Raw genomic sequence first — 576,716 nt, 5'->3', positions numbered from 1 at the left:
GTTGCTCAGTCATGTCCGACTCTTTGGGGCCCCTTGGACTATTGGTCCTGCTAGGCTTCTCTGTCCATGGGAGTCTCCAGGCAAGAATACTGGAGTGCGTTGCATTTCCCCTCCAGGGGATCGATCATCCTGACCCAGAGATCGAACCCGGGTCTCCTGCGTCTCTTGCATTGGTAGGCGGGTACTGTATCACTGCGCCACCTGGGTCTGACCATCCGTCTCTCCCCAGTCCTACCGGCATGGTGCAAGCCGCTCTCATCTCTCGCCTCAATGACCGCAGTAGCTCCTTCAGTGTCCTCTGCTCCCGTCTTTGCCTCCTCTCCTGCCTTTGTTCATTCTGAAAGCAGAAGCCAGTGATTCTTCTGAAAAGTGGCTCCGATCACGTAACACCTCAAACCCTAATTCCCCAGAGGCCCCAGTCCACTGGGAGCCTTGGCCTGCAGTGGCTGGCCCTCTCTGCAATGTTTCTGACCTCATTTTCCACCTCTCTCCCTCCCTCACTCCTTGCCAGCCACACTGGCTTCTTGGATGTTCCTCAAACAGGACAGAATTACACCTCAGGGTGTCTGTGCTAGCTGCTCCCTCTGCCCCGAAGTCTCTTCCCCCAAATACTCACATGGCTACAACCTTCACCTCCTGCACGCCTCCTCTCCATTCCCATCTTGTCGATGAGACCACTCCTGACCTGCTTAAAAACCGCATCTCTTACTCCCAGGGCCCCCAGTTCCCCTTTACTCTACGTCAGTTTTTCTTCCCACAGCATTTCCCACCACCTAGTATACCATATAATGTATGAAATGACTATGCTTGCTGTTTATTGTCACCTCAGGAATACATCAGACCCAAGGAAAAAAAGGTATTTTTCTCTGCTTTATTCAATGAGGTAGCCAACATTTGCTACCCATACTTACTAAGTACCAGACCTTGTGCAAGGATTTGAGGACATAAAGAAAAACAGGTCTCAGCTCCTGCCTCAAAATGAACTGAGAATATATCAAGACAAAAATCAGATCTCTATAGTGTTTTATAAAATTATGAAGCCATCACACGCAGGTATCACATTTAAATCTGAAAAAAAGAAGCACGTTCAAGGTGAACAAGTGAGGTGGTATTATTCTCAGTTTAAAGGTGCTGCTGCGTCACTTCAGTCGTGTCTGACTCTGCGCGACCCCATAGATGGCAGCCCACCAGGCTCTCCCGTCGCTGGGATTCTCCAGGCAAGAACACTGGAGTGGGTTGCTGTTTCCTTCTCCAATGCATGAAAGTGAAAAGTGAGCATGAAGTTGCTCAGTCGTGTCTGACTCAACGACCCAATGGACTGCAGCCCACCAGGCTCCTCCGTCCATGGGATTTTTCAGGCAAGAGTACTGGAGTGGGGTGCCATTGCCTTCTCCAAGTTTAAAGGTGAGGAAATTGCAGTTCCTAAAAAGTGAATGGCATTAGGACTCCCTGGGGAAGACTTGAGCCAGCAGAGTCATGCCTATCTCTGTATCTGTCCCCACAGCACTTGAAGGTCATTAAATGTGTCCTGAATAGATCCATACCTTTAAGCTGTAGCATAAAAGATTTAGATGTAAAAAAGAATGCCTTACAACTAAGAGCCAAAGGGAAGAACAAACTCCATCTACCAAAGTATTTTAAACTACTTAATATTTTGTATATTTTATATAATATTACATTGTAATAATTGAATATACTATTTTCTATATTTTATATTATATTTACATGTGTATTAATTTGCAACCGTTTTCTCTGCAGAGAGCATGATGGAATCGGTTCTCTGTCCAGCAGACCTTCAGCTTGACGGTAATATTCTCTGCAGTGTTTCTCCCACTATATTGTATTTGTGGCTAACAATTCTCTGACTTTTCATCTCTGAAGATAGACTGTTAGATGTTATCTTTGACTGTTATATTTGCATGTCACCACACTTGACTTCCTTGGTGGCTCAGAGGTTAAAGCGTCTGCCTACAATGCGGGAGACCTGGGTTCAATCCCTGGGTCGGGAAGATCCTCTGGAGAAGGAAATGGCAACCCACTCCAGTACCCTTGCCTGGAAAATCCCATGGATGGAGGAGTGTGGTAGACTACAGTCCATGGGGTCACAAAGAGTCAGACATGACTGAGTGACTTCACTTTCACACTTCACTGGTGCTTCCCTAGTAGCTCAGCTGTTGAAGAACCTGCCTGCAATGCTGGAGACCCCAGTTCGATTCCTGGGTCAGGAGGATCCTCTGGAAAAGGGATAGGCTACCCACTCCAGTATTCTTGCCTGGAGAATTCCATGGACAGAGGAGCCTGGAAGGCTACAGTCCATGGGGTCACAAAGAGTCGGACACAGCTGAGCGACTAACAGTTTCTCACTTCACTGCATTCTGTTTCCAAATTTCCTGCCACCGATACTTCTGCTTAAATCTTCCATCTTCCTCTCCAGGTTGATAGAGTATAATTTCTCTTGTCTTCACTGCTTTCAAACCATGTTCAATCTTACAATTTTCTCCCAAAATTCTTTTCAAAAACCTTCTTATCTGCTTGAAAAACAAAAATTCCTCTCCATCTCTGACCTCTTATCTTCTAAAAATCCTTCCCTTTTGGTCTCACTTTTCTTTGCTCATTATAAAATTCATCTAACTTGGCTCCAGCACTTTGGAAGACATCTGTGAGATGTTAAGGATGAGGGTAATGCTGATTTCCAACGTAACTGGCTTTAATGGATATTTCCAATGATCTCTTCCTTGCCCATTTTGTGTGTGTTCAATGGTGTCCAACTCTTTGGGACCCCGTAAACTATAGCCTGCCAGGCTCATTTCACCATGGAATTATCCAGGCAAGAATACTAGAGTGTGTTGTCATTTCCTACTCCAGGGGATCTCTGCAACCTAGAGATCTAACCCACAACTCTTGTGTATCCTGCACTGGGAGGCGGATTCTTTACCACTGTGCCACGTCGGAAGACTGAACTCTTCCTTATAACCTCTTATACCAGGGTAGACTTGCAAAGGTATGACAGAAATTAAAGCAGTTGGGCAGAAGCATCATTATTAATCACCAATGTCATATCATTTCCTCCAGGATAGAGTAATGGCACATTGAGAATGCCCAGGTCTCATTGCCTCGTGGAATTCTGTGCCCTGTGAGGATTATGGTAACAGTTGGGTAGACAGGAAGGGGTATGGGGTGCCAAGGCTGGAGAGTGAATGAATAAGCCCCAGGTAGGGTCACTATGCTTTGGGTCATTAATGTTGACTCTTAAGTTTATTCTAAAACTGCACATTTTCAAAAAATTATACTTTACTTCATAACAGATTAAATATTTGCTCATATCATACTATATGATAAAAATATCTACGGATAACATAACAAAGAAGAACAATAACGTTATGTTTCTATTTGATGTTAGTTCTCAGATACTCACAGCACTATTTCCTAGCCCTAAAATTGTGGCATCTTCAGTCACGTTAGAGAGTGTTGTGAGATGTTCAGAAATCTACCGAAGCAAAATAATTTGGGTTTGCAATCATCTGTGCAATATTTTTGGAACTCTATTAATATTAGGCAGAATCTATAACTCTCTTTATCTCACTCTTTGCTACTCTTTTAAAACTTTTAATTTTGAGATGCTTATAGATTCACGTATGGTTGTAAGACAAATACAGAGAACTCGCTGTATACTTTTCTTAGCTTTCCCAATGGTGATATGTTTTCTTTATGTATCTAAATTGATAAGGGATATTGGTCTGTTGAGTGATATTCCATTGAAACCTGGACATCTGAGGTATTCTGTTGTGAGATTCCAGTTCTTACTGAAACCTTTTGTTCTCCTTGATTTGAGGACAGTGCCCCACCAGGGAGAGGGTGTCATTCTTCACTTGGTTTCCACTGACACTAAGGTGGGAGGGGCTCCTTGTTGCTGCAGAGCAGAGGCAGCGGGGCTGACCCCCCCACTAGGCCTGCACTGATACCCTCCTGGCTTGGCAGAGAGGGAGCGCATTGTTACAGCTCTCCACGTGGTCTCTACTGACACCGCCATGGGGAGGCAGCCTTGTTACTGTCAACATGAAAGCCCTGAGCCTCCACTAGGCCACCTCTTCTCAAATCCTCATCACTGCTAGGTAGGGATGAAAAGTCGGCTCCCTGCTGGCAGGCAGTGAAGCTGGGGTGCACTTGTTACAGCCTCGTGAGGGTGGAAGTCAAGGCTTGCCACTCAGTCTTTCCGGGCATGGGTCTGGAGAATACCATAGTTTTTCCTATGACGTCTGGCTAGAGTAGAGGCTGCCATCTACACACTTTCTATTTTGCTGGGCTGCCCCTTTCCTGGTCCTTTGGCTAGAGAGAGCTGGCTTTTGTTGGGGCTTTTGGTCTGTACACACTGGCATTTCTGGGTTTTCATCTTCTTCAGCTCCAAGCTGACATATATAAGGCAAGAAAAAGCAAAACAAGACAGAAACATCAGACAAAAAACTAAATAAAAGATATCAAAATTGGAAAGAAGAGGTAAAATTATAGCATACAGATGATATGATGCTCTATATAGAAAACTCTAAAGACTCTACATGAAAACTATTAGAACTGATAAATGAATTCAGCAAGATAGCAGGATTCAAGATTAATATGCAGAAATTAGTTGTATTTCTTTACAGTGATATGAACTACCAGAGAGAGAGGAAAAAAAAAAAAAACCACTCCCATTAAAATCCCATTAAAAAAAACTCTAGGAACAAATCTAACCAAGGATGTAAAAGACTCATACACTGAGAACTGTAAAACATTGATAAAGGAAATCGAATATGAATCAAGAAAATGGAAAAATAATCATGCCCTTGGACTGGAAGAATTAATATATGTAGTTAAAATGGCCATACTATCCAAAGAACTCTACAGATTTAATGTGATCCCTATCAAATTACCCATGACATTTTTTTCATAGAACTGAAACAAATAATTTTAAAATTTATTTGGAACCATTTAAAAGGCCCAGAATTGCCAAAGCAATCCTGAGGAAAAAGAACAAAGCAAATCTATGGAACAGAGTAGACAGTCCAGAAATAAACCCACACACCTAAGTTCAATTAATCTTCAACAAAAGAAGCAAGAATATAAAGTGTGAAAAAGATAGTCCCTTAGTAAGTGGTATTACAAAAGCTAAGAGCTGCAATTAATGAAGTTAGAATACACCCTCACACCATACACAAAAATAAACTCAAAATGGCTTAAAGACTTAAATATAAGACATTACATCATAAAACTTCTGGAAGAGAACATAGGCAAAACATTTTCAGACATAAATTATAGCAGTGTTTTTTTATTTCAGTCTCCCAAGGCAGTAGAAATAAAAGCAAAACTAAACAAATGGAACCTAATCAAACTTACAAGCCTTTGCTCAACAAAGAAAATCATAAACAAAATGAAAAGATAACTTATGGAGTGGGATAAAATATTTGCAACCATGCAATATGGTTGCAAACTTTATTATTGGTTGGTTAAACCATGCAACCACCAAGAGCTTAATTTCCAAAACATATAAACAGCTAATAAAACCAACAATATTACTGGTTGATTAAACCATGCAACCAACAAGAGCTTAATTAATTTCTGAAACATACAAACAGTGAATAAAACTCCATAACAAAAAAACAACCCAATCAAAAAATGGGCAAAAGACCTAAAGAGACATTTCTCCTAAGAAGACAAACAGATGGTCAAGGAGCACATGAAAAGATGCTCAACATCATTAGTTATTAAAGAAATACATACCAAAACTATAATGAGTTATTACCTCACACCAGAATGGCCATCATCAAAAAGTCCACTAGTAATAAATGCTGGAGAGGGTGTGGAGAAAAGGGAATCCTCTTGCACTATTGGTGGGAATGTAAATTGCTGCAGTCACTATGAAAAACAGTATGGAGGTTCCTTAATAAAATTAAAATATAGTTACCATATGATCCAGCAGTCCCATGCTATCCTGTGCTTAGTCGCTCAGTCATGTCCAACTCTTTGCAACCCATGGACTATACAGCGCACCAGGCTCCTCTGTCCATGGGGATTCTCCAGGCAAGAATACTGGAGTGGGTTCCTCCTCCAGGGGATCTTCCTGACTCAGGAATTGAACCAGAGTCTTCTGCATTGCAGGCGGATTCTTTACCAGCTGAGCTACCAGGGAACCCCCCCAGCAATCCTACTCCTGGTCATACATCCAGGAAAGACAAAAGCTCTAAATCAAAAGATGCATGCACCCCGATGTTCACAGCGATTTTTAGCCGAGACATGGAAGCAAAACAAATGTTCACTGAGCGCTGAATGGATAAAGAATATGTGCTAAATCTATATACAGAGGAATATTACTCAGCCAGAAACAGTGAGAGTGCCATCTGCAGCAACACAGATGGATCTAGAAACCATACTAACTGAAGTAAGTCAGACGGAGAAAGACAAACATTATATCACTTATAGGTGAAATCGTAAAAACGGTACAAATGAACTTATTTACAAAACAGCAACAGACTCAGACATAGAACACAAACTTATGGTTACCAAAGGGGAAAGAGGGGAAGGATAGATTCGGAATATGAGATGAACAGATGCACATTACTATATACAGAATAAACAACAAGGATCTGCCGTTAGCACAGGGACCTATATTAAATATACTGTAATAAACTGTAATGGAAAAAGAATATATATATATATACACATATATATGCATGACCAAATCACTTTGCTGTACATCTGATATGCAACATTATGAACTATACTTCAATTACAGAAAAACAAAAATCCCCACAAGCCAAAACAGAAATGAGGAACTCACCACCAGGTCTTTCTTTGGATTCCAAGTTCCTTGACATGGTTGTCTTCTCTTCACTTCTCCAAGTATTCTTATGGTTGTTTTATAATAATGTTCTGTGTTTCTAGTTGTACTTAGCAGGAGGAATAGGGAAAAATATGTCTCCTCCATCTTCTTGGAAGTTGCTGCTGGATTTTTATTTATTTTTATTTTTTCCCAGTTCTTTTACCATCCATCATTTTTATTATTGGTCCTTTTAGTGGATTTAGACAAAGCAGACAATTGCAAATCAACTCTTCCATCAGCAAATTTAGTACTTATCTAGATTACCTTAATTACTATAGTTTGTATTGAATATTTAAAAACAAGATATTTATTATTAGTTTTTGAAGCCTCAATATAGATATGACTTCTGACAGGACAGGCTTTCACAAGTATTGAAAATAGTTTCCAGATCTTCTGTCTTCTTTTGAAGATCTTAGGAGATTCATAAGGACAACAGATTTGATGGCTGGAGTTACCATCCAAGAGGAAAATTAACGTGAAATTACAAATCTTTTTTTTTTGTTTGTTTGTTTTTGCTTGGTAGTGTTCTGTTCATGAGATCTGAGTTTCCTGACCAGGGATTGAGCCTGGGCCGTGGCAGTGAAAGTGCTGAGTCCTAAACACTGGACTGCCAGGGAACTCTCTAAATTGCAAGTCTTGATTGTTCTTACTTTTTAACAAAATGCTCAACAGAATTTTAAAAAGACAAAAAAATGTTGCATTTACATAAAAGTGAAAGTTGCTCAAAAGTGTTTGACTCTTTGTGACCCCATGGACTACACAGTCCATGGAATTCTCTAGACCGGAATATTGGAGTGGGTTGCTGCTGCTGCTACTACTGCTAAGTCGCTTCAGTTGTGTCCGACTCTGTGCGACCCCAGAGACAGCAGCCAACCAGGCTCCCCCATCCCTGGGATTCTTCAGGCAAGAACACTGGAGTGGGTTGCCATTTCCTTCTCCTGGATTTTTGAAATCCATTTTCTCTAATTGGATGCCAAGGCAAAGGAAGATTGTGAAACCAAATGAGCCAGTCTTTCTATTTGTTCATCAGTAGAAAAAGGGATATGAAGTATTAGATTAAAAGATTTCTCTAACTTATCTGCTCACTCTCTTCCTCCACACTCTTTCACCTTCTTAGTAACACCTAGTAGATGATGGCCACTTACAAAAATCTGTGTTTTTATATGTAAAATATGCAGGTAGGTGGATATTTCCTGGCCTTAAACTTACTCTATAGTAAAATATGAAGTCAAATGCTGACAATTATAGGGCTTATCAAAGTAGAACAATGAGGTGCCACTAAAAAAGCCAGGGTAGGGACTTTGCTGGTGTTCCAGTGGCTAAAACTCCACGCTCCCAACACGGGGGGCTCAGGTTCGATCCCTGGTCAGGGAACTAGATCCCTCACACCAGAACTAAGTCTGCATGGCACAACTAAATATACTGTATACTGCAACTAAGACCCAGCACAGCCAAATAAATAAGTATACATATTTTTAGAGAAACCAGGGTACAAGATCTTCATAGTTTTATGTTATGCTCTATTATACTGCCTTAATTATTCTAACATCTTTTTCTTCCCACTAGACTGTGATCTCCTTAAAGAAAGCGGATGAACTAAATTTACCCAGCACATTGCAAGCACCTGGTAATCACTCTTCTCTACCTTCTCTCCCACTTCTCTTCCACCCCCAGCTGGTTCAGGAAACACAGAAAGCCCAGAGGGGAAACTACATCCACAAATCATCTGGGCTTAAGGGCTGGGGGAAGACCTCTGATTTGAAATCCAAGCACCATCAATCAGTCCCTCAAACTAAATCTCGCAGGAAGTGTGGGTCACCTCCCACCCACCACACACATCCTGCAAGATTCTGACACAACAAGCGCTGATGGATGAAAAGCGAAGGCTGACGGATCCTGTCTTCCATGTCCCTTCTCTGAGAGTTCTGACCAGTTTTGTCAATATTTGTTCAATAAATATTTATGGAGGTGGAAAAGGATGGATTAAAGAGCAACGTTTTCCAAACTGTGACCTGAGGAGCCCACCATGTGCTTAGATGACAAGGGTTCCCTGGCCACATAAGTTTAAGAAGTGCTGGCTACCAGGCTGCTGTCTCGGAGGTCAGGAGGATACCAACGTTTTGAGAGTTCTATAGTAACAGGTCATTTAACTTTTTTAAGATACATTTCTTTCCTCCACTCCAAGACCAAAATATCCATTGAAAATACAAAATTCATATTCTCTAAACTCACGCATGAAGCTCTATCTAAAAGAAATAATTCTAGAAGTCCCGAAGCAGGGAATAATACAGAAACAGATACAAGTGAAGAGTGGAGCCTGGGAAGGAAGAAGCTATGATCCGACTGAGGCAACAGGCAGATAAGGATGCACCGGGATATGTGCTGGAACAGATTAGGTAGGATTCTAGACTCACAACCATTATGGAGAAGGTTTTCAGAAAGCAATCATTACCTTGTCACAAACGGTGGCTTCTTTTTGAATAGCTGTAACTGTCTTTTATCAGTTGAAGTCCCATGGAGTGGAATGGCACACTCTAATTAGGATATTCAAGGAGGATTTAACACAGTGACTATTTACAAAGGTATGAGCAGAACATAGGGTATCATGGAGACACCGGAACGGATAGGACGTATGTTGGGGCCATGCAAATGGGTGGGGGGCTGTTGCCCAGGCCAGCATGGGTGAGGGGAGGGAGGAGGTACCAGGTCACTTATGAATGTCACGTAGAGAAAACTGCTTGGAGAAGGGCAGTGATCCCCTCCAACCGTACCCCAGGTTTTCCTTTAGCTGAACCCACAGAAGGCAATCTCCCAGGGCGGAAAGCCATGTGGAGAGACGGGAGGACAGCAAACACACAAGGGTGAAGGGAAGATATCTGGGGCTTGTCTCAAGGGGAAGAACCTGGAGACTGGCGACTCTGCCATCTCCTGCCCAGCTGTGCCTACTCGCGGTGCACACAGTGCTCTGCAGAAGGATGCACTAGGCCAAGACCCTGACTGAGCACAGACAAGATGTGCAGACGGCAAGATCAAGCGCTCGCTGTCAGGCATGTTAAAACCTGATAACCAGAGAAGGAAAGAACCAACTAAAATATATTGTGAAACATAGAAAGGTGTAGAAAGCATATGCTAGGTTGATGCTGAGAATTTGCAAAGCTAACCTGTGACCTTGCCCTTGATATGCAATGCTAGTATGTAAAACCATCAGCCAAAGTGGACTTTCTGGCATAAATGCAAATTTTGAGAATCTAAAAGGTACTTGAAATTTAATTCCATCCATTAATAGGCAATAAAAAATTTAGCTTCTCCAAAAAATTGCCTTCAGAATTGAAGTACATGCAAAAGATTTATTCATGAATTTGAACTTTCATGAAACGTCCAGTATTTTGTATTGAGCCTCTGACACTCAAGTATTTGTTCTCACAGAGGAAATCCATAAAATTGTTTTTTTTCACTTTAACCCAACCATTTCCCTTTAGCATATCACTCTCCAGGTTCTATTTATATGTACAAATTCCAGATCTGGGCTCCCTGATTCCAAACAATTTCACACCATTTTAAAAAAATAATTAATTTTTTATTGAAGGATAATTGCTTTACAGAATTTTGCTGTTTTTTGTCAAACCTCAACATGAATCAGCCATAGGTATACATATATCCCCTCCCTTTTGAAGCTCCCTCCCATTTCCCTGTCCATCCCATTCCTCTAGGTTGATACAGAGCCCCTGTTTCAGTTTCCTGAGCCATACAGCAAATTCCCATTGGCTATCTATCTTACATATGGTAATATAAGTTTAAATGTTATAGTCTAAGGAAGCAGACTATTGTGGCCTTATAGTGAATAGTGAAGTCACTTAGTCGTGTCCGAGTCTTTGAGACCCCATGGACTGTAGACTACCAGGCTTCTCTGTCCATGGGATTTTCCAGGCAATAGCCCTGGAGTGGATTGCCATTTCCTCCCAACCCAGGGATCGAACCCGGGTCTCCCACATTGTAGACAGACACTTTACCATCTGAGCCACCAGGAAGTGTTTCCCAAATAATACAGGTAGGTTCAGCTGTAGCCTGGCAAGAACTACCAGTCTTCCAGGCAACACAGACCATCCATGGGAAAATGACTTACTGCCCGAGTCATTTATGTAAAGTCTAAAAAGAGTGGGAGCAACGGGGTCATTGCCCACACTGACAGACATGTTTTGCATAAGCGGGGATTAGATAGGGACAATGGACTCTTTGAAGTGTTAGTCACTCAGTCATGTCCGATAATTTGCGACCCCATGGACTGTAGCCAGCCAGGCTCCTCTGTCCACGGAATTCTCTAGGCAAGAATACTGGAGTGGGTTGCCATTTCCCTCTCCAGGGGATCTTCCCAACCCAGGGAGTGAACACAGATCTCCTGCATTTCGGGCAGATTCTTTACCATCTGCACCACCGGGGAAGCCCAATGCACTCTTTGGGAAATGCAAAAACTGTCATACTCATATTCCAATAGAACAGAAAAGCTTCAAATGCCGTTGTTTAATGATAAAAATATAGATTAGAAGGGTGATCTTGATAACATTGTTTAGTTTTCTCTATCTTTTCACTAAAATTAGAAAAAAAAAAAAAAGCCCACTTCCCCTCACCTTGCCTTTCCTCCCTTTCCCAAAAAAGAACAGTGTGATTTCTGGCCGAGATGCTAGGATAATGGCACCCCACTCCAGTACTCTTGCCTGGAAAATCTCATGGATGGAGGAGCCTGGTAGGCTGCCGTCCATGGGGTTGCCAAGAGTCGGACACGACTGAGCGACTTCACTTTCACTTTTCACTTTCATGCATTGGAGAAGGAAATGGCAACCCACTCCAGTGTTCTTGCCTGGAGAATCCCAGGGACAGGGGAGCCTGGTGGGCTGCTGTCTATGGGGTCGCACAGAGTCGGACATGACTGAAGTGACTTAGTAGCAGTAGCAGATGCTAGGATGCTGTGGCCCCTGATGCTTGTGGTTGAAATATTCTGTTAGCAGCAGTCTTACAGGTTACCCACACGTGCAAGGGTAGCAAGCTAGCTCTCTAGTGTGTTCGTGTTCTTTTCTTTCTTTAGGTAAGGAGTTTGTAAAAGGGTGATATGTCCATCTGCATAACAGAAATATCAAAGAAGTTAAAGCCGTTTTTTTTTTTCATAAAATCTCACTGCACAGGTACCCTTGTAGGAATGTGGACACCTGAAAGTAAGGTATATCTCAACACTCTCACTATTTTAAATAAATATTTTATTTTTGTTTTTAAATATTTAAATATTTAAAATATTTAAATATTTTAAACAACTATTTTATTCTTACAGCAAGAATAAAAATATATCTATTCTGGGACTTCCCTGGTGGAGCAGTGGGTGGGAATCTACCTGTCAATGCAGGGGACATGGGTTCAATCCCTGGTCCGGGAAGATCCCACATGCTGTGCAGCAATTAAGCCCCTGACCACAAGTACTGAAGTCTGTGTGCCTAGAGCCTGCAAACCACAACAAGAGGAGGCCCTGCAGTTATAAGTCTACACACCACAAATAGAGAGTAGCCCCTGCGAGCCACAACTAGAGAAAGCCTGTACACGGCAACAAAAACATAAAAAAACCTCACCAAACACACAAATACATAATAGCAATTGTGCCATTAAAAAAATAAAGCATTAAAAAGAATTACACCTATGCTGGCACACCTGGCCCTTCAGGCTCAGTTCCTGGCTTCCTAGCCTCATCCCTGTGGTGGCCACCACCCACTCCTCCCAAGCCAGCACCTGAAACTGCCTGTGAGTCACTTCCGATGCAGCCTTCGGGGATGTGCACACCGCTCTCTCTCTGCACAGATTTCCTCTAGCGTCCATCTGACAAGCCGATACTCAGTTCTCCAAGAAACTTCTTTAACCCTCAGAGCACTCCCAAGAGAAGTGCTGGCGTTCTGTTTAACTTCCCCAAAAGTCTTGTGTAACGGCACCTACACATTACTAACCTTGTTTCCTGCCTCCTTAAACTGTGAGCTCCTTATCACTGTGCTCCTAATATCTAGCCCATAGGCACTTAAGTAATTGTTAGGTGAAGAAACACAAAACAGAACTTTCTTTTCATGCAAGAGAACAGCTGGCCTTGAAGAGCATGACCTGAAGGCAACCAACATTATTATTATTGTTGTTTTTGCAATATTCTGTCTGATAAGCACTGTCCTAAATATTATAATATCCAGTGTTCAAGTAATCCAGCGAGGTAGCTATTGAAATTCCATGAGGCCCAGTGAGGAAATAAAGACTTAGAGACAATCAGTAACTTGCCCAAAGAATGACATGTGTAACAAACAGCCAGCCAGGAGAGAAACCCAGGTTTTCTGGCTGGAGAACCTTGATGCTTCTCCACAGAACAACCGACAATCAATAAGAGGGAAAACATTTAAATTGAGCTGCCTAGCACAGAAAGCAAAAATGTTCCATTTCCAATTCAACAGTCACTTTTCCTTATGACCAAAACTGGCTCTTTTGAAAGAGTCCTGGTGAAAACATTTCATCATGTATCTTTGCCTCTCACACACATCAGTGAGCATTCCCGCTTTTCTCTGCTCTCCTGAATCCTCCCGACGCCAAGAGCAGAGGTCTTTCACCTTGGTGTTAAAAGTTCCAAGTGGGACAAAGGACTACAGTTACAGATGGCACTCCTGAAAATCCCTTGTCTGATCTCTCTTCTAAGATCAACAGATCTTTCGTTGTTTTCACTTAACAGACATTCTTAGTGAGGACTTCTAATGTGCAAGATGCTGATTGGGCTGTTGTTACAGCCTACAGGATACTTTTGAAGTTTTCAAGAGTTTAGGTAAGTGAAAGTCATTTATAGGCTTTCCAACTCAGAGGGCTATTACTCGCTCTAGTTATCAATTGGTTTAAAATACTGGGTTTTTATGACTCATGGTTCTGTGGATTGACTGGGCATAGCGGGTGGGTCTCGTCTCATGAGGATGCAGTTAGGTGCTAGCTGGAGCTGGTCATCTAAAGGCTTGAATGGGTTGCAGTCTGTGGTACCCCCGCACGTGGCTGCCACTTGATAATGGCTGTGGGCTCTGCTGAGTCAAGTCATGTGGCCTGCCCACGTATCGCGGGCTGCTTCCTATGGCACGCTGGCTAGGTTCTGACAGGGAAAGGCAATCATAGTTCAAGACCTGATCCTCAGCTTACAACACTCCCGAACTGCATTTTGTCAGTAGGGCTCCCAGAGGAAGGCGGCCAGTGCTTCCTGCCACTCTGCCTGGCTCAGCCAGCTCCAACCGCAACATCCTTCTATGTGTACTTCAAATGCTTTTAAGTAGCGGCTGAAAGCCTCTACTGAAATCAGAGTAGAGGCTGAAATTCCTCCACCTGAAATGCTGTCCCTTCATCCCCAGGGCCTGTCTTCTCCACTCATACCACTTCTTGGGTAACTCATTTTTCATTTTAGCCCACAGAATCAGCACTTGAAGAGCAGCAGATCTTTAAGTTTCACCATATGATTCTACCTTTAACGTTTTGTTGTTAAATAATCATAGACCCACAGCAAGTTGCAAAAATCGTAGAGTCCTGTGTACCCCTCATCCAGCCTCCCTAAATGACAGCAGGTAACAACTATAACAGGGCTTCCCTGGTGGCTCAGACAATAAAGAATCTGCTCGAAATGCAGAAGACCCAGGTTCAATCCCTGGGTCAGGAAGATCCCCTGGAGAATACAAAATCAAACCCAGGACGTTGATATTGGTGTCATACTGTTATCGGACTACTCTCACTTCATATTTTTTCTTTTACAAAATTATGGACACAACTCCTAAAAGGCTCCCCCTTTATTTGGTGGAGTAGATAGAGCTGGGTCACAGGTCTTATGGTAATCATGGGCTTCCCTCATTTTTTTTATGTGAAACTATATGGCCTTACTTACATAAGACTACTCTTAATGTATCTTACATTAACCAATCACTTTTAGATCTTAATTTTTGATTAAACAAAAGTAACAGAGAGGAAGGTACATACTAGATTTTTAAAAAACTTAGCAGAAGAGCAGGCACTTACTGAGCCTGACTGAGTATATCCTAAGGACGCCGCCAGACAAAAGAACAAAGTGATGCAAAGACACAATCCTTTCCTCAAAAGGTTCATAAGCTAGAAGCAGGCATCTGAAAGGAAGATGTGAGTAAGAAAAAGGACTCAAAAACACTTCTCACTGAGACCTGGGAACAAACGGCTGCTGTGTGCATCAGGAAACAGAAACACATTTTGGCCTAAATTCAGAAGTTCATTCTGGTGAACAAAAAAATCATCGTCATTGTTTAAAGTTGGATAGAGATGGGTAATCCTAGGATGGAACGAAGAAAATAAAACAGCTGATTTCAAGCAAACAGCACATAGTGGGACCCGTCTGGGTTTAGTTGGTAACCAGGGGCCACACTCTAAAAAACCTTCTACTACAATGTCACCTTCAAGCCACACGGACAATCTTCCTCCTAAAAGAGCTGTTCACCTCCATCCATGTCACAGCATTCTCCTAGCCAGTTTCTTCCCCTCCCTCCACCGTTCATATCTAGACTCTGGATATTTCTCATAGCCACCTGTGCTTCCCTCCTCTCACTAGCCCAACTCAGAGCCTCATCCCCTTCTTTTTAAAAAGTAAAATAAAATAAACGCATCATGTTTAGCTTCCCTGATCTGAGGTTTCTGTTAGTTTCCCAAGGCTACTGTAACCAGTTATCACAACTTTGGTGGCTTCAAATTAGGAAAACGGTGTGAAGGTTTCTCAGAGATAAACACCAGGGCCTTCCCTGGTGGCCCAGTGGCTGAGAAGCCACTTCCAATGCAAGCGATGTGCTCTCGATCCTGGTCGGGAACAAGGATCCCACAGGCTTCGGGGCCACTAAGCCCGTGCACCACCACAGAGAGCCTGAGCGCCACAGTGAAGACCCAGTGCAGCCAGAAAACGCTTTTTTAAAAAATTAAAACTAGAACTACCACATGATACAGCAGTTCCGCTCCTGGGTGTGTACCTGAAAGACACAAAGTCAGCACTGTATATTCACTGTCACATTACTCACAATAGCCAAAATACAGAAACGCAAGTATCCATCAAGGGACGACCGGATAAAGAAAACAGTAAATACTTACAATGGGATATTGTTCAGCCATAAGAAGGAAACCCTGCCATCTGTGGCAACACAGATGAATCTGGAGGGCATTGTGCGGCGTGAAAGCAGCCATGGGGAGAAAGACATTTTTTGGTAGAATCCTTAGGGTTTTCTGTATACGTATACAATCCTATCATCTGCAAAGACAATCTAACTTCTTCCTTTCTGATGTGGATGCCTTTTATTTATTTTCTTGCCAGATTACTCTGGTTAGAATGCCCAGTACTATGTTGACTAGGAGTCAAGAGTGGGGACTCTTATCTCATTCCTGATTTAGAGAAAAAGCTTTCAGTCTTTCACCAATGAGTGTGATGTTAAGCTGTAGGCTTACGACATATGGCCTTTATTCTGTTAAGGTATATTCCCTCTACGGCTTCCCTGGTGGCGCAGAGGTAAAGAATCTGCCTGGAATGCAGGAGACATGGGAGATGCAGGTTCAATCCATGGCTCAGGAAGACGCCCTGGAGGAGGCAATGGCAACCCACTCCAGTATTCTTGCCTGGAAAATCCCACGGACAGAGGAGCCTGGCAGGCTACAGTCCATGGGGTCGCAGACTCAGACACAACTTAGTGACTGAACAACATATTCCCTCGATATACAATTTGTTGAAAATTTTTTATTATGAAAGGATGTTGTATTTCCTCAAATTCTTTTCTACATCTCTTAAGATTATCTGATTTTTATTTTCCATTTTATTAATCTAATAGAATTAACTTAGTAATAAACTACTGATTTGCCTGTGTTGAACTGTCCCTTGTATTCTAGGCATAAACCCCCTTGATCATGCTGTATGATCCCAATAATGTGCTGTTAAATTCAGTTTGCAAGTACTTTGTCAAGAATTTTCGCACCTATATTGATCACCCATATTCATCTGTAGTTTTCTTGTAATGTTTTTATTTGACGTTTTAATCAGGACAATGCAGGCCTTGTAAAATGACTTTGGAAGTGTTCCCTCCTCCTCCATTTGTTGAAAGAGTTTGAGAAAGATTGGTGTTATTCTTTAAATGTTTGGTAGAACTCACTAATGAAGCCACCTGGTTCTGGGCCCTTCTTTGTTGGAAGGTTCTGGTTTACTGACTTAATCTCCTCACTCATTATTGGTCTATTCAGATTTGTGATTTCTGATTCGGTCTTGATATGGTGTATGTTTTAAGAATTTATCAGTTTATCCTAACGTTATTCAACTTGTTGGCGTATAGCTGTTGACAGTAATCTCTTAAGAACCTATTTCTGTGGTATCAGCTGTCATTTCTCTTTCACTTCCAATTTACTTGATTCCTCTGCTTTTATTTCTAGCTAAAGTTCTGTCAACATTGTCACCCTTTGGTGGTACCATGTTTCCTTGATTTTTCATGTCCCTTGAAGTCTGCATTGCAGTCCTCCCATCTGAAGTAATATTTACCTTCTCCTGTCTGTATTAACTGGGTCAGGAGAGAAGTATCTTCCATCAGCCCTGCCAGGGATTCTGAGGCTTTCTGACTTCCTCTGACTGCGCCTCACCCACACTTCTTGCTCCCTCTTGTGGCAGAACCCTTAGGCTTGTGTGTCTTCTCTTGATCAGCAGTGCATCTGGCCATGTACTGGCTGTCTTCCTCCTGTTTTGCCAAAGGTGGCACTGAAGCTCAAGTTTGGGGTTTCTCCCTAGCCGGCAGATTTGGCTCGGCCGTCTGTGTGTGCTCACCGGTCATCAGCCAGGTCCTGCTCTTGCCACTGCTGTCGGGAGCACACAGGGAGCTGGCCACAGGGTCAGGGGCTATTCGTGGGGGAGGTATCCTGAGCGCTATGGCTCAGATGGTAAAGAATCTGCCTGCAATGCAGGAGACCTGGGTTTGAGCCCTGGGTCAGGAAGATCCCCTGGAGGAGGAAATGGCAACCCACTCCAATATTCTTCCCAGGAGAATCCCATGAACTTAAGAGCCAGGCAGTCTACAGTCCATGGGGTTGCAAAGAGTCGGACATGACTGACTGACTAAGCACAGCACAGCATATGCTGAGCACTGCAGGTGAGGCATCCCCTGCAGCTTCAGGACAAGCTTCTTGAGTGAGGTCAGCTGGATCCGTGTGCCTTCAATGCCCTGAGGGGGCTACCTGCCATCTCCATCTCTTCCTGCCTCCCAGTCATGCAGTCCATGTTTCAGGACTCCGGATGTGGGGAAAGAGAAACGAGCTTCTTTGGCAGCCTCCCGCGTGGACTGGGAAGCCACGTGTCACCCACAAGCTCTCACTTTCCCTGAGAGAAATTGCAGGATGAGATCTCTCCTGGCCCTGAGCTGGGTCCCCTTGGGAGTGGGGTGGTGCATGTCAAGTGAAGCTGCACCTCTTGCTCTCTCAGTGCATCCAAACTCAGTTTTGGGCTCCAGAGGTGGGCTGAAACTTCTCTTCTGGAAGCCTGGACTTCTCAAAGGCTCTCTGGTCTGTGGGTGACTGCTTTAGACAGTGTTTTCCAGGGGCTACTGGACCAAGGCTGGTGGGGGGCGGGATGGGCTCCTCCAGCCAGTTCACAGGCTATTTCAGGGTCCAGTCAGGGCCCAAGTCTGTATCCCTATTAGTCGACTTGTGGGGAAGCAAGACTCCTCTCAGGTCCCCCTGGCACAGGGTGTTGGATGCCGCAGCTCCCAGACGGTACTTCTGTTCATGGTTCAATGCCAAATTACTGTCGCTAAGGGCAAAACAAAGAGGGCAGATGCCTTATTCTGCCACAAGGCTGATGTCACTACTCAAGGGTTTGTCATTTTAATCTGCATTTCTTTGGGACCGTGCACTTTGGGAGTTTCTGGACCATGTTCTCTTCCCATTTTTCCTTGGAGGTGATGGCATTTTTGTTCCTTTTAAAATTCTTTGTATTTTCAGGATACCAATTGTTCATAATAAATATGGCAAATATCGCTCCCAGCTTGTGCCTTTCAGTCATGTTTATAGTGCTTTTTGGCTTGTCTTTTTGTAGTCAGAGCACCATTTTCTGATTGCATTTAAACTTAGGGCACATTTTAATCATCTGCCACCAGAAGGATCAATTTGGAAGAGTCCAGTTTACTGGGAAAAGTGATTCAATATCAAAACAGAGGAAGAATTTTATTGTTAAAAGTGCAAAAAGGAACTTCTTGGTAGTCCAGTGGTTAAGACTCTGTGCTCCCAAGACAAAGGGGCCTGGGTTTGATCCCTGGTCTGGGAACTGGATCCCACACGCTGCAACTAAGAGTGTGCATGCCGCAAACAGAGATCCCACATGCCGCAATGAAGATCGAAGGTCCCACATGCTGCAATGAAGATCGAAGGTCCCACATGCTGCAACTAAGACTGGCGCAGCCAAATAAATACATGCAAATATTTTTCAAAAGTACAAAAAGACGAAAATTCTGTAAAAGCCCTTTATAAGACCAATGCAACATAGTCAACATACATGACAGTACATGCTTCACAGCTGTCCATCCTCTGCCCATTTCAGCCCCTAAAATCCTGTACTGATCTATGTGACTGGTCTGAGAGTCAGCATAATGTGGAAATACAAGAATCAGCAGGATCAAGTTCAAGAAGAAGAAAGCCATATGGCTTTGTAGAACACAATGTGAAAAGACATGTACAACAGGAATTAATATATAGTTTAACCATTCTTACAAAATTAATGGAGGTTTTTAAAGAATTCCTTTTTTTTAAGTGCAGAAATGATCTTCAATAGTCCAAGTGAGAGATGACAGATTTACAGGCACTTCAGACAAGATGACTCCAGTCATATAAAAGTTTAGTTTTATTATAGGCACTATGTGCAAACATTCAGTACTTTTTGCTACTTCTATAATCTTTTAGCAGGGTCGTCAGTTACAGTTCGAATAAGAAAATATAAACAAAAATTATACACTTTATGAACAAAATCTACTTTGAATGACTCTATAACTTGTCTAATGCAAACCCACTGATTTACTCCCGTCGATGATGCTTCTTTCTGTTCTTTCAATTATAAAGTCTCTGAAGACCCAGAACAGAGTGGGATGGATCTTCCATTGCGGCAGGAAATGTTAAATAAGTAACTCTACATATTTTCTCTGGTAAGTGTTCGCTTTTTAATTTTGATTAACTGCCATATTTTAACACAAGTACTATAAGACAATATTTGACAGCTTATATGGTCACCGTTCACTAGTGCTTTGCTCTAGCCTGGACACTGACCATGGTGAAATAGACGCCTTTCTGTGCCAGCAGCTGCTGGTGTGTGCCGTGCTCCTTGACTCTGCCATTCTGAAACACCACTATCAAGTCTGCGTTCTGGATGGTGGACAGCCGGTGAGCGATCACGATGCAGGTGCGGCCCTCTCGGGCTTTGTCCAGGGCTTCTTGGACCACCTGTTCAATAATCACACAAATTACCTCTGGTCAGAACAATCCTTCCCCTTGAATTCCTCCTTCACAACAAGCCTCACCGTTAATGTATCCAATGATAAGTGCTTCTTTAACAGTGTCAGTGGAATATAATACATATTTTACAAAGCAAGGGATCTGTTATACTGGAAGATACCGAATCCTAGTTTGGGTTAGTTCTTGGGTAGGGGCTATCTCCAAGTTGTAACTATAAATACAGCCCCTGTGATCATTTAAAAGCATTCAGTAGTGGGCTTAGCCATGCAGCATCCTTCTGGTCTAGCACTACAGTTAAGTCAGGAAGCCTAGGCACGGGCCAAACACAGCTTCTTTGAATTTTGGTATTTTTAAGATTAAAAAATAATTCTCAGTACAACATTATAAAACAACTGTATTCCAATAAAAGATTTAAAAAAAAAACTCAGAATGAGATTATCATTCAGATACCCGAATACTCAACTTTTTCTCAAACTAAAAACAATAGCTAGTATTTACCTTAAGGAACAGCCAGGTTTAAACATTTTTCTGCGCTTCCACTTTTTTATACAGTTGTTGAGGAGATGCTGTCAGTAGAGATGGGACCATGCCTCCTGAATGCAGCTTCTTGGATCAATACACAGTGATCCAGGGCTATCTTTTGGAGCACACGTGCTCTAAGACTAACTGCCTCATTTCATCTTAGTTCTCTTGAATGACAGCTACAGAAAGTGTTTAAATTCCACTGAAAGTAACAAAATTCGTTATCAGCCTGAATTTTGTTCTCTACTGTGGAGGAGGGTAGCGCAAATTTAAACCATCTAAAGACAGCTGCTTCAAGGGTGAATGAGACCAATTGAAATTCTCACCTTTTCACTTTCCGTGTCCAGAGCCGAGGTAGCTTCATCCAGAAGCAAGATGTGAGGCTGTCTAACAAGGGCGCGCGCTATGGCAATGCGCTGTTTCTGGCCACCAGAGAGCTGAGTTCCTTTGTCCCCTACTCTGGTGTTGTATTTCTGTAAACAGGGTTTTGTTATTATGAAAAGCAGAACTGATCAAGCTGTGAGAAAGAGTCTGCTTGCAGAAAATAGGATAACCACGTCCATATACACAAAAACGTTGAGGTTCAGAAGCTAAGAATGGGTTGATGAGTTTAACAGTAAAAACATAGCTCTAAATGGCAGGATTAATTTCTCTTCTTGAAAACAGACATTTGTGTCTTAAAAATTATGTTTTAGTGTGGACAGATTAACATGAGGAAGACTACTGCTGCAATGTTAGTCTCTTCAAGCCTTCTGGTTTCACTATATTTGGGACAAAGACTGGTCAGAGGAAGGAAATTTGATTTTAACAGGCTATGCGTAATAATACAATTGAAGCTCATTTTATTTATGACCAGTAGGTGATGCTCTCTGCATTATTTCTAAAAGTGAGGAAGGGAAGATTTTTAGAATGCTAACCTTTTGCTGTCTGTTTTTATAAGACTATTTCCAAAGTGTCAACAATTTTAACAGATGCCAAGAAATTCTATTTTGGTATCTAACTTGAAAAGCTAAAATCTCCTGATTTACTTCTGTTTTTAGAATTCTCCTGAAATTTTTCACATATTGTTTCCCACAGTAGATAATTAAGTATTAAATATGATGATAAGGACTAGAATTAATAGGGTAAATAAGTGAGAGGGGAAATGCAATGTATAACCTAGAAAACCACATTATCTTTTTTTATTCTCAGATCCTTGCCAGGCTGAAATCCTGTAAACTGTGGGCTCTGATTCTGACATCCAGAGTTCGATTTTAAATCATGTCCTACCTCCTACTCTGTTGGTGAGAATGTAAGCTGGTGTGGCCAGTATGGAAAACAGTATGGAAATTCCTCAGAAAACTAAAAATAGACTTAGCATATGATCTAGCAATCCCACTCCAGGGCACACATCCAGACAAAACTCTAACTCAAAAAGATACGTGCACCCCTATGTTCACAGCAGCACTATTCACAGTAGCAAGACGTGGACGCAATCTAAATATTCACCGGCAGATGAACAGTTAACAAAGGTGTGGTACAATGGACTATCACTCAGCCATAAAGAAGAATGAAATAATACCATCTGCAGCCACGTGGATACAGCTAGAGATTATCACACTAAGTGAAGTAAGTCAGAAAGAGAAGGACAAATATCACATGGTATCACTTACACGTGCCACCTAAACTATGACACAGATGAACTTAGCTGCGGAACAGAAGCAGGCTCGCGGACACAGAGAACAGCCTTGCGTTGCCAGGGGAGCGAGGAGGGGGAGGGATGGAGAGGGAGGCTGGCGTAAAGCAGAAGTAATTATTATATACAGGAGGGATACACAGCAAAGTCTTACTGTTTGGCATACAGAACTATAATTAGTATCCTATAAAAACCATAATGAAATAGAATATTAAAGAAGGTGTACATATATAGGTAGCTGAACAATTCTGCTATATGGCAGAACTTAACACAACATTGTAAATCAACTGTACTTCAATTATAAACAACTCATGTGCTATGTAGAGTTGCCTGTTTTTCCTTGCTATTTCTAGCAACCCTAATTCTGTGGCACTCAACATAGATCTCTCCACCTGTACCTGGTTGTGACCAAGCTTGGGGGAGGTTTGGTCAGCTGGTTGCAACAGGCCCACCCCAGAGCTGCAGCCACCGGAGAGGCCGATGCACTGAAGTGAGTCCCACGCAGGTGGAGCGGTTTCCAGGCTGTATGGCCACAATATAGATCCCACTGAGGCAGGTAAAGGCAGGACTGTAAACCCCGAGAGGAGGAAACTAGACCAGCCCCGCTGCAGGATGAGGTAAATCCTAGTGTGAACCACAAAGGTGAAGAAGTAGGTCCTTGGACAGAAAGTAGGACTTAAGGGGTCCACTGAGGAAAAGAATTCTGATGTGTACAGGCGTGTTCTGTGGACAGAGCCCAGAGCCCAGGAAGATGGGTCCCTGTGGCAGACAAAGTGAGAAGAGGAAAGATACATTGCATAAGCTGGATGATAATCACTCTCAGTATTTGTCTTTGTTAACCTCTAGCCCAATAGTTGTCTAACTGTACCTGCATCAGTTATCACCTGGGGTATTAGAATACAATTTCCTATACCCCAGTTCCAAGTTTCTGGTACAGCAGGTCTGGGGTAGGGCCTGAAAACCTGCATTTCTCACAGGATCCCAGGTGACACTGAGGTACTGGCCCATGCCCAGACTAACTGACCTCATCATTAGTGAAGGGGACTAAAGTTATGCACTGAATGTTCCAGCCTTGGGAAGGGCCCATTATCCACAGACAGGCTAGAAGGTTAAAGCAGGGGAGAGAGGGGACACTGCTTCTTCCTGGGGGACTGTGATGTGTGGTGACGGCAGTGATCCAGAGAAGAGCCTCAAGAAAAGGCAGTCTCGGGAGCAGCCTAGGGCCATAAGGCATTGTCATCTTTCCCCACGAGGAGAGGACCTTCTCTGCCTGTTTGAAGTTGAGCTTGGTTTTCAGGGGGCAATTCCTTATGATAAAGAACGTAACTTGTGACAATGGGGGGGCATGAGACAAGACAGGTCTAGTGTATATGTGTTGTCGTGTCTGAGTCTTGCAACCCTGTAGACTGTAGCCCGCCAGGCTCCTTTATCCATGGGATTTTCCCGGGCAAGAATACTGGAGTGGGTTGCCATTTCCTACTCCAGACAGTCTAGATGCACTTAAAATATAGGACCTAAGTGGCTTAAGAGAGGGTAAGAGGCTCCATTTATCAAACTTCGTAGGAGGAATTCAGAGGGCACCCATGGGACAACAGCCTAGGGTGGGCTTCAATATCAGTCCTGCAAGTGGGGCATGGGGCCCATGGAACGTGCAATGGCGAGAGATGCCACCATACCACGGACACTCCAGTAACTCACCCTTGCTCAGAGCCTTTTTTCTGAATGGGTCCAGTCCCCTGGCCTGGCCTGACTCTACAGAGAGAGGCTTGAGGCTTGGGGGAGAGCTGCAAGGAGGCGGAGGGAAGGTTGGGAGAGAAATGATGGGGAGGGTCACACCTGCTTCTGTGGGCCCCATGCCCTGATGTGGAGGGAAAGGCCTCCCAGACGTGTACTTTTTAGTCAGACTGCTCACAGGGAGTCAGGCAGGTGGTTGGATAGACATGACATAGGATGGGGACGGGAAGTGTCATAGAAACATGACATAGACGGGGATGGGAAGTGTCCTGTAAACATGACATAGACGGGGACGGGAAGTGTCCTGTAAACATGACATAGACGGGGACGGGAAGTGTCCTGTAAACATGACATAGATGGGGACGGGAAGTGTCCTGTAAACATGACATAGACGGGGACGGGAAGTGTCCTGTAAACATGACACAGACGGGGACGGGAAGTGTCCTATAAACATGACACAGATGGGGACGGGAAGTGTCCTGTAATCATGACATAGACGGGGATGGGAAGCATCCTGCAAACATGACATAGACAGAGACGGGAAGTGTCATATAAATATGACATAGACGGAGATGGGAAGTGTCCTGTAAACATGACATAGACGGGGATGGGAAGTGTCCTGTAAACATGACATAGACGGGGATGGGAAGTGTCCTGTAAACATGACATAGATGGGGACGGGAAGTGTCATATAAACCTGACATAGACGGGGACGGGAAGTGTCCTGTAAACATGACATAGACGGGGATGTGAAGTGTCATATAAACATGACACAGACGGGGATGGGAAGTGTCCTGTAATCATGACATAGACAGAGATGGGAAGTGTCCTGTAAACACGACATAGACGGGGATGGGAAGTGTCCTGTAAACATGACATAGATGGGGACGGGAAGTGTCATATAAACATGACATAGACGGGGACGGGAACTGTCCTGTAAACATGACATAGACGGGGATGGGAAGTGTCATATAAACATGACACAGACGGGGATGGGAAGTGTCCTGTAATCATGACATAGACAGGGATGGGAGGTGTCCTGTAATCATGACATAGGATGGGAAGATGCTTGTCCACATTGGGGGTGTGTTTTGGTTGCTCATTTCTCTTCACCTTTGGGATTCAGCCCTTTATGAATCACAACCACAGGCTCCCAGGCACCGCATCTGGTGAGAGACTTACGTCCGGCAGCATCTCGATGAAGGAGTGGATGTTGGCCTCCTTGGCCACGTGCTCAATCTCCTCCTGGGACACGACCCGGCTGTTGTCTCCGTAGGTGATGTTCTCGCCGATGCTGCAGTCAAACAGAATGGGCTCCTGGGACACGATGCCCATGTGTGCACGCAGCCACTGGACATTCAGCTGCTTTACTTCCTTGCCATCGATAAACTGAAAACAAGAGATCATGGATCGGCCTCAGAACCAGAACATTTTTGAATTTAGCAAAGTGAATGTTGTCATTTCCTACGTTAAGACTGCCAAGTTGTTATGAGACTGCCGTTGTGGCTTTTAGTTTGGCCTGTCAAGGTTAACTGAGTCAGGTCATAACTGCATGCTGTAGGGAACTGTCATGTTTCTTCCATTTTAACTCTGGCTCCTGATATATGCATCTGGAAGGCAGAATAATTGCTGTCCCTTGGACTGCAAGATCAAATTAGTCAATCTTAAGGGAAATCAACCCTGAATCAACCCCCCACCGCCACTGGCAGGACAGATGCTGAAGATGAAGCTCCGGTACTTTGGTCATCTGATGTGAAGAACTGACTCACTGGAAAAATCCCTGATGCTGGGAAAGATTGAGGGCAAGAGGAGAAGGGGTGACAGAGGATAAGATGTTGGATGACATCACCGATGCAATGGACATGAACTTGGGCAAACTTCTGGAGTTGGTGAGGGACAGGGAGGCCTGGCGTGCTGCAGTCCATGGGGTCGCAAAGTTGGACACAACTTGGTGATTGAACAACAGCAACAAGGCATAATCAGGCCCATCTCCTCTATCCAAGATATCCACGGTCTAATTCACGAAACCGGCTCATGTTATTCACACGCAGAGAGAATTACGATGGAAGGTTGCTCATCACCTGACCTCAAGATGAGGAGCTTATCTTGGATTATCCAGGTGGACCCAACATAATCATAAGGGTCCTGAACTGTGCGGGGGTGGAGGGCAGGAGACTGGGGATCATAGTGAAGCAACATGGGGAGGACTTGATCAGTCGTTGCTGGCTTTGAAGACGGAGGAAGGGCCATGAGCCAGAAAAGATAAGCAAGCAGATTCTCCCTAAGGGCCTCCAGAAGGCACACAGCCCTGCTGACACCGTGAGGTCTACTTTGGACATCTGACTTCCAGAATCTATAAGATAGACCTGTGGGGTTTTACTCCCCTAATTGGCTGTAATTTGTTGTAGCCATCACCAGAAACTAATAAAACATATTCTATTTCTGGAATATATTCTGGCATTTAAAAAAAATAAGATTACTTTTTAATTTTAGTTTTCTGGCCGTACCATGTGGCACAGAGAATCCCAGTTCCCCAACCACAAGCTGAACCCTAGTTCAACTGGAGTCTTAACCACTGGACCAGCCAGGGAAGTCCCCCATCCTTACTGGTATGTACTGATTTTTCACAGGAAAAGCATCCACGATTCAATTGGAAATAACTAACTGCTATCACCACATAACAGGCCTGGAGGTCACATTTCTGACCTGACCTGTTAGTTAGGATCAGGTTTCTGAGGACTCAAATGAAACAGAAGTGAGCGTGGGAGGATGCCGCTATCTCTCTAAATAGTTGTTGATCTTAGGAAAGTGAGTTAGTATCTCAGTTTCTCTGCATGTAAAATGGGGATGATTATAATCCCTAAACTCCGGAATTGAGGATTAAGGGATGTCAGCAGGGACCCCACTGGGCACAGGGCGAGGCACAGAGTGTGTGAAGGACTGTCTGTGGTTTGGCACGGCGCCTGTGTGATGCACTTGGAACCTCAGCAGAGGGACAGATGTCTGAGGGGATAAAAGGATGGACAGACATGTACAGCTTACCCAGAGCAGCAGGAGGGAGAGCCTGGCCTTTCCCTAGGGACCTGGCTCCCCTTGGATCACCCTGCAGAAGCCTGGGGCGTGCCCATTACAGCCTCGCAGATAAAAATCCTTCCTCTCTCATGGAGACGTATCTGCCCCAAAGATCTACTTTGCAAGAGAACGCTGGCATTCAAGTGAGAGCTGCCATAACTGTGGAAGAAGACATCAGTGACTCAGCTTTGAGCTTTTCTAATACTGATGAGTATATCCTGAGCTATAAATGTACTCTGAATCCCAAGTGCCTGGCTGCACGCCTCTGGGAGACAGCTGGCCAAGGACAGGGTACATACGGGCTTTGCTGTAGGAAGGTAGCGTCTATTTGTGAAACTAGCAGGCGCAAAGATGGATGGAAAACACAGCCATGACCTCATTAGTACCCAGCCCAGTTGCCATGGAGACTATTCCAAGCATCTACGCTCCAGGTTTCCTCATGGTGTTAAGTGAAAGTGGAAAGTAGAGGCTGAAGAGAGGAAGGACAAACCACACAAGGATGGTCACAAACCATATAGCAGGTCAGGCTAGATGGAACACGGCGTACGTGAGGAATGGAGAACTGAGGAAAGAAAAAGAATTTTTTTTTCCAGACTTATACCCCCAGGGGGCTCCCCTGGTGGCTCAGATACTAAAGGATCTGCCTGCAATGCAAGAGACCCAGGTTCAACCTCTGGGCTGGGAAGATCCCCTGGAGAAGAGAATGGCAACCCACTCCAGTATTCTTGCCTGGAGAATTCTATGGACAGAGAAGCCTTGGGGCTACAGTCCACATTGCAAACACACACACACACACACACACACACACACACACACACACACACACACACACACACACACACACACACACACTGTGCTAGGAGGAAAAAAAGACACTGTTTAACTAATATAACCAGATGAATATGACTGATCCCTGCAAGCTTCAATGTGTTTTTCCACCAGACATATAATAAGATGCTTAGAGCTCCTCATCCCCACACTATACACAGCTACTGCTAACTATTTAAAACTTGCGTTTCCTAAAGGATCCTTTCCTGAGGGAAAATATGTTTAAAAGTCCAAATGTGAAAAGATCAATGCACGTCTTCTTTGGCTGAGGCACGGGTGGTGGTCTGAGGAAGACCAAGGAAATCCAGTGAGTCTGTGAACACTGCTCAAAAGATCCTGGCCTAAATGAGAATCTCAGGTAACACGCTGACAGTAACAATGAAAGGCTACATTAAAATGATGAGCTATCCCTCTTCTAGACTTAAATCTACTGCCTGATTTCAGTAGCACAACCAAATGTTAAATATGTATCATTTTCCTGTTTGTATTTACTCTGAAATAATCATTTTAGATAAGTTATTGAGCACTGATTATATTATAGGTCCCGTGATTAAGTATGTGTCATGCACTCTCTCATTTAATCTTGACATAACTTGCAAGATAGGTGTGATTTTGCAGAGTCAGACACGACTGAGCGACTTCACTTTCACTTTTCCCTTTCATTCACTGGAGAAGGAAATAGCAACCCACTTCAGTGTTCTTGCCTGGAGAATCCCAGGGACGGGGGAGCCTGGTGGGCTGCCATCTATGGGGTCGCACGGAGTTGGACACGACTGAAGTGACTTAGCAATCCCCATTTTACTGATAAGGACACGAGCAGAGTTCAGTCACTTGTGCAGGGTCACGTTCTTAGTGACTGAGGAAACTCAGGTCTGCACACTACAGGTTAGATTTTGGGTACACAGTGGTTGAGAATTGAAAAATACTTCCCCTCTTCTTTCAAAGGAACAATGTGTCCACCTAAGCCCAGGTACCCACTGGGTAACAGCCAGATGACAGGCTTCTAGCTGTGTCCTAAGAGGGAGAGAGAACTCTGATGGTGGTGTGTAGGAGGGGCAAGGGGAGAAAGGAAAGGTGAGGGGAAGACCCAAGACTCGAGTGAGTCTCAGTGAAGCTAATGAATGTAAGATTCAAGGACCCTTATGGGCAGGCAAATGCTGGGAGTTAAAGAATGTCCTGGGTGAGTGGAGGTCAGCCTGTAATCAGGGGGCTTTTCTGGCTAAGCCTTTAGGATAACTTGCCTAAAAAGGAGAGGGACCAGAATCCTTATGGCTTTAATATTTTGTTGTGAATTTTTTTCATTAGAAGTAAATATTTACGCTTGTGACTAATTCTGTGTTCCTAACTCTTTCAAGTATAGTCCCTGAAACTGTACAACTTTCAGGCCCCACAAAACTCAGAACCTCTACTCTCTGAACAATCCCATAGCTTCCTTTTGTAAGACTCGCCACAGTGTGATCTGAAACTTGCAAAGTTACCAGTTTAGCGGTTCTCAAAGTCTGGTTGGCATCAGAATCATCTGGGAAAGTTTAAAAAATGAAAAGGCCAGGTCCTAATCTATGTGAATGAGCCAGGGTGGCTGCATTCTTTGTGAGCTCTCCAGGCCATTCGGACCCACACTAGTCTGAGAACCACTGCTCAGGTCAATGTTGCTAAGTGTGACTTGAGGCTTGCTGATGGTCACGAGGATTTCCTGACCTCAGGTCAAGTCCTCGCTTCAGTTCTTAAAATCAAATGACGCTCCAGTCCCCAGACTCATTTTTTTTTTCATGGCAGTAAGAACTAATCACTAATAACCTATTGACTTAGTCTTTCAAGATCACTAATTGCTTGTTCATAAACAGAACTTGGCACATTTACTAGCCTTTATTGTTGGCACTTGACTAAGAAGGCTGGCTGCTGTGTAGCACTTGGTGGCATTTCAAAGCTCTAGTGCAAGCACATGGGAGCAGATCATCGTGTTCCTCCAACTGATGAGGGCACTTTGCAGGGCATCATCACTGTAGTCCTGGGAGGGTTATTCTCCTGTGCACTCAGCACTCATGTCCATATTCTCCTGTGTCTGTCCTTTCCCCTGTCAAGGGACTGCAGGACTAAAATCTATTTCCTAGGCTCCCTTCTGGCGCCAGAAGTAACTGAGGGTCTACCAGTGAGATGCCCTGTGCAAAACCTGGAACCAGAAGCTGTGGTGAGCTGTCAGCTGCGTTCCGGCAGAGCAGCTCTTGCAGCAGCGAGACTCTGTCCTTGTGCCTTCAGGCTCGGAGCAGCTGAGACACGGGCACAAGCCCGGCAGCTCCCTGGCCGCAGGATCACAGCTGCGGCACTGATCTGCATGCTGGGAGTGCTAACTCTGACTCTCCTCTGCCAGTCATGATGTGAGCACTGAACCCCTTATTAAACATGCAGCTGCTTGGACACCCACAGTGCTTTGTTTCCTATGCCGAACCATGACTGACAAGGTTCACGTCTTTAATTTTGCTCCCCTGCCTTAATGTATGTGGAGAATACTCATTTATTTCTTCACTTTCTTGTAGTCTGATTATTTTACTGTTTACCATTATTGCTGTTTTCAACTCCAACACTCTGTTATTACTAAGAGTTTTCCCACTACAGTGACTATGAGTGCAGCTGGGGGGGCTGGGTGGGGAATGAAATTTTTTGCCTTTCCTAACTGGGCTATAATCAACAAGTTTGAGTCATTATTCTACTTAAATCTGCTGTTTCAGCCAACTTATGCTGCATGCGGACATGATTAGTTGCTTTTGTTGTGTCTGACTTTGTGACCCCGTGGGCAGTAGCCTGCCAGGCTGCTCTGTCCATGGGGATTCTCCAGGCAAGAATACTGGAGCGGGTTTCCATGCCCTCCGCCAGGGGATCCCCTGATCCATGGACTGAACTCATATCTCCTGAGCTTCCTACATTGGCAGGCGGGTTCTTTACCCACCTGGGAAGCCCAACTTATGCTACATTAGGAACAAATCACTCATCAGCCACAGCTCACATTATCTCTTTCATCAAACAACATCTTGATTGCACACCCGTATAGCCTTATGCCTCTAGTTCTAGTTTTCCCTTAAGAATCAACTCTAGATCTATCATCTGTTTTAAAAAAAATTTTGGCCACGCCAGGTGGCATGTGGGATCTTAGTTCCCCCATTAGGGATCAAACCCATGTCCCCTACATTCGAAGTATGGAGTCTTAACCAATGGACCCTACAGACGTCTCAAAGGCTATCTTCTTTAACTCATGGAAGGATATGCCCTATCTCTTCAGTTAAAATCTTTAAGCATCCCCTATAATTCATTCAGTTCAGTTCAGTTCAGTCGCTCAGTCGTGTTCGACTCTTTGCAACCCCATGAATCGCAGAATGCCAGGCCTCCCTGTCCATCACCAACTCCCGGAGTTCACTCAGACTCACGTCCATCAAGTCAGTGATGCCATCCAGCCATCTCATCCTCTGTTGTCCGCTTCTCCTCCTGCCCCCAATTCCTCCCAGCATCAGAGACTTTTCCAATGAGTCAGCTCTTCGCATGAGGTGGCCAAAGTACTGGAGTTTCAGCTTTAGCATCATTCCTTCCAAAGAAATCCCAGGGCTGATCTCCTTTAGAATGGACTGGTTGAATCTCCTACAGATTAGCATATAACATGCTGGTTACTAAATGTCTCTTAAGGACCATGATCACTGTCTGAGAGACAACATTTCCTCCTCGGATGGCTTCATTTCTCAGGAAGGTCTTCACTGAGAGTTCTCTGTCCAAACTTTAATCATAAAACTGAAGCATAAAGTCAGAATTCACAGAAAATATGTAATAAGTAGTAAAAATAAGGAACCAAGCTTAAAGAAGAACAAAGCATACATAAGTGTCACAGAATAGACTCACTAAAGGCACAACTGTCCTTGGATACAGTAAGAAATATTTATGATCACTGTGATTACTGTGAGGAAGTGAAAAGAGCCCTCGCCTACAGCTAGAAAATTCTATTTCCATGTCTATCATTAATGCAAGTAAGACCCATAAGGAGCTGGCAGGCATCAGCCTCACTGTACAAAGCAGGTGTCCATCCTGGTTGGGCAGTGCCCAGGCCATTCCAGTTGTTGAATATTTTGAATGTCACCCCTGAGTATAACCAATAACTCAAGGCCTACATAATGGAAATGTTTTGCTATAAATTTCACTCCTTCCTGATTTGATTTTTTTCTAGTCCCCATTACAGTCATTTAAAAATTCACTATTTGGGGGAGTTCCCTGGTGGTCCAGTAGTTACAACTTCGTAATTTCACTGCAATGGCCCAGGTTCCATCCCTGGTCAGGGAACTAAGATCCCACAAGCTGCACAGTGCGACCAAAAAATAACAATAAAAAATGTCCCTACTCCCTTCACAACACCTTCCCTGTGCCTAGGATAGTCCCTGACAAGCACTCATTGACAGTTTACTGAATGTCCCATGAATAAATTTGACCCTTCACGTACCCTATTAGTTTAGAAAGAAAAGAGAATCCCTCTATGTTCTTTATCTGTTTCCCAAATTTGTTGATATCGCTTTTTTTTCCCTTAGAACGTGTGTGAATTTCCTTTCTCCATCAATGGTTTTATCCCATCTTCAGCCATAACAATGTTCACGATTCCCCATGGTAACCATCTCCCCTGGGTTCTGCCCAGGCATGTTTTCCTTCCCTCTCCTTTGGTCTGCCACTGGCCTACACACACTTCGTGTCCGCTCCCTCCTAACCACTCCTCAGCCATGCCACCTGTTTTCCCCCAGCACCACTTCACTGAGCAGCCTGTGAAATGCCAGAAGCAGCCCATCAGCGGCCAGACCCTCCCACGTCTCTGCAGTCTTCATCGTGCCCGTCTCTCCACGGCATCTGCCACTGGGGCTGCCTTCTCCTTGCCATCCTTGGCTTCCACCTGGTTTCTCTCAGCACCCCTCCTCTGCCTTTCCGGATTTCCACCCCCCAGACCCTCTCAAGTAACTGAGACCAAGGGGAGGGGGATGGCAGGCAAAAAGGCTGCCTGTAGAGGAGGGGAGGGTGGTAGAGTTGAGGGAAAGGACCAATTGGCTGGAACAGTGGACACAGCTTTGAGACTGTATCAAGCAGGTCAGGCTTTAAGTGGACTCATTGTTTAAAGGTTTGTAAAGCCATGGCTTATTGTTGAGAATTAAATACATCTAGGCATTAAGAAGATGAAAAATTTGGAATGAGCTGAACAAGAAAGGATGCTCAGAAGGACCTACAGATCATTATACTAAATGAAGTAATTCAGATAAAGAAAGGCAAATATATGCTATCACTCATGCGGAATCAAATTTTTTAAAATTATACAAATGAACCTTACAAAAGAGAAAGAAGACTCTCAGATTTCGAAAACACACTTATGGTTACCAAAGGGGAAACATGTTGGAGAAGGATAAATTAGGAGTCTGGGATTAGCACACACAATCCTCTATATATAAAACAGGTAACTGACAAGGACCTACTGTTGAGGGAACTCTACTCAATGTTCTGTAACAACCTATATGCGTAGGAATCTGAAAAAAGAGTGGATATATGTATAACTGAATAGCTTTGTCATATACCTGAAAGTAACACAACATTGTAAATCAACCACACTCCACAAAAAAATAAAGAAAATAGTGTGCTCACCACTGTGCCAGCCAAGGGGTCATAGAACCGCTCCAGGAGCTGGACCACCGTGCTCTTCCCGCAGCCGCTGCTGCCCACCAGGGCCAGCGTCTGGCCCTTCTTCACCTCCAGGCTCAGCCCCCGAAGCACCGGGACGTCTGGTCGAGTCGGGTAGTTGAACACGACGTCATTAAATGCCACATTTCCTTCCACTGTACTCTAAAATCAGGACAGTGGAAGTAAATTTCATTGCTGCAATCCTGAAAACTGACTTTAGAGCCAGTCCTCTGTACTGCCAGGTATCAGAAGGCAGCAATCTTGGATTCCAATCAAGCTTCAGTTGTAACTGCTAGAAAGTAATACAGATCTAAAAGGGTCCGTGTTCCCACCGCATGTCTCATTAACACAATACAAATGTGATAACCCAAAGCTATAACAGAATTACCTACACATAAGAAAACCTGATTCGCAGGATTTGTGTATAAAATGGGCAGTATTCCTATATCCCTGTGGCTTTGTTATATAAAAGTACTAGATGTTAACATGTATCAATATTATCAGCATTTATTAAAATGAACCCATGATCAAGAAAGTTTCATTTTACTACCAGCAAGTAAAAGCACAGATTTTATTAAACTTCCACTGAGATTCCATTCATTCATCAGTTAGGAGCAGGTCACATACTCAAAACATGAAACTGACCGGCTTTAGGCCTTCCGTGCTGTAGCTGTCGATCAGAGGAGTATTTTCAATGATATTGATGACGTGGGCTGCTGACACTTTGGCCTTGGCATAGTCAGGAGAAAACGAACTGACCTGTCCCACAGCCATGGCACCAAAGACAACAGCTGAGAACACTCTGCCAACAACAAAGACAAAACGTGCCCACAGTTACCGACTGCGATGCCAGAGTGACACTTCTACAACCTGAGAGCGCTACCTCAAAGAATCCCAACACATTAGCCAAAAAATAAGACAACCGTTTCCTATAAGTTCATATCAGTGTGGTTAACTGACTGTAAAATGACCCCATGTTTCATCTCTCTCTGGGCTTTCGCCTTCTTATAATGTGACCTGGCAGCCTCTCCATGGAAGAAGTGGAATTTGTCTTCCTACCCTTGGAATCTGGGTTGGCCTTGGGACTTGCTCTGGCCAACAGGATGTGGTGGAAGCGACGGTTTCCAGCTCCAAGCCTATGATTCAGGGGGCCTTGCATGCTCCTGTCACAACCACAAGCCCGGCTGGCTTGCTGGAGGACAAGGCACAGACAGAAGAGTGTTGTGTGGGCCCCAGCCAACCAGCCCATTGCTCACTGCACCCACGCGTGAGCCCAGCTGAGATCTCCTCTGCCTAGCCCAGACAGCAGAACTGCCTGGCTGACCCACTTAAGACTTCAGAGCCAAGAACAAATGTTCACTATTGTGCATTCCCAGGGGCTAGTGGGTGGCTGTCTTGCAGCAGTATCTGTGGCCATCAATAATGGATATAAGTAGTTTTGCTGGAACTGGATCAGAGCCTTAGAAAAGCTGTGAGCCATGCAGCAAGGAAGAGAGCTCCTTACACAGCCAGATAGTGTGCTGCTCTCAAGATGCACTGAGTTATTCTTGGTTTTTTTTTTTTTGGCCATGCTGCAGCTTCTGAGATCTTAGATCACCCTAGGGATCGAACTCAGGCCACAGTACTGAAAGCAACTGAGTCCTAACCACTGGACCACCAACGAAGTCCCTGCATCGCCATTCTTAATCTACATCATGAGAATCATAGCAGCTTCAAGTCGGGAAGGACTTCACAGGATGTCAAGTCCAGCTCTCCAAGTTTGTGCCAGGGCACACACCCCAGGCCAGCTCCCATGCTTTGTTTCAGGAAGGAGGAAGTTTGCTGGAGGAAGTCTTTTGTTAAAAAGTTCTTTTTCAAATCAAAGAGAAATGTACGTCCTTTTGCCTAATACTGCCCTTCAAAGAACTGGAATATAAGTTAAAAAGCCCTGTGCATCTGTGGTAACTCCTTTCACTCCCAACATTCCAGCTGCCCTTCTCTGGACACACTGATCAAAATGTCTTTTTAAACAGTGGACCTAGAACCGATACAACATGGGGATCTTCCCAGGATCATACCGTGAGTCCATGAACAAATCACTTAGATGGTTCATTTGGTCTTCTTATCTAGACCTGTGGGATCTTTTTCAAACAGATAGCTCTTCAGTCAGGTCTCCCCTATCTCTTACTCAGAAGACTTATTTTCTGAATTTAACAATCCGAGAGTCAGCAACTTCCATCAGCTGAATACCTTAACCTCAGAGTAAAGCACTAATTCGGATTCTCTGGTGACTCAGACGGTAAAGAGTCTGCCTGCAATTTGGGAGACCTGAGTTCAATCCCTGGGTCCAGAAGATCTCCTGGAGAAGGAAATGGCAACCCACTCCAGTATTCTTGCCTGGAAAATCCCATGGATAGAGAAGCCTGGTGGGCTACAGTCCATAGGATCGCAGAGAGTCGGACACAACTGAGTGACTATACTTTCACTTTCAAAGCAATAATTATCAAATAATTATCTAATCAAGCACCAATACCAGTGATGCCTGATTACAATCTTTTGGTCATAGTTATAAAGAGCACCTGCATATCATCTGTCAGACAGGCTGGGTGGAAATTTTACAATCTTCTGTTGGGGTCATCCTGAGAAACCTGGAATGCATGCACAGATCGACGTCTAAATAGGATGGGAATGTTATACTGACACATACTTCCAAGTTTCCATGATGCTGGTTTAAATATAAAACTGTCACCACTGATTATGGTATGCTATCAAAGGGCAGCTCACACATCACCAAATCAAGACACTCAGAAAAATTACACTCACTTTTCACTACCAAACCACATATTCTAGTTTAACTGTATATTCAGTATTTTAGAAGGAAGTCCAGGCCTGTCTTCTGACCCAGGTACAATCTTCTGCATTTCACAGTGATGAGCCAGATATTCCCATACTGCTTTCCTTTTTCATTCCTCAATTTCTCCAGCTCTTACCTTCTAATTCCCTTTATTAAGCAAAGCAAATGTATCCTAGAACATTCCAGGGCTCTCAGAACTCAGTGCTCCACATCTATTCTTTAGCTGCCCTGTTCAGAATCTTCTCAAAGGAACTAGGTACTTGACTCTGGGTGAGGCTCCTTCCCAAACACCCAGGCCTGCTGGAAACCCCTCGATGAATCACAACCCCACCTAGACATGGATTTGAGAAGGTCAAATGTGTGAGTCAGTACTGGGGAGAAGGGCAGATACCAATTCTCCAAATGAAATGGGATGCTTTCAGAGTAACACAAGGAGACTCGGTGGCAAAACGCTAACTTCTAAATCACCAAAACCTCTTCATGAAGCTTCACAGTAAGGCTTCCTATCCAGGCATGAAGCACATGCTCCTCGGTTTCATTTCTAGAGCCCGACTGTCAATAGGAGCCCCATACTTACAAGAGAACATCCTGAAACTCCATGATGCCTTGGGCCACCAAGTAGGCACCAAACCGGAAACAGCCAGCATAGGAGAAATACATCATTGCCTGGGTGATGGAAAATGCAATTCCAAAGACATGTGCTTTCCTCAAAGAGTTTCTGAAAAGAAGACATTCTCACATTTACTTGACTTTTGTTTCTCAGTCCTTAAAACATAATCTTTGATGTGTTAGCAGTAGGGGATGGTGGCATAGCAGACAAAATGGGTTTCATTTCCAAAACACTAAATTTGGTCCTCACATCTCCACTTCAGCAGAGAACTAACCACACCTCGAAGTGTTGAGGTCAAGGTAAAATAAGCCAAGGACAAGAAGAGTTTGTTAGGGGTTAATGCACTCCTTCCCTACCCCCCACCCATGGACATGTTACATATACGTACTCTACACTGAACAATCGCTCAACACGTGTTGACCCAACACCCGTGAGCTGCAGGGACGTGAAGGGCCACGCAGAGGTACCAGCTATGTTCTTGTCCTTGGGGACCCAGGAGCTGAGCTGGATGACTCATGCAGTGGACGTTTACCTTATAACATGTTACAGCAAGAAACGAGGAGGAACTAACCCTCTGGGGGTTTAGGGAAGGCGCCCCCAGGGAGTTAACATGTGTGGTTTTGAGCCACATGGAGCTGGGTGGTGTGGGCACAGACTGGTGAGTGGGCCTGTTTCAAGCAGAGCAGCTCTGCTTCTGTTTCGAGGACTGGGATTTAAAAAATTTTTTTCCTATAAAAAGGTTCTACTGTAAAACCCAAGTCTGCTCCTTTCATCGTATAAGAAACAAGAGAGTCAAATAGGTCGGGCCTGCTCGTATCCACGTCACTTTTTAGAGCACTCACTGTGAGTTCCTTAAAGGACAAAGGGTCTGCACTGGAGACAGGTACAGAGAACAAGGAAGGGAGGGTGTCCTCAGGAAGCACCACCCCTCAAGCCTCACAGACACACCGAATTTCATGTTCCACAAAGAACTCATTCCCAGCAGGATCTTGTAGTAGGGTCATGACGCAAACACAGGGTCAGAGGCATTCTCAGTATCCTCGCTCCCTCCCCTGCCCTCGGTTACTTGTTCTTACTGGATCTACCTCAGAGACATCCTTGCCTTAGGTCAGGTCCTGTGATTCCTCTCTTGGAGAATTACAGTTCAGTTTAGTCGCTCAGTCGTGTCCGACTCTTTGTGACCCCATGAAGCACAGCACGCCAGGCCTCCCTGTCCACACTAACTCCTGGAGTTCACCCAAACCCATGTCCATTGTGTCGGTGATGCCATCCAACCATCTCATCCTCTGTTGTCCCCTTCTCCTCCTGCCCTCAATCTTTCCCAGCATCAGGGTCTTTTCAAATGAGTCAGCTCTCCGCATCAGGTGGCCAAAGTGTGTGAGTTTCGGCTTCAACATCAGGCCCTCCAATGAACACCCAGGACTGATCTCCTTTAGGATGGACTGGCTGGATCTCCTTGCAGTCCAAGGGACTCTCAAGAGTCTTCTCCAACACCACAGTTCAAAAGCATCAATTCTTCTGCACTCAGCCTTTTTTATAGTCCAACTCTCACATCCATACATGATTACTGGAAAAACCATAGCCTTGACTAGACAGACCTTTGTTGGCAAAGTTATGTCTCTGCTTTTGAATATGCTATCAAGGTTGGTCATAACTTTCCTTCCAACGAGCAAGCGTCTTCTAATTTCATGGCTGCAATCACAATCCGCAGTGATTTTGGAGCCCAGAAAAATAAAGTCAGTCACTGTTTCCCCATCTATTTGCCATGAAGGGATGGGACCGGAAGCTAAAGTTGAACGGTTCTATGAAGACCTACAAGTCCTTCTAGAACTAACACCCAAAAAATATTTCCTTTTCATTATGGGGGACTGGAATGCAAAAGTAGGAGAACCACAGCTGCTCCCCAGTTGGTTCCCTTCTAGAAGTCTCTCCACTTACTCCCTACCTTCTGGTCAAAGTAATTTTCCTGAAAACAAACCTGATGATTGAAAAACTCCCCATACTCCCCTCCTACTCGTCAGTGGCTATTACCTGTATGGTACCTGCAAACTCTGGGCGTACATATATTCAAACCTCTCCTCCCGAGTCAAAGAAACAACAGTCCGGAAGTTTTCTATCGCTTCAGTGGCAATCTGTAATAGAGAACACTCCGTCACTAAAGGTACAAAAGCCAACAGTGGCAATGAGTTGGAATTCCACTAGAGAGATTAATATCATATATTAAATAATATTTATTATGACCTCTGAGTTTCTTTGCTATTGAAAGAGATACTAAATACATTATCAAATTGAGTTTTAGATCTGGAAAGAACATGAGCTAATTTAAACTCCTCTCTGCAGAAAGAGATTCTCAAGTGTCAACAGATGAAGGCCCCTACCTAAAGCCACATAGCTTTACAGGAGGGAAAGTAACCTGAGAATTCAGTATTTTACCTCTATTGAAGTACTCTCTCTTCTATGATTGTCACATTTCAAGTTCATTATTATTATACGTAAATTATTATAATATCATTATAATTGCTATTATTAAAAATATATAACGTAATGTTTATATTTTTCTCTGCATAATTGTCATTTGAGACAACTAAAGAATATTTGGAAAGTACTGAAAAGATGATGAATATAATGAAAATTACATATTGGTGTACTTTACATAATAGCTTACGTGCTGTTATTTTCTAAAAATATACCTGTTTAACAAAATTGGGCTGCAGCTCTATGTTTGACTTTAAGGTCTTATTTTTGCTTTAACAAATATCAAGAGCTTTTTCCAAGGTTATTAAATATATATATTAACAACGGGTTGTTTAAAGGGCCACTGAACAAAGCTTTTACTGAACAAAGTTTTCCATTCTTAATAAAAAGAATGTTGTGAAAACATCCTTGCACATTTACGTCCCTATTAAATTATTTTCTTAGACATTCTTAAAAGTGAATTAACAAAGTCAAGGAAAATAAACTAATTTTTAAGTAGTATAGCACATATTAACAATTTGTTGTCCAGAAAGTTACTATCATTTGATTATGTTTTAGTTAAAAGTTAACTTCCAACAAGGCTATCTCATTTGGACAAATACATCATTTACCACTTTTTAGAGTCGGGGTAAAAAGGCTATAGAAAATACAGAAAACACCAGTGTACAATACAAAATGATATTTCAGCCTGCTTCAGCATTGGACCTTAAAACATCTCTCTGTCTTGTTCTCCTCATCTATAAAATGAGGGTAGACAAGAGGGTCTCTGGAGTCCCTTTTAGCTCTAATTTTAAGACAAATAATTTTTAGATTGTAAGTCTAAATTATAAATCACTAAGAGAAATTACCCATATTAAGATGTTCTTACTTTCTCTGGCCTCTTCCCTGGTCAGAACTGACTCTAATACGGACAAATTCAATTATATGAGAGTGATTTATGGCACAAAAATCACAAATCCAAAATCTCACTGATTCTTTACTGAATCCTACACCAATACCTAACTTCAAAGATAATAGTGAATATTTGATAGGACATTGTTGGTTTTAAAGACTAATGCAAAAGGCTACTAGAAGAAAGAAATTAATACCATATTCTTAAAAACAAAAAAGGTAATTTAAAAATAAAGTTAAAAATATTATATTCTGACCCAGCAGGCCAACAAGACTGAACTAAGTTTATCATAGTTCATTTTAGCCGCTCAGTCGTGTCCGACTCTTTGCGACCCCATGAATCACAGCATGCCAGGCCTCCCTGTCCATCACCAACTCCTGGAGTTCACTCAAACTCACGTCCATCGAGTCCGTGATGCCATCTAGCCATCTCATCCTCTGTCGTCCCCTTCTCCTCCTGCCCCCAATTCCTCCCAGCATCAGAGACTTTTCCAATGAGTCAACTCTTCGCATGAGGTGGCCAAAGTACTGGAGTTTCAGCTTTAGCATCATTCCTTCCAAAGAAATCCCAGGGCTGATCTCCTTCAGAATGGACTGGTTGGATCTCCTTGCAGTCCAAGGGTCTCTCAGGAGTCTTCTCCAACACCACAGTTTAAAAGCATTAATTCTTCGGTGCTCAGCTTTCTTCACAGTCCAACTCTCACATCCACACATGACCACAGGAAAAACCATAGCCTTGACTAGACGGACCTTTGTTGGCAAAGTAATGTCTCTGCTGTTCAATATGCTATCTAGGTTGCTCATAACTTTTCTTCCAAGGAGTAAGCATTTCCACTGTTTCCCCATCTATTTCCCATGAAGTGATGGGACCATATGCCATGATCTTCGTTTTCTGAATGTTGAGCTTTAGCCAACTTTTTCACTCTCTTCTTTCACTTTCATCAAGAGGCTTTTGAGTTCCTCTTCACTTTCTGCCATAAGGGTGGTGTCATCTGCATATCAAGTTTACCATAAGCTACTAACAAATACAGGGAAATGTCCAGATTCAATTTATGTTAAAATATTTTATGCAATTCTTTACATATTATAAAAATTATACTTATTTTAGAAAATACTAACAGTGCAGAAAGCAAAAAGTTAGAGGAAAAAATCCACCTCGAGTCAGACCCTCAGAGATAATCGTTGGTAGAAATATTTTCATTTATGAGGCTTCAAACAAAAAGCTTTTTTTTTTCACTAGTTAAGAAAATTCAGCAATCTTTAAAACTGTCTGCTGAAAAAAAACCAGACTTTACTGTGAATTTCCATGTAATGATTTTAAGAAATACTTATTTTCTGGGCACATTTTTTCTAACGCCAGTGCGTATTGTTTGGTTTGTAACGTCATCACTTTATAGAGTGTGTGGACAGCCCAATAAAAGTGAGTTCATGAGTTGCACACCTTGAATAGTGAGTAAAATAATATAATCACTGCACAATCATCTTCATCTTGTCACACAAGAAGAAATTAGGAAAAGGCTTAATTAGTATTCTGCATCCTCACAGCTTCATTTGCTCCAGATTTTACATAGAGACTCAGTAACCACTGTGAGGAGAGAGAAGTTGTAATTCAAGAGGAGGAAATATCAATAGCACTGGGTTTCCCTCAGAAACCATCATGTACTAAATAATTTTTAGGAATGCAAAAAATATGCATACATTTCCTGAAAAACCTCACACTTCTCTTTCTACCCTTGTAGCAACTCAAGTGTGATTACGGCTTTTATTTCTAAAGAAGAAAAAGCATCTATTCTATAAAAATGTTCATTTGTGAGTAATGTGACAGACATCAATGGGGCAGAGATCACGAGCAGTGTAGAGGTTTTAAGAGCCGGCTCTGAGATCACACAGTCCTGCTCTGCAATCCTGGACCTGATCCGTCCTTCTAAGGGAAACAACAGATATGCTACTGGTCCCCACCTAGGTAGGGAAGACAGTCATTAATCAATAAACAAGTGGGAAAGAAACAGCAAGTGCAGAAAAGTGTCAGGAATGAACTTGAACATCAGGAGAGACCTCTCAGAAGAGCTATGAAGATCAGAGGGAACCAGCTTGGAGTTTTGTAGGAAATGAAAGGAGGCCCATGAGGCCAGGGCAGGGTGGATGAGGGAGACAGCAGCGCAAGACAGGGTCAGAGCAGTCATCATGGGCTGGCTCACGCAGAGTTTCATAATCCAGGGTTGATTTTATTGCCAGTGTGATCAGAAGTCACTAGACAGGTGGAGGTTAGCAAGATCTTATTTGTGTTATAAGAGTTGACTGAGGCCTCTGTGAGACAAATATAAAAAGTGGACAGACAGACCAATTAGGCTGCTGCTATGTGACTTTGGGCAAGTTACCTGACTCCTCTGAACCCTGAGTTTTATAATCTAACAGGGTAATTCAAAAGGGTTATTGAGAGTATCAAGTGAGAACATGTAACATTCTTAGCATGATGCCTGGTATATAATAAACAATCAATAACTGGTAGCCTGAGAATGACGATCAGATGGGAGCTGACTTTTACTATTTCATAGACTGGTTGGTTGTAGAAGGCAATGACACTCCACTCCAGTACTCTTGCCTGGAAAATCCCATGGACGGAGGAGCCTGGTAGGCTGCAGTCCATGGGGTTGCTAGGAGTCAGAAACAACTGACCGACTTTACTTTCACTTTTCACTTTCATGCATTGGAGAAGGAAATGGCAACCTGCTCCAGTGTTCTTGCCTGGAGAATCCCAGGGATCGGGGAGCCTGGTGGGCTGCCATCTATGGGGTCGCACAGAGTTGGACATGACTGAAGCGACTTAGCAGCAGCAGTAGCAGACTGGTTGCTGCAGCAATCACTTCCCCTACCTGCTTTTATGTCTCTCATGAACCACCACTGATTTACAGCATTTACCTCACTCCCAACCTTTATCCAGAAAACCTGCTAAACTCAAACATATCCGTTTCCATCTGCACCCCTTTACCTGCCCCACTTCCAACAAATTACCACAGTCTTAAAGCTAACGCAATACTTCTAAGGTGAAAACCTGTGGCTTGCAATGAATCAGCTTCCGACTGGTCTTCCTCCTACAAACAACCTGAACCTCCTCTCTGGGGCACTTTGAACACCTCCGTAAACGACACTAGAAACAGTAATGCACTTTTTTCGTGTGCACGCTTTTCCATCTTCTCATTAGACGAATCAACACCACAGGGGAAAATCCCACAAAGGACAGGATTAAATGGAGTGACTGGTCACAGGACGGACTCCCTGCCAGGGGCCAACGTCACCTGGGCCTGACCACAGCCAATGTCCGAGGGCCAGCACCATGCTGCTGGACTTCAGGACCAAAGGGAAACCTCACATGAGGACCTTCTCCCCCAGACAATCACCGAGAAGCACTAAAGCTGATCCAAAGAAGTTTCCTGAAGGAATCCCAAGGACACAGGGTACAGAAAGTCAGAGGAGATAGCAGGGAGGCAACGGAAAAAGCGTGAGTGCTGATAACCAACCAAAGGACCCGTTTCATCACCCTTATTGGTGAGCTGCCTGGTCCAGAGACAAAGGACCCAAGGCCACTGGATCTGCCCGGGTTGCTGCCTTGACTCTTAGGGACCTTGGAGGGTCCACAGGTAGATGTCACCCTATCCTGGACGGTAGGCCTAGTTCTGAGGGAGCTCGGCTCTGACTGCTCATTTCTGCAGTGACACAGATCATGTGATATCAGACTATGCTCCACCATCAGCAGACTCTGTTTTATTTTCTTTAATGGAGGATAACTGCTTTACAATGTTGTGTTGGTTTCCTCTGTACAACAATGTGAATCAGCTCTAAGTGTACGTATACCACCTTCCTTCTGAGCCTCCCGCTTCCCCTCCATCCTACTCCCCTAGGTCAGCACAGGGCACTGAGCTGAGTTACCTGTGTTAAACAGCAGCTTCCCACCAGCTATGTATTTTACACATGGTAGTCTGTATATGTCAAAGACCTCTTTGTTTCTTAACTGAGGTACAACTTGGGAGCATGACTGTCTGCGTTTGAATCGTGGCTCTGAAACGTATGAGCTCTAAGGCACTGTGGCATTGCCTGCCTGTGCCTCAGCCTCCCCTGCGAAAGGAGCCAATAGAAGAACCTGTCTCACAGGCCACCCTGAGGAGCAGAGCAACTGCCGTACACGCCTCTGTTCAAAACAACAGCTCCACTCAAAACTCGGTAACGACCTAAGTGAAGAAAGAAGCTGACAAAGAACAGAGACATGTGCAACTGAACCACTTTGCTGCACACCTCAAACTAACACAACCGTGTTAATCAACTATGCTCCAATATAAAGTAAAACTTTTTGGGAAAAAAGGGAGATTCAAAATGCAAATGAAGCAACAATGACAAAGAGGCAGGCGTGCAGCATGCCCCATCCCCAGCAAAGAGTGGTAGGGCGGAGGGTGGACGGGGCTTCCCAGGTGGTTCAGGCAGTGGTGAAGAATCCGCTTGCCAGTACAGGAAACAGGAGGCGCAGGTTTGATCCCTGGGTTGGGAAGACCTCCTGGGGAAGGAAGTGACAACCCACTCCAGTTATTCTTGCCTGGGAAATCCCATGGACAGAGGAGCTTCGCAGGCTATAGTCCATGGGGTTGCAAACAGTCGGACATGACTGAGCGACTAACAACAACAGACGGCAAACACAGGTAGCATGAAGGGAGGAGGTGTAATGATGGGGAAAGAGTGATAGTGTTTTAGCCAGTTAGAGTGAATACCTTTAAGACTTTTCAAGTTTTTTAAAATCTCCCCTCCCCACATCTAATTAAATAGGCCTCCTTTCCTCAATAAAGCAACTCTGGAGAAAGGGGAAGGAAGGAGAAAAAGTGATATGAAGTGTTCTAGTTTCATTCTTTTACAAGTGGTTGACCAGTTTTCCCAGCACCACTTGTTAACGAGATTGCCTTTATCCACTGTATATTCTTGCCTCTTTTGTCAAAGATAAGGTGTCCATAGGTGTGTGGATTTATCTCTGGGCTTTCTATTTTGTTCCATTGATCTGTATTTCTGTCTTTGTGCCAGTACCATACTGTCTTGATGACTGTGGCTTTGTAGTAGAGCCTGAAGTCAGACAGGTTGATTCCTCCAGTTCCATTTTTCTTTCTCAAGATTGCTTTGGCTATTCGAGGTTTTTTGTATTTCCATACAAATTGTGAAATTAAACTCAAAATGGATTGAAGATCTAAACATAAGACCAGAAACTATAAAACTCCTAGAGGAGAACATAGGCAAAACACTCTCTGACATAAATCATAGCAGGATCCTCTATGACCCACCTCCCAGAATATAGGAAATAAAAGCAAAAATAAACAAATGGGACCTAAGTAAAATTAAAAGCTTCTGCACAACAAAGGAAACTATAAGCAAAGTGAAAAGACAGCCTTCAGAATGGGAGAAAATAATAGCAAACGAAGCAGTGGACAAAGAACTAATCTCAAAAATATACAAGCAACTCCTGCAGCTCAATTCCAGAAAAATAAATGACCCAATCAAATAATGGGCCAAAGAACTAAACAGACATTTCTCCAAAGAAGACATACACATGGCTAACAAACACATGAAAAGATGCTCAACATCACTCATTATCAGAGAAATGCAAATTAAAACCACAATGAGGTACCATTTCACACCAGTCAGAATGGCTGTGATCCAAAAGTCTACAAGCAATAAATGCTGGAGAGGGTGTGGAGAAAAGGGAACCCTCTTACACTGTTGGGGAGAATGCGAACTAGTATAGCCACGATGGAGGACAGTGTGGAGATTCCTTAAAAACTGGAAATAGAACTGCCTTATGACCCAGCAATCCCACTGCTGGGCATACACACCAAGGAAACCAGAACTGAAAGAGACACATGTACCCCAATGTTCATCGCAGCACTGTTTATAATAGCCAGGACATGGAAGCAACCTAGCTGTCCATCAGCAGATGAATGGACAAGAAAGCTGTGGTACATATATACAATGGAGTATTACTCAGCCATTAAAAAGAACATATTTGAATCAGTTCTAATGAGGTAGATGAAACTGGAGCCTATTATACAGAGTGAAGTAAGCCAGAAAGAAAAACACCAATACTGTATACTAATGCATATATATGGAATTTAGAAAGATGGTAATGATAACCCTGTATGCGAGACAGCAAAAGAGACACAGATGTATAGAACAGTCTTTTGGACTCAGTGGGAGAGGGAGAGGGTGGGATGATTTGGGGGAATGTCATGGAAACATGTATAATATCATATAAGAAATGAATCGCCAGTCCAGGTTCAATGCATGATACAGGATGCTTGGGGCTGGTGCACTGAGATGACCCGGAGGGATGGTACGGGGAGGGATGTGGGAGGGGGGGTTCAGGATGGGGAACACGTGTATGCCGATGGTGGATTCATGTTGATGTGTGGCAGAACCAATACAATAGTGTAAAGTAATTAGCCTCCAATTAAAATAAATAAATTTAAATTTTAAAAAAAGTGATATGAAAACAATTGTCTGTACCTAGAAAAGTCCACGGAGAAGGCAATGGCAACCCACTCCACTACTCTTGCCTGGAAAATCCCATGGACGGAGCCTGGTAGGCTGCAGTCCATGGGGTTGCTAGGAGTCAGACATGACTGAGCGACTTCATTTTCACTTTTATGCATTGGAGAAGGAAGCAGCAACCCACTCCAGTGTTCTTGCCTGGAGAATCTCAGGGACAGAGGAGCCTAGTGGGCTGCCGTCTATGGGGTCGCACAGAGTAGGACACGACTGAAGCGACTTAGTAGCAGCAGCAGAAAAGTCCAACAAAATGATTCTTCAGTCTGTGAGTCTAAGAATTGGTTTTGCTACTTTTCTTCAGTTTGCAATCTGCTGAGTAAGTGTCAAATAAGACTGCTTTGAGGAATGGTTATAAAAACATTCTCAGGGACTTCCCTGGTGGCCCAGTGGTTAAGACCCCTGTGCTCCTAATGCTGGGGGCCAAGGTTCAATCCCTGGTCCAGGGACTAAGATCCCACATGCTGCAACTAAGTTCACAGGCCACAACGAAGACTCAGCACAGCCAAAGAAACAAAAACCAAAGCCATCCTCAGAGCATAGAAAGTAGCCATGACTAACAGAACAACACTGCTTAGAATATTTTACTCTACCCAGGTCAGAAATTTTATCTCATTTGACTCACCTTCCCAGCACCTTCTAGTTCTTTCTTATCTTTCAGGGCTTGTCCAGACAGCATTTTCATTTCAATAACTCCTGCTATTGCAAGGATGGGTACAATTGCTAACAGGAGAAGTGTTAACTGCCAGCCATAGATGAGGGATATGATAATGCCTGTGCCAAGATTTGTAATATTCTGGGTAATTACAGCAAGCCTGGAACCTACAGCCTGCAAAACGAACGAAAACACTGTTAGAGAGACACCTTCCGATCATCTCTAAAGTCCATGCTTATGTATTTTCTTAGGGATTGTGAAAATTCAGCTTTGTGAAAATCTCACCTCCTCAGTCATGAGCTAATAAGTTAGTAGTAAAAGTTTACATGTAAATTTATTTGGTTTCCCAGATGAGGATTTCCATGACCTCAGAATAAATACTGAAAGTAGGTCAATAATTCAGAGTTCAATTACATATTTCTATCTCATTTGATATTTTAATACCACGAAACGTTCCATTAAACAATGACACCATGATCTCTAACACAAGCTCTGCAAATTAGCAAGATAAAATAGTCTGACAATTACGTTCAACTGCGACTTTTGGAAGCTTCCAATATTAGATGCATAACTACCCATAATTTAAGCCTAATATTGAACATTGAGGGTATCCAAATATTTTGTGGCTTATTTGAGATGCTTATTGTGTTTAGAGGGCTTCCCAGGTGGTACAGTGGTCAAGAATCCACCTGCCAATGCAGGAGACGCAGGTTTCACCCCTGGGTCAGGAAGATACCCTGGAGTAGGCAATGGCAACCGGCTCCAATATCCTTGCCTGGAGAATCCCATCTCCCCACCCCGCTATGCTAGCACAGAGGAGCCTGGTGAGCTGCAGTCCATGGGGTCTCAAAAGAGTTGGACATGACTGAGCTAGAGCTAGAGAGACTGTGTTCAAAAAAATTACCCAGAGCTGAATGTTATGGAATTTAAATTTATGATACTAAGCAGGCATCAGAACCTTCAGTTTACATGCCAGAAGGAGCCTGAAGCATAACTGTCAGAAGCTTTCAGTTATTTCCAACTGAAAAGTCAGAAGTCAAAATACAAAGTCAATTTGCTTCACTACTCTACACTTCTCTCCCTTACCCTGGAAACGCCCCACAACCTCAAGCCTTTCCAAATTCCTGCTCTGGCCCATGTCTTTATCAACTCTCCAAATTTCCTCTGCCTGAGTGGGGCCATTCTCAGGGAAAGATTAATGATGGAGAACAGTCTAGAATTGTCATTTCCTCCTCTGGGGCCTTGGTCAAATTTTTCCCAACCCCAAAATGACTAGGTACACTGGTTAATAACCAAAGCTTCTGGCGGCTCTGAGTTTTAAGACAAATTCTTTCCAAGCCCCCTGCCTCAATGTCAACCTTCTGACATCATTTGACACTTATGTTGGTATAAACACCAAACCAGTAACTAGGGGGAAACAGTATTAAAAAACTACCAATAGCTCTATAATTAAATTCCATACCAAGGAATTGCACCAGGGCTGCAAGAAACGGCATTTATTTTTATCTGATGCCATCACTGAGCTTATATAAATGGAGGGTTAGCCGTATCTGGCATAAGTCAGAGCGGAGTGGGCTTTCAAATCAGCTCTGTATTTGCACATTTTCAATTTCAAAGTCAAGAGTTATAATCTGACAAGAGTCTGTGGCACAGGCAAGATGGAGACTGTTCCTTTTTCAGTATCCACAAGCCCTACTCAGAACTCATTTCCCACAGCACCCGACTGCAGAAGCACTCAGAACATCCTCCAAGTTCACAGCAGACAAATTACTCCAGTACCTAAGCTTCCATACACATAAATGTTTCACTGAGGATGGCAGCCAAGGCCACAGAAATTAGTAAAATGGATCAAATTGCTTCATGAAAGATGATCCAAAAAGCCTAGAACCTTAAGCTGGTGGGGAAGTAAGCCTCTTGGCATAGTATGATTAAATGCTTTTGGTGACATTGCACTGGTTACTGTTCTTTATTCTAATGACACATTCACCATCCCAATATCTATTCTTCATGCAGAAAAAGAGTCTCTAGAACACTCCAAGGGAGAGCATAGATTACTAGAAGCCAGAAACTTTTCATTTCAGCAGTGAGGAGGAGGGCAGGTAACATTCTAAGGCCAGAGCCCAAGAGTGAAACAAGTTTAGGGCAAAAATGCTCTAATATCTGAAACTCACGAAGTCTCTCATTGAAATCTCCCCACCTCCCTATGCTAGCACAGTTTTCTAACCACTTTTTCCTGTCTCTCCCTTCCCTGTTGTTTATTTCCTCCTCAGAGCACCATCATATTGCTTGAAACCCAATTTTAAAATATGTGTGTTTACTAGGAAAAAAATAGGCTATTTCCCAAACCTCCTTTTGAAATTAAGAATATTTCATCTTTCTCTCATCCCCATTCTCCAGAAATTTTCTTTCTAAAATAGTTTCTTTTGACTTCTATGTGGTTCTTATTTGCTTTTTTCCTCAAAATTCTAACCCTTCTATGAAAATTAAACAGCCCATCATTTTATAGGCAAAATATTGAGACTTTTGAAAGAAAATAAAAGTTTTCTTCTGATTTATGATTAGCAGGATTAAGCAAGCTACTTACTCAAAAATATCAATACCTCGGAGAAAATCATTGATGTTGAAGTAAAATATGAAAAAATTAGATGAACATCATTACTAACTATATACACACAGACTTGAGTTTGCCCTGTTTTATGTGGCAATGATTTTTGACAGCACTGCTTGCATAACATATGTATATATGTATATAAATTATACTACTTCCTACTGGAAAATAGATACACACACGTATATGTATATATATGTGTATGTATTCTCTATTCGAGCATGCTCAGTTGTGTCCAACTCTCTGCAACCCCATGGACTGTAGCCCAATAGGCTCCTCTGTCCATGGACTTTTCCAGGCAAGAAAATTGGAGTGGGCTGCCATTTCCTCCTCCAGTGGATCTTCCCGATCCAGGGATCGAACCCGTATCTCTTGCATCTCCTCCACAGAAGGCAGATTCTTTGCCACTCGGGCCACCTGGGGAGCCCCGTGTGTGTATGTATGTGTATACATTTATACAAATACAGCACACATATCCACCATCATAGGCAGGTCAGTTGGTGGCATGGAGGGGATTCAACTGTCCTCTCTCAGCCAATTTGTGACAACAGCTATTCTGAGCTTTCCTGGTTCTGGTGAAGCTCCCCTATCTTCTTGCCTCCTCTTCCCTGGTCTCTTTCAGCCACTGCTTTATACTCTGGAGAACAGTTCTGACTCAGAGTGGCTCCTGCTACTGGGGGCGTGACAGTGGGAGTTTGGGACGCCTTTGAGGAAACAAGTGAGAAGCTCTAGACGGCTGACCCCAACAGGCAATTAGACAGAATGGAGTTCCTGGACGTGGCCAAGGGCCCCACCAACAACACTGCAGAGGAGAAGGACTGAGCACAGTTCTACAAAGACAGGAAAGGCCTGACTCCAGAGGAATTTATGAAGGCCTGACCACCAGCACAGCATCCAGGCAGCATCTGCTCAATGTTAGGCTGCAAGGGACAGAATTAGTGGGTTTCCTCCAGGTTGAGTCCTCCACACCAGACGGGATGTGGGGCATGTGTGTCGGTGGGAAGCACATGAACACACATGGCAACGTCTCTGTGAAAGAGACACTGAAATTATGGAAGCAAAGTTTAGCTAGGGAATACTGGCTTTAGGAAACTTCAGGACACAATTTGTCCCCAGAGATCATTATCCCCAGGAATTGCCCTTCCAAGGAGCCAGCATAATAGATTAACCCCAAGCTTGTGGACAGATCCTCATGCTAATTTATTTATTGTCATTTTATATTTTATTTTGAAAGTTATGAGTATTTGCACTTAAGAAATTTTAGTCTGTTTTTTTCTACTGGAGGATAACTGCTTTACAATGTTGTGTTCATTTCTACTGTACAATGTGAATCAGCTATCATCTTATGCTAGCTTAAATTAAAAATAGAGTAATACATTACATCTTCTTCCACCTACCACCCCATTTCCCTGCCCCACTTACCAGAAAGTCTTAAAACACTGTACAATGTATGCTTGTCTTGCATGCTTATCAGCAGGATTTGAGACCCTAAACTGCTCTCTCCTTAAAATGCTTTCTCATGTTGTTCTAGGATACTGCCCATCTCCCTCAACAGCCAAGAATTCTTGCTCTTCTTTGCTGGGTCATCCTCGTAGCTGAGCTCAGACTATGCTGTTTTCTCTATCACCCATGCTCCCTTGGCTATCTCCTCCTGACTTGTGGCTTTAAAAGCCACCCACGGGATGAAAAATCTCCTAATGTTTATTTCCAGACGTTTCTGTTAACCTCCAGACTTGCAAACCTATTTGCCATCAGGACATCTCCCATCTACTGTGGGCATCTCACATGCACCACGTCCCAAACACAACCCTTTTCACAGGTTTCTGGTTTCATTAAAAAGTAATTCCATTTCTTCAGTTGCACAGATCCAAAATTTTGGAGTCATCCTTAAATCTCCTTTCTTTTATATCTCATAACCACATTCAGCCACTCAACAAATTCTGTTGGCTATTTCTTCAAACTATACCCAATTTGATTTTGTCATCACTTTCACTATGACTATCCTAGTCTAAAACACTATCTTCCCTCCCCCTGGATTACTGCAATAATCCCTCTGCCTCTCCCTGGCCCGTTTAGCCTATTCACACAGCAGTCTTCAGAATTTTCAGATCATGTACCTACTATGTTCAAAACTCGACAATGGTTTCTCATATAATTTCCGATATGCTGTTGATCTCAACTTACGACATTTCCTTTCACTCTTTTTATTCCCAGCTATACTATCTTCCTTGCTGTTTTAGGACCAGTTGTGGAAATACAGGCTCCAGGAGCCTCAGGGGCTTTGCACTTGCTGATTTCTGTTAGAGAACATGCCAGTCTAGACATCTACAGGGCTGGCAACTTTCCTTCCTTCATGCCTCTTGAGAACGTCACCATACCACTGAGACTGAGGCCCTCCTTCCCCACCATGCCCTAACAGCGTATCCTGCAGCCATTTTTCCCATAGCATTTACGACAATCTGATATCCTGTGAGGACTTCATAAGGGCAACATTATTGTCTGTTGAGGAAGTTCAAAGTTATTTCAAGTGATGTTTACATTCTGTTCTATTAGATTCTGTACAGTTTGACCTAAACCTCAATCTCTCTTGATGTGTTTGCTTTAAGCAAAAAGATCTGTATTAAAATAACAATGCCTAAGATTTTATTGTGATTTTATAACTCTGTATGCGCTTTCACATTCATAACTGAATTTATCCTTACAGAATCCCCATGTATTAGTTAAAAGAAATGTAATCATAGTACTCTTACAGAAAGATTAAAAGCTAAAGATTGATATAGTTCAAGGGAGGTAAAGACGTGGCAGAGATCACATGTTCCCCCCGCCCAAGTTCCATATCATCCTGTGGATTTTTGTCATAAACAGACGAGGTGGCACTAGTAGTGCAGAATCTGCCTGCCAATGCAGGAGACATAACAGATGTGGGTTCAGTCCCTGGGTCAGGAAGATCCCCTGGAGGAGGGCACAGGAAAGCCACTCCAGTGTTCTTGCCTGGAGAATCCTCACGGACAGAGGAGCCTGGCAGGCCACAGTCCATAGGGTCGCAAAGACTCAGACACGACTGAAGCAACTCAGCTTGCACACATAGTGCAGTTAAAGAAGAGACTGTCACTTTACCCACCAATCAAAACCTGCTGGTTTAACAGTTTCCAGTTATATTAATTAAAGAGATTCATGCAGCAGCAGAATTTAAGTTTTATAGTCTGACAGAATTGTTCCTTTTACCCTTATTTTAATTTTTTCATACTCTTCATTTCTTTCAACCTTTGTCTAGATTTTCTTTCCTCCGTTCTGAATTCAGTGCCCCTAAACTTTCTTACAGCAACTACACACAGTTTTTTTCAGTAGCAATTACAATTTTTTGGGGATTAGCAAAGCATTAAAACAGACTGAAAAGATAAAATAAAAAAAGACTGGGCTTGCATGATACACTGATAAATACTTCCTTTTTAAATAATTATCCTTCTACATGTATTTAGATAATAGCATGAATAAGATGGAAAATAACAAAACAAAGCTCAAAAGTTATCACTATTATAGTGATACAACATATAATATTTAAATAGATAATATTATTTTCTGTAAGGCACATGATATATTGCATAGGTTAAAGGTTTGACATTTTCTAAATGATGATGAGAATTAACTGTAGGGAGAGAATTAGTTTCATGCTCAAATTCTAAATGGTCCATTAGGACAATCACAGCAGAAAGGAGGCTGTCATACCCCTTTAACTTGAGTGGCGTCATTGGCAAGCCTGGTCGTCAGTGCTCCCGTGGTGTTTTTAGGGTCATCGAACCAGCTCACATCCTGTGGCAAAGAAACTCATTTCATTATCTTAAAGCCTGACGCATAAGACCTTCAGCTCAAGAGCACTGACAGGGTGCCCTTATCTCCTACATTAAGCACTTAGGATTTGACACTGAGTAGATAAGAAAGGGACTTAATAAAGTCATAAAGAGATCATCTCTCAAAAAATTTCTGAGTGCCTATTCTGTTCCAAACATACTTGCTAAATGTTGGACCTATTCAACACTGAACAAAAATGACAGAGTTGCTGCTTTCATGAAGCCCAGATTCCAGGGACAAAAGCCACAAATTAATATATACCATGCCAAGGGGTAATAAATGTCAGGAAGAAAAACAGAATGGGGTAAGAAGGGAAAAAAAGTTGGTGGAGGCACCATTTTATAGATTGGGGAGGTGAGAGAGAAGGCCTTGCTCAGGTGACCTTTGAGCAGAGACCTGAGTACAGAGAGATGAGAGTATCTGGACAAGGAAGGAACAGCACGTGCAAAAGCCCCGAGGCAGAGGCATTTCTGATCCGCTCACATACAAGCAAGAAAGCGTAAAGGTGGTCACCAGCCTTAAAAGCACCTCTATGTAAATGTACAGAAGCTGCCTCTTCCTTGGGACAGACATCCATTCTCACTGGGCTCTCCCTCTTCCCTACCCCCATATCCACTTACGTCAGCCAATGTGTAGAGAGTAGACTGTGTATGGGGAATGAGGTGAAGCTCTTGGAGATGAGGTCTGGGGAGGTAGGGGGGACACAGAGTTTGTGACTTTACTGGCAAATGCAAAGATTCCAGATTTGGGGAATTCCCTGGTGGTCCAGTGGCTAGGACTCCATGCTTTCACTGCTGAGGACCCAGGTTCAATCCCTGGTCAGGGAACTAAGATCCCACAAGCTGCATCACATGGACAAAAAAAAAAACAAACAAGATTCCAGATTTTACCCTGAGAGATATGGGCAGCTTTCAGCAGCTTTTAAGCAGAGGGATGTGATTTAACTTTTATCTTGGAAGAATGATTCTGGTTCTTGGGCAACGAACCTAGTGGACTAGGATAAGGATTGAGGCAGTGAGACGGGTTAGGAGGCTGTTGTAATATCGGACAGAGAAGAGGAGACAAGGACAACTCCTAGGACTTTAACCTGAGCAACTGGCAGAATGGAGGGGCCATTTACTGATATCGGGGAGGTCTAGGGGTCGCTAAGAGTCAGACATGACTGAGTGACTTTACTTTCACTTTTTACTTTCACGCATTGGAAAAGGAAATGGCAACCCACTCCAGTGTTCTTGCCTGGAGAATCCCAGGGATGGGGGAGCCTGGTGGGCTGCCGTCTATGGTTCGCACAGAGTCGGACATGATTAAAGCAACTTAGCAGCAGCAGCAGCAGGTAAGGAGTGGGAGAAGGCAATGGCAACCCACTCCAGTTCTCTTGCCTGGCAAATCCCATGGACGGAGAAGCATGGTAGGCTGCAGTCCATGCGGTCACTAGGAGTCAGACATGACTGAGCGACTTCACTTTCACTTTTCACTTTCATGCACTGGAGAAGGAAATGGCAACCCACTCCAGTGTTCTTGCCTGGAGAATCCCAGGGACGGGGGAGCCTGGTGGGCTGCCGTCTGTGGGGTCGCACAGAGTCGGACACGACTGAAGCAACTTAGCAGCAGCAGCAGGTAAGGAGTAAGCCCTTTGGCAAAGGGTGGGAGGGGTGTCCAAAGCTCAGTTGGTATGAAATTCTTAATAGACATTCAAATAGAGAAGTCAAATAAACAGCTGACTATGGTTTATGGCTGAATAAATGAACTGGGTTAAAAAAAAATCAACCAAAGAAATCTAGATTAAATTTTAACATTCAACATAAAACAGGATTTTCTTTATAAAACCACTTACACTTTTAAATACAAAAATACTAAAAATATCGTGAGTTTTGTATCTCAGTTTGTATCTGTTACAAAAATAACTAAGGTTATAAGAAGTTATCTCAACTGTGATTTGCAGTTAAAGCAGTGTTTATCAAATATTCAAGAAAAAACTAATTATAATGCATTATAATTTATTACAGTACATATCCATTTGCTTTTAAAAAATTGTTAAGTGCTTAAGTGTCTCCCCTATTGGAACATAACTGCCATATATACAGGCACCACTCTGACTTGAAGACCTTACAATACCTAGTATATTATGCCTTATAAGCAGAAGGCACTTAATACATGATGGCCAGACTGAATAATTGGTGGAGAGGGTATGACACAAATCCTCAGCTCAAATCCAAAGTATAAGGCGCCTAGGAGTTGGCCTATGGCCTGGCCGGGGAATGGGGCATTTAGCCCTGGGCCCAGGCCCTGAGTCTAATTCGGATCTTTATAAATACTGTCTGACTGAAAATCCTGACAAGAGGCCCTACATCAAACAGTGCTCTCTCACTCACTGAACTTGGTCCTGGCTCTGTCAGTCCTGAGCCAGCAATCCCCATAAACAGGTCTTGTTTTTAAGCGGCAGGGGGGTCACCATGCTTTGAGCCAGGGTTCAAATCCCGCCCCATCCCCCCAGGTATATCTGAGGCATTCTGGTGAAGTATCACTGTATTAGTGATTTTTGAATGGAAAGTTACAAAGTCACAGGCAAAATGTGCGTCTTGTTAAAGACACCTTCCCCTTTGCACTGATCTGCTTTGAGTGACATGTCTAGGACCTCCCTCCCCCTTCCCCTAAGCAAATATTCACATCCATGTGCTGTCAGGGCCTGGAGGGTGCCCAGTGGGGGGGACCTAAGTCCTATCGGCTAGGAACAGTGCAGCTTGAACGAGCCTATCAGTCAAGCCCCAGCACGGAAACCAAGCAGCACCAAGTGGGCCACGGGCTGACTTTTGACCTGTGGAAAGAAAGGGCTCAGAGGGCACTTCTTGGCAGGAATAAACATGAGCATCACGGGTCTCCCGCAGAGAGAAGGAAAGAAAGAGAGGAGAGGGATGTGGGGGCACGGAAGATCGCTTCCATCTCCTCTGACTATAGCTGCTGAGGCGGAGGGCGGAGGGGAGCCTGCCCGGGAGAAGCCCTGGTCCGAGCCCATCCCCGGCGGAGCACCCCAAGCTCACTCTGCGGCACCGACAGCAATCCCGCCGCCTCCCCACAGGGCACAGTGCACACCCCCGGGCGCCATCCCCGGCAGGCCTACCTGTCTCAGCATCGACCTGAAAACCAGGTACCGCAGCCGCCTGGTGAGGATCTCGCCCGCTTTGCCGAACGTGAAGCCCTGTGGAGAGGGACACGCCACAGGGAGAAGGCTGGTCAGAGGCCCGGCCGCCGCCGACACCAGGGAAAGCGACGTGGGGTCAGCGCCGGGGCAGGACACAAAGTCGGAAAGCCCCGTTTCAAGGCTTGGCGGCTCTGCTTCTCAAACAGCGACCACGATCGTGGCGCGCCACCGACAGAAGTGGGAGGATCTGGTTTTGAAATTGACACTGCCGCTCCCCAACCAGCCGGCGGGCCCATCGCGGATCTACAAGGAAGTGGTTCCTCTGTCTCCCTTCCCACTCCCGCTTCTCTCTCTCAGCAACCAGGGCCTGCCACTGAGGAAGCTGGGAACGAGTTGTTCCCAAGGCAAGGGAATTCGACTCTAACCCAGGGGTTTATATTATGAATCATCCCAAGCAGGAAATTTCTGAGAGTGAATTGGTGGGGGGGTGGAGGGCTGGTGGGGGGCAGGCACTGGTCACAACTACACCAGACCTGAGGTGCAACCTGGAAAAACAGGAATCTGCAGCCCCTCCAGCCATAAAAGATGCAGAGAACAAAGATGTCAAATGCTTTGTTTCCAAGTTAAAAGAAAAACCAAAGTCTAGGAGAGAAATAGGCTGGAAAGGAAGGCTTACTGGACAGAGAGTTTTCTGCACTGATCTCCCCCTTCCCCAAGGATATGACCTATGCCTGGGAGGAGAGAAGAGCGTAAGATGTGATTGTGTGGCCATGCTGGGCCACATCTGGGGAGGAAGGAGGAAAGACCCTCGTCCCGGAGCTTGGGGATATATAGGGCCAGACTGAGGCACTGTGCCACTTTCTCTCTGGAGCTCCGGGAAGGGGAGGTTCACAGATGGAGGCTGCCACACAGTGGCCCAGGGAGAGCAGAGTGGAACTGGCTGGATGGTGCATTGGAGGAAGGGAAGCCCTAGTAAGAGCCCAGAGTCTCCTGCAGCATCTGAGACATGACGGAAGGCAACCGTAGCTCCTCCACACTCCCGGGGGCAGGCTGGACATCATCAAGAGAGAGAAAGAGAAGAAACACGGGCAAAGAGCCAAGTGGAGAGAAAGTGAACTCTTCCTCATGGTCCTGATCAAGGGGAACAGCCAGGCTGGACTGTGTAACTGCAGGCCACCAGCCCCTCCGGTCACCAGTGTGAAGCAGGGGGCAGGGGAGGTGCACAGACCAGAGGCCCCCACCCAGTGCTGCAATGCTGCGTACCCTCTGCTAAGACTCACCAAGCCAGGGACAAGGGGGAGAGAAAGAGACCCTGGATTAACTGAGCTGAAGCCCTCCATTAGCAAAATGATTAACCTTACTAGGAAATGACCAGATGAAGGTTTCTGCTTTAAACTGAATGAAACCTGAACTATCCTGCCCACTATGAGAATACTACTCCTGTCATGTGGTTGAGAACTAGCCAGTGATAAGTATGTCAGGAACATTCTCTCTACAAGTCCTGAGGACAAACCTATAATTACCACTTTACAGAAGAAATGGAGGTCGAGGGAGGCTGGAAAGTGGCCAGAGGCTACAGTTCTAAGGTGGCAGAGCTGGAATCTGATGTGCATCTAAGAGAATCTTAACCAGAATGAGCACCCAGAGCCTGGGCTGTAATCCCCCAGGGAGCTCCTTCCTTGCTTTTCTAAATGAGGGGCTAACACCATCTAACACCATGTTCTAATCCCATTGTTGGCACAGTGCCACCTCTGCACTTCTGAGGTCCTGGGATTCACAGCCTTAGTTCTCACCTCGGTTTGCCAGGCAAGCCAGGCTCCACTCTCCCTGGGTATCACTGTGTGACAAAGGTACCACTTTAACTACCTTTGCATCACCAGTTCAGATTTCCAGCTCAAAGCCTATGACTCTCCAAACTCCTTAACCAACTGCACCCTCAGCAACCTCTACATTCTCCCAACTTCTCTGGCATTAATACTTGGTATGACAATCTTGTATACAAGTTAAGATGTCACATTTATTCTAGTATGATCAGAATCCCCAAAGAGACTTGAAGGACTCAGTAACAAAAGATTCTGGGGTTTGCGATCTCCTATCATGTCCAGAAAAGTGTCCTGTCTATTGAAAATATATTAACATGCTCACATCATGCAAAATAAAGAGATCTATTGAGAGTTCTATCTTAAAAAATTACATGTGACAAACCACTCATTCTAGAGAAGGAAATGGCAACCCACTCCAGTATTCTTGCCTAGAGAATCCCACGGACAGAGGAGCCTGGAGGGCTGCTGTCCATAGGGTCGCAGAGAGTTAGACACGACTGAAGTGACTTAGCATGCATGCATGCATTGGAGAAGGAAATGGCAACCCACTCCATTATTCTTACCTGGAGAATCCCAGAGACAGAGGAGCCTGGTGAGCTGTCATCTACGAGGTCACACAGAGTCAGACACGACTGAAGCAACTTAGCAGCAGCAGCAGCAGGAACCACTCATTCATTTAATAAGTGATTATGTTTATAATCATCTCACACACAACTAGGAATTTACCTCTTTTCATCATCAAGAGTCAGCTACCATTATCCCCATTTTAACACATGAGGGAACTGAGGCTTACACAGTTTCAGTTAATTTACTTGCCCAAGGACACAAAATTAGGAACTGGTGCAACTCATACTTGACCCTACACCTAACACCAAAGCCCATACTGCCTTACCATGCGGAGATTCTAGAGTGCTTGAACTCCTGGCAATTTCATTTCAGCCAAATGATCTGCAATCTGTGAAATCTGATACTTTACATATGCTTACTACACTTTTTGTTTGAAGACTGACATTCTTCTATCATTAGAAAAATTTCTTCTTCTTCAGGAAAAGGATGACAAACTCTTCAAATATTTTTAAAATCAGCATGACTAGCTTGTGGGGCTCTAAGGTTTGTTCTTGCTTTTACAACACTGGAAGATACTTGAGTATCAGAACTGGATGGTAGTACTTATATACGCAAACATGTGTCCACAGCTCCCCTAGATTCCATTTGTAAGACCCTTGCTTTTACTTCCAATCATTGTATTAGATCAAACACTCTCCATTCCCTCTGACTTCATGAACATTTCAAGTCAGGGGAGAAGGTGGGGAGAAGGAAGGAAGCAAGGGTTCCTTCCCTTGGGGTGTAAGAGGAAGCCAGAGGAAAAAAACGTCTTTGGTTTAAGTCAAGGAAACTGACTGCTAAGAGCCCAGTGACTAGAAGAGCGACTCTGCTAAACAGCAAATCACACAGATGTTTGATAAATTCCCCCAGTTGGGTAATGATACATTTCTCCAAATGGAAAAAAAAAGGTGAAAATGTAGACACTTACCTGAAGGAAAAATGTAATAAAAGAAATAATTCTAAGGATTAGAAACAACAGTGAAAACAAGTTACTGTTCTGTCGTTTGGTTTCGTCATCGTCATCTCTGGTGAAGATCTGGCAAAAGAAAATATTTAAGGGTTTCAGTACCACTGAAGAAATCATTCAAAGTCTGACCCATGTTACATCGAGTTATAGTATTTGGGGTCAAGAGGGCCTTAGCATGTGGAGCTCAGGCAGGCTTCCCTAAGGCCAGACTTAAATGGTGCAGTATCGTGCCTTCCCCGGGGGCCAGGGCCTGTCATTCATTCACTAATCTATCCAACTCTTTCTCCGCTCATACTCCTTCTTGAAGTAATGGGTGCTTCAAGTCAGCACCAAACCCACTACTGCAGAATTGGGGACAGATACTCTCTTATTCCTGTGATGGAAACTACACTGTATGGCAGTCTGTTGTTTCACACGGGGACATTTCCAACTGTCCGAAGGTGTCTGGAGACACATCTGCTGATGTGGTTTTGGTGAGCCCAGGAGGTGAGCTCATATATTCAGCCCAGGTCTCTCTGAAGAAAGGATGCTTCTTTAGCCAGTCTTCTTTGTAGGGTGGCCTGTTAGACAGTGGGCAACTAGAGCCAGCTCACCCGGAACCACACTCAGAGACCTTGGTTAAAAGAGCTAAACAGGATGCCTTGGGCTCAAACAGCAGGCAGAGAACAACCACTTCACAGGGAAAGAAAACCATCTTCCTTCACACTGGGCCAAAATCTGACTTTAAGATTGTAACTTTATGGTTGAAAATGACATCATGAAAAGCAGGTGCGACCAGTATCTGTCAACCTGAATCTTTTCAAGCCGTCCCATTTGTTTTCCTCTTAATACACAGGACGGACATCCCACAGAGGCCAAGTGCTCAGCCTCATCACGTCCTGACAAGCACATGAATCAGAGAGTGGCTCTCCCTTGAGCTGGTGTGATGAACACATGAGGAAGCCTCTCTGTACACCAGTCACAGAACTATTGCTCAGGTTGACTCAGAGTCCAGCGATGGCAGGTAGGGGACAGTCGCCTAGTCAGTTTCATGGACTGTTTTCCAGGATCTCATTCCCAGCACCCTAGGGTAGAAACCAAGTGCCACGACAAAGGAAGTTTTGAAAAATCAGTTTTCCTATCACAAATAAAACTTCTACATGTTCAAGCTGTTTCATGAAGGTGCAATGTATGTTTTTGCGGCTTTTATATAAATTTTCAAATACAAACAGTTCATTCTTTAGTCAGGACTCACAGGTAAGTCCCCAAAATGAACAAAAACACTTACTCCTATCATCCTTGAAAGTGTGACTGACAATGCTGGTTCCAGACCTCCATTTACAATGGCGCAAAACACACCAACCACAAAATAAGGCCATTCAGTTATATTCAGCTTCAGAATCCTCCAAAAGGAAACGGGAGGTACACTTTCATTCTGGAGAACACAAAATATTACAACAAACTCGTTAGGAAAATAACTGATCTTAATGGACTGAACTGACGTACAGTTCTTCTGTATGCACAAGTTTTTAAGCAAATATATCTTATTCCTACTTCCTTATCAATTGATGGCTATGGAACTTTTCTTAAAGAGTGCTGACAGATTCTGTTACATTATCGCCAGTCTATGTCTGATGCAGGATACAGCATGCTTGGGGCTGGTGCATGGGGATGACCCACAGAGATGTTATGGGGAGGGAGGTGGGAGGGGGGTTCATGTTTGGGAACGCATGTAAGAATTAAAGATTTTAAAATTAAAAAAATAAAAAACTAAAAAAATAAAAATAAAATTAAAAAAATGAAATGAATTTTAAAGAAATACATGATGATTCCATAAATATTTAAGTCTGACCAGACATCTGGAATGTGACAAGCATATTTGTAAGGATGAAAGGACAAAAATGTTTGTATTTGAAGACCCACTATTATCTCTTTACATTATAAACTCTAATTCTAAAGTTCTTATCCTATAAATTATCATTCATAAATTCCACCTTAGAGTTAACATGCTGAGATTTGGGTCTGTGGACCAAGCGAAGGGACAGGACAGGGAACTCTGGATAACCCTTTCTTGCTCCCACTCCTATCCCAGCCTTAGCCCTCTGCTAAAGACATCAGTCTGCAGCCTCTTTTGTACCAAAGTTTCTTCTGTACTGAGCTTTCTGTCCTGGCTTTGGGATCCACGGATACTCCTGCGAGTTGATTTTCTTCTGATTAGACTGGATCTTGAATCTTCAGAGGACGTGTACAAGTCATCAATTTTACTTAGGGATTCACCAGGGGTATTCTCTAATTCAAGTTCATTTCCTTTTGTCTAAAATAAACAAGAAAAATGCATAAGTTGGTTAGGCGGAGTTAACTATTGAAATCTAATCGCTCAACAGCAGATATCAAGGAATATGGTCATTTTAATTTAAGTCATGGGAAAGGATGAAGTAGAACTGCCATTATTTTGGTGTGATTATATCTGAAAATTAAAACCATTAGATAAGGATCCCCATAAACTATGCTGAAACAATATGGCATCCATTCCAAGTATCTTATCTAGTCACCTCCTCTGTGTGAGTGATTTTGGCTCAATCAGATTTGCTTTGGACCAGTGACATCACACAAATAACGGTGCAAGTCATACTGTGAGACACAATGTTTTCAGTAGACATGTCAAAAAATGTGATAGGCAAAGTTAACTTTAATTACATGTTTTATCTAACCTTTTATGTATCTAAGATATTAGATTAACATGTAATTACTGTAAAAACTTTTTGAGATAGCTTGCATTTTTCTTTGGACTAAGTCTTTGTATCTGGTAGGCATTTTCAACTTACAACCACTTCAGTTCAGATTAACCACCACTAACGTGCTCAACAGCCATGTGTGGCTAGCAGCTGCTAGAGTGGATACTGCTGTGGCTGCTGGTTAGCCACTCAGTCGGGTTCTATGCTATTTGCAACTCCATGAACTGTAACCTGCCAGGCTCCTCTGGCTATGGCATTTGCCCAGCAAGAATACTGGAGTGGGTTGCCATTTCCCTCTCCGGGGGATCTTCCTGACCTAGGGATTGAACCCACATCTCTTGCTTGGCAGGCAGATTCTTTACCACTGAGCCACCTGCGAAGCCCCTACTAGAGTGGATAGCTCACTTTTAAGCCTTTTTAACTTTATCTTTCTCTATCCTTCTTCATTTTTCTCCTTTCGAGAAGGAAAAAAAAAAAACTAAAACCTGGAGTGATCCTCAGTCCCCCTGCTTCCCACCCAGGAATTTTTTCCCTCTTCTCAAAATAATCAATAGTAACATTTATTTATAGCACCAGATACAGCAAAATCAGCTCATGCCTGGAATACTTGAGGAAACTGCTAGAGTCAGACTGCACCTGCATTGTGACAAGTTTGAAGTAAATGCCCCTCTTCCCCATTAGCTCATCATGACTGCCTTCCTCCACGATGACTCCATCATCAAGACCAGCGATGACGTCAGCATTGCGAACCGTGGACAGACGATGCGCTGTCACAATGGTGGTCTGGCCTTCTCTGGCCTAAAGGGAGAAAATCTCATTTTTTAATACATGAACAATTATATGAAAAACATTCAGTAATTCAATGTGTATTTCCTGACCACCAATGCCCTGGACGTTGCAAAGCTGTGTAAGCCATATAAGGCAGTCTCTGGCTTCAGTAAATGTATTGTTAATGGTTTAAATGATGCTTTAATAAGTATAAACACAAATATGATAGTCTCATATTAACACTATGTAAGCCTCTAAGATTTTACTCAATCTCTACTAGCCTAAGTTTACGTAATAATCCAGGGCTTATACAGAGGTAAAACACTCGACTGCCCAGGAATCAGTCAATCGGAGCAGACACAGGCCCCCTGCTATCCTGTGAAGCCAGCCAGCAGCAAGGCCCCCTGGAAGTCCCCCTGTGCTCTCTCACAGACATCTGGATGACCAAGACCGACACTAAATGTGAGGCAACACAGGCCAGACTTCAGTGTTGCACTGATCTGAACTCAAACCTTAGTTCTGCTCTGTATGAGTTCCAGGATCTTATACAAGCCTTTAAACCTGTGCGAGGTTCAACTTATTCACATATCAAATGGGGATAACAGTGCAAGGCCACTTTCTGGAGTGGTTGTGATATACAATAATGCACAGGTAGCACTGTGATGTACACAGTAAGTGCTTAATAAATGATGCCTATTTCTAGGGAGAAGCATTATGGAAAAACTAAGGAGCTAAGTAAACGTCTTAAACACCCAATCTCATTTTTATTTTCATATGGAACAAAGCCAGATAACCAGCACTTGTCTGAGATTTCTTTAACCTTTGTAACTTCCCCAGTGCTTATAATTTTTCTTATTCATATTTCTCCCTGGAAACTAGCAATAAAATTCTCAGAATAAGCTAGCAAAAAGAGGTATAAGGATCAGTATGAAAAAGAGAAGTGAGAAAAAGTCTAGGAAGAAAAAAAATGCACATCAGAAAAATTAGGCAGAAACAACTAGAAAGCAGAGAAGACAATGCATCGATTCTTCGGATGTTTTCAAAGGATGAGATGTGGAATGCCCCCTTCAAAATGCGCATTAAAAGGAAATGGTATTTTTTAATGCAATCTTTCTAAATTCATTTTATTAATAATTTAATACATAGAAACATGGTAGAATAGAAAGAAAACACAGATAAGCAAAGTGAAGAGGGAAAAGCAGACTCAATTGCATCTCCATCTATTTTGGTCCACAAAATCGTTAGGGACCTTTTTTCTTTTTCCTTTCTCAACAATCTGTTACGCACTCTGACAGGATGTTTAGCGAAACAGAGTTGTTTTGTTATTAGAAGAGGGGGATAGTTGGAGCAGAAAGGAGTTCATCTTTCAGTTCTACTGGGAGCACTTCAACTCACAGAACTTATGGGTGAAAAGGTTTCCACGTTCCGTGTCCTCACAGAGTGAGCCTACTTGTCATCAGACACCGGTGACCAACCACACGGTGACTGGCGTGGCACACACTCAGTCTAGCCGGTGAGTGAGTCACGTGAACTCAGGTACTGCAGGAAGGTCAAACTCTCTCGATGGTCAAGGACATTTCATTTCATTCCCAGCGTCATCAACTCTCTGGCACTCTCCTCAAGATAAGAGGTCTCTCATTTCCCATTGTCTTTGATAGGCATCTGATCTCCTGAGAACTAGATGTAAACCTTCCTTGTGTTGACAACAGTAAAAACTCATAAAACCTAAGTATCAGGGTGATCTCTAACGCCAAGTTTTTAAGAGCACAATGAAGACCAACTTTCATCTGAGTCTATATTTCTCATTGTTTAACTTAAAAAAATGTGCAATTATCTTTCAATGAAAGTTTATTCATCTCTACCTGAAAATATACCAGAGAAATAGAAGTTATATAGATCCAGAGAGGCCTGATGGTTTTAATAGCTTAAAGAATTACTTTAGGAGAGATTTCTTTAAAAATAATATTAAGAATTAACAATGGAATGCTCTTATGGTTATAAACCAGCTAGGATTGAACTGAGGTTCACCCACCTTATACAGGGCCACCTGAACCACCGCTTCACTCTCCGTGTCCAGCGCTGAGGTGGCCTCATCCAGCAGGAGGATCTTGGGGTTGCAAACCAGGGCCCGGGCGATGGCGATTCTCTGCTTCTGTCCACTGCTTAGCTGGGTTCCTCTCTCTCCAACCAGGGTGTCAAATTTCTACAACATCGAAAACACAGGAGGATTAAACAACAGAATAAGCAATTTCAGCTTAGATTTTTAAGATGGGAAGTAATCCTATAAACAACCCAAATCTAACAGGCAATATGCTCTAGTTTTGTGTGTGTGTAGTCACTTTGGTCGTGTTGACCTCTGCGACTCTACAGACTGAAGCCCACCAGGCTCCTCTGTCCATGGAACTCACCAGGCAAGAATATTGGAGTGGGCTGCCATGCCCTCCTCCAGGGATCTCCCCAACCCAGGGATTGTCTCTTATGTCTCCTGCATTAGCAGGTGAGTTCTTTACCACTGGCACCACCTGGGAGGCCTCAAACTTAGCAATAACCAACCCTAATTAAAAAAAAAAGATGTCAGGTCTTCCCTCATGGTGCAGTGATTAAGAATCTCCCTTGCAATGCAGGGCACACCTGTTTGAACCCTGGTCCGGAAAGATCCCACACGCCACAGAACAACTAATACCATGTGCCACAGCTACCGAGCCTGTGGTCCAGAGCCCCGGAGCCACAACTACTGGCACCTGGGTGCCTAGAGCCCATGTTCTGCAACAAGAGAAGCCACCACAATGAGAAGCCCTCGCCTGCAACTGGAGAGTAGCCCCTGCTGCCTGCAACTGGAGAAACCCGGCTGGCAGTAATGAAGACCCAGAGTGGTCAAAAAATAAGTCCATATTTTAAAAAAGCATGTCTGCTACTAGTTGATGCTAGTAGAGCTTTACAATCTGGAGTCATCTTGATCTGCCACCCTGGGAAGTTCCTCCAGTTTATATTCCTGCCCTGACTTCTTATGCGTCAGGCCGGCATGCCATGACCCTCCAGCGCAACAAAGATGGAGAAGGACTTACATTAGGCAGTTTCATGATAAAGTCATAGGCGTTGGCTTCCTTCACAGCTTTCTGAATCTCATCCATGGTGACATCTTCACGGCCGTAGCGAATGTTCTCAGCTATCGTGGTGGCAAACAGCACAGGCTCCTGACTCACCACCCCGATAATCTCCCGCAGATACCTTACGTTGATGGTCCTGATATCCTGTCCGTCGATACTGACCTAAAATAAAAAGGAGCTGTGATATGCACATAGCGCAGATTTGTGATGTGCGACCTGCTGAGGTAAGTCAGAGCTGCAGCATCTGGCTGAACAAGAGTCACCTCACCATGCCCTCCGTGGGGTCATACAGCCTCTGCATCAGCTGGACGGTGGTGCTCTTCCCACAGCCGCTGTTCCCAACCAGGGCCACCGTCTGCCCACTCCCTACCTTCAAGTTGAGGCCCTTCAAGATCTATGAGAATGAACGAGAGATAAACTTAAACCACAGATTTCAGGACTACGTACATTGTTGAACTGTTGAGTCATCATTTCATTGTACCTTAACTTCGTTTCGAGATGGGGAATGGAAGTGAACATTTCTGAATTCCAGATTTCCTTTAATATTGTCGGGTTTGTGCCCAGTGTTTGAAGAGCTGTTGATGCTTGGTTTCTAAACAGAATAAAATTTCAGAAGGTTACAGCAACTACTAGGTTACAATAAATACTTTCAATTACATTTGTGGAGAGCTGAATAAAAGTGATAAATAAATACACTGTTTTAGACAGATAAATGGCCAGCCCAGACTTACGTTATCAATGATCTTGAAGACTTCATAAGCTGCTCCTCTTGCGTTTGCAAATGCCTCAATGTTTGGAGATGCCTGTCCAATACTAAAAGTTCCAAGTAATACAGAAAAGAAGACCTGAGGAATGTGAAGTAAAAGCATCGAGTTACTTCGTATTTAGTACGCTTGCTTTTCTCATATTTTTAACACTGTTAGTTAAATTTTTACATGGCAAGATAACATATGAATACTGACTATTAAAACTATTTTTAAAATTGAAGTACTCTTCAGTTGAGAATGCTGAATTAGTCTTACTGGATCTGTGAAATAATAAATTCTATATGACTGGAATATTTTCATATGTCTTCAAAGGCCAAGAATTTTGGTTTAGAGTATCAGCCGGGTACAGTGGAGATAAACCCTACTATGAGAGTCAGAAACCTGAGGTCTGAACCCTGGATTAAGCTTTAAATGGCTATATGTCTTCAGGTGATTCTCTGACAGTCTGGACTTCAATTTCTTTATTTGCAAAAAGAGACAAGAGATAGTCAAATAGAGGAGATTACACAAAAGAGGGCAAAACCAAGGAAGCAAACAAAAACCAAAGCAATGTTGGAGACCACGGATAGACATTTCCCTCTCATTCTAATCACTTAACATAATTTGAGCACTTTTTAAACCCTGGGCAAGTGGCTAATTTCTGACATTCAAATTAAAGGAGACAGGTACATAGCAGACTGTTCTGCTTAAGAAGGGAGATATGGAGATAAGCGAATGGGGATCAGATTTAAAAAAAAAAAAAAGAAGGATCTTTGCAGATACAGAACCATGGTAAAACTATCAGAGAGAACAGACTGTAATTGAGCCTTAAATTTGTTCTTATTCAATTAATACAATTCCCTATAGGCCGTCAGAACACTGCCTTGCAAAAAGAGGAGCTCATAATTGCAGAAATGAAAGAGTTTATCTCTAACAGGAGGTATAGTTTGAGTTCTTTGATCCATAAACACATGATGGTATAAACATTATACAGTATTATATTAATTTTTTTGGAGGATTTGTTCCATTTGAGAATGTATAAGCAGAGGTCAAGCCCTGCTCAGATATGAGCATGATTCTTTCATGCCCTAGTGACATTTAAAAACTACCTCACCGAAACCAGTTACCAAAGCATGGCATGGCCCAATGAAATTTACATGATTACTTCCTAAAGAGTAAATTTAAACAGAACTTTATAGTGATAAAATGGTAATACATTATTAAAGTTTCTCCCTCCAAAAAATGTAAATCTCCAACTAGCCAGTTATAACCCTTGACCAGAAAATTATTTTTGAGAAATGTGCTTCAGTGGTTGAATATACAGTCTCCCACTTTATGAGCTGATGTGACATGAAAGTACCACAGGGCATAACTTATACATGATTACATTTAAGGAACTTTAACGCTCATGACTCACACTTTGTTATTGCTTTTATTTCAGTTCTTGCTTACCGAGACTAACGTAGAAATCACTGTGATACGCTGTGTCCCAAGCAGCCCGAGGAAACTTTTGCACAGGAAGAAGCAACAAGGAAGAAAATCACTTAGATGCCAGAAGAGATAAATGAAAAAAAGAAGGGGGTAAGGAAGGAGGAGAAGCAAGCACTACTCCTTTTGCATAGGCTTTTTGATTAGCTTGTCAACAAAAATGTCACATGTACAAAATCAGATATTAAAATCATCAACTCATTAAAAACTCTAGTATCAAAATGGTAAAGTAGAATTTCCTAAAAGGGGTCAAAGTTACACAACAAAACACTGACAATTAGAAAAACTATTTTTCTTAAGTAACATGAACACATTTATCAATGATGCAAATAGCCACCTATGGGAGCAAGGAAAAATTTCTGCTGTGTGTGCGTGTGTGTTAGTCACTCACTGGTGTCCGACTCCACAGTTTATTTACATGTAAATAAACTGCGTCCTGTGCTAAGTCCTGCCTGACTCCTTGCAACCCCATGGACTGGAGCCCGCCAGGCTCCTCGCCACGGGATTCTCCAGGAAAGAATACTGGTGTGGATAGCTACAGGATCTTCCCGACCCAGGGATCAAACCCAGGTCTCCTGCATTCCAAGAAAATTCTTTACTATCTGAGCCACCAGGGAAGCCCCACTGTGTACTACTGAATTAAATTCACTTTAAATTATAAGAGAATTTGAGACATCTTACTATACCTGCTAATTTGAAGAGAAAATCAGAGTAAAGACCTTAATTCCTGTCTATGTGGAAGCAGCAAACGGAAGGGTAAGAACTAGATGGAAAACTGAAGAATTATATTTGGTCTAAGAATAGCTTTAATAATTCTATTATTGCTGTTGTTTAGTCACTCAGTCGTGTCTGACTCTTCTGCCATCCCATGGACTGTAGCCCACCAGGCTCCTCTGTCCATAGGATTCTCCAGGCAAGAATATTGGAATGGGCTGCCATTTCCTTCTCCAGGGGATCTTCCTGACCCATGGATCGAATCTGTGTCTCTCACATTTCCTGAATTGGCAGGCGGATTCTTTACCACTAAGTCACCTGGGAAGCCCCTTAATAATTCTACTTCCAACTTAAATCCCAAATCCAGGGACTTATCCTCCTTCTCCTGGACCACATCAACAGTCTTCTGAGCAGTTCAAATTTTTAATGGCTTTCATCCATTCACTGGACCAATTACAGACAGAGAAACGATTTTAAAATATAAAGTAGACAGTCATTCCCTTGTTTAAATCCCTCAACTGCTTCCCTGTGCCCTTGGAGTTAAATCCTGACTCCTTACCAGGACATGCAAAGTAAATTAAAGTAAAATTAAAATTGAATAAAATTCAGAAAAGTATTTCTGTCATATTCTGGAGAGTTTAACATAATTATATCCATATTTTGAGAAAATATTTCTAAATTTTCATTTTTTAACAGATAATTGATTTTTAAGTTTTTTAATGTTAAAAAAAAAATCCAGTGAGGGCTACTTTGGTTTTTCAAAGTTTATTATAATTTTTGAAGACCTGGTTACTTATTAGTATCTACTTACAAAAAAAAAAAAAACACTGCTTAATTGAATTAGCTTAATACCAGAATTCAAACTCTATAAGAATGCCAGAATTTAATATATGAATAATGCTAGAATGTATAAAGAAATCAGCCTGAGCACTGATTAACAAAGATATTTTTCTATTTTTTATTCAAAGATTAGAGAAGGAAATAGCAACCCACTCCTTAGAACCTTAGGGCATCAGGTTGTAGTCTTCAGTCTACTCCTGTTATTCAAGAAAAGGTAATTTCAAATTTTCTAGGGGACCTTTCAAAGACAGAGTCCAGTAAATAACATCTTCTGAAGAAATAATTCTACACAGAATATGAATCTTTGAATATAACTGTGTAAGCCCATTTGCTTGTTAAAAAGTTGATCACTATCTTCTCTAAAAAACAAAACAATCTGTATCTAATTACTTCAGTTCAGTTCACTTGCTCAGTCATGTCCGACTTTTTGCAACCCCATGGACTGCAGCACATCAGGCCTTCCTGTCCATCACCAACACCTGGAGTCCACCCAAACCCATGTCCATTGAGTTGGTGATGCCATCCAACCATCTCATCCTCTGTCGTCCCCTTCTCCTCCGGCCCTCAATCTTTCCCAGCATCAGGGTCTTTTCAAATGAGTCAGCTCTTTGCATCAGGTGGCCAAAGGATTGGAGTTTCAGCTTCAACATCAGTCCTTCCAATGAACACCCAGGCCTGATCTCCTTTAGGATGGACTGGTTGGATCTCCTAGCAGTCCAAGGGACTCCCAAGAGCCTTCTCCAACACCACAGTTCAAAAGCATCAATTCTTCGGCACTCAGCTTTCTTTATAGTCCAACTCTCACATCCACACATGACTACTGGAAAAACCACAGTCTTGACTAGATGGACCTTTGTTGACAAAGTAATGTCTCTGCTTTTTAATATGCTCTCTAGGTTGTTCACTCCTTCCAAGGAGTAAGTGTCTTTTAATTTCATGGCTGCAATCACCATCTAATTACTTAGATCTAATTACCTAGATCTCTCCATTAAAAAATACTTTCAATTCCTTTAAACTTTCAGTGAACTAAAATAAGATTTATCCAAGTTTTGAAGATTGGACTTGACACCTTTCCCTCCTTACACTCAGGTTATACATCATTATAGTTTTTCATTGCTAATAATATCTTCTAAAATTATCATGTTCTTCAATTTTGGATGCCATTAACCAAGAAGTATTATAATCGTGTTATTTTATGCAACAGTAATAAAGGAGTTTAATAGAACACTCCATATACAGCAGGGACCCAAAAGGCTACAGCCTCAATATAAGAAGCATGTGCACCATGGAAAGTGGCAGCAGGAGAACCTGCTTGTCTCAGCCTTGACAAGAGATGAAGGGTGGGGGGGAAACATGTCCCCTGGGAACTGGAACCATAAAAGGCAATGCTTATACAGGTCTGAAAAATATGAATTCACCAGTGTGGTCAAAAACTCCTAGACAAAGAATATAATGTACACGGGCTCAGGTTAATAGTGCCCCCAGTGAGTGGCAGAAGCAAACACAAATCCTTCCTGCAAGAACTCAGCTTCTCTGTCCAGACCCACAGCAATTGTAAGATGGCTCTGACTGTAGGATTTGTCTCAATTTCAGAGACGATGAAATGCAAGAGAAAAATGTGCATCCTAGAACTGACGGAATACTACATGTTCTCTAACTGCTCCCTGCTCTTCACAGGAAGGCCATGTTTACCCCTGAACTGCCATCAGGTACCCAGGGGCCTTCCCGTACACTGCTGGTCTGCAGAGCTTATTACACTGTTACTGGACTTGCTGTGTAGACAACCACACACTCTATACAGAATGACAGTTTTGCTTTTTGTCTAGCAACCTAATAACTTTTCTTCTTTATTGTTATTATTCTTACTGTTATTTTTTCTTTAATTTTATTATCTTGTACCAGTACAACCCTAAATAGAAATAATGCTAGCAGACATATTGTTTCATTATTTTAAAGTAATACTATTAACATTTTACCCTTTAATAAAATTTCCTGTAGGTATCTGGTACATATTCTTTATTAAATTAAGAAAGTTTCTGTCATGAATCATCTGTAATTAATACTTTACCTCATCCATCAAAACAAAATGTCTTTCTTCCAATCTACTAATGTGGTTAATGATATTCATGGATTTCTTAAGTTAAATCATCTTTGCACTTATGGGATCAAGCCATCAGGTTCAGAAATTTTTTTTAAATCTGATGACAGTTTTCACATTGATTCATTTAGCAAGTAATTTATCTAGACTTTCTGCATCTATGCATTAGATGAAATTGTCTTATAATTTTCCTTTCTCATATACCTGCTATCTTGTTCTGATATCAAGGTTATACTGGCCTCATAAAATGAACTCACAACTTTATAATATATGTTTTTTTCATTCAAACAATCTCTGTAAGATGGGGTTATCTCTTTCTTGAAGTTTTGGTAAAATATGTCTGGAAAATTATCTGGACCTGGTGGTTTTTGCGTGTTTATGTGTGTATGTAGATGGAGGGCAAAAGACGGAGAATTTAAACTGGATTCAATACCTTTAATGATTATGGTTCTACTCAAGTTTTCATCTTAAGTGAGAATTTTAACATATATTTTTCTGAGAGATCATCTATCTCATCAGGGATTTTTAATTACTGGTATAAAACTGTAATTCTTAACAATCTGTAGCAGCGTTTTTCCTTTTCTCTTTCATTTTGTTCCTGATTAAACCTGCAAAATACTACTTCATTATTTATCCATATTTTCATAAAAATTAGTTTATGATTTTTTGTCAACCCTTTGCTTCTTTCGATAAAGGACAGAAATGGTATGGACCTAACAGAAGCAGAAGATATTAAGAAGAGGTGGCAAGAATACACAGAAGAACTGTGCAAAACAGATCTTCATGACCAAGATAATCATGATGGTGTGATCACTGACCTAGAGCCAGACATCCTGCAATGTGAAGTCAAGTGGGCCTTAGAAAGCATCACTATAAACAAAGCTAGTGGAGGTGATGGAATTCCAGTTGAGCTATTTCAAATCCTGAAAGATGATGCTGTGAAAGTGCTGCACTCAATATGTCAGCAAATTTGGAAAACTCAGCAGTGGCCACAGGACTGAAAAAGGTCAGTTATCATTCCAATCCCAAAGAAAGGCAATGCCAAAGAATGCTCAAACTACTGCACAATTGCACTCATCTCACACGCTAATAAAGTAATGCTCAAAATTCTCCAAGCCAGGCTTCAGCAGTACGTGAACTGTGAACTTCCAGATGTTCAAGCTGGATTTAGAAAAGGCAGAGGAAGCAGAGATCAAATTGCCAACATCCACTGGATCATGGAAAAAGCAAGAGATTTCCACAAAAACATCTATTTCTGCTCTATTGATTGTGCCAAAGCCTTTGACTGTGTGGATCACAATAAACTGTGGAAAATTCTGAAAGAGATGGGAATACCAGACCACCTCATCTGCCTCTTGAGAAACCTATATGCAGGTCAGGAAGCAACAGTTAGAACTGGACATGGAACAACAGACTGGTTCCAGATAGGAAAAGGAGTATGTCAAGGCTGTATATTGTCACCCTGCTTATTTAACTTCTATGCAGAGTACATCATTAGAAACACTGGGCTGGAAGAAGCAGAAGCTGGAATCAAGATTGCCGGGAGAAAGATCAATAACCTCAGATATGCAGATGACACCAGCCTTATGGCAGAAAGTGAAGAGGAACTCAAAAGCCTCTTGATGAAAGTGAAACAGGTGAGTGAAAAAGTTGGCTTAAAGGTCAACATTCAGAAGACAAAGATCATGGCATCCGGTCCCATCACTTTATGGGAAATAGACCGGGAAACAGTGGAAACAGTGTCAGACTTTATTTTTCTGGGCTCCAAAATCATTGCAGATGGTGACTGCAGCCATGAAATTAAAAGATGCTTACTCCTTGGAAGGAAAGTTATGACCAACTTAGATAGCATATTCAAAAGCAGAGACATTACTTTGAAAACAAAGGTCCGTCTAGTCAAGGCTATGGTTTTTCCAGTGGTCATGTATGGTTGTGAACATTGGACTGTGAAGAAAGCTGAGCGCCGAAGAATTGATGCTTTTGAACTGTGGTGTTGGAGAAGACTCTTGAGAGTCCCTTGGACTGCAAGGAGATCCAAGCAGTCCATCCTAAAGGAGATCAGGCCTGGGTGTTCTTTGGAAGGACTGATGCTACAGCTGAAACTCCAATACTTTGGCGACCTCATGAGAAAAGCTGACTCATTGGAAAAGACTCTGATGCTGGGAGGGATTGGGGGCAGGAGGAGAAGGGGACGACAGAGGATGAGATGGCTGGATGGCATCACTGACTCGATGGACATGAGTCTGAGTGAACTCCGGGAGTTGGTGTTGGACAGGGAGGTCTGGCGTGCTGCGATTCATGGGGCCGCAAAGAGTCGGACACGACTGAGCGACTGAACTGAACTGAACTGAACTTTGCTTCTTTTATCTTTATTTTCTATTAAAATGTTTTTCCTCTTAATCCTTTATCCTTCTTATACTTACTTTTCTCTGTTATTCTTTTTGTAACTTCTTAATTTAGCTGCTTAGTTCATGATTTTTCAGCAGTTTTTAAATGTCTTCTACCAAACACCTTAGTGCTACCACTGGATACGGATTCATTTTTAATTTAAACCCTCAGCTTTAGGAAGAGAGAGCTCCCTGGTGCTCAGAGTATTATAAATTCAGACTCTAGCAGCAGATGAAGGTGAGGCTTGCACTTTTGATTTCTACAGAGAGATGCTTTCCCTTGGCGTAATAACTAGGCAGAATCAGATAAGATTTGTTGCCCCACGTTGGTAAACAGATTCTTTTTCTGATATACTTCTCCATTGAGAAAAACTGGAAATGAACGCCAAGTTCAAAATTTCATTCTGTCTCTACTCAGACATTTATTCAGAAAGTACTTTGCTGAATACACTCTTGAAACTGTACCCTCATTACTCTAATGGAGTATTTAACTTCCCCAAACAATATTTACCCCAACTGGTACATTAGATATGTTGTTGACCTGTGGTTGTTTATATCCGTCCCCTCCCCCTGCCAGAATTTAAGCTCCAAGAAAAGAGGGGCTTCATTTGAGTGGTTATTTGCAAGGCAATGAAGCAAGACTTCCCATTTTCTAGTCAGACTCATGTTAAGGCAAAAGCAAAAACCTTTGCAAGAAATGAGATAGAGTACAGATATTGCTTTCCTCTGAACTATGATAGGTACATAGCCATCACAAATTCTCTCAGAGGATATCTTTATGGGTATGAAATATATCATATGAGAAAAGTACACTCCAAACATAGTGTGTACATTTTAAAGAGTATACAGTGAGCACTCATGTAAGCACAGCTGAGGTCATGAAATACAACAATGTCAGAATCAAGATGCCCCTGCCACGTGCCCCACTTTTACCACCAACCCCTCACCTCCCCCAGAAGTAACCATTATTTTGACTTAATGACCCCATCCATCTACCACAAAATACTCATTTTTAGAGAATTAAGAATTAACTTGATGGAGAAAAATTATCATCAGAGATATTAATTATGTTTCAGCCTTAAGAAACTATTTTTTCTCACTACCCACCTAGGAGACTCTAGAAAACACTTTGAATTAGCAGATATAAGAAGAATTACAACTGGAATCACAACTTTTCTAGAATATTAATTATGCTGCAATATATTCAAGAAGCTGTTTAAGGAAATATATACATCAGTCATCACCATCAACCTGAAGGGCATTTGAGATGACAGAATTTAACATCTCTGCCAACTTAAAAAAGGAGACTCAAACCTTTCAAGTTCTTTCTTTTGTCCTCCAAATGAAATCACAGTTCTAATAGCCGCTAAGACCTCTTCAGCTACTGCTCCAGCTTTTGCATAAGCCAAAAGTTCTTTATCAGTATATGAAGACAGTATCTGTTTAAAAATGCAATTGCAGATAATTTAAATTTTTTAACAAGTTAATTTTACCTTTTGTACACAAATGCCACTGGTACATAGTATACTGTAATGTATATTAATCTTTTACTTGTCTTTGGTTATGAAGTCCTATTTTTTAGTATATATATTGTAGCCATTTCTTTTTGGACTGAGATGGTATATAATAAAGTAAAATTTCAACTTTCTCACTGTACCCCATGGATTCTCATACAAATAAATAAATCTGGGACTTTGGGGGAGATTTTACATCTTAAAAAAAGTGTATACTCTAAACGTCAATAAATACAGAAAATGGGGCAGTATATCAAAAACATAGGTATACTCAACATAGCAATTGCTAATTATACTCTGGTTCAGAAACACCAAGGTAGGAGGCCAGGAGAACACGGGGACCAAGCACTGTGCAGTGACAGGACCTCAGGGAGGTTTCAAATGGCAGGGAAGCAGAGCTCCTTCCAGCAGGGTTTCTTAGCACCACATTAGGCCACCATGGAGGCCTCTTTTATGGACGCTCTTTGGTTTTTCTGTTTGGTCCCTGAGCATCTGTTCTCTGGAAGGAACAGTACCAGGTCCTTTATATACACAGGATCTCCTTCACCGATTCTTCTCAATTATACCAAGAAGTAGGCATTATTTTCCCCCCTCAATACATGAGGAAATGGAACGAGAAAGAGGTCAAGTCGTTTGCTAGTAAGTGCAATATCTAGGATTTAAGGCTTCACAGTATGAATCAATGGCCACTGGAGTGAATTTCTCTCTAAAACCAGCCACCGACATGTGTGGAATCCCAGAGGGCTCTGTGAGTAAAACTGTGAACCGATGAGGGCAAAGGACCACTATTTTTACCTGAAATGCTTGACTAGTCAACCGTCTAAATATTGCACACAAGAATTCAAATCAAATTCTGAGTAAATATATTATACTCTTTCAATAAATAATTTATAGTATCTGTGGACTCATTTGTATAAGCAATAACAGCCTATTCCTTCTTGTCAGAAAAAGTTCTATGCCTTCTTATTATAAAAACAGTCCATGCCTTCTTCTTATAAAAAGTTCAAAGCTGTTTTGACTTTAAGAGTGCATTTCTTCCTCTGCTGCGTGCGAATGTAAAGGAGCTACGGCAGATGCAGGAATGGGTGGCTGAGGGCAAACGAACCTTTACCAACCAGGCTCCACGGCAGATGTTGCACGGTGGGCACCTTCCTCTTTGGTTCCCCAAACAACAACCCACCGATGCTCTAGACCTTCCTGACCTCTCAGAATGACCCGCCTAGGGCTGCCCTATCACATCTGCCAGAATTGCTCCCAGCGCTGGGCCTGACCCAGGGAGATCCCTGTCATCCCTGAACAAGCAGGTCTCAATAAGGCAAGAGGTGCCTACAATACAGTTTAGCTCTGCTTCTCTGCTCTTCTTGAAAACCTCAGCCATCAACCACACCAGCAGCAGCTGACAACAGAAGATTAGCAGAACCATTTTTGAATGAGGAGTTTCAAAATGTGCTATTCTAATTTATTGTTGAAATATCAAGTACCATTCCAACTGATTCAATAAACCTGGCTTCTCTATGACCTTCCATAATGAAAAGCATATCCTTAGGCAAGACTACGGTAGAATGTTCATGAAGTGTTTTGTTTTTAACAGATCATGTCTATTGAAAGAAAAAAAACACTTTTAAATACTCTCAGGGATGTGAAAAGTCAACTTTACTGTTCCTCTAATATAAAATAACAGAATGGTGATAGTTCCATTATTACAATCAACCACCTAAACGATATCAAATTTTACTAACTCATCCCTTCTGCCAAAGGCTGCTGATTTTTTTTTTAACAAAGCCTAATTGTACTAGTGCCAGACACATGAAATTGTTATTGCTCTTAAGTTAAAAGCTAACACAGGCCACTATATATTGTTGAAACTAATACATTCAGAAGCAATAGTTTTGTCCATGACAGATGTTTTGGCCTTCATCTTTGTCCCTTTTTTCCAGTTCTCAGTGTAGGTCTTTATTTCATTTTGTTTGGGATAATTTATACATGCTTTATTTTTTTAAACTTGTTATTCTGAGATAATTGCAGACACAAAGGCAGTTCTAAGGAAGACAGTCAGATCCCATAAACCCTTTACCTGGTGTTCCCCAAATAACAACATCTCTAACATCTCTTCAGAACAAGATCCCAGCCAAAAATTTAACACAACATTAATTCAATGTTATTCAGATTTACCAGTTTTACATGCACTCATGTGTGTGTGTGTGTGTGCGTGTGTGTGTTAGTTCCAAGCAATGTTATCATCTGCTAGATTCATGTGACGACAGTCACAATACAGAACAACTCCATCACAAGGATCCCTCAGTCCTGCTTTTTGTAGCCACAGCCACCTCCTTTCCTGCTCCTCGTTTCTCCTCCCCTCCACACCATCCCTAACACCTGAAAACCACTAAGCTGTTCTGCCTGTTATTTTGTCATTTCAAAAATATTATATAAATAGAGCATAATGTATGTGACCTTTCGGGACCGGCCTTTTTCACCAAGGACAAATCTCTAGAGGCTCATCCAGGTTGTGTGTGTATCAGTACTACTTTCCTTTTTATCATTGGATGTACCACAGTTGCTCAATCAGTAACCTGTTCAAGAGTGTCTGGGGTTGTTTCAGTTTGGGGCTATTACCGATACAGCTGTTATGAACACCTGAATACAGATTGAGTGAATCAGTTCAGTTCAGTTCAGTTGCTCAGTTGTGTCCGACTCTTGGCAACGCAATGAATCGCAGCACGCCAGGCCTCCCTGTCCATCACCAACTCCCGGAGTTCACTCAGACTCATGTCCATTGAGTCAGTGATGCCATCCAGCCATTTCATCCTCTGTCGTCCCCTTCTCCTCCTGCCCCCAATCCCTCCCAGCATCAGAGCCTTTTCCAATGAGTCAACTCTTCTCATGAGGTGGCCAAAGTACTGGAGCTTCAGCTTTAGCATCATTATTTCCAAAGAAATCCCAGGGCTGATCTCCTTCAGGATGGACTGGCTGGATCTCCTTGCAGTCCAAGGGACTCTCAAGAGTCTTCTCCAACACCACAGTTCAAAAGCATCAATTCTTCGGTGCTCAGCCTTCTTCACAGTCCAACTCAATACATGAACATAATTTTTCTTAGATAAATGTCCAATACAACTGCTGGATTGTATGGTAATTGCATGTTTAGTTTTATAAGAAATCGCAAACTATTTTTTCAGGTTGAATACCATTTTACACTCCTACCAATAATACACGAGTGACCCTGTTTCTCTGCGTCTCAGCAGCATTTGGGGTTTCACTTTTATTTTAGCCATTTTGGTAGATGCATAATGCTATCTCGTTGCAGTTTAATTTGCTTTTCACTGATGACTAATGTTGTTAAACAACCTTTCATGTGCTGACCTCCCACCTGTATAACCTCTCTGATGACGTTTGTTTATCTCTTCTGCTCATTCTCTAACTGGTTCATTCGGGGTTGCTTTTTTCCCTTAATATATATTTTTTTTATTGAAGTATGGCTGACTTACAGTGTCTCAGGTGCACAGCAAGGTGATCCAGTTATACATAAACACACATTATTTTCAGATTATTTTCCATTACAGGTTATTACAAGGTATTGACTATAGTTCCCTGTGCTATACAGTAAACCTTTGTTGCTTGTGGCATATTTATTTTTTCATTAGAAATCTAGCATTCTATTTATACTAAGTCAAACAACTGGAATCAAAATGTCATCAATTTTTTTCAGTTAGGCAAAAGTTTGTAAGTTTTCTAAAAAATATATATTTATATATTGATTTATATATCTTATATATATATTTATATATATATGTATATATACAAAAGCTTTTCTACTATGCTCGATAAAGGCTTGAGAAAGAACATCCAAAAAAAAAAGAGATGGAGAAATTGGAAAACACAAACTAAATGAAATGCCAGCACTGAATAAGAAATAGAAAGTGAAACAAACTGAATAAAATTAAAGATTGAAGGGTTAATGCAGCCACAGTAGGGTAGTGGAGATGTGCCTGCAAACGGGTCTCTCTGCTCGGGCTGAACATGCTTGCAAACAAGGCGTTCTGCCAAGGAGTCTGGACACAGCCTTGAGTTTAATGGTCCCTTGCAAACGAGGGAACATTCCCTTCTTGTCATAAGAAGAAAGAAAGGGCTCTGGACAGACTCTGCAGTAGGCAGAGATTTCACTCCCCTTGCTGTACGATAACATGTATGCACCTGTGCTGTACTGAAAAGGCTTATTCATGCAGTCTGGAATTCTGCCTAGGGGGCTTTATAAAAATAAACCGCAATTAGTTTTGCGCAGTTTTTTTCCTCCGGCCGGAGCGGTGTATTGTCTGTCTCTTGTGTGTCTCGTGTGTTTTGTCTTTGTGTCATTTCGCTTGCAACACCTGGCGCCCAAGGTGGGGCTCGAGTGAAACCGAAAGGGTGAGTAACCCCGGGGGGATTTTAAATCCATAGCAGGGGAACTTTTGGGAAAATCATGGGGAATTCCTCACCCTAGCACGGGAACTTTCGGAAAATCATGGGGAATTCCTCATCATCATTATCGACACAATACATGGAGTTAGTCAAAGGACTTCTCCACTCCATAGGCATTAAGGTCTCGACTCGTCGATTGAGTGAGCTCTTTCACTTGGTGGAGCAATATTGTCATTGGTTTCAATATCAAACTAAGTTACAGTTAAACTTGAAGGAGTGGAAAATAATTCAAAAAGAATTGAGAAAGCAATATCAGAAGGGTAATGTGATCCCTTTGAAGTTATGGACATTGTGTAGTGCTACAACACAGGCTTTGACCTTGCTCTCTACTGATAATGAAATTAAATCTAATGCTTCAAGGAGGGGAGAAATAATTTATGAGGATGTGTCAGACATTGGTGGGGCTTCTGCATCGCCTGAAGGCAAGGATACAAATGAGCCTCCTCCTGTAAATGGTGAAACATCTGATAGTTCAGAATCAGATTCGGAGGCTTCTTTGCTTTTGTCAGAGGAGGGCAAAGAGATTAAAGAAATGACCCATCTATTCTGGGAATGGTGGAAATCCCATAGGGAGGAGAAAAAATCTACACCTTCTGCTCCTGCTTGTGCTTCTCTTTCCCCACTGCGGTTAATCGGCCCGATGTGGGTAGGGAACATTGTCGGTTCGCTTTTCCTTTGTCTATGCTTCATGATGATGACTTGCCTGCTCTCCCTGGGGGGTTTATCGATCCTCCACAATTGTTTCCCATCTAGAGACAGCAAAATGACAATGTGATAAATGTTCAATACACTCCTTTGGAATATAAATTTTTTAAAGATCTTAAAGCTGCAGTAGCGCAGTACGGTCCTCAATCTCCCTTTGTTTTGGCTATGCTGGAATCACTGGGAAAAGGCAAATTGTTCATTCCGTTAGATTGGGAATCTATTGCCCAAGCTGTCTTGGAGGGTTCTCAATGGTTGCAATTTCGTAGCTGGTGGGAAGAAGAAGCTAGAAAGCAGGCTCAGATTAATGAGGGACAGAATCCCCCTGGTCCTCTCGAGGACAAGCTAATGGGAGAGGGCCATTATTGGGCTTTAAGAGAACAGGCTCAGTACTCTGATCAGGACTTACAACAAGTCCACCAGGTCTTTTTACGAGCATGGCGCCATGTGGTGCCTACTGGCCACACCCAGCCCTCCTTTGTTAAAACAATGCAAGGCCCCAATGAGCCATATACTGATTTTCTAGCAAGGTTAAGGGTAGGTGTGGAACGGGCTGTAGGGAGGGATGAGATTTGAGAGATATTATTACAAACTTTAGCATTTGAAAATGCAAATCCTGAATGCAAGCATATACTGGCACCATTAAAGGGACAGGGTGCATCTATAGCTGAATATATCAGAGCCTGCTTGGGAGTAGGAGGAACTGAGCATCAGGCTAATGTCTTTGCTACAGCCTTGGCCAAAGCTATGAGACCACAAAAGGGAGGTAACTGCTTCCATTGTGGAAAACCTGGTCATATGAAAAGAGAGTGTCGGAAATTAAAAGCTGATCAAAGTGCAATTCCTAAAGACAGATCTCTTGCTGGGAAGAATAAGACTCCTCCTGGACCTTGCCGTCGGTGTGGGAAGGGGCTTCATTGGACTAATGAATGCAGATCTAAAACAGACAAAATGGCAACCCGATACCGGGAAACCATCCTGCGGGCCTGAGTCCTTGGGGCCCAGGAACAATACCGGGGACTTCGCCTCCTTGCCCTCCTCTCATCCCATCTGCCCCAACCCTATTCCCTCCCAACAACCGTTACGAGTTGATGCCCCGTTAAAAGGACCTCAGATGATGATTTCGGACTTACGGTCTGCTACTTCAGGGAGTGCTGCTGCTGATTTGCCACTAGCTGATAATGTTCTTTTGTCACCAGGGGGAGGCATTTACAAATTAAAGACAAATGTATTTGGACCACTGCCTAAAGGCACTTTTGGCTTGATATTAGGAGGCCGTAGCAGCACAGCTTTGAGAGGTCTAACCATAATTCCTGGGGTAATAGACTCTGACTATGTTGGGGAAATTTTAATTATGGTCTCTACTTCTACCACGCTTTCATTGTTAGCTGGGGAGCGTATTGCTCAAATACTTCTCCTACCTTATCACCCCTTTTTGGCTCTTCCTAATGAACGAAGAGGAGGATTTGGAAGTACTGGGCGACATATATTTTGGGAAATGCTTATCAAAGATTCTTGCCCTGTTCTCTCCTTGATTATACAAGGAAACAACTTTGAGGGACTAGTAGACACAGGGGCAGATGTTTCAGTCATTTCTTCTCAACAATGGCCCCAAGATTGGGAAAAAGAAAAAAGCCCTCTAATGCTGACGGGACTGGGCTCCATTGCAGATGTCTGGAAGAGTACCCATCCCTTGCAATGCCAATTCCATAATGGAAGATCAGTGTTTGTTACCTTTTATATTGTACACATACCTATCAATATACGCGGAAGAGATCTTCTCTCTCCTTTGGGGGCTTCTGTAACCATTCCGTTGGAAAACTAGTAGCCACTGCTCAAATTCCTCGAGCACTCCCATTAAAATGGTTAACTAATACTCCAAAATGGGTTGAGCAGTGGCCATTACCACAAATGAAGCTCGAGGCATTAAAACAATTAATACAAGAACAACTTCAACTTGGTCATATAGAGCCCTCTACCTCCCCCTGGAATTCTCCTGTTTTTGTTATAAAAAAGAAATCTGGAAAATGGAGAATGTTAACTGATCTACAAGAAGTTAATAAATGTATTGAACCTATGGGAGCATTACAATTGGGACTCCCCTCTCCAGCTCTTATTCCTCAGAATTGGTCCTTAATGGTGCTAGATCTTAAAGACTGTTTTTTTACTATTCCCCTACAATTGCAAGATAGAGATAAATTTGCTTTTACAGTTCCTGTTCTTAATCATGCTCAGCCTGTTAAGCGTTATCAGTGGACAGTCTTACCACAAGGAATGATAAATAGTCCTACCTTATGCCAAGAATTCGTAGCTCGCTCTTTACAATCCCTCCGTTGAGAATACCCCAATTATATTCTATATCATTATATGGATGATCTCCTATTAGCAGCTCCTAATATTGCTGAACGTGATGAATTCTTTTTAAAAGTACAGGAGGCTTTAAGACTATACAATTTGCAAGTAGCCCCAGAAAAAATTCAAAAGGACTTTCCTATTTCGTATTTAGGGACAATATTGGAACAACATAGAAGAAGGCCTCAAAAGTTGCAAATTAGAAGAGACCATCTCAAAACCTTAAATGATTTTCAAAAGTTATTGGGAGATATTAATTGGCTACACCCAGTACTTGGGATTCTTACTTATCAATTACGACATTTGTTTTCTGCTTTAGAAGGAGATACAGCTCTGGATAGCCCCCGGACCTTAACCCCATTGGCTTTACAGGAACTTCAATTTGTTGAGCAACGACTAAATGACAGCTTTTTGACTTACTTACATGCATCTCAATCTATTTCATTTATAATATTTCATACCCCTTATTCCCCATCTGGTGTAATTGCTCAAGAAAAAGGATTAATAGAATGGGTTTTCTTACCTAACAGTTTTTCCAAAAAACTGACTACATATACGGATAAATTAGCCTTCCTTATACAGAAAGGTCGCCATCGTATTTTACAATTATCAGGATGTGAACCACACCAGACTGTTACTCAGTTAACAACTGCTCAAATATCTCGATGTTTACAATTTAATGAAAACTGGCAAATTTCTCTTACCTCATATCCTGGTTCATTTTCTAATCATTATCCGTCATCTAAATTGATTGATTTTCTCCAGACTAACGCTATAATATCTCATTTCCCAATTTCAGATGTTCCAGTTAAGGGGCCCACTATTTTTACAGATGCAAATAAAAATACTGCTGGATATTGGACCCCGGAAAGTTCCAGGGTTCTCCCCCACTCATTTCCTTCTGTACAGCTCGCTGAATTGTGGGCTATCTATTTAGTTTTGCAAGATTTTCCCCAACTTCCTAGTAACACTGTTTCAGATTCTCATATGCTGTTCTCTCTTGCCTACAGCTTCCCCATGTCTCCCTTCCACTGACCCTTAAAACAGCTATAGATAAATTGTTTTACCAAGTACAACAATTGCTCTTGCAGCATTCAGAGTTAATTTTCTTTACTCACATCCCTGCACATTCTGTCCTTCCTGGACCCTTATCATTCGGAAATGCTACAATTGATGCCTTACTTTATCCTATAGAAGCAGCAAAACAAGAACATCTCTTACAGCATACCAACTCCAGAAGGTTACAAAAATCTCATGCTGTTACTCGAAAACAAGCTCAAAATATTGTTGGTTCTTGTTCCATATGTGCACGCTTTGCTTTGCCGTTGACCTCACCAGGTGTCAACATGAGATGACAACAAGCAAATCAGATATGGCAAATGGATGTAATTTACACTTCTTCTTTTGGACAACAAAAATGTGTGCATCATATTATAGATACTTGCACACATTTTCAATGGGCCACTGCATTACATTCTGAAAAGGCTGACGCTGTAATTACTCATTTGTTATCTTGTTTTGCAGTTATGGGATTACCAACTGAACTGAAAACTGATAATGCACCTGCCTACAAATCCGCAAAATTAGCTCACTTTTTATCTCAATACCATATAACTCATACTTTTGGTATTCCTTATAATAGTCAAGGGCAAGCTATCACTGAAAGAGCTAATCGTACCTTGCGTGAATATCTTGAAAAAATAAAAAAGGGGGAACAAGAGAGATTTATGAAACCTAAAGACATTCTGAATAAAACCTTACTTACCCTAAATTTTTTGAATGTTTGGAGTAAGGGAAATCTATCAGCAGCAGAGTTGAATTTTCACGGGAAAGAAGAGGATAAGCAGATCTTGAATACGCCTATTTGGTATAAAGATAAAGAGAAAGGTTGGATCCCAGCATCATTAATATATTTGGGACGAGGGTATGCTTTCATTTCTGTTGATAATTACAGGTTTTGGACCCCAGCAAGATTGATCAAAATCAACAATGGCTGATCCCTTTGTTCAAAAATTCGAAGAGCTTACTATGCAGAGAAGCTTTACTTTCCATACAAGGGAAGCAACACCTCCTGCGTGGGGTCAAATGAAGAGGTTGACCCAGGAAGCAGAGAAGACGTGAATGAAGGTGGGGCAACCTCTGAATCCTACCAACCTTTTGCTTGCCATGATGGTGGTGGTGACATGTCAGGTAATCTGTGTATCGGCAAGTAATCATACATACTGGGCATATATACCTAATCCCCCATTAGTAAGAGCAGTTTCCTGGGGGGAACCAGAAGTGCAGGTATGTACTGATGAGACTGCCTTCTTTCCCCCGCCAGCCTGCGGGGGAATAGAACAACTATCTCATCATAAACAACAATATAATATTAGTAATTTGACCATTGCAGTGGAAGGTATTCCTTTGTGTATAGGGGGACACCCCTTTTGTCTGTCCACCAAGGAACATTCTCATCATTCCTATAATACACGGGGGGTAAAGTATAATAATTACCATTCTGCTACTTTTACTGTGCTTGTTTCCACCAGGGGCTTTAACACCTTGACAGAACTGATAGACTTTCATAATGAAATACATATGTCACTATGTCCTGTTAACTTTTTTGCTCCATCTCTAGAATATTTGGAATGGGAACATTGCCGAGGTCATCGATCCTTTAAAGTCATGAATTATTCTGGGTCTATCATTGTAGATTGGAGTCTAGATCATGGGCAATTCTTAGAAAAATGGTCAAATAAATCTCTTAGGTGGCATCGTGCAAATAGCACTTTGATGGGCAATGGTAATGAAACAGTTAAATGGCAGAAATTTTCACTTGTTCCTCCTCAATTACAATTGCAAGGATATCCGCACATTCAAGGAGATATTTGGAAACTATGGGCAGTTTCTGGTAATCTCACTATCTGGTCAGCAAACTATACTTTGGATAGTGGTGACTCTTCGCGTCCATTCCATGTTAATTTACATGCTAATAAATCTTATTCCACAATGGCATGTGTAAAATATCCTTTTGCATTGTTATATGGGAATTGGACCTGGAATGATACTGTGGGGTCTGTGTTATGTGATTATTGTAATCTAACTCAATGTGTAAATCAGTCTTGGAGGGGAGAATTTGAAAGACGAGCCTATAACTCCAATTTCTCGTAATTGTTAAGGCTCGGACAGAAGTATGGTTACCTAGAAATCTGACTCGGCCGTGGTCACATTCTTTTGCTGTTTCTCATCTAGTAACCGCTGTACAGACTTTGCTACACCGATCTCGACGTATGCTTAGTGTGGTCATTGCTTCGATTCTAGCAGTCGCGTCAGTAACTGCAACAGCAGCAGCGGCAGGTCTTGCATTACACCAAGGAATTCAAACAGCTGATTTTATTCGGGACTGGCATAAAGGCTCTCATTTGTTACGGCAACAACAGCGAGATTTGGACGCATAACTTGCTACCGACGTGCTCAATCTTCAACACACCGTTTCCTGGCTTGGAGATCAATTAGCTGTTTTATCTACACGAAGTGTGTTGAAATGTGATTGGAATTCTTCTCAGTTTTGTATAACACCTGTACCATTTAACATGAGTGAAGGATGGGATGAAGTAAAACGATCCTTGACTGGGCATCCAAATCTCACTATGGAGATTATGGACCTGGAACGACAAATTTTGTCTACTTTTAGCAGGACTTTACCTGACATTACGGGGTCTGATTTGCTGAAAAGTCTTCAAGAGGGAATGAATAATTTAAATCCATTAGGACGTGTATCCTCACTAATTGGGACTACCTTTGGGAACACTGTGTTTATATTACTTTTATGTTGTGTTGCTTTTCTAGTTTTCCGGCGATGGCAGAAAGGGAAACAACTAAAGCGCGAAGCAGAGAAGATCCAGACCATGCTACAATTTATAAAAGCAAAAAAAAAAGGGGGAGATGAAGGGTTAATGCAGCCACAATAGGGTAGAGGAGATGTGCCTGCAAACGGGTCTCTCTGCTCGGGCTGAACGTGCCTGCAAACGAGGCGTTCTGCCAAGGAGTCTGCACACAGCCTTGAGTTTAATGGTCCCTTGCAAACGAGGGAACATTCCCTTCTTGTCATAAGAAGAAAGAAAGGGCTCTGGACAGACTCTGCAGTAGACAGATATTTCACTCCCCTTGCTGTACGATAACATGTATGCACCTGCACTGCACTGAAAAGGCTTATTCATGCAGTCTGGAATTCTGCCTGGGGGCTTTATAAAAATAAACCACAATTAGTTTTGCACAGTTTTTTTCCTCCGGCCGGAGCGGTGTATTGTCTGTCTCTTGTGTGTCTCGTGTGTTTTGTCTTTGTGTCATTTCGCTCGCAACAAAGATCATTATACAGTCCAGTGGTTTTGAAACATGGTGGCTTATTAGAAACATATCTGGAACTCTGGAGGAAAAAGGCAATACCTGGGCACTGGTAGTTTTCAAAAAATTCCAAGATAATTCCAATATGTATCTGGATTTTAAAAAGTGATTACAGGTTTTTCTATTAAATAGTAGTTTGGGTGATTTTTTTTTTAACTATCAAATTTTGAGAGTTCCTTATATATTAGATAAAGACTAATCCTTTGTCAGATATGTGATGTGCATGTTACTTTTTTCCCAGCTTATAGCTTGTTTTTTCATCTCCTTTACATGGTTTTCACAGAGCAAGAGTTCCTGCTTTGGGGGGAAAGCAGATAAAGTCTTCCTTCTTCTAGGGGAGACTGTATAAAATTGGTGTCAATGCCTCTTTAAATGTCCAGTAAATTTTTCCAGTAAAAGTGGCCTGTGCCTGGAGAATTCTTTTTCAGGAGCTCAGAACTTACTGAATAGATTTCTTTAATCACTATTTCATCTTAGTTGTTCTGGATATCACAATATGCATAGGTGACATAAAAATCTACTGGTATCAACATTTTACCACTTATAATTTTGGGTTCAATCACCAAATATGATTTAGAAATCTCTTGGGAAAAGAAAGGCCCAAATTCCTGCTCTTTCTGTTGTTCCTTTTCCCTTCCTGATGCTCCAATATGCCTTGTATCACTTTCCTTCTGTTTGAAGAACTTCATTTAGCCAGTCTTTAATAGGAGGGATGCTAGTGGAAAGTTCCTCTATAGTCTTCCATGGTCTGGGAATGTTTTTATCTCCCCCATCATCCCTAAAAAATACTTTAACCAAGTATCCACAGTTGACAGGTCTTTTAAGCACTTGAAAAATAATTTGCCATTTCCTTCTGGTCTTTATGGTTTCAGGTAAGAAATATATTGTCATTCAAATTGATGTTCCCTGTAGGTAATATGCTGTTCATCTTTAGTCAATTTCAACTTTTTCTGTCTTTAGTTTTCAATGATTTAACTATGATGTGCTTTAGCATGGATTTCTTTGGGTTTATCCTGTTTGAGGTTAGCTTAGCTTCTCGGAGCTGAAGGTTTGCCTTTCACAAACCTTGGACATTCTCAGCAATTATTTCTTCCAGTGTTCCTTCAGCCTTACTTTTCTCCTTTCTTTTGGGACTCTGATGGTCACAAATGTTCCATATGGTACTACTGTCCCACAGGTCCCTGAGGCGCTTTCATTTTCTGTTTCATGCTGGGCGACTTCTGTTGTTCTGTTTCCAGTCCACTGACTCTATCCCGTCCTCTCCACTCAACAAGAGTAACCCCTCCATCGTGACTTTTGTTCTACAGCTGTACCTTTCAGTTATCTAATTCCATTCTGTCCTTTTTTCTTAATTTCTTTTTCACTGCTGATATTGTCTATTTCTTTTTGTTTTAGGATAATTTATAATTGATTAGTGAAGCATTTTTCTGATGACTATTCCAAAATCCATGCCAAACAATACTGACATATGAATTGTATCAGCACTTGTCAGTTAAGCGTTTTTTTCTCATTCAAGTTGTGATTTTCGTTAATTCTTGGTATGACAAGTGGTCTTCTTTTAACTATATTTTGGGTGTGGTGTCTATTATGTCAGGAGACTCTGGGTCCTATTTAAAGTCTTTTACTTTAGCAAGCACTTACCCTTTGAGGATTTAGCATATAATTTTTAACCTACTTCTCTGAGTTGTGGGTCAAGCAGCAGTTTTACATTCAGAGTGTTTGTGGTATTAGTTTCCTCAGCATGGTTTGTCTCCAGTTGCTGGGGCCCTTGCTTCTGCTACCTCAAGGTGTCAAAGTGTTCTTAAGGTTGGACCCCCTCATGTAGCAGTAGGATATGGTAGTTTCTCCTCCCTTTGCCCCCTAGCTGACCCAGTGTCTCTGGGCGGGGTTAGACAATTGCATGCCAAGATCAAAAGAGGCTTTCTGGAGTAGGAAGCTTGCTGGGGCCAAGCCTCTTTCTGTTCTGCCTTCTTGCCCCTTTGCCTCTGAGTTACAGAAGAGAGCCTCAGAATCACAGGGACAAAGCAGCTTCCTCCACTGGGCCTCATTTCTTTTTTAATAAAACTGACAACCAGACAATTAACCTAGATGTCCATCAGCAGACGAATGGATAAGAAAGCTGTGGTACATATACACAATGGAGTATTACTCAGCTATTAAAAAGAATACATTTGAATCAGTTCTAATGAGGTGGATGAAACTGGAACCTATTATACAGAGTGAAGTAAGCCAGAAAGAAAAACACTAATACAGTATACTAATGCATATATATGGAATTTAGAAAGATGGTAATGATAACCCTGTATGCAAGACAGCAAAAGAGACACAGATGTATACAACAGTCTTTTGGACTCTGTGGGAGAGGGCGAGGGTGGGATGACTTGGAAGAATGCCATTGAAACATGTATATTATCATATGTGAAATGAATCGCCAATCCAGGTTCGATGTATAATACAGGGAGCTCGGGGCTGGTGCACTGGGGTTGACCCAGAGGGATGGTATGGGGAGGGAGGTGGGAGGGGGGTTCAGGATAGGGAACACATGTACACCTGTGGCAGATCCATGTCAATGTATGACAAAAACCAATACAATAGTGTAAAGTAATTAGCCTCCAATTAAAATAAATTAATTTATATTAAAAAATTTTTAAAGAAAATATTAAATAGTATCTGAAGTAATGCATAATTAATTATTAAAAGATTAACTTACTGCTTTTCCCCCTAACTTCACTAGAACAAACATCAATATATTTTAGAACAGTTTTTCAGCAAATACTGATATGAATAATCTGCCACCTGCCTTGCCTAACATGCTAGTAAACAGAAAAATCAATTAACACAAAGGCTTTTGCCAAATATTTCAACAGAGATGCAGTTTAGCCACCAACAATACCATTCAAACATTGTGTTAGTCTGAACAATACATTAATAAGAATTCTCAGAACTTCAATTTCTTCCTCTGTTAAATGAGATGATGTCTAAACTTTACAAGAACATGTATTTCATGCCTTTGAAGAAGAAGATAATATGATGGAATGAGGGGGAAAATATTCTGTAATATTCCACAAACGTCTACTTCACATGTAGAAAATATAATAGCTAAATATTGCAAAAAGTGTAACTAACATTTACTAATTTGGGGGGAGATTAAGATATGTTGTTTTATACTCTGAAATTCCCTGGGATTTTTTAACCTAAAAACAGTGGAATCTGGGTAACAAGGTCCTATTGTATAGCACAGGAAATGGTATTCAATAACCTGTGATAAACCATAATGGAAAAGAATATGAAAAATAATGTATATATATATGTATATCTGCATTACTTTGCTGAGCAGCAGAAATTAACACAACATTGTAAACTAACTGCATTTCAACAAATTTTTTAAAAAAGAGAAAAAAATATGTATTTGCCTGACACAGTAGATACTTTAAAAAATGGCAGTTACCGTTTATAACAGCAAAACAATACCCATCCCACAGGGTTAAATTTTTAAACTTCTTAATACAGCCTGATTTGTTTTGTGTTAGGCTTGGGTTTGCTTGGCCTTCCGTTATTCTACATCCTTTTGCCATGTGAATGTGTAGCGCTCTCTCTCATTTCTCTTTTTCTCTAAGAAACTACATACCAGGCCAATCTCTCCACAGCCACCTACACTTACAGGAAATCAATTTAGAATGAACACCACACCCAGTCTCAAGAGGAAGGCCTCCCTGCGGACGTGGGGAGGGCCATTTGCATTGCTTTGCTTTCGTGACAGAGAGGGAACCACAGACCTCAGATGTACATGCATAAGGGGCTAGAAAAAACCTCTTTTTAGAAAACTGTCTTCACACCAATGGGCTTAAGTATGTATAAACACAGAGCCATTTATAATACTGACAATACTGTTCTGCCAACAAAATAAATAAAATCTACAAAACACGGACATCAATAATAGTGACTGAATGGGACTTACGTGTTAGTCACTGAACTTGAAGCTCTACTTGTGAACGTGGAACTGTCTACCGGGGACACAGCTCTCCGAGAGCCGAGCATGCCTTCTGCATGAAGGCAGAGAAGGAGACGGGAAGCTCCATCTTTCCCCTCCCCCAATAACAGCACAGAGTCTGGGTGGGGACAGCTCAGTGAGCTCACATCTGCCTATTCCCACTGATTGTGAACAGAAGATTTAACACCAAGATTGAACAGAAGATTTAACGTCATCGTCAGTGTCGGGGTCATCATGTGACAAAAACAGCCTCTACTGGAGGAGCTGTGGGGTGTTTTTTGAGGGTGGAGAAGTTTAATAGCCTGGATTCACAGGCTTCACACCTACCTTTGCCCAGATAGCAGCTGACAGGCCAAGAACAGGACTGATGGCCAGAATCACAAGGGTGAACTTCCAACCTTTTGTAAATCCTATTATAAAACCGGTGAAGAATGTCGCCATTGCCTGAAAGAACATTCCGATTTTGTCACCAATTCCTTCATTAATTTTGGAGATGTCACTGAAAGAACAGTGTTAGAAATAAACATCAGGATTATGAACACCAGAACTTTTCTCCTGAATCTAGTTGAGTGTTTGTTGGTCTCAGTGGGGGGTAAATCAGTTTACATCTAGGATTTTGCTCAGGAACGTCCCCAGCAAGTATCATGGCGCCGCCCTAATGCTCACTCCCACAGGATGTCTTGGGTCTGGCAAGTCCAACCCCTCATTCACTACCAGTCATGCAGGACCTCTTCATGCCCTGCCAGGGTTCTGGGAACAAAAAGACGCACGAGGCACGATCAAGACTCAGAAGGAAATTAGTTTCAGAATTACTTCTGAGGGATGGGCATTATCTCCAGGGATCACCTCCTGACACATTTTATGACCTTGCTTCCATTTTAAAAGAATAAGAAGCACACATCAGAGTTCAACACACACCCAGGTACTTACTCTGTGAGGCGGGTGTTAAGTTCTCCAACGTCATGCACATCAAACCAGCCTATCTCCTGTTGCATGATGGCATGAAAAAACTGTTTTCTGATTCTGTGTACTTGTCTTCCAGCAGCCAGACACCAGAACGAGACCTGGATGTAAGCGGCAATAAGCACGCCAGCACCAATTCCAGAGTAATAATAGTAGGCGTACCTGGAAAACAGCAAGAAAGCTGCACACACGCCACTTTCTCATCAATGCACTGTCCCCAGCAGACCACCCGCCCTGCCCTTTTCAGTCATCTGGCAACCTTGCCCTCCTTCAAAGCAGTGCTGATGGTCAGCATCCAACCCCGGCCACCCTGGTAGAATGTCATGGTGAAGAGCGTGCTTTCTGTTTTGGCTCAAATCCCAGCTCTTAACTGCTATACAGGCTGACTTCACCTTTTGAAGTCCCAGTTTTCTAACTGGCAAAATGAACATAAGAACTGTAACACAGTGGGACTTCCCTGGCGGTCCAGCAGTTAAGATTCTGGGCTTTCATTGCCAAGGGCATGGGTTTAATCCCTGACTGGGGAACTAAGATCTCGTATGCCTCATAACATGGCCAAGAAAAAGAACAGTAACACAGTAATATATAAAAACACTTGCGTCTGTGCCTGGCACCCAATTAGCATGTAGAGAATGCCAGTTATTGTGAAAGACGTGAGTGGTGCCTAAAAGCATCACAGCATTAGGTGAGGTCAAACAGTGTCATCCTGCACACCTGGATTATCCCTATATCAGCTGATGAACACTTGAGATGGTTTCTGCACTGAAATGGGCAATGGAAAGAAGGGACAGAACTTGCCAGAAAGTGAAACCAAGAGATGGAGATGGTCACCTGACCTTTTGGGTTATTAATCTGCCAGACAACTGAGAATAAAAAATGTTTTTATACCATTTGCCCAACTGGCCATCATGAGGTACCCTGAAATGCTTAATGAATCAAGTAGCAGGGCCCCCCAGTTTAAATTCTAACAATAAAAAGAATGAGCATCTTCTAAAACCAGATCCTTGATCAACTAGAAATGCCAAATTTGTATTTCCTTATCTGAGTCTTCATACAGAAAAAAGCAAACAACTCATGTGCCTCACTAAGCAATTACTTTTTAGGTAGAAACAAACATTCAAAAATGAAATACAGGATTCCAATATTTCCACTTTTAAAAGTTCACAACTTGCCACCCTCAAACAAACAACTTGTATGAATCATGCAAAAATTATAAAAATGGTGATGTAACAATCAGAGAGCTGCGGATGTCGATGCTCACAGCCTAATGTAAACGTATCTTCCCCAAGTTAATACCTGGTCATGTACAATGTATTTATCAGGGAAGCTAGAATTAGAATACTACATTTTAGTTAATAGATAACTCAATATTTATTATCCAAGTGTTAATGATACAGCAAGAGATAGCTAAAAAGAAGCCTCATTTAACAAGTGGAACGTGTGCTTTGAAAATGAGCTAATGTATTGTAAGCCACCAGTCTACGTTTACTCAGAAAAAAATACCTGTATTTAAGCATTTCTAAGATGATTATGGGCTCCCCGGGTGGTTCAAATGATAAAGAATCCACGGGCTATGCGGGAGATCTGGGTTCGATCCCTGGGTTGGGAAGATTTCCTGGAGAAGCTAACAGCTACCCACTCCAGTGTTCTGGCCTGGAGAATTCAATGGACAGAGGAGCCTGGCAGGTTACAGTCCATGGGGTCACAAAGAGTTGGACATGACTGAGAAACTTTCACTTTGAAGATGATTATAAGACACTGTTTTTCATCAATATTAAAAAAGTGCCTCTCCATAAGAGTATCTGGAAGTGTTTGCTTCTCAACTTTCAAAATATGGTCAAATATGCCCATTTTCTTCAAACCTACTAGAGTACTTACAGGGTAATGTGCAATCATTTTCTTCTGAATCACTAACTCATGCCTTTGGACATGTTTTATAAGCTGTTCTGAGAGCAAACTTCAAGGTAAGTAAATCATTAATGAAAGCTTCCAAAGTGAGTTAAGGTTAAAAGGACTATATTTATTCTGGAATGCACTGTTTATTGTTCAGAATAAGATGCTATATTAAAAAAAATCCTCTTTAACTGATCTCATTATATCATGACTAAAGCCAACCAAGAAGCAAACTAATAATACAAAGCCATTGCAAATAATGTGATTCTTAACTGCATTTTAAATAAGCTCACTGTGAACCCCTCTAATTTCCCTGCAGATGATATTCTATATTTACCAATGCATACATCAGTCTGATCCAGGTTTAACCTTCACTTTAGAGTGTCTTATGCAGCAAATTCTTCTCTTTAAGAAAAAAACGTACATTGTATCCTCCTAAAAAACTAACAATGATGTTGCTCCCCTCAAAAGTTTGAATCTTTCTTATAATAGTGCAAAATTTTTAACCATATTACAATTGGATTAAGACAGAAAGGCTTAGCAGTAGCAGAAAGATGTCTACTTACGTGGTCATTTCCTTCTCCAGCTTCTTGCCATACTCTGTTCTGTCTATAGTACCTAGTTGACTGTAAAACAAACATACACTGTTATGTTTCTTTATTTTCCATTAAAAATATGCATATAAATAGAACTTCCTCCACAGTCCAGTATTAATAATCTGCCTTCTAATGCAGGGAACGTTGGTTCAATCCCTGTTCAAGGAAATAAGATCCCATATGCTATGCATGACAACTAAGCCCTCACGCCCTGGAGCAGGCACGCCCCAACCAGAGAGGCCCACGCGCCCCGACAGGAGAAGCGCACGCGGCCCGACAGGAGAAGCCCACGCGCCCCGACAGTAGAAGCACACGAGGCCCGACCGGAGAAGTGCACGCACCCCGACAGGAGAAGCCCACGCGCCCGGACAGGAGAAGCCCACGTGGCCCGACAGGAGAAGCCCAGGCGCCCCAACAGGAGAAGCCCACGCGCCCCGAGAGGAGAAGCCCAAGTGGCCTGATCGGAGAAGCTCACGCGCCCGGACAGGAGAAGCCCACGTGCCCGGACAGGAGAAGCCCAGGACGCCCCGACTGGAGAAGCCCACGCGCCCCGACGGGAGAAGCACACGTGCCCCCAAAAGTCCCACATGCCGCAACTAAGACCCAACACAGACTAATGAGGGAATTTCAAAAAGATAAGCATATCAAAATGAATCAAACTCGTGTCACTTAACAACTTACACAAAAATAGGTCGAACTAATTTAATTGCAATTATCTATAAGCATCTGTGCAAATCCTTTAGTACTGGCTGTGTGCAACCACACACACAGTAAATTCAGTGAAGCTTATTTGCTAGAAGAAAGCTGCATTGATTAAGAAGGAGTCTGTCAGCCGAGATACTAGTGTCCCTGGATTAAAATGTTTTATGAAATTCCACTCCAAGATGACATGGAGAAAAATCTTTTCTGTGGGCTTTGTTCTGATAAATATCAGTGCAGACTTGACCCTAAACCATTTAGTATTTCAAACTGAACACCACATTTCTTCAGTTTTTATTTTTAAAATGTAAGATACAAAGAAGAAAGTAATAAACACCAGTGAGCTCATTATGCAGTATTAGCAGATGTTAACATTTTAGGACAAGGTACATTTAAACAACACCTCCCTCCACACACACACACACACACACACACGTGCGTGCATGCACTAGCCACTGTTCATATTCTGGTGTAAATTTTTTTTCAGATTTTATTTTCTATATGCAAGTATACACGTACATGCTTATTTTAAAAGACAGAATCACAGTTCACATTCAGTGGCCAATTTTCCATGTCAATACATGTGTATATGGGGCCTCCCCAGTGGCTCAGTTAGTGAAGAATATGTCTGCAATATGGGAGACCTGTGTTTGATCCCTGGGTTGGGAAGATCCCCTGGAGAAGGGAATGGCTACCCACTCCAGTATTCTGGTCTGGAGAATTCCATGGAAAGAGGAGACTGGCAGTCTATAGACCATGGGGTCACAAAGAGTCAGACATGACTGTGTGACTGAACTGAACTGAATAAACAAGTAAATCAATAAATCAACAAGATAAGTGTAATAACTCATAAAAGGGAAATAAAGCAGTGATGCTACAGTAACTTTGGAGTGGACTGGGGACAAAGGTCTTTCCGAGAGGGAAATGAATGATGAGAAGCTGGGGCAGGTTCTACATGGCCTCTAGCCAGGGAGGAAATGAGAGTATTCATGGAACAGTGGGTGGGTTGTACTCAGAAAGCAATGAGCAATGGGACTGACGAGGCAGGAGGGGGCCAGATCAGGTGGGCCAGGTAGGCCAATGGAAGACGTATTTATTCCAGGCTATGGAAAACCATCGAGCATAGACGTGACCGTCATATGTTTGTAAAAGCTCATTCTTAGGGATTTCCCTGGTGGTGCAGTGGCTAGGACTCAGCAATCCCAATGCAGGAAGCCTGGGTTCAATCCCTGGTCAAGGAACTACTTCTCACATGCAGCAACTAAGAGTCAGCATGTTGCAACTAAAATCCAGAACGGCCAAACACATTTTTTCAAAAAATTTTTAAAAGCTCCTCCTGAGAGTGTGTGGAGAACTGGATACTAGTGGGCAGGGGTGAGTGGAAGCACAGAGAGGAATTGGGAAGAAAATGGATGACTCGGTACAGGCTGAGCAAAGACAGATGTGGCGGCAACATATGCAGCGACTTCAGCCCTGCTGCCAGGTGGTCAAGAGCCAATTAGCAGAGGTCCCCCCTCCACCACTCTCAACCAAGGAGGCCTCTCTGTGAGCTGCTTTCCCCAGGCAGCCTCTATGACAGACATCATCACACAGGAGGATTCTCTGATCACAGACATGAGGAAATCACTGCCTTCAATGGCCTGTCAGGGCCATTCTGGCTCAAGAATGCTGTGACTCAATTTTTCCCGTTATCTTGTGCAGGAAGCTCCATCAGACACAAGCAAGAGCAACTTGGACCTTCTGCTTAGATGATCACTCCCCTCTGGCACTTGCCTGCCACTCAGGGTGGCGGGGATCATCGCAGGTGACCAAGGTGACTCTGGGAGCCACAGTCACTCCTGGCCTGGAGAGCGGTACCTCGGGGCTGCCCTGCCTGATACACTAATATGTAAGTCCACAGGGTGGCATCATAGGGAGAGAAAAGACCAAATGAAAAGTTGGGTTTGAAGCCTTTGCTTCAATTTTAGGCACAATTTGAAACCACCAATAGAGTGGGGGAAATACCAGAATAAAAGGCAGGATTCCTGGCCCATGAATTCAGCAATGCCCACTAGCAAGCAATTCCATTCTGGGCATGTGGGCTCAGCTTCCTGAGCACTGGTTTCTACATCCATAAAATTATGGGTTTGGGCCAGATGATTCTCTGGGCTCTTTTTTACCTATAAAATTCTGTAATTTGGTCTCTCATTTATTCATCTCACTTCTTAAGCACCTAGAGTGGGTCAGGTATTAACTATTTTCATTTTTTGCTGCTTTTTATAATATTATAGAGTTTACATTGTAACTAACCTACTTTTTAAAAAAGCATCTCCCCCATAGTAACAACAACAAAAAAACTGACTATTCTATACTACTACTACTATTCTAGAAAAATTAGACATATTTTAAGTTTTTAAAAAATGCACGAGAGAGTTGTGAGCTAAGTTTTATTTTAGGCAAAATGAGGGCTATAGTCTGGGAGACAGCACCTCAGATAGCTCTGAGAAATAGCTCCAAAGAAGTGGCGAGGGAAGGACAGTATATACTTAATTTTGGTAAAGGGGGAGTTCACACAATCAAGCACTTATCTTTGCAAAGGTTTTCTGCCAGTCAAGAGAAACTAATGTCACCATGAAGGAAATAAGTGCTTCTCTAGATCTGAGGAGGTGCAAGAACTGGGCTCCTAGGATCAAATCCTGGAAACATCTATCTGAAGACCTGTTCTGGCAGTTCTCCAGAGCACAGAGTGCCTCATTTCTGATCTCCATCCTAAACTCCCCTAAAGGGAGTAGCCATAAATAGCATAGTAATGTCTGTGGCTTCCATGAAAGTAGCCATAGATACTATGCTAACAAGCGGGCATGTCTGTGTTCCACTAGAACTTTATGTATAGATACTGAAATTTCAATTTCAAATTATTTTATAATGTGTCACAAAATATTTTTCTTTCATTTTTTCCCAGTGATTTACAAATGCAAAAATCATTCTAAGCTCACAGATGGCGTAAAAAGAGGCAATAGGCCAGATATGGCCCACGGGCCATAGTTTGAGGCCCTTGCCTTCCCTGAAAGGCATGGCGAGCAGTCCATAGTTACTAAGGAAATGCATCTGAAAAGGACGGCTTCACATTTATAACAGGTACTGAGTGACTTGCAGTATGCCTTTCAACAACTCTAAAAACTGAGTTAGTATCACAGAGTTCTGAAAAGATGAAATGAGATAAGGAACTGTATCATTCCAAGTTATGAAGGTTCATTTGTGAGGAACATGGAAACATGAGCTTCTTGTTGATAATTATTACAAATATTAACAATTATTGAGCACTTTTTCATGACTAAACCCTCCTCTGTGAACCTTAAATGAGGAATCCATTTAATTCTCACAATCATTCTATGAAGTAGGTTCTACTGCTATCTAACTGTTTCAAAGATTAGGAAATTAAAGTATGAAAATAATCCCCCAATCGTCTTAACCAAAAAGTGGCAAAGGTGGAGTTTCAGAGCCAGGCAGTCCTATGCTCCAGAGCCAGCCCTTTAACTACTGGATATAGTATCTCTTAAGAAGGTAGCAGAGACAGAGACAAAACGTCCAAATATTCCTCTAAATTTCCCCAAGATTGGAAGAGGGAGCTGAATGGGAAGGGCTGGATAGGAATGCAACATGAACTACATCCCCAGGTGGAAACTCTGTGATCCAAACATCTATGAAGATGCGTACCGAGGAGGAGCAAGTCTCCACAGCTGGACCATTTTGAGAACTTATATATGCTACTAGGGAACAAGTCAGGTTACTGTCCATCTCACATGTAAATATGGACCAGGCAAAGCCAAGACACAGTAATGTTAGTACTCCTACTTAAAGAGATCGATTATTTTCTTATGAAAGTAAGGGCCAAGTAATTTTTCAGTGATCAAGATAAAATGTATGCAAATGTTAATGCAGTTTTTAAAAAAAGACCAGTTGAACACACATCCCAATGCTCACAGCAGCATTATTTGCAGTTGCCCAAGATATGGAAGCAACCTATGTGTCCACTGACAGAAAAATGGATAAAGTAGACGTGGTGTATATATACATACACAATAGATTACTACTGAGCCACAAAAAAGAACAAAATTTTGTCACTGGCAACAACAGGTGTGAACTTCTATGGCATTATGCTAAGTGAAATAAGTCAAAAACAAAGACAAATTCTGTATAATATTATCAATTATATGTGGAATCTAAAAAAAAAAAAAAAGCCCAACAAACTAGTGAACATAATGAAAGAGATGCAGACTCACAGACACAAAGAACAAACTAGTGGTCAGCAGTGGAGAGGGGGAGAGCAGGGGAGGGGCAGCACAGGGCTTGGAGGGGAGGGTACAAAACTGCTGGGTGTAAGACGGGCTACAAGGGATGCACTGCACAGCACCAGGACTACAGTCAGTATTTTATAATAACTGGAAATGGAAAATAACCTTTAAATATTATATAAAATAGACTTACACAAAAACATTTTAAAAAATAAAATTTGCAAAAGACCAATCCACACAGCTCCAGGTGCGTTTACCGTGGCCCATGTGAGCTCAGCTCTGCTAGCTGCAGGGAGCCATGTGATAGTCCACTCTTCCCAGACTGGGCCAACCTTCAACAGGTGCGTTAGCAGCCCAGTATTTCCTGACTAGCACAGCTGGGTTCAGCACCGGCCCTCCACGGAGTGCATGCAGGTGCACAGCGTGGCTCGTGGAACACCTCCCACAGTTAGATCAGTGTGTGTCTGGACTGAATTTAAAAATGAGTAAGATCAATAGGGGTCCCAGATGTACATATAAAGTCGGCTGAGCTACCACAGAGCACTGAAGGATTCTTGCATTGTAAGGTGGTAACAACTCCAAAGAATATTGCTAAATTACAGCATGCACGGGAACCAGTGAACACAGAGAACCCTAAGCATTTCCTTTTGGGGACTGCTGTGAAGAAAGGTGCCAGTCCAAAGGTGGTGCAGCATCTTCTGGCCGCTCCCTCTGAAGGGGCTTAACGAACACATGAGAATTTTACAGAGCTCAGACACACAGTAAGATTCTCTAGCCCAATTCATTACCAGCATTCACATAATTTGCAGCAGTCCTGCCACAAGGTAAAGAATGTGCTCTTCAGGATCACACACACACAAAGTTCCTAGGATCCACAGACAGGTATCAGAAGATCCATAAAGACCCCCAAATCGCATGCATATCTACGTGCTTATTTCTGGGGGAAGGGATTCATAGCAATCATCAGAGACTTAAAGGTCCTGCAAAATCTATGTCACTAAATCCTGGAGTGCACAAACAGGCCTCTTCAAGGTTTCCATGACTTGAGTGCACATCAGGCTGTAAGTCTTTGTACAGTTTAGTCGAAATCAATGTACACTTGACCAGAGGTGACTTGGGAGCTCACAGTTATGAGCCAGTTTCTCCTCAATCAAGTTCAAGGATGTGAAAGTGTGTGACACCCTAGTCAGTCCACTCACTTTCTCACTCTGCTAAGAAATTTGTTTTAGTTTTTATTTGGCGATGCCATGCAATTTAGGAGATTTTTTTAGTTCCCTGACCAAGGATTAAATCTGGGCCCTCAGCAGAGAGAGTGTGGAGTCCTAACCACTAGATGGCCAGGGAATTCCTAGAACTTAATTTAGGTTTCCTTTCTTGATCAGCCAAATGTCTTGCTTCCTATTTGACTGAGAAGACAAGTTCTACAAATCCTCATGTCCAAGTATTCCAACCTTTGGGCACTGACACTCAAATACTCTGTCTTCTCACCCGTTATTGTTGGTGAACTGTTCATGCCTGTACTTCAAGCAAGTATTTCCTCTTAAGCATAACTTTCCTTCCTTTCTCAAGGACAGCACTCAAACGAATCTCTCCGTCTCTCCCAAAGCATCATTTTCTCTTCTATCTTGGATAATTTCTATCAGCATACAAACAATCTGTCATCCTCCCATCCTAAACACACACACAGCTTCTCTTGTCCCCATTTCTCCATTTCCATGTTTTCAAAAAGCCCAACCTGTGACGATGCCCAAAATTAAATTTCTGGTATCTACTGCCAAAACTGATCTCCCTCTATCTTCCTCATCTCAGTTGATAGTAACTGCATCCAGCTTATGCTGTTTCTCAGACTAAAAACTTTAGAATCATCTTGGATTCCTGTCTCTTGTACCGATAATAAATATGTCAGGAACTGTGTAACTGATTCCTGCTTAATATTCAAATACCAGATTAGGTTCCAATACCTTTTCCTGAAACTGCCTGGGATATTTCTGCCTTCATAGAGTGCTCTCTTTTCCTATCTATCTCTACCAGCACTTTCACTGTATGTTCTAATGATTGTGAATATCATCTTCTCAAATTCATTACAGATATGAGCTATAGCCAGACCCCTCCATCTCCCACAGCACTAAACACACTCATGCATACTTGGTGAGGACTCCACAAACTTCGCTGTGAGTCAATGAATGATTTTTCATCAAGCTTTCAAAACAATCAGTACCACAAACAACACTTACTTTCATTAGTCATGTTTGAAAAAGTTATGTTTCCGAAATTTCCAAAACCTGCAAAGCTATCCGTCATGTCTCCAAACACAAGCATTATGAGGGGGAGTCCAGCTCCGTGGATGATGGCAGCCAAAGTCCCCAGCACCATACACAACCTATCGAGCCAATCTGAATAGCGGAACTGAAAAAGGAGAAAATACAGACAATAGGAACAGTTAGCACGATGTCATGGAAGGTTAACTCTACTTTCTGAATGCATCCAAAATCTAAATAGTTAGCTGTAGACTACTATCGCAGCCACCTTGGCCTAATAACCTAAGAGAAGCAGGCATTTGCTGCATCTTCTTTTTTTTTTTTTTTTTGAGTTTTGACCTTCCTCTTTATATTGGACTCAATCTATTCACTTTATAAAAAATTAAACTATAGTTGACTTACAATATATTAGCTTCAGGTGTACAACAGTTACTCAATAATTTAATGGATTATACTCTAAACTTATTATAAAATAATGGCTATATTCCTTATGCTGTACAATACATCCTGTAGCTTATTTATTTTATACAGTTGGTTTATACCTCTTAATCCCTACCCCTATCTTGCCCCTCCTATCTTCCCTTTCCCCACAGATAATACTCTTGATCTCTGTATCTGTGAGTCTGTTTCTGTTTTGTTATATTCATTTATTTTATTTTTTAGATTACACATATGATAACATACAGTGTTGGTCTTTCTCTGGTTTATTTCACTAAGCATAATACACTCTGGGTCCACTCATGTTGTTGCAAAAGGCATAACTTCATTCTTTCTATGGCTGAATAGTATTCCATTGTACGTATGTGTGTGTGTATACCACATCGTTTTCACCCATCTGTCGATGGACAATTAAGTTGCTTCCACATCTTGGCAATTGTAAATAATGTTATTAAGAACTTGGGTGCAGAGAGCTTTTTAAATTAATGTTTTCATTTTCTTTGTATCTATACCCAAGAGTAGAAGTGTGGTTGTGCTTTTACATTTTTGAGGAACCTCTATACTGTTTTCCACGGCTGTACCAATTTACAGCCATACCACCCTGAACGCACCTGATTTCATCTTCCTTCTTCTCTTACATATGAGGGCTTCATGAGATGCACAGGACATTCTGGAACATTAAAGAGATCTATAATGGCTCAATGTAAGAAATATAGTATTTGTGACTCTGATTCCCAAGAGTGGAAGCCACTTTTCAGATCAAGATTTTTCTTGGTTAAAACACCATGATTCCCAAAGGTCCCTCTGAGGACACCATTGAGGAAACATGTTCTGCAGCTTTCAGAAAGTGGCTTGGGTCAAATATCTGCTGCCTAACAGCACTAGCATAAATGTTAACTGGTATTAATGTAATTAGGCCTCCATGCCTGTGTGCATTCTCAGTCATGTTTGACTCTTTGCAACCCCAGCCCACCAGGCTCCTCTGTCCATGGGATTCTTTAAGCAAGAATACTGAAGTGGGTCGCCATTTCTTTCTACAGGGGATCTTCCCAACAGAGGAATCGAACCTACATCTCCTGCAGCAGCAGGCGGATCCTTTACCACTGAACCACCTGGGAAACCAATTAGGCCTCCACAGTGAGAAGGAAAGGGAAAGCAATGAGTTAGATACACGCTTCCCAAAGACCAGAGCAGATCTACATAAACTCTTTAATTGTAGGCAAATCACAAGAAAAAAAAGAGCGAGCTTCTGAGATGCAAACCTGATGAGAAGAGGACACAGTAAGGGGAGTGGGCTTGGGGCTGTGACAGGCCCACTTGGGAAGCGATGAATACTTCTCCCATTCGGGAGGATCTTCCTGACCCAGGGGTCGAACTCGCATCTCCTGCACTGGCAGGCGGATTTACCTTCTATTAAAAGCTATAAAGTGGAAAAGTGTCGAATTCCTCAATAGAGGAAGAAAAGATAATTGATATAGAAGATTTCCCTCATCACCACTCCCAAAGTACTAACTCAAAAACTAATCACTGGCTGGAATAAAAGTAAGTGGGCCATGAATATAAATATTTACTAAATGGTATCTCTAATTTTTGAGAGCTCTAGTCTTTCCCAGTCTATTGTTTCCCTCTATTTCTTTGCACTAATCACTGAGGAAGGCTTTCTTATCTCTCCTTGCTATTCTTTGGAACTCTGCGTTCAAATGGGTATATCTTTGCTTTTATCCTTTGCTTTTCGCTTCTCTTCTTTTCACAGCTATTTGTAAGGCCTCCTCAGACAGCCATTTTGCTCTTTTGCATTTATTTTTCTTGTGGATGGTCTTGATTCCTGTCTCCTGTACAGTGTCACAAACCTCCGTTCATAGCTTATCAGGAACTCTATGCCAAAGAATGCTCAAACTACCACACAATTGCACTCATCTCACACGCTAGTAAAGTAATGCTCAAAATTCTCCAAGTCAGGCTTCAGCAGTATGTGAAATGTGAACTTCCAGATGTTCAAGCTAGATTTAGAAAAGGCAGAGGAACCAGGGATCAAATTGCCAACATCTGCTGGATCATCGAAAAAGCAAGAGAGTTCCAGAAAAACATCTATTTCTGCTTTATTGACTATGCCAAAGCCTTTGATTGTGTGGATCACAATAAACTGTGGAAAATTCTGAAAAGACAAGAATACCACACGATCTGACCTGTCTCTTGGGAAATCTGTAAGCAGGTCAGGAAGCAACAGTTGGAACTGGACATGGAACAGACTGGTTCCAAATAGAAAAAGGAGTACGTCAAGGCTGTATATTGTCACCCTGCTTATTTAACTTCTATGCAGAGTACATCATGAGAAACACTGGGCTGGAAAGCTGGAATCAAGGTTGCTGGGAGAATTATCAATGACCTCAGATAGGCAGATGACACCACCCTTATGGCAGAAAGTGAAGAAGAACTAAAGAGCCTCTTGATGAAGGTGAAAGAGCAGAGTGAAAAAATTGACTTAAAGCTCAACATTCAGAAAATTAAGATCATGGCATCCAGTCCCATCACTTCATGGCAAATAGATGTGGAAACAGTGGCTGACTTTATTTTTCTGGGCTCCAAAATCACTGCAGATGGAGATTGCAGCATGAAGTTAAAAGATGTTTACGCCTTTGAAGGAAAGTTATGACTAGCCTAGACAGCATATTAAAAAGCAGAGACATTACTTTTCCAACAAAGGTCCATCTAGTCAAGGCTATGGTTTTTCCAGTGGTCATGTATGGATGTGAGAGTTGGACTATAAAGAAAGCTGAGCGCCGAAGAGTTGATGTTTTTGAACTGTGGTGTTGGAGAAGACTCTTGAGAGTCCCTTGGACTGCAAGGGGATCCAACCAGTCCATCCAAAAGGAGATCAGTCCCAGGTGTTCATTGGAAGGACTGAGGCTGAGGCTGAAACTCCAATACTTTGGCCACCTGATGTGAAGAGCTGACTCATTTGAAAAGACCCTGATGCTGGGGAAGATTGAAGGCAGGAGAAAGGGACAACAGAGGACGAGATGGTTGGATGGCATCATCGACTCAATGGACATGGGTTTGGGTAGACTCCAGCAGTTGGTGATGGACAGGGAGGCCTGGTGTGCTGCGGTTCATGGGGTCGCAAGAAGTCGGACACGACTGAGTGACTGAACTGAACTGAACTGATTCAATGACTGAAGAAATCCAGTAATAAATACCGAAATACAATTCAAATTTAAAAAAAAGGATATTCAATATACATTCTGCATGCTTTGACAGCACAGTATACAGAGTAGAGAAGACACAAACTTGAGTGAATGGGTCATTCTGTCCTTTGCAGAAAAGCTTCATAAAGAAGGTGATGCTTCCTCCCAGATTCAAAAGCTTACCACGGGTTGAAAAGCAAGGAGGAGGACTTCCCTGGTGGTCCCGTAGTCTAGCAAGAAATAATGAGTGTGATTAAGAATAATTTGGAGACCAAGTAATGTAGATAGCACGTGGACCATTCTTTTATGACCTTAGGACAAAAGCAAGAGAGATGATGGTTACTAGAGATGGTTGTAATGCCAAGGGATAACTTCTTAAAGAAATTTTCTACATGTTTGTAGGTAAATGAGTCAAAGAGAGCATTGGTGAAAATACAGGAGGGAAACTGAGATGCAACAGTGTCCGAGAAAGTAAGAGAAATAGCTATTTTGAGAACCTGGAGTGAGGGATCATCAGCAGGTATGATAACTATTAGGAGAGACAAGATATTTCCTGATGCCCCAAGACTCCTCATATCTTCAAGGGGGTAGAGCTCCTTCCACAATGGAGGAATCCAATCTGTCATCACCTTTACCAAGCAATCAAACTCAGCATCATAAAAAAGTATAATATATTGACATTTGATATTTCCAGGTGTGATGAGACATGAAGTACATAGCATTCCCTATGCAATTTTCTTACCATAAATATTTAACAGCCATGTATTAAAATCTTTAGACTTAACTCTCAGTACATAGGGCTTCTCTGGTGGCTTAGATGGTAAAGAATCTGGTTACGCTTCAGGAGACCTGGGTTTGATCCCTGGGTCAGGAAGATCCTTTGGAGAAGGAAATGGCAACCTACTCCAGTATTCTTGCCTGAGAAATCCCATGGATAGAAGAGCCTGGTGGGCTACAGTCTATGAGCTTACAACAGAGTCGGAGATAACTGAAAGACTTTTACTTTTTTTAGCATATAAGAAAAGCAAGATGTGGAATAATAAGTTATATGACACCAGAACAAAGTAATAAAAATTGTCCAGAGGGTGAAGCTTTCATTCTATAGGAAAATTGGTATCATATTTTCAACATGTCAATGTTATTTTGAAAAAGAAGAAAACAGAACAAATCAACTGTAAGAGACACTTAGGGGAGCTAATTGTGAAAGTTCAAATATTAACTATTAGATGATACTGAGAAGTTAACATTCACTTTGTTAAAGATAATCACTGTATTATGTTTTAGAGGAAAATCTTTGATAGGAAAGTTTTTAAGAGACAGAAACGGAGGTACTAGAAAATATCATGAATCTCTAATTCCAGGTGAAATGTATGTAAAAAATGTTAACAACTACTAGTTATAGACAATGGTTATATGAGTAAGCGCTTTCTATTCCACCTTTCTACGTGGATGAAAAATCAAAATAAAACTTTTTAAAAGGAGAAAAGGTTCTCCCATAGGGAAAGGCATGTCTCTTCATCTCAGGTTAGAAGGAATGAGCTAAAAGTGAGCACTGATACAAACAAGTATCTGAGAATGAGGACAAATTTGAAAAAGTACAAAACTTCATATTTATTTGTGATGTGAGGCAAGACTGACTTCTGGAGGGCACATGGTAAGATTTTGAGAGGGTAACAGGCAGGAAGGCCAGGGGTCTCCAAATGGAGGAATCAGGCTGCAAGTGTCAGACATTTTTCCTCTCTCTTAAGCAGCAGGAGGAAACAAACAAGTTTTAGATTTTTTTCCCCCTTCTTTATACAAATTTGGCACCCCAGTAGTCTTGCCTGGAAAATCGCATGGATGGAGGAGCCTGGTAGGCTGCCGTCCATGGGGTCGCCAAGAGTCGGACACGACTGAGTGACTTCCCTTTCACTTTTCACTTTCATGCATTGGAGAAGGAAATGGCAACCCACTCCAGTGTTCTTGCCTGGAGAATCCCAGGGATAGGGGAGCCTGGTGGGCTGCCGTCTATGGGGTCACACAGAGTCGGACACGACTGAAGCGACTTAGCAACATACAAATTTAAAAAGAGGCTTCTCTTAAAATTCTGTGTTGCCATGACGACACCTGGCTCCACCTGAACCTAACTTTTCTCAAACCTTGAGCTAACCAATGGGTTTTTCTCATGGAAATGTTTGTCTTAAGCTATGTTAATGGACTATGCATTTACCCTAGACTCTGTCTTCAAGTTGGTTCTGCCTAAGACTCAGAAGGACTTGACAAACTCATGCAAATGTTCTCTTAAGCTGTGTTAATGAGACTATATTTGCTTGGAAACCTGCCTTTCTTCAAGATTCATATCAATCATTTTATGGCCTGGGACAACTCACCTTGTGCCAGTATTATCTCAAAATGCATGTTGTAGGTGAAGGGCCTGGTGCCAGTCTCTGAGTTTTGAGACATTTCCTTTCTCTAATTAGCAGACTGCTAGTAGCAATATAACATCTGGCTAAAGACTAGCAGGGGGGCACTCTTTCTGCCCTCTTCTGATGTCTATGTCAGAAGGTTTCTATCTCATTTATTCTTTAATAAAACTTTATTACACAGAAGCTCTGAGTGATTAAGCCTTGTCATTGGCCCCAGATTGAATTCCTCTCCTCTGGAGGCCAAGAATTCCGGCATCTTTCACGGCTTAGCAACAACTTTTCAATTTGAGGGCAGTAGTAACACTGCTGAATAGGACAAAAGCTTCAGGGCAACGTCCCATCTCTGTCATTTACTCAAAAGGAAACTTTGGGGGAAAAAAATCTCTTAATAATCTTGACCTTCAGTTTCTACATTTATAAAATGAGGAAAATACTCATATACAGTAAGTTTCATATAGCTGTTATGAGGCTAAAAATTGTACTTCATAATAGAAATATTTATTAGGCGTATCATATAATACTAATATACAATATAAGCAGGGACTGTTGTTAGGTAGGTAGAATAGAGAAAAGGAGTCCAAAATGGGGTGGCTAAAGACAAGGAAGGGAAAAGCCCGCCAAAACAGAGCAAACGAAGGTCCCAGGACTGGAGTGAGGACCTCAGGTAAAACAAACAACACTCCTGGCTGGTCCAATTTACATAGGACAGGCCCGGGGAGAGAAAAACATACAAAAAGAGGAGCCAAAGCTAGCTCTCTCTCTCTCTCCCACACGCCGGGGCACTCTTCACTTCGCGTCTTTGGATCGATGTGCCCTCACGCCTCGAAGATGGATTTTTCCTGCTATCTTCTAAATAAAATATAGCTGTAACACTGAGCTGTAACACTGATTTGTCTAAGAGCTATAACATGGTCCATTTGAGACCTGAGAGCTGTAACACGGTCTGTCCAAGACCCAAGAGCTGTAACACACCGAAGGGCTTTAATGTCCGTCACACCAAATCTTTGTTGTGACAAGACAAAGAACCGAGGAACATACACTCGCGTGACATCTATGGTGCTGTGACTTGGGTTTAACCTGGCTGAAACAACCTCCGCGCGGAAAAGGCCAAGCACAGCAGAAGCCCAGCTCAGCGAAGCTCCCGTGGTAGAAGTGGAATGTGAAGAAAATCCAGCACAGGGGAAGGCCCATCGTGTTGGAAACCGGGACAGTGACAAACGAACTCAGCAGAAAGCTCACACGGCTCAGTCTCAGATTCCAGAAGACTTCCAGTTAAGGTAGGAGGTCCTCGCTCCTACGGCTTGAGGGACATGCCTAACGAAACCTTAATTCCTTTACAATCTCTCGTTTCTTGTTTCCTCGAACCTCCCGTGAACAGGCGGGCGACAGGGGGCACAACTGAGGGACTCTGGAGAGGCTACTCCTCAGCACGTTCCAAAGGCGCTATCTGCTGAGCCCCAGTAGCTGTTACACAAGCCAATGGGGGTTCTTCTGTCCTTTCTCTTCTCTGTGCCAAGGATCAGACCAATGAAACTATAAGCACTGGTCAGATATTTAGCAAATTTTCCAGCAGGCTATGAAGGGGATTCCTTGGCACGTTTTTCCCACTGCTTTTTCCTCCTATCCTTCAGCCCTCTCCTGGGACTTGAGCCCAACCAAAACCCAGAATGGCTTTGGGTACCCAATAAAGCTCAGGCTCTGAGGTCTGATTGCAAAAATTCATTGAGAGTCAAAGCGATAAGTAAGAGGTAGACTTGTTAAGATTCAGAGAGAAGTGCCCACTCTACAGGGTACTGGCCATGGAATGCGGCCTGGCTAGGTTTTGGGAGGGGGGTGAATTCATAAGCTAATGAGTGAGAGGATCATCCCAGCCACTGGGGAACCACCCACTCCTCCATCTTTTGACAGTCCCTTGAAACTGTCCTGCCACCTCTGGGTGTGTCTGTTGGCTTATAGAGTGGGGATTAAGGTTTACTTGAATTTGACTTGTCATCTTGGACCCAGTTGGTTTTAATTGGTTTACCTTATACCGTTGTGCTATGTCATTCTTTCAAAGGTTGTGCTCTGCCCCTTTTCCTCCTGTTTCATGCTCTTTTCCTAAGCCCCATCCAGACCCACGAAGTTGCCTCTACAATCTTCTGGAGAGACAACCAGAAAATAGCTGGCCTTGGGAGGGAAATACTGTATAATATCCAACCCCCTAATCCTACCCAGTACTGGTCACACTGGAGATCTTGGGGATGCCCAAATCCAGGGGTCCCAGGAGGTCATCACGCATTGACCTGCCTAGGGACCTGGTCCTCAAAAGGTTGTCATGCCTCAACCTGCTTGGGGATCCGCTAGTCCCAAGGGTCCTAGGAAGTCATCACGCCTCGACCTGCCCCAGGCCCCAATTCTTAGGAGGCTGTCATGGCTCTACCTGCCTGGGGATTTGATCTCTAGGAGGCTGTCATGCCTCAGCCTGCCTGGGGATCTGCACACTGACTCTGGGACGCCTGGCTCTCAGGCTGCAACAGTACTAGGTAAGATGAGCTTACATCATATCTATTCCTGTCCATGGTGGGCAAACTATCAATGAGTTACAAACCCCTTAATTCTACCCAGCACTGGTCATGCTGGAGACCTTGGGGATGCCCAAACTCCAGTCCAGGTGTCCCAGGAGGTCATCACACCTTGACCTGCTTAGGGATCTGGTCCTTGAAAGGTTGTCACGCCTCAACCTGCTCGGGGATCCGCTAGTCCCAGGGGTACCAGGAGGTCATCACGCCTCGACCTACCCAGGGACCCAATTCTCAGGAGGCTGTCACACCTTGACCTGCCCAGGGATTCGATCTCTAGGAGGCTGTCATGCCTCAGCCTGCCTGGGGATCTGCACCCTGACCCGGGGATGCCTGGCTCTCAGGTTGCAACAGTTCTGGGTAGGATAAGCTTCAGAAAGACTCACTCCTAAGGTAGTCCACCCACAGAAACAGAAGGAAGCCTATTACTTGTGGGACTGTGCCCAGTCTCAACAATAACTCAGGAGCCCAGTGAGAACCCCATTGCCTTTCTGGAAAGGCTAAAAGAGGCCCCCCAAAAGTTCACCAACCTGGACTTAGACTCTTACGAGGGACAGGTGATTTTAAAGGACAAATTCCTGTCCCAATGTGCATCAGATATCAGAATTAAGTTACAACAGCTACAATAGCAGGACCCTGCTGCTTCTTTAGATGAGATGGTCCAGACAGCCACCAATACCTTTTATAACAGAGAACAGGAGAAGGAGGCCAAGGCCCAGGAGAGGGGGAGAAAGAAAGAGACAAGGCATGCCCAGATGCTGGCCGCCCTCCAGAGAAGCCCTATGGCAAACCCCAAGTCCTTGAAGGACAAGGCACGAGACAAATGCCTGATCTGTAGACAGGCGGGGCATTGGGCCAAAGAGTGTCCAAACCGTGACAAGTCTCCTAGAATGGCTTGCCACAAATGCCATCAACTGGGACATTGGGCGGCACTCTGCCCTGGGGACACAAGAGCCTCAAGGTCAAGCACCAAGCCTACCCTCACAATGGTTCAAGAGGACTGAAGTGGCCCACTCCAGCCAGCCCGCCTGTCACAGATAACCATCATGGGGCTGGAGCCAAGGGTGCAACTGGATGTGGCAGGCAGGTCTGAGAATTTCTTGGTTGACACAGGGGCCACCTACTCTGTCTTGATCTCCTACTCTGGAGCCTTCTCCTGCCAAACCTGTACCATTTGAGGTGCTACAGGAAAAGCAACTACTAAAAGATTCACCCAAGCACTTCTTTGTTGCTTGGATGGACAAATATTTTCCCACCAGTTTCTGGTGGTCCCCGAGTGTCCTACTCCCTTATTGGGAAGAGATATACTCACTACACTGGGGACCACCCTTGTGATGGGAAGTTTTTCAGCCCCTAGAGCTCTACAGCTCCTGGTTACTACTGAGGAACCCATTACACCTTCAATAGACAGGGACCAAAAACTATGGGAAGACAAAATTAACCCCCAGGTGTGGGACCAGGGGATTCCTGGACAAGCCCACCAAGCTGAACTGGTCATCATTGTCCTCTGAGATTCCACTCAGTTTCCTAACCGGAAACAATACCCTCTCAAAAGAGAGACTCGGGAGGGACTACAGCCTTTAATAAATAGATTCCTTGCTTGTGGGCTATTGGTCCCCACCAGTTCGCCATGTAACACCCCAATCCTCTCAGTAAAGAAAAAAGACAGAACCTGGCGAATGGTTCAAGATCTCCGGATCATAAATGAAGCTGTAGTCCCCCTCCATCCCACAGTACCCAATCGCTATGTAATCTTGGGAGAAATCCCACCCAGTGCCAAGTGGTTTATAGTCTTGTATCTCAAAGATGCATTTTTTTGCATACCACTGGCTAAAGAATCCCAGTATCTTTTTGCCTTTGAGTGGGAGGCCCCAGGAGAAAAACACCGACAGATGACTTGGACAGTATTACCTCAGGGGTTCAGAGATAGCCCCCACCGTTTGGACAGGTCCTTAGCCGGGATCTCCTAGATCTGGACCTGGGACCTAATGGGAAAATATTACAATATATAGATGACCTACTAATCTGCTATCCAGATGAGAAAAGTGCCCAACAACATGCAATTCAGGTTCTAAACTTCTTGGCAGAAAGGGGATATAAAGTCTCCCGTGCTAAGGTACAGATGGTTGAGACAAAGGTCACTTACCGGGAGTTAAGATTACCCACGGGTCCAGGAGGCTGTCCTCTGATAGGGTACAAGGAATCCTCCAGTTGCCCTCCCCTACGACTCGAAAACAATTGCGAGCTTTCCTGGGGCTAACTGGGTATTGTAGAATCTGGATACCCAACTATGGTCTAATTGCCCAGCCCTTATATGAAAGCTTAAAGGGACAAGATGATTCAATCCCACTGATATGGGGAACTCCTCAAAAGAAGGCAAAGGCTTAAACAGTTAAAACAGGCCTTAACTCAGGCACCTGCCTTGAGGTTGCCAGACCCAGAAAAAGCATTCCAACTTTATGTCCATGAAAGAGAGGGAATAGCCTTGGGAGTATTAACTCAGAGGTTGGGATCTGAGCCCCAGCCTGTAGCTTACTTACCCAAGAGGCTCGATCCAACCACCTGAGGCTGGCCCCCTGCCTTCGAAATCTTGCAGCTATTGCAATCATGATAGAAGATGTTTTAAAACTCTCCTTTGGGGGCAAACTAACTATTTTTATCAGCCACCAAGTAAAACAACTCCTAAATGGGAGAGGCCATTTATGGATGTCTGATCAAAGAATCCTCAGATATCAAGTAATGCTGATGGAAAATCCAGGCCTTGCTATACCCCCTTGCAAGGTTCTTAACCCTGCCACCCTCCTGCCTACCCCCGAGGGCTCTCTCCCCTTTCACTCTTGTCTAGAAACCTTGGACTACTGGACAAAACCCCGAGAGGGATTGTCAGAATATCCTTTGACCAATCCTGAGGAAATCTGGTACACTGATGGAAGCAGCTTTGTCTCGGATGGAGAAAGAAGAGCCGGGTATGCAGTAGTCTCCAATTTTGAGACCATAGAGGCCAAGCCTCTGCCACCAGGTACTTCAGCCCAATTAACGGAGCTCATAGCCCTGACTCGAGCTTTAGAGCTGGGAAAAGGAAAAAGAATAGCCATTTACACTGATTCCAAGTATGCCTTTCTGGTGCTACACGCACATGCGGCTATTTGGAAAGAAAGGGGCCACTTGACCACCCGAGGGTCCCCAATCAAATATGGTGATCAGATTCTTAAGACTCTTGGAGGCAGTCCATCTGCCCACCGAGGTTTCAGTCTCCCACTGTAAAGGACACCAAAAAGGGGACACAGAAGTGGCACGAGAGAACCAAGCAGCTGATCAGGCAGCTAGGAGAGCAGCATTACAGAACAATGACCTAATAGGGATTGCCACCTTAGTTCCACAGACTAATTTGCCAGAAACTCCTTCATATACTGAAGGTGAGACTCTTAAAGCTAAGAGTGAGGGCTTTCAAGAAGATCATATGGGGTGGTTCCAAAAGGAGGGACTCCTTTTTCTGCCTGGGAACCTCCAATGGAAGCTGGTTAACTCCTTACAAGCCACCACTCATTTAGGAGAAAAGGCCCTCCAAAGATTACTAGAAAGTTCCTTCGGAGGAACAGGCTTCCAAACAACTATAAGACAGGTGGTCTCCTCTTGTCCCACTTGCCAATTAAACAACCCCCAAGGAGCTTGAAGACCCCAGCTGGTCCAGCCCGTCCAATGATGTGAGACCTACCCAGGAGAGGATGGGCAGATGGACTTCACCCAGATGCCAGTTTCTCAAGGGTATAAATACCTATTAGTCATGATAGATACATTCACAGGATGGATTGAAGGTTTTCCCACCAGGACTGAGAAGGCTGAGGAGGTGGTAAAAAAAACTGCTCCATAAAATCATTCTAAGATTTGGTCTGCCCAGGTCATTACAAAGTGACAATGGGACATCATTTACTTCTAAGGTCACCCAAGGGATCTCAAAAGCACTGGGCATTACTTACTATCTCCATTGTGCCTGGAGGCCTAAATCCTCAGGAAAAGTAGAAAGAGCCAATCAATTCTTTAAATCAGTGATAAAAAAGATAACCCAGGAGACCTCCCTGGGATGGAAGGAGGCTTTACCAATAGCTCTCCTCTACACCCACATTGCCCCTAAGGAACAGGTTGGTCTTAGTCCTTATGAGATGCTATATGGGAGACCTTTTGCTTATGTCAATGACCTCTTCCTAGATCCAGAGGTTCAGACCCTCCAGTCTTATACCATGGCGATTGGGCAAGTCCAACAGGATATACGCTTGTGGGGTATGAACCAGGACCCAAAAGATTCTAAGGAGTCACCACTATATGCTCCAGGGACTCAAGTCCTAATTAAAGCATGGAAATATGGGTCCCCAAAGGCTCAACTCCAGCCCACATGGAAGGACCCCTACCCTGTAATACTTTCTACCACCACAGCAGTCAAGGTACCAGGACATACTCCTGGATTCACTACTCACGAGTCAAGCTTTGGAAGAAAACAGAGGAGGACACTCAATACACCTGTGAGCCTCTGGGAGATCTCAGATACCTGTTCAGGACTACCAATGAGTGTCATTCTAATGAACACCCCCAAAATTAAGTTTCTGGGGATAAGATGTCTCAGGATAGCTCTAAAGAGTCAACACAGCTTGACAGAGATTGCACTCCAAAACAGACAGGAGATAGATCTTCTGATCCCTGAGCAAGGAGGGACTTGAGGCATCCTGGTGATGCAAATTTAAAATTGGCTAATGCCCCTACTAGTCCTTATTATGCTATATTGATGATGCTTATGATTATTCCATGTACTGCCAATTGTCTAACCTGTTTTGTCTCTGCCCAGGTCAACCAGCTACAACATGCAGTGCCAGTTCAACAAAGATATAAAACTACAGCCGACCACAGAAAATATCACACATCCTTAGATGGAAACTGCTATAAGGACTCTGAGGCTTGAGACTAGCAAGAGGGGGAGGCCCAATACCCCTTGCCGTCCCAGTTCAGCAGGAAGTAGCCAGAAAGACCTCGATGACCCTATTCCCAAAGAACTGGGCCTCTCATCTCTTGAGGGGGTAATGTTAGGTAGGTAGAACAGGGAAAAGGAGTCCAAAATGGCGGTGGCTAAAAGACAAGGAAGGGAAAAGCCTGCAAAAATAGAACAAAGGAAGGTTCGAGGACCGGAGTGAGGACCTCAGGTAAAACAAACAACCCTCCTGGATGGTCCAATTTACATAGGACAGGCCCAGGGAGAGAAAAACATATAAAAAGAGGAGCCAAAGCTAGCTCGCTCTCTCTCTCCCGCGCGCTGGGGCACTCTTCTTTTTGCGTCTTTGGATCGAAGTGCGCTCACGCCTCAAAGATGGATTTTCCTGCTATCTTCTAAATAAAATAGAGCTGTAACACTGATTTGTCTAAGAGCTATAACATGGTCCGTTCAAGACCTGAGAGCTATAACACGGTCTATCCAAGACCTGAGAGCTGTGACACGCCAAGGGGGCTTTAATGTCCATCACTCCAAATCTTTGTTTTGACAAGACAAAGAACCGAGGAACATACACTCGCGTGACACTGTCATCAGTTTTAGAAATATAAAATAAGATTCTTCAGGAGGTTACAGTGAGGAATCAAGTAGACCCCCCAAAAAAAGTAACACATAGGGTGAAATGTAAGAAAGTGAAAGTGAAGTCACTCAGTCATGTCCGACTCTTTGCAACCCCGTGGACTGTCACCTACCAGGCTCCTCCAGCCATGGGATTCTCCAGGCAAGAACACTAGAGTAGGTTGCCATTTCCTTCTTCGGGGAAATGTAAGACAGAAGTTTATTTACAATTAGAGCCCTTTAAATACAAGGAAATGAAAACTGTTTGGTCAGATACCTACAGGGAAGAGAGAGCGGATGAGTCAGAACCACACAGGAGACAGGGTGATCAGCACTGAAAGTCAAGGGGTGGACTTCCCAGGGCAAAGAAGTAGAAGGTGCTGGCAGGGGAGAGGCTTAGGTAATATCCACCAGGCAAGATGGCGAACATGATCTTACCATGGTACCTGGCTAGAGGCCAGCGTCAATGAATTCATTCATGCATGCATGCATGCATTCAACATTCGAAAAATGTTTATTAAGCACCTAGTAAGAATCAAGCGTGGTTCTAGGTACTAGCAACAACAGTGGCTAAGACAAGCTATCTCTCCTCATAAAGCTTATATTTTACTAATATGCAAATAGTTAAAGAGAAAATAGACATATTCAATATCCATTCACAATATTCAACATTCATTCAGTAAATCAGTCCCTATTAAAGTTCCAGGCACTGTTCTAGGCACCTGGAGCACAGCAATGAAGAAAGCACACCAAACCCCTCTGCCCTCATGGAGCTTAGATTCAAGGAGAAGATGAAACATAAACAAGGAACCAGACAGTGGTTAATTATTCAGGAGAAATATCACACGGAGTGAGGTGTCACAGTGACAAGTAGCTGGCTCAGATTGGCAGGGCTGGGAAAGTCACTATGAAAAGGCAACATCCGAGCTGAGTCATCAGTCATAGGAAGGAAAAAGTCATGTGACAATCTGGGAACAGAGGATCCCAGGCAGAAAGAACAAACACAAAGATCCTGGGGTGCCCTGACCTTTTCTCATGACTTCAGACCATTGTCTAAGGAGCAGAGCATGTTCTAAAGTTAATGGACCACCTGGTGTTTTTCACCTTGATCAGTTTCTGATTGTCCTGTCATGGGTTTGGGTGTTTCACGGCCTTCAGGTTAATGGGACATGGAGGCATTCTCTTTGAATGTTAAGAAACTGGAACAGCCAGTATGGTTATAGATTACTGGAATGAAATGCTTATGTGAAAAATAAGTGGAGATTGGAATTAGATTTTTAGAAGAAGAAACTGAGGCTTTTTTTTTCTTTTGACCCTACACTGACTAGGTAATATTTTTCTACCTCATTAGGACCAAAATGGCCATGAATCTCACCTCCATCAGACCCGAGTCTCATCGTGTGTTGATTTTAGTGTATTATTGATGTAGGGGATAGATGGGCTCCAGATTAGACATTTCTGGCCTTCTGTTTGCATTTCATGGGGCATGAAGAAGTGGGCTTCAGCCTGGATGCTTACAATTGTTAGCATTTCTGAGAAGAGACAGGTGGCTTCAGTCTAGGTATTTACAGTCAGCCTCCTATTTGCCCTTTGAAATGAAAGTAACAACAGAGAGTAAATAGCCAGTGTTTGTCTCTTGCAAACACTTTAAGGTAATAGTCATGGCGAAGATGAAGAGGGGGCAAAAGCCTGTGTGAGTAAAGGATTAAGGTATCTCTGCCCCCCAGACTTTTGGGACAAGGGAGACACTGCACATGCACAGAAAGGCTTCTTATGGGTAGAGCTCAAGACATAATGCCAGGCCATAATGAGTCTTGCTTCTCTCAGAAGGCTTCACTTCGAGATCCATCTTGGCTGAGGGGTGAGTGTGTACCCAGGGGAAGGTCCCAGTGTAGGTCAGGTGTGGGAAAAGAAACCAGATAATTGGGCTGAAGGAAGACAAAGACTCAGGAGAACTGCCCTAAATGACTGCTATAAACGACTTGACCGCCTCTTTACTGCACTCCCCCTCACTGTGGGGGAATGCCCACACCCTTTCTCTGCCTTGCTTCTATCTTAACAAACCATTTCTCTGTGTGCTCTCCCACCTGTTGTTATGCTATGTCTCTAATAGTAAATTTTATATTGGCATTTACAAAAAAAAAAAAAAAATCCCAGGGTGAATACAAGCCCTGTGTGTTTCAAAGACCAGACATGATGATTACTGTGGCCAGAAGAAGGTGGAGGAGACCTGTCTGGCGTGAAATTAGAGATGAAATGGAGGTCAGGCTATAGATGGCCTTTGATGGCCAGAGGAAGGAGTTTGTTTTTATGCTAAACCTCCCATCTGAGGGTAAAATAAAGGGGTTTCAGGTAAGAACTGAGGTGACTTGATGTGACTACCATGGGTAGGGCAATTTGTAGAGGAGCTAACGTGGAGCAGGGGGACTAGGAGGTAGAGAGTGGTTGACAGAACCAAGTCCAGAGTAGGAGTGGGAGGCAGAACAATGCCCCACCTCCCGAGCTTGACCACATCCTAATCACAGGAACCTGTGAATATGCTTCCTTACATGATAAAAAGGACTTTGCAGACATTAAGGATACTGAGATGGGGAAATTATCCTGGATTATCCAAGTGGGCTCAATGTCATCATAAGGATCCTTATAAGAGGGAGCCACGGGGATCAGAGTCAGTAGTAGGAGAAATGATGAGTGAAGTAAGGAAGGGGCCAGGAGTCCAAGAAGGCAGGAAGCCTGTAGAAGCTGAAAAGAGGGAAACATTCCCTCTTGGAGCCACGAGGAGAATCCAGCCCTGACGGCACCTTGAGTTTAGCCCAGTGAGACTTTGAGCCCCAGAACTATACGATAATACATTTGTGTTGTTTTAAGCCACTAAGCTAGCAGTACTTTGTTCCAGCAGCAATAGAAAATAAATACTCAAAATAAAATAAAAAGGATGATAAGGAAGAATGGCCAACCAAGAAGGATCAGAAGTAGTTGGGTGGAGCAGAGGGAAGAGGTTCATCTGAGTTTACAGCAGCAGAGATGGGCGTCCACCCAGATGATAAACCAAAAATCTCTGTTCATAAAGTAATTTACTAAAGGAAGGTAGGGATGAATTGGAACTGAAGAGGTCAAAGAATGTGGTACCTAGGAGACTTTAATAAGGTGACCAAAATAAAAGAATGTGGAGAGCATAGGTGAATGAAGGAGAAGCAATCAAATGCCAAGGTTCCCAATGTAGAAGCAGAAGTGACTAGAAATCAGTAGAAGGTACATCGCTGCCAATGGATAGAAGGTATGATAACTGCAGAATGAAACAAATATGGAAGGAGTTCTGCCTGAAAATGATTCAGAAATGGCCACGTGAAACTAGAGAAAGGCCAACAATACCACTGACTCCAAGGATTGGGGGTGGAGGCGCTCTAAGTTCACAGGCAAAGGTGACACAAGAACAGAACCAAAGAACTGGGAGGAAAATGAGCAGACTCTGGCATCGCAGACGCAAACAGGAGGAATGAACATGGTGAACAGCGTCAAGTGCTACTTAAAAGTCAGCAGAGACTGTCCACTGAATTCGCTGAGTGGTGGGGACAGAGCCAAATTAGAATGTAAGAAGTGATCTGGAGGTGAAACAGACAGAGAGCAAAGTCACCTCCTATTTGTGAAGCAAGCTAGAGGAGGCTTAGTGAAACAGAGGGCATTAGTGAAATTAAAGATAGGTGACATGTAAATACCAATCAGAAAGACCCAGTTGAGAGGGAGAGAGGGAGGATACAGAAGAGAAAGGATAATCACAATAATGTGAGGTCCTTGAGAAAGCAGAGGACACAGGAGCCAAAGCACAGTGCACAAGAGGGCAATTAAAGAACCAGATGCTTCCTCTGCTAGAACAGGAGGGAGGAGGAAGCGACTGACCTGGGTACCGCGGTGTTTGTAGACTGAGAGAAGAGCTGAGGAACTTCTGTCATCAGGGGGCTTCCATTTGGTTTGTGAAATTAAAAAAAAAAAAGGGGAGGGGTCATCCATGAAGAGCTGGGGCTTGTGGGGAGACATGGGTAATTCATAAAGGGCTTAACATACTCAGTGAGAAGAGGAAGAGAAATTTTCTGTGTGGGATACATGCTTCCATGAGGTTTTTCTCCAGCATCCATCAGACGTAGGGGTTCAGGCACCAAGAAAGCAGATGGTCGATCTGCCTGGGCTGAGCTTGACAAGTGACAGGTAAAAGGAAGTCTGCAGCTCAGGCAGGAGCATAACCAAAGTGATGATCATTGCTCTAAGGTGATAACAGAAGGGAAACAAGAAGGGGCTGCTGGAAAATTGACAGGTCAGGGGACTCAGGATCCAACAGTGAGCACTGAGCTCACTGAAGAAACAGTGAGCAGATTGAAGACAGAGGAGTAGCTGGCTAGTTCTATCTAACTGCTTCATATTGGCACTTTAGATGTAGAACAGTTTCAAATAACAAACCTAGGATCTAAGTGTGTGCATGGGTGGCTGGAATAAAGGGGAGGGAAAGAGCGGTTATCTTTATAACACCATAAAAGTCACCCAAGATAGTAGGAGCACCAGGGGTGGAGAGGGAGACACTGAGCCAGATGGTAAAGTCTCCAGTGAGGAAGGACCAGCTGGCCACAAGGTAACTGCACCAAAGAACCTGTCAATTCCAAGCAAACAAAAATTTAACCAATCACATACTATCATAAATGATTAAAGCTGTTACAGGCTCTGGCTCTAGTGTAAGCAAGGCAACCCACTCCACTATTCTTGCCTGGAGAATCCCATGGACGGAGGAACCTGGTGGGCTATAGTCCATGGGGCTGCAAAAGAGTCGGGCATGGCTGAGTGACTAAACAGCAACAAAATGTTGCAACAAAGCCTGAGAGAAAATAAAGGCCAGTAGAAAAATCTGAATCTATTCCTTACCTCTTTGTCATCATTTTCTCAAGACTGCTAAAAAAAGTCTTCTACTAGAAAAAAGTGAACAGGCCTGGTGTACAGAAAACAGTTAACACTGCAAGCCTGAGCCTGCATTCAAGGCTAGCCCTTGGCTGGCATCTAGAATTTGGATTTTGGGAAGAATAACCATCACCCTAACTGACAGAAGTGGCCGAATGATTTGTACAAACAATGTGTTTATGCTGAGGGTCTGCCTTCCTTCTGTGAGTCTGGAATTTTGGTACACGCTGTGCCTACATCATCAGCTCCCAGTCAGAAACCCTTGGGCACTGAGTCTCTATGGAGCTTCCCTGAAAGCATTTCACACACTGAGTCGGCACAACTCATTGCTGGAGGAATCAAGTCGACTCCACTAGACAGGACGCTTGGTGCTTCTCTTGGACCTTTCCCTTCCTTTGCCCACTGCTGATTTTGCTTTCTGTCCTCTTGCTGTAATAAATCTTAGCCATGAGTATGGCAATAAGCTGAGTCCTATGGGTATCCCAAGTAAATCATCCAACCTGGGGTTCTTGGAAACTCCCAACACACATGAGTTTTTACCTTAGCTGGAAATTTTTATTAATCAGCAATGCTAATAGCATCAGCATTTTACTGTCAAACATTCTTAATATGTCCCTGTCTATATGGGTTTTATACACAAGTTCAGTTTTCTGTGTCATTGAGAGGGTAACAGGCAGGAAGGCCAGGGGTCTCCAAATGGAGGAAATAGCCTGCAAATGTCAGACATTTTTATCTCTCTTAAGTGGCAGGAGGAAACAAACTAGCGATATTTTTTCCTTTTCTGTGCAAATCTAAAAGGAGGTTTCTCTTAAAATTCTGTGTTGCCATAATGACACCTGGTTTCACTTGAAGTTAACCATTGCCTTTTTCTTATGGAAATGTTTATCTTAAGCTATGCTAATATACTATGCATTTACCCCAAACTCTGTCTTTAAGTTGGTTCCGCCTTTTGGCTCAGAACCTACTTGATAAACCAGTATGTTATATTCCGATATTGTTCCTCTAATCTATGTAAATGACACTATTTGTATGGTGCTCTGCCCTTCTTCAGACTTCCCCGGTGGCTCAGATGGTAAAGCGTCTGCCTACAATGCGGGAGACCTGGGTTCGATCCCTGGATTGGGAAGATCTCCTGGAGAAGGCAATGGCACCCCACTCCAGTATTCTTGCCTGGAGAATCCCATGGACGGAGGAGCCTGGTAGGCTGCAGTCCATGGGGTCGCAAAGAGTCGGACACGACTGAGCGACATTTACTATTTTACTGCCCTTCTTCAAGATTCAAGTTAATCCTTTTATGGCCCAAGATGAACCATTTGGAGGCAAGATTATCCCAAAATACATCTTATGGGTGAGGAGCCTGGTGCCATTCTAAGTTTTGAGACATTCCTTTCTTTCATTAACAGACTGCTGGTGACTATATAACATCCAGCTAAAGACTAACAGGAGGGTACTCTTTCTGCCCCCTTCTGATGCCTATGTCAGAAGCTTTCTCTATCTCCTTTATACTTTAATAAAACTTTGTTACACAAAAGCTCTGAGCAATCAAGCCTCGTCTCTGGCCCCGGATTGAATTCTTCTCCTCCGGGGGCCAAAAATCCCAGGGTCGTAATTCAACAACAAACTTTCATCATCTCCTTTAAGAGAAAGGCATGGGGAAAAGCCACATAAATATTTAGTATAGCTTTCCATCAAAAAGCTAAGAATATATTCCTTCCTTCCTATGCCAACCTGAGCATTATGATTTACAGTGTGAATTTCTCAGGTCTAAACCTTGGCCCTGACGAGTATTCCTGGTCAAGTTAGTAAGTCTCACCTCCCTTTCATCTACAAAATTAGAACAATACTAGTATCTATCTCCAAGGGAGTTGCAAAGATTAAATGCATTCACACAGAAAATATTTATTGCAACCCATGGCATAAAAAGCTATATTTGTGTTGTAATTATTACCTGGCCTTCAAACTCCAGATCTTTATTCTTTGGTGGCCCATATTGGTTTAATAGTCTTACCTCTATGTATTAGGTCTGTTAAATTTTCTAAAACATAACAGTAATTTTTTAAACTTAACTTACTTATAAAAAACGAAATTACAGAGGGGCAGTCCTAAGATAGCAGAGGAATAGGATGGGGAGACCACTTTCTCCCCCACAAATTCATCAAAAGAACATTTGAACGCTGAGCAAATTCCACAAAATAACTTCTGAATGCTGGCAGAGGACATCAGGCACCCAGAAAGGCAGCCCATTGTCTTCAAAAGGAGGTAGGAAAAAATATAAGAGATAAAAAGAGAGACAAAAGAGGTAGGGACGGAGATCTGTCCTGGGAAGGGAGTCTTAGGATAGAAGTTTCCAAACACCAGGAAACACTCTCACTGGCGAGTCTGTGGCGAGCCTTGGAACCTCAGAGGGCAACATAACTGGGAGGAAAAATGAATAAATAATTAAAACTCATAGATTATGTGCCCAACAGCAACTCCCAGCAGAGAAGCAGCTCAGACGCTCGCATCCGCCACTAGCAAGCAGGGACTGAACAGGGAGGCACGGGCTGCACTGCTTAGGGTAAGGACCAGGCCTAAATGCCCCGAGGGCAATCTGAGAGAACTGACTTGAGATAGCAACACAGACTGTGGGATAGCTATCCCACGAAAAGCCCTAACCTAAGACACCGCCAGGCCTGCTCACAGAACAAAGGACTGGGCAGAGCTAGCGGGCTGTGGACTGGCCCACCCCCCGCAGGAGACAGGCAGGCGAGGGCTGCCAGAGCCTGAAGGGGGCAATCGTGGCCCCACAGAGGCATCCTCTACCAAACCGCAAGCAGGCTTCCTTGCTAACCAAGACTTCTTGGGATTCTGGACGGTCGACATCCACCAGGAGGGTCACCGCCAGAGATCAGCTCCCCAGAAGAGACACACGGCACACCTGAGAAGGCGTGCCCATGGTACACCCAGAAAACTGAGCGGCTGGGCTGGGGGAGGCGATGAGACTCAGCCCCCAACTGGGGGCGACTGCGCTGGCAAAGCACCTGGTCACCTGAGCTGCTCAGACTGGAGAAGGGCAAAAACGCAGGGCCAACCGAGTCTGCGCCTTCGTGGAGTACCCAAGAACCTGAACCTGAGTGGCTTAGACCTGGGAAGTGCATGCAACCCAGGGCCTGCCTCAGACAGCTTCCAGCAGAACAAACTACAGCCTGAGCAGTGTGGGATGGGAAAGCACACATGCCGTGAGCGGGGGCAAACCCAGTGTGGCCCAGACACTGTGAGCACTCCCCCCACACACCAGTGACATTTGTTTGCAGTGTTCCTCCGTCCCCACAGCAGGACTGAACAAGTGAGCCTAAAAAAGTGACCACCACTGCCCCCTTGTGTCAGGGCGAAATTAGACAATGAAGAGACCAGCAAACAGAAGAAGCTAAAATAAACAGAGGGAACCACTATGGAAGTGACAAGTACAATGGATTAAAAGCCTGCAGTTAGCACTGACTACACAGGAAGGGGCCTAGAGATCCTGAGAAGTATAAGCCGGATCAAGGAATTATCTGAAAATGAACTGGCCCCACACTGTCCGCAACAACTCCAGAGATAGTCCTAGATAAATTTTTACTATTATCATTTTTTAAATTAAAATTTAAAAAAATTTTTTAAGTGCTCTATTACTCCTTTAAGTTTCATTTTTATAACCTACAATTACTTTGCAAAAACAAAAAAGACCCTATTTTTAAAGCAAACTCCATATGTATATATATTTTATAATTTTTGTGACTTAGCTTTTTTCTTTAATATTGTACTTTTGAGAATCTAACCTCTACTCTAGATTTTTAATCTTTGCTTTTTGGTATTTGTTATCAATTTTGTATCTTTAAGAACCCAATCTTCAGTACCCATTTTCACTTGGGAGCGAGACTACTGGCTTGATTGCTCTCTCACTCTTTAGACTCCTTTTTCTCCACCAGGTCGCCTCTATCTCCCCTCTCCCTGTTCTCTTCTGTACCCAACTCTGTGAATCTCTTTGTGTGTTCCGGGCTATGGAGAACACTTAGGGAACTGATTACTGGCTGGATCTGTTTCTCTCGTGATTCCCCCCTTTATCCCCCTGGCCACCTCTGTTTCCTTCTTCCGTCTTCTCTTCTCTATGTAACTTCCATGAAAATCTCTGAGGGATCCAGACTGTGGAGAGCACATAGGGAAGTTTTTACTGGCTAGCTTGCTCTCTCCTCTTTTGATTCCACCTCATCTCATTCGGGTCACCTCTATCTCCCTCCCCCCTCTTCTCTTCTCCATGTAACTCTGTGTACCTCTCTGGGTGTCCCTCACTGTGGAGAAACTTTTCATCATTAACCTAGATGTTTTATCATCAGTGCTGTATAGATGGAGACGTCTTGAGGCTACTGTAAGAATAAGACTGAACACCAGAGGCAGGAGGCTTAAGTCCAAATCCTGATAACACCAGAGAACTCCTGAATCCAGGGAACATTAATCAATAGGAGCTCATCAAACGCCTCCATACCTACATTGAAACCAAGCACCACCCAAGTGCCAACAAGTTCCAGAGCAAGACATACCACGCAAATTCTCCAGCAACACAGGAACATAGCCCTGAGCTTCAATATACAGGCTGCACAAAGTCACTCCAAACCCACTGACATCTCACAACTCATTACTGGACACTTCACTGCACTCCAGAGAGAAGAAATCCAGCTCCACCCACCAGAACACTGACACAAGCTTCCCTAACCAGGAAACCTTGACAAGCCACCCATACAACCCCACCCACAGGGAGGACTCTCCACAATAAAGAGGAGCCACAAACTGCCAGAGTACAGAAAGGCCACCCCAAACACAGCAACCTAAACAAGATGAAAAGGCAAAGAAATACTCAGCAGGTAAAGGAACAAGATAAATGCCCACCAAACCAAACAAAAGAGGAAGAGATAGGGAATCTACCTGATAAAGAATTCAGAATGATAGTGAAAATGATCCAAAATCTTGAAAACAAAGTGGAGTTACAGATAAACAGCCTGGAGACAAGGATCCAGAAGATGCAAGAAAGGTTTAACAAGGACCTAGAAGAAATGAGAGTCAATATTCAATAAATAATTCAATAAATGAGATAAAAAACACTCTGCAGGGAACCAACAATAGAATAACGAAGGCAGAAGATAGGATAAGTGAGGCAGAAGATAGGATGGTAGAAATAAATGAAACAGAAAGGAAAAAAGAAAAAAAGAATTAAACGAGGACAACCTCAGAGACCTCTGGGACAATTTTAAATGCCCCAACTTTTGAATCATAGGAGTCCCAGAAGAAGAAGACAAAAACAAAGACCATAAGAAAATACTTGAGGAGATAACAGTTGAAAACTTCCTAAAATGGGGAAGGAAATAATCACCCAAGTCCAAGAAACCCAGAGAGTCCCAAATAGGGTAAACCCAAGGTGAAACACCCAAGACACATATTAATCAAATTAACAAAGATCAAACACAAAGAACAAATATTAAAAGCAGTAAGGGAAAAACAACAAATAACACACAAGGGGATCCCCATAAGGATAACAGATGATCTTTCAATAGAAACTCTTGGCAGGACATAAAGTGATGAAAGAAAAAAACCTACAGCCTAGATTACTGTACCCAGCAAGGATCTCATTCAAATATGAAGGAGAAATCAAAAGCTTTACAGGGAAGCAAAAGCTGAGAGAATTCAGCACCACCAAACCAGCTCTCCAACAAATTCTAAAGGATCTTCTCTAGACAGGAAACACAAAAAGGGTGTATAAACTCGAACCCCAAACAACAAAGTAAATGGCAACAGGATCATACTTATCAATAACTAACTTACATGGAAATGAGTTCAATGCCCCAACCAAAAAACAAAGACTGGCTGAATGGATATAAAAACAAGACCCCTATACATGTTGTCTACAAGAGACCCACCTTGAAACAAGGGACACATACAGACTGAAAGTGAAGAGCTGGAAAAAGATATTCCATGCAAATAGAGAACAAAAGAAAGCAGGAGAAGCAATACTCATATCAGATAAAATAGACTTTAAAACAAAGGCTGTGAAAAGAGACAAAGAAGGACACTACATAATGATCAAAGGATCAATCCAAGAAGAAGATATAACAATTATAAATATATATGCACCCAACATAGGAGCACCACAATATGTAAGACAAATGCTAACAAGTATGAAAGGAAAAATTAACAATAACACAATAATAGTGGGAGATTTTAATACCCCACTCATACCTACAGATAGATCAACTAAACAGGAAATTAACAGAGAAACACAAACTTTAAATGATATAATAGACCAGTTAGACCTAGTTGATATCTATAGGACATTTCACCCAAAACAATGAATTTCACCTTTTTCTCAACTGCACATGGAACCTTCTCCGGGATAGATCACATCCTGGGCCATAAATTTAGCCTTGGTAAATTCAAAAAAACTGAAATCATTCCAAGCATCTTTTTGGACCACAATGAGTAAGATGAGAAAAACTATTACAAATTCCAACATATGGAGGCTGAACAACACACTGCTGAATAACCAACAAATCACAGAAGAAATCAAAATATGCATAGAAGCAAATTGAAATGAAAACACAAACAAACCAAAACCTATGGGACACTGTAAAAGCAGTGCTAAGGGGAAGGTTCATAGCAATACAGGCTTACCTCAAGAAACAAGAAAAAAGTCAAATAAATAATCTAACTCTGCACTTAAAGCTACTAGAAAAGGAAGAAATGGAGAACCCCAGGGTTAGTAGAAGGAAAGAAATCTTAACAATTAGGGCAGAAATAAATGGAAAAGAAAGAAAAGAGACCATAGCAAAAATCAACAAAGCCAAAAGCTGGTTCTTTGAGAAGATAAATCAAATTGACAAACCATTAGCCGGACTCATCAAGAAACAAGGGGAGAAAAATCAAATCAACAAAATTAGAAATGAGAAATACAAAGGATCATAAGAGACAACTATAACCAACTATTGTTGTTGTTTAGTCGCTTCAGTCGTGTCTGACTCTTTGCAAGCCCATGAACAGTAGCCCATCAGGCTTCTCTGTCCATTGGATTTTCGGGCAAGAATGCTGGAGTGGGTTGCCATTTCTTTCTCCAGGGGATCTTCCTGTCCCAGGGATCAAACCCGTGTCTCCTGCATTAGCAGGCAGATTCTTCACCACTGAGCCACCTGGGAAGCCCTCAGCAACTATATGCAAATAAAATGGACAACTTGGAAGAAATAGACAAATTCTTAGAAAAGTACAACTTTCCAAAACTGAAACAGGAAGAAATAGAAAATCTTAACAGACCCATCACAAGCACGGAAATTGAAACTGTAATCAGAAATCTTCCAGCAAACAAAAGCCCAGGTCCAGACGCCTTCACAGCTGAATTCTACCAAAAATTTCGAGAAGAGCTAACACCTATCCTACTCAAACTCTTCCAGAAAATTACAGAGGAAGGGAAACTTCTACTATTCAACATAGTTCTGGAAGTTTTGGCCACAGCAATCAGAGCAGAAAAAGAAATAAAAGGAATCCAGACTGGAAAACAAGAAGTAAAACTTTCAATGTTTGCAGATGACATGATCCTCTACATACAAAACCCTAAAGACGCCACCAGAAAATTACTAGAGCTAATCAATGAATATAGTAAAGTTGCAGGATTTAAAATCAACATACAGAAATCCCTTGCATTCCTGTACACTAACAATGAGAAAACAGAGAAATTAAGGAAACATTTTCATTCACCATTGCAACAAAAAGAATAAAATACTTAGGAATATATCTACCTAAAGAAACAAAAGACCTATATATAGAAAACTATAAGACACTGGTGAAAGAAATCAGTTCAGTTCAGTCGCTCATTCGTGTCCGACTCTTTGAGACTCCATGAATCGCAGCACGTCAGGCCTCCCTGTCCATCACCAACTCCCAGAGTTCACTCAGACTCATGTCCATTGAGTCGGTGATGCCATCCAGCTATCTCATCCTCTGTCGTCCCCTTCTTCTTCTGCCCCCAATCCCTCCCAGCATCAGAGTCTTTTCCAATGAGTCAACTCTTCGCATGAGGTGGCCAAAGTACTGGAGTTTCAGCTTCAGCATCATTCCTTCCAATAAACACCCAGGACTGATCTCCTTTAGGATGGAATGGTTGGATCTCCTTGCAGTCCTAGGGACTCTCAAGAGTCTTCTCCAACACCACAGTTCAAAAGCATCAATTCTTCGGTGCTCAGCTTTCTTCACAGTCCAACTCTCACACCCATACATGACCACTGGAAAAACCATAGCCTTGACTAGGTGGACTTTTGTTGGCAAAGCAATGTCTCTGCTTTTTAATTTGCTATCTAGGTTGGTCATAACTTTCCTTCCAAGGAGTAAGCATCTTTTAATTTCAAGGCTGCAATCACCATCTGCAGTGATTTTGGAGTCTGACACTGTTTCCACTGTTTTCCCATCTATTTCCCATGAAGTGATGGGACCAGATGCCATGATCTTAGTTTTCTGAATGTTGAACTTTAAGCCAACTTTTTCACTCTCCTCTTTCACTTTCATCAAGAGGCTTTTTAGTTCTTCTTCACTTTCTGCCATAAATCAAAGAGGACACAAATAGATGGAGAAACATACAATGTTCATGGATCAGAAGAATCAATGTAGTGAAAATAAGTACACTAGCCAAAGCAATCTATAGATTCAATGCAATCCCTATCAAGCTACCAACGGTATTTTTCACAGAGCTAGAACAAATAATTTCACAATTTGTATGGAAATACAAAAAACCTCGGATAGCCAAAGCAATCTTGAGAAAGACGAATGGAACTGGAGGAATCAACCTGCCTGACTTCAGGCTCTACTACAAAGCCACAGTCATCAAGACAGTATGGTACTGGCACAAAGACAGAAATATAGATCAATGGAACAAAATAGAAAGCCCAGAGATAAATCCATGCACCTATGGACACCTTATCTTCAACAAAGGAGGCAAGAATATACAATGGAGAAAAGACAATCTCTTTAACAAGTGGTGCTGGGAAAACTGGTCAACTACTTGTAAAAGAATGAAACTAGAACACTTTCTAACACCATACAAAAAAATAAACTCAAAATGGATTAAAGAGCTAAATGTAAGACCAGAAACTACAAAATTCCTAGAGGAAAACATAGGAAAAACACTCTCTGACATAAATCACAGCAGGATCCTCTGCGACCCACCTTCCAGAATATTGGAAATAAAAGCAAAAATAAACAAATGGAACCTAATTAAAATTACAAGCTTCTGCACAACAAAGGAAACTATAAGCAAAGTGAAAAGACAGCCTTCAGAATGGGAGTAAATAATGAAGCAACAGACAAAGAACTAATCTCAAAAATATACAAGCAACTAATGCAGCTCAATTCCAGAAAAATGAATGACCCAATCAAAAAATGGGCCAAAGAACTAAACAGACATTTCTCCAAAGAAGACATACAGATGGCTAATAAACACACGAAAAGATGCTCAACATCACTCATTATCAGAGAAATGGCAATCAAAACCATGATGAGGTATCATTTCCCGCCAGTCAGAATGGCTGTGATCCCAAAGTCTACAAGCAATAAATGCTGGAGAGGGTATGGAGAAAAGGGAACCCTCTTACACTGTTGGTGGGAATGCAAACTAGTACAGCCACTATGGAGAACAGTGTGGAGATTCCTTAAAAAACTGGAAAGAGAACTGCCTTATGACCCAGCAATCCCATTGCTGGGCATACACACCAAGGAAACCAGAATTGAAAGAGACACATGTACCCCAATGTTCATTGCAGCAGTGTTTACAATAGCCAGGACATGGAAGCAACCTAGATGTCCATCAGCAGATGAATGGATAAGAAAGCTGTGGTACATATACACAATGGAGTATTACTCAGACATTAAAAAGAATACATTTGAATCAGTTCTAATGAGGTGGATGAAACTGGAGCCTATTATACAGAGTGAAGTAAGCCAGAAAGAAAAACACCAATATAGTATATTAATGCATATATATGGAATTTAGAAAGATGGTAACAATAACCCTGTATGCAAGACAGCAAAAGAGACATAGATGTACAGAACAGTCTTTTGGACTCTGGGAAAGGGCGAGGGTGGGAATCTTTGGAAGAATGGCACTGAAACATGCATATTATCATATGTGAAATGAATCGCCAGTCCAGGTTTGATGCATGAGACAGTGTACTCGGGGCTGGTGCACTGGGATGACCCAGAGGGATGGGATGGGGAGGGTAGTGGAAGGGGGGTTCAGAATGGGGAACACCTGTACACCCATGGTAGATTCATGTCAATATATGGCAAAACCACTACAATATTGTAACTAGCCTCCAATTAAAATAAATAAATTTATATATAAATATATATACGAAATTACAAAAGACAGAAATATTCTGGTCTCTAAATGACAGAATTGGAAATTAAATCTGGGGAATAAACCCTATTTTAACAGCAAAGCTTCTTTTAATATGAGAATATAAAATGAAATATAAAACAAAAACTGTCACTTGTTTATTTCTGAGAATAACCTGAGTACACAGTCTCATTTCCCCAAAATTCCAAAGAGAGTAAAGACAGACTCAAAGGTGGAATTTTATCAAGAGCAACTGGAGTGCAAGAAGATGAAGTTCACATAAGATCACTGGAATGTAAAAGGCAGCTCTTTTTTATGCCTGTAACCATACTTAATATTCACTTTTACTAATATTCATTTTATAAGACAGCCTACCCCTCCCACACACACACTAATTTTACAAGCGTCTGGTGTGTTATGTCTGAATTACAAAGTGTGTACTATAAGACTTAATTGGTTTAGTAAGCCTTCCATGTTCTGATTGCACAGTTCCCTAAATCTGCATTCTCAGGAGGAAAAACAAAAATGGATACAGGAAGAGAGGGCTCATCAACCAGCCTGTCTTATTCCAAATCTGATTAAAGAAAAGCTTCTAAGTGGCCACCAAGAAACCAGAAAATAAGACAAAGAAGTATATTAAGGTTTTCAAATTCCAGATTTTCAGTTATTCAGCACAGAAGCACAGTGACAGGTACTAAGCCATAGTAATTAATAACCCATTGCTAACTTCTATCATGAGTGCCTGGGACTTTGACCTCAAACCTGCCAGGATTAGAGCCCTTGGCAACAGGGTACCCCAGGTTTTGTTTGAACCACACTCCATGTGGCTGGTTTCCTCTGGTGGACTGAGGCCACCAATGGGAACAGGCTAGGACAGGGGACTCTGGAGGCTCTTTGCACACAACAAGTTTGTGTACAATGCTCATCATTCCCTGAAAACAAGCTAAATTAAATGAGTTCATTTTACCTCTTCATTAACATACTCCCCAAGAAAATATTATACCAGATGAAACCTCTTTTTTAGATCATGAGAAGGCACAGCACTTTTTCTTTTGTTTCACTTTGTTTTCATTGGAGTGAGATTGGTTTACAACCTTGTGTTGGTTTCTGCTGTGCAAAGTGAATCAGCTGTGTGTGTGTATATATATAGAATAGCGAACACATTCAAATTCACCATTGCAAAAGTACTGACAGTTGGTCTCTTTTCCTTCTTCTCATCTTTTTTACTGAAGAATCTAGCAACAGAATTACATAAAACTTTAAAAACTATGTAAATCTATATGCAATCAACATAGAGCTTATATTTAGAAACGACCAGGACAAAGAAACATGTCTACAGTGTCATTAAAAAAACAGGTTATAATATGATCCCATTTATAAAGTTTAAGTATGTTTACATATACCTAGAAATCTATACACGGGGTTATCACTGGGTGTTGAGATTTCTGTGGAGATTTCAAATTATTTTCTTCCTTGTGCCTTTGATATTTCTTAATTTTCTATGATGAATATACAGAGACACACAAATTTGGAATTATAAAACTAACACTAAAAAAAGAGAGCTTCCTGTCTTTCTTCTACTTAGAACTCACTCATGCTCCCCAGAGTTAATCCCTTTAATTATCATCTCAGTGATTTTAGCAACAGATAGTCTATCCTTCTACCTAGATATTATTCCTTTACCTCAGGGAGAATAGTGGCAAACATGCATGGCAGAAATTATCCTAAAAAAGAAACATAATTCAATCACTCTCCATGAACAAATCTAATTCTGAAAAGATGTCTGGAGCCCTAAATGGGCCATGGTGGCAATACACACAACCTAGAAAAAGCACCATCAAAAAGGATGGTTTGTAAACTGAAAAAAGAGCTGTCCTCAGGCAGAGAAAGGTCAATTATTTCGAGCACAGATTCAAAACTCTCTAACTAATGTTCTACTCTAACTGCCATCCAGCATATGAGAGCAACCTCCGCATCTGTATTTTCCTATTTCTAAAAAGAAAGACTATCTCAGGGAAGAAGTACATTCTTTTTACACAGCTTTTCAAGTTCAAAAAGTAAATTCATCTGTGTCTTTGTTCTTTAAGCTAAGCAAGGTCAAAGAGTCAAAGAAACTTCTAAAGAAAATAATCCAGAGTCTACTCCATATTTGGCTTTGGAGAGACGTTCCACTACTGAGAAACACACAAAATATACAAACACAGCTCTTCAGATTCGGTTCCACCCTATTCTCAGTAAAGGCACGGTTTCAGTACCCCTGGAATCAGGATGAGAGGAGAAAAATAGCCATACAGAATTGAGTTTTAGCTCTAAGCTTTTTATTTATTTTTTCATTCTCCAAAACTGTGGCTACTCTGAAGAATTTATAATGTTTCAGACACTGGCTAAGTAAAGACGTCCCATACAAGACCTCATTTCATCTTAATCTCTGTGAGGCAGGCACATTTTTATCCTTCCTTTACAGACGAGAAAAGTTAACTCACTTGTCCAAGGTCACACAGAATGAAGCCAAGCTTTCAATGGAGAAGTCTAACTCCCAGACACCAGGCTATCTGGTGCAGTGTCAGACTTCTGAGACACTGCCCTGCCAGGAACACTGACTGTCACCCCTCTTAGAAGATTTATTTATCCCCATTTGCTCCAACACAGTGCTGACAAATACGAAGTTGCTTATCAAATTGCATCTTAATAAAGAATCTTTACAAATACAAATATACCAAAGGGTACTATTACCCAAACATTAAACCTATTCACATTATCAGCAAGTCACATGCTTCTTTATGATTCTGATTTAGAATATACAGTTTAAAAAACAAACTCATAGAAAAAGAAAAAAAGATTTGTGGTTTCTAGAGGGGGGAGACAGGATGAGAGAAAGCTGCTCCAAAGACCAACTTTCAGTTATAAAAGAGTGCTAGAGACGCAATGTGCCACAAGATGCCTACAGTTAACACTACTATATGATACAGATGAATCAGCTAAGAGGCTGGATCCTAAAAGTTCTCATCACAATAAGAAATCTTTTTTCTTTTTATCTGTATAAGATGAAGGATATTAGTTAAACTTGTTGTGGTAGTGTATCACAATATTTGTAATTCAAACCATTATGCTATACACTTTAAACTTACAAGGTATTGAGAGAGTCAATTCCTAGGCAGATTGATAAGAAGTTCAGGGTCCCCAAGGAGGAGAAAGGGATGTAGGGCTCTCGAAGGAAAGATAGGGGTCTGTAATTCTCAAGGAGGAGAAAATGACAAACTTTTTTTTCCCCTCTACATTCTTTAGTTTAGTCGATTACACAACTCAGTTTAAACTTGAAATGGCAACCCACTCCAGTGTTCTTGCCTGGAGAATCCCAGGGACAGAGGAGCCTGGTGGGCTTCTGTCTATGGGGTCGCACAGAGTCGGACACGCCTGACGCGATTTAGCAGCAGCAGGGATTATACCGGAGAAGGCAATGGCACCCCACTCCAGTACTCTTGCCTGGAAACTCCCATGGACGGAGGACCCTGGTAGGCTGCAGTCCATGGGGTCGCTAAGAGTCGGACTCGACTGAGCGACTTCACTTTCACTTTTCACTTTCATGCATTGGAGAAGGAAATGGCAACCCACTCCAGTGTTCTTGCCTGGAGAATCCCAGGGACGGCGGAGCCCAGTGGGCTGCTGTCTATGGGGTCGCACAGAGTCGGACACGACTGAAGCGACTTAGCAGCAGCAGCAGGGATTATACAACAACAATGTATCTGGCTGGAGGACTGTTTCTCCTTCCCGGAAAACCTGACTAATCCTGATATCTTAGAATGTATTATGGGAGTGGGTCTGGTAGGATCTACTGTGAAATTCTAATCTTGTTATCCTAAAATGTAAATTGTGGGAGTGGGTCTGGTAAAATTTGCACAAACTTGAGACATTCTTTTGATTCATTGGGATAACTAATTAAAAGGTATATAACTCCATTGCTAACACTAGCAAGGGGGTGCTCTTTCTGCCGTCTTCTGATGTCTATGTCAGAAGCTTTCTCTGTCTCTTTCATATTTTAATACAACTTTATTACACAAAAGCTCTGAGCGTCTGGCCCTGGATTGAATTCTCCTCCAGAGGCCAAGAATCCCAGCATCTTTTCGTGGTTCAGCAACAACCTTTCAGTATCATAGGTCAATTACAACTGAATAAAACTGGAAAAATACATAGCTTTATAAAAAACAGATTCACATCAATAATGGTGAGCACAGTTTAATAAGAGTTTCTTAACTGAAAAAAAAATTTCTAGTTTGAAAAAACAGTTTGTAGACCAATCAACAATAAAATGAAGGTATGTGCAAGTTCAAAAGAAATACTGTTTTCAAAATATGGGCTCTTAAAGAAGAATAAATAAGTAAATATCCCACAAATATTTACTGAACACCTTCTTCAAAAAGGTTCAAGAGGGAGGGAACATATGTATACCTATGGGTGAATCATGCTGATGTTTGGCAGAAACCAACACAATACTGTAAAGCAATTATCCTTCAATTAAATTTTAAAAACTGAGGTATAACTGATAAACACTGTATTACTTTCAGGTGTACAAGAGAATGATTTGATATTTGTATATATTGGGAAATCATCATGAGTCTAGTTAACATTTGTCATCGTACACAGTCACAGAATTTTCTTCCTTTTGATGAGAACTTTCACGCTTTACTCTTAGCAACTTTCAAATATGCAATACAGTGTTAACTGGAGTCACACTGCTGTACATTACACCTCCATGACTTATTCTATAACTGGCACTTTGGACCTTTTGACTCTCTTCATTCGTTTTGTCCCCCTTTCCTCCACCTCTGGAAACCACCAATCTGTCAAACAAATTTCTTTCCTTCCACAAAGCCTTATTTCAATGTCCCTAAGTGTTTGCGTCAAATAATACATATTTAAGGTACCAAGTTTAAAAACTTAAAAACAAAAAGGGATGTATCTACCTTCCACTCTATATAACGTATTTTACGAGAATTTATTATGAAAACCTTCAAACAAACAAAAAGAATACTAATAATGACTACCCATTAAAAATTCACCTAGATTCAACAGCTGTGAACATTTTGACCATATTTTCTTTAATGCATAAGGAAGTTTATAACTGTTAATCATCAAACTATTTGAAAATAAGCTGCAAAGATCATGGCACTTCACATGTTTTCCTACCATTCAAATACAATAAAATTAACAGCAATTTTGATATCAATCCACATTCAAAATTTTCAAGAATGGTTTCTATAGGTTTTCCCTTTTTAGAACTCTGATGTAATTAAGGCTCATGTATTATATGTGGTGGTTTTGTTTCTTTGTTGTTGTTTAGTCACTAAGCCGTGTCTGACTCTTTTGCCACCCCATGGACCGTAGCCTGCCAGGCTCCTCTGTCCAAGGGATTTCCTAGGCAAGAATACCGGAGTGGGCAGGCTACCACTTCCTTCTCCACTTGTCTCTTTACTCTCTTTCAAATCTAGAAATTCTTCTTCCCACCTACCTCTCATCAAACATTGACTTTTTACAGGAACAAAAACGGGTGTCTTATAGAATGTCCCACATCTTGGATATGTCTGTTTCAAACTCTGTCCAAATTGTGCAGGAAGTATGAAATACAGATTTGAGGATGCACTGTAAAAAAAGAATGCAAACTATCTCATTAATAATCCTCATTACATGTAGAAATGATAATAGGTTGAATATACTTGGATCCTTAAAATGTATTTCCAACATTAATTTCACCTGTTTCTTTTTACTTTTTAAAAGTTGCTATTAGAAAATTAATAATTACAAATGTGGTTCACATTATATTTCTATTGGACAGCATTAGTCTGAAAGCTTGATAAGTTAGATTCACTAAATGATTTTGCAAACATACTTCCTAGGTGGTGTCATGTCACTAATGCAGTCTATTCCACCAGGAGCCAGGCCAGGTATGACCACTTGGATAAGGTGGAGAACTGTGGTATCTTTCCACTGGAAAAATCACATTTTCCTTTTTCCAATTAAGAATTGTGGCTAATTCATAGATTCAAACTTTCTCTGAATGGTTTAGAATCCATTAACAACCCTTGCCTGAACCAATTACAACAATGCAGGTTTCAACATTTTTCTGTGAAGAAGGTTCTCCCTCTCTCCCCCTTAGTTTTCCTCCTCCTCTCAGAATTTTATTAAAAATTAATTTATTCAGTATTTCACAATCAAGTACAGTCATTATTCTTGTTGATGCTCAAACTGTCCCAGATTTGGGCCAGTGAAAGCCCCTTCAAGCCAGCTCCTGTGTCCTTTTTGATAATCGCCCTCCACCTCTTGTTTTCAGGTACCACAAGATACTTCAAGCTCAGGCTCATCTGGCATTAACCCTTTCTCTATGGGGTGCAGATTCCTTTTTTGTGAGGAAGGATACTGAGAAACCAAGATTGACATTGAGTGTGCTCTTTGCCACTCACTATCCATTTCAATGGACAGAAACTAACCTATTAAAAAAAATCATGAAATCACATTCAAATTCAACATTGTTTTTAAAAAGTCTGCTTAATGTCCACACTTGTATTTCTTTTCTCTTCCACTGAAAAGCTTGGTTTCTAATAATATTAATATTTTTACTAATTTTTACCATTTATTACTAACAAAGAGCTTACTGAATGAAATTTAAAATTTCCTGTACAGATACTGCACTCTGATCCAAGTTTACCAAAGATAATTATTTTTCCTATGTGATTACAGAACCAATTCTATATACAGTCAGGATAATTTTACACCATTCTAATAATTCTTTGGTAGTACATTCGTCTCACAATTACTTCTACCAGAGTCAGATACTCATTGCCTTAAAAAGAAAAAAAGAATACTTAAAAGTAGTCGTGGCCTTGTGCCTCAACTGCTGCGTGCCACAAACATGCAATGTTTATGTGACTGTTTTACCAGAAGGAACAGACTGGACCACAAAGCAGAGGACAAGCAGCGCACGGTTCAGGCTCATGCACGATCAACATCACACGTATAGCAGAAGGTTATAAAACACCGGAAAGGAAATGAGCCTTGGTCTGTGTGGGACCAGAAAGCTGAGGAAGAAGCTCACTGTGCAAATGTTGGGCTCAACTCAAGCGAGCGAACCTTCGCAATTGCCTGCATTTATAAGACAAAAACAAAACAAAACAAAACCCATCACCACCACCATCATCAGCTCATTTATTTAAGAGTTGGAGGCCAGAAACAAATCTCCCAAGTTTCTCAAGCCATGTAAAGTATGAAAGTGAAACAAACTACCTTTTTTTGTCCCTTTTCAAGAAGTTCTTCCCCTCTGCTCTTTTCATTGCGGCCGTCAAGATCCATCGCGACCTGAGGAGCAACCCCAGCCAATCAGTCAAACGTAAGATCCTCAGAAGGCTAAGGTGAAACTGAACTTTACTACAGCGCGCCGGGCAGAGGGGCGGAGCGCTCGCCCTGATGCTCCAGCGGCTCGTGGCCGCGAGGGTCGCCGCAGGGACATGCCTCAGCGCCAGGCATCCACGCGAGTACAGGGGCAGGGCGCTGGCCCGGCCCAAACTCTGCCCGCCTCCACGGCGGCTTCTGCCTCCCGGTTTCCCACGCTATCCATCTGCCCGCGGGCTCAGAGCCCGGCTGCCCGCACAGCGCTGGCTCTGCAGGCTCGCGGCAGCAGACTCCAAGGACGCATAACAAGCGCAAACAAAACAAAACAAAACAAAACACTGGAGACTGGGGTGCCTCAAGAGCTCCCCGACTGAGAATAAGTCTCACCCTTTTTGGTCTCCTTGGACTTGCCAATTGGAATCTCCCCTGCCCTCTCCTCCGAAACCCAACTCAGGAAATTAGAGAGCCCACCCATCCTCCCCCCAACCTTCTCCGTCTAGTCCCCAGCTTCTCGCGCCCTACCTCGGGCTTTCCCTCGGAATGTTCACTAAGGCGCGAATCTTGGAAGTAGATTTCATACTCCAGCGGAAAGGCGCAGCGGATGCGAACAGCGGTCTCGCCTCCTCTGAGCCTTGAAGAGCCGCTGGTCCAACACGCCCCGGCTTCCCCTGGGAGCTGGGGGTACGAGCGGAGAACTTGCGCAAAGCCCACGCCCAGTGCTCTGCGCTCGGCCAATCAGCCGCAGGCTCGGGACAGCTCCCTGCCGGTTCTATTGAATCCGGATTGCGCCAAGTTACGAAACAGGTTGGAATTAAGGGAGGAATGTCCACGCTTCTGTTGCTACTCAGCAAAAGGGCGAGCAGGGGAACGCTTATCAGCTGAATCACCGAGAACTTTTATGTTTATAGAGCCCTTGTCTGTACAAGTCCATGAAATTATGAGTATATAGATACTCCAATACTTTGGCCGCTTGATGCGAAGAGTTGACTCATTGGAAAAGACTCTGAACCTGGGAGGGATTGGGGGCAGGAGGAGAAGTGGACGACAGAGGATGAGATGGCTGGATGGCATCACCAACTCGATGGACATGAGTTTGAGTAAACTCCAGGAGTTGGTGATGGACAGGGAGGCCTGGCGTGCTGCGGTTCATGGGGTCGCAAAGAGTCGGACACGACTGAGTGACTGAACTGAACTGAGATATAAATGTCACTATACAATTCGCTTCTTTTGACTCGAGTAGATAAGGGAAATTTTCTTTGATATCGCATCCAATATATTCTAATAAAACAATCTCCAGCCTTGCCCGTTCTGTAGTTAAAATTCCCTTCCGCTCTCCTATATTTTTTCATTAGAGTATCCACCGTTTGGTACTTGTTTTTTTTTAAGTCATGTATTTTTTTCTTTATAACAACAAAGTAAAGATATGGTGAAAAGATAAAATTCCCTTCCAAGCAGCATTATTTAAAAGGCCAGGTGAAATTTTTCTGCAATTTTTTTTTTCAGTATGTTAGACAGTTTCTAAGGTGTATATGTTTATCCTTTATTTGAAGGGACATACAAATAAATGGTCTTCCCTGGTGGCTCAGATGGGAAAGAACCTACCTGCAATGCGGGAGATGGGGTTCGAACCCTGGATGGGGAAGATCCCCTGGAGAAGAGAATGGCAACCCACTCCAGTATTCTTGCCTAGAGAATTCCATGGACAGAGGAGCCTGGTTGACTGCACCCCGTGGGTTGCAGAGTCGGACACGACTGAGTGACTAACACTTTCTGCTTCAAGACATATATGGGAAGATTTTTTCTTAAACATATAAATCGAAATGGACATTTCAAGGTAGAAATGTATGTAAAAGAGTGTAATATTCTTGGGTTTTAGCCATCAGATGAATGCCCTGTTTTTCTCGAGGCATTTTAAAACATATTTTTATTTGGCTTCTAAAAGTATCGTGCATTTAAACATGTTGCTTTAGTTGTAATTTAGTGCCGTGTCTACTGTTACCATTTGCAGGTTTTTCTGGTCCTCTCTTTTCCTCAAATTGATGAAAAGTAAGTGCAATTGTGAAGACAATTCAAATTCATAAAGCAGTGTTAACTCACATCAGAGCTTTTCATACTTGTCAACCCAGGGGAAATGGATGTTTTTGTAACCTTTTGTCTGCTTTCTCTGACTTAGAGGAGTTACCTCTCAGCTCACTGCAAAAGTTTAAAAGAAGAAAATCTTTTTAGTTTTTACAGCATAGTGTATTTTCTGTACTTTAAGTAACATATTTCAAAGCCATAATTTTCTATCTTTTATTCCAGATTTTCTTTGCCTTGATTTTTTTTTTCACTTAGCTATACAATCAGGTTTCTTTCCTTACAAACTGTTAATTAGCCTCTCTAACAGACCACTCATATTCTCTGTGTTCTAATTGGAAATGTGTGGGTACAGCATCAGCCCAACCATTTAAAGGCTTAACACCAACCCTTTGTTCCACCTGGGGCAAATGTATAAGGCTTTCCCCTTTCTCCCATGTGTTTTTCATTTGATTCATGCTTCTGCTCTTTTTTTCCACTTTTGTTTTACCCTGTCCCTCATTTAGTTAAGAGGAGAGCGAAAAAGTTGGCTTAAAGCTCAACATTCAGAAAACAAAGATCATGGCATCTGGTCCCATCACTTCATGGGAAATAGATGGGGGAACAGTAGAAACAGTGTCAGACTTTAGTTTTTTGGGCTCCAAAATCACTGCAGATGGTGACTGCAGCCATGAAATTAAAAGACGCTTACTCCTTGGAAGAAAAGTTATGACCAACCTAGATAGTATATTCAAAAGCAGAGACATTACTTTGCCGACTAAGGTCCGTCTAGTCAAGGCTATGGTTTTTCCTGTGGTCATGTATGGATGTGAGAGTTGGACTGTGAAGAAGGCTGAGTGCCGAAGAATTGATGCTTTTGAACTGTGGTGTTGGAGAAGACTCTTGAGAGTCCCTTAGACTGCTAGGAGATCCAGCCAATCCATTCTTAAGATCAGCCCTGGGATTTCTTTGGAAGGAATGATGCTAAAGCTGAAGCTCCAGTACTTTGGCCACCTCTTGCGAAGAGTTGACTCATTGGAAAAGACTCTGATGCTGGGAGGGATTGGGGGCAGGAGGAGAAGGGGACGACAGAGGATGAGATGGCTGGATGGCATCACGGACTCGATGGACGTTGAGTCTGGGTGAACTCCGGGAGATGGTGATGGACAGGGAGGCCTGGCGTGCTGCGATTCATGGGGTGGCAAAGAGTCGGACACGACTGAGTGACTGCACTGAACTGATCTTGTCATATATTCAATATTTTACGTATCCTTGAAAAATACCCTATATCCTCCCTAAAACAATGCAGGATTTTTTTTTAATTCAAGTATAGTTGATGGTCAATGTTGTGTTAGTTTCAGGTAGCAGCAAAGTAATTCAGTTATATATATATATTTTTTTCTTTTTTATATATATATATTTTTCTTTTTTAGATTCTTTTTCATTATGGATTATTACAAGATAAAGAACATAGTTTCCTGTGCGATACAGTAATTCCTCATTATTTATTTTATATATAGTACTGTGTATATGTGATTCCCAAACTCCTAATTATCTCCCGCTCCTTTTCCTCTTTGGAACTAAAAGTTTGTTTTCTATGTCTACAACTCTATTTCTGTTTTGTAAATAAGTTCCCTTTTATCAGTTTTTTAGATTCCACATAATATTGATGTCATATGATATTTGTCTTTCTCCCTCTGACTTGCTTAGTAGATCATCTCTAGGTCCATCCATGTTGCTGCAAATGGCATTATTTCATTCTTTTTTATGGCTGAGTAATGGGATTTTTTAAAAGTAGGACATATATTATGTTGACTGCACTATTTCTACAGGCTTGAGCTTCAAGTGATAATCTCTATCAAGGAGTACATGGTTCAAGGATCAGAATAGCCCACAGAATTTTCAATAAAGTTCATATATATATATATGTTAGTTGTTTTGTTCCACTGGCATGAAGATATGGATATAAAATACAATGGACCTAAAACAATGGATGATTCTAGCTGTTGGTTTTAAAGACTCTGACTCCTGTCTCACATTACTGCCAGCCACTCCTAGTAATATTGAACAGCTGGACTAGGCACTTCCACTATGAACCTCATAAACTTCCGGTGAAACCCTTTGGAAAGCAACCCCTTTGCAGGTCTTGACTCATACACCTTCATTCAAGCGACATTTTTCCTTCTTGAAGTGTGCTTCCCCATAATCTGTACCTTCCTGTCTTCCACTGGCATGCAGTCCTTTCACAGGCTTTAATGGACTTTCCCAACATGCAAGATTAGAGTCCCTGCCACAGTTTATTACATACCTGAGGGAATAATAATACATGCTGCTGCTGCTGCTAAGTCACTTCAGTCATGTCCGACTCTGTGCGACCCCAGAGACGGCAGCCCGCCAGGCTCCCCCATCACTGGGATTCTCCAGGCAAGAACACTGGAGTGGGTTGCCATTTCCTTCTCCAATGCATGAAAGTGAAAAGTGAAAGTGAAGTCACTCAGTCGTGTCCGACTCTTAGCGACCCCATGGACTGCAGCCTACCAGGCACCTCCGTCCATGAGATTTTCCAGGCAAGAGTACTGGAGTGGGGTGCCATTAATAATACATACCTACGGGAATAATAATAACTAGCATTGACTAAGCACTGGCTGTGTGCCAGGAATTATCCCGAGTATTTGAAAGAGATTAAATCATTTAATCCTCACAGTTATCCTCTGACATGTGTAATTTTATTGTTACTCCCATTTTACAGTCACAGAAACTGAGGTTTGACATCACGTGCCCAAAGTCACACAACTGGTACGCAGCTGACCCAGGACTTGAAAGCAATCCAGCTCCCAGCCCTGATAACTACACTCTTAACCACTTGCCTACAAGGGTACGCTATTATAGTACATTGTCCTACACTGCCTTTTCAGGCCCCATGAAACATTTTCATCTTATGACTCTATCTTAGAAATCAAGCAGTGGCTCCTTACCACCAGCTGTATCGTATCTGAGAGTTTCCACTTGACTTTTAAGGGCTGTAACACATAATGTCTCTCTGACTGTCTTCATCCACCTCACTTCCTTACACTCTCTCCCTCAACCCCAACACATACATGAGTGTTCACTCCATTTTGGCCCAACTCACCTCTCAGATGATTTGCTTTTTTTTCCCTCTGTGCCTTTCTACATGTAAATCTTTAATTTAGCCAGCAATTTTCTTCTATGGTACCAAATTCCACAAACAACTTGAACTTAGATTCAACTATTGCATGCATGCTAAGTCGCTTCAGTCTCGCGTTACTCTTAAGCGACCAAATGGACTGTTGCCTGCCAGACTCCTCAGTCCCTGGGATTTCTCAGGCAAGAATACTGGAGTGGGTTGCCATGCAACCACAGGGGATCTTCACAACCCGACGGAAACTACATCTTGAGTTTCCTGCATTGGCAGGTGGGTTCTTTACCACTAGCACCAGCTGGGAAGCCCTTTCGCTGTGTAAGTTTGAACAATTCGTAATTTACTTAACTTTTCAGTCCTTGAGTTGTCCCTTTGGTAAAAGGAGATAATAATGGTACCTTATAAAGTTATTGCAAGATTAAGTGATTTGTGTATTGAAAAGGCTTGTACAGTGCCTGAAACATATTAAGCACTCAGTAGTTGTTATATATTAGTAATAAAACCCCCTTCTCAGTCTATTTTTGCCCTTCCTTGCTATTCTTCACCACTCATGTATGTAGCTACACGTATGTATTCTCTGTTACTTTCAACAAGCTTTCCAGGTGACTCAGTGGTAAAAACCTGCCTGCCAATGCAGGAGACACGGGTTTGATCCCTGGGTTGGGAAGATCCCCTGGGGAAGGAAATGGTAACCCACTCCAGTACTGTTGCCTGGGAAATCCCATGGACAGAGGAGCCTAGTGGGCTACATTCCCCAGGGTCACAAAAGAGTAGGACATGACCGAGCCACTAAATAACAACAAGACTTTCAAGTCATAAAGGAGCTAAATGATAGTGATAGACGGTATAAACATTAAAGTCTGCCTTCAGGGAGATTGCAGATTGCTTTATTCATAGAATTTCTTCTGGCCCAAATAGACTGGGATTATGTGTTTTATTATTTGGTTGTGTTGCAGTTCATAGAGTGCTGAAAAGTACAGTTCATGTAGTACTGTACTGTCTGTGGTAGAGATACCATAAATGCCATTGTCGGGATAGTTTCTCTGTTTTCTTTGAAACTGTTTGCCATTCAGAATAACATTAACCTCTTCGGAAACACACCTTTCTACCCAATGTCAAGCAAAATTAGTGTGTGAAGCTCTACCAAAAACTCTTTTTATTGAGATATACTTAATATACATTATCGTATTAGTTTTGGGCTCCCCTGGTGACTCAAACGATAAAGAATCTGCTGGCAATGTGGTAGACCTAGGTTCGATCCCTGGGTTGGGAAGATCCCCTGGAGGAAGAAATGGCAACCACTCCAATATTCTTGCTTGAGAAATCCCATGGACAGAGGAATCTGATGGGCTACAGTCCATGGGGTCACAAAGAGTCAGACACGACTGAGCAACTAAGCAGCAATGTTCATTCTAGGTGTACAACATAATGCTTCAATATTTGTGTATACTGTGAAATAATCACCACAATAAGTCTAGTTAACATCCGTCACTATGTCTAGTTATGTAGTTTATTTTCCTTGTAATAAGCACCTTTAGATTTCACTCTCTTAGCAACTTTCAAATATGTTATTCGGTATTGTTAACTTCATGCTGTCTGTACATTACATCTTCATGACATTTATTTTATAACTGAAAAGTTGCACCTTTGACTCTCTTCAGCCATTTGTCCCACTCCCACTTCCCACCTCTGGCTACCACCAGTCTATTCTCTGGATCTATGAGCTTGTTTTGTTTTTAAGATTCCACATATAAGTGAGATCAGATTGTATCTATCTTTCTCTGTCTGACTCAGTTCACTTAACATAACACCCTCAATAACGCCCTTAGCATAACATCCATCTATGTTGTTGAAAATAGTAAGAGACATTCTTTTTATGGCTAAACAATATTCATTTTATGTATACATGCCACATTTTCTTTATTCATCTGTCAGTGGACACTTCTGTTGTTTCCATGTCTTTGCTATTTTAAATAATGTTTCAATGAACATGAGCAAGCGTATGTCTTTTGGTATTTTTGTTTTCTTCAGGTGAATACCCAGAAATGGAATTGCTGAACCACATAGTGGTTCTGTTTTTGATTTTTTGAGGAAGCCTCCATACTATTTTCCATAATGATAATACCAATTTACATTCCAGCAAGTGGTGCACAATAGTTCCCTTTTCTCCATATCCTCACCAATACGTTCAGATGACTCAATCTTAAATGCAAAGAGTATTTGCCATGTAAGTCCCATAAGTGATGAGTTTCACTCAGTGCATTGAAAAATTAGATATTAGATGTGGAACTACCAGCATTTTAGCTACTTTGATTTAGTGGGCTTTATCTTACAGCCTATTAAACTATTCACAAATGAATCTTAATTCCAATTCCTTGCATTTTAATTTCTGTAAATGTGTTGTTAATAAATGTTTTTATTTCTTTAATGTGGAATTTTCAGAAGTTTTAAAATTCTGCCATTAATAGAAAATCCATTACATGTGTTTTTATCAACCAACAAGCACTGACTAAAAATGAATTCTGAGGAATGTCCAGGCTCTCTGGCTGTATATTTAGATGACTATTTATATCCTAGTTCCCTCAACCCTTCATTACCTTTTCAAGCCACTATTATAATTTATTTTTTATGCTCTCACCTACTTTCCTTCTTCTCCTAAGAAGAGAAATTTTTATTCTTCAGGAGGTTCTTCTTCCTATGACTCTTTTGTGGTAAATCCTGGAAGGAGACTGTGCCAGTCAGGAAAAGATTGTAATTTTAAGTAGGATGACCCCATGTGACTGAGACAGGATGGAGGAAGGTTATCATGATGCAGTTAAGATCTTGGGAATCCTAGATTCTGTTGCGGTCACATGAGTTCTGAGATAGGATGGAGGTGAGGAAGGTTATCAGTGATGGAGTTAAGATCTTGGGAATCTGAGATCCTGTCTGGGTCACATGAGGTCATCCTACTCAAAACTGAATAATGATGCTTTTAAAATTATTTCTGTAAAATGCTTTCTGCTTTAGGGTAATTCTCACGCTCCAGTGTTTCCTTCTAGATTCATGGATGTTTACGCTTGTGTGAGAATTTAGAGGTCAATGTATGCAGGTCATTTATTACACCAAGTCTCTGAAATGCTAAGTCACTTGACTGAAGGCCATATAATCAGCAAGGGTCGAGTTAACAATATAGATTTTCTGACACTGAGTTTGCTGTTCTTTCTATCATGTTGAGAGGGATCCTAATGGTGAAGATTTCAGATTGGCTGCTATAGGGTGCGTGTTAGGGGCACAGGTGCAATCAGACTCTCTAGCTGTTTTACTTCACCTTTGTGGCAAGTTTCTCTCACTTGATTTTGTTTTTGCCCTTGATCAGTTACATTACTGACTAGGGTTCTCGGCCTCCTTAATCAATCAAAACTGATGAGAGGCCAGTCAAGAAATTTAGACAAGGCATTATTACTGGGGCTCATGCTGCAGCAAAGAGGAGGGAAAACAAATAACAGGTTCCCTTGCTTGCTCGATTGCTCCCCGAGGTGGGGCAAGTTGGTTCCTTATATGGGGTGACAGTAGAGGTGTCAGGAAGGTCTTCTGGAGAAGGAAATGTCAATCCACTCCAGTATTTGTTGCCTGGGAAATTCCATGGACAGAGGAGCCTGGTGGGCTGAGCTATTGTCTATTGGGTCGCAGAGAGTCAGACAGGACTTAAAGGACTTGTTGTGACTAAACAACAACAAGGGGTGGGTCCAGGGATCAGGCTGGAGGGGTGGCTTAGGTAGTTTGCCCACTTCTTTGGTGATATTGTGTGCAGAGGGCTTGCACAGTACCTTGCTTTTGCCTCCCACTCTTCAAAAGTGGCAGTTAGGTTTTGGTCTCTTCATATCATGTTGTCCATAATTTGCCCCAGTCGCACATGCACATGATTATTTTTAGTTTCTTGTACTTTGTTTTCATTTTGTTACTCGAGGGGATATTTGTCCAGATGCAAGCACTGCAGCAAATGGTCCCGGTTGTAGGTCTTAGCCTGCCTCATTGAGACTTGCCTGTTTTAATCACCATTTTTCAGGACCCAGGAGAAGGGCTATAGTTCGAGGGTATACTCTGCCTTAGTAGTGTCTGAAGTCCAATTATCTGGGATTCTAAAGCTGGCCAGCTGAGACCTGGGGTTTATTTTGTTGCACATACTTGAAAATGCATGAAAGAAATATATTGCTCATTAAAAGTTGCATTTTTGTTGTAGCTCAAAATTAAATTATGTATTAAAATACCTTTAATGATATTAACATTTCTCATATTATTAGAAAAATGAGGACATACTGCTAACCCCAGTAGTGTAAAAGAAATTGCGAAATTTGTCATTTATCGCATGACCTTTTCTTGAGACACTGATGAATTCTGATTCTTATCTTTTAGTTGGTTTCCCTTGTGTTAGTCCTTCCCAGTGAGGAATTGTGTAGTTCAACTGAATTTTTGACTGCATTGTCTCTGTTACTTGACATAACCTGCCATGACCTTGTAGCTATTGTGTTGCTTCTAATCACTGTTGTATTGCATGTTCTTTTCCAGGAACTGGAAATTTAGTTTGCAATTAACAATCTGCTCTCACTTCTACTTTTATTCCTTTTATTTTGCTGATTATTATGCATTACAGTCAAATAGTGCTCCCTCAAGCCAAGTATATTGGGGCTTCCTAGGTGCTAGTGGTAAAGAACCTGCCTATCAGTTCAGGAGATGCTAAGGGATGTGGATTTGATCCCTAGGTCAGGAAGATCCCCTGGAGGAGGGCATGGCAACCCACTCCAGTATTTTTGCCTGGAGAATGCCATGGACAGAGGATTCTGGAGGGCTACAGTCCATGGGGTCACAAAGAGTCAGACACAACTAAAGCGACTACAAGCCAATTATATTATCTTATTACCGTTTTATCACATGACAAAGATGAACCTTCTTGCTATTCTACAGTCTAGTTTTTCTCACTCTGTTATCTTTGTTACTCTAAATACAGTAAATTCCAAAGATCATGCTTTAAAATTGCCATCTGGGTGGCTCAAAACATCTCACATTGAGTATTGGACTTGTTTTTGCTTTCTTTCTTTTTATTACTTATTTATTTATTAATCTGACTGTGCTGGCTCTTAGTTATGGCATGTGGGATCTCTAGCTGGGCGTGTGAACTCTTAGTTGCCACATGTGGGATCTAGTACCCTGACCAGGGTTCGAACCTGGGCCCTCTGCATTGGGAGTGTGGAGTCTTAGCCACTGGACCACCAGGGAAGTCCCCAACCTCTGAACTTCTGATCCTGTCGCTAGATTGGCTTCTCGTTCACTTGCATATCTGAGTCAGCAGCATCATTTACTTCATATCAGAAACCTGGGGAAAGGGGCAGTCAACCTCGGCACCTGCTTCTCCCCTACTTTCTGTGTCAGACTTGAATCCATTTTCTCCTCAACAGTGATAATAGCCTTGTAATCCCTGGAGAAGGGAAGGTCAACCCGCTCCAGCATCCTTGCCTGGAGGATCTCATGGACAGAGGGTCGGACATGACTGAAGCGACTTGGCACACAAGCAGGCATGCAATTTTGTCAAGCCATGATAACTACTGTCCTCCCTTACCTGGGTTACTGTCAGAGCTTCCCACCTGGCTTCTCCATATCCATTCTAGAACGCTTATAATGCACTCTCCACAGCAGGGAAAGCAACCTGTAAAAATGCACATATGGCCATGTCACACACCCATGTAGAGACTTGCAATGCCTTTCCGTTGCTCTCAGGTTCAATTCCCAATTCATCTCTGTCGCTACAGGCTGCTTCTCTCTTTGCTCCTTCATAATCCAGGTGCGCTGGCCTCTGTCAGCTCCTTGGAGCTTTACTGGGCATGGTGTTCCTCTTGCCCACCCTCCTGGAGTGGTCTTTCTCTACCCCTCTACCCTCTCCTACCCCTTACAACTGGCCAACATGCATTTACATGGAAACACACACACACACACACACCAGCAGGTGGCTAATTGATTCATTCTTCCGCTTCAAACATCAGTTCCTCAGAGAAATATTCCCTATTCTTCTGGGTTAGATTTTGTCATCTTGATAGTAGTTCGCAGAGTATATTGCACTTCTCCATCCTATTAAACATCACAATTGCAATTTTTGCTCATTACAAAATGTGTCTTTCCCATTGAGATATAAACTCTGGAAGGACAGCCTGTTTCTGCTTTGTTCTTCTGTTTCCCAACAAAGGAAGGATAGTGAACACGGTAAATATTTACTGAATGAAGGAATGGCTAAATTAATACTGTTGTTCATCCCCTGGCTTTTCCTCTTTTTATACTGGGCCTTCCTTGTTTTGAATCATCATTCCACATTTGTAGAACAAGTTTGAAAGATCTTAGCTGATTAACATCTCTACTTTCATTTAACATTCTTAGAAAGATTCCTTTAAAGATGAAGAAACTAAGACTCAGTGAAGCTGAAAGATTCCCATCTTTCTGAGACCATGAAGAAAAAGACATGTGTGCTAGTGTGCTCAGTCGTGTCTGACTCTTTGCGACCCCATGAAATGTAATCCACCAAGCTTCTCTGTCCATGGGATTTCCCAGGCAAGAGTACTGGAGTGGGCTGCCATTTCCTCCTCCAAGGGATCTTCCCAACCCAGGGATCAAACTCGAGTCTCCTGTGTTGCCTACATTGCACACAGATTTTTCCCAACCAAGTCATCAGAGAAGCCTTTATGAAGAAAATAGGGCATTAATATATTTTTTAAACTGCTTAGGGCATGTCTGAAATTCTTTAAACTATGTATCAAAATCAATAGATTTGATTTTCAGTTTTGTGTACATATTGCAAATAAAAATCAGGACATGTTATATTCATTTACTTATAAATAAATAAAATAATTATTCACAAAAGAATAATTTTTTATTTATGGCTTTTTGTATATAAAAAATGTTATAAAATGGGGATTCCCTGATGGTCCAATGCTTATGACTCAGCACTTTCACTGCTGTGGCCTGAGTTCATTCCCTGGTTGGGGAATTAAGATCCCACGAGCCATGTGGTGTGGCAAAAAAAAAAAAAAAAAAAAAAAGTTTAGTTACGGATAGAGCAAATCACCTTTACTGAAGAGAAAGACGGAAATTTCTGGAGACTGTTAAATGTTCGAGATTTGTGGCTAGCATCGGAAAGAATTTTCTGCTCTTTGTCACTACATGCTTTACCCTGTAATCTGGTGCCACAAGAAATACATTATTTACAAAATTTTTTATAACAGTGCTCCAGATGGTTCTATCAGACCTAAGAATCCAATAACAACAAAACTTAACAAATATTTATTGAGTGATTGTACTGAACACTGTAGGTGTAAAGAGAAATGAGTTAACCCTTGCCCTCAATAGAGCTCCTAATGTATCAGAGGAAAGAAGGTAAAAATAATGACTAATATTTATTAAGCTGTAAATCAGATGTTTTAACCGGAGAAGGTGATGGCAACCCACTCCAGTTCTCTTGCCTGGCAAATCCCATGGACGGAGGAGCCTGGTAGGCTGCAGTCCATGGGGTCGCCAAGAATCGGACACGACTGAGCGACTGCACTTTCACTTTTCACTTTCATGCATTGGGGAAGGAAATGGCAACCTACTTCAGTGTTCTTGCCTGGAGAATCCCAGGGACGGGGGAGCCTGGTGGGCTGCCGTCTCTGGGGTCGCACAGAGTCAGACATGACTGAAGTGACTTAGCAGTAGCAGCAGATGTTTTTACACAAAGCTGACACAATTAGGGCTATCATTATATTTATTTTAAAGAAAACTAAAACTCAGTGATGTTTAAAAAAGCTGTAAAATAACACCCAGTCAGTGACCAATAAATCTGCATTCAAGATCCCATACAGCAATTTGAACTTTGAAACCCACATCTTTAACCACTTCTCTGTGTTTCCTCAGGTTCAAAATGTTAGAGTGTTTAAAAAGCAGAACTGAGATCTTTTCTCAGGCATCTATTGTGCTACTTAAAGACATCCTTTTTTTTTTAAGAGCCTATATATCCACATTTGACATTCCCCACCCCCCAAAAAAAAATCACATAGATGAATGCTAAATGCAGCTCTATTAGAGAGGATGGATATTTGAGGTGCATGTTTTATTGTTGAAATACTTAAAATAGTCTCCATCCATGTGCCAAGGAAAGCAATTCAAACTTATGAAAATGTAAAACCAACCTGCATCAACAATTGTTATATATTTTCAACTGTTTCTTAGAAGTAAATTCAGGCCTGTTAAAACTACTGAGCTGGAGTATGTTTGAACGATTTAATAGGCAGTTTTCAGAGCTAGTTTCTGAATGAGATAGCTCTCAGCGTAGCCTTGAGACATGGGGAGATTGGTAATTAAATCCAGAAAGGTGTTGTCATGGGCTCTATGGGTGGAATGTGTGAGAAGAGTTTTTTAGTATTCATAACTGCTATTTGCTTGGGCGTGATAGCAGGAAGCCTAGTTTACGTGTCTGGATGGTATAACTCCATGTGTACCTGGATTTTTCCTCTTCCATTATGGGTTAAAGGATATTGAATACAGTTCCCTATGCTAGACAGTAGAACCTTGTTGTTTACCTGTTTTTTTTTTTCCATTGGAGGATAATTGCTTTATAATGTTGTATTGGTTTCTGCCAAAAATAACGTGAATCAGCCAGAAGTATACATCTGTCCCCTCCCTCCTAAGCCTCCCTTCAATGACCCCCTCTCCTATCCCACCCTTCTATGTTGTCAGAGCACCAGGTCTGAGCTCCATGCGTCATACAGTAACTTCCCACTAGCTATCTGTTTTAATATGGTAATGTATATGTTCCAAAGCTACTCTCTGTTCATCCCACCCTCTCCTTCCCTTGCTGTGCCCACAAGTCTGTTCTCTGTCTGCGTCTCTATTCCTGCCCTGCAAATGGGTTCATCAGTACCATTTCCCTTGCTGTTGTCATTTAGTTGCTAAGTCATGCCCGACTTTTTGTGACTCCATGGACTATAGCCTGCCAGGTTCATCTGTCCGTGGAGTTTCACAGGCAAGAAGACTGGAATGGGGTGGTATTTCCATCTCCAGGGGATCCTCCTAACCCAGGGATTGAACTCACATCTCCTGCATTGGGAGATGGATTCTTTATCACTGAGCCACCTGGGAAGCCCACCATTTTTCTAGATTCCATATGTGCATGTTAATGTATGATATTTGTTTTTCTCTTTCTGATTCACTCTGTGTGACAGGTTTTAGGTTCATCTACCTCGCTAGAACTGACTCAAATGCTCCTTTTTATGGCTGAGTAATATTCCATTGTGTGTATGTACCATGACTTCCTTGTCTATTCATCTGTTGATGGACATCTAGGTTGATCTCATGTCCTAGCTATTGTAAATAGTTCTGCAAAGAACACTGGGGTCTTTTTCAATGATTGTTTTCTCAGGGCATATGCCCAGTAGTGGGACTGCTGGGGCATGTGGTAGTTTTAATCCTAGTTTTTTAAGGAATCTCCATACCACTCTCCATAATGGCTGTATGAATTTACATTCCCACCAACAGTGCAAGAGGGTTCCCTTTTCTTCACCCCTCTCCAGCATTTATTATTTATAATTTTTTTGATGATGGCCATTCTGACTGGTATGAGTATAGTAGTTTGTATCTGTTAATCCCATTTCAGAATTTCAGGATTTCAGAATTTATGTAGTTATTTCCTTTAAAGAAAGCAAAGGAAGTATCCGAGGAAATGGGGATAATTGGAAGAATGAATAAAATTATGGAATGGGAAAGCATGGCTGCATAATATTAAGATCTTTTCTTTTTTTTTCCCCCTCAACATTCAGACATTCCTTAAGCCCACAATTTTCACTTATAAATTGGTGGAAGACAATGTTTTTACATAACACAGTGAAGATTATTACTGTCCTAAGCACATTGTATAGTAAGAAGGAAAATTCCAGCCAAAAGTATAGATCTTTTCTCAAGATATGTGTACACACACACACACTCACACACATACACACACACTAATGTATGTGGGCTTCCCAGGTGGCACTAGTGGTACAGAACCCTCCTGCCAATGTGGGAGATGTAAAAGATGTGGGTTTGATCCCTTGGTCAGGAAGATCACCTGAAGGAGGGCATAGCAATCCATTCCAGTATTCTTGCCTGAAGAATCCCATTGACAGAGGACCCTGGTGGGCTACAGTCCATATGGTCACAAAGAGTCAGACACAACTGAAGGAACTTAACACATGCACACACACACACACATATATGACTTCTCTGAGAGCTCGGTGATAAAGAATCTGCCTGCCAATGCAGGAGATGTGGGTTAAATCTCTGGTCTGGGAAGATCCCCTGGACAAGGAAATGGCAATCCATTCCAGTATTCTCCAGAATCCCACGGACAGAGGAGCCTGGCGTGCTACAGTTCATGGGGTTGCAAAGAGTCAGGCACCACTCAGCAACTGAACAATAACAACGTATACTCCTGAAAACTAGTCTTAGAAAAATAATTCTAAATACTAAAAGCTTTATGACAGATTGATTATTACAATGTTGTTTGAAATACAAATGATACGCTGGAAAATAATTTTCCAACAGTATAGGAACAAAAGTAAATTTGATTTGTGACTACTTTCATATGTAAGAGGACAGTGGAGTAACATAGCAAGAGTTTATCATGTAAATAAGTAAAAACACAGGATACAAGATTGTTTTTACCATACAATTACAATTGTATAATACTGCTTGCACATAATGAAAAGCCCTGAATATTTGGGTGACGAAAATGTGAATTATTATTTCCAAAATTTACAAATATATATGTTCTTTTATTCTAAAGTAGCATGATGTATTTCTGGGTGACACTTTTTTGTCTTACAAACTTTATTGATGACAAAACTTATGCTTTTAGTTTTTGACTTCTATAGAGTTTTATCAGATTACAAGGAATTGTCATTTAGAATGAAGAATTTATATGATAATGTCATTTTCTGTTTAAATATTTGATTGTATGCTATGTGCAAGGCATTGTGCTATGTGGCACAGCTTCTGTGGCAGATAACAAGGAGCAAAAATTTGTCCTTGGTGTGAAGAAATTCACGATAAGTGAAGAAATTCACGATAATTTAATAAATATAGTCTTGCCATACAATAACATTTTAATAGTTAAATTTAGCACAGATTCTTATATTATGGACACTGCAGATAATGAATTTGACTGATAAAGAAAGATAGATGTTCTGTTCAATATGGAACTGGTACAATTCTGTGTTGAAATAAAAATCAATGTGGAAGTCAAATTTATAAAACTCTTGCCAAACCATGTAATAGAATTTTGGAGAAACTGGCTGAATCCAGATTTGACGTTCTGGTACCTACTCTAGGAAGAACCATTAAAAATAATAGCTTACACTTGTTGAACAATTGCTATACACCACACCCTGTTTTAAGAGCTTCTCTTGTTTTCCATTTAATCTTCTCCCAAACCCTATGAAAAAAGTGCTGTCATCATCATCCCATGTTTAGAAATCAGAGAATAGAAGTATTTAGAAATTACATAATTTTCACAAGCACATAGTATTAATACATTAAGGACCATGCCAAGAGCTATCATAACTTGATGGTAAAGTCAAATTGTCTGAGAAAGTTTCAGTGGGCCATATTCACTGCATCCTTCAATCAAAAGGTAACAAAAAGTGTGGCATAGATGAGATTGAGCACTTTCAGGGTGGTATAGTCAAAGACTACAGGTGGACAATAAGCACATGAAATGATGCTCATCATTGCCATTATTAGAGAAATGTGAATCAAAACTATAATAAAGTAGCATTGATCAGTATGACCATCATCAAAAAGTCTACAAATAGTAAATGCTGGAGATGGCATGGAGAAAAGGGAACCCTGCTACCTACATAGTTTGATGTGAACATAAATTGGTGCAGCCATTATGGAAAATAGTATGGAGGTTCCTTCAAAAACTGTAAATAGAGCTACCTTATGATCCAGCAATCCCATTTCTGGGCATATACCTGGAAAAGATGAAAGCTCTGATTCAAAAAAATTTGTGCACTCTAATGTTCATAACAGGACTGTTTACAATAGTCACATGTAGGCAACCTAAATATCCATCAGCAGGTGAATTGATGAAGAATATGTGGTGTGCTTGTGTGTATATATATATATATATATAATATATGGCATATTAGTCATAAGAAAGAATGAAATGATGCCATTTGCAGCAACATGGATGGACCTAGAAATTATTGCACTAAGTAAATGTCACAGACAAATATGATATTGCTTATATATGAAATCTAAAAAATAGTACAAATGACCTAGTTTATAAAGCAGAAACAGACTCAGATACGGAAAAAAAAAAACTTGCAATTACCAAATGGGAAGGCAGGGTAGAGGATAAATTGGGAGTATGGGATTGACAGATACACACTAACAGATATACACTATGTATAACATAGATAAACAACAAGGATTTACTGTATAGCACAGGGAACTATATTCAGTATCTTGTAAGAAGCTATAATGAGAAAGAATATAAAAACAAAATCACTTTGCTCTACACCTGAAACTAACATAATGTTGTAAATCAACTATACTTCAATTAAAAAGAAAGAAAACCAAAACATATTGTGAGAGGAATGAGTGATGTAATGGTTAATCTTGTATGTCCACTTGACTGACTGTAGGGTTCCCAGATTAAACATTATTTCTGGGTCTGCCTGTGCAGTCTTTTGAATGGGATTAGCATTTGAATTGGTAGAGTCAGTCAAGTAGATTGCCATCCCCAATGTGGGTGGACACCATCCAATCCATTGAGGGCTTGAACAAAACAAAAGATGGACAAAGGAGGAAGTCACTTCTTGTTTTTCCTGCCTCAGAGATGAGCCGGGACTTCTCATCTCACCTTCTCCTGTTCTCGGACTGAGATTTACACTATTGTCTCCCCTGGTTCTCAGGCCTTTGGATGCGGAATGAATCATGTCACTTGCTTTCCTGGGTCTCCAGCTTTCATAGATTGTGAGACTTCTCAACCTTCGTGTTTATGTGAGTCAGTTCCTCATAATTAATTTCTACACACACACACACACACACACACACACACACACACACACTATCATTTCTGATTCTCCCAAGAGTCCTTCCTAATACAGGAAGGAGGTATGTGGATGGCAAAGCAGAGCAGAGGAGAAGCCCATGGGAACAGGATATGGGCTGATTTGGGTTATATGTTCTATTCAATCCATTCCATCAGTCACAATTCTGCTTGACGGTGCAAACAGGGAATCAGAAAATTAGATCATCTAGCTCTTCTGGCCTGGGGTTCTGTTAAATGGATTTAGACACTGGTCTGATGGCTAAATTTCACTTAAGTGGGGAGGGAGCTTGGCCATAACCAGGGCAATCCTGCATTCAGGCATTTGCCTTGAAAATTATTTATCCATTCCCAAGAGTGTGGGAAATTCCCACACTCTTGTCTATTCTCTATTTTTCCTTTTAGATAGAAAATTATAACAACACAATCAACCAAAATTAAATGAGGACTGTATGTCAAGTAGGGATGCCTATATATCATAAAGGAGAGTGTTTGTAACAACAATGTCATTTACTGTGTTGATGGTTAGAAAACACTGAAGATAGACAAGGTGTAGTTTTCTCATATGAAGCGAAGCCACAGCAACATAATCCACCCCCCGCAAATGAAATGTTTTTGTTTTTCTTCGACAAAGTACAAGTTGTTTCAGGACATGAAAGTACACAGTACTGGCACCTATTATCAGGAACCTACTAAGGCATGAAAGAAAGAACTAGAGTTTTCAATCAGAAAGTGTATGAAACCCTAAGTCTTTAGGGAAACTAATGAAACATTGCTGCTACTGCTAAGTCGCTTCAGTCGTGTCCGACTCTGTGCGACCCCAAAGACCTCATCCCACCAGGCTCCCCCGTCCCTGGGATTTTCCAGGCAAGAACACTGGAGTGGGTTGCCATTTCCTTCTCCAGTGCATGAAAGTGAAAAGTGAAAGTCAAGTCACTCAGTCATATCTGACTCTTAGCAACCCCATGGACTGCAGCCTACCAGGCTCCTCTGCCCATGGGATTTTCCAGGCAAGAGTACTGGAGTGGGGTTAAGTGCTACCAAATCATAATGTGGCAGCACTTCTTACTTGCTGTTTCAGCCGTTCTCCACAAGGCAGCCAGGGTGTCTTTTCGAAATACAAATCTGCTCTGGTCAGCCTTTTGCTACATACAGTTTCAAGGGCTTCTCAGGATTCTTAAGATAAAGATCAAAATGCTTCCTGAGGTCAAGGAGTTTGTGTAAAGCAAATGCTGTCTTCCTTTCTGGTCTTCTGTCCAAAAATACCCTCTACTTCCCTTTATTCTAAGAGCTCCAGCCACACTGACCTCAGGCAGAATGCATTTCCTCCAGCCCTGGGACATTTGTATATGCTCTTCCTTCAGCCTACGTTTCTTCTCTCATCTTAAGCTCCTTTAACTAGTTAATTCCTAATTCTTCCTTTATGTGTGTTCATGCTAAGTGGCTTCAGTTGTGTCCAAACTCTTTGCAACCCCATGGACTGCAACCTGCCAGGCTTCTCTGTCCATGGGATTCTCCAGGCAAGAATACTGGAGTGGGTTGCCATGCCATCCTACAGGGGATCTTCCTGACCCAGGGATCAAGACTGTGTCTCCCACAGCTCCTGCACTGCAGGCAGATTCTTTATCACTGAGTCACTGGGGAAGCCCAATTCTTCCTTCACACCTCAGCTCAATTATTACTTTCTTCCCTGACATCCCTATAGGGACACAGTGTTGTTCAACTACAGAGGCGCTGCTCACATTATATTCTATGGTAACAGTACTTTCTGGAGTCCTGTTCCTGCAACCAAATACAGTTGAGCATCCCTGGAGAAAGAGGATCAGACATGGCTTTCTTGACTTACGAGAAGCCATTTGGGGCCTAAATTATTTTGTGATCTAAGCCTGGTCACAATGCTTGGCCTTGAACTGTTCTCAGTAATTAATGATCTTAAGAAAAAAAAGAATATAGAAACAGGGCTTCCCTGATGGCTCAGTGGTAAAGAATCTGCCTGCCAATGCAAGAGGCACAGGTTTGATCCCTGATCCGGGAAGATCCCACATGCCATGGACCAACTAAGCCCGTGTGCCACAACTGTCTAGCGTGTGCTCTAGTGCCCGTGAGCTGCAACCACTGAGCCCGTGTGCTGCAACTACTGAAGCCTGTGAGCCTAGCGCCCGTGCTCAGCAGCAAGAAAAGCCACCACAATGAGAAGCCCATGCACTGCAGTTAGAGAGTAGCCCCCTCTTGCTGCAACTGTTAGGAGAAGCATACTGACTGAAACCGCCCACCCTGGACAGGCACCATAGTAACTATTTGCATGAGTTGTTTCATGACAGGAAGTCCTAGTAAGAAACACGGGACTAATAAGCCACCATCAATCAGAAGAGTTCGGGAAAGATCAAAAGGAGACACCACGTTTCTGACCACCTCCTGGAATCCTCTCTGGCATCCATTTTGGCTGAGCCAATGCGTGTGCCACCAGGAAGGACTGAGTCAGAATGATTGGCCAAAGACAACCCAGAAACTAATCCCATTACCATAAAACCCAAGACTGTGAGCATGTGGCAGAGCAGTTCTCCTGGGTTCCCTACCATACTGTTCTCCACCAAGGTGCTTCTTCCCAATAAAGTCTCTTGCTTTGTCTTCATTTCCAAGTGTTAGATAAGAGCCCACTCTTGGGCTCTGGAAGGGGTCGCTCTTCCTGCAACAAATGGCGACTCTGGTGGGATTCTTCACTGTGACTGACATCCTGATCGCTTGGGGTACTGAGGGACCAGTTTGCCTGCCGATGGAATAGACCCAGCGGACACAATCAGGACCCTTTAGTCCCTGGTCTCCTCCAAACACAGACAACTGGCCAGAGTGCCCTGACTGGGTAAGGAACCAGAGACTTTATGGACCTCTCTTCCCTTCCCTCTCTCTTTTCCCTCTTTAACCCTTCTTATCTTACCCTTTTTGTCTAGTCCCCCAGTCCTGGGCACAAGAGTCTAGTCAAAGGGCTTCAGCCTGAGCTGAGAGTTGGAGGAATATCACCTCAGCTTGGCCAAGAATTTGAATTCTGGTTCTGTTTTTGTCTGGTGTCTGATTTGGACTCAGTTAGGTTCTGGTCTGGTCTGTTTCTGGTAGGGCCAAGTTCCAGTCCTCCCTTCCTTGGAGGCTCAGGGTAAAGTCCCATAATGCCTGGATATCTGCAGATGGCAAGAGAAGTCTGTAAGGCCACCTTTTTTCCCCCCTCTCTCCCGCCTCCTTACCCCTCTTCTTTCAACCTGGTCTCTTTTCTCCCCTTTGAAATCTTTGAAGACCTGAGATATTTTCATTTATTCTGTTAGTACTTGGATCTGAACTTCTGTGTCTTGGTAGGTGGCTTTGTGAAAGACTGTAATCTTTTATTTAAGGGAGTGTCTGATTAGGACGTCTGGGTCTATGTATGTGTTTTATACTCTGTGATTTGTGTTGTGATTTGTGATGGCCATTTTGCTTTGTGTGGTCACCATTTTGTTTAGTCCTCAGAGAAAGTTGGTTTAGGTAAAAGTCTTAAAATTCAGTTTCAAAACTGGTTCTTTTTGCATATACAGTTAGTAAAAGCAAACTTGATCAAATGACTTTTTAGAATTCTGATGCTGTGTCTTGAAACCACGGCTCTCAGGAACACTTATCTAGACCATCTCTAACTCCTGAGATGGAGGGAAAAACAGGAAGATGCCTTAAAAGTTTTTATTTATTCCAACTTTTCTTTATAAACTAGTGAGTTTTATATTATAATATCTGATTAATGACTAAATTTAGGAAATGAAGCTAGATCTCATGTTGTATCTGTCTGTATATGTTTATGTCTCAGTATGTGTCTTTGTCTCTGGATAATACTGTTGAAATTAATTTGTAAATGAGCTCTATTTAACTGGCTTAAGAAAAAGTAAGTGCTTACAAAGGAAACAATTCCAGATTAAGCTAAATAAATTTCAGGTTAACGTGAACTGGGAAATATTCAGTATTAAATTAATATCTGGTAATATAGACATATCTTTAGAACCATCAATAAGTATAATACTTCTGTTGTACCTAGGATTACTAGAGGTCAAATGAGACTGTATTCTATCTGTTACAAATTTGTCAACAAGAAAAGGAATTCAATGGGAAAGAAGTTTTAAGAGAAGTGTTTTCAGTAAAAGAAGGTGTAAGAAATGAAAAAGTACTGAAATGAGTGAGTTATGCATGATCAGGATTTTCTAAAATTAGATTATAATTAATTGGGTAAATAGACTTTGTTAGAAATGACCCAGCCATAGGAAAACTGGTTAGAACCAACTAGGTCCAAGATGGTAGAATCAACTTTCATTAGATTTTGAGCTTTGGTATGTACACCCATTATAAAATATCAACAAGTTAAGTGATACGCCCACTAGTATTGGCTAAATCTAACTAAGTGTTCTTGACCCTTTTGATTTTTTGGACAAAATTTCCTAAATCAAATTCTATTAAAGTTCTTTTGACTTCAGCTAACTTTGGGATGTTACAAAGGGCCCCTGAAACATCTGAAAGAAAGATACTAAGCTAAGTAGGTTCATTTGGTATATAAAATTACCTGGGAAATATTATATTATCAATGAGTAATACATCATTTTAGGTTATATTTTATGGTAAATGTTACTAATATAGATATCCTAGAAATTACATGGAGTTCCTGAAATTCTGATATGTCCTGGTATTCTAATGGGAAAACTGATGACTTCACAAAGGTTAACAAAAGGGCTGAATTAACTAGTGAATATGCTTATAACTTCTATGGTTTCTATCTGAAAAAATTACTAGTTTGAATGTGTTTTCCAGAAGTATGGAAAACCTTCCCCTCAAACTAATTATGACAGTAGTATGGTAAAATTATACTGTATAGACAAATTGAAATAATTATCTTTTCTCTCTATCTGACCTCTCCCAAAATTGGAAACTCTTAGGTTTCCAATAACTTCGTCAGATAATTTAGGAAGATTCTCTCATTAACAGGTACAGAAATCTCAAGGAATTTTTGAGACCTTGAAAAGGGAGGAAATTCACCTAGATTTATTAGGCAAAATCTATGATAAGCCTTTTGCATGATTTTCTTAGCTGTGAAATGTTTTATTTTAAAAGTTCAGTCTGGAGAATGGATAAGGAAGTTGTGGTACATATACATAATGGAACATTACTAAGACATAAAAAAGAATGCATTTGAGTCAGTTCTAATGAGGTGGATGAAACCAGAGCCTATTACACAGAGTGAAGTAAATCAGAAAGAGAAACACCAACACAGTATATTAATGCATACATATGGAGTTTATAAAGACGGTAATGATGACCCTATATGCAAGACAGCAAAAACATAGATGTAAAGAACAGACTTTTGGACTATGGGAGAAGGCGAGGGTGGGATGATTTGACACAATAGCTTTGAAACATGTATATTACCATATGTAAAATTGATGTCCAGTGTAAGTTCAATGCGTGAAGTAAAGCACTCAAAGCTGATGCTCTGGGACAACCAAGAGGGATGGGATGGGGAAGGAGGTAGGAGGAGGATTCAGGATGGGGGGATAAATGTGCACCTATGGCTAATTTATGTTGAATAAACTGGAAAATTCTGAAAGACGGGAATACCAGACCTCTTGAGAAACCTATATGCAGGTCAGGAAGCAACAGTTAGAACTGGACATGGAACAACAGACTGGTTTCAAATAGGAAAAGGAGTACATCAAGGCTGTATATTGTCACTCTCCTATTTAACTTATATGCAGAGTACATCATGAGAAACGCTGGGCTGGAAGAAACACAAGCTGGAATCAAGATTGCCGGGAGAAATATCAATAACCTCAGATATGCAGATGACACCACTCTTATGGCAGAAAGTGAAGAGGAACTAAAGAGCCTCCTGATGAAAGTGAAAGAGGAGAGTGAAAAAGTTGGCTTAAAGCTCAACATTCAGAAAACGAAGATCATGGCATCTGGTCCCATCGCTTCATGGGAAATAGATGGGGAAACAGTGGAAATAGTGTCAGACTTTATTTTTTCAGGCTCCAAAATCACTGCAGATGGTGATTGTAGCCATGAAATTAAAAGATGCTTACTCCTTGGAAGGAAAGTTATGACCACTCTAGATAGCATATTCTAGAGCAGAGACATTACTTTTCCATCAAAGGCCCATCTAGTCAAGGCTATGGTTTTTCCAGTGGTCATGTATGGATGTGAGAGTTGGACTGTGAAGAAAGCTGAGCGCCAAAGAATGGATGCTTTGAACTGTGGTGTTGGAGAAGACTCTTGAGAGTCCCTTGGACTGCAGGGAGGTCCAATCAGTCCATCCTAAAGGAGATCAGTCCTGGGTGTTCATTGGAAGAACTGATGTTAAAGCTGAAACTCCAATACTTTGGCTACCTCATGCGAAGAGTTGACTCATTGGAAAAGACCCTGATGCTGGGAGGTATTGAGGGCAGGAGGAGAAGGGGACGACAGAGGATGAAATGGCTGGATGGCATCACCAATTCGATAGACATGAGTTTAAGTAAACTCCGGGAGTTGGTGATGGACAGGGAGGCCTGGTGTGCTGTGATTCATGGGGTCGCAAAAAGTCGGACACGACTGAGTGACTGAACTGAACTGAACTGATGTCAAAAACCACCACAAGATTGTAAAGTAATTAGCCTCCAAGTAAAATAAATGAATTTTTAAAAAAATTCTGTTTGAGACTCTATAAAAGTTTCAGCAAAGGAAAAAGTCTGTGATCAATTATGGTTATGTAAATCATCAGGCCAAGTTTATTGAGACCAGACCTATTTCATAAACAAAGTAGTCTTAATTTGGTTATATTTGGTAAAAATGAGGGTGATTTTAGGGAGAAAATGATGTTTCAATGAACACTAAATCCCAGTTTGTTAATGAAGGTCTGTATTTACTAAGACTCATTTCCTGGATAGTTCTTTGCTGTTAGGGTGTAGTAATGTAGAATTTAATTAGATTATTAGAAGACACCCTAAGATTGTTTCTGAAGCTTATTTCAGTAATCTATCTTTGAACGAAGATCAGGTGCCTCACGATCTGCAACCAGAACTGCAAAAAGACATAAGGGACTGTCTCCAACATGGATGGAAGAATCTTTTTATCAGGTACTCTTAGCTAGCTTATGCACAGTGAAATTAAAGGGGAAATTGCTCTTAGATTAATTCCCACTTCCAAAGGCCCCTTCACTGGACTAGTTTATAGAGAGGACTGCTGACCTGAATTTACCTTAAAACAGCACTCAGAGGAAACTTCACTATACTAGGACAAGAGGCAATGGCACCCCACTCCAGTACTCATGCCTGGAAAATCCCAGGGATGGAGGAGCCTGGAAGGCTGCAGTCCATGCGGTCGCTGAGGGTTGGACATGACTTAGCTACTTCACTTTCACTTTTCACTTTCATGCATTGGAGAAGGAAATGGCAACCCACTCCAGTGTTCTTGCCTGGAGAATCCCAGGGATGGTGGAGCCTGGTCGGCTGCCATCCATGGGGTTGCACAGAGTCGGACACGACTGAAGCGACTTAGCAGGACAAGAGGAAGATGACATCAGAAATACACAACTTGCCCAAGATGCTGGACCTGATTCATATGATCATTTATAATGCTTTCTTAACTTCTTGGACCTATTATAGACATGATCCTATGCTAGTTTTAGAAATCAATCCAATTGTTGGGTTTGTGGCCAATTACCTGTGTCAAGCTCTGGGTTACCTTGGTGAATTTCTCTACTCCAAGGCTCTAACCTGTTGGATGTGAACAAATTTACTTTAAAAGGAAAATTATAGTCATGTTCAGGTCACTGTTGATATTACTAGATGGAATCACCTCACCTGGCCAGTTAATAATGCCTGCTCTGACTCTGGTCATAGATTTAAATTTTTTTCAGGGTCCCTCAAATTCAATCAGAATGATGAGCTAAGTCTCAACCAAATCCTCTAGTCTATTAAAAGGAAATCTCCCACAAGTATGGGATGGATTTATATAGATAACACCAGGCTATGATAATTTATGGAGAAGGCAATGGCAACCCACTCCAGTACTCTTGCCTGGAAAATTCCATGGACGGAGGAGCCTGGTAGGCTGCAGTCCATGGGGTCGCTAAGAGTTGGGCACAACTGAGTGACTTCACTTTCACTTTTCACTTTCATGCATTGGAGAAGGAAATGGCAACCCACTCCATTATTCTTGCCTGGAGGAGCCTAGTGGCCTGCCGTCTACGGGGTCGCATAGAGTCGGACACAACTGAAGTGACTTAGCAGCAGCAGCAGCATGATAATTTAAGTTTAAAATATCTTCTACATGGTCATGAAATGCCCCCCGTAACAGTCAAGTTTATCTCAAGCTTACTGAGATAAGCTTCAGAAACAAACTTAGGGTATCTTCTAATAATCTAATTAAATTCTACATTACTATACCCTAACAGCAAAGAACTATCCAGGAAATGAGTCTTAGTAAATACAGACCTTCGTTAACAAACTGGGTTTAGTGTTCATTGAAACATCATTTTCTCCTCATGAGGGGACTCTGCCAACTAGAAACTGGCACTTGCCACCTACCTCTACAAAGATTAAATCATGGCCACTGCAGCTGTTGACCTTCAACACCCCTAGAAGGAGTACAGGGCGGAGATCAGGAGCGAGGTACTCTGTGCTTTGGGGAAAACTGGCAGAACAGGCCTTCAGAGAGTTAGATATTTTCAGGAGGAGATTTTATGAGTCCCAACTCTTGCATCTTCTCATACGTAGAGAAAAACTAACATCGTTATTAACAGTGACATCTACTTTGGCTATTAAGAAGATTATTACAATTAAAAGTAAAAAAAAAGATTGAATAGCTATGGTTCAGACATCCAAGGAAATCACTAGGCGACACTATGGGTATAATTTCAGACTAGTCCTTGAGCTTTCTGAGTTGGGTCAGACTTGGATACCACTGAGGTGAGGTGAGGTGAAGTCACTCAGTCATGTCTGACTCTTTGTGACCCCATAGGTTGTAGCCTACCAGGCTCCTCCATCCATGGGATTTTCCAGGCAAGAGTACTGGAGTGGGTTGCCATTTCCTTCTCCAGAGGATCTTCCCAACCCAGGGGTCAAACCCAGGTCTCCCACATTGTAGGCAGACGCTTTACCATCTCAGCCACCAGGGAAGCCTAGACATTGTCAAAAAACAATGTCTGCAGGCAGCTAGTAACTGCAAACTTTTGATAAAACTAAACAACTGGCTACCAGGCTACAAGTCTCCTCAAAGTGCCAGGTCCAGATTGGGTTTCAGGCCTATTCTTCTGAAAAGAAATGAGATTTATTTTGTCTGTTAAAATTCCAGTTGTCACTCCTCCAACTACTTCTAACTGGGTCTGTTACATCAAAATGACAGACCAAGGGATTTAGATTTTAATCATACAAGACTCAGATCTAGGACTTGGAACTCAGAAATGCTTCCAGTTCAGTGTCTATTCTCCAAACTGAGGTGGCCCTGTGCCCTATTTTGACAGGCATCAACTATCAGAGCCATAGTTGTCCAGTTCCCTGAATTAAAATTGAGTGGGAGTCTGGGGTCTTGGGGTCTTTCTGTGCCTCCTGCTTCCTGTTTGTAGGATATAGGCTTTATTCAGCCTCCTTGAACTTCCCTGAGTTTCAAAGGGCAGAGTCAAATAGTTGATAATGGGGGAAGGGAGGGAATGGTGGTTTGGTGAGTGGTAAAGAATCTGCCCAAGTAAGCAGAAGACTCAGGTTCATTACTGGGTCAGGAAGATCCCTGGAGAAGGAGATGGCGACCCGCTTCAATATTCTTGCCTGAAGAATCCCATGGACAGAGCAGTCTGGCAGGCTACAGTTTATGGGGTCGCATGGAGTTGGACATGACTTGGTGACTACATAGCAGCAGCAGGGAAGGCAGAAACAAAGGCGGAACACTCCAGAACAATAGTACAGCAACAAAGCAGGGTCCTGGTTCCTCCTCAAAGGACATTAACAATACCTTTGAGTTTTTCTGCAGGAACGAAGGCCTCCACTCAAGTGGAGGATGATGACTTCATGCTAAGCGCAAGATTCTTAGAACTTCACCCTGTTACTTTACCACCAACCAATCAGAAGAAAGTCTGCATAGAGTGGAGAATAATGAAGACCCCCTCCCCAAATGATTCTCTTTTAAAAAACTTTTATTGTTGAGCTGGATCTTCAGTGTTGGTTTTTGGACACAAGTCTACCTTCTCTCCAGGTTGCCAGGGTATAGAGCAAATTTCTTTTCTAATCAACATTTGTCTCCTCAGTATTGGCTTTTGAGTGGTAAGCAGCCAAACCTGAGTTCCTTAACAGTATGATTAATTTGACCCTGATAATTCAAGGAGGCAATCATTATTATCATGGTCTTTTTGATATATTTTAAACATGTATATGCAAAATTCAACTATGGGCATAGTCAAGTGATACTAAATGTATTTTAATTCTCTTGACTTAAAGAACCTCTCTAGGAGAATTCTCTTGAAAATTGTTTTAAGCTTAAGAAGTCTCATTTAGTCTATTTGCAGAAAGAATTAAAGCAATATATATATATCTTTGACATCATGGCTTAAAATCCTTTTTGGAAGTTTGTGAGTAACCCATTTCTCACTGATATTTAACTTTTGCCAAATATCCCCAAGATGATTATTTTGAAAAGCTTTACATTTGTATAAGTTGACTAAGATAACTTACAGAAAATCACTTTGGCAGTCACCCAGTTATAGCTATAATGTCGTAGCCACGTGTTCTGGGAAATAAACTCACTCAGAAGGATAATGTAGATAGTGGAGTGCAGTTTATTACACTGGTGGGCCCAAGGAAGAATCTCCTCTTAGCCAAGGACCCTGACCAGTTTTAGTGGAAATTTTATACCCCCTGAGTGTACATCCTCAAACCCACCTCCCCAGATTCCTTGAAACTAGTCTGGACAAGGTAAAAGAGAGATACGATCAAAGTCTACCGATGACTCATGTGTCATAAGCCTAGATGGTTAAATAGTGGACATTTATCAATAGGCCTATGGTCATACCCCAATAAGCACAATGGGATTTAGAACTTTGCTCTGTTACAGAGATAATTAGCATATTCTTTTAGGCAATGGAAAGTCTAGTACAAGTTCTGAGGCCCTTTTATCCGGGGGGTCTGGTTTTCCATTGGTATGCCGTCTCTATAGACACCGGGCGCAGTGTTGAGAGTCTACTGGGAGGGTGACCATGCGTATAGCCTAATGTTCACAGCTGGCCTAAGATGGGGTCCAGCTCTGTCTGTTTCCTCCTTCATTCCCCCCTCTTGATGCTCTTGTCAGGCGAGTGTATTCTTGGTTCTGTCTCATCTCAACAAAAATTTGAAGCAATGGTTAGAGCCCTCGGAGTATCATAGCTCTCAGACAGACTGTGTTATAGCTCTTGGGTCTCAAACAGACCATGTTATAGCTCTTAGACAGATCAATGTTACAGCTCAATTTTATTTAGAAAATAGCAGGAAAATACATCCTCGAGGCGTGAGGACATGCCAACCCAAAGACACGAAGGCAAGAGAGGGGAGCCCTTTCCCTTTGGCTCCTCTTTTTATGTGTTTTTTTCCTTGCCCCCCTGGGCCTGCCCTGTATAAACTGGGCCAGCCAGGAGTGCTGTTTGTTCTACCAGAGGTCCTCACTTCAGTCCTCTGACCTTCCTTTGTTCTATTTTCATGGGCTTTTCCCTTCCTTGTCTTTTAGCCACCGCCATTCTGGACTCCTGTTTCCTGTTCTAACTACCTAACACTTTTAACTCATATTATGAGCATCATTCATAGGGATATATTGCACCCTGGCTCTCTGACTGCCAATTTGGGAGAATGACATCAACCTTCGGGTTACAAAGTTCATAATACATTGTAAAATGCAGGGTCCACAAAGCAGAACTATTAAGGCAACTGTACCAATGGTAAATACAGTTTTCCACCAATAGCCCTTCACCCAAGATAAGACTCCTTCTGAGTAAGTTTGTTTCCCCGAATGTGCAGCTACCATGAAAATGAATTCTTGATGTTAGAGAGATTTGTGTGTTACTTTACTAACTTCATTATTAATCTTCATGCTTCTGAGCTAGTATCTTACTTACTATAGTATGTTTTTGTATACTTTACAATAGATTTTATTATCTGATAAAGCAAGTCTTCCCTTGTTACTCTTGCTTTGCCTGGTGATCTAGGCTATATTTGCATGTTTATGTGACTTACAGATGAAATTTAGAATAATTTTGCCAAGACCCCCAAATGTAAACCTACTTACTTCATCATGGACAATTTAATCATTCTAATAACCAATGTAAATAATAATAATCATAATAATTATATCTAATGCTCGTTGCATACTTACCAAGTGTCTGTCAATATTATAAGTGCTATAGCAGTAAACTCAAGTGACATAATTGTTTACTTGAAATCTAAGAAAATTGACTGAAAATACATTAATAACAATGTGCTAAGTCACTTCAGTCGTGTCCGATTCTTTGTGACTGCATGTACTGTAGCCCTCTAGGCTCCTCTGTCCATGGGATTCTCTGGACAAGAATACTGGAGTAGGTTGCCATGCCCTCCTTCAGGAGATCTTCCTGACCCAGGGATCAGACCCACATCTCTGATGTCTCCTGCTTTGGCAAGCGGCTTCTTTACCACTACCACCACCTGGGAAGTGCATTAATAACAATAAGCACACTCAAAAAGATAACTATGCAAAAGGAAGTATATTTCCTATGAAAAATTATAACCATTAATAGTTAGACATGTAATGAAAGTAAAAAGCCTAGTCATACTATCACTGGAACTTTATAACAAAAACTCCACTGAGTGAAATAAAAGAATATTCAAGGAATTGAAGACACATACCTTGGTCTTAGAACATTGCAAATATTGCAGAGATGTTTATATTTTTAACCTAATCTATTAATGCAGTGCATTTTCAGCAGAATCCCCATAGTTTCTTTGGGGGAAGAATGTGTCAAAATTATTCTAATATGAAGAATAGACACTCTAAAGTTACTTAAGAACTTTCTGAAAGAGTTTAATTAGGAAATAAGCCCTACTTCCCTGGTGGCTCAGAAGGTAAAGAACCCACCTGCAATGTGGGAGACCTGGGTTTGATCCCTGGGTCAGGAAGATGCCCTGGAGAAGGAAATGGCAACCCACACCAGTATTCTTGCCTAGAGAATTCCATGGACAGAGGAGCCTGGCGGGCTATAGTTCATGGGGTTGCAAAGGGAGACACAACTGAGTGACTAACACACAAGCCCTACTAGATAGTTAAAAAAAAAATTAGAATGCTTCATTCAATGGTTATCATACTTTGGTACCAGTAGCTTACAAATGATAAATCACTGGATCAGAATAGAAAATCCAGCAATAGACTCAAATATATGTAAATATTTAGAGCCTAATAAAGGTAGCATTTCATGTCCATGGGAAGGAATGCATTATTTAATACCAATGTTAAAGCATCAGTCACTTGGAAAAGTTAGGCTTTTTCATCAATTGTTTCTTACAGCAAGACTTATAAGTATCAAATATACATATGCAAAAAACAAAAAGGAAAAACATATTACAAAATGTTAATCATTTTTATAATCTAAGCATAAATAAGTTTTTCTAAGCATAAAAACAGAAAAAACATAAAAATAAAAACATAAATTTGACTGCATAAAAATACAAAACTTTTTGGAAGGCAGAAAATGTTATAAACAAACACAAATAGTGACAGGTAGTGAAAATACATATTGACTGTGTATAGCATGAGACCATCTGGATAAAATTAAGTACATATATCTTTATTTTGTGTCTGGAGAGATACCTTGAAAAAAGTTGCTGTGAAACATTTATGTGCATTGTCTCTGTGGATTTATTATCATGAGCACATATATTCATTGCAAATGTAAAATTACTATTAAAATTATTCAGCTCAGTTCAATGGCTAAGTCATGTTCAACTCTTTGTGCCCCTATGGATTGAAGCATGCCAGGCTTCCCTGTCTATCACCAACTCCTGGAGTTTACTCAAACTCATGTCCATTGAGTCGGTGATGCCATACAACCGTCTCATCCTGTCGTCCCCTTCTCCTCCCTCCTTCAGTCCTAGCATCAGGGTCTTTTCAAATGAATCAGTTCTCCATATCAGGTGGCCACAGTATTGGAGTTTCAGCTTCAACATCAGTCCTTCCAATAAATATTCAGGACTGATTTCCTTTAGGATGGACTGGTTGGATCTTCTTGGTGTCCAAGGGACTCTCAAGAGACTTCTGCAACACTACAGTTCAAAAGCATCAATTCTTCGGTGCTCAGCTTTCTTTATAGTCCAACTCTCACATACATACATGATCCCTGGAAAAACCATAGCTTTGACTAGACATAACTTTATTGGCAAAATAATGTCTCTGCTTTTTAATATGCCGTCTAGGTTGGTCATACGGAGAAGGCAATGGCACCCCACTCTAGTACTCTTGCCTGCAAAATCCCATGGACGGAGGAGCCTGGTAGGCTGCAGTCCATGGGGTCGCTGAGGGTTGGATATGACTGAGTGACTTCACTTTCACTTTTCATTTTCATGCATTGGAGAAGGAAATGGCGACCCACTCCAGTACTCTTGCCTGGAGAATCCCAGTGATGGGGGAGCCTGGTGGGCTGCTGTCTATGGGGTCGCACAGAGTTGGACACGACTGAAGTGACTTAGCAGCTTAGCAGCAGGTTGGTCATAGCTCTTCTTCCAAGGAGTAAATGTCTTTTAATTTCATGGCTGCAGTCACCATCTGCAGTGATTTTGGAGCTCCCCAAAATAAAGTCTCTCACTGTTTCCAGTGTTTCTCCATCTACTTGCCATGAAGTGATAGGACCAGATGCCATGATCTTAGTTTTCTGAATGTTGAGTTTTAAGCCAACTTTTTCACTTTCCTCTTTTACTTTCATCAAGAGGCTCTTTAGCTCCTCTTCAATATCTGCCACAAGGATGGTATCATCTGAGTATCTGAGGTTACTGATACTTCTCCCAGCAATCTTGATTTCAGCTTGTGCTTCATCCAGCCCAGCATTTCTCATGATGGGGAACAACAGGCTGGTTCCAAATAGGAAAAGGAGTACTATAAATACCCTGCTTATTTAACTTATATGCAGAGTACGTCATGAGAAACGCTGGGCTGGAAGAAGCACAAGCTGGAATCAAGATTGCCAGGAGAAATATCGATAACCTCAGATATGCAGATGACACCACCCTTACGGCAGAAAGTGAAGAGGAACTAAAAAGCCTCTTGATGAAAGTGAAAGAGGAGAGAGAAAAGTTGGCTTAAAGCTCAACATTCAGAAAACGAAGATCATGGCATCCGGTCCCATCACTTCATGGGAAATAGATGGGGAAACAGTGGAAACAGTGTCAGACTTTATTTTTTGGGGCTCCAAAATCACTGCAGATGGTGATTGCAGCCATGAAATTAAAAGGCACTTACTCCTTGGAAGGAAATTCATGCCCAACCTAGACAGCATATTAAAAAGCAGAGACATTACTTTGCCAACAAAGGTCCATCTAGTCAAGGCTATGGTTTTTCCAGTGGTCATGTATGGATGTGAGAGCTGGACTGTGAAGAAAGCTGAGCGCTGAAGAATTGATGCTTTTGAACTGTGGTGTTGGAGAAGACTCTTGAGAGTCCCTTGGACTGCAAGGAGGTCCAACCAGTCCATCCTAAAGGAGATCAGTCCTGGGTGTTCATTGGAAGGACTGATGCTAAAGCTGAAACTCCAATACTTTGGCCACCTCATTCGACGAGTTGACTCATTGGAAAAGACCCTGATGCTGGGAGGGATTGGGGGCAGGAGGAGAAGGGGACGACAGAGGATGAGATGGCTGGATGGCATCACCGACTCGATGGACATGAGTTTGAATAAACTCCGGGAGTTGGTGATGGACAGGGAGGCCTGGCGTGCTGCGATTCATGGGGTCGCAAAGAGTAGGACACGACTGAGTGACTGAACTGAACTGAACTCTGCATAGAAGTTAAATAAACAGGGTGACAATATACAGCCTTTACATATTCCATTCCCTATTTGGAACCAGTCTTTTGTTCCATGTCCAGTTCTAACTGTTGCTTCTTGACCTGCATACAGATTTCTCAGGAGGCAGGTCAGGTTGTCTGGTATTCCCATCTCTTGAAGAATTTTCCACAGTTTGTTGTGATCCACACAGTCAAAGCTTTGGTATAGTCAATAAAGCAGAAGTAGATGTTGCAAATTTAACATTTCAAATTGGTAGGGAAAAGATTAATCATTTAATAAGTAAACTTAGACAAATGGCTAACCATTTGGAAAAATAAACATATATCCTAATTTCACACATTCATATACTCCACATAGATGAACTTTTTATTAAAAAATGTTTTATGATATTAAAAACAATGTGCTAGATGTTAAATGTAATGAAAGTGATATCTGTCTTCCTGGAGCCACAGCACCTATAAATTTTTACAGAAATAAGTTTTTAAATAAAAAAAATAGATGGACTATTTTTTATATAAAAGAGAAACCACAACATTTCTGGATATTCTTGGGAGTGGCAAAGGCCTTTCTAAAACGACCCAGGGAAAGACCAATAAGGGAAAATAATGATGAATATAATTTGAATAAAACATACTCAACATCTCTCTATACCATAACTCTATAGGCACTATAAACAGGGCAAGAACAAGTGAAAAAAGATCATCCAGTCCTTTGATCTTTCTTTTCTACCCCAGCCCATCATTTCTCTCTTTTCATCTTTCCCTCTGTGTCCAGTGTAAAATGCGTTAAGAATCTCTTTAGAATCATACTCTTAATATCCCAAATTTCCTTGTATTTCTGTCTTTCCTCCTACGCTCTCATAAAAATCTCATTCCTGAATAAAATCAACGTTTCCCTTATTACTTAATGCCAGCTGCCTAATCATCTGGGCTGAATGTTGTGTTCCTCAAGACTCATACATTGAGGCCCTACCCTCCCAGTGTGACAGTATTTGGAGACAGAGCCTCTAGGAAGTTATTAGGGTTGGATGAGGTCATGAGGATGGGCCCTAATGATGGATTAGTGCCCTTCTCTGGAGAAGGAAATGGCAACCCACTCCAGTATTCTTGCCTGGAGAATCCCATGGATGGAAGAGACTGATAGGCCACAGTCCACGGGGTCGCAATGGACACGATTGAGGGACTTCACTTTCACTTTAGAGAAATGAAGTGGAGTGAAGAGAAGTTGCTCAGTTGTGTCCGACTCTTTGCGATCCCATGGACTGTAGCCCACCAGGCTCCTCGGTCCATGGGATTTTCCAGGTATGAATACTGGAGTGGGTTGCCATTTCCTTCTCCAGGGGACCTTCCCGACACAGAGATCGAACCCGGGTCTCCCACATTGTAGGCAGATGCTTTATGGTCCAAGCTACCAGGGAAGCCAGAAGACACCAGCAAAGAATTTGCTCTCCTTCTCATTCGCTACCCCGCCTTCAGGACACAATGAGGTCTTGTGAGCACACAGGGAGATGGCGCCATCTACAGCCAAAAAGAATTTTCACCAGGCACCAAACTGACTGGTACTTTGATCTTGGACTTCTCAGCCTCTGTAACTTTGAGAAAATAGATCTGCATCATTTAAGCCTTCCAGACTATGGTGTTTGTTATGGCAGCCTCAGATGATTACGACACTAACAATATCAAGGAAAATCACGCAATAGGATAGATAGGGCTCACTATAAATTCATCATCATGAACCTTAAAAGAAAATATATTAGTCATTCAGTTGTGCCCGGTTTTGCGTCCCCATGGACTGTGTAGCCCGCCAGGCTCCTCTATCCATGGAATTCTCCAGGCAAGAATAGTGGAGTGGGTTGCCATTCCCTTCTCCAGGGGATTTTCCCAACCCAGGAATCCAACTGGGTCTCCTGCACTGCTGGAGATTCATTACCATCTGAGGCACCAGGGAAGCCCTCATCAATCTTAAATTGGTCCCCAGACCCTGACGAGGAGTCCTAAATTTCATTAGTCAACTTATTTCACCATTCGGTGTAAGACGGACTGTTTGAATTTTTCAACAAGTGGCTTTGTCTTCTATTTTGAAGTTAAAACAGAAGTTACCAGATAGGGACTTCCTCAACTTTCTAATTATAAAAGCTTGAAATGACTTATGTTCGCACCTGGGCTCCCACATTTCTCTATGGTTACAACTGAGAATTAGTATCTTTAGCCAAAGCTCAATCCATCTACCTATGCGTTGGATCCCATTGCTTTTCCATATTCTCACTTCTCATCATTTTTTTTCTCTTGCATTACTAACATTTCCTTACCAGTGGATTCATTCCATCAGCTTTAAAATGTGATCATGTCATTTCCATGAAAACAAACAACACAACAGTAGGGATAGAATACCAACATCCCTTTACTCAACATTTCCATAGGTCACTCCCCTCTTTTCTCCCCCTTTATAATAACCTTTAAAAAGAGTTGTGTGATTCTCAGTTCCCACTCTTTTAGTCTCCTACTTGGCTTCCACCTTCGTTATTCTACTGAAACAGTGCTTATGGATCTACAGAAAAATTGTGTATAAAAGGAAATTGCCTGGAAAATCCCATGGACGGAGGAGCCTGGTAGGCTGCAGTCCATGGGGTCGCTAAGAGTAGGACACGACTGAGCGAGTTCCCTTTCACTTTTCACTTTCATGCATTGGAGAGGGAAATGGCAACCCACTCCAGTGTTCTTGCCTGGAGGATCCCAGGGATGGGGGAGCCTGGTGGGCTGCTGTCTATGAGGTCACACGGAGTCGGACAAGACTGAAGTGACTTAGCAGCAGCAGCAGCAGCAGCAGCAGCAGCAGCAGCAGCAGCAGCAGCAGCAGCAGCTGCTTTTTGTCCATGATGTGAATTTCAAAAATGTTTTCTCACTCTGTTACTTTTCCTTTGTGTTTATGATGAAACTTGCTTCATAGATTAAAAAATGTTGTCTTCGGTTTTATCAATCTTTTCTGTATGTGCTGGGCTTGGGTATACATAGAAAGTCCACTTCTTTGAGATTATAAATGATTTGGTAATCTCTCTGGCTTATATTTTAGATTTGAGGACATTTTATGTCTTACAATTGGAATTTTGTCTTTCTAAATTTTTTTTGTCTTTTTTTGATGGGGAAAACAAGGAGATTGGGGAAACGATGAGTGAGTATAATCTACCCACTGAATTCTATGAAGTCCTTGTAGGTTAAATTCGGCATTTACTGTTCTCATTATTTTTACTGTGTCTTTTTACATCTCTGAATAACCTTTGTGCCAATTCTTGGATCAATAAAGAATTGCAGTAGGTGCCAAAATAGTTCAAAACATAATGTGAAAACTCATGTGCTTCTATAGTAGTATTGTACTTTGCACTGGAATATAATTGATTCATTATTTCCCAGGTTAGTGATCTGAAGAAAGAATGAGACCCACAACATATAGTTCAAGGTAATTAAGAAAAAAGCTTTATCAAATAAGGCCCCCATGTGGCAGTTTAATGACACGCTGTGCATAGGAAAGAAGGTTTAAGTGAAATCTTGTGCAGCAAGTGCCGTCAACTGAATCCCAGTAAAGGTAGCTTTTGGAAAATAACATTATTACCTAATCATGTAAGATGGAGTTTTACTAAGTCTTCAGTCATAATTGTAAATTCGTAGTACAAGTAACATGAAAATGTACTCGAAAGGCTAGGAAGCCAGTTTTAAGAATAACGACATCTCACTTTTCTCTATTTGATGTGACCACTCAGTTTTGTCTTCCTGAGAAGGGTTTCAGACATGTGTGTTCTCTCCCTCCCGCAGGACAAATCAGCATGGAATTTTCTTGATAACTGATAACTTCCCATTCTTTTCTCTATGAAGTTTTCATCTGTATTTAAATAACAATTTTGATTTGAGTAGGATAAACTTCCTTACAAGCCTCTATGTCATTCATCACAGAGCAGAAAAGAAATGTTTGGCAACCAGTGCACTGCCCTGGAAAAACCTCCTACTTTTATGTGAAAGATCATGTTTAAAGTCTACATTGTTTATTATAATTTTAATGTCTGAATATTTATTGTAATAAATTAGTTGTGACAGTTTTTTTCTACAGGGTATTTTCATTCTATTAATACTGTGATTAGGCTGAGTGGATGAAAGGGCTCAGTCTTTGCCCTGATGATCTCAAATAGAGATTTCAAATTTTTTACAATCTTGGAAATTAGTAATTGACAGCTTTAATATACAAAGCTCTGTTTTAAAAGCATTCAACATACAGTAACAGAACCTCCTGTAGTATTTTGTATAATATACAAGAAGTACAGAGATACCTACACTATATCTATGTATCTATTCTATAATATTCTTTGCCAGAAATGTCAACACCAGAGCTGAAAGTTTAATGGATTTTGGAGCCACCAAAACTGCAAAATTAGAGTAAAATAATGTCAAATGCGACCTCAAGTTACATTTAACGAACATTTATTGAAAATCAGTTTTCTGCACAGCACTGAGCTAGGTTTCACAGGGACACTGTGAGTAGGGACTTCACTCTAAAATCTGGGCATACTGATGCAAAGAGAGATGAATGGCCAACCTAGATGAGCGCCCGAGAACTCAGGGTCAAAGCCAGGACCTCCCTGTTGGTAAGGTCAGGGGTGGAGAATCTCTGGAAAGTGGGCGCTATGTTCCCAACGGTCGCTCTGTGGATAGCACTCCTTGCCTCATCTCAGGGAGCAGCCCAGCCGAGCCGAGGCCGATCTGCCCGGAGGCTCGCCGCCCCCACGCTCCTAATTCCGGGGTCACTGCCCAGGACTGGAGAAGGGCGAAACGTGCAGTGTCCACTTGCGGGGCACTTCTTCTGTGGGCGGTCACTCCGGGCTGCAGGCCATGCTGAGGGCTAGGACAGGGGCGAAGTGGCGACAAAATCTCAAGAGCAGACGCCCCAGGAGGGATGTTCTGCGGGCAATTTCCCTCCTTGGGCTATTTGTAGTTGTCTATCAGGCCAGGGGAGGGCGTTAGCGCGCGCGCACGCACACACGCACACAGACACACAGACACACAGACACACACACACCACCGCGCACACATACACCCCCCCCCCCAAAACCCCCGCGCGCACACGTGCACACCACCACCAACAAAATCCGCTCCCTTCCTGGAAGTCAGGCCCTGGGTCAGGTGCGGGAGCGGGAGCTAGTGCAGGCTCGGCGTTGTAGCTACGGATGCCACTAGGCTGGGGAGTCGGATTCCGGCAATAGGGTCAGCCGTTAGAGCTAGCGATCCCAGCCATTAGCTGGGCTCCGGTGTTCCCCGGGCACTCATGAGCACCGCATCCCACAGACCCCAGGCCAGCTGCGGCGCTGCTCCCGTGTGCAGACTGACTGCAGCACCAGGGTGGCGAGCGCGAGCCCGGCCTCTTGACAGCTGCCCACGCGCCGGGGCGGGCTCTAGCAGGTAGCTTTAAAGATCCGCGGGGCAGCCCCGCCCCTCGCGCGCGGTGATTGGCTCCAGCTGGGGCGGCACTGGCTTGATAGGTGCAGAGAGGGCGGGGCTGCGCGCGCGAGGCCCGTGGCTCCCGGTGGCTCCGCTGCTGGGGCGCGAGTGGCGCCTGAGTGCGGGTGGTTGGGCGTGCGGGGCCAGCGGGCACGCGCGTGCGCGGCGCCGAGATCCCTGGGGAAGTAGGGGAGCGGCCGACGCCGAACCGCACGCACAGATCCGCGGCTGGCGGCGCGCGCGAGAGCGGGGGTGGTGCGTTCGTGTGTGCGCGTGAGTGTGTGTATGTGTGTAGAGCTCTGGTGCGGTGCGCCAGCCGCCAGTGCCCGGGTGCGAGTCCCCCATCGTTTTCCACACCCTCCCTCCGTCCCTGTTCCTTCCCTGCCACCCTCCCCGCGTCCCCACGGCCGCAAGCCGAGCAAAAGCCCAGGGAAGCAGGTGGGGGGGGGGGGGTTGCGGGGCGGGCGGTGTCGCGCGAGACAAAGGGGCCCGGGGGTCAGCCCGCCATGGCCTCCCGGAGCCTGGGGGGCCTAGGAGGGGGCCGCGGCGGGGGCGGCGGCGTCAAGAAGAGCCTGAGCGCCCGCAACGCCGCCGTGGAGAGGAGGAACCTGATCACGGTGTGCAGGTACGGCGCGGCCCGCCGCTCGGGGACAGAGGAGGGGGCCGCCGGCGCCGCGGGCTGGGGAGAGCGCTAGCCGCTGGGGGTCCCGGAGACAGCCGGCTGGAGCCCGGGCCGCCGCCGCCGCGCCGGGCGTGTCCGCGGCCAGAGCGTCCTGAGTGTGGCGGGTCTGGGCGCCGCCAAGGCCCCGGACTTTCAGTCAGTTTCAGTGCTGGGAGCCGCTGAGGGTAGGGCTTGGGGCGGGGCTGGGGGAGGATTTGTTTTCAATGTACAATCTAGCGTCTGAGTGAAAGAGGAGGGCAGGGAGGAAGAGCTCCTTCCTTTTAGTGCGCGTTAAGCCCTCCGGCAGCTTTTCGTCAAGTAATTGTTGCTGTAATTGTTGACTGTGTTGCCTCAAAATCGGAGTGCGTTTTGTTTTCTGTTTTTGATTGTTTGCACGTATATCGTCGTTTCGTGCCACAGATGGCGAGTGCCTGCTACATGCTGGCCGCGTGTGTGTGTTTCCTTGTCCTCTGCACTCGAAATTGCAGTGTTACTGGTATTTCTGCAGTTGATACCAAGAGTGGGACTGTGGAGGATACCTAGTCGGTGATTTATTTCAAGTTTTGTCTTTCTTTGTTTTGTAACTATAATCGTAGTATTCCCTTACTTTAAAAAATGTATTTAGAAATTACTTTCAACCTGCCCTGTATTCAGAAATGACTGACTTTTAGCATGCTGACATTTTGTTTAAGTCTTGTTTCTGGGTATTAAATCCATGGTAGTCCTAACCATTCATTTCTTAGGAACGTCATTGAGCCATCAAGTTGTTGTAAAAGTACTTTGTTGCATGAAACGCTTCCTCAGAAATCAAAAATCCTGTAAGAATAAGAGAATGAGGAGATCTTTCCCTCCTTTACAATTTACATTTTTTTTCCTTTTCCTTATGTAAAGATATGTCTAGCATCTTAAGCAGAATATAGATATTTATGCTTGGACTTATATTCAGTAACTTTGGGCAGTTTTTTTTTTTTTAATTGCTTTTGATTTAAGAGCTGTTCACCCCTCTGGTAGGAAGACTTGCCTCACTGACTTCTATGGCACTCGGAGTTATAACAATACAATATTAATACGGAATCTTTTGAATTGACATTTGTGCTGTTTAGGATGCAACCTTTTGAGGAAGATAGGTTGTATGAAATTTTTTTTACATCTAGGCAGTGTTTTTAAGTTAGGTAAATAGAACAGTAAGCAAGGCTAACTTTCTTACAAACAGTTTTTGTTTGGGAGAGTTTTGTTACCTACTCGTGGCAGCTGAAGTGATTTTGAGTGTTTGTAGGATGATGTTAATTACCCATATATTTCAACCTGGAACATCAAACACCTGGGCTGACATAAATTGCTCTCAATCATTGCGGTAGTCTTCAGAACGGTGGGTGTTGAAGATTTGGGGTAAAACACTGCAAGAGGTTTTATTCTCAACCAATTTTTAAAGACAGTAAAAACCGATGAATAAAAAATCAGTGGAGGATACTGTTTTGTGTTTCCATTTTTGTCATGGTAGCAGAGGCAGTTCAGGAAAAGAAAGGGACATATCTAATCCTTGTTTAAGTTACATGTTTAAGACATTTCAGTCACTGATTTGTGTGGACAGTTGTCTAGGTTAGCAGAATTTTTGTTGTGTTTGTCTAATTATTCTTTTCTACTCTGGAATGTGCACACATGCTGACTTTAGTTACAGTTTATGATAAATTTAGTATTGTAGCTAAAATAAATTTCATTATTGTAGCTATAATAAATTTCAGTTTCTGGCTTAGATTTCAACTTGTGTATTTATTTATGTGGATAATGTTACTAATACTATTCTTCATGTTCAAATAGTTGGTGCATATCAATTATCCTTTTCTAGTAATGAAACCTATTTGATAGATTTTGTCTAAAGGCTTTTAGTTTTTGGGGAAAAGTCATTGTAGGCCATTTGGGTGTTTTAAGTATCCCCACCTCGAATTCTGCAAAAGAAACAAGTCAGTATTTGTGAATTTCTGTTGCTCTTCTCTCTTTCAGAATTACAGGAACCGGGGTATCTCACCCACATCTATTAATTTATTTTAAAATTTTTATGTAGCAGATCAGACATGATTTCGTATTTAAGTTGGGGAGAAGCTGGTTTAGTGAAAATATAATTGAGTTCTAAGTTTACTTTGTCATTAATTAATTGTGTCCTTTAACAAGTCTGTTTTTCAATTTTCTCATTTGTAAAATAATTTTGGACAGAATCATTGGTAATTTTCTCTGAGAGCCCTAAAACTAGTAAAAAAAAAAAAAAAAGCTAGAACTCTTTCAGGCAGAATGGGTTGGTTCATACTTAGTTATGAATTTCTCCAAATATGAGCAGGGTAATAGTAGATATATGCTGAATGGTAGCTAGATGAGGGGAGAAGGCAATGGCACCCGACTCCAGTACTCTTGCCTGAAAAATCCATGGACGGAGGAGCCTGGTAGGCTGCAGTCCATGGGGTTGCTAAGAGTCCGGCACGACTGAGCGACTTCACTTTCACTTTTCACTTTCATGGATTGGAAAAGGAAATGGCAACCCACTCCAGTGTTCTTGCCTGGAGAATCCCAGGGACTGGGGAGCCCTGTGGGCTGCCATCTATGGGGTTGCACAGAATCGGACACGACTGAAGTGACTTAGTAGCAGCAGCAGCAGCTAGATGAGGTATGTGCTTTTTTCTCTGTAAACAAGAACATTTTGATTTGTGCCATCTATATTGTGATACCTTGATTTTGTACTGGTATTCTGGAAAAATGGAACAGTATAGAAAGCCAAACCAAAGCAAGACAAACTTCCCCCCCACCCCTGACTAGCATTCTGGTATATGTGTTAGTTGAGAGTGGGAAGATATTTTAACCTGTCTAAGTTCTTTGCAGGTTAATCAGTATAGGTGATATGCATCAATACTTATACAGTAATGCTTTTCATTACCCCTTAAACAGTTTAGGCATACTCTCAGTTTAGGTTAACAGCCTTATTACATAACTACACAATTCTTTTGGTTTAAAAACACCTCATATTAAGAACAATGTTACAGTTTGAACTTTGGAAATGAGTTATTTGGTTAGGTAGGATAGTCAGGAATTGAGTTTTGGTTCATTGTGATTGTGTGTGTAATTATTTCATCAGTTTTTTCATGAACACATATATTGTACACTGAAAACAGTACTTATCTCAGCAAATAAGTAGTCTTTAATCCTTTGTTTTTACAGATTGTGATAGAAAATAGATCATTCAGAGTCTCTAAATGTTTCACATTCAACTCTAAAATATTCATAAACTGACTTATTTCTGTACAAACTAGTATTTTCTCTGCATATTCTCTACCATTTATAAAAATTGTTAAAATCCTTGAGGATTTTTTAACCTGCATTTTTCATCCCAGAAAATCAGGTACTAGTTACTTTTTTAAGCTTCATAAGTTATAGAAAAACTTGCATATTCTTTTGATTTTAGTTCTGGCGAGAAGGAGAATTAAAATATAAGTTCTCTTTCCATGGGTCAATAATAGTTTATGAAAAATTATTAAGATATACATTTAAATATAGGTGCATAAATATTTTAAAATAACATTTGGCAAACTTCTAAACCTATACATTAAGAGAAACTCCCACATAAAGCCGTAACTTCCCTGTCTTGTGTATGGAAAAGCCTAATGAAAGATTGAAGGAGATAGTGTGATGAAGTAAGCATAGTAGAGGCAAATGATGATTTTCAAAATTAAAGTACTTTCAATAACGTGTACATAGTTCTTAGTTTTCTATAGGTCAAGATACTATTTCATAACTTGAATGTTAATTCAGATAACATCATTTGAATAGCACCTCATTTTCTTAATGTATTTGGGAAATGAGATGTTCCTATTTTTCTTGTAACTAGTGTTTGAGTTAAAATTCTTCAGTCAGCTGCAGCAATTTTTGTGGAGTGCAGTCTTCTGTTTAACTGAAGCTTACAATCTTAAGTGTTCAGATTTATATGACAATAAAGAATACTATTTTAAGCATTGTGGATAAACTGCTTTTTAAAAAGCATTATACATTTGCCTACCTTATTTAAAAAGACTCTGCATAGAATCCTTAAAAGTGACTTTACTCTGGATCTGTTTCTGTGAATATACCCTGTGCAGTGGTTGCCCTTGGAGACTCCTGAGGTACACAGAGCTGTTTGCTACATGGCCCCATGGTGTGTTTGGTGTTCTTGGTCTGCTTTTGCATTTGCTGGCCCTTCCTGCCAAGTTAGCAGTTATTTCCTGCAGCTCTGCCTGTTTCTACCAGCTCTTTCCTCTGTGCCTCCCATCCTGACATGCTCGTTATAGTTAGTTTTGAACTAGGAAAGCAGATAAGTAAATTTATCCAGTGTGTTTTTTTTAAAAAAAGCACTGAGACACCTAAGTTCAGTGAGTGAGCTTTAGCATTCTGAACCTCTTAATGTCTGGTGCTGAATAATCAGGGGAAAGAAAGATATATTCCTGTACTTGAACAAGGTAGTTAAAATGCAGATATGTGAAATGTTAACCGATTATCATTGTTGATATAATCGTCTAAATAAGTGCAGTGACTTACTTTCCTTGTTACTATTTGCTTGAGAATGCTTTAGCAAACTGTTCATACCTTGCCTATCGTGATTATATTTTTGGCTGAAGCTGTTTTAATCAATGCTATACATAGTAGACTGTGTGGATCACAATAAACTGTGGAAAATTCTGAAAGAGATGGGAATACCAGACACCTGACCTGCCTCTTGAGAAACCTGTATGCAGATCAGGAAGCAACAGTTAGAACTGGACATGGAACAACAGACTGGTTCCAAATAGGAAAAGGCTGTATATTGTCACCCTGCTTATTTAACTTATATGCAGAGCACATCATGAGAAATGCTGGACTGGAGGAAGCACAAGCTGGAATCAAGATTGCCAGGAGAAATATCAATAAGCTCAGATATGCAGATGACACCACCCTTATGGCAGAAAGTGAAGAGGAACTAAAAAACCTCTTGATGAAAGTGCAAGTGGAGAGTGAAAAAATTGGCTTAAAGCTCAACATTCAGAAAACGAAGATCATGGCATCTGGTCCCATCGCTTCATGGCAAATAGATGGGAAAACAGTGGAAACAGTGTCAGACTTTACTTTTTAGGCTCCAAAATCACTGCAGATGGTGACTGCAGCCATGAAATTAAAAGATGCTTATTCCTTGGAAGGAAAGTTATGACCACCCTAGTTAGCATATTCAAAAGCAGAGACATTACTTTTCCATCAAAGGTCCATCTAGTCAAGGCTATGGTTTTTCCAGTGGTTGTGTATGGATGTGAGAGTTGGACTGTGAGGAAAGCTGAGCACTGAAGAATTGATGCTTTTGAACTGTGGTGTTGGAGAAGACTCTTGAGAGTCCCTTGGACTGCAGGGAGGTCCAATCAGTCCATCCTAAAGGAGATCCGTCCTGGGTGTTCATTGGAAGGACTGATGCTAAAGCTGAAACTCCAATACTTTGGCCACTTCATGCGAAGAGTTGACTCACTGGAAAAGACCCTGATGCTGGGAGGGATTGGGGGCAGGAGGAGAAGGGGATGACAGAGGATGAAATGGCTGGATGGCATCACTGACTTGATGGACGAGTTTGGGTAAACTCTGGGAGTTTGTGATGGACAGGGATGCCTGGCGTGCTGCGATTCACGGGGTCGCAAATAGTTGGACATGACTGAGCGACTGAACTGAGCTGATACATAGTAGAACTTTGGGTTGGGACTTTGATCAACGTTACTTGTTACTGTATGGCTTTGGAGAAGATTCACTTTCATTTCTAAAGAGTCTTAGAGCCCTAATCATAGGTGATCCCAGTGGAGGTAGGATGATCATCTTACTAGTCAGAGGTCGGCTTCTCAGCATTCACAGAAGATCCTTATCCCTTCCCCTAGCTTAACTGGCTTCATATTCAACTGGAAACGGAGAATTGCTGTCCGCTACACATTTATTAGAGGGTATTGTGTTAACCTCTCTGCTGATTGATAAATGTCAGAACTTGGTTGAGAGATGCGATATTTAGGGGGAAACATGTGAAGCTTATTCACTATTGTATTAGTCTTAGAGGTTTATAAACTATATCCCTGGGTCTGTCCAGGGAGCAGCTGAGTATGTAAGTTGCATCGCTTTGCCCTGTCCCGTCTCCAGTTGCTTTTGCCCCTGTCTTGCTTTGGTAAGATTCCAGCAGCCTACATTGAGTGTCAGCAGAGGAAGCCTTCACAGAGGATCTTCTTGAAATTGTTGTCAAGAACATTGTTTATTATGTCAAAAAATGTCTTCTTTTTGTGAAGATTTCTATGAGAAATATCTTTTTTATTTTTTTAGTACCAAGAGTTGTATCTTTAGGCAGTTGATTTACTTATATCTACTGGGCATAAATGTGTAGGTGGCAACTTCTCTTTTTCTCATACAGCTATTAGAAATCTTAGTGTTAAGTCGGGAGAAGGAAATGGCCACCCACTCCAGCATTCTTACCTGGAGAATCCTGTGGACAGAGGAGCCTCGAGTGCTGCTGCCCATATGGTCGCACAGAGTCGGATACGACTGAAGCGACTTAGCAGCAGCAGCAGCATGCATTGGAGAAGGAAATGGCAGCCCACTCCAGTATTCTTGCCTGGAGAATCCCAGGGACAGAGGAGCCTGGTGGGCTGCTGTCTATGTGTTCACACAGAGTTGGACACGACTGAAGCATCTTAGCAGCAGCAACATCAGTGTTAAATCTGTGGCCAATCTCTAAAACATATGTAGAATACCATAGTGATGTATTTAGCCTTGTTTCTAGCTACACTTTGCTTCCATGTTTTAAATATAGATTTTTATTGATTTATCATATGCATATAGAAAAGTGCACACAGCATAGGTGTACAGTGATTTTTTTGCAAAGAGAACAGAGCTTTATATCCAGCACCCAGTTCAAGAAAAAAGCACATTACCCAAAGGAGACAAGATCATTGTTTCAGAAAGGTACCTGCACTTGCATGATGATCGCAGCATTGCTTGGAATAGGCAAGACATGGAAAGAACCTAAGTGCCCATCAGATGCTGAATGCATAAAGAAAATGTGATGTGCCTGCACAATTGAAAATTATCCAGCCATAAAAAAGGGGGAATCCTGCCATTTGCCACAACATGGATAGACCTTGGGGGCATTATGCTAAGTGAAGTAAGTCAGGGAAAGACAAGTACTATGTGATCCCACTTATATGTGGAATCCTAAAGAAACCATACCCAGGAATACAGAGAACAGGCTGGAGGGAGGTTAGCAAAAAGGTGAAGGTGACAAAAGGTGCAAACTTCCAGTCTGAAGACAATTGAGTCCTGGGAATCCAATATTGCTAGCAAAAGAGAACACTACCCACAGCCCCAGAAATCTCTTCCTTCCCCTCTTTCTGTTACCACATACTCCTAGCTTTCAGCACCATTAGTTTTGCCCCCTTTGAATTTGATACAGCATTGAACATTAAATTACAGCTATGTGCAACAAAAAGGATGAACCTCACAAACATAACATTGAGCAAAATAAACTGAATAGGAAAAGGTACATATTATTCCATTCATTTCAAATTCACAATGAGGCAACACTCAACAAATCCAGTCTGTGAGGTGAATATACCACAGTGTATCTATTCTGCCTAAATAGGACACTTGCCTTGTTTTCACTCTTTGACCATTACTAATTGAATATTCATGAATATGTATTTTGGTGAATATATGTACCTACTTCTGTCAGATATATACCTAGGAGTGGAGTTCCTGGGTGATATGGTGTGTAGATGTTTGGCTTCAGTGGATACAAGTTTTCCAAAGGCATTTTACCAGGCTGCATAGTAGTGAGCAGTGCACAGTTGACTCTTGAACATTGGAGTAGGGTTAGGGGTGCTGACTCTGAACATGGCCTAAAATCTGTATTTGACTTCACAGTGGGCTGTATCAGCAGTTCTACATTCGCAGATTCTACCAACCGCTGACTGTGTAGTACTGTATTCAGTGAAAAAAGCCTACATTAAGTGGACCCATGCAGTTCAAACTCATGTTGCTCAAGAGTCTACTGTATGAGAATTCCAGTGTCTCTATTCCTCACTAACCCTTGAAATTTTTCTGTCTTCACTAGCGATTCTGGTGTGTTTGATGGGGTGTCCCATGGGGATTTATGTAATTTGTATTTCCCTGATCTGTTGAAGTTAAGCACCTTCCATCAGTCTGCTGGCCATCTGGAGTCTCTTTTGTGACATGCCAGTTCAAGTGGTTTATCATTTGCAGTGTCTGATGTTTTGTTTGTGTAATTCTTTGTACATTCTGTGTGGATCTTTGCTGGGTCTATGTGATGTAAGTATCTTTCCCCATGTGGTGGCTTGATTTTTCATTCTCTTCATGTTGTGATAAATAGAAACTCATAATTGTGAAGTAGTCCATCATAAATTTCCTTCTTGGTTCGTGCTTATTGTGGCCTGCTTAAGAAATTGGTCTAGTACTCCAAGGTAATGAAAATATTCTTCTGTTTTCTTCTAAAAGATTTAGTTTTGTCTTTTACATTTATATCAACAGTCCGCTTGTACTTTATTTTTTGCTTATGCTGTGAAGTATAGGAGTCAAGATTAAATATTTTCCTTAGGAAACTCAGTTTGACGTGTGCTAAATAGCTTCAGTCCTGTCCGACTCTTTGCTACCCTGTGGACAGAAGCGCTTCAGGCCCCTCTGTCCATGGGGTTCTCCAGGCAAGAATACTGGAGTGGGTTGCCGTGGCCTCCTCCAGGGGATCTTCCCTAGAACCGTTTATTTAAAGAGACCATGCTTTCCTCACTACACTCAAGTGTCACATTTATCATAAGTCAAGTGACTGAGCAACTGGACAACAGCAAGGTGATGGCATCATTAGTGTGTGTGCTTCCGGACTCCCTCTTCTGTTCCATTAGTCTCTTTGTCCTTGAGCTAATACCATATTGGTTTAATAACTATTTCTTGGTGTTTGGAAATAAAAGTTCTCCAGCTTTGTGTTCAAGACTGTCTTGGCTATTCTTGGGCTTTGCAAACTAGATATTAGGATCAACTTGTCAATTTCCATTTAAAAAATCTGCTGGAATTTTTTTTAAGATTGCATTTAATCTATACATCATGTGGCATCTTGACAAGACTTAAATGCAATCCGTGAGTAAAAAATCTCCATCCTTTCATGTATTTGTAATTATTCTGAAATTTTTCTCAAAAATGTTTCATAGCTTTGAATATATAGATTTTATCTTTTTAGGTTTGTTCGTCCATATTTAATATCTATTATGATAATTTTAAAACTTTTTTCTTTTTTGTTGAAATATAGACATTAAATTGACTTTTAAAAATATTGTTCTTGTAATTAGCAATTTTACCAGCTGTGCTTATTAATTCTAATAGGTTTTCTGCAGTTTTGTGTGTGTGTGTTTAGCATTCTGAAAACATTGTCATGTTTTCTACCTATTTTACTTCTTCCTTTTTTAAACTTTATGGCCTTTCTTTTTTGTCTTAAACTGCACTGCATAGGACCACAGTGTTATAGAAAGCATTAACAGTTTTACCACTAAGTATGATGTTTGCAGTAGGTTTTTCTTAGTTCTTTTTTACTAAAAGATTGCTGAGAGTTTTTATTGTAAGTGGATGCTGAATGAGTTTGAGCAAACTCTGGGAGATAGTGAAGGATAGGGAAGCTGGTGAGCTACAATTCATGGGGTCGCAGAGTCAGACACGACTTAGCAACTGAACAACAACAAATGTTATCAAATACGTTTTCTTTCAAGAACAACATATGATTTCTCTCCTTTTTTCTCTTTATGTAGTTAATCACATTGATTGACTTTTTGATGCTAACCCTGGAATAAATAAACTGGGTTGTGCTGTATTATCTTTTTTATGTATCTTTACATTAAGTGATGGAGAAGGCAATGGCTCCCCACTCCAGTACTCTTGCCTGGAAAATCCTATGGATGGAGGAGCCTGGTGGGCTGCAGTCCATGGGGTTGCTAAGAGTCGGACTCGACTGAGCGACTTCACTTTCACTTTTCACTTTCATGCATTGGAGAAGGAAAGGGCAACCCACTCCAGGGTTCTTGCCTGGAGAACCCCAGGGATGGGGGAGCCTGGTAGGCTGCTGTCTGTGGGGTCGCACAGAGTCAGACATGACTGAAGTGACTTAGTAGTAGTAGTACATTAAGTGAGGTGATATTTTATTTGGGATTTTTGCGCATTCATGAAAGTGGTCTGTGATTGTTCTTTCTTATAGTGTCCTTGTCTAGATTTGTCATTAAGATTATCTGACTTTACAAGTTGGGAAATGTTCTTTTATTCTGTTTTATAGAAGAATTTGTGTACAGTTAATATTATTTCTTTCTTAAACTTTTGGAAGAATTCACCAGGGAAGAAATCTGAACCACAAATTGTCTTTGTGGGAAGTCTTTTAGTAATAGACTCAATTTATTTAATAGATACTGAACAATTCAGATTTCCTGTTTATTCTTTTATCAGTTTCAGCGAGTTTTTCAAGGAATATACCCATTCATGTATGTTACCAAATTTAAAGCTTCTCGCAATATCCTCTGAATATCTTTTTATCATTTAAAAGTCTGGTCATTTCCCATTTTTCTCTCCTGATTTTGGTAATTTCTGTTTTTCCCATTTTTTTCTTGCTGGGAGTATATAAAGTTTATTAATACCTTCAGAGAACCAGCCTTTAGCTTTGTTAATTTCCTCTCTGTATATTTCTTAATTTGTTGCTTTCTTTTTATCATATTTAGTATTTCCTTCCTTCCGTTTTCTTTTTAAGTTCCTGTTCTTTTTCTAATTCTTGAGATGGAAGTTTAGATCATTGTTTTTCAGCCTTTCTTCTTTCCAGTCTTTGCATTTTCAGACCACAGATTACCTTGTTTGACATTGCTTTGGGATAGCAAACAAGGGGCTTCCCTGGTGGCTCAGACAGTAAAGAATCTGCCTGCAATGCAGGAGGCCCCGGGTTTGATCTCTGGGTTGAGAAGATCCCCTGGAGAAGGGAATGGCAATCCACTCCAGTAATCTTGCCTGGAGAATTCCATGAACAGAGGACCCAGGTGGGCTACAGTCCATGGGGTCGCAGAGTCAGACACAGATTTAAAATTTGTATCTTCATTGTTAATTAGTTTAAAATGTTTTCTACTTTCTGTTGGGATTTCTTCTTTGACTCATTGTTTATTTTAAAAGGTACTGTTTAGCTTTCAGACAGTTGAAGATTTTCTATGTTTAGTTATTGATTTCTAACAATTTCACTGTGCAGAGAGTGTTCGAAAAGATTTTAAAGTTTTAAATTTTTATCTATGTTCGCTTTACAATGCAACATTTGGTCAATTTTAGTAACTCTTTCATATGCATTTGAAAAGAAGATAAATAGTCCTCTGTATTCACCAGTTCCACATCCAGCAGTGTGGAGGGCCAGCTCTAAGGAACTTGAGCATCTGTGGATTTTGGTTTCTTCAGGGTTCCTGGAAGCAATTCCCTGCAGATATCAAGGGAGGACTGTATTCTGTCATTGTTGACTACATGTTTTATAGATGCCATTGTGTTCCTAATTTCACTGTCCTCCTAGTTTTCTGTGTGCTCAGCCTGATGCTGAGAGAGGTGTGTTAGATCTGTCAGATCTGAGTGTAGATTTGTCTATTCCTCTGTTTAGCTCTCTCATTGATTTGCTAAAATGTTTTGTTGTTTGATTACCAGATGGGTACGGATTGAGAATTGTGATCTCTTCCTAGTGATTTCATTCCTTTGTTATCATGAAACGTCCTTCTTTATCTCTAATAGTGTTCCTACCTTAAAGTCTAGTTTTTCTGCTATTAGCATAGTTAAAATAGCTTTCTTTTAGTTAGTGTTTATATGATATACTTTTTATTCTTAACTTTCAGTATTTCTGGGTCCTTAAAAGTGTCTCTTTGTAGGCAGGATAGAATTTAATTTTACATTTTATCTAGTTTTTTAGTTAGAGAATTTAGCGCATTTATATTTAATGTTATTACCTTTGGGTTTATGACTCCCATTTTGCTATTTATGTTCACTTTTTCTCTTTTCTTGTCTTATGTATCATTATTTTTTGTTATGTCATTTATTCCTTATAGTTTTATCCGTATGAACTTGTTGGTTGTATATTCTTTTTCATTTTCTATATAGTTTACCCTTGAATAGTATGAGGCTTAGGGGTGCTTATCTTCCCCAAGTCAGAAATCCACGTTTAACAGTCATGTGTATGCAGTCAGCCCTCCAAACTGTGACTACATTTACAGATTCAACCAACCGTAATAATATACCACTGTAGTATAAATGGGAAATAAATGGTCCATGTATAAGTGGACTTAATGCACTTCAAACTTGTGTTGTTCAAGGGTCAACTCTTTATATTTTGATTTCTATCCTTTTGACCCTCGATTTATTACAGTAAATCCAAATTTAAGTTTTACTGCTTCTCTAGTAATGTTAGAACCATTTATTCCCCCCTCACCCCAAAATACTTTTTAATAAATATGGTGCTCATTATGCTGTAATCTGATTATCTTTTTGTCTTCTATTGGAATGTGCATTTCTCAAGTCCAAGTCATAATTTATTGAGCATCTATTTTATTCCCAGCATCTAGTACATAGTAGGGATGTTTGTCAAATGAGGTTATTATGTCCAACTAGTGAAGAATAGTAGCAGTGGATAGTTCTAAAACAAGATTGAAGGTAAACTAAAGAACCATTCTTACTCACTTCTTAAAAAAAAAGTCACCCTTATGAATAATCTCTAATGAGGGGGTTTTAAACATCGAATAGCTTTAGATTCACAGATACAGAAAGCAAACCAGTGGTTACCAGTGGGGGGATGACTGGGGGAAGGGTAGTGTAAGGGAAGGAGATTAGGAGGCACATGCTTTAAAAAATTTTTTAAATACATTTTATACTAGGTATAAAGTAAGCTACAGGGATATATTATACAGCATGAGGAATATAGCAAGTATTTTCTGGTAATTATCAGTGGATATAACCTTTAAAAACTGCGAAAAAAATAAGCATTGAAATTAAAACATCTAATAGCTTCAGTAGTAGAACTGTCTATCTAGATTACTAGATAGCTTGTCTTTGTTATTGTTTAGTTGCAAAATAGTGTCCCAATCTTTTTGTGACCCTGTGGGCTGTAGCCTTCCAGGCACCTCTCTCCACAGAATTTCCCAGGCAAGGATACTGGAGTGAGTTGCCATTGCCTTCTCCAGGGGATCTTCCCAATCCAGGGATCGAACCCTGTCTCCTGTGTTGGCAGGCAGATTCTTTACCACTGAGCCACCTGGGAAGCCTCGATAGCTTACTTATGTTAAAATACATTACTTGAGTATTTTCATTTGTCTTTGGACAAAGAAGAATTGAATTCCAAAGTGATATGTGATACAGGTGTCCAGTGAAAGTATTCTTTATTAAGCTGACTTTAATAGGAAATTATTTCATATAAGAAATCTAATGAATTAATTTAAGATGGGAAATTTTTTTTTGTTTGAATACTTTCTAATTTTAAGCAAGTTGTAAAAAAATTGTTTGTCCTACACATACTAATGACTATAAAGACTAAACACAAAGAATATTAAAAGCAGCAAGGGAGAAGCAACAAGTAACATACAAAGGAAACTCCATATGCTTAACAGCTGATCTTTCAGCAGAAACTGCAGGTCAGAAGGGAATGGCAGAATATATTTAAAGTACTGGAAGGGAAAACCTGACAACCAAGATTACTGTACCTGGCAAGGATCTCATTCAAAACTGATGGAGAAATAAAAAGCTTTTCAGACAAGCAAAAGTTAAGAGAATCCAAACCAGCTTTACAACAAATGTTAAAGGGACTTATATAGTCAAGAAATACAACAGAAGAAAAAAGATCTATAAAATCAACCCCAAACAATGAAGAAAATTGCAATAGGAACATATATATCAATAATTACTTTAAATGTAAATAGATTAAATGCTCCAACCAAAAGAAACAGATTAGCTGAATGGATAGAAAAGCAAGACCCCGTATATATGCTGTCCACAAGAAACCCACTTCAGACCTAAAGACACATATAGACTGAAAGTGAGAGGATGGAAAAATATATTCCATGCAAATGGGAAGCAAAGTATTTTTTACTTTCAAAAGAAAGTTTTTTTTTTTTTTTTTACTGGAGTATCAATCCTCGTATCAGACAAAGTGGACCTTAAACTAAAGAAGTTTACAAGAGATAAGGAAGGACACTACATATTGGCCAAGGGATCAATCCAAGAGGAAGACATAACAGTTGTAAATATCTATGCATCCAACATAGGAGCACCTCAATACATAAGACAAACACTAACAGACATAAAAGGAGAAATTGACAATAACATAATAATAGTAGACTTTGACACCCTACTCACACCAATGGACAGATCATCAAAACAGAAAATTAATAAGGAAACACAAGTCTTAAATGATATATTAGATGAAATGGATTTCATTGATATGTTCAGGACATTCCATCCAAATGCAGAAAAATACCCCTTCTTCTCATATGCACATGGAACATTCTCCAGGATCGACCACATCTTGGGTCACAAATCAAACCTCAGTAAATTTAAGAAAATTAAAATCATATCAAGCATATTCTCCAACCACAGTGCTATGTGACTGGATATCAATTACAAGAAAAAATCTAAAAAATACAAACACATGGAGATTGAACAACATGTTTCTAAATAACCAACAGGTTTCTAGAGAAATCAAAAGGGAAGTCAGAAAATTTCTGGAAACAAATGACAATGAAAACATGACAACTCAAAACCTATGGAATGCAGCAAAAGCAGTCCTAAGAGGGAAATTTATAGCAATGCAATCCTACCTCAAGAAACAAGGAAAACGTCAAATAGACAACCTAACTTTACACCTAAAGCAACCAGAAAAAGAAGAACAAAAACCCCTCAAAATTAGTAGAAGGAAACATCAAGATCTGAGCAGAAATAAATGAAAGATGAAAGAAACAATAGTAAAGATTAATAAAACTAAAAGCTGGTTCTTTCAGAAGATAAACAAAATTGGCAAACCTTTAGCCAGACTCATCAAGAAAAAGAGAAGAATCAAATCAACAAAATTAGAAATGAAAAAGGAGAGGTTACAACAGACAGTGCAGAAGTACAGAGGATTATAAGAGACTATGATGAACAACCATATGGCAATAAAATGGATAACCTGGAAGAAATGGGCAGATCTTAGAAAAGTTCAGTCTTCTACGACTGAACCAGGAAGAAATAGAAATTATGAACAACCCAGTTACAAGTACTGAAATTGAAACTGTGATCAAAAATCTCCCCCAAAACAAAAGCCTAGAATATAAAAGCAGCTCATGCAACTCAATACCAGAAAAGCAAACAACCCAATCAAAAAGTGGGAAAAAAGCCTAAGCAGACATTTCTCCGAAGAAGACATACAGATGGCTAACAAGCACATGAAAAGATGCTCAACATGGCTCATTATTAGAGAAATGCAAATCAAAACCACAATGAGATATCACCTCATGCTGCTCAGAATGGCCATCGTCAAAAAGTCTACAAACAGTAAATAGTGGAGAGAGTGTGGAGAAAAGGGAATACTGTTGCACTGTTGGTGGGAATGTAAATTGATACAGCCACTCTGAAAGATGCTATGGAGATTCCTTAAAAAAACTAGGATTAAAACCACCATATGACCCAGCAATCCCACTCCTAGGCATATACTCTGAGGAAACCAAAATTGAAAAAGACACATGTATCCCATTCACTGCAGCACTGTTTACAATGGCTAGAACATGGAAGCCACCTAGATGTTCATCGACAGATGAAGGATACAGAAGTTGTGGTACATATACACAATGGAATGTTACTCAGCCATAAAAAAGAATGCATTTGAGTCAGTTCTGATGAGGTGGATGAACCTAGAACCTATTATAGAGAGTGAAGTGAGTCAAAAAGAGATAAATATTGTATTTTAATGCATATACACGGAATCTAGAAAAATGGTACTGAGGAATCAATTTACAGGGCTGCAATGGAGAAACAGACATAGAGAATAGACTTATGGACATGGGGAGAGGGGAAGAGGGGGTGAGAGGTATGGAAAGAGTAACATGGAAACTCACATTACCAAATGTAAAATAGATAGCCAACAGGAATTTGCTGTATGGCTCAGGAAGCTCAAAAAGGGGCTCTTTATCAACCTAGAGGAGTGGGAGGGAGCTTCTACAGGGAGGGGATATATGTATACCTGTGGCTGATTCATGTTGAGGTTTGACAGAAAACAACAAAATTCTATAAAGCAGTTATCCTTCAATAACAATAAAATTTAAAAATGTTAAAAAAATTGTCTTGTCCTTTTGTTGAAATATAGTGCTTCAGGTTATTTTTCATGTGGTGCAGTCTGCTGTTGTCAGTCTGCTTATGCAGCAATACAAGATATTAATATGCTATCTCAGTTTTAGGTGTTTAGATTAACAATTCTGTTTTATAAGCAATTTTGATAGTACACATGGGGAAAATATTTTAAAATATACCTCTCTCTCTCTGTCTCTCATTTTTTTTACACTAAGCAAAATTTGTAAAGAAAAAAAAGGTAAACTCTGTCAAAAGAGACTTTTGAGTTAGAGGGTGTATATTCCAGAGAAGAGGGTGGAATTTTTTTCTTCTGTGTTTCAGTAAAACTTTATAGAAACAGACAACTGGTTGGTTTTTGCCTGTGGATGATAGTCTGAGACTCCTGCTAAATGGGTATGTGAAAACTTATCTTCTACTTATAAAGGAGATTTAAATTTTAGGAAAGATAAAGGGGGAAAACACATGATTGTTAGAAATTCCTAACTCTCATAAGACTTTAAAAGAAAATAAGGCAAATTGCTGATTCAGAAAGATTTGGGAAGGGTTTCTGGTATAAAATAAAAGAAATAGGCTTTCCCATGAACAGATACCTGGATACGGTGCCCATTATCATCCACAGTCACTGTTTTACATTTGGGGTGGAGTGTATCATATCTCTTGGCAGCCATCTCCTTGCAGATTATAGGTGATAGATACAGCAATGGCAGAGGATAGTTACCCCACCCTTTGGTAAAGACTACTTGCAATAATAATATATTATAAGGAATCCTGTAAATTTGGTGTGGTAGTAGTGGAAAAAATTCTCTTACAATTCGGATACTTCTGTGACTTTTTAAAATATCACTCATAAATGATTATAGCTATTCTGCACCCCTTTTGGTTTTGAAATGTAATGATTCTGTATGCTTTTATATACTTTATTTATTTCAGGTATAATTCCATATAAAGGAATATAAAAATACAGATAGGAAAATCTGATTTTGTGAAATTAATATTTTTCTGATACATGTTTGACAAATAGTTAAGATTATATAAGCTTGTTTTAAAGAGATGGAAATATATTTCTTTCCTACTTGATTCTTCTCTGTGTATGTGAATACATCTTTGTATCTTACTAATACAGGGCCTTTAAATATTAAAGATGAATTTCTACTTTTAAATAGTTTCTTTTCTAATAAAGAGTGAGATGTTTCATGAAGTCATTTTGGGGGGACCTGCAATGAGATTCTTTTTTTTTTATTGAATATAGTTGATTTATAATATCCTGTTAGTTTCAGATATATGGATGTAGATATTCCTTTTCAGATTCTTTTCCCTTATAGATTATTATAAAATATTGAGTATTGTTCCCTGTGCTGTACAGTAGGTCCTGTTGGTAATCTGTTTTATATACAGTAGTATGTATCTATTAATCCCGAACTCTTAATTTATCACTTCCCCATCTTTCCCCTTTAGTAACTTGTTTGTTTTCTATGTCTGTGAGTCTCTTTCTGTTTTGCAAATAAGTTCATTTGTATCATTCTTATAAAAATTTCACATATGAATGGTATCATGTGATACTTGTCTTTCTGTCTGGCTTACTTCACTGAGTATGATAATCTCTAGATCCATCCATATTACTGCGGATAGCATTATTTCATTCTTTTCTATGGCTGAGTAATATTCCATTGTATATATGTACCACATTTTCTTTATCCATTCATTTGTTGATGGACATTTACTTGCTTCCACATCTTGGCTATTGTAAATAGTGCTGCTGTGAACATTAGGATGCATGTATCTTTTCAAATTATGTTTTCTGAGGGTATATGCTCAGGAATGGGATTGCTGGATCATATAGTAACTCTGTTTTTAGTGTTTTCAGGAAAAGCTATTTTATTTTTGACTTTGTTGTCACATTTTTTGCCTTTAATTATTTGTTGTTACTGTTACTTTAGAACCTTGTTTACTGTGGAAGGAATTAATTTAAATGGGTGTAGTGAAGATTGTTTTTAAAATGTAGTTTTGGTAAACATCTTTCTTGATATGTTTCCAGAGGGAAAAAGGTAGTTCCTGCTTTCTTAAATTTGATGGTTTTAGTCACAATCATTTTTTAAATTTCTGAACTAACAAAATTTTCTTTGAACATTGGAGGTAGGAAAGAGAATCTTTTAAGACAGAGACATTTCAAAAAACAGCATTTAATTAAAAGACCCTTTTATGTAAATTTTTTTACCTTTTAGTTCTTATGTGAAAGCTGTTACTTAGACTTGATTTGGTATTTTTAGGCATTCATCAAATTGTCATTTCATTATTTTAAAATCAGTACTCTTTGGGAAATAGATGACTAATATTAGTGTCATCATTATCAGGAAATAGCTCAGCATCTGTGTGATATTTTTTAGATGTACTGAAATTCTTTTTACAGGTTTGGTTTTTTATAACATGTCTTAGTTACTGGATTATGGAGGAAAAGATTCTCGCTATTCTGGCATAATGGAGCTAGCCACATAATTCTACAGAAGTAAATGCTGAATGGGAAGACTTGGCTAGCTAGAAGTAAAAGCATGGACTCTAAAGAACTAATTTGCCTTCTGAAGTTTTGATTTGAGTTGACAGGAGAAGAGCAGGCTATAAATGACGAAGCAATGCTGGGAAACAGTAATTTCTTCATTATTAACCTTATTATAATAGAAATTATTTGAAATGCATTCTCAGCCTTAAAATATCTTCGTGCTTGAAAATAACAGAAAATGTGTCTAATGATATGCTTTAGGGTGTTTACACTTTGCTTTGGTTTTAGTTTTTAGTCACATATTGACTTACAGGTAATCTGATGCTCCGAGATTCACCATTTTAGATTTTTGCCATGCGTATAAATGTCTTCTATAGGCGATAATCTACTACAACAACATGATAGATTCATATTTTATTGACTATTGATTGATCTGTACAGGGCTCTTGATGCTATAAAAATATATATGTTACTCTCCATGACTTCTCCTTCCTACCACTTTTACAAAGAACATTTGTTACGTAATTTTATGTTATTCCTGGAGGACAGTAGTGGCTGAAATCTTACAAGGCTGTTACAGGTGGAAATTGAGTTGTAGCTCTTTTTGGTGAAATAAGCACTCTGTTATCTTTAAATATCATTTTCAGTTCATTTCACCTGTGTGCTTACTATCTTAAATGCTATATATTTTTTAAATTGAGGTAGATTACTGCTGCCTTGAATGTGATTACAGAGTTAGATAATCCATTCTGTTCTATTAAAGATTAGAGAGAAACATTCAGAAATTTCCTTCTTTTTAGGTCAAAGATGGAGGTAGAGACTATATGGCTTTTGTTTATTCAATTTAGGGACACTTAGCATTTCTTTCTCTTATGAAATAAGAACATTAAACTTTTTTGTTACTGTTAAAACTTTGGTGAAGATTGACAGCACTTTTCTAGTGTATTGTCAGTGAAAAGGGCAGAGTAAACAAAAGTGGATTTCAAGTCCCTGCTATAATTTGATTTTGGTTTACTTTGTTTTTATTTCTATTGATACTCATGCATTACACATAGTGTCCATCTAACTTGTCTATTAGATACAAGAGACAAACTTCCATCAATTACTTCACAGTTACTTGTTTTTTGTCTGTGTCTTTTACATAGTGGCTCCTCCATGGAGCTCCAGTTGCTGTAAATAGTACTGTGCTGCTGCTGCTGCTAAGTAGTTTTAGTCATGTCCGACTCTGTGCAACCCCATAGACAGCAGCCCACCAGGCTCCGCCATCCCAGGGATTCTCCAGGCAAGAACACTGGAGTGGGTTGCCATTTCCTTCTCCAGTGCAGGAAAGTGAAAAGTGAAAGTGAGTTGCTTAGCCATGTCCAACTCTTGGAGACCCCATGGGCTGCAGCCTACCAGGCTCCTCCGTTCATGGGATTCTCCAGGCAAGAGTACTGGAGTGGGTTGCCATTGCCTTCTCCACTGAACATTAATCTGTCTCAGCCTTTTTTGGTTAGAGTTATTTGTCTGAACCAAAGAAGACTGAAAATTGAGTGACTAGTTTCTCAAGGATGTGTAATTACTACCATTCTAGTTGCGTTGTTATTTCATTCCATGCAAAGAATACTGTGGGCTAGTGGTTCTCCAAGTGTGCTCCTGAACTCATACCCTTTCAGAGGTCTGAAACATCAGTAACATTTTCTTAACATGTCTGGGATATTATATGCTTTTTAGTTCCTGTTTTTAAACAAGTGTAAGTGGAGTTTTCCAGAAACTACATGGTGTATGATATTAGAATAGCATGAATGCAGAAACAGATGTGAGATGTCTAGTTATTAAGTACAACACTAAAGATATTTGCAAAGATTTAAATAATACTATTACCACTTTTAGTTTTGAAAAATATAGTTAATAAAAATATTTATGCTAACATGTAATGGATTTATTTGGTTTGAAGACTGTAAGGCAGTCTTCACTTTGCATAGTTCCTGTTTGCACTGATTTTGGTTACTAGAATTTAATTTAATAATACCAATCCCTATAACAGCAACTCCCTGATGGCTCAGGCAGTAAAGAAAGAAAGTGAAAGTGAAAGTCACTCAGTTGTGTCCAACTCTTTGCGACTCCATGGACTATGCAGTCCGTGGAATTCTCCAGGCCAGGATACTGGAGTGGGTATCTGTTCCCTTCTCCAGGGGATCTTCCCAATGGAGGGATCAAATCCAGGTCTCCCTGGATTCCATTGCAGATGGATTCTTTACCAGCTGAGCACAAGAGAAGCCCACCTGCAATGCAGGAGACCTGGATTCAATCCATGGGTTGGGAAGATCCCCTGCAGAAGGGAATGGATACCCACTCCAGTGTTCTTGCTTGGGAAATCCCATGGAAAAGGAGCCCGGCGGGTTACAGTCCATGGGGTCATAAAGAGTCAGACATGACTAAGTGGCTAACACTTTGACTTCTATATTAATTGTGAGTAGTTGCATAAAATAAAATTTTGCTGGTAGCTCTTTAGTTCACAGATCATTGTGTGAATAACAAATGCACATCATGGTTAGTGACCAGTCACATCATTGCTTCAGAGTCTGTCTAGAATTGGTCACTATGCATCTGTTACTGGTTCATACACAAAAATCAACACCTGCAGGTATGTTGTTTTTTTGTCTCATTTTTGTAAACCCACATGCCATTGTGTGGAAATGTACAATTAAGAGTAAATTGGCCAACAATGATGACACTGGGGCAAAGAAACAAAGTGATAATGCTGGAAGTAAAACTTGAATGGAAATTAAATGGAACCATAGAAGAAACAGTTGATCATTGGACTGTTGATTGAAAGTGATAGTGTTAGTAGCTCAGTTGTGTCCAACTCTTGGCGATCCCATGGACTATAGCCCATCAGGTTCCTCTGTCCATGGGATTCTCCAGGCAAGAGTACTGGAGTGGGTTGCCAATCCGTTCTCTAGGGGATCTTCCTGACCCAGGTATTGAACCTGGGTCTTCTGCATTGCAGGCAGATTCTTTACCATCTGAGCCACCGGGGAAGCCCAAACTGTTGCCATTCAAGGGAATTTAGGTAATCAGCCAGAGGAAATTATTGAAGGAAACATTGATATAAATGAACAACGTGGTTATGACAAAAAGATGTAATAATACTAGTATAGGGCCTCTCAGAGATTCTCACCGCTTTGAAAATTCACAGGGTAAAATGTTGGAACTGATTCAAACTTAGAAAAGCATAAGACAGTTTTCCCAGGCTTAGACAACATCAGTTCAGTTCAGTTCAGTCACTCAGTCGTGTTCGACTGCGACCCTATGAATTGCAGCACGCCAGGCCTCCCTGTCCACCACCAATTCCCAGAGTTTACCCAAACTCATGTCCATCGAATCGGTGATGCCATCCAGCCATCTCATCCTCTGTCATCTCCTTCCCCTCCTGCCCCTAATCCCTCCCAGCATCAAGGTCTTTTCCAATGAGTCAGCTCTTCGCATCAGGTGGCCAAAGTATTGGAGTTTCAGCTTCAGCATCAGTCCTTCCAATGAACACCCAGGACTGATCTCCTTTAGGATAGACTGGTTGGATCTCCTTGTATTCCAAGGGACTCTCAAGAGTCTTCTCCCACACCACAGTTCAAAAGCATCAGTTCTTCGGTGCTCAGCTTTCTTCACACTCACTAATATTTTAAGTTATACAGTGAGAAGAAAGTAAACACTTTTCAAACTATTCTAGAGAAGTTTTTTTTTTTTAACAAAGAAGACACTTTAATTCTCAATATTGCTCATGTTTTAAATTACAGTGTACTAAATAATGTTTGACTATTTCTTCCATTTCCCTGTGCATTATAGCTAGCAGAGAGTTTTTAATGTTTTGACAAAAATTTGTGAAGGGCAGAGAATAATTGTAATTCTTTCTATTAATTATTGTGATCACTGCATGATTTCAGTTTGTGCAGTCATTTTCATGTGCAAAGGGAGGACTGCCTGTATTTAACTCATATAAACAGATATCTTTATATTTTCCTTTATACTTACGTGTTGTATTTTTTGTCCTGGTTGAATGAGCATTGCCAGTAAGCCTAAAAGCTAAGGAACAATTTGTACTCCTTTATCTCCCGTGTGTGTGTGTGCTCAGTTGCTTCAGTTGTGTCTGACTTTGCAAGCCTATGGACTGTAGCCTGCCAGGCTCCTCTGTCCATGGTATTCTGCAGGCAAGAATACTGGTGTGGGTTGCCTTGCCCTCGTCCAGGGGATCTTTGGGACCCAGGGATCAAACCTGCCCCTCTTATGTCTCCTGCATTGGCAGGCAGGTTCTTTACCACTTGTGCCACCTGGGATGTCCATAGTTCACCTTTCTAATTATTTAACAGTTCTCATCATTACTCCTTTTCCTACACTACTGCTTGTCTTTACTTAGACATTCATCCTTCATAGGGTGTGACTGTAAAGGGATAGTATGCTTATCAAGGGATCAGTTCAGTTCAGTTGCTTATTAGTATCCTACTCTTTGCGACCCCATGGACTGCAGGATGCCAGCTTCCCTGTTCTTTGCCATCTCCCAGAGCTTGCTCAAACTCATGTCCTTCGAGTTGGTGTTGCCATCCAACCATCTCGTTCCCTGTCGTCCCCTTCTCCTCCTGCCTTTAGCCTTTCCCAGCATCGGGGTCTTTCCCAATGATACAGGGATAGCGTGAGGGAAGTGCTAGGGACAACAGAACTGCTCCAGATCCTGATTTTGATTTTGGTTCCAGGAAGGTATACATGTTAGAAATCAAGAACTTTCTTTTTTGTCTTACTGTGACACTGGCCTTTTTTGCCATTCCCTCAAAATAGGTCTTACAAATATAACAACAGGTACTTATAGAGTATATCTTTCAAGTCATTGTCCTATGTGCTAAGGAAGATATAAACACACAAAAGATATGCTTCTGCCCTGAAGGAATTTGTATTTTAATAAGATAGAAATAGACAACACAAGTAATAGCAGTAAGATAAGTTGTAAACATCTCTTAAAGGAGATATAAGCAAGATGCTACTTTGAGCTAGGAATATGTACAGGATAATTCTTCATTGAGAACTTGGCATTTAAGCTGAGTCTTGGAAATGCATTGGTATTTGGCAGTCAGAGACAAAGGACATTCTGAAGAGAAGGAAAAATATAGTGTACTTTAGAGAGTTATAAGTTTTCCTGTTGTAGTTCATAAAAACTTGGGATCTATACTTCATGAAGGGCTTCCCTGGTGGCTCAGAGGTTAAAGCGTCTGCCTGGAATGCAGGAGACCTGGGTTTGATCCCTGGGTTGGGAAGATCCCCTGGAGAAGGAAATGGCAACCCAATCCAGTACTCTTGCCTGGAGAATCCCATGGAGGGAGGAGCCTGGTGGGCTACAGTCCATGGGGTCGCGGAGTCGGACACGACTGAGCAAATTCACTTCATACTTCATGAATACTCAAATCCTATCTTAATCAATTTTGTTCTCCAAAACTCTTAAGAGCATTTTGATTTGATGCTTAAACTTATAAGTTGTATTATGGCTCTGAACTTAATAATTTAGGTCATTTTGTTTATTCTGATTTTAATGGCTCTGAGGACAGTGGACTAAGTTTCTAAGTCTTAATGCAGTCAACAGATAGTAAATATATAAGTCAAAAAGGCTGATATTTCTGTAAATTTTCTGTGTTCAGAGTGAATTTGAGTAAATGGAGTTTTCAGAGCATATAATCTTTTAAAACATTTCTGTAATATTTCTCTAGATTGCTTTCCTCCCATTTTTCCTACTTGGTGAATGAATAACGTTTACTTAAAAGCAATAATAATTTTTTTTTCCATAGGTTTTCTGTGAAGACCCTTATTGATCGGTCCTGCTTTGAGACAATTGATGATTCTTCTCCTGAATTTAACAACTTTGCAGCCATTTTGGAACAGATTCTAAGTCACCGACTGAAAGGTAATCATGCTAATGTATCATTTACTCTTCCAACAGTTCTGTTGTTAACAAGCTTGAGATTTTAGAAATTATACTATTTAGTGTGATTTAGACTGCAGCATCTTGAGAAACAAAAAACTGATTTTAGAACACCTAATCTTTTGGCTATGTCCCTGGTAAAGCATCTGTTCTTGAATTTATACCCATTTCCAGGATGCATTAAAAATGTTGAATATTAATTGCCACATACAAGAAGCAGATTCACTTTCTATATATAATTAAAATAAAAGCTTAAGTTAAAAGGTAACTCATCCTCGAAGATTACTAGTTGGTATTTTAATCAGTTTACAGAGGAGCACCAGGCATTGTTTGCTTAATCTTTTCTGCATTAAATTCAGAATCTTTGGAAATTTTTTAGCAGTAAATAGATTAAAAAAGAGCTATATAAAAGACATGCTGGACTTAAAAAATCAGTAAATGTATTTATGTCAGAAACATATATATAAATCTCTTAAATTTTTTAAAAAAATTTTATTTTACTTTACAATACTGTATTGGTTTTGCCATACATTGATATGAATCTACCACAGGTGTACATGAGTTCCCAATCCTGAACCCCCCTCCCACCTCTCTCCCCATATCATCTCTCTGGGTCATCCCAGTGCACCAGCCCCAAGCATCCTGTATCCTGTATTGAACATAGACTGGCGATTTGTTTCTTACATGATAGTATACATGTTTCAATGCCGTTCTCCCAAATCATCCCACGCTCTCCCTCTCCCACAGAGTCCAAAAGTCTGTTCTATACATCTGAGTCTCTTTTGCTGTCTCGCATACAGGGTTATCATTACCATCTTTCTAAATTCCATATATATGTGTTAGTATACTGTATTGGTGTTTTTCCTGCTGGCTTACTTCACTCTGTATAATCGGCTTCAGTTTCATCCACCTCACTAGAACTGATTCAAATGTATTCTTTTTAATAGCTGAGTAATACTCCATTGTGTGTATGTACCACAGCTTTCTTATCCATTCGTCGGCTGATGGACATCTAGGTTGTTTCCATGTCCTGGCTATTATAAACAGTGCTGCAATGAACATTGGGGTACATGTGTCTCTTTCAATTTTGGTTTCCTCAGTGTGTATGCCCAGCAGTGGGATTGCTGGGTCATAAGGCAGTTCTATTTCCAGTTTTTTAAGGAATCGCCACACTGTTCTCCATAGTGACTGTACTAGTTTGCATTCCCACAAACAGTGTAAGAGGGTTCCCTTTTCTCCAGCATATATTGCTTGTAGACTTTTGGATCGCAGCCATTCTGACTGGTGTGAAATGGTATCTCATTGTGGTCTTGATTTGCATTTCTCTGATAATGAGTGATGTTGAGCATCTTTTCATGTGTTTGTTAGCCATCTGTATGTCTTCTTTGGAGAAATGTCTATTTGGTTCTTTGGCCCATATTTTTGATTGGGTCATTTATTTTTCTGGAATTGAGCTGCATAAGTTGGTTGTATATTTTTGAGATTAGTTGTTTGTCAGTTGTTTCATTTGCTACTATTTTCTCCCATTCCGAAGGCTGTCTTTTCACCTTGCTTATAGTTTCCTTTGTTGTGCAGAAGCTTTTAATTTTAATTAGGTCCCATTTGTATATTTTTGCTTTTATTTCCAGTATTCTGGGAGTTGGGACATAGAGGATCCTGCAGTGATTTATGGCAGAGAGTGTGTTGCCTGTGTTCTCCTCTAGGAATTTTATAGTTTCTGGTCTTATGTTTAGATCTTTAATCCATTTTGAGTTTATTTTTGTGAATGGTGTTAGAAAGTGTTCTAGTTTCATTCTTTTACAAGTGGTTGACCAGTTTTCCCAGCACCATTTGTTAAAGAAATTGTCTTTTCTCCATTGTATATTCTTGCCTCCTTTGTCAAAGATAAGGTGTCCATAGGTACATGGATTTATCTCTGGGCTTTCTATTTTGTTCGACTGATCTATATTTCTGTCGTTGTGCCAGTACCATACTGTCTTGATGACTGTGGCTTTGTAGTAGAGCCTGAAGTCAGACAGGTTGATTCCTCCAGCTCCATTCTTCTTTCTCAAGATTGCTTTGGCTATTCGAGGTTTTTTGTATTTCCATACAAATTGTGAAATTATTTGTTCTAGCTCTGTGAAAAGTACTGCTGGTAGCTTGATAGGGATTGCAATGAATCTGTAGATTGCTTTGGGTAGTATACTCATTTTCACTATATTGATTCTTCTGATCTATGAACATGGTATATTTCTCCATCTATTAGTGTCCTCTTTGATTTCTTTCACCAGTGTTTATAGTTTTCTATATATAGGTCTTTAGTTTCTTTAGGTAGATATATTCCTAAGTATTTTATTCTTTTCATTGCAATGGTGAATGGAATTGTTTCCTTAATTTCACTTTCTGTTTTCTCACTGTTAGTGTATAGGAATGCAAGGGATTTCTGTGTGTTGATTTTATATCCTGCAACTTTACTATATTCATTGATTAGCTCTAGTAATTTTCTAGAGGAGTCTTTAGGGTTTTCTATGTAGAAGATCATGTCATCTGCAAACAGTGAGAGTTTTACTTCTTCTTTTCCAATTTGGATTCCTTTTATTTCTTTTTCTGCTCTGATTGCTGTGGCCAAAACTTCCAGAACTATGTTGAACAGTAGCGGTGAAAGTGGGCACCCTTGTCTTGTTCCTGACTTTAGGGGAAATGCTTTCAATTTTTCACCATTGAGGATAATGTTTTCTGTGGGTTTGTCATATATGGCTTTTATTATGTTGAGGTGGGTTCCTTCTATTCCTGCTTTCTGGAGAGTTTTTATCATAAATGGATGTTGAATTTTGTCAAAGGCCTTCTCTGCATCTATTGAGATAATCATATGGCTTTTATTTTTCAATTTGTTAATGTGGTGAATTACATTGATTGATTTGCGAATGTTGAAGAATCCTTGCATCCCTGGGATAAAGCCCACTTGGTCATGGTGTATGATCTTTTTAAAGTGTTGTTGGATTCTGATTGCTAGAATTTTGTTAAGGATTTTTGCATCTATGTTCATCAGTGATATTGGCCTGTAATTTTCTTTTTTTGTAGCATCTTTGTCAGGTTTTGGTATTAGGGTGATGGTGGCCTCATAGAATGAGTTTGGAAGTTTCCCTTCCTCTGCAATTTTCTGGAAGAATTTGAGTAGGATAGGTGTTAGCTCTTCTCTAAATTTTTGGTAGAATTCAGCTGTGAAGCTGTCTGGTCCTGGGCTTTTGTTTGCTTGAAGATTTCTGATTACAGTTTCAATTTCTGTGCTTGTGATGGGTCTGTTAAGATTTTCTATTTCTTCCTGGTTCAGTTTTGGAAAGTTGTACTTTTCTAAGAATTTGTCCATTTCTTCCAAGATGTCCATTTTATTGGCATGTATTTGCTGATAGTAGTCTCTTATGATCCTTTGTATTTCTGTGTTGTCTGTTGTGATCTCTCCATTTTCATTTCTAATTTTATTGATTTGATATTTCTCCCTTTGTTTCTTGATGTGTCTGGCTAATGGTTTGTCAAATCTCTTAAAGTTTAAGAGAAAAAAAGAAAACTGTGTTCCTTCAGACATATGATACTTTTAAATTAAAAATATACGTCTGTAAAATATAGCTGATAACATCAAGAAATAGTATGTAGTATATAAATTTTAGTAGTAATAAATGATAACTTTATCACATTAATTCAGTTGACAAGTTTCACTAAAGGAAATTTGATCATTAGATGTTTTCATTTAAGTGTTTATTATCTTTATTATCTTAATGGTATAATAATTTCAAATAAGTAATGTTTTGGTGATATAATTTATGAGCATCTCAAATTTAATCTGAAAGTTAATTCTGTTTTTTGCTTTTTATTGCTGAAAGCATCAAGTTTTACTATAATTGTTTAAATCAGTTGAGCAGTCCTGTAGGCTTATAATAAACAGTTGAATTTAATTAAATTTTAAATGGGTAACAAAATCTGAATTCATTCAGCCTTTTGCATCTTAAAATGGGATCTGTAAAAATCACTGGTGCTTTTCTGTTAAAGTTCATTGTTCTGTATATTTAAAGGGTATTTATTTTTCTTAGTTTTGATATTCAATATTTTCTAAATTTTCCATGTTACCCTTTATGAGAAAGTAAGTTTTTATGAAAGTAAAGTGTCTGAAAACATTTTGAAATATTTTCATAGTTACTATATTGTGTTGTTATCATTTTTTAAATTTTATGTCAATTTACAAATAATATTTTAAAACATATGAAATACAGTGGTGTTTGAAGTATCTTAATGTTCCACAAAGGTTTTATCATAAGACTTCAATTCCCTTGATTTGGTATACCATTTAGCATGTAATTTGTTCACAAAATACATAAACTACAAAGAAAACAAACCACGGTGATCTCGCCATGCTGAGTGATGGGGTAGACTCACTACCATATAAGTGGCTCATCTCCCTGCCATCTTCTGAATCATGCCTCAGCAAAATATACATTGTAGACCTTAGACTGACTTCTTCACCATAAATGTTATTTCTATAGAAGCCAGTGGACTGCTGTGTTGAGAATACAATCTCTAGTTATTTTATGGATAAGACTTCCACTAGAATGACAGTAAGAAAGATGATTCTGAAATCTGTGAATGTTTTAAGCTTGGTAAGATTAATAATTCAAAACATGCTTTTAAAAATGTTCCTGTGGATCAAGTATGGTGGTCACTGTTGTTAGTATGGTTATGAATCATGAAATGATCTGTAACTTTCATGATGAGGTAGTTTATTAAAGATTCAGGTGTCAAGAAAGATTCATATAGTATTGCCCATTTTTTGCTATTCTGATATGTAACAAATTGCCTTTAATTTTTGCAAAAGTTATATAATTATTTTGATAATATAGTGTGTTCACTTAGAATTTAGTTAATGTAACAACTAATTTTTTCTATTCTTTCCTTGATAGAAGTACAAGTTTAAAATGTATAATTTCCTGGGTTTACAAGGCTTACTTGTCTATAGCTACTTTTTATTATTTTAATAAAAAGGCATTTAATTTATCAGTCTTTTTCAGAGGAAAAACAAAAACTCACTCCAGGCCCACTATAGGCTGTACTAACACAGGTAGAAAAGAGAGCTTCACTCATTCTGACAGCCCCATTATTAAAAAAACAAGACTTTAAAAATCACTATATTAATGTTGTCTGCAGTAATGCTGTAATAAGGTGATGATCTTACTTTTCTGGAATATAGCTGAGAACTAAGAATTGATCACAGAATGGAAAGTTCAAAGAGGCCTTAGTTCATGTCTTCACTTCAGTCGTTTTTTAACTTTTGCTCTGAAGCATAATCCTTTTCTCCAATTAACTTCCACCTCCCCCAATAAAAGCCACTGCAGATGCTGGATATGTAAGTGGAAGGTCTTGTTGAAGCTGGGTGGGAATATCAGGCAGTTTTCCAGCTCAGCAGCAATCACACCCCGCCTCCACAGTACCACTTCAGGCAGCACCATTAATCATAGCTTTAAAATCACTAGTGTGTCTCCTACTGAAGCAATCCACCAAGCAATATTTCCAGCTGGTGGACGTACGGTCTTCATTTGAATACTGCTGATATCGAGGAACAAAGGATGGTACAGCAGGCCATTATTTTTTAAGCAGTTCAGATTGTTAGAAATTTCTGATATATAATATAAGAAGTCAACTTAGGTGACCGTGCTTTTCTGCCTCTTTTTAAATTGTGAGCCTAATACATATTAAAAGTGACTATTACATAATCCTTTTTCCTTAGTTCCCCTTTTCTTTCTTCAGGTGAAGTATCTCTAGTTCTTTCAGTCTTCCGGAACCACTGTAGTCTCATTCTTCGGGTTTATCAGTGGTTTACTGGATCTTAAAATCTGGTACTCAGAGCTGACTAAAGTGCTTCAGATAGGCTAACTTCTGTGTTGGTTGGAGTTTGAGATTACAGTGACTTTCTGATTCCCACATCACACTTTTGTTTATGTTTAAGTAAAGGCCAAGCAAAATCCCAAAGCTTCTAACAGCTTAACTGTTGCTGTCTTATGTTTTAGATTCTCTAAATCAGTTGCCTAACTCTAGGTCAAGAAGGTATTATTTTCCTAATCATCCTCTTCATTTATTAAAAAAAAAATTATTTATTTGACTGTACCAGGTCTTAGCTGCCATATGAAAGTGTGAAAGTGTTAGTTGCTTAGTCATGCCTGACTCTTTGTGACCCGCCAGGGTCCTCTGTCCGTGGGATTCTCCAGGCAAGAATATTGGAGTGGGTTGCCATGCCGTCCTCTAGGGGATCTTCCCTACCCAGGGACTGAACCGAGGTCTCTGGCATTGCAGGCAGATTCTTTACCGTCTGAGTCACCAGGGAAGCCATTTGCCTTTTGCAAGATCTTTCAGCTGTGGCATGTGGGATTTTAGTTGTGGCATGGAAACTCTGAGTTGCAGCATGTGATATCTAGTTCCTTGACCAGGGGTGGACCCTGACTTCCCTGCATTGGGAGTCTTAGCCCATGGACCACCAGGAAAGTCCCCCTTATCATTAGTTCTAGAGATAGATGAAGTCTACTCCATTTTAGCCAAATACTACAGAAAAACTGGCATTACCCCAACCCAGACCTGAAGAGGCTGAATGGAGAACTTAGAATTCCATCCTCATGAGAACAGAGTATCTCAGCAGCACCACAGTGTGGTATCAGAGAAAACCAAGCAGAGAGCTGGCAGTTCTTCCCTCTTTGCTGGTTGTGAGCCTTGTCTTCTCACCTGTTCCCATACTATGTTTATAGAGAGCCTGGATTTTGGTCCCCACCCAGCAGCGATGAGGTGTATTAGAGAGTTATGTCTTTGACCATCACTCAGCAGTGATGAGGCTGCTCCCAGTGCGTTGTCAGCCAGCCTGTACTCCCACCTCCACCCAAGGGTAATGAGGACTCCTCCCTGAAATGTCAGTGAAGGCCCCCAGGAAGCTTGGACCTCTTCCTCTACGTGTCAGTAATGAAGTGCGGTGCCTTCCACCCTGTGACCTTCCCCTGCTGGAGCAGTGTCACAGAAAGCCGGTTAAAACAGAAGTTTAAATAAGATCCATAGTCTCATAACGCAGTCTGAACATATCCAGGTTTCATTTGAAGATGGCTTTTCGTACCAAGAACCAGGAAGATGTGTAACAAAAGCCAATAGATGTCAACACTGAGATGGTAAAAGGTGTTAGAATTACTGATACAGATCACAAATCAGTTATGATAAAAATGCTTCACTGAGCAATTACAAACATTCTTGAAACAAGTGAAAAAATAGAAAAACACTGCAAAGAAACAGAAGATAAAAAGAAGAAACAAGTGGAAATTTTGATACAGAAAAGTACAAAACCAAAATGAAAAGTTCTAAGGTTAGGCTCAGTAGGAAAGTGGATGGGGAAGAGGAAAGAATCAGTGAACTGGAAGACAAAGCAATCAAAGCTTCCTAATTGAATAAAAGAGACTCAAAATAATCTAAAATTAGAAGAGACTTAAACAGAAAGCCTCAGGGACCTGTGGGATCATAACAAAAGGTCTAAAATTCTTGCCATCAGAGTCCTTGAAGGAGGGAAAGAGGACCAAACTGAAAATGTACTCAAAGAAATAATGACTGAAATTTTCTGAAATTTGGCAAAAGATGTAAACATAGACTCAAAGTTTCCTTTTGTTTTTTAGTTTTCTGTTTGTTTCGTCTGCTTTTGGTTTCTCTGTCTTTTTCCTATTTCCTGTGAATTGTTTCAAAACTTTTTAGAATTCCATCTTTACTTATCGATAGTGTTTTTGAGTGTATCTCTGTGTGTGTGTGTGTCTGTGTATATATATATGTATATATAGTAGTGGTTGCTCTAGGTATTATATATACATAACTTGTCACAGTCTGTTGGTATCATCATTTTCCAATCTGAAGCTTAAAAACTTTACCTTTCTTCATGAACATTACTTTCCCCTATTTATAAATTATTTTTAGCTATTTCCTGTACATACATTTAGAACCACATTAGACAGCGTTACAGTTTTTCTTTCCACCATCAAATGTAATTGAGAAAATTTAAGAGGAGAAAGCAAGTGTGTTTTTCAGGTTACAAAGGGACTTAATTGCTGTGTCATTTCTCGAGTTCCAAGGTCCCTAGTCAGTCCTTTTTTAAAAAAAATCTCCACCTTCAGAATCTCTTAGCTTTGTTTTATATATAATGTCAGGGTTTAGGGTTGTATTTAGCAGAAAGAGAGAGCATCTACTTTATCTTTCTGGAACCAGTAGTCTTTAATTTTTTTAATGTGAATAATTGCATCAGTAGTTTTTCTAATGGTTATTCATCCATATATCCTTGGGAACAATCTAATTTGGACCTCTTGTATTATTTTAATATGCTTCATAAGATTTAGGGTTTTTTTTTTTCTTTTTGGCTCTGCTGATTCTCGGTTGCTGTGCAGGCTTTTTTCCAGGTGTGGCAAGCAGGAGCTATTATTTAGTTGTGGTGCGTGGGCTTTTCGTTGCAGTGGCTTCTTGTGTTGGGCTCCAGGATGCAGGCTTCAGTAGTTGTGGCACGTGGGCTCAGTAGCTGTGGCTCCTGGCCTCTGGAGCATAAGCTCAGTAGTTGTGGCACACAGGCTTAGTTGCTCTGCGGCATGGGGAATCTTTGCAGACCAGGGATTGAACCTGTGTCTCCTGCATTTTACCACTGAGTCACCAGGGAAGCCCGAATGGTAAGTTTTGATTCTGAGTTTATGAGCAAAATGTATCATTTTTCTGTTTGGTACTTGGTACTTTTTTTTGTTGTTATCAAGATTATATACACCTCGTTAAATAAATAAAGGTGTTTTATCTTTTATTGTTCTTTGTAAGAATTTCCCATAATCTTGAAAAAATCTGTTAGGGAGAATTTGCCAGTAAAAACTCTAAGTCGAGTGGGGCAGGGATAAGACAGTGTGCATATGCAAATGCAGTTTAATGGCTAATTTACTTGCTTAATGCTTATCAGTCTATCTAGGTTGTTGATTTATATATTCTTTTCTACAGTTGTCAGTTTCCTCTATATCCTCTTAATTATTTAACCTCTAACTAGTTGCCATGTTTCCTTTCATTGTGACATACTTAAAATAGATGAATTCAACTGAATGGTTTAAAAAAAGTCAAAGCTCACAGAAGAGATCTAAAGATAAGTCACATGTTCATTCTTACGGCATTGTTAAAAGCTAAGATTCTGCTTTTCAAAAAAACCTACTCCCTGTCTTCTTTGTTAACTAGCCGTCCGCCTTGTCTGAAGGATATGGTATACAGTTGTTCCTAGATATCCTTGGAGGATTGGTTCTGAGGACCTCCTGGATACCAAAATCTGCAGATGACCAAGTCCCTTGTATAAAATGGCATAGTATTTACGTATAACCTACATACACCCTCCTGTGTAGTTTGAATTGTCTGTAGATTACTTAAAATGCCTAATACAGTGTAAATGCTATATAGGTAGTTGTCAGCACCTGGTAAATTCAAGTTTTGCTTTTTGGAAGTTTCTGGAATTAAATTTTTTTTTCCTCGTCCATGGTTGGTTGAATCCGTGGACACAGAGGGCTGCCTGCATCTAATTCAGATTGCTGTTAAAGAATAAGCAAAAGCTCTGTTAGTGACTACCTGGTATTATTTTCTACACAGATGTCCCCTTTTATACCACCGATATTGATCATTAGTTTTTTTCTCTTGTTTTCATGAGCACTATTGCCAGAAGTTTGTTAATTTTATTAGTCTTTAAAATAGACTAATAAATAACTTTGTTTTTGGCTTAGTTGATTTTTAACCTTCTCTCCATGTAGCTTCTTTGGCTACATTTAGAAGTTTGGATATGTTTTCTTTTCACTAATATTCATTTTCAAGTAATTTTTACTTTTTATTATTTCTTCTTTAGCATCTGTGTTATTTGGAAGTTTATTTTTAATGTTTCTGAAAATAGCTTTTACATGTCACTTTTATTTTTGAAATTTATAAGATTTGCTTAATGGCTCAGTGTATGATTAGTTTCAATAAATGTTCTATTATTAGTTTCAATAAATGTTCTATATTGAGAAGAATTTGTATTCTCCAGTTCTTGATTATGTTTTTCAAATACTTGAGTCACATTTTTGTCAGTTTGATCTATTAATAATAGAAGTTTTAAAGTATTATTCTGATGAATTTCTTAAGTTATTCTTATAGATATGTCTATTTTTGCTTTCTGTATTTTGAGTCTATTTTGATGCATTCAGTTTTAAGGTTTTTATAGAGTCTCTTATTCTCTGTTTATTTTTCATTTTTGGCCCCTTAAGGGTTTCTGTGAGTTTTTTTTCCCATGTGTTTGCCATTTGAAAGTGTATTTATTATATTTTATCTAGTATTTCTACTTTTGTGTTGGGAGGAGAGAAGATTTTCCTTAATTCCTGCTTTCCATTCCAAGGATAAATTTTTGCTGTCTCTAGAGTTCCAAACTTTTGTCTTCTTTTCTTCTTTGAAAGTTATCGTCATCCTTTGTTGTTGATTTGAGTGAGCAGTTAAACTTAATGGTCAAAGTGTGTGATGTTGTGATGTAAACAAGTCTGGCACCAATAGTAGGTAGTCACTAGTTCCTTTTAGATAGTTTCTATTGTCATGTAATTAAAAAATACCCAGATCTCTAGGAGAGTCAAAAATGGCAAGACTTCCTCTGTTGGCAGGGATCAAGAAAAAACTTCTGAAAGAGATTTCATTTGAGACGTCTAGGTCAAGATGCAGGCATTTGAATATCAGGAATAAATCATAGGTAGCTTGGAGAGAGGAAATGAGTTATGTCCAGGAAATACTGAGGAGTTCCTTTTGCTTTGCCCAGATAAATTCTGTATGTAGAAGGGCAAAATAAGGGTAGAAACGTAAGTTGGGATTACTTTTTGAACCACTTTGAATTACGTGAAGATTAAAGTTGGACAAGATAGTGTAAGAAGTTATTCAAAGTGTTTCAGAAGAATATATCAGAATCAAAACATGAATCTGGAAACAATATCTAGACACTTTGGGAGTTAGGAGAGCTTAGCGGTAGGGAGTCAGAAATGTTTGTTAAGATAAGTCTGATTGAAGGTAATGAGAGTCTGAACTGGATGGCAGAGGGAACTGAAATGAAAACACAGAGGTATTGTGCAAGCAGAATCTATGGGACTGGAGAATTCACTGGTGGTCCAGTGATTAGGACATCGTGCTTTAACTGCCACCATCCTGGGTTTAATCCTTGGTTGGGGAACTAAGATCCCACAAGCCATGTGTCATGGTAGGAAAAAAAAGGTATACATACCTATAGAACTGGAGCGTTACTTATGTGTAGTAAAGAGATTGGAGAATTGGAAAGATGGTTTTGAATAAAAGATGAATAAGAATCAGTGGTGCCAGAGAACTCAGCTCAGTACTCTGTAATGACCATAACGGGAAAAGAATCTAAAAGAGTGTGGCTATGTGTATAACTGATTAACTTTGCTGTACAAACAGAAACTAACACAACATTGTAAATCAACTATATGCCAATAAAACTTCTTAAAAATGAAAAATACTCAGATGTGTGTGTATACATATATATGGATATTATATCACATATAATAATATATAATCACTGTTATTTAATAAATTCATATTTAGGTAATACAGTATATCATATATTATGTATATATTTTTAAGTTTAGATCCCCCCTTTTCCGAGTTTCCCCGTTTTTTACACATAAATTCATCCATTTGTATCCTGTAGCCCTGGCTTTTAAATACTTTTTTGTTCCTGTAGTTACAAAGTTTATTTTCTATTTGACAGTGAAGTCTGTTCCTGGGTATTACTCATTGAAACGATTAAGGGCATTATTTCATTCTTTTTTATGACTGAGCAATATTTCATTGTATATGTACCATGTCGTCTTTATCCATTCCTCTGTCAGTGGATATTAGGCTGCTTCCATGTCTTGGCCATTGTAAACAGTGCTGCAGTGAACACTGGGGTGCATATATCTTCTGGAAGTATGGTTTTCTCCAGATTTGTGGGAAAAAGTGGAATTGCTGGATCATATGGTAGTTCTATATTTAATTCTTTTAAGGAACCTCCATAGTGTTCTTCATAATAGTTGTACCAGTTTATGTTCCTGCCAACAGCGTAGGAGGGTTCCTTTTTCTCCACACCCTCTCCAGCATTATTATTTGTATACTTTTTGTTGTTGGCCATTCTGACTGGTATGAGGTTATCATTGTAGTTTTGATTTGAATTTCTCTAATAATTAGTGATATTGAGGATCTTTTCCTGTGCTTTTGGCCATCTGTATGTCCTCTTTGGAGAAATGTCTCTAGATCTTCCTCCTATTTTTCGGTTGAGTTGTTTATTTTTTTATATTGAGTTGCATGAGCTGTTTGTGTATTTTGGAGATTAATCCCTTGTTGGTCTCTTTGTTTGCAAATATTTTCTCCCATTTTGTGAAAATGGTTTTCATTTTGTTTATGCTTTCTTCTGTTGTGCAAAAACTTTCAAGTTTAAATGGGTCCCATTTGTTAATTTTTGTTTTTATTGCTTTAGGAGGTGGATCCAAAAAAGATATTGTTGCAGTTTATGTTATAGTGTTCTGCCTGTTTTCCTCTAAGAGTTTTATAGTGTCTGGATCTTATATTTAGGTATTTGACCCATTTTGAGTTTATTTTTATGTATGATGTTAAAGAATGTTTTAGTTTTATTCTTTTACATGCTGCCTAGTTTACCCAGTACCAGTTATTAGAGATTGTCTTTTCTCCATGATTTTATTCTTGACTCTCTTGTCTTATTAGTTGACCATGGTGCATAGGTTTATCTCTGCACTTTCTGTTGGGTTCCATTAATCTATCTATCTGTTTCTGTGCCAGTCCCATACTGTTTTGATGACCAAATACTTTGTAGTATAGTCTGAAGTCAGGGAGCTTGATTCCTCCAGCTCTAATTTTCTTTCTCAAGATTGTTTTGGCTATTGAGGGTCTTTTGTATTTCCATACAAATTGAAAACTTTTTTTGTTCTAGTTCTGTGAAAAAATACAACTGGTAATTTGATATGAATTACATTGAATGTCTAGATTGCTTTGGGTAGTATAATTATTTTGACAGTATTTTCATTCTTCCAATCCAAGGACATGGTGTATCTTCTGTCTGCTTGTCACCTTTGATTTCTCTCATTAGTGTTTCATAGTTTTATGACTACAGGTCTTTTGCCTCCTTACGTAGATTTATTCCTAGGTATTTTATTCTTTCAGATGTGACAGTAAATGGGATTGTTTTTCTTTCTGCCTTTTCATTGTTAGTATATAGGAATGTAAGAGATTTTGCTTACTAATTTTGTGCCCTGCAACTTTACCAAATTCACTGATGAGCTCTAGTAGTTTGGTGGTGTCTTTAGGGTTTTCTGTGTGTACTATCACATCATCTATAGACAGTGACAGTTTTACTTCTTCTTTCCCAATTTGGATTCCTTTTATTTCATTTTCTTCCTTGATTGCCATGGCTAGGATATCCAAAATTATGTTGAATAAAAGTGGTGAGAGTAAACATCCCTCGTCTTGTTTCTGATCTTTGAGGAAATGCTTTTATTTTTTCACCATTGAGAATGATGTTACCTGTGTGTTTGTTATATATGACCTTTGTTGAGGTAGATTCCCTCTGTACTCACTCTAGAGAGGTTTTTTTTTTTTTTAACATAAATGGGTGTTGAGTTCTGCTAAAAGTTTTTTTCTGCATCTATTGAGATGATCATATGGTTTTTATTTTTCAGTTTGCTAATGGGGTGTATCACATTGATTGATTTGCATATACTGAAGAATCCTTATTTCCCTAGGGTAAATCCCACTTGATCACGGTATATGATCCTTTTAATGTATTGTTGGATTTGGTTTGCTAGTACTTTGTTGAGGAGTTTTGCATCTATGGTCATTAGTGATAATTGGCCTGTAATTTTCTTTTTTGTGGTATCTTTGTTGGGGTTTTGGTATCAGGGTGATGATGACCTCTTACAATGAGCTTAGGAGTGTTCTTTTCTCAGCAGTTTTTGGGAGGAGTTTCAGAAGGATATTGCTATTGTTGCTTTATTTAATTTCCATTTGTATGGAATACCTTTTTCTGTCCCCTCACTTTCAGTGTGGATGTGTTCTAGATCTGAAGTGGGTCTCTTGTAGATAGCATATATATGGGTCTGTTTTTGTATCCATTCAGTCAGTCTGTCTTTTGGTTGGAGCATTTAATCCATTTACATTTAAAGTAATGTTCCTATTGCCATTTTCTTAATTTTGCATTTGTTTTTTGAGATCTTTTTTCTCTTCCTCTTTTTCTTGTTTTCTCTTTTGATTAAATCCCATGGACAGAGGCTCCTGGTGGGCTACAGTCCACAGGGTCACAAGAATTGAACATGACTTAGCAACTAAACCACCACCACTTGTAAATTATGTATTGCTTCTCCCTTGTTACCTTTAGTTTTTTTCTCTGTGTCTAATTTTTTCAGTTTGATTAATATGTCTTGGCATGTTCCTCCTTGCCTTTATACTATATGGGACTCTCTGTACTTTCCCGGACTTGAGTCAGTGTTTCCTTTCTTATATTAGGGAATTTTTCAGCTATAATCCCGAAAAATATTTTTCTCAGGTCCTTTCTGTCTTCTCTTTCAGGGACCCCTATAATGTAAATGTTGGTGTGTTTAATGTCCCAGATATCTCAAAGGTTAAGTTTTACATTGTAATCCTTAATCAGTGACTATAAAAATAATAAGAGATCTAGAAAAAAATCTAACAGCTAAATAAAAATGGAATGCTGAAAATATTCAAATTACCCAAAAGAAGGCAGGGGGAAAAAAAAGGCCAAGAGAAAGCAGTCAACTGGTAGAACTAACTCCAATTGCATTATTAATTGCATTAAATATAAATGACCTAGACACACCAATTAAAAGAGATCATTTGGGGGAAAAAACTCAACATATAAAATTAAAAAAACTTTGCTATAATAATACAGATAGTTTAAAAGTAAAAGATATTCCATGCAGAAACTAATTGAAGGAAAGTTGGAGTGACTGTATTAATATCAGATAATGTGAATTCCAGACAATGAAAATTGATGTGATTGAATGTGGATATTTACATAATAAAAAGAGAGTCTGTTTGTCCAGAAGACATAAAAAATCCTAAGATACATACATTTAACATAGCTTCAAAAAGCAAAAGCTGATGGACCTGACCAGAGAATTAAAGATAGAAAAATCTACAGGTAGGGACTTCCCTGCTGGTGCGGTGGTTAAGACTCCGTACTCCCATTGCAGGGCATGGGTTTGATCCCTGGTCAGGAAAGTAAGGTCTCACATGCCTCACAATGTGGCCAAAAAAGAGAGAGAGAGAGAGAAATCTGCAGTTGTACTTATCAACTACAGTGTCCCTGTGTGGATGCTCAATTGTTCATTTGTGTTTGACTCTATATGACCCCATGGACTGTAGCCCACCAGGCTCCTCTGTCTGTGGAATTCTACAGGCAAGAATACTGGGTTGGGTTGCATTTCCTACTCCAGGGGATCTTCCCGACCCAGGGGCTGAAACTTCATCTCTTGAGTCTCCTGCTTTGGCAGGTGGATTCTTTACCAACTGTACCATCTGGGAAGCCCCATCAACTACAGCACTCTGTAATAACCAGTAGGTCAGATAGACAGAATATCAATAATATAGAAGATCTGAACAGCATAACATAACAGCAATAATGTAAAACAGCATAAAAATATTACAGCACATAAAGAATAAAAAATAAAACAGCATGTAGAAATATTATAACAGCAATAATATAGAAGATCTGAACCAACTGACTTAATTGACATTTATTAAACACTCCACCCAACAGCAGTAGGTTGTATGTTCTTTTCAAGGGCAAATGGAACATTCAAAAAGATCTTATTCTGAGCCATAACACAAACCTTAACAAATTTAAAAGAATTAAAATCATACAAAGTATGTTCTCTGACTCTAACAAAGTTAAACTAGAAATTAAGAACAGAAGCATCTGAAAAATCATCAACTATTTTTGAATTTTAAAAAAATCATAAGTAATTCATATTTCAAAGAGGAAGTCTCAGGGAAAATTAGAAAGTATTTTGAACTGAATGAAAAATTAAATGCATCATACCATTTATGGAATGAAGTTAAAGCAATGTTAGGCATTAAATAAGGAAGCTTGTATTAGAAAAGAAGAAAGGTTTAAAGCCAGTAATTCAAGTTTCCACCTGAAGGAACTAAAAAAACAAGAGAAAATTAAACCTAAAGCAAATGGAAAGATCAAAACAATAAAGATAAAGGCAGAAATTAATGAAATTAAAAACCTAAAAACAATAAATAAAACCAATCACATGAAAGGCTAGTTGTTTTAAAACATTAATACATTTTAATTTTATTAACTCTTGGTCCAGAGTGAGCAAGAAAAAGAGAAGATGTAAATTACCAATATCAGGAGTGAAAGTGGGCATATCATTATAGATCCTACATTCAAAGGATAAGTAAATACTATGAACCACTCTTAAAATAAATTTGACAGCATGGATGAAATGGATCAATTTCTTCAAAGTCTTGTTAAATCCTAACAAGACTTAATAGAGAAATGGATAACTTGCCTAGTCCTGCATCTATTAAAGACATTGAATAAGTAGTTGAAAACCTTCCAACAAATGAAACAAATGGTCTCTTTTATAAGGGCCCTAACCCCATTCATGAGGGCTTATGATATGATAACCTCCCCAAAGCCCCACTTTCAAACACCATCACACTGGGGATTAGGTTTCATTGTTGGAGAGACAGAAACATTCAGTGTGTAGCCAGGATCTACAGAAGTCTACAGCAGGGTAGTGCTGCTTAGCCTTAGGATTAGTGACATTTTGGACCTAATACTTCCTCTAAAACTCAACATTGTTAAGATGTCAGTTCTCTCTACATTGACAGTAGATCCAGTGTCCTCTCAAAATGTTAGCAGGCTTTTTTGGTAGATAATTAAACTGACTCTGTAAATGACTAGACTAGGTAACTAGAATAGGCAAAACAGTTTCACAAGGGAAGAACAAAGTTGGACGCTCAGTCTCTGATTTTGAAAACTTTCAGGAAATAGTGATAAAGGGTGTGTTATTGGTAATTACAATTTCAATTAAATATTAAAGTAAAATAAATATTAGGACTTCCCTGTAGCTCAAACGGTAAAGAAACTGCCTGCCATTCAGGAGACCTGGATTCAATCCCTGGATCAGGAAGATCCTCTGGAGAACGGAATGGCAGTCCACTCCAGTATTCTTGCTTGGAGAATCCCATAGACAGAGAAGCCTGGAGGGCTACAGTTCATGGGGTGGCAAAGAGTTGGACAGGACTGAGCGACTAACACTTACTTATACTTACTGGTAAAAGCTTTTATATATACATAAATACATAAGTTGCTATGTCGTGTCCGACTCTGCGATTCCATGAACTGGCTCCTCTGTGCATCGGATTTCCCAAGGCAAGAATTCTGGAGTGGGTTGCTATTCCCTTCTCAGGGGATTGTCACAACCTAGCGATTGAACCTGGGTCCCTGGCTTGGCAGACAGATTGTTGCCACTGAGCCACCTGGGAAGTAGAATGGAGTAGAATCCAGAAATAGAGGCACAAAGATATGGTTGATTGGTTTTTTACTAAGATGAAAAGGCATTCACTGGTGAATTGATCATCTTTTTGAACAAATGGTGCTAGAACAACGGGATTCAGCTCAGTTCAGTCACTCAGTTGGGTCTGACTCTTTGCCACCCTATGGACTGCAGCACACCAGGCTTCCCTGTCCATCACTAACTCCAGGGTTTCGGGCTCTAGGTGAGTGATCACACCATCGTGGTTATCTGGGTTATGAAGACCTTTTTTGTATAGCTGTTTTGTGTATTCTTGACACCTCTTCTTAATATCTTCTGCTTCTGTTAGGTCCATATCATTTCTGTCCTTTATTGTTCCCATGTTTACATGAAATTTTGCCTTGGTATCTCTGATTTTCTTGAGATCTCTAGTCTTTCCCATTCTGTTGTTTTCCTGTTTCTTTGCATTGATCACTGAGGAAGGCTTTCTTATCTTTCCTTGCCATTCTTCGGAACTCTGCATTCAAATGAGTATATCTTTCCTTTTCTCCTTTGCCTTTCACTTCTCTTCTTTTCTCAGCTATTTGTAAGGCCTCCTCAGACCACCATTTTGCTTTTTTGCATTTCTTTTTCTTGGAGGTGGTCTTGATCACTGCCTCCTGTACAGTGTCACAAATCTCCATCCATAGTTCTATGTACAAAAAATGAACTTTGAGTTCTGCCTCACACCACATACAAGAATTAATTCAAAATGGATCATAGACTAAATGTAAAAACATAAAAACCATTAAAAACATAAAATATCTTGTTTAATTAGGCAAACAGATTTTAGGTAAAACAACCGAAGTGTAATCTGTGAAGCAAAAATAATGACGTGTAGACCTCAGCAAAATGACCAACTTTTGTCCTCCAAAAGATTTTTAAGAGAATAACACAAACCATAGGCTGGGAGAAAATAGTTGCTAATCACATATTTGAGAAAGGGCTTATATCCAAAATATGCTAAGAATTATGAAAATTAATAATATTAAAACATCTAACCCAATTTAATAATGGGCAAAAGATTTGAACAGACCCTTCACCAATGAAAATATGCAAAAGGCATGTAACACACATGAAAACATGTTCAGTATCGTTAGTTACTTGGGAAGTACAATTAAAACCACAGGCACTGCTGAACTCTATACCCATTTCTAGTAGGGATGTGGGGAAGTTGAAATATTGATGTGTTACTGGTGGGAATGCAGAATGGTTTCCCAAAAGCTAATTCTTTACTCAAGAGAAATGAAAACTTATCTTTACACAAAGATCTGTTTATAACAGCCGTATTCATAATTACTAAAAACTAGAAACAGCTCAAATCTCCTTCATGTGATGACTAGATAAACCAACACAATCCATACAAACTGAGAAAAAAAGGGAAAAAACATCTTCTCTGTACACAACAACCTTTATGAATGTCAGATGTATTATGCTAAGTGAGAGAAGTGAGACTCTGAAGGTCAGATACTGGATGCTTCCATTTGTATGACATTCTAGAAAAGACCAGACTGTCATGTCAGAGAAGAGTTTCAGTGGTTATCAGGGATTAGCTATTAGAGATGTTGATGTTCATACTGTCAGCATGAAGGAGTTTTTTTTGGGTCATAGAACTGTTATGTATCTTGTGATCATGGTTACATGATTGCTTGCATTTAAAAAATGCGCAGAACTCGGCTTGCCAGGTGGTGCTGGTGGTAAAGAATGCACCTGCCAGTGCAGGAGGCGCCAGAGATGCAGGTTCGATCCTGGAGTAGGAATTGGCACCCCACCCAGTATTCTTGCCTGGAAAATTCCATGGGCATAGGAGCCTGGCAGGCTACAGTCCATGAGGTCACAAGCAGTCAGACACAACTGAGAGACTGAGCACTCTGAATACCAACAGCAAACTTATTGTACATCAAAATATATATTTATAACTTCCTCTAATTCTGTCAGTTCCCATTAAAACATTTTAAAATGGCAAAGATCCCACTCTTTCATTGTAATACTTAAAATTACCATTCCTTGATTCTTGGTTACCTTAGGAAATTGAGTAAGTTTCCTAACATAGTAGAAAGAAACCCCAAGGAAGATAGCCATCACCCCTTCACATTTTTTGTGGCTAAATATAACTCTTTATTGTTCCTCTGCTTTGGCAACAAGTCATAGTGTGAGTTCCCTGTACTTTTCCTGGAGCACATGCTTTAAACTTGACATTGCACATATGCCTTCCTCTTTTTTCTTTTTTCCCCTAATCTTCACACACACACACACACACACACACGCACACCCTATTTATACCATTCATTCTTTTATTTAACAATCCATCTAGATCCTCTGCTACCTTATGGGATACAAGGATTAATAAGACATGCTTTCACATGAAGTCAGTTCTGGAGGGCAAAGGGAAGGTACATTAACAAACAGTGATGTAGATTAGTATGGTTGAATCATAGTAGAAGTATTAACGAGCGTGATGTAGCACAAAAGAGTGAATAATCCTTTCTGCCTTCTTGGATCAGAGAGGGATCCATACAAGAAAAACATAAAACTGCCTCAAATAAAAATTTAAATTCATTTAAAAAATGTCATCTGTGACTTTGAGTGTAGTAGTGTATTGTAGACCGGACAGTTTAAGAAAAATATGAAATTTAGCAGTAAAGTGGTCAGAAACAATATTGAAAAAACATCTTGCAAACTTCAACTAGGTGATATGGAGGTGGGATATAGTGGTGAATTTTGTAAAGTTTATATGAAAAATACCTGATTAAAATGAAAAAGCTGTGAGTATCATAGAGGACTAAACCCTATCAATTAGTAATATACTACTAATTAAAGAAAACAGGAACAAATATAATGAGATACTATTGATATATCAAATGGCCAAATATAATGATACTATTGATGTATCAAATTTCCTATGAATTAATCTGCTAATTAAACTTCCTAACTTTGGGCTTGGTGACTCAGATTTTGCCTCAGTTCTCAACATTGTTCTCTAGTTACACTATGCGCAGAGAATCCTCTTTCTGCTTTTAAATTGCTGTGCTCTAGCCTTATTGTTCTTCTCCTTTTTCTTGCGTAACCAGACACTGCTGTCATAGAACACCATTGCACATCTCCATCTGAATGGTTAATTCCCCATCTGTTTCAAAACTGTTCATTGAAGTGTAAACCCTTCCAACATATTTTAAATTAGAACTCACCTCATCTCCTTTCACCTGAAGCATTCCTGACCTCTTTGCCCTGTCCTGCCTATTTTCTGAAGTCTTAACTTCTGACATCTGTGATTTACTCATTATGATATGATTATATATTTTTTTTGCTTAAAATTTTTTTAAGACATTTATTTTAATTGGAGACTAATTACTTTACAATATTGTAGTGATTTTGCCATACATTGACATGAATCTGCCACGGGTGTACATGTGTTCCCCATACTGAACCCCCCTCCTGAGAAAGTATGTTATACAAAACTGTATTTCAGGTTATTAGGTGTTTTATAATTAAAGGGATTATGAAAGAGAAAGCAAAGCTATGATAAAAGTATTAGAATAGAGTCAAACAAAATTGGCTGTTAGCTTTGACTCCACCCATTATAAATTCTGTGACCTTGGGCAAATTACTAAACACCTCTGATTAACTAAAAGTAAGGGATTTTTTTGGTAACCTTTTTGTTCCTGTTGTTTTTTTAAAATATAAATTTATTTATTTTAATTGGAGGCTAATTACAACATTGTATTGGTTTTGCCATACATCAACATGAATCTGCCATGAGTGTACATGTGTTCCCCATCCTGAACACCCCCCCCACCTCCCTCCCCTTACCATCCCTCTGGGTCATCCCAGTGCATCAGCCCCAAGCATCCTGTATCATGCATCGAACCTGGACTGGCGATTTGTTTCACATATGATATTATACCTGTTTCAATGCCATTTTCCCAATCATCTCACCCTCGCCCTCTCCCACAGAGCCCAAAAGACTGTTCTATGCATCTGTGTCTCTTTTGCTGTCTCCCATACAGGGTTCTGGTTACCATCTTTCTAAATTCCATAGATATGCGTTAATATACTGTATTCGTGTTTTTCCTGCTTGCTTACTTCACTCTGTATAATCAGCTTCAGTTTCATCCACCTCATTAGAACTGATTCAAATGTATTCTTTTTAATGGCTGAGTAATACTCCATAGTGTATATGTACCACAGCTTTCTTATCCATTCATCTGCTGATGGACATCTAGGTTGCTTCCATGTCCTGGCTGTTATAAACAGTGCTGTGGTGAACATTGGGGTACACGTGTCTCTTTCCATTCTGGTTTCCTTGGTGTGTATGCACAGCAGTGGGATTGTTGGGTCGTATGGCAGTTCTATTTCCAGTTTTTTAAGGAATCTCCACACTGTTCTCCATAGTGGCTGTACTAGTTTGCATTCCCCCCAACAATGTAAGAGGGTTCCCTTTTTTCCACACCCTCTCTAGCATTTATTGCTTGTAGACTTTTGGATTGCAGTCATTCTGACTGGTGTGAAATGGTACCTCATTGTGGTTTTGATTTGCATTTCTCTGATAATGAGTGATGTTGAGAATCTTTTCATGTGTTTGTTAGCCATGTGTATGTCTTCTTTGGAGAAATGTCTATTTAGTTCTTTGGCCCATTTTTTGAATGGGTCATTTATTTTTCTGGAATTGAGCTGCATAAGTTGCTTGTATATTTTTGAGATTAATTCTTTGTCCATTGCTTCGTTTGCTGTTATTTACTCCCATTCTGAAGGACTGTCTTTTCACCTTGCTTATAGTTTCCTTTGTTGTGCAGAAGCTTTTAAGTTTAATTAGGTCCCATTTGTTTATTTTTGCTTTTATTTCCAGTATTCTGGGAGGTGGATCATAGAGGATCCTGCTGTGATTTATGTCGGAGAGTGTGTTGCCTATGTTCTCCTCTAGGAATTTTATAGTTTCTGGTCTTATGTTTAGATCTTTAATCCATTTTGAGTTTATTTTTGTGTATGGTGTTAGAAAGTGTTCTAGTTTCATTCTTTTACAAGTGGTTGACCAGTTTTCCCAGCACCACTTGTTAAAGAAATTGTCTTTTCTCCATTGTCTATTCTTGCTTCCTTTGTGGAAGATAAAGTGTCCATAGGTGTGTGGATTTATCTCTGGGCTATTTTTGTTCCATTGATCTATATTTCTGTCTTTGTGCCAGTACCATACTGTCTTGATGACTGTGGCTTTGTAGTAGAGCCTGAAGTCAGACAGGTTGATTCCTCCAGTTCCATTCGTCTTTCTCAAGATTGCTTTGGCTATTCGAAGTTTTTTGTATTTCCATACAAATTGCGAAATTATTTGTTCTAGCTCTGTGAAAAATACCACTGGTAGCTTGATAGGGATTGCAATGAATCTGTAGGTTGCTTTGGGTAGCATACTCATTTTCACTATATTGATTCTTCCGATCTATGAACATGGTATATTTCTCCATCTATTAGTGTCCTCTTTGATTTGTTTCACCAGTGTTTTCTATATATAGGTCTTTAGTTTCTTTAGGCAGATATATTCCTGAGTATTTTATTCTTTTCATTGCAATGGTGAATGGAATTGTTTCCTTAATTTCACTTTCTGTTTTCTCATTGTTAGTGTATAGGAATGCAAGGGATTTCTGTGTGTTGATTTTATATCCTGCAACTTTACTATATTCATTGATTAGCTCTAGTAATTTTCTGGTGGAGTCTTTAGGGTTTTCTATGTAGAGGATCATGTCATCTGCAAACAGTGAGAGTTTTACTTCTTCTTTTCCAATCTGGATTCATTTTTTTTTTCTGCTCTGAATGCTGTGGCCAAAACTTCCAAAACTATGTTGAATAGTAGTGGTGAGAGTGGGCACCCTTGTCTTGTTCCTGACTTTAGGGGAAATGCTTTCAATTTTTCACCATTGAGGATAATGTTTTCTGTGGGTTTGTCATATATGGCTTTTATTATGTTGAGGTATGTTCCTTCTATTCCTGCTTTCTGGAGAGTTTTTATCATAAATGGATGTTGAATTTTGTCAAAGGCTTTCTCTGCATCTATTGAGATAATCATATGGCTTTTATTTTTCAATTTGTTAATGTGTTGTATTACAGTGGTTGATTTGTAGATATTGAAGAATCCTTGCATCCCTGGGATAAAGCCCACTTGGTCATGGTGTATGATCTTTTTAATGTGTTGTTGGATTCTGATTGCTAGAATTTTGTTAAAGGTTTTTACATTTATGGTCATCTGTGATATTGGCCTGTAGTTTTCTTTTTTTGTAGCATCTTTGTCAGGTTTTGGTATTAGGGTGATGGTGGCCTCATAGAATGAGTTTGGAAGTTTCCCTTCCTCTGCAATTTTCTGGAAGAGTTTGAGTAGGATAGGTGTTAGCTCTTCTCTAACTTTTTGGTAGAATTCATCTGTGAAGGCGTCTGGACCTGGGCTTTTGTTTGCTGAAAGATTTCTGATTACAGTTTCAATTTCCATGCTTGTGATTGTCTGTTGTGATTTTTTATTTCTTCCTGGTTCAGTTTTGGAAAGTTGTACTTTTCTAAGAATTTGTCCTTTTCTTCCATGCTGTCCATTTTATTGGCATATATTTGCTGATAGTAGTCTCTTATGATCCTTTGTATTTCTGTGTTGTCTGTTGTGATCTCTCCATTTTCATTTCTAATTTTATTGATTTGATATTTCTCCCTTTGTTTCTTGATGAGTCTGGCTAATGGTTTGTCAATTTTATTTATCATCTCAAAGAACCAGCTTTTGGCTTTGTTGATTTTTGCTATTGTCTCTTTTGTGTCTTTTGCGTTTATTTCTGCCCTTTTAAGATTTCTTTCCTTCTACTAACCTTGGAGTTCTTCATTTCTTCCTTTTCTAGTTGCTTTAGTTGTAGAGTTAGGTTATTTATTTGAATTTTTTCTTGTTTCTTGAGGTATGCCTGTATTGCTATGAACCTTCCCCTTAGCACTCCTTTTACAGTGTCCCACAGGTTTTGGGTTGTTGTGTTTTCATTTTCATTGTTTCTATGCATATTTTGATTTCTTTTTTGATTTCTTCTGTGATTTGTTGGTTATTCAGCAGCGTATTTTTCAGCCTCCATACATTCAAATTTTTAACAGTTTTTCTCCTGTAATTGAGATCTAATCTTACTGCATTGTGGTCAGAAAAGATGCTTGGCATGATTTCAGTTTTTTTGAATTTACTAAGGCTAGATTTACAGCCCAGAATGTGATCTATCCTGGAGAAGATTCCGTGTGTCCTTGAGAAAAAGGTGAAATTCATTGTTTTGGGCTGAAATGTCCTATAGATATCAATTAGGTCTAACTGGTCTATTGTATCATTTAAAGTTTGTGTTTCCTTGTTAATTTTCTGTTTAGTTGATCTATCCATAGGTGTGGGTGGGGTATTTAAGTCTCCCACTGTTATTGTGTTACTGTTAATTTCCCCTTTCATACTTGTTAGCGTTTATCTTACATATTGCCGTGCTCCTATGTTGGGTGCATATATATTTATAATTGTTATATCTTCTTGGATTGATCCTTTGATCATTATGTAGTGTCCTTCTTTGCCTCTTTTCACAGCCTTTGTTTTAAAGTCTTATTTTATCTGATATGAGTATAGCTACTCCTGCTTTCTTTTGGTCTCTATTTGTGTGGAATATCTTTTTCCAGCCCTTCACTTTCAGTCTGTATGTGTCTCTTGTTTTGAGATGGGTCTCTTGTAGACAACATATATAGGGGTCTTGTTTTTGTATTCATTCAGGCAGTCTTTGTCTTTTAGTTGGGGCATTCAACCCATTTATGTTTAAGGTAATTATTGATAAGTATGATCCTGTTGCCATTTACTATGTTGTTTGGGGTTCGAATTTATACTCCCTTTCTGTGTTTCCTGTCTAGAGAAGATCTTTTAGCATCTGTTGGAGAGCTGGTTTGGTGGTTTTGAATTCTCTCAGCTTTTGCTTGTCTGTAAAGCTTTTGATTTCTCCTTCATATTTGAATGAGATCCTTGCTGGGTACAGTAATCTGGGCTGTAGGTTATTTTCTTTCATCACTTTAAGTATGTTTTGACATTTCTTCCTGGCCTGAAGAGTTTCTATTGAAAAATCATCTGTTATCCTTATGGGAATCCCTTTGTGTGTTATTTGTTGTTGTTCCCTTGCTGCTTTTAATATTTGTTCTTTATGTTTGATCTTTGTTAATTTGATTAATTTGTGTCTTGGGGTATTTCACCTTGGGTTTATCCTGTTTGGGACTTTCTGGGTTTCTTGGACTTGGCCGATTATTTCCTTCCCCATTTAGGGAAGTTTTCAACTGTTATCTCCTCAAGTATTTTGTCATTGTCTTTCTTTTTGTCTGCTTCTTCTGGGACTCCTATGATTCGAATGTTGGGGCCTTTCATATTGTCCTCAAGGTCTCTTGAGATTGTCCTCATTTCTTTTAATTTGTTTTTCTTTTTTCCTCTCTGATTCATTTATTTCTACCATTCTATTTTCTACTTCACTAATCCTATCTTCTGCCTCCATTATTCTACTATTTGTTCCCTCCAGAGTGTTTTTGATATCATTTATTGCATTATTTATTATATATTGACTCTCTTTTATTTCTTCTAGGTCCTTGTTAAACCGTTGCATCTTCTCAGTCCTTGTCTCCAGGCTATTTATCTGTAATTCCATTTTGTTTTCCAGATTTTGGATCATTTTCACTATCATTATTTGGAATTCTTTATCAGGTAGATTCCCTATCACTTCCTCGTTTGTTTGGTTTGTTGGGCATTTTTCCTGTTCCTTTACCTTCTGGGTATTCGTCTGTCTCTTCATCTTGTTTATATTGCTGTGTTTGGGGTGGCCTTTCTGTATTCTGGCAGTTTGTGGAGTTCTCTTTATTGTGGAGTTCCCTCACTGTGGGTGGGGTTGTATCAGTGGCTTGTCAAGGTTTCTTGGTTAGGGAAGCTTGTGTCAGTGTTCTGGTGGGTGCAGCTGGATTTCTTCTCTCTGGAGTGCAATGAGGTGTCCAGTAATGAGTTATGAGATGTCAGTGGGTTTGGAGTGACTTTGGGCAGCCTGTATATTGGAGCTCAGGGCTGTGTTCCTGTGTTGCTGGAGAATTTTCATGGTATGTCTTGCTCTGGAACTTGTTGGCCCTTGGATGTTGCTTGGTTCATTGTAGGTATGGAGGCGTTTGATAAGCTCCTATTGATTAATGTTCCCTGGATTCAGGAGTTCTCTGGTGTTCTCAGGGTTTGGACTTAAGCCTCCTGCTTCTGGTTTTCTGTCTTATTTTTACAGTAGCATCAAGATTTCTCCATCTATACAGCATTGTTCATAAAACATCTAGATTAAAGATGAAACGTTTCTCCACGGTGAGGGATACCCACAGAAGTTCACAGAGTTACATGGAGAAGAGAAGAGGGAGGAGGAAGATAGAGGTGACCAGGATGAGATGAAGTGGAATCAAAAGAAGAGAGAGCAAGCTAGCCAGTGATCACTTCCTTATGTATGCTTCACAGCCTGGACTGCTCAGAGATGCTGATGGAGTTATACAGAGAAGAGAAGAGGGAGAGAGGAGACAGAGGTGGCCAGGAGGATAAGGGGGGGAATCAAAAGGAGCGAGACAGATCCAGCCAGTAATCAGTTCCTTAAGTGTTCTTTACCATCTGGAACACACAAAGAGATTCACAGAGTTGGGTAGAGAAGAGAAGGGGGAGGGAGGAGATAGAGGTGACCTGGTGGAGAACAAGGAGAGTCCAAAGGGGGAGAGAACAGTCAAGCTAGTAATCTTGCTCCCAAATAAAAATGGGTACTGAAGATTGGGTTCTTAAAGGTACAAAGTTGATAAGAAATACCAAAATGCAAAGATTAAACATCTAGAATAGAGGTTGGATTTTCAAAAATACAATATTAAAGAAAAAGGAAAAAAAATCACAAAAGTTATAAAAAATATATATATGAAGTTTGCTTTAAAAAATAGGGTCCCTCTTTTTTTTTTTTTTGCAAAGTAATAGTAGGTTATAATGGAGAAGGCAATGGCACCTCATTCCAGTACTCTTGCCTGGAAAATCCCATGGACAGAGGAGCCTGGTAGGCTGCAGTCTGTGGGGTTGCTAAGAGTCGGACACGACTGAGCGACTTCACTTTCACCTTTCACTTTCATGCTTTGGAGAAGGAAATGGCAACCCACTCCAGTGTTCTTGCCTGGAGAATCCCAGTGATGGTGGAGCCTGATGGGCTGCTGTCTGTGGGGTTACATAGAGTCTGACACAACTGAAGCGACTTAGCAGCAGCAGCAATGGCAGCAGAGGACTTAAAAATAAAAAAAAAAATTAAAGAATGATAGTAAAAATAATAAAAATATATCTAGGACTTTCTCTGGTGGTGTTGTGGGTAGTGTAGGGTCAGTTCATTTTTGGATAGTTCCTTGGTCTGGCTTATATTTCTCAGGATCTATAGGCCCCTTCCTATGTAGTCAGTACTAACTACAGGGTTTTAATCTATTGCACTGTCACTTCCAAGGCGGTTCCCTCTGTTTTAGCTTCTTCTGTTTGCTGGTATCTTCAGTGTCTAATTTCTGCCGTGGCCCAAGGGGGCGGTGGTGGACACATTTTTAGGGCTACTTGTTCAGTTGCGCTGTGGGGAGGGAGGGACGCTGCAAACAAATAACACTGGTGTGCTCGCAGTATCTCGGCCACACTGGGTTTGCCCCCGCTCACGGCGTGTGTGCTTTTTCTGTCTACACTGCTTAGGCTCCAGGTTGCTCTGCTGGGAACTGTCTGAGGCCGGCCCTGGGTTGTATGGACTTCCCAGGTCTAAGCTGCTCAGATTCAGGTACTCGGGTAGTCTTCAGAGGTGCAGACTTGGTTGGGCCTGCGTTTTGTGCCCTTCCCAGGTCTGAGCAGCTCAGGTGACCAGGTGTTTGGCAAGCACGGTCGCTGCGACTTACCACCTAGCCCGTCTCTGCCGCTCGGTTTTCTGGGTGTACAACTGGCGTACCTTCTCAAGTGGATGTTGACCGTCCAGAATCCCAAGAAGTCTTGGTTAGCAACGAAGCCTTCTTGCAGTTTGGTAGATAATGCCTCTCTGGGGCTGTGATTGCCCCCTATCGGCCCTGGCTGCCCTCATCTGCCTGTCACCGGAAGGTGATGGGCCCGTCTGCAGCTGGCTAGCTCTGCTCGGTCGTTTGTTCTGTAAGCGGGCCTGGCGGTGTCTTAGGTTAAGGCTTTTCACACTGTAGTTATCCCACAGTAGTTATCCCACAGTAGTTAACCCTTGGGTTTGCTATCCCAAGTTAGTTCCCTCAGATTGCCTTCGGGGCATTCAGGCCCAGTCCTTACCCTAAGCAATGCAGCCCGCGCCTCCCTGCCCAGCCCCCGCTTGCTAGTGGCGGATACAGGCATCTGCACTGCTTCTCTGCTGGGGGAGTTACCGTTGGGCACGTAATCTGTGGGGTTTAATTAATTATTTATTTTTCTTCCTGGTTATGTTGCCCTCTGTGGTTCCAAGGCTCGCCACATACTCGGCAGTGAGAGTGTTTCCTGGTGTTCGGAAACTTCTCTAAGACTGCCTTCCCAGGGTGGAGCTCCATCCCTACCTCTTTGTCTGTCTTTTTATCTTTTTTATTTTTTCCTACCTCCTCTCGAAGACAATGGGCTGCTTTTCTGGGTGCCTGATGTCCTCTGCTGGCATTCAGAAGTTGTTTTGTGGAATTTTCTCAGCGTTCAAATGTTCTTTTGATGAATTTGTGGGGGAGAAAGTCGTCTCCCCGTCCTGTTCATCCGCCATCTTCATGATTATTGTTTATTGTATTCCTTTACCTCTGCTAAAGTGTAAGCTTCGTTAGGCTACAGGTCTTTGTTTCATTCATTGACGTCACCTATATTTCTGAAACAGTGCTTGGGATATGGTAGGCACATAGTGAATATTTGTTGAAAAACAAAACTCTTGAGAAATTTCCACTTGATCCCCTGAGTACTAATTTCTGGGCTGTTTTTTGGTTTTGTTTTTTTCTGTGATAGCACCTGGATTCAGACTCTTAAAATAAGGTAGAATGTCTGTGACTTGACATTTTAGAATTTGTGCTATCCAGTTGAACTGTTATGATACCTAAGCATTGTTCAGGAACACTGGCTTAAACCTCAAAGCTCTTCCTGACTTAAATAATAAATAGTTACCTCCCCATGAGGCCACCTTTTGAAGTGTGGTGTAAGCACTATTAGAAACAGTGGTAAAGATAAACCTCTCCATTTGGCTCTTGAATTTTCTTTGTTCATTTTTGATAGTTTTCCAACTTTTGAGTCTTTGTACATAAAATGAGACTTGAATTGTTTCTGCAGTAACATTTGAACACAACTCACCCAAATAAAACTCACCTACTCAGGCCAGAAAAACATGATGTAAGAAAAGAAAGTGGCTCTGAAGGTTGCCAAAGTTTGGCTTTTAGACAATGAACAAGGCCACTCTGTTCTTGGAATGTACTTCCATGACATACTTGGAAATGCAGGAAACCTTCAGCAGATTTTGTATCTCAGAAAATCATAACAAACATTCTTGAAACATCCAGGGTTATATGTAGATGGTTATTTTCGTTCAGTGCCTTGAGTTGTATATTTTAGTTGCTAAGTTGTATCCTGCTCTTGCAACTCCATGCACTGTAACCCGCCAGGCTCCTCTGTCCATGGGATTTCCCGGGCAAGACTACTGGAGTGGGTTGCCATTTCCTTCTCCAGGGGATCCTCCTGACCCGGGGTTTGAACCTGCATTGACAGGCAGATTCTTTACCATTGAGCCATGGGGGGAGCCGCTTAAATTGTATAGGAAATAAAATTAACCCCTATGTAGGATAGTAAATTTAAAGTTCAAGTAGTAAATAAGCACCTATGTAGAGTCTAAAAACAGAGGACTTCAGTCTGTAAGTATGGTTTAAAAAATGTGACTGGAAACATTGAAGTGTCACTCGTTTCCTTTTCTTCATATATCTTTTTTGATTAAAAACATATTCCTATACTTTTATGTATTCCTAAGCTTATAGCCCTTATCATTTCTTGTTTTTCTGATGCCTTTTGAAAAACCTCTTTCTTCATTTTAAGATTTTATCCCATAAAGGCCATGTGGACTATTTGACTTTGTTTATATTCTTGTTAATGTTCTACTGTGTTTTTAAAAAAAGGAAAGAAAGGAAGAAAATGGTAAAGCTCTAGCACGATTCCTTAATTTAACCCCTTTCTGTGTATGCATACTTCCATCTTCTTGGACTGTCAGTTGTTCTCTGTCTTCCCTTTTACTCCTACTTCATGTAAAAATGACGAGAGGTCCACATATAAAACCTTAGAGTATTAATAAAACCTTCCAGAAATCCCAGATATAAATGCAGCTAGCAACTTGCTGTATATCTATCACATCTGAATATGTATACATAGACAATATTTGTATTTTCCTTGTTATGACCTGTGTTTTGCCATTAGTCATACTGTATTTTTCCACGTCATTTGGTTTTATGAGCATTTAAAGACTTGAGATTAAATTCCTATAACATAAAGTTCACTATTTTAACCAACGTAAAGTGGGCAATATACTGGATTTTAGTATATGCACAGTGTTGTGCTACTATCACTGCTGTCAGTTCCAGGACATTTTCATTATATTATAGAAGAACCTCTGTATCCACTGAGCAGTCACTTCCTTTACTCTCCCCAAACCCCCACCCCATTTCCTAGAAACCACTAATATACTTTTGGTCCTTATGGATTTACTTCTGCACATTTCATGTAAATGAAGTCATAAAATGTGTGGCTTTTATGTTTGGCTTCTTTAATTTAGCATGTTTTCAAGGCTAATCCTTCTTGTACAGCTACCAGAACTTCATTCCTTTTAATGGCTGAATAATGTTCCATTCTATAAATACACCACATTTTGTGTATTTATTATTCATTTAATGGACATTTAGATTGTTTCCATTTTTTTCCTACAGCAACAGTCCTATTAAAATAGTACTGTTATGAAAAGTCATGTACAGGTTTTTGAGCATCTATCTTCTCTTGTTTATATTGCCATTTCATTTTAAATATGTATATATATAATATTCAGTTGTATAAATGAACAATAATTAATGTCATATTTACTTATCAAAATTTTTTACCAAGTTTCTCTTTCATAAACATGCTGTCATATATCACTGAAAAAAATGTTCAGTTTTCTAATTCTTGAAAATTGTTCTCTGTTAATGATAGTAGCTAATGCATTCTTAGAGTTGTAATTACTGAAATTAAAGGGTATGCACATTATGATATATATGTATTATGTTTAATGTATGTTGCTATATTATCTATCATCTCTCAGGTTGTACCAACAATAGTATATATGGTTATTTTCTCATATGCTCATTATACTATTATATTACTATTTTTAATTTGGTAAGGGGAAAATGTTTTTGGTCTTCTATTAATATGAAATATATACAACATTTTATTATTTTAATTTGTTTTTATTTACAAATGAGATTGAATGTATGTGAGATTGAATGTATGTTCATGTTTATTCATCTCTTTTCCTAACTCCCAGATTATGACTTTATTTGTTTTGTGGAATAAATTTTTTAAATTAGTCTAGAATAAAAAAATTAATTATGTACATTCTGTGGAACTCATTATTTTATAGCCCATTTTGATCAATGACTTTTTTCTCCCTTGATATTAGTCTTCTTACATAATTATTATTGGTAGTTTATTATTTTATTCTTATGTTTCACTTGAAAGTTTATTTCTGTTTTGAAACATCTGAAATATTTTTCTTGTCTTAGTTTCATATTGTATATGGTTTTGAATGTTTAAAATTCTGAAACACACAATGGCCACATAGTTGGTGATTTGCTCCTGTTTGAAGCTATGTGATTGTCATACTACTCTTAATTAGTGTTACTTGTTTTCAGTGCTTTTAGGTGAAGAGCAAGAAAGATATCTCAAGTTTTTATATTTATTTGGAGATAGGACCAAAACAGTTTTTATATTTTAGAACCAAACCATAATTTTCAAGGAATTTTTAACTTTCACATTTAAGCATTTTCTTATTTACAGAAGGAGAGGTTTATTAATGGTTTTAAACCTGGTTACCCCTGGAGAGTTTTTCAAGCTCATTTTTTGTGAACTTCTCTTCAAAAGTCCTTCAAATGAAAGAATTGCAATTTAGGGTCGGGTTCTCCGAAGGGAGTACAACATAGGAGAAAGCATTATGGAAAGACTTATTAAATAATAGCTACTATCGATAGAATTGCCTAGGATATTGTGTGTGTGTGTGTTTTTAATATAGGATAGAGTTTAAAAAATTTGTGATTCTATTAGGTAGTCCAGTTCTTGGAGTTAGCAGGAAATGATGGTTTCTGATGGTAATTCATGTTTGTGTTTGTTTACCTGTGTCTGTAGTCCTTTGAGTCTCTGCCAGAAAAATAATAGGACATTCCCAGTTGGATCTTATGATTTTTGCAAGTTAGCATAGAGCTACTTACAGTACTTGTAATTATCAAATCGTATTTGGTTTATTTTCAGTAATGGAAAGTTTTTTCTTGGTAAAATTTTTGTTACATAACTTCAACAGTCTAGATCATTTAATGCTCAAATATTGCTCATTTAAAGGAAGTAAATATTTCTCATATTGTAGAAAAGGGAAAATATTGCACAATGGACTTTCATTCATTTTTGGAGAGCATCATAATTTCAGTTCCTACATTTTTCTGATTTTCTAATTTCCATGAGTTGTTCTTGCATATGATCTGATATTTTTATTTGGTTAAAATTCTTCCTATATTTTTTTTCTTTAAAGTCACTATGAGTTATCAAATGTAAAGTATTTGCATAATTTTGGTGCTCAGTTTTTAAAAATTGTTGAATCAAATAACCAAATACTATTTCAGTGTACCTACATTTACCTGTAAATGGCATTTTAAAGCAAATTTTTAAGAACCAAAAGTTTTTATCTTGAACAAAAGTTTTAAGATAAGTTATATATAATATTTAAATTTTAGAAGCTATTAAAAAGTGGAAAATGGCTACCTAGAAAAGATGCTGTTTCACTGTTAGCTGAATTACAGTGCGTATTGCAGTTGTAAATATTGCGTCACTGAGTGATTTTCTCTTACATCCAGATACATGGTTAATGATTCAAAATTTCAGGCAATACAAACTTGAACATTATTAGTATTAATGACAGAATAGAGTATGTTCTATCTGGTATTCCCAGTTTAAAAAGAAAACTTGTGAAAATTCTGACTTACTGTCTGATCATGGATTATCAGTCTTGTTATTTGCCTTATAAATGACAATCAATTTATAAATCTATCTAGGGATCTTTTCAGGAATCCATCTTTAATTACATAAAAGTAAAATCTTCTACTTGTAGCCTTATTAGAAAAGTATACACGCACAAAGAGAAAATAAGACTAAATACAGCACAGGCAAAAGGGTCACGTTTTACATAGTTGTTAGCATTTGTCAGACTTTATCAATCATGATAATGTAGCTCAGTCTTCAAAGGAATCAATAAATAGAAAGCTAAAGTTGTAACAAGGGCTAACATGAAAAAAGGGAAGAATAAATGTATTTATGGATTAGTATTACATTCAGTCTTATCACCAAGGCTGATTGATTTGTTTAAAGCAGTAGTCTTTTCTGTATGGTGGCCATTTTCCACATTAATATAAAGACTATAAAGTTGATTTACTTACAGTTATTTGTATTTGAAAAGTATCTACTTTCCAAGTCAGAAAATACTATATCTTCAGTATAATTAAGCATTCTGTTATTGTGTATCCATTTCTGAGTAGATTCTTCTTTTGGATAAAATTTTAGAAACTAGTACCTAGTATCACCATATATTATATAATTATGATGGTCCATTTGAATGACTTTTGTTCTTGAACAAAACATTTTCAGTTTGTTTGGTTTAAATATTTGGTCTTGTCTCATCTGTCCTAACATTATATTTAATGTTAAATATATAACATTATATATATGTAATAAATTTGAATATATACTATTACATATTAGTTACATATGAAATGTGTAACATAAATTACATGTGAAATATGTAAATAAATTTTATGTATGTGCATATTAATATACCTATATTCTTGTTCAGGTATATCATGTATGATATCTTTTATATATTATAAGTAATTTAAATAAAAAATATAAATAAATATTATCGTATACTTTAAAACAAAAAGTTTTAATTTCAATTGAAAATGAGAATGTTTTCTACTAACAAGCCACTCCTTGAGCCACTTAGAAATAATGTAAGCTTTGCCATTCATATATACATATATATATATTTTGGCACCATCTAAGCTAAGGATTTATATTTTATATGAAAAAATTTACCCCATTCACACTCTGTGTTTACTGCGCCATTATTTTTCTCATTTATGAGACTGTAGTAAGAACTCACGTTCAACCAGGAAAGCCATTCTCTCCTCTGTCAGATCTTGTCTACAGTCAAAGGAGTAGATGAGCATGAGGATGCAGGGAACAGATGTGCAGGGTCTAGGTGGGCGCTCTCTGGGCCTCACCTTTCCATCTACAGAACGAAATGGGTGCTGAACTGTGACTACAGATAATTGGAATCTGGTGGATTGTCTTTTGGTCTGGATACTTCTGGTTGCTTATAAGTGACCTTATGTGAGATATTAAATTATGATCAAAGCAATTAATGCCTGCAAATAAGTGGAAATGTTTTAGTTGTTAAAATTGTCAGATGGTGTTACACAGCCAGAATCAAAGTATTACGCATAACCAGGTCATAAAGGCTAACATGTTAATAGCTGGAAAAAACCCTAAAGTATAAATTGAGCTTCATAATAGATTCAGTAGTTGTTTCCTATTTTGTACTGGGGATTGATTAAACCGTGACATAAATCCGAAGATGATAAATCTTACTTGAGACTTTTTTTTTTAAAATAAAATTATTTTAAGCACAGTTTCCCTGAAAATTGTTTTTACTTTGATAACTTTTTGATTATGTAAATGACTACAGATAAGATACACTACTTTCAAGGCAGAGCTAGTAAACGTGGTTTAAACATTAAAAATTGGTGTTCTTAATATTTTCAACAAAAAGCATTCTGTTCTGATTTACATTTAATGCAGAGAGATTTTGATTTTGTTTGTTGTAGAAAGAGCATTCAATTTTAATATAGACTTCAAGTAGGGTACCTTTGGTTATAGATCCTTCTGGATATGTTTCCAATTTAATATTTGTTTCCAGTGATGCAAATGGATGTAGGAGGATAGAGCTGAATAGTAGAGACATAGACGTAGCCAATAGCACAACTATATATATCTCCTTCCTTTTACTTTTTTATGCATTACTGACCGTGTTTGGTTGCTTGCTTCTGTTTAGTTTCATGAAAGGTCTAAGTATTTGGAAAGGTGTGGGACCATGTCCTGTTGGAATTTCAGTGTTTGCTTATGAAAGAAGATACCATCTGTGGGGAGTATGACTTCAGAAATTTGACTTTGGAGTATTCCTGTATAATTCTACTGGGAATTGCCAAAAAACATAGGCAAGAATTTATAGTACTTTTCCAGATGGTGATTGTTAAACAATAATTGGAAGCTGTAGGAAAAACAGTGTTTTTGCATAAAGTAGGCATTTAGTCAACATTGGTTAAACTAAGGATTATTTTACAAAATAATTAAGTGCTGTTCTCATGATTCAGAAAAAATTATGCAAACTTTATCTCTTCTTAAACCAATAAAAGAGAGAACTTCTCCTTAAAATGAATTTTATAACTTTTTGAAAAGTTTAACAGTAAAAAGAACATTTATTTTTAAAGTTAACTTTCTGAGTCATATAGTTCAATAAGTGAACAACTTTTCTAGCCATTTGTATACATTCTGAGGTGCAAGGCTAGCAAATTCAGCAGCCTTCTTGTTCATTTTGCATTCTTTCATTATCAGCTTGTTATGTTTGGGGAGTAGTAATGGAGATGAAAATAAACAGGGAACAGTAGCTTCTCTCTTTTGTAACTTACACACCGCAGCCTCTCCAACAGAATAGGCTACAAGAGACCAGTTTGATTTCCATGCTGAGTAGAGCCCCTGTTCATCTTAATTGAGTTCATCTTATATAATAAATGTGAGTGGTGTTTACTGCATCAAGATTATTTGTAGCTATCTTATTGGAGCTGTTCAGTTTGCTTTTGTAAACTTCATGTCAGGTTTCTCAAATATCTCTGTGTTGTTGTTTATTTTTTTTAAAGAGAGTTCCCAAAGTTGCCGGTGGCTGTCTCATCTGCAAATACCTCTCCAAGGTACTCTATGCTGGTGATGTCTCCCGCCACTGAGCTGCGCGGGAGCATGGAATTGACTTACTGGGGAGGGCTGTATCAGTTAAGTGATCTTTCTTAGTACATTGCATGGGTTTTGCAAAGCTTTCTACTTTTGTTAATCTAGAGGGCAGAACTATGCTTACACTGACTTTTAAATTAAAAGCTTTTTGTTAACCCACACAACTCCATTTACTCTCCTACATGACCCCCTCTGTATTTCTGTCAAGTTTCCTGGTTTTAAGCACAATTTTATTAATCATGTGTATCTGTGTTATTTATATTTTACTATAACTCACTAATAGAAGACTTACTGGTTATTTTCTCAGTTTGTAAGTGCTGTGTAGTAATATTTGAATTACATGCAAACTGGGGCTCAGGGAAGCTATGAATTTTCCAAAGTTACTCAGTAAAACATACATGGGTGCTATCAACAGTCATTACTGATCTTAAACCACTAGTGGGATTATATTCCTTAGTTTCCTTTCTTCAAGGTAAAATATATGCCTTAACTCACTTATTTGAAACTTTTTTTATTGTGTTCCTGCTGTATACAAAGCAGTGCTAGGCCTCGTGCTAATGACCGGGACTTTTATTATATTTTTCATTTAGAAAGAAGTACATAGTTGTTATTTTTAAAGATCACTTATAGTAAGACAGGTAGAAATAGAAAAACAGTATTTTCTTGTTTCCTCAATCCTGATCCCCACAATCACTTTAAACAATTAAGTCCCTTATGCATAACCTTAGTCACTGCTGAACCATTACACTCGATTTCTTCAGGCCTGTGCTTTGATATGTGACTCTGTGTGGATGTCAGCCTTCATGCTCTTAATTCAGTCTACCAGTGTTCTAAGCCTTATATCAAAAATGCTAGCAGAAGAAGAAAGCAAAACCTTTGTACTCTGCTTTGAAAGATGGTAAAATTACTAGGATAAAAAAGCCTATAAGTCAAATTCAGTTTTCAGATTTCTGGTGAACCAGATTATCTTCATTTTCTTTGTTGTTTTGGAGATTAAGAATTGGCTAATTTTTATGGTATAAACTGTGGTATAGTTTAGAAGTTTGTGATAAATTCCTTACCAGTGAACAAGACATTGTCAATACCAAAGGATAATGCTTACATTTTATAGATTGGTAACTGTGACTCATCAGAGAAGGCAATGGCACCTCACTCCAGTACTCTTGCCTGGAAAATCCCATGGACGGAGGAGCCTGGTAGGCTGCAGTCCATGGGGTCGCTAGGAGTCGGACGCGACTGAGCGACTTCACTTTCACTTTTTGCTTTCAATACTCCCTGGAGAAGGAAATGGGAACCCACTGTATTCTTGCCTGGAAAATCCCAGGAACGGGGGAGCCTGGTTGGCTGCCGTCTCTGGGGTCGCACAGTCGGACACGACTGAAGTGACTTAGCAGCAGCAGCAGCAACTGTGACTCAGTTGCTGAATGATTTATTTGAGGCATCTTACAAGTAACATAGAGCTAGCAGTATAAGGACAGTTGAGTATCTCATCTAGACTCAGACTTATTCACATCAGCTGAAAGTGTAATTAAAGTTAGTTTAAGTGTTTATATTTGTTCTTTTTTTTTAATAGAACATTAACATGAGACTTTATCTGGAAAATTAATCAAGGTCACGATTGTACTCTCAGCACTGGATGGTCTAGTAAATGTGAACTTCAGCTAATAGTAGTGCCTTCTTTTTAAAGGACAAGAACCTGATCTTTTGCATAAATGGGAATTTTCTCTGTTTAGAAAATGTTAAACTAATTTTCATAAATTAGCAGGAAGAAATGTAAGATTCCTGCTTCCCTGGCAACTCAGTGGTAAAGAATCTGCCTGCAGTGCAAGAGACAGAGGAGACATGGGTTCAGTTGCTGAGTTCGGAAGATCCCCCAGTAGGAGGAAATGGCAACTCACTCCAGTGTTCTTGCCAGGAAAATCCCATGGACAAAGGAAGTCTGTGGTGGGCGACAGTCCATAGGGTCGCAAAGAGTCGGACACGACTGAAGCAACTGAACACGCACACACACACTGTAAAATCTACAGTGCAAAGTTAAAAAATCTAAATATATTGGCAACAATATAAATCCACAAGTAATTCGTTTCCTTTAAGTATCTGAAACTTTTGCAGTGATATTTTTGTTGTTCAGTTGCTCAGTCATGTCCGACTCTTTGCGACCCCATGGACTCTAGCACGCCAGGCTTCACCATCCTTCACTGTCTCCCAAAGGTTGCTCAAACTCATGTCCATTGAGTTGGGGATGCCATCCAACCATCTCATCTTCTGTTGTCCCCTTCTCCTCCTGCCTTCAGTCTTTCCAGCATCAGGGTCTTTTCTGATTAGTCAGCTCTTCACATCAGGTGGCCAGTGAATATCCGGGTTGGCCAATGAATTGGCTCTTCGCATCAGGTAGCCAATGAATATCAGCTTCAGCGTCAGTTCTTCCAATGAATATTCAGGCTTGATTTCCTTTAGGATTGAGTGGTTTGATGTCCTGCTGTCCAAGGGACTCTCAAGAGTCTTTTCCAGCACCACAGTTTGAAAGCATCAGTTCTTTAGCATGCAGCCTTCTTTATGGTCCAGCTCTCACATCCATACATGACTACTGGAAAACTATACCTTTGACTATGTGGACCTTTGTTGGCAAAGTGATGTCTCTGCTTTTTAAACACTGTTTAGTTTTGTCATAGCTTTTCTTCCAAGCAGCAGTGATATTAGAGTGGCTTTTTAAAATTTGATGGCTCTGTCTTTTATCGCTTGTCTAGATAAATGGCCGGTCCCAGGTAATAGTCTTGGATGTTGTCATCCAGGTGATGTATTGTGGCACTAACAAAACTTCAGCTTGTGAGACCAGCTCTTTACATAACTAAGCACAATACAAAGAGTGGAGAAAGAAAGTCATCTAACAGATTCATTATATATTACCAAAAGATGACGTGTCGTCATCCACTACTAAATAGAGATCCACTTTGGAAATTTCAGTTTTTAGAGGGTCTCATCTGGCCATAAAATAACATAAGAGCAAAACACAAATATTCTGCATGATGTGAATATCTACATTATTCAAGTTAGGTAATGTAAAAGAGCAATTTAAAATAATGTTGGACCTTAGAGATCGCAGGCCATTTTAAGGTGCTTGAAAATAGGCAGTTTAGTGGGAAAGACATCAAGTAGCTGGTTAGTAGCAGATCACCTTTTAGTCTAGCAAACTGTCACCTCTTATTTCTGTGCCTGAAATGAATTAGAGTCAGATCAGTGGGTTGGAAATAAGTATTGAAAAGTTTGTTTAACTTTGGAAAAAGTCAACTTCTAAAAATACATATAAAATTGAAATCACTTTATACATCTATACTTGTTGGCAACATTAAAAAGAGAATTCAATTAGTGATAGCATGTTTCTTCTGTATAAAATGTCTTCAAAATATAGGCTAGTTGGTTCCTTGCTATGTGATTTGCTTTTGTAGTTATTTTTAAAGGAAATGAGACTATCTTTGGAGTGATTGTTTATTACATCAGCAATTATTTTTAAAGGCATGGTCAGCTTGTAAGTTTGTTTTTGAATTTTCCTGTTGAATATAGGTTTTACAGACTAATGACCCCAAGTACATCTTTTGCTAACAGTTAATCTGTATTTAAGTAGAAGTGATGCTCAAGTACTAATAAATCATATAACCAATTGAACACTTCTGTTATTCTTTTTAACCTCAAGCATTTAAATAGATGCAGAATTACTTTCTTAAAATCCTAGGATATATGGACAATTTACATGAGAGTTCATTTGGAGTTTCTAACAAACAACCCTACCTTCTCTTAATCAATGCATATCCTTCTGAATGTGAAAAATTCAGGGTCTTGATTTAACAAATTCATTTTGAAACAATGCACATGAAAGAGTAAGGCAGGCAGAATCAAGCCAGTCATGCTCTCATCTAATTTCTTGAGTAGGTGGAAGTGTTGTGAAGATACTATTGCTGGTATACTTTATTGTTGTTCAGTCACTCAGTTGTGTCCAACTCTTCACAACCCCATGGACTGCAGCACGCCAGGCTTCCCTGTCCTTCACCATCTCCTGGAGCTTTGCTCAAACTCATGTCCATTGAGTTGGGGATGCCATCCAGCTGTCTCATCTTCTGTCGTCCCCTTCTCCTCCTGCCTTCAGTCTTTCCCAGCATCAGGGTCTTTTCTAAAGAGTCAGCTCTTTACATCAGGTGGCCAGAGTATTGGAGCTTCAGCCTCGGCGTAAGGCCCTGCGACATGGTGACGTGTCAGGCTGTTAGTTGTTTAGCTTCTCAGTTTCTTTAGTTTCTTATCTAGGAAATCTCGTCATTGTCTCTTGGGTGAAAGTCCTGTAGACAGCATATCATACAGATAATAGGAGTCTAAAGGATTTAGCCTCCATTCCGTCTCCGTATAACCTAAGCCTAGATATTTAGTTTTTCTGTATCTTTGTTTCCTCTCCCCCAAAAGGGGACCGTGTTTTTTAAAATTAATTTTTACTGGAGTGTATTTGCTTCACAATGTTGTGTTTCTACTGTGCAACAAAGAGAATCAGCTGTACATATACATATATCCCCTCATTTGGGGATTTCCTTCCCATTTAGGTGACCCCAGAGCACTGAGTAGAGTTCCCTGAACTATATAGTAAGTTTTCATCACTTATCTATTTCATACATGTTACCAGTAGTGTATAGATGTCAATCCCAATCTCCCAGTTCATCCCACCCCACTTCTTACCCCCTTGGTGTCCATATGTTTGTTCTGTGTGTCTCTGTTTCTGTTTTGCAAATAAGATCATCTATAACATTTTTCTAGATTCCATATATATGCATTCAGTCAGTTCAGTCACTCAGTCATGTCCGACTCTTTGCGACCCCATGAATCGCAGCACGCCAGGCCTCCCTGTCCATCACCAACTCCCGGAGTTCACTCAGGTTCATGTCCATTGAGTCAGTGGTGCCATCCAGCCATCTCATCCTCTGTCGTCCCCTTCTCCTCCTGCCCCCAACCCCTCCCAACATCAGAGTCTTTTCCAATGAGTCAACTCTTCACATGAGGTGGCCAAAGTACTGGAGTTTCAGCTTTAGCATCATTCCTTCCAAAGAAATCCCAGGGCTGATCTCCTTCAGAATGGACTGGTTGGATCTCCTTGTAGTCCAAGAGACTCTCAAGAGTCTTCTCCAACACCACAGTTCAAAAGCATCAATTCTTTGGTGTTCAGCCTTCTTGACAGTCCAGCTCTCACATCCATACATGACCACAGGAAAAACCATAGCCTTGACTAGATGGACCTTAGTCGGCAAAGTAATGTCTCTGCTTTTGAATATGCTATTTAGGTTGGTCATAACTTTTCTTCTAAGGAGTAAGCGTCTTTTAATTTCATTAATATATGATATTTTTCTCTTTGTAACTTACCTTACTCAGTATGATAGCCTCTAGGTCCATACATGTCTCTACAAATGATCCAGTTTCATTTCTTTTTATGGTTGAGTAATATTCCATTCTATATATGTACCATGGCTTCTTTATCCATTCCCCTATTGCTGAACATTTAGGTTGCTCCCGTGTCCTGCCTATTGTAAGTAGTGCTACAGGGAACATTGGGGTGCATGTGTTATTTTGAATTATGGTTCTCTCTGGAAATATGCCCAGTAGTGGGATTACTGAGTCACCCTACCCATCAGTAGGGGACTTTGTTACATTTTTAAAATTTTCAACAGCTCTACTTTGAAATTTCTCATAAATTTTCCTCAGCCACATCAAACTTACGAGAAGGTTTAAAATAAAGTTACCAGAGAAACCTTGTGATTCTCCCTTCAAGACTGCTTCCTGTGTATGGTACTCCATTTATTGAGAGAAGTGTGGTTGCTAGTGCTCATTTTTAAATTGTGGGATGATCTCAATTAATAGAGGCTAAAGAAATTAACCAAGACTAGATTTTAGGGAGGTTAATTTAGCATGGTTGAAATGGGAAAAGGTTGGATTAGGGAGTAAATTTTAAAGATTTTTCTAGATTCTAAACAAATAATGGGAAAAACTTCACTGTGCATTTCATTGCTATTTTGTAATGCAAGGGGAGCTTGGATCTCTTAACTCATTCTATGATAATAATTATAAAAGTAATAATGATTATTAACATCTGTATTAGGCTATGTAGTAATTGATGCACATACATTATCTCTTCACAACAGTGTTACCATGTAGATAACTACCATTATTATCAGTTTATAGAAGAAACTCAGGTTGGTAAAGTGAAAAGTCATTTAAGATTGCATGTCTAGAAAGTGATCTGTTCTGATCCTCTTGACTCAAAAGCCCATATTCTTAGCATTAGACATCCTCTCTTCTCCAAATGGCTAACAAATTGATAACATGAAAATTGCCCTAAAAACAAGACTATACTGACATCATGTTCTGGGAACTATTTTTAACTAAGGAGGAGAAGGAGCAAAGAAAAGTGATGGGGAGAGACTGAAGGAAAGAAGGAAGATTATAAATACTCCTATAGATTTCTGTCTTTTGGCAGTAAGATTTCATTACTGAAGAGATGTTTGAGTTAAATAATGATGTTTGAGTAGGGATGTGTCAATGCTTTTGTATTTTTATAAAAGTAAATATTTTTGTCCAGAATATTTGATGTTTGTAATATAGCATGCAGACATCTTGATACCAGATTGTCACTGAGCTGTTACTGTAAAAAGATCCTAATTAGATTTTTAAGATTCAAATTTTTATATGAGTTACAGTTAAGGTCTGGTTAGTGTGGATTAACCAGTCAATTTGTTTTAATATTTATTAGATGCCTGCTGTGAGACAAGCATTGTGTCAAGTGCTGGAGATAGAATTAAAGACAAATAAGATATAGTCTCTGCCTTAGTGACCTTACCATCTAATGTGTGAGACAATCAAGTAAGCAGGTAACTATACGTGTAAGCTCAGGGTATTAGGCCAGCTCGTAGGGAGGAGTGACTTGCTGTAGAGATCACATACAGCTTACAAAAAGAGGAGGCCTTTGAAATGTCCTGCATGATAAATAGGGATTACCTGTCGTGACATGTGAGCTTCCCCTTGATTGATTAACTATATAATTAGAAATACCAGAAGGATCTTTTTAACAATACCAATGCCTAGGCCCACCCCCAAAGACTCTGATGATTTAGTTTGGGTGGAGCCCAGACATAAGTACCTTTTAAAAGAAGCTTAGTTATTCTTAGGTGTTTCTGTGGTTGGACACCACTCAAGATATTTCAGACATTGTTCCTAAAATGCTGCTTGTGGACAAGAACACTTTTATACTTCTTGATGATGTTTAAAGAGAACATGTTCCCGGGGAAAAGAAAATTGAGATAAATAAATGTTACTTCAAAATAAAGAAGCAGAGGTTTTAAAAAGCTACTCTTTCTTACGATTGAACAGCTTCCCTAGGTAAGAATAATTATTTCAGAAAACTGAAGATATACTAATATGTCTCTCATATCCTATTTAAAAATATTAAGAGTAAAAAATTGTTCCCATGGACTTATTACCCAAAGTCCTGCATTGAAATATTAATACACACAAAAGAACATTTGTTCTTGAACACAGACGAAGTTATCCAGATCTGGAAGATTAGAATGGTAAGTGCCCAAGGACTTGTCATGGGTTGTTGACTAGGAGTGAGCAGGTGAATGACAGATGAAGGTTTGGGTAGAATGATAGTGAATGGGTGGTAATGATTAGTCAGTGTACCTTCCCGAAGTTGTTAGGTACTTATGGGCTACACATTGTTTCATTTCTTCAAAGTGTTCCTCTGAAGAGGAGAAAAAGTGTTGCCTTTTAAATTTTTTTCTGTTTTTCCAAGAAGAGAAAGGTTTAGGAGGTAACATTTTGTTTTTCTTTTTTATTATCGTTCTTATTTTATAGTACTTTAATGTGCCAGGTCCTGTGCTCAGGACTGCTCAGGCATTACTCGGGCATTGTTGTATTTGATTCAGAGAATACTCATACTCTGAATACTCAGGCATTACTCAATACTCATTATTCATATACTCAATACTCATTACTCAGGCATTACTCAGGACTAGTCAGGCATTACTCGGGTATTGTTGTATTTGATTCAGAGAATACTCATTAAGTGGTTACTCCAATTAGTCCCCTTTTAGTGTCAGGAAAAGTGGTGTTCAGAAAGGTTAATTAACTTGGCTGGGGTCACACAGCCAGGAAACAGCAAAGGTGCGATTTAAATGAATGCTTACCTGGAAGCACAAGGAAGGATAACTGTGTGCTCTCTGAAAGACTGTGTTAGAATAATAGGATATTAACATGCAGACAATTGTGTTTAGTGTCTAGGCCCTTTTTGCTTCATTTACTCTGATTGTATTGTTGAGAAAACTACGATCCAGATCCATTAAATAGATGGTCCAAAATCACACAAGTAGGTAAAGTTAGAAAGGGACCAGACTTAAGGCTTTTTGACCCCAAGATCAGTGTCCTTTCCACAATCTCACACTCTACTGCCCTTTATTTTGTTGTTCTTGCATTTTGAGTTACTAGTCTGGTTTTCTTTTTATTTTGTGTTACAATTTGTCTCCTGAAGGTCAAGTAACCTGGTTTGGTTATGGAAGTCCTCGTAGCTTCTGGGACTATATCAGAGTGGCTTGCCGGAAGGTTTCACAGAACTGTATCTGCAGCATTGAAAATATGGAACATGTCAGTTCCTCCAGAGCTAAGGTAAGACGTCAGTAGTAATGTGCAGGGTGTGTGTGTGTGCTCTCAGCCGAAGCATTTTAACCCAAATAGAGAATTCAAGCTCTTTGCTATATGCAATATTTCTTTTCTTTGTTGAAATTAAGCACTTAACCAAATTTAACATCTTTCAGAGGCTTAATTTTTTCTACTAGTTATTTTAGAGTGCTCTTAAATCTTACTGTTGCCTTATAAGTAGCAAGAAGGCATGAAGCTAGTCACTGAGTTTCTTTTTTGAGAAGCACGGTGAAATCTTTCCCAGTCTGTGAAGTTTCAGCAGCTCGTTGTGTCCCGCACTGGCAGTCTACATGTCAGACTGTGTTCACATAATTCCAGACTGTGATTTGCCTGTTGAACCGGGTTGATATTCACATTACTGATGCAGAAGCAGTGGTAGGTAAAATTGCTGATGCCTTGGCGTAAATTAAAACAGTGACATCAAACTATTCTAGTGGTCATTGAGTTCTTCCTTGTCATGCACTCAGTCTTAAAAAAAAGGCAGTTTCACTTAATGTCTATAATGGTAAACATTATTAATTTAATTAAATCTCAACCTTTGGAAGCCTTTCTTTTTAGCATTTTGAGTGACACAATGGGAAGCATGCATAAAGCGTTTCTGCAGCATACTGAAATATGGTGGTCGTCTCAAGGAAAAGTACTCACGCAGTCATTTGAATTGTTAGCTGAACTAGATGCTTTTGTTGTGTAATAGTATTTTTACTTGAAAGAAAAACATTCAAACTATAGCTTTTTTGACTTAGGCATTTGTAGACAGTCCTTAAATAAAGATGAATGAAGTAAGTCTGTTCCGACAAGAAAAAGAGCTTGACAATATTTGTTGCCAACATTAAAATGAAAGCTTTCAGGTATAAATTAGAATTTGGGAAAACTAGTTAAAGTGTATTCACAAGCTTTATAGCTTCCTAGGACTTGAAACACTTAATTCTGATAATGTTAATATTAACAAAAATGTATTTATCTTGTTTAATGGAATGTGTAATATTTTTAGGTTAGTGTGTTAGTCATGTCTGACTCTTTGCAACGCCATGGGTTGGGGCCCACCAAGCTCCTTTGTCCATGGGATTTTCCAGGCAGGAATACTGGAGTGGGTTGCCATTCCCTTCTCTAAGGATCTTCCTGACCCAGGGATCAAACCCGGGTCTCCTGTATTGCAGGCAAACTCTTTACTGTCTGAGCCAATAGGGAATACATTTAAGTCAATAAATGTCTTCATTTCTAAGTCAGCTACGACTAGTTTTTTTTGTAAAAAAGTTTTTCTCATAGATGTTTAAATCTTTTTTGTTTCTTTTTAACTTTAGCAGATTTCATTTTTGTCACAATTGTTATCTTAGTGGTCCTTTGGCCTCCATTTTCTTTCTTTTTTTTAAATTTTATTTATTTTATTTTATTATTTTATTTATTTATTTATTTTTTTTAATTTTAAAATCTTTAATTCTTACATGCGTTCCCAAACATGAACCCCCCTCCCACCTCCCTCCCCATATCTCTCTGGGTCATCCCCATGCACCAGCCCCAAGCATCCTGTATCCTGCGTCAGACATAGACTGGCGATTCGATTCTTACATGATAGTATACATGTTAGAATGCCATTCTCCCAAATCATCCCACCCTCTCCCTCTCCTTCTGAGTCCAAAAGTCCGTTATACACATCTGTGTCTTTTTTCCTGTCTTGCATACAGGGTCGTCATTGCCATCTTTCTAAATTCCATATATATGTGTTAGTATACTGTATTGGTGTTTTTCTTTCTGGCTTACTTCACTCTGTATGATCGGCTCCAGTTTCATCCATCTCATCAGAACTGATTCAAATGAATTCTTTTTGAACTATTAAATTTATTCATTTATTTACTTTCTAATTGTCTGATTGAATACAGGTTTTAAAAATGTGCAATTTGAATTCTCTTTTGCATCTTAACTGAGTTTGTATCTTGGCTTCTGTAGGTTAAGATGAAAAGACTTGTTCAGTCGCTCAGTCATGTCCGGCTGTTTGTGACCCCATGGACTGTAGCACGCCAGGCTTCCCTGACCTTCACTGTCTCCCAGAGTTTGCTCAGACACATATCCATTGAAGCAATGATGCCATCCACCGATTTCATTCTTTGTCACCCCCTTCTCCTCCTGCCCTCAGTTTTTCCCAGCATCAGGGTCTTTTCCAGTGAGCTGGCTCTTCACATCATATGGCCAAAATATTGGAGCTTCAGCTTCAGCATCAGTTCTTCCAGTGAATATTTGGGCTTGATTTCTTTTTGGAGTGACTGGTTTGATCTCCTTGCTGTCCAAGGGACTCTCAAGAGCCTTCTCTAGCATCAGGGTTCAAAAGCATCAATTCTTAAGCGCTCATCCTTCTTTATGGTTGAACTCTCACATCTATACATGACTATTGGAAAAACCATAGCTTTGATTATATAGACCTTTGTCAACAAAGTGATGTGTCTGCTTTTTAAAACACTGCCTAGGTTTGTCATAGCTTTTCTTTCAAGGAGCAAGTGTCTTTAATTTCATGGGGGCAGTCACTGTCCACAGTAATTCAGGAGCCCAAGAAAATAAAGTCTGTCACTGTTTCCATTTTTTCCCCATCTATTTGCCATGAAGTGATAGGACCAGATGCCATGAGATTAGTTTTTTGAAAATGTTACATTTTAAGCCAGCTTTTTTGCTCTCCTCTTTCACCTTCATTAAGAGACTCTTTAGTTCCTCTTTGCTTTCTGCCATTAGGGTGGTGTCATCTACATATCTGAAGTTATGGATATTTCCCCTGGCAGTCTTGATTCCCACCTGTGATTCATCTAGCCTGGTATTTCACATAATGTACTCTGCATATAATTTAAACACCTAGGGTACAATATACAGCCTGCAAGTACTCCTTTCCCAATTTGGAACCAGCCTGTTGTTCCATGTCTGTTTCTAACTGTTGCTTTTTCCTGCCTACAGGTTTCTTAGGAGGCAGGTCAGGTGGTCTGGTATTCCCATCTCTTTCAGAATTTTCCACAGTTGTTATGATCCACACAGTCAAAGGCTTTAGCATAGTCAATGAAGCAGATGTTTTTCTGGAATTCTCTTGTTTTTCCTATGATTCAGTGGATGTTGGCAATTTGATCTCTGGTTCCTCTGCCTTTTCTAAGTCCAGTGTATATATCTGAAAGTTCTCGGTTTATGTAATGTTGTAGCCTAACTTGAAGGATTTGAGCATTACCTTGCTAACATGTGAAATGAGCACAACTGTATGGTAGTTTGAACATTCTTTGGCATTGCCCTTCTTAGGGATTGGAATGAAAATTGACCTTTTCCAGTCCGGTAGTCAGTGCTGAGTTTTCCAAATTTTCTTCTGTATTGAGTACAGCACATTCACAGCATTATCTTTTAGGATTTGAAATATCTCAGCTGGAATTCCATCACCTCCTCTAGCTTTGTTTGTAGTAATACTTCCTAAGGCCCACCTGACTTCACATTCCAAGATGTCTGGCTCTAGCTGAGTGATCACACCATCGTGGTTATCTGGGTCATGAAGATCTTTTTTGTATAGTTCTTCTGTGTATTCTTGCCACCTCTTAATATCTTCTGCTAGGTCCATCCTATTTCTGTCCTTTATCGAGGCCATCTTTGCATGAAATGTTCCCTTGGTATCTCTGATTTTCCTAAAGAGATCTCTAATTTTCCCCATTCTGTTGTTTTCCTCTGTTTCTTCGCAGTGTTCACTTAGGAAGGCTTTCTTATCTCTTCTTGCTATTGTTTAGAGATGGGTGTATCTTTCCCTTTCTCCTTTGCCTTTAGCTTCTCTTCATTTCTCAGCTATTTATAAGCCCTCTCAGATGACCATTTTACCTTGTTGCATTTGTTTTTCTTGGGGATAGTTTTTGTCACCACCTCCTGTACAATGCTAGGAACCTCCATCCATAGTTGTTCAGGCACTGTTTATTAGATCTAACCCCTTGAATCTGTGTGTCACTTCCACTGTATAATCATAAGGGGTTATATTCATAGAAGGTACCCCAGTGATACAGAAACTTTATTTTCTTATTTTCAAATTAAAAGCAGGAGAGATTAACATGACAAGTGTATTCTAAACCCCTTCAATATAGGGGAGAATATATTTCTATAACTAGCATATACCAAAGTATAAAAGGTAATCGAGAAGGTAAGAAACACTAGAAATGTAGCACTCTTGACCTGGGCGGACCAAAGAATCCCAAACTCCAGCTGACCAGCTCTCTTAATAAGCCTTGGGAGTAGGCCCTACACAGCAAGATGCTGCCCGGCAGAGACAGATTAATATTTATTCTGTAAAAAACTGGTATTGCGTATCAAAACACCATAGAATAATTATGTTCTAAATCCTGTTTTTATATCTTTGTTTTGCTCAGGCCTCAAACAGAGTCCATCCCCAGGCAAGGATACTGGAGTGTGTTGGCATTTCCTTCTCCAGGGGATTTTCCCAACCCTGGGATCGAACTCAGGTCTCCCTCATTGCAGGCAGACTCTACCGTCTTAGCCACCAGAGAAGCCTCCATTTTTTAATACTTGTGGGGGAAAAAAGATCTACTACTTGTCTAGAGAAGTCTGCAGGCAAAGATTACACCTGTCTTTATTCATTGTAGTGCAAAGAGCAAAGTAGTTAATCTACTCAGTGAATCACATCTGCCAAGTGTCAGGATTGAAGGATTAAACAAATATCTCAGGTGGCAGGTTTACTGAGCCTCTGAACTGCAGTTCGGAGTGACTGCTAGTATGTATAGCACTCTTTTCCAGCCTTGATACTTGGGAAAACGTATCAGAACCTGAGCACCAATCTTGCGTTTTAAACAGTGTGTAACTCAGTAGGCTTGGGACCAAAACTACAATCTTCATTTTTGACTCCTATTTAAGAAACCAGATCATTCTGATTATACTTTTAGGGCTATGTGAACATTTTAAATAGTGGAAGGCAGGATGCCCTGTGGCGCAATGATTGATTCAGTCCAGAGACATTCTCTAAATTGATTGATTGAATCAGGATTGCCTGTGTCTTCGTATCGCTGTGCAGCTGAGATTCACATTGTAGAAACTTGCTGCCACAAGAGATGTGAACTTAGTCACCGTAATCTGAGACCTGTAAAATGTAGACATTCCCTTTCTTTGCTTAGTCTGTGACTAGTTGAGCTCGTTTTTCAGGGCCTATTCATAGCCTGTCAGTGAAATAGAATATTTGAATTGAAGACTGTGACTCTAATCTTTACATCTCAGCCATATTTGCAGCTCTTCTTTCTGCAGTACACAAGGGATCTTCCCTGGCAGTCCAGTGGTTACCACTCTGTTTCCACTGCAGAGGGCATGGGTTTGATCCCTGGTCAGGGAATGAAGATCCCACAGGCCCACCAGTGCAGCCAAAAATAAAAAGTATGCAGGAATAAAAATATGCAGGAATTAGGGACATAGGATTTCTGTACATCAGCTTATTTCATATCAGGCTAGAATTAGCTTTCTGAGAAAAATAACTTCATATCAACAGGTACCTATTTTGCTTGCTTCTGAACTTATCCATCTTCCCTATTTGCTAATGTGGGCCAGTTACTTGTAAGCATGATATTAATACATGATTTAACAGAAGGTCCATTGTATTGGATCCTTAGTTACTATTGTTGTTCGTGTTGCAGATATTTCCATTGGATTTTCTTAGAATCCCAGCTGATTTCAAGTTCAAGATTGCCTTCTTCCCCTTTAGTCATTCTCTGGCCTGAAAGTATGAACTCTCTACTGTCATTGAGTTCTTCCTTCTTCCTGGATGTCTTGTGTGAATTTTCTTTTTCTTTGGTTTTAAGAGCGTTCTTATTAAAATTCTTATTTAAGGATGTGTTAGGCTTTCCTAATTTATGGTTGCTTACCCTATGTATTCCTTCTATTCAGTATAAATGTAACATATTATAACTTCTGAATATACTAATCACATCAATGCATCTCTCCAGCTGATAAATTTTTATTGAGCACCTATTCTGTGACAGAACTGTGAGTGTAGCCCTTAATACATTCTGATGATTTATGTCCCTAATTCTGCCTACTTTTTCCTGGTCTCTTCTTCTTCTTACTTTTTCCTTGTTCAGAAGCTTACCTTGTTGTGCTTTGTCCTAGATGGTGGTTAGCCAGATTTTCTACTGAAAGAGGCAGAGGCAGAGAGAGAGGGTGTTAATCACAGATACACCAGAGTTACCAAATACTGGAACTTTACAGTAAGATACAGTATTGCAAAGAGGCCACTTTTATGTTCATTTTCTCTTATTGATTCATAATTTCCCTCCTCTTTTAACTACCACTCCCCTTTTCCTATCGCTAGTTCTTTACTGTGATGGCCCCAAACCTGGAAGTGAAACAAATTGAAGGGGCCCTGTAAACACTCCAGGCTTTCGAGACCCCAGAAAGGCTGTTCCTTGGGAGTTAGGGAAATTCAGATGAAAACCAGCATCCCAAAAACCTAAAAGTGGTGCTCTTAAGTGGTACAAAGTGGTTTTCAAATACACTTGTCTACCATAAGAAAAGTAAATCTACTCTAGAGAAAAGTAGCATTAGAGTTGCTGCAAATTTTCTTCCACAATGTCTAATATTTAATAAAAAATCACCAAGCATATCAGGAAACAAGGTTAAATGAACAAAACTAAGAAATGTAAAAAATTGAAACAGACCTATGGGAGATGCAGATAATGGACTATTAAGTAATTATAATATGAAGAAGATATAAATAAAGATTAATACTAGAGAACTGGAGTTTATAAGAAAATCAAAATAGGAAACTACAAAATATTCAGTCTTAATGAGCTTTACAATAATCGATCATTTGCTAAGTTGTATTGCACATCAATGAATTTCAGAGGATTGAAATATAAACAAATATAATGTTTTCTAACCACAGTAGAATCCATAACAAAGAGTTAACTAGGCTTATATAAGTTGAAGTTGAGAAGAATTTCTAAATAACTCGCGAATGAAAGAAGAAATTGCACATGAAATGAAAACATACTTAGTAATGATGAAAATATATAAAAATTGTACTTAAAGGAGAATAGATAAGTTTAAGTAGGCTTTTATGTATTTTAAGAAAAAGGCAGAAAATCGGTTATCAAAGCTTTCATCTCAAGAAACTTTTTAAAAAAGTAATAAACCCAAAGTAGGAGGAAAGAAGTAATGAAGAATAAAAGTTCAAATAAACAATTGTACACTATAAGAAAATCAACAAAACCAGACGTTGGTGTTTTAAAAAAGATTAATATAATTGATAAGTTTCTAGCAAGGCTACTAGAAGGAAAAAAAGAGAGGTTATAAATTACCCATATCTGTAATGAAGAAGTGTGAACCCCACAGACTGTACAAACATTAAAAATCCCTAGAAGGTACGAATAACTTCACACCTGTAAATTAAAAAATTTAAATGAAATGGGCAAATTCTTTGAAAAACACCACTTATAAAAACTAACACAGAAAGGAAGAAAACTAAGTATTCTGATGTCTGCTAAAGAAATTGACTCTCTGGTTTAAACTCGTCCCCTTACCAGCCCATTTTTAAATGGACTTATTTTTCTTAGAGATTTGTAAGAATTCTTTGCATTTTACAGACGAGAGTCTTTTGTCAGTTACATATAATGCAGATACTTTTGTCCACTCCGTGATTCGTCTTTTTATTCTCTTACATAGTTGTAGTCCACCCCCTGAAACAGGGAAGGTAGGGGGTATGGATCGTAATTCTATTAGGTCGGTCAGTTTGGTGGTGAGATGAGTCCCCTGCCTTCTCGTTGTGTCTGTTTTGTTTCCTCATATAGTAAGGTAGGGACAGTATTGTAACTGACACAGTTCTCAGGAGGGTTAAATATCTTAATGTGTCTAATACAGAGGCAAGCTTTTATTAATTACATTCTTCAGGAGTGTTGACTACTTTTATTAATTTTTTTCCCAAAAACCTTTAGTGGCAAACAGGCTAATATTTGTGTCTCCCAAACAATAACAACAACCTACAGTGGTTCACCATTACCTAACTGATGTAGTCTAAAATCTTATACCTGCTTTTCAGCTTTTCCCTGTTAATGATTCCAACAAGCTTTAAATATTCTGTTGCTTTTGTTGAAAGAAAAGAAACCGTTAAAATTCAGCACCATTTATTACGACAGTGTAACAGAATTGCACAACGTCCAAAGACAGGAAACTAGGTGTAGCCCAGCTTTGTATGGCTTGAAATGGATAAATCAGGAAGCAAGGCTTTCCCCCTCGTTTCTTATCTAACAATAGCACACTTTCTCTCCAGGGCAACTTTCCCTGCTTCTGTGTGAGGATGTAGCTTTTTGATTCAAGCCACTACTGCTAGTCTGTCTTTTCGATGAAATTTTAAGAAACTTGAGACTGAGGGCTGTTGTGTGCCTCTTCCCTTCCTCTGTTCCAATCAGCTACAGCTAACTGTAGGTTCCCCTAGGCTTACTCAGCAGAAGCAGGTGACTGAGCACAAGGGCAAGCTAAGGGGTTTTGAGGTTGGTGGGCAGATTGACTGGCGTGCTAAGCCACGCCCATGTCATTCCTTTATTTCCAAACAGTACAGCAGTTTCTAGCCTGCCAGGTTTTGCCACTGTCTGGATTAACTTGTTTTCAATCCTTCCTGTCCAACAGTTTGAGGAAATCACTAGAACTGTAGATATTTCTGTAAGTGTAGGCATTTCAGTGCTTTTTTTCTATACTGGTAGTTGGTAGTTGGTAGTTGACCATCATATTGGTTAGTTTCACTTTATTCTTAGCTACTGTTACAGTGGTTTGATTTTTTATATAGTCAATCTTAATAGATTTTTCTGGAGAGGTGTGAAAGGGTTGAGTGAAATGAACATAATAGGATTATAAAATTCTCACTAATGAGTATTCTTTCATTCTAAACAAAAAGTTCAGAATAAATGCTTTGGCTTATGAAGAAAACTTTACTGACTCGTCCCAACTACTGAATGCTGTTACCCCTTTTCAAAAGTAAGATTATTCATATTTTGTTAGAATTGTGTATTTCTGTCATTTTATTCTAGTATATGCTTCTGGGATATTTTTTATTGTGTTTTTGCTTTTTCTGGTTTAAATTTCTGGTAATATCTTTTAGAATGCTCTGGAGGCACCAAATTCAGTGACTCATGATTTGGATAAATGATAAATAATGAAATTTGGTTCATTATTTGTTGTGTAAACTTCCCTCTGGAAAGACTAAACAAGTGGTGTGAGGATTATTTTTATTAATGAGAATGGACTCTTTCCTCTTGTTTTATAAGGGGACTCATTTCAATTAGTGTGTTGATTTGGACACTGAAGTAAAGAGATGAGTCTTGTGATTTCCTTATATAATTCACAAGAAGTCTCTAACCCAAGTAACTCAATTTTGATGGTTCTGTCCCTTCAGAAGCTAGAAAATTAATCGGACATGCTCTACCCTACACCTTTAGAGAAACAAAGTATATACTATATATAATTAAAATTTATCTCATCTTATCAAATACACATTTTGAGTGAGTTATTCTTTGCATGTTAAAATGCTTATATTTTTGATGACATAGTGAACACAAAATTTTTTAATTTCTAATTTTTTCTTTATGTTTGATTCTTTCTTCTTCCTTTTAGGGTAGAGCCTGGATCAGAGTAGCACTCATGGAAAAACATTTGTCTGAATACATCTCTACAGCTCTGAGAGACTTCAAAACAACCAGGTTTAAAAGTCCTTTTAATTTTCAAATATATATTAAGAGAGTCACCTGAAGACTTAGAAGTAAAAATAGAATAAAGACTTATTTGTTTTTCAAGTCCTCACCTATTTTATTTCCCCTTTTTATATGTCTCAGATAAGTCTACTGTCTTCTCAGGGAAATACAGTTTTTCAACTAAACATACTTCCACGTTGGTTTACCTTTTCAGGCCTCATTATGCCTGGAATATCTTTTTTCTGAAAAGTTTTGATTCTTGCTTTTTCAGCACTTGAAGTTTCATTCTCACCACAGACTTTTCCTATTGCTTTCTTCCTCTTTCCACACCACCACCACAACATTTATTTTATTCACTTCTTTAATTCTTATATAATTAATGATTGCTCAGTTGTGTTTTTGGGGCAGTCTATACCAATGTTCTCCTTAGGCTGTATAGATTTATGAGATGGTACATTGTGCAAAACAGGATTTTTATTAACTTTTTATGACGATTCTTCCTGGAAAAGGGAAGGGCTACTCATTCCAGTATTCTGGCCTGGAGAATTTCAGGGACTGTAAAGTCCATGGGGTTGCAATGAGTCAGACACGACTGATTGACTTTCACTTTATGATGATAGAGAAAAGGTTCATATAAGGACAACAGTCATGCCCACTCAGCTCTGCCCTGCTAATCTATATTTAAGGCTTTTGTTAAAGCAATCACTTTTTTCCATTTCAAAAGTATTTGTAAATGAAAATATTAAATAATTTCAGTATCCTGCATATGTATTGTTCAGTATAGTAGCCACTAACCACATGCCACCGAGTAAATTAAAATAGAAATTAAATTACTGCATCAGTTCTTTAGTTGCTTTATCACACTTTAGGTGTTCACTGGCCCTTTGTGGTTCATGGCTACCAAATTGGACAGCACGGATGCAAAACAGTGCTTCATGGCAGAAGGTTCTATCAGGCAGCACTGACTTCGACACTTAAATTACCATACATATTTCTACCTTGTTAATCATGTTTCTGAAGGAAGAGAGTGACTGTAGGCCAGTTTTGACAGAAAATTAGGCGTGTATACACAGAAATCATATATCTAAAATCTTAATTTGCATGTCCTGATGGCATGTTTGACATTTTGGATTTTGAGAAAATCCGGGTCTTTAATGTGACACATTGTTTTAGCTGACTAGCTGGTACAGATGACAGTATCTTTGCTTAGGTGTTGCCTACATCCGTTGGGTCATCAAAAAAGCAAGAGAATTCCAGAAAAACATCTATTTCTGCTTTATTGACTGTGCCAAAGCCTTTGACTGTGAGGATCACAATAAACTGTGGAAAATTCTGAAAGAGATGGGAATACCAGACCACCTTACCTGCCTCTTGAGAAATCTGTATGCAGGTCAAGAGGCAACAGTTAAAACTGGACATGGAACAACAGACTAATTGGGAAAGGAGTACGTCAAGACTGTATATTGTCACCCTGCTTATTTAACTTATATGTATAGAGTACTTCATGAAAAATGCTGGGCTGGAGGAAGCACAAGCTGGAATCAAGGTTGCTGGGAGAAATATCAATAACCTCAGATACGCAGATGACACCACAATTAAGAAAGAAAGTGGAGAAGCTTCTTGATGAAAGTGAAAGAGGAGAGTGAAAAAGTTGGCTTAAAGCTCAACATTCAGAAAACTAAGATCATGGCATCTGGTCCCATCACTTCATGGCAAATAGATGAGAAAACAGTGGAAATACACATTCTTGTCATCTCCTTTCCTCAGAGTCACTCTTCATCCTTGTCTGGCCTCTGCCTCTACCACTCCACCAAAGATGATTTTTAAAAGAAAACCAATAATGCACAAGCTACCCAAATGTAATGAACATCTCTCTGTCCCCATTGTACTCCGCAGTCCAGCTGAAAGAGTTGAAACCTTCTTCTTTCTTGAAAAACCTCTTTTTTTTTTACCTACATAACACTCCTGGCTTTTCTGTCTCCCTCTATACTCGCTCCTTCTCAGGCTTCTTTTGCTGTTCACAGCTTCTTTGTGCTCAGTCTTCTGTTGTCTGCTGTTCTTTCTCTCCTCACAACTGCACTTGTCTCTGGAGATTTTAAAAAAAAATTATTTTTAATTGAAGGCTAATTGCTTCACAATATTGTGTGGGTTTATGCAATACACAGTACAAATCAGCCATAGGTATACATAATGTCCCCTCTCTCCTGAACCTCCCTTCCACCTCCCATCCCATCCCACCTTCTAGGTTGTCACAGACCCCACTTTAAGTTCCCTGAGTCATTCAGCAAATTCCCACTATCTATTTTACATAAAGTGTTTATGTTTCCGTAGTACTCTGTCCATTCATCCCATCCCCTCTTTCCCCTGACCCCACGTCCATAAGTCTGTTTTCTGCATCTGCATTTCCATTCAGTTCAGTTCAGTTGCTCAGTCATGTCCAACTCTTTGCGACCCCATGAATTGCAGCACACCAGGCCTCCCTGTCCATTACCAACTCCTGGAGTTTACCCAGACCCATGTCCATCAAGTTGGTGATGCCATCCAGCCATCTCATCCTCTTTAGTTCCCTTCTCCTCCTGCCCCCAATCCCTCCCAGCATCAGGGTCTTTTCCAATGAGTCAACTCTTCGCATGAGGTGGGCAAAGTATTGGAGTTTCAGCTTCAGCATCAGTCCTTCCAATGAACACCCAGGACTGATCTCCTTTAGGATGGACTGGTTGGATCTCCTTGCAGTCCAAGGGACTCTCAAGAGTCTTCTCCAACACCACAGTTCAAAAGCATCGATTATTCGGCGCTTAGTTTTCTTCACAGTCCAACTCTGACATCCATATGTGACCACTGGAAAAACCATAGCCTTGACTAGATGGACCTTTGTTGGCAAAGTAATGTCTTCTGCTGTGAAGACCTACAAGACCTTTTAGAACTAACGCCCAAAAAAGATGTCCTTTTCATTATAGGGAGCTGGAATGCAAAAGTAGGAAGTCAAGAAACATCTGGAGTAACAGGCAAATTTGGCCTTGGAGTATGGAATGAAGCAGGGCAAAGACTAATAGAGTTTGCCAAGAGAATGCGCTGGTCATAGCAAACACCCTCTTCCAACAACACAAGAGAAGACTATACATGGACATCACCAGATGGTCAACCCCAAAATCGGAGTGATTATATTCTTTGCAGACAAAGATAGAGAAGCTCTATGCAGTCAGCAAAAATAAGACCAGGAGCTGACTGTGGCTCAGATCATGAAGTGCTTATTGCCAAATTCAGACTTAAATTGAAGAAAGTAGTGAAAACCACTAGACCATTCAGGTATGACCTCAATCAAATCCCTTATGATTATACAGTGCAAGTGAGAAATGGATTTAAGGGACTAGATCTGATAGAGTGCCTGATGAACTATGGATGGAGGTTCGTGACATTGTACAGGAGACAGGAATCAAAACCATCCCCATGGAAAAGAAATGCAAAAAGCAAAATGGCTGTCTGAGGAGGCCTTACAAATAGCTGTGAAAAGAAGAGAAAAGGAAAGATACAAGCATCTGAATGCAGAGGTCCAAAGAATAGCAAGGAGAGATAAGAAAGCCTTCCTCAGTGATCAATGCAAAGAAATAGAGGAAGACAACAAAATGAGAAAGACTAGAGATCTCTTCAAGAAAATTAGAGATACCAAGGGAACACTTCATGCATCTCCATTGCTGCTACTGCTACTGCTGCTGCTAAGTTGCTTCAGTCGTGTCTGACTCCGTGTGACCCCATAGATGGCAGCCCACCAGGCTCCCCTGTCCCTGAGATTCTCCAGGCAAGAACACTGGAGTGGGTTGCCATTTCCTTCTCCAATGCATGCAAGTGAAAAGTGAAAGTGAAGTCGCTCAGTCGTGTCTGACTCTTAGCGACCCCATGGACTACAGCCTACCAGGCTCCTCCGTCCATGGGATTTTCCAGGCAAGAGTACTGGAGTGGGGTGCCACTGCCTTCTCCATTTTTGCTGCCCTGCAAATAGGTTCATCAGTACCATCCTTCTAGATTCCATATATATGTGGTAATATATGGTATTTGTTTTCTCTTTCTGACTTACTTGACTCTGTTTCATAGGCTCTAGGTTCATCCACCTTATTAGAACTGACTCAAAAGCATTCCTTTTTATGACTGAGTAATATTCCATTGTATATGTGTACCACAGGTTCTTTATCTGTTCATCTGTTGATGGAAATCTAGGTTGCTTGCATGTACCAACTTTTATAAATAGTGCTGCAGTGAACATTGGGATACGTGTGTCTTTTCTAGTTATGGTTTCTTCAGAGTATATGCCCAATAGTAGAATTGTTGGGTCATATGGTAGTTTTATTCCTAGTTTTTTTAAGGTATCTCCATACTTCTTCCATAGTGGTTGTATCAATTTACATTCCCACCGACAATGCAAGAGGGTTTTTCCCTTTTCTCCACTTCCTCTCCAGCATTTATTGTTTGTAGACTTTTTTTTTTTTTTTTTAAATGATGGCCATTCTGACCAGTGTGATGTGATATCTCATTGTATCTCTGGAGTTTTAAGTACCACCTGGGTGGTCATGACACCACATTTAAATCTCTAGTTCAGATTTTTTGATTCTTCTCCTGTCTAACCCTGTGCACCCCATTCTTGAAAGTCGTTTCATTGCCTTACCTAAATGGCCGTTGAAGTCAAAATCTAAATTCATATTTGATTCCTTTTTCTCCTTCATTCATTACAGCCATTCCATTAACAAGTATTTTTCCTATTTCCAGAATCTATTTCGAATCTACCCGTTTACTTTTATCATTATGGCTGCAGTAGTAATGTGTACCTCTCTCATCTCTTGCCTATATCCTCCCTTGTTAGCCTCCCGACTGAGATTCCAGTTTCCCCTCTGCCAGTGACCACCCAGCATCCAGCCAGTCTTCTTAAAAAGTATTGTAAAAGGGATCCTGTCAATTCCTCCATTAAACATTGAAATGCTTTCTCATTACTTTAGCCAGCTGGCTCTGCAAACACATTTCCTGGAGTCAGATCCTGGTTTCACCACTTTCTAGCTGTGGAATCATGGGTAAATTTCTTACTCCCTCTGTGGCATAAAAATTGTTGAAGTTAAGCAAGATAATTCATGTAAAGCACTTATAACTATGCCTGGTGCTCAGTACATGTTCACAATTATTAATGTTATATGGCCTCCAAAGCCCTGTTTTCAGACTTCTTTGGCCCAAGGTCCCAGAATAAACACTTACTCGAGGATATCTTTCCTAATGCCCTTCTTCAAAGTTGGATTCATCTTTACTTTTTCTCCACCTCAACAACCTAGTTCCTCATTTTATACTGCTTGCCATCTCTGATTGTCTCTTTCTTCTGTTTATTGCCTGTCCTCTCCCCTAGACTGTAAGTTTCATAAAGAGGGGTCATGTTTACCTTCTTTATCATTTTATCTCTCATACGTAACACAGTTCTTGCTACATGATGTATTTGTTGATAAAATAGAGAATCCTACATTCTTAGCAAGACTGTTTGGAGATTGACTTTTTAGGCTATCTTTTCTTTCTGATTCAGCTTGTCGTTGAATAGAATAGGTCTAAAACACATTTCTTTGTAATGCTATAATTTGTTTTGTATGTCATGAGGGAGAATCTTATCTACCCCCACTTCAAGCTTCTTAAATAAAGACTAAACTGAGGAAGAGAACAAGATATTGATAATGGAATTTCTTTGGCTTATAAAATAAGCTTTCTCATATTTGAGTATTGCACTTTTAGTGTATAGAATAACTTATGACTCTCAAAATAAATTTTGAAGCATGATATTGTTCAGTATCAACATCATCTATTCTGGTGGTTCACTTCCCATCCAAAGGATATTTGTTACTGAAATACCTGAAAGGTTTTAAAATAGTCCTTCAGAATAAGCACTAAAGATGGCATTGTAGACGTATTTCAGTTGGAATTAAATTATATGTGTTGAGAAAAAGATTATTATTCTTATTTGAGTGTTATTTTAAGTACCTTTCTAGTGTCTAGTATTTTTCTAGTCAACATACAAATAATTGGAAAGAGTACACCTGATAGAAAGTGGGGACTTTTCTTACAGATCACAGTAATATCAAATAGTTGCTGACAATTTTCCTTTGTTTCTAAAACACAAAACTTGAAAGATACAGTCGAACATATAACTCTTTAAATAGAAGTTTTAAGCTTATTTTTCATGTTGCTACTTTTAATATTTATAATCCATTTTTGCAAGCCAATATGCTATTTTGGTTTAGATCCTCCTCATAAAATATTTTCCTTAGAACAAAAAATATTTTCAACAAAAGGGACGTTTTTTTTAGTGTATACCTTACTATTATTAGTCATCTTAGCCTTTACTCTTGGCTCATTGGTTACATAACCTTGGTTATATAAGCAAGCTTTATTAATGTTCCAATTTTTCTGTGAGATAAAATGAAGAGATTGAAAGTTTACAGTCTTTAGAAGTCTTTGAAAATATTGATAACAAAAATAAAAATTTCAGTCAGAATTATTGATATATTGGCTTGATTAAGGGAATAAAACAATTTTTTGTAATAGCTTCTGCCTCTTTAATACACATGGATGACTTGTATCTTTGATTAGATGATAGTATATCAAATGTCAAGTGACATAAAATAGCAATAGCATATTATAAATGAAACCTAAATGTTGATAGATTTCTTTAAGTGCATTTATTTATTTTCTTAATCAGATCTAATAGTGAAAAGTTCAACATACAATGGGCAGTTCTCTTAACTAGCCTTTCCTCTTCTGTTTGTCCTCCCCTCCCGTCTGCTACAGTAAAGGCATATTAAATCAGGTCTATGTAATATTATATTTCAGATATGGTTTTAAGTGGAATTAATTGATTTCACATTTAGTGTATTATATGACAGTGACAGTGAAAGTCACTCAGTCGTGTCCGACTCTTTGCAACCCCGTGGACTGTAGTCCATGGAATTCTCCAGGTCAGAATACTGGAGTGGGTAGCCTTTCCCTTCTCCAGTAGATGGTCCTGCCCCGGGAATCAAGTCGGGGTCTCCTGCCTTGCAGGTTGATTCTTTACCAACTGAGCTATCAGGGAAGCCCCTAGGTTAGCTTAAAAAATCAATAGTAAAACAAAGGCCAGAAAAACTCAGTAAAACAAAATGATATATAAAACATAGGGTATATAAATTACCTTTAAGCTTGCTTAAAAATGGCTCTAAAACCATTTATCTTTGTTTTAGGTATTTTTCATTCGTTCCTAGTATAATATTAACGTTGGAAAGCAAGCAAAAATAGTTTTGATGTGACTCTTGGAATGTACTTTTAAACATGATGAGCTCAAGGTGGCAAATAAAAATAGACCTATTCTCATATAGGGAAGTACTGGGAATTATGGGTGATCGCTGATGTCAAATGCCAGAATAAATGCATGTGTCCCGTAGGAAGTGGTGGTCTAGAACCATTGGAATCATAGTTCTTCAAGGAGTTGATCAAATAGTCTGTCAACAGCCAATTTAGCCATTGAGGCAGTGACAAAATCTCAGATGGTTCAGTTCAGTTCAGTCGCTCAGTCGTGTCTGACTCTTTGCGACCCCATGAATTGCAGCACGCCAGACCTCCCTGTCCATCACCAACTCCCGGAGTTCATTCAGACTCACGTCCATCGAGTCCGTGATGCCATCCAGCCATCTCATCCTCTGTCGTCCCCTTCTCCTCCTGCCCCCAATCCCTCCCAGCATCAGAGTCTTTTCCAATGAGTCAACTCTTCACATGAGGTGGCCAAAGTACTGGAGTTTCAGCTTTAGCATCATTCCTTCCAAAGAAATCCCAGGGCTGATCTCCTTCAGAATGGACTGGTTGGATCTCCTTATAGTCCAAGGGACTCTCAAGAGTCTTCTCCAACGCCACAGTTCAAAAGCATCAATTCTTCAGTGCTCAGCCTTCTTCACAGTCCAACTCTCACATCCACACATGACCACAGGAAAAACCATAGCCTTGACTAGCCGGACCTTAGTCGGCAAAGTAATGTCTCTGCTTTTGAATATGCTGTCTAGGTTGGTCATAACTTTTCTTCCAAGGAGTAAGCATCTTTTAATTTCATGGCTGCAATCACCATCTGCAGTGATTTTGGAGCCCCCCAAAATAAAGTCTGACACTGTTTCCACTGTTTCCCCATCTATTTCCCATGAAGTGATGGGACCAGATGTCATGATCTTCGTTTTCTGAATGTTGAGCTTTAAGCCAACTTTTTCGCTCTCCTCTTTCACTTTCATCAAGAGGCTTTTTAGCTCCTCTTCACTCTCTGCCACAAGGGTGGTGTCATCTCCATATGTGAGGTTATTGATATTTCTCCCAGCAATCTTGATTCCAGCTTGTGCTTCTTCCAGTCCAGCGTTTCTCATGATGTACTCTGCATAGAAGTTAAATAAGCAGGATGACAATATACAGCCTTGACGTACTCCTTTTCCTATTTGGAACCAGTCTGTTGTTCCATGTCCAGTTCTAACTGTTGCTTCCTGACCTGCATACAGATTTCTCAAGAGGCAGGTCAGGTGGTCTGGTATTCCCATCTCTTTCAGAATTTTCCACAGTTTATTGTGATCCACACAGTCAACGGCTTTGGCATAGTCAATAAAGCAGAAATAGATGTTTTTCTGGAACTCTCTTGCTTTTTCCATGATCCAGCGGATGTTGGCAATTTGATCTCTAGTTCCTCTGCCTTTTCTAAAACCAGCTTGAACATCAGGAAGTTCATGGTTCACGTATTGTTGAAGCCTGGCTTGGAGAATTTTGAGCATTACTTTACTAGTATGTGAGATGAGTGCAGTTGTGTGGTAGTTTGAGCATTCTTTGGCATTGCCTTTCTTTGGGATTAGTTTTGTCTAAATATCTTTACCATTTTGTGGAACACCTCAGTTGAATATGTAGGAATTTCTTCCAGTTATTTTACTGATCTTTGTTAGGCTGAAACTTTAAGTTTTTCTCTTTATGTAAATGGTAACTATTCATTTGCATTTTCAAGAAATGTAAATTTACATAGTTCGAAGAAAGAGCATCTAATCCAAGCTAGTCTTCCCATCACGTTTGTTTGTATCCTTACATCTGTCAGAGGGTAAATAGTTATATTTTCCTTTGTACTTTTTATTCATGTAAAATTTCTTACAGACCATAACAGGGGTTAAATTCTCTTTAAACATTTTTATTTTACAGGAAGTATCATGGTTCAGTAGAAAAGATGTAGAACTTAAGTAAAAATTGGTTTTCTTCCTTGATAAGTTTATCAACATCATCTTGGGCAAACTGTTTAAACCTGTCTCTCTTCTTGATAATGAAATTGAAATGAATGACAATTGCTTCTGTATTTATTTGATCAGCTTTGCAAGTATCAAACAATATGATTATAAAAGTGTTTGGTAAACTGTGGACTGTTCAGAATTGATGATAGTAATATAAGAATATAGGCTTTATACGCAGTCTTTATAAGCTCTGCTGCTCCTGCTAAGTCGCTTCAGTTGTGTCCGACTCTGTGCCACCCCAAAGACAGCAACCCCAGGCCCCTCCATCCATGGGATTTTCCAGGCAAGAGTACTGGAGTGGGTTGCCATTGCCTTCTCCGCTTTATAAGCTCAAGAATATAGAAAAGAGCAAGACAAATTTCATTTACTAAGATGCTTTCCTTTTAGTTAGTGGGATTATAGAGTAGTGTTCCTTGCCATTGTGTAACATAAAGGCTTATAACAATTTTATTATCCTTGTTACTGAACATAAGCAAGTTTTTGATACTATTTGAAAATGAATTCAATAATCTTTAGATTCTTTTGTGGAAAAATACCTTAAGCCCATATTAAATGATATTTTTCCAAAATATTTACTTTAAATATTTAAAAATAAACTTTAATATTATAAAAATTAACATTAACCAAAACAGAAGGCTTTACAAGAATTAACAAAGATAGATTCATATTTACATTTTGTCAGAGTTACAGTGAGCACTTTCTTTTTTGTATGCAGCCACCTAGGTAGCCCATCTGCCCTATTAGTATTGTAATGTTAAAGGTTAGCATCAGTTCAGTTCAGTTCGGTCGCTCAGTAGTGTCCGACTCTTTGCGACCCCATGAATCGCAGCACACCAGGCCTCCCTGTTCATCACCATCTCCTGGAGTTCACTCAGACTCACGTCCATTGAGTCAGTGATGCCATCCAGCCATCTCATCCTTGGTCGTCCCCTTCTCCTCCTGCCCCCAATCCCTCCCAGCATCAGAGTCTTTTCCAATGAGTCAACTCTTCACATGAGGTGGCCAAAGTACTGGAGCTTCAGGTTTATTTTATTTTCTTTTAGTTTTTGATATTTACAATCTATTATATGTATTCATAGGGGTGAATTCTTAATCTCAGTCTATTTTTTTTTTAGTTTTTTATTTTTTTAATTTTAAAATCTTTAATTCTTACATGTGTTCCCAAACATGAACCCCCTCCCACCTCCCTCCCCATAACATCTCTGTGGGTCATCTCCATTCAGGTTTAGAATCATTCCTTCCAAAGAAATCCCAGGGCTGATCTCCTTCAGAATGGGCTGGTTGGATCTCCTTGCAGTCCAAGGGACTCTCAAGAGTCTTCTGCAACACCACAGTTCAAAAGCATCAATTCTTCAGCGCTCAGCCTTCTTCACAGTCCGACTCTCACATCCATACATGACCACAGGAAAAACCATAGCCTTGACTAGCCGGACCTTAGTCGGCAAAGTAATGTCTCTGCTTTTGAATATGCTGTCTAGGTTGATCATAACTTTTCTTCCAAGGAGTAAGCATCTTTTAATTTCATGGCTGCAGTCACCATCTGCAGTGATTTTGGGGCCCCCCAAATATAAAGTCTGACACTGTTTCCACTGTTTCCCCATCTGTTTCCCATGAAGTGATGGGACTGGATGCCATGATCTTCGTTTTCTGAATGTTGAGCTTTAAGCCAACTTTTTCGCTCTCCTCTTTCACTTTCATCAAGAGGCTTTTTAGCTCCTCTTCACTTTCTGCCATAAGGGTGGTGTCATCTGCATATGTGAGGTTATTGATATTTCTCCCTGCAATCTTGATTCCAGCTTGTGTTTCTTCCAGTCCAGTGTTTCTCATGATGTACTCTGCATAGAAGTTAAATAAGCAGGGTGACAAGGTTAGCATAAATTACTATTAATCACATCTTCCTAGTTCTTAGTTTGGTTAATAACCTTTGGAATTACAGAAAAAAAATGTATGTTTGTGTTTGTTCTGTGTATAGTAATAGAAAATAATCTGCATAGTTTTGAAAGGAGACCAGTTTAAATGACTGTTTACCACCTTTCAGTTTACATATATATTGCTTCAGTCTTGGAAAAATGCTAGATACTGTAGGCCTGCTAAAGGAGTCACTTTGAAGATTCTTTTTAAGAGAGATATAAACACTTATAATGACTTTTTCCCTTGTTACAATTTCAGCTTTTTTTTTATTCTGCTAAGTATGTGCACGATTTAAGTGATCTAGGTATGTTCTTGTTTTGACAAATTAAATAAATTTTAGTTCTTTCTACTCTAGCTTGGACTTTAACTGATTCCTGTAGCTGAAGCTTCAGTCTGTTTTTAATACATATTCACCCATTTCATTTTTTAGGAGATTTTATGAAGATGGAGCAATTGTCTTGGGTGAGGAAGCAAATATGCTTGCTGGCATGCTCCTTGGACTCAATGCTATTGATTTCAGGTACTTCATCTAACTGTATGTATTCTGATTTAAAATTATTCTACCTCATAATAGATTCTGCTTATCATTCTTTTCTTTCAGTTTTCTAAGTAAAGCATGCAGTTGGATATTGATTTGATTTGTGTTTTTCCCTTTATAATGAGATCAGTTTTATAAATAGGTTTGCTCTAAAAAAAGAGGCTGTCTTAAACTTAAGGAATTAACTGACGAAACTTATTTGCTTTCTGGCTTGGGAAAAAGAAAGCTTGGACCACATCCCCGCCGACCAGAAAAATCATATATTCTGGTAGCACTGAAGGAAGGTTTTAGATCGTATCTCTTAGTATTTTTCCACTACTGTTTTAAAATGAAAAATGTACTAATATTGATTCATAGCCAGAAAGATTTTCATTTTCTCATGTGGTGAGATAAAGAGGATCTTGACATTCTGTCTTAGATGCCTTATGTTTCTTATTTTGTTTCTGGAGTATTAAAAACTTTGTTAATATTTGCTTTTATTATCAACAAGGTGAGTTGATTCCAAACTAAGATTGTAAGCACTGAAAATGGACATTCTAAGTTCTCCGTAGGTTGTTGGGAGCATCCTTCTGCATTTCATTTATTGATCTAAGATTTTACATTGTACTAAAAGTGAAAGGTTTGTCTATAATAAGAATTCAAACCTGAGAATTAAGGATTATATTTTCATTGAAATATATCACTTAAAAATTCACTGTTAACAAATAAGCATAAAACTTAAAAATCTGCTTTTAGGTCTTGAACTAAAAAATAATGCTCTCGAAAAAGAGACTGTCTTAAACTTAAGAAATTAACTGAGGAAGGGTTAATTCAGTCAATTCCTTAAGTTCCTCAGTTTCACTCATGTTACTTTTTTCTAGTAAGTCACTTCTTTTTCAAAATACTTTTCTCTTTATAACTTTCCTCAATTTGAAATTTGATAAAGTGGGATTAGGTTAACTAACTTAATTGTTTAGGATGAACGTGGTGAATACAGCATGAAGGCTGTCTTCATGATTTCTCTAAGGGTGTTAACTTTTTACCGTATGCTGCTGGCTCTGTCTAAATCCGTTACAATTATTTTTTGGTTGAAAACAAAACTGGGATAATAATATAAACTCTTGGTTTGTTGTAGCCCATTGATATTGTGGAGAAAGCAAATATCTTACTGACACATTAGTAATGTTTTGAAAATGAAGGAAATCCCATATGTGGCCACTTTGATTTTCTCCTTATTCAAGTCTGGAAAAATACATCCTGTACCCTTGATATTAATATATTAGAGTATGTTAGCAGGAAAACTTCCCAGAGGAACCAGAAGGTAGTAGTTCATATATGAAGATTTTTCTAATCAGTCAGACTTTCTTAGGAAATATTCAGTGTTACCTGAGAATTTCTATGTAAATGAGAACAACTCTTCATATGAAAATACTCCAGTGACGTCTTTGAAGTCAAATAAAGACCAAGATAAAATGAACTATATAAATAGTATTTGTACAGACTTCTCAGTAAACTTTACTTTTGCATGATGTGTGTATGTAATAGTGTTATTTATTTTTGTAAGCCCTTAATATTGAAGGTAGAATTGTCTTTATTGAGGTGATTATAACAAGCCACATTTAAATTACAAATAAAAAATTCATCTTTTTATCATTGATGAAACAAATGTTTCTATCAAGAGATTGTTTATAATACTGCGATTTAAATTTTTATGTATTAATATATTTATTGTCTGTTGTCTTAGCTTCTGCCTAAAGGGAGAAAGATTGGATGGCAACCTTCCTGCTGTAATAGACTATATACCATATTTGAGGTTTACCCAAAGGTATTTGATATTTTGTAATCTTAATTTATAGTTGAATGTCTTCTATATTCATCTGATTAAAATGACCTTTTATAGAACATTTATTTTCGTACCAGAAATCATTCAAAAATATAAATTCCAGTTGTATTTTTAGTACATATATATATAGTTTTTATATAATTATAATCATGGCATAAATATAGTTTTTAAAAACAGCATCTATTTTTACTTCTGTAGTTAATATAATAACCTTAATAGCTCTATACTAGTCCATTGAGATTTCAAAACTATAATTCATTACTTAGATTGGTTTTCATGTTATCTCCATTAAAATTAAAATAATAATGAACATTTTTGTGCAAATAATTTTATTTTGTTTCTTTTGTGAATTTATAGAATTATTTAGGTAAGTGCAATGAAAAATTTTGTGACTCTTAAAGTCTGTTCTTAGAGTTGTATCAATTTATCCTACTACCAACATTGTGTGAGAGTTAAAGGTTTCCTACAATCTCATCGGTATTAAAAATTAATCAGATGAAATCTAAAAGTTTTCTTAAGATCTGCTTTCATAATTTATTTCCTGAGTAATTATATACTTCTGAAATATTATGATCAGGCAAAAACTGTAAGGGAGAGAGAGAGAGTAATATATGTCTGTAAGTAATAGATGTATGTGTGTACATACACGGAAGATGCATTTATTGAGTGCTAAGGCAGGAAAGGCAGAGGAACCAGAGATCAAATTGCCAGCATCTGCTGGATATTTGGAAAAACAAGAGAGTTCCAGAAAAACATTTATTTCTGCTTTATTGACTATCACAATAAACTGTGGAAAATTCTTCAAGAGATGGGAATACCAGACCACCTGACCTGCCTCTTGAGAAATCTGTATGCAGGTCAGGAAGCAACAGTTAGAACTGCTCGTGGAACAACAGACTGGTTCCAAATAGGAATAGGAGTACGTCAAGGCTGTATATTGTCACCCTGCTTATTTAACTTCTATGCAGAGTACATCATGAGAAATGCTGGGCTGGATGAAGCATTAAGCTGGAATCAAGATTGTTTGGAGAAATATAATAAGCTTAGATATGCAGAAGATACCACCCTTATGGCAGAAAATGAAGAAGAACTAAGGAGCCTCTTATTGAAAGTGAAAGAGGAGAATGAAAAAGTTGGATTAAAGCTCAGCATTCAGAAGACAAAGATCATGGCATCTGGTCTCATCACTTCATGGCAAATAGATGAAGAAACAGTGGAAACAGTGTCAGACTTTGTTTTTTGGGGCTCCAAAATCACTGCAGATGGTGATTGCAGCCATGAAATTAAAAGACCTCTTACTCCTTGGAAGAAAAGTTATCACCAACCTAGACAGCATATTAAAAAGCAGAGTCGTTACTTTGCCAACAAAGGTCCATCTAGTCAAGGCAATGTTTTTCCAGTAGTCATGTATGGATGTAAGAGTTGGACTATAAAGAAAGCTGCTGCTGCTGCTGCTGCTGCTGCTGCTGCTGCTGCTGCTGCTGCTGCTGCTAAGTCGCTTAAGTCGTGTCTGACTCTGTGCAACCCCATAGACAGCAGCCCACTAGGCTCCCCCATCCCTGGGGTTCTCCAGGCAAGAATACTGGAGTGGGTTGCCATTTCCTTCTCCAATAAAGAAAGCTGAGTGCCAAAGAATTAATGCTTTTGAACTGTGCCGTTGGATAAGATTCTTGAGAGTCCCTCAGACTGCAAGGAGATCCAACCAGTCCATCCTAAAGGAGACCAGTCCTGAATATTCATTGGAAGGACTGATGTTGAAGCTGAAACTCCAATACTTTGGCCACCTGATGCGAAGAGCTGACTCATTGGAAAAGACCCTGATGCTGGGAAAGATTGAAGGCAAGAGGAGAAGGGGATGACAGAGGATGAGATGGGTGGATGGCATCACTGACTCAATGGACACGAGTTTGAGTAATCGCCGGGAGTTGGTGATGGACAGGGAGGCCTGGCATGCTGCAGTCATGGGGTCGCAAAGAGTCAGACACGACTGAGCAATTGAACTGAACTGAAGGCAGGAAAAAATCTTTCCTAGGTTTCTTCCTAGATGTCAAGAGTATAGGAACTCTGTAAACTTCCATAAAGGTATACAATCCTTGTACCCAAAATAATCACTGTCTAGTAAGAGAAGTCACTATGATTTCAGAGCTAGGAGTGTGAAGATTTTTTAGATGAAGGAGAAGGAGGAATAGAGTATTGTGGTACAAAGATTTCTAACTTAAGTAAGGATCCCTTGGGAAACGGATAATTCTGTTACATTAGATCTAGAAAAGAAACACCAAGATGCAGGCATGAAATTATCACCTTTTGGGGATTTATTGGATTATAGGACACTTTGTGGAGATAACTAACAGTTCAAAATAATACTAGTAAATATGAGTAATACTATTTATTAGATGTTTATCAGTGCTTAAGTGCTTTATTTAAGCACTTAAGTAAAGTGCTTTACTTTATGTGTTAAGTGCTTTACTTCTGTTAACTCATTAATCTCCTCAAAAATCAGTGAGGTCGGCACCACTGTCCTTATTTTTAAGTGAAGAACTGAAACACAGAGAGGTTAAGTAGCTTGTCCACAGACACAGCAGATTTGTGCAGAGTGGGCCACAGATCTGAAATTAGAGAGCAAAATGACTGTTTGGAGACAAGAGTTTGGTCATCAGTGTGCAGATAGAAAGGCAGTTTTTAGTGATCTAGGAAATTTAAATTAAAATATGAAGATAACCATAAATGCAAATGTTCCTTTCTTCTTAAATAAGAGAAGGTAGTGATTATTACAGTGCTTTTAAAAAGATGAAGTCATGGAACCTTCTCACCTGGTACCCTCAGAATGAATTTAATGATGTGTATTCTGTGTCTCCAGCTGCTTAGTCACCATTTGTCCAGTTTTTTTTTTTTTTGCAATTTCCTCTTTCTATGCAGTAATCCAAATACATATTTATTCCTTTGTAGTCATTATATAACAGAGGACTCCTGCCATCTTGTTATATAAAGGATACAAGAACAAGAAGAGAAATAATCAATTCAACCTAGTCATAACCCAGCTAGCATTACTGACCATGAAGGTTTTCTTTTTAGAAAGATTTAAACTATCCTAATAGTCATAAAGAACCAATATTTTAAAAATTGAATGACTTCCACCCAAATGTACCTGTATTAGACACAGTTTAAAAAATTCTATTTGATGTCTAATTATAAGAGTCTCAGTTCAGTTTAGTTGCTCAGTCATGTTCGATTCTTTCTGACCCCATGGACTGCAGCAACCCAGGCTTCCTTGTCCATCACCAACTCCCAGTGTTTACTCAAACTCATGTCCATTGAGTTGGTGATGCCATCCAAGCATCTCACCCTCTGTTGTCCCCTTCTCCTCCTGCCTTCAATCTTTCCTAGCATCAAGGTCTTTTCAAATGAGTCAGTACTTCACATCAGTGGCCAAAGGATTGGAGTTTCAGCTTCAACATCAGTCCTTCCATTGAATATTCAGGACTGATTTCCTTTAGGATGGACTGGTTGGATCTCCTTGCAGTCTAAGGGACTCTCAAGAGTCTTCTCCAACACCACAGTTGAAAAGCATTAATTCTTCGGCACTCAGCTTTCTTTATAGTCCAACTCTCATATCCATACATGACTACTGGAAAAACCATAGCCTTGACTAGATGGACCTTTGTTGGCAAAATATCTCTGCTTTTTAATATGCTGTCTAAGTTGGTGATAACTTTTCTTCCTAGGAGTAAGTGTCTTTTTATTTCATGGCTGCAGTCACCATCAGCTGTGATTTTGGAGCCCCCAAACATACAGTCTGCCACTGTTTCCACTGTTTATTCATCTATTTGCCATGAAGTGATGGGACTGGAGGCCATGATCTGTTCTCTGAATGTTGAGCTTTAAGCCAACTTTTTCACTCTCCTCTTTCACTTTCAACAAGAGGCTCTTTAGTTTTTCTTTGCTTTCTGCCATAAGGGTGGTGTCATCTGCATATCTGAGCTTATTGATATTTCTCCCGATAATCTTGATTCCAGCCTAATGGTTCATCCAGCCCAGCATTTCTCATGATGTACTCTGCATAGAAGTTAAATACGCATGATGACAATATACAGCCTTGACGTACTCCTTTTCCTGTTTGGAAGCAGTCTGTTGTTCCGTGTCCAGTTCTAACTGTTGCTTCTTGACATGCATGCAGATTTCTCAAGAGGCAAGTCTGGTGGTCTGGTATTCCCATCCCTTTAAGAACTTCCCACAGTTTGTTGTGATCCACACAGTCAAAGTTTTTGGCATAGTCAGTAAAGCAGAAGTAGATATTTTCTGGAACCCTCCTGCTTTTTTGATGATCCAATGGATTGGCAATTTGGTCTCTGGTTCCTCTGCCTTTTCTAAATTCAGCTTGAACATCTGGAAGTTCACAGTTCACGTATTGCTGAAGCCTGGCTTGGAGAATTTTGAGCATTAATTACTTTCCTAGCCTGTGAGATGAGTGCAGTTGTGTAGTAGTTTGAGCATTCTTTGGCATTGCCTTTCTTTGGGTTGGAATGAAAACTGACCTTTTCCAGCCTCAGCCACTGCTGAGTTTTCCAAATTTGCTGGCATATTGAGTGCAGCACTTTCACAGCATCATCTTTTAGGATTAGCTCAACTGGAATTCCATCACCTCCACTAGCTTTGTTTGTAGTGATGCTTCCTACGGCCCACTTGACTTCACATTCCAGGATGACTGGCTCTAGGTGAGTGATTACACCATTGTGATTATCTGGGTCATGAAGATCTTTTTTGTACAGTTCTTCTGAGTATTCTTGCCACCTCTTCTTAATGTCTTCTGCTTCTATTAGATCCATACCATTTCTGTCCTTTATTATACCTATCTTTGCATGAAATGTTTCCTTGATATCTCTAATTTTCTTGAAGAGATCTCTAGTCTTTCCCATTCTATTGTTTTCCTTTGTTTCTTTGCATTGTTTACTTAGGAAGGCTTTCTTATCTCTGCTTGCTATTCTTTGGAACTCTGCCTTAAAATGGGTATATCTTTCCTTTTCTCCTTTGCCTTTCACTTCTCTTCTTTTCTCAGCTATTTGTAAGGCCTCCTCAGACAACCATTTTGCCTTTTTGCTTTTCTTTTTCTTGAGGATGGTCTTGATCACTGCCTCCTGTGCATGTCACAAACCTCTGTCCATAGTTCCTCAGGCACTCTGTCTATCAAATCTAATCTCCTGAATCTATTTCTCACTTCTACTGTATAGTCGTAAGGCATTTGATTTAGGTCATACCTGAGTGATCTAGTGGTTTGCCCTACTTTCTTCAATTTAAGTCTGAATTTGGCAATAAGGAGTTCATGATCTGAGCCACAGTTAGCTCCTGGTCTTGTTTTTGCTGACTGTATAGAGCTTCTCCATCTTTGGCTGCAAAGAAGATAATCAGTCTGATTTCAGCAAAGAATATAATCAGTCTGATTTCAGTATTGACCATTTGGTGATGTCCATGTGTAGAGTCTTCTCTTGAACTGTTGGAAGAGGGTGTTTGCTATGATCAGTGTGTTCTCTTGGCAAAACTCTATTAGCTTTTTCCCTGCTTCATTCTGTACTCCAAGGCCAAATTTGCCTGTTACCCCAGGGATCTTTGGCTTCCTACTTTTGCATTCCAGTCCCCTGTAATGAAAAGAACATCTTTTTTGGGTGTTAGTTCTGAAAGGTCTTGTAGGTCTTCATAGAACCATTCAATTTCAGCTTCTTCAGCTTTTCTGGTTGGGGCATAGACTTGGATTATTGTGATATTGAATGGTTTGCCTTGGAAACGAACAGAAATCATTCTGTTTTTGAGATTGCATTTCGGACTCTTTTGTTGTCTGTGATAGCTACTCCATTTCTTCTAAGGAATTCTTGCCACAATAGTAGAATTAATGGTCATCTGAGTTAAATACAGCCATTTCAGTCCATTTTAGTTCTCTGATTCCTAAAATGTTGATGTTCATTCTTACTGTCTCCTGTTTGACCACTTCCAATTTCCCTTGATTCATGGACCTAACATTCCAGGTTCTGGTATAAAGAGTCTGTTCCTCCCCATATTACTGTTTTTAACTTATTTGTAAAGTAGGTGTTTATTACAGAATAATTAGAAAATACAGAAAGGTAGAAAGTAGAAGAAAGCTTAAGTCACTCACAATCTTATGTTTACAGCGCAGCCACTAGCATTGTTAACATTTTGACAGATCACTTTCAGCCTTTTCTGTGCATAGAAATATTTTTTTCTTTGATTAAAATGGAATCATGATATACATGTATCTGTTTCCCTTAATACTATATAATGAACACTTTTTCATGTTCTTAGCCATCATTCTATAGCATCGTTTCCTAACAGGAATAGAATTTCATTCTTTATATAGTGTGGTAACTCAGTTATTGTTCGACTTTTGAAGTGTGTTCAGTTCCCTGTCTTGTACAGTATTGCAGTTAATGGCCTTGCACTACATCTTTTTATGCAGAACCATTATTATTTCTTTAGGTTAAAACCTTGAAGTAGAATTTCTTGGATAAATAGTATATATGTTATTAAAACTTTTGAAGCTTGCTGTCAAACCGCCCACCAGAGAGGCCGTACCAGTTTAGATCCTATCAGCAATATGTGACAGAGCCTACCTCTGTCATTTACAATTAAGTCTTAAAGGTGTGGCTAATGCTCTAAATAAAAAATATCCTGTTGTTGTTTTTGGTTTGCATTTATTTGATTGCTGGTGAAGTTGAACTTTAAAAATATTAGTTATTCTTTTAAAATAAGAGTTTTATGCTTCTGAAGCTAAATATGTGAAATATGTTAATAGAAAACATCCTAAAATATATTTCATATTTAAAATTGGTTTAATTAAGTTTTAAATTGTGTATAAGTGATAAGATATAAATTTTTCTGAGTTACTGCTTGATACAACTTTAAAGATCTTTTCTGAAATGGATTTTAAGCCAAAAAAGTGTAGCAGTAGCTGATGATTGTTGGTCTTTTATAATGCCTTCAGTTTTTCACCTTTAAATATAGCATGTTTATAGTTAAGTATTTATATTTAGAATGATAATTTCCTAAAGAGGCAAATTTCTACAGACAGAATTGCTGAGTTTAAAAGATTGTAAATGATCAAGTATGCTGTTAAATTGCTTTTCTTATATAGTTTAGCTGTGGCTTTTCATATATAGTTGGCTGTCCATATCTGCAGGGTCCACATCTGTGAATTAACCAACTGTGGATCAAATGTATACAGGATTTGGCCATGTAAGAGACTTGCACTTCCATGGACTCTGCTCTCTTGGGGGCTCCTGGAAACAGTCCTTCCTGGATACTGAGGGACCTCTTGACCCTGTCTTTTCCCCTCTTAGAAGGGATAAGCTAAGCATTTTTCTACCAAAGGCCAGTCTTTTGGCCTGTGTACTGCACCCCATCATCTCTCTTCTGTTTGGTCTTAGCTCTGGTAGTTGTCCTTTTCCATTAACTTTCCTTTTTCTAGATCTTCCTGCACGTCATAATGTATAAGCATGTGGTTATTTTCCCCTTCTTAAAAAAGGGAACCAAGAAATTTTCCCACCCCTCATGTAACACTTCTAAGCTATTCTTTAGTACCCTTTCTTTTATGACAGAACTGTGCCTCCTTTTTTTTTTTTTTTGCCTCCTTTCTCTCTTGATGGCTCAGATGGTAAAGAATCTGCCTGCAATGCAGGAGACCCAGGTTCGATCCCTGGGTTGGAAGGATCCCGTGGAAAAGGGAATGGCAACCTACTCCAGTATTCTTGGCTGCAGAGTCCCACAGACAGAGAAGCCTGGAGGGCCGTAGTCCATGGGGTGCAAAGAGTCAGACATGACTGAGCGACTAATACTTTGACTTCTCTTGAACTAGTCAAATGAGCTTTTAATACCTCCCACTGAAACTACTCTTTTCATAGTCAGCAGGAATATCTCCTTGCCAAAGCCAGAGGTCAGTTTGCTCACCTTACTTGACCTTTGAGCAGTGTTGGCTACACACAACTCTTCCTCTTAGCACTTCGCTACTTTTCCTCCTGTTTGCTCCTTCTTACTCTCTCTCACTGCTTTCTTCACTTCCCCAGCCTCTAAATGTTGGACTGTTTCCGAGCTCAGTTCTGAATTGTCTTCTCTGTCTACACTAAGTGATTGCATCCAGTTTCACGGCTTTAAACACTATGCTGCTCTTTCCCATATGTATGCTTCTACCTAGAACACTACTCTGAGCTCTGGACTCATACACACAGCTGCCAACTTGACATCTCCACCTGGATGTGTACTAAGCACCTCAGAGGAAGCATGTCCAATAAAGAACTCCTAATCCCACCACCGCCACCTCTGGAAAAAAACTCACTTCTTCCTTTAGTCTTTGCCATTCCTAGGATGGTAGTTCTAGCATGCCAGTTGCTTATGCTCAAAAACTTTGGGGTCGGTGTTGAATTCTCTCTCCCATAATCCATCAGTAAATTTTGCACCACCACTGTCACCTCCTAAACTTAAATATGGAGATTTGCAAGAGTCTTCAAACTCCACCTCTGACTCCTGTCATTTTCTTCTCCATAGAACAGCCAGAGTGATCCTTTAGGAATATGTCAAATAATTTCATTCCTCTGTTCAAAACTTTCCAGTAGTTGCTTTCCTTCTGACTCAAAGTGAAAGACAAAATCCCCAAGTTTACCCGGCCTCCGGTTCCTCTGTGACCTCATGTCCTGTTCCCTGCCTTCTTACTCACTGTGCTTCAGTGACACTGGCCACCTTGTTACTCCTTCAGCACACCCAGCCCGCATATGCATCTTTCTGTTTTCTCTACTAGGAACACAATCACTCTCAAGGTATTTGCATGGCTACTTCCCTCATCTTCTCTAAGACTCTGCTTAGTACCATCATAGTCAGGAAGCCTGCACGGAACATTCTCCCTAAAAGAGTGATACCAGTTCCCCTGACTGAGGTGACCTCAAGCAACTATTCTTCATCTCTTATTCTCATTTTCTTCCTTTGTTGAATGAACTTATTAGATAGTGCAGCAATACTTCATGGGGTTATCATGAGAACTAATGAGGTACATGAAGTGTTCATACAGTTCCTTGGATCCCTGTCAGTCAGTCAGTTCAGTTCAGTCCCTCAGTCATGTCTGACTCTTTGCGACCCCATGAATCACAGCACACCAGGCCTCCATGTCCACCACCAACTCCCAGAGTTTACCCAAACTCATGTCCATTGAGTCAGTGGAGCCATCCAGCCATCTCATCCTCTGTCATCCCTTTCTCCTCCTGCCCCCAATCCCTCCCAGCATTAGTGTCTTTTCCAGTGAGCCAACTCTTCACATCAGGTGGCCAAAGTATTGGAGTTTCAGCTTCAACATCAGTCTTTCCAGTGAACACCCAGGACTGATCTCCTTTAGGATGGACTGGTTGGATCTCCTTGCAGTCCAAGGGGCTCTCAAGAGTCTTCTGCAACACCACAGTTCAAAAGCATCAATTCTTTGGCCCTCAGCTTTCTTCACAGTCCAACTCTCACATCCATACATGACCACAGGAAAAACCATAGCCTTGACTAGATGGACCTTAGTCGGCAAAGTAATGTCTCTGCTTTTTAATATGCTATCTAGGGTGGTTATAACTTTCCTTCCAAGGAGTAAGCATCTTTTAATTTCATGGCTGCTGTCACCATCTGCAGTGATTTTGGAGCCCCCCAAAAATAAAGTCTGACACTGTTTCCACTGTTTCCCCATCTATTTCCCATGAAGTGATGGGACCAGGTGCCATGATCTTCATTTTCTGAATGTTGAGCTTTTAGCCAGCTTTTTCACTCTCCTCTTTCACTTTCATCAAGAGGCTTTTTAGCTCCTCTTCACTCTCTGCCATAAGTGTGGTGTCATCTGCATATCTGAGGTTATTGATATTTCTCCTGGCAATCTTGATTCCAGCCTGTGCTTCATCCAACCCAGCATTTCTCATGATGTACTCTGCATGGAAGTTAAATAAGCAGGGTGACAATATACAGCCTTGATGTACTCCTTTTCCTATTTGGAACCAGTGTGTTGTTCCATGTCCAGTTCCAACTGTTGCTTTCTGACCTGCATACAGATTTCTCAGGAGGCAGGTCAGGTGGTCTGGTATTCCCATCTCTTTCAGAATTTTCCACAGTGGATCCGTATAGTTAGTATTTATTTTCCTGCTTGTCCTCACAAGGAACTTCCTTATTATCAGTTCTTCCTTTCTACTCTTGGGTGGTTTTAGATATATATTATTTATGTTGTTATTATATAGTATTTTGTTTTACCTTCTTTGGGTTTGTGATGGTCTTTTCTTACCTTTTTATAAAATAAGGTCTATTGAGATATCATTGACAGGTAATTTTAAGTTATTTAAAGTGTACATCATGATGATTTGATGCCATATTCTGATAATATATGGCTTCCCAGATAGCTCAGTGGTAAAGAATCCACCTGCCATCCCTGGGATTGGGAAGAGCCCCTGGAGAAGGAAATGGCAACCCAGTCCAATATTCTTGCCTGGAAGCCCCATGGAAGAGGAGCCTGGCAGGCTATAGTCCATGGGATCACAAAAAGTTGGACACAACTGAATACATTCTTCCTACCTCTGATAATGTACACCTTGTGGAAGGATTTTCCCCATCTCATTAACTAACATATCTGTCATCTCACATATTTAACCTTTTATGTGTGTGGGAGAGCATTTAAGTTCTACTTTTGTAACCAATTTCAGTTATTCAGTAGTGTTATCAACTATTATCACTGTGTTTAACATTATATCCTCAGACTTTATTAATCTTACAGCTGAAAGTTTGTACCCTTTTGCCAACCTCTCCCTAGTCTTCACTACCCTCTGGGAACCACTTTTCTACTCACTATTTTTATAAGTTTTACTTTTAAGATTTCACATGTAAGTGATAACCTTCAATATTTGTCTTTGACTTATCTCGCTTAGTATAACGCCCTCAAGATTCTTCATGTTGTTGCCAGTGGCAGGATTTCCTAACCTCTTGTGGCTGAACAGGATTCCATTGTATGTATGTACACACCACATCTTCTCTATCCATTCATCTGTTGATGGACACTTAGGTCCCATCCATATATTGATTACTTATGCTTCAGTAAAGAAGAGTACGGATATCTCTTCAAGATTCTGTTTTTATTTCCTTTCGATACATACCTAGAGGTGGGATTGCTGGACCATACAGTAGTTCTATTTTCAATTTTTTGGGGGGGAACCTTCCTACTGTTTTCCAAAAAAACCCAATTGAAAAGGTTCCCTTTTCTCCACATCCACATCCTTGTCCTCACTTATCTTTTTGATTATAGCCATTCTCTTTTTTTAAGATGGCCATTCTTGACAGATAGCACTAGTGGTAAAGAACCTGCCTGCCAATTTAGGAGACTTAAGAGGTGCAGGTTTGATCCCTAGATGGGGAAGATCCTCTGGAGGAGGAAATGGCAACCCACTCCAGTATTCTTGCCTGGAGAATCCCATGGACAGAGGAACCTGGCAGGCTACAGTCCATGGGGTCCCAAAGAGCTGGACATGAATGAAGTGACTTAGCATGCATGCATGCGTTCTGATAGATGTTAAGTGATATCTTGTGATTTTGATTTTGATTTTCCTGATGATAAGTGATGTTGAGTACCTTTTCATGTACCTGTTGACTGTATGTTTTTCTATGTCTTTTTGGAAAAATATTCACTCCATTCCTTTCCTATTTTTCAGTCACATTGTTTTTTTTTTTTTATTACAGTTGAGTTCTCTTGGATGTTAACTCCTTATCAGATATATAATTTGCAAATATTTCCTCCCTTTCAGGAGGTTGCCTTTTCATTCTGTCACTGGCTGCAGGAGACTTTTAGTCTGATGTAGGCCCACTTCTTAGTTTTTGCTTTTGCTGTTTTTTTTTGACTGTGAGTGTGTCTGTCAAATCCAAAAACATTGTCAATATTGATGTAAAAAAACCCACTGTGACACAAAACCCACTCTGTTTTCTTCTAGAGTTTTTACAGTTTTGGGTCTTGTATTCAAATCTTTAATCAATTCAGAATTGATTTTTGCATATGGTATAAGATACACATATGGTATACAATACAAGATATACGATATGCATATGGTAGAAGATATAAGGTCTCGTTTCATTCTTTGTGTGTGGCTGCCTAGTTTTCTCAGCACCATTTGTTGGAAAAACTGTCTTTCCTCATTGTATGTTCTTAACTCCTTTGTCATAAATATATACATGGGTTTATTTCTGGGCTGTCTGTTCTATTAATCTATGTATCTGTATTTATGCCAGTATTGTACTGTTTTGATTACTGTAGATTTGTAATATATTTTGAAAGCAGGAAGTGTGATGCCTCCAGTTTTGTTCTTCTTCCTAAACTACTTCAGCTATTGGGTTTATGTTATGGTTCCATACAAATTTTAAAATTGTTCATTTTATTTCTGTGATAAATGCATTGAAATTTTTGTAGGCATCACATTAAATATGTAGATTGATTTAGGTAGTATGGACATTTTAACAATATTAAGTCTTTCAATTTGTGAACACAAAATTATCTTTCCATTTAAGTGTCATCTGCAGTTTTTCATCAACATCTTATAGTGTTTAGTGTACAGGTCGTCCACCTTCATAGTTAAATTTTTTGTAGATATTTTATTCTTTTTTGATGCAACTGACAATGACATTGTTCTCTTAATTTCTCTTTCTGATAGTTGATCAGTATTATATGGAAATGCAACTGATTTTTGTATACTGGTATTTATCCTTCAACTTTACTGAATTTGTTTATTAGTTCTAACAGTTTTTTGGGTAGTCTTTAGGATTTTGATATATAATATCATGTGATATGTGAATAGTGACAGTTGTATTTCTTCTTTTTTTACTTGGATGCCTTTTATTTCCTTTTCTTGCGTTATTGCTCTCTTATTAGGAATTCCAATGTTGAATATAAGTGATGAGAGTGGGCAGTCTTGTTTTATTCCTAATCTTAGAAGAAAAGCTTTCAGCTTTTTAGCATTGAATATGGTGTTAGCTGTGGGCTCAATGTAAATAACCAGTATTATGTTGAAGTATATTTCCTATGCCTAGTTTGTTGAGAGCTTTTATGATTTTTTCTTTCTCAAAACTTAAATTTACTTCTTTTCTTATGAGTAAATAAGGCTTATAAACATCCCTTGAAGTACTATTTCAGCTGCATCCTTAAAGTTTGAAGTTATTTTTTATTTTTGTTGTTTAAAGTACAGTTTCCATTATAATTATTTGACCAAAGGTTATTTGGCATATAATTTTTAATTTTCAGATATTTTCAGTGCCTTTGTTTGGGTTATGATTAGTGAATGAGGTCTACATAATATTATAGTTATTATAATAGTTCCTTGAAATTTATTAAGAAATAATCTAGAATCAGTGGTATTCCAGTGAGTGGGTCCAATATTCATTAGATTATGCTTGTTAATGGTATTTTATGTCCTTTCTCACTTATCCTTGTTTCATCTTTTTAATTATTTAAATTATTAAGTTCTTCACTATGATATTTGATTTGTCGGTTTTTCCTTGAGGTCCTTTGATTTTTACTGCATATTTTAAAAACTAACTTGTCAGATGCATACAGGTTTAGAATTCTTCATTCATCCTGATGTAATATGTAGTAATTAAAAAAAATTCCTTGAAGTTTACTTAGTCGTTATTAATGGTGTCTAACCAGTTTTGTTTAGATTAATATTTTTCTAGTGTCTTTTTAAAAAAACTATATTTAGTCTGACATACCTTCCATTTAGTATGTGAGAAATTGGTTTGACAGCTGTAGTTATATGTCATTAGTTGTAAGTTGTACCCTGATTTCATGTGTGTTAATATGTGAAAAAGTGTACAGTAAGAACTGATAAAATAGAGTTCATTTAATGTTTCATGCCTTTATGTTCTTAAAGTATACACACACACACACATTTTAAAAATAGTTCTTGAGTTTAAAAACTTGAGTCTAATGGGCTTTATGTTTTAACTGAGGTGCTTAGGGTATTTACTGATATTTTTGGGTTGATATCCACTCTATTGCTTTCTTAGGGCTTCCCAGGTGGCTCTAGTGGTAAAGAACCCACCTGCCAATGCAAGAGATATAAGAGATGCAGGTTGGATCCCTGGGTCAGGAAGATCTCCTGCAAGAGGGCACAGCAACCCACCAGTATTCATGCCTAGAGAATCCCATGGACAGAGGAGCCTGGCAGGCTACAGTCCATGGTGTTGAGGTCCTTTAATGGACCGGAACCTGGTTGTCTGGAGTCAACGATAAGAAAGTAAAGGAGAGAGAAAGAGGCTAATATTCCTTGGTTTATGCAGAAAACCAATAAAGCCCCTGGTATGGGGCTTGCACTGCTCACGAAGGCACCAGGTGCCCTGTCGAGGGAGTGAAGGCATAGAGCGCCTTCTTGAGAGGGTCTTAGAAGCCCGGGCAGGAGAGTGAGCCCAGTGGGCCTCTGCACTCCAGAGAATTAGCCTGAGAGAGAGAGAGACATGGTGACCCAAGCTCTGATGGAGCAAAGGTGTTTTATTCAACATCGTGTGAGTATATATACTGTCTTACAAGGTAGCTATTTTCAGCAAAGATAAAAATCAAAAGTCCAGACTTACAAATTATCAAGGAAAACATAAGGCGCTCCATATCAAAGAGAGGGTTGTAAATAATCACTTTTACCATATGGTTCATAAAAAGGAAGATGGTTGTAAATAGTTACTTGTCACCATATGGAAAAACTAAGGAAGGGAATGCATGCATTCCTAAACCCCTGGGAGTAGTTTGCTACTCCACTTAATTCCTGAATATTCAGGAATTAATAAGGGACAGAGGATTCATGACAGATCCAAAACAGCACACAGAAAGCCTCCTGTTAAATGCTTCCTGACACCATGGGCTTGCAGAGTTGGACATGACTGAAGTGACTTAGCACAGCACACAACACATTCTTACTTTCTGTTTGTCCTACATTCTTTTCTACCTTTTCTGTCTTCTTATTATGATTCTTTTTTTTTGTGGGGGGGGGGCGGGGGTGGGGCACGGGGGGCGTTTTTTCCGCCATTTTATTCCTTACTCACTTTTAATTTGTAGACTCTTCTTTTACTAGGCTTCTTTTATAGGCTTTTTTTTTTTTTTTAACTGGTGGTACTTTTACTAGTTTTACTATGCATATCTAAACCTTAACAAAGGCTAAATTTAATATCTTTACCACTTATCCAGATAAATGAGGACCTTGTACTGTTTTAACTCTGTAATCATCTCATTCTTGACATAGGCTGTTCTGTCCAGAATTGTAAGTTTGTTGTTGGTTTATTTAAAACTCCATAAAACTAGGCATTGTTAGTGTTCTATATTCAATGTTTAGGTTTACCCACAAGTTCACTATTTTCTTTGCTTAGTGCTTCTTAACTCAGTTTCCCTTTTCCTAAATTACAATCATTAGGAAGTTTCTTTAAGTGAGAATTTGTTGGTAAATCCCTTAAATTTTAGTTTTCTCGAAATATGCTTATATTGCCCTCCTTCTGGAAGGATAATTATGCTGTACTTGCTAGCCTGTTTCAGCAGTTTTTTTCCTTACCATTTTGACAATCTTTAATACTGTAATTTCTTTGTATCTACCTTAAATGTTACTAATTCTCTAAAGTTTATCTGCTTTTTAGCTAATTCATTTAATTTTTAATGTCAAATACCATCGTTTAAGAGCTCTGCTTGTCTTTTTTTCAAAACTGAAACTTTATTATCAGCTTCCCAGAGCCACAGATGTGACAGGCAGACTTCATTTGGCATGTTTGGTCATTGGTTTGTTTCTGCGATCATTAGCTAAGAATGTCACCTGGGTTGAACTTTTATGTAGCAGTCTCTAATTCAAGTCTGCAGTGTGCTTTGACCTGACTCAGGAACCCAACAGATGCAAATGCTGATTGTGGAGGATAAAGAAATAGAATATCTTTCTTTGATCCTTGTATTTTCTACTATTATATCTATATTAACTTACAAAATTATAATTTCTGAGTTCCTTTGGTTCATATTTTCTAGGTGTGTTTTCATCTTTTTAATTTTAATTTTTCTGTTCAGTTCAGTCACTCAGTCATCTCCCAACTCTTTGCAACCCCATGAATTGCAGCACGCCAGGCCTCCCTGTCCATCACCAACTCTCAGAGTTCACTCAAAACTCATGTCCATCGAGTCGATGATGCCATCCAGCCATCTCATCCTCTGTCGTCCCCTTTTCCTCCTGCCCCCAATCTCTCCCACATCAGGGTCTTTTCCAGTGAGTCAACTCTTCACATGAGGTGGCCAAAATATTGGAGTTTCAGCTTCAACATCAGTCCTTCCAAAGAACACCCAGGACTGATCTCCTTTAGGATGAACTGGTTGGATCTCCTTGTAGTCCAAGGGACTCTCAAGAGTCTTCTCCAACACCAAAGTTCAAGAGCATCAATTCTTCGGTGCTCAGCCTTCTTCACAGTCCAACTCTCACAACCATATATGACTACTGGGAAAACCATTGCCTTGACTAGACAAACCTTTGTTGGCAAAGTATTATCTCTGCTTTTGAATATGCTGTCTAGGTTGGTCATAACTTTCCTTCCAAGGAGTAAGTGTTTTTTAATTTCATGGCTGGCTGGCTCAGAGGTTAAAGCATCTGCCCACAATGTGGGAGACCTGGGTTCTATCCCTGGGTAGGGAAGATCCCTGGAGAAGGAAATGGCAACCCACTCCAGTATTCTTGCCTAGAAAATCTTATGGACAGAGGAGCCTAGTGGGCTACAGTCCATGGGGTTGCAAAGAGTCGGACATGACTGAGTGAATAGTCTTGTCTAATCTCCACCTGCAGTGATTTTGGAGCCCCCCAAAGTAAAGTCTGACACTGTTTCCACTGTTTCCCCATCTATTTCCCATGAAGTGATGGGACCGGATGCCATGATCGTTTTCTGAATGTTGAGCTTTAAGCCAACTTTTTCACTCTCCTCTTTTACTTTCATCAAGAGGCTTTTTAGTTCCTCTTCACTTTCTGCCATAAGGGTGGTGTCATCTGCATATCTGAGGTTATTGATATTTCTCCCAGCAATCTTGATTCCAGCTTGTGCTTCTTCCACCCCAGCGTTTCTCATTTTTCTGTATTCATGTGTATTTTATAGATAGCTTACTCTTGGCACTTACTTGCCTTAATCAAACCAGAACATCTGAATTGGCTGTTGAGTTTAACCTATTTAAGATTTTTATAATTTCTTTTGTATTAGTGCTTATTCTGCCATCTTATTTTTTGTTTTCAACTTACTGTATTTTCTTATTTTGTTCCTCTGTTTGATAGATTAGAGTTTTTTTTGTATACCTTGAGGGTTATAGAGACTTTTTTTTGCTGTTTCTTAAATGTTATTATCATTGCTGGTGTTTTAAAATTTATTTTCCCTGTTCCTTTTAAAGTGTATTTTTCTTTGAAACTAGACAATCCTCTTAGCACACCTTTCTCTCATTATTTAGGTTCTGTCCTACTTTTTCCCCACCTTGTTCTGTGTTTTCTACCATACTGATATCATAAGGAATTTTACATATGGATTGTAATGGATTTTTTCTCTGCTTCACCCGTGTCTCTCCTTCTTCCCCCCAGTAGAAAGTGTTTAGGTATAACTGGTTTTCTGAACCTCTTGTTTTTAGTCAAAGCTGAGCTGATCATGAGCACTGCGCTGATATTATACCCCCACTGGCAGCACACTGGTGATGTGCTGTCTGCCTTACAATGGAGATTGAACAGTCAGTGAAAACAACCAGTGAGAAAACTCTTCTCAGCACATGTGGAGTTTCTGGCTCTCTTCTTTAGAAGTTTTTTTCCCCTCTCTTTGGGACATTCTCATAGTTTTCCTGTTTTAATGCCTTAGATCTGTAAACCTCACTTGAACTTCTGTAGCATCTGTGGGCCTGGTGATAATATCATTATTATTGTATAGTTAGTGCTGAACATTTTGGAGCTTACTTACCAGCAACTTGCAAATGCTGAAGTATTTCTATAAAACCAACGTGGAACATACTGTGAACTTTATTTCTTTAAAAAATGTTGATCTTCTCAGTTCTGATAGTATCAGCAGTGACGAGGAAGAACTGAGGACTCTGGGAAGCAGTGACAGCGAGAGCAGCACTCCAGAGAAGGCCGGGCCTCCAGTCATCATGGATGAGAACAGTTGGTTCAACAAGTGTAAGAGAGTCAAACAGAAGTATCAGCTCACCCTGGAACAGAAGGTGTGTCTCAGTCATCAGAAGTCATTTCATTTCGGCTCGAGTTACTGCCTTTAGACTGTCACTACCAAAAGATCTTTTAGCTAAACAGAAGTATTTACTTAATGCTACTTCCTTTCTGTTCTTGGATTGTCCTCCTCTTAATTAAAAATCAGGCCCAATTTTAGGAGAGGCTTTTGTTTGCTAAACTTCTTCTAATTTTACATTTTAATATAACACTGACCCATTTACCCTCCTGTATGCCGTTTCATTTATATGTTTGAAGTATTAATTTCTAGGATTAATTTTATAAAAGATTATTTGGTTTATGAAAATGTAGTAATAGTGATTGCTTAAGAAATTCCATATATGTGTCTGTCTCTCCTTTTTTTAAGATCAGGTATTTTAACAGCTTTTGTGTGTTAAGCACTATAGTAGGCAAAGGGGAGTACATAGCAGACTGGGATACAAACTAGTATCTTGAGTTATAACATACTCTTAATTTTCATGTATTGTTTATTTTCCTTTCTTACCTTCCTTTCAAATTACTGTTATTCATAGATGAGCTACTTAGGAAAAGCCTAGTGGAATTATATCAATAGAAATATTAGAACAATAAAAAATACACTAAGGAAAATGGTTACAAAGGAAATTTACAAATATGAAGAGATTTCCTGTAGACAAACAACTACTAGTTAAGATATACAAAGAAAGCTTTAATAACTTGTGAAAGAATAATTCTGGTACCAGATACCAGCAAGAAGTCAGACTAAGATAACTAAAAGCCTTTACACTGTAAAAATCTGAAAATGCCAAGTAGAATAAAATTTTGAAAAAGTTTCATCAGAACTTCTCTCTCAAAGAATAAGAGCTCACTAAGGACATTGTACAGAAGGCAGTGATCAAGACCACCCGCCCCCCCAGAAAGAAATGCAAAACAGCAAAATGGTCGTCCAAGGAGGCCTTACAAATAGCTGAGAAAAGAAAAGACGTAAAAGGCAAAGGAGAAAAGGAAAGATATACCCATTTGAATGCAGAGTTCCAAAGAATAGCAAGGAGAGATAAGAAAGCCTTCCTCAGTGATCAGTGCAAAGAAATAGAGGAAAACAATAGACTGGGAAAGACTAGAGATCTCTTCAAGAAAATTAGAGATACCAAGGGAACATTTCATGCAAAGATGGGCTCAATAAAGGACAGAAATGGTAGGGACCTAACAGAAGCAGAAGATATTCAGAAGACGTGGCAAGAATACACAGAAGAACTATACAAAAAAGGTCTTCATGACCCAGATAACTGCAATGGTGTGATCACTCACCTAGAGCCAAACATCCTGGAATGTGAAGTCAAGTGGGTCTTAGGAAGCATCGCTACGAACAAAACTCATGGAGGTGATGGAATTCCAGTTGAGCTGTTTCAAATCCTAAAAGATGATGCTGTGGAAGTGCTGCACTCAGTATGCCAGCAAATGTGGAAAACTCAGCAGTGGCCACAGGACTGGAAAAGGTCAGTTTTCATTTCAGTCCTGAAGAAAGGCAATGCCAAAGAATGCTCAAACTACAGCACAATTGTACTCATTTCATACACTAGCAAAGTAATGCTCAAAATTCTCCAAGCCAGGCTTCAACAGTATGTGAACTTTGAACTTGCAGATGTTCAAGCTGGTTTCAGAAAAGGCAGAGGAACCAGAGATCCAATTGACAAAATCGGTTGGACCATCAAAAAAGCAAGAGAGTTCCAGAAAAGCATCTACTTCTGCTTTATTGACTATGCCAAAGCCTTAGACTGTGTGGATCACAACCAACTTTGGAAAATTCTGAAAAGGATGGGAATACCAGACCACCTGACCTGCCTCTTGAGAAATCTTTATGCAGGTCAAGAAGCAACAGTTAGAACTGGACATGGAACAACAGAATGGTTCCACACTGAGAAAGGAGTACATCAAGGCTGTATATTGTCACCCTGCTTATTTAACTTATATGCACAGTACATCATGAGAAACACTGGGCTGGAAGAAGCACAAGCTGGAATCAAGATTGCCAGGAGAAGTATCAGTAACTTCAGATATGCATATGACACCACCCTTATGGCAGAAAGTGAAGAAGAACTAAAGAGCCTCTTAATGAAAGTGAAAGAGGAGAGTGAAAAAGTTGACTTAAAGCTCAACATTCAGGAAACTAAGATCATGGCATCCAGTTCCATGACTTCATGGGAAATAGATGGGGAAACAATGCAGACAGTGGGGCATTATTTTTGGGGGGCTCCAGAATCACTGCAGATGGTGACTGCAGCCATGAAGTTAAAAGACGCTTACTCCTTGAAAGGAAAGTTATGACCAACCTAGATAGCATATTAAAAAGCAGAGACGTTACTTTGCCAACAAAGATCTGTCTAGTCAAAGCTATGGTTTTTCCAGTAGTCACGTATGGATGCGAGAGTTGGACTATAAAGAAAGCTTTATGCCAAAGAATCGATGCTTTTGAACTGTGGCATTGGAGAAGACTCTTGAGAGTGTCCCTTGGACTGCAAGGAGATCCAACCAGTCCCTCCTAAAGGAAATCAGTCCTGAATATTCACTGGAAGGACTGATGCTGAAGGTGAAGCTCCAATACTTTGGGCACCTGATGGAAAGAATTGACTTATTTGTAAAGACCCTGATACTGGGAAAGATTGAAGGCAGGAGGAGAAGGGGACGTCAGAGGACAGGATGGTTGCATGGCATCACAGGCTCAATGGACATGAGTTTGAATAAGCTCCAGGAGTTGGTTCTGGACAGGGAAGCCTGGTGTGCTGCAGCCCATGGGGTCACAAAGACTCGGACACAACTGAGCGACTGAATTGAACTGAAGGACTGTATAAAGAAGGAAGGGCCTAAAAACAAGTGGGGGTGAATTGAGTTAAAGCCATTGCAAACTCTTGTGGTGGTGGTGAGGGGCCATTCCCTTAACCTAGGTACCTGTGTTTTAATACCAACAGGGCACAGCAAATCTAGGCCCACTCTCACTCAAGTTGGAAACTGAACCTCGAAGACAGGAATGAGATGCACAGTGGCAGAGTAAGCACAGAGATTGGTAAACCTTGACTACATGAGGTAGCAGCAGCAGTGTTAATGCCAGTATGGGGTGGCAGTGGTGTTCTGGAATATGCTTAAGAACTGGTTTTGCAGGGAAAAGTTGAGGAGCTCTGATTTGCTTTCATTTGCTGATTTCTCTGGGATAAATACTCCTATCATGGCCAGCTTAAAACTACCTGTTTGATGTTACTGAATGCAAGATAAGGGAAAGATGCACAGTAGCACACAATTATATAGTTTTTCTCCCAGAGAAATACAGTGACTGTGACTTGAAGAGCACAAATAGCGATAGTATACTATTGTAAAATACTTGGGAAGTGATGGATTTTGAGTAGTTAATTTCTACTCAACTACTACTGTTTGAGTAGTAGTTATTTTAAGTAGTACTTATTTTGAGTCATTGTTTTTTAATACAGTTTACTTGATCCTTGTTTTTAAATACAATTTACTTAACTAAGTTTATATAACTTAATTGTTCCTAATAGCAGTGTTTTAACGACTGAATTATGAAATATTGGCAGCTTAACATTTAGGTCTGGCTTCAGTCCTCCCTGGAAAGTAAAATGGAACTAAACGCTATTTAATAGTATCAGAAAGGGGGAGAAAGAGTGAATGAAGTTAAAGCCTCTTAGGATTTGTGTATTATAAGTGGTGTAGTGTAAAAGGAGTGTACACACCCTTTTTAAGGTATATGCCTGTTTCCAAAATTGCAGTTATAGAAATAGAATATTTAGCTTTTAAACTGATAATAAGGAAGAGAAGAAATAAAGAAAATGTGATTATTACAATAGAAAAGAGCAAATGAAAAAAAATGAAGATAGTATTTAAAAAAAAACACACAAAATAACAGAAATCTCAATACAACCAAGAGTCAGCATTGCCATAAAAGGGAAAGGTATAAGCTTGACAATTAAGACAAACTCTTGAGAATGCCTGGTGGTTAAGCCTCTGTGCTCTCACTGCCCAAGGCCCTGGTTCAACCACTGGTCAGGCAACTAAGATCCCACAAGCTAAAATGGAGAAGCCAAAAAAATAATAGTTTAAAAAAATAATTAAAAAAAGGACAAACTCTTATATTTATTTTTTGTTTTTAGTTTTTTAATTGAATTTATTTATTTTAATTGGAGGCTAATTACTTTACAGTATTGTAGTGGTTTTTGCCTTAAATTTATTTTTTAAGTCATAAGTTTTAGTGACATGCTGTCTGTCTGTAATAGGCATGGATAATAGTGACTCAAAAAACATTGAAACTAGGAGGATAAAATAGAGTAGGCAAATATTAACCAAAATAATTCTATATCGGTATAATTCACACTAGACATTAAGGCAAAAAGTATTATTAAGACTAAAGAAAGATATTGCCTTTTTAAAAGAGAAGAATTCACCAGCAATCTATAACAGTACTAAACTTACATGCATTTAAAAATTCAGCCATGAAAAATATGAAATAGAAATTAATAGAATATCTAGGAGAAATGAATAAATCAATAATAATAGTAGAAAATTTTAACATCCCAATAATTACAGATAAAACAGACAAAAAATTGGTAAGGATGTAATGAACTTGAGCAATGCAACTAGTAAGCTAGAAGCAAATTATGGTAGGGACTTCTCTGCTGGCTCAGTGGTAAAGAATCCACCTGCCGGTCAATGATGCATTGCTTTCAATTTTTATTAGTGGACTGCCAGTGCAGAAGATCTGAATTCGATCCCTGATCCAGGAATATCGTGCATACCTCAGAGCAATTGAGTCCATGTACCTCAGCTATTAAGTCTGTGCTCTGAAGCCTGGGGGGTATCAATTGAATCCCGTGCACCCTAAAGCCCGTGCTCCACCACAAGAGAAGCCATTACACCTTCTGGTGAGAAGCCGTGCACCACAGCTGGAGAGTACCGCCCACATTCTGCCCCTAGAGGAGAGCCCACGCAGCAGTGAAGACTCAGCCCAGCCCAAAATAAAATTATTTTTTAAAAATACAGTAAATGCTAACAATTAGAATACACATTCTTTTAAAGCATACATGGGACAACTATTCCATTTTTTATGGGCTATACTAGGTCACAAAGCAAATACAAAAAATGATACAATAGTGACCACAATACAATAACATTAGATTCAATAGAAAAAGGTTACCACCACCTAAAGTACACCAATGGAGATTTTAAAAAAAATAAAGTCTTCTAAATTATGGATCAAAAAGAAATGAGAAAATACTTAGAAATGAACAGGAATGAAAATAATGGACACTGATAGCACTAAGTTGCAACTTGCACAGTACTTGGAGAATTACTTATCCTAGAAAAGAATGAAAATTAAAGAGCTAAGCATCCAAGAAGTAAACAAAAACAACAAACCAGTTCAAAATAATAAAAATAAGAGCAGGTATTAATGAAATAAACAGAGGTACCTAATCAGTTAAACCAAAAGCTGATTATCTGTACAAACCAATTAAATAGAATCAACCATAATTAAATTTAAGAGTTGCTGCACAGATAGACGATTTTAAGAAATAAAAGAGAATAGATAGTAAAACTGTAAATGCCAGGGAGACTCTCCCATAATTATTAATAAGTTTATTAATACTTCTCAAAACTTGCAGACCTATAATCATTGAAGAAATTAAACAAGTAGTTTAAAATCTGTTCCCTCCTTCCCCTCAAATCACCAGACCTGTTTGGTTTCTGAGGTAGATGCTACCAAACATTCAGGAGGCAGTAATTCCCATTTTCTACTGGCTGCTCTTGAGAAGAGGAAAAGAAGGAATAGTTTCTAGCTGATTTTATGAATTCAGTATAACTTTGATACTAATATAAAGTCACATGAAGTCAAATGGGATATGATTAGTGTTAAAACCTGTGGTATGAACAGTTCAGCATTATCTAGTAAGTGCGCAGATATCTAAGGCCTATGACCCAGCAACTCTACTCCTAGTCGTGTCTCCGAGAAACTCTCAGATGTCTGTACCAGGTATCATGTAACTGACTGTTCACAATAATGTTTATATTAAGAGATATGGAAAATAATCTAAATGGCCATTGATAGGAGAGTGAGTAAACAAGCTGCAGTATTCATACAACAGAATACTGTGCACTGTTGAGAGTAAAGGCAGCAACTGTAGTGAGACTCATCACTAGGTGAAAAAGCAGGTTGCAAAAGAATATGGATAAAACTCAGCCAAACTAAACAGTATATTGTTTAAGAAGACACACATTTGTGGTGATGCTGGAGGAAAAGCAAGGGGGTGATAAACACAAATCTCAGGATTGTCTCTGCAGAGAACAGGGGGTGGGATCAGAAAGACATCATGTGACTCTGAAAGTACTGGCAGTGAATCCAGGTGCTGGGAATTTGTGTTGTTTAATTACTGATGTTTACAAGTAATCATGCATAGCTTAAAGTAAGCTGTATACACATATAACAGTTTTATCTGTAAAAATTAAATGTATCTTTAATTTTTGAGATTTTATTATGGAGAAAACCAATATTTGAGAATTGACAGGAAAAAAATCTGAAAAAGAAAGTGACAGGAACAGTACTAGTTGCTATTAATATGTATTATGAAGCCAGAATAGCTAAAGTAGTTTTCTGATGTTAAGCACGTGAAAAGGATAAGAAATGGAATAGAAGAATACTTTAAGAAAAAAAAAAAGAGTCTAATGAATATCCTAAGAAGAAAGCACATTGTGTCTAAAAATTATAGAATGCCATGAGAAGGGAACAGCAGAAAACATGAAAAAAAATTTTGGAAATTAAAAATAAGATTTCCTAAGTTCAGGAATTTAGTATAAGGATTTGGAGAATAAATTAAATGAACACTCCTAGAAAGTAGGGCAAAAGGACAAAGAACCAATAAATGAGTTAAAAGATAAGAGAGAATCTGTCTTTAGGTGTCTGCTAATAATTATACATTGCATACAGGGTACCAGGTATTAATAGTATTCTAAACACTTTACCTTTCATTTAATCTTCCCAGCTAGATACCCTTTTTGTTCCCACATTTTTAGATGATGAAACAAAGACCCAGAGAGATTAAATAATTTACCCAAGGACACTTAGTTTAAAAGTAGTAGAACTGGAGTATGACATGAGACAGTCCCTTACACTGTAGGCCTAACCTAGACATTATACTGCTTTCCTGTAATATGCTAATGCTAAAATGTTAATAACTGTTTTTGAAAAAGAATCACTGAGAGGCAGATTTTTAATTAATCATTCTATAATTAAGTCTGTTTTGAAGCCTGAAGGCATTTAGAGTGTTTATCACTGTTGCAGAGCTTAGAAATTATAATATTTTAACTCAGGTATATGTTAAATTATAAACATACTTGATTGAACTTTCAGTTCAGTTCAGTTGCTTAGTCATGTCCGACTCTTTGCGACCCCATGAATTGCAGCACGCCAGGCCTCCCTGTCCATCACCAACTCCCAGAGTTCACCCAAACTCATGTCCATCGAGTCAGTGATGCCATCCAGCCATCTCATCTCATCCAGCCATCTCACTGAACATTAGAGAACTTTAAATAATGGAGAACATATGTTAAATTTTTAATTCAGTTAAAATAGTTTTACTTACCATTTCTTCAGTGATACTTTGAAATAATTTCATTACAACATAGCTAAGAATAACATTTAATCTACTCAGCATTTATCTTCAAGATACATATTAGAATTTTGCACTTGTTATTTCCAGGGTTATCTTGAAGAACTCTTACAACTTCGAGAGAACCAGCTGTCTGAATCTGTTGCTCAGAATAAAATACTACTACAGAGGATTGAAGATTCTGACCTGGCTCATAAATTGGAGAAGGAACAATTAGAATATATAATTGTGGAGCTTCAAGATCAGCTGTAAGTGAGTCCTTTTGGAAAAATTTTGGCAGTATGTAAAGTTAAGAAATATGTCATGTTTGGTGTAGGATTCAAGTTCCAAGAAATCTGATTGCCTGCTATTTAGTTCTTTTTCACTTAGTCTTTTTAAAAAGTTTCCTTTTTTCTTGTAAAACTAATCCATGTTCACTGTAGAAACATTCCAAAATATGGGAAGAAGATAAAAGCACCTTCGGTTGTGTTACCCAGAGTTAACTGTGATAATGTGGTGTGTGTTATTCCAAATGTGTATGCATAATTTTGAGGTTTTAGTGATTGCAGAAAGATGGCATATAAGATCATCCATTCAAAGTACACTGTGCTATTGAATGTACAGTGCCACTAGATGAACTTTTTGTTACCAGGTTGTGCCAGAATGTCACTGAGTACAGTTTAGTAGAGCTGACATTTTTTTCATGGCAAGAGCTTTTTGTTGTTGAACACTGTGTATTGATCTACAATCTGGCACAGCTCCTTATAGTAGTGTTTAAAGGACTAGTTTAAAGCACTTTCACCAGCCATACCATTTTGTCAAACAATTTTATCAATTAGTTGTTAATAGTGAAAACCTCCTCATGTTAATATTTACTTAATGTTAAGGATGGTTTTAAATTTTTTTCTTTTTTAAAATTAAGTAACTAATTTTGATTGGAGGCTAATTACAATACTGTGGTGGTTTTTGCCATACGTTGACATGAATCAGCCACGGGTGTACCTGTGTTCCCCTGTCCCAAACCCCCCTCCCACCTCCCTCCCCATCCCATCCTCTGGGTGGTCCCAGTGCACCAGCTTTGAGGGCCCTGTTTCATGCATCGAACTTGGACTGGTCATCTAGTTCACATGGTAATATACTTGTTTCAATTCTGTTCTCTTAAATCACCCCACCCTCGCCCTCTCCCACAGAGTCCAAAAGTCTATTCTTTATATCCGTGTCTCTTTTGCTGTCTCATATATAGGGTCATTGTTACCATCTTTCTAAATTCCATATATATGTGTTAGTATACTGTATTGATGTTTTCTTTCTGACTTACTTCACTCTGTATAATCGGCTCCAGTTTCATCCATCTCATTAGAACTGATTCAAATGTATTCTTTTTAATGGCTGAGTAATACTCCGTTGTGTATATGTACCACAGCTTTCTTATCCATTCATCTGCTGATGGACATCTAGGTTGCTTCCATGTCCTGGCTATTGTAAACAGTGCTGTGATGAACATTGGGGTACACGTGTCTCTTTCAGTTCTGGTTTCCTCAGTGTGTATGCATAGCAGTGGAAATAATTTCAAACTTTCAGAAAGGTTGCAGAGATAGTAAAAAATAATTTCTATATGCTCTTTCCTAGATTCATCAATTTTCAGCATTTTCCACATGTCATAATTCTTTCCTCCTTGTATATATGGATATGTTATTTTTTGAACTACCTGAAAGGTTGCATACCACATAGTACTTCAGTGTGTTTTTCCTAAGAACAATAGCATTATCCTAAACACTCATAGTTCAGCTCTCATTTTAAGAAATTTAAATTAATATAATACTTCCATTGTACATATATCTCATATTTCACTTTCATCAGTTGTCCAAGTAATGTTTCATATTGCTTTCGTTTTTTTTGGTACAGAATCTAATCCAGGATCACATTCTGCACTGACTCTCAGTATCTTCAGTTACTTTTGATGTTAGCGTTTCAGTGGTTATCTCAGTTGAGATTGGTATTTCTGAAAACATAAGCTAGAAATTTTATAGACTGTCCCTCAGTTTGAGTTTGTTTACTTTTTCTTGTAATTAGAATGAGCTTATCCATTTGGGGCTGGAATAGTAAGCAAGCAGTATGTTCTTGGGGTGTCGCATCCAGAGGTCCATGAAGTCTGTTGGCCTTTTATTAGTGATGTTACTTTTAATCATTTGGTTAAGATGTTTTTCTCTTCTGTATAGTTACTGCTGTTCCTTCTGTAACTAACACATAATTTGCATGGAGATACTTTGCGACTAAGAAAATTAAATGATTTAAGTAAAAAAGTTGTATGAAGAAACATAAAAATTTAGTGTTTCTAGGAATTTGTGTCTTCATAAGAATTACATTCACTTATTTCTTAAGATTTTTAAAAAATATTTTAAAGAGAATGTGTCCTATGGTGTCTCTCTCACTGAGGAGCACATTAATACTACTAATCCTGTAGTGTCCCTCACTACTATAAGCAGAGAGAAAAATATTATGAAGCAAACAATAGAGATTTCTGGTTATTTCTTTACAATTAAAAGATTAAGAAAGTAATTTTTCTTTTGCAAATAATACTAGTAGTTTGTCTAAATGCTTTTAACCTAAAAATAATTATGTAGTCGGTTTTTATTTATATTTCCATTTGAAGAATTAAATTTGAATGCATCACATTTATTTTACTTCTGATAATTTAAAGGAAAGTCTCAAACTTTTTAGTTTAAAAAAGAATTTGTGAGTTAGGTTTTATCTTATTGCTATGATAGAAGTGTCCTTGATCTTTCTGGTTTTGCAAAGAAACCTTACAATTGTTTTTAATCTCTTTAAGTTACTAATCTCAATACTAATAAATTACTAATTGATTAGTTACTAATAAAGTTTTATCTCTTTAAGTTACTAGATTAATCTAGTTAATCTCTTTAAATTACTAGAGCAAAAAATAAAAAGTTAAAGTCACTGATGAGAATTAGGTTATTGAATTTAGAGATTGGAGATTTATTTTCACATAACATGGTTGCAGTCTCTGGATTGTTGTAAATTGGTGCCTTACAAGATCCCTTTATACAGAAAGCATTACAGAACATTTAGTAGAAGAGTAAGGTGTCTTCTAGAATGTTTACGATTTGCTATGTTATCAGAGTCACATTTAAGGTACAGATAATCTCTGGCATTTTTGAAACTGTAGGGAGAGAGTGGACATTTTTTCCTCCCTATGTCACTGAGATTTTTTTCCAACAGGAAGGTTTGCAGTCAAAGATATAACATATAAAGACAAAGGTTAGAAGAGGAGCATTAAATGGAATGTGAAGTATGACATATTTGCTTCTACGTTATGTTGATTATCTTTTCCTGGGTGATTAAGATAATTTGCCACTTAACTTTTTATATATTTCTCAAAGGTTAGATGTATTTTTAAATTACTGTTAAAATATACTTTAATAATGTCTTTAAATACTTGTGAAATCTGAACATTGTGTAGTTTGGGCAGTAGATGATCTCATAGAGGAGCGTTCCACAGCTTCATCACAGATCGGGACTGTGCTCAGATACTGGCTCTGTCCTTGCCTATTATGAGCTCAATTTCAGCTGAGTTATTTTCTTGGAGCCTCTGTTGCCTTATTTGTAACATGGAGATAATATTTGTGTTGTGGGTTATTATAAGTATTAAGTCATATCATGTTTAATGCTGTTAGGACAAAGAAGGTAATCAAGATTATTAGTCTGTTTTGGCTTGTAGAAACCTTAAGATCTCCTTAATATATTCACTCAGATGAATATTGAGTTTAAAATGTTTTACCTTAACATGCCTAAATGGTACAGGTCAGACAGTGAGTCTGGACTTGATTGTATTATCCCTGAGTATCAAGGAATTCACTTTTGAGATCTAGTTTCTAAATGGTGTGCTCTGCTATACTAAGTCACTTCAGTCTTGTCCGACGCTTTGCGACCCTGTGGGCTGTAGCCTATTCAGCTCCTCTGTTCAAGGGGATTCTGTAGACAGAAATACTGGAGCGGGTTGCTGTGCCCTTCTCCAGGGGATCTTCTCTACCCAGGGATTGAACCTGCGTCCCTAAAGTCTCCTGCACTGGCAGGCAGGCTCAATGCAGTTGGATGAATATTTATGATAATATTATAGATCTGTGGTAGGCATTCAGAGAGGTGTTCTGTCTGCTGTACGAGTGATTCTTTGTGAAACACTCATTGCAGCCCTTGAGAACAGTCTCAGAACAGGATACAAGAGCTAAACACCTTGTCATGATTATTATCGATAAAATGTATAATGATTTTTTTCTAGTTGATGAAATTTTTCTATTCGTGATTTGAAAAATAGGAATAGTAAAATGTTTTAGAGGACTCCCTAGTGAAGGGTGTGAAGAGCCTAGACTAGCAGAGTGAAGAATCATGCATTGCTAAAACTAGGCCACTGTTCCGGTTCAACAGCCAGTTAGGTGTAGTTCATGGTGAGTAGTAATCCTGTGATCTGTTGGCCTGAAAACCAGAAGTCACTGATGCCGTGGCACCCTGGCTCACAGCTTTTAGGATGACTGGTGTGGATTCTAACAGAGTGCAATGATGTCATCATAGCCCAGTTAAAAATGGGAAAATCATGGCAGTTCCTGGTCATATATAATTTTGGCAGGTAACAGCTATTAAAATATCAAATTACAATTAGGCTGACATATATTACACACAGAAGAACTGTACAAAAAAGATCTTCACGACCCAGATAATATGATGGTGTGATCACTCACCTAGAACCAGACATCCTGGAATGTGAAGTCAAATGGGCCTTAGGAAACATCACTATGAACAAAACTAGTGGGGGTGATGGAATTCCAGTTGAGCTATTTCAAACCCTGAAAGATGATGCTGTGAAAGTGCCACACTCAATATGCCAGCAAATTTGGAAAACTCAGCAGTGGCCACAGGACTGGAAAACGTCGGTTTTCATTCCAGTCCCGAAGCAAGGCAATGACAAAGAATGCTCAAACTACCTCACGGTTGCACTCATCTCACACACTAGTAAGGTAACGCTCAAAATTCTCCAAGCCAGGCTTCGGCAATACATGAACCTTGAACTTCCAGATGTTCAAGCTGGTTTTAGAAAAGGCAGAGGAACCAAAGATCAAATTGCCAACATCCGATGGATCATCGAAAAAGCCAAAGAGTTCCAGAAAAACATCTATTTCTGCTTTATTGACTATGCCAAAGCCTTTGACTGTGTGGATCACAACAAACTGTGAAAAATTCTTCAAGAGATGGGAATACCAAACCACCTGACCCACCTCTTGAGAAACCTGTATGCAGGTCAGGAAGCAACAGACTGGTTCCAACTAGGAAAAGGAGTACGTCAAGCCTGTATATTGTCCCCCTGCTTATTTAACTTACATGGAGAGTACATCATGAGAAACGCTGGGCTGGAGGAAGCACAAGCTGGAATCAAAATTGCTGGGAGAAATATCAATAACCTCAGATATGCAGATGACACCAACCTTATGGCAGAAAGTGAAGAAGAACTAAATAAAGTCTTGATGAAAGTCAAAGAAGAGAGTGAAAAAGTTGGCTTAAAGGTCAACATTCAGAAAACTAAGATCATGGCATCCGGTCCCATCACTTCATGGCAAATAGATGGGGAAACAGTGGCTGACTTTATTTCTTGGGCTCCAAGATCACTGTAGATGGTGATTGCAGCCATGAAATTAAAAGACGCTTACTCCTTGGAAGGAACGTTATGACCAACCTAGAGAGCATATTGAAAAGCAGAGACATTACTTTGCCAACAAAGGTCCATCTAGTCAAGGCTATGGTTTTTCCAGTGGTCATGTGTGGATGTGAGAGTTGGAATATAAAGAAAGCTGAACACCAAAGAATTGATGCTTTTGAACTGTGATGTTGGAAAAGACTTTTGAGAGTCCCTTGGACTGCAAGGAGATCCATCCAGTCTATCCTAAAGGAAATCAGTCCTGGGTATTCATTGGAAGGACTGATGCTGAACCTGAAATGCCAATACTTTGGCCACCTGATATAAAGAACTAACTCATTGGAAAAGACCCTGATGCTGGGAAAGACTGAGGGCAGAAGGAAAAGGGGACGACAGAGGGAGATGGTTGGATGGCATCACCGGCTCAATGGACATAGGTTTGGGTGGACTCCAGGAGTTGGTGATGGACAGGAAGGCCTGGCGTGCTGTGGTTCTTGAGGTCACAAAGAGTCGGACATGACTGAGCAACTGAACTGAACTGATATTACATACTCTGTTACCCATATAAGAATAGGAAAGTCAGGAAAATGCATACAGAGGAGAAAAAGGCCAGGTACCAGATTGTTAGATAAAACCATTTCTACAGGAATTTCTTCATAGAACCATTCAAATTCAGCTTCTTCAGCATTACTGGTTGGGGCATTTAGGACTCTCTTGTTGACTGTGATGGCTACTCTTATTTCTTCTAAGGGATTCTTGCCCATGGTAGTAGATATAATGGTCATCTGAGTTAAATTCACCCATTCCAGTCCATTTTAGTTCACTGATTCCTAACATGTCTATGTTCACTCTTGCCATCTCCTGTTTGACTACTTCCAATTTGCCTTGATTCATGGACCTAACATTCCAGGTTCCTATGCAGTATTTCTCTTTATAACACTGGACTTTGCTTCCATCACCAGTCACATCCACAACTGGGTGTTGTTTTTGCTTTGGCTCTGTCTCTTCATTTTTTCCTGGAGTTATTTCTCCACTGATCTTCCAGTAGCATATTGGGCACCTACCAACCTGGGGAGTTCATCTTTCAGTATCCTATCATTTTGCCTTTTCATACTGTTCATGGAGTTCTCAAGGCAAGAATACTGAAGTGATTTGCCATTCCCTTCTCCAGTGGACCACGTTTTGTCAGAACTCTGCAACGTGTCCCGTCCATCTTGGGTGGCCCCACATGGCATGGCTCATAGTTTCATTGACTTACACAAGGCTCTGGTCCATGTGATCAAATTGGTTAGTTTTCTGTGATTGTGGTTTTCAGTCTGTCTGTCCTCTGATGGAGATGGGTAAGAGGCTTATGGAAGCTTCCTGATGGGATAGACTGACTGAGGGGGAAACTGGGTCTTGTTCTGATTTACTGGCCATGCTCAGTAAATCTTTAATCCAATTTTCTGTTGATGGATTGGAGCTGTGTTCCCTCCCTGCTATTTACCTTTGGGCTTCCCTGGTGGCTCAGAGGGTAAAGCGTCTGCCTGCAATGCGGGAGACCTGGGTTCGATCCCTGGGTTGGGAACCTGGGGAAGGAAAAGGCAACCCACTTCAGTACGCTTGCCTGGAAAATCCCATGGACAGAGAAGCCTGGTAGGCTACAAGAGTTGGACACAACTGAGCGACTTCACTTTCAAACTATGGTGGAGGTAATGAAAATAATGGCGACCTACTTCAAGACATCCCATGCATGTACTGCTACACTCACGGCCTCCAACCCTGCAGCAGGCCACCACCAACCCATGCCTCTGCTGGAGACCCCTGGACACTCCCAGCAAGTCTGGGTCAGTCTCTTGTGGGGTCACTGCTCCTTTCTCCTGGGTCCTGGTGCACACAGGTTTCTGTTGTGCCCTCCAAGATTCTATTTCCCAGTCCTGTGTAAGTTCTGGCAGCTCTATCGTGGGGTTGATGTCAACCTCCTCCAAGAGGGTTTATGCCATACCCAAGTCTGCTGCACCCAGAGCCCCTGTCCCTGCGGCAGTCCACTGCTGACCCATACCTCCACAGGAGATGCTCAGACACAGTTCTGTCTCAGTCTCTGTGGGGTCCATGGGTCCTGGTGTGCACAAGGTTTGTTTGAGCCCTCTGAGTGTCTCTGGTGGAAATGGGGTTTGATTCTAAATGCAAATTTGCCCCTCCTACCATCTTGCTGGGGCTTCTCCTTTGCCCTTGGACATGGGGTCTCTCCTCACAGCAGCTCCAGCGCCTACCATCTTGCTGGGGTTTCTCTGACCTTGGACATAGGGTATCTACTCATGGATGCTCCAGAAAAGTGCAGCCACTGCTCCTGACCTAACACCCAAAAAAGATGTCCTTTTCGTTATAGGGGACTGGAATGCAAAAGTAGGAAGTCAGGAAACACCTGGAGTAACAGGCAGATTTGGCCTCGGAGAACAGAATGAAGCAGGGCAAAGAGTTTTGCCAAGATAATGCACTGGTCATAGCAAATACCCTCTTCCAACAACAGAAGAGAAGACTCTACACATGGACATCACCAGATGGTCAACACCGAAATCAGATTGATTATATTCTTTGCAGCCAAAGATGGAGAAGCTCTATACAGTCAAGAAAAAGAAGACTGGGAGCTGACTGTGGCTCAGATCATGAACTCCTTATTGCCAAATTCAGACTGAAATTGAAGAAAGTAGGGAAAACCACTAGACCATTCAGGTACAACCTAATCAAATCCTTTAAGAATGCTCAGTGAAAGTGAGAAATAGATTCAAGGGATTAGATATGATAGAGTGCCTGATGAACTATGGATGGAGGTTTGTGACATTGTACAGGAGACAGGGACCAAGACCATCCCTAAGAAAAAGAAACACAAAAAAAGCGAAATGGCTGTCTGAGGAGGCCTTGCAAATAGCTGTGAATAGAAGACAAGTGAAAAGGATAGGAGAAAAGGAAAAATAAATCTATCTGAATGCAGAGTTCCAAAGAATAGCAAGGAGAGATAAGAAAGCCTTCCTCAGCGATCAGTGCAAAGAAATAGAGGAAAACAACAGAATGGGAAAGACTAGAGATCTCTTCAAGAAAATTAAAAGATACCAAGGGAACATTTCATGCAAAGATAGGCTCGATAGAGGACAGAAATGGGAGCAACCTAACAGAAGCAGAAGATATTCAGAAGAGGTGGCAAGAATACACAGAAGAACTGTACAAAAAATATCTTCATGACCGAGATAATCACGATGGTGTGATCACTCACCTAGAGCCAGATATCCTGGAATGTGAAGTGAGGTGGGCCTTAGAAAGCATCACTACGAACAAAGCTATTGGAGGTGATGGAATGCCAGTTGAGCTATTTCAAATCCTGAAAGATGATGCTGTGAAAGTGCCGCACTCAATATGCCAGCAAATGTGGAAAACTAAGCAGTGGCCACAGGACTGGAAAACGTCAGTTTTCATTCCAATCCCAAAGAAAGGCAATGCCAAAGAATGCTCAAACTACTGCACAATTGCACTCACCTCACACGCTAGTGAATTAATGCTCAAAAGTCTTCAAGCTAGGCTTCAGCAGTACATGAACTGTGAACTTCCAGATGTTCAAGCTGGTTTTAGAAAAGGCAGAGGAACCAGAGATCAAACTGCCAACATCTGCTGGATCATCAAAAAAGCAGAAGAGTTCCAGAAAAAGCATTTATTTCTGCTTTATTGACTATGCCAAAGCCTTTGACTGTGTGGATCACCACAAACTGTGGAAAATTATGAAAGAGATGGGAATACCAGACCAGCTGACTTGCCTCTTGAGAAATCTGTATGCAGGTCAGGAAGCAACAGTTAGAACTGCACATGGAACAACAGACTGGTTCCAAATAGGAAAAGGAGTATGTAAAGGCTGAGTATTGTTACCGTGCTTATTTAACGTATATGCAGAGTACATCATGAGAAATGCTAGGCTGGAGGAAGCACAAGCTGGCATCAAGATTGCTGGGAGAAATATCAATAACCTCAGACATGCAGATGTCACCACCTTTATGGCAGAAAGTGAAGAACTAAAGATCCTCTTGATGAAAGTGAAAGAGGAGAGTGAAAAAGTTGGCTTAAAGCTCAACATTCAGAAAACGAAGATCATGGCATCTGGTCCCATCATTTCATGACAAATAGATGGGGAAACAATGGAAAAAGTGTCAGACTTTATTTTGGGGGGCTCCAAAATCACTGCAGATGGTGATTGCAGCCATGAAATTAAAAGATGCTTTCTCCTTGGAGGAAAATTATGACCAACCTAGACAGCATATTCAAAAGCAGAGACATTACTTTGCCAACAAATGTCCGTCTAGTCAAAGCTATGGTTTTTCCAGTGGTCATTTATGGATGTGAGAGTTGGACTGTAAAGAAAGCTGAGTGCCATAGAATTGATGGTTTTGAACTATGCTGTTGGAGAAGACTCTTGAGAGTCCCTTGGACTGCAAGGAGATCCAACTAGTCCATCCTAAAGGAGATCAGTCCTGAATATTCATTGAAAGGACTGATTCTGAAGCTGAAATTCCAATACTTTGGCCGCCTGATGGAAAGAACTGACTCATTGGAAAAGACCCTGTTGCTGGAAAAGACGGAAGGCGGGAGGAGAAGGGGATGACAGAGGGCGAGATGGATGGATGGCATCACCGACTCAATGGACATGAGTTTAAGGAAACTCCGGGAGTTGATGATGGACAGGGAAGCCTGTTGTGCTGCAGTCCATGGGGTCCCAAAGAGTCAGGCATGACTGAGTGACTGAACTGAACTGAATACAGGTAAATACTTCAGGCCACCAATAGAGGGCGCCATCTAACTGTACATAATACTTTCTCACTCTGCTCTCCTCTAGCTCAGTTGAGCTAGGACTTGGAGATGATTGACCTGTAGTAAGGCAGCTTTCAGTCCATTCTGAAGGAGATCAGCTCTGGGATTTCTTTGGAAGGAATGATGCTAAAGCTGAAACTCCAGTACTTTGGCCACCTCATGTGAAGAGTTGCCTCATTGGAAAAGACTCTGATGCTGGGAGGGATTGGGGGCAGGAGGAGAAGGGGATGACAGAGGATGAGATGGCTGGATGGCATCACTGACTCGATGGACGTGAGTCTGAGTGAACTCTGGGAGTTGGTGATGGACAGGGAGGCCTGGCGTGCTGCAATTCATGGGGTCGCAAAGAGTTGGACACGACTGAGCAACTGAACTGAACTGAACTGAAGGCAGCTTTGTGTGGTTTTTTCCTTGCCTTCATGGCAAACCTCAACCTCGGGAGCCTTGACCATCTTCCATCAAGTAGCTCTTACTTGTTTGTCGTTGTTAAAGCTGTTGTCATTGTAAAGTTATTGTAACATTTCTTTAATTAATAGGAATTTAACAAATGTTTTACACTAGGTTTGAAGTTTAGTTAGGATTGTCACAGTCTTTCTAGTGGTCTAGTTAGCAGGGTGAATAGGCTTTGAGTTGTCACCCATAGCCCTGTTCTCCCCATAAGTGAGTGAAAGTTGCTCAGTCATACCTGACTCTTTGTGACCCCATGGACTGTAGACTGTCCATGGGGATTCTCCAGGCAAGAATACTGGAGTGGGTAGCCACTCCCTTCTCCAGGGGATCTTCCTGACCCAGAGACTGAACACAAGTCCCCTGCATTGCATGCAGATTCTTTACCATTTGAGCCACCAGTGAAGCCCTTTCCCCATCAGGCTAGTTATTTTCGTCGTGTGGTTGAAGAACACTGTTTTGTTTTGTTTCTGGATTACAGCAGAAATGCATATATCCAATGTCCTTCTATCAGTTAAATTTATTTTTCTTTTTGATGCTCAGATTGTCCAATCTTTACTAATGGAAATGCCTTTATGTTAATTCCTGTGTACTTCTGACAAGATACATTTGTCATTGCTAACTTTCTCGCTTCTGGTACAAGATACCACAGGCTGATCTTGGATAGTTCTGGTGCTGAAATCAGTCATTCCTCTAAGGATCCAGAGTTTATCTTATATTTTACAATGAAAGGGAAAAGGAGGCATTTGAGGGAATTCCCTGGCGGTTCCAGTAGTTAAGACGGCAAAGACCAACAAGGAAATAATTACTATAAAAAAAGGGGTTAGGGACTTTGCTGGTGGTCCACTGGTTAAGATGCCATGTTTCCATTGCAGGGGGCCTGGTTTTGAACCTAACACAGCCAGAAAAATAAGTAAGGGGGCATTTGAGGGTTTTTTGAGGTTCTAAATTACTCATTAATATTTCTTTTCAAAGGATACTCTTAAGTAAAGGTCAAAAATTCAACTAGGATAAATAAGATACAAGGATGTAATGTACAGCACAGGGAATATAGGCAATACTTTAAAAGAATTATAGATGGAGTATAATTCAAACAGTAGTGAATAGTTATTCACTATGCTGTATACCTGAAACTAATAGAGTATTGGAAATCAATTGTATTTCAATTTCTTTAAAACGTGTAAACATTGAAAAGTATTTAAGAGACCTTTTTAGATTTGGGATTAACTTTTTGGGCAAGAATACTTCATATGTAGATAATAATTTTTGAATACCTGGCTCCTTACTAGGCTTTTTCTTTGAGTGTTTTATTCGAGGGGAAATAACTGTAAAGTGATGCAAAGAATCACTACAAAAATTTACAAAAATAGGTAGATAATTTATAATTTTTGAATAACTGAAAAGTGATCTTTATCCCATGTCTGTGTCTAAATTTAACAAAAAGCAAAACACAGGACTAAAGAAAATTTTGTATTGAAATTATGAAGAAGTTAGGATTTTCAAAATGCTATGTAAATTTTCCAATTCGGGTAAACTTTAATGAATAAAGAGTAAATTCTTATTACTTCTTTTGGTACAAAATTGCTTTTGTAACTTCTCTGGCATTTATATCCATTCATTTGACCAATGCTGAGAATGCCATGAAGATCCAGGCTCTGTTCTAGTAGCTAGTGATTCTGGAGTGAATAAAACAGGGTTCCTGCCCTCATAGAGTTTACCTTAGGCAGTCGGCAGTCACCGACACCAACAGTAACAAACAGTGCCTGAGTGACCGTCCTGTTCCTCTTCCCAAGTAGCTACGAGAGGCTGTGAAACTGTTCAGTTTGGTACTCTAACCCACATGGCCAGGACGGAAACCTGGCCAAAACCCACTCTTCCAGCTGAGATCAGACACCTGGTTTCAGGACCTAATGAAGCTCTGGTTCTTGATGTTTTGTTGCAGAAGGAATTCAGTGAAAGACAGAGGGATAGGTAAAAAGTGGATTTATTTAGAGACAAACACACTCCACAGAGTGCGGGCCATCTCAGAAGGTAAGAGCAGCCTCGTAATACTGCTGTGGTTAGATTTTATGGGCTGGGTAATTTCATAGGCTAAGTGGGAGGATTATTGCAACTATTAGGGGGAAGGGCAGAGATTTCCAGGAACTGGGCCACCACTCACTTTTTGGTCTTTGATGATCGGCCTTGAAACTGTCATGGTGCCTGAAGGAGAATCATTTAGCTTGATGATGCGTTACAATGAATGTATATTGAGGCTTAAGGTCTAGTGGAAGTTGACCCATCTGCCATCTTGGACCTGTTTGGTTCTGATCAGTTTATGTCATGTCCTCAGGCTGTGTCATTATTTTAAAGGTTATGTGCTACCTATTTCCTTCCTGTTTTAGCTGTAAGGAGGTAGCTCTTATCCTGTGTTCATAGGAGAGGAAAATAGGAGAAGTGTATCCACACCTCATGTTTGGTGGCTTTCCCTGTCTGGAACTTCAGTCTCTCGACCCTAGTCATCCTGCTCATTTGAGTAAAATTCTGAATTACTATACTTGTGCTGCACATGTGTGTGCTCAGTTGCTTCCTTCGGTCCAATACTGGAGTGGGTTGCCATGTCCCCCTCCAGGGGATCTTCCTGACCCAGGGGTCGAACCTGCGTCTCTTGCATTGCAGGTGGGTTCTTTACCACTGAGCCACCAGGGAAGCCCCTTACTCATGCTAGGTTAGATCCTTTATCTTCATGAAGATTATAGCCTAAGATTTTCTCAGTGTGCCCTGTCACAAATAGCGCTGGACTATATCCTGAGAATTATAGTACATCAGGAAATAAATAATACATAGAAGATAGCTAAGGTGTGCAGCAGGGGTTTTGGGCATTTGCTGGACTTGCCATCAGAACTTGCCTTGTAAACATCGGCTTCAAATGTGTTAGCTTATCAACATTAAAAATTGCCTCATATCATGGACCTCTGGGGTTACTTAGGAATACTTGGAGCCACAGATATTAAATGGTAAGTTCCAAGTGTTATATGCCTTATGTATAACTAGAGGCTGAAAGTAAAATTTCATCATGAACATCAGCACAGCATCTGAGGTGAGTGGGGAAAGGAGAAAAATGAGGGAGAAAGGATAACCCTGAAGTATGGCGACACAGAACAAGGAATCAAATAAATGAACAGAATAATAGCTTTGAATTGACTGAGCACTACTATCAAAATATAGAGTATTGGATTCTACATCTTTTAAAAGAGCTTGTAAGTAACAGTAGACTTGAGCCTAATCTCTGAAAGGAAGGAAAGAGACCAAACTGGAAATTTTCTTTTCGTCTTTCAATTAGAATAATGAGTGTAATATTGAGGGTACCAAAAAAAATGTGTGATTTCATTTTTGACACCAGGGTACTCTGGCTGAAACCCTTGCTTTAAATGCCATTTGCAGCTAAAGACAAAAGAAGGTGATTTGTTGGGAGCAGTAGTTTAGAACTGCTAAGAGGAGGGATGAAATTTACATTCCAATAAGAAGGAAAACATTTGGTAAACATTTGCTTGACCATGCAGAAATAGTGGGACACGGTCAACCCTAATCTCCCCCTCACATTCCTGGCCCATGTTTTTTTTAGGTATCTTCAATGATAGCTCTATTCCTGGTTGTTGTTGTTCAGTCGCTAAGTTGTGTCTGACTCTTTGCAGACCCTTGAAGTATATATAGCACAACAGTCTCCATTGTCCTCGAATATCTCCCAGAGTTTCCTCAAACTCATGTCCATTGAGTCACTGACGACATCCAACCATCTCATCCTCTGTTGCCCCCTTCTCCTCCTGTCCTCAATTTTTCCCAGCATCAAGGTCTTTTCCAATGAGTTGTCTCTTTGCATCAGGTGGTCAAAGTATTGGAGCTTCAGCTTCAGCATTAGTCCTTCCATTGAATAGTCAGGGTTGATCTCCTTTAGGATTGACTGATCTTCTTATTGTCCAAGGGACTCTTGAAGAGTCTTCTCCAACACCACAATTCATGAGCATCAGTGCTTTGGCTCTCAGTCTTCTTTATGGTCCAAATCTCACATGACTACTGGAAAAACCATACCTTTGACTCTACAGATTTTGTCAGCAAAGTGGTGTCTGCCTAACTTTCCTTCCAGGGAGCAAGTGTCTTTTAATTTCATGGCTGCAGTCACCATCTGCAGTGATTTTGAAGTCCAAGAAAATAAAACCTGCCACTGTTTCCATTTTTTGCCCTCCTATTTGCCATGAAGTGTTGGGACTGGATGCCATGATCTTAGTTTTTTTAATGTTGAGTTTCAAGCCAGTTTTTTCCTTCTTCTCTTTCACCCTCATAAGGAGGCTCTTTAGTTTCTCTTCTCTTCTTGCCATTAGAGTGGTGTTATCTGCATATCTGAGGTTGTGAAAAATTTCTTCTGGCAATTGTTTTTATGTTGAGATATATTTAAAAATCTTTTTATTTATAATTGAAGGATAATTGCTTTACAATATTGTGTTGGCTTCTGCCATATATCAACATGAATCAACCATAGGTATACATATGTCCCCTCTGTCTTGAACCTCCCTCCCACTTCCAGTCCCATCCTGCTGCCAGCAATCTTGATTCCAGTGTGTGATTCATTCAGCCCAACATTTTGCATGATATACTCTGCATAGAAGTTAAATAAACAGGGTGACAATATACAGACTTATCTTAGTGCCTTCCCAATTTTGAGCCAGTCCATTGTTTCATGTCTGTTTCTAACTGTTGCTTCTTGACCCGCATACAGGTTTCTTGAGAGACAGGTAAGGTGGTCTGGTATTCCCATCTCTTTCAGAATTTTCCACAGTTTGTTGTGATCCACACAGTCAAAGGCTTTTGTGTAGTCAATGAAGCAGAAGTAGATATTTTTCTGGAATTCCCTTGATTTCTCTATGATCCAGTGAATGCTGGCAATTTGATCTCTGGTTCCTCTACCTTTTCTAAACCCAGCTTTTACATCTGGAAGTTCTTGGTTCATGTGCTGGTAAAGCCTAGCTTGAAGGATTTTGAGTATAACCTGAATATCACGTGAAATGAGTGTAGTTATATGGTAGTTTGAACAGTCTTTGGCATTGCCTTTCTTTGGGATTGAAATGACAAATGAAATTTTCAAGTCCTGTGACTACTCAGTTTTCCAAATCTGATGCCATACTGCGTGCAGCACTTTAACACTTAATCTCTTCTGCTTCTATTAGGTCCTTACGATTTCTGTCATTTAACAAGCCCATCCGTGCATGAACTGTTCCCTTGGTATCTCTGATTTCCTTGAAGAGATCTGTAGTCTTTCCCATTCTATTGTTTTCCTCTATTTCTTTGCATTGTTCTTTTAAGAAGCCCTTCTTATCTCTCCTTGCTATTCTCTGGAACTCTGCATCTTTCCCTTTCTCCTTTGCCGTTTGCTTCTCTTCTTTCCTCAGCTATATGTAAAGCCTCCTCAGAGAACCACTTTTCCTTCTAGCATTTCTTTCTCTTTGGGATGGTTTTAGTCACTGCCTCCTGTACAGTGTTATTAACCTCTGTCCATAATTCGTCCGGCACTCTACGAGGTCTAATCCCTTGAATCTATTAATTACCTCTACTGTATAATCATAAAGGATTTGATTTAGGTCATACCTGAGTGGCCAAGTGGTTTTTCCCTATTTTCGTCAATTTAAGCCTGAATTTTGCTATAAGGAGCTGATGATCTGAGCCACAGTCAGCACCAGGTCTTGTTTTTTTGCTGACTGTATAGAGCTTCTCCATCTTTGGCTGCAAAGAACATAATTAATCTGATTTCTGTATTAACCACCTGGTGATGTCCATGTGATGGTAATGGTCATAGTGGAGAGTTCTGACAAAACATGGTCCACCAGAGGAGGGAATGGCAAACCACTCCAGTATTCTTGCCAATAGAACCCCATGAACTATATAAATAGGCAAAAAAATATGACACAGAAAGAAGAGACTGGCTCAAGTTGAAAGGTGTCCAGTATGCTACTGAGGAAGGAAGGAGAAATAGCTCCAAAAAGAATGAAGAGGCTGAGCCAAAGCAGAAACAATGCCCAGTTCTAGATGTGTCTGGTGGTGAGAGTAAAATCCAGTGCTGTAAAGAACAATATGGCATAGGAACCTGGAATGTTAGGTCCATGAATCAAAGTAAATTGGATGTGGTCAAGCAGGAGATGGCAAGATTGAACGTCAACTTCTTAGGAATCAGTGAACCAAAATGGATAGGAAAGGGAAAATTTAATTCAGATGACCATTATATCTACTATAACTTTCAGTGGTAAAGAATCTGCCTGCAATGCACGAGGTGCAGGAGACACAGGTTTGACCCCTGGGTCAGGGAGATCCCCTGGAGAAGAAAATGGCAACCCACTCCAGTATTCTTGCCTGAAAAATCCCATAGACAGAGGAACCTGTTGGGCTATAGTCCATGGGGTCACAAAGAGTCAGACACAATTGAAGCAATTAAGCATTCATGCATTATATCTACTACTGTGGGAAAGAGTCCCTTAGAAGAAATGGAGTAGCCCTCATAGTCAACAAAAGAGTCTGAAATGCAGTACTTGGGTGCAATCTCAAAAATGACAGGCTGATCTTGGTTGGTTTCCAAGGCAAACCATTCAACATCACAGTAATCCAAGTCTGTGCCCTAACCACTAATGCCAAGGAACCTGAAGTTGACCAGTTTTATGAAGACCTACAATACCTTCTAGAACTAACACTAAAAAAAAAACAAAACCAGATATGCTTTTCATCATAGGAATTGGAACGTAAAAGTAGGAAGTCAAAAGATACATGGAGTAACAAGCAAGTTTGGCTTTGGAGTACAAAACGAAGCAGGGCAAAGGCTAACAAAGTTTTGCCAAGAGAACGCACTGGTCATAGCAAACACCCTTTTCCAGTAACACTAGGGATGACTTTACAAATTGACATCACCAGATGGTCAATACCGAAATCAGAGTGATGATTACATTCTTTGCAGCCGAAGATGGAGAAGCTCTATACAGTCAGCAAAAACAAGGCCTGGAGCTGACTGTGGCTCAGATCATCAGCTCCTTACAGCAAAATTCAGGCTTAAAATAAAAAAGGTCGGGAAAACCACTAGTCCATTCAGATATAACCTAAATCAAATGCCTTATGATTATACAGTAGAGGTGATGAATAGGTTCAAGAGATTAGATCTGGTAGATAGTACCTGAATAACTATGGACAGAGGGTCATGACATGGTACAGTAGGCAGTGACTAAAACCATCCCAAAGAAAAAGAAATACAAAAAGGAAAAGTGGTTGTCTGAGGAGGGTTTACAAATAGTTGAGGAAAGAAGAGAAACAAAAAGCAAGGGAGAAAGGGAAAAATAGACCCAACTGAATGCAGAGTTCCAGAGAATAGCAAGGAGAGATAAGAAGGACTTCTTTAATGAACAATGCAAAGAAATAGAGGAAAACAATAGAATGGGAAAGACTAGAGATCTCTTCAAGAAAATTGGAGATACCAAAGAAACATTTCATGCAAGGATGGGCATGATAAAGGACAAAAACAGTAAAGACTCAACAGAAGCAGAAGAGATTAAGAAGAGGTGGCAGGAATACACAGAAGAACTATACAGAAAAGGTCTTGAGGACCCGGATAACCATGATGGTGTGATGACTCACCTAAAACCACACATCCTGGAATGTGAAGTCAAGTGGAACTTAGGCTCTGCAAAAGCCTCGGACTGTGTGGATTGCAACAAACTGTGGAAAATTTTTAAAGAAACGGGAACACCAGACTGCCTAACCTGCATCCTGAGAAACCTGTATGCAGGTCAAGAAGTAAGCATTAGAACCTTATATGGAACAACTGACTGGTTCAAAATTGGGAAAGGAATACAGCAAGGCTGTGTATTGTCACTCTGTTTATTTAACTTCTATGCAGAGTACATCATGTGAAATGCTGGGCTGGATGAGGTATAAGCTGGAATCAAGATTGCTGGGAGAAATATTAACAACTTCAGATATGCAGATGATGCCACTCTAATGGCCAAACGCAAAGAGGAACTAAAGAGCCTCTTGATGAAGGTAAAGGAGAGTGGAAAAGCTGGCTTAAAACTCAGCACTAAAAAGCCAAGATCATGGCACCTGGTTCCATCACTTCATGGCAAATAGGAGTCAAAAACATGGAAGCAGTGGCAAGCTTTCTCTTTGGCTCCCAAATCACTTGGGATGGTGACTGCAGTCATGAAATAGAAGACACTTGCTTCTTGGAAAGAAGGCTTTGACAAACCTAAACAGCTTATTAAAAAACAAAGTCAGCACTTTGCTGACATAGGTCTGTATAGTCAAAGTTCTGGTTTTTCTAGTAGTCATTTGCAGATGTTCAAGTGGACCATAAAGAAGGCTGAGTGCTGAAGAATTGATGCTTTCAAACTGTGGTGTTGGAGAAGACTCTTAGCCCTTTTGCACAGCAAGAAGATGAAACTGGTCAATCCTAAGGGAAATCAACCCTGAATATTCATTGAAAGGACTGATGCTGAAGCTCCAATACTTTGGCCATGTAATGGGAAGAGCTGACTTATTGGAAAAGACCCTGATGCTGGGAAAGATTGAAGGCAAAGGAGAAGAGACAGAAGAGGATGAGATCTTTGGATAACATCACTGATTCAATGGACATGAACTTGGGTGAGCTTCGGGAGATGGTGAGGGACAGGGAAGCCTTGGCAGTGCTGTAGTCCACGGGGTCACAAAGAGTCGGGCATGAATTAGTGACTGAACAACAGCAGTGTCCATGTGTAGTGTTGTCTCTTGTATTGTTGGAAGAGGATGTTTGCTATGACCAGTGTGTTCGCTTGGAAAAACTCCCTTAGCCTTTGCCTTACTTCATTTTGTACTCTGACAGCAAGCTTACCTGTTATTCCAGCTATCTCTTGACTTCCTACTTTTGCATTCCAATCCCTGTGATGAAAAGGATGTATTTTTTTTGGTGTTAGTTCTAGAAGGTATTGTAGGTCTTCATGCATTCCAATCCCTGTGATGAAAAGGATTTTTTTTTTTTTTTTTTTGGTGTTCTAGAAGGTATTGTAGGTCTTCATAGAACTGGTCAGTTTCAGATTCTTTGGCATCGGTGGTTGGGACATAGACTTGGATTACATATTCTTTGTATGTATTTTCAGTAATAGCTCTATTCCTGGAACAGAATCTAAATTCTTTAGGTAGCTAATAGGAATGTAAAAAGACAGACTTTTGAGCTGTTTTTTCCTCCCTGATAACAATCAGCCTAAATTAATTCTCATGCCAAAGAGGCACATTTTTAGGGTGGCAGGTATTGCTGCCTTACAGAATTAATATCCAGAATATTTAAGGAACTTATACAACTCAGTAGCAAAAATAACTTTTTTTTAAATAGGTGAAGGACTTGAATAGACATTTCTCCAAAGAAGGCATAGAAATTACCTAGCAGGTATGTGTGGAAAGGTGTTCAACTTCACTAATCATCCGGGAAAAAATTAAAAGTAGTACTACTGTATGGTCCCTGAGTCCCACTTCTGAGTATTTACCCAAAGGGAGGGAAATTAGTATTGTTATCAAACCCAAGTTCATGTGCCCCATGCACAGTGAGACCAAACAAACTGAACAGTCAGACTTGGGAGCAAGGAAAGGTTTGTTGATCAAAAGGGTGCTGACCAAGAAGATGGAAGACAAAGGTTTGTCTCAGATGCATCTTACTGGCTGGCCAGGGCATAGTGGTCTTAAAAGCAACAGTTGGGATGAGGGTTGCAGGGGCCATGACCTTCTTCTCATTGGTTAGTGGTAATGTAACAGGATGGTATTTCAGGAATCTTAATCATCGACTTTTCAGCCAGTCTGAGGTCCAGTGCTTGTACCTAGTATGTCATCCCCATCCCCCACTTGGGTGGGGGTCTTAGTTCCTACAGAACAACTCAAAAATATGTGTCAGGTTGTTAGGTATATCCCTTGAGGAGGAATTAAGACTCTGTTATCACTGAGCTATATTTTTTGTGTTTTATCTTTAATTGGAAGATAATTACTTTACAATATTGTGTTGGTTTCTGCCATACAGCAACATTCTTGAACCTCCCTCCCACCTCCCACCTCATCTCATCCCTGTAGGTTGTCAAGGAGCACCAGATTTGGCCCTGCATCATACAGCATATTCCCACTGGCTATCTATTTTACATGTGGTAACATACATGTTTCCATGTTACTCTCAATCAGTCCACCGTCTCCTTCCCCCACTGTGTCCATAAGTCTTTTCTCTGTGGCTGTGTCTCCACTTGCACCCTGAAAGTAGGCTTATCAGTACCACCTTTCTAGATTCCCTATATATATGTGAATATAAGAAGTTTGTTTTTTTCTTTCTGACTTATCTGTTTGATAGGCTCTTGGTTCATCCACCTCACTAGAACTGACTCAAATGCATTTCTTTTTATGGCTTAGTATTCCGTTGTATATATGTACCACAGCTTCTTTACCTATTCATCTGTTGGTGGGTATCTAGGTTTCTTCCATGTCCTAGCTATTATAAATAGTGCTGCAGTGAACACTGGGGTATATGTTTTTTTTTTCAATTACTGTTTTCTCGAAGTATATGCCCAATAGTAGGATTGTTGGGTCATATGGTAGTTTTATTCCTAGTTTTTTAAGGAATATCCATACTGTTATACTGGAGAAGGAAATGGCAACCCACTCCAGTATTCTTGCCTGGAGAATCCCATGGACAGAGGAACCCAGCAGGCTACAGTCCAGAGGGGTTACAAAGAGTCGGACACAACTGAGTGAGTGAACAACAACAACAATATTCTGTTATATATAGTGGCTGTATGAATTTACATTCCCACCAACAGTGCAAGGGGGTTTCCTTTTCTCCACACCCTCTCCAGCATTTATTATTTGTAGATTTTTTGATGATGGCCATTCTGACTGGTATGATGTAATACCTCATTGTAGTTTTGATTTTCATTTCTCTAATAATGAGCAATGTTGAGCATTTTTCTATGTGACTGTTGGCCATCTGTATGTCTTCTTTGGAGAAATGTCTGTTTAGGTCTTCTGTCCACTTTTTGATTGGGTTGTTTGTTTTTCTGGTATTGAGCTGCATGAGCTACTTGTATATTTTGGAGATTAATCGTTTGTCAATTGTTTTATTTGATGTTATTTTCTCCCATTCTGAGGGTAGTCTTCACCTTTTTTATAGTTTCCTTTGCTGTGCAAAAACTTTTATTAGTTAGGTCCCACTTGTTTATTTTTATTTCCATTACTCTAGAAAGTGGCTCATAGAGGATCTTGATGTAATTTTTGTCAAAAAGCATTCTGCCTGTGTTTTCCTCTAAGAATTTTATAGTTTCTGGTCTTAGCATTTGGTCTTCAATCCATTTTGAGTGTATATTTGTGTGTGGTATTAGGAAGTGTTCTAATTTCATTCTTTTCCATGTAGCTGTCAGTTTTCGCAGCGCCGCTTATGGAAGAGACTGTCTTTTCTCCATTGTATGTTCTTGCCCCCCTTTGTCAAGGACAAGGTGCCCATGGGTGTGTAATTTTATCTCTGGGCGTTCCATCTTGTTCCATTGGTCTATATTTCTGCTTTTGTGCCAGTACTATATTATCTTGGTGATTGTAGCTTTGTAGTATAGTCTGAAGTCAGGAGGTTGATTCCTCCAGCTCCATTCTTTTCCTTCAAAATTGCTTTGCCTTTTTGGGGTCTTTTGTGTTTACATACAAGTTGTGAAATTTTTTTGTTTTAGTTTTGTGAAAAATGCCATTGGTAATTTGATAGAGATTGCATTGAATCTGTGGATTGCTTCTGGTAGGATTGTCATTTTCACAGTGTCCATTTCTCCCAATCCAGGAACATGATATATCTCCCCAGTTGTTTGTATCATCTTTGATTTCTGTTGTCAGTCTGCTATAATTTTCTGTTTATGTGAGCTGTTGTTTCTTGACTGCTTTCCCTTTGTGTCTGCATTCCCTCATTTCCCTAAATTCAAAACTGCTTGAATCTCTTCTTTGGAACTCAGGGAAGGCCTAGGAAATTAAAGCCTTTCTCTTGAAGCGATAGCACACTGTCATGTTAATTTCAGCATTAGTGATAGTAACCAAGAGATAGAGGTAATTTCAGTGTCCATGTGTCCATGGATGAATGGATAAAGAATATGTGATATATAAAGACACTGTGTCTATATACAAACATATACAATGGATGATAATGGAGCCTTAAAAATGAAGGAAATCCTACCATTCATGACAACATGGATGACATTATGCTAAGTGAAATGAACTAGATGCAGAAAGACAAAAACTGTATGATCCCACTTATATGTGAACTCCAAAGAAGTCAAATTCATAGAAATGGAATGAAATGGTTGTTATCAGAGCCTGGAGAGGCAGGGATTTAGGGAGATAAAATTCAGAAGTACAGAGTTTCTATTACGTAAGATGAACAAATTCTGGAGATCTAATTTATGACAAAGTGACTGTAGTTAACATTATTGTATACTTGAAATTTTCTAACAGGGTAGATCTTAAGTGTTCTCATCACAAAAAAAAGAAGTTAACTATGTTAGGTGTTGAATGTGTTAATTAGTTTGAGTGTGATTATTATTTCACACTGTATATCAAATCATCAAGTTGTTTACTTTAAATATACAATTTTAAATTATCAATTATGCTTCAGTAAAGCTGAGGAGGATAAGACTGAATTGTGTGGGTGTGGCCAAATTCCTAAATAATTCCTACTGAGAATCTAAAGAGAAATTAGTTATCCACCAATTCAGAGGTAAATACTACAGGAAAGCTGTTAAAAATTAGCTGGAATACATATATTATTTCTACTTTCTTAGTAAATTAAACAATTTTCTCTTAGTGCATCTTTCTGTAGAATTATTAACCTTAAATGTTAGCAGCAGGCCAAGCTCCTTCAGACGGTTGGGAAATAGGAATGTCTCTTTACTGGTACATTTTGATCAGGACCTCACTGCTAGAACAAATGAACTGCTTGTCTGTTTATCACCGGAAGAGAACTCTGGTCAAGATTTGGAATTCAGGGGTGGTGTTCTCAACCTAACCAGTTCACTTGCCTGCCCCCTAGTGTACTGGGGTGGTAAGAGCAAGGGTCCCCATACCAGGATCCTCCAGGAAGCTTTCCTTTCCACAGCCGCAGGGCAAGCGCTAGGATTTCCTCTGTCCACATTCCTCACATATGGTGGGAACCAGGTGTGGCATGGATGAAAAACTAGGCCTGTTCAATACACTGAAATCTCTTATATCCTGTTCCAGAGGACAGGCAGGTTCCCACAGAAAAAGACAATATTTAATTCATCAATGGGCAAAAATTATCCACGGGCAAATAGTGTGTAAAAAGTTCTGTGAAGATTCAGTCCCTTTTTCCATTCTACGTGGTGTAAAAGCTTTCACTTTCCACAACATATTCTGAAGTGGAGGTGGTGCACTTACTTTTCATTAACTGAGTTTTGCCAGTGTCCTTTCCTCAGATGCCTATATGCCTTCCTTGTATTCTGCTGTGAATATTTCCTGTGGGCCAGTTATGACTTCGAGATTCTGTTCTCCAGTGAAAACCACTGGAAACCCTAAAGAGTATGTGAAAGAGAAAAATGTAGTAATAGAGCCCAAAATAAAGGTAGTTTATTTTAATAGATTCTCTGGGCAGTAACCACCATTTCTGCTTTACACAATTTTTCTGTCAGTCTTAGAAGTTTTCTAATCCCTCTTTACTGTTTTTGTAAAAACTAATGTTAAAGTACCCTAGAACCTTTTTAAAATGTACCTTTAAAGTACTTTTAAAAATGTACCTTTTAAAGTGTTTCATTCCTTCTCTAGTGAAATGAAATAGTTGAACCTTGCCTAAGGTAGTATCTTAATGGGAGACATTCTCACTGAACTCTGCCTATTTCATTTCTAGCATTCCAATTTTAGGAGAAAGTCTGTTGTTTACATCAGATAATGTTTCATTATGGACATAGTGGAACAAATGTTTTAAATGCACACAGATAAAATCAGATCTCTGTAAAATGAGAATATTTGTTTGTAGCTTGTAGAGACATTTAAAAGTGGGATCACTCCATTAGAATCATGGTTAATAGCCAGTGGTGGTGTGCAGGTTGGCCTTCTCAGTGCAGGATTGTCATGCTAGCTAGTACACTGACGACTGTCTGCCACCCACAGCAGGACTGTGGTCTACGAAAGTTAGTGGAAAGCACATTTTACTTCCTGCCTCTGAGCTGATTGTTCAGAACCTTGGGACACTAAAGTCCTGGACTCCTGCTTGAGAATGCAGGTTGCCTAGGTGATATTTTAAGGTATTTTAGAGGTAGAATTAGAGCTTTGCAAAAAGAATTATGCTTTTAATTGAACTAACAGTTCAAATGTTGAATTAGTTTTGTGAAATTGAAATATTGGCAGAAAGCTAGTTCTTTTCTAAGTTGTATTAATGAGTAATAGCTTTACAAAAGATGAAAATAAAACCATGAGTTGTTACAGTGGCTTCATTCTGTAGAAAATTTCCTGTAGAGTATATGGTTCAATGCAGTTGTCATTGAGGAAATTATTTTCATGAAGATTTACTGGTAGTCATTTCTATCAAGAACAGTTACAGGAACCTCATAGTTTTTATTTTATATTTTTCTATATTTTATTTTTATTTAATTCTTTTGTTTACTATTACTTCAACATTGTGAATTTTGAAGCTAGATAATCATACAGATGGAATCTCCACTTTCTTTTATGTTTTTATTGGCATCTGATCACCTGTAACTTTTAAGATATCACCATTATTTTTAGTTAAGATGTCAAGTGCAGCTTGGGTCCCTTAGTCCGTTATAATATCGCTGGGGAAAAGATAGGAAGCCTGAATTTCACAGGTAGCGATTTGTTACAGCAGGTAGAGAAAGAATGAGAAACACATACTGCAGGAGACAGAGCAGTCTTAGCCCAACCAGCCTTCCTGTAGTTCTGTCCCCAGTCTGTTAACATTCCATTTTTAAAAGGTGCATTTGGGGGCCTAAATTGATGCCGTTAGGTTCCTCTGCCATTGCAGAACAGTGAAGACAAAAGCACTCACCATCTTAATATTCACAGGACTGTGCTAAAGAATAATGATTTAAGATCGAGACAAGAGTTAACTGCCCACCTCACCAACCAGTGGCCTTCCCCAGGAGCTCTGGATGTCAATGCTGTTGCCTTGGATACGTTGCTTTACCGAAAACACAATAAACAGTGGTATGAGTAAGTGTAACACTTTTTTTTTTTTTCCCCCCAACTAATTACAAACTTAGTTGTACTGAAACATATGACTGTCCACTTTGGTTTCTAATACTTTTCTGAATTCATTATTAGCTTAGAGCAAAAGTATGATTTAAGACTATTTTGGCTTGGTAAGGTTATATTAAGGCAGTGAATGTGGTAATGTTACAAAGCCAAGGCACCCTGGAGAAGTAAAGACATTGAGAAACGCTTATGTAGTATTATATTAGCTACCTACTTCTCCTCTACTGAATCTTCAGCCAGTCCTTCAGTTATGTCAGTGAGCTTGTATTTAATGAGCCATCTATATTTGAATTCTAGCTGTGGTGTTTGTTTTTACGTTAGAACTAATTTTCATGCTTGAACACAAAATTCCATGTCATAAAAGGATAGAAAGAAATTTACTTGTTCTTGGTGGGTCTGAAAGAGTTCTGTTCATTTTTCAATAAATCTAATTTTGGGGGGATATTGAAGATAATCACTCCACCCATGGCCACAAGATCCTTTTCCTTTTTCTTTGTCCCAGGATTCAGGACCGTTTCACTTAGAAACTGTCTCCCCCGTTGAGAGCCGCACAATCTTAGGCTCTCTTTCTTTAGGTAGTCTTCATTTCAGAACTTGGAAATCGTGTTACCTTCTTTTGGCTTTTAGTCACTTTCCCATCATGGTAATTGTTTTCAGTGTCTTTATTGTCATATCTTCAGCTGACTTTTCTGATAGTTTTCTCTGCTCCCCCTCCATCTCCTTCGGTTCTCTCTCCCCTTACCTTTGTCCCTCCTTCATCTGTTTCCCTGTCTCCTCCCTCTCTTCTCTCTCCTTTTTTTTCCATCCCCCTCTCTCTCTTTTTTTTTCTGTTTTTTTTTTTTTTTTTTTTGTAAAAGCCTTTTTAAAAATTTCACTGGTAGTGCATGCATACTCTGTCGTGCCCAACTCTTTGCAATCCCATGGACTGTAGCCTTCCAAGCTCCTCTGTCCATGGGATTTAACCAGGCAAGACTACTGAAGTGGGTTGTCATTTCCTCTTCCAGGGGATCTTCCCAACCCAGGGATTGAACCCACGTATCCTGCGTCTCCTGCATTGGCAGGCAGGTTCTTTACCACTGCGCCTCTTGGGAAGCCCTTCACTGGTAGAGCAATATACTTCTTTTTGTGCTTCGTAGGCCACCTTTCACTAGGTAATTAGTGGCCTGGCATTTCTACAAGGAATGTCTTAGCACAGACCTAATTTCTGCCTGCTTTCCTCTGTGATTTTTCTCATTTCAGAGATAGAACTCAAAATAAATTTTTACCTTTTGTTGTTTAAAAAAGATTGCTGGAGGCTTTTATGTTTACTTGCCTGTTAGTTTCATTGATTGTTAGAGATAAATAGGGAGCCAGTTATTTACAAAATGAATCAGTAGAACTCTCTTCATCATCTCCTGCACCACACTGAGTATGAGTCAAGGTGTTGACTGGGTCTTTCATGAATTGGAACCTAGTTCCCCTTATATCCTATGAAAGGTATAAATAACTACAATATATCTTATTATGCTAGGATATAATTTTATCTTTCTTTGACACATTTAATGTATGCAAAAATATTTATTTGTATTTCTGATTTATAATTGAAGACTTTTTTTCTTTTTTAAATATAAATTTATTTATTTTAATTGGAGGTTAATTACTTTTACAATATTGTATTGGTTTTGCCATACATCAACATGAATCCGCCACGGGTATACACGTGTTCCCCATCCTGAACCCCCTTCCCACCTCCCTCCCCATACCATCCCTCTGGGTCATCCCAGTGCACCAGCCCCAAGCATCCTGTATCATGCATCAAACCTGGACTGGCTATAGCAATACTTAGTATACTTATCTATAACATAAGATGCTCCTGCTTTTATAACTGCAAAAATATTACTACATCTTGACAAAAGACTAGTAACTGTGCTTTTTATTACAATATCTATGTTGTCACTTTACATAGTGGGTGGTAAAATATTTTAGCAGAAAGACATGTACATACCACTGCCGGCCCATAGAGCTGCCCACTGGGGAACCAGTAAGGACATCCAAGTGGAAGATTTATTTCTGGGTTACCTCCGCATGTAGTAATAGTGGCTGTCTTCTACAAAATATTGTAGTAGCAACAGGAGTAACTGCAGTCTCAGAAAAGAATGCAGCGAAACTGCCTGTTTAGAATGGATCCAGATTTTGTCCCTCTTGACTTGACTCCATTAGGTTAAGAAAGGATACCCTTTCCTTCCTGGCATCATCAGTCTTTAATCTCGCCAGACCTCTGATGTTGGCACTGCTTTTCTGTGACCCTATTGCCAAACTGATATCCCTGAGCAAAAGTACGCCCTTAGGGCAGTGCTGAGATCCCCATACCTAGAGTTTAAAGTCAGGATTTGAACGTATTTCTGTTGCTTCCTTGCTGTTTAACACTAAGCATGACTCCTTGCTTTTTGTTTCTGCACATGTAATACTGGGGTGGGGGTAATGCTTATTTAAACGGAATTGTAAGAGTCATTTGAGGTAGTAAATTGCCTGGCACCTAATCCCTTTCTGATAAGTCTGTATTTATTTATAGTCTATATAATCTTTTCTGTTTGGACTCTTATATAGCCTTATATCTTTCATGTTTAGACAGTACCATTCACCTGATATCCTGCTATTTCGTAGAGAGCTCTTAAAGCCCTATCTAAATTTAAAATGACCAACAAATTCCCAGTTGTTTGAAATTAATCATACCAACTTTTTCATGTAGACATGGGTTTTCAGAACAGAGTAGTACTATATATAAGTCATGTTTGAGACACATCATAGCTTTTCATCAAGATACAGTTTGGGCTCTCCTCAAATTTATAATACAGGCCAAAGCTATAGAACTGAGCCAATCACCAATTTCCTCTTCATTTTATCAGTGTCTTAAATAAGTCTAACAAACATTTGTGAGAAACTGCAAATTGCGAAGGAGGTAGCCAGAGCCTCCTTAACAAGGAATATTAGCTCTCTTAATAATTTGGAGAAAGAAACTGACCCTGTAATGAGTCATTGAAATTTCATGCTAAGGATATGGAAGGTCTGTAGTTAATTTCTCCAGAGGCTCTGTAAATGTATTTGCCCACTTGGGTTTTAGAAGAAAGAGAGTGTGCTGTTTGATGTAATGAATTTTGTGGTAAAATGACCCGTTGGGTAACTTGGCTGTGATCACCTTGTCATGGAAGGACCCCTTTCACAAGAGATCTTAAATTTATTTCCATTTACTACACTGTTTATAAAGCTTTAAACATATCATTTCAAATTTATTTCTAGATTATTTAGACTGACAAGGTTAGTTATGTGGGATTTTATTATATCTCTTCTTTTATTTCAAACATAGGCGTATCATTTAAAAAAATTTTTAAGGCATTACTGTAAAAGCTCAACAGTAAATAAATATATAAGGCACACTCCCTAACACGCACACCGAGCAACTGATTCTTGTTTCTTTCCCCTAAGTTCTGTTTTAATATATATCTTTATATGCAAAGTCTAGGTCACTTGAGCTTGTTAAATATCTGGTATACCATCTTGTTAGATTACCTGTTACGTAACTTTGTTAGATTATTCCCATCCCAGATCAGATCCATCGTCACCATATATATATTTTCTACTTACACTTTTTTTTAGTTTTCTAAATTTATCATCGTCTTCCAATTTAGCTGCCATTCACAAAATCATGAAGAATGATGAGGTTTTTATGTCCTTTATGATCTACTACTTAGGCCTGTTTTTCTTAATGATTTCCGGTGCATTAGATAGAATCACTTCCTGTGTATTCCAGGTTCTCCTTCTCATGTGTGTCTAAAGCACTGAGGTTGTAGAAATCTTTTATAAATTACATTTTGTATTGACCTGACTCACATTTTGTCCTCTTTTAAGCTCCCTTGAATCCTTCCATTTTTAGTAAATTAAAAGTTTATAGATGTTCTGCTGTAACAAATGCTTACTTTGTTCCTTAAACATACTTCTGTGGAAATCAAACCAAGAATAAAAAGAATGGATTCCATGCACAGTGATGTGCCTCTGTGTATAGATTGTGTGCATGTATTTGTTTCTATTTTCTACATGTGGATAGTTTATTCTTCTGTTTATCACACTCTCTGTTGTCCAGTGACTACCAGATAATGTAACTTATTATTGACCTCAAGATGTCTAATGGGCAAATAGGTAATGTAGATAAGCCACAACATTGTGTCTGCATTGATATGAAGTATAAGATTGTAGAAAAATTTACTTATAATTGAACTGACTTATCACTCAGTTTCCTTTGATTTGCCTTTATTTTGGTACCCAGTTCTATATACAGGAGTTTGAATTTGAGTGGTTTTTAAATGTTGCTATAGTAAGAAATTGAATGCTATGAATTTTGTTATGTCTCAAGTGCTCGCAACAGTTCCTACAATTTTAAATTATATTTAACAATGTAATGGCATAGAGTAAACTGTGAACTTTTATATAGTCAACACATGACTCTTACTATCTGGGTTCCTATTTTGATTAAGCTCTTGCCGTTCAAAAAATTCAACTCTGAGAAATAGGAACAGACTGTTACCTGGTTTGGTGTATCTGGTGATGGTGGTGATTTAGTCGCTAAGTCATGTCTGACTCTTGCGACCCCATGGACTGTACCCTGCCAGGGTACCTCTGTCCATAGGATTCTCCAGGCAAGAATACTGGATAGGGTTACTATTTCCATCTCCAGAGGATCTTCCCAACCCAGCGACTGAACCTGGGTCTTCTGCATTGCAGGCAGATTCTTTACCAACCTAGCTACAAAAGAAAGAAAGAAAGTGAAGTCTCTCAGTTGTGTCCGACTCCTTGTGATCCCATGGATTGTAGCCTACCAGGGTCCTCTGTCCATGGAATTTTCCAGGCAAGAATACTGGAATGGGTTGCCGTTTCCTTCTTTAGGGATCTTCCCAACCCAGGGATCGAACCTGGGTTGCTAGCAGACAGTTTACCATCTGAGGCCACTAGGGAAGCCTGACTTAGCCATGGGATACCCTTAAATCTTACAGTGGTTTTAGTGAGTATAGGATTCCAAGATAAGACTTTTAAAGACACAACTCCAATAGATAGTTTACTCCATGACAACAAAATGTTTGTCAGATGGAGTTGCCAGTTACATTGCAAATATGATAAAAAAAAAAAAAAGTGGTAACCAAAGCCATTCTTTGTCATTACTGAAAGCAGCCGAACTAGATTCCTGTCAGATGCTGGGAAATAGGTTCATGCAAGGAAGATATTGTATAGTACTAATAAGATATTCATAATGTCTTATTCATATTCATAGCTTATTCATAATATCTTATGAATAAGGTGCTTAGTTTTGGCTTGGAATTTTTATTTTTGCTTCAAAATATCATTGTCTACCAAATTCTATTTTTATTTCCATTGGCATTTGGTGAAGTACATAAAGCCTGTAAGCTCAAGGATTATCCTCTAAAGGGTAGAGAGGTCCTGAAGTCACTTTGGACGTAGAAGTGCGATTCTCTGAAAGGTACTTCAGCAGGTCACACAGGAAGCACACCCCTCATAGGATGTCTTCCTGCACTTTCCTCCCTCAGTGGGTGACCCAGTCTTGGAGAGCCTGTAAATGTGTGCCACCAAGTTCTCAGTCCTTAGTCACAGAGACTTTTTAGTTCTGGGTATTTTGTTGTTTGTAAATATTTCCATTCATACATTTTTAGTTGAATAATATCAATATGAACAAGTTTTCTATAGTGAAATAGCAGCATCAGAAACATCCTAAGCCCTTCATTTTATTATTTATTTATTTATTTTATTTATTTATTTTTTAGTCCTTCATTTTAAAAGGCAAGTCTTCTACCAGTTAGACACAGAAAAATAACTTGGAAAAGAAACTTATTTATACCTTCCTTTATTAAATTCTTCCATTCCTGCTTCCTGCTATAGCTAAAGAAATAAAATTTTACTGGAAATCAAGGGAAATTGTCAGTGCTTTGATTAAATACAGTATAGTTTCCATGATCTGTCTTAGCAAACTGAGCTGCTGTTTAAGAAGGGCTTCTAATAGGAAGCCGAGTCTTTTCTCTTTACACTAGAGAGGAGATAGTGTAGTAATTATTGGGAGAGAGTTAGAGCCAGGCTACCAAGTGCAACGGAGAAGGCAATGGCACCCCACTCCAGTACTCTTGCCTGGAAAATCCCATGGACAGAGGAACCTGGTAGGCTGCAGTCCATGGGGTCGCTAAGAGTCGGACACGACTGAACGACTTCACTTTCACCTTTCACTTTCATGCATTGGAGAAGGAAATGGCAACCCAGTCCAGTGTTCTTGCCTGGAGAATCCCAGGGACGGGGGAGCCTGGTGGGCCACCATCTATGGGGTCGCACAGAGTCGGACACGACTGAAGTGACTTAGCAACCAGGTGCAAATCTCATCTCCTGTGTCCCAGTCCTCTTCTGTAAAGTGGGGATGATAATAATTCCAACCTCTTCTGGTAGCCATGAGCATTAAGGAACTTAATATATATGTACATGTAGAACACTGCCTAGCATTTGATAAGTACTATATAAATATATATACATATAAATATTGGGTATCATTTTTTAATCATTTATTTTACTTTACAATATCGTATTGGTTTTGCCATACATTGACTTGAATCCGCCATGAGTGTACATGTGTTCCCCATCCTGAACCCCACTCCCATGTCCCTCCCCATCCCATCCCTCTGGGTCATCCCAGTGCACCAGCCCCAAGCACCCTGTCTCATGCATCAAACCTGGACTGGCGATTAGTTTCACATATGATATTTTACATGTTTCAGTTCTATTTTCCCATATCATCCCGCCCTCGCCCTCTCCCACAGAGTCCAAAAGGCTGTTCAATACATCTGCGTCTCTTTTGTTGTCTTGCATACAGATTTATTGTTACCTTCTTTCTAAATTCCATATATATGTGTTAGTATACTATATTGGTGTTTTTCTTTCTGGGTATTATTTTTTGTTACATGTTATGTATGTGTGTTATCTGTTATAATTATCTCTGAAGTTTCCTACAGAGACTATCTTGCTATTTAAAATTATGAGTAAGAACTTTTATACTCTCAACATTTGAAGTCATCACTGTTGTAAAGTGAGAAAGTGCTCACATTGTAAGCTAGGAAGCTATTCTGTCACCTCACCTTCACCTCATTTCTTAAAGGAAAAAACAAATAGGTGCCAGTTATATCCCCTGTATACTTAATACACACACACCGGCTAAATCTGTGAGCCTCCTCTTGTGTGTATGAATAGAGAAGTGAAGTCGCTCAGTCGTGTCCGACTCTTTGCGACCCCGTGGACTGTAGCCCACCAGGCTCCTCTGTCCATGGGATTCTCCAGGCAAGAATACTGGAGTGGGTTGCCATTTCAAGAGCTATGTAATAGGTCACTTAGATTATATATATTTTCTACAATATTATTATAACACTTCTAGGAAATTAGATAGGGTTTGACTACCTTTGGAAATAAGTGTTGAACCTGAAAAATGTGCTCCTCTTCCTGGATCATTTATATTTAGAAATAATACTGAGCTTTGTCACATACCTGAAATGTCAGTAATACCATAGCTGCATATATCTCTTTGAGTTGGTTTTATGTTGACAAAACAAATATGAGGAAGATTTGAACATTTACATTCATTAACTTTTCAGTCATAACTGAATTTTCATTTGTTATAATTTATTTGTAGTGAATTTGTTTAATAGAAAATGGGCTCATTCCTACTGATGTTTGGCAGAAACCAACACAATACTGTAAAGCAATTATCCTTCAATTAAAAATAAATAAATTAAAAAAAAAAGGAAATGGGCTCACAGTTGTCAATAGATGATGGAAGGAGGTTAATCATCTTGAAGGTGTATTAACACAAACAGGTATTTTACAACCCAACATTTTTAAAATTTCTCAGTGACAGGAATTGATAACAATAATTTGTTATTTTTATGTAAAAATCATCTGTAATAGTCCCAAGGTATTGTGCTTAGGAGACACAATCCTCGTAACAAAAGTTATGTCAGTTTTAGTTTCATTTGTGTATTGAGAGACTTGAGATTTTCTGCACAATTGATAATGACCAGTCAATATCAATGCACAATTGATAATGACAATTGATAATGACCAGAAGTGCCTATTTCTTTACTAACTTGATCATCAAAAGGAACTGAATTTGTTTGACAGGTTGTTTCTCTTTTCCTGTTTTAGTGGATTTAACAACCTCCAAAGAGGGCGGAGGGAAAGATACAACTGTTTCTATTGCCACCATGATACAGATGAAGTTTAGGGGGCAGATGGGGAGAAATGAGCCTGAGAGCCAGTAAATTGGAGAAAACCATTAAAGAATATCTCTAGAAGTTTTTTTTTTTTTTATTGTGGGAATAAGTTAAAGTAGTCTTTCACCTTTGTCTTACAGAAAAAGTTATCAGAGCCTTGACCAGTTATCAGCTGAGGTTAGCCTTTCTCAGACTTCACTGGATCCAGGTCAGTCACAAGAAGGAGATGGAAAACAAGACACATTAAATTTAATCAGTGAAGGTAAGAAAAAAAATCTATTCAAAAATTATGTTTTCATGCACTGTACGTATTTTAATTGCTAAAGAATAATAGTGACATTTCTGTGAAGCATGCTAGGAATTAAGCTGCCATTATGATTAAAAAGGGTCAACTTTTGTTTTTATCTCATGTGTTTGTAGCTAAATTTCTCAAAAGATATTCTGTAGCTGTTAACCTTTATTTCTTCACTTCCTGTATTCTTTTTTACCCATTCCAATTTGGCTTTTCCCCCCAGTTTGGCTTTCCTTTTTTTTTTTTTTTTCCAAATTGGCTTTTGAGTCTCTGCTACTTACAAAATGCATTTTATGCAGGTAATCAACTGCTGCCATATTGTTGACATCAGTCCTCTGTCTTTACCCTGTTAAACTTCTCAGCAGTTTTTGATCCAGCTGATGATTACTCATTCTTGAGGTCCTTTTGGTACTTCATTTTCTGAATATGCTGAAACACGTGGGGAGTAAACATAGAAGAGTCTTCTTTCCTGTTGGTGCTTTCATCTGTGTTCTAACCACCCCCTCTTTCCATTGAGTTGCATCTTCCTGAACAACATGTTGATCCAGTTTCATAACTTTTGAGGCCACTTTCAATCGTATGATCACATTTCAGTTTCTGAGACACAGTCTGCTTGCTTTTAAACTTCAGTAGAATAGCTGTTTAGAAATTCTTACCTTTCCCACACCCACCTCCCAGGTATAGGCTAGGTGTGTGACTCTAACACTTTGGATTGGATAGCTGGTGCTGGAATAATCTGACGCTCACATATTTTTCCTCTGCTCTTCTCAGTTCCATGCTTGGTGATGGGTGAGGTCTAGGGAAAGACAGACCTTGCCTTACTTCAAAGGAACTGTTTTCTTCTGTGCCTCCTCTCTTCTCTCATCTTTGTTGCAGTAAATGACACCCCACAGGCGTTACCCTAGACGCTGCTCTTTGCCCTCTAACTGCAAGTCAGCTTGTCAGCAAGTTCTGTCTGCTTCCCGTGCAGGGCATGCCACAGGTATTGATTCATCCTTTCCATCGCTACTGCTGTGATCTAGGCCACCTGAACCAAGCCTCTTGGGTGGACTGCTTTCCTCTCTCATTCCTGCCTCCTCTCAATCCATTCTCCATTTAGTGACCAGTAATCATTAAAAAACATAAATCAGAATCTATTTGCCACCCACCTTGAAATTCTATAACTGCTCTCAGTACCAATCAGAGTCAAAGCCAAACTGCTTTTCATGGCTTCCTTGTGATCTGGTCCTTACCAGCTTCTGCTTCATATCGGTCCATTCTTTGGTTTGTTCTCCACACCATAGCAAACTGACCTCCAGACTGTCCCTCCAGGCTGGTTTCTGCCTCAGCTATCTTTACACTTCCTTTGCCCACTGCCCTGAAGCTCGTTTCTTAAAATCTTTCCATGGCAACTTCTTCATCAGGTCTCTGGACAAATATCAGCTCTTTAAAGTAGTTTTCATTGGCTGCTGTACCTTAATTCACCACCTGTCTCCAGGTCCACCCCATCCCGGTCAGTTTACAATACATATTGCTATACATTATGATTCTTATCTGTAACTCCCCACTAAGATGTAAGCTTAGAAGGGTAGCTTCCTGGTGGCTCAGACAGTAAAGAATCCGCCTGCAATGTGGGAGCCCTGGGTTCGATCCCTGGGTTGGGAAGATCCCTTGGAGAAGGGTATGGTAACCCACTCCAGTATTCTTGCCTGAAGAATTCCATGGACAGAGGAGCTTGGTGGGCTACAGTCCATGGGGTCAAAAAAGTCGGACATGACTGGGTGACAAATGCATTCACCATCCATGAGGGTGGGGTATCTTATCCATATTTTCACCAGGATATTGTTAGAGTCTGATGAATTATAGACAGTCATTAAATATTAATTGATAGAATAAGTATATATAATAAATAAGTGTCATAGACTGTGAAGAACAAATTATTGGTAGTATAAAGTAAAAATTCAGTTAACCAGAAGTCTCAGGCAATGGGAAAATTATGATAAAATGAATTTCCTGCTTCTTTTAAGATAGTTGTTGACATGTTCTTGAAGGGCCTTAGTCTGTTTTACTAGTTTAATAAACAATGTATATTAAATACAAACGGATCTTTCTTTGATGATATTGACAATAAAGGTAGCATATTAGAGTGTCTTAGTGGCACTAATGTCGATGGAAAAGAGTAAACTGTCATTTTTTAGAGTATGTATATGTTTAAAAAACCTAGTGAATACTATGGATTTCTTTATGATGATTTTTCATATAAAAATACATTTGTTCAAACTTTTAATCTAGTTTCTAATTTTAGGCATTTTAATATCAATAAGATATTAATAATGAATATTTTTATACTGTTAAAACAAATGTGAGACTTCCCTAGTGGTCCAGTGATTAAGACTCTGCTCCTCCACTGCTGGGAGTGTGGAGCTCGATCCCTGGTCAGGGAACTAAGATCCTGCATGCTGTGTGGTGTGGCCAAAAATAATAATAAAGTAAAATTTGTTAAGAAAAAAAAAGAAAATGAATGGAGTAGGAGGGAGTGGGTAGCACATACAGGATTTTTAGAGCCATCAAATGGCTCCAGTGATACTAAAATGGTAGAAACATGTCATTATACATTGTGCAGCCCGTAGGATGGTCAGTGTTAGGAGTGAACCCTAATATAAACTGTGGCCTCTGGGTGGTGATTGTGTGTTCGTGTAGGTTCCTCCGTTGTAATAAGTGTGCACTCTAGTGGGGGAGGCTAATAGTGGGAGCCTGTGCATGTGTAGGGGTAGGAGGTATATGAACAATTCCCGTACCTTCACGCTCAGTTTCTTTATGAACCTAATTACCCTAAAGAATACTGTATTGGTTTTAAGAATTCAGGTACTGCTTTGAAAAGATAAACAAAACTGATAAACCTTCAGCTAGACCCATCAAGGAAAAAAAGATGAGACCCAAATCCATAAAATCAGAAATGGAAAAGGAGAAGTTACAGCTGACACCACAGAAATGCAAAGGATCATAATAGATTACAAAAGCTAGTGAAATGGATGAGCAAGAAAAAAAATGGACCGATTCCTCAATGTACAATCTCCCAAGGCAGAACCAGGAAGAAATAGAAAATACGAACTGATGCATTACCAGTAATAAAATTGAATCAATAATTTAAAAACTTCCAGCAAACCAAAGTCCAGGGCCAGATGGCTTCACAGGTGAATTCTACCCACATTTAGAAAAGAGTCACCACCTCTCCTTCTGAAACTATTCCAAAAAACTGCAGAGGAAGGGACACTTCTGAACTTATTCTATGAGATCAGCATCACCCAGATACCACAACCAGACAAGGGTATCACACAGAAAAGAAAATGACAGGCCAGTATCCGTGATGGACATACATACATTACAGGTAGTACTCTGATTAAAATGCAAAAGAATCATAGAATTTAATAATTTTTTTCTTTAAAGGGGCCTTTCACCTGGGGGTAAATAAACCATCTATTGAACAACTCTTGGGTGAAAGAGAAATATAAGTTGAAATTACGAATTTCTAAAAAATGCCAATGAAGACTCAGCATAGCAGACTTTGTGAGATTTACTTGTCTATGACCAACCTAGACAACATATTAAAAAGCAGAGACATTACTTTTCCAACAAGGTCTGTCTAGTCAGGCTATGGTTTTTCCAGTGGTCATGTATGGATGTGAAAGTTGGACTATAAAGAAAGCTGAGCACCGAAGAATTGATGCTTTTGAACTGTGGTGTTGGAGAAGACTCTTGAGAGTCCCTTGGACTACAAGGAGATCTAACCAGTCCATCGTAAAGGAGATCAGTCCTGGGTGTTCATTGGAAGGACTGATGTTGAAGCTGAAACTCCAATACTTTGGCCACCTGATGCAAAGAGTTGACTCATTTGAAAAGACCCTGATGCTGGGAAAGATTGAGGGCAGAAGGAGAAGGGGACGACAGAGGATGAGATGGTTGGATGGCATCACTGACTCAATGGACACGAGTTTGAGTAATCGCTGGGAGCTGGTGATGGACAGGGTGGCCTGGCATACTGCGGTTCATGGGGTTGCAAAGAGTCGAACATGACTGAGCAACTGAACTGAAAAAGGAAAGAAAATAAATGAGTTTTCCCAGCCCCTAAAACTAGAAAAAGAAGCAAAAAGTAAATTAAAAAGCACAAAGGATAAAATAATAAAGATAAAATCACAAGTTAATGAGACAGAATAGAAAAGATATTTACTTAATAAATCAAGAAACCTTATTTTTTAATTAAACGAGACCCAGATAATTCAAGCATAAAGGGAAGAAAGCAAATAAAAAGGGAATAAGTACAACCTGATAAATACAGTATGAAAAATTAAAAAATGATAGGTCAGTTCCACTTACAGATATTGATATAAAAGTTTTAGATAATGTGCTAGTGAACAGAATTTAGCACCACGTAAAGGAACGATGCACCATGAACAGGAGCAAAAGGTTGACTCAGTATTAGGAAATCTATTAATATGATGCACTATATTAACAGATTTGAGGAAAGACTTATCATCCAGATGCCAGAAAACCCTGGGCAGAATTCAACACTTGTGTGATAAACATTCAAGACAGAAGACTTAAGTAATACTCACGTTACATGAATATGTATATATGTATATCTGTCCTAAAACCAGCATCTTAATGGGGAAATGCTGAGATACCCATTGTTTCTACCACTATTTAACATTATACTGGAGGTTTAGCTAGTGCATTTAAAGAAGAAACTTCTAGGGACATGAGAATTGGATTTTATAGTTTATAGCGTGAACCTGGGAAGCACAGATAAATAACACTAATTTAGACCAAAAAAAAAAAAAAAAAGTCTTGGAGCTTCTCTGTGGTTAAGAATCTACCTTCAGGGGACACGGGTTCGATCCCTAGTCTGGGAAGATCCCAGACACCACAGAGTAACTAAGCCCGTGTGCCACAACTACTGAGCCCACATGCTGCAGGCTCCTGAAGCCTGCATTCCTCGAGCCTGGGCTCTGTAACAAAGAGTAGCCCCCTGCTCGCTGGACTAGAGAAAACCTGTGTGCAGCAACAAAAGCCCAGCACAGCCAGAAACAAACAAAATTCAAAAATGAAATAAACTGCAGCGACTGCGAGCCGAGGGGCTGGTGGAGCGCCTTGGGGCGCAGTGAGGGCACCCGCGAGCCCAGGGCGAAGAGTCCAACAGACTGCGCTCTGGGAGCCTTACAGATGGGCAGCAGGACTACAGAATAGTACCCCTAAATGGAGAGAGATTACAGGGCTGATCAGAAAGGATGAGAAACAAGAAAGATACTCTTTATTTCTGAAAGAGGACGTCCTCCAATTCTTCCCTCACCTTCCCTGTTGCTATGGAGACCACCAATGGGGCTGAGACCTGGCATGAGAGCCTGCACGCTGTGCTGAAGGCTTTAAATGCCACTCTTCACAGCAACTTGCTCTGCCGGCGGGGGCCAGACAACCTGACTGAGGAGAAGCGGGCCAGCCTGCCTGGCCGCAATGATAACTCCTACATGTACATCCTCTTCGTCATGTTCCTCTTTGCTGCCACTGTGGGCAGTCTCATCCTCGGATACACCCGCTCTCGCAAAGTGGACAAGCGCAGCGACCCCTATCACGTGTACATCAAGAACCGTGTGTCTATGCTCTGATGCTAAGAGGCCGGGAATAGCAGAAGATCAAGACACCTGACGATTATCTTCTGGGGCCTCCAGGACTCAGCTAGGGGCCATATCCAGCCTCTGTGTCCTTATCTGTAAGACTAACAAGAAACAGTGCTAAGGGAGGTCATTGTCAGGGTGGGAAGAGAAGATCTGATGGACCTGGGCCTTGTGGATAAGGATTTTTTCCAGCAAAGATAGACTTTCTAGCCTGTGGGAGCCCTCTGAACAAATACATAGACACAGCAACATATAATAAAAAGTGAGTGGCCTAGTTGCCAGAGTGTTGGGGGCTAGGAGTTCAAGGAAGGAGAAGAGGAAGTCATAGCAAAGGGAAATGAGATAGGAAAATACCCTGAGGACACAGTTTTTTGATGTGTTATGGTGATGATTATCCCATATCACAGATAGGAAATCTAAATTATAAGCTTTATCACAGTTGTTCACATTTTATGTTTTTCAGCCCATTCAACATGTGTGATGTTACCACCCCATGAGGGAAGCAGAGCAAATGCTCTTCTGCCCATTTGGGCCAGAGTGGTGCCATGACTGGAACCCAAGATCTCTGGTCTCTTTGCCTAGTGCTTTGCAAAACTCTGTGCTACCTAAGAGTGGATCTAGGCCTAAAATTTACATAATTCTAGGGAGTCCTCCTTAAGAAGAGTAATTTTCAAATATCTTATTTTTGCAAATATTCCGAAAACATATCAGCATATTAATACATTGTTAGGTCCCCTCCTAAGACCTTAAGAAGGAGCCATGTGAGTACAGAACCCTAAATGTCAAGCCTCATTAGGTCCATGGTTCCTGTGCCCTTCCAGCCATGTCCCCCTGCCCTTCCCAGTCCCATCGCCAGTCCTGGGAACTTCACTACCTCTAAGGCAGCTTCTAACATTCTGATTGAATTCTGTGAGAAATCTTCTGACACCAAGTTGAAATCTTGCTTCTAGAAAGTTATTATTACACCTAGAAGATATCATATTAAAAGGAGCAGGTACCTGATTCAGTGGAAAGAGAACCAGCTCTGATTCTACTACCAGTGTGGTGTATGATCTGGCTAGACACTTTTCTGACTCTTGTTCTTCAGAACCTTGAAATAGAAGGAAAATTGAAATAGTTGAAAGTCTCTAAGTGCTCGATCAGATCTGACATTCTAGGTTTCATGTACATTGATTTGAACCATATAAAACTGCTGTGCTTGTAGATTAAAAAAACAGCTGAATATCAGTAGTCTCCCATGGTTCAGCTGAATTCCTCAAATGTGGCAAGCTACAAATCCCAGACTAGAACCTTCCACTCTTCTGTTTCATTTCTGTTTTTAAGGGATCTCCATGGGGTCTCCAGAAAGCCCTGTCAAAACATACATATTTGTGTACAGCAAACACTTTGAAAGAATATTTTGATAGCACTTACCACTGAAGAGGAGGATTATGGGTGATTTTCCCTTTCTACTTTAAAATTTTATGTAATATTTGATTTATTTGACCATAAGTATGTTTCTTATATGATACGGTCAGGGGTGGGGGAGGGAGCTACTTCTGCTTCGAAAAATAAATGCCTGTGTGTTCCTTGAATGGAGGATCACAGAACAAAAAAAAAAAAAAGAAATAAACTGCAAAGTTTAAAAAATAAAAGTCTTCTAAAGTAACAGGATATAAAATTATACAGAAATCAGTAGCCTTCGCATGTGGTACAAATAACCAGTGACTCTGTTAGTATGGAAAAAGAAAAACTATTTAAACAGCAGAGAAGATAAAATATTTAGGCATTGTACATTTCTTGTTAAAGTTTTTCCTATCTCAGGAGAGCTATAACCATTTTTAAGAAATACAAAAGCAGACTCAGTAAATGGAAAGAAATACTTTCGAGTTTTCTCCAAGTTAGTGTAAAGTTGACACAATCCTGCATATGCTTTTATTTTCTAATCCAGTAAATTTACCCTGGAGATACACTTAAGTAGCACAAAACTATGTATGCCCAAGGCTATTCTGTCCACTTAATATTTGTTTACATTCTGTACTTTTCCCTGAATGCTTATCACTTTGAAGAATTTCTGTAGCTACCCCCTTTTTAAAATTTAACTTTTTATTTTGAAGTAATTATAGATTCACATGCAGCTTAATAAATAATACAGAGATCTCCATATACCCTTCACTGAGTTTGCCTCCTGGGCAACATCTTACAAAACTGTACAATATCACATCTATGAAATTGACAGCATAATCCACTGATTTCACTCAGACTTACAGGTACTCAGTCGTGTGTGTTTTTAGTTTATGCCATTTTACATGTGTCGGTCCCTGTACACACACCACCATTCAGACATGGACAGTTCCTTCACCACAGGGATCCCTTATGCTGCCCTTTATAACCATACCCACCTCCCTTCCAGCCATGCCTTACCTCTGCCCCTTCCCTAACCCACAGCAAGCACTAATCTGTTCTATGTTACTGTAATATGTCATGAAATTATGAAGAATGTTGTATAATAACATCATGAAGAGTATTAAGATAGTACATGGACTCTTTGGATTGGATTTTTTCACTCAGCATAATTCCCCTGAGATCTGTCCCAGTTGTTACGTGTCTATTTTTTTATTGCTTTCTTTATTTTTATTTTTGCTTTTTTTATTGCTAAGAATATTCCATGGTATGGGTGTGCTGTATCATTTTTGTTTTGTTTTTAAACCAGTCATTGAGGGATGTTTAGGTTGGTTTACACTTGAGGACTGTAAAGCTGCTACCATTGACTGAATGTTTGTGTTCCCCTAGATTGATCTGTCGAAACCAAATGTCTGGTATGAGAATATTAGAACATGGGTGTTGGGAGATGATTAGGTATGAGGATGGAGGCTTCATGAATGGGATTAGTGCCCTTAAAGAGAGACCCCAGAGAGCTCCTTTCCCCCTTTAGTCTTGTTAGGACAGAGTGAGAAGACTACTGTATAGAAACCAGGAGACGGACCATAACCAGACACCGAATTTGCAGTGACCTTGAGCTTGGATTTCCCAGTTTCCAGAACTGTGAAAAACAAATTTCTGTTGTTTATAAGCCACCCAGTTTATGATATTTCTGGTATAGCAGCTGAAATGGAGTAAGCTGCTGTGAACCTTTATTTATAGGTGTTTGTGTGAACCTAAGTCTTACTTTCTCTGGGATGAATACCTAGGAGTACAGCTGCTAGGTTGTATGGTAGTTGCATGTTTAGGTTTTTAAGAATCTGCCCAACTATTTTTCAGAGTGACTGTTCTGTTTTGTATTCCCACCAGCAATGTATGAGCAATCCAATTTGTCCACATCCTTACCATCTTTCAGTGTTGTCACAGTTTTTTATTTTAGCCATTGTTATAGGTATGCAGCTTCCCTGGTGGCTCAGAGGTTAAAGCGTCTGCCTGGAATGCAGGAGACCAAGGTTCGATCCCTGGGTCGGGAAGATGCCCTGGAGAAGGAAATGGCAACCCACTCCAGTACTCTTGCCTGGAGAATCCCATGGAGGGAGGAGCCTGGTAGGCTACAGTCCATGGGGTCACAAGGAGTCGGACACGACTGAGTGACTTCACTTTTCACTATCTCACCATGGGTTTAATCTGCATTTCCCTGATGGGCTTCCCAGGTGGCTCAGTGGTAAAAAATCTGCCTCCCATTGAAGGAAGACTCAGGAGATATGGGTTCGATTCCTGGGTCAAGAAGATCCCCTAGAGGAGGAAATGGCAACCCACTACAGTGTTCTTGCCTGGGAAATTACGTGGACAGAGGAGCCTCTTGGGCTAAAGTCCATGGGGTCACAAAGAGTCGGATACAACTGAGTCACTGAGCATGCATGATGGCAAGTGACGTTCATTTTTGTGAACTTATTTGCCATCAGTATCCTCCAGTGAAATATCTCTTCCTGTCTTAGTCCGTTCTCGATTTGAATTCCTTTTGTTTTTTAACTGTTGAATTTTAAGAGTTCAATAGATAATTCTAAAATTGATACATGTTAGAAAGCACTCAAACTTGATGGGTAGCTATACATTTTTCATGCTCTCTCAACATAGATTACTCTTTCGAAAAATACTGACTCTTCAGGAAAAAAAATGTATTAGAAGTTCACCGTTTCTTTTCCTGGCTGTTTCTTACATTGCATCACAGTAAAAATGAAAAAAATGTAATTTAAAGACTTTCATGACATCATCTCAATTTTATAATGTTCTTTATACTTACTTTTCTTGTTGAATGTAGGCTGGATGGCAAGTTCATTAAAATTTCTTTTTGTGCTTTGCTGCATTGATTAAATTTTTATAATGAATATGTCATTTTTTCAAACATAATAGATGTTTTTCCCTTCTAAAAACAAATACTGGAAATTAAATACATCAAATGTATTGTTTGAAGTGGCTAATTTAGTGATAGAACTGTAAATGACCATTACTTTTACATATTTTTCACATTTTTAGTTAAAAGTATTAACATCTCTATGTGACAAGTCTTAAGAAATAGAGATTTGTTACTTGGAGAAAAGAAATATGTGCTTGTATTCTAAAATTTTATTCAAACACAAGAACCTTTTATGCCTTTGTATAGGTCCCTACATTCCTCAAGGATTTATTTTAATGAATGAGATAGTAAAGAGGTATAAAACAAAAGGAAATTCTACATTCCTACTGATTATTTAAATTTTAAAAACATTTTATAAGTTAAAATGCACCATAGTAGTTGATAGGAAGATTGAAAAGTTGTCTTTTTTTTAGGAGGCATGTATTAAGCCTTTCATATGTGACTGCTATTATGCTAACAGCTACATATTTCATCAAGTCTAACCAAAAAAAAAAAAAACCCCCCAAAAAAGAGAATGCCAACAATTAAACTAGAACACATTTGTCCATCTCTCAGCACTTCTATTTTAGAAGTTCTTTTAGACTTAAAAAAAAAAACCTGTTTCATTATAATTCTTATAACATAAAATCTATCATTTTATAAAACAAAATTTTTAAACTCACCATATTAAAGCGTACAATTCAGTGGTGTTTAGCATATTCAGCATTGTGTAACCATCACCACTGTCTAATTTCAGAACATGGCCATCACCTAGTAAAGAAGCCCTGTTGTACCTACTAGGGTTCAGTCCCAATTCCTCCTTCCCCCTCCTCCTGGTGACTACTAATCTATCTTCTCTTTGAATTTTTCTGTTCTGAACATTTCATAAAATGAAATCATACAAAGTGTAGCTTCTTTTGGGCCTGTTTTTTTTTTTGACTTAGCATGTTGTCACAGTTCTTCCACACCACAGCATCCATCAGTTACTTCATTTCCTTTTATGCTCAAATAACCTTCCGTTGTGCGGCTGCACCGCAGTGTGGGCATTCGCCATTGGAACATTTGGGTTGTTTCCACTTTGGGGCTTTGATGAATGCTGCTGCCATGAACATTCATGTACAAGTTTTTGAGTGAACTTATATTTTTCTCTTGGGTATATATCCAAGAACAGAATTGGCTGGATCATATGTTTAATCATTTGAGGAACTGCCAAACTTGTGGGTTTTTTTTTTCTTTTTTTGAACCGACAGTTGCATTTTGCAGTCCCACCAGCAGGGAGGATTTCATTTTCTCCTCACCCACACCAACACTATTTATTGTCTAGCTTCCCTGGTGGCTCAGAGGTTAAAGCGTCTGCCTCCAATGCGGGAGACCCGGGTTTGATCCCTGGGTTGGGAAGATCCCCTGGAGAAGGAAATGGTAACCCACTCCAGTATTCTTGCCTGGAGAGTGCCATGGACGGAGAAGGCTGGTAGGCTACAGTCCATGGGGTCGCAAAGAGTCAGACACGACTGAGCGACTTCACCTTTTAAAATAGCCATCCAGTAGGTATGAAGTGGAATTTCATGGTTTTGACATGGACTGTGCTGATGCATAATAATGTTGAACATCTTTTCATGTGCTTATTGGCCATTTGTATATCACCTTCAGAGAAATGTCTACTCAGATCCTTTGACCATTTGAAAATTGCGTTGTCTTTTTATTGTTGAGTTGTGATAGTTCTTTATATTTATTTTGGATTGTAGACCTGTAGCAGATAATACAAATTGCAGGTATTTTCTCCCTTTCTGAGTTGTGTGTTTTCACTTTCTTGCTAATAGTCTTTAACTTACAAAGTTGTCAATTTTGACAAAATCCAGTTTATCTGGGTTTTTTTTTGGGTTGCTTGTGTTTTTGTTGGTGTCACATCTAAGAAAATGCTGCCTAATCCAAGGTATATGTATTAAGTATAGCTATATGTATTAAGTATAGGTATACTGGAGTAATAGGCAAATTTGGCCTTGGAATACGGAATGAAGCAGGGCAAAGGCTAATAGAGTTTTCCCAAGAAAACGCTCTGGTCATAGCAAACACCCTCTTCCAACAGCACAAGAGAAGACTCTACACATGGACATCACCAGATGGTCAATACCAAAATCAGATTGATTATATTCTTTGCAGCCAAAGATGGAGAAGCTCTATACAGTCAGCAAAAACAAGACCGGGAGCTGACTGTGGCTCAGATCATGAACTCCTTATTGCCAAATTCAGACTGAAATTGAAGAAAGTAGGGAAAACCACTAGACCATTCAGGTATGACCTAAATCAAATCCCTTATGATTATATGGTGGAAGTGAGAAATAGATTTAAGGAACTAGATCTGATAGATAGAGTGCCTGATGAACTATGGACCGAGGTTCGTGACATTGTTCTGGAGACAGGGATCAAGACCATCCCCATGGAAAAGAAATGCAAAAAAGCAAAATGGCTCTCTGGGGAGGACTTACAAATAGCTGTGAAAAGAAGAGAAGTGAAAAGCAAAGGAGAAAAAGAAAGATATAAGCATCTGAATGCAGAGTTCCAAAGAATAGCAAGGAGAGATAAGAAAGCCTTCTTCAGCGATCAGTGCAAAGGAAGAGAGGAAAACAACAGAATGGGAAAGACTAGAGATCTCTTCAAGAAAATTAGAGACACCAAGGGAACACTTCATGCAAAGATGGGCTCAATAAAGGACAGAAATGGTATGGACCTAAGAGAAGCAGAAGATATTAAGAAGAGGTGGCAAGAATACATAGAAATGAACAAAAAAGATCTTCATGACCAAGATAATCATAATGGTGTGATCACTCACCTAGAGCCAGATATCCTGGAATGTGAAGTGAAGTGGGCCTTAGAAAGCATCACTATGAACAAAGCTAGTGGAGGTGATGGAATTCCAGTTGAGCTATTTCAAATGCTGAAAGATGATGCTGTGAAAGTGCCGCACTCAATATGCCAGCAAATGTGGAAAACTCAGCAGTGGCCACAGGACTGGAAAAGGTCAGTTTTCATTCCAATCCCAAAGAAAGGCAATGCCAAAGAATGCTCAAACTACCGCACAATTGCACTCATCTCACACGCTAGTAAAGTAATGCTCAAAATTCTCCAAGCCAGGCTTCAGCTATACGTGAACCGTAAACTTCCAGATGTTCAAGCTGGTTTCAGAAAAGGCAGAGGAACCAGAGATCAAATTGCCAACATCCACTGGATCATGGAAAAAGCACGAGAGTTCCAGAAAAACATCTATTTCTGGTTTATTGACTATGCCAAAGCCTTTGACTGTGTGGATCATGATAAACTGTGGAATATTCTTCAAGAGGTAGGAATACCGGACCACCTGACCTGCCTCTTGAGAAACCTATACGCAGATCAGGAAGCAACAGTTAGAACTGGAACAACAGACTGTTTCCAAATAGGAAAAGGAGTATGTCAAGGCTGTGTATTGTCACCCTGCTTATTTAACTTCTATGCAGAGTACATCATGAGAAATGCTGGGCTGGAAGAAGCACAAGGTGGAATCAAGATTGCCGGGAGAAATATCAATAACCTCAGATATGCAGATGATATCACCCTTATGGCAGAAAGTGAAGAGGAACTCAAAAGCCTCTTGATGAAAGTGAAAGAGGAGAGTGAAAAAGTTGGCTTAAAGCTCAACATTCAGAAAATGAAGATCATGGCATCTGATCCCATCACTTCAGGGGAAATAGATGGGGAAACAGTGGAAACAGTGTCAGACTTTATTTTTGGGGGCTCCAAAATTGCTGCAGATGGTGATTGCAGCCATGAAGTTAAAAGATGCTTACTCCTTGGAAGGAAAGTTATGACCAACCTAAATAGCTTATTCAAAAGCAGAGACATTACTTTTCCAACAAATGTCCATCTCATCAAGGCTATGGTTTTTCCAGTAGTCATGTATGGATGTGAGAGTTGGACTGTGAAGAAAGCTGAGTGCCAAAGAATTGATGCTTTTGAAGTGTGGTGTTGGAGAAGACTCTTGAGAGTCCCTTGGACTGCAAGGAGATCCAACCAGTCCATTCTAAAGGAGATCAATCCTGGGTGTTCCTTGGAAGGACTGGTGCCAAAGCTGAAACTCCAGTACTTTGGCCACATCATGCGAAGAGTTGACTTATTGGTAAAGACCCTGATGCTGGAAGGGATTTGGGGCAGGAGGAGAAGGGGACGACAGAGGATGAGATGGCTGGATGGCATCATCAACTCGATGAACATGAGTTTGCGTGAACTCCGGGAGTTGGTGATGGACAGGGAGGCCTGGCGTGCTGCAATTCATGGGGTTGCAGAGTTGGACACGACTGAGCGACTGAACTGAACTGAACTATGTATCCAAGGTATATGTATTTTTGTATACGTGTGAACTAAGGTTCTAGTTTTATTCTTTTTGTATGTAGTCAGTTGTTCCTGGACCATTTTTTGAAAAGACTCTTCTTTCCCTCATTGAATGGTCCTAGAACTCTTGTTGAAATCCATTACCCATACGTGTGTGTGTTCATTTCTGGAGTCTCAGTTCTGTTCTGATGGTCTGTGTGTCTGTTATGGCACCACATCATCCTTAGTCCATATCACACTGCCTTAAATTACTGTAGCTTTGCAGTAAGCTTGAAATCAGGACATGTGAGTCATACAACTTTGTTCTTTTTCAAGACTGTTAAGTTTGGGATCCTCTGCATTTCCTATTACTTTATTTCAAATATAGTTTGTACTCATTTATTGTTGGCCCCACGGCGTCTTGATTGCTGCGTGCAGGCTTCGTCTAGTTTGGGTGAGTGGGGGTACTGCCAAGTTGCAGTGCTCGGGCTTCTCGTTGCAGTGGCTTCTCTTGTTGTGGACCACGGTCTCTAGGGCACTCAGGCTGCAGTAGTTGTGTTTCCCAAGCTCTAGAGCTCAGGCTCAGTAGTTGTGGTGCATATGCTCGGTCGTTTCGTGGGATCTTCCTGGAGCAGGGGTCTAACCCATGTCTCCAGAGTTGGCAGGCAGATTCTTTACCACTGGATCACCAGGGAAGCCCCCATATGAATTTTAGAATCAACTTGTCATTTCTAAAAAAAGGCAGTTAGAATTTTGATGGGGATTACATTGAGTTTTTAGATTTGGGGAACATTGCCATCTTAACAATATTATCTTCCAGTCCATCAAAATAAGGGATGTTTTTCCATTTATTTTAACCTCAACTTTCTTACAGCACTATTTTGTAGTTGTCAGTGTACACACCTTCATACTTTTGCTTTATTCCTAAGTATTTTACTCTTTTAGATGCTACTGTAACTGGAAATGTTTCTTAATTTTCTGATTGTTTATTGCTTTTTTTTTTCTTTTTTTTGATCCAGTCAAGGATCACACAGAGCATTTAGTTTTCAATCTCTTTGGTTGTCCTTTCATCTAGCAGAGTACCGTGCCCCTCCCCCCAACTTTTTCTCTCATTTGAAATTTATGTATTTTATGCACCCAGCCAACTGTTTTGTTAAATCCCTGACAATTTAGATTTCTCTAGTCGTTCATTCTTAGTATATTCTGGTTACATATATTTGGGAAGAATCAGTCAGTTCAGTTCAGTCGCTCAGTCGTCTCCGACTCTTTGCAACCCAATGGACTGCAGCATGCCAGGCCTCCCCGTCCATCACCAACTCCGAGTTTACTCATGTCCTTTGAGTCAGTGATGCCATCCAACTATCTCATCCTCTGTTGTCTCCTCCTCCTTCTGCCCTCAATCTTTCCCAGCATCAGGGTCTTTTCAAATGAGTCAGCTCTTTGCATCAGGTGGCCAAAGTATTAGAGTTTCAGCTTCAACATCAGTCCTTCCAATGAACACCCAGGATTGATTTCCTTTAGGATGGACTGGTTGGATCTCCTTGCAGTCCAAGGGACTCTCAAGAGTCTTCTCCAACACCACAGTTCAAAAGCATCAATTCTTCGGTGCTCAGCTTTCTTTATAGTCCAACTCTCACATCTATACATGACCACTGGAAAAACCATAGCTTTGACTACAGACGTTTGTTTGCAAAGTGATGTCTCTGCTTTTTAATATGCTGTCTAAGTTGGTCGTAACTTTTCTTCCAAGGAGTAAGCGTCTTTTAATTTCATTGGGAAGAATACAGTATAAATAATGCATCTTTTTTAGTACATTCATTAGGAGGTCGGAGAAGGCAATGGCACCCCACTCCAGTACTCTTGCCTGGAAAATCCCATGGGCAGAGGAGCCTGGTAGGCTGCAGTCCACGGGGTCGCTAGAAGTCGGACACGACTGAGCGACTTCACTTTCACTTTTCACTTTCACGCACTGGAGAAGGAAATGGCAGCCCACTCCAGTGTTCTTGCCTGGAGAATCCCAGGGGGAGCCTGGTGGGCTGCCGTCTCTGGGATCGCACAGAGTCAGACACGACTGAAGCAACTTAGCAGCAGCAGCAGCAGCATTAGGAGGTCACTGACCTTTTTGCACACTGAGAGACCCTTTAAAAGACGGTTCCTTTTGACATCCTGGTAGTCTGTCACAGCTTCCTTGCTTTGTGGAAACAAGATGTTCTGAGTTTCTTTGGTACATTTCATGCCCATACTCAGGATTAGCTGTTTCTCCAAGAAGTCCTGTTTCCTTACACTAGAAAATGATACTGGAGAACATAATCTGGGCCACAGAGGTCCCTGTTACGATTGGACTGGTCACTGTTTCTAGCCTCTTCACTAGTGAGTTAAGACGTTTTTAAAAGAAAAATATACCTTAAATTTATTTTACTTTGTAATTCATACATAAAAGGTTTCCATTACTTGATTTTGTATTTTTATATCTTTATGTTAGACTTTTAGTCTTTGCAATTACTGTGTTATAATCTGTATGTTTTAAAAATATGTGTAATCTAAGTATATACTCTCAAAGAATTGAAAATAGGATTCAGATACTTGGATGCCAGTGTTCACAGCAGAATTATTTTAAGTAGTCAATAGGTGGAAACAACTCAGATGTCCATACAGATGAGTGGAGTAACAAAATGTCATATATATACACACCATGGAATGTTATTGAGCCGTGGAAAAGGAATACATACCACATGCATGGGCCTTGAAAAAAATATTACATTAAGTGAAATAAGCCAGACACAAAAGGGCAAATGCTGTATGATTCCACTTTTAAGAATGAATCTAGGACAGGCAAATTCACAGAAAGTAGATTAGAGGTTTCCAGAGACTGAGGGGAAGGGGAGAAAGGAAAGTTTACTGTTTAAAGAAGTAGGGAGTTTTTGTTTGGCATGATGAAAATTTTTTGAAATAGTGGTTGGTGATGGTTGCACATAGTGTGAATGTAATTAATACCACTGAATTGCACCTTTATGTGTGTGTAATTAGCAGTAAATACCTTTGCAATATTATAGGTCAATGATGAATTAGGAATTTGGGAGAAACCATTCAAGCATTTGAGTTCTTGGAGCATTTAGCAAGAACTCTAAATGGCCTGAAATAGGTCTCTAAGCTTAGACCTTAAAAGGAACATCTGTATCTTTTGATGATAACAAATGTTATCATCAAAATAAAGTGAAGTCGCTCAGTCGTGTCCGACTCTTTGTGACCCCATGGAGTGTAGCCTACCACGCTCCTCCGTCCATGGGTTTCCAGGCAAGAGTACTGGAGTGGGGTGCCATTTCCTTCTCCAGAGGATATTCCCAACTCAGGGATTGAACCTAGGTCTCCTGCATTGTAGGCAGATGCTTTACCATCTGAGCCACCAGGGAATTCCTTCATCAAAATATGATAACATTTAAAACCCGAATGTAACAATTATTCTTGCATATGTTTTCCTAACAGTGTTGTACCTTCCTATATTTTATTAGCGAAACCATGTAGTGAACATAGTCATCTTTTGGTGTCTGTTCTCATTTTACAAAGGAAGGAGCAGGCTCAGAGAAGATGCCTTTCCCCGGGTCACACGGCTGTAAAGAACACAGGCATTCTTTCATGTCCCAGCACGGTTCTTACTGAATCATTCATTATATAATTATGTAATGTTGGTCTCCTGTGTGCTAGCACTGGGAATATGACGACGACTACAACAAAGTCCATGTCCTTTCTCAGGCTGTGATTTTTTAATAAAGGAGAGTGCCCCACAATGATCATATAGCATGACAGTAAAGGCACTGCAGAGGGGCTGTTTGAAACAGTGTATGATATTCAGAAACCTCTGACATCTGGGTCAGTTTACATTTCTGTAACCACGTGAGTAAAGCCTAAGCTTTCCATCTTCTCTGGAAAACTGATTTTCACCTTACTAGCCTTTCACAGCCTTAGGGCGGCCTCTTAGAGCAAGCATGTGCACAGTGGGGGTTGAAACTTGTTCTGCTTGGGAAAGAACGTGTTTTCCCCAGGCATGGACACAGACCTCTGCCACTCCTCCTTCAGGGACCGACTGACTTGTAGCAGGTAACCGTATTCCTGGTGCAGAGTAGATGCTGAATGTTCATTCAGTCAGTGGACAGAGGTTCCCTAGGTCAAGCCTCCAGCTGAACTGCAGCAGTTGGGCTGCTTCTGCATCGCTTCACCTTTACCCACATGCGGATTTCCTGGTGTTTCTGTCGCCTGGGCACTTGTGTTGTTGCTGTAGTTTCCTGTTATTCTTTACTAATTGGATATGACCATATTCTCCCCCAAAAAGGTAAATTCCATATTTGTTCCAGAATATCTCAAGCTTCCATATCTAGAACCTTAAAAGAAGCACAAATAATCCCACTGTCATGTTTCTATAAGGGGTAGCATTGAAACGACTGGAAGATCAAAAGTCAATATACAGATGTTTGATTTTACAGTATGTTTGCACTGTTTTATACAGTATGTAAAGTTTAATGGTTTTAGGATCTTACTAGTATCAAGCTGCAAGAGCAATTAAATATTTGTTATCTTATCCTAATTTTCAGGTAAAGAAGATACTCCCTCGTTACTTGGCCTCTGTGGGTCTCTAACATCAGTGGCAAGTTACAAATCTCTAACAAGCCTAAAATCGAATGACTACCTTGCAAGTCCTACAACAGAGATGACAAGTCCAGGTCTGACTCCATCCTGAAAAATTGTATGTAAAAGCCAGAAGTTTTTATGTTGCAAATATTCCACATACGTAAGTTTGACTGCTGGGAAAATCTTTGGAATTTTATATTGTTCTGGGACATGTCTGGAATTCTGTTGCTTATATTAGAGAATTCAGTCCACTCCATGTAAACTTCTGGGTGAAAAAAAAATGCTGCCATTTTTCATTTAAAAATGATTATATTTGTCACTGAAGTTTAAAAATAGGCTTAAAAAACTTTCAGATATCCTCTGATAATCCATTGCAAATTGTACATATTTATTATTCAGCTGATTTTCATATATTTAAATGTATCATAGTTGCCAGAGACTGAGTTCAAGGTTTTATTCTAGATATTTAAGTATTTTCTTTTGCTCTCTTATTCAATGATTACATTTTCTAAAAATGACTTATTTCATACTTCATGAACTCCTTCCCAGGTTCTGATGTTTAAATGCCTTGTCTTTGAAGTGAGGAGAAAGGTTCTCAGCTGCAGTTTCATAGCAATTTATTTAGTTTGTCTGTAACAGTTACCATTTAGCATCAACCTAACATTCCATTCAGCATTTTATAAATTTTGTAGGATGTGCATTTAGGCAGTTACTAAATTTGTTGGGGCACAAGGAAAGTATTTTACAGTATTTTAGGCCATTTAGGTAAAATGAATAACACTTTGTTTTCCAAAATTTCCTTTAAAGTTTACCAATTTTAAAATTGATCACATTTATGTCCCATAAATTGGAAAAACTGAAAAATGTAGAACAGATGTTGAAAACAGTTTTATCAGGAAAGATATCAAGTTCATTTAAGGATTTGAGAAGCTTTAAGATAAAGATCAGCAGGCTAATCACCACTCTTAACAGCATGCCTGACATCCAGTGCTATTTTCTCTCGTGTGCAAGAATGAATTGTGTCTCACGTGCTTTAACAGCTTCTGTCATTAATCATGCCATAATCTCATTTAAAAACTGACCTTAAAAATTACTAGTTAAAAATTTGTTTTCTTAAAAAGCTCTGAGATGTCTTTTAAATTTTTTCAAATTTTGAAGCAATTGTACATTTGGTCCCCCCAAATTCCACCATATTGAAAGAGGAAATGCATGAAGTATATTTTCTAGAGTAATATGAGGAAAACATGGTCAATTGTGCCAAAGATCTTTTATACATTGTTTACATGAAGAGGCTACTACAGTACTTATCTGGGGCTTTGTATGCTATTTTTTATTTGTTAATAAAACATTACATTCAAACTTAGCAACTTTGACTATTGAAAGAACATTCCTCCTAAAATATGGAGAGAAAAGCAGCACTTAGCACAGTCATTCTTTGTATTCGAAATGTGGGAGTGTGGTGGTTCTCTGCAATACTTGACTCTCATTATTCGGAATTTAAGATAATAAACAGTAACAAGGCTAGTGATATGTTAAGACAGTTCAAACAATGTCATTTCAGGGATAAAGAAGACCTGGAAGCCCTTAAATTATTTAGATGTATCAGAACATACTCAGAGCTTTCTTCCTTTAGCTTAAGTCTTTGGTACTTGTAGTAATGCAAATATTCTTGAGAAATGGTACCATCAATCTAGTCTTAATTCTGTATACCTTATTGTGAATGATGCATCTACAGCAATTTGTAACTCAGCATGGGGAATGGAAGGAAGGTTAAAACAAGGTTACTGGAAACCTTGGGAGGAGCGAATGAGACACAATTAAGGGCAGGAGGAACTTCGAAAATTTTAGGCTAGCCTTAAGCAGTGTTGCTGCTGCTTTCCTAACAGTCAGACTCTAAATGCTTTCATTCATGGTCCACTCTCAAATGGCATTATCCTTCAATAATTAAAGAAAATCATTGTTACATTTTCCATACATTTTTATAATATAGAAAGGAAATACAGGATTCCATAATTGATCAAAATTTTCAGATTTGTTCTAACGTGTACCGAATCTTGTGCATCTTCACACGCTGCTGAACGCATACTGAAACACGGCATCTGAGGACAGCGCCTCTTCCTCCTTTCTTGGAGCTCTTGGTGTAAAACTGAGCTGCTAATGTGACTTCAGGTTTCTACAGTTCTTCCACGCTAGTTATAGAGGTAGTCTGTTAATGTTTGCATGAGGTATGTCTCTATCTTCAGTAGTGTTCATTGTTCACACACTCTGCCCTAAATAGAATGCTGAACTATATGCTACTATTTCCATGCGTATTTTGTTGCCTTGATGTACGATACTTGTTGCATGTATATTAAACATTTTGTACCATGCAGTAGTAGTCTTATTTTTTCTTTGACAAAATGTTATTGATTCAAGGTATACACTGAATTTTTGTTTCAACAAATGTGGTAAGTGTATATTAACACCTCAAATACTAATATGAAACTGATTTTGGAGAAATCTTCATTTTGTTTCAAATTACTTTTTATTTTCTAAAAAATTACATAATATGCTTTAAAATTGACAACATTCACTCAAGTGGTACAGGACAGTAGTGGTTTTGGCTGAGTTGTGATTTATGTAACAACCCTGTTTGTTTTCTGACGTGTAAAATGGACCCACCACCATCCTCTCAGCACCTATGTGATGGCATCAGGATAAAGTCAACATTAAATAAAATTATAAGTTCTGAAACGGTAAGTACCAAATGCAAACTACCATTAACTGTGACTGACAGGAACCTTAAACATCCAAGTAGACTAAGTTGGTTTCAAGTCCTCTTTATTAGATGTACATACAAGTTTTAAGTGGTTAAAAATGTTTCTCAAATTTACAACTTATGTAAATTGTTTGTTAAATTTCCCATTGTTGGTTAGTTTCTGGTTTTGATAAACTCATCCACTGGATTACTCTGGAAATGTCACATGACTGCTTTGAACATCAGGGCTCTTAATCTATTTTACCTAGTCCACTTTGCTCTTTAGTAAGCAAAGCAACTTCTATTTTGCTTTAGCTTTTTTCCCCACAGATAGGAGGGGGAAGATAAAATTATACCAATGCCATGGTGGTACCTTTTAAAAACATACTTTAGTATAAACCAAAACTTGTTTTTAAATAGGTCACCTGCTCATAAGTCCCATTTTTCATCCTGAGTCATTTTTCTAAAACCAGCTTCACTTTACAACACTTGGTCTTAATATGTGACACATTCTGGTGTTTTCTGTTTTATTCTAGGCTAACCTATGCTATCCTATTTTCTTTCAGTTAAAAAAAAATAGTTCTTGAGAGAAAAACAAAACACAACTCTGTAACTTTTCAGAGCTGGGCTCAAAATACTTCCTTGGTTTTCTCTTGCCTTCTTGTTCCTTCTTGGCAGACCAGGCCCCCTGGACTCCTTTTCCCATCTGATCTACCACGGGGCATGTACACTCTGCTCAAGCCACTGGTGCTAAGTACCACTGCCTGATTGAAGACTGCCAGCCTCCAGGTATGTTGCCTTGGACTGCCTGTCCTAAGAACCATTTTCTGACCAGCCTCTGCATCCCAGGCCAGGGGAGAAATCTTCAGCTTTTCCATTACTTTTGTTTATTCCTAACAATCACAGCTGAAACCTTAAGACCAATGAGAGTAGCTGCAGTATCTTACCTCCAGTGCTTTTTATACTGCCTACCACGTAAAAGAGCTCATCTCAGTAAGTATGGAGTGATGGATTAAAACATAACAGCAGTCATTTACTTTTTTTTTTTTTTACTTTATTTTACTTTACAATACTGTATTGGTTTTGCCATACATTGACATGAATCCACCATGGGTGTACATGCGTTCCCAAACATGAACCCCCCACCCACCTCCCTCCCCATAACATCTCTCTGGGTCATCACCGTGCACCAGCCCCAAGCATGCTGTATCCTGCGTCGGGCATAGACTGGCGATTCGATTCTTACATGATAGTATACATGTTAAAAAGTAATACACCAAACTTTCCCGTATCCCTGGAATTTGTGCCCCAGGGGAAAAAAAGAGGCTAGAATTAAAAGAGTCAAATGTGGCTAAATAAACATACTGAATAGTTTTCCTAGAAATAACTTTATTTTTAAAAAGTAATATGGAATTATATGAAAGGCAGCAAACATGTAATACTTGAATAAGACATTTTTCTTAAAAACTTACACACATAAGAAATTAAATGTGTGTGTTAGAAATTTTAACATTAACATATGCATTTAGAAACATTACCAAGAATACAATTTTTAGCTAAACCTTTTTTGGTTCCTACTAGTAATGCTTTTTACCACTTAAGTATAGACAAAGCCTAAATTCAGACTTCTTTTCTTTCAGATACCTTGCATGTAATGTATGTTACAAAAACTACAGGGAGTTAGGTTTATTTAAGTTCTTTTAGTTATAAAATAATAATTTTCCACAATGCAGTCAGTAGTGGGGAAGGAGAGGATGAAAGTTTCCCTTCTGTTTGTTTATAAGTGACATTAACTTGAAATACATAACTGTTTTTTGAGACTATTGTTCAAAACCTAAATTTTTCTGCCCTTTTCTACTAGTTACCCAAAAGAAGCACAGCAGAGCAAAGGTAAATTTAAATTTAATACTGTTAAATTCAGTGTTCAAGATAAACTTCCATTGTGTTTTATATATATGTTGATAGTATAGCATTAACATAATTTTATATGAAAGTATTTAGCTAGAAGCACAGTGGTAGCTTTAAGAAAGCATAAAATATTTCAATGAAAATATAAATATTTATATTTTTATAGATATATATGTTGCAAACTTAAGGTAAATCAACACAGGATAAAATAAACACAAAAAACTTAAATACAAACCCTATATAGTTTATTTCTGGTGAAACATATAGTTTTCTACTATATTGGAAAATACATTAATTCATACCAACACTAGAGATATGTCACTTAAATATATATTACTCTATTTTAGGGAAAAAGTTTCACATTTTCATAAAATACAGATAGACTGCAATAAAGTGCTTTTTCTTAGAGTATACAGATACTGAGGAAAACAAAAATATCTAAAAATATTGTCTTGAAATCATATTCTTTTTCATTCTTACATTCATAAACTAAACTTCTTAGGCATTAGCCTCCAGTGACCAAAAGCTAGTTCTTGGTCTAGCACACTCGTGTGAGATGTGTAAAGTCAAGGGACATCTTGAACATACTCTGTCTCAGTGGTGTTAGAACAAGTGAAGAGACGTGACCTAGAGATCTTCACAGATGGTAATGCCTGATGACAAGACAGCTGAAACCAGAGGCCTTTCTTGTGCTGAAACGGCTTTCTCGCTGGCCTGAATACAACGTGCTTTTCCACTGCACACCCAAGTTTGACTGAAGTGAACATTTAAGAGGGTCAGTGAATGCTCTCTGTCACAGAAATAGTAGATAATATGGGGGTCTTTAGACATCAAAAATAGCATCAATATCACACAAGTTATATTTTTGGTTCATGAACGTAAGATAGCCATACCTCGGATCAGAGAAATCTTAACATACGTGAGGCCTTAAAACAGTAACAGGGTGGGAAAGAAAAAAAAAAAAAACCACCAAATATATGTGAATTAAAGAAAATAACTGATAGGCAATATTTGGTAAATGATGTGAATAATAATATTTAAAGATTGCTTTCCATTATGTACTTTGTTGAAACACTTAAGTATCTACGTCCATGATTTAAATGTGTATAAAAAGACTTGGGAATTCTTTTAGACTCTGTACATCATTCAGCACACAATTGCAAAAATGTTCGACATCTCTGACACTCCCAACAGGATGAAGTTACACAGAAATCTGTACCAAACTCTGAGATTATTGCTTTCAGTGTAGAATAATTTCTCTGTTCTTTACAAGAATGCTCAATGGTTATGATTTCTGAATACCTTTTTCGAATTCTCAAAAAGTAGGATAAAAATTTGAAGTTAGAATGATAGAAAACCACTGTAAGATAATAGCAAAAATGGTGAAAAAAGCTCTTGCCTAACAGTCTCCTCTTATTATTTGGTATGGTGGTTATTTCAGGTTGAAATAGCATCTCTAGTATTGCTGTCTTTGAGCATTTTGTTTCTGGAAGAAAGACTTCCCAAATTCATATGTACTGATCATAACAGCACAAGCAGGAGCAATTTTAATTAAATGAGGAAAACAGTCCTAAAAAAGGAAACAGAAAAATTTTACCTTACATATTAAAATGTTAATTTATTTGATTTCATTCTGACAGTTATCAAATTAAGTGAGGTGAGGTGAGGTGAAGTCGCTCAGTCGTATCCGACTCTTTGCGACCCCGTGGCCTGTAACCTACTAGGCTTCTCTGTCCATGGAATTCTCCAGGCAAGAATACTGGAGTGGATAAAACACTGTCCCATAACTGGTGTCAAAGAACAAGCCGAACTGTTCACTCCTCGCTTTAATTCCAAATTACTTCAAAAGCAACTGGTATTTAAAAATTTTAAACTTACAGCAAAGATATTTAGGAGGAAATAGTAAATGAGGAATATTTTCAAAAATTTTCTGCTGAAAGGCAATTAATTTAAAAGGAAAAGTAAACATTTTAGTCAACAGTTTGGTAAAGGAAATATTTTTACCTGTAAATAATCCAGAAAATCCGTTCTGAGCAACAATGTTCTTCATTATAGTCCAGGTTGACATTTGCAAAGGCATAGAAACTAAATGTTAAAGAAACAATGCTATTATAAATTACCACTTAATTTCTAATATAGATAAATACACATCAAAGAGTGTTTATGGGCTTTGGGATATATCATTTCATTATAATAAGAACAGATCTGTTTACATAAAGAACTATTTTAAATCTTATTTTTAATAGTTGGATTCATTAAAAAGAAATTTTAAAGGCACTTTTTTTTTTTTTTTAAGGATTCAGTATTTCATTATTTTCACATTATTTTTCCAAATCTATACACGTAATAATCATTAGAAGAAAATAACTGTCTATCATGCTTGGTAGTTGTGTGTTATTCCTAGAAAAGCCTGTCCAGAATATATCATCTGAATTTCTTGATGGTGTTGAGTAGAAACTATTTTTCTTTTTTAATTTTAAAATCTTTAATTCTTACATGCGTTCCCAAACATGAACCCCCCTCCCACCTCCCTCCCCACAACATCTCTCTGGGTCATCCCCATGCACCTGCCCCAAGCAAGCTGCACCCTACGTCAGACATGGACTGGCGATTCAATTCTTACATGACAGTATACAAGTTAGAATTCCCATTCTCCCAAATCATGCCACCCTCTCCCTCTCCCTCTGAGTCCAAAAGTCCGTTATACACATCTGTGTCTTTTTTCCTGTCTTGCATACAGGGTCGTCATTGCCATCTTCCTAAATTCCATATATATGTGTTAGTATACTGTATTGGTGTTTTTCTTTCTGGCTTACTTCACTCTGTATAATTGGCTCCAGTTTCATCCATCTCATCAGAACTGATTCAAATGAATTCTTTTTAACGGCTGAGTAATACTCCATTGTGTATATGTACCACAGCTTTCTTATCCATTCATCTGCTGATGGACATCTAGGTTGTTTCCATGTCCTGGCTATTATAAACAGTGCTGCAGTGAACATTGGGGTACATGTGTCTCTTTCAATTCTGGTTTCCTCCGTGTGTATGCCCAGAAGTGGGATTGCTGGGTCATAAGGTAGTTTTATTTGCAATTTTTTAAGGAATCTCCACACTGTTCTCCATAGTGGCTGTACTAGTTTGCATTCCCACCAACAGTGTAGGAGGGTTCCCTTTTCTCCACACCCTCTCCAGCATTTATTGCTTGCAGATTTTTGGATCGCAGCCATTCTGACTGGTGTGAAGTGGTACCTCATTGTGGTTTTGATTTGCATTTCTCTAATAATGAGTGATGTTGAGCATCTTTTCATGTGTTTGTTAGCCATCCGTATGTCTTCTTTGGAGAAATGTCTATTTAGTTCTTTGGCCCATTTTTTGATTGGGTCGTTTATTTTTCTGGAATTGAGCTGCAGAAGTTGCTTGTATATTTTTGAGATTAGTTGTTTGTCAGTTGTTTCATTTGCTATTATTTTCTCCCATTCAGAAGGCTGTCTTTTCACCTTGCTTATATTTTCCTTTGTTGTACAGAAGCTTTTAATTTTAATTAGATCCCATTTGTTTATTTTTGCTTTTATTTCCAGAATTCTGGGAGGTGGATCATAGAGGATCCTGCTGTGATTTATGTCTGAGAGTGTTTTGCCTATGTTCTCCTCTAGGAGTTTTATAGTTTCTGATCTTACATTTAGATCTTTAATCCATTTTGAGTTTATTTTTGTGTGCGGTGTTAGAAAGTGATCTAGTTTCATTCTTTTACAAGTGGTTGACCAGTTTTCCCAGCACCACTTGTTAAAGAGATTGTCTTTACTCCATTGTATATTCTTGCCTCCTTTGTCAAAGATAAGGTGTCCATATGTGTGTGGATTTATCTCTGGGCTTTCTATTTTGTTCCATTGATCTATATGTCTGTCTTTGTGTTAAAGGCACTTTTAAGGTACGTAGAACCAGATGTAATCAAGGAGGAATATACAGAAAGCCTCTCCTGAGCTGATGTTTAAGCTTGGTGGTGTGTATCCTTTATACTTTTTTCCATATCTTAAAAATCTTTCATAATGAAAAATTTTAAAGATATACAGGAATTTTCATGGGGTTCTCCAAGTGAAGCCATGATAACCATTTTTCATTGTACTTTTAGTGCATACATTAAAAAAACTTTTTTCCCCAAAGAGAAGCTTTAAGGAAAATAGCTCATTCTCCCTAGGGAGGTTCTACCTTAAAAGAATCTTTCTGAATAGATGTGCTAGTCTTGAAATAAATCAGTCCTGTCTCCTCTGAAGGGAAGAGTTTTCCTGTAGCTAACAGTAACATCTCGCTTATTTGCAACTGCTCAAGTGTCTGGAACACAGTAAAGAAACAGATTTATACATCTTTTGAAAACAGCAAAAATAGATGTTACTCAGATTCAAACATAAACTTCATGAATGTGCTGTACATACACAAAGTTCGCTCACCTTCGTTGTACACAATGGTTCTAAGCAGCTGGCTTAGCCCCCAGACTATAGACACTAAAGGTGAAAAAAAATCTGCTAAAAGGTGGGCATCCTACCACTACCATCCTACCACGTGAGCACTGTGACAGCTGAAGATTTCAGTCTTGCCCAGCCCAGTGCATGATAGGCCAACACTCCTAAGTGTCTCACTAGCTTCTGAGAGCTGCGTTATGAAACTACAGTAATCAGTGTGTACAGTGATGATAACTCTTGAGTCATTAGGATTAAAGTAGATTTTAGTACGTACGCCTAGGGAAAAAGGGAAAATTAGGGAAAGGGGTCATTCAGTAACAGCTCTGTAGAACCTGCAACTTAATGAAGAGGGGCTCATTATCTCAAAATTTCTTCCATATAATATCAGATTCTCTATGAAGATAAATGAGGCCTTGTTATTTAAGAAGCTAAACTATCTATATAAATAGCGTAAGTAAAACTACAGTGATTAGAGCAACCAAACGGAAAGGATACATTTTAAAACCAAGAACAGTATTTATGACTGAAACTTAACCCTCTAAAAACATTCAGTGACAAAATATTTACACTGCAGGTTGACAACTTATACTCCTTGCTTAAATGTTTTCAATTTTGGAAACAACTAGTAAAGAAAGGAGGTGAACCCTAAAACCTGTGGGACACTATAAAAGCAGTGCTTAGAGGAAAGTTCATACCAATATAGGCATACCTCAAGAAACAAGAAAAAACTCAAATAAATAACCTAACTCTACACCTAAAGCAACTAGAAAAGGAAGAAATGGAGAACCCCAGAGTTAGTAGAAGGAAAGAAATCTTAACAATTAGGGCAGAAATACATGCAAAAGAAACAAAAGAGACCATAGCAAAAATCAACAAAGCCAAAAGCTGGTTCTTTGAAAGGATAAATAAAATTGACAAACCATTAGCCAGACTCATCAGGAAACAAAGGGGGAAAAATCAATAAAATTAGAAATGAAAATAGATCACAATAGACAACACAGAAATACAAAGGATCATAAGAGACTATTATCAGCAATTATGTGCCAATAAAATGGACAACATAGAAGAAATGGACAAATTCTTAGAAAAGTACAACTTTCCAAAACTGAACCAGGAAGAAATAGAACATCTTAACAGACCCATCACAAGCATGGAAATTGAAACTGTAATCAGAAATCTTCCAGCAAACAAAAGCCCGGGTCCAGATGGCTTCACAGCTGAATTCTACCAAAAATTTAGAGAAGAGCTAACACCTATCCTACTCAAACTCTTCCAGAAAATTGCAGAGGAAGGGAAACTTCCAAACTCATTCTGTGAGGCCACCATCACCCTAATACCAAACCCTGAAAAAGATGCCACAAAAAAAAGAAAACTACAGGCCGATATCACTGATGAACATAGATGCAAAAATCCTTAACAAAATTCTAGCAATTAGAATCCAACAACACATTAAAAAGATCATACACCATGACCAAGCGGGCTTTATCCCAGGGATGCAAGGATTCTTCAATATCCACAAATCAATGTAATTCACCACATTAACAAATTGAAAAATAAAAGCCATATGATTATCTCAATAGATGCAGAGAAGGCCTTTGACTAAATTCAACATCCATTTGATAAAAACTCTCCAGAAAGCAGGAATAGAAGGAACCCACCTCAACATAATAAAAGCTATATATGACAAACCCACAGCAAACATTATCCTCAATGGTGAAAAATTGAAGGCATTTCCCCTAAAGTCAGGAACAAGACAAGGGTGCCCACTTTCATCACTACTATTCAACATAGTTCTGGAAGTTTTGGCCACAGCAATCAGAGCAGAAAAAGAAATAAAAGGAATCCAAATTGGAAAAGAAGAAGTAAAACTCACTGTTTGCAGATGACATGATCCTCTACATAGAAAACCCTAAAGACTCCACCAGAAAAGTACTAGAGCTAATCAATGAATATATTAAAGTTGCAGGATATAAAATAAACACACAGAAATCCCTTGCATTCCTATACACTAATAATGAGAAAGTAGAAAAAGAAATTAAGGAAACAATTCCATTCACCATTGCAACGAAGAGAAGAAGATACTTAGGAATATACCTATGCCTGGAGAATCCCATGGAGGGAGGAGCCTGGTAGGCTATAGTCCATGGGGTTGGAAAGAGTTGGACATGACTGAGCGACTTCACTTTCACACCTACCTAAACAAACTAAAGACCTATATATAGAAAATTATAAAATACTGATGAAAGAAATTAAAGAGGACACTAACAGATGGAGAAATATACCATGTTCATAGATCGGAAGAATCAATATAGTGAAAATGAGTATGCTACCCAAAGCAATCTACAGATTCAATGCCATCCCTATCAAGCTACCAGCGGTATTTTTCACAGAGCTAGGAACAAATAATTTCACAATTTGTATGGAAATAGAAAAAGCCTCAAATAGCCAAAGCACTCTTGAGAAGGAAGAATGGAACTGAAAGAATCAACCTGCCTGACGTCAGGCTCTACTACAAAGCCACATTCATCAAGACAGTATGGTACTGGCTCAAAGAGAGAAATATAGATCAATGGAACAAAATAGAAGGCCCAGAGATAAATCCACACTATGGACACCTTATCTTCGACAGAGGAGGCAAGAATATACAATGGATTAAAGACAATCTCTTTAACAAGTGATGCTAGGAAAACTGGTCAACCACTTGTAAAAGAATGAAACTAGAACACTTTCTAACACCATTCACAAAAATAAACTCAAAATGGATTAACGATCTAAACGTAAGACCAGAAACTATAAAACTCCTAGAGGAGAACATAGGCAAAACACTCTCTGACATACATCACAGCAGGATCCTCTATGACCCACCTCCCAAAATACTGGAAATAAAAGCAAAAATAAACAAATGGGATCTAATTAAAATTAAAAGCTTCTGCACAACAAAGGAACCTATAAGCAAGGTGAAAAGACAGCTTTCGGAATGGGAGAAAATAATAGCAAATGAAGCAACTGACAACTAATCTCAAAAATATACAAGCAACTTATGCAGCTGAATGCCAGAAAAATAAATGGCCCAATCAAAAAATGGGCCAAAGAACTAAATAGACATTGCTCCAAAGAAGACATATGGATGGCTAACAAACACATGAAAAGATGCTCAACATCACTCATTATCAGAGAAATGCAAATCAAGACCACAATTAGGTACCGTCTCATGCCAGTCAGAATGGCTGCTATCAAAAAGTCTACAAGCAATAAGTGTTGGAGAGGGTGTGGAGAAAAGGGAACCCTCTTACACTGTTGGTGGGAATGCAAACTAGTACAGCCACTATGGAGAACAGTGTGGAGATTCCTTAAAAATTGCAAATAGAACTGCCTATGACCCAGCAATCCCACTCCTGGGCATACACAGTGAGGAAACCAGAATTGAAAGAGAGACGTGTACCCCAATGTTCATCGCAGCACTGTTTATAATAGTCAGGACATGGAAGTAACCTAGATGTCCATCAGCAGAGGAATGGATAAGAAAGCTGTGGTACATATACACAATGGAGTATTACTCAGCCATTAAAAAATACATTTGAATCAGTTCTAATGAGGTGGATGAAACTGAAGCCTATTATACAGAGTGAAGTAAGCCAGAAAGAAAAACACCAATACAGTATACTAACACATATATATGAAATTTAGAAAGATGGTAACAATAACCCTGTATGCAAGACAGCAAAAGAGACACAGATGTATAGAACGGACTTTTAGACTCTGTCGGAGAGGGCGAGGGTGGGATGATTTGGGAGAATGGCATTGAAACATGTATACTGTCAGGTAAGAAACGACTCGCCAGTCTATGTTTGATACAGGATACAGGATGCTTGGGGCTGGTGCACGGGGATGATTCAGAGAGATGATATGGGGTGGGAGGTGGAAGGGGGGTTCAGCATTGGCAACTCATGTACACCCGTGGCTGATTCATGTCAATGTATGGCAAAACCAATACAGTATTGTAAAGTAAAAGTAAATTAAAAAAAAGATTAAAAAAAAAGGAATTTAATAGTCAGTAGAAAAATAATCTCTGCTGGTAATTTAAATTTTACTAATTATATATGGTTTTGAATTTCTTAAAGTCTCAAATATTAAAAAGAAAAAAAGGTGGCTAAGTAGCTGGGTATTTCTAATCTTATGGAGCTCAAGTTCCAACTGCTAAGTTGCTTCAGTCGTGTCCGACTCTGTGCGACCCCATAGAGGGCAGCCCACCAGGCTCCGCCGTCCCTGGGATTCTCCAGGCAAGAACACTGGAGCGGGTTGCTATTTCCTTCTCCAATGGATAAAAGTGAAAAGTGAAAGTGAAGTCACTCCGTGGACTGCATGGACTTCATGGACTGCGACCCCATGGACTGCAGCCTACCAGGCTCCTCCATCCATGGGATTTTCCAGGCAAGAGTACTGGAGTAGGGTGCCATTGCCTTCTCAAGTTCCAAACTAGTCTCTATTTTAATAGTAGGGTGAGATGAATGTAAAAGAAGACGAACAAGAAGACTTCTCAACTGGAGGGAAGCCATGGCAGAGCCCTGCCTAAAGATCCAACGTCCAAGAGCTCTTTCTACAGGGGAAAAGCAACTTCATACACTGTAAGGAAACACTGTGTGATTATTAATATTTCAAGCACAGACAACAATAAACACTCCTCTACTGATCATCCAATTGATCAAATCCTAACAATTTTATGTTTCAGAAAGAAAGCCCTATTTCCAGTGGGCTTGCTGCACTTTCTATAATAAAAACAGAATGAATCTAGTAGAAGCAACTAATAGTACTTAAAAAAAAAATATGGACCATTGTTAAATTCTTTAGTGATGTTGTTCAGCATTGCTTCTGTTTTACATTTTGTTTTTTTTTGGCCAGGAGGCATGTGGGATCTTAGCTCCCCAACCAGGGATCGAACCTGCACCTTCTGCATTAAAGGGGAAGTCCCTAGGACAATTTTGTTCTAGAAGAGATTACAGGTTATAAAGAAGTAGATGGGATAATAGGCAAGGGGGAAAAACACATCAAAAGGGAAGCTAAAAAATAGAAAAGAAAAAGAATATGTATATGCATACTAATATAGTCTTTAAATTTTCTTAAACTTTTTGCTTAGGTTTAGAGGTTTTTCTGGGTACTCCATTCTAGCAGTACATTAGTTTGAGTTAAATAGAGAGGAAGGCAACCAAGGGGCAGGGAGAATCTTGTCTTCCCTATCTTAGCTATTCCTAACTATCTAGAAAGAAAATATTTTTCATGGCATCTTAGACACATTTTAAATTAATTAAACTTACTTTTCGGGCTTTCATATATCCAAAGTTGTATCTGCTCTTATGTTTTTACCACATCAAATGGCAAAGTTACAACAGCTGCAAACTAACAAAAAATAAAATTGATTAAATTTTTCCCAAAGTATTTTATACTCTAATTAGTGAATACTTAATAAAGATAGTAATAAAATCAGAACTAAACTGAAAAAGTGAAACCAGAGATATTTAAGGAGAAGCTCCTATTGAAGAGAACAGATAAAGTCTTATGCATTTCTCCTAAAGTTCAGGAGTAAGAGAACAGTCCTCCTATATTCTTGAGGTCACACCACAATAGTTGGCAGTCAGAATTCCAACCAGACCTCTGACTGCAAAACCAGTATTCACAATTTCTGATGCTCCTGTGTGTTCCATTATTCCTTTACTACAGATGAAGGTATAGTATTATATTTTAAAGCAGAAATCAAAATACCTAGTAATTAGCATTTAAAATTTTCCAAATGTTTTTAAAATTGTTAAAAAATTAAAGAAAATGGACTTTTGAACTTTTAGTGCCATATACATTTTCTTTATGGGTTTCAACATATTTATCAAATGTAGTTCACAAATAATTTTTAAAAACATTTCATGCAAATCAAAACCACAATGAGGTGCCATCTCACGCTGGTCAGACTGGCTGCTATCAAAAAGTCTACAAACAATAAATGCTGGAGAGGGTGCAGAGAAAAGGGAACCCTCTTACACTGTTGGTGGGAATGCAAACTAGTACAGCCACTATGGAGAACAGTGTGGAGATTCCTTAAGAAACTGGAAATAGAACTGCCTTATCACCCAGCAATCCCACTTCTGGGCATACACACCGGGGAAACCAGAATTGAAAGAGACACGTGTACCCCAATGTTCATTGCAGTGCTGTTTACAATAGCCAGGACATGGAAGCAACCTAGATGTCCATCGGCAGAGGAATGGATAAGAAAGTTGTGGTACATATACACAATGGTATATGACTCAGCTATTGAAAAGAATGCATTTGAATCAGTTCTCATGAGGTGGATGAAACTGGAGCCTATTATACAGAGCAAAGTAAGTCAGAAAAACACCAATACAGTATATTAATGCATATATATGGAATTTAGAAAGATGGTAGTGATAACCCTATATGTGAGACAGCAAAAGAGACACAGATGTAAAGAACAGACTTTTGGACTCTGTGGGAGAAGGCGAGAGTGGGATGATCTGAAAGAATAGCATTGAAACATGTATATTACCATATGTGAAATAGATCACCAGTCCAGGTTTGATGCATGAGACAGGGTTCTCAGGGCCAGTGCACTGGGATGACCCTGAGGGATGGTATTGGGAGGGGGGTTCAGGATGGGGAACACATATACACCTGTGGCTGATTCATGTCAATGTATGGCAAAACCCACTACAATAAAGTAATTAGCCTCCAATTAAAATAACTAAAAATGTCAGATTAATCAGTTTAACAGTTATTTCCATAATGCCTTAATTAAGCAAGAAAGGTTTTCTGAAAGAACAAATTCCCCTAAGAATGTCTTATATTTGATATAACAGTCATGCAAAGTAAAACCTAGTCTCTATTTTCTGTTTCCCAACTTACATTTGGCCAATATGCTCATAAAATGACCTTTAAAGTCATTTATTTTTATTTCACCCATCAATGTAAGGAGATTTAAGTTCTTGAAACCAGTTTCAAAGATCTCAGGTAAGATAAAATCAATGATCGTTTCTCCACAATCTAATACATATAGTTGTTCTTTAGTATCTGAGGTGCACTGGCTGCAGATACTGAAACCTGCCGAGTATCTGTCCCTTATATAAAATGTCATAGCACAGCTGGTCCTCTGTGTCTGTGGTTCCACATCTGTGGATTCAACAGCCAAGAATCGAATTGGTTCCATCTGCAGGTGCAGAACCCCTGGATAGGGGGTGCTGATGGGAGTATCAAAGGCAGCAACAATGCGGGATGAGCCTGACACTCTGCAGAATAACAGGTTTAGGCTGTTAAGTTTTGTAACAGAAAGCCTGGACATTATCCCACTGATGTGCTTTTCCTGTTGCAGACACATTTTTATTTGTTTAACAGTTAAAAGGCAGTAATATTTTTTAAATTATTAAAGATTTTAAAAATATTTTTTCTGTGTTAGGTAAGAAATAGTAAAACAACATTCTTTCATTACTGGAAAGCTGGGACAACACCCTACAGCCATCCAACTTTTTTTTTTTTTTTTTTTTACATAAAGCACTAAGTACAGAATTGGTTCTACAATTGTTATGGATAAACATAAGTGGTACTTGTTTTTCATCATTCATGGTGGATTAAGATATAAATAAAATTTGTAAGTTACTTTTAATCACCTCACAAATAGAAATAATGAATCATAAAAGATTTTGCTCATATTCTAACTTCTTAAATTGCTACAAAGAATTGCTCTTTTGCCTCAATATATTTATACCCCCCTAGGGTTAATTTGACATATACCGGACCTGAGAATCTTCATGTCTCAATTTTGAAGACAATCTCTGAGATTGTGCCTAGGTTTTCTGACAGTGACTCCAGTATTTTTCTGCCAGTCTCCATGACTGCACTGTGCTCCTTCACTGTCTCTTACCTGGTTCCAGTATGTCAGCACATCACTGTCATCACAAATTCATTCTCTAAGTATGTGGAGATGAGAAAGCTCTCTGTGTCCAAGATCATGGTGATAAGAATCTGCATAAAGGCCCACTACATGAGTTTTCATTATGTGGAGGAGTGGCCAAAGGTGAACTCCCTACTACCCAAAAATGGTCACTGGGTACTTCAGTTCAGTCGCTCAGTCGTGTCCGACTCTTTCAACCCCACGAATCACAGCACGCCAGGCCTCCCTGTCCATCACCAACTCCCAGAGTTCACTCAAACTCATGTCCATGGAGTTTGAGTTGATGGAGTCGGCAATGCCATCCAGCCATCTCATCCTCTGTCGTCCCCTTCTCCTACCCCCAATCCCTCCCAGCATCAGGGATATCAACTAACAAGATCTACTGGTATTTAATGACCAAATCGCCAAATACTTTGTGTAATAAAGTACATCTAAACTCATTATCATAACTAATGATCTAACAAGTTCAAAAGTTTCAGAAAGATATATGTGTAATATAATAAAGAGATATAAAATGTATTTTAAAATATTTAATGGCTAGTACTGATAATGTATCTTCAAAATCAGTAGTAAATACTTAGCACTTTGAGGATGCACTACCCTAAAGCTGTTCTATCTCAATAGACATGAAATGCTACATAATATTTTGTTCTGTTTTAGTAAGACAATTATCACTGTTTTGGAGTATAACAACAATAGCATAAACTTACAGAACCAGACAACGCCCCTGAGGTAAAGTTGATCATAAATGTTGGTTCATATAAGCCAGATTTTGCACACAACCACTTCTTTAAGACTTCATAGTTATACTAGTACATTGCTACAAAAACAGAATAGAATGAACACATTTAGAAATGAAATGTGGACTTTATGGAAAATATTTGAAGAATATTATATATTAAAGGAGAAGAGAATTCTAGTATTGACACACCTTGCTTTCTGCTTAGACAAATACTAGGTGAAATTTGTAAAAATAGTAACCAAATTCTCAGTAATATTCTAGGGGTCTTATAAACAAAACTATGCATCAGTAAAAAGTAGGAATTTGATCTCAAAACCCAATAAGAACACGAGAGGAGAGAGTCACATCTCATGAACACTGACGTAAAACTCCAAAAGAAGAAAAACAAGTATTTCATGAACTGTCACACACTATGCCTAAATTCAGTTCAGTTCAGTTGCTCAGTCGTGTCCGACTCTTTTCGACCCCATGAATCGCAGCACGCCAGGCCTCCCTGTCCATCACCAACTCCGGAGTTCACTCAGACTCACATCGATCGAGTTGGTGATGCCGTCCAGCCATCTCATCCTTTGTCGTCCCCTTTTCCTCCTGCCCCCAATCCCTCCCAGCATCAGAGTCTTTTCCAATGAGTCAACTCTTCGCATGAGGTGGCCAAAGTACTGGAGTCTCAGCTTTAGCGTCATTCCTTCCAAAGAACACCCAGGACTGATCTTCAGAATGGACTGGTTGGATCTCCTTGCAGTCCAAGGGACTCTCAAGAGTCTTCTCCAACACCACAGTTCAAAAGCATCAATTCTTTGGCACTCAGCTTTCTTCACAGTCCAACTCTCACATCCATACATGACTATTGGAAAAACCATAGCCTTGACTAGCTGGACCTTTGTTGGCAAAGTAATGTCTCTGCTTTTGAATATGCTGTTTAGGTTGGTCATAACTTTTCTCCCAAGGAGTAAGCCTCTTTTAATTTCATGGCTGCAATCACCATCTGCAGTGATTTTGGAGCCCCTAAAATAAAGTCTGACACTGTCCACTGTTTCCCCATCTGTTTCCCCTGAAGTGATGGGACCAGAGGCCATGATCTTCGTTTTCTGAATGTTGAGCTTTAAGCCAACTTTTTCACTCTCCTCTTTCACTTTCATCAAGAAGCTTTTGAGTTCCTCTTCACTTTCTGCCATAAGGGTGGTGTCATATGCATATCTGAGGTTATTGATATTTCTCCCGGCAATCTTGGTTCCAGCTTATGCTTCTTCCAGCCCAGCGTTTCTCATGATGTACTCTGCGTAGAAGTTAAATAACCAGGGTGACAATACACAGCCTTGACGTACTCCTTTTCCCATTTGGAACCAGTCTGTTGTTCCATATCCAGTTCTAACTGTTGCTTCCTGACCTGCATATAGGTTTCTCAAGAGGCAGGTCAGGTGGTCTGGTATTCCCATGTCTGTCAGAATTTTCCACAGTTTATTGTGATCCACACAGTCAAAGGCTTTGGCATAGTCAATAAAATAGAAACAGATGTTTTTCTGGTACTCTCTTGCATTTTCCATGATCCAGCGGATGTTGGCAATTTGATCTCTGGTTCCTCTGCCTTTTCTAAAACCAGCTTGAACATCTGGAAGTTCATGGTTCATGTATTGCTGAAGCGTGGCTTGGAGAATTTTGAGCATTAATTTACTAGCATGTGAGATGAGTGCAATTGTGCAGTAGTTTGAGCATTCTTTGGCATTTCCTTTCTTTGGGATTGGAATGAAAACTGACCTTTTCCAGTCCTGTGGCCACTGCTGAGTTTTCCACATTTGCTGGCATATTGAGTGCAGCACTTTCACAGCATCATCTTTCAGAATTTGAAATAGCTCAACTGGAATTCCATCACCTCCACTTATTCGTAGTGATGCTTTCTAAAGCCCACTTGACTTCACATTCCAGGATGTTTGGCTCTAGGTGAGTGATCACACCATCGTGATTATCTTGGTCATGAAGATATCTTTTGTACAGTTCTTCTGTGTATTCTTGCCACCTCTTCTTAATATCTTCTGCTTCTGTTAGGTCCATACCATTTCTGTCCTTTATTGAGCCCATCTTTGCATGAAATGTTCCCTTAGTATCTCTAATTTTCTTGAAGAGATATCTAGTCTTTCCCATTCTGTTGTTTTCCTCTATTTCTTTGCCTTGATTGCTGAGGAAGGCTTTCTTACCTCTCCTTGCTATTCTTTGGAACTCTGCATTCAGATGCTTATATCTTTCCTTTTCTCCTTTGCATTTCACTTCTCTTCTAGTCACAGCTATTTTTAAGGCCTCCCCAGACAGCCATTTTGCTTTTTTGCATTTCTTTTCCATGGGGATGGTCTTGATCCCTGTCTCCTGTACAATCTCACAAACCTCCATCCGTAGTTCATCAGGCACTCTATCAGATCTAGTCCCTTAAATCTATTTCTAACTTCCACTATATAATCATAAGGGATTTGATCTAGGTCATACCTGAATGGCCTAGTGGTTCTCCCTACTTTACTTGTTTATTCATGTATAAACAAGACTGAAAACAAAACAGTTGCACATATAAAACAAAAGGAGTATTTCCAAGTAAAATAAATTTTATATCTCAAAAATAGGCAAAACTGTATACCATTGTTAAGCAATAATACATATGTATGTAGTAAAACTACCTTTTAAAATCAAATAAATGATAAAAATTCAGGTAAGAGGTTACCACTAAGGATGTGACAGTGGAGGTGGACATATGTGGTTTCATGATTTTAAAAACAGCAGTGTCCTAATTCATACACAGAGGTGGTGATGTCACGGGTGTTTATTAGTGCACTTGGTAATTTATATCCTTACTCCTTTTTATGTATAAAACATCAAAACTAAAATGAAAAAGTATTAGTCTAGGAATCCATGGTGTTTCTAAAAAGCATAGATGAACACAAAAGTTGAAGAAAAATACTAATGGAAAGGGAATGATACAGGACTGTGAACAGGAGTCCAAGCAAAGGATTAAATCAAAGGGAGAAAGAATGTGGAATGAGAGGCGGTCCTAAGATGGTGGAGAAATAGGATGGGGAGACCACTTTTTGCCCCACAAATTCATCAAAGGAACATTTAAAAGCTGAGTAAATTCCACAAAACAACTTCTCAATGCCAGCAGAGGACATCAGGCACCCAGAAAAGCAGCCCATTGCCTTCAAAAGGAGGTAGGAAAAAATATAAAAGACAAAAAAAGAGAGAAAAGAGGTAGGGATGGAGCTCCGTCCTGGGAAGGGAGTCTTAAAAAGAGAGAAGTTTCCAAACACCAGGAAACACTCTCACTGCCGAGTCTGTGGTGAACCTTGGAAGCACAGAGGGCAACATAACAGGAAGGAAAAATAAATAATTAAAACCCACAGATTACGAGCCCAACGGTAACTCCTCCAGCAGAGAAGCAGCGCAGACGCCTGCACCCGCCACTAGCAAGCAGGGGCTGGGCAGGGAGGCACAGGCTGCATTGCTTAGAGTAAGGATTTGTTCTGAGTGCCCCAAGTGCAATCTGAGTGAACTAACTTGGGCTAGCAAACCAGACTGTGGGATAACTGCCACGCGAAAAGCCAGCCCTAACCTGACACCAGCAGGCCAGCGCACAGAACAAAGGACTGAACAGAGATAGCTGGCTGCAGACCATCTCCTGCCGGTTGACAGGCAGCCAGAGCTGGAAGGGGGCAATCACAGCCCCAGAGAGACATTATCTACAAAACTGTTAGCAGGCTTCTTTCCTAACTAAGCCTTCTTGGGGTTCTGGACAGTTGACATCCGCCTGAGAAGGGGCGCCGGTTGTACACCCAGAAAACCGAGCAGCAGGGTGGGGGAAGGCGATAAGTCGCAGTGACCGCGCTCGCCAAACACCATCACCTGAGCTGTTCGGACTTGGGAAGGGCACAAAATGCAGGCCCAACCGAGTCTGCACCTCTGAGGACTACCAGAATGCCTGAACCTGAGCTGCTTAGACCTGGGAGGTGGATGCAACGCAGGGCCGGCCTCGGTCGGTTCCTGGAGGAGCAACCTAGAGCCTGAGCAGTGTGGGCAGGGAGGGTACACGTGCTGTGAGCAGGGTTAGGCCCAGTGTGGGGGAGGGACTGTGAGCACACGCCAGTGTTATTTGTTTGCAGCGTCCCTCCCTCCCCCCAGCGTGACTGAACAAGTGAGCCTAAAAAAAGTGTGCACCACTGCCCCATTTGTGTCAAGGCGGAAATCAGACACTGAAGAGACCAGCAACCAGAAGAAGCTAAAACAGAGGGAACCGCCTTGGAAGTGACAGGTGCAATAGATTAAAACCCTGTCATTAGTACTGACTACATAGGAAGGGGCCTATAGATCTTGAGAAATATAAGCCAGACCAAGGAACTATCAAAAAATGAACTGACCCCATAATACCCACAACACCAGAGAAAGTCCTAGATATATTTTTACTATTTTTACGATCATTCTTTTTTAAAATTTTTAAAAATTTTAAGTCCTCTATTACTCCTTTAATTTACACTTTTATAACCTACTATTACTTTGCAAAAAAGACCCTATTTTTTAAAAGCAAATTTCAAATATATATATTTTAAAATAATTTTTGTGACTTTGTTTTTTTTTTCTTTCTTTTTCTCTTCTTTAATATTGTATTTTTGAAATTCCAAACTCTACTCTAGATTTTTAATCTTTGCTTTTTGGTATTATCAATTTTGTACCTTTAAGAACCCAATCTTCAGTACCCGTTATTACTTGGGAGTGAGATTATTGGCTTGACTGCTCTCTCCCCCTTTGGAGTCTCCTTTTTCTCCACCAGGTCGCCTGTGTCTCCTCCATACCCCCTCTCTTCTCTACCCAACTCTGTGAATTTCTGTGTGTTCCAGATGGTGGAGAACACTTAGGGAACTGATTACTGGCTGGATCTGTCTCTCTCCTTTTCATTTCCCTCTTCTATCCTCCTGGCCACCTTGTCTCCTTCCTTCCTCTTCTCTTCACTGTAAAACTCCATGAACATCTCTGAGAAGTCCAGTTGTGGAGTGCACATAAAGAAGTGATTACTGGCTAGCTTGCTCTCTCCTCTATTGATTCCACCTCATCTCATTCGAGTCACCTCTAACTCCCTCCTCCCTCTTCTCTTCTCCATGTAACTCTGCGAACTTCTCTGGGTGTCTCTCATTGGGGAGAAACTTTTCATCTTTAAACTAGATGTTTTATCAATGGTGCTGTATAGGAGAAGTCTTGACACTACTGTAAAAATAAGACAGAAAACCAGAAGCAGGAGGCTTAAGTCCAAACCCTGAGAACACCAGAGAACTCCTGATTCCAGGGAACATTAATTGACAGGAGCTCATCAAACGCCTCCATACCTACACTGAAACCAAGCACTACCCAAGACCAACAAGTTCCAGAGCAAGACATACCATGAAAATTCTCCAGCAACACAGGATTACAGCCCTGAGCTCCAATATACAGGCTGCCCAAAGTTACTCCAAACCCACTGACACCTCATAATTCATTACTGGACACTTCATTGCACTCCAGAGAGAAGAAATCCAGCTGCACCCACCAGAACACTGACACAAGCTTCCCTAACCAAGAAACCTTGACAAGCCCCTGATACAACCCCACCCACAGCGAGGAAACTCCACAATAAAGAGAACTCCACAAACTGCCAGAATACAAAAAGGACACCCCAAACTCAGCAATATAAATAAGATGAAGAGAGAGAGGAATACTTAGCAGGTAAAGGAACAGGATAAATGCCCATCAAACCAAATAAAAGAGGAAGAGATAGGGAATCTACCTGATAAAGAATTCTGAATAATGATAGTGAAAATGATCCAAAATCTTGAAATCTAAATGGAATCACAGATAAATAGCCTGGAGACAAGGATTGAGAAGATGCAAGAAAGGTTTAACAAGGACCTAGTAGAAATAAAAAAGAGTCAATATATAATGAATAATGCAATAAATGAGATCAAAACTCTGGAGGCAACAAATAGTAGAATAATGGAGGCAGAAGATAGGATTAGTGAAGTAGAAGATAGAATGGTAGAAATAAATGAATCAGAGAGGAAAAAAGAAAAACAAATTAAAAGAAATGAGGACAATCTCAGAGACCTCCAGGACAGTGTTAAATGCCCCAACATTTGAATCATAGGAGTACCAGAAGAAGAAGACAAAAAGAAAGACCATGAGAAAATACTTGAGATAATAGTTGAAAACTTCCCTAAAATAGGGAAGGAAATAATCACCCAAGTCCAAGAAACCAAGAGAGTCGCAAACAGGATAAACCAAAGGCAAAACACCCCAAGACACATATTAATCAAATCCACAAAGATCAGACATAAAGAACAAATATTAGAAGCAGCAAGGGGAAAACAACAAAAAACACACAAGGGGGTTCCCATAAGGATTACAGCTGATCTTTCGATAGAAACTCTTCAAGCCAGGAGGGAATGGCAAGACATACTTAAAGTGATGAAAGAAAATAACCTACAGCCCAGATTACTGTACCCAGCAAGGATCTCATTCAAATACGAAGGAGAAATCAAAAGCTTTACAGACAAGCAAAAGCTGAGAGAATTCAGCACCACCAAACCAGCTCTCCAACAAATGCTAAAGGATATTCTCTAGACAGGAAACACAGAAAGGGCATATAAACTCAAACCCAAAACAACAGAGTAAATGGCAACAGGATCATACTTATCAATAATTACCTTAAATGTAAATAGGTTGAATGCCCCAACCAAAAGACAAAGACTGGCTGAATGGATACAAAAACACGACCCATATATATGTTGTCTACAAGAGACCCACCTCAAACAGGGGACACATACAGACTGAAAATGAAGGGCTGGAAAAAGATTTTCCATGCAAATAGAGACCAAAAGAAAGCAGGAGTAGCTATACTCATATCAGATAAAATAGACTTTAAAATAAAGGCTATGAAAAGAGACAAAGAAGGACACTACTTTATGATCAAAGGATCAATCCAAGAAGAAGATATAACAATTATAAATATATATGCACCCGACATAGAAGCACCACAATCTGTAAGACAGATGCTAGCAAGTATGAAAGGGGAAATTAACAATAACACGATAATAGTGGGAGACCTTAATACCCCACTCTCACCTATGGATAGATCAACTAAACAGAAAATTAACAGGGAAACACAAACTTTAAATGATATATTAGACCAGTTAGACCTAATTGATATCTATAGGACATTTCACCCCAAAACAATGAATTTCACCTTTTTCTCAAGTGCACACGGAACCTTCTCCAGGATAGATCACATCCTGGGCCATAAATCTAGGCTTGGTAAATTCAAAAAAATTGAAATCATTCCAAGCATCTTTTCTGACCATAATGCAGTAAGATTAGATCTCAATTACAGGAGAAAAACTATTAAAAATTCCAACATATGGAGGCTGAACAACACGCTGCTGAATAACCAACAAATCACAGAAGAAATCAAAAAAGAAATCAAAATATGCATAAAAACGAATGAAAATGAAAACACAACAACTGCAAACCTGTGGGACACTGTAAAAGCAGTGCTAAGGGGAAAGTTCATAGCAATACAGGCATACCTCAAGAAACAAGAAAAAAGTCAAATAAATAACCTAACTGTACACCTAAAACAACTAGAAAAGGAAGAAATGAAGAACCCCAGGGTTAGTAGAAGGAAAGAAATCTTAACAATTAGGGCAGAAATAAATGCAAAATAAACAAAAGAGACCTTAGCATAAATCAACAAAGCCCAAAGCTGGTTCTTTGAAAGGATAAATAAAATTAACAAATCATTAGCCAGACTCATCAGGAAACAAAGGGAGAAAAATCAAATCAATAAAATTAGAAATGAAAATGGAGAGATCACAACAGACAACACACAAATACAAAGGATCATAAGAGACTACTATCAGCAATTATATGCCAATAAAATGGACAACATAGAAGAAATGGACAAATTCTTAGAAAAGTACCACTTTCCAAAACTGAACCAGGAAGAAATAGAAAATCTTAATAGACCCATCACAAGCATGGAAATTGAAACTGTAATCAGAAATCTTCCAGCAAACAAAAGCCCGGGTCCAGATGGCTTCACAGCTGAATTCTACCAAAAATTTCGAGAAGAGCTAACACCTATCCTACTCAAACTCTTCCAGAAAATTGGAGAGGAAGGGAAACTTCCAAACTCATTCTATGAGGCCACCATCACCCTAACACCAAAACCTGACAAAGATGCTACAAAAAAAGAAAACTACAGGCCAATATCACTGATGAACACAGATGCAAAAATCCTTAACAAAATTCTAGCAATCAGAATCCAACAACACATTAAAAAGATCATACACCATGACCAAGTGGGCTTTATCCCAGGGATGCAAGGATTCTTCAATATCCAGAAATCAATCAATGTACTACACTATATTAACATGTTGAAAAATAAAAACCATATGATTATCTCAATAGATGCAGAGAAAGCCTTTGACAAAATTCAACATCCATTTATGATAAAAAAACTCTCCAGAAAGCAGGAATAGAAGGAACCCACCTCAACATTATAAAAGCTATATATGACAAACCCACAGCAAACATTATCCTCGACAGTTGAAAGCATTTCCCCTAAAGTCAGGAACAAGAGAAGGGTGCCCACTTTCATCACTACTATTCAACATAGTTCTGGAAGTTTTGGCCACAGCAATCAGAGCAGAAAAAGAAATAAAAGGAATCCAAATTGGAAAAGAAGACGTAAAACTCTCACTGTTTGCAGATGACATGATTCTCTACATAGAAAACCCTAAAGACTCCACCAGAAAATTACTAGAGCTAATTAATGAATACAGTAAAGTTGCAGGATATAAAATCAACACACAGAAATCTCTTGCATTCCTATACACTAATAGTGAGAAAATAGAAAGTGAAATTAAGGAAACAATTCCATTCACCATTGCAACAAAAAGAATAAAATACTTAGGAATATATTTACCTAAAGAAACTAAAGACCTATATATAGAAAACTAGAAAACGCTGGTGAAAGAAATCAAAGAGGACACTAATAGATGGATAAATATACCATGTTCATAGATCAGAAGAAATATAGATCAATGGAACAAAATAGAAAGCCCAGAGATAAATCCACACACCTATGGACACCTTATCTTCGACAGAGGAGGCAAGAATATACAATGGATTAAAGACAATCTCTTTAACAAGTGGTGCTAGGAAAACTGGTCAACCACTTGTAAAAGAATGAAACTAGAACACTTTCTAACACCATTCACAAAAATAAACTCAAAATGGATTAAAGATCTAAACGTAAGACTAGAAACTATAAAACTCCTAGAGGAGAACATAGGCAAAACACTCTCCGACATAAATCACAGCAGGATCCTCTATGACCCACCTCCCAAAATACTGGAAATAAAAGCAAAAATTAAAAAATGTGGCCTAATTAAAATTAAAAGCTTCTGCACAACAAAGGAACCTATAAGGTGAAAAGACAGCCTTCAGAATGGGAGAAAATAATAGCAAATGAAGCAACTGACAACTACTCTCAAAAATATACAAGCAACTCCTACAGCTCAATTCCAGAAAAATAAACGACCCAATCAAAAAATGGGCCAAAGAACTAAATAGACATTTCTCCAAAGAAGACATACAGATGGCTAACAAACACATGAAAAGATGCTCAATATCACTCATTATCAGAGAAATGCAAATCAAGACCACAATGAGGTACCATCTCATGCCAGTCAGAATGGCTGCTATCCAAAAGTCTACAAGCAATAAGTGTTGGAGAGGTTGTGGAGAAAAGGGAACCCTCTTACACTGTTGGTGGGAATGCAAACTAGTACAGCCACTATGGAGAACAGTGTGGAGATTCGTTAAAAACTGCAAATAGGACTGCCTTATGACCCAGCAATCCCACTGCTGGGCATACACACCAAGGAAATCAGAATTGAAAGAGACACGTGTACCTCAATGTTCATTGCAGCACTGTTTATAATAGCCAGGACATGAAAGCAACCTAGATGTCCATCAGCAGATGAATGGATAAGAAAGCTGTGGTACATATACACAATGGAGTATTACTCAGCCATTAAAAAAATACATTTGAATCAGTTCTAATGAGGTGGATGAAACTGGAGCCTATTATACAGAGTGAAGTAAGCCAGAAAGAAAAACACCAATACAGTATACTAACGCATATATATGGAATTTAGAAAGATGGTAATGATAACCCTGTATGTGAGACAGCAAAAGAGACACAGATGTATAGAACGGACTTTTAGACTCTGTGGGAGAGGGCGAGGGTGGGATGATTTGGGAAAATGGCACTGAAATATGTATTTATCATATATGAAATGAATTGCCAGTCCAGGTTCGATGCATGATACTGGATGCTTGGGGCTGGTGCACTGAGATGACCCAGAGGGATGGTATGGGGATGGAGGAGGGAGGGGGTTCAGGATGGGGAACACGTGTATACCTGTGGCAGATTCATGTTGATGTATGGCAAAACCAATACAATATTGTAAAGTGATTAACCTCCAATTAAATACATTTACATTTTTTAAAAATGAATGTGGAATTTTAATACAATGGTTCTCAAGAATTATTTCTTCTAGGTTTTAAATGGAAACATCAGTTTCACAAGAGAAGTACTACTGAAGTATGCACATTCTTTAAGTTGTTAATTTTGTATTTCTTCATGATTTTCTCCCTCTTCATAATTCAATGATTAGCACAATCTTGAAATGATTTATAATAGTCCCTAGAAGACACACACTCAAGTGGGGGAGATTGTTAATAATTGAAATAAGTAGGCATCAATATAATTCACAGGTGGTCTTAAATGTTATAATATTTTGATTTGTAGTACTTTACATATCTTACTAATTATGACTTCTTTACAATAATTTTAAAGGTAGCTTGTATTACCTAAATATGAGTAGTCACCAATTGATATTTAAAAAGAAAGAAAACGCAAAGAGCAAAGAAAACCAGGCTTGAAACAGAAACCGTTCATTAAATAAATACTCATCAAGATCTGAGAAAGCCACACTGAACAAGGTGTGTGTGATCTTCTAAGACAGTAACTTACCTTTAACCTTAAAGAGTCTAGAATTTCCTTGATTTAAAAGTAGTACATACAAAGCTACTTAAAATGTAGCAGATAAGTCCTACCTGAGGATGGTACATCTCTAAGAATGGTAGGAGCCCAGCCCCTCCAGAGGGAAATCCAACCATCTTCAGATACTTTCTTGCTGACAAATCGAAGCAATTCCTCGTAAGAAAACTTCTTAGATTGCATCTTGGTTCTGATCAATTCCAGTGGACTTATTACAGTCACTGCGCCAACTAGTACAAAAGAAGCGAATACAACTAAAGCAAGCCATGCAGTACGAAAACATGCGCGCAGAAATGAGTATTTCATGCATCTTTATATTTTAAAATTTTATTCTGAAATGTCTGCAAACTGTGTCTAGTATCTCATGATGGCAACATACTGGCTCAGATTTTTTTTCCTTGATAAAGGTATTTCACATACCTTACTCTTTCAAGAGCAGGTCCACAGCCATTATACATCAACCAGGACTATTATAAACCTCACTTCCACTACACAGAGAAAAATGTCCTTCTGATTAAACTCTGAATCTCAGAGTGTATACAGAAAATGATGAAAACTCTGGCATTAATTAGACTCTGTGTTATTATCCTAAAATCTAGAATCTAAGGTCTACAATCTCACATCTGAGACTCTGTCCAAGAATTAACGGGATAGGCTGATCCCGTCTGGTTCTGATGGCAGTCACCACACAATGTGACCGCTAAAGCATAGGTGTCGACATATGAGGACAAACTACGATGCAAAATAAACCGTCACCAATACTCTGCTTGAAATTCTCCACGAATGTAAACATTTTAAAGCAAGCTTTAAGTAGAAATCAGAATGAAAATATTCTGAATTTATTACTTACGTCTGGCCACGATTCCAGCAACGATTGGTATGCGGCTTTCATTTTCTCCTAATTTAGATCTCAGAAGAGCAGTTAATTGATCATAGCAGGTAAAATAAATAACTGTGGCAGGAACTGCCATCACTCTGTTAGAAAAAACGAAAAGATTGGTATAACACTATCAAAAGGCAGAAACATATTCTTACGTTATTATGAAGCACAAGATACAGTCATAGTGCATAGGTGCTCAGTCATATCAGACTCCCTGAGACCCCAGGGACTGCAGCCCGCCACGCTCCTCTGTCCATGGGATTTCCCAGGCAAGTATACCAGAGTGGGTTGACATTTCCTTCTCCAGGGGCTCTTCCTGACCCAGGTATCAAACCCACATCTCTTGTGTCTCCTACACTGGCAGGTGGGTTCTTTACCAACTGCACCACCCGGGAAGTACAAAATGAAGATCCTTCTATTTTACAGAAGCTGAAAACCACAACAAATCAGCTATGAGATCAATTTTTCTTTAAGAATTAGCAGTGTTTAACTTAGAAGGCTATGGTTTTTCCAGTAGTCATGTATGGATGTGAGAGTTGGACTGTGAAGAAAGCTGAGTGCCGAAGAAGTTATGCTTTTGCACTGTGGTGTTAGAGAAGACTCTTGAGAGTCCCCTGAACTGCAAGGAGATCCAACCAGTCCATTCTAAAGGAGATCAGTCCTAGGTGTTCTTCGGAAGGAATGATGCTAAAGCTGAATGAAACTCCAGTACTTTGGCCACCTCATGTGAAGAGCTGACTCATTGGAAAAGACTCTGATGCTGGGAGGGATTGGGGGCAGGAGGAAAAGGGTATGACAGAGGATGAGATGGCTGGATGGCATCACCGACTCAATGGCGTGCTGCAATTCATGGGGTCGCAAAGAGTCAGACATGACTGAGCGACTGAACTGAACTGAACTTAGGCAACAAAAAGATGTAAAGTAGGTTTCTGCTCCCCAGAGATTTGTAATGTAGTAGAGAAGGTAAGTTTAGAGCATCCAGTCAGGTCATAAATATGAAAGGACAAATAAGTCGTCTTGATTTATTCTGTGTCTGGTCTTCATTCCCAACTACATACATTACGGTAACATGAAAATCACTAAAGTAAAACATCTTGTAAAAATTCCTTGTAAAAAATAAATAAAATTATAAAATACTTTTGAACTGTGGACCATGTCATACCTGCTTATAACTGAAAATAATGTCACCAGAATTATATATACTCAAAGCAAATTCCAATGACATTCTTTCAAATGAAAATATCAACAGGGAGTTATTAATTAAACACAAAGTTGAAGGTACTATCATGTCATGAAGATTTAACACAACAAGAAACTGGTCTCTGTTTCTGGTCTAACCAAAGGACTATCACAGACCACACGTGGCAACGCCTAATACTCGACAGTGAAGTGTGGTGACGAGAACTTAGGAACAGGACTGACTGCTGCTCCTGGATCTATCACCAACCTTACAACCTTAGGCACTGTTCAGAGTATGTGCCTCAAAACTGACTAATGTGCTCCATAACAAGATAAATCAGAAAAGTGAGGCAGAGAAAGGCAAGGTATTAATTGGAATTTTTACATTCAGCCTTACTAGCTTGCTGCTGTCCATGGGGTTGCACAGAATCGGACACAACTGAAGCAACTTAGCAGCAGTAGCAGCTTGTCATATGAATTCATGTAATAGCTAGTTAGTACAGAATTTAATTATCTGGGAAAGAAGTATAAATAGCACAGTATCTCTCATTATCTTGGTAAAATAAAAACTCAGATGAACACTAATTTCTTAATTTCTGAACATGAAAAAATAAAGAATGCTTGTGCCCCAAATCCAGTATCTTCAGGAGGGCCTATTTGTCTACTTGACCTTGGGTCATCTTCAAGGAATTTAGCCCTCGAAATACTCCCTGTAACAAGGCTTTTCTGTATGTCTGGAGCACTAAACCAACTTGCCTGCATTGATTTGTGCAAATGATGTGAGTTTTGGTAAACATCTACCGCTTTTTGTGGGGCTGGAGTTTCAGTAACCACAGCCAGTCATGAACACAGCATGCTATATCATCAGCCCCTAGTGCAAACCCTAGACTCAGATTCAAGTGCGGGTAAGGCTGAACCCCTGCACTTGCCGCAATGGCCCGGGGCTGGGAGAGGCAGCATGTGCCCTGCGTGTCACAAGCGGGGTCTTGGGAGGAATCCACCTGGCCAGCTCCTGTTGGGCCTCTCCCCTCACTGATTCCACTTCACACCTCACCCCTCATTGATTCTGCTTCATGCCTTTTCTCCTTACTGATTCCACTTTGTGCCTTTTGCGGTAATAAACCACAGACATAAGTATACATCCTGTGAGTCCTTCTAGCAACTCATCAAATGTGGGGTAGTGTGAGAGTCACAAAACAATGCTCTAGAAAATGAAAAGTTCTGATATTAACATGCATGATGTTGTCCCATCATACTGATAAGGCAAAACAAAACCACCACCATCACTAAGTAAGAAAAACACTAAATTTCAACTTACAACGTATGAGGAAGGCCACTCCATAGGGATTTAATGCTCTCATTTAGAATGATTTTCAAAAAAGCATCCTAAAATTGTAATAGAAAAAAGTGGTCAAAATATACAAAAAAGCTTATAGTGATAATTGGTATTTGATTCTTTTAAGCATTTATTTCTAAAATAAAAGCCTCCCAGATTTATATACACCCATTCTTTAAAAAGGAAAAAAGAATTTTTCTCGACTTTCAGACACAAATGAAGCATTTCTAAATGACAGTTCCTGCTTACAAAATAAACCTACATTACTCAGCTTGGGATTGTTCTACTTAGGGCTAAGAAGCAATGTGTTTTGAAGATTATTATAAAAAGGAAGTGGAGGGATTGCAGAAAGTTAGAATAACTCTCTTCTCCAATTATGAAATCTGAGAGAACATTATTTAAACCCAATATTTGAAACCTCTCAGGAAGAACAAAAAGCAAGTAGAAGCTAGAGGGAAGCTTACTGTTAAAGTCAAAGTGCCATGAATGAGGTTTGCACATTTACAGCTTTTTGCCGATGGGAGCTGCAAGGAACAGTACATTTACTTGCTTGAGATAGCAAACACCGGAGTTTAGGCTCGTAAACTAATCAGAAAGTTAGAAGGGAAATCCTAGGTAAAGAGGCTACAGAGGACATGATGTTGTTGCTGTTTTAGTCGCTCAGTCATGTCTGACTTTGCCACCCCACGGATTGTAGCCCTCCAGGTTCCTCTGTCCATGGAATTCTCCAGGCAAGAACACTGGAGTGAGTTGCCATTTTCTTCTCCAGAGGACCTAAGCCCTTGAATTTAGAGACAAAGTCAGCCCCAAGATGCGGCTCACCACTCAATTGTGCAGCCCCAGGAGAAGACAACAAAAACAAACCAGACACCCCGTGGATGGCAGACGGGGTGGGAATTTCAGCTGCAGCCTCCCACAGTGGTGCCTGAGTGCGAAGTCTGAATCTGGCCAAAGTTAACTGCCTTTTAGAGCAGAACGGACTCTTGGGAAGAATATAAAAGAACCCAGAGTCTTTACAAGGCATTCTTCATAATGCTCACTATCCAATCAAAATTCATTAGACATAAAAAGAAACAAACGAAAAAGTAGTCATCAGAAACCAGCACAGACATGATTAAGATGATGCTATCTGCAGACAAGAACTCCAAAACACCTATTATAAACATGTGCAAGCGTTACAAAGATGATGGGTCCATAGTGCATGGACAAATTTGGAATTCAGCAAGGAAATAATTACTGTTAAAACTGCCAAGTGAAAATTCTGAACCTAAAATGAAAAATTAACTAAGTGGGCTTAACAGCAGAAAGGAGACATCAAGGAGTCACTGAAGACAAATCTAAAATTAAATCGGAAGAAGGAAGAGAAAACGAATGAAGAAAAATGGGAACTTCTCCGTGGTCCAGTGGTTAAGACTCTGTGCTTTCACTGCCGACGGTCCAGTTCAATCCCTGGTCTGGGACTGTGATCCAGCAACCTATGTGGCATGGCCAAATTAAAAAAAAAAACCCCAAAACCTTAGAAAAATGATCAAAGGCTCAGAGACCTGAGGGGAAATATAGAGTCATAGAGAAAAGGAAAGAAAACAGAATAGGAAATTACCTGATGAAATGATGAGCAAAAACTTCCCTGAATTAGTGAAAGGTATCAGTTGACAGGGTCCCCCCCCACCCCCGCCCCGCCACCCCGAAAAAAAAACACCAAGTGAATAAAAAACAAAACAAAAAACAGTAGAGGAAAATGACAAAATACATATAGGAAAAGGATGATTAAATGAAGACCAGCTTCTCAGCAGACACATGAAAGGCCAAAAGACAACGTAATGACACATTAAGGTGCTAAAAAAAGGCAAGCCAGAATTCTGTATGCTGCCAAACACATGTCAAAAATGGTTTTTAAAGACACTTCTATAGAACAAAACCTTAGAGATTACACTGCCAAAATACCTTCATTAAAGAAACGCTGAAAGAAGTTCTTTAGGGTCAAGGGTCATGGTGGCACCATGTAACTACCATCTTAAGAAAGGCAGGAAGGACAAAAGAGGTGGTAAATATATGGTTACAGGTAAAATATGTATTTCTTTTTTAACTATTTAAAAGACATAAGACTATTTAAGTTGAAAATTCTGTGAACTGTGGCATCTGTAAAGTACGAGGATGTGCCATCTGTTAGGCAACAACACAGATGAAGAGGAGGGGGTAAGGGTGTCAGGACATGAGGGGCCCGAGATCCACTCCACTTGCGAGTCAGCAAGTCGGCCTGCATGGCATCATGAGAGCACAGGTAAGGACGAAACTCTCTGGGGTGAGACATAAAGTTCATCATCACAGCAACAGCAGCAGGCAGAGTATCGGCATTCTGGTCCCTGTATCCTGAGCCCCAGTTTCCACAGGCAGTGTGAAGACAGCTAGATGACACCTTAACACACAGTGGATGCACTCTAGGGGAGGAAACCTGACCTCAGGGGACCAAACCACTTACAACGGGGAGTAAGGATGCCTGTATCTTCCAAAGTCATTCACTCTCCAAACAGCCTTGAAAAGATGATCGGAACAAAGGACAGACAATGCCACGCACATGAGATATGCCCAATGTGAAACACTTTTGAAGAACCATTTGCCTAGAAACGGGAACTGAGGAATCAATATAATGTTATTAAAATTCAAACCAATAATAGGAAAGGAGGAAAAAAGGGAACAATTAGAAAAATATACAAAAATAGATTAATACTCCAACCATATGAAAAGTTATATTAAAGGACTAAACTTTCTGATTAAAAGTTACTACATTAACAGCCATCTGCATCCTATCTGTGGAGTCTCTAGGGCTTCCCAGGTGGCGATAGCAGTAAAGAATCCACCTGCCAATGCAGGTTCGATCCCTGGGTCAGGAAGATCCCCTGAGTAGGAAATGGCAACCTGCTCCAATATTCTTGCCTGGAGAATCCCATGGACAGAAGAGCCTGGCAGTTCAAGGGGTCCCAGAGGGTGACAGAACAAGACAGAACTGTATCACCATCTTTGAGTAAAAGAATGGAAAAAGATAGGCTACATAAACACTACTATGAGAAAGCTAAAAGCTGCAAGCTGAAAGGTGGCTATACTACATTCAGATAAAAGACTTCAAGATAATAAAGATGTATCAGAAAAACATATCAAGTGAATGTGTATGTTCCTAATAATTGAGGTTCAAAACCCTATGAGGCAGACCGGAGAGAACTAAAAAGGAAAACAGACATATCCTCAATCCTATCTAAAGATTATTATATCCTCTATCAGAGAATAATAGAATAATTTTTAAAAATCTCTAAGACTTCAGCAGATCTAAATAAAGCATCAGCCACCCTGACCTAATGGCTTATAGAACACTATACCCAACAATTGCAGAATACAATATAGACTTTAAAGAGCACAAAACAGTCACCAAGGCAGATCATATATAGGGCCATTACACAAGACTCAATACATTAAAAAAAAAAAGACTCAATACATTAAAAAATCTGAAAACTTAAGAGTATATTCCTTTGACCAGATTGGAATTAAATTAGAAATCAGGAACAATAAGGTATCTAGGAAAATATCCAATTATTGGAAAATTAATAATCCATGGCAAAAGAAATTACAAAGAAAATCAGAAAATATTTCAACTGATAATGAAAACTCAACATCAAAATCTTTGGAACATATCTAATTTAGTACTTTGAAGGAAATTCACAGCTTTAAATGTGGAGTTGAGGAAAGAAAGGCTTAAAATCAATAATTCATGTTTCCACCTAAGTAGCATGCAATGACCAAAATAGATCCAAAGAATAATTCTGATTTCTGGTTCTGCATGTAAAGAGCTTGAAAGCATCAATTCCATCCTCACAACAAGAAAAAAACATGAACAAACTGAAAAATCAATTCCTCTTAGAATAATCAGAGAATTGAGGTCACCGGCCAAACTGCTACCTTGAACACTGATAAGTGAAAGAGAAGTTGCTCAGTTGTGTCTGACTCTTTGCAACCCCATGCACTGTAGCCTACCAGGCTCCTCCATCCATGGGATTTTCCAGGCAAGAGTCCTGGAGTGGGTTGCCATTTCCATCTCCAGAGGATATTCCCAACCCAGGGATCGAACCCAGGTCTCCCATGTTGTAGGCAGACGCTTTACTGTCTGAGCCTAGAGAGACCGTGAAATGCAGAGACTCACTGACAGCACAGTAGAGCAGAAGCCTGAAGTTAGAACCAGCACCAACAGAAATGCTATGAGCTATAACTGACAAACGGCTGGAAGCTCAGTGTAGACTAACTGGAGAGGGAACATACATCAACACACTAAAAGCCATACACAACCAGCCCACAGCTAACATCACAGTCAACAGTGAAAAGTTGAAAGCATCTCTGCTGAGATCAGGAACAAGACAAGGATACACCTACTCTCATCACTCAACATGGTTTATTCAACATAGTTTTCAAAGTCCTAGCCACAGAAGAGAAGAAAAAAATACAAGGAATCCAAATTGGAAAGGAGGAAGTAAAACTGTCACCATTTACAGATGACATGATATTAAATGCAGTAAATCCTGAAGATGCCAGCAGAAAACTACTAGAGCTCCTCATGAGTTCAATAAAGTTGCAAGATGCTAAATTAATATATGGAAATCCACTGCATTTTTAAACACTAAAAACTATCAACAAGGAAAACTATGGAAATTATCCCATTCACAATCATATCAAAAGGAATGAAATACCTAGGAATAAATCTAACTAAACAAGGTGGTAAAATATTAATACTGAATTTAGAAAATTATAAGACCACATATTGCAGGTGACTCAAACAGATGTTTTTTGATTGGAAGAATAATGTTAAAATGACTATACTACACAAGGCAATCTATAGATTCAATACAATTCCTATCAAAATGACAATGGCATTTTTTACTGAACTAGAACAAATAAATTCTAAAATTTGTATGGAAATACAAAAGGTCTTGCATTGCCAAAACAATCTTGAGAAAGAAAAACAAAACTAGAGGTTATCATTATCCCTGATTCCAAACCACATTATAAAACTGCAGGCATCAAAACAGACCTCTAAGGTGGCAGAGTTGAAGGACATGCACTTATCTTCTGCAAGAACTCCAAAATTCCAACTAGCTGCTGAGCAATTATTGAAAGGAGAATATTGGATCCCACCAAAAAAAGATACCCCACATCCAAGGGCAAAGGAGAAGCCCCAACAAGATGGTAGGAGGGGAGAAATCACATGTAGAATCAATCCCCATACCCGCCAGAGACTCTCGGAGGGCTCAAACAAAACCTTGTGTGCGCCAGGACCCAGAGACCCCACAAGAGACTGAGCCACGCCTGCCTTTGAGTGTTTGAGTGTCTCCTGCGGAGGCATGGGTCAACAGTGGCCTGTTGGGGGGACAGGGGCTCTGGCTGCAGCAGACCTGGGAGGCACAGCATGTGGCCTAAGGCCTCTTGGAGGAGGCTGCCATTAGCCCAACCATACAGCCACCAAGCAGATGACCCACAAACTGGAGAACAGTTATAGCAAAGAAGTTCTCACACTGTTGCAAAAGTTCTAAGGCCCAAAGCAGATTTCTCAACCTGGGGATCCAGCAAAGGGACTGAGGATCCCCAGGGAACTTGACTTTGAAGGCCAGTGGGATTTGATTACAGAACTTCCACAGGATTGGGGACCAGACTCTTGGAGGGTACAACAAAAACTTGTGCACACCAGGACCCAGGAGAAAGGAGCAGTAACCCCATAAGAGAGTGAGCCAAACTTGCCTAGGAGCGTCCCAGACTGTCCAGCAGAGGCATGGGTCAACAATGACCTGCTGTGGGGTCATGGCACTGAAAGGGAGGGAACACAGTCCCACCCATCAGCAGAAAATTGGATTAAAGATTTACTGACCCACCCATCACAGCAAGATCCAGATTCACCCACAGCCAGTCCCTCCCATCAGAAACCTTCCACAAGCCTCTTACCTTTATCCATCAGAGGGCAGACAGACTGAAAACCACAATCACAGAAAACTAACCAAACTGATCACATGGATCACAGCCTTCTCTAACCTAATGATACTATGAGCCATGCCATGTAAGACCACCCAAGACGGACGGGTCATGGTGGAGAGTTCTGGCAAAACATGGTCCACTGGGGAAGAGAATGGCAAACCACTTAAATATTCTTGCCTTCAGAACCCCATGAACAGCATGAAAAGGCAAAAAGATATGACACTGAAAGATGAACTCCCCAGGTTGGTAGGTGCCCAGTTGTGACTGAAGAAGAGTGGGGAAATAGCTCCAGAAAGAACGAAGAGGCAGAGGCAGAGCAAAAACAATGCCCAGTTGCGGATGTGACTGGTGATGGAGGTGAAGTCCGATGCTGTAAAGAACAATACTGCATAGGAACCTGAAGGGTTAGGTCCATGAATCAAGGTAAATTGGAAGTGGTCAAACAGAAGATGGCAAGAGTGAACACTAACATTTTAGGAATCAGTGAACTAAAATGGACTGGAATAGACAAATTTAATTCAGATGACCATTATACCTACTGCTGTGGGCAAGAATCCCTTAGAAGAAATGGAGTAGCCCTCACACTCAGGAAAAAAACAAAACAACTCTGAAATGAAGTACTTGGGTGCAATCTCAAAAACAGAATGATCTTGTTTTGTTTCCAAGGCAAAGCATTCAATATCACAGTAATCCAAGTCTATACCCCAACGACCAATGCCAAAGAAGCTGAGGTTGAATGGTTCTATGAACACCCACAAGGCCTTCTAGAACTAACACCAAAAAAAGATGTCCTTTTCATCAAAGGGGACTGGAATGAAAAAGTAGTTAGTTAAGAGGTACCTGGAGTAACAGGCAAGTTTGTCCTTGAAGTACAAAATGAAGTAGGGCAAAGGCTAACAGAGTTTTGCCAAGAGAACACACTGGTCATAGCAAACACTCACTTCCAACAACATAAGATATGACTCTATATGGACATCACCAGATGGTCATTACCAAAATCAGATTGATTATATTCTTTGCAGCCAAAGATGGAGAAGCTCTATACAGTCAGCAAAAACCAGACTGGGAGCTGATTGTGGCTCAGATCATGAACTCCTTATTGCAAAATACAGACTTAAATTGAAGAAAGTAGGGAAAACCACTAGACCATTCAGAAATGACATAAATCAAATTCCTTATGATTATACAGTAGAAGTGACTAATAGATTCAAGGGATTAGATCTGATGGAGTATTTGAAGAACTATGGATGGAGGTTGTAACACTGTATAGTAGGTGGTAATCACAGTCATCCCCAAGAAAAAGAAATGCAAAAGGCAAAATGGTTGTCTGAGGAAGCCTTACAAATAGCTGAGAAAAGAAGAGAAGCTAAAGGCAAAGGAGAAAAGGAAAGATATACCCATTTGAATGCAGAGTTCCAAAGAGCACGGAGAGATAAAAGAGCCTTCCTAAGTGATCAGTGCAAAGAAAGAGGAAAACAATAGAGTGGGAAAGACTAGAGATCTCTTCCAAGAAAATTAGAAATATCAAGGAAACATTTCATGCAAAGATGGGCACAATAAAGGACAGAAACGGTGTGGACCTAAAAGAAGCAGAAAAGATTAAGAAGAAGTGGCAAGAATACAAGAAGAACTATACAAAAAAGATGTTAATAACCCAGATAACCACGACAGTGTGATCACTCACCTAGAGCCAGACGTCCTGGAATGTGAAATCAAGTGGGCCTTAGGAAGCATCGCTATGAACAAAGCTAGTGGAGGTGATGGAATTCCAGTTGAGCCATTTCAAAGCCTAAAAGATGAAGCTGTGAAAGTGCTGCACTCAATATGTCAGAAATTTGGAAAACAACAGTGGCCACAAGACTGGAAAAGGTCAGTTTTCATTCTAATCCCAAAGAAAGGCAATGCCAAAGAATGCTCAAACTACCACACAACTGCACTCATCTCACACACTAGTAAAGGAATGCTCAAAATTCTCCAAGCCAGGTTTCAGCAATACATGAACCGTGAACTTCCTGGTGTTCAAGCTGGTTTTAGAAAAGGAAGAGAAAGCAGAGATCAGATTGCCAACAACTGCTGGCAAGTGTTGAAAAAAGCAAGAGAAATTCCAGAAAAACAACTACTTCTGCTTCATTGACTATGCTAAATCTTTTGACTGTGTTCACTTCAGTTCAGTCGCTCAGTCATGTCCAACTCTTTGTGACCCCACGGACTGTAGCACGTCAGGCCTCCCTGTCCATCACCAACTCCCGGAGTTTACTCAGACTCATGTCCATTGTGAGTCAGTGATGCCATCCAACTCTCTCATCCTCTGACTGTGTAGATCACAACAAACTCTGGAAAATTCTTAAAGAGATGGGAATACCAGACCACCTCAACTGCCTCCTGAGATATCTATATGCAGGTCAAGAGGCAACAGTTAGAATTGGACATGAAAAAATGGACTGGTTCAAAATTGGGAAAGGAGTATATTAAGGCTGCATATCATCACCCTGCTTATTTAACTTATATTCAGAGTACATTATGAGCAATGCCAGGCTGGATGAAGCACGAGCTGGAATCAAGATTGCCGGGAGAAATATCAATAACCTCAGAAATGCGGATGACACTAACCTTGTGGCAGAAAGCAAAGAGGAACTAAAGAGCCTCTTGATGAAAGAAAGAGGAGAGTGAAAAAGCTGGCTTAAAACTCAACTTTCAAAAAACTAAGATCATGGCAACTGGTCCCATCACTTCATGGCAAACAGATGGGGAAACAGTGGAAACAGTGAGACTTTATTTTCCTGGGTTCCAAAACCACTGCAGATGGTGACTGCAGCCATGAAATGAAAAGAAAAGCTCCTTGGAAGAAAAGTCATGACCAATCTAGATAGCATATTAAAAAGCAGAGACTTTACTTTGCCAACAAATCTCCATATAGTCAAAGCTATGGTTTTTCAGTGGTTGTCTATGGATGTGAGAATTGGACCATAAAGAAAGCTGAGTGCTGAAGAATTGATGCTTTTGAACTGTGGTGTTGGAGAAGACTCTTGAGAGTCTCTTGGACTTCAAGGAGATCAATCCAGTCCATCCTAAAGGAAATCAATCCTGAATATTCACTGGAAGGACTGAAGCTGAAGCTCCAACACTTTGACCACCTGATGCAAAGAACTGACTCACTGGAACAGACCCTGACTCTGGGAAAGATTGAAGGCAGAAGGAGAAGGGGACAAGAGAGGATGAGATGATTGGATGGCATCACCAACTCAATGGACATGAGTTTGAGCAAGCTCTGGGAGGTGGTGAAGGACAGGGAAGCCTGGTGTGCTGCAGTCCAGGGGGTAGAAAAGAGTCAGATACAACTGAGTGACTGAATATCAACAACAAATGTGTAAAATGGATAGCTAATAGGAACCTGCTATAAACCACAGGAAGCTGAGCTCTGTGATGACCTAAATGGGTGGGAAAGAGGTGAGGAGGAGGGAAGTCCAGGAGGGTTTGGATATATGTACAATATAGCTGATTCACTTTATTGTACAGAAGAAACTACACAACATTGTAAATTAATTATAATCCAATAAAAAAGAAGATATTCAAATATTAAAAAAGAAACTTTTTAAAGAGGTTCATACTGACATACCAAGGGCTAAAATGTTGTAACAGGTGTAGCTTACACTACTTCAGAAAAAATAAATATATTAACATGTTAATAATCTGTTAAGTCTAGGTTTAAGTACTTAAGTATCTTAAGATAATTTAAGTATCACACAACAAATCCTTTTAATTCCCAAAATGTATGTAGAATCTTCAAATCTAAGAATCTATTTCTAACATTGAACACAGGTCTTTTTAGTAGAAAAATAACATACGTATGCTAAAATTCGGGTATACACTTCCTCCTGAAAGGTTAAAAGACCTATATGCTTTAATACCCATCCTGAAAGATGGAAACCTGCATATTCTCACCTGAAATTAAAGCAAAAATAATTTATATATTTCTACCAAATGTTTAGAATATAAGGGGGAAAAAATCCAAAGTTTAGATGTAACTTTTTAGAACCAAAAATTAAAGTCATTGAACTTTCATTTCTTAACATATATATATATGTATATATGTTATACACATATATATATTTCAGAAAAAGATCATTATCAGCCATCTCTAAAGATCATAACATGAATCTACTTATGATATCTGAAAAATCAGTCTCCTTTTCAAAATACTAGGGGTCAAATGGATACAAAACCCGAAGATTTGGGAAATATGAAGAAAAAATGAGAAGTTATTAATATAATCTTAGTGGACTGTCAAGAACTTAAAATGTATTCTCTAGTGCCGTAAATTCCTCTAGTCTAATCAACCTACTTACAGTTTTAGTTGTATCTGCTCTTCTATACGGCAGGTACCATCCCTTTTTCAGGAACCACATGGACTAGTGGGAAAGATGACATTAATATCTCCTTTAACTTATGGAGTCACAAACAAATGTTCCACAGGAATAGCTTCCTTCCTCAACTCCCTATAAAAATTCTCTTTTCTACACTTTCCCTGCATTCTGTACTCAAGTTAGTATTAATGATTTACTCTACCTGGTCAAGGTGGTCTTCAAGTATAAATGGTAAACTGCCAGGAGCCAGCATGAGAAACTCTGCCCGTGGCAAAGGTCATGAGGAAGGAGGCTCGGCATACGCAAAGGTGGGATCAAGCCTCAGGAGACCCCCTGTTTCCGAGCATCTACCCCCAAAACCACAGTCTGCCTACTTTACTGCTTTATGCTCTCACCTATACCTCTGACTTTATGGGGGGCTATCCCCCACCACCTCTCTCTGTAAAGGAGTTAACTTAGGACTCCAGATAATAAATCTCCTGGGTGGGACAAGGGTGTCTCAGGTCAAACCTCTCTGCTGGCAGACTAGCTTGTGTGACAGGATTATCCACACCCTTGCTACTACATACATGATTGTTTACAACCTCTCAACCATAAACAGCACAGAGAGTTTGGAGTATTTTGAAAGTCTTAGTTAGCATAGGGTTTTTCTAAAGATAAAAATCATGTTGGTGCAGGGTTTCATTGCTGAGTTAATGATTGCTGCCAGGCCTCCATATCCTTAGGCACTTGGGAGTATGTTAATCAATGTAATTGGAATGTAGAAAAAGAAATATAGTAGTTTTGATGTTAGCAATACTAGACTTTTTGAGTGAATGAATTTTCTCTTTTGTTATAGATCACTGTACTCCTCTTTCTTTGTTATAAATCACAGTGTCCTTGCTATGTAAAAATGTAACTTTATCACTATCTTCAGACTAAATAGATCTTAAGGGGAAACAAGTTTTCTGATCGATTAACCTTTATCAATAGAAATAAAGGTGGGGCCATAAAATGTTAATCAGACCAGAAGATATTGTGAACAAATGTAAGACCCTTGAAAGAACAAAGATATGCTGATAAGGGTCTGAGCAGCTGACCCTGAGTGACTCTGTTTCTTGCATTTATCTCTATGTATAACTAAAAGTATATAAGCGGACCTGAAAAATAAAGAAACGGGACCAGTTCCTGGAAAGACTGGTTTCCCCCATGTGGTTTTTTCTCGTTCTCTTCTTTTCTGGCTGAATTCCCATCTGGAGTGTGGAGGCTCGCCATGTCTACTTACTTGCCCTGGCTTCTAAGACCCACACAGAGGGAGCCCAAGGTGGGCCACCCTCTGCTATTCAAGCGGGTGCCGGTGGCCTACGTAGGCGATACAAACTCCTTGTCTTGGAGTTTTATTGGCTTTCCATGTAAACCAAGTTATTCAGCCTCTTTTCTCCACTAATTTTCTTACTATACTATTTTTTCCTAATCTCTCTTTATATTTCTAATTAAATAGCTCTTTTCTAGGATGCCGACTCCATCCCCGCTTCGAATTCCCTGGATCCACCGGGGTTGGACTCTGGCAGTAAACATTCTCAAACATGAGTAATCAATGAGCTCCTCTTGGGGGAAGAAATGAAAGCTACCTGAAGACATCTACTCAACCAAGCAGTAAATGGAGATGATTTAGTAAAAGGATTATAGCAATATCCAAGTCAGAAGATAGTAAATCAATATATACTTAGTATCATCAGAACTTTAAAAAATTTCCACAAATGTGTGCTAAATGCTATCTTCTTACCATCTTATGTTTTCTGATAATTAATGATGTTTAACATCTCTTCATATTATTAATATTAGCAGTATGTATTGCCTTTTCTGTAATATGTCCATTCATATCTTTTGCCTTATTTTCTTACTGACTGATTGACTGCCAGCCCCTGTGGGATCTTAGTTCCCCAACCAAGGACTGAAACTACACCCCTTGCACTGGACCAGCAGGGAAGTCCCATTTGTCCATTTTTCTCCTGGTGTATTTACACTATTTACTGGTTTAAGGACTTTTCTATTCTTAGTACAAATTATTTGCAGGTTGTGTGACTTCTGTCTTCTCAGAGTCTATGATTTATCTTTCTACATTCTTTACAGCATCTTTTTGATAAAGTTCTTCATTATTTTTTATGGTAAAAAACACAACATGAACTCTACCTTAGCAAACTTTTAAGTGTACAATACAGCACTGTTAACTATATGCACACTATTTTACACATCTCTAGAACTTTTCCATCTTGTGACTGAAATTCTATACTCATTACTAACAACCCTTTCCCCTTTTCTTCAGTCCCTGGCGACCACCATTCCGCTTTCATCTTCTAAGAATATGACTACTTCAGAACCTTTTATGATTAGAATCATGAAGTGCTGCTCCTTCTATGACTGGCTTATTCTGCCCAGTATAATGCCCTCAAAGGTAATTCATGTTGCAGCATCTGACAGGATTTCCCTCTTCCAGGAGGAGTATATGATACCCTATGGTATGTATATACCACATTTTAATCATCCATTTCCCCATCAAGGGACATCTATGTTGTTTCCACCTCTGGAACTGTGCAGATGGCTACAATGAACACAGGAGTACAAATCTCAAGACCTTGATTTCAGTTCTTCTAGATAAATATCCAGAAGAGGGACTGCTAGATCATATAGCTATTCTATTTTAAATTTTTTGAGCATCCCTACACCGTTTTCCATAGCATATCATTCTACATTCCCACCAACAAAGCACAGGGTTCTGATTTCTCCACAGCCTCACTAGCCCCTGTTTGGTTGTTTAACTATGGCCATCATAACAAGTATAGGAAAGACTAGATATCTCTTCAAGAAAATTAGAGATACGAAGGGAACATTTCATGAAAAGATGGGCACAATAAAGGACAGAAATGGTATGGACCTAGCAGAAGTGATTAAGAAGAGGTGGCAGGAATACACAGAACTATACAAAAAAGGCCTTAATGACCCAGACAATAACGATGGCGTGGTCACTCACTTAGAGCCAGACATCCTGGAGTGTAAAGTCAAGTGGGCCTTAGGAAGCATTATTAAGAACAAAGCTAGTGGAGGTGATGGACTTCCAGCTGAGCTATTTCAAATCCTAAAGGATGATACTGTTAAAGTGCTGCACTCAATATGCCAGGAAATTTGGAAAACTCAGCAATGGCCACAGGACTGGAAAAGGTCAGTTTTCAATCCAATCCCAAAGAAGGGCGATGCCAAAGAATAGTTCAAACTACCACATAACTGCACTCATTTCACATGCTAGCAAGGTAACACTCAAAATCCTTCAAGGTAGGCATCAACAGAACGTGAACCGAGAACTTCCAGGCATACAAGCTAGATTTAGAAAAGGCAAAGGAACCAGAGATAAAATTGCCAATATGTGCTGGATCATAGAAAAAGCAAGGGAATTTCAGAAAAACATCTACATCTGCTTCACTGACTACGCAAAAGCCTTCAACTGTGTGTATCACAACACTGTGGAAAATTCTTAAAGACATGGGAATACCAGACTACCTTACCTGCCTCCTGAGAAACCTGAATGCAGGTCAAGAAGCAACAGTCAGAAATGGACACGTGGAACATAGGACTGGTTCAAAATTGGAAAGGAATATGTCAAGGCTGTATATTGTCACCCTGCTTATTTAACTTACATGCAGAGTACCTCATGTGAAATGCTAGGCTGGATGAATCACAAGCTGGAAACAAGACTGCCAGGAGAAACAGCAATAACCTCAGATATGCAGATCCACCCTAATGGCAGACAGCAAAGAGGACCTAAAGAGCCTCCTGATGAAGATGAAAGAGAAGAATGAAAAAGCTGGCTTGAAACTCAACTTTCAAAAAACTAAGATCACGGCATCTGGTCCCATCACTTCATGGCCAATAGATGGGGAAACAATGGAAACAGTGACAGACTATTTTCTTGGGCATCAAAATCACTGCAGATGGTGACTGCAGCCTTGAAATGAAAAGACACTTGCTCCTTGAAGAAAAGCTATGACAAACTTGGCGTATTAAAAAGTAGCGATATCACTTTGTCAACAAAGGTCCATATAGTCAAAGCTATGGCTTTTCCAATAGTCATGTACAGATGTGATGTGAGAGTTGGACCATAAAGAAGGCTAAGCACTGAAGTATTGATGCTTTCAAACTATGGTGCTGGAGAAGACTCTTGAGAGTCCCTTGGACAGCAAGGTCAAATCAGTCAATCCTAAAGGAAATCAACCCTGAATATTCATTGGAAGGAATGATGCTGAAGCTGAAGCTCCAATACTTTGGCCATCTGATGCAAAGAGCAGATTCACTGGAAAAGACCCTGATGCTGGGAAAGACTGAGGGCAGGAGAAGAGGGAGACAGAGGATGAGATAGTTGGATGGACGATGGACTGACTCAGTGCATGGACCCAGTGGACATGAGTTTAAGTAAGTTCCTGGAGATAGTGAAGGACAGGGAAGCCTGGCATGCTGCAGTCCATGGGCTTGCCAAGCTGGACATGACTGAGTGTCTGAACAAGAGTATCAAGTGATAACCCTGGGATTTTGATTTCATCTGCTTGATGATTAGTCTCGCTCAGTGTCTTTTCACACACTGTTGGTCATTTGTACCTCATCTTCGAAAAATGTTTCTATTAAGGTCTTCTATCCATTTTTAAATCAAATTATTTGTTTTTTTTGTAAAACCAACAAAGTTAGCCTAGATACTCCAACAAACACGATCAGCTGCATAGTAACAGGTTTATAATACTTACTGTACGAATAATGCATACATAAAACACAAACACAAAAAATAAAGGAAATATTTTTAATCTTATAGTACAGAACCCTGTAAAGTACAGTAGTGCAACAGCTGGCATACAGGGCCTGGCATGTGAGTTTGCACCTTTGCAAGTTCGCAACCTGAAGGTTCGTATGTAGGGGACTCACTGTGCGTGGTTACTGCCATGGGATGGAACGCTGCACGTGGACTCTGTGTGGCTGCACCGTCATGTTTATTCCCCTTCTTCTGCAGCTGCTCCTCCCTCTGCCTGAGCTCTTCCGCCCCTCACCTGCCTCCCCCCATCCTGTAGGGCCTCAGCCCAAAGAGGTCTCTCCTGACCAAACTGCACGAAACAGCACCCCCATTGCCAGCCCCTCCACTGCCTCACTGCTTTTAAAATGCCTGCGATCCTGTGACATGTAATATACTTGTTTTGTGTGTGTGTGTTATGCGTCTGTCCCAATAGAAAGTAAACTGTTTGGGGGCAGGACTGGTTTATTTTGTTTTCTACTCAATCCCCAAAGCTCCATTTGACACCAAGGAGAGACCCCCCCCCCCCATATAAGTACAGCCCACACTGTTTTTGAATTGCAAGAGAGTCAGGGATTGCTTTATTCTGTACTGTAAAAACAGTTGGTGGGTTCTCCTTAATTCATTTATTTTTAAATTTGTGGTCTTAATGGTAGACCAACTTTCCAATTCAGAAGCATAATAAATTCTTTATATGATGGGGAATAATTCAGATCTAACAAAAATTCTCTCCAATAACATTAGAGATTAACTAAGGACATAAAATATAAATGTTGGATTTTATGGAGCCTTAGATATTTCTGATCCCTTCTGATAAACGTCCCTCAGGGAATTTAACAATTGGATTGTAGGAGGTTTCCTTCTGTGTCTCAGCCTCTCCAAGCCTTGTAAGGATTACTGAACAATGAGGGTAGTAAATAACACTTTTTAATACTTACTTTGAGGTAGACTCTTAAATGCTTTCTGCATATTAATCGTTACTTATATCACTTCTCTTTTTAAAAATTTTTATTGGAGTATAGTTTTTATCATCTCTTAATCATCAGCCATCCTAGGAGGTAGGTTCATTTTACAGATGAACAAACTGAGGTACAGCAAGGTGACGTCTTTGCCCAAGTTCGCACAGCAACTGGGGGCTTCCCAGGTGGCACTAATGGTAAAGAACCCATTTAAAGATGCAGGAGACGTAAGACACGTAAGTTCTATCCTTGGGTCAGGACGGTGCCCTGAAGGAGGACATGGCAACCCACTCCAGTTTTCTTTCCTGGAGAATCCCATGGACAGAGGGGCCTGCTGGGCTCCACAGGGTTGCAAAGAGTCAGACATGACTGAAGCGACTTAGCACAGCAATTAAATGGCGAGGCCGGTCTGAGCCCAGAGCCTGGCCTCTTCAACCCTTGAGACGTGAACTCTTCCCCCACCCCCACCCCCCAACCACCCTGTGAGGTGAGCATCTTGTCTCCACAAACAGGGTGGGGATCACGGCCTGACCCCAGTTACCCGAATGAGGAGAGTGAATAGAACGCCTCCTTCAGAGATCTTTTGTGGCGGTTAGTCGCTAAGTCTTGTCCGACTCTTGCAACCCCATGGACTGTAGCCTGGCAGGCTCCTCTGTCCATGGGATTCTCAGGCAGGATTACTGGAGGGGGTAGCCTTGTCCTTCTCCAGGGATCTTACAGTTTCCAATTTCCTTGACAGCGTAACTGGCCGGCTTTTTCTTTTGCCTTGCGGCTTTCCTCCACAGGGAGTGAAAGCCTTTGGCTTAGGTTCACTGGAGGCTGCCTTACTGCGGAGGGGACTGGGTGGGCTTGAAAACTGAGTTCGTGGCTAAGTGATTTCACTCAGGCCACCCAGTGGTGTTCCCACACTCACCGCTATCATTTCTGAGAAGATGAACGAGAAGGCCGGCTGGAGCGCCCCGTTGGCAACAGCGCACAGGGTTCCCACCACTAAGTAGGGCCACTCTGTCTTGTTCAGTTTCAGGATCTTCAGAAAAGGCACCGGTGGCACAGATTCGTCCTAGAACACACACACATCAAGACGGACAGGCAGCAACACCATAGGCACCAGAGCATGGACCCGGAGAGGGCCTGGCCTGCCCTCCAGGAGCTTACAAGTTGGGCAGAGGGAATGCCTAGGCCACAGCAGACCACGGGAGGGTCAGACAGGATGTGACAAGATGCTAACTATGTCCCTGTCAATCCTAAAGGAAATCAACCCTGAATATTCACTGGAAGGACTGAAGCTGAAGCTCCGGTACTTTGACCACCTGATGCAAAGAGTCCACTCATTGGAAAAGACCCTGATGCTTGGAAAGACTGGAGGCAGGAGGGGAAGGGGACGACAGAGGATGAGATGGTTGGATGGCATCACTGACTTAATAGGCATGCGTTTGAGCAAACTCTGGAAGATAGTGAGGGACAGGGGAGCCTAGCATGCTGGAGTCCACGGGGTCGCAAAGAGCTGGACGCGACCGAGTGACTGAGCGACAGCAAATGGACTGCACAGCCTGAGCCGGGGCAGTCCCTCACCCAAGAAGCAGTCCTCGCCGTGTGACCAGCCTTTCTCTATCCCAGCCTCAGCAAGTGAGTGGAAGCGGGATCTGGGCCCCAGATGCCCTAAAATTCAAGTCATGATGTTGGGGTCACACAAGGTAAGACCCATGAATAGATGAGTTCAGCGTCCTCACCAACACAAGGCACCGTGATTCATCTGAGGACCTGGGCCTGGTCTCCTCACCCCAGAACCCTGCCGCACACCTCATCCGTGTCGTGTCCTAACTCACAAAACTAAAGTACCCACACCCTTTTCTTTCACCGCTACTAACGGCAGGGCAGACTGCCTTTGCTCTGCATTCCCTACAGACTTCTGCTTCATAGCTTCACTTGCTTTCTGATTTCCCCCCGTTTGTTTGTTTACACGTCTCTGTGGCTTTGTTTTAAGATGTCTTGGCTCATGTCTTGGCTTTCCCTGTGGCTCAGATGGAAAAGACTCTGCCTGCAATGCAGGAGACCCGGGTTTGATCCCTGGGTTAGGAAGATCCCCTGCAGAAGGAAATGGCAACCCACTCCAGTACTCTTGCTGGGAAATCCCATGGACAGAGGAGCCTGGTGGATTACAGTCCGTGGGGTCACAAAGAGTTGGATACGACTGAGAGACTAACTGAATGACCAACACTTTATCTCCTTAGCAACGGCCCAATGCCTGGCACATACCAGCTTCTCAGCAAGTGCTGAGCCTGACATTTGGTCAAGCATGAGGGATTTAAGTCACATAAAGGAGAATATTCTAGGGAATTCCCTGGCAGTCCAGTGGTTAAGACTCTCTTAGCACCTTTGCTGCCAAGGGCCTGTGTTCAATCCCTGGTCAGGAAACTGAGATTCCACAGGCTGTGTTGCTGTTGCTGCTGCTAAGTTGCTTCAGTCGTGTCCGACTCTGTGCGACCCCAGAGACGGCAGCCCACCAGGCTCCCCCATCCCTGGGATTCTCCAGGCAAGAACACTGGAGTGGGTTGCCATTTCCTTCTCCAATGCATGAAAGTGAAAAGTGAAAGTGAAGTCGCTCAGTTGTGTCTGACTCTTAGCGACCCCATGGACTGTAGCCCACCAGGCTCCTCCATCCATGGGACTTTCCAGGCAAGAGTACTGGAGTGTGGGGTGACCAAAAAAAAAAAATAAATAAATAAATTAAAAGGAGAATATTTTGATTATAGAGGTGTTTTTACAGTAAACTAGATACCATATGTGCCTAAGGAATCCCATGGCCTTACAGCTGTTTAAATAGGTTACAATTGTGTCTCTATGAAATAGAGAACATAGGAATAGTTTCTATTCAGCCCTTTGCTTTCAAACCACCCCTCTCCTCTGCATTTTTAGGGGTTTTTTTCCTCCCTCGTTAGCCCTATCTTTTAGAGCTGGCCTCCAGCCTGAGAAAGGAGCTCAGGCTGCTTTTCACAAGCAAACAGTCATTTTAATCAGATTTAATCTCCCCTTCTCCCTGGGCACACCGTTTATCCCTCTATGATGGCACCGAGGACAGTCGTATTGATTGCAGCATTTTCTGCCTACCCCTCTTTGCATTTCTCCAAGAGAAGTGCTCCTCTAAAATACCAGACCCTAAAGATGTAACAGTGTAACTATCCAGACAAATGAGAAAATGAGAAGCAAATACTTCACAGCCGAAAAGGGAGAAACTGACTATCTTACTTATAATAATACAGCAGCACAATATACAATGTTATTCTCTTTCCATAAATACACCAAGATTGAGACTGCTAAAAGAGCCCTTCTTGTCTCTGTGGTGAATATCATCGTGGGCAGAGAAAAACAGATGCAGTGAACTCTCAGTAGGATCAGTTTCTTCAGACCTACACAAGGGGTAAAATACGCTCAGCTTTTATTAATTGTTGTTTAGTTGCTAAGGCAAGTCTAACTCTTTTGTGACTTTTTGGACTGGATGTAGCCCACCAGGCTCCTCTGTCCATGGGACTATCCAGGTAAGAATACTGGAGTGGGTACGTTTTCCCTTCTGCAGGGGATCTTCCTGACCCAGGAATCGAACCAGGGTCTCCTGCACTGCAGGCAGATTCTTTACCAACTGAGCTATCAGGGAATAACATCAAAATACACTCCTAAATCGTTTCTTAAAATCATAAAATATCTTTTCTTGGAATGTGTTCCCTTTCTATTATAAAAGCTTCTGTTAACTTGAATCAATAACATCCCAGTTACTTCTCTTGAGGTCCTTTGCCTTTTGTACTGTAAACATGAGATTTGTGTAAAAATTTGTATTGTAAAGTGCAAGATGTTGATCTGAAAAAAAAAAAAAAAAACAAACCCAAGGTTTCAGGTGAGAAATATTAAAGAATGTACACTTTGGCTATTTCTGGTTACTCTGTCCTTTTTCCCTAGTAAGAGAATTCCAGTTTCACTCAGACTAGCAATGCATATAGCAAAAAGGTTCAGTTTTCTACCTTCCCTTGTAGCTAAGTATGGACATGTTATGTTAAGTATGGACAAGTTATGGCCAATGACATAGTTTTTTTTTTTTTTTAAAGTACTGTATGAGATGTCTGGAAAATCTTTGTTTTTTCTTACTGCATGGAACATAGATGTGATGGCTGGAGCATCCAGAGTCATTTTAGATTACTGAGAATGAAAGCTACATGCCAGGATAATGAGAATAAATATGAAACGAGCTTGAGTCCATGGTAACCATGGCGGAGTTACCATTGTAACCCTGGGTTTCTCACCTGTTGTTTTTTTTTTTTTTTTTTGATGTGAAAGAGAAATAAAAGCTTATTTTTCTTAAACTGATATTACTCTGGGTTTCCTAGCATAGTCAATCAAAAGTAATCCTACATAATAGATTATGCAAATATTACGGTCTCTTGCTTCAGACCAGCCTTGTATTACCCTGGATCTCAAAAATGAATGGAATATCTCATTTTAATTTTAAGCATCTAAGCACAAAGACTATGTTTTGGGATCCCTTTTCATTGAAAATTTATTGTTAATTGGAATTGATTTCAAATTTTGACAAGTACAATTACTGTTGGATATTTCCTTCTTTTAAGAAGGGTATGGCTCATGGTGGGAATCTTCTGTGCCTACAATGTACTTGCAAGGCTACAGACTTCACCAGCGAAACCAAACAATGAAAGATAATTGAAAAACAACTTACAAGTTCACTGGTTTCCACATCAAAGCTGTTCTGATACTGTCAGGAACTCCTCAGGCTTTTATGAAGAGAACACCTAACTATGGGATGAGTCAAACCCATGGCAGGCCTTTCATGAGAGACTTTAAATTCTTCTCACTGGAGCTGGTTTCCTGAAATGTGGAAGAACAAAATGCTGAGCTGTATGTCCAGACGGATGTAACCTTCAAGTTTAGAACCAGTAACTACCATCTGTCAGGGATCTATTTTGTGTTAGGTGCTTTTCAAAAAAAAAAAAAAGATATAACAGCTTTATTGAGACAAAATTCACATACCATGAAATTCACCCTTTTAAAGTGCTTTTTCCTAGTATATTCAGGTGGTGCTCATCACTACGAACAAAACTAGCGGAGGTGACAGAATTCCAGTTGAGTTATTTCAAATCCTGAAAGATGATGCTGTGAAAGTGCTGTGCTCAATATGCCAGCAAATGTGGAAAACTCAGCAGTGGCCACAGGACTGGAAAAGGTCAGTTTTCAATCCAATCCCAAAGAAAGGCAATGCCAAAGAATGCTCAAACTACCACACAACTACACTCATCTCACACGCTAGCAAAGTAATGCTCAAAATTCTCCAAGCCACGCTTCAGCAATATGTTAACCATGAACTTCCAGATGTACAAAGTGGATTTAGAAAATGCAGAGGAACCAGAGATCAAATTGCCAACATTCACTCCATCACTGAAAAAGCTAGAGAGTTCCAGAAAAACATCTCCTTCTGCTTTATTGACTATGCCAAAGCCTTTGACTGTTTGTATTTCAACAAACTGTGGAACATTCTGAAAGAGATGGGAATACCAGACCACCTGACTGCCTCTTGAGAAACCTATATGCAGGTCAGGAAGCAACAGTTATAACTGGACATAGAACAACAAACTGGTTCCAAATAGGAAAAGGAGTATGTCAATGCTGTATATTGTCACCCGCTTATTTAACTTCTATGCAGAGTACATCATGAGAAATGCTGGGCTGGAAGAAGCACAAGCTGGAATCAAGATTGCTGGGAGAAATATCAATAACCTCAGATATGCAGATGACACCACCCTTATGGCAGAAAGTGAAGAAGAACTGAAGAGCTTCTTGATGAAAGCAAAAGAGGAGAGTGAAAAAGTTGGCTTAAAGTTCAACATTCAGAAAACTAGGACCATGGCATCTGGTCCCATCACTTCATGGCAAATAGATGGGGAAACAGTGGAAAGAGTGGCTGACTTTATTTTTTTGGGCTCCAAAATCACTGTTGATGGTGACTGCAGCCATGAAATTAAAAGACTCTTGCTCCTTGGAAGAAAAGTTATGACCAACCTAGACAGCATATTAAAAAGCAGAGACATTACTTTGTTAACAAAGGTTTGTCTAGTCAAGGCTATGGTTTTTCTAGTAGTCATGTATGGATGTGAGAGTTGGACTATAAAGAAAGCTTAGCACCGAAGAATTGATGCTTTTGAACTGTGGTGTTGGAGGAGACTCTTGAGAGTCCCTTGGACTGCAAGGAGATCAAACTAGTCTATCCTAAAGTAAATCAGTCCTTAGTGTTCATTGGAAGGACTGATGCTAAAGCTGAAACTCCAATACTTCGGCTACCTGATGTGAAGAACTAACTCATTTGAAAAGACCCTGATGCTGGGAAAGATTGAAGGCAGAAGGAGAAGGGGACGACAGAGCATGAGATGGTTGGATGGCATCACTGACTCAATGCACATGAGTTAGAATAAGCTCCAGGAGTCCGTGATGGACAGGGAGGTCTGGCGTGCTGCAGTCCATGGGGTTGCAAACAGTTGGACATGACTGAGCGGCTGAACTGAACTAAACAGGTGCTTATTTCTTAACCATGCAGCAGCCTCACATGGTAGGTTTTGTATTTCAAATGTGGAAACTGAAACTCAGAGGAGTTAAATTAAATTACTTGTCAGAAAACAAAATAAATTTTTGCCTTAACTTTTTTGGAACCCACCCTTATCCCCCTCCTTGCCACGTGCTCCCAAAGGGCGATATTTAGAATAGAGAATTACTAGAAACAAGCCATGTAGTCAACTTTAGAGAAATGATCAAGCAGCTTATTACACATTAATGTAATTACTGCTGAAGACACATAAAATGATAGTATTTGGATGATGTGTATCTGAAATGTGAAGAAAAAAATAACAAAAATATGTACATATTAGTTACAGTTATCAAAGCAAATGTATTAACTTTAACAAATATAAGAATTGTGTTTGCAGGATAAATATTTTTCAATTATTTATTTTTCAAAATTGCTCATGACTAATTTCAATAATAAGGCAAATCAATAATTATCAATAGAACCTGCTTTAGGAAATAGAGTGAATAGTTGTTGTTGTTTTAAAGGAAAACCAAACTCAGGAATTCCCTGGAGGCCCAAAGGTTACAACTTGGGCCTTTCACTCCTGTGGGCCCAGGGTTTGATCCCCAGTCAGAGAACTAAGATCTTGCAAGCCAAAAACAAAAAACAAAACACTGAACCATTCACTTCCAAGAGCCATGAGTCTTGCTATTGGCTTCATTAGGATGATCTGGGAAGTACTTTAAGGTCTCATAGGACCTCTCCCAACTACCAGAGATCCTGGCCTCAGTCTCTTACCCCGACCACTACTCTGAACATCCCTAATCTACTGGGGGAAGGACCCATTAGTTTGAACAGGCAATTAAGAATCATTGTCCTAAACAACAAGTTCAAAATGTTTTTGGCATTTTCTTTTATTTCCTTCCCTCCCCACCTTTCTCTTTCAAGATTCTTTCAACGACTCTGAATTAAAGTCTCAGATGTATACTTGGCATCTTTCTGATACTTCTCATTTCTCAGTACAGCATTAGCTACGTGATATTTTAATAAATAAAGAATACTATATTAAAGGGAAAACAACAGGAAAACTTCCCAAGAAGCAGATACCTGCGTGTCTGCAAGCCTGAAGTAGACCCCTTCCTTCTTCATTAGTTCTCTGTGGCTTCCTTGCTCCACAATGATTCCATCGTCAAAACCAGGGACGACATCTGCATTTCAGATTGTAGACAGTCGGTGTGCTATCATGACGGTGGTCCGGCCTTCCCGGGCCTAGAGGGGAAAAGGACAGGCACGAAGGGCGGCAGGGTTACACCATCCTTGCACTGTTGATCGACACACAGTGAAGCACGCAGATGGGGGTGTCTGTGGTTAATGGAGAGCAGCTCACCATCCCTGTGTGATCAGGGCACAAAGGCATCACTCACATGTGAATGGATACAGAGTGAGAGTGAAGTCGCTCAGTCGTAGCCGACTCTTTGCGACCCCATGGACTATAGCGCACCAGGCTCCTCCATCCATGGGATTCTCCAGGCAAGAATACTGGAATGGGTTGCCATTTCCTTCTCCAGGGGATCTTCCCAACCCAGGGATCGAACCCAGGTCTTCTGCACTGCAGCAGACGCTTTAACCACGGAGCCACCAGGGAAGCCAAGGGCATTTAAATTCTGGACCAGACAGGAGGCCAGTCCCCCAGGATGAAGATGGATAACTCTGGAGTTTCTCTAATGTTTTCACACCATTGTGAGGAGCCCTGCTTCTGAGTTATATGATATGCTAAAGACTTTAGCAGAAGCATGTTCAGAAGTTGCTGCCACATAAGGCCTTCTCCAGAGCACTTCTGTATGATTTCTTCTGAAGTGCCTGCAATTCTGTAATTAGTGTGATTGTAATTCTGATGGACTATGTTGCAGGCACCTTAGGTGAAAACATATCCTGAGGTCTGGATGGTTTAAATTACGGTTCAAAGACCATCTCAATCACAAACTCTAGAGTGGGGCAAGTAACTGTGATTTTTAACAAATACTTCGGGTGGTTTTTATGGATACTGAAATCTACAAATCACCCCCTAAGTAGTTCAGTGAACTCACATGTCATTAGCTTGATGGGTTTATGAATGGGCTGGAAAATGTCCATCAAATTATTCACATTATGTCATTAACAATAGTTATTCTTTTTAATATTCATTACCCTATTAGACTAACAACTTCTTAGGACCACTACCTACCTACTCTGAGGCAATAAAACCACATTGTTAGCATGGTATTTAGGGTGTAGCCCAAATCACCTAAGCAGTTATAAACGTAAAAATGAGAGGCTAGATTCATAATAGCCAAAAAGTGAGAACAATCCAAATGTTCAGTTGATCAAAAGATAAACAAAAGGTGGTATATCCATACAATGGAATAGCACTGGGCCAGGAAAAGAAATGAGATTTTTATATGTGTTTCAATATGGATGGACCTTGCAAATATGATGCTAAGTTAAAGAAGTCAGTTAAAATAGACCATGCCTTGTATGATTCTATTTATAGGAAATATCCAGAATGGGAAAATACAGAGAGAGAGAAAGGTTAGTGGTTGCCAAGCACAAGGGTGAGGGTAAAATAGAGAGTGAGTATTATGAGGTACAAGGGTTTTTTTTTTTTTTGAATGATGAAAATATTCTGCAGTGAGATCATGCAGATGGTTGTAAAATCTTGTGAATATATTAATACTAAAAACCAATGACTGTGCATTTAAAAAGGGTGAACTTCATGGTATATGAATCTTTTTAAAAGATTCATCAATCTTTTTAAAAAGAGCATCCACAAAAATTCTGAAAAAATTAACAACTATCTGGGTAATAGCTCTACTAGATACTAAAACATAAAAAGCTACAGCAATTAAAACAATAAAATCCAGGGGAAGCTATCACATGAACAGACAACTTGATCAACAGAACCATACGGAGAGTCCAGAATAGACATACATTTTTAAGAATTCAGTTCAGTTCAGTTGCTCAGTTGTGTCCGACTCTTTGCGACCCCATGAAATGCAGCACGCCAGGCCTCCTTGTCCATCACCAACTCCCAGATTTCACTCAAACTCACATCCATCGAGTTGGTGATGCCATCCATCCATCTCATCCTCTGTCGTGCCCTTCTCCCCTGCCTCCAATCCCTCCCAGCATCAGAGTCTTTTCCATTGAGTCAACTCTTCACATGAGACGGCCAAAGTATTGGAGTTTCAGCTTTAGCATCAGTCCTTCCAAAGAACTCCCAGGACTGATCTCCTTTAAGAATTAGTCTGTGATAAATATGCTTTGTCTATCAGTAGAGAAAAGGCAGACTATGGGATTAATGGTACTGAGTCAATTGTGTAGCCACCTGGAAAAAAACAATGTGGTCTTTCTTCTTCAGGCCTTATACTAATAACCAGATGAATCAATTATGTTTCAATAAATATAAAACAGCCTGGTGGCTCAGATGGTAAAGAATCTGCCAGCAATGGGGCAAACCCAGGTTTGATCCCTGGGTCAGGAAGATCCCCTGGAGAAGGAAATGGCAACCCCCTCCAGTATTCTTGTCTGGCGGAGCTACAGTGCATGGCAGGCTACAGTGCATGGGGTCACAAAGAGCTGGACACGACTGTGTGATTAAGCTCACAGTACAGGAATGAAAGGTAGGCCCAAACAGAGGAAGCACTCATCTATTAGGCTTTTTGACTTCTGGGAGGAAAAAGCATAAATGGAAACTTTGAGGGATCATTTCATTAAATCACTATTTTCATTCTTTTCCTGCCCCTCCAGTATGGAAACACTATGAGTAGAAGAGGGACATAGGTACAAAACTTTGTGATTATTGACTTTCTTTAAAAAATCAAAATATCAAGTCTGCTGTTCTATTCTTCTTTAAGATTTTATACTGAAAACCTATTATTTATTTTGAAGAACAGTTGCTATCTATTCAGCCAAAACTGGATATGGTCATTAATTATTTGTTTCTAATGTAGAACTGTATTATTCAATGAGCTAGGCCATGGTAATCAATTCAGTAAAAATTTATTCAGGCTTTACTATGTGCAGGCACTGGAGTGGGTGTTATACAGTAAACACGAGCCATTTATTAGTTCTGCCTCTTAGGAGAGAGATAGAGAAAGCATATAAATAAATAGCTAAGTACAATAACATGGTGCCAGACAAGAGACAGTGATAAATGTAGAAAGGGGCTACAAAAGGGAAATATTATGCTTCCAGGCTAGGTAATCAGAGAGGAGAAACAGTAATAGTGTTACATCCTCATGCTCCTCAAAGGACAGAGAATTACAAAACTCAACTTTCATTGTTAAAAGACAGTTGTGTTTAACCAGGTGGACCAGCTGACTGACTGACCAGTATCACGGGGAGAGAGTGCAATAATGAAGGACTTCCCTCTTAAAGACATAGTTTATTGTCTGAAAAACATATCAGTTATCTTGCAATGTATGGAGTCTATTCGGTAGATTATAAACCATCTGTAGCAACTATGTAGATAACAAATGGCCACAAGCTTTGCGGCTATTCCCATTCAGAGATGGACTGTATTCTTCCACCTCCTCAAATTTAGGCAGGCCATGTGACTAGTTTTAAGCAAAAGATGTGAAGGAATGAATGCTTGTCCAATGCTCAAAGCATAGACTTCAAGAGGCCTTATAGCTTCTGTGTCTGCCAACACAAATTGAAAGAAGCACCCCACAGCAGTACTTGCCTGGAAAATCCCATGGATGGAGGAGCCTGGTAGGCTGCAGTCCATGGGGTCACTAAGAGTTGGACATGACTGAGAGACTTCACTTTCACTTTTCACTTTCATACATTGGAGAAGGAAATAGCAACCCACTCCAGTGTTCTTGCCTAGAGAATCCCAGGGACGGAGGAGCCTGGTGGGCTGCCATCTATGGGGTCACACAGAGTCGGACACGACTGAAGCGACTTAGAAGAAGAAGAATGTATCCAAATATGAATTAAAACTTGCAGGGATACAACTTTTGTTGACAGAATTCACATCATGAAAAACTTGTCAGTAATTCTGTTTGTTTAGCACAGCAAGGGCTACTATCCTAAATGTACACATCCTAGAAACTTTTGGGACCTGGGTACTAGGGCTGACTAGGAGTTTTTTCTCATAAATATCCCTTATCATATGTAACTTTATGCTAAAAAAAATCTATATTGACATGTTTTAAATCAATTGTTTAATGAATGCATGTATTTGTTTTTATGATTTCCTGATTTAAGTCACCTCTAATTAACCAACCAAATATAAGTCCCTTATGTATTTATTTTGGTTCATTGAGACTTAATATATGACTTCCCTGGTAGCTCAGACGGTAAAGCGTCTGCATACAATGCAGGAGACCCAGGTTCAATCCTTGGGTCAGGAAGATCTCCTGGAGAAGGAAATGGCAACCCACTCCAGGATTCTTGCCTGGAAAATCCCATGGACAGAGAAGCCTGGTAGTCCACAGTCCATGGAGTCGCAAAGAGTCAGACACAACTGAGCGACTTCACTTTCAAGAAAGCAATGTAATTCAGTACAAAAATTTATGAGGAATAATCATCATATTTTCTCATTAATTATTAAATTAAATTATATAAAATAAGCCAAAATGTTAATACGATAAACCACAAAGCCTGAATTAACTACAGTTTATAGCACACAAGGCAGTTGTGTTTACTTAGGATTCAAGTACACATTTTCCTGAGAAAATTAGGTTCATACAGCTCATCTGTATAATTTCAAGAGGACATATATATATCATATATATAATATATATATACATACACACATATGTGTATGACTGAATCATTTTGCTGTACACCTGAAACTAATGCCACATTGTAAACCAACTATATTTCAATAAAAACTGAAAAATAAAGTAGGTCAATTCAAAAAAAAATTCAAGAGGCAATTTGGATAGACTGTTAAGTAACTTGCACATTTTATGACAAAACTTTCTGAAGTCAAAAATGTTTATGATATTTATGTGCTTGAAATCTATTTACATAGTGTCATCTGACTCTAGTTTTTATACTATGTTGTTATGACAGATGACATCAGCACTAACCTTGAAAGTGTCCCAAGATAAGGTTCATCCTGTGAAGCTTCAGCTTAGTAAAGACGATAGTGAAAGATTTAGAAACACTGAGCCAGGCCCATGAGTTCAGCAGCCTTGAAATATGTTCCTTATTTATATGCTTAAAGAAACACACACAAATTGAACTTTATTTCCCAGAGAAGCACCCATTCACTTTTATGAACAGATAAAGATGATGTACTGCTACAAAATAAGGCAAGTATTTTGAACTGCTTTTCAGATGGACCACTGGGTAAGTAATCAGAATTTACTTTGTACATTTTACCACAAGAACTTTTGATCAAAGTCCTAACCTATATGTAAACAAACAAAACCCCCAAAGCTAAGCAGTTCACTGCACAGGTCTGGACTGGGGGATAACTGCACCTTGGTCCAACAAAGCAAGCCAGCAAATGGGCTGCCCACCTCTCTGCAACGTGCCCTGACAGAAAGGAGAAATCAAGAAAGTCCCATGGCATTGACCTGTACACACTGCTGTATTTAAAATGGATAACCAACCTACTGTATAGCACAGGGAACTCTGCTCAGTGTTATGGGGCAGCCTGGATGCGAGGCGAGTTTGGGGGAGAATGGATACATGGATACGTAAATGCTGAGTCGCTCTGCTGGCACCTGAACCTATCACAACATTGTTAATCAACTACACTCCAAACGAAACACCACGTTAAAAAAAAAGCCCCACGGGAGAGCTGCATCTGCTCTCATATTCATGTTTTTCAGCCTAGGCCCGCAAAGCATTGGTAAGAATTTCAATAAAGTTTCAGGGGGCTGGTTCTTCAGGCGTTGAAGATCCACTGACCTTATCCAGGGCCACCTGAACCTTGGCTTCACTCTCCGTGTCCAGTGCTGAGGTGGCCTCATCCAGCAGGAGGATCTTGGGGTTGTGAACCAGGGCCCGGGCGATGGCGATTCTCTGCTTATGTCCACCGCTCAGCTGAACCCCTCTCTCTCCAACCATGGTGTCAAATCTGTACAACAGAAAGCGTGGTAGAGCTCTTGAAATATTTCAAATAGAAAAAGCTATGGAGTCTAGGAATTCATGGAAGACAACAGGGCGCTTCATTTTGACAAGCGTAATGAGTCACAAATCATAATAAATCATATCACATTCTAAAAAACCACTAACACAAACTCTAGAAAATTTCCTATGAGTCACTGTACCAAGCTACACTCCTTGACCCTCCAAATGGATAATTCAAGGGACTTACCTAGCAAATTTGGACAACCTGGAACCTCAAACATTATTAGCTTATTTAAGCTTTGAAGAAAGAACTCAGTGGCATGAAGTGAAGTTCAAGGGCACTTAAATTAACAGAGGCTTTACCTGTGGTAATCTCATGATAAACTCATAGGCGTTGGCTTCCTTTACAGCTTGCTTTATTTCATCCATGGTGACACTTCCACGGCCGTAACGGATATTTTCAGCAATGGTGGTAGCAAAGAGCACTGGCTCCTGACTCACCACTCCAATTATTTCCCTCAGATACTTTACATTAAATGTCCTAATATCCTGCCCATCGATGGTAATCTGAAGAAACAAGATACTTCCATTAAATATTTTAAACCATCTGACGTTGAAAACATTTGTTACCAAAAAAGCCTTAGCTAATACGTGATTCACGTTGTACAGCAGACACCAAGACACCATTGTAACGGAATTATCCACCAATTAAAAAAAAATAACAGGCAAGTTGATTCCTCCAGTTCCATTCTTATTTCTCAAGATTGCTTTGGCAATTCGAGGTGTTTTGTATTTCCATACAAATCTTGAAATTATTTGTTCTAGTTCTGTGAAAAATATGGCTGGTAGCTTGATAGGGATTGCACTGAATTTGTAAATTGCTTTGGGTAGTATACTCATTTTCACTATATTGATTCTTCTGATCCATGAACATGGTATATTTCTCCATCTATTAGTGTCCTCTTTGATTTCTTTCATCAGTGTTTTATAGTTTTCTATATATAGGTCTTTAGTTTCTTTAGGTAGATATATTCCTAAGTATTTTATTCTTTTCGTTGCAATGGAGAATGGAATTGTTTCCTTAATTTCTTTTTCTACTTTCTCATTATTAGTGTATAGGAATGCAAGGGATTTCTGTGTGTTGATTTTATATCCTGCAACTTTAATATATTCATTGATTAGCTCTAGTAATTTTCTAGTGGAGTCTTTAGGGTTTTCTATGTAGAAGATCATGTCATCTGCAAACAGTGAGAGTTTTACTTCTTCTTTTCCAATTTGGATTCCTTTTATTTCTTTTTCTGCTCTGATTGCTGTGGCCAAAACTTCCAGAACTATGTTGAATAGTAGCAGTGAAAGTGAGCACCCTTGTCTTGTTCCTGACTTTAGGGGAAATGCTTTCAATTTTTCACCATTGAGGATAATGTTTGCTGTGGGTTTGTCATATATAGCTTTTATTATGTTGAGGTATGTTCCTTCTATTCCTGCTTTCTGGAGAGTTTTTATCATAAACGGATGTTGAATTTTGTCAAAGGCCTTCTCTGCATCTATTGAGATAATCATATGGCTTTTATTTTTCAATTTGTTAATGTGGTGAATTACATTGATTGATTTGCGGATATTGAAGAATCCTTGCATCCCTGGGATAAAGCCCACTTGGTCATGGTGTATGATCTTTTTAATGTGTTGTTGGATTCTGATTGCTAGAATTTTGTTAAGGATTTTTGCATCTACGTTCATCAGTGATATTGGCCTGTAGTTTTCTTTTTTTGTGACATCTTTGTCAGGTTTTGGTATTAGGTTGATGGTGGCCTCATAGAATGAATTTGGAAGTTTCCCTTCCTCTCCAATTTTCTGGAAGAGTTTGAGTAGGATAGGTGTTAGCTCTTCTCGAAATTTTTGGTAGAATTCAGCTGTGAAGCCGTTTGGACCTGGGCTTTTGTTTGCTGGAAGATTTCTGATTACAGTTTCAATTTCCATGCTTGTGATGGGTCTGTTAAGATTTTCTATTTCTTCCTGGTTCAGTTTTGGAAAATTGTACTTTTCTAAGAATTTGTCCATTTCTCCCATGTTGTCCATTTTATTGGCATACAACTGCTGATAGTAGTCTCTTATGATCCTTTGTATTTGTGTGTTGTCTGTTGTGATCTCTCCATTTTCATTTCTAATTTTATTGATTTGATTTTTCTCTCTTTACTTCTTGATGAGTCTGGCTAATGGTTTGTCAATTTTATTTATCCTTTCAAAGAATCAGCTTTTGGCTTTGTTGATTTTTGCTTTGGTCTCTTTTGTTTCTTTTGCATTTATTTCTTCCCTAATTTTTAGGATTTCTTTCCTTCTACTAACTCTGGGGTTCTCCAATTCTTCCTTTTCTAGTTGCTTTAGTTGTAGAGTTAGGTTATTTATTTGACTTTTTTCTTGTTTCTTGAGGTATGCCTGTATTGCTATGAACTTTCCTCTTAGCACTGCTTTTATAGTGTCCCACAGGTTTTGGGTTGTTGTGTTTTCATTTTCATCAGTTTCTATGCATATTTTGATTTCTTTTTTGATTTCTTCTGTGATTTGTTGGTTATTCAGAAGTGTGTTGTTCAACCTCCATATGTTGGAATTTTTAATAGTTTTTCTCCTATAATTGAGATCTAATCCTAATGCATTATGGTCAGAAAAGATGCTTGGAATGATTTCGATTTTTTTGCATTTATCAAGTTTAGATTTATGGCCCAGGATGTGATCTATCCTGGAGAAGGTTCCATGAGCACTTGAAAAAAAGGTGAAATTCATTGTTTTGGGGTGAAATGTCCTATAGATATCAATTAGGTCTAACTGGTCTATTGTATCATTTAAAGTTTACGTTACTTTGTTAATTTTCTGTTTAGTTGATCTGTCCATAGATGTGAGTGGGGTATTAAAGTCTCCCACTATTATTGTGTTATTGTTGATTTCCCCTTTCATACTTGTTAGCATTTGTCTTACATATTGCGGTGCTCCTATATTGGGTGTATATACATTTATAATTGTTATATCTTCTTCTTGGATTGATCCTTTGATCATTATGTAGTGGCCTTCTTTGTCTCTTTTCACAGCCTTTGTTTTAAAGTCTATTTTATCGGATATGAGTATTGCCACTCCTGCTTTCTTTTGGTCTCTGTTTGCGTGGTATACCTTGCCTGACTTCAGGCTCTACTACAAAGCCACAGTCATCAAGACAGTATGGTACTGGCACAAAGACAGACATATAGATCAATGGAACAAAATAGAAAGCACAGAGATAAATCCACACACATATGGACACCTTATCTTTGATAAAGGAGGCAAGAATATACAATGGAGTAAAGAGAATCTCTTTAACAAGTGGTGCTGGGAAAACTGGTTAACCACTTGTAAAAGAATGAAACTAGATCACTTTCTAACACCGCACACAAAAATAAACTCAAAATGGATTAAAGATCTAAATGTAAGATCAGAAACTATAAAACTCCTAGAGGAGAATATAGGCAAAACACTCTCAGACATAAATCACGGCAGGATCCTCTATGATCCACCTCCCAGAATTCTGGAAATAAAAGCAAAAATAAACAAATGGGACCTAATTAAAATTAAAAGCTTCTGCACAACAAAGCAAAATATAAGCAAGGTGAAAAGACAGCCTTCTGAATGGGAGAAAATAATAGCAAATGAAGCAACTGACAAACAACTAATCTCAAAAATATACAGGCAACTCCTACAGCTCAATTCCAGAAAAATAAACAACCCAATCAAAAAATGGGCCAAAGAACTAAATAGACATTTCTCCAATTAAGACATACGGATGGCTAACAAACACATGAAAAGATGCTCAACATCACTCATTATTAGAGAAATGCAAATCAAAACCACAATGAGGTACCACTTCACACCAGTCAGAATGGCTGCGATCCAAAAATCTGCAAGCAATAAATGCTGGAGAGGGTGTGGAGAAAAGGGAACCCTCCTACACTGTTGGTGGGAATGCAAACTAGTACAGCCACTTTGGAGAACAGTGTGGAGATTCCTTAAAAAATTGCAAATAGAACTACCTTATGACCCAGCAATCCCACTGCTGGGCATACACAGCAAGGAAATCAGAATTGAAAGAGACACATGTACCCCAATGTTCATCGCAGCACTGTTTATAATAGCCAGGACATGGAAACAACCTAGATGTCCATCAGCAGATGAATGGATAAGAAAGCTGTGGTACATATATACAATGGAGTATTACTCAGCTGTTAAAAAGAATTCATTTGAATCAGTTCTGATGAGATGGATGAAACTGGAGGCTAATATACAGAGTGAAGTAAGCCAGAAAGAAAAACACCAATACAGTATACTAACACATATATATGGAATTTAGAAAGATGGCAATGACGACCCTGTATGCAAGACAGGGAAAAAGACACAGATATGTATAACGGACTTTTGGACTCAGAGGGAGAGGGAGAGGGTGGGATGATTTGGGAGAATGGCATTCTAACATGCATACTATCATGTAAGAATCGAATCGTCAGTCTATGTCTGACACAGGATACAGCATGCTTGGGGCTGGTGCATGGGGATGACCCAGAGAGATGTTATGGGGAGGGAGGTGGGAGGGGGGTTCATGTTTGGGAACGCATGTAAGAATTAAAGATTTTAAAATTAAAAAAATATATATATAAATAAAAATAATATATGTGAAAAAAATAAAAATAAAAAAGCACTGTTTTCCTAAAAAAAAAAAAATGAAAGAGGTCTTTTCACAGAAACTTTTAAAATGTTCAAATATATTGTTCAGTGGAAAAAAAAAAATAAACGCAATGGGTCCATACAAACTGAGGAGCTATTTATTATTTTACCATGACATGTAAATAAAATGGTGCTAATAAAATTTTTTCTTTTCCTTTTTTTGGCCATGCCACTTGGCTTGAGGGGTCCTAGTTTTCAATCAGGGAATCAAATCCAGGCCCACTGCAGTCAAAGTGCTGAGTCCTAAACCACTGGACGGCCAGGGAATTCCTGCTAATAAAGTTTCTTCATTAGCACTCACATAATATTAAAAGTCAGCAGCAGTATTATATCTTTGTTCTTTTAAAAGACACTTTAATGGGATTATCAGCTATTTCTGCTTGCTGTGTTTACAAAGATCTTATATTTTGATGCTTTAATCTTTTATTTAAATTATTAGCATTCAATTTATACATTGGAATCTATTATTTTAATTGGGATGTTTCCAACATTGGTAAAACCATCTTTTAAATAATCTTTATCAGAACTTTACATATTATTTTTAGAATATAGCTCAATAAAATCTGTTTGCTGACAAGACAAAAAAAAAAAAAAAACAAAACCTTAGCTAATATTTAACTTAATTCAGTGGTTAGAAATCAGAATTGGAAATAAAGACCAATGTGCAAGGCTAAAAATAAAGTCTATTCTCTCTTTTGATTTTATTATCTTATGTATACTGTTTTTCATGGATGGAATATTCTCCGACCTAATAGGAGTAGAAGATATTAAGAAGAGGTGGCAAGAATACACAGAAGAACTATACAAAAAAGATCTTCTCGACCAAGATAATCACGATGGTATGATCTCTCACCTAGAGCCAGACATCCTGGAATGTGAAGTTAAGTGGGCCTTAGAAAGCATCATTATGAACAAAGCTAGTGGAGGTGATGGAATTCCAGTTGAGCTATTTCAAATGCTAAAAGAGGATGCTGTGAAAGTGCTGCACTCAATATGCCAGCAAATTTGGAAAACTCAGCAGTGGCCACAGGACTGGAAAAGGTCAGTTTTCATTCCAATCCCAAAGAAAGGCAATGCCAAAGAATGATCAAACTATCGCACAATTGCACTCATCTCACACGATAGTAAAGGAATGCTCAAAATTCTCCAAGCCAGGCTTCAGCAATATGTGAACCGTGAACTTCCAGATGTTCAAGCTGGTTTTAGAAAAGGCAGAGGAACCAGAGATCAAATTGCCAACATCCGATGGATCATCAAAAAAGCAAGAGGGTTCCAGAAAAACATCTATTTCTGCTTTATTGACTATGCCAAAGCCTTTGACTGTGTGGATCACAATAAACTGTGGAAAATTCTGAAAGAGATGGGAATACCAGACCACCTGACCTGCCTCTTGAGAAATCTGTATGCAGGTCAGGAAGCAACAGTTAGAACTGGACATGGAACAACACACTGGTTCCAAATAGGAAAAGGAGTACGTCAAGGCTGTATATTGTCACCCTGCTGATTTAACTTCTATGCAGAGTACATCATAAGAAACACTGAGCTGGAAGAAGCACAAGCTGGAATCAAGATTGCCGGGAGAAATATCAATAAGCTCAGATATGCAGATGACACCACCGTTATGGCAGAAAGTGAAGAGGAACTCAAAAGCCTCATGATGAAAGTGAAAGATGAGAATGAAAAAGTTGGCTTAAAGCTCAACATTCAGAAAACGAAGATCATGGCATCTGGTCCCATCACTTCAGGGGAAATAGATGGGGAAATAGTGGAAACAGTGTCAGACTTTATTCTGGGGGGCTCCAAAATCACTGCAGATGATGGTTGCAGCCATGAAATTAAACGACGCTTACTCCTTGGAAGGAAAGTTATGACCAACCTAAATAGCTTATTTAAAAGCAGAGACATTACTTTGCCAACAAAGGTCCATCTCATCAAGGCTATGGTTTTTCCAGTGGTCATGTATGGATGTGACAGTTGGACTGTGAAGAAAGCTGAGCGCCAAAGAATTCATGCTTTTGAACTGTGGTGTTGGAGAAGACTCTTGAGAGTCCCTTGGACTGCAAGGAGATCCAACCAGTCCATTCTGAAGGAGATCTACCCTGGGATTTCTTTGGAAGGAATGATGCTAAATCTGAAACTCTAGTACTTTGGCCACCTCATGTGAAGAGTTGACTCATTGGAAAAGACTCTGATGCTGGGAAGGATTGGGGGCAGGAGGAGAAGGGGACGACCAAGGATGAGATGGCTGGATGGCATCACTGATTTGATGGACGTGAGTCTGAGTGAACTCCAGGAGACGGTGATGGACAGGGAGGCCTGGCGTGCTGTGATTCTTTGGGTCCCAAAGAGTCGGACATGACTGAATGACTAAACTGAACTGAACTGATGATTTTGCTTACCATTATTAAATCTGAATTAACTGTCCATTTACCTGCCTAGTCTACATATCACTTTGATGGCATTATGGTGTTTTACTCTACATAATATATCAATACCATAACGTACTTCAGCATTTCCCACCTGCTGAGTATTTGGCTTCGTGCAAAGCACACTGAAGGACAATCATAGTAGAAGGACAGAATTACCAGACTGAAGAGAATGTTTTATTTTTTCTTCTCCAATAATAATTGCTTAATTCATACAATGACTGGCACATGTTGGGTATTTATTATTTGCTGAATAAATGTTGAACAAACTCTCTAAAAAGATTTTTAATAATTTATGGTGGCAGCAGGAATATATAAATATGCATTTGCTTCACTGTAATTTACTGGCTTTTATCATATTAATGTCTTTTCTAATTAATAAGTGTATGTTGTAGCTTATATTTAATTCATATATAAGTGAAATTGAGCATTTCTTAACTCTTTTTTACAAATCTACATTTATTCTCAAAAGATATGCATGTTCATAGCCTCTGACAGATTCACATTAATTTATAAATTAGTAGTATAATAGTTTTACCATATATCATAAATGTTTCATTGCAATTTATTTCTTTCTTAAACTATAGCTTTACTGATTTTTATGGAGAGAGGTTTAAGGGGAAATTGAAGCAATCAACTGTACCACTGGGCATTTTTTCCATTATTTCAGCAGTAAGAAAACTGTTAAATTACAATGTGAACACTGAATATCTCTGAGTTACAGAATTTCTGAAGACTTTTTTCCTGCTGACATGTATTTTCTTTTAAAAATGTATTATTCCAATAGTAATTTTTAAAATGTTTTCAAATGCTTACCCTCAGTATAAGTATTTACTAGGTTCTTTTTTAAAAATAAAGAAAACTGTTTATACTTCAACCAACCTAGAGTTTGCTTTAGGAAATGAGAAGGGGCCCATGTTCCTACTTGGTGTATCAGATTTTTCAAAGAAATTCTGTTAATTTTATTAAAGAAAGTAAGTAATTCGTGTATCCTAGAATCTCTGTCCTATATTAATGACTTTTTGTGTTTTTATGTTTTCCTCTGTAACTTGTAAACTTCTGTTTTCATAATTATAATACATTTCAATGTCAGGTAAACTCAATGTTCACAAGTCAGTACAACTGAGGAAATTTGAATATTGACTGTGGGCCCCTATTGTATTAATGTCAAATTTACTGAATTTGATAATTGTTTTGTGATTAAATAAGACAATATTGTCTTCTCAGAAAATACATTCTGCTTTGCTATATCCCTGAAACGAACACAACATTGTAAAACAACCTATAATCCAATAACATTAAAAAAAAAAGAAATTATATTCTAATGTATGTAAGGGTCAGGGGGCCATAATATCTTTAACTTACTCTCAAAGGTTCAGACAAAAACTGGTATGTATGTTTGTGTTGTGTTTTATACATACACACAAACATGCAGTAAGAAAGAGATGATAATAAGGCAAGTAGGTCAAAATAAAAACAATTAATAAATCTGGGTGAAGAGTATATGTGAGTTCCTTACTTGCAACTTTTCTGTAAGTTTCAATTTATAATAAAAATTTTAAAAGATCAAAAAACTATACTCTAGGCCGTTACTGTTTCTCATGTCCCCAGTTTCATGGAGACTGTTCCACTTTCCCCTTCAGATATTCCAACACTGAAGAAAACTCAACTGTCTTTGATGAATTTAATTACTGCCCTAAGATTCCTTGTGACCCTGAACACAAGCTTATTGACAATTACTAATGTGGAACATTTTTAACCAAACTCAGTAAGTCATTGAAAATAACCCTCTCAGTGGTTTGGATGACTATTTTCCAGTGACATAGTGGATTATGAAAAGCTTAGTTGGAACAGAGGAGAGCATTGTCTAGCTTCTTTGAGTTTTATCATCTTGACTACTTTTGCCAAATATCCCAAGGGTTTGAAGGTCTTATCCAGATGCATTTCAATTCCATAGCCTTTTTCTTTTTTTAACCAAAATTGGATTCACATGCAAATATGTTACCAAAAAAAAAATTTCTAAGGGCTATTTGATACGCAGCTTCCCATTTTGAAGAGAGGGGTTCTTCCCACTTACCCTCCCCACATCAGGGTCATACAGCCTCTGCACCAGCTGGACTACTGTGCTCTTCCCACAGCCGCTGTTCCCAACCAGGGCCACCGTCCGCCCGCTCTCTACCCTCAGGTTGAGGCCCTTCAAGATCTTTAAGGGAAGAGAGAAAAAGAGTACACTTCACATCAAAAGCCTGAAAGAGAAGTAATCTGACTCAATTTTAAAGTTGGAAAAATAGTATTAAACAAGGGACTATAACCCCCAAAGGAAAAGGCAACATATGAAAATAATAGAGACTGTGGATTCCTGAAGATGATTAAACAATCAATCTAAATTAGGAATCCCTATAAATATAACTTACAATACCTGGACATCAGGCCGAGCAGGATAAGAGAAATGAACATCTTTGAACTCCAAATTCCCTTTGATGTTGTCTGGTTTGTGTCCTCTCTCAAACTGTCAGTTTTAGGATCCTAAACAAAACAAGATTCAATGGCTATTCCATCATAGCATTTCTAATGAATATGCTTCAGCAATTACAAAAACAGGACCCAGAAAAGCATAATTCCCTTCATGTGTGTCAGAACCCAAGTTGAAGACTGTATATGTGTGTGTGTGTATGTATGCATATGTTTATGTGTTTAAGGAAGTATTCCTTCTCTGAAAATAGGTTTTTCTTAAAAAGTACATAAGTGACATATTCTTTTCATTTCATATGATATTTCACTTTAAGTTTCTGGCATATCCTCATAAATTTTCTAAATGTACATTCCTACAACTGCATTTACAAAATATACTATAATTGATACATCCAGGTTTTTCTAGTAGCCATGTATGGATGTGAGAATTGGACTGTGAAGAAAGCTGAGCACCAAAGAATTGATGCTTTTGAACTGTGGTGTTGGAGAAGACTCTTGAGAGTCCCTTGGACTGCAATGAGATCCAACCAGCCCATTCTAAAGGAGATCAGTCCTGGGTGTTCATTGGAAGGACTGATGTTGAAGATGAAACTCCAGTACTTTGGCCACCTCATGTGAAGAGTTGACTCATTGGAAAAGACTCTGATGCTGGGAGGGATTGGGGGCAGGAGGAGAAAGGGACGACAGAGGATGAGATGGATGGATGGCATCACCGACTTGATGGACGTGAATTTGAGTGAATTCCGGGAGTTGGTGACGGACAGGGAGGCCTGGCGTGCTGCGATTCATGGGGTCACAAAGAGTCGGACACGACTGAGCAACTGAACTGAACTGAACTGATAGATCCAGGTATTTCAGCATTTAGTGAAAATTAGCTTATTCTTAAACAATAAGTGTGATGGACTGGACTGAGAAGATTGAAAAATTGGTCAGGGACAACTTAGTTTGGAATGATGTAAATTTTCAATATATGCAGAAGCTGAACAATTTTCTCATGATTTAGATTACTGAAACAGGAATTGCTTGGACTCACAATTACATTTCAGTTAGCTAGTTAGCATTTTGTCTGTGTAAATGCAGAGACCACCTTTAATGTGTCAAAATCATTTTCTTTATTTCACTTCAGTCAGGATAACTTATGCAATACAATTGATTCAAAATTATATTATATATAGTGATCTTTTTTTTTTTTTTCTGAGGGAGAGGGCAATCCACAGCAAAACATACTATCAATTTTGGTCCCACCAATCACTTTTCCATCCACTCATCCTGTCTACAAAGCATAATATTCTCAGTCTGGCTACAAAATGAAAGAGAAAAGGAGAAAAACTAGGAAGACAAACGTCTTTGCTTTGAACTCTAATAATAACACACTAGTTTAGATGCATTTTCCTAAGTGAGATCAGTGCTATTTGATTACAGATAAGCATTCAGAAATATTTTTTCTTTAAAATGAAGTTTATTGGAGAGAGAATTCGTTAAAAAAAAACCAAACTTGTTCTCCTTTATAAAAGTTCTTAGCACATTCTGCCTTTTATTCCCCAATTGGCTAACTCAAAACTTAAATTTATTAAACCCTAACTTGAGGCAAGCAGAGTAATAAGCACTCCTAACCTCATTTATTCCTCACTTGGAATCCCATTTCTATTCATTTATTATTTTGTATTGATTCTTTAATTTGGAACCAGTGTGAATGTTACAAATAGTCAAGTCTAGGCTTAGCCAAAAAAAGTTTCCTCATCATTTAGAGCTGGTTTTGATTACTGATCTTGGGATCCTGTGAGTTCTCAGACTCAGAATATAATGCAAATAATTAACCTTGAAAAACAAATATTTATTTTCAAACTTGCACAAATATTCAAAAGAGGCATTTGGTTTTATTCATTAATAAGCAGAGGTTTTTCATGTCACTTAATTTTTACAGGACATTTAACATAAAGCTAGATTTAATTATCCAGGCCTCAAAAAAATTTTCAGCATTAAAAACAATAAATGACTCACATTATCAATAATAGCAAAGATCGCATATGCTGCTCCTCTTGCATTGGCAAAAGCGTCAATACAGGGAGCAGCCTGTCCAATGCTGAAGGCTCCGATCAGGATTGAGAAAAAGACCTGAGCAAAAGAACACAAGGAAAAGTTACGTGTCCCATTCCAGTGTCCACTGTCATCTCAAACAATGTGTTTGGAACACAGGCTACCCAAAGCGTCAAGATTAGGTCTATCCCTTGAAAACTTTTTTCAGCACAAGAGCAAAATTTATAAGGTAACTACAGAATTTTGTTGCACAAATGGGTTTCTTTAACCTCAAAAATATGTTTTTCATCTATCTTGTCAAACTATTGGTTGTTCTTCTCCTGGGCTTAGACAAAATGACAAAGATTTTTCAAACCTGTTGCCTTGATTCTGAAGCGATTGCCACCGGAGGAAAACTTTTCCGTCAGTATTATTCAGTACTAAATTATTTTCTCTAACTATGCATGGAATTACACAGAATGTTCAAGATGAAACAAGGTAGATTTTGGCCCCATATAACTTTCCTTAAAAAGCGCCATGTTATATATATATATATATATATATATATATACACACACACATTTTGATAAGATTTTTAACATTAAAGAGTAACGGTTCATGCATTATACATCACATCTGTGTGCATTGATTAATAATTCCTCTACACAATTAGCCTGTACTACAGCACACAAACTTAACACATTTCCCTTCATTTTTTTTTTTTTCACTAGGTAAACCAATTGATACAGAAAAGTCAAGACTGTAGTTTCAGGAATCCAGGTTATTAGGATACATTAACTCAGAAAAACCTAAATGAAGAGAAATAACTCCTTTCTCTCTGGGCTTGGTGAAACATCTACTTATAGTTTGGCTTTTCTCAGAAGATGACAAATAACAATAACACTTAACATACCAGAACTCAAATATCTATCTACTATCTGTAATACAGAGAAAGACCAGCAAGAGAGCAAAAAAATGTCCCTACCAGAAGCAATGCTAGAAAGTTAACACACTCGAGTTCTTGGTCTTTATGAAGAGGGCATCACTGGGCTCCCTGCATCATGCGAGTCACTCTGCTCCCCTGTTTGGGAGAAGTCACTGTCTACACCCAACAAATGGGGAGACCAGGCCAGAGAGGATGAATACCAGAGTCAGGGCTCAATCTCCCTGCTTTGTAAAATTTAGCAAATGAGGAAGTAAAGAGAGGTGGAGTGCTTCCAAGCTGACAAGGAGAGGGGACCAACATGAGAAAAAACAGACTCAGCAGTGATGAAACCTCATCCAGCCAAACAGCCCTCCACACTTCAATGGGGGTCTGAAGGTACCACTCTAGAGAACATTCTGAAATGATAAATTTCCATAATGCCCCTAAGTCATCATCAAGGGGTCAAACTGTGTTCCATGTCCTCTCTTTAGAAAGACAGGGAAGTGCAGGTTTTAAAACATGGCTAGTTGAATGGTTACATGTTGTCGTGACCACCACTGACATGGAAAGAAGGTCAAAATATGTTGCTAGTTTATAAAAAAATTTACAAAAAGATATGCATAATGCAATTTAGGTTTCAAGAGAAACAAACCCATATACAGAAAATACCAAAAGTTATCATTACGTGTATACGGATTTTTAGATCGTAAGTAATTCTAGGTAATTTCTAATTTTTAAAAGTATTCTAATCTTTTGTATAACTAGTATGTATAATTTTTCTAATCAATAAATGAACTTATTTTCATTTTATAAAAGAAAAAAAACTAAAATCACTTTTCATCTTGTATTTGGATAGCCCATAAGATACAAATTTAATATTCTCTCATACTATGACAGACATACTATGCCAATTGATATTTGTTCATTCATAAATTCTTTCCAGCTTTCTTTATATGCTCCATGTTTCTCAATTGGTCTAACCACATGTTATGCTCTGTGTATTCTAGAAGGCCAGCTCTGTCCACAGGACTGAGCAAAGATATGCCACAAGTAAAAAGGTTAGAACCATGGTTCATCCTTCAAAAAGGAGGAAAATGAAAGAAGAGGTAGATAGATAAACAATATTTTCAGATTTGTAACAAATATTAGGAAAACAACTTACTGTAATTGCATTTCCAATAGTGTATTCTTTCGCTATAACTAGAGCGGATCCATACCAGAAGGTCAGTGCGTATGATGCATATATTAGCAGGAAGGCAAAGCCCATAGAAATGTTCGCTGAAATAGCTTTTTTAATTCCAATCTTTTTGGCATTTTCTAGATGTTTCTGACACCTACCAGAAAATTGTAGGGAACAAGGTATAAAGAAAGTTGAGAAGTGCTTGCAAACGAGACTCTCAACCAGGACTGAACATTCTTGCAAACGAGATGTTCTGCCCAGTGTAGGGAACTAGGTATAAGGAAGGTTGAGAAGTGCTTGCAAACGAGACTCTCAACCAGGGCTGAACATTCTTGCAAATGAGATGTTCAGCTAAGAATCCTGTTTGTTCCTGTGGGAAAAGAACATTTCTTGCACACAAGGATGTTTCTCTGATTCCTCAAAAGGAACAGACCCTGGGACAAAACGGATTCTAAGTTGATAAGGAAGTTCCCCAAAACAAAGTCTTAGGTAAAAGTTATCTTGCCCTGCGCCTGCGCACTGTATAGTCTTTGAATCATAGTGCTTGGAAGCTTGCCCTGTAGGTTGTTATGCAAGGGATATAAAATAAAGCAGCTGTAAGAAGCAAGGGTTAAAATATAAAGATTCAAACCACTCTGCAGTGTTGGTGTTTCATTCCGTCACCAACAGAAAATGAAGGGGGAAATATGATAAGAATCCATAATCTTAGCTATATTCCTCTCCTGGACAGCTAGAGGTTTAAAGGACAAAAACCATCAACCAAGAAACCCATGGAGACACCCAGCTTCCCGGGAACTGAACCAATGCAGGGTCAGCCTGGACCAGAGCCCAGCTGAGCCTTTTCTCTACTGGCCTGGACCCATCTCCCTCGGTCCCCACCAGTCCCAGCAATGTTCCCATAGCTGATCCAGGACTGAACTCCCAACCCTGGGAGAACCTCACCGTCAACCTTCATGGCCAGCGTCACAAGTCAAGGTTAAGGAGGAAGAAGAGAAACCAAGCCCACCAGGAGTGACACCAACATGTAAACTTCAAACACTGTTTGGGAATCTTAAAGCAGTTATATTCTCAAGACAGGCTAATTTGTCTTCTCTGCTGTCCCACTGGGTGAAAGTGAGAGTGTTAGTCACTCGGTAGTGTCTGACTGTTTTCGATCTCATGGACTGCAGCCCACCAGGCTCCTCTGTCCATGGGACTCTCCAGGCAAGAATCCTGAAGTGGTTGCCATTTCCTCCTCCAGGGGAGCTTCCTGACTCAAGGATTGAACCTGGGTCTCCTGCATTGCAGGCGGATTCTTCACCATCTGAGCCACCAGGGAAGCCTGACCCCATTGGGTAAGGGATGGGAATTTTACCCGTTTGTGTACTTATACTCCAGCCTTTGCTTTTCTGCTTTGCTTTGGTTTCTGTTTTGTTCTTTTTTTTTTTTTTTTTTTATTAAGCCAGGGTACAGGGTATAAAGAGGTCACTGAGTGAGTGAGTGAAGTCGCTCAGTCGTGTCTGACTCTTTGCGACCCCGTGGACTGTAGCCCACCAGGTTCCTGCGTCCATGGGATTCTCCAGGCAAGAGTACTGGAGTGGGTTGCCACTTCCTTCTCCAGGGGATCTTCCCAACCCAGGGATCGAACCCAAGTCTCCTGCATCGCAGGCAGACACTTTAACCTCTGAGCCACCAGGGAAGCCCAAGAGGTCACTACTTATGGGATATAGTTTCTTACTCAACTCTTTTAGATTTTAGTTTCATCACTTGTAAAATGGAATTACTTTTAAAAAACTGAAGTATAATTGATTTACAGTGTTGTGTTAGTTTCAGATGTACAAAGAGATGCAGCTATACACACACACACACACGTATTCTTTTTCAGATTCTTCTACCTTACAGATTATTACAACATATTGCGTATAGCTCCCTGTGCTATACAGGTCCTTGTTGCTTACCTATTCCATACAGAGTAGCGAGTATATGTTAATCCTAGACTCCTAATTTCCCCCTCCCCTCCTTTTCCTTTTGGTAACCATAAGTCTGTTTTCTATGTCTGTGAGTCTGTTTCTGTTTTGAAATAAGTTCATTTGTATCATTTTTTCTAGGCTCCATATTATCATAGGATATTTGTCTTTGTCTGCCTTACTTCACTTAGGATGACAAGCTCTAGGTCCATCCATATTGCTGCAAATGGCATTATAAAATGGAGTTACTAACGCCTACCTTGCTAGATGATTGTGAGGTTGAAGGACAATGTCAGAAAGTTGTTAGAACAGTGCTGGCACATAGTTGGCAAAATCTGATAAATCCTATTCTTATTCTTATTGCTATTGTTTTAGAATTTAATCTCTTCCTAAATACCTCTCATTCTATTATTACCATAATTTTAAATATTAAGTAAAATCCATTATTACTGGCTTCTGGGATTTGACATGAAGGTACACATGTCTAGAATGGTTCTGTTAAATAACAACATTTTTTCCATCAATTTCAGTTAAGCCTATCATTCCATGCTAGATGCAGAGAGTGTATAAAATTTAAATTTGGTTCCTTAAAGTCAGAAAAGAAAATATCCACTGATGTACAATGAGACTTTAGGGAAAATATCACATCCATTAGAATGTTTCTAACAGAAACAAAATATCACATCCATTAGAATGTTGCTAACGGAAACAATGCATCTTTTTTAGTTTAACCAAATAAGATGCTGAGAATTTATTCATTTTAAAAAATGCGTCCTGCTACCCAAAATTATATCTTTTAATTACTTAAAGCACCTAACTCTCCAGTGTTCTTTCCTCAGTGTTGGGCCATGCACTGACTTAGCAGAGCTGTGTCCCTGGGGAGACAGCTGGCACCCCTCGCCCAGCGCTGTGCTGAATCCCAGGTGGCCTGGCTGCAAGGTGTGGGCAGGGAGGTTTACATCAGCCCCACGTGACACGGGTTCCAGGGACAAGGATGGACATGCTGTAATTACCTTCGCTTAGATGGCTCGCCTTTTGCAGCTAATGGAGGGGCACTGATTACACTCACATCCTGAGGTGTGTGGGCTATTGTGTGCAGGAAGCAGCAGTGAGAGAGAGAAAGGAAGAGGTTAGAGAACCAGGCACAGGTTGGCTGTCAAGAGGACTTAAGGAATAGAAAAAGAGAAAATGAAAAAGAGGGGAGAGGGGAACCTTTGCTTTCAAGGCTAGAGAATTTCCAGAGAATTTCTCTTTCATAGAGTCGGGGGTATCAGGAGTCCTGCAGAATGGCAAAAGAAAATATTTTACATGGAGTCATACTTCAGTTATATTAGGGTATGCTATTATTTAAATAAAACTGGTTGGAGAGTTGAGTAGCCTTTATTAGGGAGTTTGTTCTGGCCCATACATTTTTGTCTGTCAACTCCCCTTAGAGCAGAGGCACTCGACCTGGAATCCCTGGTTAAGGAATTTGACCAGGGAAAACTTTACACTTTTAATTTTGCTAACCCCCAACCAAAATTCAGCATTTCCTTCGATTATCAGTGCAGGCAGCAAGCCTCTGTAGTGTTATCAGTAACTGTGACTGTGTTGCCAATAGAAATCCCAAACCATTTTCATATCATGTTCTACTTTTTACAGATTTCTGGAAATACATTTTACCCACAGATCTACTTTGAATTACAGTAGGTATTAGACCTATAGTTAGTTCTTGATATACAATGGGTTAAAAATAGAGGCATGGATTTCAGCTCAGTTCAGTTCAGTTCATTTTAATCACTCAGTTGTGTCTGACTCTTTGCAACCCCATAAATTGCAGCACACCAGGCCTCCTTGTCCATCACCAACTTCCGGGGTTCACTCAGACTCACATCCATCAAGTCAGTGATGCCATCCAGCCATCTCATCCTCAGTCGTCCCCTTCTCCTCCTGCCCCCAATCTCCCAGCATCAGAGTCTTTTCCAATGAGTCAATTCTTCACATGAGGTGGCCAAAGTACTGGAGTTTCAGCTTTAGCATCATTCTTTCCAAAGAACACCCAGGACTGATCTCCTTTAGAATGGACTAGTTTGGTTTCCTTGCAGTCCAAGGGACTCTCAAGACTCTCCTCCAACACCACAGTTCAAAAGTATCAATTCTTCGGTGCTCAGCTTTCTTCATAGTCCAACTCTCACATCCATACATGACCATAGGAAAAACCATAGCCTTGAATAGACAGACCTTTGTTGGGAAAGTAATGTCTCTGCTTTTGAATATGCTATCTAGATTGGTCATAACTTTCCTTCTAAGGAGTAAGCATCTTTCAATTTCATGGCTGCAATCACCATCTGCAGTGATTTTGGAGCCCCCCAAAATAAAGTCTGACACTGTTTCCACTGTTTCCCCATATATTTCCCATGAAGTGATGGGACCAGATGCCATGATCTTCGTTTTCTGAATGTTGACCTTTAAGCCAAGTTCTTCACTCTCCTCTTTCACTTTCATTAAGAGGCTTTTGAGTTCCTCTTCACTTTCTGCCATAAGGGTAGTGTCATCTGCGTATCTGAGGTTATTGATATTTCTCCCGGCATTCTTGATTCCAGCTTGTGTTTCTTCCAGCCCAGTGTTTCTCATGAATTCTGCATCTAAGTTAAATCGGCAGGGTGACAATATACAGCCTTGACATACTCCTTTTCCTATTTGGAACCAGTCTGTTGTTCCATGTCCAGTTCTAACGGTTGCTTCCTCACCTGCATATAGGTTTCTCAAGAGGCAGGTCAGGTGGTCTGGTGTTCCCATCTCTTTCAGAATTTTCCAGTTTATTGTGATCCACACAGTCAAAGGCTTTGGCATACTCAGTAAAGCAGAAATAGATGTTTTTCTGGAACTCTCTTGCTTTTTCCATGATCCAGCGGATGTTGGCAATTTGATCTCTGGTTCCTCTGCCTTTTCTAAAACCAGCTTGAACATCTGGAAGTTCACGGTTCGTGTATTGCTGAAGCCTGGCTTGGAGAAATTTGATCATTCCTTTACTAGTGTGTGAGATGAGTGCAATTGTGTGGTAGTTTGAGCATTCTTTGGCATTGCCTTTCTTTGGAATTGGAAAGAAAACTGACCTTTTCCAGTCCTGTGGCCACTGCTGAGTCTTCCAAATTTGCCGGCATATTGAGTTCAGCACTTTCACAGCATCATCTTTCAGGATTTGAAATAGCTTAACTGGTAAGCATGCATACATACATGCATACATAGGGTAAGCAACCATAAATTAGGAAAGCCTAACACAGCCTTAAGTAAGAATTTAAAAAATAAGAACACTCTTAAAAGAAAAGAAAATTCACACAAGACATCCAGGAAGAAGGAAGAACTCAATGACAGTAGAGAGCTCATACTTTCAGGCCAGAGAATGACTAAAGGGGAAGAAGGCTATCTTGAACTTGAAATCAACTGGGATGCTAAGAAAATCCAATGGAAATATCTGTAACATGAACAATAGTAACTAAGGATCCAATACAGTGGACCTTCTGTCAAAGGTCATGTATTAATATTATGCTTACAAGTAATTGGCCCACATTAGCAGATAGATAGGGAAGATGGTTAAGTTCAGAAGCAAGCAAAATAGGTACCTGTTGATATGAAGTTATTTTTCTCAGAAAGCTAATTCTAGCCTGACACCTAAATAAGCTGATGTACAGAAATCCTATGTCCCCAAATTCCTGCATATTATACTTTTTATTTTTGGCTGCACTGGTGGACCTGCGGGATCTTCGTTCCCTGACCAGGGATCAAACCCATGCCCTCTGCAGTGGAAACAGAGTGGTAACCACTGGACTGCCAGGGAAGATCCCTTGTGTACTGCAGAAAGAAGAGCTGCAAATATGGCAGAGATGTAAAGATTAGAGTCACAGTCTTCAATTCAAATATTCGATTACATTGACAGACTATGAACAGGCCCTGGAAAATGAGTTCAACTAGTCACAGACTAAGCAAAAAAAGGGAATGTCTACATTTTACAGGTCTCAGATTACGGTGACTAAGTTCACATCTCTTGTGGCAGCAAGTTTCTACAATGTGAATCTCAACTGTACAGCGATACGAAGACAGAGGCAATCCTGATTCAATCAGTCAATTTAGAGAATGTCTCTGGACTGAATCAATCATTGAGCCACAGGGCATCCTGTCTTCCACTATTAAAATGTTCACATAACCCTAAAAGTGTAATCAGAATGAATCTGGTTTCTTAAATAGAAGCCAAAAATGAAGATCGTAGTTTGGTCCCAAGCCTACTGAGTTACACACTGTTTAAAATATAAGATTGGTGCTCAGGTTCTGATACGTTTTCCCAAGTATCAAGGCTGGATAAGAGTGCTATGCATGCTAGCAGTCACTCCGAACTGCAGTTCAGAGGCTCAGTAAACCTGCCACCTGAGATATCTGTTTAATCCTTCAATCCTGACACTTGGCAGATGTGATTCACCGAGTAGATTAACTACTTTGCTCTCTGCACTACAATGAATAAAGACAGGCGTAATCTTTGCCTGCAGACTTTTCCAGACAAGTAGTAGATCTTTTTCCCCGAAAAGTATCAATAAATGGAGGCTTCTCTAGTGGCTCAGATGGTAAAGAGTCCGCCTGCAATGAGGGAGACCTGAGTTCGATCCCAGGGTTGGGAAAATCTCCTGGAGAAGGAAATGAGAACACACTCCAGTATTCTTGCCTAGGGATGGACTCTGTTTGAGGTCTGAGCAAAACAAAGATATAAAAACAGGATTTAGAACGTAATTATTCTGCGGTGTTTTGATACTCAATACCAGTTTTTTACAGAATAAATATTAACCCATCTCTGCTGGGCAGCATCTTGCTGTGTAGGGCCTACTCCCAAGGCTTATTAAGAGAGCTGGTCAGCTGGAGTTTGGGATTCTTTGGTCCACCCAGGTCAAGAGTGCTACATTTCTAGTGTTTCTTACCTTCTCGATTACCTTTTATACTTTGGTACATGCTAGTTATAGAAATATATTCTCCTCTATATTGAAGGGGTTTAGAATACACTTGTCATGTTAATTTCTCCTGCTTTTAATTTGAAAATAAGAAAATAAAGTTTCTGTATCACTGGGGTACCTTTATTAATATAATCCCTTATGATTATACAATGGACGTGACATACAGATTCAAGGGATTAGATCTAATAGACAGTGCCTGAAGAACTATAGATAGAGGTTCCTAGCATCGTACAGGAGGTGGTGACAAAAACCATCCCCAAGAATAAGAAATGCAACATGGCAAAATGGTCATCTGAGGAGGCCTTATAAATAGCTGAGAAATGAAGAGAAGCTAAAGGCAAAGGAGAAAGGGAAAGATAAACCCATCTGAATGCAGAGTTCCAAAGAATAGCAAGGAGAGATAAGAAAGCCTTCCTCAGTGAACACTGCAAAGAAACAGAGGAAAACAACAGAATGGGAAAAACTAGAGATCTCTTCAGGAAAATCAGAGATACCAAGGGAATATTTCATGCAAAGATGAGCACAATAAAGGAAAGAAATGGTATGGACCTTGCAGAAGATATTAAGAGGTGGCAAGAATACACAGAAGAAGAACTATACAAAAAAGATCTTCATGACCCAGATAACCACGATGGAGTGATCACTCAGCTAGAGCCAGACATCTTGGAATGTGAACTCAAGTGGGCCTTAGGAAGTATTGCTACAAACAAAGCTCGTGGAAGTGATGGAATTCCAGCTGAGATATTTCAAATCCTAAAAGATGACACTATGAAAGTGCTGTGTTCAATACAAAAGCAAATTTGGAAAACTCAGCAGTGGCCACAGGACTGTAAAAGGTCAGTTTTTATTCCAATCCCTAAGAAGGTCAATGCCAAAGAATGTTCAAACTACCATACAGTTGAACTCATTTCACATGTTAGCAAGGTAATGCTCAAATCCTTCAAGTTAGGCTACAACATTACATGAACCGAGAACTTTCAGATGTACACATTGGACTTAGAGGCAGATGAACCAGAGATCAAACTGCCAACATCCACTGAATCACAGAAAAAGCAAGAGAATTCCAGAAAAACATTTGTTTCATTGACTATGCTAAAGCCTTTGTGTGGATCACAACAACTGTGAAAAATTCTGAAAGGGATGGGAATACCAGAACATCTGACCTGCCTCCTGAGAAACCTGCATGCAGGAAGAACCAGACATGGAACAACAGGCTGGTTCCAAATTGGGAAAGGAGTACTTCAAGGCTGTATATTGCACCGTGCTTGTTTAAATTATATGCAGAGTACATTATGTGAAATGCCAGGCTAGATGAATCACAGGCTGGAATCAAGACTGCCAGGGGAAATACCCATAACTTCAGATATGCAGATGACACCACCCTAATGGCAGAAAGCAAAGAGGAACTAAAGAGTCTCTTGATGAAGGTGAAAGAGGAGAGAGAAAAAGCTGGCTTAAAACTCAACATTTTCAAAAAAATAATCTCATGGCATCTGGTCCCATCACTTCATGGCGAACAGATGGGGAAAAAAACGGAAACAGTGACAGACTTTATTTTCTTGGGCTCCTGAATCACTGTGGACAGTGACTGCAGCCATGAAATTAAAGACACTTGCTCCTTGAAAGAAAAGCTACGACAAACCTAGGCAGTGTTTTAAAAAGCAGACACATCACTTTGTCGACAAAGATCTATATAATCAAAGTTATGATTTTTCCAATAGTCATGTATGGATTTGAGAGTTCAACCATAAAGAAGGATGAGCACTTAAGAACTGATGCTTTTGAACCCTGATGCTAGAGAAGGCTCTTGAGAGTCCCTTGGACAGCAAGGAAATCAAACCAGTCACTCCGAAAGGAAATCAAGCCCAAATATTCACTGGAAGAACTGATGCTGAAGCTGAAGCTCCAATATTTTGGCCATATGATGTGAAGAGCCAGCTCACTGGAAAAGACCCTGATGCTGGGAAAAACTGAGGGCAAGAGGAGAAGGGGGCGACAAAGAATGAAATGGGTGGATGGCATCATTGATTCAATGGACATGAGTCTGAGCAAACTCTGGGAGATAGTGAAGGACAGGGAAGCCTGGCGTGCTGCAGTCCATGGGGTCACAAACAGCCGGACATGACTGAGCGACTGAACAAGTCTTTTCATCTTAACCTATAGAAGCCAAGATACAAACTCAGTTAAGACGTAAAAGAGAATTCAAGTTGCACATTTTAAAAACCTGTATTCAATCAGACAATTAGAAAGTAAATAAATGAATAAATTTAATAGTTCAAGAAAATGGAGGCCAAAGGACCACTAAGATAACAATTGTGACAAAAATGAAATCTGCTAAAGCAAAAGAGAAACAAAAAAGATTTAAACATCTATGAGAAAAACTTTTTTACAAAAAAACTAGTCATAGTTGACTTAGAAATGAAGACATTTATTGACTTCAATGTATTCCCTATTGGCTCAGACAGTAAAGAGTTTGCCTGCAATACAGGAGACCCGTGTTTGATTCCTGGGTTGGGAAGATCCCTAGAGAAGGGAATGGCAACCCACTCCAGTATTCCTGCCTGGAAAATCCCATGGACAGAGGAGCCTGGTGGGCCCCAATCCATGGAGTTGCAAAGAGTCAGACATGACTAACACACTAACTTAAAAATATTACACATTCCATTAAACAAGATAAATACATTTTTGTTAATATTAACGTTATCAGAAAAGTCTGTTAAGTCCTAGGAAGCTATCAAGCTTGTGAATACACTTTAAGTTTTCCCAAGTTCTCATTTTTACCTGAAAGCTTTAATTTTAACGTTGGCCACAAATATTTGTCAAGCTGTTTTTCTTGTCAGAACAGACTTACTTCATTCATCTATATTTAAGGACTGTCTACAAATGCCTAAGTCAAAAAAGCTATAGTTTGAATGTTTTTCTTTCAAGTAAAAATACTATTACACAACAAAAGCATCTAGTTCAGCTAACAATTCAAATGACTGCGTGAGTACTTTTCCTTGAGACGACCACCATATTTCAGTATGCTGCAGAAACGCTTCAAGCATGCTTCCCATCGTGTCACTCAAAATACTAAAAAGAAAGGCTTCCAAAGGTTGAGATTTAATTAAATTAATAATGTTTACCAATATAGACATTAAGTGAAACTGGCTTTTTTTTTTTGACCGAGTGTATGACACGGAAGAATTCAATGACCACTAGAATAGTTTGATGCCACTGTTTTAATTTATGCCAAAGCATCAGCAATTTTACCTACCACTGCTTCTGCACCAGTAATATGAATATCAACCTGGTTCAACAGGCAAATCACAGTCTGGAATTATGTGAACAGAGTCTGACATGTAGACTGCCAGTGCGGGACACGAACAGCTGCTGAAACTTCACAGACTGGGAAAGATTTCACCGTGCCTCTCAAAAAAGAAACTCACAGTGACTAGCTTCATGCCTTCTTGCTACTTATAGGGCAACAGAGAAGATTTAAGAGCACTCTAAAATAACTAGTAAAAAAAAAAATTAAGCCTCTGAAAGATGTTAAATTTGGTCAAGTGCTTAATTTCAACAAAGAAAAGAAATATTGTATACAGCAAAGAGGTTAAATTCTCTATTTGGGTTAAAATGCTTAGTCTGAGAGGGTACACACACCCTGCACATTATTACTAATGTCTTACCTTAGCTCTGGAGGAACTGACATGTTCCATATTTTTAATGCTGCAGATACAGTTCTGTGAAACTTTCCGGCAAGCCACTCTGACATAGTCCCAGAAGCTACGAGGACTTCCATAACCAAACCACGTTACTTGACCTTCAGGAGACAAATTGTAACACAAAATAAAAAGAAAACCAGACTAGTAACTCAAAATGCAAGAACAACAAAATAAAGGGCAGCAGAGTGTGAGATTGTGGAAAGGACACTGATCTTGGGGTCAAAAAGCCTTAAGTCTGGTCCCTTTCTAACTTTACCTACTTGTGTGATTTTGGACCATCTATTTAATGGATCTGGATCGTAGTTTTCTCAACAATACAATCAGAGTAAATGAAGCAAAAAGGGCCTAGACACTAAACACAATTGTCTGCATGTTAATATCCTATTATTCTAACACAGTCTTTCAGAGAGCACACAGTTATCCTTCCTTGTGCTTCCAGGTAAGCATTCATTTAAATCCCACCTTTGCTGTTTCCTGGCTGTGTGACCCCAGGCAAGTTAATTAACCTTTCTGAATACCACTTTTCTTGACTCTAAAAGGGGACTAGTTGGAGTAACCACTTAATGAGTATTCTCTGAATCAAATACAACAATACCCGAGTAATGCCTGACTAGTCCTGAGTAATGCCTGAGTAATGAGTATGTCTGAGTATTCAGAGTATGAGTATTCTCTGAATCAATACAATAATGCCTGAGTAATGCCTGAGTAGTCCTGAGCATAGGACTTGGCACATAAAAGTACTATAAAATAAGAAAGATAATAAAAAAGAAAAAAAATGTTACCTATTGCATCCTAAACCTTTTTCTTCTTGGAAAAACAGAAAAAAAATTAAAAGGCAATACTGTTTCTTCTCTTCAGAGGGATACTTCAAAGAAATGGAACAATATGTAGCCCATAAGTACCTAGCAACAGCAGGAACCATAGGCTGGCTAATCATTACCACCCATTCACTACCATTCTCCCAAGCCTTCATCCGTCATTCACCTGCTCACTTCTAGTCAACAACCCATGAGAGGTCCTTAGGCACTTACCATTCTAATCTTCCAGACCTGGATAACTTCATCTGTGTTCAAGAACAAATGTCCTTTTGTGTGTATTAATATTTCAATGCAGGACTTTGGGTAATAAGTCCATGGGAATAATTTTATATTCTGAATATTTTTAAATGGGATATGAGAGACATCTTAGTATTTCTTCAGTTTTCTGAAATAATTATTCTTACCTAAGGAAGCTGTTCAATCTTAAGAAAGAGTAGCTTTTATATTTTAAAACCTCTGCCTCTTTATTTTCAAGTAACATTTATTTATCTCAATTTTCTTTTCCCCAGTAACATGTTCTCTCTAAGCAACATCAAGAAGTGTAAAAGTGTTCTTGTCCACAAGCAGCATTTTATGAACAATGTCTGAAATATCCAAGTGGTGTCCAACCACGGTAACACTTAAGAACAATTAGGCTTCTTTTAAAAAGTACTCATGTCTAGGCTCCACCCAAACTAAATAACCAGAATCTTTGGGGGTGGGCCTAGGCATTGGTATTGTTAAAAAGATCCCTCTGGTATTTCTAATAATATAGTTAATCAACCAAGGGAAAGCTCACATGTCATGATAGGTAATCCCTATTCATCACGCAGGACATTTCAAAGGCCTCCTCTTTTTGTAAGCCACATGTGATCTCTACAGCAAGTCACTCCTCCCTATGAGCTGGCCTAATACCCTGAGTTTACACTTAAAGTTACCTGCTTACTTGATTGTCTCACACATTAGATGGTAAGGTCACTAAGGTAGAGACTATATCTTATTCGTCTTTAATTCTATCTCTAGCACTTGACACAATGCTTGTCTCACAGCAGGCATTTAATAAATATTTATTAAAACAAATCGACTGGCTAATCTACACTAACCAGATCTTAACTGCTACTCATAAAAATTTGAATCTTAAAAATCTAATTAGGATCTTTTTTACAGTAACAGCTCAGTGACAATCTGGTATCAAGATGTCTGCATGCTACATTACAAACATCAAATATTCTGGACAAAAATATTTACTTTTATAAAAATACAAACGCATTGACACATCCCTACTCAAACATCATTATATAACTCAAATGTCTCTTCAGTAATGAAATCTTACTGCCAAAAGATAGAAATCTATAGGAATATTTATAATCTTCCTTCTTTCTTTCAGTCTCTCCCCATCACTTTTCTTTGCTCCTTCTCCTCTTTAGTTAAAAAAAGTTCCCAGAACAGGATGTCAGTATAGCCTGTTTTTAGGGAAATTTTCATGTTATCAATTTGTTAGCCATTTGGAGAAGAGATAGGATGTCTAATGTTAAGAAAGTGGGCTTTTGATTCAAGAGGACCAAAGCAGATCACTTTTTAGACATGTAATCTTAAGCTAATGACTTTTCAGTCTACCAACCTGAGTTTCTTCTATAAACTGATGATAATGGTAGTATCTACATGATAACACTGTTGTGAGGATTAGCTAATGTATGTGCAGCAATTACTATATAGCCTAATACAGATGTGAATAACCATTATTACTTTTATTATTATTATCATAGAAAGGGTTAAGAGATCCAAGCTCCCCTTGCATTACAAAATAGCAATGAAATGCACAGTGAAGTTTTTCCCATTACTTGCTTAGAATCTAGAAATATCTTTAAAATTCACTCCCTAATCCAACCTTTTCCCATATCAACCATCCTAAATTGACCTCCCTAAAATCTAGTCTTGGTTAATTTCTTTAGCCTCTATTAATTGAGATCATCCCACAATTTAAAAATGAGCACTAGCAACCACACTTCTCTCAATAAATGGAGTACCATACACTGGAAGCAATCTTGAAGGGAGAATCACAAGGCTTCTCTGGTAACTTTATTTTAAACCTTCTCATAAGTTTGATGCAGTTGAGGAAAATAATTTATGAGAAGTTTAAAAGTGGAGCTGTTGAAAAATTTAAAAAATGTAACAAAGTCCCCTTTGATGGGTAGGGTGACTCAGTAATCCCACTACTGGTCATATTTCCAGAGAGAACCATAATTCAAAACAACACACGCACCCCAATGTTCCCTGTAGCACTACTTACAATAGGCAGGACATAGAAACAACCTAAATGTCCAGCAATAGGGGAATGGACAAAGAAGCTGTGGTATATATATAGAATGGAATGTTACTCAACCATAAAAAGGAATGAAACTGGATCATTTGTAGAGACATGTATGGACCTAGAGGCTATCATACAGAGAAAGGTAAGTTACAAAGAGAAAAATATCATATATTAATGCATATATGTGGAATCTAGAAAAATGGTATAGATGATCTTATTTGCAAAACAGAGACACAGACACAGAGAACAAACATATGGACACCAAGCAAGGAAGAAGTGGGGTGGGATGAATTGGGAGTTTGGGATTGACACATATATACTACTGGTAACATGTATGAAATAGAAAAGTGATGAAAACTTACTATATAGCTCAGAGGAAATCCCCAAATGAGGGGATATATAGATACGTACAGCTGACTCTCTTTGTTGCACAGTAGAAACTAACACAACATTATGAAGCAACTACACTCCAGTAAAAATTAATTTTAAAAAGAGTCCCCTTATGGAAGAGAGGAAACAAAGATACAGAAAAACTAAATATCTAGGCTTAGGTTATACGGAGAGGAATAGAGGCTAAATCCTTGAGACTCCTATTATCTGTATGATATGCTGTCTACAGGACTTTCACCCAAGAGACAATGACGAGATTTCCTAGATAAGAAACTAAGGAAACTGAGAAGCTAAACAACTGACAGCCTGACACGTCACCATGTGGCAGGGCCTTACGCCGAGGCTGAAGCTCCAATACTCTGGCCACCTGATGTAAAGAGCTGACTCTTTAGAAAAGACCCTGATGCTGGGAAAGACTGAAGGCAGGAGGAGAAGGGGACGACAGAAGATGAGACGGCTGGATGGCATCACCAACTCAATGGACATGAGTTTGAGCAAGCCCCGGGAGATGGTGAAGGACAGGGAAGCCTGGCGTGCTGCAGTCCATGGGGTTGTGAAGAGTTGGACATGACTGAGTGACTGAACAACAACAAAGTATAACAGAAATAGTATCTTCACAACACTTCCACCTACTCAAGAAATTAGATGAGAGCATGATTGGCTTGATTCTGCCCGCCTTACTCTTTCATGTGCATCGTTTTCAAAATGAATTTGTTAAATCAAGACTCTGAATTTTTCACATTCAGAAGATGTGCATTGATTAAGAGATGGTGGGGTCGTTTGTTAGAAACTCCAAATGAACTCTCATGTAAATTGTCCATATATCCTAGGATTTTAAGAAAGTAATTTCTGCATCTATTTAAATGCTTGAGGTTAAAAAGAATAACAGGAGTGTTCAATTGGTTATTTGAATTATTATTAATTGAACATCACTTCTACTTAAATACAGATTAACTGTTAGTAAAAGATGTACTTGGGGTTATTAGTCTGCAAAATATATTCAAAAGGAAAATTCAAAAACAAAGTTACAAGCTGACCATGCCTTTAAAAATTGCTGAGGTAATAAATAATCACTCCAAAGATAGTCTCATTTCCTTCAAAAATAGCCACAAAAGGAAATCCCATAGCAAGGAACCAACTAGCCTATATTTTGAAGACATTTTATTCAGGAGAAGAAACATGCTATCACTAATTGAATTCTCTTTTTAATGTTGCCAACAAGTATAGATGTATAAAGTGCTTTCAATTTTATATGTATTTTTAGAAGTTGACTTTTTCCAAAGTTAGACAAACTTTTCAATACTTATTTCCAATCCATTGATCTGACTCTAATTCATTTCAGGCACTGAAATAAGAGGTGAAAGTTTGCTAGACTAAAAGGTGATCTGCTACTAACCAGCTACATGATGTCTTTCTCACTGAACTGCCTATTTTCAAGCACATTAAAATGGCCTGCGATCTCTAAGGTCTAACATTATTTTAAATTGCTCTTTTACATTACCTAACTTGCTCTTATGTTATTTTATGGCCAGATGAGACCCTCTAAAAACTGAAATTTCCAAAGTGGATCTCTATTTAGTAGTGGATGACGACACGTCATCTTTTGGTAATATATAAATGAATCTGTTAAATGACCTTCTCTCTCCACTCTTTGTATTCTGCTTAGTTATGTAAAGAGCTGGTCTCACAAGCTGAAGTTTTGTTAGTGCCACAATACATCACCTGGATGACAACATCCAAGACTATTACCTGGGACCGGCCATTTATCTAGACAAGCGATAAAAGACAGAGCCATCAAATTTTAAAAAGCCACTCTAATATCACTGCTGCTTGGAAGAAAAGCTATGACAAAACTAAACAGTGTTTAAAAAGCAGAGACATCACTTTGCCAACAAAGGTCCACATAGTCAAAGGTATAGTTTTCCAGTAGTCATGTATGGATGTGAGAGCTGGACCATAAAGAAGGCTGCATGCTAAAGAACTGATGCTTTCAAACTGCAGTGCTGGAAAAGACTCTTGAGAGTCCCTTGGACAGCAGGACATCAAACCACTCAATCCTAAAGCAAATCAAGCCTGAATATTCATTGGAAGAACTGACGCTGAACCTGATATTCATTGGCTACTTGATGTGAAGAGCCAATTCACTGGCCAACCCTGATATTCACTGGCCACCTGATGTGAAGAGCTGACTAATCGGAAAAGACCCTGATGCTGGAAAGACTGAAGGCAGGAGGAGAAGGGGACAACAGAAGATGAGATGGTTGGATGGCATCCCCAACTCAATGGACATGAGTTTGAGTAAACTTTGGGAGACAGTGAAGGACAGTGAAGCCTGGCGTGCTAGAGTCCATGGGGTCGCAAAGAGTCAGACACGATTGAGCAACTGAACAACAAAAATATCACTGCAAAAGTTTCAGATACTTAAAGGAAACGAATTACTTGTGGATTTATATTGTTGCCAATATATTTAGATTTTTTAACTTTGCACTGTAGATTTTATAGTGTGTGTGTGCGTGTTCAGCTGCTTCAGTCGTGTCCAACTCTTTGCGACCCTGTGGACTGTCGCCCATCACAGGCTCCTTTGTCCATGGGATTTTCCTGGCACGAACACTGGAGTGAGTTGCCATTTCCTCCTACTGGGGGGATCTTCCCAACTCAGCGATTGAACCCACGTCTCCTGTGTCTCTTGCAGTGCAGGCGGATTCTTTACCACTGAGTTGCCAGGGAAGCAGGAATCTTACATTTCTTCCTGCTAATTTATGAAAATTAGTTTAACATTTTCTAAACAGAGAAAATTCCCATTTATGCAAAAGATCAGAATCCTATCCTTTAAAAAAAAAAAAGGGCACTACTATTAGTTGAAGTTCACATTCATTAGACCACTCAGTGCTGAAAGTACAATCGTGACCTTGATTAATTTTCCAGATAAAGTTTCATGTTAATGTTCTAAAAAAAAAGAACAAATATAAACACTTAAACTAACTTTAATTACACTTTCAGCTGATGTGAATAAATCTGAGTCTAGATGAGATACTCAACCGTACTTACACTGCTAGCTCTATGTTATTTATAAGATGCCTCAAGTAAATCATTCAGCAACTGTGAATCACAGTTACCAATCTATAAAATGTAATCATTATCCTTTGGTACTGACAATGTCTTGTTCATTGGTAAGGAATTTATCACAAACAAATTTCTAAACTATACCATGGTTTATACCATAAAAAATAGCCAATTCTTAATCTCCCAAAACAATAAAGAAAATGAAGATAATCAGGTTCACCAGAAATCTGAAAACTGAATTTGACTTATAGGCTTTTTTATCCCAGTAATTCTACCATCTTTTGAAGCAGAGTACAAATGTTTTGCTTTCTTCTTCTGCCAGCATTTTTGATACAAGGCTTAGAACACTGGTAGACTGAATTAAGAGCATGAAGGCTGACATCCACACAGAGTCACATATCAAAGCACAGGCCTGAAGAAATCGAGTGTAATGGTTCAGCAGTGACTAAGATTATGCATAAGGGACCTAAATTGTTTAAAGTGATTGTGGGGATCAGGATTGAGGAAACAAGAAAATACTGTTTTTCTATTTCTACCTGTCTTACTATAAGTGATCTTTAAAAATAACAACTATGTACTTCTTTTCTAAGTGAAAAAATATAATAAAAGGCCAGGTCATTAGCATGAGGCCTAGAAGTGCTTTGTATACAGCAGGAACACAATAAAAAAAGTTTCAAATAAGTGAGTTAAGGCATATATTTTACCTTGAAGAAAGGAAACTAAAGAATATAATCCCACTAGTGGTTTAAAACCAGTAGTGACTGTTGATAGCACCCATGTATGTTTTACTGAGTAACTTTGGAAAATTCATAGCTTCTCTGAGCCCCAGTTTGCATGTAATTCAAATATTACTACAAAGCACTTACAAACAGAAAATAACCAGTAAGTCTTATATTAGTGAGTTATAGTAAAATATAAGTAACACAGATACACATGATTAATAAAATTGTGCTTAAAACCAGGAAACTTAATAGAAATATAGACGGGGTCATGTAGGAGAGTAAATGGAGTATTATATTGTGTGGGTTAACAAAAAGCTTTTAATTTAAAAATCAGTGTAAGCATAGTTCTGCCCTCTGGATTAATAAAAGCAGAAAGCTTTGCAAAACCCATGCAATGTACGAAGAAAGATCACTTAACTGATACAGCCCTCCCCAGTAAGTCAACTCCATGCTCCCGTGCAGCTCAGTGGCGGGAGACATCACCAGCATAGAGTACCTTGAAGAGGTATTTGCAGATGAGACAGCCACCGGCAACTTTGGGAACTCTCTTTAAAAAAAATAAACAACAACACAGAGATATTTGAGAAACCTGACATGAAGTTTACAAAAGCAAACTGAACAGCCCCAATAAGATAGCTACAAATAATCTTGATGCAGTAAACACCACTCACATTTATTATATAAGATGAACTCAATTAAGATGAACAGGGGCTCTACTCAGCATGGAAATCAAACTGGTCTCTTGTAGCCTATTCTGTTGGAGAGGCTGCAGTGTGTAAGTTACAAAAGAGAGAAGCTACTGTTCCCTGTTTATTTTCATCTTCATTACTACTCCCCAAACATAACAAGCTGATAATGAAAGAATGCAAAATGAACAAGAAGCCTGCTGAATTTGCTAGCCTTGCACCTCAGAATGTATACAAATGGCTAGGAAAGTTGCTCACTTATTGAACTATATGACTCAGAAAGTTGACTTTAAAAACAAGTGTTCTTTTTTACTGTTAAACTTTTCAAAAAGTTATAAAATTCATTTTAAGGAGAAGTTCTCTCTTTTATTGGTTTAAGAAGAGATAAAGTTTGCATAATTTTTTCTGAATCATGAGAACAACACTTAATTATTTTGTAAAATAATCCTTAGTTTAACCAATGTTGACTAAATGCCTACTTTATGCAAAAACAGTTTTTCCTACAGCTTCCAATTATTGTTTAACAATCACCATCTGGAAAAGTACTATAAATTCTCGCCTATGTTTTTTGGCAATTCCCAGTAGAATTATACAGGAACACTCCAAAGTCAAATTTCTGAAGTCATACTCCCCACAGATGGTATCTTCTTTCATAAGCAAACACTGAAATTCCAACAGGACATGGTCCCACACCTTTCCAAATACTCAGACCTTTCATGAAACTAAACAGAAGCAAGCAACCAAACACGGTCAGTAATGCATAAAAAAGTAAAAGGAAGGAGATATATATAGTTGTGCTATTGGCTACGTCTATGTCTCTACTATTCAGATCTATCCTCCTACATCCATTTGCATCATTGCAAACAAATATTAAATTTGGAAACACATATCCAGAAGGATCTAGAACCAAAAGTTACCCGAGTTGAAGCCCATATTAAAATTGAATGCTCTTTCTACAACAAACAAAATGAAAATCTCTCTGCATTAAATGTAAATCAGAACAGAACGCTTTTCGTTGAAAATGTTAAGAACACCAATTTTTAATGTTTAAACCACGTTTACTAGCTCTGCCTTGAGAGTAGTGTATCTTATCTGTAGTCATTTACTTAATCAAAAAGTTATCAAAGTAAAAACAATTTTCAGAGAAACTGTGCTTAAAGTAATTTTACTTTTAAAAAAAGTTTCGAGTAAGATTCATCATGTTCAGATTTATGTCATGGTTTAATCAATCCCTGGTACAAAATGGGAAACAACTACTGAATCTATTATGAAGCTCAGTTTATACTTTAGGTTTTTTTTTCAGCTATTAACATGTTAGCCTTTATGACCTGGTTATGTGTAATATTTTGATTCTGGCTGTGGAACACCATCTGACAATTTTAACAACTAAAACATTTCCACTTATTTGCAGGCATTAATTGCTTTGATCATAATTTAATATCTCACTTGAGGTCAGTTACAAGCAACCAGAAGTATCCAGACCAAAAGACAATCCACCAGATTCCAATTATCTATAGTCACAGTTCAGCACCCATCTCGCTCTGTACATGGAAAGGTGAGGCCCAGAGAGCGCCCACCTAGACCCTGCACATCTGTTCCCTGCATCCTCATGCTCATCTACTCCTTCGACTGTAGACAAGATCTGACAGCGGAGAGAATCAGTCGACTGGCTTTCCTGGTTGAACGTGAGTTCTTACTACAGTCTCACAAATGGGAAAAATAATGGCACAGTAAACACAGAGTGTGAATGGGATAACTATTTTTCATATAAAATATAAATCCTTAGCTTAGATGGTGCCTATATATATGAATGGCAAAGCTTACATTATTTCAAAGTGGCTCAAGGAGTGGCTTGTTAGTAGAAAACATTCTCATTTTCAATTGAAATTAAAACTTTTTGTTTTAAAGTATACAATAATATGTATTTATAGATTTTGTTTAAATTATTTATAATATATAAAAGATATAATATATACATGATATACCTGAATAACAATATAGGTATATTAATATGTAAATACTTAAAATTTGTTTACATATTTCATATGTAATTTGTTACACATTTCATATGTAATTAATATGTAATATTATATATTAAAATCTATTACATATATAATGTTATATATTTAACATTAAATATACAATGTTAGGACAGATGAGACAAGACCAAATATTTAAACCAAACAAACTGAAAATGTTTTGTTCAAGAACAGAAGTCATTCAAATGGACCATTATAATTATATAATATATGGTGATACTAGGTGCTAGTTTCCAAAATTTTATCCAAAAGAAGAATCTACTCAGAAATGGATATGCAATAAAAGAATGCTTAAGTATACTGAAGATATAGTATTTTCTGACTTGGAAAGTAGATAATTTTCAAAAACAAATAACTAAGTAAATCAACTTTGTAATCTTTATATTAACGTGGAAAATGGCTACCATACAGAAAAGACTGCTTTAAACAAATCAATCAGCCTTGGTGATAAGACTGAATGTAATACCAATCCATAAATACATTTATTCTTCCTTTTTTTTCATGTTAGCCCTTGTTACAACTTTAGCTTTCTATTTGATTCCTTTGAAGACTGAGCTACATTATCATGATTGATAAAGTCTGACAAATGCTAACAACTATGTAAAACGTGACCCTTTTGCCTCTGCTGTATTTAGTCTTATTTTCTCTCTGTGCGTGTATACTTTTCTAATAAGGCTACAAGTAGAAGATTTTACTTTTATGTAATTAAAGATGGATTCCTGAAAAGATCCCTAGATAGATTTGTAAGTTGATTGCCATTTATAAGGCAAATAACAAGACTGATAATCAATGATCAGAGAGTAAGTCAGAATTTTCAAAAGTTTTCTTTTTAAACTGGGAATACCAGATAGAACATACTCTTTTCTGTCATTAATACTAATAATGTTCAAGTTTGTATTGCCTGAAATTTTGAATCATTAACCATGTATCTGGATGTAAGAGAAAATCACTCAGTGACGCAATATTTACAACTGCAATATGCACTGTAATTCAGCTAACAGTGAAACAGCACCTTTTCTATGTAGCCATTTTCCACTTTTTAGTAGCTTCTAAAATTAAAATATTATATATAACTTATCTTAAACTTCTCAAAAGTTTGTTTTAAAATGCCATTTACAGGTAAAAGTATTTGCTTATTTGATTCAACAATTTTTTAAAACTGAGCACCAAAATTATGCAAATACTTTACATTTGATAAGTCATAGTGACTGTAAAGAAAAAAAATATAAGAAGTTTAACCAAATAAAAATATTAGATTATATGCATGAACAACTCATTGAAATTAGAAAATCAGAAAAATGTAGGAACTGAAACTATGATGCTCTCCAAAAATGAATGAAAGTCCATTAAATTGAGCAATCTTTTCCTTGTTCTATACTATGAGAAATATTTACTTCCTTTAAATGAGCAGTATTTGAGCATTAAGTGATCTAAACTGTTGAAGTTATGTAACAAAAATTTTACCAAGAAAAAATTTCCATTACTGAAAATAAACAAAATATGATTTGATAATTATAAGTACTGTAAGTAGCTCTATGTTAATTTGCAAAAATCATAAGATCAAACTGGGAATGTCCTATTATTTTTCTGGCAGAGACTCAAAGGACTGCAGACACAGGTAAACAAACACAAACATGAATTACCATCAGAAACCATCATTTCCTGCTAACTCCAAGAACTGGATCACCTAATAGAATCAGAAAGTTTTTTAACTCTATCCTATATTTTTAAAAAAGCACACACACGTATTATTTAATACGTCTTTTTTTTTTGCAGTTTCTTTTTCTTTCTTTTTAATTTTTGTTTTTACTTTATTTTACTTTACAACACTGTATTTCATAATGCTTTCTTCCATGTAGTAATCCCTTCTCAGAACTCAACTCTATATTGTAATTCTTTCATTTGAAGGACTTTTGAAGGGAAGTTCACAAAAAATAAACTTGAAAAACTCTCCGGGGTAAGCAGGTTTAAAACCACTAATAAACCTCTCCTTCTGTAAATAAGAAAATGCTTAAATGTGAAGGTTAAAAATTCCTTGAAAATTACGGTTTGGTTCTAAAATATAAACACTGTTTTGTTCCTATCTCCAAATAAAATATAAAAACTTGAGATATCTTTCTTGCTCTTCACCTAAAAACGCCTACAACAAATACACTAAGTGTTAGTGTGATTGTATAACAATCACATACTTCAAACAGGAGCAAATCACCAACTATGTGGCCATTGCGTGTTTCAGAATTTTAAACATTCAAAACCATACACAATGTGAAACTAAGACAAGAAAAATATTTCAGATGTTTAAAAACAGAAATGAACTTTCAAGTGAAACATAAAAATAAAATAATAAACAACCAATAATATTTATGTAAGAAGACTAATAAAAGTCATTGACCAAAATGGGCTATAAAATAATGAGTTCCACATAATGTACATAATTAATTCTTTTTCATTCTAGACTAATTCAAAAAATTCAATCCACAAAACAAATAAACGAAGTCATAATCTGGAAGTTAGGAAAAGAGATAAGTAAACATGAACATACATTCAATCTCATTTGTAAACAAATTAAAATAACAAAATGTTGTATATATTTCATATTAATAGAAGACCAAAAATATTTTCCCCTTACCAAATTAAAAATAGTAATATAATAGTATAATGAGCATATGAGAAAATAACCATATATACTATTGTTGGTACAACCTGATAGATGATAGATAATATAGCAACATACATTAAACATAACATAGTACATATATATCATAATGTGCATACCCCTTAATTTCAGTAATTACAATTCTAAGAATTCATTAGCTACTATCATTAATAGAAAACTATCTTGAAGAATTAGAAAATTGTGAAAAAATTTTTTCAGTGATATATGGCAGCATGTTTATGAAGGAGAAATTTGGTAAAAAATTTTGATAAGTAAATATGACATTAATTATGGTTCATTTATACAATCAAATATTATATATTTGTTTAAAATGAAATGGCAGTATAAATAAGAGAAGATAGATGCTCAAAAACCTGTACATGACTTTTCATAACAGTACTATTATAACAGGACTGTGGCTGTAGAAAAAAATGGAAACAATCTAAATGTCCATTAAATGATTAATGAACATACAAAATGTGGTGAGTCTATAGAAAGGAACATTATTCAACCATTAAAAGGAATGAAGTTGTGGTACTTGTACAAGAAGGATTAGCCTTGAAAACACGCTAAATTAAAGAAGCCAAACATAAAAGCCACATATTTTACGACTTCATTTACATGAAATGTTCAGAAGTAAATCCGTAAGGACCAAAAGTATATTAGTGGTTTCAAGGAAATGGGGTGGGGATGGTGGGGAGGAGAGAAAAGGAAGTGACTGCTTGTAGATACAGAGGTTCTTTTATAATGAAAAGGTCCTAGAACTGATAGCAGTGATAGACGCACAACACTGTGCATATACTAAAATCCAGTATATTGTACACTTTCAGTTCAGTTCAGTTGCTCAGTCGTGTCCGACTCTTTAAACATCATGAATTGCAGTATGCCAGGCCTCCCTGTCCATCACCAAATCCCAAAGTTCACTCAGACTCATGACCATCAAGTCGGTGATGCCATCCAGCCATCTCATCCTCCTCATCCTCTGTCGTCCCCTTCTCCTCCTGCCCCCAATCCCTCCCAGCATCAAAGTCTTTTCCAATGAGTCAACTCTTCCCATGAGGTGGCCAAAGTACTGGAGTTTCAGTTTTAGCATCATTCCTTCCAAAGAAATCCCAGGGTTGATTTCCTTCAGAATGGATTGGTTGGATCTCCTTGCAGTCCAAGGGACTCTCAAGAGTCTTCTCCAACACCACAGTTCAAAAGCATCAATTCTTTGGTGCTCAGCTTTCTTCACAGTCCAACTCTCACAATCAAACAGAACCACTGGAAAAACCATAGCCTTGACTAGACGGACCTTTGTTGGCAAAGTAATGTTTCTGCTTTTGAATATGCTATTTAGGTTGGTCATAACTTTCCTTCCAAGGAGTAAGTGTCTTTTAATTTCATGGCTGCAATCACCATCTGCAGTGATTTTGGAGCCCAAAAAAAATAAAGTCTGACACTGTTTCCACTGTTTCCCCATCTATTTCCCATGAAGTGATTGGACCAGATGCCATGATCTTCGTTTTCTGAATATTGAGCTTTAAGACAACTTTTTCACTCTCCTCTTACACTTTCATCAAGAGGCTTTTTAGTTCCTTTTCACTTTCTGCCATAAGGGTGGTGTCATCTGCATATCTGAGGTTATTGATATTTCTCCCTGCAATCTTGATTCCAGCTTGTGCTTCATCCAGCACAGTGTTTCTCATGATGTACTCTGCATAGAAGTTAAATAAGCAGGGTGACAATATACAGCCTTGACGTACTCCTTTTCCTATTTGGAACCAATCTGTTGTTCCATGTCCAGGTCTAACGGTTGCTTCCTGACCTGCATACAGGTTTCTCAAGAGGCAGGTCAGGTGGTCTGGTATTCCCATCTCTTTCAGAATTTTCCACACTTTATTGTGATCCACACAGTCAAAGGCTTTGGCCTAGTCAATAAACCAGAAATAGATGTTTTTCTGGAACTCTCTTGCTTTTTCCATGATCCAGCGGATGTTGGCAATTTGATCTCTGGTTCCCCTGCCTTTTCTAAAACCAGCTTGAACATCAGGAAGTTCATGGTTCACATACTGCTGAAGCCTGGCTTAGAGAATTTTGAGCATTCCTTTACTAGTGTGTGAGATGAGTGCAATTATGTGGTAGTTTGAGCATTCTTTGGCATTGCCTTTCTTTGGGATTGGAATGAAAACTGACCTTTTCCAGTCCTGTGGCCACTGCTGAGTTTTCCACATTTGCTGGCATATTGAGTATAGCACTTTCACAGCATCATCTTTCAGGGTTTGAAATAGCTCAACTGGAACTCCATCACCTCCAATAGCTTTGTTCATAGTGATGCTTTCTAAGCCCACGTGACTTCACATCTAGGATGTCTGGCTCTAGGTGAGTGATCACACCATCATGATTATCTTGGTCGTGAAGATATTTTTTGTACAGTTCTTCTGTGTATTCTTGCCACCTCTTCTGAATATCTTCTGCTTCTGTTAGGACCATAAAATTTCTGTCCTTTATCGAGCTCATCTTTGCATGAAATGTTCCCTTGGTATCTCTAATTTTCTTGAAGAGATCTCTAGTCTTTCCCATTCTGTTCTTTTCCTCTATTTCTTTGCATTGATTGCTGAGGAAGGCTTTCTTATCTCTTCTTGCTATTCTTTGGAACTCTGCATTCAGATGCTTATATATTTTCTTTTCTCCTTTGCTTTTCACCTCTCTTCTTTTCACAGCTATTTGTAAGGCCTCCCCAGACAAACATTTTGCTTTTTTGCATTTCTTTTCCATGGGGATGGTCTTGATCCCTGTCTCCTGTACAATGTCACGAACTTCCATCCATAGTTCATCAGGCACTCTATCTATCAGATCTAGGCCCTTAAATCTATTTCTCACTTCCACTGTATAGTCATAAGGGATTTGATCTAGGTCATACCTGAATGGTCTAGTGGTTTTCCCCATTTTCTTCAATTTAAGTCTGAATTTGGCAATAAGGTGTTCATGATCTGAGCCACAGTCAGCTCCTGGTCTTGTTTTTGTTGACTGTATAGAGCTTCTCCATCTTTGGCTGCAAAGAATATAATCAATCTGATTTCGGTGTTGACCATCTGGTGATGTCCATGTGTAGAGTCTTCTCTTGTGCTGTTGGAAGAGGGTGTTTGCTATGACCACTGTGTTCTCTTGGCAAAACTCTATTAGCCTTATGCTCTGCTTCATTCCGTATTCCAAGGCCAAATCTGCCTGTTACTCCAGGTGTTTCTTGACTTCCTACTTTTGCATTCCAGTCCCCTATAATTCACTTGTGAACTTTTTGTTATATGAATTTAATCTCAAGTCTTAAAATGCTAATAAAACAAAATGAAGTGGAAAAATATAGTACGACTAACAGCAAAACACAGGTCATAACAAAGAAAATACACATATTGTCTATATATACATATTCAGATGTGATAGATATACAGAAAGTTGCTAGCTGCAATTATATCTGGGATTTCTGGAAGGTTTTATGAATACTTCTAAGGTTTTATATGTGAACCCCTCGACATTTTAATATGGAGTAGGAGTAAAAGGGAAGGCAGAGAACAATGATAATCCAAGAAGATGAAAGCATACATACACAAAAAGGGGTTAAATTAAGGAATCATGCTAGAGCTTTATAATTTTCTTCCTTTCTTTCCTTTTTTTAAAAACATAGTAGAACATTAACAAGAATATAAACAAATAGTCCACATGGTCTTTATGGGATAAAATCTTAAAATGAAGAAAGAAGTTTTTCAAAAGGCATCAGAAAAACAAGAAATGATAAGGGCTATAAGCTTAGGAATACATAAAAGTATATGGATATCATTTTAATCAAAAAAGATATATGAAGAAAAGGAAACTTGAGTGATACTTCAATGTTTCCAGTTACATTTTTTTAACCATACTTGCCTTACAGACTGAAGTCCTCTGTTTTTAGACTCTACACAGCTGCTTATTTACTACTTGAAGTTTAAATTTACTATACTACAAAATGGTTAATTTTATTTCCTATACAATTTAAGCGGCTCCTCCCATGGCTCAATGGTAAAGAATCTGCCTGTCAATGCAGGTTCAAACCCTGGGTCAAGAAGATCCCCTGGAGAAGGAAATGGCAACACACTCCAGTATTCTTGCCTGGGAAATCCCATGGACAGAGGAGCCAGGTGGGCTACAGTTCATGGAGTTGCAAGAACAGGATACGACTTAGAAACTAAAACATACAATTTAAGACACTGAATGAAAATAACCATCTACATATAACCCTGGATGTTTCAAGAATGTTTGAATATTATGATTTTCTGAGATACAAAATCTGCTGAAGGTTTCCTGCATTTCCAAGTATACCATGGAAGTACATTCCAAGAACAGAGTGGCCTTGTCCATTGTCTAAAAGCCAAACTTTGGCAACCTTCAGAGCCACTTTCTTTTCTATTGTATCATGTTTTTTTGGCCTGAGTAGGTGAGTTTTATTGGGTGAGCTGTGTTCAAATGTTACTGCAGAAACAATTCAAGTCTCATTTTATGTGGAAACTAAGACTCAAAAGTTGGAAAACCTTCAAAAATGAACAAAGAAAATTCAAGAGCCAAATGGAGAGGTTTATCTTTACCATTGTTTCTAACAGTGTTTACATCACACTTCAAAAGTTGGCCTCATGGGGAGGTAACTATTTATTATTTAAGTCAGGAAGAGCTTTGAGGTTCAAGCCAGCGTTCTTGAACAATGCTTAGGTATCATAACAGTTCAACTGGATTGCAGAAATTCTAAAATGTCAAGTCACAGACATTCTATCTTATTTTAAGTATCTGAATCCAGATACTATCAGAGAAAAAAAAAAAAAAACCAACCAAACCAAAAAAAAAAAAAAAAAACCCCACAGAAAACCAGCCCATAGATTAGTCCTCAGGGGGTCAAGAAGTAGAAAATTTCTCAAGAGTTCTGTTTTCCAACAAATATTCACTATGTGCCTACCATATCCCAAGCACTGTTCCAGAAATCTAGGCGACATCAACAAAGCTTATACTTTAGCAGAGGTAAAGGAATACAATAAACAATAATCATAATGAGTAAATCACCTATGTCAGAAGTTAAGACTTTAAAAAATAACCAGGACAGGGAAAAAAGGTCAGGGATGTTTCAGGTGAAAGGAGGTGAGGTGAGTTCTAATTTAAAATATGCTGGAAGGATTTACACTTCAATGAACAGTTTTGAAACAGATGGGGAATTAACCATTCAGATGAAGATGTGCAATGGTGTTCTATGATAACTGCTGCCGCCACTGCTAAGTCACTTCAGTCGTGTCGGACTCTGTGCGATCCCACAGACAGTAGCCCACCAGGCTCTCCCGTCCCTGGGATTCTCCAGGCAAGAACATAGGAGTGGGTTGCCATTTCCTTCTCCAATGCATGAAAGTGAAAAGTGAAAGTGAAGTCGCTCAGTCCTGTCCGACTCTTAGCGACCCCATGGACTGCAGCCTACCAGGCTCCTCCATCCATAGGATTTTCCAGGTAAGAGTACTGGAGTGGGGTGCCATCGCCTTCTCCCTCTATGATAGCAGTGTCTGGTTACTTAAGAAAAAGGAGAAGACCAATAAGGCTAGAGTACAGCAATTTAAAAACAGAAAGAGGATTCTCTGTGCATAGTGTAACTAGAGAACAATGTTGAGAACTGAGGAAAAATCTAAACTCAAAGTGAGTCAGCAAGCCCAAAGTTAGGAAGTTTAATTAGCAAACTAATTCATAGGAAATTTGATACATCAATAGTATCTTACTACATTTGGCCATTTGATATATCAATAGTATCTCATTATATTTGTTCCTGTTTTAGTATATTACTAATTGATAGGTTTTGTCCTCTATGATACTCACAGCTTTTTCATTTTAATCAGCTATTTTTCAAATAAACTTTACAAAATTCACCACTATATCCCACCTCCATATCACCTAGTTGAAGTGTGCAAGATGTTTTTTCAAGATTTTTTCTGACCACTTTACTGCTAAATTTCATATTTTTCTTAGACTGTCCAGTCTACAATGCACTACTACTCTCAAAGTCACAAATGACATTTTTTAAATGAAATTTAAATTTTTATTTGAGGCAGTTTTATGTTTTTCTTGTGTGGACCCCTCTCTGAAACAAGAAGGCAGAAAGAATTATTCACTCTTTTGTGCTACATCATGCTTGTTAATACTTCTACTATGACTCAACCATACTAATCTACATCACTGTTTGTTAATGTACCTTCCCTTTGCCCTCCAGAACTGATTTCATGCAAAAGCATGCCTTATTAATCTTTGTATCCCACACGGTAGCAGAGGATCTAGATGGATTGTTAAATAAGAGAATGAATGGTATAAATAGGGTGTGCATGTGTGTGTGTGTGTGAGATTAGGGGAAAAAAGAAAAAAGAGAAGGCATATGTGCAATGTCAAGTTTAAAGCATGTGCTCCAGGAAAAGTATAGGGAACTCAACTATGACTTGTTGCCAAAGCAGAGGAAAAATGAAGAGTTATATTCAGCCACGAAAAATGTGAAGGGGTGATGGCTATCTTCCTTGGGTTTTTTTTTTTTTTTCTACTATGTTAGGAAACTTACTCAACTTCCTAAGGTAACCAAGAATCAAGGAATGGTAATTTTAAGTATTACAATGAAAGAGTGGGATCTTTGCCATTTTAAAATGTTTTAATGGGAACTGACAGAATTAGAGGAAGTTATAAATATATATTTTAATGTACAATAAGTTTGCTGTTGGTATTCAGAGTGCTCAGGCTCAGTTGTGTCCGACTGCTTGTGACCTCATGGACTGTAGCCTGCCAGGCTCCTTTGCCCATGGAATTTTCCAGGCAAGAATACTGGGCGGGGTGCCAATTCCTACTCCAGGATCGAACCTGCATCTCTGGCGCCTCCTGCACTGGCAGGTGCATTCTTTACCACCAGCACCACCTGGCAAGCCGAGTTCTGCGCATTTTTTAAATGCAAGCAATCATGTAACCATGATCACAAGATACATAACAGTTCTATGACCCAAAAAAACTCCTTCATGCTGACAGTATGAACATCAACATCTCTAATAGCTAATCCCTGATAACCACTGAAACTCTTCTCTGACATGACAGTCTGGTCTTTTCTAGAATGTCATACAAATGGAAGCATACAGTATCTGACCTTCAGAGTCTCACTTCTCTCACTTAGCATAATACATCTGACATTCATAAAGCTTGCTGTGTACAGAGAAGATTATTTTTTCCTTTTTTTTCTCAGTTTGTATGCACTGTGTTGATTTATCTAGTCATCACATGAAGGACACTGGGCTGTTTCTAGTTTTTAGTGATTATGAATATGGCTGTTATAAACAGATCTTTGTGTAAAGATAAGTTTCCATTTCTCTTGAGTAAAGGAATTAGCTTCTGGGAAACCATTTTGCATTCCCACTGGTAACACATTAATATTTCAACTTCCCCACATCCCTACTAGAAATGGGTATAGAGTCCAGCAGTGCCTGTGGTTTTAATTGCACTTCCCAATTAACTAATGATACTGAACATGTTTTCATGCGTTTTACATGCCTTTTGCATATTTTCATTGATGAAGGGTCTGTTCAAATCTTTTGTCAGTTATTAAATTGGGTTAGATGTTTTCAAATTATTATAGTCTTTGATTAGCTCTAGTAATTTTCTGGTGGCATCTTTAGGGTTTTCTATGTAGAAGATCATGTCATCTGCAAACAGTGAGAGTTTTAATTTTTCTTTTCAAATTTGGATTCCTTTTCTTTCTTTTTCTGCTCTGATTGCTGTGGCCAAAACTTCCAGAACTATGTTGAATAGTAGCGGTGAAAGTGGGCACCCTTGTCTTGTTCCTGACTTTAGGGGAAGTGCTTTCAGTTTTTCACCATTGAGGATAATGTTTGCTGTGGGTTTGTCATATCTAGCTTTTATTATGTTGAGGTATCTTCCTTCTATTCCTGCTTTCTGGAGAGTTCTTATGATAAATGGATGTTGAATTTTGTCAAAGGCTTTCTCTGCATCTATTGAGATAATCATATGGCTTTTATTTTTCAATTTGTTAATGTGGTGAATTACACTGATTTGTGGATATTGAAGAATCCTTGCATCCCTGGGATAAAGCCCACTTGGTCATGGTGTATGATCTTTTTAACGTGTTGTTGGATTCTGATTGCTAGAATTTTGTTAAGGATTTTTGCATCTATGTTCATCAGTGATATTGGCCTGTAGTTTCTTTTTTTGTGGCATCTTTGTCTGGTTTTAGTATTAGGGTGATGGTGGCCTCATAGAATGAGTAGGGAAGTTTCCCTTCCTCTGCAATTTTCTGGAAGAGTTTGAGTAGGATAGGTGTTAGCTCTTCTCTAAATTTTTGGTAGAATTCAGCTGTGAAGCTATCTGGGCTTTTGTTTGCTGGAAGATTTCTGATTACAGTTTCAATTTCCGTGCTTGTGATGGGTCTGTTAAGATTTCTTATTTCTTCCTGGTTCAGTTTTGGAAAGTTGTACTTTTCTAAGAATTTGTCCATTTCTTCCATGCTGTCCATTTTTATTGGCACATAATTGCCAAAATAGTAACGTTTCAGGATATAAAATCAACACACAGAAATCCCTTGCATTCCTATACACTAATAATGAGAATATAGAAAGAGAAATTAAGGAAAACAATTCCATTCACCATTGCAATGAAAAGAATGAAATACTTAGGAATATATCTACCTAAATAAACTAAAGACCTATATATAGAAAACTAGAAAACACTGGTGAAAGAAATCTAAGAGGACACTAATAGATGGAGAAATATACCATGTTCATGGATCAGAAGAATCAATATAGGGAAAATGAGTATACTACCCAAAGCAATCTACAGATTCAATGCCATCCCTATCAAGCTACCAGCGGTATTTTTCACAGAGCTAGAACAAATAATTTCACAATTTGTATGGAAATACAAAAAACCTAGAATTGCCAAAGCAATCTTGAGAAAGAAAAAATGGAACTTGGAGGAATCAACCTGCCTGACTTCAGGCTCTACTACAAAGCCACAGTCATCAAGACAGTATGGTACTGGCACAAAGACAGAAATATAGATCAATGGAACAAAATAGAAAGCCCAGTGATAAATCCACACACCTATGGACACCTTATCTTCGACAAAGGAGGCAAGAATATACAATGGATTAAAGACAATCTCCTTAACATGTGGTGCTGGGAAAACTGGTCAACACTTGTAAAAGAATGAAACTAGAACACTTTCTAACACAATACACAAAAATAAACTCAAAATGGATTAAAGATCTAAACGTAAGACCAGAAACTATAAAACTCCTAGAGAAGAACATAGGCAAAACACTCTCTGACATACATCACTGCAGGATCCTCTATGACCCACCTCCCAGAATACTGTATATAAAAGCAAAAATAAACAAATGGGACCTAAATAAACTTAAAAGCTTCTGCCCAACAACGGAAACTATACGCAAGGTGAAAAGACAGCCTTCAGAATGGGAAAAAATAATAATTATTATATTCTCATAGTTCTTAGCATATTTTAGATACAAGCCCTTTGTCAAACATGTGGTTAGCAACTATTTTCTCCCAGCCTATGGCTTGTGTTATTCTCTTAACAATGTCTTTTGGAGGATAAAAGTTAGTAATTTTCCTGAAGTCTACACGTCATTATTTTTTGCTTCATGGATTACACTTCTGTTGTTTTACCTAAAATGTTTGCCTAATTAAACATAACAAAGATGTTTTATGTTTTTATCGGTTCTTATTTTTTCACATTTAGTCTAAGATCCATTTTGAATTAATTCTTGTATGTGGTGTGAGGTAAAACTCAAAGTTGATTTTTTGCAATATAGAACTATGGACAGAGGTTTGTGACACTGTACAGGAGGCAGTGATCAAGACCACCTCCAAGCAAAAGAAATGCAAAAAGGCAAAATGATGGTATGAGGAGGCCTTACAAATAGCTGTGAAAGAAGAGAAGTGAAAGGCAAAGGAGAAAAGGAAAGATATACCCATTTGAAGGCAGAGTTCCAAAGAATAGCAAGGAGAAATAAGAAAGCCTTCCTCAGTGGTCAATGCAAAGAAATAGAGGAAAACCATAGAATGGGAAAGACTAGAGGTCTCTTCAAGAAAATCAGAGATACCAAGGGAACATTTCATGCAAAGATGGGCTCAATAAAGGACAGAAATGATACGGACCTAATAGAAGCAGAAGATATTAAGAAGAGGTGGCAAGAATACACAGAAGAACAATACAAAAAGATCTTCATGACCCAGATAACCACGATGGTGTGATCACTCACCTAGAGCCAAACATCCTGGAATGTGAAGTCAAGTGGGCCTTAGGAAGTATCACTACAATCAAAACTAGTGGAGGTGATGGAATTCCAGTTGAGGTATTTCAAATCCTAAAAGATGATGCTGTGAAAGTGTGCATGCAATATGTCAGCAAATGTGGAAAACTCAGCAGTGGCCACAGGACTGGAAAAGGTCAGTTTTCATTCCAATCCCAAAGAAAGGCAATGCCAAAGAATGCTCAAACTACAGAACAATTGCACTCATCTCACATGCTAGTAAAATAATGCTCAAAATTTGATTTGGGAGAATGGCATTCAAACATGTATAATATCATATATGAAATGAATCACCAGTCCAGGTCCAATGCATGATACAGGATGCTTGGGGCTAGTGCACTAGGATGACCCAGAGAGATGGTACAGGGAGGGAGGAGGGAGGGGGGTTCAGGATGAGGAACACGTGTATGCCCATGGCAGATTCATGTTGATGTACGGCAAAAACAACACAATATGGTAAAGTGATTAGTCTCCAATTAAAATAAATAAAAAAATTTTTAAATCAACCAAATAAAATAATAAATAAAAATGCACTCAATAAAACAGTGAAAAAAAAATTCTCCAAGCCAGGCCTTAACAGTATGTGAACCGTGAACTTCCAGATGTTCAAGCTGAATTTAGAAAAGGCAGAGGAACCACAGATCAAATTGCTAACATCCACTGGATCACATAAAAAGCAAGAGAGTTCCAGAAAAACATCTATTTCTGCTTTATTGACTATGCCAAAGCCTTTGACTGTGTGGATCAAAAGAAACTGGAAAATTCTGAAAGAGATGGGAATACCAGACCACCTGACCTGCCTCCTGAGAAATGTGTATGCAGGTCAAGAATCAACAGTTAGAACTGGACATGGAACAACAGACTGGTTCAAAATTGGGAAAGGAGTACATCAAGGCTGTATATTATCACCCTGATTATTTAACTTATATGCAGAGAACATCATGCAAAATGCCAGGCTAGATGAAGCACAAGCTGGAATCAAGATTGCCGGAAGAAATATCAATAACCTCAGATATGCAGATGACACCACCCTTATGGCAGAAAGCAAAGAAGAACTAAAGACCCTCTTCATGAAAGTGAAAGAGGAGAGTGAAAAATTTGGCTTAAAACTCAACATTCAAATACAAAGATCATGGCATCCGGTCCCATCACTTCATAGCAAACAGATGGGGAAACGATGGAAACAGTGACAGACTTTATTTTCAGGGGCTCCAAAATCACTGCAGATGGTGACTGCAGCCATGAAATTAAAAGACGCTTGTTCCTTGAGCGAAAAGCTATAAACAACCTAGACACCATATTAAAAAGCAGAGACATAACTTTGCCAACAAAGGTCCATCTAGTCAGAGCTATGGTTTTCCCAGTAGTCGTGTATAGATGTGAGAGTTGGACCATAAAGAAAGCTGAGTGCTGAAGAATTGATGCTTTTGAACTGTGGTGTTGGAGAAGACTCTTGAGAGTCCCTTGGACAGCAAGAAGATCAAACCTGTCAATCCTAAAGGAAATCAGTCCTGAATATTCCTTGGAAGAACTGAAGCTGAATCTGAAACTCCAATAGTTTGGCTACCTGATGCGAAGAACTGACTCATTTGACAAGACTCTGATGCTGGGAAAGATTTAAGGTGGGAGAAGAAGGGGACAACAGAGGATGAAATTGTTGGATGGCATCACCGACTCAATGGGCATGAGTTTGAGTAAACTCTGGGAGTTGGTGATGGACAGAGAGGCCTGGTGTGCTGCAGTCCATGGGGTGGCAGAGTTGGACACAACTGAGTGAAGGAACTGACCTGAGTCCCATTGTTCTAGCACTATTTTTTGGAAAAGATGATCAATTTACCAGTGAAATGCCTTTTCTTCTTAGTAAAAAACCAATCAAGCCTATCTGTGTGCCTCTTATTTCTGGACTCAACTCCATTCTACTTCCCAGGTGGCTCAGTGGTAAACAATCTGTCCTCCAAGCCAGAGACCCAGGTTTGATCGCTGGGTTGGGAAGATCCCCTGAGAAAGAAATAGCAATCCACTCCAGAATTCTTGCCTTGGGAAATCCGATGCACAGAAGAGCCAGTTCATGGAATCACAGAGTCAGATACGACTTAGCAACTTATATATTTATGTATATACAAAAGCTTTTACCAATACGTAAGTGTAAGTAAGTGTTAGTCACTCAGTCGTGTCCAACTCTTTGCGACCCCATGGACTGTAGCCTATTAGGCTCCTCCATCCATGGGATTTTCCAGGCAAGAGTGCTGGAGTGGATTGCCATTTCCTTCTCCAGGGGATCTTCCTGACCCAGGAATCGAATGCAGGTCTCCCACATTACAAAAAAAGCTTGCTAACATTTTGAGAGGACACTGGATCTATTGATCAATAGAGAGAAAACTGACATCTTAACAATGTTGAGTTCTAGAGGAATTATCAGGTCCAAAACGTCACTAATCCTAAAGCTAAGCAGCACTACCCTGCTGTAGACTTCTGTAGATTTCAGCTACACACTGAATGTTTGTGTCTCTCCAACACTGAAACCTAATCCCCAAGTGTGATGGTGTTTGAAAGTGGGGCTTTGGCGAGGTTATCACATCATAAGCCCTCATGAATGGGGTTAGGGCCCTTATAAAAGAGACCATTTGTTTCATTTGTTGGAAGGTTTTCAGCTACTTATTCAATCTCTTTAATAGATGCAGGACTAGGCAAGTTATCTATTTCTCTGTTAAGTCTTGTTAGGATTTGTCTTTGAAGAAATTGATCCATTTCATTCATGCTGTCAAATTTATGTTAAGAGTGGTTCATAGTATTTACTTATCCTTTGAATATAGGATCTATAATGATATGCCCACTTTCACTCCTGATACTGGTAGTTGGTCTTCTCTTTCTTGCTCACTCTAGACCAAGAGTTAATAAAATTAAAATGTATTAATGTTTTAAAACAACTAGCCTTTCATGTGATTGGTTTTATTTATTGTTTTTAGGTTTTTAATTTCATCAATTTCTGCCTTTATCTTTATTATTCTGAACTTTCCACTTGCTTTGGGTTTAATTTTCTCTTGTTTTTTTAGTTTCTTCAGGTGGAATCTTGAATTATCGGCCTTAAACCTTTCTTCTTTTCTAATACAAGCTTCCTTATTTAATGCCTAACACTGCTTTAACTTCATTCCATAAATGGTATGATGCATTTAACTTTTCATTCAGTTCAAAATACTTTCTAATTTTCCTTAAGACTGCCTCTTTGAAATATGAATTACTTATAATTTTTTTTAAATTCTAAAATAGTTGGTGATTTTTCAGATGCTTCTGTTCTTAATTTCTAGTTTAATTTTGTTAGAGTCAGAGAACATACTTTGTATGATTTTAATCCTTTTAAATTTGTTAAGGTTTGTGTTATGGCTCAGAATAAGATCTTTTTGAATGTTCCATTTGCCCTTGAAAAGAACATACAACCTACTGCTGTTGGGTGGAGTGTTTTATAAATGTCAATTTAGTCAGTTGGTTCTGATCTTCTATATTATTGCTGTTATAATATTTTTACATGCTGTTTTGTTTTTTATTCTTTATTGCTGCAATATTTTTATGCTGTTTTACATTATTGCTGTTACGTTATGCTGTTCAGATCTTCTATATTACTGATATTCTGTCTATCTGACCTACTGGTTATTACAGAGTGCTGTAGTTGATGGGGCTTCCCAGATGGTACAGTTGGTAAAGAATCCACCTGCCAAAGCAGGAGACTCAAGAGATGAAGTTTCAGTCCCTGGGTTGGGAAGATTCCCTGGAGTAGGAAATGCAACCCAACCCAGTATTCTTGCCTGTAGAATTCCACAGACAGAGGAGCCTGGCGGGCTACAATCCATGGGGTCATATAGAGTCAAACACAAATGAACAATTGAGCATCCACACAGGGACACTGTAGTTGATAAGTACAACTGCAGATTTCTCTCTCTCTCTTTTTTGGCCACATTGTGAGGCATGTGAGACCTTACTTTCCTGACCAGGGATCAAAACCCATGCCCTGCAATGGGAGTATGGAGTCTTAACCACTGCACCAGCAGGGAAGTCCCTACTGTAGATTTTTCTATCTTTAATTCTCAGGTCAGTTCCATCAGTTTTTGCTTTTTGAAGCTATGTTAAATGTATGTATCAGGATTTTTTATGTCTTCTGGACAAACAGACTCTCTCTTTATTATGTTAATGTCCACATTCAATCACATCAATTTTCATTGTTCTGGAATTCACATTATCTGATATTAATACAGTCACTCCAACTTTCCTTCCATTAGTTTCTGCATGGAATATCTTTTTATATCTCTTTCTTTTAAACTATCTGTATTACTAAAGTTTTTTTAAATTTTATATGTTGAGTTTTTTCCCCCAAATGATCTCTTTTAATTGGTGTGTCTAGGTCATTTATATTTAATGCAATTAATAATACAACTGGAGTTAGTTCTACCAGTTGACTGTTTTCTCTTAGCCTTTTTCCCCTCTGCCTTCTTTTGGGTAATTTGAATATCTTCAGCATTCCATTTTAATTTAGCTGTTAGATTTTTTTCTACATCTCTTACTATTTTTATAGTCACTGATTAAGGATTACAATGTAAAACCTAACCTTTGAGATATCTGGGACATTAAACACACCAACACTTACATTATAGGGGTCCCTGAAAGAGAAGAGAGAGAAAGGGTCTGAGAAAAAATATTTTAGAGATTACAGCTGAGAAATTCCCTAACATGAGAAAGGAAACACTGACTCAAGTTCGGGAAAGTACAGAGAGTCCCATACAGGATAAAGGCAAGGAGGAACATGCCAAGACACATATTAATCAAACTGAAAAAATTAAGCACAAAGAAAAACAATAAAGGTAACAAAGGAAAAGCAATACATAATTTACAAGTGGTGGTGGTTTACATGCTAAGTCATGTTCAACTCTTGTGACCCTGTGGACTGTAGCCCACCATGATCCTCTGTCCATGAGATTTAATCAGAAGAGAAGCCAAGAAAAAGAGGAAGAGAAAAGAGATCTGCAAAAACAAATCCAAAATAATTAAGAAAATGGCAATAGGAACATTACTTTAAATGTAAATGGATTAAATGCTCCAACCAAAAGACAGACTGCCTGAATGGATACAAAAACAGACCCATATATATGCTATCTACAAGAGACTCACTTCAGATCTAAGAACACATCCAGACTGAAGGTGAGGGGACAGAAAAAGGTAGTCCATACAAATGGAAATCAAAAAAGCAACAATAGCAATATCCTTCTGAAACTCCTCCCAAAAACTGCTGAGAAAAGAACACTCCTAAGCTCATTGTAAGAGGTCATCATCACCCTGATACCAAAACCCCGACAAAGATACCACAAAAAAGAAAATTACAGGCCAATTATCACTAATGACCATAGATGCAAAAATCCTCAACGAAGTACTAGCAAACCAAATCCAACATTACATTAAAAGGATCATACACTGTGATCAAGTGGGGTTTATCCTAGGGAAATAAGGATTCTTCAATATATGCAAATCACTCGATGTGATACACCCTATTAGCAAAAAAAAAAACTCTCTAGAGAGTGACTACAGAGGGAATCTATCTCAACAAACAAAGGTCATATACAACAAACACACAGGTAACATCATTCTCAATGGTGAAAAAATAAAAGCATTTCCTCAAAGATCAGGAACAAGACAAAGGATGTTTACTCTCACCACATTTATTCAACATAATTTTGGATATCCTAGCCATGGCAATCAAGGAAGAGAATGAAATAAAAGGAATCCAAATTGGGAAAGAAGAAGTAAAACTGTCACTGTCTATAGATGATGTGATAGTACACACAGAAAACCCTAAAGACACCACCAAACTACTAGAGCTCATCAGTGAATTTGGTAAAGTTGCAGGGCACAAAATTAGTAAGCAAAATCTCTTACATTCCTATATACTAACAATGAAAGAGCAGAAAGAAAAACAATCCCATTTACTGTCACATCTGAAAGAATAAAATACCTAGGAATAAACCTACGTAAGGAGGCAAAAGACCTGTAGTCATAAAACTATGAAACACTAATGAAAGAAATCAAAGATGACAAGCAGACAGAAGATATACCATGTCCTTGCATTGGAAGAATGAAAATATTGTCAAAATAATTATACTACCCGAAGCTATCTAGAGATTCAATGCAATTCATATCAAATTACCAGCAGTATTTTTTCACAGAACTAGAACAAAAAAAGTTTTCAGTTTATGGAAATACAAAAAACCCTCAAAAGCCAAAACAATCTTGAGAAAGAAAAATAGAGCTGGAGGAATCAGGCTCCTGACTTCAGACTATACTACAAAGTATACTACAAAATATTTGGTCATGGCATATGAGACTGGCACAAAAACAGATAGATAGATTAATGGAACACAACAGAAAGTGCAGAGATATATCTATGCATTATGGTCAACTAATAAGGCAAACGAGTCAAGAATAAAATAATGGAGAAAAGACAGTCTCTAATAAGTGGTGCTGGGAAAACTAGACAGTATGTAAAAGAATAAAACTAGAACATTCTTTAACATCATACACAAAAATAGACTCAAAATGGATCAAATACATAAATATAAGATCCAGACTCTATAAAACTCTTAGAGGAAAACAGGCAGAACACACTATAACATAAACTGCAACAATATCTTTTTGGATCCACCTCCTAGAGTAATAAAGACAAAAATTAACAAATGGGACCCATTTAAACTTAACAGTTTTTGCACAACAAAAGAAAGCATAAACAAAATGAAAACCATTTTCACAAAATGGGAGAAAATATTTGCAAACAAAGAGACCAACAAGGGATTAATCTCCAAAATACACAAACAGCTCATGCAACTCAATATAAAAAAATAAACAACTCAACCAAAAAAAAGGAGGAAGACCTAAACAGACATTTCTCCAAAGAGGATGCACAGATGGCCAAAATCACAGGAAAAGATCCTCAACACCACTAATTATTAGAGAAATGCAAATCAAAACTACAATGATAACCTCATACCAGTCAGAATGGCCAACAACAAAAAGAATACAAATAATAATGCTGGAGAGGGTGTGGAGAAAAAGGAACCTTCCTGCGCTGTTGGCAGGAACATAAACTGGTATTATGGAGAACACTATGGAGGTTCCTTAAAAGAATTAAATATAGAACTACCATATGATCCAGCAATTCCACTTCTGGGCACAAATCTGGAGAAAACCATACTTCCAAAAGATATATGCACCCCAGTGTTCACTGCAGCACTGTTTACAATGGCCAAGACATGGAAGCAGCCTAATATCCACTGACAGAGGAATGGATAAAGAAGACGTGGTACATATACAATGAAATATTACTCAGTCATAAAAAAGAATGAAATAATGTCCTTAATCGTTTCAATGAGTAATACCCAGGAACGGACTTCACTGTAAAGCAGAAAATAAACTTTGTATCTACAGGAACAAAAAAGTATTTAAAAGCCAGGGCTACAGGATGCAAACGGATGAATTTATGTGAAAAAAAAGGGGAAACTCGGAAAAAGGGGGATCAAACTACCACACAATTGCACTCATTTCACAAGCTAGTAAAGTAATGCTCAAAATTCTCCAAGCCAAGCTTCAGCAATACGTGAACCGTGAACTTCCTGATGTTCAAGCTGGTTTTAGAAAAGGCAGGGGAACCAGAGATCAAATTGCCAACATCCACTGGATCACGGAAAAAGCAAGAGAGTTCCAGAAAAACATTTATTTCTGCTTTATTGACTATGGCCAAGCCTTTGACTGTGTGGATCACAATAAACTGTGGAAAATTCTGAGAGAGATGGGAATACCAGACCACCTGATGTGCCTCTTGAGAAATCTGTATGCAGGTCAGGAAGCAACAGTTAGAACTGGACATGGAACCACAGACTGGTTCCAAATAGGAAAAGGAGTACGTCAAGGCTGTATATTGTCATGCTGCTTATTTAACTTCTATGCAGAGTACATCATGAGAAAAGCTGGACTGGAAGAAGCACAGGCTGGAATCAAGATTGCTGGGAGAAATATCAATAACCTCAGATATGCAGATGACACCACCCTTATGGCAGAAAGTGAAGAGGAGCTAAAAAGCCTCTTGATGAAAATGAAAGTGGAGAGTGAAAAAGTTGGCTTAAAGCTCAACATTCAGAAAACAAAGATCATGGCGTCTGGTCCCATCACTTTATGGGAAATATATGGGGAAACAGTGGAAACAGTGTCAGACTTCATTTTGGGGGGCTCCAAAATCACTGCAGATGGGGACTGCAGCCATGAAATTAAAAGACGCTTACTCCTTGGAGGAAAAGTTATGACCAACCTAGATAGCATATTCAAGAGCAGAGACGTTACTTTGCCGACTAAGTTCCACTAGTCAAGGCTATGGTTTTTCCAGTGGTCATGTGTGGATGTGAGAGTTGGACTGTGAAGAAGGCTGAGCGCCAAAGAATTGATGCTTTTGAACTGTGGTGTTGGAGAAGACTCTTGAGAGTCCCTTGGACTGCAAGGAGATCCAACCAGTCCATTCTGAAGGAGATCAGTCCTGGGTGTTCTTTGGAAGGAATGATGCTAAAGCTGAAACTCCAGTACTTTGGCCACTTCATGTGAAGAGTTGACTCATTGGGAAAGACTCTGATGCTGGAAGGGATTAGGGGCAGGAGGAGAAGGGGACGACAGAAGATGAGATGGCTGGATGGTATCAGTAACTCGATGGACATGAGTCTGAGTGAACTCCAGGAGTTGGTGATGGACAGGGAGGCCTGGTGTGCTGCGATTCACTGGGTCGCAAAGAGTCGGACATGACTGAGTGACTGAACTGAACTGAAACTTTAAAATATATACATAATATATGATATACTGTATTACCTAAATATGAATTTATTAAATAACATTGATTATGTTATTATATGTGATATAATATCCATATATATATACACACACATCTGAGTATTTTTCATTTTTAAGAAGTTTTATTGGCATATAGTTGATTTACAATGTTGTGTTAATTTCTGTTTGTACAGCAAAGTTAATCAGTTATACACATAGCCACACTCTTTTAGATTCTTTTCCCGTATAGGTCATTACAGAATACTGAGCTGAGTTCCCTGGCACCACTGATTCTTATTCATCTTTTATTCAAAACCATCTTTTCAATTCTCCAATCTCTTTACTACACATAAGCCATGCTCCAGTTCTATAGATATGTATACTTTTTTTTTCCTACCATGACACATGGCTTGTGGGATCTTAGTTCCCCAACCAGGGATTAAACCCAGGATGGTGGCAGTTAAAGCACGATGTCCTGACCACTGGACCACCAGTGAATTCTCCAGTCCCATAGATTCTGCTTGCACAGTACCTCTGTGTTTTCATTTCAGTTCCCTCTGCCATCCAGTTCAGACTCTCATTACCTTTCAATCAGACTTATCTTAACAAACATTTCTGACTCCCTACCGCTAAGCTCTCCTAATTCCCAAAGTGTCTGGGTATTGTTTCCAGATTCATGTTTTGATTCTGATATATTCTTCTGAAACACTTTGAATAACTTCTTACAATATCTTGTCCAACTTTAATCTTCACGTAATTCAAAGTAGTTCAAAAAGTAATCCCAATTTACCTTTCTACCCTTATTTTGCCCTTCTACATACAGAATTTATCTGGACAAAGCAAAAGGAACTCCTCAGCATTTCCTGGACATAACTCATTTCCTCTCTCCATGCTACCTATGATTTATTCCTGATATTCAAATGCCTGCATCTTGACCTAGACGTCTCAAATGAAATCTCTTTCAGAAGTTTTTTCTTGATCCCTGCCAACAGAGGAAGTGTTGCCATTTTTGACTCTTCTAGAGATCTGGGTATTTTTTAATTACATGACAATAGAAACTATCTAAAAGGAACTAATGAATACTTACTATCGGTGCCAGACTTGTTTACATCACAACATCACACACTTTGACCATTAAGTTTAACTGCTCACTCAAATCAACAACAAAGGGTAAGGATAACTTTCAAAGAAGTAAAGAAGAGAAAAGTTTGGAACTCTCTCTAGAGACAGCAAAAATTTGTCCTTGGAATGGAAAGCAGGAATTTAAGGAAAATCTCTCCTCCCAACACAAAAGTAGAAATACTAGATAAAATATAATAAATACACTTTTAAACATGGCAAACACATGGGGAAAAAACTCACAGAAATCTTTAAGAGGCCAAAAATGAAAGTGAAAGTGAAGTCGCTCAGTTGTGTCCGACTCTTTGCGGCCCCGTGGACTGTAGCCTACCAGGCTCCTCCGTCCATGGGATTTTCCAGGCAAGAATACTGGAGTGGGTTGCCATTTCCTTCTCCAGGGGATCTTCCAAACTCAGGGATTGAACCTGAGTCTCTTGCATTGTAGGCAGACGCTTTACCCTCTGAGCCACCAGGGAAGTCTAAGAGACTCTATAAAAACTCTAAAACTTAATGCATCAAAATAGACTCAAAATACAGAAAGCAAAAATAGACATATCTTAAGAATAACTTAAGAAATTCATCAGAATGATACTTTAAAACTTCTGTTATTAATAGATCAAACTGACAAAAATGTGACTAGTATTTGGAAAAAATAATCAAGAATTGGAGAATACAAATTCTTCTCAATATAGAACATTTATTGAAACTAATCATACACTAAGCCATTAAGCAAACCTTATAAATTTCAAAAATATCTGCCATACAGACCAAATTCTCTGATCATAAGTCAATTAACATAGAAATAAAAGTGAAAATGTAAAAGCTATTTTCAGAAACATTAAAAATAAACTTCTAAATATGGCAGCTAAGACCTGGTACAGACAAACAAATATTTTTTTTTAAATAAATGAAGAGAGGGATGGTACGGGGAGGGAGGAGGGAGGGGGGTTCAGGATGGGGAACACGTGTACACCCGTGGCAGATTCATGTTGATGTGTGCAAAACCAATACCATATTGTAAGGTAATTAGCCTCCAGTTGAAATAAATAAATTTATATTAAAAAAAAATAAATGAAGAGAATGATTAGGAAAATAATACTTCATTTGTCCCTATCAAACTTGATCTCTGGCAACTGATTTAGAGAATCTAAAACATATAACAAGCAACAGTTAAGCTTTTAGAATCTCTGGGGTTTTACTTGGCCTTTACTTAAACATAAACAAAAGTGTGATATGGGAATCAGAAAGTCACTGTAATCTCAAACCCCAACCAACACAGACGTTACCTATCTGAAGCATTTTACTCAGCTCTGAGTACCAGATTTTAAGATCCAGTAAACCAATGATAAACCCGAAGAATGAGACTACAGTGGTTCCAGAAGACTGAAAGAACTAGAGATACTTCACCTGAAGAAAGAAAAGGGGAACTAAGGAAAAAGGATTATGTAGTAGCGACTTTTAATATGTATTAGGCTCACAATTTTAAAAAGAGGCAGAAAAGCACAGTCACCTAAGTTGATTTCTTATATTATACATCAGAATTTTCTAACAATCTGAACTGCCCCCAAAATAATGGCCTGCTGTACTATTCTTTGTTCCCTGATATCAGCAGTATTCAAATGAAGACCGTATGTCCACCAGCTGGAAATATTGCTTGGTGGATTGCTTCAGTAGGAGACAGACTAGTGATTTTTAAGCTATGATTAATGGCGCTGCCCGAAGTGGTACTGTGGAGGTGGGGTGTGATTGCTGCTAAGCTGGAAAAATGCCTGATATTCCCACCCAGCTTCAACAAGGCCTTCCACTTACATATCCAGCATCTGCAGTGGCTTTTATTGGGGGAGGTGGAATTTAATTGGAGAAAAGGATTATGCTTTAGAGCAAAAGTTAAAAAATGACTGAAGTGAAGACATGAACTAAGGCCTCTTTGAACTTTCCATTCTGTGATCAATTCTTAGTTCTCAGCTGTATTCCAGAAAAGTAAGATCATCACCTTATTACAGCATTACTGCAGACAACATTAATATATGTGATTTTAAAAGTCTTGTATTTTTTTTTAATAATGAGTCTGTTAGAATGAGTGAAGCTCTCTTTGCTTCCTGCGTCAGTACAGCCTATAGTGGGCCTGGGGTGAATTTTTGTTTTTCCTCTGAAAAAAACTGATTAACTAAATGCCTTTTTATTAAAAAAATAAAAAATAGCTACAGAAAATAAGCCTTGTAAACCCAGGAAATCATACATTTTAAACTTGTACTTCTATCAAGGAAAGAATAGAAAAAATTAGTTGTTACATTAACTAATTCTATGTGAACACACTATATTATCAAAATAATTATATAACTTTTGCAAAATTAAAGGCAATTTGTTAACTATTAGAATAGCAAAAAATGGGCCAATACTATATGAAACTTTCTAGACACCTGAATCTTTAATAAACTACCTCATCATGAAAGTTACAGATCATTTCATGATTCATATCCATACTAACAACAGTGACCACCATAGTTGATCTACAGGAACATTTTTAAAAGCATGTTTTGAATTATTAATCTTACCAAGCTTAAAACATTCACAGATTTCAGAATCATCATTCTTACTGTCATTCTAGTGGAAGTCTTATCCATAAAATAACTAGAGATTGTATTCTCAACACAGCAGTCCACTGGCTTCTGTAGAAATAACATTCATGGTGAAGAAGTCAGTCTAAGGTCTACGATGTATATTTTGCTGATGCATGTTGCAGAAGATGGCAGGGAGATGTGCCACTTATATGGTAGTGAGTCTACCCCATCACTCAGCATGGCGAGATCAACGTGGTTTGTTTTCTTTGTAGTTTATGTATTTTGTGAACAAATTACATGCTAAATGATATACCAAATCAAGGGAATTGAGGTCTTATGATAGAACCTTTGTGGAACATTAAGATACCTCAAACACCACTGTATTTCATATGGTTTAAAATATTATTTGTAAATTGACATATAAAATTAAAAAATGATAACAACACAATATAGTAACTATGAAAATATTTCAGAATGTTTTCAGACACTTTGTTTTCATAAAAACTTATTTCCTCATAAAGGGTAACATGGAAAATTTAGAAAATATTGAATATAAAAACTAAGAAAAATAAATAACACTTTAAAAATACAGAACAATGAACTTTAACAGAAAAGCACCAGTGATTTTTATGGATCCCATTTTAAGATGCAAAGGGCTGAATGAATTCAGATTTTGTTACCCTCATTTAACATTTAATTAAATTCAACCATTTATTATAAGCCTACAGGACTGCTCAACTGATTTAAACAATTATAGTAAAACTTGATGCTTTCAGCATTAAAAAGCAAACAACAGAACTTTCAGATTAAATTTGAGATGCTCATAAATTGTATCACCAAAATGTTACTTATTTGAAATTACTATACCATTAAGATCATAAAGATAATAAAAACTTAAGGGAAAACATCTAATGATCAAATTTCCTTTAGGGAAACTAGGCAACTGAATTAATGTGGTAAAATTATCAATTATTACTACTAAAATTTATATACTACATACTATTTCTTGATACTCTCAGCTATATTTTACAGATGCATATTTTTAAAAGTATAATATTTCTGAAAGAACACAGTTTTCATTTGTTCTTTTGAATTTTAAGAGATTTATGATTCTGACAAATATATTTACTGATTTTTTTAAGTCCAGCATCTCTTTTAAATAGCTCTTTTTAAATCTACCTACTGCTAAAAATTTTTCAAAGATTTTGAATTTAATGAAGAAAAGATTAAGCAAACAATGCCTGGTATCCTCTGTAAACTGATTAAAATACCAACTAGTAATCTTTGAGGAAGAGTTATCTTTTAATTTAAGCTTTTATTTCAATTACATATAGAAAGTGAATCTGCTTCTTGTATGCGGCAATTAATATTCAACATTTCTTATGCATCCTGGATGGGTATAAATTCAAGATTAGATTCTTTACCAGGGACATAGCCAAAAGATTCAGCTCAGTTTAGTCGCTCAGTCGTGTCCGACTCTTTGCGACCCCATGAATCGCAGCACGCCAGGTCTCCCTGTCCATCACCAATTCCCGGAGTTCATTCAGGCTCACATCCATCGAGTCAGTTATGCCATCCAGCCATCTCATCCTTGGTCGTCCCCTTCTCCTCCTGCCCCCAATCCCTCCCAGCATCAGAGTCTTTTCCAATGAGTCAACTCTTCTCATGAGGTGGCCAAAGTACTGGAGTTTCAGCTTTAGCTTCATTCCTTCCAAAGAAATCCCAGGGCTGATCTCCTTCAGAATGGACTGGTTGGATCTCCTTGCAGTCCAAGGGACTCTCAAGAGTCTTCTCCAACACCACACTTCAAAAGCATCAATTCTTCGGCGCTCAGCCTTCTTCACAGTCCAACTCTCACATCCATACATGACCACTGGAGAAACCACAGCCTTGACTAGACGGACCTTAGCAAAGTAATGTCTCTGCTTTTTAATATGCTATCTAGGGTGGTCATAACTTTTCTTCTAAGGAGTAAGAGTCTTTTAATTTCATGGCTGCAGTCACCATCTGCAGTGATTTTGGAGCCCAAAAAAATAAAGTCTGACACTGTTTCCACTGTTTCCCCATCTATTTCCCATGGAGTGATGGGACCAGTTGCCATGATCTTCGTTTTCTGAATGCTGAGCTTTAAGCCAACTTTTTCACTCTCCTCTCTTACTTTCATCAAGAGGCTTTTGAGTTCCTCTTCACTTTCTGCCATAAGACTGGTGTCATCTGCATATCTGAGGTTATTGATATTTCTCCCGGCAATCTTGATTCCACCTTGTGCTTCTTCCAGTCCAGCATTTCTCATGATGTACTCTGCATAGAAGTTAAATAAGTAGGGTGACAATATACAGCCTTGACGGACTCCTTTTCCTATTTGGAACCAGTCTGTGGTTCCATGTCCAGTTCTAACTGTTGCTTTCTGACCTGCATACAGGTTTCTCAAGAGGCAGGTCAGCTGGTCTGGTATTCCCATCTATTTCAGAATTTTCCACAGTTTATTGTGATCCACATGGTCAAAGGCTTTGGCATAGTCAATAAAGCAGAAATATACGTTTTTCTGGAGCTCTCTTGCTTTTTCCTTGATCCAGCAGATGCTGGCAATTTGATCTCTGGTTCCTCTGCCTTTTCTGAAACCAGCTTGAACATCTGGTTCTAAAATCAGTTTTTTGTTTCTCAAGATGGTGCAGTCTAAATCACACTAAACTGTATAATTTCTAAAATCTCAAGCTTGTTAATAACAGAACTGTTGGAAGGATAAATTATACATTAGCGCTATTACCTTTCAGTCGGTGACTCAGAATCTGTTCCAAAATGGCTGCAAATCTGGTGAATTCAGGAGAAGAATCAATTGTCTCAAAGCAGGACCGATCAATCAGGGTCTTCACAGGAAACCCTGAGGAGAGTCAAAAAGTTGGTTTAAACCTCAACATTCAGAAAATTAAGATATTGTCACCCTGCTTATTTAACTTATATACAGATTACATCATGAGAAACACTGTGCTGGATGAAGCACAAGCTGGAATCAAGATTGCAGGGAGAAATATCAATAACCTCAGATATGCAGATGACACCACCCTTATGGCAGAAAGTGAAGAGGAACTCAAAAGCCTCTTGATGAAAGTAAGAGAGGAGAGTGAAAAAGTTGGCTTAAAGCTCAACATTCAGAAAACGAAGATCATGGCATCTGGTCCCATCACTCCATGGGAAATAGATGGGGAAACAGTGGAAACAGTGTCAGACTTTATTTTTTTGGGCTCCAAAATCACTGAAGATGGTGATTGCAGCCATAAAATTAAAAGACTCTTACTCCTTGGAAGGAAAGTTATGACCACCCTAGATAGCATATTCAAAAGAAGAGACATTACTTTGCCAATAAAGGTCCATCTAGTCAAGGCTATGGTTTTTCCAGTGGTCATGTATGGATGTGAGAGTTGGACTATAAAGAAAGCTAAGTGCCAAACAATTGATGCTTTTGAAGTGTGGTGTTGGAGAAGACTCTTGAGAGTCCCTTGGACTGCAAGGAGATCCAACCAGTCCATCCTAAAGGAGATCCGTCCTGGGTGTTCATTGGAAGGACTGATGTTGAAGCTGAAATTAAATACTTTGGCCACCACATGCAAAGAGCTGACTCATTTGAAAAGACCCTGATAATTGGAAAGATTGAGGGCAGGAGGAGAAGGAGATGACAGAGGATGAGATGGCTGGATAAGATCACCAACTCAATAGACAGGGGTTTGGGTGGACTCCAGGAGTTGGTGATGGACAGGGAAGCCTGGCATGCTGCAGTTCATGGGGTTGCAAAGAGTTGGACACGACTGACCCGAACTGATTTTGTAGATCTTTTTTTCTTCTGTTGTATTTCTTGACTATATATGTCCCTTTAACATTTGTTTTAAAGCTGGTTTGGTGGTACTGAATCCTCTTAACTTTGGTTGTCTGAGAAGCTTTTTATTTCTCCATCTATTTTGAATGAGATCCTTGCCGGGTACAATAATCTTGGTTGTAGGTTTTTCCCCTCAGTACTTTAAATATATCCTGCCATTCCCTTCTGACCTGCAGAATTTCTGCTGAAAGATCAGCTTTTAAACATATGGAGTTTCCTTTGTATGTTACTTGTTGCTTCTCCCTTGCCTTTTTAATATTCTTTCTTTGTGTTTAGTCTTTTTTAGTTTCATTCGTATGTGTAGGACAAAACAATTTTTTTATAACTTGTTAGAACTAGAAAGTATGCAAACAGAAAAAATTTCCCAGCTTAAATTAATTCATTTGATTTCTTATATGAAATAATTTCCAATTAAAATCAGCTTAATAAAGAATACTTTTGCTGGATACCTGTATCACATATCACTTTGGAATACAATTCTTCTTTGTCCAAAGACAAATGAAAATACTCAAGTAATGTATTTTAACATAAGTAAGCTATTGAGGCTTCCCAGGTGGCTCAGTGGAAAAGAATCTGCCTGCCGACACAGGAGATGAGGGTTCAATCTCTGGATTGGGAAGATCCCCTGGAGAAGGCAATGGCAACTCACTCCAGTATCCTGGCCTGGGAAATTCTATGGAGAGAGGTGCCTGGAAGCCTACAGCCCACAACAGTGTCACAAAAAGAGTGGGACACGACTTTGCAACTGAACAATAACAATGACAACCATCTAGTAATCTAGATAGGCAGTTCTACTACTGAAGCTATTAGGTGTTTTAATTTCAATGCTTTTTATTTTTTTCAGTTTTTAAAGGTTATATCCACTGATAATTACTAGAAAATATTTGCTATATTTCTCATGCTGTATAATATATCCTTGTAGTTTATTTTATACCTAGTATAAAATATATAACAAAAATTTTTTTAAAGCATTTACCTCTTAATCTCCTAGCCTTACACTACCCCTCCCCCAGTCCTCTCCCCGACTGGTAACCACTGGTTTGCTCTCTGTATCTGTGAATCTAAAGCTATTTGATGTTTAAAACCGCTCATTAGAGATTATTCGTAAGGGTGGCCTTTTCTTTAAGAAGTGAGAATGGTTCTTTAGTTTACCTTCAACCTTGTTTTAGAAATATTCACTGCTACTATTCTTCACTAGTTGGACATAATTACCTCATTTGACAAACATCCCTATTATGTACTAGATGCTGGGAATAAAATAGATGCTCAATAAACTATCATTCCTGGACTTGAGAAATGCACATTTCAATAGAAGACAAAAAGATAATTAGATTACATCATAATGAGCACCATATTTATTAAAAAGTATTTTGGGATAAGGGGGGATAAATGGTTGTAACATTACTGGAGAAGCAGTAACAGTTAAATTTGGATTTACTGTAATAAATCAAGGGTCAAAAGGATAGAAATAAAAAATATAAAGAGTTGACCCTTGAACAACCCAAGTTTGAAGTGTGTAAGTCCACTTATACATGGTCCATTTATTTCCCATATATGCTACAGTGGTATATGATTGTGGTTGGTTGAATCTGTAAATGCAGTCACAGTCTGGAGGGTTGACTGCATACACATGACTGTTAAACGTGGATTTCTGACTTGGGGAAGGTAAGCACCCCTAAGCCTCATACTATTCAAGTGTAAACTATACAGAAAATGAAAAAGAATATATAACAAACAAGTTCATACAGAGAAAGCTAAATGGAATAAATGAAATAACAAAAAATAATGATACATAGGATAAAAAGTGAACATAAATAATAAATTGGTAGTCATAAATCCAAATGTAATACATTAAATATAAATAGGCTAAATGCTCTAAACAAACAACTAGATAAAATGTAAAATTAAATTCTATCCTGCCTACAAAGAGACATTTTTAAGGACCCAGAAATACTGAAAGTTAAGAATAAAAAGTATATCATATAAACATTAACTAAAAGAAAGCTATTTTAACTATGCTAATAGCAGAAAAACTAGACTTTAAGGTAGGAACACTATTAGAGATAAAGAAGGACGTTTCATGATAACAAAGGAATGAAATCACTAGGAAGAGATCACAATTCTCAATCCGTACCCACCTGGTAATCAAACAACAAAACATTTTAGCAAATCAATGAGAGAACTAAACAGAGGAATAGACAAATCTACACTCAGATCTGACAGATCTAACACACCTCTCTCAGCATCAGGCTGAGCACACAGAAAACTAGGAGGACAGTGAAATTAGGAACACAATGGCATCTATAAAACATGCAATCAACAATGAGAGAATACAGTCCTCCCTTGATATCTGCAGGGAATTGCTTCCAGGAACCCTGAAGAAACCAAAATCCACAGATGCTCAAGTTCCTTAGAGTTGGCCCTCCACACTGCTGGATGTGGAACTGGTGAATACAGAGGACTGTTCATCTTCTTTTCAAATGCATATGAAAGAGTTACTAAAATTGACCAAATCTTGCATTGTAAAGTGAAGAATTGACTCATTGGAAAAGACTCTGATGCTGGGAGGGATTGGGGGCAGGAGGAAAACGGGATGACAGAGGATGAGATGGCTGGATAGCATCACTGACTCGATGGACGTGAGTTTGAGTGAACTCCGGGAGTTGGTGATGGACAGGGAGGCCTGGCATGCTGCAATTCATGGGGTCGCAAAGAGTTGGACACGACTGAACGACTGAACTGAACTGAACTGAAAGCAAGTAAAGATAAAAATTAAAAACTTTAAAATCGTTTCGAGTACTCTCTGCACAGTGGAATTAAGTTAGAAATCAATAACTAAAAACAGAAAATCCTCAACTGTCTGAAAGTTAAACAGTACCTTTTAAAATAAACAATGAGTCAAAGAAGAAATCCCAACAGAAAGTAGAAAACATTTTAAACTAATTAACAATGAAGATACAAATTTTAAATCTGTGTCTTACTCTGCAACCCCATGGACTGTAGCCCACCTGGGTCCTCTGTTCATGGAATTCTTCAGGCAAGACTACTGGAGTGGATTGCCATTCCCTTCTCCAGGGGATCTTCTCAACCCAGAGATCAAACCCGGGGCCTCCTGCATTGCAGGCAGATTCTTTACTGTCTGAGCCACCAGGGAAGCCCCTTGTTTGCTATCCCAAAGCAATGTCAAACAAGGCTATCTGTGGTCTGAAAATGCAAAGACTGGAAAGAAGAAAGGCTGAAAAACAATGATCTAAACTTCCATCTCAAGAATTAGAAAAAGAACAGGAACTTAATAAAAAAGCGGAAGGAAGGAAATACTAAATACAATAAGAGCAACAAATTAAGATATATACAGAAAGGAAATTAGCAAAGCTAAAGGCTAGTTCTCTGAAGATATTAATAAAATTTATATACTCCCAGCAAGAAAATAAAAAAATGGGAAAAACAGTAATTACCAAAATCAGAAGGAAAAAATGGGAAATGACCAGATTTTTAAATAACAAGATATTCAGAGGATATTGAGAGAAGCTTTAAATTTGGTAACATACATGAATAGGTGTATTCCTTGAAAAACTCACTGAAACTGATAAAAGAATAAACAGGAAATCTGAATTGTTTGGTATCTATTAAATAAATTGAGTCTATTACTAAAAGACTTCCCACAAAGACAATTTGTGGTTCAGATTTCTTCCCTGGTGAATTCTTCCAAAAGTTTAAGAAAGAAAGAATGTTAACTGTACACAAATTCTTCTACAAAACAGAATAAAAGAACATTTCCCAATTTGTAAAGTCAGATAATCTTACTGACAAATCTAGACAACCACACTATAAGAACAATCACAGACCAATCGCTTTCATGAATATGCAAAAATCCCAAATAAAATATCACCTCACTTAATGTAAAGATATGTAAAAAAGATAACACAGCACAACCCAGTCTATTTATTCCAGGGTGAGTTAGCATCAGAAAGTCAATTAGTGTGATTAACTACATAAAGAGAAAAAAGGAGAGAAATCATATGTTCATCTTGAAAAAAACCCTATTTGATAACATTTGTTGTTGTTCAGATGCTAAGTCGTGTCTGACTCTGCGACCCCATGAATTGTAGCTTGCCAGCTTCCCTATCCTTCACTATCTCCCAGAGTTTGCTCAAACTCATTCAGCATCCACTTACAATAAAAATTCTCAGCAATCTATTAGTAAAAAAAGAACTAAGAAAAACCTACTGCAAACATCAGTGGTAAAACTGGTAATGCTTTCTACAATACTGTGGTCCTAGGCAGTGCAGAAAGACAAAAAAGAAAAGCCGTAAAGTTTAAAAAGGGAAGAAATAAAATAGGTAGAAGACATGACAATGTTTTCAGAATGCTAAATACACACACACAAAACTGCAGAAAATCTATTAGCATTAATAGCACAACTGGTAAAATTGCTAATTACAAGAACAACATTGTAAAAAGTCAATTTAATGTCTATATATCAGCAAAAAAGAAAAAAGTTTTAAAATTATTATAATACAGAGATATTAAATATGGGAGAACAAATCTAAAAAGATAAAATCTATATATTCAAAACTATGAAACATCTTTGAGAAAAATTTCAGAATAATTACAAATACATGAAAGGATGGACACTTTTTACTCATGGATTGCATTTAAGTCTTGTCAAGATGATAGATGATGTATAGATTAAATTTAATCTTGAAAAAATTCCAGCAGATTTTTTAAATGGAAATTTACAAGTTGATCCTAATATCTAGTTTGCAAAGCCCAAGAATAGACAAGACAGTCTTGAACACAAAGCTGGAGAACTTTTATTTCCAAACACCAAGACATACTATACAGATATAGTTATTATGATATTAGCTCAAGAACCGATAGACTAATGGAACAGAAGAGGGAGTCCGGAAGCACACACACAACTGATGCCATCACCTTGTTGTTGTCCAGTCGCTCAGTCACCTGACTTATGGTAAATGTGACACTTGAGTGTAGTGAGGAAAGCATGGTCTTTTTTAATAAACGGTACTAGGGAAGATCCCCTGGAGGAACGCATGGGAAGCCACTCCAGTATTCTTGCCTGGAGAATCCTATGGACAGAGGGGCCTGAAGCGCTTCTGTCCACAGGATAGCAAAGAGTTGGACACGACTGCAGCTATTTAACACACGTCAAGCTGATTTTCCTAAGGAAAATACTTAATTTTGACTCCTATACTTCACAGCATAAACAAAAAATAAAGTACAGGTGGATTCTTGATATAAATGTAAAAGACAAAACTAAATCCTTTAGAAGAAAACAGAATATTTTCATTACCTTGGAGTACTAGACCAATTTCTTAAGCAGGCCACAATAAGCACGAACCAAGAAGGAAATTTATGATGGACTACCACAATTATGAGTTTCTATTTATCACAACATGAAGAGAATGAAAAATCAAGCCATCACATGGGGAAAGATACTTACATCACATAGACCCAGCAAAGATCCACACAGAATGTACAAAGAATTACACCAACAAAACATCAGACACTGCAAATGATAAACCACTTGAACTGGCATGTCACAAAAGAGACTCCAGATGGCCAGCAGACTGATGGAAGGTGCTTAACTTCAACAGATCAGGGAAATGCAAATTACATAAATCCCCATGGGACACCCCATCAAACACACCAGAATCGCTAAAGTGAAGACAGAAAAATTTCAAGGGTTAGTGAGGATTAGAGACACTGGAATTTTCATACAGTTGACCCTTGAGCAACATGAGTTTGAACTGCATGAGTCCACTTAACGCAGGCTTTTTCACTATTCAGTATTCACAGTACTACACGGGCTTCCCTGGGGGCTCAGATGGTAAAGCGTCTGCCTCCAATGCAGGAGACCTGGGTTCAATCCCTGGGTTGGGAAGATCCCCGGGAGAAAGAAATGGCAATCCACTCCAGTATTCTTGTCTGGAAAATTCCATGGACAGAGGAGCCTGCTAGGCTACAGTCCATGGGGTCACAAAGAGTCGGACACGACTGAGTGACTTCACTTTTCACTTTCACAGTACTACACAGTCAGCAGTTGGTAGAATCTGAGAATGCAGAACTGCTGATACAGCCCACTGTGAAGTTACATGCAGATTTTAGGCCATGTTCAGAGTCAGCGCCCATAACTCTATTCCACTGTTCAAGAGTCAACTGTACACTGCTGACTACTATGCAGCCTGGTACAATGCCTTTGGAAAACTTGTATCCAGTGAAGCCAAACACCTACATAACATATCAACCAGGCTTGCCAGTTCAGTTCAGTCCATCCACTCAGTCATATCCGATCTTTGCGACCCAAGAACTGCAGCATGCCAGGCTTCCATGTCCATCACCAACTCCCGGAGTCCACCCAAACCGATGTCCAGCGAATTGGTGATGCCATCCAACCATTTCATCTTCTGTCATCCCCTTCTCCTCCTGCCCTCAATCTTTCCCAGCATTAGGGTCTTTTCAAATGAGTCAGCTCTTTGCATGAGGTGGCCAAAGTATTGGAGTTTCAGCTTCAACATCAGTCCTTCCAACGAACACGCAGGACTGATCTCCTTTAGGATGAGCTGGTTGGATCTCCTTGCAGTCCAAGGGACTCTCAAGAGTCTTCTCCAACACCACAGTTCAAAAGCATCAATTCTTCAGCACTCAGCTTTCTTTATAGCCCAACTCTCACATCCATACATGACCACTGGAAAAACCATACCTTTGACTAGACAGACCTTTATTGGCAAAGTAATATCTCTGCTTTTCAATTTGCTGTCTAGGTTGCACCTAACTTTCCTTCCAAGGAATAAGCGTCTTTTAATTTCATGGCTACAATCACCATCTGCAGTGATTTTTGGAGCCCCCCAAAATAAAATCAGCCACTGTTTCCCCATCTATTTGTCATGAGGTGATGGGACCGGATGCCATGATACTAGTTTTCTGAATGTTGAGCTTTAAGCCAACTTTTTCACTCTCCTCTCTTACTTTCATCAAGAGGCTTTTGAGTTCCTCTTCGCTTTCTGCCATAAGGGTGGTGTCATCTGCACATCTGAGGTTACTGATATTTCTCCCAGCAATCTTGATTCCAGCTTGTGCTTCTTCCAGCCCAGCGTTTCTCATGATGTACTCTGCATAGAAGTTAAATAAGCAGGGTGACAATATACAGCCTTGACATACTCCTTTTCCTATTTGGAACCAGTCTGTTGTTCCATGTTCAGTTCTAACTGTTGCTTCCTGACCTGCATACAGGTTTCTCAAGAGGCAGTCAGGTGGTCTGGTATTCCCATCTCTTGAAGAATCTTCCACAGTTTATCGTGAGCCACATAGTCAAAGGCTTTGGCATAGTCAATAAAGCAGAAATAGATGTTTTTCTGGAACGCTCTTGCTTTTTCCATGATCCAGTGGATGTTGGCAATTTGATTTCTGGTTCCTCTGCCTTTTCTGAAACCAGCTTGAACATCAGGGAGTTCACGGTTCACGTATTGCTGAAGCCTGGCTTGGAGAATTTTGAGCATTACTTTACTAGCATGTGAGATGAGTGCAACTGTGCGGTAGTTTGAGCATTCTTTGGCATTGCTTTTCTTTGGGATTGGAATGAAAACTGACCTTTTCCAGTCCTGTGGCCACTGCTGAGTTTTCCACATTTGCTGGCATATTGAGTGTAGCACTTTCACAGCATCATCTTTCAGGATTTGAAATAGCTCAACTAGAATTCCATTACCTCCACTAGCTTTGTTCATAGTGATGCTTCCTAAGGCCCACTTGACTTTGCATTCCAGGATGTCTGGCTCTAGGTGAGTGATCACACCATCGTGATTATCTGGGTCATGAAGATATTTTTTGTACAGTTCTTCTGTGTATTCTTGCCACTTCTTCTTAAAATCTTCTGCTTCTGTTTGGTCCATAGCATTTTTGTCCTTTATCCAGCCCATCTTTGCATGGAATGTTCCCTTGGTATCTCTAATTTTCTTGAAGAGATTTCTAGTCTTTCCCATTCTGTTGTTTTCCTCTATTTCTTTGCATTGATGGCTGAGGGAGGCTTTCTTATCTCCTCTTGCTATTCTTTGGAACTCTGCATTCAGATGCTTATATCTTTCCTTTTCTCCTTTGCTTTTCGCTTCTCTTCTCTCACAGCTATTTGTAAGGCCTCCTCAGACAGCCATTTTGCTTTTTTGCATTTCTTTTTCTTGGGGATGGTCTTGATACCTGTCTCCTGTACAATGTCACTAACCTCCATCCATAGTTCATCAGGCACTCTGTGTATCAGATCTAGTCCCTTAAATCTATTTCTCACTTCCACTGTATAGTCATAATGGATTTGATTTAGGTCATACCTTAATGGTCTAGTGATTTTCTCCACTTTCTTCAATTTCAGTCTGAATCTGGCAATAAGGAGTTTATGATCCGAGCCACAGTCAGTTCCTCTTCTTGTTTTTGCTGACTGTATAGAGCTTCTCCATCTTTGGTTGCAGAGAATATAATCAATCTGATTTCGGTGTTGACCATCTGGTGATGTCTATGTGTAGAGTCTTTTCCTGTTGTTGGAAGAAGGTGTTTGCTATGACCAGTGCATTATCTTGGCAAAACTCTATTAGCCTTTGCCCTGCTTCATTCTGTATTCCAAGGCCAAATTTGCCAGTGACTCCAGGTGTTTCTTGACTTCCTACTTTTGCATTCCAGTCCCCTATAATGAAAAGGACATCTTTTTTGGGTGTTAGTTCTAGAATGTCTTGTAGGTCTTCACAGAACTGTTCAACTTCAGCTTCTTCAGCATTACTGGTCGGGGCATAGACTTGGATTATCGTGATAATGAATGATTTGCCTTGGAGATGAACAGAGATCATTCTGTCGTTTTTGAGACTGCATCCAAGTACTACATTTTGGACTATTTTGTTGACCATGATGGCTACTCCATTTCTTCTAAGGGATTCCTGCCTAGAGTAGTAGATATAATGGTTATCTGAGTTAAATTCACGCATTCCAGTCCATCTTAGTTCACTGATTCCTGGAATGTTGCCACGCTCGTAGGTCCATATATTCACCAAAAGACATATTCATGAATATTCACTTAGTAATAGTCAACGAGTGAAAACAATGCAAGTGTCCTATTTAGGCAGAATGGGTAAACTGTGGTATATTCACATCACAGATGGGATTTGTTGAGTTTTGCCTCATTGTGAATTTGAAATGAATGGAATAATATGTACCTTTTTCTATTCATTTTGCTCAGCATTATGTTTGTGAGATTCATCCTTTTTGTTGCACATAGCTGTAATTTAATGTTCAATGCTATATCAAATTCAAAGAGGCAAAACTAATGGTGCTGAAAGCGAGGCGTATGTGGTAACGGAAAGAGGGGAAGGAAGAGATTTCTGGGGCTGTGGGTAGTGTTCTCTTTTGCTAGCAATATTGGATTCCCAGGACTCAATTGTCTTCAGACTGGAAGTTTGCACCTTTTGTCACCTTCACCTTTCTGCTAACCTCCCTCCAGCCTGTTCTCTGTATTCCTGGGTATGGTTTCTTTAAGATTCCACATATAAGTGGGATCACATAGTACTTGTCTTTCCCTGACTTACTTCACTTAGCATAATGCCCCCAAGGTCTATCCATGTTGTGGCAAATGGCAGGATTCCCCCTTTTTTATGGCTGGATAATTTTCAATTGTGCATACACATCACATTTTCTTTGTGCATTCACCATCTGATGGGCACTTAGGCTCTTTCCACGTCTTGCCTATTCCAAGCAATGCTGCGATCATCATGCAAGTGCAGCTACCTTTCTGAAACAATGATTTTGTCTCCTTTGGGTAACACGCTTTTTTATTAAACTGGGTGCTGGATAGAAAGCTCTGTTCTTTTTGCAAAAAAATCATTGTACACCTATGCTGTGTGCACTTTTCTATATGCATATGATAAATCAATAAAAATTTATATTTAAAAAATGGAAGCAAAGTGTAGCTAGAAACAAGGCTAAATATATCACTATGGTGTTCGCTATATGTTTCAGAGGTTGGCCACAGATTTAACACTGCTGCTGCTAAGTCACTTCAGTTGTGTCTAACTTTGTGCAACCCCATAGACAGCAGCCCACCAGGCTCCTCTGTCCCTGGGATTCCCCAGACAAGAATACTGGAGTGGGCTGCCATTTCCTTCTTCAATGCATGCTGCTGCTGCTAAGTCACTTCAGTCTTGTCTGACTCTGTGCAACCCTATGAACAGCAGCCCTCGAGGCTCCTCTGTCCACAGGAGTCTCCAAGCAAGAATACTGGAGTGGGCTGCCATTTCCTTCTCCCAATTTAACACTAAGATTTCTAATAGCTGTATGAGAAAAAAAGAAGTTGCCAGCTACACATTCATTTGTGCCCAGTAGATATAAGTAGATCAATTGCCTAAAGATACAACTCTTGGCACAAAAAAAAAAAAAAAAAAAAAAGACACATTTCTCATAGAAATCTTCACAAAAAGACATTTTTTTGACATAATAAACAATGTTCTTGACAACAATTTCAAGATCTTCCAAGGCTTCCTCTGCTGACACTCGATGTGAAGTGAAGTGAAGTGAAGTCGCTCAGTCGTGTCTGACACTTTGCGACCCCATGGACAGTAGCCTGGTAGTCTGCTGGAATCTTACCAAAGTAAGATGGGGCAAAAGCAACTGGAGACAGGACAGGGCAAAGCGATGCAACCTACACACTCAGCTGCTCTCTGGGTGGACCCAGGGATATAGTTTATAAACCTGTAAGACTAATACAATAGTGGATAAGCTCCACATATTTCCCCCTGAATATCGCATCTCTCAACCAAGTTCTGACATTTATCAATCAGCAGTGAGATTAACACAATACCCTCTAATAAATGTGTAGTGGACAGCTATTCTCCATTATCAGTTGAATATGAAGCCAGTTAAGCTAGGGGAAGGGATAAGGATCTTCTGTGAATGCTGAGAAGCTGACCTCTGACCATTAAGACGATCATCCTGTCTCACTGGGATTACTTATGATTAAGGCTCTAAGACTCTTTAGAAATGATACTGAATCTTCTCCAAAGCCATACAGTAACAAGTAAAGTCCCAACCTAAAGTTCTACTATGTATAGCATTGATTAAAAGAGCTTTAGCCAAAAATATAATCACGATAGGCAAGGTATGAACAACCTGCTAAAGCATTCTCAAGCAAATAGTAACAAGGAAAGTAAGTCACTGCACTTAAAGTTATTTAGACGATTATATCACCAATGATATTCAGTAACATTTCACATATCTGCATTTTAACTACCTTGTTCAAGTACAGGAATATATCTTTTTTTCCCCTGATTATTCAGCACCAGACATTAACAGGTTCAGAGTGCTAAAGCTCACTCACTGAACTTAAGTGTTTCAGTGCTTTTTTTTTAAACACTGGATAAATTTACTTATCTGCTTCCCTAGTTCACAACCAACCATAATGAGCATGTCAGGATGGGAAGCACAGAGGAAAGAGCTGGTAGAAACAGGCAGGGGTGCAGGAAATAACTGCTAACTTGGCAGGAAGGGCCAGCAAATGCAAAAGCAGACCAAGAACACCAAACACACCATGGAGCCATGTAGCAAACAGCTCTGTGTACCTCAGGAGTCTCCAAGGGCAACCACTGCACAGGGTATATTCACAGAAACAGATCCAGAGTAAAGTCACTTTTAAGGATTCTATGCAGAGTCTTTTTAAATAAGGTAGGCAAATGTATAATGCTTTTTAAAAAGCAGTTTATCCACAATGCTTAAAATAGTATTCTTTATTATTATATAAATCTGTGCACTTAAGATTGTAAGCTTCAGTTAAACAGAAGACTGCACTCCACAAAAATATGCTGAGCAAAGCACTGCAGTTGACTGGAGAATTTTAACTCAAACACTAGTTACAAGAAAAATACGAGCATCTCATTTCCCAAACACATTGAGAAAATGAGGTGCTATTCAAATGAGGTTATCTGAATTAACATTCAAGTTATGAAATAGTATCTTGACCTATAGAAAACTAAGAACTATGTACACGTTATTGAAAGTACTTTAATTTTGAAAATCATCATTTGTCTCTACTATGCTTACTTCATCACACTATCTCCTTCAATCTTTCATTAGTCTTTTCCATACACAAGACAGGGAAGTTACGGCTTTATGTGGGAGTTTCTCGTAATGTATTGGTTTAGAAGTTTGCCAAATGTTATTTTAAAATATTTATGCACCTATATTTAAATGTATACCTTAATAATTTTTCATAAACTATTACTGACCCATGGAAAAAGAACTTATATTTTAATTCTCCTTGTCACCAGAATTAAAATGAAAGGAATATGTAAGTTTTTTCAACAACCTATGAAGCTTAAATTCAAAATTCTCCAAGCCAGACTTCAGCAATATATGTACCGTGAACTTCTAGATGTTCAAGCTGGTTCTAGAAAAGGCAGAGGAACCAGAGATCAAATTGCCAACATCCGCTGGATCATCAAAAGAGCAAGAGCGTCCAGAATAACATCTATTTCTGCTTTATTGACTATGCCAAAGTCTTTGACTGTGTGGGTCACAATAAACTGTGAAAAATTCTGAAAGAGATGGGAATACCTGACCACCTGACCACTCCACTCCAGGAGCTGGTGATGGACAGGGAAGCCTGGCGTGCTGCAGTTCATGGGGTCGCAGAGTCGGACACGACTGAGTGACTGAAGTGAACTGACTGATGAAGCTTAAAAATGTAACTAGTACCTGATTTTCTATGATGAAAAATGCAGGTTAAAAAAATCCTCAAGGATTTTAACAATTTTTATAAATGGTAGAGAATATGCAGAGAAAATACTAGTTTGTACATAGAAATAAGTCATTTATGAATATTTTAGAGTTGAATGTGGAACATTTAGAGACTTTGATGATCTATTTTCTATCACAATCTGGAAAAAAAATGATTAAAAGACTACTTATTTGCTGACATAAGTACTGTTTTTAGTCTACAATATATCAATGTTCACGAAAACACTGATGAAATAATTTCACACAGAATCACAATGAACCAAAATTCAATTCTTGACTATCCTATCTAACCAGATAACTCACTTCCAAACTTCAAACTGTAACACTGTTCTTAATATGAGGCCTTTTTAAACCAAAAGAATTGTGTGGTTATGTAATAGGGCTGTAAACCTAAACTGAGAGTATGCCCAAACTGTTTCAGTCCAGCTCAGTCGCTCAGTCGTGTCCGACTCTTTGCGACCCCATAAATTGCAGCACGCCAGGCCTCCCTGTCCATCACCAACTCGCAGAGTTCACTCAAACTCACGTCCATCGAGTCAGTGATGCCGTTCAGCCATCTCATCCTCTGTTGTCCCCTTCTCCTCCTGCCCCCAATCCCTCAGCATCAGAGTCTTTTCCAATGAGTCAACTCGTCGCATGAGGTGGCCAAAGTACTGGAGTTTCAGCTTTAGCATCATTACTTCCAAAGAAATCCCAGGGCTGATCTCCTTCAGAATGGACTGGTTGGATCTCCTTGCAGTCCAAGGGACTCTCAAGAGTCTTCTCCAACACCACAGTTCAAAAGCATCAATTCTTCGGCGCTCAGCCTTCTTCACAGTCCAACTCTCATATCCATACATGAAAAGCATTACTATGTAAGTATTGATGCATATCACCTGTACTGATTAATCTACAAAGAACTTAAACAGGTTAAAATATCTTCCCACCCTCAACTAACACATATACCAGAACACTGGTCAGGGGTAGGGGTAGTTTGTTTTGGTTTGGCTTTCTATACTGTTCCATTTTTCCAGAATACCAGTAGAGAATTAGGGTATCACAATATAGAAAGCACAATTCAAAATGTTTTTGTTTACAGAGAATAAGCACATGCCTCATCTAGCTACCATTCAGCATACGTCTACCATTACCCTGCTCATGTTTGGAGAAATTCAAAACTAAGTATGACCAACCCATTCTGCTTAAATGAGCGCTAGCTTTTTTTTTTTTTTTTTACTACTTTTAGGGCTGTCAGTGAAAATTACCAATGGTTCTGTTCAAGATTATCTCTCAGATGAGAAATTGAAAAACAGACTTGTTAAAGGACACAATTAATTAATGACAAAGTAAACTTAGAAATCAATTATATTTTCACTAAACCAGCTTCTTCCCAACTTAAATATGAAATCACGTCTGATCTGCTACATAAAAATTTAAAAATAAATTAATTAACAGATGTGGGTGAGATACCTAGGTTCTGGTAATTCTGAAAGAGAAAAGCAACAGAAATTCACAAATACTGATTTGTTTCTTTTGCAGAATTCGAGGTGGGGATACTTAAAACACTCAAATGGCCTACAATGACTTTTCCCTCGAAACTAAAAGCCTTTAGACAAAATCAAATAGATTTCTTTACTAGAAAAGGATAATAATTGATATGGACTAACTATTTGAACATGAAGAACAGTGTTAGTAACATTATCCACATAAATAAATACACAAGTTGAAATCTAAGCCAGAAACTGAAAAGTGAAAGAGGAGAGTGAAAAAGTTGGCTTAAAGCTCAACATTCAGAAAACTAAGATCATGGTATCTGGCCCCATCACTTCATAAGAAATAGATGGGGAAACAGTGGAAACTGTCAGACTTTATTTTTTGGGGCTCCAAAATCACTGCAGATGGGGACTGCAGCCATGAAATTAAAAGACACTTACTCCTTGGAAGAAAAGTTATGACCAACCTAGATAGCATATTGAAAAGCAAGGTCTGTCTAGTCAAGGCTATAGTTTTTCCAGTAGTCATGTATGGATGTGAGAGTTGGACTGTGAAGAAAGCTGAGTGCCGAAGAACTGATGCTTTTGAAGTGTGATGTTGGAGAAGACTCTTGAGAGTCCCTTGGACTGCAAAGAGATCCAACCAGTCCATTCTGAAGGAGATCAGTCCTGGGTGTTCTTTGGAAGGAATGATGCTAAAGCTGAAACTCCAGTACTTTGGCCACCTCATGAGAAGAGTTGACTCATTGGAAAAGACTCTGATGCTGGGAGGGATTGGGGGCAGGAGGAGAAGGGGACGACAGAGGATGAGATGGCTGGATGGCATCACTGACTCAATGGACATGAGTCTTAGTGAACTCCAGGGGTTGGTGATGGACAAGGAGGCCTGGCGTGCTGCGATTCATGGGGTTGCAAAGAGTCGGGACTGAGCAGCTGATCTGAACTGAATGAAATTTCTTTTAGCTACAATGCTAAATTTATCGTAAACTGCAACTAAAGTCAGCATGTATGCTCATTCCAGGGTAGAAAAGAATAATTAGACAAACACAACAAAATTCTGCTAACCTAGACAGCTGTCCACATAAATCAGTGACTGAAATTTCTTAAACATGTAACTTATATAAGGTTTAGATATGTCCTTTTCTTTTCCTGAACTGCCTCTGCTGCCATGACAAAAATGGAGACGCAAAACAGTATCCTCCACTGAATTTTTTATTCATCGGTTTTTATTGTCTTTAAAAATTAGTAGAGTATAAAACCTCTCACAGTGTTTTACCCCGAATCTTCAACACCCGCCCCTTCTGAAGACTGCCACAGTGATTGAGAGCAGTTTATGTCAGCCCAGGTGTTTAAAGTCCCAGGCTGAAATATTTGGGTAATTAACATCATCCTACAAACACTCAAAATCATTTCAGCTGCCACCAGTAGTTAACAAAACTCTCCCCAAAACTGTAAGAAACTTAGCCTTGATTACTGTTCTATTTATCTAACTTAAAAACATTGCCTAGATGTAAAAAAAATTTCATACAACCTATCTTCCTCAAAAGGTTGCATCCTAAACAGCACAAATGTCAATTCAAAAGATTCCATATTAATATTTTACTGTTTATAACTCTAAGTGCCATAAAAAAGTCAGTGAAGCAGGTCTTCCTCCCAGAGGGGTGAACAGCTCTTAAGTCCAATGCAATTGAAAAAAAAAAAATTGCTCAAAGTTACTGAATATAATAAGTCCAAGTATAAATATCTATATTCTGCATAACACACTAGACACATCTTTACATAAGGAAAAGAAAAAAAGACATGTAAAGGAGGGAAAGGTCTCCTCATTCTCTTATTCTTACAGGATTTTTGATGGCTGAGGAAGAGTTTCATGCAACAAAGTACTTTTACAACTTGATGGCTCAATGACGTTCCTAGACTTAAAACGTGAGCATGTGAAACGTCAGTTATTTCTGCAAACTAGGCTGGTTGAAAGTAATTTCTCTCTATATTTTTTAAAGTAAGGGAATACTACGATTATAGTTACAAAACAAAGAAAGGCAAAACTTGAAATAAATCACCGACTAGGTATCCTTCACAGTCCCACTCTTAGTATCAACTGCAGAAATACCAGTAACACTGCAATTTCGAGTGCAGAGGACAAGGAATCACATACACGCGGCCAGCATGTAGCAGGCACTCGCCATCTGTGGCACGAAACGACGATATATGTGCAAACAATCAAAAACAGAAAACAAAACGCACTCCGATTTTGAGGCAACACAGTCAACAATTAGAGCAACAATTACTTGACGAAAAGCTGCCGGACAGCTTAACGCGCACTAAAAGGAAGTAGCTCTTCCTCCCTGCGTTCCTCTTTCATTCAGACGCTAGACTGTACATTGAAAACAAATCCTCCCCCAGCCCCGCCCCAAGCCCTACCCTCAGCGGCTCCCAGCACTGAAACTGACTGAAAGTCCGGGGCCTCGGCGGCCCCCAGCCCCGCCACACTCAGGACGCTCTGGCCGCGGACACGCCCGGCGCGGCGGCGGCGGCCCGGGCTCCAGCCGGCTGTCTCCGGGACCCCCAGCGGCTAGCGCTCTCCCCAGCCCGCGGCGCCGGCGGCCCCCTCCTCTGTCCCCGAGCGGCGGGCCGCGCCGTACCTGCACACCGTGATCAGGTTCCTCCTCTCCACGGCGGCGTTGCGGGCGCTCAGGCTCTTCTTGACGCCGCCGCCCCCGCCGCGGCCCCCTCCTAGGCCCCCCAGGCTCCGGGAGGCCATGGCGGGCTGACCCCCGGGCCCCTTTGTCTCGCACGACACCGCCCGCCCCGCACCCCCCCCCCCACCTGCTTCCGTGGGCTTTTGCTCGGCTTGCGGCCGTGGGGACGCGGGGAGGGTGGCAGGGAAGGAACAGGGACGGAGGGAGGGTGTGGAAAACGATGGGGGACTCGCACCCGGGCACTGGCGGCTGGCGCACCGCACCAGAGCTCTACACACATACACACACTCACGCGCACACACGAACGCACCACCCCCGCTCTCGCGCGCAGGAGCCGGGCTTCGCGTGCGGTTCGGTATCAGCCGCTCCCCTACTTCCCCATGGATCTCGGCGCCCCGCACGTCCAACCACCCGCACTCAGCCGCCACCCGCGCCCCAGCAGCGGCGCCACCGGGAGCCACCGGCCTTGCGCGCGCAGCCCCGCCCTCTCTGCGCCTATCCAGGCAATGCCGCCCCAGCTGGAGCCAACCTCCGCGGGCGAGGGGCGGGGCTGCCCCGCGGATCTTTAAAGCCACCTGCTAGAGCCCGTCCCGGCGCGTGGGCAGCTGTCAAGAGGCCGGGCTCGCGCTCGCCACCCTGGTGCTGCAGTCAGTCTGCCCACTGGGGAGCAGCGCCGCAGCTGGCCTGGGGTTTGTGGGGTGCGGTGCTCACGACTGCCCCGGGAACATTGCCGACCCTTTCCCGGAGCCCAGCTAATGGCTGGGATCGCTAGCTCTAACGGCTGACCCTATTGCCGGAACCCGACGCTCCAGCCTAGTGGCATCCGTAGCTACAACGCCGAGCCTGCACTAGCTCCCGCTCCCGCACCTGACCCAGGGCCTGACTTCCAGAAAGGGAGCGGATTTTGGTGGTGGTGGTGTGCGCGCGGGGGTTTTAGTGGTGGTGGTGGGGTGTGGGTGGGTGTTTGTTTGTGTCTGTGTGCGTCTGTGTGTGTGTGTGTATGTGTGTCTGTGTGTCTGTGTGCGTGTGTGCGTGCGCGCGCGCTAACGCCCTCCCCTGGCCTGATAGACAACTACAAATAGCCCAAGGAGCGAAATTGCCCGCAGAACATCCCTCCTGGGGCGTCTGCTCTTGAGATTTTGTCGCCACTTTGCTCCTGTCTTAGACCCCAGCATGGCCTGCAGCCTGGAGTGACCGCCCACAGAAGTGTGCCGTAAGTGGACACTGCACGTTTCTCCCTTCTCCAGTCCTGGGCAGTGACCCCGGAATTAGGAACGTTGGGGCGGCGAGCCTCCATGCAATTCGGCCTTGGCTCGGCTGGGCTGCTCCCAAAGATGAGAAAAGGAGTGCTATCCACACACAGCGCGACAGCTGGGAACCTAGCGCCCACTTTCCAGAGGTTCTCCACCCCTGACCTTACCAACAGGGAGGTCCTGGCTTTGACCCCGAGTTCTCTGTCGCTCATCTAGGTTGGCCATTCATCTCTCTTTGCATCAGTATGCCCAGATTTTAGAGTGAAGTCCTTACTTACAGTGTCCCTATGATACCTAGCTCGCTGCTGTGCAGACAACTGGTTTTCAATAAATGTTCGTTAAATGTAACTTGAAGTCACATTTGACACTCAGTTCAGTTCAATTCAGTCTCTCAGTCGTGGCCAACTCTTTGCAACCCATGAATCGCAGCAAGCCAGGCCTCCCTGTCCATCACCAACTCCCGGAGTTCACTAAGACTCACGTCCATTGAGTCGGTGATGCCATCCAGCCATCTCATCCTCTGTCGTCCCCTTCTCCTCCTGCCCCCAATCCCTCCCAGCATCAGAGTCTTTTCCAATGAGTCAACTCTTCTCATGAGGTGGCCAAAGTACTGGAGTTTCAGCTTTAGCATCATTCCTACCAAAGAAATCCCAGGGCTGATCTCCTTCAGAATGGACTGGTTGGATCTCCTTGCAGTCCAAGGGACTCTCAAGAGTCTTCTCCAACACCCCACTTCAAAAGCATCAGTTCTTCAGTGCTCAGCTTTCTTCACAGCCCAACTCTCACATCCATACATGACTACTGGAAAAACCATAGCCTTGACTAGACGGACCTTAGTCGGCAAAGTAATGACTCTGCTTTTGAATATGCTATCTGGGTTAGTCATAACTTTTCTTCCAAGGAGTAAGCGTCTTCTAATTTTATGGCTGCCGTCACCATCTGCAGTGATTTGGGAGCCCAAAAAAATACAGTCTGACACTGTTTCCTCATCTATATCCCATGAAGTGATGGGACCAGATGCTGTGATCCTAGTTATCTGAATGTTGAGCTTTAAGCCAACTTTTTCAGTCTCCTCTTTGACTTTCATCAAGAGGCTTTTGAGTTCCTCTTCACTTTCTGCCATAAGGGTGGTGTCATCTGCATATCTGAGGTTATTGTTATTTCTCCCGGCAAGCTTGACTCAGCTTGTGCTTCTTCCAGTCCAGCATTTCTTATGATGTACTCTGCATATAAGGTAAATAAGCAGGGTGACAATATACAGCCTTGACATACTCCTTTTCCTATTTGGAACCAGTCTGTTGTTCCATGTCCAGTTCTAACTGTTGCTTCCTGACCTGCATACAGATTTCTCAAGAGGCAGGTCAGCTGGTCTGGTATTCTCATCTCTCTCAGAATTTTCCACAGTTTATTGTGATCCACACAGTCAAAGGCTTTGGCATAGTCAGTAAAGCAGAAATAGATGTTTTTCTGGAACTCTCTTGCTTTTTCCATGATCTAGTGGATGTTGGCAATTTGATCTCTGATTCCTATGCCTTTTCTAAAACCAGCTTGAACATCAGGAAGTTCACGGTTCATGTATTGCTGAAGCCTGGCTTGGAGAATTTTGAACATTACTTTACTAGCATGTGAGATGACTGCAACTGTGTGGTAGTTTGAGCATTCTTTGGCATTCCTTTCTTTGGGATTGGAATGAAAACTGGCCTTTTCCAGTCCTGTGGCCACTGCTGAGTTTTCCACATTTGCTGGCATATTGAGTGCAGCACTTTCACAGCATCATCTTTCAGGATTTGAAATAGCTCCACTGGAATACCATCACCTCCAATAGCTTTGTTTGTAGTGATGCTTTCTAAGGCTCACTTGACTTCACATTCCAGGATGTCTGGCTCTAGACGAGTGATCACACCATCGTGATTATCTGGGTCGTGAAGATGTATTTTGTACAGTTCTTCTGTGTATTCTTACCACCTCTTCTGAATATCGTCTGCTTCTGTTAGGTCCATCCCATTTCTGTCCTTTATCGAGCCCATCTTTGCATGAAATATTCCCTTGGTGTCTCTAATTTTCTTGAAGAGATCTCTAGTCTTTCCCATTCTGTTCTTTTCCTCTATTTCTTTGCCTTGATCGCTGAGGAAGGCTTTCTTATCTCCTCTTGCTATTCTTTGGAACTCTGCATTCAGATGCTTATATCTTTCCTTTTCTCCTTTGCTTTTCACCTCTCTTCTTTGCACAGCTATTTGTAAGGCCTCCCCAGACAGCCATTTTGCTTTTTTGCATTTGTTTTCCTTGGGGATGGTCTTGATCCCTGTCTCCTGTACAGTGTCATGCACCTCATTCCATAGTTCATCAGGCACTCTATCTACCAGATCTAGGCCCTTGAATCTATTTCTCACTTCCACTGCATAATCATAAGGGATTTGATTTAGGTCATACCTAAATGGTCTAGCGATTTTCCCTACTTTCTTCAATTTGAGTCTGAATTTGGTAATAAGGAGTTCATGATCTGAGCCACAGTCTGCTCCTGGTCTTCTTTTTGCTGACTGTATAGAGCTTCTCCATCTTTGGCTGCAAAGAATATAATCAATCTGATTTTGGTGTTGACCATCTGGTGATGTCCATGTGTAGAGTCTTCTCTTGTGTTGTTGGAAGAGGGTGTTTGCTATGACCAGTGCATTTTCTTGGCAAAACTCTATTAGCCTTTGCCCTGCTTCATTCTGCATTCCAAGGCCAAATTTGCCAGTGACTCCAGGTGTTTCTTGACTTCCTTCTTTTGCATTCCAGTCCCCTATAATGAAAAGCACATCTTTTTTGGGTGTTAGTTCTAAAAGGTCTTGTAGATCTTCATAGAACCGTTCAACTTCAGCTTCTTCAGTGTTACTGGTTGGGGCATAGACTTGGATTACTGTGATATTGAATGGTTTGCCTTGGAAACAAAAAGAGATCATTCTGTCATTTTTGAGATTGCATCCAAGTACTGCATTTCGGACTCTTTTGTTGACCTTGATGGCTACTCCATTTCTTCTGAGGGATTCCTGCCTGCAGTAGTAGATATAATGGTCATCTGAGTAAAATTGACCCATTCCAGTCCATTTTAGTTCGCTTATTCCTAGAATGTTGACGTTCACTCTTGCCATCCCTGGTTTGACCACTTCCAATTTGCCTTGATTCATGGACCTAACATTCCAGTTTCCCATGCAATATTGCTCTTTACAGCATTGGACCTTGTTTCTATCACCAGTCACATCCACAACTGGGTATTGTTTTTGCTTTGGCTCCACCCCTTCATTCTTTCTGGAGTTATTTCTCCACTGATCTCCAGTAGCATATTGTGCACCTACTGACCTGGGGAGTTCCTCTTTCAGTATCCTATCATTTTGCCTTTTCATACTGTTCATGGGGTTCTCAAGGCAAGAATACTGAAGTGGTTTGCCATGCCATTCCCTTCTCCAGTGGACCACATTCTGTCAGGCCTCTCCACCATGACCCACCCATCTTGGGTTGCCCCATGGGCATGGCTTAGTTTCATTGAGTTAGACAAGGCTGTGGCCCTAGTGTGATTAGATGACTAGTTTTCTATGAGTATGGATTCAGTGTGTCTGCCCTCTGATGCCCTCTTGCAACACCTACCATCTTACTTGGGTTTCTCTTACCTTGGGCGTGGAGTATCTCTTCACATTTGACATTATTTGACTCTAATTTTACAGTTTTGGTGGCTACAAAAACGATTAAACTTTCAGCTTTGGTGTTGACATTTCTGTCAAAGAATATTATAAAATAGATACATAGATATAGTGTGAGTATCTCTGTACTTCTTGTATATTATGCAAAGTACTACAGGAGGTTCTGTTACTGTATGTTGAATGCTTTTAAAACAGAGCTTTGTATATTAAAGCTGTCAATTACTAATTTCCAAGATTGTAAAAAGTTTGAAATCTCTATTTTTAATCATCAGGGCAAAGACTGAGCCCTTTCATCCACTCAGCCAAATCAGAATATTAATATAATGAAAATACCCTGTAGAAAAAAACTGTCACAACTAATTTATTACAATAAATATTCGGACATTAAAATTATAGTAAACAATGTAGACTTTAATCATGATCTTTCACATAAAAGTAGGAGGTTTTTCCAGGGCAGTGCACTGGTTGCCAAACATTTCTTGTCTGCTCTGTGATGAATGACATAGAGGCTTGTAAGGAAACTTATCCTACTCAAATCGAAATTGTTATTTAACTACAAATGAAAACTGCATAGAGAAAAGAATGGGAAGTTATCAGTTATCAAGAAAATTTCATACTGGTTTGTCCTGCAGGAGGGAGAGAACACACATGTCTGAAACCCTTATCAGGAAGACAAAACTGAGTGGTTATGTCCAAACTGAGTGGTTAGAAAAGTGAGATGTCATTATTCTTGAAATTGACTTCCTAGCCTTTCAAGTACATTTTCATGTTACTTGTACTACGAATTTACAGTTATGACTGAAGACTTAGTAAAACTCCATCTTACATGATTAGGTAATAATAATATTTTTCAAAAGCTACGTTTACTGGGATTCAGTTGACGGCACTTGCTACACAATATTTCGTTTAAAGCTTTTTTATGCACAGCGTGTCATTAAACTGCCACATGCTGGCCTTATTTGATAAAGCTTTTTTCTTAATTACCTTGAACTATATGTTGTGGGTCTCATTCTTTCTTCAGATCACTAATCTGGGAGATAATAAATCATTATATTCCAGTGCAAAGTATAATACTACTATAGAAGCACATGAGTTTTCATGTTATGTTTTGAACTATTTTGGCACCTATTGCAATTCTTTATTAATCCAAGAATTGGCACAAAGGTTATTCAGAGATGTAAAAAGACACAGTAAAAATAATGAGAACAGTAAATGCTGAATTTAACCTACAAGGATGCCATAGAACTCAATCAGTAGATTATACTCATTCATCGTTTCCCCAATCTCCTTGTTTTCCCCACCAAAAAAAGACAAAGAAAAAATTTAGAAAGACAAAATTCCAATTGTCAGACATAAAATGTCCTCAAATCTAAAATATTATAAGCCAGAGAGATTACCAAATCATCATTTATAATCTCAAAGAAGTGGACTTTCTATGTATACCCAAGCCCAGCACATATAGAAAAGATTGATAAAACTGAAGACACAACTTTTTTAAATCTATGAAGCAAGTTTCATCATAAACACAAAGGAAAAGTAACAGAGTGAGAAAACATATTTGAAATTTACATCATGGACAAAAAGCTAATTTCCTTTTATGCACAACATTCCTGCAGATCAATAAGCACTGTTTCAGTAGAATAATGAAGGTGGAAGCCAAGTAGGAGACTAAAAGAGTGGGAACGGAGAAACACACAATTAAAAAAAAATTTTTTTTTACTTTACAATATTGTCTTGGTTTTGCCATACATCAACATGAATCCGCCACGTGTGTACACATGTTCCCAATCCTGAACCCCCCTTCCACCTCCCTCCCCAAACCGTCCCTCTGGGTCATCCCAGTGTACCAGCCCCGAGCATCCTGTATCATGCATCGAACCTGGACTGGAGATTTGTTTCACATATGATATTATACATATTTCAATGCCATTCTCCCCAATCATCACACCCTCTCCCTCTCCCATAGAGTCCAAAAGACTGTTCTATACATATGTGTCTCTTTTGCTGTCTCCCATACGGGGTTATCATTACCATCTTTCTAAATTCCATATATATGCATTAGTATACTGTATTGGTGTTTTTCTTTCTGGCTTACTTCACTCTGTATAATCGGCTCCAGTTTCATCCACCTCATTACAACTGATTCCAATGTATTCTTTGTAATGGCTGAGTAATACTCCATTGTGTATATGTACCACAGCTTTCTTATCCATTCGTCTGCTGATGGACATCTAGGTTGCTTCTATATCCTGACTATTATAAACAGTGCTGTGATGAACATTGGGATACACGTGTCGCTTTCAATTCTGGTTTCCTCGGTCACACAATTCTTTTTAAAGGTTATTGTAAAGGGGGGAAAAAAGCAGTAGTGAGATAGGGAAATGTTGAGTAAAGGGATGTTGGTATTCTATCCCTACTGTAGTGTTGTTTTTGTGTTGTGATGTGTTTGTTTTCATGGAAATGACATGATCACATTTTAAAGCTGATGGAATGAATCCACTGGTAAGGAAATGTTAGTAATGCAAGAGAGGAAAAATGATGAGAAGTGAGAATACGGAAAAGCAATGGGATCCAACACATAGGTAGATGGATTGAGCTTTGGTTAAAGATACTAATTCTCAGTTGTAACCATAGAGAAATGTGGGAGCCCAGGTGCGAACATAAGTAATCATAAGCTTTTATTATTAGAAAGATGAGAAAGTTCCTATCTGGTAACTTCTGTTTTAACTTCAAAATAAAAGACAAAGCCACTGGTTAAAAATTTCAAACAGTCCATCTTACAGTGAATGGTGAAATAAGTTGACTAATGAAATTTAGGACTCCTCATCAGGGTCTGAGGACCAATTTAAGATTGATGAGGGCTTCCCTGGTGCCTCAGATGGTAAAGAATCTCCTTCAGTGCAGGAGACCCAGTTGGATCCCTGGTTTGGGAAAATCCCCTGGAGAAGGGAACGGCAACCCACTCCACTATTCTTGCCTGGAGAATCCATGGATAGAGGAGCCTGGCGGGCTACACAGTCCATGGGGACGCAAAACCGGGCACAACTGAATGACATATATTTTCTTTTAAGGTTCGTTATGATGAATTTATAGTGAGCCCTATCTATCCTATTGCGTGATTTTCCTTGATATTGTTAGTGTCGTAGTCATCTCAGGCTGCCATAACAAACACCATAGTCTGGAAGGCTTAAATGATGCAGATCTATTTTCTCAAAGTTACAGAGGCTGAGAAGTCCAAGATCAAAGTACCAGTCAGTTTGGTTCCTGGAGAAACTCTTTTTGGCTGTAGATGGCGCCATCTCCCTGTGTGCTCACAAGACCTCTTTGTGTTCGGAAGGTGGGGGTAGCAGATGAGAGAGAGCAAATTCTTCGGTGGTGACTCTTCTAAAGAAGGGCACTAATCCATCATTAGGGCCCATCCTCATGACCTCATCTAACCCTAATAACTTCCTAGAGGCTCAATCTCCAAATACTGTCACACTGGGAGGGTAGGGCCTCAGTGTATGAGTCTTGGGGAACACAACATTCAGCCCAGATGATTAGGCTGCTAGCATGGAAGTAATAAGGGAAATGTTGATTTTATGCAGGAATGACATTTTTATGAGAGCATAAGAGGAAAAGACAGAAATACAAGGAAAATTTGGATATTAACAGTATGATTCTAAAGAGATTCTTAAAGCATTTTACACCAGATAGAGAGGAAAAGATGAAAAGAGAAACAACGGGTTGGGGTAGAAAAGAAATATCAAAGGACTGGATGATCTTTTTTTTAGCTTGTTCTTGCCGTTTTTAGTGCCTATAGAGTTATAGTATAGAGAGATGTTGAAAACGTTTTATTCAAATTATATTCATCATTATTTTCCCTTATTGGTTTTTCCCTGGGTCATTTTAGAATGGCCTTTGCCACTCACAAGAATATACAGAAATTTTATGGTTTCTTTTTTATATAAAAAAACAGTCCATCTATTTTTTTGTTTAAAAACTTATTTCTGTAAAAATTTATAGGTACTGTGGCTCCAGGAAGACAGATATCACTTTCATTATATTTAACATCTAGCACATTATTTTTAATATCATAAAATATTTTTAATGAAAGTTCATCTATATGGAATATATGAATGTGTGAAATTAGGATATATGTTTATTTTTCCAAATGGTTAGCCATTTGTCTAAGTTTACTTATTAAATGATTAATCTTTTCCCTACTGATTTGAAATGTTAAATTTGCCAACATCTACTTCTCCTTTATTGACTATACCAAAGCTTTAACCGTGTGGATCACAACAAACTGTGGGAAATTATTTTATTTTATTTTATTTTATTTTACTTTACAATACTGTACTGGTTTTGCCATGCATCAACATGAATCCGCCACGGGTGTACACGTATTCCCAATCCTGAACCCCCCTCCCACCTACCTCCCCAAACCATCCCTCTGGGTCATCCCAGTGCACCAGCCCCGAGCACCCTGTATCCTACATCAAACCTAGACTGGCGATTTGTTTCTTATATGATATTATACATGTTTCCATGCCATTCCCCCAAATCATCCTACCCTCTCCCTCCCCAAAGAGTCCAAAAGACTGTTCTAGACATCTGTGTCTCTTTTGCTGTCTCCCATACAGGGTCATTGTTACCATTTTCTAAATTCCATAATATGCCTTAGTATACTGTATTGGTGTTTGTTTTTTTTTTTTTTTTCTGGCTTACTTCACTCTGTATAATAGGCTCCAGTTTCATCCACCTCATTAGAACTGATTCCAATGTATTCTTTGTAATGGCTGAGTAATACTCCATTGTGTATATGTACCACAGCTTTCTTATCCATTCGTCTGCTGATGGACATCTATGTTGCTTCCATATCCTGGCTATTATAAACAGTACTGTGATGAATATTGGGGTGCACGTGTCTCTTTCAGTTCTGGTTTCCTCGGTGTGTATGACCAGCAGTGGGATTGCTGGGTCATAAGGCAGTTGTATTTGCAATTTTTTAAGGAATCTCCACACTGTTCTCCATAATGGTTGTATTAGTTTGCATTCCCACCAAAGTGTAAGAGTGTTCCCTTTTCTCCACACCCTCTCCAGCATTTATTGCTTGTAGGCTTTTGAATAGCAGCCATTCTGACTGGTGTGAAACGGTACCTCATTGTGGTTTTGATTTGCACTTCTCTGATTTAACTTATATGCAGAGTACATAATGAGAAATGCTGGACTGGAAGAAACACAAGCTTGAATCAAGATTGCTGGGAGAAATATCAATAACCTCAGATATTCAGATGACACCACCCTTATGTCAGAAAGTGAAGAGGAACTCAAAAGCCTCTTGATGAAAGTGAAAGAGGAGAGTGAAAAAGTTGGCTTAAAGCTCAACATTCAGAAAACGAAGATCATGGCATCTGGTCCCATCACTTCATGGGAAATAGATGGGGAAACAGTGGAAACAGTGTCAGACTTTATTTTTTGGGGCTCCAAAATCACTGCAGATGGTGACTGCAGCCATAAATTAAAAAACACTTACTCCTTGGAAGAAAAGTTATGGCCAACCTAGATAGCATATTCAAATGCAGAAACATTACTTTGGCGACTAAGGTCTGTCTAGTCAAGGCTATGGTTTTTCCAGTAATCATGTATGGATGTGAGATTTGGACTGTGAAGAAGGCTGAGCACTGAAGAATTGATGCTTTTGAAGTGTGCCATTGGAGAAGACTCTTGAGAGTCCCTTGGACTGCAAGGAGATCCAACCTTTCCATTCTGAAGGAGATCAACCCTGGGATTTCTTTGGAAGGAATGATGCTAAAGCTGAAGCTCCAGTTTTGGCTACCTCATGCAAAGAGTTGACTCATTGGAAAAGACTCTGATACTGGGAGGGATTGGGGGCAGGAGGAGAAGGGGACAACAGAGGATGAGATGGCTGGATGGCACCACTGACTCGATGGATGTGAGTCTGAGTGAACTCCGGGAGTTGGTGATGGACAGGGAGACCTCGTGTGCTGCGATTCATGGGGTCACAAAGAGTCAGACACGACTGAGTGACTGAACTGAACTGAACTGAACTGATAATGAGTGATGTTGAGCATCTTTTCATGTGTTTGTTAGCCATCTGTATGCCTTCTTTGGAGAAATGTCTATTTAGTTCCTTGGCCCATTATTTGATTAGGTCATTTATTTTTCTAAAATTGAGCTGCAGGAGTTGCTTGTATATTTTTGAGATTAGTTGTTTGTCAGTTGCTTCATTTGATATTATTTTCTCCCATTCCCAAAGCTGTCTTTTCACCTTGCTTATAGTTTCCTTTGTTGGGCAGAAGCTTTTAATTTTAATTAGGTCCCATTTGTTAATTTTTGCTTTTATATACAGTATTCTGGGAGGTGGGTCATAGAGGATCCTGCTGTGATTTATGTCAGAGAGTGTTTTGCCTGTGTTCTCCTCTAGGAGTTTTATAGTTTCTGGTCTTACGTTTAGATCTTTAATCCATTTGAGTTTATTTTTGTGTATGGTGTTAGAAAGTGTTCTAGTTTCATTCTTTTACAAGTGGTTGATCAGTTTTCCCAGCACTACTTCTTAAAGAAATTGTCTTTAATCCATTGTATATTCTTGCCTCCTTTGTCGAAGATAAGGTGTCCATAGGTGTGTGGATTTATCTCTGGGCTTTCTATTTTGTTGCATTGATCTATATTTCTGTCTTTGTGCCAGTGCCATACTGTCTTGATGACTGTGGCTTTGTAGTAGAGCCTGAAGTCAGGCAGGTTGATTCCTCCAGTTCCATTTTTCTTTCTCAAGATTGCTTTGGCAATTCGAGGTTTTTTGTATTTCCATACAAATTGTGAAATTATTTGTTCTAGCTCTGTGAAAAATACTGCTGGTAGCTTGATAGGGATTGCATTGAATCTATAGATTGCTTTGGCTACTATACTCATTTTCACTATATTGATTCTTCCAATCTATGACAATGGTATATTTCTCCATCTATTAGTGTCCTCTTAGACTTGTTTCACCAGTGTGTTCTAGTTTTCTATATATAGGTCTTTAGTTTCTTTAGGTAGATATATTATGAAGTATTTTATTCTTTTCATTGTAATAGTGGGTGGAATTGTTTCCTTAATTTCTTTTTCTACTTTCTCATTATTAGTGTATAGGAATGCAAGGGATTTCTGTGTGTTGATTTTATATCCTGCAACTTTACTATATTCATTGATTAATTAGCTCTAGTAATTTTCTGGTGGAGTCTTTAGGGTTTTCTATGTAGAAGATCATGTCATCTGCAAACAGTGAGAGTTTTACTTCTTTTTTTCCAATTTGGATTCCTTTTATTTCTTTTTCTGCTCTGAATGCTGTGGCCAAAACTTCCAGAACTGTGTTGAATAGGAGTGGTAAAAGTGGGCACCCTTGTCTTGTTCCTGATTTTAGGGGAAATGCTTTCAATTTTTCACCATTGAGGATAATGTTTGCTGCGGGTTTGTTATATCTAGCTTTTATTATGTTGAGGTATGTTCCTTCTATTCCTGCTCTCTGGAGAGTTTTTATCATAAATGGATGTTGAATTTTGTCAAAGGCGTTCTCTGCATCTATTGAGATAACCATATGGTTTTTATTTTTCAATTTGTTAATGTGGTGAATTACATTGATTGATTTGCAGATATTGAAGACTCCTTGCATCCCTGGGATAAAACCCACTTGGTCATGGTGTATGATCTTTTTAATGTGTTGTTGGATTCTGATTGCTAGAATTTTGTTAAGGATTTTTGCATCTATGTTCATCAGTGCTATTGGCCTGTAGTTTTTCTTTTTTTGTGGCATCCTTGTCAGGTTTTGGTATTAGGGTGATGGTGGCCTCATAGAATGAGTTTGGAAGTTTCCCTTCCTCTGCAATTTTCTGGAAGAGTTTGAGTAGGATAGGTGTTAGCTCTTCTCGAAATTTTTGGTAGAATTCAGCTGTGAAGCTGTCTGGACCTGGGCTTTTGTTTGCTTGGAGATTTCTGATTACAGTTTCAATTTCCGTGCTTGTGATGGGTCTATTAAGATTTTCTATTTCTTCCTGGTTCAGTTTTGGAAAGTTGTACTTTTCTAAGAATTTGTCCATTTCTTCCACGTTGTTCATTTTATTGACATATAATTGCTGATTGTATTCTCTTATGATCCTTTGTATTTTTGTGTTGTCTGTTGTGATGTCTCCATTTTCATTTCTAATTTTTTTGATTTGATTTTTCTCCCTGTGTTTCTTGATGAGTCTGGATAATGATTTGTCAATTTTATTTATCTTCTCAAAGAACCAGCTTTTGGCTTTGTTGATTTATGCTATGGTCTCTTTTGTTTCTTTTGCATTTATTTCTGCCCTAATTGGTAAGATTTCTTTCCTTCTACTAACTCTGGGGTTCTCCATTTCTTCCTTTTCTAGTTGCTTTAGGTGTAGAGTTAGGTTATTTATTTGACTTTTTTCTTGTTTCTTGAGGTAAGCCTGTATTGCTACGAACTTTCCCCTTAGCACTGCTTTTACAGTGTCCCACAGGTTTTGAGTTGTTGTGTTTTCAGTTTCATTCCTTTCTATGCATATTTTGATTTCTTCTGTGGTTTGTTGTTCATTCAGAAGCGTGTTGTTCAGCCTCCATATGTTGGAATTTTTAAGAGTCTTTCTCCTGTAATTGAGATCTAATCTTACTGCATTGTGGTCAGAAAAGATGCTTGGAATGGTTTCAATATTTTTAAATTTACCAGGGGTAGATTTATGGCCCAAGATGTGATCTATCCTGGAGAAGGTTCCATGTGCACTTGAGAAAAAGGTGGAATCCATTGTTTTGGGGTGAAATGTCCTATGGATATCAATTAGGTCTAACTGGTCTATTGTAGCATTTAAAGTTTGTGTTTCCTTGTTAATTTTTTGTTTAGTTGATCTATCCATAGGTGTGAGTGGGATATTAAAGTCTCCCACATTGTTGTGTTATTGTTAATTTCCCCTTTCATACTTGTTAGCATTTGTCTTACAGATTGTAGTGTTCCTATGTTGGGTGCATATATATTTACAACTGCTATATCTTCTTCTTGGATTGATCCTTTGATCTTTATGTAGTGTCCTTCTTTGTCTCTTTTCACAGCCTTTGTTTTAAAGTCTGTTTTATCTGATATGAGTATTGCTATTCCTGCTTTCTTTTGGTCTCTATTTGTGTGGAATATCTTTTTCCAGCCCTTCCCTTTCAGTCTGTATGTGTCCCTTGTTTTGAGGTGGATCTCTTGTAGACGACAAAAATAGGGGTCTTGTTTTTTTATTCATTCAGCCAGTCTTTGTCTTTTGGTTGGGGCATTCAACCCATTTACGTTTAAGGTAATTATTGATAAGCATGATCCAGGATTTCTTTGGAAGGAATGATGCTAAAGGTGAAACTCCAGTACTTTGGCCACCTCATGCAAAGAGCTGACTCATTGGAAAAGACTCTGATGCTGGGAAGGATTGGGGCAGAAGGAGAGGGGGACAACAGAGGATGAGATGGCTGGATGGCATCACTGACTTGATGAATGTGAGTCTGAGTGAACTCCAGGAGTTGGTGATGGACAGGGAGGCCTGGCATACTGTGATTCATGGGGTCACAAATAGTCGGACACGACTGAGCGACTGAACTGAACTGAACTGAACTGAACTGAAGATCTTGTTGCCATTTACTTTATTGTTTTGGGTTTGGGTTTATACACCCTTTTTGTGTTTCCTGTCTAGAGAAGATCCTTTAGTATTTGTTGGAGAGCTGGTTTGGTGGTGCTGAATTCTCTCAGCTTTTGCTTGTCTGTAAAGCTTTTGATTTCTCCTTCATATTTGAATGAGATCCTTGCTGAGTACAGTAATCTGGGCTGTAGGTTATTTTCTTTCATCACTTTAAGTATGTCTTGCCATACCCTCCTAGTCTGAAGAGTTTCTGTTGAAAGATCAGCTGTTATCCTTATGGGAATCCCCTTGTGTGTTATTTGTCGTTTTTCTCCTGTGATTTGAATGTTGGAGCATTTAATATTGTCCTGGAGGTCTCTGAGATTGTCCTCATTTCTTTTAATTCGTTTTTCTTTTTTCCTCTCTGATTCATTTATTTCTACCATTCTATCTTCTACTTCACTAATCCTATCTTCTGCCTCCATTATTCTACTATTTGTTGCCTCCAGAGTGTTTTTGATATCATTTATTGCATTATTCATTATATATTGACTCTTTTTTATTTCTTCTAGGTCCTTGTTAAACCTTTCTTGCATCTTCTCAGTCCTTGTCTCCAGGCTATTTATCTGTGATTCCATTTTGATTTCAAGATATTGGATCATTTTCACTATCATTTTTCAGAATTCTTTATCAGGTAGATTTCCTATCTCTTCCTCTTTTGTTTGGTTTGATGGGCATTTATCCTGTTGCTTTACCTGCTGGGTATTCCTCTGCCTCTTCATCTTGTTTATATTGCTGTGTTTGGGGTGGCCTTTCTGTATTCTGGCAGTTTCTGGAGTTCTCTTTATTATGGAGTTTCCTTGATGTGGGTGGGGTTGTATCAGTGGCTTGTCAAGGTTTCTTTGTTAAGGAAGCTTGTGTCAGTGTTCTGGTGGGTGGAGCTGGATTTCTTCTCTCTGGAGTGCAGTGAAGTGTCCAGTAATGAGTTATGAGATGTCAGTGGTTTTGGAGTAACTTTGGGCAGCCTGTATATTGAAGCTCAGAACTGTGTTCCTGTGTTGCTGGAGAATTTGCATGGTATGTCTTGCTCTGGAACTTGTTGGCCCTTGGGTGGTGCTTGGTTTCAGTGTAGGTATGGAGGTGTTTGATGAGCTCCTATTGATTAACGTTCCCTGGTGTCAGGAGTTCTCTGATGTTCTCAGGATTTGGACTTAAGCGTCCTGCTTCTGGTTTTCAGTCTTATTTTTACAGTAGTCTCAAGACTTCTTCTATACAGCACCATTGATAAAACATCTAGGTTAAAGATGAAAAGTTTCTCCACAGTGAGGGACACCCAGAGATGTTCACAGAGTTACATGGAGAAGAGAAGAGGAAGGAGGGAGTTAGAGGTGACCCGAATGAGATGAAGTAGAATCAAAAGAGGAGAGAGCAAGCTAGCCAGTGATAACTTCCTTATGTGTGTGCCACAGTCTGGACCACTCTGAGATGTTCACAGAGTTATACAGAGAAGAGAAGAGGGAAGGAGACAGAGGTGGCCAGGAGGATAAAAGGGGGAAATGAAAAGGAGAGAGTCAGATCCAGCCAGTAATCAGTTCACTAAGTGTTCTCCACTGTCTGGAACACACAGAGATTCACAGAGTTAGGCAAAGAGAAGGGGGAGGGAGGAGATAGAGGCGATCTGGTGGAAAAAAAAGGAGAGTCCAAAGGAGGAGACTGCAATCCAGCCAGTAATCTCGCTCTCAAGTAAAAATGGGTACTGAAGATTAGGGTTTTGAAGGTACAAAATTGGTAACAAATACCAAAAAGCAAAGATTAAACATCTAGAGTAGAGGATGGATTTTCAAAAATACAATATTAAAGAAAAGAAGAAGAAATAAAAAACAAAATCACAAGAATTATTTTAAGAAATATATATGTATATGAAGTTTGCTTTAAGAATAGGGTCTTTTTTTTGAAAAGTACTAGTAGGTTATAAAAATGAAAATTAAAGGAGTAATAGAGGACTTTAAAAGTTTTAAAAAAGAAGAAGAAGAAAAAAAAGAATGATCATAAAAATAGTAAAGATATATCTAGGACTTTCTCTGGTGGTGTTGTGGGCAGTGTGGGATCAGTTCATTTTCGGATAGTTCCTTAGTCCGTCTTGTATTTCTGAAGCTTTATAGGCCCCTTCCTATGTAGTCGGTACTAACGACAGGGTTTTAATCTATTGCACCTGTCAGTTCCAAGGCAGTTCCCTCTGTTTTACCTTCTTCTGTTTGCTGGTCTCTTCAGTGTCTGACTTCCATCGCGACACAAGGAGGGCAGTGGTGGACACCTTTTTTAGGCTCACTTGTTCAGTCGTGCTGTGGTGGGGAAGGAATGCTGCAAACAAATAACACTGGCGTGTGCTCACAGTGTCTCAGCTATGATGGGCCTGCCCCCGCTCACGGTGCACACAGCTCAGGTTCTAGGTTGCTCCACCGGGAACCGTCTGAGGCCAGCCCTGGGCTGCATGCACCTCCCAGGTGTAAGCCTCTCAGGGTCAGGCACTCAGGTATTTCTCAGAGGTGCAGACTCGATTGGGCCTGCGTTTTGTGCCCTTCCCAGGTCTGAGCAGCTCAGGTGACCAGGTGTTTGGCAAACGTGGTCACTGTGACTTTTAACCTCTCCCGTCCCTGGTGCTCAGTTTTCTGGGTGTACAACTGGTGCACCTTCTCAGGTGGATGGTGACTGTCCAGAACCCAAGAAGTCTTAGTTAGCAAAGAAGCCTGCTTGCAGTTTGATAGATAATGTCTCTCTGGGGCTGCAATTGCCCCCTTCAGGCCCTTCCAGCTCTGGCTGCCTGTCACCAGAGGGGGATGGTCTGCAGCCAGCTAATTCTGTTCCGTGCATGGAACAGAATTTTGTTCTGTGCATGGTCCTGGCGGTGTCTTTTGTTAGAGCTTTTCCCGTGGTAGCTATCCCACAGTCTGGTTTGCTAGCCCAAGTTAGTTCGCTCTGGTTACCCTCTTTGCATTCGGGCCTGATCCTTAAAAAGCAATGCAGCCCATGCCTCCCTGACCAGCCCCCGCTTGCTAGTGGCGGATGCAGGCGTCTGCGCTGCTTCTCCACTGGGGAAGTTACCACTGGGCTCGTAACCTGTGGGTTTTAATTATTTATTTATTTTTCCTCCCTGTTATGTTGCCCTCTGTGCTTCCAAGGCTCGCCACAGACTGAGCCGTGAGAGTGTTTCCTGATGTTTGGAAACTTCTCTCTTTTTAAAACTCCCTTCCCGGGACGTAGCTCCCTCCCTACCTCTTTTCTCTCTTTTTTTGTCTTTTATATTTTTTCCTACCTCTTTTTGAAGACAATGAGCTGCTTTTCTGGGTGCCTGATGTCCTCTGCCAGCTTTCAGAAGTTGTTTTGTGACATTTACTCAGCATTTAAGTGTTCTTTTGATGAATTTTTGGGGGGGAAAGTGGTCTCCCCATCCTATTCCTCCACCATCTTAGGACCGTGCCCCCGGAAAATTCTTTAAGAGATGGGAATACCAGACCCCATGACCTGCCTCCTCAGAAATCTGTATGCAGGTCAAGAAGCAACAGTTAGAACTGGACATGGACCAACAGACTGGTTCCAAATAGGGAAAGGAGTACATCAAGGCTGTACATTGTCACCCTGCTTATTTAACTTCTATGCAGAGTACATCATGAGAAACGTGGAGCTGGATGAAGCACAAACTGGAATCAGATTGCTGGGAGAAATATCAATAACCTCAGATACTCAGATGATACCATCCTTATGGCAGAAAGTGAAGAGGAACTAAAGAGCCTCTTGATGAAAGTGAAAGAGGAGAGTGAAAAAGTTGGCTTAAATCTCAACATTCAGATAACTAAGATTATGGTATCTGGTCCAATCACTTCATCACAAGTAAATGGAGAAACAATGGAAACAGTGAGAGACTTTATTTTGGGGGGCTCCATAATCACTGCAGATGATGACTGCAGCCATGAAATTAAAAAACGCTTGCTCCTTGGAAGAAAAGCTATGAGCAACCTAGACAGCATATTAAAAAGAAGAGACATTACTTTGCCATTAAAATTACATCTAGTCAAAGCTATGGTTTTTCCAGTATTCATGTATGGATGTGAGAGTTGGAATATAAAGAAAGCTGAGCACTGAAGAATTCATGCTTTTGAACTGTGGTGTGGCAGAAGTCTCTTGAGAGTCCCTTGGACATCAAGAAGATCCAACCAGTCCATCCTAAAGGAAATCAGTCCTGAATATTCATTGGAAGGACTGATGAAGCTGAAACTCCAAACCTTTGGCCATGTGATGCAAAGAACTGACTCATTTGAAAAGACCCTGATGCTGGGAAAGTTTGATTGAGGGAGGAGAAGGGGATGACAGATGAGATGATTGGATGTCACCACTGACTCAGTGGACATGAGTTTGAGTAAACTCCAGGAGTTCATGATGGACAGGGAAGCCTGGCATGCTGCAGTCCCATGGGGTCACAAAGAGTCAGATATGACTTAGTGACTGAACTGAACTGAATAATTTTAATAGTAATTTTACATTTGCAATAAGTATATGTGCTCATGATAATAAATCCACAGAGACAATGAACATAAATGTTTCACAGCAACTTTTTTTGAAATATCTCTCCAGACACAAAATAAAGATATATGTACTTAATTTTGTTCAGATGGTCTCATGCTATACACAGTCATTATGTATTTTCAATACCTGTCACTGTGTTTGTTTTCTGCCTTCCAAAGGCTTTGTATTTTTATGCAGTCAAATTTATGTGCTTTTATTTTTATGTTTTTTGTGTGTTTTCGTTATTAGAAAAACTCATTTATGCTTAGATTATAAAAATGATTAACATTTTGTAATGTGTTTTTCCTTTTTGTTTTTCGCATTTGTATATTTGATACTTATAAGTCTTGCTGTAAGAAACAATTGTTGAAAAAGCCTAACTTTTCCAACTGAGTGATGCTTTAACATTGGTATTAAATAATGCATTCCTTCCCATGGGCATGAAATGCTACCTTTATTAGGCTCTAAATATTTACATATATTTGAGTCTATTGCTGGATTTTCTATTCTGATCCAGTGATTTATCATTTGTAAGCTAGTGGTACCAAAATCTGATACATATTGAATGAAGCCTTCTAATGTTTTTTTTAACTATCTAGTAGGGCTTGTGTGTTAGTCACTCAGTTGTGTCTGCCTTTGCGACCCCATGAACTGTAGCCCACCAGGCTCCTCTGTCCATGGAATTTTCTAGGCAAGAATACTGGAGTGGGTTGCCATTCCCTTCTCCAGGGCACCTTCCTGACTCAGGGATCAAACCCAGATCTTCCACATTGCCGGTGGGTTCTTTACCTTCTGAGCCACCAGGGAAGTAGAGCGTATCTCTTAATTAAACTCTTTCAGAAAGTTCTTAAGTAACTTTAGAGTGTCTATTCTTCACATTAGAATCATTTTGACACATTCTTTCCCAAAAAAACTATGGAGATTCTGATGAAAATGCACTACATTAATAAATTAGGTTAAAATATAAACATCTCTGCAATATTTGCAGTGTTCTAAGACCATGGTATGTGTCTTCAATTCCTTGAATTTTCTTTTATTTCACTCAGTGGAGTTTTTGTTGTAAAGTTCCAGTGATAGTAAGACTAGGCTTTTTACTTTCATTATATGTCTAACTATTAATGGTTATAATTTTTCATAGGAAATATACTTCCTTTTGCACAGTTATCTTTTTGAGTGTGCTTATTGTTATTAATGGGCTTCCCAGGTGGTGGTAGTGGTAAAGAAGCCGCTTGCCAAAGCAGGAGACATAAGAGATGTGGGTTTGATCCCTGGGTCAGGAAGATCTCCTGAAGGAGGGCATGGCAACCTACTCCAGTATTCTTGTCCAGAGAATCCCATGGACAGAGGAGCCTAGAGGGCTACAGTACATGCAGTCGCAAAGAGTCAGACATGACTGAAGTGACCTAGCACACACACACACATTGTTATTAATATATTTTCAGTCGATTTTCTTAGTTTTCAAGTAAACTATTATATCACTTGAGTTTACTCCTGTAGCACTTATAATATTGACAGACACTTGGTAAGCATGCAAAGAGCATTAGATATAATTATTATTATTATTTATATTGGTTATTAGAATGATTAAATTGTCCATGATGAAGTAAGTAGGTTTACATTTGGGGGTCTTGGCAAAATTATTCTAAATTTCATCTAAGTCACATAAACATGCAAATGTAGCCTAGATCACCAGGCAAAGCAAGAGTAACAAGGGAAGACTTGCTTTATCAGATAATAAAATTTATTGTAAAGTATACAAAAACATACTATAGAACAGTAAGATACTAGCTCAAAAACAAAAAGATTAATAATGAAGTTAGTAAAGTAACACAAAAATCTCTCTAACATCAAGAATTCATTTTTATAGTTATAACTGGGTGACTGCCAATTCTACAAAGTAATTTTCTGTAAGTTATCTTAGCCAACTTATTCAAATATACAGTTTTTCAAAATAATCATCTTGGGGATATTTGGCAAAAGTTAAACATCAGTGAGAAATGAGTTACTCACAAACTTCCAAAAAAGATTTTAAGCCATGATGTCAAGTATATATATATAGCTTTAATTCTTTCTGCAGATAGACTAAATGAGACTTCTTAAGCTTAAAACAATTTTCAAGAGAATTCTCCTAGAGAGATTCTTTAAGTCAAATACATTAAAATACATTTGGTATCACTTGACTATGTCCATAGTTGAATTTTGCATATACATGTTTAAAATATATCAAAAAGACCATGATAGTAATGACTGGCCCCTTGAATTTTCAGAGTCAAATTAATCATACTGTTAAGGAACTCAGGTTTGGCTGCTTAACACTCAAAAGTCAATACTCAAGAGACAAGTGTTGGTTAGAAAAGAAATTTGCTTTATACCCTGGCAACCTGGGGAGAAGGTAGACGTCCAAAAACCAACATTGAAGATCCAGCTCAACAATAAAAGTTTTTTAAAAGAGAATCATTTGGGGAGGAGAGTCTTCATTATTCTCCACTCTATGCAGACTTTCTTCTGATTGGTTGGTGATGAAGTAACAGGGTGAAGTTCTAAGAATCTTGTGCTTAGCATGAAGTCATCATCCTCCACTTGAGTGGAGGCCTTCGTTCCTGCAGAAAAACTCAAAGGTATTGTTAATGTCCTTTGAGGAGGAACCAGGACCCTGCTTTGTTGCTGTACTATTGTTCTGGAGTGTTCCGCCTTTGTTTCTGCCTTCCCTGCTGCTGCTATGTAGTCACCAAGTCATGTCCAACTCCATGCGACCCCATAAACTGTAGTCTGCCAGACTGCTCTGTCCATGGGATTCTTCAGGCAAGAATATTGAAGTGGGTCGCCATCTCCTTCTCCAGGGATCTTCCTGACCCAGTAATGAACCTGAGTCTTCTGCTTACTTGGGCAGATTCTTTACCACTCACCAAGCCACCATTCTCTCCCTTCCTCTATTATCAACTTTTTGACTCTGCCCTTTGGAACTCAGGGAAGGTCAAGGAGGCTGAACAAAGCCTATATCCTACAAACAAGAAGCAGGAGGCACAGAAAGACCCCAAGACCCCAGACTCCCACTCAAATTTAATTCAGGGAACTGGACAACTATGGCTCTGATAGCTTCCTGTCAAAATAGGGCATAGGGCCGCCTCAGTTTGGAGAATAGACACTGAACTGGAAGCATTTCTGAGTTCCAAGTCCTAGATCTGAGTCTTGTATGATTAAAATCTAAATCCCTTGGTCTGTCATTTTGATGTAACAGACCCAGTTAGAAGTAGTTGGAGGAGTGACAACTGGAATTTTGATAGACAAAATAAAATCTCATTTCTTTTCACAAAAATAGGCCTGAAACCCAATCTGGACCTGGCACTTTGAGGACACTTGTAGCCTGGTAGCCAGTTGTTTACTTTTATCAAGTTTGCAGTTACTAGCTGCCGGCAGACATTGTTTTGACAATGTCTCAGTTCAATTCAGTCGTTCAGTCATGTCCAACTCTTTGCGACCACATGAATTGCAGCATGCCAGGCCTCCCTGTCCATCACCAACTCCCGGAGTTCACTCACATTCACGTCCATCAAGTCACTGATGCCATCCAGCCATCTCATCCTTTGTCGTCCCCTTCTCCTCCTGCCCCCAATCCCTCCCAGTACCAAAATCTTTTCCAATGAGTCAACTCTTTGCATGAGGTGGCCAAGTACTGGAGATTCAGCTTTAGCATCATTCCTTCCAAAGAAATCCCAGGGCTGATCTCCTGTAGGATGGACTGGTTGGATCTCCTTGCAGTCCAAGGGACTCTCAAGAGTCTTCTCCAACACCACAGTTCAAAAACATCAATTCTTCAGCGCTCAGCCTTCTTCACAGTCCAACTCTCACATCCATACATGACTACTGGGAAAACCATAGCCTTGACTAGATGGACCTTAGTCAGCAAAGAAATGGGTCTACTTTTCAATATGCTATCTAGGTTGGTCATAACTTTTCTTCCAAGGAGTAAGCATCTTTTAATTTCATGGCTGCAGTCACCATCTGCAGTGATTTTGGAGCCCCCCAAAATAAAGTCTGACACTGTTTCCACTGTTTCCCCATCTATTTGCCATGAAGTGATGGGACCAGATGTCATGATCTTAGTTTCCTGAATGTTGAGCTTTAAGTCAACTTTTTCACTCTCCTCTTTCACTTTAATCAAAAGGCTTTTGAGTTCCTCTTCACTTTCTGCCATAAGGATGGTGTGTTCTGCATATCTGAGGTTATTGATATTTCTCCCGGCAATCTTGATTCCAGCTTGTGTTTCCTCCAGTCCAGCGTTTCTCATGATGTACTCTGCATAGAAGTTAAATAAGTAGGGTGACAATACAGCTTTGACGTCCTCCTTTTCCTATTTGGAACCAGTCTGTTGTTCCATGTCCAGTTATAACGGTTGCTTCCTGACCTGTATACAGATTTCTCAAGAGGCAGGTCTGGTGGTCTGGTATTCTCATCTCTCTCAGAATTTTCCACACTTTATTGTGATCCACAGAGTCAAAGGCTTTGGCCTAGTCAATAAAGCAGAAATAGATGTTTTTGTGGAATTCCCTTGCTTTTTTGATGATCCAGTGGATGTTGGCAATTTGATCTCTGGTTCCTCTGCTTTTTCTAAAACCAGCTTGAACATCAGGAACTTCACGGTTCACGTATTGCTGAAATCTACTACTGCGGCAGGAATCCCTCAGAAGTAATGGAGTAGTCATCATGGTCAACAAGAGTCTGAAATGCAGTACTTGGATGCAATCTCAAAAACGACAGAATGATCTCTGTTCGTCTCCAAGGCAAACCATTCAATATCACAGTAATCCAAGTCTATGCCCCAACCAGTAATGCTTAAGAAGCTGAAGTTGAACGGTTCTATGAAGACCTATAAGACCTTTTAGAACTAACACCCAAAAAAAGATGTGCTTTTCATTATAGGGGACTGGAATGCAAAAGTAGGAAGTCAAGAAACACCTGGAGTCACTGGCAAATTTGGCCTTGGAATGCGGAATGAAGCAGGGCGAATACTAATAAAGTTTTGCCAAGAAAATGCACTGGTCATAGCAAACACCCTCTTCTGACAACACAAGAGGAGACTCTACACATGGACATCACGAGATGGTCAACACCAAAATCAGATTGATTATATTCTTTGCAGCCAAAGATGGAGAAGCTCTATACAGTCAACAAAAACAAGACCAGCAACTGACTGTGGCTCAGATCATGAACTCCTTAATACCAAATTCAGACTTAAGTTGAAGAAAGTAGGGAAAACCGCTAGACCATTCAGGTATGACCTAAATCAAATCCCTTATGATTATACGGTGGAAGTGAGAAATAGATTTAAGGGCCTAGATCTGATAGATAGAGTGCCTGATGAACTATGGAATGAGGATCGTGACATTGTACAGGAGACAGGGATCAAGACCGTCCCCATGGAAAAGAAATGCAAAAAAGCAAAATGGCTGTCTGGGGAGGCCTTACAAGTAGCTGTGAAAAGAAGAGAGGCAAAAAGCAAAGGAGAAAAGGAAAGATATAAGCATCTGAATGCAGAGTTCCAGAGAATAGCAAAAAGAGATAAGAAAGCCTTCCTCAGCGATCAATGCAAAGAAATAGAGGAAAAGAACAGAATGGGAAAGACTAGAGATCTCTTCAAGAAAATTAGCGATACCAAGGGAACATTTCATGCAAAGATGGGCTCAATAAAGGACAGAAATGGTATGGACCTAACAGAAGCAGAAGATATTAAGAAGAGGTGGCAAGAATACATGGAAGAACTGTACAAAAAAGATCTTCATGACCCAGATAATCATGATGGTGTGATCACTAATCTAGAGCCAGACATCCTGGAATGTGAAGTGAAGTGGGCCTTAGAAAGCATCATTATGAGCAAAGCTATTGGAGGTGATGGAATTCCAGTTGAGCTATGTCAAATCCTGAAAGATGATGCTGTGAAAGTGCTGCACTCAATATGCCAGCAAATGTGGAAAACTCAGCAGTGGCCACAGGACTGGAAAAGGTCAGTTTTCATTCCAATCCCAAAGAAAGGCAATGACAATGTCTAGTGGCATCCAAGTCTGGCCCAACTCAGAAAGCTCAAGTTCTTAGCAATACGAGGACTAGTTTGAAATTACACCCATAGCATCACCTAGTTATTTCCTTAGATGTCTGAACCACAGCTGTTCAATCTTTCTTTTTTCTTTTTCAACTTTTAATTGTAATATTCTCCTTAATAGCCAAAGTAGATGTCACTGTTAATGATGTTAGTATTTCTCTAGGCATGAGAAGATGCAAGAATTGGAACTCATAAAATCTCCTCCTGAAAATATCTAACTCTCTGAAGGCCTGTTCTACTAGTTTTTCCTAGAGCACAGAGTACCTTGCTCCTGATCTCCGCCCTGCACTTCTTTTGGGGGTGTTGAAGGTCAACAGCTGCAGTGGCCATGATTTAATCTTTGTAGCGGTAGGTGGCAAGTTCCAGTTTCTAGTTGGCAGAGTCCCCTCATGGTCATAAACTTGACTGTTATAGGGGGCATTTCACGACCATTTAGAGGGTATTTTAAACTTAAATTATCATAGCCTGGTGTTATCTACATAAACCCATCCCATACTTGTGGGAGATTTCCTTTTAATAGACTAGAGGATTTGGTTGAGACTTAGCTCATCATCCTGAATGAATCTGAGTGACCCTGAAAAAAATTTTCATCCTATGGCCAGAGTCAGAGCAGGAATTATTAATTGGCCAGGTGAGGTGATTCTATCTAGTAATATCAATAGTGACCTGAACATGACTGTAATTTTGCTTTTAAAGTAAATTTGCTCACGTCCAGCCAATTAGAGCCTTGGAGTAGAGAAATTCACCAGGGTAACCCAGAGCTAGACATAGGTAATTGGCCACAAACCCAACAATTGGATTGATTTCTAAGACTAGCATAGGATCATGTCTAGGTCCAAGAAGTTAAGAAAGCATTATAAATGATCATACGAATCAGGTCCAGGATAGTGGGAAAGTTGACTACTTTTGATGTCATCTTCCTCTCATCCTAGTGTAGTGTAGTTTCTTTCCTCTGAGCGCCATTTTAAGGTGAATTCAGGTCAGCAGTCCTCTCTATAGCCTAGTCCAGCCTTTGGAAGTGGAAATTAATCTTTCCTCTTGAATTTCACTGTGCATGAGCTATTTAAGAGTACCTGATAAAAAGGCTCTTCCATCCATGTTGGAAATAGCCACTTATGTTATTTTCTAGTTCTGGTTGCAGGTAGTGAGGCACTTGATCTTCGTTCAAAGACAGATTACTGAGATAAGCTTCAGAAACAAACTTAGGGTGTCTTCTAATAATTTAATTAAATTTTAAATTACTATACCCTAACAGCAAAGAACTATCCAGGAAATGAGTCTCAGTAAATACAGACCTTCATTAACAAACTGGGATTTAGTGTTCATTGAAACATCACTTTCTTCTAAAATCACCCTCATTTTTACCAAATATAACCAAATTAAAACTAAATTGTTTATGAAATAGGTCTGGTCTCAATAAACTTGGCCTGATGATTTATATAACCATAATTGATCACAGACTTTTTGCTTTGCTGAAACTTTTATAGAGTCTCAAACTGAACTTAAAAAAAAAAATCTATTTATTTTAATTGGAGGCTAATTACAATATTGTGGTGGTTTTTGCATACATTAACATGAATCAGCCATGGGTGTACATGTATTCCTGCATCCTGAACCCCCCTCCTACCTCCTTCCCCATCCCATCCCTCTCGGTTGTCCCAGAGCATCGGCTTTGAGTGCCCTACTTCATGCATCGAACTTGCACTGGTCATCAATTTTACACATGGTAATATACATGTTTCAAAGCTATTGTGTCAAATCATCCCACCCTTGCCTTCTCCCACATAGTCCAAAAGTCTGTTCTTTACATCTATGTTTCTTCTGCTATCTTGCATATAGGGTCATTGTTACCGTCTTTCTAAACTCCATATATATGCTTAATATACTGTGTTGGTGTTTCTCTTTCTGACTTACTTCACTCTGTGTAATAGGCTCCAATTTCAGTCACCTCATTAGAACTGACTCAAATGCATTCTTTTTTTATAGCTTAGTAATATTCCCTTGTATATATGTACCACAACTTCTTTATCCATTTGTCAGACTGAACTTTTAAAGTAAAATATTTCACAGCTAAGAAATTCATGCCAAAGGCTTATCATAGATTTTGCCTGATAAATCTAGGTGAATTTCCTCCCTTCTCAGGGTCTCAAAAGTTCCTTGAGACTTCTGTATCTGTTAATGAGATAATCTTCCTAACTTATCTGATAAAGTTATTGGAAACCTAAGAGTTTCTAATTTTTGGAGGGGTCAGATAGAGAGAAAAGATAAATATTTCAATTTGTCTATACAGTATAATTTTACCATATTACTATCATAATTAGTTTGAAGGGAAGGTTTTCCATACTCCTAGAAAACATACATTCAAACTAGTAATTTTTTCAGATAGAAACCATAGAAGTTATAAGCATATTCACTAGTTAATTCAGTCCTTTTGTTAACCTTTGTGAAGTCATCAGTTTTCCCATTAGAATACCAGGACATATCAGAATTTCAGGAACTCTGTGTAATTTCTAGGATATCTATATTAGTAACATTTACCATAAAATATAACCTAAAATGATGTATTACTCATTGATAATATAATATTTCCCACATAATTTTATATACCAAATGAACCTACTTAGTTTAGTATCTTTCTTTGGAATGTTTCAGGAGCCCTTTGCAGCATCCCAAAGTTAGTTGAAATCAAAAGAACTTTAATAGGATTTGATTTAGGAAATTTTGTCCAAAAACGCAAAAGGATCTAGAACACTTATATTTAGCCAATACTAGTTATGACCAACCTAAATAACATATTAAAAAGCAGAGACATTACTTTGCCAACAAATGTCCATCTGGTCAAGGCTATGGTTTTTTCCAGTGGTCATGTATGGATGTGAGAGTTGGACTATAAAGAAAGCTGAGTGCCAATGAATTGATGCTTTTGAACTGTGGTGTTGGAGAAGACTCTTGAGAGTCCCTTGGACTGCAAGGAGATCCAACCAGTCCACCCTAAAGGAAATCAGTCCTGAATATTCATTGGAAGGACTGATGCTGAAGTTCCAATACTCTGGCCACCCCTGACGCGAAGAACTGACTCATTGGAAAAGACCCTGATGCTGGAAAAGATTGAAGGCAGGAGGAGAAGGGGACGACAGAGGATGAGATGGCTGGATGGCATCACCAAGTCAATGAGCATGAGTTTCAGTGAACTCTGGAGTTGGTAATGGACAGGGAGGCCTGGCATGCTGTGATTCATGGGGTCACAAAGAGTAGGACACGACTGAGTGACTGAACTGAACTGAACTGAGTGGGTATATCACTTAACTTGCTGATATTTTATAATGGGTGCGTATACCGAAGCGCCAGGTCTAGTGAAAGTTGATTCCACCATCTTGGACCTAGTTGATTCTAACCAGTTTTCCTATGGCTGAGTCATTTCTAACAAAATCCATTTACCCAATTAATTGTGATCTGATTTTAGCAAATCCTGATCATCCATAACTCATTTATTTCAGTACTTTTTCATTTCTTACACCTTCTGTTACTGAAAACACTTCCCTTAAAACTTTTTTCCCATGGAGTTTGTTTTCTTGTTGACAAATTTGTAACAGATAGAATACAGTCTCATTTGACCTCTAGTAATCCTAGATACAATTGCACTCATCTCACATGCTAGTAAAGTAATGCTCAAAATTCTCCAAGCCAGGCTTCAACAATATGTGAACCGTGAAATTCCTGATGTTCAAGCTGGTTTTAGAAAAGGCAGAGGAACCAGAGATCAAATTGTCAACATCCGCTGGATCATCGAAAAAGCAAGAGTTCCAGAAGAACATCTATTTCTGCTTTATTGACTATGCCAAAGCCTTTGACTGTGTGGATCACAATAAACTGGAAAATTCTGAGAGAGATGGGAATACCAGACCATCTGACCTGCCTCTTGAGAAATCTGTATGCAGGTCAGGAAGCAACAGTTAGAACTGGACATGGAACAATAGACTGGTTCCAAATAGGAAAAGGAGTATGTCAAGGCTGTATATTGTCACCCTGCTTATTTAACTTCTGCCGGGGGCCAGCGTGAAGAACTCCACCCATGGTAAAGGTCATGAGGAAGGAGGCTTGGCATACGCAAAGGCGTGATCAAGCCTCAGGAAACCCCCTGTTCCCGAGCATCCAACTCCAAAACAAGAGTGTTTCATGCTCTCGCCTACACCTCTGACTTTACAGGGGGCTCTCCCCCATAACCATTTCTCTCGGAGAAGGAGTTAACTTGCAGCTTCAGTTAATAAAGACTCCTGGGCTTGACAAGAGTGTTTCAACTTGAAATTCCTCTGGAGGTCCTCTAGCCTCCCTGATCAGGTTTGTCCGGCCACATGTGATTGTTTACAGCCTCCCAACCATGAGAGGCATGAGATGCTTTAAAACTTTCTGAATACAGACTCTTTTGAGAAAATTATTAGTATAGTACAGTGGGTTGATTAGAAATTATATTGGTGAAGGGTTTTTTCATTTGTCCTGCCAATAATTACTGCTAATTCCCTGCCCTGGTTGTGACAAGGGTGTCTCAGGTCAAACCTCTCTGCTGACAGACTAGCTTGTGTGACAACCTCTCAACCATAAATAGCACAGAGAGTTTGGAGTATTAGCATAGGGCTTTTCTCATTGTTGAGTCAGTGATTGCTGCCAGGCTTCCATATCCTTAGGCATCTGGGAATATATTAATCAACGTATTTGGAATATAGAAAAGGAAATAAAGTAGTTTTTGATGTTGGCAATACTAGACTTTTTGAGTTAATAAATTTTCTCTTTTGTTATAGATCACTGTACTTTGTTATAAATCACTGTGTCCTTGCTATGTAAAAATGTAACTTTATCACTATCTTAAGACTAAATAGATCTTAAGGGGAACATTGGTCAAGGGTTTACACTTGTTGAGCCAATATTTGCTGCTAAATCCCCATATTCCTTGCCCTTAAAATGAATATAACTAACATATAGGAAAAATAAGTGTTAACCTTTAAGATTAATCATGTTAAACCTTAGGCTAAGTAAATTCCTTTCCTAGTTGTAACTCACTACACCCTCACCCTATAGAAATGCAACTTTATTTGGAGGGTGGTGCCTGATTTAAGAAAAAATCACCCCTGGAAAAATTAGTTTTCTGGTTAACTGACTGGTATCAGACAGGGCCATAAAATGTCAGCAGGTCTCATGGCCAGAAGATGATGTCAAAACCATAAGGCCTTTGTATAATTTTATATGAAGCACCTGATTGTGACAAGGATCAGGTCTGCTGACCCCCACGTGACTCTGTACTCATCCCTATGTATAACAAAAAGGTATATAAGCAAACCTGAAAAATAAAGAAATTGGATCAGTTTCTGGAAAGACGGATTCCACCGTGTCGTTTCTTTCTTGCTCCCCATTTTCCTGGCTGAATTCCCATCTGGTACGAGGGTATGCACCAAGCCTACTAACTGTGCTGGGGCTTCTAAGATCAGACCGGGGAGGCCTCAGTGCCTTCTCTCCTTCGGGAGAATGGAGAGACGCCTGTGGCCTACGTAGGTGGTGATTAGTATTCCACATAAACCAGTTTTTCAGCCTCTTTTTCTCCACTAATTTTCCTACTACACTATCTGTTTCTAATCTCTCTATATATCTGTAATTAAATAAGTTTATTCCAGGACGCCGATTCCGTCCCCACCTTCGAATCACCCTGGATCCACTGGGGCTGGACCCCAGCAAACTTCTATGCAGAGTACATCATGAGAAGCGCTGGACTGGAGGAAACACAAGCTGGAATCAAGATTGCCGGGAGAAATATCAATAACCTCAGATATGCAGAACACACCACCCTTATGTCAGAAAGTGAAGAGGAACTCAAAAGCCTCTTGATGAAAGTGAAAGAGGAGAGTGAAAAAGTTGGCTTAAAGCTCAACATTCAGGAAACTAAGATCATGACATCTAGTCCCATCACTTCATGGCAAATAGATGGGGAAACAGTGGAAACAGTGTCAGACTTTATTTTGGGGGGCTCCAAAATCACTGCAGATGGTGACTGCAGCCATGAAATTAAAAGATGCTTACTCCTTGGAAGAAAAGTTATGACCAACCTAGATAGCATATTGAAAAGTAGACCCATTTCTTTGCTGACTAAGGTCCGTCTAGTCAAGGCTATGGTTTTTCCAGTAGTCAGTATGGATGTGAGAGTTGGACTGTGAAGAAGGCTGAGCGCTGAAGAATTGATGTTTTTGAACTGTGGTGTTGGAGAAGACTCTTGAGAGTCCCTTGGACTGCAAGGAGATCCAACCAGTCCATCCTACAGGAGATCAGCCCTGGGATTTCTTTGGAAGGAATGATGCTAAAGCTGAACCTCCAGTACTTGGCCACCTCATGCAAAGAGTTGACTCATTGGAAAAGATTTTGGTGCTGCGAGGGATTGGGGGCAGGAGGAGAAGGGGACGACAGAGGATGAGATGGCTGGATGGCATCAATGACTTGATGGACGTGAATGTGAGTGAACTCCAGGAGTTGGTGATGGACTGGGAGGCCTTGCATGCTGCGATTCATGTGGTTGCAAAGAGTCGGACACGACTGAGTGACTTCACTTTCACTTTTCACTTTCATGCATTGGAGAAGGAAATGGCAACCCACTCCAGTGTTCTTGCCTGAAGAATCCCAGGGACAGGGGAGCCTGGTGGGCTGCCATCTATGGGGTCGCACAGAGTCAGACACAACTGAAGTGACTTAGTATCAGCAGCAGCAGGAGTTAGCGATGGTCTAGATAAGTGTTCCTGAGAGCCCTGGTTTCAGGGCCCAGGGAGAGAAAATCAAGTTCTACTTGATTTTCTGACCTTACCATCAGAATTCCAATAAGTTGTTTGATCAAGTTTGCTTTTAAAACTGTATATGCAAAAAGAACCAGTTTTGGAACTGATTTTTAAGACTTTTACCTAAACCAACTTTCTCTGAGGTCTAAACAAAACGGTGACCACACAAAGCAAAAATGGTCATCACAAATCACAACACAAATCACAGAGTATAAGACACATACATAGATCCAGACCTCCTAATCAAATACTCCCTTAAATAAAAGATTACAGTCTCTCAAAAAACCTCCTATTGAGACACAGAAGTTCAGATCCAAGTACTAATAGAGTAAATGAAAATATCTCAGGTCTTCAAAGATTTCAAAGGGAAGAAAAGAGACCAGATTGAAATAAGATGGGGAAGGAGATGGGAGAGGAGGGGAGCAAAAAAGGTGGTCTTACAGACTTCTCTTGCCATCTGCAGATACCCAGGCATTACGGGACTTTCCCCTGGGCCTCCAAGGAAGGGAGGACTGGAACTTGGCCCTACCAGAAACAGACCAGACCAGAACCTAACTGAGTCCAAATCAGAAACCAGACAAAAACAGAAACAGAATTCGAATTCTTGGCCAAGCAGAGGTGATATTCCTCCAACTCTCAGCTCAGGCTGAGGCCCTTCGACTAGACTCTTGTGCCTAGGACTGGGAGACTAGAAGAAAAGGGTAGGATAGGAAGGGTTAAGAAGGGAAAAGAGAGAAGGAAGGGGAGAGAGGTCCATAAAGTCTCTTATTCCTTACCCAGTCAGGGCACTCTGGCCAGTTGTCTGTGTTGGGAGCAGGCCAGGGACTAAAGGGTCCCGGTTGTGGCCACTGGATCTGTTCCATCGGTGGGCAAACTGGTCCGTGAGTACCCTGAGTAGTCAGGATGTCAGTCACAGTGAAGAAGAATCCCGCTAGAGTTGCCACTTGTTGCAGGAAGAGTGACCCCTTCCAGAGCCCAAGAGTGGGCTCTTGTCTAACACTTGGAAATGAACTGTCCAAGGAGACACATGTGCTGACAAAGCAAGAGACTTTATTGGGAAGAAGCACCTTGGTGGAGAGCAGTACGGTAGGGAACCCAGGAGAACTGCTCTGCCACATGCTCACAGTCTTGGGTTTTATGGTAATGGGATTAGTTTCTGGGTTGTCTTTGGCCAATCATTCTGACTCAGTCCTTCCTGGTGGCACACGCATTGGCTCAGCCAAAATGGATGCCAGAGAGGATTCCAGGAGGTGGTCAGAAACGTGGTGTCTCCTTTTGATCTTTCCCGAACTCTTCTGATTGATGGTGGCTTATTAGTCCCGTGTTTCTTACTAGGACTTCCTGTCATGAAACAACTCATGCAAATAGTTACTATGGTGCCTGTCCAGGGTGGGCGGTTTCAGTCAGTATGCTTCTCCTAACAGTTGCAGCAAGAGGGGGCTACTCTCTAGCTGCAGTGCATGGGCTTCTCATTGTGGTGGCTTTTCTTGCTGCTGAGCACGGGCGCTAGGCTCACAGGCTTCAGTAGTTGCAGCACACGGGCTCAGTGGTTGCAGCTCACGGGCACTAGAGCACACGCTCAACAGTTGTGGCACACGGGCTTAGTTGGTCCATGGCATGTGGGATCTTCCCGGATCAGGGATCAAACCTGTGCCTCTTGCATTGGCAGGCAGATTCTTTACCACTGAGCAGTCAGGGAAGCCCTGTTTCTATATTCTTTTTTTTCTTAAGATCATTAATTACTGAGAACAGTTCAAGGCCAAGCATTGTGACCAGGCTTAGATCACAAAATAATTTAGGCCCAAAATGGCTTCTCTTAAGTCAAGAAAGCCATGTCTGATCCTCTTTCTCTAAGGATGCTCAACTGTATTTGCAGGAACAGGAGTCCAGAAAGTACTATTACCATAGAATATAATGTCAGGAGCACCTCTGGAGTTGAACAACACTGTGTCCCTATAGGGATGTCAGGGAAGGAAGTAATGATTGAGCTGAGGTGTGAAGGAAGAATTGGGCTTCCCCAGTGACTCAGTGATAAAGAATATGCCGCAGTGCAGGAGCTGTGGGAGACACAGTCTTGATCCCTGGGTCAGGAAGATCCCCTGGAGGATGGCATGGCAACCCACTCCAGTATTCTTGCCTGGAGAATCCCATGGACAGAGAAGCCTGGCAGGTTGCAGTCCATGGGGTTGCAAAGAGTTTGGACACAACTGAAGCCACTTAGCATGAACACACATAAAGGTAGAATTAGGAATTAACTAGTTAAAGGAGCTTAAGATGAGAGAAGAAACGTAGGCTGAAGGAAGAGCATATGCAAATGCCCCAGGGCTGGAGGAAATGCATTTTCCCTGAGGTCAGCATGGCTGGAGCTCTTAGTATGAAGGGGAGTAGGGGGTGTTTTTGGACAGAAGACCAGAAAGGAAGACAGCATTTGCTTTACACAAATTCCTTGATCTCAGGAAGCATTTTGATATTTATCCTAAGAGTCCTGAGAAGCCCTTGGAACTGTATGTAGCAAAAGGCTGACCAGAGCAGATTTGTATTTTGAAAAGACACCCTGGTTGCCTTGTGGAGAACAGCTGAAACAGCAAGTAAGAAGTGCTGCCACATTACGATTTGGTAGCACTTAGCAACTCTTGCCTGGAGAATCCCAGGGACTGGGGAGCCTGGTGGGCTGCCGTCTCTGGGGTCGCACAAAGTTGGACATGACTGAAGCGACTTAGCAGCAGCAGCAACATTTCATTACTTTCCCTAAAGACTTAGGGTTTCATACACTTTGTGATTGAAAACTTTAGTTCTTTCTTTCACGCCTTAGTAGTTTCCTGATAATAGGTGCCAGCACTGTGTACTTTCATGTCCTGAAACAACTTGTACTTTGTAGAAGAAGAAAAACAAAAACATTTCATATTTTGGGGGGGGGGTGATTATGTTGCTGTGGTTTTGCTTTGTATGAGAAAACTACACGTTTTTATTCTTCAGTGTTTCCTAACCATCAACACAGTAAATGAGATTGTTGTTACAAACGCTCTCCTTTATGATATATAGGAATCCCTACTTGACATACAGTCCTCATTTAATTTTGGTTGATTGTGTCATTATAATTTTCTATCTAAGAGGAAAGATAGAGAATAGACAAGAGTGTGGGGATGGATAAATAATTTTTAAGGCAAATGCCTGAATGCAGGATTGTCCTGGTTATGGCCAAGCTCCCTCCCCACTTAAGTGAAATTTAGCCATCAGACCAGTGTCTAAATCCATTTAACAGAACCCCAGGCCAGAAGAGCTAGATAATCTAATTTTCTGATTCCTTATTTGCAGCGTCAGCAGAACTGTAACTGATGGAATGGATTGAATAGAACATATAACCCAAATCAGCCCATATCCTGTTCCCATGGGCTTCTCCTCTGCTCTGCTTTGCCATCCACATACCTCCTTCCTGTATTAGGCAGGACTCTTGGGAGAATCAGAAATGATAGTGTGTGTGTGTGTGTGTGTGTGTGTGTGTGTGTGTGTGGAAATTAATTATGAGGAACTGACTCACATAAACACGAAGGTTGACAAGTCTCACAATGTATGTAAGCTGGAGACCCAGGAAAGCAAGTGACATGATTCATTCCGCATCCAAAGGCCTGAGAACCAGGGGAGACAATAGTGTAAATCTCAGTCCGAGAACAGGAGAAGGTGAGATGAGAAGTCCCGGCTCATCTCTGAGGCAGGAAAAACAAGAAGTGACTTCCTCCTATGTCCATCTTTTGTTTTGTTCAAGCCCTCAATGGATTGGATGGTGTCCACCCACACTGGGGATGGCAATCTACTTTACTGAATCTACCATTTCAAATGCTAATCCCATCCAAAAGACTGCACAGACAGACCCAGAAATAATGTTTAATCTGGGAACCCTACAGTCAGTCAAGTGGACATGCAAAATTAACCATTACATCACTCATTCCTCTCACAATATGTTTTGGTTTTCTTTCTTTCTTTTTAATTGAAGTATAGTTGATTTACAATTTTCTGTTAGTTTCAGGTGTAGACCAAAGTGATTCTGTTTTTATATTCTGTCTCATTATAGCTTTCTACAAGATACTGAATATAAATCCCTGTGCTATACAGTAAATCCTTGTTGTTTATCTATGTTATACACAGTGTATATCTGTTAGTGTGTATCTGTCAATCCCATACTCCCAATTTATCCTCTACCCTGCCTTCCCATTTGGTAATTGTAAGTTTGTTTTCCGTATCTGAGTCTGTTTCTGCTTTATAAATTAGGTCATTTGTACTATTTTTTAGATTCCATGCTGCTGCTGCTGCTGCTAAATCACTTCAGTCGTGTCTGACTCTGTGGGACCCCATAGACGGCAGCCCATGAGGCTCCCCCGTCCCTGGGATTCTCCAGGCAAGAACACTGGAGTGGGTTGCCATTTCCTTCTCCAAGGCATGAAAGTGAAAAGTGAAAGTGAAGTCGTTCAGTCGTGTCTGACTCTTAGTGGCCCCATGGACTGCAGCCTACCAGGCTCCTCCATCCATGGGATTTTCCAGGCAAGAGTACTGGAGTGGGGTGCCATTGCCTTCTCCGTTAGATTCCATATATAAGCGATATCATATATTTGTCTTTGACTTACTTTACTTAGTGCAATAATTTCTAGGTCTATCCATGTTGCTGCAAATGGCATTATTTCATTCTTTCTTATGGCTAATATGCCACTGTATGTGTGTGTGTGTACACACACCACATATTCTTCATCAATTCACCTGCTGATGGATATTTAGGTTGCCTACATGTGGCTATTGTAAACAGTCCTGTTATGAACATTGGCATTCACATATTTTTTTGAATTAGAGCTTTCATCTTTTCCAGATATATGCCCAGAAGTGGGATTGCTGGATCATAAGGTAGCTCTATTTATAGTTTTTAAAGGAACCTCCATACTATTTTCCATAATAGCTGCACCAATTTATGTTCACATCAAACTATGTAGGTAGGAGGGTTCCCTTTTCTCCATGCCTTCTCCAGCATTTACTATTTGTAGACTTTTTGACGATGGTCATAGTGAACAATGCTACTTCATTATGGTTTTGATTCACATTTCTCTAATAACGGCAATGCTGAGCATCTTTTCATGTGCTTACTGTCCACCTGTAGTCCTTGACTATACCACCCTGAAAGTGCTCAGTCTCATCTGTGCCATGTTTTTTGTTACTTTTTGAATGAAGGATGCAGTGAATATGGCCCACGGAACCTTCCTCAGACAATTTAACTTTATCATGAAGTTCTGTGATAGTTCTCGGCATGGTCCTTCATGTATTAATACTATGTGACTTGTGAAAATTACATAATTTCTAAATACACCTATTCTCTGACTTCTAAACATGGGATGATGACAACAGCACTTTTTTCATAGGGTTTGGGGGAAGATTAAATGGAAAACAAGAGAAGCTCTTAAAAAAAGGTGTGCTTCTGCTGCTGCTAAGTCGCTTCAGTCGTGTCCGACTCTGTGCGACCCCATAGACAGCAGCCCACCAGGCTCCCCCATCCCTGGGATTCTCCAGGCAAGAACACCGGAGTGGGTTGCCATTTCCCTCTCCAATGCATGAAAGTGAAAAGTGAAAGGGAAGTCGCTCAGTTGTGTCTGATTCTTTGCGACCCCATGGACTGCAGCCCACCAGGCTCCTCTGTCCATGGGATTTTCCAGGCAAGAGTGCTGGAGTGGGGTGCCATTGCCTTCTCCAAGACAAGGTGTAGTGTATAGTAATTGTTCTACAATTGTAAGCTATTATTATTAATGGTTCTTCCTGGATGTTCTACCAGAACATCAAATCTGGATTCAGCTAGTTTCTCCAAAACTCTGTTACATGGCTTGGCAAGATTTTTATAAATTTGACTTTAACATTGAATTTTTTTTTCAACACAGAATTGTATCAGTTCCATATTGAACAGAACATCTATCTTTCTTTATCAGACAAATTCATTATCTGAATTGTCCATAATATAACAATCTGTGCTAAATTTAACTACAAAAATGTTATTGTATGGCAAGATTATATTTATTCACTAATTGTGAATTTCTTCACGCAAAAGACAAAATTTTATTCCTTGTTGTCTGCCACAGAAGCTGTGCCACATAGCATGATGGCTTACACATAACATACAATCAAATATTTAAACAGAAAATGATATTGTCATACAAATTCTTCATTCTAAATGACAATTCCTTGTAATCTGATAAAACTCTATAGAAGTAAAAAATTAAAAGCACAAGTTTTATTTTCAATAAATTTTTATAGTGTCACGCTTACAGAAATACATCATGCTACTTATAGAATAATAGAACATACATATTTGTAAATTTTGGAAATAGTATTTCACATTTTCTTTACCCAGATATTCAGGGCTTTTCATAATGTGCAAGCAGTATTATACAATTGTAATCGTATGGTAAAAACAATCCTGTATCCTGTGTTTTTACTTATTTGCACGATAAACTCTTGCTATATTACTCCACAGTCCTCTTACATATGAAAGTAGTCACAAATCATAATTTACTTTTGTTCCTATATTGTTGGATAATTATTTGTATTTCAAACAACATTCTAATAATCAAGTCTGTCATGAACCTTTTTGTATTTAGAATTATTTTTCTAAGACCAGTTTCCAGGAGTATATGTTGTTGTTGTTGTTCAGTCACTGAGCTGTGTCTGACTCTTTGCGACCCCATGGACTGTAGCACACCAGGCTCCTCTGTCCATGGGATTCTCCAGTCAAGAATACTAGAGTGGATTGCGATTTCCTTGTCCAGGCGATCTTCCTGGACCAGAGATTTAACCCACATCTCCTGCATTGGCAGGCAGATTCTTTATCACCGAGCCCTCAGAGAAGTCATATATGTGTGCGTGTGTTAAGTTCCTTCAGTTGTGTCTAACTCCTTGTGACCATATGGACTGTAGCCCACCAGGGTCCTCTGTCAATGGGATTCTTCAGGCAAGAATACTGGAATGGATTGCTATGCCCTCCTTCAGGTTATCTTCCTGACCCAGGGATCAAACCCACATCTTTTACATCTCCCACATTGGCAGGAGGGTTCTGTACCACTAGTGCCACCTGGGAAGCCCACATACATGCGTGTGTGTGTGTGTGTGTGTGTGTGTGTGTGTGTGTGTGTACATAACTTGAGAAAAGATCTACACTTTTGGCTGGAATTTTCCTTCTTACTATACAACAAGCTTAGGACAGTGATAATCTTCACTGTATTATGTAAAAACATCATTTTCCACCAATTTAGAAGTGAAATTTATGGGCTTAAGGAATGTCTGAATGTTGAGGGGGGAAAACAAAGAAAAGATCTTAATATTATGCAGGAGGCGGTCCTAAGATGGTGGAGGAATAGGACGTGGAGACCACTTTCTCCCCCACAAATTCATCAAAAGAACATTTAAACACTGAGTAAATGCCACAAAACAACTTCTGAATGCCAGCAGAGGACATCAGGTACCTAGAAAAGCAGCCGAGCGTCTTCGAAAGGAGGTAGGAAAAAATATAAAAGACTAAAGAAGAGACAAAAGAGGTAGGGGATTTAGCTCCATCCCAGGAAGGGAGTCTTAAAAAGAGAGAAGTTTCCAAACACCAGGAAACACTCTCACTGCCCAGTCTGTGGCGAGCCTTGGAAGCACAGAGGGCAACATACCTGGGAGGAAAAATAAATAAATAATTTAAACCCACAGATTATGTGCCCAATGGTATTTCCCCCAGTGGAGAAGCAGCGCAGATGCCTGTACCCACCACTAGCAAGTGGGGGATGGGCAGGGAGGTGCGGGCTGCATTGTTTAGAGTAAGGACCAGGCTGAATGCTCCAAGGGCAATCTGAGGGAACTAACTTGGGCTAGCAAACCAGACTGTGGAATAGCTACCATGGGAAAAGCTCTAGCCTAAGACACTGTCAGGCCCGCTCACAGAACAAAGGCCTGAACAGAGCTAGCCCACTGCAGACCATCCCCCTCCGGTGACAGGCAACCAGAGCTGGAAGGGGGAAATTGCAGCCCCAGAGAGGCATTATCTATCAAACTGCAAGCAGGCTTCTTTGCTAACTAAGACTTCTTGGGGTTCTGCATGGTCAAAATGCATCTGAGAATGTGCGCTGGTTGTACACCCAGAAAACCGAGTGGCAGGGACGGGGGAGGCGATAAGTCGCAGCGACCGCGCTCGCCAAACACCTCATCACCTGAGCTGCTCGAACCTGGGTGCAAAACACAGGTGCAAAAACTGAGTCTGCACCTCTGACGACTACCCAAGTGCCTGAACCTGAGCAGCTTAGGCCTGGGAGGTCCATGCAGCCCAGGGCTGGCCTCAAACTGTTCTCAGTGGAGCAACCTAGAGCCTGAGCAGTGTGACGGAAATCACACATGCCATGGGCGGGGGCAGGCCCACTGTGGCCGAGACACTGTGAGCACATGCCAGTGTTATTTATTTGCAGCGTCCCTCCCTCCCCACAGCGTGACTGAACAAGTGAGCCTAAAAAAGTGTCTACGACCGCCCACTTGGGCCGGGGCAGAAATCAGACACTGAAGAGACCAGCAAACAGAAGAGAAAAAACAGAGGGAACCGCCTTGGAAGGGACAGATGCAATAGATTAAAACCCTGTAGTTAGTACTGACTACATAGGAAGAGGCCTATCAGTCCAGTTCAGTTGCTCAGTCGTGTCTGACTCTTTGCGACCACATGAATCGCAGCATGCCAGGCCTCCCTGTCCATCACCAACTACCGGAGTTCACTCAAACTCACATCCTTCAAGTCGGTGATGCCATCCTGGCATCTCATCCTCTGTCATCCACTTCTCCTCCTGCCCCCAGTCCCTCCCAGCATCAGAGTCTTTTCCAATGAGTCAACACTTTGCATGAGGTGGCCAAAGTACTGGAGGTTCAGCTTTAGCATCATTCCTTCCAAAGAAATCCCAGGGTTGATCTCCTTTGGAATGGACTGGTTGGATCTCCTTGCAGTCCAAGGGACTCTCAGGAGCCTTCTCCAACACCACACATCAAAAGCATCAATTCTACAGCGCTCAGCTTTCTTCACAGTCCAACTCTCACATCCATACATGACCACTGGAAAAATCATAGCCTTGACTAGACAGACTCTTGTTGGCAAAGTAATGTCTCTGCTTTTGAATATGCTATTTAATTTGGTCATAACTTTCCTTCCAAGAAGTAAGTGTCTTCTAATTTCATGGCTGCAATCACCATCTGCAGTGATTTTGTAGCCCCCTAAAATAAAGTCTGACACTGCTTCCACTGTTTCCCCATCTATTTCCCATGAAGTGATGGGACCGGATGCCATGATCTTCGTTTTCTGAATGTTGACCTTTAAGCCAACTTTTTCATTCTCCTCTTTCACTTTCATCAAGAGGCTTTTGAGTTCCTCTTCACTTTCTGCCATAAGGGTGGTGTCATCTGCATATCTGAGGTTATTGATAGTTCTCCTGGCAATCTTGATTCCATCTTGTGCTTCTTCCAGCCCAGTGTTTCTCACGATGTACTCTGCATAAAACTTAAATGTGGGGAGGGAGGTGGGAGGGGGGTTCATGTTTGGGAATGCATGTAAGAATTAAAGATTTTAAAATTTAAAAAATAAAAAACAAAAAAAAACAAAAAACAACAAAAAAATAAGCAGGGTGACAATATACAGCCTTGACATACTCTTTTTCCTATTTGGAACCAGTCTGTTGTCCCATGTCCAGTTCTAACTGTTGCTTCCTGACCTGCATACAGGTTTCTCAAGAGGCAGGTCAGGTGGTCTGGTATTCCCACCTCTTTCAGAATTTTCCACAGTTTATTGTGATCCACACAGTCAAAGGCTTTGGCATAGTCAATAAAGCAGAAATAGATGTTTTTCTGGAACTCTCTTGCTTTTTCCATGATCCAGCGGATGTTGGCAATTTGATCTCTGGTTCCTCTTCCTTTTCTAAAACCAGCTTGAACATCTGGAAGTTCACGGTTCACGTATTGCTGAAGCCTGGCTTGGAGAATTTTGAGCATTACTTTACTAGTGTGTGAGATGAGTGCAATTGTGCGATAGTTTGAGCATTCTTTGACATTGTCTTTCTAAGGGGCCTATAGATCTTGCGAAATATAAGCCGGACCAAGGAACTATCTGATAATGAATTGATACCACACTGCCCACAACAACACCAGAGAAAGTCCTAGATACGTTTTTAATATTTTTGCTATGATTCTTTAAAAAAAATTTTTTTACATTTTTACGTCTCTATTACTCTTTTAATTTTAATTTTTATAATCTACTATTACTTTTCAAAAAAATAGAGCTTATTCTTTTAAAGCAAACTTCATATATATTTAATAATTTTTCTGACTTTGTTTTTTTTCTTATCTTTAATATTGTATTTTTGAAAATCCAACCTCTACTCTAGATTTTTAATCTTTGCTTTTTGGTATTTGTTATCAATTTTGTGCCTTTAAGAACCTAATCTTCAGTACCCATTTTTACTTGGGAGCGAGATTACTGGCTTGACTGCTCTCTCCCCCTCTGGACTCTTCTTTTTCTCCACCAGCTTGACTCTATCTCCTCCTTCCCCCTTCTCTTCTGTACCCAAATCTGTGAATCTCTTTGTGTGTTCCAGACAGTGGAGAACACTTAAGGAACTGATTACTGGCTGGATCTGTCTCTCTCCTTTCCTCCCCCCCTTTATCCTCCTGGCCACCTCTGTCTCCTTCCTCCCTCTTCTCTTCTCTTCTCTTCTCTTCTCTTCTCTTCTCTTCTCTGTGTCACTCCACGAACAATCTGAACGGACCAGACTGTGGAGTGCACATAAGGAAATGATTACTGGCTAGCTTGCTCTCTCCTCTTTTGATTTCACCTCATCTCATTTGGGTCACCTCTAACTCCCTCCTCCCTCTTCTCTTCTTCATGTAACTTCGTGAACCTCTCTGGGTGTTCCTCACTGTGGAGAAACTTTTCATCTTTAACCTAGATGTTTTATCAATGATGCTGTATATATGGAGAAATCTTGAGGCTACTGTAAATATAAGACTAAAAACCAGAAGCAGGAGGCTTAAGTCCAAATGCTCACCAGAGAACTCCTGACTCTAGGGAACATTAATCAACAGGAGCTCATCAAATGCCTCCATGCCTACTGAAACCAAGCACCACCAGAGGTCAACAAGTTCCAAAGCAAGACCTACCACGCAAATTCTCCAGCAACACAGGAACACAACCCTGAGCTTCAATATACAGGCTGCCCAAAGTTACTCCAGGTTCAGTTCAGCTCAGTCACTCAGTCATGTCTGACTCTTTGCGACCCCATGGATTGCAGCATGTCAGGCTTCCCTGTCCATCACCAACACCTGGAGTTCACTCAGACTCATGTCCATCGAGTCCGTGATGCCATCCAGTTATCTCATCCTCTGTCGTCCCCTTCTCCTCCTACCCCAATCCTTCCCAGCATCAGAGTCTTTTCCAATGAGTCAACTCTTCACATGAGGTGGCCAAAGTACTGGAGTTTCAGCTTCAGCATCATTCCTTCCAAAGAAATCCCAGGGCTGATCTCCTTCAGAATGGACTGGTTGGATCTCCTTGTAGTCCAAGGGACTCTCAAGAGTCTTCTCCAACACCACAGTTCAAAAGCATCAATCCTTCAGTGCACAGCCTTCTTCACAGTCCAACTCTAACATCCATACATGACTACTGGAAAAATCATAGCCTTGACTAGACAGACCTTAGTTGGCAATGTAATGTCTCTGCTTTTGAATATACTATCTAGGTTGGTCATATGGTTTCTACCAAGGAGTAAGCATCTTTTAATTTCATGGCTGCAGTCACCATCTGCAGTGATTTTTGAAGCCCCCCAAAATAATGTCTGACAATGTTTCCACTGTTTCCCCATCTATATGCCATGAAGTGATGGGACTAGATGCCATGCTCTTCATTTTCTGAATGTTGAGCTTTAAGCCAACTTTTTCACTCTCCTCTTACACTTTCATCATGAGGCTTTTGAGTTCCTCTTCACTTTCTGCCATAAGGGTGGTGTCATCTGCATATCTGAGGTTATTGATATTTCTCCCGGCAATCTTGATTCCAGCTTGTGCTTCTTGCAGCCCAGCGTTTCTCACAATGTACTCTGCATAGAAGTTAAATAAGCAGCGTGGCAATATACAGCCTTGATGGACTCCTTTTCCTATTTGGAACCAGTCTGTTGTTCGATGTCCAAATCTAACTGTTGCTTCCTGACCTGCATACAGGTTTCTCAAGAGGCAGGTTAGGTGGTCTGGTGTTCCCATCTCTTGAAGAATATTCCACAGTTTATTGTGATCCACACAGTCAAAGGCTTGGGCATAGTCAATAAAGCAGAAATAGATGTTTTTCTGAACTCTCTTGCTTTTTCCATGATCCAGCGGATGTTGGCAATTTGATCTCTGGTTCCTCTGGCTTTTCTAAAACCAGCTTGAACATCAGGAAGTTCACGGTTCATGTATTGCTGAAGCCTGGCTTGGAGAATTTTGAGCATTACTTTACTAGCATGTGAGATGAGTGCAATTGTGTGGTAGTTTGAGCATTCTTTGGCATTGCCTTTCTTTGGGATTGGAATGAAAACTGACCTTTTCCAGTCCTGTGGCCACTGCTGAGTTTTCCACATTTGCTGGAATATTGAGTGTAGCACTTTCACAGCATTATCTTTCAGGATTTGAAACAGCTCCACTGGAATGCCACTACATCCACTAGTTTTATTCATAGTGATGCTTTCAAGGCCCACTTGACTTCACATTCCAGGATGTCTGGCTCTAGATTAGTGATCACACCATCATGATTATATGGGTTGTGAAGATCTTTTTTGTACAGTTCTTCTGTGTATTCTTGCCACCTCTTCTTAATATCTTCTGCTTCTGTTAGGTCCATACCATTTCTGTCCTTTATCGAGTCCATCTTTGCATGAAATGTTCCGTTGGTATCTCTAATTTTCTTGAAGAGATCTCTAGTCTTTCCTATTCTGTTCTTTTCCTCTATTTCTTTGCATTGATCGCTGAAGAAGGCCTTCTTATCTCTTTTTGCTATTCTCTGGAACTCTGCATTCAGATACTTATATCTTTCCTTTTCTCCTTTGCTTTTTACTTCTCTTCTTTTCACAGCTATTTGTAAGGCCTCCCCAGACAGCCATTTTGCTTTTTTGCATTTCTTTTTCATGGGGATGGTCTTGATCCCTGTCTCCTGTACAATGTCACAAACCTCATTCCATAGTTCATTAGGCACTCTATCAGATCTAGGCCCTTAAATCTATTTCTCACTTCCACTGTATAATCATAAAGGATTTGATTTAGATCATACCTGAATATTCTAGCAGTTTTCCCTACTTTCTTCAATTTGAGTCTCAATTTGGTAATAAGGAGTTCATGATCTGAGCCATAGTCAGCTGCTGTTCTTGTTTTTGTTGACTGTATAGAGCTTCTCCATCTTTGGCTGCAAAGAATATAATCAATCTGATTTTGGTGTTGACCATCTGGTGATGTCCATGTGTAGAGTCTTCTCTTGTGTTGTTGGAAGAGGGTGTTTGCTATGACCAGTGCGTTATCTTGGCAAAACTCTATTAGTCGTTGCCTTGCTTCATTCTGCATTCCAAGGCCAAATTTGCCAGTGACTCCAGGTGTTTCTTGACTTCCTACTTTTGCATTCCAGTCCCCTATAATGAAAAGCACATCTTTTTTGGGTGTTAGTTCTAAAAGGTCTTATAGGTCTTCATAAAACTGTTCAACTTCAGCTTTTTCAGCGTTACTTGTTGGGGCATATACTTGGATTACTGTGATATGAATGGTGCTTTGGAGACGAACAGAGATCATTCTGTCGTTTTTGAGATTGCATCCAAGTACTGCATTTTGGACTCTTTCGTTGACCATGATGGCTACTCCATTTCTTCTGAGGGATTCCTTCCTGCAGTAGTAGATATAATGGTCATCTGAGTAAAATTCACCCATTCCAGTCCATTTTAGTTCACTGATTTTAAGAATGTCGATGTTAACTCTTGCCATCTATGTTTGACAACTTCCTATTTGCCTTGATTCGTGGACCTGACATTCCAGGTTCCTATGCAATATTGCTCTTTACAGCATCGGACCTTGCTTCTATCACCAGTCACATCCACAACTGGGTATTGTTTTTGCTTTGGCTCCATCCTTTCATTCTTTCTCGCGTTTTTTCTCCACTGATCCCCAGTAGCATATTGGGCACCTACTGCCCTGGGAGTTCCTCTTTCAGTATCCTATCATTTTGCCTTTTCATACTGTTCATGGGGTTCTCAAGGCAAGAATACTGAAATGGTTTGCCATTCCCTTCTCCAGTGGACCACATTCTGTCAGACCTCTCCACCATGACCTGCCCACCTTGGGTTGCCCCGTAGGCATGGCTTGGTTTCATTGAGTTATACAAGGCTGTGGTCCTAGTGTGATTAGATTGACTAGTTTTCTATGAGTATGGTTTCAGTGTGCTTGCCCTCTGATGCCCTCTTGCAACACCTACCATCTTACTTGGTTTCTCTTACCTTGGGCGTGGGGTATCTCTTCACGGCCACTGACATCTCATAACTCATTATGGACACTTCATTGTACTCCAGAAAGAGGGAATCCAGCTCCACCCACCAGAACACTGACACAAGCTTCCCTAACCAGGAAACCTTGACAAGCCACCTGTACAACACCACCCACAGCAAGGAAAATCCACAATAAAGAGAACTCCACAAACTGCTAGAATACAGAAAGGCCACCCCAACACAGCAATGTAACAAGATGAAGAGACAAAGAAATACCCAGCAGGTAAAGGAACAGGATAAATACTCACCAAACCAAACAAAAGAGGAAGAGATAGGAAATCTACCTGATATAGAATTCTGAATAATGATAGTGAAAATGATCCAAAATCTTGAAATCAAATTGGAATCACAGATAGTCCAGAGACAAGGATTGAGAAGATGCAAGAAAGCTTTAACGAGGACCTAGAAGAAATAAAAAGAGTCAATATATAGTGACTAATGCAATAAATGAGATTAAAAATCACTCTGGAGGCAACAAATAGTAGAATAATGGAGGCAGAAGATAGAATTAGAATTAGTGAAATAGAAGATAGAATGGTAGAAATAAATGAATCAGAGAGGAAAAAAGAAAAATGAATTAAAAGAAATGAGGGCAATCTTAGAGACCTCCAGGACAATATGAAATGCCACAAAATTTGAATTATAGGAGTCCCAGAAGAAGAAGACAAAAAGAAAGATCATGACAAAATACTTGAGGAGACAATAGTTGAAAACTTCCCTAAAATGGGGAAGGAAATAATCAAGTCCAAGAAACCCAGAGAATCTGAAACAGGATAAACCCAAGGCAAAACACCCCAAGACACATATTAATCAAATTAACAAAGGTCAAACACAAAGAACAAATATTAAAAGCAGCAAGGGAAAAACAAGAAATAACACACAAGCGGATTCCCATAAGGATAACTGCAGATCTTTCAATAGAAACTCTTCAGGCCAGGAGGGAGTATCTTCATCACATACTTAAAGTGATGAAAGAAAATAACCTACAGTCCAGATTACTGTACCCAGCAAGGATCTCATTCAAATATGAAGGAGAAATCAATATCTTTACAGACAAGCAAAAGCTGAGAGAATACAGCACCACCAAACCAGCTCTCCAAAAAATACTAAAGGATACTCTCTAGACAGGAAACACAAAAAGGGTGTATAAACTCAAACTCAAAACAATAAAGTAAATGGCAACTGATCATACCTATCAATAATTACCTTAAACGTAAATGGGTTGAATGCCCCAACCAAAAGACAAAGACTGGCTGAATGGATACAAAAACAAGACCCCTATTTTTGTTGTCTACAAGAGACCCACCTCAAAACAAGGGACACATACAGACTGAAAGGGAAGGGCTGGAAAAAGATATTCCACACAAATAGAGACCAAAAGAAAGCAGGAATAGCAATACTCATATCAGATAAAACAGACTTTAAAACAAAGGCTGTGAAAAGAGACAAAGAAGGACACTACATTATGATCAAAGGATCAATCCAAGAAGAAGATATAACAATTACAAATATATATGCACCCAACATAGGAACACCACAATATGTAAGACAAATGCTAACAAGTATGAAAGGGGATATAAACAATAACACAATAATAGTGGGAGACTTTAATACCCCACTCACACCTATGGATAGCTCAACTAAACAGAAAATTAACAAGGAAACACAAACTTTAAATGATACAATAGACCAGCTAGACCTAATTGATATCTATAGGACATTTCACCCCAAAAAAATGAATTTCACCTTTTTCTCAAGTGCACACGGAAACTTCTCCAGGATAGATAACACCCTGGGCCATAAATCTAGCCTTGGTAAATTCAAAAAAATTGAAATCATTCCAAGCATCTTTTCTGACCACAATGCAGTAAGATTAGATCTCAATTACAGGAGAAAGACTCTTAAAAATTCCAACATATGGAGGCTGAACAACACGCTTCTGAATAACCAACAAATCACAGAAGAAATCAAAATATGCATACAAATGAATGAATATGAAATCACAACAACCCGAAACCTGTGGGACACTGTAAAAGCAGTGCTAAGGGGAAACTTCATAGCAGTACAAGCATACATCAAGAAAGAAAAAAGTCAAATAAATAACCTAACTCTACACCTAAAGCAACTAGAAAAGGAAGAAATGGAGAACCCCAGAGTTAGTAGAAGGAAAGAAATCTTACCAATTAGGGCAGAAATAAATGCAAAAGAAACAAAAGAGACCATAGTAAAAATCAACAAAGCCAAAAGCTGGTTCTTTGAAAGGACAAATAAAATTGACAAACCATTCGCCAGACTCATCAAGAAACAAAGGGAGAAAAATCAAATCAATAAAATTAGAAATGAAAATGGAGACATCACAATAGACAACACAGAAATACAAAGGATCATAAGAGACTACGATCAGCAACTATATGCCAATAAAATGGACAACGTGGAAGAAATGGACAAATTATTAGAAAAGACCAACTTTCCAAAACTGAACCAGGAAGAAATAGAAAATCTTAATAGACCCATCACAAGCATGGAAATTGAAACTGTAATCAGAAATCTTCCAGCAAACAAAAGCCCAGGACCAGACAGCTTCACAGCTGAACTCTACCAAAAATTTAGAAAAGAGCTAACACCTATCCTACTCAAACTCTTCCAGAAAATTGCAGAGGAAGATAAACTTCCAAACTCATTCTATGAGGCCACCATCACCCTAATACCAAAACCAGACAAAGATGCCACGAAAAAAGAAAACTACAGGTCAATATCACTGATGAACATAGATGCAAAAATCCTTAACAAAATTCTAGCAATCAGAATCCAACAACACGTTAAAGAGATCATACATCATGACCAAGTGGGCTTTATCCCAGGGATGCAAGGATTCTTCAATATCTGCAAATCAATCAATGTAATTCACCACATTAACAAATTGAAAAATAAAAGCCATATGATTACCTCAATAGATGCAGAGAAAGCCTTTGGCAAAATTCAACATCCATTTATGATTAAAAAAAAAAAAACTCTCCAGAAAGCAGGAATAGAAGGAACAAACCTCAACATATTAAAAGCTATATATGACAAACCCACAGCAAACATTATCCTCAATGGTGAAAAACTGAAAGCATTTCCCCTAAAGCCAGGAACAAGACAAGGGTGCCCACTTTCACTGCTACTATTCAACATAGTTCTGAAAGTTTTGGCCACAGCATTCAGAGCAGAAAAAGAAATAAAAGGAATCCAAATTGGAAAAGAAGAAGTAAAACTCTCACTGTTTGCAGATGACATGATCCTCTACATAGAAAACCCTAAAGACTCCACCAGAAAAGTACTAGAGCTAATCAATGAATATAGTAAAGTTGCAGGATATAAAATCAACACACAGAAATCCCTTGCATTCCTATACACTAATAGTGAGAAAATAGAAAGAGAAGGAAATAATTCCATTCACCATTGCAACGAAAAGAAAAAAATACTTAGGAATATATCTACCTAAAGAAACTAAAGACCTATACATAGAAAACTGTAAAACACTGGTGAAAGAAATCTAAGAGGACACTAATAGATGGAGAAATATACCATGTACATAGATCAGAAGAATCAATATAGTGAAAATGAGTATACTACCCAAAGCAGTCTATAGATTCAATGCAATCCCTATCAAGCTACCAGCAGTATTTTTCACAGAGCTAGAACAAATAATTTCACAATTTGTATGGAAATACAAAAAACCTCGAATAGCCAAAGCAATCTTGAGAAAGAAAAATGGAACTGGAGGAAGCAACCTGCCTGACTTCAGGCTCTACTACAAAGCCACAGTCATCAAGACAGTATGGTACTGGCACAAAGACAGAAATATAGATCAATGCAACAAAATAGAAAGCCCAGAGATAAATCCATGCACCTATGGACTGTTTATCTTTGACAAAGGAGGCAAGAATATACAATGGATTAAAGACAATCTCTTTAACAAGTAGTGCTGGGGAAACTGGTCAACCACTTGTAAAAGAATGAAACTAGAACACTTTCTAACACCATTCACAAAAATAAACTCAAAATGGATTAAAGATCTATTAAACGTAAGACCAGAAACTATAAAACTCCTAGAGGACAACACAGGCAAAACACTCTCTGACATAAATCACAGCAGGATCCTCTATGACCCACCTCCCAGAATATTGGAAATAAAAGCAAAAATTAACAAATGGGACCTAATTAAACTTAAAAGCTTCTGCACCACAAAGGAAACTATAAGCAAGATGAAAAGATGGCCTTCAGAATGGGAGAAAATAATAGCAAATGAAGCAACTGACAAACAACTAATCTCAAAAATATACAAGCAACTCCTGCAGCTCAATTCCAGAAAAATAAGTGACCCAATCAAAAAATGGGCGAAAGAACTAAACAGACATTTCTCCAAAGAAGACATACAGATGGCAAACAAACACATGAAAAGATGCCCAACATCACTCATTATCAGAGAATTGCAAGTCAAAACCAAAATGAGGTATCATTTCACACCAGTCAGAATGGCTGTTACCCAAAAGTCTACAAGCAATAAATGCTGGAGAGGATGTGGAGAAAAGGGAACCTTCTTACACTGTTGGTGGGAATGCAAACTAGTACAGCCACTATGGTGAACAGTGTGGAGATTCCTTAAAAAACTGGAAATAGAACTGCCTTATGACCCCGCAATTCCACTGCTGGGCATGCACCTCGAGGAAACCAGAAATGAAAGAGACATGTGTACCCCAATGTTCGTGGCAGCACTGTTTATAATAGCCAGGACAAAGAAGCAACCTAGATGTCCATCAGCAGATGAATGGATAAGAAAGCAGTGGTACATATACACAATGGAGTATTACTCATCCATTAAAAAGAATACATTTGAATCAGTTCTAGTGAGGTGGATGAAACTGGAGCCTATTATACAGAGTGAAGTAAGCCAGAAGGAAAAACACCAATACAGTACAATAATGCATATATATGGAATTTAGAAATATGGTAACGATAACCCCGTATCTGAGACAGCAAAAGAGACACAGATGTATAGGACAGACTTTTGGACTCTGTGGGAGAGGGAGAGGGTGGGATGATTTGGGGGAAAGGCATGGAAACATGTATAATATCATATAAGAAATGAACTGCCAGTCCAGGTTCAATACATGATCCTTGGGGCTGGTGCACGGGATGACCCGGAGGGATGATACGGTGAGGGAGGAGGGAGGGGGGGTTCAGGATGGGGAACACGTGTACACCCGTGGTGGATTCATGTTGATGTGTGGCAGAACCAACACAATATTGTAAAGTAATTAGCCTCCAATTAAAATAAATAAATTTAAATTAAAAAATATATTATGCAGCTTTGCTTTCCCATTCCATATTTTTATTCATTTTTCCAATTATCCCCATTTCCCAGGATACTTCCTTTGCTTCCTTTTAAGGAAATTGTATAAATTCTAAAATCCTGAAATTCTGAAATGGGATTAACAGATGCAAACTACTATACTCATACTGGTCAGAATTGCCATCATCAAAAAATTACAAATAATAAATGTTGGAGAGAGTGTGGAGAAAAGGGAACACTCTCGCACTGTTGGTGGGAATGCAAGTTCATACAGCCATTATGGAGAACAGTATGGAGATTCCTTAAAAGACTAGGAGTAAAACTACCACATGCCCCAGCAGTCCCACTACTGGGCATATGCCTTGAGAAAACTATAATTGAAAAAGACCCCAATGTTCATTGCAGCACTATTTACAGTAGCCAGGACATGAGACCAACCTAGATGTCCATCGACAGATGAATGGACAAGGAAGTTGTGGTACATACACACAATGGAATATTACTCAGCCATGAAAAGGAGCAATTGAGTCAGTTCTAGCAAGGTGCAATTCAGTTCAGTTCAGTTGCTCAGTCGTGTCCGACTCTTTGTGACCCCATGAATCGCAGCACGCCAGGCCTCCCTGTCCATCACCATCTCCCGGAGTTCACTCAGACTCACATACATGGAGTCCATGATGCCATCCAGCCATCTCATCCTCGGTCGTCCCCTTCTCCTCCTGCCCCCAATCCCTCCCAGCATCAAAGTCTGGGAGCAGTGAGTCAACTCTTCACATGAGGTGGCCAAAGTACTGGAGTTTCAGCTTCAGCATCATTTCCTTCAAAGAAATCCCAGGGTTGATCTCCTTCAGAATGGACTGGTTGTATCTCCTTGCAGTCCAAGGGACTCTCAAGAGTCTTCTCCAACACCACAGTTCAAAAGCATCAATTCTTCAGCGCTCAGCCTTCTTCACAGTCCAACTCTCACATCCATACATGACCACTGGAAAAACCATAGCCTTGACTAGACAGACCTTAGTTGGCAAAGTAATGTCTCTGCTTTTGAATATACTATCAGGTTGGTCATAACTTTTCTTCCAAGGAGTAAGCATCTTTTAATTTCATGGCTGCAGTCACCATCTGCAGTGATTTTGGAGCCCCAAAAAATAAAGTTTGACACTGTTTCTACTGTTTCCCCATCTATTTCCCATGAAGTGATGGGACCAGATGCCATGATCTTCGTTTTCTGAATGTTGAGCTTTAAGCCAACTTTTTCACTCTCCTCTTTCACTTTCATCAAGAGGCTTTTGAGTTCCTCTTCACTTTCTGCCATAAGGGTGGTGTCATCTGCATATCTGAGGTTATTGATATTTCTCCCGGCAATCTTGATTCCAACTTGTGTTTCTTCCAATCCAGAGTTTCTCATGATGTACTCTGCATAGAAGTTAAATAAGCAGGGTGACAATATACAGCCTTGATGTACTCCTTTTCCTATTTGGAACCAGTCTGTTGTTCCATGTCCAGTTCTAACTGTTGCTTCCTGACCTGCATACAGATTTCTCAAGAGGCAGGTTAGGTGGTCTGGTGTTCCCATCTCTTTCAGAATTTTCCACAGTTTATTGTGATCCACACAGTCAAAGGCTTTGGCCTGGTCAATAAAGCAGAAATAGCTGTTTTTCTGAACTCTCTTGCTTTTTCGATGATCCAGCGGATGTTGGCAATTTGATCTCTGGTTCCTCTGGCTTTTCTAAAACCAGCTTGAACATCAGGAAGTTCATGGTTCATGTATTGCTGAAGCCTGGCTTGGAGAATTTTGAGCATTACTTTACTAGTGTGTGAGATGAGTGCAACTGTGTGATAGTTTGAGCATTCTTTGGCATTGCCTTTCTTTGGAATTGGTATGAAAACTGACCTTTTCCAGTCCTGTGGCCACTGCTGAATTTTCCACATTTGCTGACATATTGAGTGCAGCACTTTCACAGCATCATCTTTCAGGATTTGAAACAGCTCAACTGGAATTCCATCACCTCCACTAGCTTTGTTCATAGTGATGCTTTCTAAGGCCCACTTGACTTCACATTCCAGGATGTCTGGCTCTAGAGTAGTGATCACATCATCGAGATAGATGAACCTAAAACCTGTTACACAGAGTGAAGTAAGTCAGAAAGAGAAAAACAAATATCATACATTTAACACGTACATATGGAATCTAGAAAAGGTGGGTTTCCCAGGTGGCTCAGTGATAAAGAATCCACCTCCCAATGCAGGAGACGTGGGTTCAATCCCTGGGTTAGGACGATCCCATGGAGATGGAAATACCACCCCATTCCAGTCTTCTTGACTGTAAAATTCCATGGACAGATGAACCTGGCAGGCTATATAGTCCATGGAGTCACAAAAAGTCGGGCATGACTTAGCAACTAAATGACAACAGCAAGGGAAATGGTACTGATGAACCCATTTGCAGGGCAGGAATAGAGACGCAGACAGAGAACAGACTTGTGGGCACAGCAAGGGAAGGAGAGGGTGGGATGAACAGAGAGTAGCTTTGGAACATATACATTACCATATTAAAACACATAGCTAGTGGGAAGTTACTGTATGATGCATGGAGCTCAGACCTGGTGCTCTGACAACACAGAGGGGTGGGATAGGAGAGGGGGTCATTGAAGGGAGGCTCAGAAGGAAGGGGACAGATGTATACTCCTGGCTGATTCACGTTATTGTTTGGCAGAAACCAATACAACATTGTAAAGCAATTATCCTCCAGTGAAAAATAAATTAAAAAAAAACAGGTAAACAATGAGGTTCTACTGTCTAGCATAGGGAACTGTATTCAATATCCTTTAAACCATAATGGAAGAGAAAAAAATCAAGGAACACATGGAGTTATACCATCCAGACACGTAAACTAGGCTTCCTGCTGTCACGCCCAAGCAAATAGCAGTTATGAATACTAAAATACTCTTCTCACACATTCCACCCATGGAGCCCATGACAACACCTTTCTGGATTTAGTTACCAATCTTCCCATGTCTCAAGGCTATGCTGAGAGCTATCTCATTCAGAAACTAGCTCTGAAAACTGCCTATTAAATCATTTAAACATACTCCAGCTCAATAGTTTTAACAGGCCTGAATTTACTTATAAGAAACTGTTGAAAATATATAACAATTGTTGATTCAGGTTGGTTTTACATTTTCATGAATTTGAATTGCTTTCCTTGGCACATGGATGGAGACTATTTTAAGTACCCTTTCAACAACAAAATATGTACCTCAAATATTCATCCTCTCTAATAGAGCTGCATTTAGCATTAATCTATGTGATTATTTTTAGGGTAAAGTTCAAATGTGGATATATAGGCTCTTAAAAAAAAAAAAAAGGATGTCCTTAAGTAGCACAATAGAGTCCTGAGAAAAGATCTCAGTTCTTCTTTCTAAACACTCTGTCATTTGAACCTGAGGAAACATAGAGAAGTGGTTAAAGATGTGGGTTCCAAAGTTCAAATTGCTGTATGGGATCTTGAATGCAAATTTCTGTCCTATTGGTCACTGACTAGGTGTTATTTTACAGCTTTTTAAAACATCACTGAGTCTTAGTTTTCTTTAAAAATAAATATAATGATAGCCCTAATTGTGTCAGCAATGATTTACAGCTCAATAAGTATAGTCATTATTTTTACTTCTTTCCTCTGATACATTAGGAGTTCTTTTGAGGGCAAGGGTTAACTCATTTCTCTTTACATCTAGAGTGTTCAGTACAATTGCTCAATAAATATTTGTTAAGTTTTGTTGTTATGGGATTCTTGGGTCTGATAGAACCATCTGGAGCACTGCTATAAAAAATTTTGTAAATAATGTATTTCTTGTGGCACCAGGGTAAAGCAGGTAGTGACAAAGAGCAGAAAATTCTTTTCAACGCTAGTCACAAATCTCGAACATTTAACAGTCTCCAGAAATTTCCCAGTCTTTATCTTCAGTAAAGGTGATTTGCTCTATGCATAACTAAACTTTTTTTTTTTTTTTTTTGGCCAGACCACATGGCTCATGGGATCTTAATTCCCCAACCAGGGAATGAACTCAGGCCTCAGCAGTGAAAGTGCTGAGTCATAAGCACTGGACCATCAGGGAATTCCCATTTTATAAAAATTTTTATATACAAAAAGCCATAAATAAAAATTATTCTTTTGTGAATAATTATTTTATTTATTTTTAGGTAAATGACTATAACATGTCCTGATTTTTATTTGCAATATGTACACAAAACTGAAAATCAAATCTATTGATTTTGATACATAGTTCAAAGAATTTCAGACATGCCCTAAGCATTTTTAAAAATGTATTGATGCCCTATTTTCTTCATAAAGGCTTCTCCGATGACTTGGTGGGTAAAAAGTCTGTGCAATATAGGCGCCACAGGAGACTCGAGTTTGATCCCTGGGTCGGGAAGATCCCTTGGAGGAGGAAATGGCAGCCCACTCCAGTACTCTTGCCTGGGAAATCCCATGGACAGAGAAGCTTGGTGGGTTACATTTCATGGGGTCGCAAAGAGTCAGACACGACTGAGCACACTAGCACACATGTCTTTTTCTTCATGGTCTCAGAAAGATGGGAATCTTTCAGCTTCACTGAGTCTTAGTTTCCTCATCTTAAAAGGAATCTTTCTAAGAATGTTAAATGAATGTAGAGATGTTAATCAGCTAAGATCTTTCAAATTTGTTCTACAAATGTGGAATGATGATTCAAAATGAGGAAGGCCCAGTATAAAGAGAGAAAAAGCCAGGGGATGAACAACAGTGTTAATTTAGCCATTCTTTCATTCAGTAAATATTTACCGTGTTCACTATCCTTCCTTTGTTGGGAAACAGAAGAACAAAGCAGAAACGGGCTGCCCTTCCAGAGTTTATATCTCAATGGGAAAGACACATTTTGTAATGAGCAAAAATTGCAATTGTGATGTTTAATAGGAAGGAGAAGTGCAATATACTCTGTGAACTACTATCAAGATGACAAAATCTAACCCAGAAGAATAGGGAATATTTCTCTGAGGAACTGATGTTTGAAGCAGAAGAATGAATCAATTAGCCACCTGCTGGTGTGTGTGTGTGTGTGTGTTTCCATGTAAATGCATGTTGGCCAGTTGTAAGGGGTAGAAGAGGGTAGAGGGGTAGAGAAAGACCACTCCAGGAGGGTGGGCAAGAGGAACACCATGCCCAGTAAAGCTCCAAGGAGCTGACAGAGGCCAGCATGCCTGGATCATGAAGAAGCAAAGAGAGAAGCAGCCTGTAGCTACAGAGATGAATGGGGAATTGAACCTGAGAGCAACGGAAAGGCATTGCAAGTCTCTACATGGGTGTGTGACATGGCCATATGTGCATTTTTACAGGTTGCTTTCCCTGCTGTGGAGAGTGCATTATAAGCGTTCTAGAATGGATATGGAGAAGCCAGGTGGGAAGCTCTGACAGTAACCCAGGTAAGGGAGGACAGTAGTTATTATGGCTTGACAAAATTGCATGCCTGCTTGTGTGCCAAGTCGCTTCAGTCATGTCCGACCCTCTGTCCATGAGATCCTCCAGGCAAGGATGCTGGAGCAGGTTGGCCTTCCCTTCTCCAGGGATTACAAGGCTATTATCACTGTTGAGGAGAAAATGGATTCAAGTCTGACACAGAAAGTAGGGGAGAAGCAGGTGCCGAGGTTGACTGCCCCTTTCCCCAGGTTTCTGATATGAAGTAAATGATGGTGTTGACTCAGATATGCAACTGAACGAGAAGCCAATCTAGCGACAGGATCAGAAGTTCAGAGGTTGGGGACTTCCCTGGTGGTCCAGTGGCTAAGACTCCACACTCCCAATGCAGAGGGCCCAGGTTCGAACCCTGGTCAGGGTACTAGATCCCACATGTGGCAACTAAGAGTTCACACGCCCAGCTAAACATCCCACATGCCATAACTAAGAGCCAGCACAGTCAGATTAATAAATAAATAAGTAATAAAAAGAAAGAAAGCAAAAACAAGTCCAATACTCAATGTGAGATGTATTGAGCCACCCAGATGGCAATTTTAAAGCATGATCTTTGGAATTTACTGTAATTAGGGTAACAAAGATAACAGAGTGAGAAAAACTAGACTGTAGAATAGCAAGAAGGTTCATCTTTGTCATGTGATAAAATGGTAATAAGATAATATAATTGGCTTGTAGTCGCTTTAGTTGTGTCCGACTCTTTGTGACCCCATGGACTGTAGCCAACCAGAATCCTCTGTCCATGGCATTCTCCAGGCAAAATACTGGAGTGGGTTGCCATGCCCTCCTCCAGGGGATCTTCTGACCTAGGGATCAAATCCACATCCCTTAGCATCTCCTGAACTGATAGGCAGGTTCTTTACCACTAGCACCTAGGAAGCCCCAATATACTTGGCTTGAGGGAGCACTATTTGACTGTAATGCATAATAATCAGCAAAATAAAAGGAATAAAAGTAGAAGTGAGAGCAGACTGTTAATTGCAAACTAAATTTCCAGTTCCTGGAAAAAAACAGGCAATACAACAGTGATTAGAAGCAACACAATAGCTACAAGGACATGGCAGGTTATGTCAAGTAACAGAGACAATGCAGTCAAAAATTCAGTTGAACTACACAATTCCTCACTGGGAAGGACTAACACAAGGGAAACCAACTAAAAGATAAGAATCAGAATTCATCACTGTCTCAAGAAAAGGTCATGTGATAAATGACAAATTTCGCAATTTCTTTTACACTACTAGGGTTAGCAGTATGTCCTCATTTTCTAATAACATGAGAAATGTTAATACCATTTAAGGTATTTTAATACGTAATTTAATTTTGAGCTACAACAAAATGCAACTTGTAATGAACATTATTTCTTTTATGCATTTTCAAGCATGTGCAACAAAATAAACCCCAGGTCTCAGCTGGCCAGCTTTAGAATCCCAAATAATTGGACTTCAGACACTACTAAGGCAGAGTGTACCCTCGAACTACAGCCCTTCTCCTGCATCCTGAAAAATGGTGATTAAAACAGGCAAGTCTAAATGAGGCAGGCTAGGACCTCCGACCGGAGAAGGCAATGGCACCCCACTCCAGTACTCTTGCCTGGAAAGTCCCATGGATAGAGGACCCTGGTGGGCTGCAGTCCATGGGGTCGCGAAGAGTCGGAGACGACTTAAGCGACTTCCCTTTCACTTTTCACTTTCATGCATTGGAGATGGAAATGGAAACCCACTCCAGTGTTCTTGCCTGGAGAATCCCAGGGACGGAGGAGCCTGGTGGGCTGCTGTCTATGGGGTCACACAGAGTCGGACACGACTGAAGTGACTTAGCAGCAGCAGCAGCAGCAGCAGCAGCAGCAGCAGCAGCAGCAGCAGCAGCAGGACCTACGACCGGGACCATTTGCTGCAGTGCTTGCATCTGGACAAATACCCCTGGAGTAACAAAATGAAAACAAAGTATAAGAAACTAAAAATAATCAAGTGCATGTGCGGTTGGGGCAAATTATGGACAAGATGGTATGAAGAGACCAAAAACCTAACTGCCACTTTTGAAGAGTGGGAGGCAAAAGCAAGCTACTGTGCAAGCGCCCTGCACACAATATCCCCGAAGAAGTGGGCAAATTACCTAAGCCACCCCTCCAGCCTGAGCCCTGGACCCACCCCTTGCTGTTGTTTAGTCACAACAAGTCCTTTAAGTCCTGTCTGACTCTCTGCGACCCAATAGACAATAGCTCAGCCCACCAGGCTCCTCTGTCCATGGAATTTCCCAGGCAACAAATACTGGAGTGGATTGACATTTCCTTCCCCAGGAGATCTTCCTGACACCCCTACTGTCACCCCATATAAGGGAACCTGTTATTTGTTTTCCCTCCTCTTTGCTGCAGCATGAGCCCCAGTAATAATGCCTTGTCTAAATTTCTTGACTGGCCTCTCATCAATTTTGATTGATTAAGGAGGCTGAGAACCCTAGTCAGTAATGTAACTGATCAAGGGCAAAAACAAAATCAAGTGAGAGAAACTTGCCACAAAGGTGAAGTAAAAGGTGAAGTAAAACAGCTAGAGAGTCTGATTGCACCTGTGCCCCTAACGCGCACCCTACAGTAGCCAATCTGAAATCTTCACCATTAGGATCCCTCTCAACATGATAGAAAGAACAGCAAACTCAGTGTCAGAAAATCTATGTTGTTAACTCGACCCTTGCTGATTATATGGCCTTCAGTCAAGTGACTTAGTATTTCAGAGACTTGGTGTAATAAATGGCCTGCATACATTGACCTCTAAATTCTCACATAAGCGTAAACATCCATGAATCTAGAAGGAAACACTGGAGCATGAAAATTACCCTACAGCAGAAACCATTTTACAGAAATAATTTTAAAAGCATCATTATTCAGTTTTGAGTAGGATGACCTCATGTGACCGAGACAGAATCTCGGATTCCCAAGATCTTAACTCCATCGCTGATAACCTTCCTCAGCTCCATCCTGTCTTGGTCACATGGAGTCTTCCTACTTAAAATTGCAATCTTTTCCTGACTGGCACAGTTCCCTTCCTCTGTTATTTTCCCCAGAGCATGCTCCACTTTTTAACATACTAAATCACTGATTTTCTATGCTTTTGTGGATCTGTCTACCCCACCACCAAATGTAAGTTTTACCTGGGCAGAGATATTGTTGTTGTTCACGGACAAATGCCAATGGACATATAATAACACATGACATAGAGAAGGTGCTCAATTAATATTGTTGACTGGATGCATGAACGAATTCCAATATAAAGTGAAGCTTTTCCTAACTTGAGTTATAATCAGAAAATCACATCTAACAACTACGCATCAGTCTATTAGCACAATGTTTCTTCCACACGGAAGTATATTTTAAGTAGATTTGTTTTTTGAAATAATACAAAACCTTTTTGAAAAAATAAGTGAGCAAACGTCAGCTTGGTGAACTGAGTTGACCTTGTTCAGAGGAGAGAGTGCATTTAAGATCAAGCAAGTTCAAAGTCTATGAATCATAAAGCAATTAAAAACAAAAAAGGAAGTGTTATTTTTTTATGAACTATGCAAGTTCAAAAACCATTTAAGGTAACATTGTTATTGTGTTAGGCATTCCTCACTGCTGATGTCTGAGGGCAAAAGGTTTGGCTATAAAGTAAAAAAATGATTAAATACATATATACTAGGAGTGATTCAAGTAAATAAACATTGAACATTGAAGGGATTTCCCTCTAGGAATAGTCTTCAAAACAAATTTGCTAAGCACACAAGAAAACTGGGCTCATTACGTTCTAGCCATATTTCATTTTTAGCTGAAACGTGTCTCAAGGAAGTCAGCCACTAGCCTACTACTAACAATGAGAAAACAAAAGTAAATGTTCAAAGCTTAGACATCCAGGTACTAAGCTAACTGTTCTACATTCACCAATTTTAAAAATGAGACATTTCTGTTGCAGTAAGAATAAATACATTGCCTAATATCAAATGACCTGTTTCTAAACCTTAAATTTATCAACATAAGGCAATACTTGCTAACACTGAAGACGTTCAAAGCATATGTCAGTAGAATCTGAAGACAAATCCTTGCCAAAGTTCTAACAACCTTATTTCTTGGCACCACTGAAATCGTTTCGTAGTTTTCTTGGGTATTTACTTTGAAGAGGATAGTGGTCATTTTATATGTAAAAGTTCAGTTTTGTTTTTAAAAAAACACAAACAAAACATCTGTTGTGTATACTAAAGTTATACTAATAATTTTCACCCCTGGAAACACATGCACACAACTTGAGGGACTTTGCGCTCCTTCCTCTTCCCATTGCCAGCATTTAGCTGATGCCTGGCCACACAGCACTCAATACAAATTTTAAGAAAAGAAGACTCAAGAAAGACCTAGTTGTTCTGGTAAAATCCATCTTTATTTGTTTGGATATGCTTTAAAATGAAAAATACTGACTTTCCTGGCATTCAGTGGTTGTGACTCTGCCCTTCCACTTCAGGGGACACAAGTTTAATTCCTGGTCAGGAAACTAGGATCCCACAGGCTACGCGGTGCAGCCAAAAATTTAAAACAACAAAAAACAAAACCAAAAAGTCAAATAATGCTGTTAATGGGGTTTTCTCTAAGTCCATTCAACGGGCAGAAATTTAGTACCGACGATCTGCACTGTGCTTTGTACTAGGCAGCAGCAGCATGGTGTAAACCAATATTCAATATCCTGTCATAAACCATAATGGAAAAGAATATGTAAAAAGAATGTATATATGTGTATAACTGAATTACTTTGCTGTACGGTAGACAGCGGCACAACGTTGTAAATCAGCTAAACTTCAGTTAAAAAAAAGACACAAGACTTCTACCATCATGGAGCTCTACTCTTCAGGGGAATGACAATGAAGTCCCTAATCGGTCTTTCCTCCTCCTTATTACTTTCCTCAGGGGGAGGTATGGCATAGTTATTCAGGAGAAGTACTTCTAGTCTTTGATCTATTCCATGATGCTTTGGCATTTTTAGGGAAGCAGCAGTGAGATAAATGTAGCCATGTCACCCAGACAATGAATTGGCAAAACTAAAAAATCGGTCTTTCAGTCTACTGTTGAGCTCCGGGAGTTGGTGACGGACAGAGAGGCCTGGCGTGCTGCGATTCATGGGGTCGCCAGGAGTCAGACACGACTGAGCGACTCAACTGAACTGAACTGATGTTTTCTTATCACTTAAAAGAGATATCTCTCTATTTTTACCTCTGTATTTCTCCCTTGCTCCTTTCTCTCTTCTTTGAAAAAACATGTTGAAGGAATTTTCAGAAATACAATTTTTGAAGAAATGTAGAATATTGGAAAATTCTGAAAGAGATGGGAATACCAGACCACCTGACCTGCCTCTTGAGAAATCTGTATGCAGGTCAGGAAGCAACAGTTAGAACTGGACATGGAAAAACAGACTGGTTCCAAACAGGAAAAGGAGTACATCAAGGCTGTATAGTGTCACCCTGCTTATTTAACTTCTATGCAGAGTACATCATGAGAAACGCTGGACTGGAAGAAGCACAAGCTGCAATCAAGATTGCTGGGAGAAATATCAATAACCTCAGATATGCAGATGACACCATCCTTATGGCAGAAAGTGAAGGGGAACTCAAAAGCCTCTTGATGAAAGTGAAAGAGGAGAGTGAAAAAGTTGGCTTAAAGCTCAACATTCAGAAAATGAAGATCGTGGCATCAGGTCCCATCACTTCATGGGAAATAGATGGGGAAACAGTGGAAACAGTGTCAGACTTTATTTTGGGGGGCTCTAAAATCACTGCAGATGGTGACTGCAGCCATGAAATTAAAAGATGCTTACTCCTTGGAAGAAAAGTTATGACCAACCTAGATGGCATATTGTAAAGAAGAGACATTACTTTGCTGACTAAGGTCCATCTAGTCAAGGCTATGGTTTTTCCAGTAGTCATGTATGGATGTGAGAGTTGGACTGTGAAGAAGGCTGAGCACCGAAGAATTGATGCTTTTGAACTGTGGTGTTGGAGAAGACTCTTGAGAGTCCCTTGGACTGCAAGGAGATCCAACCAATCCATTCGGAAGGAGATCAGCCCTGGGATTTCTTTGGAAGGAATGATGCTGAAGCTGAAACTACAATACTTTGGCCACCTCATGTGAAGAGTTGACTCATTGGAAAAGACTCTGATACTGGGAGGGATTGGGGGCAGGAGGAGAAGAGGATGACAGAGGATGAGATGGCTGGATGGCATCAGTGACTTGATGGATGTGAATCTGAGTGAACTCCGGGAGTTGGTGATGGACAGGGAGGACTGGCGTGCTGCGATTCATGGGGTCGCAAACAGTTCGACATGACTGAGTGACTGAACTGAACTGAACTGAGAATATTGGAAGTTCTCCTTGTTACCTGCTTTAGCCAGCTAATTTTGCCTCTCACTAAATATGGCCATTTGTGCCTTAATAAGCAGCAAACCCCACTGATACTGAAACGCGGATAACATTAACTGGGGTCCTGAAACCTTTTTCTTATGGCCATCTCTATGCTCTGCACAAAACACCACTTTTTCTATTGTAAAAATAATACAATTTTTTTTTAACTGTCCCAAGCAGCTTATGGGAATCTTGGTTCTCCTCTGGATCAGAGATTGACCTGAACCCCTATGCAGTGGAAGTACAGAGTCCCAGCTATTGGACAACTGAGGAATTCTCTACACTTTTATTATAGGAAATTTGTAAAATACAGAAAAGCTTAAAGAAAAAACTGACACAACTTTCGTCACTGAAAAACAACCATTCTTCACCTCTCAATATATTTCTTTCTAATATTACACCAGTTCATTTCTTTTACCCTAGTTAAATCATGCTGTCATAATTTTCCCCTGTCCTTTTCCTTGCATATTAACATAGGTATTTTCCAGTGTTATTGTAAGTTCTTTGAAGGTACATTTTTCCTCTAAAAAAATTATTTCATTGAAGTATAGTTGCTGTACCATATTATAGGTGTACAATATAGTGATTCACAATTTCAAAGGTTATAGTAATTATAAAATATTGGCTATATTCCATGTGTTGTTCAAATACACCCTTGTGGCTTATTCTATACCTAATAGTTTGTTCTTCTTCATCCCATATCACTATACTCCTCCTCACACTGGTAACCACTAGTTTGTTCTCTTATTATCTGTGAGTTGGCTTCATTTTTGTTATATTCACTGGTTGTTATATTTTTTAGATTTCACATGTGATATTTTTAGAATTACATGATATATAATTCCATATATCATACAGTATTTGTCTTTCTCTGTCTGAGTGGGCATCTTTGTCTTGTTCCTGATCTTAGAGGAAATACTTTTAGCTTTTTACCATTGACTATGAAGTTCACAGTACATTTTATATATTTTCTTTGAATGAATGCATCATAATTTTCTCAGCCATTTCTATGTGGCTATGTATTTAGGTTACCTCTCGTTTTTCACTGTTATCAAATAAGGCAGTAATGAACATCTTTGTGCCTGACATTTTTCCTGTTCTTTGGACTGTATTTTTAGAACAGAATTCCTAAAATTGGATTGAGTCAAACATTTAAAGTATATATCGCCAAACATTGTTTCCTTATTCATCTTAATAATTTTCACTTCCCATCCAGTTTACTTCACTCTTGTGAACACTTGATAGTATCACTTTTCAAAATGTCTTTGCTGTTTTAGTTTGAATTTCTTTGTACTGTGAGTGTGAATGTTTCACTATATCCTACGTTCTTAACCAGAGTACTATTGCTTTTGTGTGTGTGAATTATCTATTTGTGTACTTTGCCCAGTTCTATTTGGGCTTTTGAATTTTCTTCTACACTTACATGAACAATTTAAATATTAAGAATATTAATCCATCATGATATTTACAATGAAGAACTATTTGATTAGCTGTTTCCTCTAAATCTAAATTTATTCAAGATAAGTTTTGCCTTCTTTTAGGCTTTATTTCAAATAATTATTTATATTTTCCATATGATTATTCACTTTCAGTGATCATCACTAGTCCTTTTCAGACAATTTTATTCTTGTATTTAATTTTTATTCCTGACATTCCATTCATCACCTTTATTAGGCTATCTGGGTAACAATACTACTTACTCAACACCAAACACTTTTCAAGTCTTACCCAATCTACTTCTTACAAAAACCTTAGGTGCATTCTACTGTTGTCTCCACTTTAACAATGCACAAATCAAGGGTGGAGTAACCTGTCCAAAACAATTCAGTCAATAAATGATGCAATTAAAATTTCAAGCCTCCTAAGCTTCACTTCACGGCTTCCTTTGTTGTTCAGTGGTAAAGAACCCTCTGGAAAAGAAAATGGCAACTGACTCTAGTATTCTTGACTGGGAAATCCCATGGATGGAGGAGCCTGGTGGGCTACAGTCCATGGGGTCACAAGAGTCAGATATGACTTAGCAACTAAACCACCCACCACCAAGCTTCACTTCATTCTCATCTTTCCCTTGTTCTTACTGCCTTATTCTCTCTCCTATTAATTCTGTGATTTACTTTAAAAATCTTCTTGTGCTATTATGGTAGATTTATTTTCATAGAAGACAGTGATTTACTCAGAGGGATGATTTGCTCCTGGAGTATTCAAGATGCTATGAGAGGTGGATAAAGGTTATAGAACTCTCAAAGCACGGACTTGAGCAATTGGTCTACTGGTCTAATTTCTATAAAGCTGTCTCTGACATCAGACTCAGTGCTTAACAGATTCAACAAGCTTGTGTTGAATCTTTATCTAAGGTGCTGTGTTATTAAAATATAAACAGAAATTTCTGGGACTTCCTTGGTGGTCCAGGGGAAGCCTCTGTGCTTCCATTGCAGGGGGCACTGGTTCTGTCCCTGTTTGGGAAGCTAAGATCCTACTGACTTGTAGTGTGGCAAAAAAAAAAAAAAAAAGAGAGAGAGAGAGAGAGAGAAAGAAATTCCTAATCATATAAAAAGTAATAATAAATAGCAAATGAGGGACACAGATTATTAGCATAGGATGGGGGTGGGTAAGAGTCACTTCTGGCTAGTATAGACAGAGAAGGATACATAGAGAGTAGAATTCAGACTTCTGTTTGTCATTGGCTTGGATACATGGCTTGGGCTTCCCTGCTGGCTCAGCTGGTAAAGAATCCACCTGCAATGCAGGAGACCTGGGTTCCACCCCAGGACTGGGAAGATTCCCTGGAGAAGGGAATGGCTACCACTCCAGAATTCTGGCCTGGAGAATTCCAGGAACTGTATAGTCCATGGGGTCACAAGGAATCAGACATGACTGAGCGACTTTCACTTTGGATACATGGCTTAATCACTTAGTTTTAGAATAAGTCAATTTGTTATCTTCTGATCACCATTTCACCCAAGTCAAGGCTGTTGAATCCATTGGTTAAACAATATCAAGAGAAATAACCTCTTTGGGGAGCAATATGCTTACGTGAAGAGTTTTTCTTTTTTAAAGTGCATGTGTGCATAGAAGCAACCTGATGTAATCCAACGTGAATTCAGGTACAGTCATTCAATGTCCCCTGTCATCAAGATAGTCATACATCCTTTGTACATAAAATTAATTACACACAAATGGGTGGAGGGTGTGTGGATCCTTGACTGTTGTTGCCACAGCTGTCATCTGTCTTGCTCTTTGGACTGAAACTTCCGGTGTGTTCTCTCTCTGGCTCAGGTCAGCAGAGTTCATCAGTGTGAATTTGCATTCCTTTTTTGAGAATATTGAATCTTCAATTCACACTCAGATTGGCTAAATAGAAGTAGGAGAAATAAGTAAAATGAATTATTGGGGACACCAGGGAAAGAAATACACGGAATTTACCACAAAAGAGTCATGGGAAGAAGGACCTCCTGAAAAATAAAAAATTCTCTTCTTAGGAGAAGAAGGAAAGTAGGTGAGATCATAAAAAATAAATTGTAAGAGTAGCTTGAAAAGGTAGTGAAGGGTTGAGGGAGCTAGGATATAAATACTCATCTAAATATACAACCAGAGAGCCTGGACATTCTTCAGAATCCATTTTTAGTCAGTGCTTGTTGGTTGATAAAAACACATTTAATGGATTTTCTATTAACGACAGAATTTAAAACTTCTGAAAATTCTACCTCAAAGGAATAAAAACGTATTAATAACATATTATACAGAAATTAAAATGCAAGGAATTGGAATTAAGATTTATTTGTGAATAGTTTAATAGGCTGTAAGATAAAGTCGACTAAATAAAAGTAGTTAAAATGCTGGTGGTGCCACGTCTAATATTTAATTTTTCAATGCACTGAGTGAAACTCACCACTTATGGGACTTATAAGGCAAATACTCTTTACATTTAAGATTGAGTCATCTGAACATATTGGTGAGGACATGAAGAAAAGAGAAGTATTGTGCACTACTTGCTGGAATGTAAATTGGTACTATCATTATGGAAAACAGTATGGAGGTTTCGTAAAAAAATTAAAAACAGAACCACTATATGGTCCAGCAATTCCATTTCTGGGTATTCGCCTGAAGAAAACAAAAACACTAACACTAAAAGACATATGCTTGCTCATGTTCATTGAAACATTATTTACGATAGCAAAGACATGGAAACAACCTAAGTGTCCACTGACAGATGAATAAAGAAAATGTGGCATGTATACATAAAATGAATATTGTTTAGCCATAAAAAGAATGACTGTTACTATTTTCTTTATTTAAAAAAAATTTTTTTAATATGAATCTGCCACGGGTATACACGTGTTCCCAGTCCTGAACCTTCCCTCCCACCTCCCTCCCCATACCATCTCTCTGGGTCATCCCAGTGCACCAGCCCGAAGCATCTTTTATCCTTCATCAAATCTAGACTGGTGATTCATTTCTTATATGATATTATACATGTTTCAATGCCATTCTCCCAAATCATCCCACCCTCTCCTTCTCCCACAGAGTCCAAAAGACTGTTCTATACATCTGTGTCTCTTTTGCTGTCTCACATACAGGGTTATCGTTACCATCTTTCTAAATTCCTAAATGACTCTTACTATTTTCAACAACATGGATGAATGTTAGGCTAAGGGCATTATTGAGGGCGTTATGCTAAGTGAACTGAGTCAGCCAGAGAAAGATAGATGCAATCTGATCTCACTTATATGTGGAATCTTAAAAACCAAAACAAAACAAGCTCATAGATCCAGAGAATAGACTGGTGTTAGCCAGAGGTGGGAAGTGGGAGTGGGACAAATGGCTGAAGAGAGTCAAAGGTACAACTTTTCAGTTATAAAATAAATCAGTCATGAAGATGTAATGTACAGCATGAAGTTAACAATACTGAATAACATATTTGAAAGTTGCTTAGAGAGTGTCGGCTGTGAAGGCGGCCAAGAAGAGCTACCCTGGCCTGAGGGCAGGGGCGGGGGCCTAGAGGAGCTACCCCACAACAGAGGTAAGGAGAAGCGGCTGTGCTTTGCTGGAGCAGCCGTGAAGAGAGACCCCATGTCCAAGGTAAGAGAAACCCAAGTAAGATGGTAGGCACTGAGAGAGGGGATCAGAGGGCAGACACACTGAAACCACAATCACAGACAACTAGCCAATCTGACTGCACGGACCACAGCCTTGTCTAACTCAATGAAACTAAGCCATGCCATATGGGGCCACCCAAGATGAATGGGTCATGGTGGAGAGGTACAACAGAATGTAGTCCACTGGAGAAGGGAATGGCAAACCATGAACAGTATGAAAAGGCAAAAAGATACGACACTGAAAGATGAACTCCCCAGGTCAGTAGGTGCCCAATATGCTACTGGAGATCAGTGGAGAAATAACTCCAGAAAGAATGAAGGGATGGAGCCAAAAACAACACCCAGTTGTGAATGGGACTGATGATGGAAGCAGGGTTAAATGCTGCAAAGAGCATAGGAACCTGGAATGTTAGGTCCATGAATCAAGGCAAATTGGAAGTGGTCAAACAGGGGATGATAAGAGTGAACATCAACATTCTAGGAATCAGTGAACTAAGATGGACTGGAATGGGTGAATTTCACTCAGATGACCGTTATATCTACTACTGTGGGCAAGAATCCCGTAGGAGAAATGGAGTAGCCCTCATAGTCAATGAAAGAGTCCAAAATGCCGTACTTGGATGCAATCTCAAAAACGGCAGAATAATCTCTGTTAATTTCCAAGGCAAACCATTCAATATCACAGTAATCCAACCCAGGGATCAAACCCAGATCTACCACATTGCCGGCAGATTGTTTATCATTTGAGTCACCAGGAAAGCCCAAAACTAATACAATAATGTGTATCAATTATATCTCAATAAAAGATAGAGTTTTTTGGTAGAGCTTCACATACTAGTTTTGCTTGACATTGGGTGGAAAGGTGTGTTTCAGGAGAAGCGAGCCGGCTCACAGCGCAGGCGGCCGCGGGCTGGCTCTCTCACTCAGCGCGGGCGGCCGCCGGCCGGTTTGCTCACTCAGCGCGGGCGGCCGCGGGCTGGCTGGCTCAGCATGACCGAGAGGAGCTACCCCATGTCTGAGGTCAGGGTCAGGGGCCTAGAGTGCCAGGCTTGGATGGAACAGGAACGCCGAGAGGAATTACCCTGCGTCCGAGGTAAGTGGTGGCGGCTGCGAGGAGCTACCCCGCGTCTGAGGTCAGGGGCGGTGGGCGGGAGGAGACACCTCGAGTCCGAGGTCAGGGGTGGCGGCCGAGAGGAGCTACCCCGTATCCGAGGTCAGTGGCGGCCGGGAGGAGACACCTCTCGCCAGAGGCCAGGGACGGTGACCTTGAGGAGCCACACCAAGCCCGAGGCCAGGGGCGGCAGCTGGAAGGAGCCACCCATGCTCAAGGCCAGGCCCGGCGGCCAGGAGGAGCAACCCGAGGAGTGATGGCTCGCAGCACAGGAGGGCCTAGAGGAGCTAGCCCACGTTGAACGGTGGCAGTAAGGAGATACCCCTCGTCGGAGGTAAGGAGCAGTGGCTGTGCGTTGCTGGAGCAACGTGGCGATACCCCACGCCAAGGTGAGAGAAACCCAAGTAAGATGGTAAGTGTTGGAAGAGGGCATCAGAGGGCAGACACGCTGAAACCATACTCACAGAAAATTAGTCAATCTTATCACACTAGGACCACAGCCTTGTCTAACTCAGTGAAACCAAGCCATGCCTACGGGGCAACCCAAGACGGGTGGGTCATGGTGGAGAGGTCTGACAGAATGTGGTCCACTGGAGAAGGGAATGGCAAGCTACTTCAGTATTCTTGCCTTGAGAACCCCATGAACAGTATGAAAAGGCCAAGTGATAGGATACCAAAAGAGGAACTCCCCAGGTCATTAGGTGCCCAATATGCTACTGGAGATCAGTGGAGAAATAACTCCAAAAACAATGAAGGGATGGAGCCAAAGCAAAAACAATACCCAGTTGTGGATGTGACAGGTAATAGAAGCAAGATCTGATGCTGTGAAGAACAATATTGCATAGGAACCTGGAATGTCAGGTCCATGAATCAAGGCAAATTGGAAGTGGTCAAACAAGAGATGGCAAGGGTGAACGTTGACATTATAGGAATCAGTGAACTAAAATGGGCTGGAATGGGTGAATTTTACTCAGATGACCATTACATCCACTACTGCGGTTAGGAATCCCTCAGAAGAAATGGAGTAGCCATCAAGGTCAACAAAAGAGTCCGAAATGCAGTACTTGGATGCAATCTCAAAAATGACAGAATGATCTCTTCGTCTCCAAGGCAAACCATTCAATATCACAGTTATCCAAGTCTATGCCCCAACTAGTAACGCTGAAGAAACTGAAGTTGAACAATTTTATGAAGACCTTCAAGATCTTTTAGAACTAACACTTAAAAAAGATGTTCTTTTCATTATGGGGGACTGGAATGCAAAAGTAGGAAGTCAAGAAACACCTGGAGTAACGGGAAAATTTGGCCTTGGAATGCGGAATGAAGCAGGGCAAAGACTAATAGAGTTTTGCCAAGAAAATGCACTGGTCATAGCAAATACCCTTTTACAACAACAAAAGAGAGGACTCTACACATGGACATCACCAGATGGTCAACACCAAAATCAGATTGATTATATTCTTTGCAGCCAAAGATGGAGAAGCTCTATACAGTCAGCAAAAAGAAGACCGGGAGCTGACTGTGGCTCAGATCATAAACTCCTTATTGCTAAATTCAGACTTAAGTTGAAGAAAGTAGGGAAAACCGCTAGACCATTCAGGTATGACCTAAATTAAATCCCTTGTGATTATGCAGTGGAGGTGAGAAATAGATTTAAGGGCCTAGATCTGATAGATAGAGTGCCTGATGAACTATGGAATGAGGTTTGTGACATTGTACAGGAGACAGGGATCAAGACCATCCCCATGAAAAAGAAATGCAAACAAGCAAAATGGCTGTCTGGGGAGGCCTTACAAGTAGCTGTGAAAAGAAGAGAGGCCAAAAGCAAAAGAGAAAAGGAAAGATATAAGCATCTGAATGCAGAGTTCCAAAGAATAGCAAGAAGAGATAAGAAAGCCTTCCTCAGCGATCAAGGCAAAGAAATAGAGGAAAAGAACAGAATGGGAAAGACTAGAGATCTCTTCAAGAAAATTAGCAATACCAAGGGAACATGCAAAGATGGGCTCAATAAAGGACAGAAATGGTATGGACCTAACAGAAGCAGAAGATATTAAGAAGACGTGGCAAGAATACACAGAAGAACTGTACAAAAAAAGATCTTCATGACCCAGATAATCATGATGGTGTGATCACTAATCTAGAGCCAGACATCCTGGAATATGAAGTCAAGTGGGCCTTAGAAAGCATCACTACAAACAAAACTAGTGGAGGTGATGGCATTCCAGTGGAGCTATTTCAAATCCTGAAAGATGATGCTGTGAAAGAGCTGCACTCAATATGCCAGCAAATGTGGAAAACTCAGCAGTGGCCACAGGACTGGAAAAGGTCAGTTTTCATTCCAATCTCAAAGAACGGCAATGCCAAAAAATGCTCAAACTACCGCACAGTTGCACTCATCTCACATGCTAGTAAAGTAATGCTCAAAATTCTTTAAGCCAGACCTCAGCAATACGTGAACCGTGAACTTCCTGATATTCAAGCTGGTTTTAGAAAAGGCAGAGGAACCAGAAATCAAATTGCCAACGTCCGCTGGATCATCAAAAGAGCAAGAGAGTTCCACAAAAACATCTATTTCTGCTTTATTGACTATGCCAAAGCCTTTGACTGTGTGGATCACAATAAATTGTGAAAAATTCTGAAAGAGATGGGAACACCAGACCACCTAATCTGCCTCTTGAGAAATCTGTATGCAAGTCAGGAAGCAACAGTTAGAACTGGACATGGAACAACAGACTGGTTCCAAATAGGAAAAGCAGTATGTCAAGGCTGTATATTGTCACCCTGCTTATTTAACTTCTGTGCAAAGTACATCATGAGAAATGCTGGACTGGAAGAAGCACAAGCTGGAATCAAGATTGCCGGGAGAAATATCAATAACCTCAGATATGCAGAACACACCACCCTTATGGCAGCAACTGAAGAGGAGCTAAAAAGCCTCTTGATGAAAGTGAAAGAGAAGAGTGAAAAAGTTGGCTTAAAGCTCAACATTCAGAAAACGAAGATCATGGCAATAGTCCCATCACTTCATGGCAAATAAATGAGTAAACAGTGGAAACAGTGTCAGACTTTATTTTTGGCGGGCTCCAAAATCACTGCAGATGGTGACTGCAGCCATGAAATTAGAAGACGCTTACTCCTTGGAAGAAAAGTTATGACCAACCTAGGTAGTATATTGAAAAGCAGAGACATTACTTTGCCAACTAAGGTCCATCTAGTCAAGGCTATGGTTTTTCCAGTGGTCATGTATGGATGTGAGAGTTGGACTGTGAAAAAGGCTGAGTGCCGAAGAATTGATGCTTTTGAACTGTGGTGTTGGAGAAGACTCTTAAGGGTCCCTTGGACTACAAGGAGATACAACCAGTCCATTCTGAAGGAGATCAACCCTGGGATTTCTTTGGAGGGAATGATGCTAATGCTGAAGCTCCAGTACTTTGGCCACCTCATGTGAAGAGCTGACTCATTGGAAAAGACTCTGATGCTGGGAAGGATTGTAGGCAGGAGGAGAAGGGGAGAACTGAGGATGAGATGGCTGGATGGCATCACCGACTCGATGGATGTGAGTCTGAGTGAACTCCGGGAGTTGGTGATGGACAGGGAGGCCTGGCGTGCTGCTATTCATGAGGTCACAAAGAGTCGGACATGACTGAGTGACTCAACTGAACTGAACTGAATGTTATTTTGAATGGCAAACAGTTTCAAAGAAAATAGGGAAACTGAAAGCATCACTACCAACAAAGCTAGTGGAGGTGATGGTATTCCAGTTCAGCTATTTAAAATCTTGAAAGAGGATGCTGTGAAAGTGCTGCACTCAATATGCCAGCAAATTTGGAAAACTCAGCAGTGGCCACAGGACTGGAAAAGGTCAGTTTTCATCCAATCCCAAAGAAAGGCAATGCCAAAGAATGCTCAAACTACCGCACAATTGCACTCATCTTGCACACTAGTAAAGTCAATCTCAAAATTCTCCAAGCCAGGTTAAGCAATACGTGAACTGTGAACTTCCAGATGTTCAAGCTGGTTTTCGAAAAGGCAGAGGAACCAGAGGCCAAATTGCCAACATCGACTGGATCATCAAGCAAAGCAAGAGAAAAACATCTATTTCTGCTTTATTGACTATGCCAAAGCCTTTGACTGTGTAGATCACAATAAACTGTGGAAAATTCTGAAAGAGATGGGACCACCAGACCAGCTGACCTGCCTCTTGAGAAATCTGTATGCAGGTCAGGAAGCAACAGTTAGAACTAGACATGGAACAACAGACTGGTTCCAAATAGGAAAAGGAGTATGTCAAGGCTGTATATTGTCACCCTGCTTATTTAACTTCTATGCAGAGTACATCATGAGAAACGCTGGACTGGAAGAAGCACAAGCTGGAATCAAGATTGCTGGGAGAAATATCAATAACCTCAGATATGCAGATAACACCACCCTTATGGCAGAAAGTGAAGAGGAACTCAAAAGCCTCTTGATGAAAGTGAAAGAAGAGAGTGAAAAAGTTGGCTTAAAGCTCAACATTCAGAAAATGAAGATCATGGCACCTGGTCCCATCACTTCATGGGAAATAGATGGGGAAATAGTGGAAACAGTGTCAGACTCTATTTTGGGGGGCTCTAAAATCACTGCAGATGGTGATTGCAGCCATGAAATTAGAAGACGCTTACTCCTTGGAAGGAAAGTTATGACCAACCTAGAAAGCATATTGAAAAGCAGAGACATTACTTTGTCAACAAAGGTCCATGTATTCAAGGCTATGATTTTTCCAGTGGTCATGTATGGATGTGAGGGTTGGACTGTGAAGGAAGCTGAGTGCCGAAGAATTGATGCTTTTGAACTGTGGTGTTGGAGAAGACTCTTGAGGGTCCCTTGGACTGCAAGGAGATCCAACCAGTCCATTGTAAAGGAGATCAGTCCTGGGTGTTCTTTGGAAGGACTGATGCTGAAGCTGTAACTCCAATAGTTTGGCCACCTCATGCAAAGAGTTGATTCATTGGAAAAGACTTTGATTCTGGGAGGGATTGGGGGCAGGAAGAGAAGGGGACGACAGAGGATTAGATGCCTGGATGGCATCACCGACTCATTGGATGTGAGTCTGAGTGAACTTCGGGAATTGGTGCTGGACAGGGAGGCCTGGCGTGCTGCAATTCATGGGGTCATAAAGCGTTGGACACAACTGAGCTGTTGAACTGAACTGATGCTCACAATGGCATTTATGGTATCTCTACCATAGACAGTACAGTACTACATGAACTGTACTTTTCAGCACTTTGAACTGCAACACAACCAAATAATAAAACACACAATCCCAGTCTATTTGGGCCAGAAGAACTTCTATGAATAAAACAATCTGCAATCTCCCTGAAGGCAGAATTTAATGTTTATACCATCTATCACTATAATTTAGCTCCTCTATGACTTGAAAGTCTTGTTGTTGTTTAGTGGCTCGGTCGTGTCCTACTCTTTTGTGACCCCGGGGAATGTAGCCCACTAGGCTCCTCTGTCCATGGGATTTCCCAGGCAACAGTACTGGAGTGGGTTACCATTTCCTTCCCCAGGGGATCGTCCCAACCCAGGGATCAAACCCGTGTCTCCTGCATTGGCAGGCAGGTTTTTACCAGAGTTACCTGGAAAACTTGTTGAAAGTAACAGAGAATACATACGTGTAGCTACATACATGAGTGGTGAAGAATAGCAAGGAAGGGCAAAAGTAGACTGAGAAGGGGGTTTTATTACTAATATATAACAATTATTGAGTGCTCAATGTGTTTCAGGCACTACAAACGCTTTCAATACACAAATCACTTAATCTTGCAATAACTTTATAAGGTATCATTATTATCTCCTTTTACCAAAGAGACAACTCAAGGACTGAAAAGTAAATTATGAATTGTTCAAACTTTGACAGCGAAAGGGCTTCCCAGGTGGTGCTAGTGGTAAAGACCCCACCTGTCAATGCACAAGACGCAAGATGTAGGTTCCATCGGGTTGTGAAGTTCCCCTGGAGGAGGGCATGGCAACCCACTCCAGTATTCTTGCCTGAGAAATCCCGTGGACTGAGGAGTCTGGCAGGCAACCGTCCATATGGTCGCTTAAGAGTAATGTGAGACTGAAGCTACTTAGCATACATGCAGTAGTTCAATCTAAGTTCGAGTTGTTTGTGGAGTTTGGTACTGAAAAAGAAAATTGCTGTAAATTAAAGATTTACATATGGAAAGGCACAGAGAGAAAAAAAGCAAATCATCTGAGAGGTGAGTTGGGCCAAAATGGAGTGAACACTCATATATGTGTTGGGGTTGAGGGAGACAGTGTAAGGAAGTGAGGTGGATGAAGACAGTCGGAGAGACATTGTGTGTTACAGCCCTTGCAAATCAAGTGGAAACTCTCAGATATGATAGATACAGTTGGTGGTAAGGAGCCATTGCATGATTTCTAAGATAGAGTCATAAGATGAAAATGTTTCATGGGGCTTGAAAAGGCAGTGTAGGACAGTGTATTATAATAGCGTACCATTGTAGGCAAGTGGTTAAGAGTGTAATTATGAGGGCTGGGAGCTGGATTGCTTTCAAGTCCTGGGTCAGCTGCGTACCAGTTGTGTGACTTTGGGCATGTAATGTCAAACCTCAGTTTCTGTGACTGTAAAATGGGAGTAAGAATAAAATTACACATGTCAGAGGATAATTGTGAGAATTAAATGATTTAATCTCTTTCAAATACTTGGGATAATTCCTGGCACACAGTCAGTGCTTAGTCAATGCTAGTTGTTATTATTCCCATAGATATGTGTTATTATTCCTTCAGGTATGTAATAAACTGTGGCAGGGACTCTAATCTTGCATGTTGGGAAAGTCCATTAAAGCCTGTGAAAGGACTGCATGCCAGTGGAAGACAGGAAGGTACAGATTATGGGGAAGCACACTTCAAGAAGGAAAAATGTCTGCTTGAATGAAGGTGTATGAGTCAAGACCTGCAAAGGGGTTGCTTTCCAAAGGGTTTCACCGGAAGTTTATGAGGTTCATAGTGGAAGTGCCTAGTCCAGCTGTTCAATATTACTAGGAGTGGCTGGCAGCAATGTGAGACAGGAGTCAGAGTCTTTAAAACCAATGGTTATGGCTTGGGAGTAGCTAGAATCATCCATTGTTTTAGGTCCATTGTATTTTATATCCATATCTTCATGCCAGTGGAGCAAAACAACTTACATACATATATATATGTGCGTGTGTATAAAAGCTTTATTGAAAATTCTGTGGGCTATTCTGATCCTTAAACCACGTACTACTGGATAGAGATTATCACTTGAAGCTCAAGCCTGTAGAAAGAGTGCAATCAACAAAATATATGTTCTACTTTAAAAAATATCCTGTTACTCAGCCATAAAAAAGAACGAAACAATGCCATTTGCAGCAATATGTATATACAGAGAAGGCAATGGCACCCCACTCCAGTACTCTTGCCTGGAAAATCCTATGGATGGAGGAGCCCGGTAGGCTGCAGTCCATGGGGTCGCTAAGAGTCAGATACGACTGAGCGACTTCACTTTCACTTTTCACTTTCATGCCTTGGAGAAGGAAATGGCAACCCACTCCAGTGTTCTTGCCTGGAGAATCCCAGGGACAGGGGAGCCTGGTGGGCTGCCGTCTATGGTGTCGCACAGAGTTGGACATGACTGAAGTGACTTAGCAGCAGCAGCAGAGATGATCATACTAAGTAAGTCAGAGGGAGAAAGACAAATATCATATGACATCAATTTTATGTGGAATCTAAAAAACGGATAAAAATGACTTATTTACAAAACAGAAATAGAGTTGCAGACATAGAACACAAACTTTTAGTTACCAAAAGGAAAAGGGAGCAGGAGATAATTAGGAGTTTGGGAATCGCATATACACAGTACTATATATAAAATAAATAACAAGAAATTACTGTATAGCACAGGGAACTATATTCTATATCTTGTAATAATCCATAATGAAAAAGAATCTAAAAAAGAAAAAAAATATAAAACTGAATCACTATGCTGCACACCTGAAACTAACACAACATTGACAATCAACTATACTTGAATTTAAAAAAAAATCCTGCATTGTTTTAGGGAGGATATAGGGCATTTTTCAAGGATACATAAAATATTGTATATATGACAAGATCACATAAACTAAATGAGGGACAAGGTAAAACAAAGTGGAAAAAAAGAGCAGAAGCATGAATCAGATAAAAAACACATGGGAGAAAGGGGAAAGCCTTATACATTTGCCCCAGGTGGAACAAAGGGTTGGTTTTAAGCCTTTAATGGTTGGGCTGATGCTGTACACACACATTTTCAATTAGAACACAGAGGAATATGAGTGGTCTGTTAGAAAGGCTAATTAACAGTTTGTAAAGAAAGAAACCTAATTGTATAGCTAAGTTAAAAAAAAATCAAGGCAAAGAAAATCTGGGATAAAAGATGGAAAGAAAATTACGGCTTTGAAATATGTTACTTAAAGTGCAGAAAATACACTATGCAGTAAAAACTAAAAAGATTTTCTTCTTTTAAACTTTTGCAGTGAGCTGAGAGGTAACTCCTCTAAGTCAGAGAAAGCAAACAAAAGGTTACAAAAACATCCATTTCCCCTGGGTTGACAAGCATGAAAAACTCTGATGTGAGTTAAGGCTGCTTTATGAATTTGAATTGTCTTCACAATTGCACTTACTTTTCATCAATTTGAGGAAAAGAGAGGACCAGAAAAACCTGCAAATGGTAACAGCAGACGCGGCACTAAATTACAACTAAAGCAACATGTTAAAATGCACGATACTTTTAGAAGCCAAACAAAAATATAAGAGTTTTAAAACACCTTGAGAAAAACAAGGGATTCACCCGATGGCTAAAACCCAAAAATATTACATTCTTTTACATACATTTTTTTCCTTGAAATGTCCGTTTCGATTTATATATTTAAGAAAAAATCTTTCTATTTATTTCTTGAAGCAGAAAGTGTCAGACGCTCAGTCATGTCCGACTCTGCAACCCATGGGCTGCCGTCAACCTGGCCCCTCTGTCCATGGAATTCTCCAGGCAAGAATACTGGAGTGGGTTGCCATTCTCTTCTCCAGGGGATCTTCCCCATCCAGGATTTGAACCCTCCTGCATTGCAGGTAGGTTCTTTCCCATCTGAGCCACCGGGAAAGACCAGTTATTTGTATGTCTCTTCAAATAAAGGATAAACATATACACCTTAGAAACTGTCAAACATACTGAAGAAAACACTTGCAGAAAAATTTCACCTGGCCTTTTAAAAAATGCTGCTTGGAAGGGAATTTTATTTTTTCACCATGTCTTTAATTTGTTGTTATAAAGACAAAAGTATATGACTTAAAGG

At 39.7% G+C, this 576,716-nt stretch overlaps 4 protein-coding genes, 2 long non-coding RNA genes and 1 pseudogene across 9 annotated transcripts; 3 read left to right on the top strand and 4 right to left on the bottom strand.

Moving 5' to 3' along the window:
• LOC108635918 lies at nt 1,746-8,861 on the top strand. Its single transcript, XR_001918012.1, has 2 exons — nt 1,746-1,806; nt 8,420-8,861. It is a non-coding gene; the product is annotated as an uncharacterized LOC108635918 (long non-coding RNA).
• LOC102174202 (multidrug resistance protein 1) lies at nt 19,367-103,992 on the bottom strand. Its single transcript, XM_018047305.1, has 23 exons — nt 103,829-103,992; nt 96,592-96,651; nt 94,100-94,294; nt 93,497-93,668; nt 68,228-68,341; nt 67,978-68,088; nt 67,765-67,890; nt 67,455-67,658; nt 66,422-66,592; nt 64,258-64,419; nt 63,024-63,200; nt 62,175-62,321; nt 60,869-60,976; nt 57,491-57,568; nt 54,250-54,333; nt 47,886-48,089; nt 39,353-39,453; nt 37,289-37,429; nt 34,524-34,680; nt 33,843-34,040; nt 25,476-25,682; nt 21,211-21,357; nt 19,367-20,350 (listed from the first exon to the last, which is right to left on the bottom strand). The coding sequence occupies exons 2-23, from the start codon at nt 96,597-96,599 to the stop codon at nt 20,147-20,149; spliced, it is 3,216 nt and encodes a 1,071-aa protein (XP_017902794.1). The 5' UTR covers nt 96,600-96,651; nt 103,829-103,992; the 3' UTR covers nt 19,367-20,146.
• On the bottom strand, nt 138,865-141,396 carry LOC108635917. Its single transcript, XR_001918011.1, has 3 exons — nt 141,256-141,396; nt 140,629-140,700; nt 138,865-138,990 (listed from the first exon to the last, which is right to left on the bottom strand). It is a non-coding gene; the product is annotated as an uncharacterized LOC108635917 (long non-coding RNA).
• On the top strand, nt 180,620-356,899 carry LOC102171502 (RUN domain-containing protein 3B). Of its 4 annotated transcripts, XM_018047301.1 has the most exons (12): nt 181,026-181,164; nt 205,876-205,991; nt 242,843-242,893; nt 251,485-251,618; nt 261,252-261,337; nt 272,960-273,049; nt 274,791-274,871; nt 292,956-293,124; nt 300,862-301,019; nt 326,810-326,956; nt 335,424-335,545; nt 354,448-356,892. In XM_018047301.1, exons 1-12 carry the CDS (start codon nt 181,046-181,048, stop codon nt 354,591-354,593), a joined length of 1,419 nt encoding a protein of 472 aa, XP_017902790.1. In that variant the 5' UTR covers nt 181,026-181,045; the 3' UTR covers nt 354,594-356,892. The 4 variants fall into 4 exon arrangements, with proteins under 4 accessions (XP_017902791.1, XP_017902792.1, XP_017902793.1 ...); XM_018047302.1 differs by lacking the exon at nt 242,843-242,893 and having other exon boundaries at nt 180,620-181,164; nt 354,448-356,889; XM_018047303.1 differs by lacking the exon at nt 326,810-326,956 and having other exon boundaries at nt 180,620-181,164; nt 354,448-356,853.
• Nucleotides 340,660-341,671, top strand: LOC102171231 (potassium voltage-gated channel subfamily E member 3-like). Its single transcript, XM_013976765.2, has one exon. The coding sequence runs from the start codon at nt 340,915-340,917 to the stop codon at nt 341,212-341,214; it is 300 nt and encodes a 99-aa protein (XP_013832219.2). The 5' UTR covers nt 340,660-340,914; the 3' UTR covers nt 341,215-341,671.
• Nucleotides 358,427-444,209, bottom strand: LOC102185452 (annotated as a pseudogene).
• On the bottom strand, nt 448,061-534,622 carry LOC108633334. The gene is made up of 4 exons (XM_018047506.1): nt 534,461-534,622; nt 497,255-497,886; nt 479,257-479,370; nt 448,061-448,783 (listed from the first exon to the last, which is right to left on the bottom strand). The coding sequence occupies exons 1-3, from the start codon at nt 534,620-534,622 to the stop codon at nt 479,346-479,348; spliced, it is 819 nt and encodes a 272-aa protein (XP_017902995.1). The 3' UTR covers nt 448,061-448,783; nt 479,257-479,345.

The sequence above is a fragment of the Capra hircus genome, chromosome 4 (assembly GCF_001704415.2).
Source record: "Capra hircus breed San Clemente chromosome 4, ASM170441v1, whole genome shotgun sequence".
In the NCBI taxonomy this organism is placed as follows: domain Eukaryota; kingdom Metazoa; phylum Chordata; class Mammalia; order Artiodactyla; family Bovidae; genus Capra; species Capra hircus.
Note: the sequence above shows the minus strand (reverse complement) of the source record. Positions and strands in the feature narration are given on the sequence as shown.

Excerpts from the sequence above, each read along its gene's own strand:
- LOC102174202 (XM_018047305.1), bottom strand. Across the intron at positions 34,041-34,523 it reads GCACGGAAGGCCTAAAGCCG|AGTACAGTGGAAGGAAATGT; the intron begins GTCAGTTTCATG and ends TCCTGATTTTAG. Across the intron at positions 20,351-21,210 it reads TGGACACGGAAAGTGAAAAG|GTGGTCCAAGAAGCCCTGGA; the intron begins GTGAGAATTTCA and ends ATTATTGAACAG.
- LOC102171502 (XM_018047301.1), top strand. The coding sequence starts at position 181,046 with ATGGCCTCCCGGAGCCTGGGGGGCCTAGGAGGGGGCCGCGGCGGGGGC. Across the intron at positions 205,992-242,842 it reads TCTAAGTCACCGACTGAAAG|AGAGTTCCCAAAGTTGCCGG; the intron begins GTAATCATGCTA and ends TTTTTTTTAAAG. Across the intron at positions 274,872-292,955 it reads TATTTGAGGTTTACCCAAAG|TTCTGATAGTATCAGCAGTG; the intron begins GTATTTGATATT and ends TGATCTTCTCAG.
- LOC102171231 (XM_013976765.2), top strand. The coding sequence starts at position 340,915 with ATGGAGACCACCAATGGGGCTGAGACCTGGCATGAGAGCCTGCACGCT.
- LOC108633334 (XM_018047506.1), bottom strand. The coding sequence starts at position 534,622 with ATGCCGAGAACTATCACAGAACTTCATGATAAAGTTAAATTGTCTGAG. Across the intron at positions 497,887-534,460 it reads TCAAGGACTACAGGTGGACA|GTGGCTTTAAAGATCCGCGG; the intron begins GTAAGCACATGA and ends GGGCTCTAGCAG. Across the intron at positions 479,371-497,254 it reads AACCTGATCACGGTGTGCAG|GGTTTCCTGTGAAGACCCTG; the intron begins GTACGGCGCGGC and ends GACTCTCCTCAG.